The sequence below is a fragment of the Candoia aspera genome, chromosome 1 (assembly GCF_035149785.1).
Source record: "Candoia aspera isolate rCanAsp1 chromosome 1, rCanAsp1.hap2, whole genome shotgun sequence".
Taxonomy (NCBI): domain Eukaryota; kingdom Metazoa; phylum Chordata; class Lepidosauria; order Squamata; family Boidae; genus Candoia; species Candoia aspera.
Window position 1 is genome coordinate 124,816,616 of NC_086153.1, and position 576,716 is coordinate 125,393,331.

The window sequence follows — 576,716 nt, forward strand, 5'->3', positions numbered from 1 at the left end:
TGGGCAAATGGATTGTAATCCATGAAAGCCTATGTGATAATATTCTTGTGAGCCTTTAAGACACCAATCTTTGTACTTTTTGGAAGAAAAAAAAAGGTACCCTTTGGAAAATATAAATTAGCAGCATGCATACAAACTATCCTTAACAGATGATTTTTAAAATGCCAGAGGTGATCAAAAAGGCCTTGCAAAGCACCAAAAGAATATCAGAATTGGGTAGCATTCAGTTGGGGTTCTGCCATACTGTAATTCAGGTTTGCAAAAATGTAACACTATGTGGCCCACATACACACATGCACATGGACATACACACACACACATACATATACATATACTGTATATATATTGTGGTCCCCAGAGGCCCTCAGAGTAGACCAGGACAAAAATGGAGAGTTTTTTGCACTGTGGAAGTTCTGGTGGCTTTAAGGTGCAACACAAATGTTGTAGATGATTAAGGCATCCATCTTACCACTTAAAACTCCTGAAACCCCACCTCCAATAGCCCCCCCCCCTCATTTTGTGATGCAACTTTTGACCTAACATGCATGGCTTGGTTACAGCCCTTGAGGTGATGGATATTGGAATATGGAATATGGAATAGATAGGCATAAGTGAAATTCATTGGGTGTCCTGTTCCTAAGCCACAAAAGGTTTTAAAGATCAAAAGCAGTACTTGCATGCAGGCAGCCTAGAAAGAGAAGTGACACATGGCATAGAAATATAATAGATGGAATAGAATACAGTAGATGGAATGTGTCAGATTCATTCTATCCTTCACTTCCTTGCACATGGAACAAAGGCTCCATGTGTAATGCTGAATACTAAGAAACTTCTCCTTGACATATCAAATGAATGACTAAGTGAGCTATCAGGAATTTTAGATGTCTTACATACACATTCCTAAAATCTCAAACAATTTTGTATATCTTGTGACTTACAATGTAAGTTTCCATTCATCAAAGCCTGGAATGATCAGCATGTCTAAACATACAGCAATTTACCACTTTCACTTATGGTAAATCTTTTCTTAAAAGCCACTTCTACTATGCCTGATGATACCAGTCTCCCTATTCTGAGTACTTTCCTGATGTGCTGCTGCAATTCCCAAAGTTCATGGAATTTCAGGTATTATCATGTGAGAGACTAAAATGAAAATAAAGTTCTGTATCTACTAATGGCATTTCAGAAACATGCCCCTGATGCAGCAGTTCATGAAAGCTTATGCCTTTTAATCAAATGTGTTAGTTGGTCTCTTCCTGATTTTATGGATTCTCTACTGCCTTAAGCATAATTGAGCCACGACTGAGGTACCTTCAATACATTTTGGCTAAAGAGACATACAATTTGCATCTCTAGCACTGTAAGCTTTCACAGCAGTGATTCTCAGAGTATGGTCCATAGAGATATACCAGGTGATCCTACACAGCCTTCCCACATTCATAGGCAGAACATGCTTGCTGCCTCAGCTCTGCCTTTCTATCAGCATTGACAGTCATCTAGCAAAAGCCCATTTGTGTCAGCCACACCTACCTGAGTGCTCCCTGCAGTCAGCTATTTTTCAAGAGTGAATCCTTAAAACTGAACAGGTCTTGAATGTAGCTTGCCACCATAAGATCAGATGTGCTGGGCTAAATGGAATTGGGATCTCTCAGAAATAGGAGTGGGAATAGGAAATATGATGATGAATATTGGAAAAATAAGATTTCATTGTGTTCCATTCACTCCAGTGCTTGGAAATATCTATCAAAGTGTATTCTCAAGTAGCAAGATTATGCTAAGAGAAGTTATTATAGTATCAGATACATGAGATAATCCAAGAGATAAATAAATAATATTGGATTGTGTTACAGATAATTTTAAAGGTCTTTAACAGTAAAACAGATGGAAAGTCATATACAAAGTTGCATCACAACTATAATTATTATCTTGGGTCTTTATTTAGGCAGGCAGGCAGGCAGGCAGGCAGGCAGGCAAACTCCCATTATCATAAAGCTGGAAATGTAGGATGGCTCTTGCATTTTCCAAATGTTTATTAGGTGGTCCATAAATGCAGAAAGTTCCTTTTCTAGATCTTGTCAAGACAGAGAGAACCCACAATGGACCTGATTACTTATACCAGAATTCTGAGAGTCGAAGTCCACACATCTTAGAGTTGTCAAGATTGAAAAACACTGACTTAATCTATCTATCTCTAATCATATGGGTCTCTGAGGGCTGGTTGGCTAAAATCTGGTGCAAGAGCTCCCCTCCCCTTGAAGCTACTGTAAATAGCAAGAGCCTACTTTGGACCTCTTCAGCAAAGGATCGTTACCTTGTCGTGGTGCTGGAGCTTGAGCACCTCAATGATGCCATGAGCTAAACCGTGAAGGGCCACCCAAGACGGGAAGGTCATGACAGAGAGGTCAGACTAAATGCGATCCCTGGGGAAGGTAATGGCAACTCACCCCAGTATTCTTGCCGTGAAAACTAAATGGATCAGTACAACCAGAGATATGTCGGTATACCATCGGAAGATGAGACCCCCAGGTCGGAAGATGGTCAAAATGCTAACGGGGAGGAACAGAGGATGAGCTCAACTAGCCCCAGACGTGATGACTCAGCTAGCTCAAAGCCGAAAGGACGGCTAGCGACTGACGGTGCTGGTGGTGAACGGCGAATCCGATGTTCTAAGGATCAACACACCATTGGAACCTGGAATGTAAGATCTATGAGCCAGGGCAAATTGGATGTGGTTATTGGTGAGATGTCAAGATTAAAGATAGACATTTTGGGCGTCAGTGAACTGAAATGGACTGGAATGGGCCACTTCACATCAAATGACCACCAGATCTACTACTGTGGACAAGAGGACCACAGAAGAAATGGAGTAGCCTTCATAATTAATAGTAAAGTGGCTAAAGCAGTGCTTGGATACAACCCAAAAAACGACAGAATGATCTCAATTCGAATTCAGGGCAAGCCATCTAACATCACAGTGATCCAAATATACGCCCCAACCACAAATGCTGAAGAAGCTGAAGTAGAGCAGTTCTATGAGGATCTGCAGCACCTGCTGGATGACACGCTCTAAAAGAGATGTTATTTTCATCACGGGACACTGGAATGCTAAGGTGGGCAGTCAAATGACACCTGGAATTACAGGTAAGTATGGCCTGGGAGAACAAAATGAAGCAGGATATAGGCTGATAGAATTTTGCCAAGACAATTCACTCTGCATAACAAACACTCTCTTCCAACAACCTAAGAGATGGCTTTATACATGGACTTCCCCAGATGGACAACACCGAAATCAGATTGATTACATCCTTTGCAGCCAAAGGTGGCGGATATCTGTACAGTCGGTAAAAACAAGGCCTGGAGCTGACTGTAGTTCAGATCACGAACTTCTTCTTGCACAATTTAGGATCAGACTAAAGAGATTAGGGAAGACCCACAGATCAGCTAGATATGAGCTCACTAATATTCCTAAGGAATATGCAATGGAGGTGAAGAATAGATTTAAGGGACTTAGTAGATAGGGTCCCGGAAGAACTCTGGACAGAAGTTGGCAGTATTGTTCAGGAGGCGGCAACAAAATACATCCCAAAGAAAGAGAAAACCAAGAAGGCAAAATGGCTGTCTGCTGAGAGACTAGAAGTAGCCCAAGAAAGAAGGAAAGCAAAAGGCAACAGTGATAGGGGGAGATATGCCCAATTAAATGCAAAATTCCAGAGGTTAGCCAGAAGAGATAAGGAATTATTTTTAAACAAGCAATGCACGGAAGTGGAAGAAGACAATAGAATAGGAAGGACAAGAGACCTCTTCCAGAAAATTAGAAACATTGGAGGTAAATTCCAGGCCAAAATGGGTATGATCAAAAACAAAGATGGCAAGGACCTAACAGAAGAAGAAGAGATCAAGAAAAGGTGGCAAGAATATACAGAAGACCTGTATAGGAAGGATAACAATATCGGGGATAGCTTTGACGGTGTGGTCAGTGAGCTAGAGCCAGACATCCTGAAGAGTGAGGTTGAGTGGGCCTTAAGAAGCATTGCTAATAACAAGGCAGCAGGAGACGACGGCATCCCAGCTGAACTGTTCAAAACCTTGCAAGATGATGCTGTCAAGATAATGCATGCTATATGCCAGCAAATTTGGAAAACACAAGAATGGCCATCAGATTGGAAAAAATCGACTTATATCCCCATACCAAAAAAGGGAAACACTAAAGAATGTTCAAACTATCGAACAGTGGCACTAATTTCACATGCCAGTAAGGTAATGCTCAAGATCCTGCAAGGTAGACTTCAGCAGTTCATGGAGCGAGAATTGCCAGATGTACAAGCTGGGTTTAGAAAAGGCAGAGGAACTAGGGACCAAATTGCCAATATCTGCTGGATAATGGAAAAAGCCAGGGAGTTTCAGAAAAACATCTATTTCTGTTTTATTGACTATTCTAAAGCCTTTGACTGTGTGGACCATAACAAATTGTGGCAAGCTCTTAGTGGTATGGGGATACCAAGTCATCTTGTCTGCCTCCTGAAGAATCTGTATAACGACCAAGTAGCAACAGTAAGAACAGACCACGGAACAACGGACTGGTCTATGATTGGGAAAGGAGTACGGCAGGGCTGTATACTCTCACCCTACCTATTCAACTTGTATGCAGAACACATCATGCGACAAGCTGGGCTTGAGGAATCCAAGGCTGGAGTTAAAATTGCTGGAAGAAACATTAACAATCTCAGATATGCAGATGATACCACTTTGATGGCTGAAAGCGAAGAGGAACTGAGGAGCCTTATGATGAAGGTGAAAGAAGAAAGTGCAAAAGCTGGCTTGCAGCTAAACCTCAAAAAAACCAAGATTATGGCAACCAGCTTGATTGATAACTGGCAAATAGAGGGAGAAAATATAGAAGCAGTGAAAGACTTTGTATTCCTAGGTGTGAAGATTACTGCAGATGCTGACTGCAGTCAGGAAATCAGAAGACGCTTAATCCTTGGGAGAAGAGCAATGACAAATCTCGATAAAATAGTTAAGAGCAGAGACATCACACTGACAACAAAGGTCCGCATAGTTAAAGCAATGGTGTTCCCCGTAGTAACATATGGCTGCGAGAGCTGGACCATAAGGAAGGCTGAGCAAAGGAAGATCGATGCTTTTGAACTGTGGTGTTGGAGGAAAATTCTGAGAGTGCCTTGGACTGCAAGAAGATCAAACCAGTCCATCCTCCAGGAAATAAAGCCAGACTGCTCACTTGAGGGAATGGTATTAAAGGCAAAACTGAAATACTTTGGCCACATAATGAGAAGACAGGACACCCTGGAGAAGATGCTGATGCTAGGGAGGATGGAGGGCAAAAGGAAGAGGGGCCGACCAAGGGCGAGGTGGATGGATGATATTCTAGAGGTGACAGACTCATCCCTGGGGGAGCTGGGGGTGTTGACGACTGACAGGAAGCTCTGGCGTGGGCTGGTCTATGAAGTCACGAAGAGTTGGAAGCGACTAAATGAATAAACAACAACTTTGGACCTGCTCGTGTTTTTGAAATTCCCTAGAAGGGTGGCTGGCTGTGGGAAAGGAAAACAAAGGACTCTAAGCTCCCACCTGGAGATATGAATTGAGCAGGAACCCTTGTTAGCATTTTTGAACATAATAGTGCTGAAAGAATACTGAATAATTAAGTAGCAAAACTCCCTATTTAAATAAATGTTTGCAATAAAAAAGTTTTCACATATGTAAATTATGGGCTTAGCTACCTGATCGTTAAGCCTAGCTATCAGTGGATTCTAATGAACATTCATAGGATTTGAACTAAAAGCTAGATTTTTGAAGAAATACATGATGAGAGAGCATTTTCACTTCAATCTAAACTAACTACATCTTGAAGAGAAGGAAGCACAGGAAACAGAGGGAAGGAGAGAGACTGAATTTGTCTCAAATGAAGAGATTCATTTTACTAACCATAGACCAAGTAAGAAACAAATACAGGAGCAGCTTGTGAAGCTCCTTCATGTCAACTTCCTCTCACCATTTGCCCTGGCGATCAAAGCAATTTGTAGGTCAGAGTTGATGCAATCTCCAATAATCCTTCTCATGGACTTGAGCAGCCACTGATAATCCCCATCTTCTCCTAAAACAGCAGGAACTGATCTGGCTTGGTAGCACATCAGCTAACATCTGTCCTGTACTGAACACTGATAAGTCCTTGCTCTTGTGCATCCCATTCATAGTGCCACTTGGCATCAGTAAGTTTTATTCTCCAATTAAACCTTTCTTTTTATGACATAAATAATGCAAACGTTGATGGCTTCAAACATCATAGGCTCAGGTTCAATAGGTCTGAAGTCTTCCTCTAACTTGAGAATCAACCAGGCTTCACTGACTAACTAACTGTTAACTAACTAACACCCAACTAACTGTTCCACTGCCACAGAAGAGCAAGTACCCACTTCTGGACTTGCTGTCAGATCTATCTTGAGTCCTGACTGTGCCCATGGATCAGGATTGCTGCTTGCTGGCAGCTTTAAGTCAGCAGTAACCTTGAGGTCTCTGCCCTTAAATCCCTCTTTAAACAACATTTGGTTCAGTTTTTCATTCCACATCCTGGCAGCGTACTTTTGTTCACAAATACTTTTCTATTGTTCGCACACAAAGTTTCATCATAGTCTTCTCCATATTTCTAGCAGTATCCCTTGACTACTAGTCTGGATATTTGAAATAAAGAATGCAGTATTGCTAGATGTCCCAAACTGCATCATGAAAACCCACCTATTGCTCTGCTTGTGGCAGCTAGTTCTGCAAGTTGTTAAGTTTTATTTCTGTACAGAGACTCTATATCTTCCACAGCTACTTCTTTCCATTTCTCAGCTTTATGAGGTGGCAGCTTTTGGATATCTCCTGTGTCTTTGACTCCTGTATCCCTTTCCTCTTGGCTGTGAGTGACAGCCTACTGGGTAGGTCTTTTTATTAGGTTTCTGTGAATGCTTTAAATGCTGGCAACTTCTTGTTACAGTAGTTACAGTGTGAAATCCTCCAGGAAGCAGCAAGGCATCGAACACACATGGGTCCCAGGTACAGTGAGTGACTAAGCAGATTGTGTAATGGGCAGAGAAATAACCTTGAGGAAGAGGAAGAAAAGCCGCAACCAAGGCAAGGGTCAGATAAGAGAATTTGAGAATTTGAGAAGCACCTGAGACTTGGCCCTTCCTAGTTATCACAAAGATAAAGAGAGGAAGAGGGGAAGCACATTCAGATTTTCAAGATTCTGTTCCTGCAACCTTACAATAAAAATATTAGCATCATACCTTTGCTTTCCTAGCCTGGTCTACCTCGAAGGGCTGACAGAATAGCATTAGAATACATTATCGTTCTGCCTATGTTGAAGCCTTGTGCTATTTGTTTCAGAACTAGTATTTCTCAGAAGACTAATCACACCCTTACTAATCACTACCCACTGTTCCTTTGTTCATACTTCCTCTTTTGAAGCCACTTTTTTTTTTTGAAACAATCCATGTTTTTCATTGTTGTGTGCTCTTAACAAACTTTAAATACTATTTTAAACAGGTATTTTTGGTGCCAATCTCTGATAACATGCCCTGGAAAGGCTAGACTTCTCAGATTAACATTATACACCTCACATGTACCCTTAGATTGCTTAATTAGCAGAAAGAACAAAAGTATTTTCATTCTGTTGGCCATGTTTCTATAATCCTTGTTAAGCAGGACAAGAAGGAGATGGTAGCAAATGCCAGCTGAAGGCAATTACTGTTGCATCACACCAGGTCCTGTCCTGGTTGGATGCACAGTAAAGTATATTAATGCCAGCATATTCCCAGCACAAAGGAATAATATTGTGTGTGTGTTTAAACTCAACATGTGGAAAATTGTTTCATTTTTTTTTCCTTTTAAATTACACTCTATTCTTTTAAGGTAACCCTGAAAGAGGGCTGCAATATGATGCACAATGGTTATAATACACACATAAGTTATGAACAAGACAGTACTAAAGATAATAGTAATAACTTTCAGAAGTGAAGAAATAGAAGCATGCTTGAAATCCAGAAAGCATACAACCAAACCAAGATCAAAAGGGTTTTTTTGTTTTTTTTTTGGATATTTACAATGTAGAGCAGTGTTTGAGAATAAAAGTGGCTTGCTATAGAGTGACTAATGGAACTCAAGAATTTATTGGATTCTAGGTATCTTAGATATCAATAGATATTTTTATTTATGGATATTTTAGCAGATAGATCACTGATCCCATCATAATGGAAAAATCATTAGGGATAAATACGCAAGTTGAATCTCGTGAGCCTATCATTGACATATTTTTTGTATGACAAGCTATAAAAAATCTTGCAATACTGGATAGTCATGAATACTAATTAACTTCTTCTGTGGGCATAACAATATATACAAAATAGAATCAAAGAAAAGTTGAAAAGGGCTGAGAAATGTTGGTCTCCTGATTCCTATCAATCCAGCCAGTATGGAAGGAATGACTGGGTGATCAAACTCCACTCCTATTTAATGTGCATTGGATACCTTGCAAAAAGGAGTGTGGCTTTGATCACTTAGTAACACCTGCCATTCTGACATAATTGACAGCCCCTGCAGATCCCCCTGTCCCCACCGTTTCCCTCCAATGTTATTCATATTAAATTGCATATTTGCACATTTTGTTTTATAGCATTATGCAATTCAAAACGCTTAGAGCTTTTTTGGAGGGAGTATTGCCCTTAATAAAGATCATTAATTTGAGATGTGCTGGGCAAATACATTTTCTTTTTTTTATTATTCTGTGTACTCTTTGGCTTCCCTCCCCACAAATTCTTTTCCTGGTATTGGTGAGGAACTCCACAAAAGTGATTTGAAATGGAAAGGAGCAGTGGATATTTTTACATTCTATTTTCTGTAATTCTTAATTGCCATGATATTTTTTTTTTCATTGTCAGCAAAGGTTGCTTCTTGAGAAACCAGGTTCCTAGATGATATCATCAGTATGAATTACATTGGAGATTAAGTGAAGAAGGGCTGATATTTGTCACCTTCATTCTATTGAAAGAGCTTATTTGCCCAATTACAGCATTTCCATTGTGATATAAGCTGGTCCCAGTATATCTCAAGAGATTTTGCTTTTGATTCATTCACCAAATGTTTTTCCCCTTCTCTTAACCTATAGCAAATAAATCAAATTGGAGAGATGAGTAGAAGGTTAGTCTGTTTTCAAAAGTTTTGTAGAAGTGCATCAAACCATCTCATAGGCTTTTCTTCACCCTCTAGACTTTAAAGTGCAGATGAATAACCTGCAGATGGAGCAAAAAGTACTTGCCACTTTTCCCCAAAGTCTCAATTGTTTCACAGCTTTCTGGTAAGTGTGGTGAGATCAATGCACAGGAATGCTACAAATGACCTCCCTTGAGGATCACTTCTCATTTTTCTCTTTTGTGAAACTAAAACAGAAAAAAAAAATACAGTTTTAAGCTCATCATGACTGATCTCCTTTGACCTTATAGTTTTTTAAGAAAATCCCATTTTCAGCTTTGCTGTGATGATGATAATGCAAAATATCATTCTTTCTATTTATTACACTTTGTCCCTTCTGAACATGGCTGCATATAAATAAGAGCTGTTGCATCTAACAGGCATTCTGCAAAACACAGACATTCCTGTCAAGACTCCCATTGCAACTATCATAGTTAGTGCAGTTGTATACCAATCCATGTTGCACATTCTGATTAAGTTTGCATATTCCCATTGTATTTACTGGGAAGAGGGAGTCAGAAAATTGACTTTAACAACAACTAAAAGATTCTGCTCAATAATTTATCAAATGTGTGCTATAATTTCATAGGGGTCCAGAAAAACAAACAAACACACACACATTTCAGCTTGTTGTTTGGGTCATTTGCATTTCAGATGTCTTTTTGGTATTCTAAGATTAGAATCTGGGGAGGGAAGAGGTGTTTTTGTGAGCAGGCTTATTTGGAGAAGTCCTGGTAAAATTGGAATAAGAAGTGAAGAACAGATTGAGCATTCTTAAGGCAGAAATCCTCCTTTGCCTTAATTTTTTCCCCTAGCTCTGGGTTACATACTTTGCATCAACTGACAAGATTGAAAAACATTCAGGTATTTGGAAATTATTTTGAAAACATTCTTTGTTCTGTACTCATACTTAGAAAAGGGAAACAAGATACTTCTTGCCAGATTAATGAGAACCACAACATGATTAAACTTTTTTTTTTTAATAGGTTGAACATATTGTTTAATGTGTGAAATATCTTAATTCAAGTTAAGGTGAGCTTAACCTATTTGTGAGTTGGACCTTGCAGCTCATTGGGCCTCACCATTTCCAGCACTGAAGGAGACTGTAATGATTTTGATCAGAAACCTGTTTGTCCTCCAGCCTGTCATGAAAGACTCACTCCTGAAATCCCAATACTGCACTGTTTTAGGCTTTGTAACATGGCACTGGAGAATACATGGCATAACGACAGGGCATGCTTATGAAGAATCTTCCTTCCCTTACTTTTTTTCCATGATTCAGCACCACTTCCAAATGTGAACTTTTCCTGGGGTTTAATACTGATGCTGCCTGTAGGGATAAAACTTCCATTCTAGGCAAATGAAACAGATAGGCATCCTATTGAAAAGTTGAATTACAAATATTATCAATGTTTCACCCTGAATGTAAAAGGGAAAGATAGTACATTTTTAAACTGGGAAAACCTGAATTTGCACCTAGTGAGGAGTATACTGATTAGCTCCTCTGAGTAACCCACATGGGGCAGACATAGTATAAAGCCTTGAATTTTTGGCTAGCCAGAGAGGAAAGAAAAACAGCCTCACTTCAGATTCTTCTCTCTGTCTCTAGCTGAGACAGTCATTCAAAGGGAACCTGAATTGGACAGCCAGCTCTGAGGTTCTCCATTGAATGCTTTCAATGCTTTCATTGTGTTGTCTCTCAATAATTGCTATTTTCTCCTTCATTTCTCATTGACATTATTTTGTTGTTGCCATTCATTAATATAATCTAACCTGCTTCTCTAAGGCAAGTCTGGTTGCCTACCTGGTCTGGAATGCATTGTTTTTTATTCATTCATCCATTCATCCATTCATAGTTTGTTGGGCTGCCCATCTCATTACAATTGACTCTGGGCAGTGAACAATCATAAAACAAATTAAATCAAATTATTATCTCATTAAAAAAAAAATACTCAGAGCAGCCAAGGAGGATATTATAATCCATAGTTGTTAACACAGCCGGAAGACAAGAGCCTTCACACACTCAGGGCCCCAGGCCTGGGCACATAACCAGGTCTTTAGAGCTTTACAAAAGGCCAGCAGAGTCAGGGCCATCCTGATCTCCAGAGGGAGGATGTTCCGTAGGGCAGGTGCTAGAGCAAAAAAGGCACACTTCCTGGGCCCTGCCAGCTGGCACTCCCTGGCTGACAGGACCTGGAGAAAGACCATCCTGCCAGACTGGATTGGACAGGTAGAAACATCTGGGAGAAGATGGTCCATCAGGTAACCTGGCTGAAGCCATGAAGGGCTTTAAGGGTAGCAACCAGCACCTTGAATTGCACCTGGAAGCACACTCATGGAGTAATGATGTTACATGCACAGAGTAACTGACACTATTTATTACCCATGCAGCTGTGGTCTGCACCAGATGAAGCTTCCAAATGCTCTTCAAGAGCAGTAATAGAGCAGTAATCCATATGGGAGTTCACAAGGGCATGAGTGACAGTAAGCATGTCCTCTTGGTCCAGGAATGGGTGCAACTGGTGTACAACATGAAGATGTGCAAAGGCCCTCTTAACCCACAGCTGCTGCCAGCTCTTCCAGCTGGAGTTGTGAGTCCAAGAGGACCCCAGATCGTGCATCAGGTCTGTCTGGGGCAGTGCTATCCTATCCAAAGATGGTACATACTTAGCACTGGAAGGTCCAAACCCCCAAAGCTACTCAGTCTTGCTTGGGTTGAGCTGAAACCTGTTTTGGCCCATCCAGGCCCCCACAACCTCCAGGCACTGTGACAGCATGTTCATACATTGCTCAGGCAGCCTGGGTTATAAAGCTGGGTATAATCAGCATACTGGTGATACCTCACCCCAAACTATTGGATCACTCACCCAGGAGGGGAGGGGAGGAAGGGACAAAAGGACTGAGTCCTGCAGCACCCACAAGTAGGGGCTGTGGGTTGGACCTCTCCCCCGCTATCAACACCAACTGGAGCTGGCCTTGGAGAAAGGGGGAGAACCAGCACAACACAGTGCCACTTACCCCCAACTCCCAAAGTCAGTCCAGGAGGATACCATGATCAATAGTATTGAAAGCCACTGAGAGGTCAAGAAGAGCAAGTATGGATGCACTACCCCCATCCCACTCCTGCCAGAAGTCATCCAAGAATGCGAATAATGCCATCTCAGTCCTGGCCTGAATCTTGACTGAAAGGGGTCCAGATAATCCGCTTCATCGAGAGCCCTTAAAGCCGATGTGTGGCCACTTTCTCTCACATCCAGTGTGAGACTGGATGAAAAATGTCCAGATTGGTTGGGTCAAGTGATGATCCTTGAGAAGGGGGCACACCACCAACTCCTTAAGAGCCAGTGGGACTACCCCCTCCCTCAAGGAAGAGTTAACCATCACCCAAACTTAGCAGCCTTGACCAGCCAGGAGGGGCATGGACATAACAAAGAGGTGGCTGACCTAACAGCTGCAAGAACCTTGTCTACTTCCTCAGGTTCAACAGGATCAAACTCCTCCCAGATAACCATGCAAGACTTAGCCCCTGTAGCCTCCACTGGCCCTGCACCAAGGCTGGAGTCCAATGCAGACAGAATCTGTTAGACTTTATCTGCTAGATGTTCAGCATATTCCTCACAGTGACTGTGTGGATGAACCCCAGAATTACCCCCTCCAAGGAGGCTCTGGGTCACCCAAAACAGGGCTGCTGGACAGCTATCTGTGGATGCAATAAGGGTGGATAAATAATTATTTTAAATAATTTTAAACAGTGAAATGATCTTACTTACATATTAGTCCCTGCATAACAGCTGTATAAAGACCCTACCTATCAAGATTTTGAGTTAGCACAGTGAGTACAATCCCCACCCAGCTTTGAGTGGCTGACTTAAATCATACCTAGTAACCATGTTGATGTTCTGAAGACTATGCCTGTTACATACTTCCTATCACTAAATTGTCAGGCCGTTAATTTCCTCCTTAATGATATTCACATAGGATGTAATCTCAGTCATTACTACACAGCATCTGGGAAAATAATATGTGCCTGAAGGCTTTAGCAAAATCATTTAGAATCTGAGGTTAAAATTAGTAGTATCATGTATGGTGGAATCAATCAACAAAGTTTTAGTTCAGTCCAAATTTTGGCATGTAAAGAATTCCTTACAAGTGTGTAGGTTTGATAGGCAGAATAGAAAGCATTGTCAGGTCCAGGTTGAGGGTCTGGGTTTCCAGGAAATTAGACAGAGTTTGGAAATAAATATACAATAGGATGGTCTGACTTAGAAGTTGTTCTAGCATCTTACTACACTAGATAGATGTCTTTATGCTGGACATTCTCAGCATCTACCTGAACACAGTGAGCATTGATTGATTGATTGATTGATTGATTGATTGATTATGTGCTATCAAGTCATTGTCGACTCTTAACAACCACACAGATAGATTTTCTCCTTGACAATCTGTCCCTAACCTGGTCTTTCAGGTCTTCCAATCCATCACCACTGTAACTGATTCCATCCACTTTGCTGCTGATTAGGCTCTTGTTTCTTTCCTTCCACTTTTCCCAGCATTAGAGCCTTCTCCAGAGAGTTAGGTTTTCATATAATGTGTCCAAATTAGGATAATTTGAGCCTGGTCACTTGTGCCTCAAGTGAGAACTCTGGACTGATTTGTTTGATGTTCCTTTGTTTGTTTTCTTGACTGTCCATGGTATTCTCAGGAGTCTTTTCCAAGACCAAAGTTCCAAAGAAATTCTTCCTATCCTGCTTCTAGTTAGTCCTTATTGCAGAATAATTGGGATTGTCTACTTCCAAGTAAGAGATGAATCCAAAGAGGCCTTTCCATGCAAAACGATCTGATATTTCTTTGCTTCTTTGTCTAGTGGTTTTAGTATTACAGCAGCTACATTCTCATAAACTGGTAAAGATACCAGATCAGGAATGAATAAATACAGAGGAAAGAGCAATGGGACATGTCAATCCCTCATTACTTGTCCTGCTCTTCCCCTACTTCCTCTGATGAGGAGTCATATGCAAGGAACATGATCTTCCAGAGAATACCAATAATCCAAACCGTATCATCAAAAGTATGAAAGATTTTAAATAATGGAAAGATGCTTAGGAAACAAAAATGAGACATTATTTAAGGTAAACTGTGCTCTGTTAAAATAATAATAATAATAATAATAATAATAATAATAATAATAATAATAATAATAATGTCTCATTTTTGTTTCCTAAGCATCTTTCCATTATTTAAAATCTTTCATACTTTTGATGATACGGTTTGAATTACTGTGGAGTCAAAAACATTGGCTCTTCCAAGTTCTCTGTACCTTCAAATCTAGAGCTTGCATGCTAAACCAAGACTGCCTTTTGCATGGTTCTAGAACATGAAGAGAGGATTCTGTCATTTAATTTCACACATGTTCAGTTTGTCAGAATGAGGCCAGTTAGGATGGAGAGAAAAGAGGGCATGAGAATATATGACAAGTGTTAATGATTCTCAGAATGTATTATAATGGCTGCCATATGAAGAAAGGAATTTGGTATGACAAGTATTTACTATATATTATATCTCCTTTTCAGCAGAGCAATTAATGAAGGAGTTAACCAGCAAGCAGCACATGATGGCCGATAGTGAATCATGTTCTGTCATTTTAGACCAGGAAAATGATAAATGACTTGCTAAAATGAGGGAGAAATGAAGGTGATAGCCTTCTGACTGTTAGGAAGCATAGTCCAGGGAATGCTGGTTCTATAGGCAAGTCCAAAAGCGTGAGCTAAGCAACCCTCTTGGAAGTACTAAAAGCTATTAATATTTTAGAATTTCCACAAGGCATTTAGGTATCAGTTAAAATACTAATGGGACATATGGCTATTTTGGAAAAAAAACACTTTCCACTTTTTAATTCATTTTGGAAGGTTGTGCTGTGCTAGTCTGAGTAAGAAGAAGTTGATTTTTTTGGACAGAAAAATAGTCTCAATTCCCCCTGCTTGCTTCTCTCTTTAACATAAGCAGAGCAAGAGTCTGATGCCTCTTTCCCTGTGGCTTTTTCCATAGATTTTTTTAAAGCAGCTTTTCAGTATCATCAGCCCTTTTCTGTATCTCTGTTATAATTAAGGAGGACAACACATAATATAAACTGGTTTAGCTACTTAGGTTGCAAATTCAAAGTTAGACAAATTACTGAATAAGATAAATACATCCTGTAACAAATGTCATCCTATATTTATTTTCTCATGCTACATAATCTAGAGAATGTTATTCCAAAGACCTCCATGGACACACTGTAAGGGACTGGGGTGGGATGGTGTCAGCCCAGGGATTGAGGCCTTCCATGTCACAAATTTGACTTGATTATGACTGGCCCATCCAAAGGGCAAGGTTATGTTTTTGTTCTTATAAATGAAATACTTTTTATTCTAAGTTTGTTAACAGAAAAAAAGTTTTTAATAAAATAACTTGGAGATTCCAGCCTTTTCTCTATTGATATATAGAATTTTTCTTTTCTGACTTCAGAATTTTCAATATTCTTTTCTAATTATACACACACACCCACATACATACATACACACGCACACACACAGTATATATTTGTTATCTCTAAGTCTGCTAGCTTAATGCTGTAGAACTACTTTTCTGATTATTGTCATAGGTTCCGGGGGGAGAAAGCTAGAGAGACAAATACTTCTTACATAAATAAGATTTTTATTAGGGAAAGCTTTACAAATTACAATTTCAGTATAAAAGAGTGATTTTAGTTTCTATTCCAGTATTCTTAGAAGCTGAATTTGAAGTCTTATCCTAATTTGTTGTAAACCGCCCAGAGTCCTCCAATGGGAGGAGATGGGTGGGGATAAATTAGATACATAAATTTTAAAAAAATCCTACTTTCTATCTTAGCTTACCTATTATTCTAATTAATCAATCTATCTCTGTCTCTAAAATCTACAATTCCATATGTTATGCTTTACAATTCTATTTCTTATACTCTATAATTCTATATCTTCAATCTTTTCTCTGTTTGCTATCTTCCTCTAAAGGTGACTATGCTACTTTTACTTTAACTCTTTATTTTCTGATCTATTCCAACCCTTCCTAGCCCAGTCACTTATGATCTGCTGGTCCAGGTTCAGACAAGATGGCTAGACATGCCCATACTGAACAAGGTGCTTTTTTTCTTCAACATTGGTTTCCAGGCTTCCCCTTACCTGCACTAGACTGTTGTCTAGTTGTCCTTCCTTTTCTGCCACAGTTTACTGTTTCCTTCCTTCCTGAAGCCTTTCTTTTTCCTGCCTCCTTGCCAAGTCCTGTCAGACCTCTGTGTGCCTCCTCAAACTTCCATGCATTCAAAAATACTTTGGTCAGCTTCTCAGCTGTCTTGCCTTCCTCCAGGTGGTGATCCTGCCCACAAAAATACATCAGTCTCAATAATACCTCCAACCTGTGAAATTACTTTTTGGACTATCTCATCTATACTTCTTTAATTAGTCTGGAGCATTTTTTCTTAGGTGTAGCAACCTGGCCCAGGTTTTTCAGTTGCCTTCACAGGTATCGTATGCACAGTCTCAGAACTACTTGTAGTGCATATACTGGGTCACTAATAAAGGGCCACTTTTTTGTCATGGTCTAACATGTTTTGTGCTGGTACACTATAGTATGTCCACAATCATTCTCTTTTCTCCATTCTTTCAGGGTTCCCCTCTGATACTACCAGAGGCTTCTCAACCTTCTCCCCCCATCTGAGACTCTTTAAATAGGCTCATGTTTGAAGACAGAAATCAGGAAGGAAAATGCTAGCAATTGCTTGCAGTGTTCAAGACATAAGGGGCTCAAACCCATTTTATCATGCATGAGTTTACTTCCTTGTCAAAGACTGACACTATCCTACTGCTACCATCAATTGCCACCTATCACCTTTTGGGTCCTTTCATCCCCTGTCTCTTTTAAGGGGTCTAGTAAAGGTAAAGGTAAAGGTTTCCCTTGACGTAAAGTCCAGTCGTGTCCGACTCTAGGGGGCGGTGCTCATCTCCGTTTCAAAGCCTTGGAGCCGGCGTTGTCCATAGGACACTTCCGGGTCATGTGGCCAGCATGACTCACGGAACGCCGTTACCTTCCCGCCGAAGCGGTACCAATTAATCTACTCACATTTGCATGTTTTCGAACTGCTTGGTGTGCAGAAGCTGGGACGAGCAACGGGAGCTCACCCCGCCGCGCGGTTTCGAACCGCCAACCTTCCGATCGACAGCTCAGCGGTTTAACCCGCAGCGCCACCGCGTCCCTTTTAAGGGGTCTACTCATACTGATTTGTGGATTCATCCCTTCAGAAATGTGGCACAGCAGGATAGGTTTGAGGAGGAAGAGAGAATAGAAAAGAGAGAAGAAATAACAAAGAAAGGAAGAATGTGGCCAAAAGTGGCATGAAAGAACTGAAGCTTGAAGACTTTGGAGGAGAGCAGAGGTAGATGGAAAAGCAAGAAGTTATAAGTGGAGAGGCAGCCACAATCCTGGAATATAAGAGAACACCAAGGATTGGCAAAGCACTGGGCTGGAATGCTGGCAGAACAAGAAAGCCCAGACCCTGGCAAGCCTCTTCAAGCAGCCCAGGTCCTGGGAATTACGGAATGACCCAACATGCTGACATTTTGACAAGGGACCAAGGTAGGGTTGCCAGATGTCTGGATGTGCAAAGGAGGACACAGACAATTGGAATGGAGGACAAATGGGGGTGGGAAAGGAGGACATACTAACTGTTTAATATTTGTACTTACATTCATTGGACAAAATGGGATTACCAGTGAGTAAACAGGTACACAGTGGGGAATACACATTGAGGGGAATGTGCTAGTGCCAGATGTTTGCCTAGCATGCTCCTGGCTGTGAGCTGCAAACCCCTTAGAAAGCAAAAGCCTTCAGCATGTAACTGATTAAGGCCTTGTTAATTTCAGGCAGCAAAGCAAGCTGGTCCAGGTACTAATCAACTAATTAAGGTTACAGAGCCAGCTTGTTAACTTGCAATGAGTACTTATTAGGGAAGTGGAGAAAAGCTGCTCAGGAAGAGGTAGCTTGCTAGATAATCAAAAGTTGGACAGTATTTGATATTAAGGCTATGGCTGCTGGACAGGAGACAAGAGGGAAAAAAGGAGGATATATCCTACTTTTTCAGGATGTCTGGTAACCATAGGCCTGGGGCATTCACTACCGCCATCAGCCACTTGAAGTTCGGCGGCTTGGGAAAACAGGCCAGAAGATTCAAAACTGGGCCTACAGCAACCACAGTGGTAAGCTGGCGTAAGCACTGATGGTATGTTCAGATGGACCGGCTGGGGCAGGAGTAATTATGTTAGCATCAGAAATTGGGAGATAGGTTTAAAGTGGAAAATTATGTCAGGCTGTATGATATGAAATAGAATAGCACTTGGGACAATCAGAAACAGCTGTAGTAATGTGAATTAAATAATATGTAAGATAAGGGTCTAAAGACAAATTAGCTTGAAAGCCCAACTTTATAGATGAAATTTTTACTGAGTATAACTTTTTATAATAGGAATATTCCAATTACAGGAATGTTCTTATCTCCTGCCCGAGTGTCTCACCATGTCTAAGCTTAACATGTAACAATGGATAATATAAACCAGTTTAACTACGAATGACTGGCGAATATAGGCATGTGCTTTAATAAAAGTCATCCTTTATTGATTTTCTCATGTGAGATGATGAAGACAAAGTTGTTTCAAGGAGCTTCTCTTCAAAATACTCTCCCTCTTTCTTTTTCTAGATTTAACCAGCTTAGCTGGACAAGAAGGAAAAACAAAACAAAACTAGAATATATATATATATATTTAAAAAACTTTCATTCTATTGTATTCTAAGGAACTAAATACAATAAAATATCATGGTGGGTTGATTATGTCAGGGTTCCCCAAACTCTTCAGTTCATTGACTCCTTCATGAAGTTTCAGATTGTTCATTGGCCCCCAAACATTTATTATATGAAAATAATTTAATAAATGCTACTTTAACTAATAGTACTATGAATAACAACAACGATGACTCCTTAGATAGTCCCATCAACCCTTGGGGGTTGATATTGACTGCTTTGGGGAATCCTGGATTATGTGGAGTGCAGACAGCAATACCATTGATAGGATGTGGATTTTTCTAACTTATAAATCAGAATAAAATGGATAATAGGAAAGCACAATCAAGTGTACCTCAAAACTGGAGTAGCTAGCAAACCAACAATCAACAAGGATTTGTTATATTTTGAGTGAAATATCATGTTTGACATGCCATAGTTCAGATACAGGTTCAGTAATGTTTAGCGAAACAATTAAAAAGCAAGGGTTGTTTTATTGATATAAGATCTGAAGTAAGGCTGCTTTTGCAGTGTGTATATTCTTCCCATTGGGAAAGAATCATAGCATCATGGCAGTTTGCCTCAGTCTAATTACTATGTTCCATTACACTAACATTTGAGAGAGCTCTGGTCAACTTCCATTGCTGGGCCCTGAACAATGAAAAAAGTACATAACTACCACGGAAACTTCACCTTTGTTTCACAAGGTGCACTTCTGCCTTGTGTATTACTTTATCCATGCATTCAGGGATGCTCAGAGAGCGGAACTCTGTGTGCCAATACTGAAGCTACTAATTTCTGACATATTAGATCTAGCCACCTTCTGCCCTTTATCATTGACTTTTTACTTAACCCTGCTGCCTTTAGAAATCTGAGCAGCTTCTAAGAATGATCCATGCAGAAAAACGCTTGTGATGATATTTTCCCTTTTCCCATTTTGGTCAGCTCATTACTCATTTCAACAAGGAGACCTGCAGATCCTAAGAGAATTGCTGAGCTGTGTCTGTTAAAATAAGTGTGTTGGCAGGTGCAAAAATGATAAAGATTTGGGTGAGCATGCAGCGTATCGCACATGCCAGTACTTCCTTGGAGGCATCTGCAAAATACATTGACTACAGTTAAATAAATATTTGAATAGATATTTCATTTTAATTAAAGAAGCAATGCAAAAATTTTGGCCAGAATAATATAAATGCAATCTGAAGAAATATGGAGATGATCAAAATTAGAATGATAATTAAAGCAAGAAAAAGACCTACTGTACATTCTTTAAGAAATACAGTGTTTCTAAAATGGAGGCTTTCTGAATGAATGAATAACAATTTTAGTGGACAGATCACTAAATTCTTCCCCTTTCAACAGGGCTAAAGGGGGTTAAATACAACTTGGATTGAGCTACAATAATGTCACCAATGCTGGAGCAAAAGCAAGCACTTTTAATCTGCTAAGGAAATTCATCACAACCAGCAGTGAATTCTGTGATCAGGTTCATAGGGCTAATATTCTAAAGTTTTCTTGACTTCCTGGAACACCTGCACATGGCAGTTCTGTGCAAGTGTGAGAGAAAGGGGAGATTTCTTGTCTACCTAACATCACAATAATCTCTCCTCCTGATACGTCTGAGTTAATGTTTTAATTTAGCTTTTCAGATCCTAACCCAACCCCACACACCCTCCTTCCAGATATGTGGATCTCACACACACACCTCAATTCAAATACCAGCATGACCATTATTGGGAATTCTGAGAGTTGGAGTTTATGTACTGGAGGACACACAGTGTTTCCATGATGCTCCCTGTCTCTACTTTCAGTTCCATTTATTATTCAGTCCTTCAAATGCTGGTAGAACATATTTCCATCTGGGCCTTTATCTATCTATGTATCTATGTATCTATCTTTAAGTGTTGCTTGGGCATTGTAGTGGTGCGATTACATCATTGGAGGGGCAGGGATAATTTTTTGGCTTTTTTTATTGGAGGCCAAGTGTTTTTTGTTTTTTGTTTTAAAGATAAAGTAGTAAACCCTATGGACACTTAACATACATACTTTCCATATTTTTTAAATTATTTTTTTTAAAAGCTGTGCTATTATTTCTGCACATTTTGCATTTTGCAAAAGGGACAGCTGCAAGTTGGTGAGGGCTTTGTCAGCTATAAAATGCTACTGTGGGCTCTGCGTGATCCACAGTCTGTGAGATGCCCATGTGAGGATTCCACACACATGTTGTTGAGGTTTTCCTACTAACGATTAAGACTGCTATTGTACCTAATCATTTTGGCCGGGTGAAGAGGTTGTATTTGATTGTCTCCTCTCACGTGCAAATTGCCTGGGGGGAGGAAACCTGCTTGTTTCTTACTTCCTCTTTTTCTCTCTGCCGATATGTAGAAAGCCAGGAGAGCTAAGTCCTTTAAATTTTGTTTTACTTTCTATAAATAATTTTTATAGATATGCCTGGTGTGTGTGACTTTTCTGATCTCTCCTGGGCTAAAGGCTTTCCCAGCATTCTGCCAACACATGTCAGTCTTGAAGCATTATATCAACTACAGTTGTTTATTAAGTTATAGAATAACAATTGTTCACATTTTTCAAGTGAGGATGCATTAATTTCTTCTGTGGTTGGTAAGGACCACAATGTATATTATGGTGGGCAATGCCCACATTCTCTGAAGCTCTTCCCGACACATCACACATTGTGCAGGAGAAAAACCCTTGGCCCTGTAGACAAGGTTTGGGAAGGATGCTTGCAAGGAAGTTTGCAAGTGGTTCTGGGAAGTGGGAGGTGGGGGATGAGGCAGAAAGCTACCATTTTATGAAGAATTCCAGTTAACCACTGCAATACATTCTTGTATTAACTGTATTTCAGGAAACTGTGTTGCAGGAAATTATACTGGACATAATTCTATGAGCACTAGCACATTTTCTTGTAATTCTTCACAAGTATTTCAAAATGTACATTCAGTATATTTTACTTTCTGTGAGTATAAATGTCACATCATCAATCCCACTTAGAGGGAGAGAGCTCACTCTCTATTCTTATCTAATACATATTGAAAGTAAGAATAAAATAAAATCTATATTACTTTTTCCCATTATTTTTTAATACAAGTAATTTTAGCAGAGCAGCTAATATAAAATCTCCTATTAAACCACAGCACACTAGAATCTGCTTAATTGGCACACCCTAGTGGAAAAAGAATGTGCCAATTAAATGATCATCCCAATTATCAGACTCACGGGAATACATTGTGCTGGCAAGCTTTATAATCACTTTCATTTTATAGATTGCCTTAAAACTCGGCAATGGTATCAGGCTTCACATCTTAATGATCTAACCAGAGTGATATTTCTCCACTGATTTAATAGCCATAAAGACAGCTTGCCTTTTCCATGACAAAATACGGACCAATCCCCTAGACCATCTATCAGACCTTATATCTAAGACTACAGCTGGGGTGCCCGATGCTAGACTTTAGATGGAGTTTGATGCAGAGCAAGGAAAGCGCTGAATGGACCATGATCTGGTCCAATAAATCATCTATCTTTGGAGGCCGATTTTTCTTTTCACTCAGGAAAATGCAGGGAGATAAGTTTTTCTTCCCACTCACTATTTGAGTGTCTTATTAAAATTGCAATTTCCACCTTGCACTTAAGAGAAAAATACTTGGAGAAACTTTCATAGTACCTTGACCCTAATGTGTCTATCATTATGAGGAACCCATCATTTATAAGAACTGAGCACTGACCTTGATTTCTCATGCTAGAGGGAACACACAAACCCAGCTGTTTTCCATCCTTTTTAACCATTCCTTTGGCAACAACGTATGTATGTGTCTTTTTGCCAAATGGAGAGGATGAAGGACAGAGAAGAGGGCAAAAATAGTTGGTGCTTCAGAGAACAATGAAGGTAAAAAACTTCTTCGAATTATTTTCCACAAGAAGAAGGTACCTTATCAGGCAGGAAGCAGTGATGCTATCTCTCCCAACTAACAACAACAACAATTAAGGGGGAAAAAAAAGGACAAGGAATCCAGTGCTTCCAGTGTAGCAAGAAACACCAGGCAATAGAGGAACTCAGAAACTTCAAAACATGCAGGATCTTTGTTAACAAAAGCCATTTAGCTGGATATATAGAAGGCCTGAAAGCAGATATGCAAGATGGCAGTGCACATCAGCCCTTCTCAACTTTCACAAGTTCAGCTGGCAGTCTGAAGATGACTTTGTTTGAAAGCAAGAACAACTGTACTGTATGATCCAAGATCCTATTAAATCAAGGTCCCAGTATGCATGCATAAATGTCCTTGCATTCAAGCAAACACAAATAGAGTTCCCCTTTGGATCTCCACCAGGTGAATGTGTTGGGGGGAGGGAAATAGGCATAATCTGCACAGGCTTCCTGTCAGAGACGTCCAGTAGAAGCCACAATGATGTAACACAGATCATGACATTATCATGCAATTATATAATTTGTGTCACAACATGGTGCATCTTTCATGCCTTTTGTGTGATGACCTCATGCCATGTATAATATTCTCTACAGACCTCCGAGATTCCTGTTCTGTACCCAGCTCAAGTACATAGAGCTGAATGCTTGAATAGGATTATTGGAATTCTAAACATTTTGTCTGATATCTCAGTGTTTTACAGTGTGCAAGAAATCTGGCCTTTGTGGCTATTCCAATTTTTCAAAATTCTCCAACTGCTTTCTTCACTTGAGAACTGGTGTAAATGTTACAAAAATTTGAGGGCATCACAGAAGATTGAAAACTTTCTCACCTGCCCTTATTCAACCCTATCATACTGTCTCCCCACTTCAAGTTGTTCTTGATGCTGCAATTTTCAGTAGGCTTATGAGGAGCTGTCCCATCATTATTTTTTCCTCACCTGAAGTCAGATTCTTCCACCAACTTTAGATTATTCCCAGATTCTCCCAGAAGAACAAGAGGCACCATAAAGCTAACAAGGAACCTGAATGACACTGAGCAAATATAACATTATAAATGCATCTAGGTAGATAGCTTAAATACACTTTGTGTTTCTCCCATGACTGTACAACTTGAATATAGGGGCATTGGGGACATAAGGATTACAGCCACCTTATGTAGAGTTGCTGGGAGTCAGGCAGCACAAATTAAGTAAATGAATTAATGAATAACAATGTTATTCCAGGTAAACTTTAGATTTCTATAGTTTGGGTCAAGATTCATTCAGTTTGGAACAGCTTAAAGTGGATATCTGGGGTGGGGAGCAAAATGCAGGAAAAAATACTCAAAAGAAAATGAGTAAAGTTGATGCTATTCCTTTCTTTAATGTATTAAGTGCTCTATTTTTCAGCTTATTTATATAAGCTTATTTATGCAGCCCCTTCTATCATATTTCCTAAATGCTTAGCACATCCTTGTCTTTCAAGGCCAACTTTAGAAAAAAATCAATGTCATCATAATTCAAGAATAAACAATGACTCACTGTTAACAATGAAGAGTTGTGTCTCCCCCATTTTTATGTGTGTGTGTGCATGTATGTATGTATATTGTTGATCAAGTGCCAAGAGTCATTAGACAACCAGCTTGTTCTATCCCTTTAGGAAAAAGTCATGCCTTTCTGAACTGAAAACTATTAGCTCCTACTTCTAACTTCAGTATGAAGATGCCACCTGCTTTGCAGTGGAGCAAAGTATCTATTAAATACAGTCCCTGAAAATTTCATTTCCCTTTCTCACCAGGTATCAAAATCTAGTTAAGTAGTTTATTACAAGAGTTTCATTGTTATGGTAAGTTTCATGCCTTTCATGACTCTGAAGGGGGAAATTTTCAAGGTGGTGAATGAAGAGTTAGATGAGCAATAGCTATTATTGTTAATGGGAATCATGGCATGGTATCCCACATACTCTGCACTGAAAATCTATATTTTGATGTCTAAGTCATGATTCAAGACATGGCTGGGCTCATAATTGACTGGAGAAATAAAAAAAATGAAAAACAAAACAATAGATTGATGATTTCTTAAATTTAAGATACTGTACTCTTGGCTGAGTTTCCAGTACAGTCAAGTTGCCAAAAGGTAAAGACAGTTAGTTTTGGGGAGGGGAATGTCTTAAAAGAATCAAAATGTCTTGGAAATACCTGATTCTTTAGATAATAATCAACTATTGAAATGTGATATGAGAACAGCTGGTTGATTGCTATGCTTGAAAAGTTAACTAAAGCAACACGCTGGATAAACAAAATGGAACAAACATCTTTTTACAAGGTCTTTATTTATTTTACATATACACCAAAGATCTGTCTTTGAGTGATAAAGAACTCTCAGAAATGATAGATTTATAGTGGAAACTTAAGTATGTAAGGTTTGTAATTGTAATCTTGTAGTATTCTCTTCAACTAAAATAAAATAACATAGAAGAATAAGTAGTCCACTCCCTATTATGTTCCTATTACTTAAGCCAGTGTTTCCCAAACAAGATTGTACAAAACAAGTAAGACTGTTATCTTAAGTCAGTGTTTCTCGACCTTGGAAACTTTAAGATGTGTGAACTTCAACTCCCAGAATTCCCCAGCCAGCATGTATTCTGGGAGTTGAAGTCCACATATCTTAAAGTTCCCAAGATTGAGAAACACTGACTTAAGATAACAGCCTTACTTGTTTTGTACAATCTTTTATAGATATAAAAGAGCCAGTATGGTCTAGTGTGAAGACTCAGCTTCTAGTCCTCTCCAAGGTCAAAGCCAGCTGTGTGACTTTCAGCCAGTGATTGTCTCTCAGCCCTAGCTTGAGAAGTTGAAAAAAATCTATCAACCAATCTGCAGTAGACCAGCATGTAGATTAGGGTCCAAATCTTAAATAAAGAGGTTCAATCATTGATTGCAGTGGATTGATCTGGGCCAATCTGATTCAGGCTAATTTGCATGTTCCAGATCAGTTTATACTTTTAATAAGCTGGCTTTGCTGCATCTTTAGTTCCCTTGGCTTTCACTTCCTACTTATTGGTAATCTTTCATTTCTTCATATTTGCATCCAGATCCTGCTTTCTTTGATGTCTATTCAGCCATAACTGTATTCTTGTAAGCAAGATGACTATGAAATACATGACATAGTGGGTCATAAAATCATAGAGTTGGGAGGCACCTTAGAGTGCAGAATTCACTAGAGGACCACACCATCCAGCCTCCATTTGAAAACATCCAGCAAAAGCAACTCATCATTTCCCATCTTGCTTTGTTTTCCAGATCCTCAATAAGACTTAGATGTGGTTTCAGACAGACACAGTACTTGTGTTTGTTCATTTCCGTCAACTCACATATCTTCTTGATTTTTTGCTTCCAAGCCTGCTAAGACTGATAGTCTTAATCTGTGTCTGTCTTTGTATATTGTGCATTGGCATAACTGCTGAAAATTATTAATGTACAAAGATACACTTCAGGTATCATCCATGCGGGTCTCTGAAGAGCAGGAACGTAGTAGTTAAGTTAGGCAGCATTATGGATTTTAATACAAGTATATAAGACATATAAACATAATTGTGATTACTCAAACTAAATGTGCATCCAGTCTTTTCCTCTTTAATAGTATGGTGCTAGGGCAGTGTAGAACATAGTGATAACATGGAAGGTTTTCCAGACCATATTGTGGTACAGATCACATGCTCCAGTTAAAAATAAAATTTAAAAATCCCTTTGCTAAGTATTTTGAGCAAATAATTTAGGATATAAGGAATCTGTGAGTCATTACTTTATATCTTGTTTAGCCATATGGTTTAACTATAACAATGAATTTTTCATGTATTTATTTGCAATTTGCAAGCTGCCTGGAGTCATGTAAATGTGAGATGGGCAGCTATATAAATAGAATAAATAAATAAATTGTTGTCTAGAGTATATTTTTTTTAAAAAAACATTATACTGACAAATTTAATTTTGTTGCCCGCTTTCTAATTTTTGTGTTCAGTTTTATTATATTTATTGGAGGCATTAAATGTCTCTTGATCAGTGCCTTTGCTGGTTTGTAGCTATTCCTTCAATTTATGTCAGCATTGCTTGTTCTTGCCATACTGTAGACTACAATGATTTATTTAGATTTGCAACACATCAAGGAATATATCTAACTCAGAAATGTTCCATGGCTGTCTTTATAATTCATCCACCTACTTAGTCAATAATAGACAATGCTTTAACAAGTTGATTAATAGAAAAAGAAAAAAAAAGAAAGTTCTATTTTAATCAGACAATATTTTTGGACTTTCCTTTACCAAACTTTCATTTTTGCTTATGCTGCATTCTGTAGATACTAACCCTTTTCAGACTCTGTAAAAATAATTCAAGTAAACCATGATGTTTACTATGACCTGATGTGAGTTCTGTCTATGTCCCCATTTCCAATCAGGTGCAGAATTTACGAACACACACAATAGTAAAAATGTGGCTGCCTTCAATCCCTTCAAGTATTTTCTGAAAGAATGGTTGGCATGCTAGTGATCCTTCAGACATCCCCTTTAGATGATTACTTCTTCAGCAGTCAAAGCAATATAAGTGATGGTTTAAGCCCTTGCAAAATGGAGATAATGCAACTATCGGCAGAAGAGACTAAAAACAAAGAGAAAAGCCTGGCAATCTTGAGCAAATATCGATTGCAGGGTAATGGTATGTGGGAATGACCTTGGAAGACAGGAGGAAAAACGACAGACTAGGCAAGAGTCAGATAAGAGGTTGCTTAGACCACAGAAGGAATGGAGGCATGACAAATGTCTCAGAAAGGACCCTCCCTAGTTCTTGGACTGTAAATGCAAGGGGGGAGTGCTGCACTTTCAGACTTGCAAGATTCTGATACTGTAACCTTACAATAAATTTAGAGTTAGTACTCGTGGTTGGTGCTTCTTGTCTGGACTACCTCTAAAGGCTGACAGATTTATAAAGTGATCTTAGGATTCTTAACTTCTACATTTACAAATTTAATTAAGTGGGAAATATCATTTCAGGCAACATCTCTCTATTTATGGATGATTTTGGACCTGAATCTCCTGTTGTGCAACATTCTCTTCAACAATTTCATTCAGACATATTTGGTAAGCAACAGGTGGGAATGTTAGAATGGCTGGTCTTGGGTCCCAGTTATGCCACAAATGTTATTAACAACAATTTTCACATGATTGTACATGCCAAGACACTTCACATTGATAGAATGGCTGGTGCTATAGACCTGGTATGTTCCAGTGTTCTGATGGGAATGGCAGGAGGCTTGACCATTCCAAATGCACCCTTGTTTATAAATTACTTTTCCAACAACAGTAAAATCTGAGCTTACTGAAACTTTTGCCCAGATAATGGACAACTAAATGCAGTGACTTCTGATTCTTCTGAGCAATGTTATTTTCTTGATTATATTGTTTGGGGCAGTGTACTGCATGAATGGAAGGGTGGAGCTTCTTATTCACAAGAATTATTATGCCCTTCCTTTTTTTCTCCTCCAACTCTAGTTAAGTTCAACCAACCTGTCAATTTCACTCTCCTAATGTTCTTTCTGATCTTCTAAGAAAATGTGAAGGTGTACTTAGGGTATTCTTTGTGGTTTACTATACTATCCTCATTTTTGTACAGCACCACCTCCTTTATTCTTGTTATTGCAAAGCATCCAAAGTTATATAAAGAGGGGGAAAAACTTGGCAAAGTCTGGGAATTTATTCTCTTGATGTGGGACATTTAATGGCCCATGACTTTGAGTAAATCAAGGATGGTTAAGTAGTCTCCTTCTCTACCACTACCATGTTTTCCACTGAAGGATATATTTGTCTGAGAGTCTGCCTGTCTTGAGATTAAACTTTTAGATAGCATTTAATGGAGACATCTAGTTTAGGTACTCTTTTCAAATAATGTTCAATTGGATGTAAACATGCATGACAACACCTTAGCATATTGGATGTTGAGATATATTTTCTAAATATCCAGTTGCAGCAGCAGGTTTAATTGGGGATCAGTGTGGTCCAACATACTTATTCAGAAAGCAGCTTCTTCTCTCCATCTGTAATGATTGCCTATTCCAATAAAAGGAGTCTCATCAGTAATTACTAGAGAAAACTAATTTATTGAATGAATAGTATGCAAAGTACGAAGAAAGCTGAGAATGAGCAAAAGCGCGCCAAATGCAAACTTAAAAAGCCTTGCTCCCGTTGCGAACCCTCCCCTCAGGCTAGCATAGCAACCACCCACCCCAGATGCTAGCAACCGTTAGAATCGGCCTGAGAAAGTAACCTTGAACAGCAGAGATAACCCAAACATACATTCCAGAAGATCACAAGTCAGCACAAAGGAAATTTACCAGCGTGGCCAGGCAGGCATGCAACTGCAGATATGACATGTGAAACGTTACGAGGAACCATAAACATCGGAACGGGAACATGACACCATCTCATAATTCATGCCTAAGAATTTTAACAGTATTTAACTTGGGTCATATAGGGGTTGGATTATAGGAAGGGTTTATAAATTAAGCATTCTTTTTTCCTGATCAGCAGGTTCAACATTTTTCTAGCAAATATACTAAAGTCTTGAAGTACTATTTGATGAAGCCAGTCATCCTTTCTCTTTCTGACATGCCTTTTCTCTCTTTTTTTCTCTTAGCCACTAATCTCAAATACAAAGGAAAACCGAAAGTCAGTCTGAGAGCTATAGCTTGCCCACCACTGATGCAAAAATACAAGGCTCCCAGGTACTTGAGAACCATACTTGTTTTCATGTCAGTTCAGTTTTCTCAATGGCCAATATAGGAATGTCTGAGAATTTCGCTTGATTTTTTTGTTTGTTTTCTTTAATTGGATTATTTTTCTTTATTTATTTTACAAATTTATTCACCCCCCATCTCACCCCTACAGGTGAGATTATCAGTTACAAATGTCTTCATTAGAGAATGGAAAGAATTAGAGGCAAAAAAGGCATGTGCCAGAGGAAGCAAAATGGACAGATTCATCTATTTCTAGCTGCCTTGTGAGATTCTCTTCCATGGTCTGAGACTCCTCATATTAACCCTTATGCCAAAGTCCCATATCATTAAGGAGTCAATGCCTAAGTCTCTCCTCTCCTCCCCTGCCCTCCCCCTCCCCCTCTTTTCCTTCCTTCCTTCCTTCCTTCCTTCCTTCCTTCCTTCCTTCCTTCCTTCCTTCCTTCCTTCCTTCCTTCTTTTTTTAAAAAATGTAATAAATTGGTATCACAGGAGTGTATGGAACAGCCTTTCCAAGTAGAACTCCAGATATATTGGATTCCAGCTTGGTTTCTCCCCTTTGGGAATAACATTTTTAGAAAACCAGAACAAAAGAGTGTTCTTCCTAATTCACATCCATAGCATGCATAATGATTATCCTGCTTATTGTGTGTGGGGGTTGGGGGGAGTAGTGGGAGCTAAGCAAAGTGAGAAATGATTAGTTAATCACTTGCAGTCAGGCGCCTACATCATTTTTTCACTAGAATATTTATGTATTAAGTATTCAAAAAAGACCAGCCTGATGTGTAGCATTATCACCATAAATTACTGAAAATGTGAACAACTTTTCCAGTCTTCTTTTTTAGTTGGTTGGTAAACAAGCTTAGACTCTGAATATTACAGTAAGATGAATTTGGGATCAGGCTTATTTGTTTTTCACTTCGGATGCTTTGTCCTTTTGTGCTCTGAGAAATGTCAGCATCTATTTGAATACCATCCTATTCATTTGTGTTCAGGGATTAATCTATACCCTGCCTATTCAAAGCCGATAATACAGGCTAAATCTGCCTCTCATTTATATGGATGTACACATGGGAAGTAATCGCTTGTGGTAGATGAAAAAAAAGTTTATTTCACTTGTTTAACATGCACATGAATGTAATGTTTGTTGGATGTACTTCCATAATTCACATCCACCTTCTTAGGCAGAAATCATTTAAAACAGCCTGCTAGTTAGTTTGACATTCTACTCTTCGTGTGGTCAGATAATATTGTCCTACAGAAGTTACTACATGTTAGTGTTTGTTAATAGTAGCAGATATGTGTTTTGTTTACTGCTCTGTTGCTTACAATGTTTGGATAGATTCCTATTTTTTTAACAGATGCAAATTAAGAATTGTCAAGAATGTAACTGGCCAGTAAATGCACAAAGTACATAGGAATTCTTCTGATTATAGTAAAGAAACTATGATTTGCTTCTAAATATTAGTAAATTTATTACAAATCACTACATAGCTAAAACAAAAGTGGAGGGGGAACGTGGAAGAAATCTTGGAACTTTTGAGGATCTTTTGCTATTTCCACTGTGGTATTTTCATACAGGTGCATTTATAATATGTCATCAGGGCTCCAACCTTAAGGGATAACTTGTATGTGTGCCCCACACAGCTCACATCTCAAGCCTTAGAGTCACAGTTGAAAGAGTTTGACATAATAAAAATACTTTTTAGTAGAGTCAGTTCATGCTTTCAGTCTAAGTATCATTGACCATTGTGATTAAAACAGAAAATTTCTGAAAATGTGAAGAAAAGTAAAAGGGAAATTCAAGGTAATCAGGTCTACCCAGACTGTTTGAAGATTATTGAGAACTACTATGAACAATGTTCAGCTAGAATATACATATTCAACTGAAGAAAAATTCCACAAAGTCCATGAGAGTACCAAACTCGCTGATGAGCAAGTTTAGGACTTCAACTGGAGATAAGATGTCTTCCCTTCACAAATGGAAGTCTTTTCAGAAGAGGAGAGCCAACTGTCAATGAGCCAGGTACAGTTCATTTTAGAATATGAATTACTTTGAGTTGCTATGAGTAGAAGGGCATGGTAAAACTCTAAATAATAAACATAAGTGAAAATGGCTGAATTTACACAACACACAATTAAACCAACCACAATTGTTTTAGTATGATGTGTGATCCTGGCCAGTGAATGTGTACAAGAGTCTTCATAGAAATAATAACATGGATATCAAAGAAAGATCTGATGTCTTTACCTCCCTCATACTTCCAAGCATGGGGATTTTCAGTGGGAGATGTAAAAATCTGCAATATGGCAGGCATGGAATCATGATTCAAGCCAATTGTATGTGTGTACCTGCAGACATTGCTGCTCCAAGTTAACAGTTTTGGGAGGTTCATGTTTGGTCCCAATCTTGCATTTTCTCTATTTCTGTTTTTTTCAGTTGCCAAATTGTTGATGGTTTCATGTGGCATAGATTGCTAGTGTGGAAGTTTAGGCATAGTTTCTTGAATAAAGCACAACTATAGGGGTTTGCATAATATGCTAAGTCATAAACCATGTTTTACAAACTATAGTGTCTGGCATCACATAATGCGGGAAGCCAAAAGCACAACCCATGATACTGTTTCATATAAGCTATGAATCTAGCCAATAAAATATTAGTAGGAGGTGAGCAATCACGATGGACAGCTTTCTGTGAACAATAGCCAGTGATACTCCATTTTGCTGCAGCTCTGTCTTCATTTTCCCTCTGTAAAGTTAGGCAGAAATTACCCCAAATGGAAAAGCCAATGCCTGCCCTCTTTAAATCTGATGATTTAGAGCAAAACTCCTACCTACCTACCTACCTACCTACCTACCTACCTACCTACCTACCTACCTACAGATGACTGAAACTTTTCAGCCCTACTGTTTTTAACTCTTTTTTTGTACTGGTTTGTTTTCTGCTTCAGGTAAGAATGGTAAGAAACAGTGTTCTGAGATACCCAGAAATAAGTGTCTCTGTAGTCATTTGTAGTCTAAACAGTAAAAAGGTATGTTTAAAATCTTGAAGGCAAGCCTTTTTGAGAAGTATATGCTGAAAGAATAGTTTATTTTAACTGTTGCCCCCCCTCACCTTCCCTGCCCAAGGCAGGTTTTAAGATGAATGGGTCTCTGGCTTTCTATCCCTGCTGATCTCTGAAATGTAACTGAAGCCTAACTTTTTCAAAAGGACTTTTAAAGATTTAACATCTTTTCAGACACCACTAAACAAATGATTGACTCCCTCAGAGAACATAGGGACATTTTGTGATCCTTGAAAAAGCTAGGCCAGAATATTTGGTGCAAAAAAAATCCAGGGCAATTTATGACCAACCAGTCCAAATGCAATCTGTTTGCTCTATCATATGGCCTATCGGGGCTTGAAAATACCCTTGCATTTACTATCTTTCCAAGCAGGCAACAAAATAAACAGGAAGTCTATTGCATTATATGGGGGAGTCCATATAATTGGGATGAACGTTGCAACTGCATAATCAAAGCCCTGCCCCTATAAAGGAAAATAGTGATAGAGTTGTTGAATGTATGAAAGAACCCTTAGTGGATAAAAGAAACACTAATTGACATCTTAGTTGTGTGAAAGGAAAAAACATGACTCAAAATAAATTCACTTTGATTCTGTATGCTTTAAGAAGGGGCAGAGGAAAACCAGGTCAGGCTTTCAAGATTCTATTATTATATTCTACAACAATGGCATTCCAACGGTCCTCTTGAGGTGCCTGTTTCCTGATCTGGCCAACCTCAAAAGGCTGACAGCACCGTTTTTTAAGAATGGCCAAACCACCATTTTGACCCCTCCTGTAGATGTCCCTGGCTTGCACTAAACATTGGTGAGGAATTGTTTATATTTCACAATAACCATTGCAAAGTTCTGCATTCATCCTGATATGGTATCAGCTGACAATATGGTTTTGTTTTTCAAAACCCATGGTTTTAAGGGGATGTCAAGAAAAAGATGGCTCCCTATCTTTCCTTCCTTAAATGAATACTCTATGTAAATTACTTTCTATCTCAAACTTGTTATCTTGTCTCGACTGATATAATATGTGGACTTAAAGCCAAAAATATGCAGTAAAGTATTTATTCAAATATTTATCATTTAATTTCATATTCTACATGAAATTAGAATTTCATGTAGAATATGAAATTGACCTGAGTGGTTAACTTCACTAAAGCAATATTTACACTAATGTTATGAAATCTGAAAACGGTGATGTTTCTAGTTTCCAAAAACTTTGGAAACTAGAAACAACAGGACCAGCACCATCAGTCAGAGTGGTAAAGACCTATTCCAATAAATAACAGCCTTTACTTGCCAGCAGAAGTTGTGTGAGAGAGGGCTGGGCAGGTTTTTCGAAGAAAATAGTTCTGGAATTAATCATGGAATTGTCTTTTTCTTTATTAACTAGCAGTCCCCCCCTTTTAAAAAAAAAAAATAATAACTTGCAGCAACAAGGTCCCTAATAATCTAAATCAGAGCTGTGGTTGCCCAAAAGTTTCCAGTGCTCTCCTAAGAAAGCTCCAATTCATATCATCCTCAACCTTTCCCCCTTAGCTCCTAGTTAGCAAAAATCAAACAGTTCACATCAGAACTATACAAAAGCCAATTATGTCATTATTTTGTATCTAATTTTTAGATGGAAGTATTTGTGTTCAAAAGAGCTTGGGAGGAACCTTCCTGGATAAGATGAAAGGCCTATTTTGACCCAGTGTAGGTTCTTACATCTCATAGCAGCCTGTGCATATCTTTGGGGAATTCTCAATTTGCTGTCTTATTTATCTATCTATATATTTGTATTTCCAATTTCAGGAATGACTGTAGATTCTTACTTAGTTAAAATGGCACAATCCACATACAACAAAGAAAAAAAAAAGTATTAGGATTATTGTAATTCCAAAGATTTGCAGTAGTATAAGCACTCTTTGAAAAGCAAAATCATGAGGATTAAGCATTGAACATGGAGTTGTGTGAAAGTTAGTTCTCTGATATCATTTCTGGTCACTATGAAAACAAAGCACATGGAAAGTGGACTTCTCATTCAAAAGAAGTGGCTGAGCAGTCCATTACATAGGACAGACAAGAGCGGTGCAGAGGGTTGGAAGAGGGATTCTGTAGATACAGTAGGTTTTGCAAACTGCTCTTGAAATACCGCACTCAGTAGCATCGGTAGTTGGCAAGATGGCAGACTTTTGAACATATGTGTGATGTCAATATATCTACAAAAGGAGCCATCACAGCACTTCATAGAACACGGTTCTGATTTTAATCTCCCCTTCCCCTGTAAATGCCACTGAACTCACTGGAGTTCTTTCATTATGGTTTTTGAACTTCCTTTCAATAAAAACTACTTATCAGAGGCTTTTGGACTCTTGTGACCTTGCCTAATTAGTTCCATTCCTACTTAGTGGTCAAAGTCTGATAGTAACTGCAGTGTTTCAAGAGCAGTTGAAATTTTACCTACCATCAAATCTTTCTCCAGCTAGTAAAACTGCTGAAATATGTACAATGCTAGAAAAGGCTCCTAAAGATTTAGCTTGGATGAAAGAAAAAGAGATCTTTAAAATTACCATTCCTAATACTAAATGGGTATATAATTGTTAAGCAGTAAGTATTGGAAAGTGTCCTGAATTCCATTTACGTATGCCTGATCTTTTCAATTTGCCCCATCATCATCATCAAAGATGACTCTACTTCAGGGAACTGAAAACTTTAGATAAAAAGCTTTGGGAAAAAAAAAATCAGTATTAGACAATCTCAATCACTTTCCAGATCTGCTGTATCTCTTTCACATTATGCAGTCACATCAGCATTTTATACTCCTAAGCATATTTATTTTAAGGAAAAAATAATTATTGAAGTTAAACACTGATTTCATTAAAACAACAAACTAGGTAGAAGAAGACAAACACAATCTCTATGTGCTTTATATAATGGGCTCAATCGGAAATATGAAGTTAGAGGTCTAGAATGAAATTGGTGTCCTCTTGCAATATCAGTGGCTCAGGAAAAAAAAGGCTTTTTATAATTTGACGAAAAGTTCCATAATTTGACACAAGGCTAGAGAGTTTTAGGCACCTGACCTAAAACTTTCTTTCCAAACCCAAGTGCTTTCCTGCCTGCTTCATTACCTACTAAAAATAATAATAGAAATGTCAGCTTTAAGTAAGCTACATGGAAAGATAAGTCTAGAAAGAAATCAGAGTGATTCCTGGTGGCTTAGTTACCCTAATGAAAGGAACTATATCAAGGCTGCAAAACTCCAGATAAACACTAGAATGAACTATCCAGTGGCCATCCAAATTTGTGCAGCCCAGAAAGTTAGACATTATTAACCCTAATAATTCATAGGGCATCATGCATTGAATCATATTTCCTTTGTATGCATCACATCCATGTAATCCATTAATAGACATTTGCCTGCTTGGTTATGGCTATACAAACTACAGGATTTTGACATCAACTCAAGGATATAAGCACACTATCATGTTTTTTGCTTGTATAAAGGCATTCTTGCAGATATGCTGTCATACTTCATTTGTTTTATGTGCCAGGGCAGAACATGATAGGAATGGTACTTGTGAGCCAACAGAACTATGATAATCTTGTTCTTGTAAGCCAGCTGAACTATGACATTTGTCCCAGGAAAACCATCTCTTAAATATATGCACAGTTGAGCTCAATTCTCATACCAGCTTATCCATGACTCTTTGCTCTTCACAATGGCCTGCTTTATTTTATCTTATTCGTTGAAAATGTTTTATTGATATTTTTACTTTTATTTATAAATCTTGGTGCAGGTAATAATAAAATAAATCAAAATTATGGCAAAAAACATTCCCCCTCACCCATAAAACAGTGAAGTACATGACAAACCAACACACAAAACACAGCTATGTTTCAGTCAAAACAACTTGGGGCATCATTGAAAGCCAGATCTTAACCTGTTGCCAAAATAAAGTTCTGGTGCAGGGCAGGGGATCTATAATTGGAGTCACTCCTTTGCATAATGGTGTGTCCCCCCCCCCCATCTTTGAGCCAGTACTGATTCCTGGCAACTGCCTGCTCAAGTCCCTGCAGTTTTCTTGGCAAGGTTTTTCAGAAGTGGTTTGCCCTTGCCTGCTTCCTAGGGCTGAGAGAGAGTGACTGGCCCAAGGCCACCCAGCTGGCTTTGTGCCCAAATCAGGACTAGAACTCACGGTTTCCCAGTTACTAGCCTGGTGCCTGAACCACTAGACCAAACTGGGTACACATAATGTACCACTTCCAATAGTAGAGCATCAGGGAGATTTCTCACAGCTGATCTTATTACTCAAGAAGGAGAATAGAGGGACAGATGTTTGTTCAAATATTGGGGTATCCAGTCATTCAAGGTTTTAAATGTAATCAGTATCACTAGCACCTTGAACACAAAGGGTATTGGAAGCTCCTCCATCTGCACAATTTAGGTGATGCTTTGTGGATGATAATGCAGGTTACTGGCACTGACATTTAGATGATATACATTTATCATGTGAAGCTAAAGTAGTGTCTTGGGTTTGGCTTGGTGTGCTATATGAACCCAACCATAGCAATTTTAAACTATGGTATATAGCTATTTATATATATATTTTTTTAACTTCAGCAAAGGATCGTTACCTTGTCGTGGTGCTGGAGCTTGAGCACCTCAATGATGCCATGAGCTAAACCGTGAAGGGCCACCCAAGATGGGAAGGTCATGACAGAGAGGTCAGACTAAAGGCGATCCCTGGGGAAGGTAATGGCAACCCACCCCAGTATTCTTGCCATGAAAACTAAATGGATCAGTACAACCAGAGATATGTCGGTATACCATCGGAAGATGGGATCCCCAGGTCAGAAGATGGTCAAAATGCTAACGGGGAGGAACAGAGGATGAGTTCAACTAGCCCCAGACGTGATGACGCAGCTAGCTCAAAGCCGAAAGGACGGGGAGCAGCCGACGGTGCTGGTGGTGAACAGCGAATCTGATGTTCTAAGGATCAACGCACCATTGGAACCTGGAATGTAAGATCTATGAGCCAGGGCAAATTGGATGTGGTTATTGGTGAGCTGTCAAGATTAAAGATAGACATTTTGGGCATCAGTGAACTGAAATGGACTGGAATGGGCCACTTCACATCAAATGACCACCAGATCTACTACTGTGGACAAGAGGACCACAGAAGAAATGGAGTAGCCTTCATAATTAATAGTAAAGTGGCTAAAGCAGTGCTTGGATACAATCCAAAAAACGACAGAATGATCTCAATTCAAATTCAGGGCAAGCCATCTAACATCACAGTGATCCAAATATACGCCCCAACCACAAATGCTGAAGAAGCTGAAGTAGAGCAGTTCTATGAGGATCTGCAGCACCTACTGGACAACACGCCTAAAAGAGATGTTATTTTCATCACAGGAGACTGGAATGCTAAGGTGGGCAGTCAAATGACACCTGGAATTACAGGTAAGTATGGCCTGGGAGAACAAAACGAAGCAGGACATAGGCTGATAGAATTTTGCCAAGACAATTCACTCTGCATAACAAACACTCTTTTCCAACAACCTAAGAGACGTCTTTATACATGGACTTCACCAGATGGACAACACTGAAATCAGATTGACTACATCCTTTGCAGCCAAAGGTGGCGGACATCTGTACAGTCGGTGAAAACAAGACCTGGAGCTGACTGTAGTTCAGATCACAAACTTCTTCTTGCACAATTTAGGATCAGACTAAAGAGATTAGGGAAGACCCACAGATCAGCTAGATATGAGCTCACTAATATTCCTAAGGAATATGCAGTGGAGGTGAAGAATAGATTTAAGGGACTGGACTTAGTAGATAGGGTCCCGGAAGAACTCTGGACAGAAGTTGGCAGCATTGTTCAGGAGGCGGCAACAAAATACATCCCAAAGAAAGAGAAAACCAAGAAGGCAAAATGGCTGTCTGCTGAGACACTAGAAGTAGCCCAAGAAAGAAGGAAAGCAAAAGGCAACAGTGATAGGGGGAGATATGCCCAATTAAATGCAAAATTCCAGAGGTTAGCCAGAAGAGATAAGGAATGATTTTTAAACAAGCACTGTGTGGAAGTGGAAGAAGACAATAGAATAGGAAGGACAAGAGACCTCTTCCAGAAAATTAGAAACATCAGAGGTAAATTCCAGGCCAAAATGGGTATGATCAAAAACAAAGATGGCAAGGACCTAACAGAAGAAGAAGAGATCAAGAAAAGGTGGCAAGAATATACAGAAGACCTGTATAGGAAGGATAACAATATTGGGGATAGCTTTGACGGTGTGGACAGTGAGCTAGAGCCAGACATCCTGAAGAGTAAGGTTGAGTGGGCCTTAAGAAGCATTGCTAATAACAAGGCAGCAGGAGACGACGGCATCCCAGCTGAACTGTTCAAAACCTTGCAAGATGATGCTGTCAAGGTAATGCATGCTATATGCCAGCACATTTGGAAAACACAAGAATGGCCATCAGACTGGAAAAAAAAACAACTTATATCCTCATACCAAAAAAGGGAAACACTAAAGAATGTTCAAACTATCGAACAGTGGCACTCATTTCACATGCCAGTAAGGTAATGCTCAAGATCCTGCAAGGTAGACTTCAGCAGTTCATGGAGCGAGAATTGCCAGATGTACAAGCTGGGTTTAGAAAAGGCAGAGGAACTAGAGACCAAATTGCCAATATCCGATGGATAATGGAAAAAGCCAGGGAGTTTCAGAAAAAACATCTATTTCTGTTTTATTGACTATTCTAAAGCTTTTGACTGTGTGGACCATAACAAATTGTGGCAAGTTCTTAGTGGTATGGGGATACCAAGTCATCTTGTATGCCTCCTGAAGAATCTGTATAATGACCAGGTAGCGACAGTAAGAACAGACTACGGAACAACGGACTGTTTTAAGATTGGGAAAGGAGTACGGCAGGGCTGTATACTCTCACCCTACCTATTCAACTTGTATGCAGAACACATCATGCAACATGCTGGGCTTGAGGAATCCAAGGCTGGAGTTAAAATCTCTGGAAGAAACATTAACAATCTCAGATATGCAGATGATACCACTTTGATGGCTGAAAGCGAAGAGGAACTGAGGAGCCTTATGATGAAGGTGAAAGAAGAAAGTGCAAAAGCTGCCTTGCAGCTAAACCTCAAAAAAACCAAGATTATGGCAACCAGCTTGATTGATAACTGGCAAATAGAGGGAGAATATGTAGAAGCAGTGAAAAACTTTGTATTCCTAGGTGCGAAGATTACTGCAGATGCTGACTGCAAATCAGAAGACGCTTAATCCTTGGGAGAAGAGCAATGACCAATCTCGATAAAATAGTTAAGAGCAGAGACGTCACACTGACAACAAAGGTCCGCATAGTTAAAGCAATGGTGTTCCCCGTAGTAACATATGGCTGCGAAAGCTGGACCATAAGGAAGGCTGAGAGAAGGAAGATCGATGCTTTTGAACTGTGGTGTTGGAGGAAAATTCTGAGAGTGCCTTGGACTGCAAGAAGATCAAACCAGTCCATCCTCCAGGAAATAAAGCCAGACTGCTCACTTGAGGGAACGATATTAAAGGCCAAACTGAAATAGTTTGGCCACATAATGAGAAGACAGGACACCCTGGAGAAGATGTTGATGCTAGGGAGATTGGAAGGCAAAAGCAAGAGGGGCTGACCAAGGGCAAGATGGATGGATGATATTCTAGAGGTGATGGACTTGTCCCTGGGGGAGCTGGGGGTGTTGACGACCGACAGGAAGCTCTGGCGTGGGCTGGTCCATGAAGTCACAAAGAGTCGGAAGCGACTGAACGAATAAACAACAACATATTTTTTAAAAAATCTTGTAATTTTTTGTTGCTACCCAGAGTTGCTTTGGCAGGATGGGTGGCCATATAAATTGAATACTTTTAAAAAGATACCTTGTAGCAGACTTTTAAGATTACTTGATTACCTAATTTTTGTGTTTCTATTGTTCTTTTAATGCTGCTCTAATTTCTTTTTATATGTCTTCAATGTATGTTTTCAATGAATATGAATATATTCATATTCTACTGGAGTGAAGTCAGAGCACAAATGTGACACATCAACAAGATAACTGCACCTATCAATGAAATTATGGCTCATTTTGAACTTAAACAAAGCACAGATGACTCTAACAAGAGGAATCACATTACATATGCTTGCTACATTCATCCAAGTTCAACATTAGCATGCAGAGTATGTGGGCCAGGTTGTCTGGGGCCATTTGTTGAGAAAAGAAAGGGAAAAACCCAGCTTCCTGAGTGGATCCCTGGATTAGAGCCAAATCTGCACAGATTAATTACCAAATAACAGACAACAGTTTACAAAGCAAATGGTATTTGGGTGGGTGAGAAGGGAGGAGATAAGAAAGGGGAAAATATAGCTGATAAATCAAGGGAGCATTAACAGGGGACACAGAAAACTACAGAGTGTTTTCAATGATGGGAAATGCTGGGGAACCTTATTACTTGCTCACTTTATTCAAAAGCAGGATGCTGGTGTTTCTAAAAATCACTGTCACAAGGAAGCTGTAAATACATACTTGGTAGCATATTCTGAGTGGGAAAGACATTTTGCAGAAAGAATTCATGCACATTTTACATTTCTACTAAGTTGTACATTATACGCTGTTGGGCTGAAGAATACAGAAATGATGAAATATATCACTGGATTTTCAGCTAAAGAATTCCCAGGGGGAAGTGAAGAATGCCATAATGACTATGAGACTGCCCCTGTATCTTTCATCTTAGATTAGTTTAGCTAGCACCGGGTAATACTCATTCGAGATAATTTAGTGGGTAAAGAAATTGACAGTTTCATATCTTCATCCTATAAACCATGTATTATTGTATATACCAACATGGATAATGTGAACATTTGAGTAAGGCTGACTCCCCAAAGATGGGGCAAGACAATCAATGGGGTCTTTTTGGCTAGACTACAAGGAGGGGATTGGTCTGAAAATTTCAGAATTTATAGGCTTTTGTTCATGAAACATTATGCTGAATTTAGATTCCCTAACTATTTATTGGCCTCTGCAGGATGGGTTCTAAGTATTACCTTATAAAGATTGTGGTTGAGTTCATACAGCATACTAAGCCAAAGTGAAATAAACTGTATTATAGCTTTCAGTAATGTATGAATCAGCCATTTTGCTATGTAAATCATGGTTTATGATTAGCATGTGGGAATTCAACTAACTATGCTTTATTCAGCAAATCATTGTTAACTAAGCTTGGCTTAGTGTGATTTGTGAATTCAGTCTGTGGCAAGCAATCATGTAAATTGGCTTGAAGTTTTAAAAAGCTTAGGTATAGAGATTTGTGTGTGTTTGTGTGTGCCTTTGAGTCACTGTTGACTCCTGGTGACTGCTTAGACTTGTGCCTGCAGTTTTCTTGGAAAGGTTTTTCAGAAGTGGTTTGCCATTGCCTGCTTCCTAGAGCTACTGTAAGTGTGTGTGACTAGCCCAAGGTCACCCAGTTGGCTTCATGCCCTAGGCTGAACTAGAACTCATAGTCTCCCAGTTTCTAATGACTTAATCACTACACCAAACTGGCTTGAACAGAGGGTTTATAATGCACAATTTCTTTAAGAATTGTGAGAGTAACTGCTTTGTAAGATGGGCAGATTCTACTGTGGTTTCTATTTGCATCAAAATGGCAACCATGTTTCAAAAATAGATGCAGTGTAGTAAATGTATCTGAGGACTAAATGAGGACTCCTGCCTTGGGCAGAGAGTTGGACTAGAAGACCTCCGAGGTCCCTTCCAAAACTTTGATTCTATGATTCTATGAAATGTCTTCAGTGAATAGTAACGGGTAGTATGATGTGATTTGCGCAAAATGTAAACTCTGGTCAATATGACATTTTACTAGGGATTCTTGGGCATCAAGGATTCCAAGGTACATATTAAGACTTTGTACCCAAAAAGAAAAGATAACTTTTTAGATGCAAGAAAATATTTTGGCCAAGCTAGCCTATTTGATGAAAAGAATTGGGAAATCTAGTTTGTATAGGAACAATATATCTACACAAAGAGTGTACAATACTCTGGGTAATATATTATACTGTGCATGTTTGGATAGTGGTGTTATAAACTGAAACTCAAACTTGAATTGATAATATGTGTATCAATTATAATATTCTCTGAACATGGAAGATAGTTTATGGCCTCCATAGTTTTCCTTGAGATGCAGAATTCTACTGAAATTCTACTGCTCCACTTCTATTAGTGGAGCAGTTCCCCATATATTTATATTTATATATATTTCTTGGAGATAAATGATTATTGTTCATCATGAGTAATTAAGCAAAGTTAACTTTTATCTGAGTCAAGCTTAATTCTGATAAGTTCATAGCCACGTCCATGTAGTTTTCTTGGCAACAAGATAGAAATGGATTGTATTCCTCCCAGTCCATCCTATGGCTCTTATCTTCCCTTGTGCTGTTCCATCAAATACTAGCCAGGGATTCCCATCTGTTGAGACTGATCAAACATGTGTGTCATGAGTGCCGTTGAGCTAAAGTCATCAGCGCAATGGCACACATGACAATGACAAGGAAATAGGTGAAGGGGTACAAGTTAAGTAGCCATCAACCTACAACGACTAACGGCCAACAAACAATAGCCAAATGAATCACGGAGCCACCCAAACCATCAGCGGCAATACAACGGGGATCGCCCAGCTGAAAGCAATCAGCAGAGGAATGGAAACCTGATGATGGGCGATCCCGGAAACCCTCACCCACCGGCAGGGCAACGCATGGGACAAAAGGGGGGTGACGTGACCGTGAGCGAGGGGGCGCTGACCGGCGTGGGGTATTTAAACCCCGCACCGGCGCGCTCCTGTCACTCTCAGCTTTTTTCTACCAACGCTGTACCTGCCCTGCAATAAACCAGAGCCTGATTCGCAAACCAGTGTCTGAACGTTATTCAGAGATAGGCAGCGCATGACATAAAGCTGAGAGTCATAAACTCAGCCTCGCCGAGCCCCACCGGACGACAACGAGCCGCGGGAGGAGTAGACGGCGAGAAGACCAGCAAGATGAGGCCGGAACGGCGCGGGCAAGGAGGGCGAGCCGCGCGGCAAGAGACAGAGGAGGACCGACCAAGGCCAGAGGCACCGCGGACTCCCGGAGCCATGGACGCCCACCCCACCCGACCCGAGCCTCAGCTCCAACCCCAAGGGGAGATGGCGACGGAGGCAACCCGACCGCGGGAGGGAGCAGCACGACTTCCGAAACCAGCGGAGGACCCCGCGCCCCACATCGCACCCCAGCAACGGGCGTGGAGCGACAGCCACAAGGTGCTCAACACGGAGGAGGACGACGGAGACACCCATCAGACGGAGGAGGAAGCGGACCCGCGGCAGAGGGACGATGAACCCCACCGGCAACCCACCCCCGAGGACGCGCCAACGGAACCGACCCCAGCGGCGGCGCGGGCTGTGGACGAGGAGGCACGAGCTGAACTCGCGGCCATGCGGGCTCAACTGACGGAACTCCGGACCATGCTCCAGGCGCTTATGCCCCCCGCGCCACCCAACGACGTCCCCGCACAAGCCCACACCCCGAGCGAAGCACCGAACCCACACGGGCCAGCGGAGAGCCAGCAGACGGCACAGGCGGCCGACACCACACCCCGGGAAGCGAGAGGCGGGGCCGCACAAAACGCCCGGGCCCCAAAGGACTTCCCCATCTTCTTCGATGGGACCCCCACAAAACTCTCGTTTTTCGTGACCAACGCTAGGGAGTTCATGGGGAGGCACAGACACTCCTATGACTCCGAGGCCGACAAGATCGCCGCCGTGGCGATCAAACTCCAAGACAGGGTGGCGGACTGGTACGTCCAACTGTACGAGTCCAGCTCCCCCGCCCTCACCACCTTCCCTGCTTTCATCAAAGAGATGAAAAACTACTTCGAAGACCCCCTAGCTAAAGTACGGGCGAAAAGCGCACTCCAAAGACTTAAACAAGGCACACGCACGGTCCCTGACTACGCCCTGGAGTTCAAAGCCCTCGCGGGGAAGGTCAGCGACTGGTCCGAGACCACCCTGCTGGAAATCTTCAAAAGGGGGCTCAACCGCGACGTTCTCCAATGGGCCCTCTACCGCGACGACCCAGAAACGTTACACGGGTGGATCCACCTCGCGGGGAAAGCCGAACACGCGCACCGCACCTTCCTCATGACAACCACGGAAGACACAAACTATGCCGGGAAAAAGGTACCCGCACCACACGGGGGGATGGCCGGCCCCATATACCCAAAAAAAAGTTCAACCGGGAGCCCTGCGGGAGGTGTGGCAAATTAGGGCACAAGACGGCGGATTGCTTCGCCAACCGACCGCCGACCAGCGCGCCCAAGCCCACCCCGAAAATTAGCCCCAAACCACCCAACCCGGGGCCGCCTCCTCACCGCCGAATGACCGTGGCCACAGCGACACCGGAAGAGGGCTGGGACGCTTACTGGGGGGAAGAGGACAATACCGACCCCGACCAGCCGGCGGGAAATGCTCCCCGCTTGCTCTGAGACGCGTGGCGAGGCAGGCGGTGGGACAGCAACGCGGACCACCTCAACGGAACGACAAAAGCTCCGTAATATTGGCAGCAATTCAACTCTCTGCCGGCAACGGAGCCACCACGGCCGCGGCACTAGTGGACTCGGGGTGCTCAAAAAACCTCATCCACCCCGACCTAGTCGCCAAACTCGACCTCCGCTGCTTCCCCCTCCCCACGCCGCTGGCATTCCACCAGCTGGACGGCTCTACAGCGGGAGGGAAACCAGCCACGCTACAAACCGAGCCGGTCACCCTGCAAATGGGCACTCACACCGAGCGCACATCGTTCGTAGTCACGCACATCGGACGGCCCATTGCAGTCCTGGGGATGCCATGGCTCGCGAAAAACAACCCGCGGATCAACTGGGCGACCCGCACCTTCACATTCGGCGACGGCGAGTATCGAGCACCAGTACCAGCTGGCAAAAGCAACCCCACGGTAGGACGAGCGGAGGCGACCACACAAGACAACGCCGCTACCACAGCAGACCTACCAGAACAATACGCCGACTTCTCCGAGGTCTTCGGAGAGGCAGAGGCGGACCAACTACCCCCCCACCGCAAGACGGATTGCCGGATCGACCTACTGCCCGACGTCCCCTTACCTAGACCAAAGATCTATTCGATGACCCCGAAGGAGATGGCAACCCTCCGGGAGTTCATCGATAAAAACCTAGACAGGGGATTCATAGAGCCAGCATGCTCACCGGTCGGAGCCCCCGTCTTATTCCGGGAGAAAAAAGACGGGACCCTACGGCTCTGCACCGACTACCGGGGCCTAAACGCGGCTTCCCTGTCCAACAAATACCCCTTACCCCTGGTGAAGGACATGCTCGCCCACCTGTCCACGGGCAAAGTCTTTTCCAAATTGGACCTTCGCGAGGCGTACTATCGCATCCGAATCAGGGAGGGGGACGAATGGAAGACGGCGTTTAACTGCCCCCTAGGCGCTTTCCAGTACAAGGTACTGCCCTTCGGACTCGCGGGGGCCCCTGGGGTGTTCATGCAGCTCATCAATGAGGTACTGCATGAACATCTGTTTAAAGGGGTCCTGGTCTACATCGACGACGTCCTTATTTACACAAAAACACACGAGGAACACGTAACCTTAGTCAGGCAAGTCCTCGACAAGCTCAGAAGGGCGCAGCTCTATGCGAAGCCTACAAAGTGCGAGTTTCACAAAGAGCGCCTAGACTATTTGGGGTATCGAATCTCCGGGGACGGCATCGAAATGGACCCCGCAAAAGTCGAAGCGGTGCTAAACTGGGAGCGGCCCCGCAACAGACGGCAACTACAGAGCTTCCTGGGATTCGCGAATTTCTACAGGTCATTCGCCCGGGGGTTCGCTGAGATAGCCCTCCCCTTAACGGACCTCCTCAAAACCAAAGGGGTGGGGGACACCCGACGCGCCAAGAACCCAGGCACAGTGCTGAATTGGACTCCCGCGTGCCAGACCGCATTCGACAAGCTGAAAGCGCTGTTCACTACGGAGCCAATCCTCGCGCACGCGGACCCAGAACGGCCGTTCGTGGTCCAAGCCGACGCCTCAGACTTCTCCCTGGGAGCCATCCTGCTACAGAAAGACTCCACGGGGCTCCTGAAACCATGCGCCTACCTGTCAAGGAAGTTCTCCGAGACAGAGAGGCGATGGCACGTCTGGGAGAAAGAAGCCTTCGCGGTGAAATCGGCACTAGAGACATGGCGACACCTACTCGAGGGAGCCACCCAACCATTCGAGGTCTGGACGGACCACCGGAACCTCGAGGCCCTACGAACGCCTAGACGCCTTAGCCCAAAACAGGTCCGATGGGCCCAATTCTTCAGCCGCTTTGATTTCCAGCTGAAGTTCATGCCGGGCAAGAAGAACTTCCTGGCCGACGCCCTCTCCCGACTGCCCCAAGACGAAGAGCCCGCCCCAGACACCATTGGGACGGTCCTATCCGCCTCGCAACTGGGGATGGCCGTGACCACCCGAAGCGGCGCACGGAGGCAGCTCGACGCTACGGCGCAGCCGACGGCGGGACAACCGGCGACGGAAAGAAGCCAACCGCAACTACCAGGGGGAATGCGCACGGACCTCGCCGCCGCCCTCAAAACCGACCCCTGGTTCCTGGCGAACCCCGACAAGGTAACGATGGCGCAAGACCTGGCATGGGGGGAAGGCAGAATCTACGTCCCGGACTCGCAACGCCAGGCGATCTTGCATAGGTCACACGACGCCAAGCAAGCGGGACACTTTGGGTTCCTCAAGACCCTACACCTAACACGGCGCCAATTCTGGTGGCCCGCGCTCAGGCGAGACGTAAAAACCTACGTGGCGTCCTGCCCAACGTGCGCTAGGGCCAAACGGGCACCAGGCAAACCCGCGGGGCTATTGCAACGGGTGGCAGAACCCTCCCGCCCATGGGAGGAAATCTCTATGGATTTTATAGTGGACCTCCCACCCAGCCAGAAGAAAACGGCCATTTGGGTGGTGAAGGACTACTTCTCAAAGCAGGCCCACTTCATCCCCTGCACGTCGGTCCCATCCTCACAACAGCTAGCCAAACTCTTCCTCATCCACGTGTACAGGCTACACGGATGTCCCGCACGTGTGGTGACCGACAGGGGCACACAGTTCACCTCCAAATTCTGGCGGGCCTTCCTGAAGCTGACGGGGACCCAACAGGCCCTATCTACGGCTTGGCATTCTCAGACGGACGGAGCCACTGAGGTTCTTAATGCCACCTTAGAGCAATTTATACGATCATATACGAACTACCACCAAGACGACTGGGCTGAACTGCTCCCGTTCGCCGAAGTCGCATACAACAACGCCGTCCACACGAGCACGGGGAAAACTCCGTTCGAAGTAGTCTCGGGGCGCGACTTCGTCCCCATACCGGAGCTACCTCAACCCCCGGAACCCCAGGTGGACGCCAGCGACTGGGGACGGAAGATCGCGGAAGCATGGCCAGTAATCACGGCGGCGCTGAAGGAGGCACAGGCTGCTTACAAAGAGCAGGCCGACAAGCACCGGCGCCAACAACCGACGTTCCAGGCGGGGGATATGGCCTATCTATCCACCAAGTTCCTAAAGTCAACCCAACCCTCGAAAAAACTGGGGCCTAAGTACATCGGGCCGTTCCGAGTCACGCAAATAGTGAACCCGGTAGCAATACGCCTGGACCTGCCACACAACCTCCGGAGACTCCACCCGGTGTTCCACACCAGCCTCCTAAAACCGGCAACCACCTCCCGATGGCACCCAAGCACGCCACAGCCCGCACCGCTAATGATCGACGGGCAACACCACTTCGAGATAAGGGACATCCTCGACTCCCGCAAGCAACGAGGAACTCTACACTATCTGGTCAGGTGGAAACACTTCCCCCACCCGGAATGGGTGGCGGCGCACAACGTTAACGCGCCTGACCTGACCAGAGCATTTCACCGGGCATACCCCGACAAACCGCAACCAAGGTCAGCAAAACCAAACCCCCCCCCGCAGGCCCCCCCCGCCTCCCGTGCCCCAAGGGAAAGGGCCCCCCCCAAGCCCGCGACTTGGGTGGACCTTCCCCCCCCCGGGACTCACTCCCCCCGCCCCGGGCCCACGGGGTGGTGACAAACGATCGCCAGCACCCTCCCCCCGCCCCCCGGCCGTGGGGGAGTGGCAAGCAAGTCAACAGGGCAACCTGGGGGCAACGCCCAGGAGACACAACAAAGGCGACGCACTCTAAATAAGAAAAGAAGGGCCCTACCTGGAGCTGAGAAGCACCCGACCAGCCACGCCTCTCGCCTCGCCGAACTGAGCCAAACAAACAGGGTGTGGTTGGAGCATGCGCACGCCAGGTCAGAACCCGAGCATGCGCACCATGGACACACCCTGGGAAGGCACGTGGTAGAGGGAGGAGCAAAGGGAGGGGCGACAACTACTCCGGCGGGAACTTTGAAAAAAAAAAAAAAAAAATGTGGCGTTTTGACAGCTCCACGGGGAAAACCCAGAAAACCGGGGGAGAACACTATTCGAAAAGGGGGCAGTATGTCATGAGTGCCGTTGAGCTAAAGTCATCAGCGCAATGGCACACATGACAATGACAAGGAAATAGGTGAAGGGGTACAAGTTAAGTAGCCATCAACCTACAACGACTAACGGCCAACAAACAATAGCCAAATGAATCACGGAGCCACCCAAACCATCAGCGGCAATACAACGGGGATCGCCCAGCTGAAAGCAATCAGCAGAGGAATGGAAACCTGATGATGGGCGATCCCGGAAACCCTCACCCACCGGCAGGGCAACGCATGGGACAAAAGGGGGGTGACGTGACCGTGAGCGAGGGGGCGCTGACCGGCGCGGGGTATTTAAACCCCGCACCGGCGCGCTCCTGTCACTCTCAGCTTTTTTCTACCAACGCTGTACCTGCCCTGCAATAAACCAGAGCCTGATTCGCAAACCAGTGTCTGAACGTTATTCAGAGATAGGCAGCGCATGACAATGTGTGTCTGTGTTGCCTCAAATTTACCAGATATGGTAAATCTGCTATCTTTAGTTGTATTGTTTCATCTAGAGGCAGAGGAGAAGATATCTAAAATTTAAAAAAAAAATGATTTGAGTTGGCAGTATTTCCCTTTACTGATACGGTCAATAGCATGATATAAAGGAGAGATTAATCATAACTTCAGTGAGATTTTAATCAAGAATTCTGAGCATGAAGATCTAAAGCAGACTTAATATCATGGAGCTCATTCCAAAGCAATAAGAATTGAATCCAGAAGTAAAATGCAAAAAAAAAAGGGGGGGGGCAGTTGAAGGAGCCAAAATAAAAGGCAAAGGTACCATAATCAAACTCTTTTCTCACATTTCTAAATGGAATGAGGACCACTTTTGCAGGAAAACATCGGACACATTTTTTTTTACCTTCTTCCTCTTTAGGTTCTGCAGCACAACTTACATCCTCCCTGATCCTTAGCCATGCTGGATTAGGTTGATGTGAATCAGATGGCCACAGATTGTCCTCTTCTGATCTGTATGCTAGCTTTCTAAAAGCATCATTAAAATATAACAAAAATGCTAAAAGTAGCGACCCAGTACTTACAAAGAAGGCAAAGAATATCTGTTTAAAAGAAAAGTTTTCAGAGCCTTCTTGAATAACAAGAGTAAAAAGACTTGGATGAATTTCTGGGGGCAGCCACAATGTCAAGACAGCCACTGAGAAGTCCTGCCTTTTTAGACTATGTACTTTGCACTTCTCCTGGAGGCAAAACCTTATGAAGGTCCTTCCTGCATGTTTTCACAGGAGGGACAGAATCATACTGGATTCTTTCTCCTAGACTGTCAATTCCTCTGATAGAAAATGCCATGTGATTACAAAACACTGAAAACTTCCAATAAGGTGCATTTTGCCCCCAAATGAAATGCAAATCAGTCATGAAACACTGAACAATTTGTGTGTGTCTCTGTGTGTGTGTGTGTGTAATTTTGGGGTCATTTTGCTGTAACATAGGTGCAGAAATCACCATAAGTTGAGTAGCTAAATGAAAAATCAGTTATAAAACTAAACATCATACAAAATTTCTAAATGTCTTTTCAAATTGCGTGTTAACTTCTTGATGTATTTTATATGAACTGGATCCTCATTTCTGCTATCTAATTGGAATGCTTTAGAAAGTCACAAATATTAGTTTGCTGCTTTAAGTCTTTTCCTCCCTCTCAGAAGTCAGTTGAGAACTATTTTGAGTTCTTCTCAAGAAGAGGAGTTAAACTTATTAATTCACAGTTTGCAAATTAAACCTCAGCATTGAGGGAATGAATTTCAGAAGTACTTTTATTGAATAAGGCTATGTGTGCTTCAAAAATGCTTTGTTACTTCAGATGTTATGCAAGCACAACATCTCTCTGCTCTTTGTTAAGGCAGCCCAGCTTTATTCTGTGAGAGTGTGATAAATTCTTGGCTGTTTTAAGAGTTGCATTAACTTTAATGAGTTGATGTCCTAACACAGTTATTGTTCTTCAGGCTTGTGTAGAAGCCTGGAAAAATACTGGCTGCTTTAGAGAAAAACAGAGAGTGTCTACACTTTGGCTTGAGTGAAGTCCAAAGTATGACTTTCTGAATCATTTGCAAAGTCCTACTATCAAGGTAGCTGGGATTTGGACTACAATGGCAGTAGCTGATACCATAAATGTTGAAATATTAATAGTTTAGAGGTTGAGGTACATCCTTGTCCTCTTCTTCCTCAAACTATAGAAGGCTTAAGCTTTACCTTGCCCTTACTTGCTCCATGAACTGCAGATGATTCCATAACAGTAGCTATACCAGAACATTGCCACAAAATAATCAAAACAAAACATAAAAATGGCATGGTCTGAACTAGTTTCCATATCCCAGGCAAGCAGCTTAATCTGACTTTTAAGCATGTGTCATGATATGATTCCTCCAACCCCATCCCTCAGCATTTCGTAAGGATCTACTCTTTCTCCTTTACTGCTCATCTGTGTGTGGCTCTAAACCCCACCCTAAAATTTTCTAAAGAATTTTATTGTCTAGTACCTGCTGACTTTTAGCCAGTTTGTATTATTTTTTCTATAATTGCCCAAAGAACAACCGTTACTGGCCAATGGGTAAAACAGTGAGTGAATTAATCAATTGTTTGAGTCTGGGAAATATGACAGAACAAAAGGTTCATGTGCACAAGAGCCCACGTATCTCTAGTGACAGACTAGATATTGAAACAGAACGTCCTGTCAGATTGAATGGAAGTAGGCTAGATGGAAATGTCTAACCTGATATAAAGCAGCTTTCTGAGGTCCTAAGATGGCATTCTATAAGTCCTGAAGATAGCAACAATGACAATGATGATGCTATAGAGTAGGAGGGGTAAGTGGGTAGGTTGCCATTCTTTTTTCAAAATATATAACTGAGTTGTTTTAATTTGAAGAAAAGAAACCACCCTACTTCAAACACTGATATTCAGTCAAGGTCTGCATCAAATCCAGACAAAGCAGATCATTTGGAATGAGTTTCATCCTAATGCAGAGGAATCTGGATCCTTTTCATTCTGATTTTCAATCTACATAAACCGCTGAAGATGAAACATGTGATGCTTTAACATGCACTGAAAGCATAATGGTTGCTGGATTTTGCAGGGTTTTTGAAAAAGCAGCAGCAGCATCAGAAAATTATGAGGGATGAGGCAGGAAGGGATGAATATTCCTTCCTAGCAATCTCACAGGATTACATTGTATAGAACATGATAACTGTACAGGTTTTTCTCCCCTCTTCTTATCATAGCCCTTAGCAGAACCAGCTCATGTCATGACATCTCAGATTGTTCTCTTTCTCCAGTCAACCACCATGTGTATGACAGTTTCCAGTATGAAGGTGAGGAAGGAAATGTAGAACATCATGGTTCAGCTTTATAAAAGACATTGAAGGGAGGGAGAATTAGAAGGTAGACACTAAAGATAGATGAATCAGGTTGTATACAGTCCACGAATTATAAGTGCATCTGTCATATATGAAGGTCTGCAGCAAAAATGACTTTGTATTCCTAGGTGCGAAGATTACTGCAGATGCTGACTGCAGTCAGGAAATCAGAAGACACTTAATCCTTGGGAGAAGAGCAATGACCAATCTCGATAAAATAGTTAAGAGCAGAGACATCACACTGACCACAAAGGCCCGCATAGTTAAAGCAATGGTGTTCCCCGTAGTAACATATGGCTGTGAGAGCTGGACCATAAGGAAGGCTGAGAGAAGGAAGATCGATGCTTTGGAACTGTGGTGTTGGAGGAAAATTCTGAGAGTGCCTTGGACTACAAGAAGATCAAACCAGTCCATCCTCCAGGAAATAAAGCCAGACTGCTCACTTGAGGGAATGATATTAAAGGCCAAACTGAAATACTTTGGCCACATAATGAGAAGACAGGACACCCTGGAGAAGATTCTGATGCTAGGGAGAGTGGAAGGCAAAAGGAAGAGGGGCCGACCAAGGGCAAAGTGGATGGATGATATTGTAGAGGTGATGGACTTGTCCCTGGGGGAGCTGGGGGTGTTGACGACTGACAGGAAGCTCTGGCGTGGGCTGGTCCATGAAGTCACGAAGAGTCGGAAGCATCTAAACAAATAAACAACAACATTACAGTGATCCTTTCCCACTGGTACAGATAATATTTGTAGCTACCTTTGCTAATAAAGCACTATTTAACCAAGCATTTTTTATACAATTTAACCAGGTGCTTGCTTGTATTCAAATATTTTCCTACCAGGAAATAATTTTGTATGGGGAATGAAGCTGTCAAGGGGAAAAAAATGTCCACTGCTTATCACACCATTCAAAAAATTTGCTTAGCTATATGGTGAACTCTGTCAAACTGTTGTTATCAGGGATAACAAAAAAGCTTTGTCTGTGAAGAAAGCAGAAGAGCTACCAGGCATTTTCTGATGGGTCAGTCTGATTCATTGACATGGAAAGTGAGAACACTTGTTACTGGAAACTGGGAGAAGACTGCACCATGGAATAATTTAATCTCTCTCCATCTTTTGCATACACACACACACATACACAAACATTAGCCTTTGCCATTCCAGTGTTTTAGCAAGGTTATGTCAAGATCAATGTTTAATAAATTAGTACTCTAAGACTAAACAGATGAAATGTGCACAGATTATGGGATCAATTGAATTTTCCAAGCATCTCTCAAACTTGGTTTGGGACCAGATATTCAGAAATACTTTTCTTCCAGTTATATTGTTAAGAGATGTCTGTTTATGCTTCTTTTCATGTCACTGGCAATCCCAGGTTTTAAGTTACTTTGTTTTCTTTGAATGGTGTATTGGCACTAGAAGGGTGACATACAAATGGTAACATAAAGTAAATAAAATCCTCCCATAGGGGAGAGATGGGCGGTGAATAAATCTATAAAATAAATAAATAAATAAATAAATAAATGTCTCGGTGACATAAATATAACTAGGTCTTTCTCTAATCAAAGAAATCAATTTAGGCATCTCAGCAAGTTCCATCATGTTCACCAACCATTCTTCCATTGTGGGTAATGCCAACAATTCTCTCATATATATATATATATATATATATATATATATATATATATATGAATTTCATTAAGTCTGAAACAAAGATAAAAACTACAAAAAGAAAAAAAAACTAGAAAGGAGTGAAACACAAGAGAAAAGAATTTTGAAGATAACATAAAGAAATTACTTCCAACCTTCAACAAGTATATATAGCAATTTCCATATTCAATCCCTTACTCTATATCAAAGCAAGATCATATTATTTCTGTAAATCCTTCCATTAGCACATACACAAATCACTTAACACAATTGCTCCTTCCCTATATATATATATATATATATTATATAATATATATATATAAATCTCTAAATCAACTTCTCTCCCCCAAAAGACATTGATTTAATTATTTCTTTCCTACCACTATTCTATATACTTCTGTCCATTATAATAAAAATCAAATTATAAAAACATATAAATTGTCTACTTTTATCATTAATAATACTACAGTAGTCTTAACCCTATTAAACCTAAAAAACAAAGCTCTTATTATGTCTTATAGATACCTTATAAATCTTACAAATCAAACCTTAAAAAGAATCCAATAAATCTTAATCCAAATCATTAAAGAGAAATGAAATCATAATAGCCTCACTGTCAATTCAATTAAACATTCTTAAAATTTTACCCCACTTCAAAATATAGCAAAACATTTACATTATCTCCCTGTTACATACAAGGCAGTTTTCTTACCAAAATCAAAGAGCTCAACTGCGCCCCTTGAAAACAGACTACTCAGCCAAAAAAAACACAAAAACCTACCACAAAACAGATTCTCTTCTTTCTCATAACGTTCCCTCAGAAAAACAGCACTACAGTATTTGTGATTTGCAGTTCAGGCAGCCTCCCACAGAACCAAACCTCTTCTTTCCCATAACATTCCCAAAGAAAAAAAAACTCCCTTTGTAATTTGTAGCTCAGGCTGTCGCTTTAATCCTTTCAGCACCAAAACGTAATCTTCGCCTGGCATTACTTCAGTCTTGCTGTCAGTAGAAACATCTTCGTCCTTGCCACAATCTTTATCTTCTTCCTTAATGTCTTTAGCCAGATGACACACTTTAGAAATAATTTCTTCCCCAGTGTCCGGAATATTCTGCAGAATAGTCTGACAGAAATCTGAAACGGTCTCTTTGAAGGTCTGTTCAGGCTCACAACAGGTAATGCCAACAATTCCCTCTTATCTGAACCTCCTCCAATCCTCTTTGAATTCTTCCAGAAGTTCCCTTCTCTTCTGGACAGCATTCAGCCTAAACCTCTGCTGTTTAAAAGTAAAAATCACACCTTCCAATTTGGAAGAATTTTTTTTCTGCTTTCACCCCTCAGTCAAAAAAGAATACTCTTCTCTTATGCAAAATTCTCATAGGGATTTCTTCAAGAACAATCACGTCTGTATTATCAATCTTCAATCGTGTACTAAAATGCTGCTGCAAAACTTGATCCCTTCTCGTCTTCCTGACGAAGTGCACCAAAACATATCTTGGAACATTTCGTATTCTTGCAAATTTTGTATTTATTCTATATATTTCATCAGTTTCTGCCTCTGGATTCTCCTCAAACTTGCTAAGATTTTAATAATCTTTTCTCTAATATCTTCACCAGAAACCTCTCTAAAGCTAAAAATTCCCTCCGCCATTCCCACTGGAAGCTTAAATCTCAAACAAAATTCCTTTTCTCTCAATTCCAACAGAGCCAGATTATCCAGTTCTCTTTCCATCCCTCTGTCTATAACTTCTTACTATCCAAAATTTCCACTTTGTCATTAAATTGTTTTACATCTCCAGACACTTGTTTTACAGAGCTTTCCATCTTCTTAACTACTTCTTTCATCTCCTGTTTCAACTTTTCAATTTTTTCATCCATTCTTTTTTCAAAAGCTGTCAATTTAGTATCAAGCTAACTTATTGCCTATTTGCTCAAACATTTTCTGAAGCAAATCTGGTGTAATTCCTCTCTCTGCAGGTTGCTCTAGCAATCCTCTCCTCCTGTCCATTCTTGCTGATTTTCTGGTGGTTGCCATTATGATATTATAATCCAAAAATGAAAGTGTCTCAAACAAGGGAGAAAGAAAAAGCAAACTCCCCCCCCCTTTTTTTTCTCTTTTGTCTTCCTGTGCCCTTAATACTTTAGTCTCAAGTGGCATTCTGTAGTTACAGTAGCATCACAGTCAACATCTCCATAGTTACAGTCAGCATCACAGTCTGGCTCATATTACCTTTATCTTTTGTTTGATAAAATCCGTGAGTTGTCTGCACTCTTTAATAATAAACAAAAAACATCCCCATGAAGATCTGGTTCATTTGTCTAATTTAATTCCAATTTGTTCAAAAGCACTTTCACTTAAAAATAATCTTTCAAAAAAACTGTTCCCTTTATCCGTTTTAGACTTTCTTACATTGGCTCCTTGTTAAGCTTTTTGCCAAAAGTTTTTAACTCTTTAAAACTTTTTGTTTTCTTTTATTCCTTTGTAATCCAGAAAAAAAAAAATAACTCACCAAGTGGAATTTTCTTATCCTGCCACTCAGAAAATGTCTCTTTAGCTGTAAATTAATTTAATCCAAAAGTGCTTAAGAAATGAGGCTTGTGTGAACCTTATGTCCATAAAGGCTGAGAGCTTGTTTGAAATCCCTTGACTCCCAGCCATTCAACTTGCACCGACTTCAAAAATCTCAGTTCCTGCAGACTACTCACAAGAAGCAGCTGTCTGGAGTGCAAGTGGGCGATCTCACAGTCTCTCCTTATCCAGAATTTGCTGTCCGGCTGCCAATCTCCACCGTAATACCATCTCTGCTCCTTCAGAGATGTCTAGTTTGCCATAAATCCTCACCGGAAGCTGTCTTTTCCAGTCTTGTGCCAGACTGATTCTTGCCACTGTTAGCATATATCTTAATAAATTATGGTGCTTTTTTGGTTTTAATTCAAATTTTATTTTCAGAATTTTCTGAATGTTTTGGTATATTTCTTCAGTACTTTTAAGGGTTGTTGTTTTTTTTTTGCATAACCATTACATATGATAAAAAGTTTCTTATTTGTTAGCATTTCTAACATCCATTGCTGTATGATGTATCCTCCTTGACAATTCTTGGCAGAGTTGCATACCATTTGTAGAACATATCACACCAATTTTCTCTCAGATCGTAGCTTAGTGTAATTTTTATTGATTTTTTTCCCATAAATCTTCCCATTGATCCACTGTTATTGCTTCTTTAAAATTTTGCATTCATTTTACAGTTTTTTATTTGTTCTGTCTTGGTACAATACAGAGTAGCAATTTGTAAATATGTCCTAATAAATAATCTGGATCTTGTATAAATATTCCAAATTCTGTTATATTTCTCAGGGTCCCTCCTTCTTTAAGATCACTTTTTTATTTTTCCAGTTATTTGCAAATACATTAACCAAGGTAGATTCCTTCCTTCATTGAGCAATTCTTATTATGTCTAGTCTATTTTTTGAGTCCAGATGTATCATGTTGGCATATATAATCAGATTTTTGTACTGTGATTTTCTTTGAAATAAAATGCCTTTGATGGTGATGCTAGTGATGAAATCATTGGACTTATCCTTGCTTTTAAGGAGCTCCAAAATTTTAGCAGACTTTCTGCTATGATACATCTCTTCAGATTTGTGTCTTCTTTTGTTTCCTTATACAGTAAATATCTGTGAAGTTCATTGGCTAAACCTGCTCTTTCTATGGTTGACATTCTACTATTAGGAAAATTTATCTATTCTGTTATCCATGATAGATAGCTTGCTTTATAATGTATTCTGAAAATGGAAAAAGGTAATTCATCTCTTTCTATTATGTCTTGCAAAATTTTGAATTTTACTCTAGGCTTTTTCCCATTCCATATAAATCTGTTTATTGTTCTTTTCCAATTCTGCAATGTTTTATCTGGGATTCATATTGATGCCATGTGAAATAAGTTCAATTACATGGGCAATACATTCATTTTTATTGTTGCCATAAGTCCTAGCCAGGAAAGTTTTAAGCTTTTCTGCCTTTCAAGATCTTTTTTTTTTTTAATTTCTTTCCTTAGTTTATTGTAATTGTTTTGGAATCTCTCTTTATTGCATCCTATCAAGTAAAGTCCTAAATATTTCATTGGCTCTTTTGTTATCTCACAGCCACTCTCTCTTCAGAAAACTTTCTTCCTCAGAAGTTAAGTGCCTGGCTATTATCTTGTTTTCTTTTAATTGATTTTTGCATCTAGAAAAGCAGCCACACATACACATAGTTACCTGAGTAGAGAAACATTCCAGGGTCATTTACCTGAATTTGATTCCTACTGAAAAAAAGAAATCACTGGAAAGGCACTCCATTTTTGTAATGTTGTGACTTGTGTGTTTGTGTGTGCATGTGTGTGTATATACATACATACATACGTACATACATGAATGACAATCATATACGGAAACTTCAACACTTATAACATGCAACAGTTTCACTCTCCACCATTAGATATCCAGAGAGTATACTCAACAACTCCCAAAGAAGACTTCCAAGGCTCAAAACAAGATCTATCTCTGCTTGTTCAAAACGTCACTTTCTTTTCTGCTATACACAGAAAGAACTTTGTACATTAATCTTAGCTATGGAAAGGGCAAGATGTTATCTACTATTATTCTTGGTTTCTCCCATTCAGACCTCTAAATGAAGATCTTTCTGGTAAGGCCTGTGACAGTCATTCTGGATCTGGCCAGAATTGAGGACTATGCTCAAGGAAAGAAAGACTGGGAATAGAGAAGTCCATTATGAAAACACTATGCAGGTGGCCATGACAGGTAAGCCTGAGAAAAGGGTGGCAACCAGTCCTTTGTGAAGTAACACAGAAAGAAAGATTATATATGTATGATTGAGAATAACCAGACCTTTAGTTTAGTTGCTGTGACTGAAATAAAGGACTTTTACATACATATTTGGGTCAAGATTTTCTGAGAGTTTATTTACTATAAGTCCCACAGAGAATTATTACAGAAATCTGAGGCTGATCTCAACAAAGATGTAGACATTGCTTCTCTTTTATCACTTCTGCTATACACAGTAGGACAAGGCTACCTATAATCAACCTTCTAGATGACCAGTGCAAGAAGTCAGAAGAAAAATGGGAGAAGCTATGTGTAAGTAGGGCATATCAAGCCTACATTACAGTATAGCCCCATGGGAGAAAGGCAGTGTGTGTAATGTTTCAAAAGCAGGGGTACTACAACATGTCAGAATCCTGTTTAAGAAACACATACTTTGGCTTGTTGTTCCCAAGCAACTGTGCTGTAGGCAGAAGGCACACTTTGCTGAAACCATGTGTTTATGGAGCTTTCTAAACATTTCCCAGTTCATGACAGCCACAGTTCTCAGACATTCCATCTCCACACCTCAAGTTTCATGACAATGCATCATAAAAAGTGAGGCGCTTTTGAAAGAGCAAAGAGTTGGGTAAGAGCATATAGGTATGTTAGGCACATACTGTACCATAAGGTACTGCTTAGGGAACTGAGTATTGTTCTGATGTAGCCAATCCAGGCTTTTACCTCATCAGATAGTGGAATGTTAAGAAGCGTGGAACTTGTTTGTCATTGCTGCAAGTAGATGCCAGTTGTATGACACTGATGGTACAGTACCCTACACATAGGCAGCTAAATTGGTCAGCTGCACATAGTGAGCACATAGGTCTGCACACCTGTGAATTAAAGTCCTCTTCCTGTGCATGCAGTGAGAACTAGATGTGACAGTGGAAAACTGGGATGAAAAGTAACATCAATGCAGTAAAGCAATCACAGCTTACAACAGTCTTGAAGCTTAGTCACAGAACAGGAACATCATTGTAAAATCTCACTGATTCATACAGTTTAGCCCATTTGCTTCTTTTTATTGCTTTTAAGTCATTAGCATCAGCAGTTTCATAATGACAGCACAATTCACTTGATTTCCATTCTACACATATGTAGCAACCAGTTCCTCTTCTTAACTGCCTGAGCAACTGTTGCCTGGATGTCCAAATTTCCCTTGCCTGTGCATTTTCTGCCCTTGTTGTCATACATTTGTTTGCTCAGAGCCTGTTCCCAGTAGTCAGCATGACCACGTGTGAAGATTTCATACAAACTGACAACTTTCTTCTCCTTCACTGACCATGGTTCTGAGTTGTTTTGCTTCCTCAGTAGTTGAACATCCTGTGCCAATGCTCCAGCTCCAATCAATGCCAGAGGCTGTGCTATCACAGGCACAACAAAATATATAGACAAATACTGTATATGGCAGGAGGATAGCACAAAGAATAAGGGTTGATAGAAAGGACAACAGGGTCCTTGAGAGGCAACAGCATTAACATAGCAGCATCAGATGTATGCTGTAGTGAAAGGCAGCACATGTGCCTTATTTCACTGGCGTTTTTGGTTTTTTTTAAAGGACAGAAAGCAGATGCTGGAAATAGAGTTACATTCCCCAGGAGGAGAATGTGAAACAAAGGAAGAGTAAGATCACAGCTGAACAGGTGGCCAAGAAATTAGGATGTTGGATGTCTGACAAACCACAAGGGTTCATCTGAAGCTCTGAAACTATGAAGGGTGTTTTTTTTCTTGAACATTTTCAGAAAGTTGTAGAATGAATGAGGAGAAATCTTAAAACCAGAGCTATTGGCCTATACATCTGCGAAGTTGTGGTGCGCTCAGCCCAGCACACCAAGACAGACAGAATTCCAGAGACATTGACAATGCATATTGTGCATATTCTGCTAATTCCTGGAATAACAATTCTAACCATGCTTACCAGAGTTATTGGGTCACTGAAGTGAGATCCAGTAATTGCAGCAGAACTCATTACTAGCAAAAAATAGTTGAGTGAAATAAATTAACTGCAGTCCCTACAGATTAAGTCTCCAATTCTCTACTGAAGCAAGATGACATTAAAATTGCAAAAGCAAACTTGAAGCATGCGTACAGAGTGAATGTAATGCAGTGCATAATCAGGCTTCATTTATTTAACTCTCATACTTGTGAGTTGTACTATGTAACTCTCATACTTTAAGCACATACACTTGTGCTTAAACCTTCAGTTGAAGAATGAAGCTCAAAAGAATTTGGTTGCCTGTGTTATTGTCTGTTTGTTTGTTTTTGTTAAGATATCCTCTCTGGCAAATCATTTCTGTTTTTGAAAACTTACTGAAATGAGAAATTCATGCATCAGTCTGAAGAGAGTTGCTTAAGTTTAATGTGTTGGCAATGCTCACACTTTAGAATTGTGGAAATATGCCCTAGTTCTGCTTCAGGGTCATTCTTCTAGTGTTGCATCCTACATATACTGGTATTATTTAATTAAGTTTGTTATAGCTGCCCACTCCAGTGGACTCTGGGCAGCTTACAAACTCCAAAAATAAAAACAGTAAAAAATATACAGCATGGACAGCTTGGACTAAAACAGTCATAACAATAACAGAAAAGGAGAGAGAGGGTGCTGTTCATGGTACATGACTCACATAACAATAAGAATGAGCTTTGTAGTGATGAATCCATCCTGAACTATTTTACTATAATATAAAAATATACCACGATATGAATAATAAAACTGGGCTTTGGACTTTGTGCAAACACAGGATCTTTCTGCTGCTCATTAAAGTACCCTCCCTTTGTTCAGGCTTTTGAGTAAGGTACAGCTGCTTTAAGGAGTTGATTCATTAAAGTTTGAAGCAGTTGTCCTTTTTTTTTAAGAAGTCATAGTCTCTTGACTATAGCAAATCCTATTTTGAGTACCATGCTATTTAATATACATTTTAAACGTTTGGATATTGGGGCAAAGTGTCGCGTCACGCGACCAGTCCTTCGCCCTTCGGTCTATGGGATTCCCTGGGGGGGAATGAGCCAACGATTCCCTCGCAAGGGTGAGGTCGAAAAAACAACGGTAGGCACAGGATTCTTTTGTGGTGGTGAGTGACGCTACATCTCAGGAGGTTGCTGGTACTGCCTCCTGGGCCACGCCCCCACCTCCTTTTATTCAGCAGTTCTATCAGGGCGGGGGAGTGAGTACAAAGAGAATAGGGAAATACAAGTCATGCCCTGAGGCTACGTGAGAGACATGCAATCTAGCTGTGCAGTAATGGAGTCAGGTACGTCACAATTCCACCTTTTTTATTTAATTTTGTTCCTCCCCCAGAGGGTCTGAGTCGGGGAGCCAGGGACTCTTCAGTCCAAGGAGACCCATCCCAGCGTCCTCTCTCGGGGGGTAGTGTGACCGGGGGTCCTTTTCCATTTCCGATTCACTATCGGAGGACCATTCCAAGAGTGGTGTTTTCTCCATACCTACAGCAGTGACCAGGTGTTGAACAGCAAGCTTTGTCTCGGATACCTCTGAGTCCAATGTATGAAGTCTCTGCTTTAAGAAGCGGAGAACGCGACCCAGCACACAGGGGCCTATGGTGCATACGAGAATCAATAACAGGAGGGGCCCCAACAGAGCGGACAACAGTGTGGTTAGCCATGGAGAAATGCTAAACATATTTTGATACCATGACATGGATTGTTGGCGCTCCAATTCCCTTGTTTTTAAACGGGAATTGAGCTCTTTCATAGAGTCCAATACTACTCCTGAGTTGTCGGCATAAAAACAGCAGTCTTCCTTTAGAGCAACACACAGACCCCCTTGTTTGAGGAACAGAAGGTCGAGACCCCTACGATTTTGCAAAACCACTTCGGATAGAGAGGTAAGGGAATCTTGTAGCGCCACAATAGATTGTTCGATGGCGCGAAGGTCAGTGTCAATGATAACGCTAAGGTGACGCAGGTTCTGATCATTGACAACAAGGGCTGACACACCAGTGGCGGCTCCAGCCGCACCTAAGCCCAGTAGGACTGATAAAGTTACAGCAGTCACTACTTCGCGCTTAGCCTTGAGGGGATAATGAGGGGGCTCTAAAATGGAGAGAAGTTCGTCAGGGGAATAGATAGAAATCTTGGGGAGTAGGAGCACCTGAATACAAAAGGCGTTAGTTTGTAACAAGGTATCACCATATACACATGCGGTGAGGCCAGAAGAACATGCCCAAACAGAGTTGTTCCCAGGGATAAAGTATTGCCCTGTCAATCGGGCAGAGATATTACCAGAGGTAGTGTAGAGTACACCGTAGCCACCATGGCCGGTGTGACCGTTGATGTTCAAGCGATTTTTTGGAAGATAGAGGGCACAGTGATCATGAGAAGAATTAAGGCAATATTGAATATAGTTAGCAGGAACACGGCCAAGGCAGCAGCCCTGCCCTATTATAGAGGTGATAGTCAACGTGGTGTTTTGCCAGCGGCAGGAGGAGGCTGAGGTAGAGTTTCGGATAGGGTCAGGAGAACCGACTGCTTCATAGAATGGTGGAGAGGAAGACAAACAAAGCCAACATCGAGATGTGTTAGAAGCGGTGTGAACAAGGGAAAAGGAGGAGTTAAGAAGAGAGACAAGGGGGTTTTTTTGTTTGGTGAGGGGTTTAAGAAAGGTGGAGTGAATGTCGTCGGCATTGGGCCCAACAGGTGGGGACTGAGGGAGAGTGACCTGTCGTTGAATGTAGAACATGTTGCCATAATGAAACCCGGGCCATCTGGCATACATACGACCTCCCCATTTTACACCTGAGTCCCAGGCATTCCCCTGAGCTTTTCCTGCAGCAGTGAATTGTACAATAACCGGATTACATCTATTCCAACCCCCCTGTCCTGCCGCATTCTTTTTGGTTGCGGTGCACCTAATGTCCTTTCTCAACCGAGTGAGGGTGATGTAATCAGTCTTATATGGAGGGGTCCAGTAGATGTAGCCAGTGGAAACGCAGGACCAAGATTTGCAAAAGTAATCTGCTATGCCTCCGCAGTCGTGCACGTGATCAGGGCTGGTGTCATGTCCTGGGCACACATACAGGGGATACCTTTTAACGGTGGAGTGGCTGGGCTCTGGGAAGCCGTCCAGCCTCCTGTAGGCTGTCACTCCTAAAAGCATTTCTGAAAAGTCAAAATACAGGTTAGGGAAACAAGATATAATTGGGCTATAACAAAAGGAGGTATTCAGGATCTGTCCCAAGGCATCGCGGATTGTCCAGGTGATATTGTAAGGGCGATGCGATCCCTGGGCGTCAAATGCCAGTAGGCGTCGTCCCTGCCAACGGGCGGGCTCAGGAAGGGAGAGTAAAAATAAGGTGAGCGTAAGGCGAGATGAGGTGGCGAACCCCTTAATTAATTTTGTTATTTCACAGTGATATTGTCCTAGATCGGTCAACTGTACGTTGGTGATAGCAAGGGTAGTTTGGCGAAAGTGATAAGTGATGGAGTAGGAATCGCCATCTTGGAGAAGGGTGTTGTTACGGAACCAGCGCCAGAAGGTGCCTTTTCTTTTGATGGGAGAGCGTTGAAGACATTCCATGGCGTTGGATGCTGAGCTGCGGCCAATGGTGGCAGGGTAGCGTAAACGATGGGTTCGAATGAGAGAGGTTGTTTTAGGGTTCGTTGTGAGGGGAGCAGAGATGGAAGAGAGATAACAGAGAAGGAGGGTCAAGAAGGTGCTTGTCAGGAGACTGCCCATGATATGGCCGGATGCAGCGAGCAGGAACCCAGAGCACTCGATCAGGTAGTTGCACAGCAGCGTAGCCTTTTCCCCAGGTGACGAGTTGCGCAGGGCCTTTCCACTCAGGGCTGGGCAGTTGCCTAAAATAAACAAGGGGACGGGAAGAGGGAACTACTGGCTTGGAAAAGTGTCGAGATGCAGCCGTAGCAGGGGGGGTACCGGTAAGATTAAGGAAATTCAAGGTAAACAAGGTGAGATTAAGGATATTTTGTAACATCGGGAGGCTTGGGGGGCCTAAGGCCTTTTTCCCCGTTTGCCGATCAAGGGCATTCTTTAGGGTCTGGTTAGCCCTTTCCACAATAGCCTGACCTTGGCTGTTGAATGGTATACCGAATCTGTGAGTAATGGACCACTTACGGCAAAACTCAGCAAAGGGAGTGCTGACGTAAGCGGGGCCATTGTCAGTTTTCAAAGTTTTGGGACATCCCGATGTGACGAAAGTGCGAATACAATGATTGATTACGTTTTTCGTGGCTTCTCCTCTTTGCAAAGTTGCCAGGATGAATCCCGAATAGGTATCCACAGATACATGGATATACTTCCAAGGTGCAAAAGAGGGATAATGAGTGACATCCATCTGCCATGTGTCACAAGCATGGACACCCCTGGGATTAACTCCCTCAGGGATGCACTTTGCCTGCAAACTGCAGGTTGGACATTGTTGAAGAATGGCGGTAGCTTCTTGATATGTAATGCCAAATTGGCGCACCAAGGCTTTTTTATTTTGATGGAAATAAGCATGGCTGTCCCCTGCTGAAAGCGGCGGAGGAAGAGGGGAAGAGGCCATAATTTTGCAAGCCTCATCTGCCATGTGGTTGCCTTCGGACAGGAAACCGGGTAGCTGTTGGTGGCTTCTAATATGCGCTACAAACAAAGGGGATGTTCTGTCCTTCAGGAGAGTTTGAAGCTGCAAAAAAAGCGTCATGAGAGAGGGGGGGGTAACAGGGGAAATATATGCATCAAACATGGCCACAGCCATTTGAGTGACATACATACTATCTAATATAACATTCAAAGGCTGTTCTGGGAAAAGAGACAAGGCTAGCAAAAAGGCGGCTAACTCAGCCTGTTGGGCAGATGCTTGTGGGCCTGTTAGGCGTTTATGCCATTTGCAATTATTTTGCCATGTACAAGCCCCTATGGTTTTGGAGCCGTCTGTAAAAACAGTGAGGGCTTCCTTGAGTGGCTGCTGAACGAACGGCGAGGTTAGTGTGAAGGGTACTGTTCGCAACAGTTGCAATCGAGGATCAGGGGGAAGATGGCATGACACCTGGCCACACCAGTCCTCCAAGGCATCCTGCAGTGCAGTGGAGTTTTGTAGGAGGGGTTCCCATTGAGTAACCTTAAGGGGAATGTACAGGGTGGAAACATCCAGTCCCATTAGGGCTCTAATCCTCTTCCGGCCTTTCTCAACAAGAGAGGCCATTTGTGCTGCTCTGGTGATGATGGATGTCTTAGGTGTGTGCGGCAAGTGTAGCCATTCTAAAATATGTAGATGTTTGTTATCAGACGTTTGGACGATGATGGCAGTTAATAATTGATGTGTTGAAAGAATGGCAAGAGAGGGTGGTTTGTCAGTGAGCGCACGGTCCACCCATTGGGTCGTAAGGACGGCATTGACCTGTTGTAGGGCGTGCAATTGTTGTTCTGTAAGGTATACCTTGTCAGCTGGGTTTGTCAAACCCACTAACGCTTGGAATAAAGGTGATAACATGGGTGTAGTTAAAGCAAGGTATGCGCGGGCCCAGTTAATGACCCCCAGACATTGTTGTAATTGGACCAAGGTGGTCGGCTGGGGAAGCGTGAGCATAGGTAGAAGTGGGGCAGCAGTGGAGGCTAAAACTTTGTGGCCTAGATATTGCATTGGATAACGAGACTGGACCTTTTCTGGTGCAACGTGCAACCCTGCCGTTGCTAGGGTGGCTAAAAGAATAGGAAAAGTTTTTTGAACTGTCCCTTTCGGGCCCTCAGCAGCGACTAAAATGTCATCCATATAATGATACACAAGAAAATGCGGAAATTGGGATCTATAGGGTTGCAATGCTTTATCGACAAAAAATTGGCACATTGTGGGTGAGTTCAACATGCCTTGTGGGAGGACCTTCCACTGGTACCGAGCAGTAGGCTTTGAATTGTTAAGTTCCGGTACCGTAAATGCGAAAATAATTCTGTCCTTTTGTGCCAAAGGTATGGAAAAAAAACAATCCTTGAGGTCTATTACAATAAGGTCGTGTCCTTCCGGAATCAAGTTGGGGTTGGGAAGTCCACACTGCAAAGGTCCCATGGGCTGAAGGATGGTGTTGATAGCCCTAAGATCCTGTAGGAGGCGCCATTTGCCAGACTTCTTTTTGATGACAAATACCGGAGTATTGTATGGGCTGGTGGAGGTTTCGATATGGCCTTCAATTAACTGCTGTTGGACCAAGATATGTAAGGCGTCCAGTTTCTCTTTGGTGAGTGGCCATTGATCAACCCATATCGGCACAGAGGTTTTGAGAGAGAGAGAGAGAGACCCTGAAGGGTCCTGTAAAGCCATTAGGGAAGTTGAATAAAAGCGTGGAACTGTGAAAGCAAGTCACGGCCCCATAGGTTACAGTGCAAAGGCAAGATATAAGGCTTTAGATAAGCTGTAATATGAGAATGAGCAGTCACAGCAGAAAGCCAATGAGAGCTGACCTTAGCGGCCTGTGCTCCGCCTACTCCTTGCACCGAGGAGGCTTCAGCGATAGGCCAGGAGGAGGGCCATTCAGCGGAACGAATGACAGAGACGTCGGCGCCGGTGTCAATCAAGCCTTCGAAAGAGCGACCATTTAGTGTGACAAGGAGGGTGGGTTTAGAGGTTTGGACTGGTTGCTGCAAGGCAAACAATGATGGCATATCAGGAGAAGGGAGAAGTATGAGCGTGGCGACAATTGTTCCTTTATTTAAGGAAAAGCACCTATCTCCCACTCCTGCCAGAGCAATTTGTGTCAAATCTGATGAATCATACAAATAGGGAGCAGCAACCATTCCCTCAAGCGTAAGCGAGGAGTTGGGAATAAGCAAAGCAGGGGTAAGAGGAGGGAGGGGTTTATGCAGCGTGACAACAAGAGGAAGGGAAAGGACAGCCCCCGGATCGTCATACAAAAGATCCTCTGCCAACTCCACAGGGAAGCTGGTGATGGGTAATTCAGCCTTTGGGGCGGGGTTAGCTGACAACCCCCGATCTAGTTTTCCGAAGGCTGGTGAGGGGAGGAGTTATTGCGACATTGCGAGGCCCAATGAAAGCCTTTGCGGCACCTGGGACAAGGAGTTTTAGGTTTGGAGGGGGGGGGCGGCCCCCTTTGAGTGGAAGGGGGAGCCCCACCTCCCCCGGGTGCACGGCATTGATTCTTAAAGTGGCCCGGCTTCCCACAATTGAAGCAATTTCCATGACGAGTGATTGCGAGGGCTTCCGGGGAATGGAGCTGAGGGGAGGGGTTAGTAGAAGGCAGCGAGGTGGTAATGGCGGCAGCGAGAGCGCTCACTTTGTGAGAGGTGGTACCAACGATTCTGCAGAGTTGCAGGAAGTCTGCAAGCTTTACACCCGGTTGATTGACTGCGGGTTGCAGAATGGTCTGGCAGTCATGATTAGCGTTAGAGAAAGCAAGTTTCATTAGCAGCTCATGTTTAGCCGTGGCATTATCAATTTGTCGGTCTAAAGCAATCTGAAGGCGACTTATGAAGGAAGCATATGGTTCATTTGGTTCTTGCATTATTTTCAAAAACGTTTGGGTGGATTGAGAGTCGGAATCATCCACTCTTTTGAGAGCATTCATGGCGCACATGTGAATAATAGCAAAACAACGACGGGGGGAGTTCTGTTGCTGGACTAAGGTTGCGAATTGTCCCTTTCCTAATAATTGATTTGCGGTCACCCCTGCGGGAAGACCTCTTCTAATTTCTACTTCCACCCCTTTGTCGTATTCAGATTGCCACACAACGTATTGCGCCGGGGTCATAAGCATAGAAAAAAGCATTTTCCAATCATACAATAACATAACAGTGTTAGCAGTAACTAAAGAGTCTAAAACTCCCCTAGTAAAAGGAGAGTGCAAGCCGTAGGTGGTTACAGCATCTTTGATTTGTTTCAAAACCTTAAGTTCAATATTGTTATACAAATTTCCTCCCGCCGCCCCTAGGCCGATGGTCATGGGAAAGGCAGAGGGACTCTCCATTTCCAATGAGAGGGGGGAGGAGAGGAGTTCAGTGATGGCGCCTCCTAGGGGGTGGTGTTGAGGGGATCCGGGGGTTGGAGCTGAAGGGGGAGGAGGAACGGCTGGGTATGGAGGGGGTGGTGGTGAGGCAGCATCGAGATGGGCGGCAAGAGGGGGTGGGGTTTTTGGGCCGGGAGGAGAAGGGCAAGTTTCCGGGGAAGACGGGGGAGGGTAAAGAGTGTTGATGGCCGCCATAACAGCCTTCCAGGCAGTCAGAATAGGCACGGGTGCTCGTGGGGTATCATGAAAATATTTTCCTATCCTTTCCCAAGTGGATGCTTTGAGCGACCCCTCTGAAGGATAGACAGGGCAGTGTCTGTCCATGTACAGTAGGAGTTGAGTCACCGATTTTTTTGAAATGGGAAAGATGGTCGTACCGTTAGCCTTTTGACAAGAGTTAGCCTTCTTCACTAAATCATAAAGTTCGTCCCTATGAACTGACGAAACTTTGGAGAGTGGGGAGCCCATTACTTACGATTGCAGAGCCTTTTCCAGGTGCGTAGTAACGAGAGTGAAGGCAGTGCACCTCTAGACAGAGATCACACCGTGAGACCGAAGGGATCCCGGACGAGCCCCCAGTTGTCGCGTCACGCGACCAGTCCTTCGCCCTTCGGTCTATGGGATTCCCTGGGGGGGAATGAGCCAACGATTCCCTCGCAAGGGTGAGGTCGAAAAAACAACGGTAGGCACAGGATTCTTTTGTGGTGGTGAGTGACGCTACATCTCAGGAGGTTGCTGGTACTGCCTCCTGGGCCACGCCCCCACCTCCTTTTATTCAGCAGTTCTATCAGGGCGGGGGAGTGAGTACAAAGAGAATAGGGAAATACAAGTCATGCCCTGAGGCTACGTGAGAGACATGCAATCTAGCTGTGCAGTAATGGAGTCAGGTACGTCACAGCAAAGTACCATCAGTATATTGATGACACCCAGTGATGCCCGCCTTCTCCATTGGTGCTACTGTTTGAAGCAATCATGGGTTGGATGAGCATTAATAAACTGAAAATAAATTTAAAAAAATGATAAGGTGGAAGAACTGTGGATAGATGCTTATTGAAAGGGAGAAGAGGGTGTTCTTGATGCCACTGCACTTTCTCTGAAGAAGCAGATACATAGTTTGAGATCAGTGGAAGCAAAATGACTGCAGAAGCTTAGGATACTTATTTCAAGTTCAGGCTTCTTTCCTTCTTGTTTTCTAGATTCTGATTCAGGATCTTCACAGATCAGACACTTGCAATAAGGATACCACAGCTAATTACAGAACTTGGAAATAACCATGTAATAAATACTGAAAAGTTAGTTAATAAAATATACTTTCTATTCAACCAAAATGAAAGAGAGAAGGATGCATATACATTTCCTAGAAACATTTGATCATTTTACATCAAAACTGCTATATCATATGGTATAGATCTGCACTGGAGATTTGCACAGAGGTCTTTGCTGTTTTGCATCTTTGATGTCAGTGATTTAGCACACATCTGTACTCTATCAGCCTATGCCATTTACCTAGTAGGGATGCAAGAAATTAATTAGTCCTTACAGTTCTGAAATTGGCAGAAGAGGATATATTTAACCCATTAACATGAATAAGAGAAACACTCATGGAGAATTTCTGCTATACTTTGCTAGGTGAAAGTGGAGATTGTATATGGAAAATACATGTACTAGCTAGGTAGCATTCTTGAAGGCTTGTGATGCCTGCCAAAGTTGAAGCTTCAGCAGGAATCTGCCTAAACCTCCATAGATGAGTTTTAAAAACATAGCTGTTTGGACCCATATTCAAAACAGAAGCAAGACAACATTGCATTTTAATTCTTTATAAGGTCAGGCAAAGCCAAAAATCAACCAACCAATCAATCAATCACACTTATTTACATATTTATCCTAGGTCCATTTGTTCTTTCAAGGATAAATCTCAGAATAACCCTCACCTCGATTATCACATGGTTAAGCAGATCTGCAACAACCCCATTATTTATAAGGCCCAGCAGAGCCCAAAAGTCTTATAGGAGGATTAACAGTTCTGAGCTGCAAAAATCCAGACTTACCACTACATAGTAACAAAGAAATACAGAAAACTTGTTTGCCACTATCTAGTGGCCATCTGATTTTTGCAGCCCAGACCTGCTAGCCCAAATATCATTCTTTTTTAAGGAATCTGAGAATGGATGTTTGGGATTATCCCATTATATCTCTATGACAATATCTTAGATCATTAATAACCTAGTCTTTCAAGCAGGGATGGTTTGCTACTTCTCCTCAGGAATTTCCACATCAGTTTGGTGTTTGCTCCAATGCCATTAAATCATGCTGAACAAACAAAATTGCTGCTCCATTGCAGTTGCTTTCAACATTGAAGCAATTCAAATGCTGTGAATAGCTGCATTAATATGTATTCGTTTCGTTCTAACGTTAAAGAGAGGCATGTGTACAACACCGAACTCAGTGGAATGTACAGAAAAGTAATTGAGCGAACTCAAGGTCACAACTGCATACACCTATGCACCACTTGATACCTCACTTGAAGGGCTGGGTCTTCAAAGATCAAATGCCATGAAGGCAGAGGCAGCACTTTTAGAGTAATGAGTCATCCCATGGTGAACAATCAAGTAGTGACAATCTGAGTGCTGTTAAGTGCAAGTGTGAGCTAGCCAAGAACACATGTTAAATATGCAAACAGGTGAGCCATACTGCACCTGGAGCTCTGTTCATTGTTTACTGCTACAATCTTCAATCAGATAGCAATTTGTCTCTTTGGCAGAGGAAATGTGCTATCACCAAAAGCAACAAATAAAGCTCTGACTGCACTCCTGCTTCTGTCCCATATACACACATTGTCATGTTTGGATTCTGCCTTTCAGTGCTATATTTTTATACTTCAGAGTCCTTGAGCAAACCTGGAAGCAGTTTGGTTCATCTGGAAAGCTGCGTATAATTTTTTGGGTGTAGTTGGATAAAGAAATCCAGATCTTGGAGACCTCAGTGCTCAGAGTTGGAACAAATGATAAGAGATGCTGCTTTTATTAACCTTTGGCAAATATGTTGTGATTATGTTTCATTCATGCCTCCAGCAGAAGAATGGGAACCTTCCTATTCCATTAAAAAAAAATAAAATCTGAAAATGTGAAGAAAAAAAAAAATATTTGGATGTTTTGTTGAATAAGTGATTAGATGAGAACACATTTTACAGTTGAGTGTAGTTAATGGTAAAAATGTTTACTGCAGCTCTGTGGTCAAATGCCTGGTTTGTTCTAGCACAGTGAATATGCACCAGGTCATGTGACAGTATCCTCTTAAGAACACCATTGCTAAACTCTTAATTATAGTCATATAACCCAACAACTGTGGTGTAAAGCTCTAACAATTTTCTCAGCACTTTAATTGGTGGGCGTGCCATCACTGGAGGGTACATGAAAGCTACATTCAGAAGCAGCTATATGGAATGAAAGGTAGCTGTGCATAGAAGTATTTTCAACCAATATTAAGGACACTTTTTTGAGTTCCAAAGAAACAAATCAGTGCATGGTATCTAATTAAACATTTGGGGTAACTTTCATTAAAATTACAGTATAATTTAACTTCTTCATATCATTATAATCATCACTGATATGTGAAAGCTTGCCAATATTTTTTTTGAAAAAATGGTGGAAAGGGAAGGAAAACTCAAAGGGAAAGAAGAGAAATTGAAAAGAAGTGTTTTAATGCACAAAACTGATGCCCTGATAAGCAGTGGACAGCATCTTTGCACAAATTAACTCTTTTCCCAAAGTGGAAAATGATTTGGGTTTTAATGATTTATAATCTCATGGAAATTATGATAACTTGGCTTTATGAAGCTTTACAACCAATTAAACTAAGAGAGAGCCAGTTTGGTGTAGTGGTTAAGACATTGGGCTAGAAACCAGGAGACTGTGAATACTAGTCTTGCCTTAGGCACAAAGCCAACTGGGTGACCTTGGTCCAGTCACTCTCTCTCAGCCCTAGGAAGCAGGCAAGGGCAAATCTGAAATCTTGCCAAGAAAACTGCAGGGACTTGTTCAGGCAGTCACCAGGAGTCAAGACTGACTTGAAGGCACTCCCCCTCCCCCCAAAAAAATCCCTAAGGAAACCTCCCATCCATGGTCAAGTGGGAGCAGAGTGGCATGAAGCAAAGTAATGTCAGCTTGATGTTGCACCTAGGCTGGAGAACACCAACCACAGGACTGATTTTCCTGGGCTGAAGGCTGGACTCCCTTGGTAAGTAAAAGCTATGCATTGTCACTGCATGATTTGAACTATTCAACTATAAGAAAATGTTTTAGAAGAGGGGTATTAATTTATTAAAGAATGAGAATATAAACAATACAAATCAAAGTTCTCATACTTTTAGTGGCAATATTTGCAGCACTTAAAAAAACAACAGTAATAATAATGCAATGTATGGTGACAGATGCTACTGGTATGCCTATTTCCTGACAATGTGGCATTCCCATTCATTCATTCATTCATTCATTCAACTTATATGGCCACCCATCTTAAGAAACACAATTCTGGGTAGCTCCGAAGGGGGCGGGGGGGGGGGGAAGCCCAAAAATGATAAAACCAAAACCTGGTGCCTCAACCATCCTTCTTCAATGCATCCAATGAAACCATCCTCAGGCTCCAACATCACCCTATCCCAATGCTTGGGGAAAGAGCCATCTTTTTATAGCCTATATGGTCAATATACTGTATTTGGTCATTCTGTATTGACTTATACTTGCTACCAGGTGACCTAGAATAGAATTTTAGCTGAACAGCCTGTAATTTCCCTTTAAAAAAACAAACAAACAAACATGTGATTGTGTTACTTTCCAATTGAATCATTTAATATATTTAAGGAATGTCTAATTATTACAATTTATTTCTCAGAATTTTGTTTTCGATTCCACCCTAGTCTACTTGCATTGCTTAGGTATACATGGATGGTTTCTTGCTATCTTCAACTGGGCAAGACTTCCATTTTCCAAGGTGTCATGCTCCCAAATCAAGCATTCCCAGAACATCTGATCAGACTCGCATGCATGAATGAGGTCAACACGTGTTGGGACTTGCGAGTCGGTGGAAAGGGGAGGGGGACATATCAGGAGTGTGAAAGTACCTTGTTCGGACTATCTCTGGTATCCAAGATCAAGCCGCTGAGCTGTTGGAGACATCTGCACAGAACTGAACAAACTGGCACAAAAGAGGGTCTGCATACCGAAGAAGGGGGAGGGAGCTGAGTTCATTGGGCTGTTTAATTGGGGAAAAGTGCAGGAACTTTCATTCACAACTTTTTCCACTGTACTGCATACTACACTCCATTAAAGAGATTTCTAGTTTAGCCACGTATGAATCAAATTTAATGGCAAGCTGAGTACAGCAGTCATCACACAAGGGGATTCTTCTTTTTCCTTTGCCTCCCCTCATTAAACATATGGTGAGTCAGAAAGACAACTCAAGCATCTTCTACAGGCAAAAAGGCCCTAGGATCCTTATTTTTCATGTTGTCTGTCCATAATTGAAGATGACCCCAAACTGCTAAGGAGGTCAATCTTATCACTTTGAACTGAGCTTGAAGCTAAATAAGATAATCAATGCAGCTGATATGGAATTGTATATCCAGTACTTCTTTCTCCATGTCCTTCTCATTGCATGACATATTTAAATCCACATTCAAATTAACTTCAGACTTATTTAGTGTAGCTTGTTCTTCTTCTGTAACTTCATTGACACATGTTCTATCTATCGTATCAAGTAATTTTGAAGATCAATATTCAAAACTATCCATCAAAGTTTTTTGCTCCATTCTTTATTAACAAGACAAATTTATTTTCCTCGAGCTCCCTCTAGTGTGAAACCTTCAAGGTCTCATTATCATGTTTCCTCTTTAAAAACCCCCCAAACAATCATCATTTCCCACTGGAAGAATTCTTCTAATTAATTCAAAACTATAATTCCAAGTCAATCTGGACCCTTAATCCATTGTTAACTTTCCAAAATCTGTACTCTAAGCACCTTTTTGCTGTTTAATCTGTCTGTCTGTCTATCTGTCTATCTGTCTGTCTATCTATCTATCTATCAATTTCCCAGAACTTTTTAATCATATTTAAAAATTCTTTCTCCAAGGAGAAGGCAACTTTCCCATTGAATACAGTAAAAACTTGCTGATCCAAAGAGTCTTAATCTTTCCAGAACAATAGAAAATAATCCAAAAAGTGATTAAGAAATGAGGCTCAGTTGAGCTTTTTGTCCTTAAAAGGCTATGTTACACGTATGAGCTTAGCTGGTATCCCTCAACTCCCAGCCACTCAACTCATAAGCCGACCATAAAACATTGATTCCTGTGGTCTACTTATGGGGAGCAGCAGTCCAGAGTGCACGTGGGTTACCTCAACAATCTCTCCTTCCTCTGGAGAGATTTCACCAGTCTGGATTCAACATCCAGCTGCATTTTTCTTCGTAAATGCTGTTGTCAGCAGGATGGTGTGCTGTACAGTTGTCAGCAGGATGTCAGCTCACCATGGTGCTCACTGGAAGTCTCCACAGGTGATATGAAATTGTGTGTGTGTGCGCATGTGTTTGCATCATTGTTGATGCCTGGTGATTGCCTAGTCAAGTCCCTGCAGTTTTCCTGGCAAGGTTTTTTTGGAAGTGGTTTACCATTGCCTCCGTTCTAGGGCTGAGAGAGAGTGACTGGCCCAATATCACCCAACTGACTTTGTGCCTCAGGTGGGACTAGAACTCACAGTCTCCCAGTTTCTAGCCTGATGCCTAACCACTACACCAAACTGGCTCTCTCCAGTATGGAATTAGTACAAGATAAACTAAATTATTGCCCCCTTTCCACATCTGGGTTTCTACATTCTGTACCAGATGAAGCTTCTAAACTACCTTCAAAGGCAGATAGGAAGCCTCTCATAGATTAGAGAAGCATTGTTCTTCTTTCAGCCAGCCATCAGATTCTCTCACTCAATTTTGCTGGCTACACACAGGATATTACTGATGGAGCACTGTCCCTGACTGGGCAAAAAAACACTCAATCTCTCCAAGAAGCTGACTTTTATCTATCTATCTATCTATCTATCTATCTATCTATCTATCTATCTATCTATCTATCTAATTTATCCCTGCCCATCTCCTCCCATCGGAGGCCTCTGGGTGGTTTACAACAAGTGATTAAAACCATCAAAATAATACAAAAAATAAAATACAGGAACAATACTATAAATAGAAATAAAAAAATAAAGAATAAAAAATCCAAGCAATGAAACATCTAAAACAGTCCAAGTGTGGGAGGAGTGGTCTATAACAACCATCCCCATGTCACTCTATTCCCCTCTCTACCCCAAGCGAGGCGGCAGAACCAGGTCTTCAGACTCCGCCGAAAGGCCAGGAGCGATGGGGCCAATCTCACCTCCGGGGGCAGCATGTTTCACAGAGCAGGAGCTACTGCAGAGAAGGCCTGCTTCCTGGACCCCGCCAGATGAAATTCTTTTACAGACGGGGTCTGTAGCATGCCCTCTCTGCACGATTGGGTGGGACAGGTGGATGTAATGGGGAAGAGGCGGTCCCTCAGGTAACCTGGTCCCATGCCATGTAGGGCTTTAAAGGTGATAACCAACACCTTGAATTGGACCCGGAAGCAAACTGATACCCAATGCAGCTCACGCAGCAGTGGAGTTACATGTGCCCTTCTGGGGGCACCAAAAACAGCTCGCGCAGCTGCATTCTGGACCAGCTGAAGCTTCCGGATACTTTTCAAGGGTAGCCCCATGTAGAGTGCATTGCAGTAGTCTATCTGAGAGATAACAAGGGCATGAGTGACCTGGGGATAAATGATCAGGAGGAAGAAGAGGGAGAGAAAAAGAAAATTACATAACAAGACATTATAGCCGATCTGCCTGTCATGAGCACTGATGGTGAGCAGGAGGGGGGCCCTATCCAGGGGGGAAAATGCATGCATAGTACTGAGGAGTTGAGCAGTCATTCAAAGAGACACAGAACAGACCTGCCTTGACTTTTGGGGGTTTATCTGTCTGGGTTTTCCCACGCTTCTTCAATTTGTTAGGATTTTCTGTCTAATGTAGCAGTAATAAAACACTAGAGACTGATTCCTCATCTCAGCATGGTTCCTGACTGTTAGGACACTGCCCATGAACATCCAAGTAGCAGGCCTGAACTTCCTCTGCAATAGATATGCATTTAAATCCAAGATCTTATCCAAGCAGGTAACAAGTAACTAGTTTAGCTAGGCTGACTGTATATTGATTTTTAATTTTAATTCTCTGTCTTTGATTTTTAGCCTTCCCTTGTTTTCCCTATATTTCCATTTTCCCAATAAACTCCTTTTTATAAAGTCACAATTGCAGGATGGGGAGCTATATAAATTGATTAGGTAAATAAATAAATAAATAAAAATTGGCTTCATTGATTTAGAAAGAAATATCTCATTAAAACCTTCCACATATTTAAGACTGCATAGTAGTATTTTGCATCCAGGACTGATATAAGGGTTGTTGAATTCTGTATTTCTGGGCTTTGGGCAGGAATATCCAAAGCATTTTCCTTTCTGTTTTCCTAGATCTGAGCTGAAAGGGGAAGTCCTGGTATGTTTAAGAATTCCCCAGCTACAGTAGACTGATTAGCAGGTTCAGCTTGGTTGGTGGAACCTATCATAATTATCTTTTTCAGGGGAACCCTTTGAAGGGATCTGCCAGTATGGTTTTACATTACCCCTCCCAGTTTGTAACAGGAGGATTAGAAAGAGAAAGCAATGAATTAGTGAGAATCCTTAATGCTTTCTGGCACTCACCAATGTTCTCAACCAATGTTCCACCCTGTTTTTCCTCTAGATACACTTTCAGTTTCAGATCCTGGCTCTAAAGCAGGCTCAGAGGTGTGTAATTGCAGGATAGAATAAGTTGCTGGAAGAAGAAAGCACTCCCCCCAAAATTGGGGATTATTCTCATCAGTGTTTAAATCCCTTTACTATCATCCTGAAACAAACATGCATTTGGAGCCGCTTGTCTATTCTACGATGTGAACTTCTCTCTTGCATTCTTGTATATCTGCTTCCCAGGCTGCAAACAGAGATGGCTGATGAGCCTTCACCTGGCTACAATGGTATGAGCACTTTGTTCTCCTAAAATGAATAGAGCATCTTCTGGAACATATGCTTATGTAGGACATTTTTACAAAGGGGATTCCCAGGGGGAATTCACATCATACACACAGTAGTTTGCCTTAGCAAAAAGAGCTGAAAGCATAGTGGTTTCATGCAGTGTAACCAGGGACTGTATGAAAATGCCTTTAATTAATTTAACAATTAGTGGATATTGGCAAGTCTTGTCAGGTGTCACCTGGGAATCTTCACTGGCTTGAAGTTAGGACAAACTGAATCATCCAGTCTATAAGAGGTCCAGCAAGCCTTTGTTGCAGGATTATCATAATGCACAAAACACAAAGGGTTTCACACATTTTATGTCTCTATAATCTTTGACTTGGCAGGAACAATGGAACACATAAAACCTAGGAATGAATTGGGGCTGAATTGAAGTCCATGGGAATTTTGCCATTAGGGTTGACAAAGCCAGATTTCATCCATAGCTTCTAAGTCTTTCATGGATGAAAGCTAGCTGGCTACCAAACAGTCAAGATAATTGCAGGTTGTCTGGGAATCATAGACAGTATGGTTGGCAGTTTTTTCATTGGCATCACATTTGACATTGGTTGTTTGTAATTAGTGTGTATCTGAGGATAGTTATCCCCCCCTTGCCAGGTTTTGTTTTGATTTGGTATGGTTTGGTTCTTTGTACTTTGCTGTTCTGGTCCACTGTATTTTTCTTCTAATAAGTTGGCTTTTATTGTAAGCCGCCTCGAGTAATTTGGGAGTTGAGCAGCCTATTAAATAAATAAATGAAATATTACCAACTCATGTTCACAAGTAATGGACAACTGCATTTAAAATCTATAACGTCCTATAAGTAATACATATTTTTTTTTTTAGGGAAAGTCTGTACAGTTCATGACAATCCATTGCAGGTGGACAAAAAACATCAGTCCAGGTTTCCAATAAAACTCCCAAAAGTCACAATAAGTGGATAGAGGCCTCTGCCCATTTCATGAGAAGATAACTACACTATCTTCTTTCCTCCACAGTCATACCTTTCATAGTTATTTCAGTAATACATAGTGTAATGTTTATGGCTTTGGATACTTTGAACATCAAGAGAGTGCTTTGCTCATTATCAGAAATGTTGGGAAGTGTAATTTCACTTTTGGGGAATTACAGTTATTCCAAAAGAAGTTTGATAACCAACTGACAAACTGAATTACTGGAATTCAGAAATAAGTGTAACCATATAGCTCTCCAAATGTTTATGCTAAAGACTTCCCTCTCCATATGTACCATGCAATGTGTGCTGATGCTGTATGAGATGCAGCTGAAGGGCCAATGGGAGACAACTTATTTGCTTCTTCTGTTTTTATTAGTGGTAGCCAGATTATAGAACATTTTGCTGCACTAAAATTTTTCATTTAAATCATTATTTATCAAATATCCTTTCTTTTTAAGGGAGACTTTTCTATATATTTTGATTTGTGGATTTATTGACTTCCTGCTGCTTGCTTGTTATCAATAGCAGGATGGAGTAACATTTCATTTCTCTCCCTCTTACTTTCTTTTTCTTTTTTCTTCTAATATTGTTTTCAGATTTATAATCTTAAGCAAGCAGTAAGCTACCTTTGGTGTTCAGTTCTGGAGCCAGAGGCAGCCTAAATTATTTCTTCATAGATGGATGGGTAGATTGAACTATGTTGTTGTTTATTCGTTTAGTTGCTTCCAACTCTTTGTGACTTCATGGACCAGCCCACACCAGAGCTTCCTGTTGGTCGTCAACACCCCCAGCTCCCACAGGGATGAATCCGTCACCTCTAGAATATCATCCATCCACCTTGCCCTTGGTCGGCCCCTCTTCCTTTTGCCCTCCACTCTCCCTAGCATCAGCATCTTCTCCAGGGTGTCCTGTCTTCTCATTATGTGGCCAAAGTATTTCAATTTTGCCTTTAATATCATTCCCTCAAGTGAGCAGTCTGGCTTTATTTCCTGGAGGCATACAAGATGACTTGGTATCCCCATACCACTAAGAACTTGCCACAATTTGTTATGGTCCACACAGTCAAAGGCTTTAGAATAGTCAATAAAACAGAAATAGATGTTTTTCCAAAACACCCTGGCTTTTTCCATTATCCAGCGGATATTGGCAATTTGGTCCCTAGTTCCTCTGCCTTTTCTAAACTCAGCTTGTATATCTGGCAATTCTCGCTCCATGAATTGCTGAAGTCTCCCTTGCAGGATCTTGAGCATTACCTTACTGGCATGTGAAATGAGTGCCACTGTTCGATAATTTGAACATTCTTTAGTGTTCCCCTTTTTTGGTATGGGGATATAAGTTGATTTTTTCCAGTCTGATGGCCATTCTTGTGTTTTCCAAATTTGCTGGCATATAGCATGCATTACCTTGACAGCATCATCTTGTAAGATTTTGAACAGTTCAGCTGGGATGCCGTTGTCTCCTGCTGCCTTGTTGTTAGCAATGCTTCTTAAGGCCTATTCAACCTCACTCTTCAGGATGTCTGGCTCTAGCTCACTGACGACACCATCAAAGCTATCCCCGATATTGTTATCCTTCCTATACAGGTCTTCTGTATATTCTTGCCACCTTTTCTTGATCTCTTCTTCTTCTTTAGGTCCTTGCCATCTTTGTTTTTGATCATACCCATATTTGCCTGGAATTTACCTCCAGTGTTTCTAATTTTCTGGAAGAGGTCTCTTGTCCTTCCTATTCTATTGTCTTCTTCCACTTCTGTGCATTGCTTGTTTAAAAATAATTCCTTATCTCTTCTGGCTAACCTCTGGAATTTTGCATTTAATTGGGCATATCTCCCCCTATCACTGTTGCCTTTTGCTTTCCTTCTTTCTTGGGCTACTTCTAGTGTCTCAGCAGACAGCCATTTTGCCTTCTTGGTTTTCTCTTTCTTTGGGATGTATTTTGTTGCCGCTTCTTGAACAATGTTGTGGACTTCTGTCCATAGTTCTTCTGGGACCCTATCTACTAAGTCCAGTCCCTTAAATCTATTCTTCACCTCCACTGCATATTCCTTAGGAATATTAGTGAGCTTATATCTAGCTGATCTGTGGGTCTTCCCTAATCTCTTTAGTCTGATCCTAAATTGTGCAATAAGAAGTTCATGATCTGAACTACAGTCAGCTCCAGGTCTTCTTTTTACTGACTGTATAGATGTCTGCCACCTTTGGCTGCAAAGGATGTAGTCAATCTGATTTCGGTGTGGTCCATCTGGTGAAGTCCATGTATAAAGCCATCTCTTAGGTTGTTGGAAGAGAGTGTTTGTTATGCAGAGTGAGTTGTCTTGGCAAAATTCTATCAGCCTATGTCCTGCTTCGTTTTGTTCTCCCAGTCCATGCTTACCTGTAATTCCAGGTGTCATCTGACTGCCCACCTTAGCATTCCAGTCTCCCGTGATGAAAATAACATCTCTTTTAGGCGTGTTGTCCAGTAGGTGCTGCAGATCCTCATAGAACTGCTCTATGTCAGCTTCTTCAGCATCTGTGGTTGGGGCGTATATTTGGATCACTGTGATGTTAGATGGCTTGCCCTGACTTTGAACTGAGACCATTCTGTCATTTTTTGGATTGTATCCAAGCACTGCTTTAGCCACTTTACTATTAATTATGAAGGCTACTCCATTTCTTCTGTGGTCCTCTTCTCCGCAGTAGTAGATCTGGTGGTCATTTGATATGAAGTGGCCCATTCCAGTCATAGATTGATCTATGGTGGGATATAAATGTTAACAATTAGATGAGAGATCAGTTGATTGGTTGATCAATAGATATCTTACAGAATAAGTGATGCTGAAACAAAACTGATTTGGGTGTGAATGAAATATTATAAGATGAAGCCAGTAGAATTTGTAATCCGGGGGACTTGTTTGTATGAGTCCAATTCCCCGAAAATAGAGAATAGCAAAAAGAAGCAGTAGGCTAGAACAGCAGTTTGTCAAACTTGTTCAGGCCTTAGAACCTGTTAGTTTAGGAAATAAAATACAATCCCAGAACGCCTGATTAATTAACAACACTTTTTGTTTGTTTGTTTTCAAGTCACTGTTGACTCCTGGACAAGTCCCTGCATTTTTCTTGGCAAGATTTCCAATGTGGTTTGCCACTGCCTGCTTCTTCCTTTCCTGAGAGTGAGTGGCCCAAGGTCACCCAGCTGGCTTTGTGCCTAAGGAAAGACTTTTGAGGGAGATGGGCAGTGATGAAATTTGAAATATAAATAAATATAAATAAATAAGACTAGAACTCACAGCCTCCCAATTTCTAGTCTGGTGCCTTAACCACTACACCAAACTGTTTGTCTGACAAAGCAATAATGATAAAAAAATGGCAATAAAGTAAAACATATGTTAATTGCTGCTAATTGCCACCTGTCCATAACAAAAGGGCAGATTAGGAATTGCCACCAAGAGGGAATTTCTGCCCTGTCCATCCAAAAGCTTCCATTTGGTGTACAAGAGGGTGGGGAGGAAAAATACAATTGGACTTGTAAGAGTCTGTTAATGTAGCCTGTCTCACGAAAGCTTAGTTCTAGTCTTCTTGTGGAGTCTGTTTCCTGTTCTGCACAATCTCAAAGAGTTGAAATAATCACACTGTAAACTCCCAACATTATTTCTGGCAACATGCAAAGCTCATGTTAAAACACACACACACACACACTTTTGTTCATTTTTTAAAAAAACATTTTATCAAAAGTTTTTAAAATGATAAAATATACAGTAATACAAACCAAATTCAGAAGAGAGAGAGAAAGTGAAAAGAAAAAGAATAGAAAGTGCAAGGAAGAAAGAAAAGAGAAAGAGATTAAGGAAAAGAGAAAAGAGAAATAGTTGAAGAAGTGACTTCTGAACTGCATCACAACAAGTAGAGGTGAACTTAATATTTCTTCCCCCCTTATAAGGTTGCATGAATATATCTCTTCTTCCCATAGCCCATCCTTTATACATTCACAAATCCATAAATCATTAATGTTTCAATCCAGTTGTCAGCAAAAAGTCCATAAGTGGTTCCAGAATGTTATCAAATTATATCTTGTTTTAACCCTGTTCAAACAAATTGGCTTTAAATTCCTTCCTGTTGCTTCTAACAGTCTTAGTCTTTGATTCAAATGCTATCATAAGTTTTGATCTTCCTTCCTTTCTCCTATTTCTGAAGCTGCTTCAAGGTTTAGCAACCCTCTTTTGTAGATCCATCAAGAAATTGTTATCTAGGTCATTATCTTGGCTTGTCATTTGTATGTCCACTAACTGCCATCTCTATCTTGTAATCCACAATTTCTTTATTTTCTAGTAAATCTGCAAAAGCTTGCTTCACCTCTTCATCCTGTAGGTCTTTTGAAGCATTTTCTTTGACAACTTTCATTTCTCCTTTGCAAATAATGCATTCATATAAGTAAACATTATTTCCACCATTGTAGCTACAAGTCTCTGACCACATTCTTCAAAAGCATCTTGAAATGACGCAAATTTCACATCATTATCTGTCATTTTGTAAAATCCAGTGCTAAATCTCCAATTCAAAAATGAGAGGCAGACTTTTTTTTTCTGCCTGGAGTCTTTAGTCCCCTCTAGTGTCTAGCTTCTGAAATCTTAGAGGCTCAAATCTCTGTTGTTAGTTTGATAGACTAAACAAAATGATATTCCCATGCAGGTACTATTTATTAATTTATTTTTTTCCCAAATCCTTCAGCAAAAATCCTAAAGTTCCAAATTTTCCCCGTCTGTTTATAGCTTTCTTAAATTAGATTCTTATTTAGCTTTTTGCTGTTTGTTTCTATTTCTTAGTTCTTAAGCTTATAGTTATTTTTTTCTTTTGTTCAGGAATGAAGATAAGCTTACCAGGTTTACTTGTTTACTTATTGTTTTGAAGATCTCTGATATCCTTAATATAATTAAATAGGTAATTTCCAAAAGTGATTAGAAAGTGGGGTTAGTGAACACAGTGTCCTGTAAAAGGCTGTGCTGTGACTAAGAACATGATGATTCCCTTCGTCTTCCCGTGCTCAAACTCAAGAGAAACTGTTGTCCTTCGGTCTCCTCATGAGGAGCAGCCATCTGGAACACACGTGGGCAATCTCCCACCCTCTCCTTATTCAGAGAGGTTCTGCGGGACTGGTTTACTTGCTGGTCTTTGGCCTTGGAAAATTATAGCTGAGTATAAACTCATTTTTTTTAATTTATTTTTTTAAGAAGACCAGCCTAGATAGTACTTTGCTTCAGTCTAGGTGCTAGAAATGGTAAGAATTATGAAACCACTTTATATCCAAAGAACACATAAAAATCTCAAACAAATTCAATCAGGAACAAAAGTGTGTGTGGCACTTCCAGGTAAGGAATGGCGAACTAGCATGTCTCTGATCGAGCAGAGATGACAACCGCAGCAGCTATAATTCTCCATAACAACATCAAAGAAGTTATTGTTCATTTTAAAGTGAAAACCAAAGTGCTTAAAAATACTAACCATACACGATAATGTGGCTGTTTTTACCAGAACAATAGTTTGGAATTTGTAATCTCACTTCCTACAATCTTAAAATTTATAATCTTTTTAAAGCAACAAGCTGATTGTACAATATGCAAGCAATATTTCAGGATTGTCCTAGAGACCTAGAAGATAAGAATAAAGATTTTTTCATCAGTTGTCATCATTTTATTTTATTTTATTTTATTTTTCTTGCCTGTCAAAAATAATTATAGATTTCTTTTTCATAAAAAGCCGGAGAGGTTCAACAATCTGTCAATCATTTCTCTTCTGCTTGATTTTCAACAGGCTTTTTAAAAAGTTAGAACAATTTCATACACAAACTAAAATTGCAGCCACTATGATTGGCTAGACTCATAATTCTTGACTGTGTTGTCCAGTAACTTGAATGAGGGGGATTTGGGTGTGCCTGGTTTTCATCTTCATGCTACCACGTAACCTCTGCTCAGCTTCAGACCAGTTCAGCTAGTCATGACCAAACCCTACTAAACTTTCTAGAATAATTCAACAGAATAAATTTAACAGATTAACAGATTAATTCCCTACAAATGATCTTGAGTTACAGCATTCAGTTTTAAGAACAGTTCTTTGACACAAAGCACTACAGCCTCTATGGCAGAAGAGAAAAAAAGCTATAACTGGGGGCAGGGGCAAGTTTTCCTCCCCTTTTCTTTTTTCATTTGGGATTGTATGCCAATGGTGGATGGAGTTTGAGCAAACCATGGCCACGGATGGTACCAAAAGTGGGTGGGGTCACCTATTCTTTCTGGGTGCCAGTCTAGTGAGGAAGGCACTGATAGGGAAGGAAAGAAAATGGTAACAGGTTTGCAGGGGAGGAATTCATAGCTCTTTCTCGTAGTCTGAATTAACAGTTGACTGATGACTCTTGCAAACAGGGGAGAGAGCATTATGTATGCCACCTTGAGTCGTACAAAATAAAGGAAGGATATAAATCAATCAAACAAGCAAACAAATAAGGTGAAAAATTGCTTAAAATTAGGCCAAGGACCACAAATTCAGGATGTTGTTTCTGCCTTAAAAGAAAAGGTGTGTGTGTGTGTGTGTGTGTGTATGTGTGTGTGTTTTAAGGACAGGGAAACTAAAAGAAATGTAAGAGGAAAAAAAATAAAAATGTTTAAAATATGTATTTTTTACCCACCCTATATAGACCTTCTTCCAGGAAGAGCTACTGTAATGTCCACCCTCCAGTATTGTTTTGGTTATTGTAAAACATGGAACATGTGACTGCCTTTGAAAATGGAACTAGTATGTTAGTGGGTCCATGTAGGGCAGTGGTTCATAGGTTAAAATATTTTATCTATCTATCTATCTATCTATCTATCTATCTATCTATCTATCTATCTATCTATCTATCTATCTATCTATCTATCTATTTTGGCCAATGCTTTATGATCCATACTGATCCATACTAGTTGTTTTTCAGACCCAGTACAAAGGGCTGATGTAAATTATTAAAGCCTTAAACCTGAAAGGATCATCTCTCACAGGATGATCAGATCCTTGGATCATTTTTAGCAGCTTCTCTGGAGCCCTGATCAAATGACAGAAATGTGAAGTTTCTAATGGTGAAGTTTTCACTGTGATGCATCTTTTCCTTAAAAAAAAAAAAGTTTCAAGCCTTTATTCTACCAGTATTTTTAGTCTTTTTTTTTTTATGTGCTTTTTTGGAAATTTTAATTCCATGACTATAACTCCAATTTTCTTTTGCATTTTTTTAAAAAAAATATAAGGGCATAATATACAGTAGCAAGGCAATGCATGCATACACATAGATACACTCTCACACATATACTATTCTCCTTGACATTTATATTTCCCCCCTTGTAATTATTTTTTGCATTTACCATTTTTTTTATGTTGACAAAACACATAGCAGACACATACCACGGAGCTTAGATTGGTAGTGTTTCTTCAGCACATGCCAATTGGAAGGGTACAGATAACATGTTCTGCATATCCAGTGGGAGATATTAAATAAGTTTGCAGCACAGACTTCACTCATTTAAAATATCAGTCATTCCTGAATGATATCACTTTGGGTTGATATCATTTGGGTTGAGTCACAGAGCAGAGAATTTGTTGGCACAAGATGTGATGATGGTCATTGACCTAGATGACTTTTATGTTTGCTTATCATTTCTTGTCTATAAAATGCTTCTTGTGCTGAGATCCACAAAGGTATTTCCAGGCACAGCCAAGATTTGTATCTATTCCATATTCTCAATATGGCATGTCTGACATAATGATTTTTAAAATCTACATGGCTTTATCACACCACAACTATCCTTGCTATTGCCACCCTCTCAGGTCATGTCCTTCTAGCTCCAAAAGCCTTCTATTTCTCAGCAACACCCACTCTTTCATCCAAACTAAACAACAAGCAGCAAAATATACTTTCAAATCAGGTAAACCCAATCCTCCTCTTTCCTTTGCATCTTGTAACAACTTATATTTAACTCATAGTTTTTTTTCCCCGCCATACAAATTTAGATATATCCTTCTGCCATTGTTTAAATGGTGCATCAGTTGTCAAAACAGATATTGTCTGAAACAAAAATAACATTCTAGTAAAACATTAATCTTAATCCCAGAAATTCTTCCCAATAACGACAGTTGTATTTTCTCCCTTCTCAACATATCTTCTTTAACTTCATTCCTTGTCTTAACATACATACATACATACATACATTTATCCTGCCTTTATTATTTTTATAAATAACTCAAGGTGGGGAACATACCTAACACTCCTTCCTCCTCCTATGTTCCCCACAACAGGAACCCTGTGAGGTGAGTTGGGCTGAGAGGGAGTGACTGGCCCAAGGTCACCCAGCCGGCTTTCATGCCTAAGGTGGGGCTAGAACTCACAGCCTTCTGGTTTCTAGCCCAGCACCTTAACCACTAGACCAAACTGGCTCTCATAATTATTTTGAAATAACATACAATTCATATTGGTCTAAGTAATACCCAAATATCTTACTTTCTTCTCAGTTTTAAACCTTGTTTTATTCACCAATTCTGTCTGATATTGTATTTCATATTTTTTTTGTAAACATCTTTGTCTTCAGACACCAAATTCTTTTTATTTACTCATTAATGTTTCTTTTCCCTTTAAAGGATCTTCCAGAACCAACAACTAGTCATCTTCAAAAGCTCTTAACTTAAAAGTCCCTTTTTACATCTTTACTCCCACAATCCTCTCATCCTGTCTTGTGTCTCTATTCAGTATTTCAAGAACCAGCATAAACTGGGGTGGGGACAATGGGTGGCCTTGTCTTTTTCCTTTTTGTATCTCACGTGTTTTGTTAAATCTCCATTAACAATTATATGTGCTTTCTGTGTAGTATAATCAATTTTACCCATTTTATACAATTCTCTCCAAAATTCATATCTTTCAAAACTTTAAACAGGAAAGTCCAGTTCAAATTGTCAAAAGCTTCTCTGCATCCAAAAAGATCAATATGGCTTGTTTTTTGTTATGTTGTTTCAAATATTCTAATATATCCAATACATTTCTATCACTGTCCTTTAGCTGTCTTTTAGGTAGAAACCAACACTGATCATCATAATTACATTCTTGCAAAATTATTTTCAATCTTTCCGCTAAAATCATTGTGAACAACTTCTAGTCATTACTAAATAATGGTATTGGTCTATAATTTCTTGTTAAGGTCAAATCTTGTCCCTCTTTAGGTATTAATGCTATATTGGCCTCTTTCCAAGTCTCTGGCATCTTACCTCCCTGTAAGAGACAGTTCTTCATATTTTGCAGGGCTTGCAAAAGCTCATCTTCAAAACATTTGGAGTACAAACCTGATAATCCATCCAGGCACCTTTCCTGGTTTTATCCTTTTTTATAGCTTCCGAAACTTCCCTTATTGTTACAGGTCCATTCATCGTTTGCCTTTGTACCTCTGTAATCCTTGGTAAATTTACCAAGGACCAAGATGACTTTAAAGAGGGATCAGACAATTATCAGACAGTATCAAGGACACTCGTTTTGATGGTAATATCGTACACTGAGTATAGGAGGTTGCTTATCTTTGATATTTAATTGCTTGAGAGCAGAAGTGTCCTTCTTCTAGGCTTCTGGACTATTAACCTCTGCTTAGCCACCATAGTAACAGTATACTGGACTAAACAGGTGTTTGGTCTGATCCAGCACATTTCTTCTTAGGAAGAATTTCTTATCTCCAATTCCTGAATCCTATGCTTAAGTATAATACTGACCTTGTTATAAATGTGAGTCTGCATTATAATGGAAGAAGAACTATATTAAATCTATTGTTTTAAAGGCATTATGATTATGATCATCTTAAGGGACCCCTTCACATTAGCATCACATATTTTTCTAACTCTCAGAATAGATATAATTTGGATTAACTCTCTTCCTTCCAAACTATGTTTAGTTTGGTTCAATTTGTCCTTATGACATAAACATGCCACATGGCCCAGTCTTTATGCATATGCTATTAAAAGTAGCATAGGAGAAATAATATAAAAGACATATGGCTACACAAAGTTATAACTGCTCAGGATTGCTGCAGGACATGCTGATTCTCTGCATTAATTTGCACTCCTGGACCTCCTGACAACCCAAGTACATAGAATAAGTTACACAGGTCAGATTTACATGTGCTGTGAAATTCTACTCATCAGCATAACGCTTGAGTAATTAGACTTCAAACAAATGAAAGTCAAGGAGGCTGCAAAGGTGAAGTTCTAACTTAGTGACAAAATACAACTACAGCACTATTCTCTCTCTTTTAGCTGGGCCTGTGAGATTTTAATGAGTTTGAGCTGACAGTTTACTGTGCCTTGAATGCTAGACTTTGTGGAATATTCTCAGCTGGTGGGAAATCATTGCCAAATCTGCTATGTACAGACTGGCATGCAGAACTTGACAGATACTATATAAGAAAGCCATAACATTATTTTAGATGGTACTTTGTTCTTGTTTTGTTCTGAGTATGAATCAACCAGGAGGAGGTAGAATAGTGCTCTTTATTTACAAATTCACAAATATTTACACAAGCAGAATTTAGTTCAAATGGCAACAGTACCAGTTATCTCTCAGTCCCATCTGGCAAGAAGGTAGAACAGATCTGGGCTGTGGAGTTCTGGAACCTCATTGAATAAAGTTCTGGCATAGCATGTGGCGACAGGGCAAGGCTAGGTTCAGTTGTAACACATGGCAAGGTGATGCAGCAAGACTCTGCTGGAGATTGCGGTGAGGTGACAAGGCTAGGCTCATCTGTGGAACGTGGCAAGGTGACGAGGCAAGACAACTGTGGATCGCAGCACGGCAGCAAGGCTAGACTTGGCTGTGGAACGTGGCAAGGCGATAGGGCAAGACTTGGCTGTGGATAGCGGCAAAGCGGCAAGGCTCGGCTTGGCTGAAGAGCACAATGAAGTGACAGGACAAGGCTCGGCTGAAAAATACCACAAAGCAGCAGGGCAAGACTCAGTTGCGGAATGCATCAAGGAGGGAGGGCAAGGCCCGTCTGAAAGGCGCAGTGGAGTGGCAGAGCAGGACTCAGCTGAAGAATGCAGTGGAGCAGCAGGACAAGGTCTGACTGAAGAATGCAGCAGAGCGGCAGGACGAGGCTGGACTGAAGATTGCAGCAAAGCGGCAAGGTGAGGCTGGGCTGAAGAACACAGTGAAGTGGCAGGGCAAGTCTTGGCTGAAGAACACAGCAAAGCAGCACTAAGCACATGGCCTGGGTCCGGAAGGCAGGGCTCAGTTGCAGCCTCTGAATCTTCACGGGTGTGGACCAGCTCAGAGTTCATGGACTCAGCGGTTGAAGATGCAGGATCAGACTGGGGATCGATGGATGCAGGCTTCAACAGAGCTTTTAGCAAACGGTTGTGACCGGCAACCTGTTCCTGGCACTGGTGCCCTTTTATTCTGTTGCCTTCCCACCATTTCTCATCAGTGCCCAATCGGGCTTCTTTCTGCTTGGTGTACTTCTCAGCTCACCTTTCTCATGCACTCATAGGTGGTAGCGAATCTGCCTCCTGGCTCTCACCAATCCAAAGCTCTGGACTTTCTCGCCTTGCTGAATCATGCTCTATTTCAAATTTCCTGCCTTTATCATTATTACCAATGTTCAACTCCAACTTCCCCTCCTCCAAATCAGAGTCAGACTCCACTCTGACAGTTCTGTAGTACATAGTACCATTTAGGGCTAAAATGTATGCTGGGAAGTATGATCCTGTGAGTATTTCTGGATACAACGAAGGACTCAGAGACAAGTTTTGGGAAATGATACAACGTGCTGAATGAATGTGATTCAGGGAGAAAAAATATTCTGTTAGGTGACATGAATGGGAATGAGATGAGAGAGAACAGAAACTGATGGAAAACCCAGTATTGAATGCGAATGATGACCATATGTTGAGCATCTGATTAGAAAAGGTCATACTCTTTCAAATATGTGGTTTAAGCATAACCCCATTGGTAAGTGCCCACGGAAAAAAATGAATTGTCTGTTTATCATAAACAATAAAGAGAATTAGTGCAGAATACAAGAGTGATGAGAAGTTCTCAAGGACTTCTCAAGGAAGGAAGGAATGAAAAAGTATCAAAAGAAAGATTTAATCTCACAACAGAATTAATGGAAAGTGGACATAAAGAAAGAGGATGTGGAAGCTCCTTGGAATAGCACAGAGACTATTATGGTAATGAGGGCCACAGAAGTGTGTGGAGCTGTCCTAGTGGGAAGGATGAAGAAGGATGTTTGGCAAAATGATGACAGGAAGAAGGCTGTGGATGAGGGGAAGAAGCAACTGTTTAAGGAAATGGTTTCTGCAAACAATGAGGATGAGAGAAATACATTATGTCATGTGTATAAAGAGAAAAAAAAAAGTTGGAAAGAATGCAGTCAAGAGATCAAGAAACCATTAAGATAGAAAAAGGCAGATAGAATGCAGAATGATTTTGGTGGAATTTTTTGAAAAAAAAATAGGAGTTGGTGAAAAGAGCTAAATAAGGAGCCTCCACTTGCTTGAATGGAATGATGAATAATTTAAGATGTCTCTGAAGTGAGGATTGATGGAAGGAATGTTTTAGAAATACGAACAGGCATCATAGTGATATGTTAAAGGGTGGAATAAAGGAAAAATGGGATGGAAAGAGAAAATGAGGAAAAGGAAGGCATATATAGTATGCTGTGAAAATGCTGAAACTTAGTAAGGCTGCAGTTATCAATGGTGCAACTGTAGAAGGATAAAATATATTTAAGGTAGTTTGCTCATGGAATGGCTGTGAGAGTTGTTCAATGTGTGGGTGGGTGGAGACTAAGCTGCACCTGACAATTGGAAGAATGCCACTATTCCCCTGCACAGAGGCAAATGTGGACTTGAATGTTGGTTGTTAAATGTCATAAAAGTGATATATGATGGTAATATAAATGGAATGCATAGCATACTGTTCAGCCCTGAAAAACGAGCAAGACGAGGATAAGTGATAGCCCCATGGTTGTTTATTAGTGCATTTGTGGATAAATGTATGACAAATACTAGAGATGATGTTAGAAGAATGTTGTATGATGTGAATGTGTCAGCTTTAGTATACAGATAATGCCATGATTTGGCTGAGAACCTTACAGATTTGCAGTGAATGTTAGGATAGATTATACAATGCAACCAGCAGTGTGCTTTGAAAGCTAACATAGCAAACACCAAGGCAATTGTGTTTGACGGGGAAAATGGAGTGAATGATTGCAAATTGCACATAAATGGGAAAAATCAGAATAAGTAGATTAAAATTGTGTAACTTGTTAAAATGTGGCATGTGGTTCATTGTGAAAAATGAATGTTGGTTGAAAATGTGAAAATGACTACATAGAAGGGCATGCTTCTATTCATTTTGCTATATGAATGTATATAAATGGATGCATAAAATTTAAATGCAGTGGGAATGGGTTATTTAAGAAGTTTGTGTAGTAAATGAAGAGTTGTTGTTTATTCGTTCAGTCGCTTCCAACTCTTCATGACTTCATGGACCAGCCCACGCCAGAGCTTCCTGTCGGTCGTCAACACCCCCAGCTCCCCCAGGGATGAGTCTGTCACCTCTAGAATATCATCCATCCACCTTGCCCTTGGTCGGCCCCTCTTCCTTTTGCCCTCCACTCTCCCTAGGATCAGCATCTTCTCCAGGGTGTCCTGTCTTCTCATTATGTGGCCAAAGTATTTCAGTTTTGCCTTTAATATCATTCCCTCAAGTGAGCAGTCTGGCTTTATTTCCTGGAGGATGGACTAGTGTGATCTTCTTGAAGTCCAAGGCACTCTCAGAATTATCCTCCAACACTACAGTTCCAAAGCATCTATCTTCCAATGTTTCTAATTTTCTGGAAGAGGTCTCTTGTCCTTCCTATTCTATTGTCTTCTTCCACTTCTGCGCATTGCTTGTTTAAAAATAATTCCTTATCTCTTCTGGCTAACCTCTGGAATTTTGCATTTAATTGGGCATATCTCCCCCTATCACTGTTGCCTTTTGCTTTCCTTCTTTCTTGGGCTACTTCTAGTGTCTCAGCAGACAGCCATTTTGCCTTCTTGGTTTTCTCTTTCTTTGGGATGTATTTTGTTGCCGCCTCCTGGACAATGTTGCTAACTTCTGTCCATAGTTCTTCCGGGACCCTAGGGTTAAAAATTAATGAGCTCTGAATTAATGTGGATTAAATACAAAAGTGAATGACTAGTATGAAAGAGGGTTTTGTGTATTACCCAGAAAGATCCATTTTGTTTTGCCACCCATTTGATACTGAGATAAATATTGGAGGCATCATGTTAGATGCACACACTGTACACTTTTCCCTTTATTTTAGTTCATTTTAAATTTACTTCTGCCAAGTTCATGCTTCTGCATTTTCTAAAGCAGCTTAGCAAGATAGCTCTTCCAATTAAATCTCTTGGCCTGATGACTCATTAATTAGTCTTATCATCTTTTCATCAGAGGACAGCTGCTCTTTCCCACCAGCCTGCTGCTGGGCTTAGGGGCTGATGCCCTTGTGTATTGTGCCTGTAGCCAGCATAGCGAAAATCTCTCAGGGTACAAAATTTTAGTACAGAAGTGTGTGATTGTCCAAGAAATATTTATCCAGAACCCTCAGGCAAAACTTGCTGTAAAATATCATACCCACTTGACCTCTTCCAATCAAAAATTATTCTTTTACCAAGCAGATTCTCCTTCCCTTTCCCCACTTCCTTCAGTACAAAGAAATTGTCAGGTACTACCTCAGAATTTAACTGGTAGACTTTATGTCCAATTTATAAGATATTTGTGATATTTTGCATGATGTAGTATTTTATTTTATTTTATTTTAATCCTACCTTTATTATTTTTATAAATAACTCAAGGAAGGGACATACCTAATACTCCTTCCTCCTCTTATTTTCCCCACAACAACAAGCCTGTGAGGTGGGCTGGGCTGAGAGAGAGTGACTGGCCCAAGGTCACCCAGCCAGCTTTCATGCCTAAGGCAGGACTAGAACTCTCAGTCTCCTGGTTTTTAGCCTGGTGCCTTAACCACTAGACTGATTATTTAATCTAGAAAAATGTCATTTTGGTATATTTTTATGTGGGAAAGAGATTCTGAACTTAGTGCTGTACTGTCTTAGCGCAGGTATAGAGAGCCTCCAGCCCAGGCCCTGAACACAGCCAAAGGAGATTTAGTCCTGTCCATTCTTCCTATCAGCATTTGCCTCCAGATCATGGCAATAATTATTCCCTACAAACTTGGGAGTCAAAGACTTGGCACAAATAGATCAGATACTTTATTGTACGTGTAAGCAAACCTTAATTGCAATGAGAATCAGCTTTTACAAAGGTTCCCCACCCCCAGGTTTACATCTTGTCCTTCTTTCTCTCATCCTTTTTATTGTAATGGATAGTTTACAGCCTATTTCTCATGCTGGCTTTGTAGAGAGTAAGGAAGATGATCTTGATGGATATCTACAAGAACCATTACCTAGGCAAAGGGGCTGAAATATTTTTTAAGTCTAGAACAATGAAATGACATTCAGAAGTAGCTCAGGCAGATGCCTTCCTAATTCACTGGAGTATAAGAAGGAAGAGGAGGTATGGCACAATCAGACCTGCAAGATTCTATTATTATAGCCAATCTCAATAAAAGTACGTTTAGCCTTCCTCTGGAGTTGATTTCCTGGTCTGGTCTACCCAGTGAGGCTGATAGGTTGGTTGGTTGTACCTATCTGGCCCCAGATTTCTCATTTCCCAGCTTCATCCCTCACATTATCTCCCTTGTGAGGTAGGAGGCAGAGGTTCCAGCACTTCCCTTCTGTTTCCATCTCTTTGTTGGCTAAAGTCAGAAGTACCTCCCATTTTTGGTCTCTATATCCACCTCCTGCCAAGAGACATCAGGTGGGGGAGAAATGCTTATCCCTTCTTTGACTGCAGTTAGAGGCCTTTTTTTCTTTACTGGAGTTTCCATTTCCCATTCCTCCTAATCCTCCAGAGAAGAAAATAGGGGAACTTCATGTCCAACTTCCTTATCAGCAGCTTCCATTAGTACCTTCCCCATACACCTTTGTTGGGATAGTCCTGATTTTGATTTGGCAGTCATATTACCTCCTCCACCAATACAGGAACTTTTTTTTTCAAAGTACAGCTTTAGATTAATAAATTAAATCCAATCATGCCTGGACTGGAGTGGCATATAAAGACATACATGCAAACTTCAGAAGCTGGCAGAACAAGCACTTCATGTTACCAGATTCTCTCTTCAGCTTCCTATTCCTTGCCAGCTACTCCAAACAGTTCTATGGTGCATCAGTTGTGTGTTGTACAAGCTTTATCTAAAGATCTCTGTTATGGTATTTAGGATTGACCCAAGATACTTTACTGCTAAGATGAAGGACAAGATGACTTTTCCTTGCAAGGTATACCCAGGAGTTGATTGGACTGGAACTGAATTTAAAAAGGCATTCTTCACTGTGCTTGAGGACAGCAAGCATGCTTTGAAGTTATACATTGGGACATGTAAGACACATAGTGCTATCCTCTGATAACTGCTAGCCATCATGGTGGAAGCTAATAGCTTTCTTTTCATTACATAAAAAGGTGGTATCTCAGATCATTGATATTCACCGCTGAAAATCCTAAAGCCTACAGAAGGGATGTGCAATCCTCAAATATTTTTTTGGCTCAAAGATATGATATTTCTCCAGTCTTCACTTAGGAAAGTCTTGTTTGCTTCTTTAGTATATGGCAAAATGCATGCAGCTCTTTCTTTATCTTAAACCATAAACTGGTTTAACCCTATTCCATCCAGGGGCAACTGTTATGTGACCATATGAAGAATGTTGGCACTTGTGGCTTCTCATGGTGTCACCTTAATGTAGGTTGCTTCCCCCGAAGTAAGTTTTATATAGATTTGAATTATACAAGAAACCCAGTGAAATAGTTAGACCCTGCTAACAATCACTGTCTGCTTTAATTGTCACCTATGATAAAGACCTGGCTTCTGGCTTGAGAACTATTGAGCTTGAGCTAATTGTGGATTGCACTGCAAATTACTGTATGATGTTGGTGTTGTCCCTCTCCACTTCTCCCAATTTCTTTAATCAAAACTCATTCATGGGTAGAGGAAACACAAGATCACATGGAATCAAACCTTTATGTTCTTCAGCATGTCCTCCCCCCCCTCCTCCTCCTGGAAGTTCAGGTTATGAATGAAAACACTGAACCTTATTTTAGAAAGTAAACTTCCCCTCCTCCTTGATTTATTTAGAAACAACTATTTCTATCCTAGCAGTAGTATAAATATTTCATAAGCATGCCTTGTGGAACAATCCTTATTTAAATAATTCTTAAGCTCAAAATCCCTAGGTTGCAAGGTTGAAAGATAGTAGAAATAAAAATATCTGGAGTCTAAACCCTTGATTTGCACTGTAACAACTCTGTTGAATTCAGGAAGGTTGCATCTGATTTATGCAGCCTTCAAATGAGATTTCAAATTATAAGTCTAACATCATTATACAGTATATACAACAGAAGACAAATGAGTTTTCTCACAAGAAACATGACATTTTGAAAAAAAATGGGAATATTTCAGAATTGGAAACAAAACAACAACCCACCCAGTTTTTCTTCTTTTCTTTTTTCCAACTGTTCCCTTTATTGTGCCTTTAATTGTTGTTGAATATATGTACAAATAGCTAATTGCAGTATAGATAGGAATGGTGGGAAAAGCTGTGCCATGTATATTTCTGTGCAATAAGATATACTGTATATACCTCATGTATATAATATATATTTATCAGATTTTTTTGTACTTTCATAAGACACATAAATGCTGAAGCTCAATCTTGAGTTTCCCATCATTTAAATTAAGTGGTTTTCTTCCTGATTTTAAAAGGCTCTTTCTCACATTCTTGTCACTGTACATGAGCATATAATTGCTGTTTCACTGACAGCAGTGAAGAGGAAAAGGAATCCTGTCCTTCAATCAGTTGTTCTTTTACTTTTTTATTTAGAATCTTGGTCCCAAATTATTAGATATTAAAAATAGCTTGGACATTCAGATTTTTTAGATGATAAATCAGCTTTAATAATGAATGTATTACATAGTCATATCATGAATCTATTAATCAATATAATTTTTTATAGCTAATTGGGAAAAAAAAATCATTCTAGGATAATTAATGATAAATAGAACCAATAATGGACCTCCATATATATAAGGTTACAGTACCCTGAGAGGCTGATGCAAGTAATAAGATGCGAAGGAAATCCATTGCTTTTGTACAAGGTTACTGAACACCAGGAAGTGACAGCCAAGTGTCAGGGAAGGGAAAGTGTGTCCATCCAGATGTTGACAGACTGTAGCTCTCATCAGCCACCTTCAAAATAGCCAAGGATAACAAATAATTAGAAATGTTGTCCAAGCCTACCAGAAGGGGCCACAGAACAGGCTAGGGACAGATTGTCCTGGATAAAATCTATTTATGTGGTCACTACAAGTTGCACCAATTGATGGCACATAATGAAAAGGGAGATAGCAGAAACACAGTGGTGCCCATTCACTGATGTAATGCCATCTGCCAGCAAAATGGATTGTTCTCCCAACCTTCTCCACTCACCCCCAGCGCAATCCTGAAATCTTCTGTGAAAGTTTGAGAGACCTTCTCCAATGGATTTGGGGACACACAAGAAACTTCAAACCAGAGAGGGCTGAAAGGATGTCCACAAGAAAACAGAAACTAACTTGTGGACCAAGAATGCAGTAGGCCCCTAATACATTACTGTATGTAGTTGGTCAAATATCTCTGACCTGATACGGCATAGGTTGTTGGCTCCTCTATTGCAGGGAAGTTAGAGATCCCATAGAAGAACATCACAAGCCTAGAAGGGAACTAAGGATCAAGTACAGATTTTATTGCTCAGGCATTGCTTTTATGCAAAACCAGGCTGGCAGCCATGACTCCAGGTGCAGCTGCCTCTCGTTAGGAATGAAGTGCAACATCACTGAGGACAAATCTGCTTCTATCTCATGGAACTCCTAAGGGTTTCTTAAGTTGGCTTCAGAATTCCAGTCTGGAATGCAGTGGCAGTAGGGCTGTCCTGGTAGTCAGCCTGGATGATGGCCACCTTAAGACCTGTTTGATCATTCCTCTGCTGCTTTCCATTCATGCAGAAAAGGTAAGACTTGCTAGCTAGCATCTGTGTGGATCTGTCTATTAGTGCCTGCTTTTTCCTTTGACACACTATTTCCCTCTCACTGTTCCCCATGCCTTTCCTTTGTTTTCCCAGATGTTTGCACATATAGATGCCTTCATACCCCTCCCCGTGACACCAATGCAGACATCTTCTTTCTTCTTTATCATTGCTTTGATGCTACAGTAATTGAAGCAATAGGCAGCAGTTTGTTCTTTTACTCCTACTGAGAGTTGTGCTTCATAGAAACAAATTAGCAACATTCCTACATTGCAGCTTAGAGGGTTTTTTTTAAAAAAAAGAAAAAGGGAAAGGAAGCTTTGCATTAATGTGGTCAGAGGATGGAGAAGCAAGGGGAGCATACTTCACCCCGTCTGGGCAAAAATGTAAGGGTTGAATAGAACATGACTTTCTAAGGGTGAAGATAATTCATTGACTTAACAGGCCATTGTTGGATCAACCTCAAGTTTATAAAAAATTGCAATGGCTGGCCATGAAATGGCTGAATAGGATAGTAACCAGCTGCTGAAGGGGAGGGGGCATGGTAGGCATGCAGCCAATCAGAGCTGGGCCTGCTACTAGAATGGAACCGAGCATTGAAAACCATCTGCTCTGAATGGTTTAAGATGGCTTGGGTTGGAAAACAGCACTTTTGAACTGATGCTGGAAAGCTTCAGGGTGCCTTTGCAATGGGCTGGGAGTAAAAGGACTACTTCATACATTCCTGCAGTCAGGAAGCAGTGAGTGGCCCATACTGGCAATGACCAAGCAGAAGTATAGATTTGGTTTCAGTCATAGTTTCATTCTTGGGGGAAGGAGATACAGAAACAAAAGCTATGCTAAGCCTGGAGAAATGGACATAAGCTGAAACTCAGAGTACAGGTAGTCCTCATTTAGTGATCACAATTTAGACTGGCAACTTGGTTGTTAAAAAAAAGTGGTCGCTAAGTGAAACTGCAACTGTCCTTATGATCTTACTTCAGCTTTCCTTTGTTTTACTGACCTGCGAAGGTCATAAATGTAAGAATTGGTTGTAAAGTTACATTTTTATCACTGACATAACTGTGAACAGTTACAAAATGAGGCAGTCACTAAATGAGGACTTCCTGTATATAGCCTTCCAATGGTGCATTATATCACAGTGGTGTATTACATCACCACATCTCTTGTAGCTCTCACTACTGAAAGAAGAGGAAAGAAGAGATGGCGGTCTAAGCAAAAAGTCTAAAGTTTAAGTACTGTAGAAGAGAAAGGAATGTTCATATTCTATCATTCATGTACCTGTTCTCATGTTAAACATGAGGTTGTCACCATATGATCTGAATAGGGTAGGTATGTTAATAAACAGGTATGAATATTAACATTATATCTGCCTCTGATGATGAAGGTATTCATGTCACATGTAACTAGAGGTGGTTGAAGCTCTTTGTTCTATGTCCTTGATGGCAATCCTAAGGTCACCCAAAGCTATTCCATGAGCAACAGGTAGGGAAAAAAAATTAAAAAAAACTTTTTTTTTTAAAAAGTAGAATGATTTTTTTTTTGTAAGATATAAGAAAATGAAGAGAAAATTTAATATGCTTATGGGTTTGGCTTTGTTATTTTTCCTATAGCACTTTGCACCCTTCCAACTCTTTATTCTAGGATTCTGTGATTTTGATGCACAGAATCTTTATTCACAGTGAACAGACAAGTTTCTATATAAGTTCAGGGGCTTGTTTTGAGCTGTGTGTTGATTTTTAGTCAATTTAACAGATTTATTTCTTGACAACATTCACGTAATATTTTTACTGTGAAGTAGGAATTGGTAATTGACACTCTGGAGATTTATTGGCCTAGAAAGATTTATTCTTGTTAGGTATTTATTTCCATGGGCCCCTCAGACTGGAGAGCAATCATAATTCTTCCATCTAAATCAGTATTAATTGACCTCCCTTTATTGTATGGATAAGTAAACATGAACAAGAAATTCATGATTTCTTAGTTTCTGATCTTTTCAGAACTCATGTCAAGGTCATGAGAGCTGTTACTAAATGCGGACCTCAAGGCATAACATTTTCTTCCTGTAAAATTTAGTTCTTTAGGGCTGCCCTTTCTTTTTAGGAAAGCTCTATCACAGAAATGGAATTTAGTGATTGGACTTCATTTCCTAACAGAGCTGAATAAATGAGTGTGAACCTGCAACAGGAAGAAAATGAAATAAAAGACCTTATGGGTGAAAGGTTTCAATCTCTTTTTACTGGCATGGGGGAAAAATGATTTGATTTTCCCTGCCTGGACAGGGCTCTATGTTTTGCTCCATATATCACAAGCTTAAAAAAAAAAAAAAAAGGTAGTATGCAGGCAATGAATTGATTCAATTGTTAGAAGAAATTTGGCAGCAACCCTGTCCAACACTGATGTCCACTGTTACAAAAAGGTATGAAGGCATCACAGAATCTTTTTCAGATCTTCCAAAATTTGTAAGAAATTTGGCAAGCCATGGAGGCTTATGCTACAGGCTCCCCTTCCTTTCTGCCTTTATCTGGAAAGCTGAATTATAACAGTGACATTTTAATCACTACTCCTAGTTACAGAGTTCTGTGTGATCAGGAATCCTGATAAGTCAAGATTCCTTCTTGCTTGAACTTCATAACCAAAGGTCAAGGAAATTCCATTCCTATGTACCACTGACCTAAGTATAAAGTTCAGGGAATTCTTTTATTTAAAGGCATGGGGTCATGGATCAGTCTGATAATTCCTCTGCAGAGATGGAGAAGATAAGGCTGTGTTGCTCTTTGATCAGACAAAAGCTAACAATGAGGACTTTTGCAGATTGGCCTGACCCAAGTGTAGCCTTGAAAAATCTTGCAATATTCTCCTCATATTGCAAGATGTTGCACATTACAAAGCACATTGCAACCTGAGACAAAGGTATAAACAAACTCCTGATAAACACCAAGCTTATCTGGGATTAGATGAAATGGAGAAGGAGCTGCAAAACTTTCTGAGCAAAAAGTGCTCATTGCTGGAAAACAACAAGTTGTAAATCTTATTCTAATTGTTGTTATCTTTGTTTCTCCCATTTTTCAGCCACAATTGCCTTCTTTGATTTATGTCTTTGGCTCCTGACTTCATTTTCTCTGTTCGTGAGATTTCCTGATTCTTACTCCTGCTGATTACAATAGGGATGGACAAGATGTAGAGCTCCAGATTTTCGGTCATAATTTACCAGCATGCTGCCTTGGGATCCGGGGAACTATAATAGCAATATCTGGAGTGTTACAAGTTGCCTGCTTCTGGATTTCAGGTTACCATGTCTTAATTCACTCTCATGATTTTGCAAGTTCAAACAAGACATACTTCTCAGTGCTCAGCAGTTATCAGTTCCTAGAAACCTTAACTGACCACCAAGAGGTTATGACTATGCATAAAATGTATAATGTGGTAGCTCATCCATTAGTCATGAGCTATTCCCAAGGTGCTCTGTGCAGAGTGGGGAAAGGAAAAATTAAACACCTTTGGTCAACATATATTCTTGGAGCAGATTCCTGCTCAGCTCAGAAGTAATACTGAGTCACTACATCAGATGTGCAGCTATACAAATATGGATGGATGGATGGATGGATGGATACTGTGACCACCTCCTTTAAAGAAAGAGGCTGTCCCTAACAAATCTATATATTACTAAAACTCTTGTGTCTGTCTGTTTGAAACCTTCAATTGGGTGACATGATGAATTGTAGGGCAACAATTTTTGAACCAAGGTACCTCAAATGGGCTAACTTACAGAATGTGTCAAAAATCCGGGACAATTCCCATGGAATTGAAATTTGGCAGAGTCATGGCTCTACTTCCCAGAAACCTGTCGGTTGCATAGTGCGAGGGAAGATGAGATGGGTGTCTCCCTACCCTCTTTCCTGCCTCCCTCTGGCCCCTGCACCTAATTGGCTGGCCGCAAGGCCTAAAGATGAGCAGTAATTGGCTGCTTTGGAACTGAGGCCAAAATTTGAAATCTCTTAATGGCAGTGGATGGTGAGGGAAGGACGAGGATATCTTCTGGTGAGGTAGGGCTGGCTGGGGGTATTGGAAGTTGATGGGTGAGCCCTTTTCCTCCCTGTAGGGAGGGGGCCCTTGGAGACATGCTGGGATGGGGAGCAAGGATGCAGTTTTCCTTAAAGTCTGTGGCTCCCTTTGTTCCCCCTCACCCCAGCAAAGCATCAGGCAGTTCCGCAGGTCAGCTGAGGAGGAGGAGGAGTGATTTCCAATGCTCCCTGCCAGCTTCCCAAAGTCAGTGGGGAAGCCAGCAGGAAGTCAGAAGTCACTCCTGCTCCTGCTGCTTTTTTGCCCACCCATGGTCATTCTGTTTTTCTGTTTAGGTAAGGAAATATCTCTGAAAGGATGACCCAATGGGTCACTGGTTGTCTAGTAGCAATTAAATCTCATGTACATCTAGCTCCTTTTACTCCAAGGCTCCTGAACAACATTCTGACACATATGTTACTAGTGTGACTGCACATTCTAGAAAATATGAAATTTGGGTCTATAATTACTAGTTGGTAGACTTAGCATTTAAAACAGGTCACATCAAAGCTAGAATATGTAGTCATTGGTATATTTGGCTTGAAAGCAACACTTTCTGCTTTGTGTCCCTGTCAAAGAGTAGAAAAACTGTTCTTCTGTTTTTTGAAGGGGTTACCATTCCCCTGGCAATGCACCAACAACAACAACAACAACAAGTGTGCATATTATATCAAAAGGAGCGATTTCACCATATAATAGATTTCACATATTTCATCAATAGAAGAGGAAGCCCAATTAAAGGACTGGATTTATGCACAAATGAAGCTTCTGCAAATGCAATAGATTCATTATTAATTATACGGAAACAATTTGAGGATAGAAGCAGCTGGAAGTGAGGATACCTTTTGCTTAGTTATTCATGAAATGAATCATGGAATTTGTTCTGACTTTAAACTGAAACTCTCTTTGTACTGTGAAAAATCTCTAGTATTTAATTTATTGCTACTTAGCTTATAATTTAATATATGATGATTTGATTCTCCCTTAATACTTAACTGTGTGAAAAGAGCATTTTGAGAGTTAATTCATGTTTGTCATTACTAAAATATATCAAACATTATAAAATAGAAGACACTATAATTGGTATATATTCACTTATCTCACAGCATAATGCAGTAATATATATACACACACACACACACATATACATACACATACACATCCATACACATACACACACATACATATACATGTGTGCGTGCGTGCGTGTATACATATATATACACACGCACACACACACACTGTATATATATATATACAATATATATACACACACACAAAGACACACATACATACATACTATGTGTTTTTTATGTTTTTTTATAAGATCAAGACCATTGTGAATCAAGGATTTTTTTCTTTTTCTTATTAACCCACAATTCTGCTTATCTAAAATCACCTGAATAGAAAATGTCCTGTTCTCAAAACTGAAGAAAAACTATACTATCTTTAATAGTCTAATTCAGGGGTCCCCAACCCCTGGGCCATGGAACGGTACTGGTCCGTGGCCTGTTAGGAACCGGGCTGCACAGCAGGAGGTGAGCGGTGGGCGAGCAAGTGAATTTACAGCCTGAGTATTTACAGCTGCTCCCCATCGCTTGCGTTACTGCCTGAGCTCCGCCTCCTGTCAGAGAAAGCAAGCCCATTGGCTGCTATCTCCAAACGGCATGAAGGAAAAGGAATAAAAGGTTGGGGGGGGGGGAAGGAAGAGCTTGAATCATCCCGAAACCATCCCCCGCCAGTCGTGGAAAAATTGTCTTCCATGAAACTGGTCCCTGGTGCCAAAAAGGTTGGGAACCACTGGTCTAATTGATAAATCTGCCTCTCAGTAAAAAATTCTAATTCTGTTTATGCTTGAGTTTTTTATATCTTATGCCAGAGTTAACTAGCAGATACACTGAATACCTTCCATGTTAAACTAAGCACTTTTTATATATGTCAGTGACATCCATAGGTCTCATAATGACTACATCTCCTCTACTGATGTCAATGAGAGTTCAAAATACTTTTCTTTGGATATATCATGGCATCTGTAGGGTGGGGATATATTTTTTATTCTACCAATGGGAGCAGCTCCTAAGTTAAGGTCCACTATGTTCCCTGTGGCAAACAAAGAACAAGTGATCTTTTCCAATGCCCCTCATTCAGTGGCTGCAGGCACCATTTCCCTCACTATTCCAAAAACTCTCCCTAATCTTCAGGTGAGATTTTCAGGGTTGCAGGGAACTGCAGAGGAAGGAAGAATGGACAAGGTTCAGCTCTTGCCTTCCTAGCAGAATTCCCCCATTTGATTGGAAGCCAACCACAGAGAGAAGGAGCATTTCCATCCAAGGGAATCATATGCTGGATCCAGGAGATTCTTTGCAATCTCTACTGAACTGGTATTGAAGAGAACACAAGACCCTCCAGATGATGGTGAACTTCAGTTCTTAGCAGCCCCAGCAAACATGGCCAATAGAGAGGTCCTAGGATCTGTAGATAATCTACATCTGGAAGGCTGCATTCTTATTCTAAGTAGATTTTGACTGAGCATTGGAATAGATGCTGCCCTCCCCACTGAATTCCAGATAGGCACTTCTCCCAGGATAGATCAAAATGTTTCTGATATCGTCCCAGCACCAATTTCATTTTATTTTATTGGAGGGGGGATTCAGTATCACTTCAGATATTCAGAGAGCTGAATGTTCTTAGGCCAACTTCTCTCTTTCAGTGTGTAAGCACTGGCACATTCAAGCATTCATACAATGACAGTCTAGAGACCAAGCTCCTTTTACTGTTTTAATGAAGTGAAATGACCAGCACAAGAGTAAAGCTGTGAATGGAGAATTCCTGCTCAAACCTACATTTAAAACTACATTCACTTAATTACCTTTTCCCCACTTCCAACTAAAGTATGTCACCCCTCTTCCCAATCCAGGTGGCATCTCTGGTGTATCTCTGCTCTCTGGCCTTGATGTGTGAACACCATAAATCCCTAGCCATAATAATCCAATTCACACACCAATCCAGCACCCCCTCCCATCTGGCAACATGGAGTCTGTTCCTAGTGATAAGAAACTAAGGGAAGATGCTCTGATAAGGGGTTCTGTGAACCTTTTGATCAGAGGGATCTGACATATCACCCTCCCTAAAAAAAACAGACAACCTGAATGAAAGGAACAGGGGTGGGGGGAGGAAAACAGTGGGGGGGTTGTAGTTAGGAAGGGGAAGGTTTTAAGGGATATTTGGCATGAAACTTGCTATCAACCCACTCAGGGTCTAGAAAATGTTTCCACTTTATTAAGTATTGCAAAGTTTTGCGATAGATGCAAGAGTCCAGGATTTCTTTCACTTCGAAGTGTTGATGGCCATCGATCATGATGGGTGGTGGGGCTGGCACAGGCTGGTGCCACTTCAAAGCATCCGGAGCTGGTTTGTGTTCTCCAAACTCAATGGGGGATATTTTTTTTAACTTGTTTTTGCTTGGATCCTTCCTGGGATGCAGAGACTCCTCCATAGAAAATGGGCAGTCTTTTTAGGCATCTAGTATCTGATACCATGTTAACACTGCCTCCTTGATATATTTTTGTACTGTTATCTTTAGAACATGACTGTACATCCTTGGAATACTGGAATCTTTTACAACCTAAAGTGTATAGGATCATTAAAACCCAAATTCCTAAGAGTAGGATTTTGAAAGCTATCCTTGCTTCAGCATTTCTGCAGAGTAGCATGATTACATTTGTCTCTCCAGCAGAACTCTATAAAGTATAAGTGGGTACTTGTTCATCTATCTTAATATAGTAGAGATGCAGGCTTAAGTATTAGTATTTATGGTCTAGTTTGTGTTCTCATAATTATTATACCAATAAAAAGAATTGGGGAAATCAGAACAAACAAATTAATGAGATAGATGAGCAGCCCAAGCAAAATATATGATAATGGATAACTGCATATGGGTGGTGGTTTTTTTTTTTTTTTTGCCTATTCTTCTAGTAGTACTACCTAAATACCGCAGTGAATTATGAATAAAAAATGCTAGCAAACTACATTATGATAAACAGTTTTCATTTTTTTTTAAAAAAATAAGCAAGCATTATTTTGATCAGCAGTGATCCTTAATCTTCATTAATTGAACCCTGACTATATAACTCTCTGGAGGCCAGCAAATGTGGCTCTATTAACTCAAGGCATAATTATAATCATTTTGAAATGGTATGCTGTATATGAACTGAAAATGTACAGCAAGGGGAAAAATACACATCCAAAGATGCTTTAAAAAAAAGAAACAAATATCCATTTGAAATAAGACATGACCCAACCCAACAAATATTGATCAAATGACATGCTTCCAATTGTACTGATGTATCTGCAGCAAATTCCAGTGAATATATCAATTTCAACTGCTGTACAAACACCTCAGAATCTCCATGCAGAAGTATATTCTACATGATCAGTATGGAACTCCTCCTAATCATGATAATCCCCAACCAAGTACCCCTTGGGTGTGTTGGATTATTATTTGCAGAATTTTCCATCCATCCAACATGGCCAATGGTTGTGTGAAGTAGGGAATGCTCGGAATTATAATCCAATGCATCTGGAAGGGTCTAGATTGGGGAAGGATGGTGCAAGAATCATCCTTTTTGAAAGAAAACAGGTTTCTATTAGAAACATTCATATTTAAAATTATACTTAAAATTTAACCTTCCCAATTTCTATTGGGAAACTAGTCAAAGATATACTAAATGATATTGAAAAAATATTGCATAAGTAAGAGGTATGAGAAAAGGGACGCGGTGGCGCTGCGGGTTAAACCGCTGAGCTGCCGATCGGAAGGTCGGCGGTTCGAAACAGCGCGGCGGGGTGAGCTCCCGTTGCTAGTCCCAGCTCCTGCCAACCTAGCAGTTCAAAAACATGCAAATGTGAGTAGATCAATAGGTACCGCTTCGGCGGGAAGGTAACGGCGTTCCGTGTCGTCATGCTGGCCACATGACCCGGAAGTGTCTACAGACAAACGCCGGCTCTAAGGCTTAGAAACAGAGATGAGCACCACCCCCTAGAGTCGGACACGACTGGACTTTACGTCAAGGGAAACCTTTACCTAAGAGGTATGAGAACCCCATTCTGGCACTATGGGATAAGAAAATGTGCAGGGGGAAGGGCAATCCTTCCTAACAATTTCAAATTGATAAATAACTTTAACTTTGAGGTTTTAAATGGTGCAGCTAGGGATAGGAATTAAGATAGGTGAGATATAAGGAATGGAGGGCTTACACATTCTAAGAGCTTCTGGAATTCATTTGTTTGTTTTCACTCTGCACACCAAGATGATTGCTTATATTTTCTCCAGCTTTATTGCTGAAAGCAAGGTCAAGACTAGTTATTAAAACTGTGTCCATGATATACTGAATCTTTCTTTTAACTTAGAAGTAATTTGGAACCATTCACATCTATGGGAGAAGGATAGATTTTGGAATATACAGTACCTAAAAGGTAAAGGTAAAGGTTTCCCTTGACGTAAAGTCCAGTCGTGTCCGACTCTAGGGGGCGGTGCTCATCTCCGTTTCTAAGCCTTGGAGCCGGCGTTGTCCATAGGACACTTCTGGGTCATGTGGCCAGCATGACGACACGGAACGCCGTTACCTTCCCGCCGAAGCGGTACCTATTGATCTACTCACATTTGCATGTTTTCGAACTGCTAGGTAAGCAGGAGCTGGGATTAACAACGGGAGCTCACCCCGCCGCGCGGTTTCGAACCGCCGACCTTCCGATCAATCCTAGGGACTCCAAAAATTGAATATTAAGAAGGCCACTGTCCTCCTTATATTTATTTTAAAATTCACCTGTGGGCCATTGAAGCTAAAATGCACCTCTCTGTATATGTGTGAAAACCTGTTTCTGAGCTGATATCTCCAGTATGAATGAGAATGGTTACCTAAAAATGTGAACTGGATGAAATACTCAGGTATTTATCCTCTATTCTTCTGTTTAGACCTGACCTACAGATTCAGTTTCTTTGCCGTAAGGAAGTGTGACAGAAGACATGTTCATATAATAGGCTTATACACATTCAGCAAACACATGCAGAATGTTTAATCATATCTGCTTGCCTCCCATTTCAATCTGCTTGCTAGCTTTGTTCCAACCAACTATTTAATCTTACAAAGCAGCATTCTGTTTATATAGACTAAGTGCAGTTCTTGCTGGCATAGAGGGGAAGACCTATGGGCATATGGAAGCATCAAGGGTGTAGATGACAAGCACAAATCTATACATTGCTAATAGGTTCAGTGAATGTTTGAAGGAGAATGTGTTTGAAAACCTCCAGTATGTGGACAGTATGAAATAGAACAGGTATATGGATTCAGAGAGAAAGAGATACGTGAAAACATCTTGCTTCAGATCCAATGAATGGTAATCTTTACTAATACAAATATATGAGTATGACGCAAGCCAGGTTAAACAAGCTGAATTCTGTTGTACACAACTGGATAGTTTAGTCCAATTCATTCTCTCAGTTGGAATTTTTGCTGAATTTTGCTCTAAGATCCTTTTAAAAATCAAATGAGCAGAAAATTGCATCAGACTATTTTAAAATCAGATGGATGGAATTTAGGTAGAGCAGATTTAAATCTTCAATTTATCTAGATTCAAAGACATTTTGAAAGAAAAAAAGGCATTATAAAATAAAAGCTTCCTTATTACATGCTGTCCTAGTACTTAGATTGCTTGGAAAATCTGGCAAGATTCTATTTGATAAGAAATATAAATTATTATCTGATCAATTTCCAAAAAGAAAAGCAAGCAGTCTCTCATTACTGAATATGTCTGTGTAAAGAGAGCTTTTGGGGGTTTCTAATTTTACTTGCAAAATATCTCTGGGAAAAAATATGCCCAAATATTAGACGTTCTGCAGCCCCTTTGGAATCAGCATAGAAAAAATATTCTTGTTTACTGTTGTGACAACATTTATGACGACAAAGATGAGTAGCCAGGATTTCATTATTTTGAGATTATTAGACTATTTGGTTTTTTACTTCTGATAAAGTACTGCAAAAATTGAATGTGATGCACGATAATTTGTTTCTATATTAGACTTTGTACTTCCTTCATTGTACATTGTAGAATTAAGCAGATTAAAATCATTTCACCACTTGCAGAAAGATCCACTGATTAATGTTCATGTTCAGAATTGTAGAGCCCATCATTAACACATTACTGGTTGAGTACAGGTTTGGAATAACAAATCACTTTTAGTTTTAAATGATAAAAAAGAGGGATGTTAGTATTTAGTTGGTAGCCTTCTGATAAGCTTTCAGTAAGACATTTCCTTACGAGAGCCAGTGTGGTGTAGTGATTAAAGGCATCTGGCTAGAAACCGTGTGACTGTGAGTTCTAGTCCTGCCTTAGGCACAGAGCCATCTGGGTGAGCTTGGGCCAGTCACTCTCTCTCAGCCCTAGGATGGAGGCAAAGGGAAACCATTTCTGAAAAACCTTGCCAAGAAAACTGCACGGACTTGTTCAGGCAGTCTCTGAGAATTGGACACAATTTAACAGATTAAAAAAAAAAAGATATTTAACAAATTCAGTTACTTGAGAAGTACAGTCCTATCTTCATAGGTAAGTCTTGCTGCTGTCCTGGGATTTACTCTTAAGAAAATCTTCATAGGTTTATAGACCACAGTCAAACTTGTGTATAAAACTAGTTACAGGCATTTTTAAATGAGTACATTCTGTGTATTTTATATTTGAAGTACTCCAAATGATAGCCAGAAGAAAAACTCAAGGAAAAGACTTTTGATTTCTCTTGTGCTTTTGAGTTATTATTCTACTTGTAGTTATCTACTTATATAGTTATATAACTTACAGTTACAGTTACCCACTTAGAATTATCACAGATGGTTCAAGCAGGGAGATGTGTTGTTGATTATTCGTTTAGTCGCTTCCAACACTTCGTGACTTCATGGACCAGCCCACGCCAGAGCTTCCTGTCGGTCGTCAACACCCCCAGCTCCCCCAAGGACGAGTCCGTCATCTCTAGAATATCATCCATCCACCATGCCCTTGGTCGGCCCCTCTTCCTTTTGCCCTCCACTCTCCCCAGCATCAACATCTTCTCCAGGGTGTCCTGTCTTCTCATTATGTGGCCAAAGTATTTCAGTTTTGCCTTTAATAACATTCCCTCAAGTGAGCAGTCTGGCTTTAATTCCTGGAGGATGGACTGGTTTGATCTTCTGGCAGTCCAAGGCACTCTCAGAATTTTCCTCCAACACCACAGTTCCAAAGCATCGATCTTCCTTCTCTTAGCCTTCCTTATGGTCCAGCTCTCACAGCCATATGTTACTACGGGGAACACCATTGCTTTAACTATGCGGACCTTTGTTGTCAGTGTGATGTCTCTGCTCTTAACTATTTTATCGAGATTTGTCATTGCTCTTCTCCCAAGGATTAAGCATCTTCTGATTTCCTGACTGCAGTCAGCATCTGCAGTAATCTTCACACCTAGAAATACAAAGTCTTTCACTGCTTCTACATTTTCTCCCTCTATTTGCCAGTTATCAATCAAGCTGGTTGCCATAATCTTGGTTTTTTGGAGGTTTAGCTGCAAGCCAGCTTTTGCACTTTCTTCTTTCACCTTCATCATAAGGCTCCTCAGTTCCTCTTCACTTTCAGCCATCGAAGTGGTATCATCTGCATATCTGAGATTGTTAATGTTTCTTCCAGTGATTTTAACTCCAGCCTTGGATTCCTCAAGCCCAGCATGTCGCATGATGTATTCTGCGTACAAGTTGAATAGGTAGGGTGAGAGGATACAGCCCTGCCGTACTCCTTTCCCAATCTTAAACCAGTCTGTTGTCCATGGTCTGTTCTTACTGTTGCTACTTGGTCGTTATACAGATTCTTCAGGAGGCATACAAGATGATTGGTATTCCCATACCACTAAGAACTTGCGACAATTTGTTATGGTCCACACAGTCAAAAGCTTTAGAATAGTCAATAAAACAGAAATAGATGTTTTTCCAAAACACCCTGGCTTTTTCCATTATCCATCGGATATTGGCAATTTGGTCCTTAGTTCCTCTGCCTTTTCTAAACCCAGCTTGTACATCTGGCAATTCTCGCTCCATGAATTGCTGAAGTCTACCTTGCAGGATCTTGAGCATTACTTTACTGGCATGTGAAATGAGTGCCACTGTTCAATAGTTTGAACATTCTTTAGTGTTTCCCTTTTTTGGTATGGGGATATAAGTTGATTTTTTCCAGTCTGATGGCCATTCTTGTGTTTTCCAAATTTGCTGGCATATAGCATGCAATACCTTGACAGCATCATCTTGCAAGATTTTGAACAGTTCAGCTGGGATGCCGTTGTCTCCTGCTGCCTTGTTAGTAGCAATGCTTCTTAAGGCCCATTCAACCTCACTCTTCAGGATGTCTGGCTCAAGCTCACTGTCCACACCGTCAAAGCTATCCCCGATATTGTTATCCTTCCTATACAGGTCTTCTGTATATTCTTGCCACCTTTTCTTGATCTCTTCTTCTTCTGTTAGGTCCTTGCCATCTTTGTTTTTGATCATACCCATTTTGGCCTGGAATTTACCTCCGATGTTTCTAATTTTCTGGAAGAGGTCTCTTGTCCTTCCTATTCTATTGTCTTCTTCCACTTCTACACAGTGCTTGTTTAAAAATAATTCCTTATCTCTTCTGGCTAACCTCTGGAATTTTGCATTTAATTGGGCATATCTCCCCCTATGACTGTTGCCTTTTGCTTTCCTTCTTTCTTGGGCTACTTCTAGTGTCTCAGCAGACAGCCATTTTGCCTTCTTGGTTTTCTCTTTCTTTGGGATGTATTTTGTTGCCGCCTCCTGAACAATGTTGCCAACTTCTGTCCAGAGTTCTTCTGGGACCCTATCTACTAAGTCCAGTCCCTTAAATCTATTCTTCACCTCCACTGCATATTCCTTAGGAATATTAGTGAGCTCATATCTAGCTGATCTGTGGGTCTTCCCTAATCTCTTTAGTCTGATCCTAAATTGTGTAATAAGAAGTTCATGATCTGAACTACAGTCAGCTCCAGGTCTTGTTTTTACTGACTGTACAGATGTCCACCACCTTTGGCTGCAAAGGATGTAGTCAATCTGATTTCGGTGTTGTCCATCTGGTGAAGTCCATGTATAAAGCCGTCTCTTAAGTTGTTGGAAGAGAGTGTTTGTTATGCAGAGTGAGTTGTCTTGGCAAAATTCTATCAGCCTATGTCCTGCTTCGTTTTGTTCTCCCAGGCCATGCTTACCTGTAATTCCAGGTGTCATTTGACTGCCCACCTTTGCATTCCAGTCTCCCATGATTAAAATAAAATCTCTTTTAAGTGTGTTGTCCAGTAAGTGCTGCAGATCCTCATAGAACTGCTCTTTGTCAGCTTTTTCAGCATCTGTGGGTGGGCCATATATTTGGATCACTGTGATGTTAGATGGCTTGCCCTGAGTTCAAATTGAGATCATCTATCGTTTTTTTGGATTGTATCCAAGCACTGCTTTAGCCACTTTACTATTAATTATGAAGGCTACTCCATTTCTTCTGTGGTCCTCTTGTCCACAGTAGTAGATCTGGTGGTCATTTGATGTGAAGTGGCCCATTCCAGTCCATTTCAGTTCACTGACGCCCAGAATGTCTATCTTTAACCTTGACAGCTCACCAATAACCACATCCAATTTGCCCTGGCTCGTAGATCTTACATTCCAGGTTCCAATGGTGTTTTGATCCTTAGAACATCAGATTCGTCATTCACCAGCAGCACCATCGGCTGCTAGCCGTCCTTTCGGCTTTGAGCTAGCTGTGTCATCACGTCTAGGGCTAGTTGAACTCATCCTCTGTTCCTCCCCAGTAGCATTTTGACCATCTTCCGACCTGGGGGTCTCATCTTCCGATGGTATACCGACATATCTCTGGTTGTACTGATCCATTTAGTTTTCACGGCAAGAATACTGGGGTAGGTTGCCATTACCTTCCCCAGGGATCACATTTAGTCTGACCTCTCTGTCATGACCTTCCCATCTTGGGTGGCCCTTCACGGTTTAGCTCATGGCATCACTGAGGTGCTCAAGCTCCAGCACCACGACAAGGTAATGATCCTTTGCCATAGTATCACTACAGGTGACAAATAAGGACACACTGCTTTTCAGCAAGGAGGATCTATTGAAATGTTCCTTCGATATTTGTTTAGACATAGCAGTCAGCTGCAGCAATGAGAATTGGAATAGATCAATGCTTGAATTCAGTGGCAGTGGAAAGTGTTACAGTGTTTTATTTTGTTTTTAGAGATGTTAGTTAAGTTCACCATGCATATAACGTTTATGGAAATGGAAATACAAAAGGAAAAACAACAACAACCCTGATCTCAAACAGGTATCTCATCTCTACCTATACACCTTGATTCTGATCTCTCAATGTGATTAGCCCTTAAAACAGTTAGGGTGGCCAAGGCGAAGGAGGTGTTCACTGGTCCAGACCTAGCTCTGGATGAGATAGAAACTTTTGAAAGGTCCCAGCTGAATTACAATTTTTAAAACTCACAGAAGAAAGTCACATTCTGTGATAAACTGCTAGCATCAGCAATATTGCCTCACTTATTTTGGATATTCATAACTTGCCTCTCCCAACAGTTCAGGGTTCTTGATTAATTACCTAAGGGACTGCCTCTTCACCGTTTCATCAGCCCGTCCCACCTGATCATACAAAGAGGGCATACTACAGACCCCATCAGTAAGAGAATTCCATCTGGCAGGGTCCAGGAGGCAGGCCTTCTCTGCAGTAGCACCCGCCCTCTGGAACACCTTGTCCCTGGAGGTGAGATTAGCCCCATCGCTCCGAGCCTTCCAGAGGAAGTTGAAGACCTGGCTCTGCCACCAGGCTTGGGGCAGGGAGGAGAATATTCATACTTGGGGCTGGCTACTGCCTTGAAGTGCCCCTCCTATACAATGACTGAATGAGACCATAGCCATCTGGATTATATTTGGTAGCTCTGTGAAATTGTTTTATAGTGTGTTTTATATTGACAGTTTATTATATATGTATTGTTTTATATTGTAAACTGCCCAGAGTCCCTCCGCTCGGAGGAGATGGGCAGTGACAAATTTGATAAATAAATAAATAAATAATAAAATAAATAATTCAGTTGTTTACCATGCTTAGACTGACTGTCAGCTGTGGTTGTATATAGGACCCTTCCTTGACTCCTCCCTGTGGCTGATCACCACAGCCACATTAAGGTCCTTGTAGGCCCTAGGAACAGTTATCTTTGTAGGCCCTTGTTGTAGTAATAATCCAGATATTTAAGGTTATAAGTATTCTCTGCACCAGTAATCTTCAATAAATCACAGGGAATAAGTTGCAGTAACTACATACATAAAATAATAATAATAATAATAATAATAATAATAATAATAATATCTTAAATATATTTCATTTTAGGATATATGAATGTTGATCTTACTGTTACCTTTCAGATTTTCATAAAAAAAAAAGAAAAACTTAAAACATTTTCGTAGGCCTCCAGAGTTTCAGAGCCTTTTGGACACTGTGCCTGTTGTGCCTAACAAATAATATAGGCAATTGGATCAGCTTGAATAGACCTGTCTATCCAGATGAGGAAATGCTGTATGCAGCCTTGCCTTGTATCCACTGTTGCTAGCTCCAGAATTGCCAGATTCTGTGAGTATCTTCCAGCCTCCAACTTCACAATCTCCAGCTTCTTCTTCATCAGTTTCTTAAGGCCCTGGGTTTCTTCTCAGCAACAACTCACCTTCCACTCATCCCAGCTGCAGTCCAAACTAAAGGGGGAAGATATTTATATTTTTTTCTATTACAGACTAACCGGACTTTATGTTATAAGCTAAATAGTGAATCCAGACACCAGAGTCACTCATGACAAAAAAATCTGGACTCGTTTATTTTAGGTAATCATTTCCTTAGCTACTGTTGTTTAGATGCCTAGAACTGAGAAAGGAGGTGAGGCTTAATTGAAGATCCCTTTGATGTTTCATCTGTAGTTTGAAGAAAGGTTCTCTGAGCAGAAATCTGGAGACATGCAGCCAGTGACAAGTCAAAATGACCACCCCACAGCTGAGTTTACAATACCAAGCTTAATTGGGTTACTGAATTAATTCATTTTGAGGATTCATACAATGCAGTGGCTCTGAAACCAAATAAAGGAGCTCGGCTTGTTTATTCCTTAGATATATGTTCCACCATTTATATTCCAAGGACTCAAGGTGGCATATTTTGCATGCTCTCTTCCCATATTTTCCTACAACCATTACCATGTAAAGTACATTGGACTGAGAAAGAAGAATCTAGTCAGCCTCCATGGCTGAGTGTAGACTTGAATCTAGGTCTCCCCAGTTTTAAAATGCATAAGCCACAAAATAACAATCAAGCTTAAAGTCAACCCAGCTTTACTTGTTGCATGAATGCAGCTGTTAGGTTTTACCTGACCTTGTTAAATGGGCAATGTGAGAGAATGATAGGGGATGACAGAAGAAGTCTGGTATCAGTACCTGGCCTGAAGGAATCTATTGAAACGGCTGCAGCTCTTCCTTTGATAGAGGCAGGGGAGGCAAGTTGGTGGCTCATTCAATTATTTGTGCATGTATATGCACATGCACGTGCACTTCAGAGTGTGTGTGCCTGTGAATGGAAGGAAGGAATAAAGGAAGGTATATTTTATTATTTATTTGTTTATTCATTCATTCATTCGATTTCTACAGCTGCCCATCTCAACAAGTGACTCTGGGAGGTTTACAACAATAAAACTATAAAACAATTAAAACAGTTACAATTAAAACAATTAAAATACAAAATAAATAAACATGGCTGCCAAGTAAGCAATGTATGGATGTTAATATAACCAAGAAATGGGACCATTTGCATGCTTGGGGCCCCAGGCCTGGGCACATAGCCAGGTCTTCATGGCCTTACGAAAGGCCAACAGGGTCAGGGACATCCTAATTTCTGGAGGGAGAATGTTCCAGAGGGCAGGTGCTATGGAAGAAAAGGCATGCCTTCTAGTCCCCACCAACCAGCATTCCCTGGCTGACAGGACCCATAGCATACCCAACCCACTAAATCAAATTGGACGGGTAGAAACAACTAGGAGAAGATGGTCCCTTAGGTAACCTGGTCCCAAGCCATGAAGGGCTTTAAAGGTGACAACCACCACCTTGAATTGCACCTGGAAGCACACCAGCAACCAATGCAGCTTACATAGCAGTGGTGTTACATGTGTTGAGTATCCAACACCATTTACTATCTGTGCAGCTGCATTCTGCATCAGCTGAAGCCCCTGAATGCTCTTCAGGGGCAGCCCCATGTAGAACACATTACAGTAGTCCAGATGGGAGGTCACGAGGGCATGAGTGACTGTGAGCAAAGCCTCTCAGTCTAGGAATGGGCACAGCTGGCACACAACCCAAAAGTGTGCAAAGGCCTTCCTACCCATGGCTGCCACCTGCTCTTCCAGCAAGAGCCATGAGTCTACGAGAACCCCAGATTGTGCACCGGATCCATCTGGGGCAGTGCAAACCCATCTAGGACCTGAGATGGAAAAACTTTGCCACCTGAAGGCCCACAAACCCAAAGCCACTCAGTCTTGCTTGGGTTGAGTTGAAGCCCATTGCACCCCCATCCAGGCCCTCACAGCCTCCAGGCACTGGGTCAGACATCCACGGAATCACTCAGGTGGTCTGGGATAGAGATATAAAGCTGAGTATCATCAGCATATTGATGATATCTCACCCCAAACCGTTGGATCACCTCCCCCAATGGCCTCATGTAGATGTTAAATAGGAGAGGGGAGAGAACCAAGTCCTGAGGCACCCCACGAAGTAGGGGTCATGGGCTGGACCTCTCCCCCCTATCAACACCAACTGGAACTGACCCCAGAGGAAGGAGAAGAACCAGCACAACACTGTGCTGCCCACCCCCAACTCCCAAAGCCAGTCCAGAAGGATACCATGATCAATGATATCAAAGGCTGCTGAGAGGTCAAGAAGAGTGAGGATGGTCTCACTGCCTCCATCCCGCTCCTGCCAGAGGTCATCTAAGTGTGCGATCAATGCCATCTCAGTCCTGTAACCTGGCCTGAACCCTGACTGAAAAGGATCCAGATAATCCACTTTATCCAGGGTCCTCTGCAGCTGCCATGCAACCACTCTGTCTACAACCTTCCCTTAAAAAAGAGGAGGTTGGAGACTGGACAGAAACTATCCAGGCTGGTTGGATCGAGTGATGGCCTCTTGAGGAGAGGACACACTACCACCTCCTTAAGAGCTGACAGAACCACCCCCCCTCTCAAGGAGTTAATTACTGCCCAGACCAATCACGTGCCTCCTCACGGGCAGCCTTGACCAAACAGGAAGGGCATGGATCTAACACAGAGGTGGCCAGACTAGCAGCTGCAAGAGCCCTGTCCACTTCCTCAGGTGCAACCGCATCAAACTTCCCCCAGATAACCATGCCAGACTTAGCCCCTGTAGCCTCCACTGGCCCTGCCTTAAAGCCAGAGTCCAACATAGAGTGAGTGTGAGCTACTTTATCTGACAGATGTGCAGCATATTCCTCACAGCAACCCTGTAGGTAGAACTCAGTATTTCTCCCTCCAAGGAGGGACCAGGTCACCTGAAATAGGGTCGCTGGGCAGCAATCTGCAGATGCAATAAGAGTGGAGAAATAACCATGTTTTGCCACCCTTACCGCCATGAGGTAGGCTCTAATCGTGGTTATAGCTCATGTTCGATCGACTTCACTCCCCATCTTCTGCCAGCAGTGCTCTAGGCATCTCTTAGCCCTCTTAAGCCTCCTCAGCTCTTCCATAAGGGAGCCTTAGGAGCCATGGGCATGGAGAGGCCAGTCAGGCATGATCCAATCCAAGGCCATGGCTGCCCTCTTATTCCATGTGGCCACCAAGGCCTCAGTCAGACCATGCAGCAGACTCCCCAGAACAACCCCAAGCTCCCTCTGAAACCAAATTGGGTCCATCGGTTGCCTGGAGCGGGCCAATCTAATAGGCTTTGCCTCCCTGGGGAGGGGGGTGGCACCAGAGAACTGGAGGCTCACCAGGCAGTGATCTGACCATGACAGGGGAGAAACCAGGATCTTCCCCAATTTCAGAGCACTCTGCCACTGCTCTGACAGAAAAACCAGGTCAGGTGAATGACCACTACTGTGCATCAGGGCGAGCTACCTCCAATCCTGCCCCCAAGGAAGGCAGGTTGAAGTCCCCCAAAATCATAAGCCTGGGGAACTCCACCAACCTGGCTATGGAGTCAAGGAGTTTAGGCAGGGAGGTTGCTACACAGCAGGGAGGCTGGTACAGTAGCAACAGTCCCAATTGATCCCTCTTAGAGCCCAACTTAAGAAATAGGGTGTCACACCTGGCAATCTGAGGAGCAGTGCTCCTGGATGCTTCCCAAGTATATCAGATTACCACCGCCACCCCACCGCCCCTACCCTGGGGTCTTGGCTGCTGCCACACCTGGAAACCAGCTGGGCACATTTCAGAAAGGGGGACTTCCCCTTCCTCACCCAGCCAGGTCTCCGTAATACAAACCAGGTCAGCATTCTCATCACTGATCAAATCATGGATGAGGATGGCCTTATTACAAACTAACCTGGCATTAAGTAGCAGCAGCCAACAGCTCAGGGCCTTGAAAGTCTGCCAACTGGGGCCTGGGAATGAGTTCGAGGGGCTGGAATGTGCCACAGGAACAATCTACCTGTGACTCATTCCATGAACAGGTCTTGCCCCTTGTCTCCCGCCATTTCTCCCTCTACCCATCACTACTGGGATATTATAGCTTGCCCTCATCCCTTCAGAACCCTTCCCCCTTCCCTGTCTATCAAAATCCATGCCTAGGCCCACCCCACCCCACCTCACAACAACATACAATTCCCAGCAAAACTCCTTAATACCTGAGGTGCTTCTGCAATATTAGCACTCAGCACTTCAAGTTATTCAAGGGTCACCTCCTTAAGCCCCATCCACCAACCATACCAATCATTCCCTTCCATAAGCCAGTCTCCTCTCACCAGACCTCTTGGGACCCAATTACACAATCCCTATGATTCGAAACCCCTCCCTGGCTCTTACCCATAGGCAGGGGACAGAATCCCAGGGAATAAGCCTAACCATTCTAATCACAGTCCTTCAATCAGTTCTTTAATCAGTCTGTAAGAACTGACACCTTGGGTTCCAATAAGGACCAGACTCATGCACAATTGAAATATGCAGAATTCAGAATTAATGAGAATAGTGTACAGATCAAGAGAAAAGCTGCAATTAAAGATTGTCACCTAACTCCAATGGTCAGCCATACCAAGCACAGATGTTTCTGGCGGTACAACCTTGACTACCCCCTTAACCCAAACAGCATAGTTTCACACGCCTTGGTGTTCCCCCTCCCATCTGGTTCTTGACACGCGTTGACTCATTATGGCAGACAAACACTATCAGGCAATTCATCAATCATTTGATTGTGGAGTCTGACACAGTCCTCTTGAGTCACAATGACTGTCACTTAGAAACAGTTCATGCAGATAGCTATTAACAACTCTCTGCCAAGGAGGAAGTGAAATGGCTGCCTGCCCACAAGGGGAGGGGACTGCAGCTGCAGGGCCCCAGCAGTTGCCACCAGCCTGGTCCAGCTCTGCCTCCACCACAGCAAAATCCCTCACCTTCACATGGCTGCAATAGAAAAAGGCAGCCGTCATCCACACTCCGGCAGCCTTGTCCTCCTGGCCTCCTCGCTCCTTAACATGGTCCCTCCTGCAGGCCAGTAGGGGCTTCCTCCATCTTCCACTGGCTTCCTTCCCACCACCATGCTGCCAATTGATGTAAAAAGCCTGAAGCACTTCCCATGTGAGGCTGCCCGTCCACATTCCTGGCGGTTCTGCAATCCAGCCGTCGCTGGCTCCAAGCCCGCAAGGCCACTTCTCCAAGCCGCAATCCAGCTGTGGATCCAGGTAAAAGAATGGGTCCTGGAGGCCACATGCAATCCTGTTTCAAGCTGCCTAACAGCCCAGCAGGAATTAAAAGCTGCATGGGCCAGATGGAAAACCAGTCCAGTTTGTTCCGATCGAGGGGCAAACCCAAGAGACTCCTCCACCATACAGACCAAATATCTGATTCCCTAACCCTCCACAACATATTAAAATCCTCCAACAAACTGTACCCATTCTGGATACACATACTGACTCGGCACCATCTTAAAATACATACATACATAGATACGTATCTGTATCTGTATCATCTGTATCAATATCACCTTCCTTCCTTCCTCCCTTCCTTTCTGGTGTTTGTTCCCAAGTAAGATATATGGCTGGCTAAAGACCCTTCACAGTCTACAATTTTCCCATATAAGCACTGGGTTAGATGCATCTTCAGTAATGCAATTCCTATGATTTAGTATTTGCTAAGCTATATGCATGCTAGGATGTACAATACTGAAGAATTATACTCTAGGAATGAAGAGCTACCTAGACTAATCCCTTGAAATGAGCCAAAATCCATGTCATTTAAGCCATGCCAAAGATGTTAATCTTTAACCTATTTTTGAAAAGCAAGCCACAAAGTCTGACCATTTTCTTATGAATTTTGCCTTGTTCCTTCTAGCATTGAGGAGGGTTTTCTTGTAATTAACTCCTTAATTCCACCTTCCTGCCACTTCAGTTTTTTGCATGTGTATTTCTTATTTAAATAATGGTTATTTTTCTCTTTTATGGCAGCTTTTTAAAACATTAAAAAATCACTTCTTTTTCCCTTTTAATCTTTCAATCTCTCACCCCCAAACATGGCCACCTTTGTACATGTCTCTGCTGTTTCCTCTGGTTTCAGTTGCCCTCAAGATCTCATTAAGTTGACCATTGTCTCTGCCTACACAGGGATTAATGCTGTAAAACAATTAAGGTTCTCCCTGTTTAACAAGCAGGAGTTTTAAGGGCAGATAAATAACTATGCAGAAAATAATTCAGGGAACCAATTCGAGAGTCCCTCTGCCATATTCCCCAGGTAATAACTATTTCAAACAAGTCTATAATTGGCAACCATTAGGAGGGAGGATAGATTCCCTCCCTGTCCTTTTACATTCAAGGCAAAATTGCATACACTTTTTGGTCGTAACATATAGCCCCAGTCATTCAATTAATTGCCCATTCAGAGTTGTATTCTTCTTAGATTTTAATAGTGCGCCATAACTGCATGTTCAGTAGAAAAAACTGGCTCAAAGTTGTCATTCCCTCATGCCATTCCTTTCAAGAAGTCACCATGTGTCATGAGTGCCGTTGAGCTGAAGTCATCAGCGCAATGGCACACATGACAATAGCAAGGAAACAGGAGAAGGGGCTCAAGATAAGTAGCCATCAACTCACAACGACTAACGGCCAATAAACAATAGCTAAACGGATCACGGAGCACACCCAAGCCATCAGCGCTAATACAACGGAGATCGCCCAGCTGACAGCAATCACCGGATGAATAGAAAACCCGATGATGGGCGATCCCGGAACACCAGCAGGGCCTCGCAACCCCTCACCCACCGGCAGGGCAACGTATTGGACAAAGGGGGGTGATGTGACCGCGAGTGAGGGGGCGCTGACCGGCGCGGGGTATTTAAACCCCGCACCGGCGCGCTCCTGTCACTCTCAGCTTTTTTCCTGACGCTGTACCTGCGCTGTGAATAAACCAGAGCCTGTTCCACCGAACCAGTGTCTGAGCATTATTCAGAGGTAGGCAGCGCATGACATAAAGCTGAGAGTCATAAACTCAGCCTCGCCGAGCCCCACCGGACGACAACGAGCCGCGGGAGGAATAGACGGTGAGAAGACCAGAAAGATGAAGCTGGAGCGACGCGGACAAGGAGGGCGAGCCGCACGGCAAGAAACAGAGGAGGACCGACCGAGGCCAGAGGCACCGCGGACTCCCGGAGCCATGGACGCCCACCCGACCCGACCCGAGCCTCAGCTCCAACCCCAAGGGAAGATGGCGACGGAGGCAACCCGACCGCGGGAGGGAGCAACATACCTTCCGAAACCAGCGGAGGACCCCGCGCCCCACATCACACCCCAGCAACGGGCGTGGAGCGACAGCTCAACGGCGGTCAGCATGGAGGAGGACGATGGAGACACCCAGCAGACGGCGGAGGAAGCGGACCAACGGCAGAGGGAGGATGAACTCCGCCGGCAACCCACCCCCGCCGACACACCGACGGAGCCGGCCCCAGCGGCGGCGCGGACCGTGGACGAGGAGGCACGAGCCGAACTCGCGGCCATGCGGGCCCAACTGACGGAACTCCGGACCATGCTCCAGTCGCTTATGCCCCCCGCGCCACCCAACGACGTCCCCGCACAGGCCCACACCCCGAGCGAAGCACCGAACCCCCACGGGCCAGCTGAAGGCCAGCAGACGGCCCAGGCGGATGACACCACAGGCCGGGAAGCGAGAGGAAGGGCCGCGCAAAACGCCCAGGCCCCAAAGGACTTCCCCATCTTCTTTGATGGGAACCCCACGAAACTGTCGTTCTTTATAACGAACGCCAGGGAGTTCATGGGGAGGCACGGACACTCCTACGACTCCGAAGCCGACAAGATCGCCGCCGTGGCGATCAAATTACAAGACAGGGCGGCGGACTGGTACATCCAACTGTACGAGTCCAGCTCCCCCGCCCTCGCCAACTTCCCCGCCTTCATCAATGAGATGAAAAACTACTTCGAAGACCCCCTAGCCAAAGTGAGGGCGAAAAGCGCACTCCAAAGACTTAAACAGGGCACACGCACTGTCCCAGACTACGCCCTGGAGTTCAAAGCCCTCGCGGGGAAGGTCAGCGACTGGTCCGAGACCACCCTGCTGGAAATGTTCAAAAGGGGGCTCAACCGCGACGTTCTCCAATGGGCCCTCTACCGCGACGATCCAGAAACGCTACACGGGTGGATCCACCTCGCGGGGAAAGCCGAACACGCGCACCGCACCTTCCTCATGACAACCACGGAAGACACAAACTATGCCTGCAAAAAGGTACCCGCACCACACGTGGGGACGGCCGGCCCCATATACCCAAAAAAGAAATTCAATCGGGAGCCCTGCGGGAAGTGTGGCAAACTAGGGCACAAGACGGTGGATTGCTTCGCCAACCGACCGCCGACCAGTGCGCCTAAACCCACCCCGAAAATTAGCCCCAAACCACCCAACCCGGGGCCGCCCCCTCACCGCCGAATGACCGTGGCCACAGCGACACCAGAGGAAGGCTGGGACGCCTACTGGGGGGAAGAGGACAACGTAGACCCCGACCAGCCGGCGGGAAAAGCTCCCCGCCTGCCCTGAAACGCGTTGCGAGGCAGGCGGTGGGACAGCAGCGCGGACCACCTCGACGGAACGACGGAAGCCCCGTAATAATGGTGGCAATTAAACTCTCTGCCGGCCACGGAGCCACCACGGCCGCGGCACTAGTGGACTCGGGGTGCTCAAAAAACCTCATCCACCCCGACCTAGTCGCCAAACTCGACCTCCACTGCTTCCCCCTCCCCACGCCGTTGGCATTCCACCAGCTGGACAGCTCTACAGCGGGAGGGAAACCAGCTACGCTGCAAACCGAGCCGGTCACCCTGCAAATGGGCACTCACATCGAACGCACATCGTTCGTCGTCACTCCCATCGGACGGCCCATTGCAGTCCTGGGGATGCCATGGCTCGCGACAAATAACCCGCGCATCAACTGGGAAACCCGCACCTTCACATTCGGCGATGGCGAGTATCAGGCACCAGGTCCAGAGGGCAGAACCAACCCCACTGTGGGACGAGCGGAGGCGACTACACAGGACAACGCCGCTACCATAGCAGACCTACCGGAACAATACGCCGACTTCTCCGAGGTCTTCGGAGAGGCGGAAGCTGACCAACTACCCCCCCACCGCAAGACGGATTGCCGAATCGACCTACTGCCCGACGTCCCCTTACCTAGACCAAAGATCTACTCGATGACCCCAAAGGAGATGGCAACCCTCCGGGAGTTCATCGATAAAAACCTAGACAGGGGATTCATAGAGCCAGCATACTCACCGGTCGGAGCCCCCGTCTTATTCCGGGAGAAGAAAGACGGCACCCTACGGCTCTGCACCGACTACCGGGGCCTAAACGTGGCTTCCCTGTCCAACAAATACCCCTTACCCCTGGTGAAGGACATGCTCGCCCACCTGTCCACGGGCAAAGTCTTTTCCAAATTGGACCTTCGCGAGGCGTACTATCGCATCCGAATCAGGGAGGGGGACGAATGGAAGACTGCGTTCAACTGCCCCCTAGGCGCCTTCCAGTACAAAGTGCTGCCGTTCGGACTCGCGGGGGCCCCTGGGGTGTTCATGCAGCTCATCAATGAGGTACTGCATGAACACCTGTTCAAAGGGGTCCTGGTCTACATCGACGACGTCCTTATTTACACAAAAACGCACGAGGAACATGTGACCCTAGTCAGGCAAGTCCTCGACAAGCTCAGAAGGGCGCAGCTCTATGCCAAGCCTACAAAGTGCGAGTTTCACAAAGCGCGCCTAGACTACCTGGGGTACCGAATCTCCGGGGACGGCATAGAAATGGACCCCGCAAAAGTCGAGGCGGTGCTAAACTGGGAGCGCCCCCGCAACAGGCGCCAACTCCAGAGCTTCCTCGGCTTCGCGAATTTTTACAGGTCATTCGCCCGGGGGTTCGCAGAGATAGCCCTCCCCCTAACGGACCTCCTCAAAACCAAAGGGGTGGGGGACACCCGACGCGCCAAGAACCTGGGCACAGTGTTGAATTGGACTCCCGCGTGCCAGACCGCATTCAACAAGCTGAAAGCGCTGTTCACCACGGAGCCAATCCTCGCGCACCCGGACCCAGAACGGCCGTTCGTGGTCCAAGCCGACGCCTCAGACTTCTCCCTGGGGGCCATCCTACTCCAAAAGGACCCCACGGGACTCCTGAAACCATGCGCCTACCTGTCAAGGAAGTTTTCCGAGACAGAAAGGCGATGGCACGTCTGGGAGAAAGAAGCCTTCGCAGTAAAATCGGCGCTAGAAACATGGCGACACCTACTCGAGGGAGCCACCCAACCATTCGAGGTCTGGACCGACCACCGGAACCTCGAGGCCCTACGAACGCTCAGACGCCTGAGCCCAAAACAGGTCCGATGGGCCCAATTCTTCAGCCGCTTTAATTTCCAGCTGAAGTTCATGCCAGGCAAAAAGAACTTCCTGGCCGACGCCCTCTCCCGACTGCCCCAAGACGAAGAGCCCGCCCCAGACACCATTGGGACGGTCCTATCCGCCTCGCAACTGGGGATGGCCGTGACCACTCGAAGCGGCGCCCGGAGACAGCGCGACTCTCCGGCGCAACCGACGGCAGGACAACCTGCGACCAGACGAAGCCAACCGCAACTACCAGGGGGAATACGTACGGACATCGCCGCCGCCCTCAAAACCGACCCCTGGTTCCTGGCAAACCCCAACAAGGTAACGATGGCACAGGACCTGGCATGGGGGGAAGGCAGAATCTATGTCCCGGACTCACAACGCCAAGCGATCTTGCATAGGTCACACGACACCAAGCAAGCGGGACACTTTGGGTTCCTCAAGACCCTACACCTAACACGGCGTCAATTCTGGTGGCCCGCGCTCAGGCGAGACGTGAAAGCATACGTAGCGTCCTGCCCAACGTGCGCTAGGGCCAAACGGGCACCAGGCAAACTCGCGGGGCTACTACAACGGGTGGCAGAACCCTCCCGCCCATGGGAGGAAATCTCTATGGATTTTATAGTAGACCTCCCACCCAGCCAGAAGAAAACGGCCATTTGGGTGGTGAAAGATTACTTCTCAAAGCAGGCCCACTTCATCCCCTGCACGTCGGTCCCGTCCGCACAACAACTAGCCAAACTCTTCCTCATCCACGTGTACAGGCTACACGGATGTCCCGCACGTGTGGTGACCGACGGGTACACAGTTCACCTCCAAATTCTGGCGGGCCTTCCTAAAGCTGATGGGGACCCAACAGGCCCTATCCACTGCCTGGCACCCCCAGACGGACGGAGCCACAGAGGTCCTCAATGCCACCCTAGAGCAATTCATACGCTCATATACCAACTATCACCAAGACGACTGGGCTGAACTGCTCCCGTTCGCCGAAGTCGCATACAACAACGCCGTCCACACGAGCATGGGGAAAACTCCGTTCGAGGTAGTCTCGGGGCGCGACTTCGTCCCCATACCGGAGCTACCTCAACCCCCGGAACCCCAGGTGGACGCTAGCGACTGGGGATGGAAGATCGCGGAATCCTGGCCAATAATCACGGCGGCGCTGAAGGATGCGCAGGCAGCCTACAAAGAGCAGGCCGACAAGCACCGGCGCCAACAACCGACGTTCCAGGCAGGGGATATGGTCTACCTATCCACCAAATTCCTAAAGTCACCCCAACCCTCGAAAAAACTGGGGCCTAAGTACATCGGGCCGTTCCGAGTCACGCAAATAGTGAACCCGGTAGCAATATGCTTGGACCTGCCACACAACCTATGGAGACTCCACCCGGTGTTCCACACCAGCCTCCTGAAACCGGCAACCACCTCTCGATGGCACCCAAGCACGCCACAGCCCTCACCGGTGATGATCGACGGGCAACATCACTTTGAGATAAGGGACATACTCGACTCCCGCAAGCAACGAGGAACTCTACACTATTTGGTCAGGTGGAAACACTTCCCCCACCCGGAATGGGTGGCGGCGCACAACGTTAACGCACCTGATCTGACCCGGGCATTTCACCGGGCATACCCTGACAAGCCAAAACCAAGGTTAGCAAGCCGTCCCCTGCAAAACCCCCCCCGCGGGCCCCCCCACCTACCATGCCCCAAGGGAAAGGGCCCCCCCAAGCCCGCGACTTGGGTGGACCTCCCCCCCCCGGGACTCACTCCCCCCGCCCTGGGCCCATGAGGCAGTAACAAGCGTTCGCCAGCACCCTCCCCCCGCCCCCGGCCCACGGGGGAGTGGCAAGCAAGTCAACAGGGCAACCTGGGGGCAACGCCCAGGAGCACAAATAACAAAGGCGACACACTTTAAATAAAAAAGAAGGGCCCTACCTGGAGCTGATAAGCACCCGATCAGCCACGCCTCTCTCCTCGCCGAACTGAGCCAAACAAACAGGGTGTGGCTGGAGCATGCGCACGCCAGGGCGTGACCTGGGCATGCGCACTAAGGACACACCCTGGGAAGGCACGTGGTAGAGGGAGGAGCAAAGGGAGGGGCGACAACTACTCCGGCGGGAATTTCAAAAAAAAAAAAAAAGTGCCGTTTGACAGCTCCACCGAGAAAAAGAAAAAAAAAAAAAAAACCAGAAAACCGGGGGGGAGCACTATTCGGACAGGGGGCAGTATGTCATGAGTGCCGTTGAGCTGAAGTCATCAGCGCAATGGCACACATGACAATAGCAAGGAAACAGGAGAAGGGGCTCAAGATAAGTAGCCATCAACTCACAACGACTAACGGCCAATAAACAATAGCTAAACGGATCACGGAGCACACCCAAGCCATCAGCGCTAATACAACGGAGATCACCCAGCTGACAGCAATCACCGGATGAATAGAAAACCCGATGATGGGCGATCCCGGAACGCCAGCGGGGCCTCGCAGCCCCTCACCCACCGGCAGGGCAACGTATTGGACAAAGGGGGGTGACGTGACCACGAGTGAGGGGGCGCTGACCGGCGCGGGGTATTTAAACCCCCCACCGGCGCGCTCCTGTCACTCTCAGCTTTTTTCCCGACGCTGTACCTGCGCTGTGAATAAACCAGAGCCTGTTCCACCGAACCAGTGTCTGAGCATTATTCAGAGGTAGGCAGCGCATGACACCATGATTGAAGGCCACCTAAACATTACATATCTGACATTGAAGATCAGGGGTGGAAACCCATGATGTATTGGTCACCTCCAGAATGTTATCCCTCTTTTGCCCACCCTAGAGCCATCTAAAATTATGTCATCAAAATTTAATAACAACCATATTTTCAGATTAAGCTCTAAAATAAGTGCATTCAGTTTCCAATAGGTTTAACAATCTCATTCTACTCCTCCAAAAATGGAAAACCCAAGGCAAATATTCTAGTTTTTTTCCCCTTCCAACTACATAATCACTATGCATGTTGTAACCCATAGAGACTACCAAATAAATGAATGGACAGACACAGACAGTGCAACATCCATGTACAAAAAGCTTGTGTGAAAGGTGAAAGGTCCCCTGTTCAAGCACTGAGTCATGTCTGACCCTTTGAGGGGACACTGCTTTTGCAACGTTTTCTTGGCAGACTATAGCAGGATGGCTTGCCATTGTCCTCCCCAGTTGTCACCTTCCCCAGCAAGCTGGGCACTCATTTTACCAACTTCGGAAGGATGGAAGGCTGAGTTGACCTGAGCCGGCCACCCAGGAATCCAGCTTCTGCTGGGATCGAACTCGGGTCAAGGGGAGAGTTTTTGGTTGCAATATTGCTGCCTACCACTCTGCTCCACACAAGGTTACCTGCATGAATGATTCTTCCATTCTCTGCTCATGAGTTGTGGAGTCTTGGATGTACAGTCTTGCTGTTCTTAATGTCACATGGCTAAGGGTAGGAAATCTTTGGGAAATCAGCAGTTAGCAATCCTAAATGGATCTAGTAGAACTTTCAACAATTTTTCCCCCCCAAAACAGATCATAATGCTCCTCATTCTTGGAAAATAACTGGTCATTATAGCTATCTATTTAAGAAACAAAATCAGAGCACAATTAGTGGAAACAAACTAAAAAAGAACTTGTGCTTATGTTCTTCTGAATGATAATTAGGACCTTTTTCGACATCATTAGTACATCCTAAATAGAACCCTTAGTAGCGCTTGGGGAAATGAGAGCTGTAGGAGTAGGCAACACCCCAGCTGTGTACATTTTTAGACTGGCAATTCTAGCATTTACTTCCTCTGTGGAGTCTCAATTAGCTAGCAAATATTGGAGTTCATATTCCTTCCAACTGATGATATTTTAAACTAGAGCTGCTTGCATAGCATTTCTCAACCTGCAGAAGCAAACCATACTTCTAACCTATGAAGCTTCATTCCAGCCAGCTGCCCATTGATGTGGTGGACTGCAATTCCTTTCAGCCAACATTCATGTTTGCCAGGAATAATAGGAAGAGTAGTGTCATGAGTACTGATGGTGAGCAGGAGGGGGCCCCTATCCAGGGGGGAAAATGCATGCATAGTACTGAGGAGTTAAGCAGCCATTCAAAGAGACACAGATCAGACCCGCCTTGACTTTTGGGGTTTATCTGTCTGGGTTTTTCCCACGCTTCTTCAGTTTGTTAGGATTTTCTGTCTTATGTAGCAGTAATAAACACTAGAGACCTATTCCTCATCTCAGCGTGATTCCTGACTGTTAGGACAAGTAGACCCACAATAAAGAGTGAAGGGTGTGGTTTTAATGTCACTTTTAAGTTCACTTTCTTTTAGGCTGGAAAGCATTTCTTGCTTCCACAAGTTAATGTTGTTTCACCAAGGGAAGCAAAACAGGATCTTCTTATTGCTTTAAAGTATTTAACAAGAATAACATGGATATTAAGCTCCCTTTCTATTGCAATACAGAAGGAGCTGTTGTCTCTTTTCTTTAGCTGCTACGGTATTAAAAAAAAAAAAAGGCTTGAGGTCTTGCATGCTAGGGGTCTTCAACTTGTTACAGAAAGAGTGCCTTTTCTTGCATATCATTATTTCCCCAGTCCTGAACATTGGTGTGTATCAGGATTCTATTCTACATTCTATGCCCTTCTGAAATGTTGGCCAAAGGCCTTGTGGTCTATGGAGACTGTGAATAATAGTTCACCATATCTGGAAGATGCCAGGCTGGGGAAGTGTACATATTAAGGTCTGATCATGCAGCCCAGAGTGATAAGGTAGGATTTTCTTGGCTGTAGACATCTCATTCTGAAGGAGTCAACCAATTAACATCAATGTGACCCTTACAGTAGCTATGAGTAGCTATTTTAATAGATAGCAGAGAAGTGCTGCACCCATGCTCATTCAACATCTGTGCACATTCTTCTGAATCACTTTCAAAGCATGCAGAACCCTCTTTTCTGTGCTTCCAGATCTATTGAGCTATTGAACATAACTCATTCCCAAATTAACTTCTTCCAAACACATTTGCACTGCATTCTATTCATGCCATCTAGTTCTTCTCTCAGATTCTGTTGCTGAGTCGGCTTAACTACCTGCCTTGTTGTTCATTTTTTGCCTGAGAATGTTCCTCATAAACAAGGGGCATCCCTTTCCGCAATTAATATGGACCAAAGTCTCATGATACTCCATTTCTTGGCTTTCTTCTGACCATACTTGTCAAGACAGGTCAGATTTCCTTTCTCCGTTAGTCTTCTATGGCAGGCAAATGTGTTTTCAGCAAAGCAAGCCTTTCACACGCAAGTAAGGTTTGGCTGCTGAACTGGATGTTACTTGGTTCTGGCTGATGTTTTATCAATGTCTTTTTAAAGGGGTTTAATTGCATTTTAATTGTCCTTTTCATTCATTTATTTAATTTTAAATGTTTTCTATTGTTAGGCACCTTGAGTGCTGCACCCTGGCAGAAAGGTGTATTACAAAGACAACAAGTAAACAGCTATTTTATGTTTAAAGTTTAACTCAAAAATTCCATTTATCATCATATTGTCTAGTACATATTTTCTCCCCATCTTACGGAATTGCTTCTGATGTTATAAATTGGTAGGTTCCTAATCTCATTTTATTCCCAATCCCCCACCCTTACTTTCAATTTTGTCAAGAGAATGACATACGCATGGGGCAAAAGTTAGCAAAAATTAACCTATTCAGATGTAAATCTCAACAGTGAGCGTTGTTGCCCCAGGCAATGTTCACGCAAGATTCTAAAATCTAATTTGCTTAATCATGATTTACTGAATAAATTACAATTGCTAGGTTTGCACAAAATGCTAAGAAACAAATAAGCAAACCACATTATGCTTAGAATATTGTGTGAATCCATATAATCCACAGAATAATGGGATAAATTCACTCAGTAACCCCATTTGTTAGAATGGGATGCCTAATAATTTAGGACTGCTTTTAAAAATGCAATAGTTTCAGTACATAGCCAGCAGGAAAGGTTTGTCAGGCAGGAATTAAGTGTCAGTCCTATGCAAGTTAATGTGTCTGTGTAAGAACTGCACATTGCTCTTATTTTGGCATTTCATTTGCCTCCCTCATTATTACATCACTAACACTCCAAGATAGGGAGAACATAGATAGGAGACAATGCTTATGGAAAATAATAGTCTTTGGATTAGTCTTTAAAATATTTTTAAAATATACAGTATTTATATGTATTGGCTTTGAAAACTTGCACCCAAGTTAGTCCAGGCATGTGAGGTTGTGTTAGTTCAGGAGAGAATGTTGGAATTATATTAGGGTGATAGCACTGTATTAGGATGCTTTGGTGATTAATATTGTATTAGCAGGTTAGCATTAGTACTATAGAATCTTAACGAGAGGGTCATTAATGTGGAGGAACTAGGACAGAGGAGGAAACTGTGGTGGAAAGAATGAGCTGGAGTGGGATGAAGAATGAAAAGGGGACAGAACCTCTGGAACCTCTGGCTGGGTACTCCACCAACTTGTGTCATGGAGGATTGGAGAGAGGATGAGCTATGCTTACAGTATCATGTGGGAGTGAAAGAGCAGAGTCAGGCACCATGACACTGGAGGAATGAGTTAAGTGGTGGGTGTGCAGTTGCCACTATGGACTTGTGTATCTGTGACAGAGATAAATGGAACAGAAATGGTGGCAGTGTATCAGTTCTCATCATACCAACTCCTAGAAGCCAGAATAGAGGAGAGGAGGTCTCCAGAGAAGTTGCAGTATGGTTGTAAACAATTCAAAGTGGAAAGGGCACAATTTTTTTAATAATAGCATTTTCTGACACTGTATATGTTTATTTAGAAAAATAAACTTATTCAGCACAGATGGGATTTTACGACATTTACTGCACTAATATTGCAAAAGATATCTATATTCATTGGGGGGGGGGTTGTGTGTACTTGGGTGGGTGAGGAGTTTTCCATTCTGATCTTTGCTGATCTTAATCCATAGAACAACTAGTAAGTGCTCATTTGTTACATATACTGTACTTTGTTCACTTCTTAGCTAGAGCTACCCACTTTGAGTTGCAAAAATGTGAACGTCCACTACATGGAAGCAAAGAGATAGAGAAAGCTCTGACTTTCTGCTGTCATCTAGTAATCATCCAGATTTCAGGAGTCCAAAACTGGCACCAATATCTTAGGGGATGGGAAAGAAGAGTTATCCCTTCATATATTTATTGTGATTCATTTTCACTGAACTTCCAAAAAGTTAAGATCATGTCAATCAGGTGTTTTGGCAAAAAGAGAAAGCTAGATACTTCTAATTCTCTGCAGAGGATCACTTTGGTTGGACTGAAAAAACAAAACAGATGAATATTTTACTTGGGAAACAAAGACAGCCTTTCTTTCACTACATAGGCCGTAAATGTAAGGGCTTTCCTTCAGCACTGGATCATTTGGTTTAAACAGACTTCCATCAGAGTTTAGAACCTGTATTAATGATTGAAATCTTTAGAAATTTACTCCAAAATTGAGAAAGGCTATCTATTGACATCATCCTGGTAGCACTTCCTAAAGAAGCCCCAAAGTGATTTCACCATAAAATGAAAAGTTAAGATCACATTTTCTGGGGATGACAGTCTCTCTTAATGGATAACCTGAGACATTAAATTAGCGTAACCATTAAATCATCCAAAATATGGCCTTAAATAAAAAATAAAGCAGAAGCCCTTTGTATGTAGGATGTGCATATCCCCTCTTGATAGCTATCTGTTTACATTTTGTAAAGAATCTAAGAAATGCATAAATCTGGAACCTCAGAAAGCTTCATTGCAATCTTCTCCTGCATTGGACTATGGAAGTTGGGAGTGTCTTCTGATCACCTCAATTGAAAATTACATATTATTATAGCTAATGTTTATGACAACCTTAGCATAGCAATGTTGGTTTAAAGAAACATCTTTTTTAAAAAAATCAAGTTGATCAGTGGATTACAGAATGTAAATTAGTCAAACATTTGTAAAAAAATAATAATCTGCTAATCAGTTAAATATTTAATTTGTTATTACTAAGTGTGATAGTACAATGTCAGAGTATGTGGTTTTTTAAGATTAAGAAAGGAAAAATTCAATTTTAATAATTGTTCTTATTATTTTAATGATTAGGTTCTAACCAAAACCAGTCAATCTTATAGAATTAGAATATGAAATAAAAGTTTTTATTATTCCCCACCCCCCAAAAAAAACCCTCAATGAATACATAGACACTGAAGGGAAAAACAAAACAAAACAGGTGCTTTTAAACTGGAACCAGGATACAATTACATGGAAGCACAGACTGATTTATTGACAGGTACACTACTGGAGGCTGAAAGTGACAGCCTGGGGTGGGGTGGGGTGGGGTGTTTAAAGCCCTCTTCATAGGTTAATGCAAATTACCATCTTCATGTATTTGTTTACCCTACAACTACAGTCAATTAGCAGCAATACAATAGAACATTGCAGTCAATGTGATTGATAAGGACAGTCTTACTGATTGGGTTAATTCATGTGCATATTAAAATATATGATGAAGAGTGGTAAAATGAGTTCACACTTTTCTGTATAATAGAGTTTTCACTTAAAACAAAAGGCCCAAGAATTTGTAGCTGAAGTATTGTTTCAGTTTAACTGAGATCTGAAAAACCTTGGTTCCCCTTGGGCTGCTATTAACAAATCTTTACAGTTATGCTGGACTACCTTTTGATAAAGAAGTGATTTCACCCTGTAGAATTTCAAGAGAGTCTACAGTGGTATTAGAAATAAGTTCCAACTTTGCAGAAATTCCATGTAAAGCCTTTTCAATTTCTGCTACACCCAGCCTGGGGAGTAAAAGTCTTAAAAAATTTATGGAAACCATTTGGATTGCCATAAGAACAAAAGGAAGTACCTCTGGCCAGGAGAGACCTCCAACAGCCACTGCTTCCACTGTTCCTTATATACCAAAGTGTGTAAAGTGTATGGAACTGTATTTTAACTCCTGAGCTACATAGATAGACTGTTACCTTACTGGTGAAGTGTGTCCCCAGATCACAATCTAAAGAGAGAGGGACCCCCCACCTAGGGATAAAATCAGCCAACCATTTCTTTGCCATGGTGGTTTCATCATTCCAATGGTAAGCCTCCATCCAGCCTGAAAAGTTAGATGATAGATAGATAGATAGATAGATAGATAGATAGATAGATAGATAGATAGATAGATAGATAGATAGACAGACAGACTCTGGGCAGTTTACAGCAAGGATAAAAACATTAAAATACCATAATAAATATAAATACAAATATAATATTGAAGATAAATACAGTATAAAATCCAGATGATGATACTAGTTGGAATATCATCCATGTGTGTCTAAGAGGCCATTTTAGGGCACTAACCCTCTCCAGGGGTGATTACTCCCCATCCCGCCCCAAGCGAGGTGGCAAAACTAGGTTTTAAGTTGTTTTTGGAAGGCCACAAGAGATGGAATCTGTCTTATCTCTGTGGAAGGATGTTCCAGAGGGCAGGAGCCACTGCAGAGAAGGTGCACTTCCTGTTCCCTGCCAGATGGAATTCTCTTACAGACAATATGCACAACACCTAACAAATAACAAAGTCTAAATGATGTGGGAAGCTTGGCAAAATTCATTTGCAAAGATTGAAACAGTCCTTTCAAGCATGGTCTGGCTGCAGGCCATGTTGGTTCACCCAGAGCCACGGTGTATAATTTACAAATAGGACAAGAGGAATATGTGACTTGAGCCTCTTGATGTATAAAGGGGGCATACTTTATAGACAGTTTAAGACTGTGACCCTACCCTCCTTTTGTTTGTTTGTGTGAGTTAGTGAGAAAGATGGACTGTTTTATTAGTGAATTTGGGGCCACTGGTTATCTGTCTGGATGTCTCTGTCACTCCTTGCACATATCCAATGGTGATGTTTTCTCTGACAGGCCCTTTCCTGTAGTAATCAACAGGAGAAGGCAATGCATGAGTCAAGTCCTCAGCTTGGTGTGTTGCCGGCAAAATTACTGTAGCAGGTGGGCCTCTAAGCAGAGATGTTCAGACTGCCACATCAGCATGTCAGCTTTTTTGGCATTTTTTTCCTGCTCTTGGCTACCATGGTAACTAAGTACTTCCTTAAGCATTGGCCGGGTGAAGAGGTCAAATTTAATTGTCCTCAGTTTAGGTGTTAATAGGTGCATTGCCTGAGGGGAAGGCAGCTTGCAGGACTTTTGTTTAGTTTTTAGCCTTGCAACTGAGTAAGCAGCTTGCTCTTCACTGAGAGTGTGTGTGAATGCACAAGCCTGTAGATATGTTTTTGTGCTTTCTGTAAATAAATTTATTTTTATAGAAATGCCTGGTGTGTGATTTTTCTGATCTCTCTGGGCCAAATGCTTTCCAGCACTCTGTAAGAGGTTATGGGCCCAGTAAAGCAGCCCAGTAAAATGCCAGAGGGAGATAGCCTTCCTGAGCACCTGCATTATATTCAGCAGCTGTTTCTTGAGTTGCAGGAGAGAGGAATGGAATTTATACCTCTCACAAAATCCTATATCCTCCTGTCCTCACTGAATGAAATGTGGGACATGCTGATTTGTACCCTGGAGGCTATGCCTGAAGCAGGACTCACCCCATTGTATGTTACACAGTGCTTACTCGCTGAATGGGAGAAGAGAATAGAAAGATCCCCCCCCCATCTCTTCTGGAAAGCTGCAGCATCATAAAACAAGGGAAAAGAAGGGAAAAGAAGCTGAGGCCACAGCACTAGCCAGCCAGTGATGCTTCACTGGTGGTTCAGCTGGACATTTGCAGAAAGACTGTGCCTTGAGACCCAAGACTAGAAAGACAGAGAAGAAGAACACAAGGGCAACACAGAAGAAGGCTCTTCAGACAACCCAAATTGCACAGGTTGCTGAGAAGGGTAATTCTGTTGTGTGGGTGTTAGATTCTGGGGCCAATTGTCATTTATGTAATTGTAAAAGCTCTTTCGTGTCACTGTCTAAAACAGACAAAGTGTATCTTTGGCTGATGGGTCTGTGACCAAAATTATGAGACAAGGTGACTTGTATTTATCCTGCTTGGGAGAAACTGTAAAAGGTGTGTTGTATGTGCCAAATTTACAATCAAACCTTTTATCTGTGGCACAATTGGCTGCAACAGGGTATGTCATAACATTTAAGAAAAATGGTTGTGAGATACGAAAAAATGGGAAATTGTGTGCTACTGGTATGTTAAAAGACTCCTTGTACATTGTGCAAAATGCAAGGAAGCCAAGCTGCAAGGCTGCAGTTGGCAACACTCCATATCATGACCAATGTGTACACCTGATGCACAGGAGATTTGGTCATGCTAATTTCAAGTATATAGCACAAATGCCACAGCTGTGTGCTGACCTAAAGATAAAACCCTGTGATAAATACTTACTGTGTAGTTTACAAAGAATGCAAAACACTAAAAGCTCATGTGAGTAAGCACAGTGACAGAGTTACAACTAGACCTTTGGAAATTGTACACTCTGACATTATTGGTCCTTTTGCTCTAAGACTTGGACAAGCAAGGTATGCAATGACCATCATTGATGATTTCTCAAGATACACATTTATCTACATCTTAAAACATAAAGATGAGGCATTTGAGAAATTTAAAGGTTTTGTGACATGGACAAATGGAAAATTCCCTAGGCCTGTTTCTGCACTCTAATGTGATAGAGAAGGAGAGTACCTTTCTCACAAATTCAAAAGGTTCCTAGCTGAAAAAGGGATAGAACAAATTATTTCTAACCCTTACACCCCTCAGCAAAATGGTGTTGCTGAAAGAAAGGGCAGAACCTTGTAAAATGTGATGGAATGCATGCTTAAAGATTCACATTTATCTTTTAAGTATTGGGGAGAGGCAATATCTACTGCCTGTTATGTACAAAACAGATTGTATAACTGTGATTCAGGACACTCCATTCAATTTGTTTTATGGTGTGAAACCAAAGGTAAACCATCTTAGAGTGTTTGGTAGCACTGCTTGGGTTCATATACCAAAACAACAGAGAAGGAAAGGAGGCCCCACAACAAAGAAAGCCATCTTTGTTGGATATGAACAATGCCAGAGGAGCTACAGGTTCATAGTGGGAGAGAAATTGATAATTAGCAAAAGCGCTTCTTTTGCTGAACAAAACTGGGGGAGATTAAACTCTAGCTCTCCAGTTGATCTAACAACAGAAGAGCAAGGACTTGCTGATAGTGATCTTTTGCTTGATGAGGACATTAAACCAGGAAAGCAAACTGAAGATCTGTCTGATGAGACAGATGCTTCTCAGGAAAGTGATAGGAGTCAAAATTTAAGCCCTGTATTACCTCGCAGATCTCAGAGAAGTAATAAAGGCTTTCCTCCATCACGTTTTCAGGCTGAAACAGTAAAGGCTTTTCACATATTCACAGAACCTGAGTCCTTAGAACAAGTGAATGCTTTACCACCTGAGATTGCACAAAATTGGCATTCTTGAAAGAAAATAAAACATGGAAACTGGTAAATCTACCTCCCAATGAACGCTGTCTAGGTTGTAGGTGGGTTTTCAAACTGAAAAGGGATGCTGATGGCAAAATCCAAAAATATAAAGCAAGGTTAGTTGCAAAAGGGTTCACTCAAAGGAAAGCTTTAGAATTTGACAAGACTTTTGCACCAGTTACTAAAGGTGAATCAATTAGATTACTGTTAAAAATTGCTGCACTCAAAGGAATGTCAGTTCACCACTATGACATTCAAACTGCATTTCTCTATGGTGATTTAGACCACAAATTATACATGCAGCAACCCCCTGGCTATGAAAAAGGGGAGAATGTGGTCTGTGAATTGCAGAAATTAATCTATGGGTTAAAACAAGCTGCTAGATCCTGGAACCAAAAATTAGATGAAAAACTGCAGACTTTTGGTTTTGAAAAAGGAAAAGCAGCTCCCTGTGTATATATGAAGAAAGACAAACAAGGCTGTATGTGTCTGTGCATTTATGTTGATGATTTGCTGCTGTTCACATCAACAGAAAAACAAAGGCTTGACTTTGAAGCCTGCATGAAAAGCCATTTCACATTAAAAAAGCCTTGGAACAGTAACAAATTACCTAGGCTTGGATATACACAGGGAGAAGGATGGTAGCTTTCTGTTAAGCCAACGTAGTCAAATTCAAAAGCTCTTAGAGGATTTTAACATGCAAGAGCATAAACCAGTCTCTACTCTGATGATAACAGGTTTTCAGAAGATATAGGAGAAACTCAATTAACTGAGGCAGAGAAATATAGATCTGCAATTGGAAGTTTATTGTACATTGCAAATCACTCTCACCCAGATATCTCAAATTCTGTGGCCATTTTAAGTAGACAGATAGAGAAGCCTACGTCTACTGGAAAAGTAGCATTGAAGAGGTTAATCGGGTATTTGCAAGGAACAAAGAATTATTGCCTGAAGGTAAATGCCTGTGGAACAGAGAAATTGCAGGCTTCTGCCGATTCTGACTGGGGAGCAGATGTCAGTGACAGGAAATCCACTTCTGGGATTTTAATTCAATTTGCTGGGTCAAGCTTAGGCTGGCATTCTAGAAAGCAAATACTTGTTGCTCTTTCCAGTGCAGAAGCAGAGTTTTATTCTCTAGCACAAACCTGTAATGAGGTTATATGGTTTAAACAGTTGTTGAAAGACATAGGCATGGAAGTGAACCACCCTATAACTGTTTATGAGGATAATCAAGCTTGCATTGCTATGGCAAAATCTGAAGCCTGCAAGAATAGGACAAAACATATAGATATTAGATATCACTATATGAAAGACATGATAGCCAAAGGGGAAATAATGTTAAACTATTGTGAATCAAAAGACATGATTGCTGATATTTTAACCAAACCTCTTGCTCTACCAAGACATACAGAGTTGACAAAGAAAATTGGTTTTTGTCTTACTCGTTAGCATAAAAAAAGGGGGAGTTATGGCATTTTTTTTTCTGCTCTTGGCTACCATGCTAATTAAGTACTTCCTTAAGCATCGGCCAGGTGAAGAGGTCAAATTTAATTGTCCTCAGTTTAGGTGTTAATAGTTGCATTGCCTGAGGGGAAGGCAGCTTGCAGGACTTTTGTTTAGTTTTTAGCCTTGCAGCCGAGTAAGCAGCTCGCTCTTCTCTGAGAGTATATGTGAATGCACAAGCCTGTAAATATATTTTTGTGCTTTCTGTAAATAAATTTATTTTTATAGAAATGCCTGATGTGTGATTTTTCTGATCTCTCTGGGCCAAATGCTTTCCAGCACTCTGCAAGAAGCTTCTACTAGTAATATCAGATAAATCACAAAGAGGTGCTTTATACCATAATATAATAATCTTGAAAATAATAACAATCCTTGCAGTGGAGCATGAATAAAAGGATCATGGGAGATAAAAAGTTTCAGCCAAAATTAGGAGCTTTCTCTCCTTCCAAACAACATCAAATAAATAACATACTCCATATGTATATTTTGAGTCAGCAAAAATAATAACAGTTTGTGCAGCTGCCGACTTGCAGGCTCTGGCGAGGCTAAGTTCACCCACCTGAGCACCATGTACTTCTGGTAAAGAAAAGGATTCCAATACCGCTTAAGGATAATAAACAGAGTATCCAGTACATAATTCTTCCATTTTGTCTTGGAGATAGGAACTATCAGTGAAAAAAAAAAAAAAAGACAGTCAGGTCAGGATTATCTAGAGGAGTATCAAAAAGATCTGGATAAGGAGACAAAAGCTCAAAACAGAGAGAAATGCAGTCAAGTGGCAATCTGTATGGGATGCCTTTTGTAGGATTGGCAAGAGGATTCAAAGGCAGGCAGTGGATCACAGGAACATTTTTAGTGCCCCCCCCAAAAAAAAAAAATCATAATGAGGCAGTCTTTCAGGGGAAAAATATTGCAGGTGTGCATTTCCCAACAAAACATGAGACCCATCCATTGCAAGAGGGTGCCTCAGTGCCAAACTTTGTGATATGTCAGTTAACATATCTCTCTTTTGAGGGAGATGGGCAGTGACAAAATTTGAAATATAAACAAACAAACAAACAAAGCAGCAGCTACAACTTGTAAGCAAAAAGACTCTTAGCCACAGGATTAAGTTCCATGAAATAATAGGCTGAATGTTTAGGAAGGGGAACATTTAGTTGGACCATTACCTCATTGGGAAATATCCCCTTCTTCTGACAATATAACACAAATGGTTTCTTAAAATCTGGTCTCCACAGTGATGGTGTAGTAGAAAGTGATTCCTTTAAAGAGTTGAAAGCAAGTTCAGCTTCAGAATTCTATTGTAGAGATTCTGGAGCTATCACAGAGGTTAAAGCAAAAAGAGGCTTAATCGAAACAGAATGTTCAGGGATCCCTTAACAATGGTAATTAATAGTATCTAAAAAGGTGGTTTAGTATAGGATAGCATAGAAATAATATGGTTCAGTTTCAACTTACATTCCCTTGTTGAAATAAGATGTTCAAAATAGAATATATCTTGAAGGCAAAATTGAAATTTTCATTTAGCCTCCTTATAGCCAAATATTAAAGTAATCCTAAACAAGCTTTTTTGCATAGTTCTTCAGAAGGAACCACCACCAAAAGAGTATCTGCACACTCTATTAATTTCACCCCTTGGAAAGGTTCAGATCAGACAACCTTTCTCTCAAAGCCATTCCAAATAAAGTTGGAGAATCACAAAATCTCTGGGGTAAATGTGTTTAGGTATACTATTTTTCAAGATGGGCAAAGGCAAACAAATATTGAGAGTAAAAGTATACTCAAAAGGCAGAACGAATGAAAGTGAAATGTTATGTGGCATCAGTAGGAATGAAAAGTCAACAAAATATTAAGATTTGGAGCAACAGGATGGATAGCAACCACCCAGTTGTTCATGGCTCTCGGATCCTTCATAAATTGATATGGGGTCTTCCCTATCCAACAACCCTTCTGGGCTTGGGAATGGAAGATAAAGGCATATGTGCAGGTGATACTGTAGGAACCAATATTCCCTGGACTGGGTAGGAAGTTATCAAAAGTGCTATCTCCCCCAAGGAAAAATATTGAGGTTTGAGTTTGCTTCTGACTCTGAAAATGAAACTTATCTTGAGTCAGAAGGGGAAAACAAAGCTTATCAGGAAGGATTTAGAGAAATAAAAAACAGAAGTGACTCAGCACAGCGGGAGAAACCAGAGATGCTGATTGGACAAACTTCAGAGGGAGGTTTGAATCCTCCAATCAGCGCTTGAGAAAGAAGAGTTGAGAAGCTCACATATCAAAAGGCACCTGGATTGGCTGTAGGTGAGAAAAGGCACAGAAAGGATTGTTTTAAAAGGCAGATGCACCAGGAGCAAGCTGCTGGAGACAACTGATTCTTCAAGCTCACAGCATCTGTGAAAGACTCCTTACCAAAGTCTGAAGTGTTGCCTGTAGCCAGCATGGAATCACAGCCAGTTTCTTCTGTCACTGCGGACCTACTTCCTGCACATGCCACTCCAGTCAAGCCCATTCTTGCTGTCCCTGCCAAGCACAGCCTTGCATCCAGTTCCAAGCCTCGTCTCATTGCTCCAACACAATTCAGTCTTGCCTCCAGTCTCAAGCCTTGTTGTGATGTTCCTGCCAAGCCTAGCCTTGCTTCCAGTTCCAAGCCTTGTCTTGTTGTTCCAGCCAAGTCCAGCCTTGTCTCCAGATCCAAGCCATGCCTAGATGTTCCAGTCCAGCCTTGCCTAGCCTCTGTACTCCAGCCTAGTCTAAGCTGTGCACCCATTCAAAGACTCGTGCCTCAAGCCTCTTCTTGAGGCTTGCAGAATCATTAAGAGAAGTAGCTGAGTTCTGCCTTGCTGTTTTGCCAAGATCTGAACCTGCAGCCTTGCCTGATCATCCTCTACTGCCTGGGTGGACTTGACTGAACTGCATTGCTTAATCTATTCCAAGGAGTTTTTACTGTTGTAAATAGTTATTGTAAATAAAGAATTTAATAGTAGTTCTGCCTGGTTGCCTCATAGTCTGAACAGAACAAATATTTCATTGTGAAACAGAAGGAATTTTCCCCAAGGATTTTTACTGGAATCACTCCTTGAAAGACATTTATATCTTGCTAACCAAGATCAATCTAGATCAGGTAGAACTTCCAGTTGGCCAACTGAAAAATCTTCCATGTTCCCCTCTATAGCAAAAAACACCAACATTTCCAAGAAAGATTTTTCTGGTACATCCAAATAAGCTCCATAATGAGTACAATAAAGTTTAGCATCCAGCATACACATTAGAACCCTTCCCAACAAATTTACACAAGTATGATTACTGAATAAAAAGGCATGTTAAGTGTTCATGGTCCCAATTGTACTCTAACTGATTCAGAAAGCAAGCAAGAAGCAAGGTTCCCCCTAATCCCACCTAGCCAGATAGATTTGTCTAAGACAGGGAGGTCAGGAAAGGAAACTTTTAAAACAGAAAAGGTTGTACCAGTATCTATTAACAAAGGAGCTTTCTGGCCAGAAGCAGCCACATATACCAAAATTCCTGACTGATCAACAGTCACAAGAGTATACTCTTTGCTAGTGGAATTAGGCCCCCATCTTCCAAGAGAAAAGAGCCCGATTGAAACTCTCTTCTACAGTCTCAGGTGCTAGAGGCTGAGTTGAAGCATTAATGAATTGAGTATGAGTTGAAGTAGGTGTTTGTGGATGAGAATGTACCATTGGTGCCTGTATTGCCAAGGGTCCAGGCAGTGATCAGGTGCCCAGACAATTGGTTCTTTTAGATCCAGAGACAATAAGCACACCAGTGAGTAAATAGATTTTAAGCTTTATTGTTTAACTGTGCCAGGCAAATTAAACAGAAACCCAAGAAAGCATAGCATACCAAGCAAGATAACAAATCTCCCTTCAGTTGTCAGGAGCTCCAATAAAGCAACAGGGGAGAGTCCCCAAGCCAATTCTGCACACAGCACCCAGAGCTAGGTCTGTGGCCAAGCTCCAAGCTCAAGTGGCAATCCTAAGGTTTTCACCGAAGTCTGGCATTAAAACCTCATGACCCAATTTCCATGGTGCTGAGACTGCAGGACCTGACCTTGACTAGATGGTACACCTGCTCATAACAAAATCCAGGAATGACTGGGAACTATACAGATAAGCCAGTGCTCCTTTAAATGATCTTGAGGTCTTCCCACAACTATGTGAAGATTCCTCCCCCCTTTTCAAGCAAGAGTGGAAACCATGGCTCATATGGTCAAATCTTCATATGGAGGGGAAACTAAAAGATGTCACTTAAACTCCTCAAAATACAAGGGTCTTCCATGTTGCCACTACGGTGCCTTGAGGGGATATCTACATTCTTGACATTGCAAAAAGCATGGCCGCTGGGTCTCCAGTGTCCATGCTTTCTGCAATAATACAGTATCAGTAGTCTCACCCTTGGGTTCACCTTGGCCTCTACTTGACACACTGCAGTGGTTTGTTCGGCTGGTGTTGTTGAATCTATAGGGCTAGCAAGTGGTTATGGTCAGTCTGAGTTTGTGCTGCTGCTTCTTTTTCTGCTACCAACTATTCCCATATGCAGGTACATCCAGCTCCCATGATCGCCGGCACAAAACATCATTCATCATTTTAGTATAATGTCAAGTAGTAGTCACTCTCAAAAGGTATCAATATTAGAATAACAGGGTGCAGTACAAGATCTGGCTTGAGAGCCTCCAGAGTGTTCTTGACCTTGTATGTTCTTCTCTGCCTTAGACTAATCCTGATCCACAGGTGCCATAGCTATGACAGATTCTGCAATATGAGTTTGATCATATTTAAGTCTTTCCCTTAATGCAGGGTATCATCATGGGTTATGGAGGACCCATGCATTCTGGAGATTGTCAACTCTTGCCTTACACAAAAGGGCAGCTTTCTGTTTAGGAGTTAACTGTCCTGGAAGTAACAGTTCTACATACCCCCAAGTAGGGTTATAAACTGCAAAAAATTGAACTAGTTTCTGGTGAAATTTTCCTAGACTTTTTCTGAGTTTAGGAAAGGTTAGACTCCAATTGATCAATGTTTCCCACACTGATGATGTTCTGAAAATCTCTATAAACCTGGTTGTTCTCCCAGGGCTTGGAGTAGGGTGGTTGTTGAGCTCCTATAGGTTATTTCTTGTTGATATATATTATTTTCTCTTCTGGATGTCCATGATCTCTTTCTTAACTTTTATTGTTTCCTACTTTTAAATTGTAAGCCACCCAGAGTGTTTGGAATCTGGAAGCTTCTATATTATAACAAATAATTAAATACAATTATGGGGAGCTTGTGATAATGTGTCAGATAATGGATGGAATCCTGGCACTTGGTCTGAAACAATTTGGATTGGAGTTGTGGCATGCTTGACTCTAACTCAGGAACCATTCCTTTCAATTGCAGTGTTAGTATTCTCAGTTGTTCAGTGACAATCCCCCCTTTACCAAGATTGGTGGTATGCTTGGCTAAGAAGCCATTGTGGGGGCTTCTGCTGGTGGGAATGCAGCAAAGGGTCCAGGCAAGGTCTACTCATTCATTTAGTAAATCAACAGGTTGATGTTGAAAAAAAATGCAGATTTACTCACTGGTTCTTCAGCAAAGGATCGTTACCTTGTCGTGGTGCTGGAGCTTGAGCACCTCAATGATGCCATGAGCTAAACCGTGAAGGGCCACCCAAGACGGGAAGGTCATGACAGAGAGGTCAGATTAATGCGACCCCTGGGGAAGGTAATGGCAACCCACCCCAGTATTCTTGCCGTGAAAACTAAATGGATCAGAGATATGTCGGTATACCATCGGAAGATGAGACCCCCAGGTCAGAAGATGGTCAAAATGCTACTGGGGAGGAACAGAGGATGAGTTCAACTAGCCCCAGACATGATGATGCAGCTAGCTCAAAGCCGGAAGGATGGCTAGCGGCCGACGGTGCTGGTGGTGGACGGCAAATCCAATGTTCTAAGGATCAACACACCATTGGAACCTGGAATGTAAGATCTATGAGCCAGGGCAAATTGGATGTGGTTATTGGTGAGCTGTCAAGATTAAAGATAGACATTCTGGGTGTCAGTGAACTGAAATGGACTGGAATGGGCCACTTCACATCAAATGACCACCAGATCTACTACTGTGGACAAGAGGACCACAGAAGAAATGGAGTAGCCTTCATAATTAATAGTAAAGTGGCTAAAGCAGTGCTTGGATACAACCCAAAAAACGACAGAATGATCTCAATTCGAATTCAGGGCAAGCCATCTAACATCACAATGATCCAAATATACACCCCAACCACAAATGCTGAAGAAGCTGAAGTAGAGCAGTTCTATGAGGATCTGCAGCACCTACTGGACAACACGCCTAAAAGAGATGTTATTTTCATCACAGGAGACTGGAATGCTAAGGTGGGCAGTCAAATGACACCTGGAATTACAGGTAAGTATGGCCTGGGAGAACAAAATGAAGCAGGACATAGGCTGATAGAATTTTGCCAAGACAATTCACTCTGCATAACAAACACTCTCTTCCAACAACCTAAGAGACGGCTTTATACATGGACTTCACCAGATGGACAACACCGAAATCAGATTGACTACATCCTTTGCAGCCAAAGGTGGCGGACATCTGTACAGTCGGTAAAGAATATACAGAAGACCTGTATAGGAAGGATAACAATATCGGGGATAGCTTTGACGGTGTGGTCAGTGAGCTAGAGCCAGACATCCTGAAGAGTGAGGTTGAGTGGGCCTTAAGAAGCATTGCTAATAACAAGGCAGCAGGAGACGACGGCATCCCAGCTGAACTGTTCAAAATCTTGCAAGATGATGCTGTTAAGGTAATGCATGCTATATGCCAGCAAATTTGGAAAACACAAGAATAGCCATCAGATTGGAAAAAATCAACTTATATCCCCATACCAAAAAAGCGAAACTGTTCAAACTATCAAACAGTGGCACTCATTTCGCATGCCAGTAAGTTAATGCTAATGATCCTGCAAGGTAGACTTCAGCTGTTCATGGAGCGAGAATTGCCAGATGTACAAGCTGGATTTAGAAAAGGCAGAGGAACTAGAGACCAAATTGCCAATATCCGATGGATAATGGAAAAAGCCAGGGAGTTTCAGAAAAACATCTATTTCTGTTTTATTGACTATTCTAAAGCCTTTGACTGTGTGGACCATAACAAATTGTGGCAAGTTCTTAGTGGTATGGGTATACCAAGTCATCTTGTATGCCTCCTGAGGAATCTGTATAACGACCAAGTAGCAACAGTAAGAACAGACCATGGAACCACGGACTGGTTTAAGATTGGGAAAGGAGTACGGCAGGGCTGTATACTCTCACCCTACCTATTCAACTTGTATGCAGAACACATCATGCGACAAGCTGGCCTTGAGGAATCCAAGGCTGGAGTTAAAATCTCTGGAAGAAACATTAACAATCTCAGATATGCAGATGATACCACTTTGATGGCTGAAAGCGAAGAGGAACTGAGGAGCCTTATGATGAAGGTGAAAGAAGAAAGTGCAAAAGCTGGTTTGCAGCTAAACCTCAAAAAAACCAAGATTATGGCAACCAGCTTGATTGATAACTGGCAAATAGAGGGAGAAAATATAGAAGCAGTGAAAGACTTTGTATTCCTAGGTGCAAAGATTACTGCAGATGCTGACTGCAGTCAGGAAATCAGAAGATGCTTAATCCTTGGGAGAAGAGCAATGACCAATCTCGATAAAATAGTTAAGAGCAGACACATCACACTGACAACAAAGGCCCACGTAGTTAAAGCAATGGTGTTCCCTGTAGTAACATATGGCTGCGAGAGCTGGACCATAAGGAAGGCTGAGAGAAGGAAGATCAATGCTTTTGAAATGTGGTGTTGGAGGAAAATTCTGAGAGTGCCTTGGACTGCAAGAAGATCAAACCAGTCCATCCTCCAGGAAATAAAGCCAGACTGCTCACTTGAGGGAATGATATTAAAGGCAAAACTGAAATACTTTGGCCACATAATGAGAAGACAGGACACCCTGGAGAAGATGCTGATGCTAGGGAGAGTGGAGGGCAAAAGGAAGAGGGGCCGACCAAGGGCAAGATGGATGGATGATATTCTAGAGGTGACAGACTCGTCCCTGGGGGAGCTGGGGGTGTTGACGACCGACAGGAAGCTCTGGCGTGGGCTGGTCCATGAAGTCACGAAGAGTCGGAAGCGACTAAACGAATAAACAACAACAACTCACTGGTTGTGCAACAAAAAGCCTCGTTTGAGCTGTGAACAATTTGGTCGTAGAGTGTCATGGAGATGATCTTGAGGGAAATATTCAGAAGTAGTTCCAGATAGAAAAAAGGGCAGAAGCCTTCCTTAAGCCCTGGAAAAAGGAGAAGGCTGGCTCCTCCATAACTCACTGGAATATAAGAGGAAGGGAAGGGAAAACACAATCTGAGTAGCAAGATTCTGTTAATATAGCCTATCCCAATAAAGCTTAGTTCTAGACCTCTTGTGGAGTCTATTTCCAGATCTGGACAACCTCAAAGGGCTAACATTGGCATAGGGAGGCAGAGTTGCAGTCTCAGCCAGGGAAACTGGTGGATAAAATGAGATTATACTTTTTTTAAATAATAGAGCCTTTGCTTAAAACAAAGAATTGACAAATCTGTAGCTAAATTATTTTAGCTTAACTGTTTTCTGAAAAACCTGGGTTCCCAGCACTAATGTTAACATCTCCCAGATGCTTAGTATAATCCTTCACAGCTAGCTTGCATTCTTGCAGTTAATACTTCCACTTATCTTGTTAGTGCCTTGTTACCTCAGGCACAGCTGAGAATTCCAGGCACCTAATTATTTTTTGCTGAATTTGCAATGTGGCCTATTAAAAGTATATATATAAACTGGGGTCCAAAATTAAACCCTCAAATTTCTCCTATGACATTCACTCAAGTGTATCATCCTGATGGGAAGACATTTTTGCCTTTCTCTGGAACCCCTTCTATTTCATCTCTCATTCTGCAAGTTAGTCGTCCATATCAGAACTTCAAACCTTGTTTTATAAGAATTGTGGGAGATGAATGGAGAAGTACATTTGAAAAATCCCTTTACAAAAGCTTCCTTTCATTCACCCAAGCTGTTAATACCTAGAGTTTCTATCCAACACCATGCAAGTAAATATTTTGACTTCATTAATATATTTTTTATTTGTCTAAGCTTTCCTGTAATAGTTTTCTCTATCTATCAACACTTAATTCAAATTAATTAGTGCCTTGAAGGATTTAAAAAATATACAGTACTATTTGTATATTACAATAAAGTGAAGTCTGAAAACCAATCAAATAAATTAGATGTATAACCAAACCATTTTATATAAAAAAGAAATAATGCTGGGTTTAAATTAATTAATTAAAAGTTTTTAACTAATGCATGATTTAAATTGATATTTTTCTTTAAACTATTATTGGTTTTTGCTGATAAAGTTCTCAAGTTCAATCTCTATATCTAAATAAGAACAGGGTACTTTAATAAAGAAAAATAACAGATTGATCAGTTTCTAAACAAGAACTAAAAACAGTCCTTGACCATAGAAGGAAAGAAGACCCCATGCACACATTCCCTAGAAGAGGTTTCTGAAATTATTTATATATTTATATATGAAATATCACATTTCATAAAGTGCAAAAAATATGCATCCTATATCCCTTCCTCTCCTTTATAAAGAGGTCAGTGATCAGTTTAGACTGCTAGCAAAAAAGTCATTTTCTTTCCTTAGGAGCTTGTTGTGATGAGAAGAGAGAAAGGAAAATTGAGTTCTGGGGGTGGAGGGTGGGGGGGGGAGGATGATAGAAAGAGAGTCCTATCTACTATATTCTTTTGTGCCATTCACCATGCATATGCAGAACAGCCTCCAATGAATTATCCTTGATGGTGTTGCCTATTCTTGGGCTATAGAGAGATCAAAGTTGGCCCCATTTAGGTTGAATACGTTTTTCATTCATTTTGTCCCAATCCAAAGGTTCAGATGTGCAAACATGGACTGCAGTAGAAGAAACTGCATAAGTATATCCGTCAGGTAGATCCATAAGCTGGCTAACTTCATCAATTAACTATGCAATGGAAGCCATTGGCATTTATTCTTTTGTTTTCTGAAATGTTTATGAGACTAACCAAAGTTAAATCCATTAATCATTTTTTTTAATCAGTTTGGGAATCTAATTTTGAATGAATTACTAAATCTGAGATCCAAAGACCCTGTGAGGGGAGCCATGAAGAAGGCTGTACTTGGCCCAGATAGTTATTAGTTATCTTGAGTGCTCACCAGAGCAGAAAGGCAGGATATCAATCCGTCACCAATCAATCAACCAACCTTTTTTCAATAGGGGTAGAAGTTTCCTTCTGTTTACACAGTGAACATACTGGAGGAAAGGAAAAGTCATTTTTTCCAGACTCCCTAACAATTCTTCCCTGTCCCTTTCAGATCCTTGTCACATTGTTTACAGTTACTTCCACTGTTTACTTGGAAGTAACCCTATCAATAGGTTGGTCATCTACATTAGTGGGTACTGGCTTATAAAAGTGCATTTTTATGCATTTTATAATAGCCATTATAATTTCCCTCAAAGTATTTTTAAATTATGTTTTTTTTTTAACACAAGTAATTTCTCTCCCCCCAAAAGTCATTGCCATAAACATCCATTTCCATAGGGAAGAACAACATTTGAAAGTTGACATCTGTTGTCTTTTAATTATTGTCAAAAAGCTCTAACAGATTATTGAAGCAAAAATCATGCTTTAGTTCTGGTAGTAGACTAGCACTCAGACACATTTTCAGTTTCAGGACAGCTTTATTATATATTTAAAAGTGTGGTCCCAGTACCCTCTTAAGAGCTGTCATAAATTTGAGTCTGATATCTGAATTCCAACAACTTTTATCAATCCTAAAAAGACATTATTTTGGGGTGCTACATACCTTTTTAATTTCACTCTTTGAAATACTGGGGATATCCCAAAGATTTCCAGAGAATATTATTGAGTCATTTGAGACATCACAAGCTGTATAAATAAAACAAACAGGTCTGGCCAATACACACACACACACACACTTTTTGAGATGCATGGCTAGTCTTTTTTTAAAGAAGCTGTCATGACCATTGAGTTATTAAATGAAGAAGCTCTCATTCTCTCTGTCCCGGATGTCTTGCCTCAAAGTTATCATCTCACCAAAGGCAGAGCTGTTGAAATATTGTAGTTATGTAGTTTGCCTTGCAGCAATGTAAATTATTCAAGAGTTCGCACTGTATTTGCTCACCGGCAACTCATATCATACATGCAAATTAATTTCCACATTACCATATCTCCATCTGGTAGAGACAATTACCTTTGTTACCAGGTGCAAGTGTTCTGTTTAAATAGTGGGAGGAAGGAGAAAGATAGTGAGGAGTATCCCACCCATCTCAAGAGAAGGTCTGTTGGGAATCCTTCCCACTTAATCCCTAGGGTCAAATAAGGAAGTCAATCTTTGCAGTGATTTGATCTGTCCATCCTAATATGTGAACTGTAACTTAGTATTCCACCAGCTTTTGCAAATCAACCATCTTTCAACCTTGCACTTGGTTCAATATAAAATGAAACGTTTTTTAAAAGAAGACCTATTATGGGAGAACAAACTGTATTAACAAGGCAATCTTATTCTCCATTTAGGACACTCCAATACTGTTAATCAACTGAGCAACCACAGGACAGAAACAAAGGTGTAGAGAAGTTTGCATCTCTATGCTTTCTTCTTGGCTTGTCTGTTTGGTTTGACCTTGCTTTCACAGGAGTAACGGGGAAGGACAGTCAAATGAGTGACATAAGCTTTCTATGGGTCAGGTCTGGAAAAGGAGGCATGATGGTGTTAGTTCTTTTGGATCTTAAATTTCATTTTATCACACTATCAGCCCAGTCCCAGCAAACCCACCTTTAGATCTTTTCTGAAATATCAGCTTTGAAGTTTGGGAGAGGGAAGGAATACTGGACTTCTGGTGGGAACATGGTGGATGGAACAGCTGTGCCTGTGAGCTCTGCAGGCTGAAAAAGCAGTTTTTTTCAGGCTCAGGCTGGTTTCTGCTGAAGCCCAGGAGCGTTTTTCTGGATCAACAAAAGCACTTGGCATTGACCCATTTGTCCCCTGGACAGCAAATTGCAGCCAGGAGATTGTAAACAGCATTCCTGATCGACGGGTAAGACTTTGCCAGGAAGCTGGGATGTCACCATTTCCAAGCTATGCTGCAGCCTTAAAGGAACGTTGTCCAGCCACCCCATTTCTAAAACACCCAATTTATCTTTCTCTATGTATTTTGTATCCTAAGAGAGGCTTTCTACATTAAGGAGAAACTATCTCTGTAGGTGCTTATCATTATTTTTGTGATTAATTTTCTTTTGGAAAAAAATCTTTTTAAGCTTTGGATTTTGCTTTCCATCCAATATTGAGGGTTTAGAGTATATTATCATCTCCCTATTATTTTTGTGCTAATTTTGAAGATTTTAGCATTTTTCCTACATGTTGAGTCTGCCATTCTGAACTTTTACTTTCCTGACATTACTTTCTCTACTGTTATCTTAACTCAGTTTGGAAATTTTCCATTACTTTTTACCGCTGTCCATTAAGTACCTAGGGGGGTGCCATAATTTACTGTGTGAGACATGGATGATCTTAACCAGGCTCTCTCTGACTTCCATTGAGATATTAAAGCAGATATTAAGCAGATTTGTTTCTGATTCCTGGCAAGTTATTATGCAAGACATTCAGAGCATTGTGGAAAATATGTCATCTAAAATGTACCATCTGGTTGAGGATACTGTGGACAAAATTGAAGAATTTAATAGCAATGGAAATGTCTCTTCTAAGAGTGAGATGGGGCTTCTGTTGAAATGTCAGATGAAATTGACAATGCTGAATTGAACAGAGAAATTGAGTTGCAAGTAATGAGTGAATTTGACTTTCTGATGGAATGCTATGGAAAAGAAGAGGTTGTTATGTATGGGAGATTTTTTGAAGAGAAGTCTGTGGTTGTGAGGGGTACAGCTGGGCTGTTTCATTTCTTTAAGAAAATAGCTCTGTGTTTATTATGGGGATACGTAAATGCTTTGGTCTATTTTGAAGTGGGTTAAGGGGCTAAGAATATTTATCTGGATTCCTTCCTATAACTGAAATGTCATCAACCAACCTGGTGGTGGACTGGTTATTTCATCATCACAACCTACAGAATCTGGGTTTTCATAACTTGCTAAACCACCAGAAAAAAATAGCCACGGTCAAAACTAACCAACCTTAGCATATTGTGCAAATACAGCTGCTTCATCTAATTAAGCATGTTGTATGAACTCAGACCAAAATGTTTCTGTTGGAATTCCATTGCTCTTCCTGTCTTTCAGGATGGCATATAGAGGCTGTTTTCTGTACCAACACAGGTAAACATCTGGCTTTCCAGATGTTGCTGAATTACAACTCCAAGAAGCCCTAGTCTATCTAGCCAATGCAGCCTTGCTTTATACTCTTGTTTAACATCCTCCATTCAGAGTCACAGCAGTGTCTGAGGATTTGAAAAGGACATTATTGTTTTTTTTTTTAAAATAAGTACTTTGTCTCATAAATGCAAAGTTAATTTTTGTCATGATTAATTTAATTATCCCTCCAAATACTACATATTTCACAACATTTATTCTGAGTAATTATGCTTAAAATCAGGCTGTAACTAATTCCCCATCTACAAAGCAGTTACATTTTTTTTAAGGATGCTTAGAGCAAACCAACATTTGCTTTTATTTAATTTTCCCTTTTGTGAATGGGAAGGGCAATCAAGATAATGAACACAAGGGAGGTGAGAATTCCTTGCAGTGGAGGAATTGTCTTATTATTGAGGTGGCCAGTGGAGGCCTGTCTTTCATTATTATTTTTTAAAAAAACTTTTGTTCATTCACTTGCTGCAGAGTGGAGACCCTCCTCCAATTTGTAGCTTTTTCCCAGGAATTATTACCTGATTATTTTCATGGAAGACATTCTTTAATGGAAAATAAAACAGATCCCACTGACCACCTGAAAGGTAAGGTGTTCTCTTTTTCTCCTGCAATTTTTTAACAGAAATTTACTTACTTCCCATGACAGAGACAGGGGAAAAAACACCTTTCTCAAGACTAAAGAATTTCACAGAAGATAGAATTCACCCTGGTATTATTCTGAAGACAATAGGGAGCCTAAGACTGGCTGTCCAGGTTGAAATGTGAGATGTGTTGGCCTTCCTTGAACCAATAACTATCTTTGAATATGGCTTTGAAACCATATAACTATACAGAAAGTTTCATGAATGGTGACAGAAATAGACCAAGCATTCACTTTACTCCTTAGAGGACAACTGTAGCTCGCTCCTTCCTTCCTTCCTTCCTTCCTTCCTTCCTTCCTTCCTTCCTTCCTTCCTTCCTTCCTTCCTTCCTTCCTTCCTTCCTTCCTTCCTTCCTTCCTTCTTGTTCAATTGTGTCAGATTCTCAGAGACTGCCTGGACAAGTCTCTGCAGTTTTCTTGGCAAGGTTTTTCAGAAGTGGTTTGCCATTCCCTGCTTCCTAGGGCTGAGAGAAAGTGACTGGCTCAAGACACTCAGCTGGCTTTGTGCCTCAGGTGGGACTAGAACTCATGGTCTCCCAGTTTCTAGCCTGATGCCTTAACCACTACACCAGACTGGCTCTCTAACTTAGTCATAGGTAAAGGTAAAGATTTCCCTTGACATTAAGTCCAGTCGTGTCCGACTCTAGGGGGCGGTGCTCATCTCCGTTTCAAAGCTGAAGAGTCGGCGTTTGTCCGTTGACAGTTCCATGGTCATGTGGCCGGCATGACTACACGGAACTCTGTTACCTACCCGCCGAAGCGGTACCTATTAATCTACACACATCTGCATGTTTTCGAACTGCTAGGTTGGCAGGAGCTGGGACTAGCAACGGGAGCTCACCCCGTCATGCGGATTCGAACCACCAACCTTCCGATTGGCAAGCTCAGCAGCTCAGCAGTTTAACCCCTTCACTTAAAAGGGACTGTCAGCAACTACAGTTGCCGCAGCTGCCAGCATGTTCCACAAACTTGTATTACCTCTTGTTTGACAAATGAGGGAAACTGGTACTCAGAGGATAAATACATGCTCCCTGGAATTGATTATGCTGATTCCTAATCTATGTAGGGAATTAAGCTGGAGAGGCAGGAATCAATGGTTCCCAGGCTAAAGAGAAACATGTCAACATAAATCATGTGCCTTTCAAGGCCATCAAGAGAATGGTCAATCCATTGACCCTGAAAGGCAGGAGGAAAAAGCCTAGATAGCCTTAGAGGATGGATGGATAAATAGATAATGCTGCTAGATTTGTTCAAACTCTTGGCTATATATAGGCATTTTCTGTCTACTTCACTAAGCAAATCTGTTGGTAAGTACATGGATTCATTATTCTTCAAGAAACAGACAAATCTGAGGCAGTCATATCTGCAAGCCTTCTGCTGAATAAACCAAATCTTGACTAAAGAGTTGGGTCTGGAGAGCAATATGTACAGTTATGTTTGGTATAAAGACTGACAATTGAGTTCTTTTATCAGTCCCTTTTAATTTCCTTATATGAAGGAGTTGCCATTGTATTTGAAAGCTGTCTTCAGATATAAGCTTAGGTGAAAAGAACTTACCCCAAGAAATGAAAGGGCAATAGGAAAGGGGGAGGAAAAAAACACACACACAACCCTAAAAACGTGTTTACCTTACCTGAATATTTTTTCCAAAGAGAATCATTTTCAGGTTCAGAAACATTTGGCTAGCCTTTGCTTATACTGTGCTTGCTATTTCTGCCTGCTTATGTGTTTCTTGATCCCAGCCAGGGCAAGGCTACAAGTGCCAAAATAGCATGAAAGTCTGTTGTCATGCTGTTTACCAGCCTGACTGGGAAGTTAAATGGCAGGTACTTGAGACATCATGTTGAAACATATGGTCCTTTCTGACATCCAGGGGGCATAGTTTGCCCTAACTTTTAACAAAGAGCAGACTGCATGCCTTGCACATAAATAGGATGACACCCAAGCTCCTGGCAAGACAACATTGTCTGAGTTTGGCCTCCACTGTAGAACCACAGGAGTTCGGAAGAAGAATTTTGATTGACCATGCTGTTTTCCATATGGCCCCCCCAACAAACAGAATGTTTCTTCTGGTGGACACTGAATGAACAGCCAGATTGTGGAGCTCACAAAGAAGGTGGTAAAGACTTAAGAAAAGGCCCTTAAGGGAAAAGGTTACTATGACATTTTGGCAACCATGACAGTATGGCAAGGAAGCAAGGATTTGGACAATCTAGAGCCATTCTGAACCATATGACATATAGTCCTGCACCAAACTGCCTGAGAAATATTGGCTCTGGGTTTTATTTGTCACCGGGACATAGTTTACTTTGCTGCTGGAGAGGAACTCTGCTTATTAAGGCATCATAGACAATGCCCTGGGATTTTGCTTCAGCGAAGGAGATGGAACTGATGGATTTTATTCATTTGTGACAGTGAGTGAAATCCACTTCTTCTTCCTGATGGCATTGCTTCATCAGCAGAACTCAAAGCGGGCCATAATTCTTCCTCCCCTCTGTAACTACCATGAGACTTCACTATCTGTTCCACATGGCTATGGGGGCGAGAACAGATCGGAGGGATACAGCAGAAAAAAGTTTCACCCAGTTGTGAGACACTTGATTTCATTCAGTAGATAACAGCTAAAATTAGCTGTGATAAAATTTGGTCATGTGACCTGAAGGATTATTGAATTTTGCATGACAAATATCACACCATCTTTAATTACTATGATTGAAAAGAAGCCTCTTTTTTATTTCGTACAGACTCCAATCCAATTAAAGTGCTTTATGGTTAAAGCACCAATCCTATGTCTTAAGTGAAAGTAAACCTTCAGAAAATCTTTTTGAAAGCAGTGAAGCTTTATTTAGACAGCAGTAATGTTGACTTCGTTCCATTCATTTTGTAGTCAAGGCTAAGTGGAGAAACTCCAGGTGTTGAGATGTAACTGACCCATTTCAGACACATTTTTGCAGTCATTTCACAACATGACACAATCAAAGCTTCAAAGTTGGCTCAGGCTGCTACAGACCAATGAATGTGTTTATACAAGGATAATTTTGCCATTTCATATAATTTCATTGCTTGAACTGGTGTAGCTTCACTATTCTTTGCCTGCTCTACTACAAAGCAACTCCCAGTGCTACAGCCCAGAGGAGGGAGGGAGAGGGGAATGAAATGTTGTTACTCCTCTTTAGTACTGCCATTATGCTTTTAAATATGAGGTGTACATGATTGGTAAATATACATACCTCCCCCTTGTGCCTTAATAAGATTGCACATGATTCAAACTGGGCCAAAAGATCTCCAGGATAAATGTTGCCCCTATGAAAGTGTTGCAAATACACAGGTATGAGACATTGTCAGCTTTTAGAAGGTTTTAAGAAGAATGGAAGATTCCTTCCTCTCCCATGAATTGACTTAGTTTCCCTGGCTCCTTGCCTTTCCCTTTGAGAATGGCTAAAGTAGAGCAAAAGCATCATCTAAGACAACTTTCAGCACCTTGAAGGAACAGGTCCCCAGTTAGGGAATGGAGAAAAGTTGACTTTCAGGTGTCAGCTGGGAAAATCTGTCAATAAAAATAAGGGGTTAGGGTGAAAAGTTCTTATCTCCCATTCAGTTTTCAGATGCTTCCAGCATTTCTGTCTCATCCTAGGTCACTAGTTGAATATGCAGAACATATGAGGTTTCAGCCAGGGAGATTCTGGTTCACAGCACCTTTTCTTAGCCACTATGTTATGTCAACCCTTTCCCAATTCAGTGAATATTTAATACATAAGTAAGCTCCTGTGGTAGAAATTATCACACATTTAGCAGGCTAGGGAGCTGCAAGAAGTTGACATTCATAGCCCTTCTCCTAACATCCCTGTCCCCCAACATAATTGCTTTCATCCATCTTTTCTGATTTCAGTGCCTACCTTCCCCAACACTGTTTAGCTCTAAGTGTGGGCACACACACAAAAAGCACATTTCTGGATTCAAGGAAGGCTGAGCACTAAGGACCCATTTTTCTTTAAGTTCTTGCTATGGTGCATCAAAGGACAGGAATGGAACCCAGCCTGTTGGGGCTGCACAAAATATTTTAAGAAACCAAATCAAACCACTGAAACCCTCCCTTAGCAAGCATGCACTGTGTAGTTCATTGAGATGCAAAATGATTAAGTCTCTGTACTGTAAAGTGTTTTATTGTGAATATTAATTCTATATGAGGAGCTTTTAGTATTTACAATAGTTTACTAATCAATAACCCAAATGGAAGTTCAGTGCACTGGACACTAATGGGACTTTTGGTTTGATTGCCAACATGGTCATAACCTTGGCGATTGCTCTATAATGAGGATTGCCATTTTTTTTCTGGACAAAATCTGCTGAATCCCAAGAAAGAAGATTTAGGCACAATGATCTGAGTGGTCACCTGCAATTATATCTTAGAAGCTAGGGACTGAAAATGATTCAGAAAAAGTGCTTTGGAGCTAACAAGGGCATGAATGCAGGTTCTGTCTGCCATTTACTAAAGTTGTCCTTTTTTTTTCCAGGTTTACAAAGTCAGCTCTGTGAATGAAATGTATCAAGCACATATTGCAGTTGCTCCAAAATTCTTAGCGTGGCCATTCCAGAAGCTCCCATCTGGTGGACATCAAGTCAGGAAAAGACAGTATATCATTTGAGAAATAACCTTAGGTAGATTAAAAATCCTTTATTTTCTTCAATGACCCACATAAAACAAAACAAAACAACAGAGAAAAACAAAAGCAGTAAGGGAATAGTTTTTTTTCTTCCTAGCATTTTTCCCAGATTCAGGGTCTGCTTTTTCGAATCAACCAAATGTTAATCTGTTGCTTGCAACAGGAATTAACTGACCGGCTTGTCACCCAAGTCTGATGTCGGGGGCTGAAAGAGACTGCCCTGCCCAAGTTCACCCAGCTGGCTTTCATGCCTAAAGCAGGACTAGAACTCACAGTCTCCTGGTTTCTAGCCTGGAGCCCTCACCACTCAACCAAACTGGCTCTCAAGTAAGGGAATAGGGTGTGCAATAAAAAACAAATACTGTGCAATACCAAATCCATGTGAGCTCTTAAAAAAAACATTTGGATATAGTAAAAGTATAATATAGTATGGTAAACCAGATTATTAAGACACTTAAGACTAAGACTAAAACTCAGGACTAAAATGAGTGGCAGTGATAATGAAATTGAATAAAAGGACATTTTTCAGTGTGTTCGCCCATGCCCATGCCCCAGCTGAATTCTGATTGAAAATTTGAATTGCCACCACACAACATTTTGTTGTTTATTCGTTTAGTCACTTCTGACTCTTTGTGACTTCATGGACCAGTCCACGCCAGAGCTTCCTGTCGGTCGTCAACACCCCCAGCTCCCCCAGGGACGAGTCCGTCACCTCCAGAATATCATCCATCAATCTTGCCCTTGGTCGGCCCCTCTTCCTTTTGCCTTCCACTCTCCCTAGCATCAGCATCTTCTCCAGGGTGTCCTGTCTTCTCATTATGTGGCCAAAGTGTTTCAGTTTTGCCTTTAATATCATTCCCTCAAGTGAGCAGTCTGGCTTTATTTCCTGGAGGATGGACTGGTTTGATCTTCTTGCAGTCCAAGGCACTTTCAGAATTTTCCTCCAACACCACAGTTCAAAAGCATCGATCTTCCTTCTCTCAGCCTTCCTTATGGTCCAGTTCTCGCAGCCATATCTTACTATGGGGAACACCATTGCTTTAACTATGCGGGCCTTTGTTGTCAGTGTGATGTCTCTGCTCTTAACTATTTTATCGAGATTTGTCATTGCTCTTCTCCCAAGGATTAAGTGTCTTCTGATTTCCTGACTGCAGTCAGCATCCGCAGTAATCTTCGCACCTAGAAATACAAAGTCTTTCACTGCTTCTACATGTTCTCCCTCTATTTGCCAGTTATCAATCAAGCTGGTTGCCATAATCTTGGTTTTTTTGAGGTTTAGCTGCAAGCCAGCTTTTGCACTTTCTTCTTTCACCTTCATCATAAGGCTCCTCAGTTCCTCTTCGCTTTCAGCCATCAAAGTGGTATCATCTGCATATCTGAGATTGTTAATGTTTCTTCCAGAGATTTTAACTCCAGCCTTGGATTCCTCAAGCCCAGCACATTGCATGATGTGTTCTGCGTACAAGTTGAATAGGTAGGGTGAGAGGATACAGCCCTGCCGTACTCCTTTCCCAATCTTAAACCAGTCTGTGGTTCCGTGGTCTGTTCTTACCGTTGCTACTTGGTCGTTATACAGATTCTTCAGGAGGCAGACAAGATGACTTGGTATCCCCATACCACTAAGAACTTGCCACAATTTGTTATGGTCCACACAGTCAAAGGCTTTAGAATAGTCAATAAAACAGAAATAGATGTTTTTCTGAAACTCCATGGCTTTTTCCATTATCCATCGGATATTGGCAATTTGGTCCTTAGTTCCTCTGCCTTTTCTAAACCCAGCTTGTACATCTGGCAATTCTTGCTCCATGAATTGCTGAAGTCTACGTTGCAGGCTCTTGAGCATTACCTTACTGGCATGTGAAATGAGTGCCACTGTTCGATAGTTTGAACTTTCTTTAGTGTTTCCCTTTTTTGGTATGGGGATATAAGTTGATTTTTTCCAATCTGATGGCCATTCTTGTGTTTTCCAAATTTGCTGGCATATAGCATGCATTACCTTGACAGCATCATCTTGCAAGATTTTGAACAGTTCAGCTGGGATGCTGTCATCTCCTGCTGCCTTGTTATTAGCAATGCTTCTTAAGGCCCACTCAACCTCAGTCTTCAGGATGTCTGGCTCTAGCTCACTGACCACACCGTCAAAGCTATCCCCGATATTGTTATCCTTCCTATACAGGTCTTCTGTATATTCTTGCCACCTTTTCTTGATCTCTTCTTCTTCTGTTAGGTCCTTGCCATCTTTGTTTTTGATCATACCCATTTTGGCCTGGAATTTACCTCCGATGGTTCTAATGTTCTGGAAGAGGTCTCTTGTCCTTCCTATTCTATTGTCTTCTTCCACTTCTGTGCATTGCTTGTTTAAAAATAATTCCTTATCTCTTCTGGCTAACCTCTGGAATTTTGCATTTAATTGGGCATATCTCCCCCTATGACTGTTGCCTTTTGCTTTCCTTCTTTCTTGGGCTACGTCTAGTGTCTCAGCAGACAGCCATTTTGCCTTCTTGGTTTTCTCTTTCTTTGGGATGTATTTTGTTGCCGCCTCCTGAACAATGCTGCCAACGTCTGTCCAGAGTTCTTCCGGGACCCTATCTACTAAGTCCAGTCCCATAAATCTATTCTTCACCTCCACTGCATATTCCTTAGGAATATTAGTGAGCTCATATCTAGCTGATCTGTGGGTCTTCCCTAATCTCTTTAGTCTGATCCTAAATTGTGTAATAAGAAGTTCGTGATCTGAACTACAGTCAGCTCCAGGTCTTGTTTTTACCGACTGTATAGATCTCCGCCACCTTTGGCTGTAAAGGATGTAGTCTATCTGATTTCAGTGTTGTCCATCTGGTGAAGTCCATGTATAAAGCCGTCTCTTAGGTTGTTGGAAGAGAGTGTTTGTTATGCAGAGTGAGTTGTCTTGGCAAAATTCTATCAGCCTATGTCCTGCTTCGTTTTGTTCTCCCAGGCCATGCTTACCTGTAATTCCAGGTGTCATTTCACTGCCCACCTTAGCATTCCAGTCTCCTGTGATGAAAATAACATCTCTTTTAGGCGTGTTGTCCAGTAGGTGCTGCAGATACTCATAGAACTGCTCTACTTCAGCTTCTTCAGCATCTGTGGTTGGGGGGTATATTTGGATCACTGTGATGTTAGATGGTTTGCCCTGAATTCGAATTGAGATTATTCTGTCGTTTTTTGGATTGTATCCAAGCACTGCTTTAGCCACTTTACTATTAATTATGAACACTACTCCATTTCTTCTGTGGTCCTCTTGTCCACAGTAGTAGATCTGGTGGTCATTTGATGTGAAGTAGCCCATTCCAGTCCATTTCCATTCACTGACGCCCAAAATGTCTATCTTTAATCTTGACATCTCACCAATAACCACATCCAATTTGCCCTGGCTCATAGATCTTACATTCCAGGTTCCAATGGTGTGTTGATCCTTAGAACATCGGATTCGCCGTTCACCACCAGCACCGTCGGCCGCTAGCTGTCCTTTCGGCTTTGAGCTAGCTGCGTCATCACGTCTGGGGCTAGTTGAACTCATCCTCTGTTCCTCCCCAGTAGCATTTTGACCATCTTCCGACCTGGGGGTCTCATCTTCCGATGGTATACCAACATATCTCTGGTTGTACTGATCCATTTAGTTTTCACCGCAAGAATACTGGGGTGGGTTGCCATTACCTTCCCCAGGGATCACATTTAGTCTGACCTCTCTGTCATGACTTTCCCATCTTGGGTGGCCCTTCACAGTTTAGCTCATGGCATCACTGAGGTGCTCAAGCTTCACTACCACAACAAGGTAACAATCCTTTGCTGAAGACACAAAATTTAGCTACATTATATGTGATGAACAGTTTTCTGTCAGAGAACAGAAAATCCCAAGCAGGCTTTCATTTTGACCTCTATGGTGTGATAGCAAGGGGGGAAATGAGAATTTGATTACTGTCTTGATAATAAGGAAAATAGACCAGCACATATGTGGTAGTTTCATTAGCTCCAGTGCAGCCGGGACAGGTTCTATGGCACTTGGGAATTTCAGCAAATCTCCCATTAAGCAGACAAAAGGGGAGCACATTAAGATTCTTTCTTGGTCAGGAGAAATCAGGGTCATTAGATATCTGCCTGATTCCCATCTAGAGTACACTGTGTGATTTCTGACGTGCACGGAAATGCAGTTGAGCTCATTCTGGTATTTGGCCTCTTGAATCCTCTCTCCGATGGCTCTTTTAGATTGGGCATAATCCAAAAGAAGGAGTTGTTCAAATGAAGCCCATAGTGGGTGAGCTTCCCCATTATTGTTTGATGCCAGGAAGATTGAAAATGAGATCTGGGGGATCTCTACCCTTTTAGCCCTCCTGATAGCCATGAAGACCTGGCCCTTCCCCCAAGCATTGGACTAGGATGGGGGTTGAGCTGGAGGCTGTTTGGTCTGGTGCCTGGGGAGAAGGGTATTTTTGTTTTTAGCTGTGTTTTTATTATTATTATTTTTATTATTGATGAGCTGGCTATCATTATATGAGATAGGCAGCCATATAATTCTGTAATTGAATGAATGAATGAATGAATGAATGAATGAATGAATGAATGAATGAATGAATGAATGAATGTTCACAAGAACTAAAGGAGTCAGACCTGATGGAAAATGGTGGCATTTGAGCCAATATGAGAAAATCAATAGCCAAGCCCCACCTTGAGTTTGGTTGCCCTGCTTCTACTCTGAGTATCACATTGGCTACACATCTGGGTGCTTGGAATAGTCTTAGAAGAATATAGTTTGTATAATCTCTGGTGGTCTGTAGTGTTTAAACAGTCCCAGTTAAAAACAATAAAAATATTTGGGTGATGAGTTCTGTAATAAAAAGTTTCAGAGCTGCTTGAATGTAGTCCCTAACCTTTGTCCACTTGAATTTCATAATGGATGATATAATTCTTTGTGCTCGTGAAGCAACAGAATCAATATTGGCCTTCCAGGCATGAGTATTCTGGAACATTACCCCCAAATATTTGAAGCTCTTCACCTGCTCAATTTCCTTTCCTTCAGTGGAAAGGTAGATTGGATTTCTGGCCTAGCTACTTTAACATGTGCAAATTTTTACTTAATATTGCATGAGAAAGCATAGATGATCCTCCCAGAATTGTGCTTGGCAGCAGAATGCAAAACATTTGCAAAACATGCTTAATCTAATCAGCCACTAACTCAGTTTTATTCTCTGATCAATGTTTCCAGCAGAATATAATCACACTAATTGGGTCAAGAACTACCATTCTGGGGAAAGCTGAATTTCCATCTAATCATTCCTGCCTGATATCCCATGAGCCCTTGTGCTGGGAAAGTACTTCTGCTACTGGTCCTTCCCCAATGTGATAGGCAGCAGCAGCAGCCATAGTTTGAGTTGGTTTGGGCTCTGTCTGAGAGCTGTCAGGCCTTGGCAGCAAATTCTATAATGGGGAAGCTTATGTGGCTGCTCTATATCTCCAATTCTTTTTCTTGGAGAATTGACTAGGCAGGATTTAGAAACTTTCCCAGAGTTAATTCAGCTATGGCATTAGACAACTACAAGTGGATAGTTTAACACAACATATCCTTTGGGCTGTTTGCGGTTAAACTAAACCCACTCCTGTCTTGTAGGTGACTAAAACTTGGTGCTAGCACAACACTAAAAATTGCAGAGTGGTGCAATGCTGTAGCAGTTTCATTATATCCATGATTATTTATTCACATGTGTTGGCCATTTGAAGATGCATTCATTCTGTGATACACATTAGGGTTGAGCAAATCCTTTGAAAGAGGTGCTTCACAATGCACAGGCCCACTTATGAAACCTTTCTCTTTCACAGCAGGTGTGTCTTATTCCATACTCGCACAGACTTATACAACTATTTCCAGATGTTGGCATATGCATCCATTTGCTTTGGAAATGCTGTGTGAGCCTGGAAGAAGACACAGCTGCTTTGATGATTCAAAGAGAAGTTTTTTTATACACCCCCAAGCTTCCTCTTTTGAAGGATTTGCCTAGCCCTATTAAATATACATGTGAGAACTAGGGCTGAGTGCAGCTTCAAAGGAGTGCTTCACTTGGATGAAGCTTCAGGCAAAGCCCCATGATCCCCCTGCATCTAAGAGTAAGATGACCATGTTGCAGCAATCCTGTAGAACAAACAAAGCTGCCCAGCCTGAAGCCCCTGTATGGTGAAGTTGGCTAACTTGGAGGCTCCTTGATGTGCCGAAAGTATTTCAGGAGCTGCCTTCTTCAGCACTGGTCTGAAGTAGGCCAAGGCTAGCTAAATTGCTTCATTGAGTTCAGTCAGGCTTCTTTGTTTGCAGACTGAATAATAAATCACCAAGACCCACCTCACCTTTTTTCAAGGAAGTCTTAGTTGCTTCATATGGACCTAATGACAATCAAATTTTACTTCCCTGGAAACAAATTGAAAGATACTCAAATTCATGCTCTCAAATAATTGCTTCAGCTTTCCCAGTATTATCTATGGTAGTTTCTGCTGAAGCCCGCATTTTGAGCTGAAAAACCTGAATCTGCATTAATCCTATGTCTGCTTTCTCCCTCTGCTGATCAACTCTACCATAAAGTAGTTCTAAAGTATGTTCTATTGTCTTTAGATCTCAAGCTCCTTAATCCTTAAAAAAAGTTTAGAAAAAAAATTCTTAAGAATAAATTGGAAACTCTGCTTTATCTTTCAGATATGGATAGAAACCATGATATCTATACCAAGCAGTGTTCATGGAAAATAAATAACAATCTTCTATATGATAAATACATCTGAAAATGGATTTTTAATTTACTCCAAAGTGGTTTACTAATGTATTTTATTTATTTATGCCATTTGTATATGATTGTAAATCTACCAGGGATTCCCAGCAGTTTACAATCATAATCACAGTTAAATATCCACAGAAAGAATAACAAATATAGTGTATATTTGATAGTGACATATGGAGTATATAGAAGATATATGATATATGAAGGTACCACTTCGGTGGAAAAATAACAGGGACATGAAAGGAGCCCCCTCGGGCGTCCCCCAGACAACAGTGACATCACCGGCAAATCCTTTCAATACAGAAGTGCCTTGGTAGGTGCTTCTCACACACACACACACACAAGTGATATATGGAATATAATAGTGATATATGAAGCAATCACTGACCAAGATAAATAATAAAAATGTAATAATAAATGATGGCAACAACATAGTAACTAACAAACAGTCTCAAGAAGAACTGACTTAAGTAACTTCTTGAATTTGTAACAGATGGCGGACTATTTTGTAAGGTTGGGGCTGCAACAAAAAAACAGTCTGACCTCTGTCCACCTCACCTCACTTCACAAAAGTGGGCACAAGAGTGGGCAAGAGCTTTTCCCAGGATGAAAGTCCTGGAGAAGTTGACTCCAGTTGGAGAAGGCAGTTCATGTACCTATGTACACCTTAGGTACAGCCCAGGGTTGCAAAACCTAATGATATCAGGTGCTATTTCAGGTTATTCTGCCCTGCCATATGCTTTCCAATTTCCATTAAAAAACAAAACAAAACACTGGGATGTGAAATTCCAGTCATGGATTCCATTGTGAAGCTCCAGTGGTATTATCTAAAGTAGAAGAACTAATCTTAGCAACAGCTGAAATAGGGGCAGCAAATTGTGGTTGCTCAATGAAATTAGGTCCTAATCTGGGTATTTTTAACCCCTCTTGTCCATTTCTCCCATCCACTGCATTAGCATTTTCCCAACCTGGGAGACTGTGATGTCTCAGGAACTGTAGTCCCAATACTTTGGAGGGCACCAGGTTGCATGGTTGTGGCAGACTGTAATGCATCTATGAAGTTAAGTCACAGAGCGAGAAGCCATAATGAGGAAAAGGATCAACAGAAGGCTTTCCTTAAACCAGACAGTATATTCCAGGGGTCCAGAAATAGAGTAATTGTCCCAGTCCTGAATCCAACAGACTGACCTATTGCAGGAGCTGTTTCACCCAGCTCTCGTGAATACTATTATCTAAGGGAGAACATCTAAAGATAGAGAGGCATAAGAATATTTGGCTAGGCTGAAGGCTAACTGAACCACATAAGGCTACTTAGGAATATCCAGCTGAGAGAAGCAAGGTTGTGGCAGGGCAGCTGTGCTTGGATGAGGTCAGAAGCTTCTTGCTTTTAGGGAGAATCTGGGTATGGCAAAGGGGCTGGACCCAGATAGATCTATAATGGTCTCTCTTGACTCTTGGGTTGTCGAACTCCTTTCTACCTAAACAAACAAATAAATAAATAAACCTGGTATTTGACTTTGGCTTGTCTCTGGACTTCTCCATTCATTGACTCATTCAAATGCTATTTCTCACTGAGCTTGCTTTCAGTGTTCTGACCTTGGACTGAATTTACCACTATGAGATTAACTTGATAGATTTACTGCAGTAATAACCCAGATAACGAGCTGTGTTCATGAAGGCAGGACAGTAGCAATCTCTGTTCTAAACTTTAGAATTACTAAGCTTGGCCACGGCCCTAGACAAGGTCTTAATGGGTTAGATGATTCTTCACTTTATAGCATAAAAAGCCAATTTGTTTATTCTTGGGAATCATCTATGCTGAAGAGAGAGAGTCCGTGCTTGGGAAGTGGGAGAACTGAAGTCTACTCATCTCCTTATGAAAGTTTTAGGAAGGGATGGAAAGGAGCTCTTGAACTTTATGTCTACCAAGAGTCAGCCCCACTAGATAGACCATACCAGGAAATGAACTCCACAGGAAGGCTGAAGGCTCTTTTATTGAGATTGGCTATAATAACCAAATCTTGCAAGTCTGCTTGTGCTGTACCACCTCCTCCTCCTTCTAGTCCAGTGATTTAGGGAAGTGTCTGTCTGAGCTTCTTCTGAGTGTTATCTCGTTCTGGGCTTAAACAAAGGTTTCGCCCCCTTTTACTTAGGTAACAGTATCTCTGTCAAGGTCACCTTCCTTACTCTCTTCCCCAAGAAACTATTTTAGCCATGTCATGGAATCCCCTTTTGAAATACCCACAAATCTTTTGAAAATGTCTAAGCATTATTAAGACATTTTAAAAAGCGATAGGTCACTACAGACAAATTATGTGTTTACATCCTTTTGAAGTACATTTCTCATTGTTTCCTAAAAGAAAGTTATATTCTATTTCTCCAATTTAAATTTGAGTTATCAGATTAGAATCTAGAAAAGGACTCAAATGGCATAAAGGTTTAGTGGTTAAGAGATTGAGTTATGAATCAAGATGTTCCTTGATTACATCCTTTTTGTTTCATATACTGTTAGATAAATAGCAAACAATTATCCCAATCTATCACCTACTATCTACAATATAATATTACTTGCCTTAACAGGAAAAAAATGAACAGTTATTTTTTTTTCTTCCTAGCATTTATATTTGTTTATAAAAATCCAGATATTTATCTGACTCAGGACTAAATCAGTTTTACCTGTGGAATTCAAAAGTGAATATATTGCTTTATAAATCTCTGTTGGGGTAACCTATGCTTCTGCATTTTTATTATTATTATTATTATTTTTTGCAGAATAATGAAGATATTATATGAATTACTTAAAATGCTCTGAAGATGCAAAATAACATAATACTCATCTCTGGACTCTGTAGATTTGCTTGAATCAATTAGTCTTTGTGTTATGCATGATCTTTTTAATGACCAATCCTAGACTTTGGTCTTTCATAGCTTGAGAATGAGGCTGCCCCCCTCCTTGCTGTAAATACACATGTACACAAATACATAAAACTGTGAACTTTCAGATAACATTGCAACCAGCTCTGTACAACTCTTTAAAGAACCTTTCTCTGTGAATCCTAAATAAAAAATATAATAACTATCCATGTCATTTTGTCAATTTGACCAGAAAATGGGTATTTTGTTTGTTAATGTTTGGCTCAAAGACCTTATAAAAGAAAAAGGAAATCATTTATGGCATAGGATCCTTTGTTCTGGACTATTTGTCTTGAAACACTCCATTTCTAAGAGCAATGTTGGAAAACCTAACAGTACCAGAGATATTTATACTCCATTGCTTGTTCACTGAGATCTAGAAACCATTAGGTTAGCTCACCATAATCTATCAGGCAAATTGATTGACACTGATTTTCCCCCATCCTCATTTTTTTTTAAATTCAGAATCCTTTTGAAAATATTAATTTTATCTCAATATATAAGGTTTTACCATGCTAATGTTTAGGTATATGTTTGTCAGTTTTAGGGATGCGGTGGCACTGCAGGTTAAACTGCTGAGCTGCTGAGCTTGCTGATCGGAAGGTCAGTGTTCGAATCCGCATGACGGGGTGAGCTCCTGTTGTTAGTCCCAGCTCCTGCCAACCTAGCAGTTCGAAAACAGGCAAATGTGAGTAGATTAATAGGTACTGCTTCAGCGGGCAGGTAACGGCGTTCCGTTTAGTCATGCCAGCCACATGACCGCGGAAGCGTCTACGGACAAACGGCGGCTGTTCAGCTTTGAAACGGAGATGAGCACCGCCCCCTAGAGTCGGACATGACTGGACTTAATGTCAAGGGAAACCCTTGTCAGTTTTAGAAGATACATTAGGCCAAGATTTTAACATTAAGCATTGGTCTGTGGCTCTCTTGAGGCAAAAGCATAAGAATGTTTCAGAGACAGGTTTTCTGCCACTGGTGCTTGCTATATTTAAGCAAACACAACAGGCCTGTAATCCTGTGCAGGACATTAATGAGATGGGCATGAAGCCAGGCCTATCAATTTGTAACTAGGACTAGAACAAGGCCTTTAACTTGGCAACAGATGGGATTGTGATCAAAGATGGTCCAGACTTTTGGGGTGATGATGATATTAACGTAATTTATTTAACCTGTTATCTCCCCTGTAAATTTTGAACTGCATTCAATTATTCAAAGGTATATTTCTTTACTTCAGACAAAACCCTCATGCTATTGGGGTTCTGTGACTATCTGAAGTTGGTACTGTAACTTATGTTTAAAGCTGTATTTATTAAAACATGAAACTAAATACCCTTTGTTTCCAGTTGTTTGACAAACTGGAGATAGTAATTGCTCTAAGTGAGATTTCAATGGCATGCTTTTCTTTGAAAAAGAAAGTTTTAATGCCAGAATAAATCATTCTTCTGCTGTGATAATTATATCTTCAGATCTGTTTCCTCTAATTAGTACCTTGGATTACCTAAGTAGTACAATCAACATGCAACATCTGATTGAGCTCCAGTGTTGGACAATCTTTATTTGATACAATGTGTTACTGTTCATTTTTTTATTTTTCCTCCTATAAAAACAGAAATGTATTTATTTTTTTATGAAAATCTGTTGATTCAGTTCACAATTAAGTGTGAAATATGCAGCAGATGGTGAGACTTATAATCATTCTATCAGTCTAATAGTATACTGTCTGTATTTCAAAATCTGCTTTTCCCCAAAGATGCTGTTGGGATGAAGCCATATTGACAGCTGGTATATTCCTAAAGTGGTTAGTTTGATATACCTCATCTATTAAATTCTGTACAGTTTCCAAAATAACAGATGACAAATGCAATGGACCACCTGGGAAAAGGGATCTTCAGTCAAAAGCTTAAAGTTTCTCCTTTGTTTCGCAGGAATGAAGATGCATATTGCTTTGGGTGAAATTACAGTCTTTTGGCACACCTACGTGTCACATCCCAAAAGTGATTTTTTTTTATTTTTTTAAATGCAGAAATTTCCCCCCTTTTCCCCCTTTCTTTTACTCCTAAAGATAATGGCATATTTGATAGTTGTGTCACCTATTTTGTATATAGGAAAGCAACCCGAGCATAAATTTCTTTTTTCTTTTTAGTTATAATACTGGCCTCTTCTTCTTAGCATTTTTCCTGCGCTATGGCAGGGTCTACTTGTCAGCATATCCATCTCCACTTGGCTCCATCCAAGGCATCTTTAGCGGTGGCGTTCACGCATTCCATGTCCTCCTTAATGCGGTCGATCCACCATTTCTTGGGTCTACCATGGGGCTGCCAGCCGCCAGGGTCCAGGAGCATGGCTGTTTTCACCACCGAGTCCTCTTTGCCGCGTATGATATGTCCATACCATCTGAGCCTTCCTTCCTGCAGTTTTGCCATGATTGGCGCGACTCCCAGTCATTGTCGGATGTCATCATTCATGGCGTGGTCGAATTGTGTTAGTCCAAGGCACCATCAGAGCATTTGCATTTCCATCACGTGCAGGGCCTGCTCGTGCTTTGCTGTCGCTGGCCAGCACTCTGATCCATAGAGGGTGACTGGGTGCACTACCATTCTGTAGACCTTTGACTTGAGGCATAGGGGCATCTGACAATCACACAGGACTCCAGTCACCTGGTGCCACTTCATCCAGGTGGCGTTGACAAGGCCATGTGCATCCAGAAAGCTATTGCTGTCGCTGCATATGAGGGAGCCGAGGTACTTGAATTGCTCTACTTTCTTCAAGTCTTCTCCACCAATGCTGATGGTTCCATCAGTTTGGGGGGCGCATTCCATATATTCCATTTTCTTGATGTTCAGTTGGAGTCCAAATTCGCCGAGCCATTCATTCCATTGCCGCATTTGTTTTGAGAGGTCTGCACGTTGTTCATTTTCCAAGAAGACGTCATCGGCATAGAGGAGTGACCATGGATGAGGCAATTGGAGGTCATGTGTCACAGTGTCCATGCAGAGGATGAAAAGTAGGGGCGAAAGCACCATTCCTTGATGTACTCTGACATTGATGGTGAAGGGAGGCGATGTTCCCACTGCACATCGGACCATACTGGTGACGCTGCAGTACAGTAGTTGGATCCATCAGACGTAGGCTTTGGGGACATTATGAGATCATAGGGCATGCCAAATGAGTTTGTGTGGGACACGATCGAAGGCCTTTTCCAGGTCGAGGAATGCCATGTGGATGGGCTTGGTCTTCTCATGGTGCTTCTCCAAAAGCAACCAAGCAGCATGAATGGCATCCGTCGTTCCACTCCCTTTGACAAAGCCACATTGGGTTGGAGTGATGGAGACAATCTTGCGGAGCCTGTCATCAATAACCCATTCAAATATTTTCATGGCATAACACAGCAGCCGGATTGGCCAATAATTTGAGCATTTGGTCATGTCACCCTTGCCCTTCCAAATTGGTACCATGGTACTGGTTGTCCAAGCTGCTGGGGCTGCACCCTCATTGATGATTCAGTTGAATAGGGCAGCAAGGATCGTGGCACCTTGGTGGCTGAGGATCTTCCATGCTTCGGCTGGGATGTCATTGGGGCCGGTTGTCTTCCCATTCTTCATTTTCTTTGTCGCTTCTTCGACCTCCTTGATGGTAATTGGGGGCAAAGGTCCAGAGACTGGATCAGCACTTTGGATTGGAGGGTGGTCAAATTCCTCATTGCTAATTTTGGAGAAGTACTTGCTCCATCAGCGGAGGATGGAGGGTGGGTCTTGAAGGAATCGGTGGTCTTCGTCCTTTATGTGCTTGACTTGGCCAATGTCCTAAGTGGCTTGATGACATGCATTTAGTTATAATACTGGACAAATCACAGAAAGACTTATATTATTTAACAGGTAGGTATATTAAGAGTTTACCACATGAATAGGTAAAATTTTCAATCAACTATTGATTGTTGGCCATTAATCTAATTTTGAAGAGGTAATACCCACCTAATGAATGTTGGATGGACCTGGGATCAAGGCTTCACACAGTCAGGGTTTAAGTTATATAGCCAGATATGGATATTCTCACTTACAAGTCAGACGAACATGGATATACTGTACATTCCTGTACATTGCCCTATATTCATATGCAATCCCTGTATCCCACCATGATCACAGAGTTCTAAAACGTATGGGTAGACCACATTAGCATGATGTCTTTCTCACTGCAGAAATCCGTTTGCATGGAAGACTTCCTGACTGGGCCATCAGGATGGGAATGGTCCAAAAAGTGGATCACTCCCCTAACAGGGATGTACAAGCAGTGAATATTATTCACTTCACTGGTATGCATGTTTGTATTTATAATATGTTAATTCACATATTCATTATTCTTAAAAGATAAAGTTGAAGATATTGTAATAAAAGCAACAAACCTTGGATTAAAGGCAGATATTCAGGTTCTAAAAAAAAAAAATCAATTCCTTCACAGCTGGCCAGGGCAAAATAAGTTATTTCACTTTCTAACTTTTGGAATTTATAAAATAAAAATACTAGCTTGGGCATTGGCCTAGAAGTAGCACCTAATTAACTTTTCTCTAATAAAAGCTTTTGTTGGGTAGCAGAGCTAATTTCTCATCTGACAAGCTTAATTATACTTGTAATTATACATCTGTGTTAGCTTTCTTTACATTGCAACAATATACAGTAATTAGTAAGAACCTTAGACCTTATGATTCCTGTGTTGTGTGCATGTGCATGTGTGTGCATGTTTAAATGGGAAGAAATGTTTTATATTACCCTAAGAATTGCAGGATATTTCTTCCTCATTAATCAGATTCAGACAAGAATCAGCTTTATCAAATAACCAGAAATATGAAGACAATGTTATTGCTTGGGAACAATTTTCATTTGAAGGTGTCTGAGCCTGAGCCAAGTTAAAGGACCAGTCCATTACCTCAGTATCATGTTCTTCTGAGTCCATTAACACAAAAAGAGAGTCAGAGATAAGCTCTATTAATTTAGAGGTTCTTCATTAGTGGCCTTTGGATTAGGATCTGCTGAGGGTTTACAGCAAGCCTGGGTAATTTGTGACCCACCAAGGCAAACACAAACCACTGGACCCCATTTGTGTTTGCTGCTTAGGGGCAATGGGGGAAAATGAGAAAGATGTGTTGGTGGATATGCAGTTCTAATCCATACATATCAGTTAGAGTTTTGGCCCTTTCTTCAATTGTACCAGGTTCTCCTGAGGCTCTTGATGGGAAACAGTACAAACAACATTTTATGCCATGTATTTGAATCATGAATTAAATGCATGATAGTTTTACATTTTGCACTAAATCATATTGTGATTTGTTTCATTTTGTCTTAGTGTCTTGTATGATCTCAGAGGTTGCATTTTTTAAAATCGTGGGTTAGGGATTAGCTTCTTGTATAACACCAGCTAACTGGGCTTTACTCAATTGTTTATGGCTTCATAACTATCCTTCTAGCTTATATCTTTCATATCCCACAACTCTCATCCTTTAAGTCTCTCCTCAAGGCAATCCTTCCACAAAAACTTTCTGAAACAATCAGAAAGCTCTCAGATCAATAAAAAAGCAAGACTGACTCTAACTTACATGCTGATAGAAAAGAACTACTTAAGGAAGAAAAAGCAAACTCCAATACCAGTTCTTAAGATTCTACTTCTTATAACCAACTCTTAAATTCTTATAAGCTGTCAGGTATGTCGGAAGAAGATCAGCCTACAGCAGTTGATTTCCTGCCATGGTTGATACAATAGCTCTGTTTTTATTTTCTCCTCCTGCTATAGCTTAATGTAATACCAACAGACTTACCCACCTGTTTATATTGGAGCAAAACCCATTGAACTTAATGGGGCTTATTTTTAAAATGAAATTATTTGGGGGAAGGTTAAAGAGAACAGTGGGTTTGCTGGGCCTTGCAGTGGTTTAAGATATTTGTTTGACCTCTTATACAGTATCTCCTGAAACACTTTCCACAAACAGGTCTTGACCTCACCTACTTTTGGAGTGCAGCCTTTGGCAATCTGCAAGAAGTCTAGTGTGACTGGCAAATCAATAGAAGCTGTACAACCCTGTTCTCTTGCAAAGCATATGTGCAATATTATCTATTCTGACTAACAATAGATATAAAAAAGGCTTTAGATAAAAAATAAAAAGGAAAGGAAGAAGGAAATTTTTGTGTAAACTGAGGAAAAATAAAAGGAAAATTGAAAGAATGTGGTAAATTGCTTAGAAGAAATATAAGATGTCAAATACAGGGAGACAAATCTTGGTTGGTTAAAAAAATACAGTTTTAGACAGCGTGTAAATGAGTATCCAATGATTCTGTTGATGGAGAATATTCCATAGTACGGATACTATTATCAGAAAGACCATATATGCCAAATAGTTATCAATTTCACTCGGGCATATTCATTGGAGAGATGGCTCTCCGTTGGTTATCCTCATCCCAAAACATTTAGGCTTTTATTTGTCAAAATAAACATTTTCAAAATTGTTTGAAAGTAAACAAGTCACTGTTGATTTTTAATTGAAAGCTTTCTTGAGAACTTCCTAGGTGTTGGAGCCATCTAAGCAAACATGGGTATTATCTGAGTTCATATATCATGATAGGCTATGATTCTGTTAAGCATAGATTGTTGAAAAAGTCATAATTGGTTGGGTTTACACAATTTCTCCAGATGGAGTTGAACTCATCCAATATTTTCTCATGGGCAGGACTCCATCTAATGCAAGGCTCCCCCAGAAGCACTTTAGTTTGGATTGAATTGAAACATTAGAAGCCAGGGAGGCTCTCAACCACTTGGGATATAATTGTACACTCAAAGATGATATATTAATGTATTCCCACTGGCCACAATTACTGCAGGAATGCCACACTCCACCCATGAGAACTGCTCTGAAACTCCTTTCACTGAAACAACCTCTAAAGCAAATAATTTTTTTCATCAAATTGAATAGGTGTCTGTTCAGCACTATCCCCATCAGTCTGGGGTAGTGATGGAAGGCTGTAATACATGTCCAGTTCTTGTCCATGCTTATAACTTCCTAATTTCTCAATATGGCTTCAGAAATGTTTGATATTGTCAAAGTTTTTTTTTCCTTCTTCTTCTAATTGTGTTCTGCAGAACCAGAGGCTTCCATAAGAATTTTATGGGGTTCTGTTAAAGTGCAAACAGTAATATGCAACAAAAGCTAAAATTTTCAGGGGATAATATTATTTTGAATTACATACCTAGGACACAGAATGTGACAACTGGACAACATTAATGGATTCTCTATGCCCTTACTATGGCTAAAAGACTGATATTACAGCATTGGAAAGATAAATGTATGGCCCCATTCACTCAATGGATAGAAGACCTGATTACACTTGCCACCTACGAGTGTATTGCCTATAGATGTAGACTTTGTATGGACAAGTATAATGCAAAATACAATAGGTTAAAAAAGGCATGATACTTATATAAATGTTACATATACTGTGTGTGTGTGTGTACGTATGTATGTATATATATACATATATATATATGCATAATGTTTGTATTAGATAATTATATATAGAAGTGTGACTATTCTCACAACATATTACTATCTATCTACCTATCTACCTATCTACCTATCTACCTATCTACCTATCTACCTATCTATCTATCCTGTACATATATAATGTGATTTTTTTTCATTTTTAAATCACTTGTTATGCATTTTATTTGACAATGTATATATTTCTGTGTTTTGTTCTTTGTTTTCTTTTTCTGTTGCTATTTTAAAATCAATAAAAAATAATAAAAAATAAAAATAAAGTTCAAAAATAATATAAAATAATAAAATTTAAAAAATGCTCAAACAGCTGGAGAAGTCCATAGCTGTTTTTCCAAGATACAGTGGAAAGGCTGGGGTTTGTTCTGTGGCAAAACAAACAAACCCACAGCTGCCATTTTGTAGACCAAGGATTCCAGGATCAATATGCATACTATATGTATATGTATATGCATACTATACGTATACGTATACGTATACGTATACGTATATGTATATGTATATGTATATGTATATGTATATGTATATGTATATGTATATGTATATGTATATGTATATGTATGTAAGGGTCAAGTCTGACTCTGAGGCTGAGGAAGTGGAAATTGAAAGCTATGTTAGGCAAAACAGGGAAATTGAAATTCAGACGGACTCAGCAGAATGGGAAAGTCCTGAGCAGCTGATTGGACAAAACCAGGAGCCGGATTCAAAGCCGCCAATCAACGCAAGGGAAAAACGAGCCGAAAAGCATGCCAAGCAAAAAGAAGATCAATTGGCTCTGAAGGAAAAATGGCGTGAAGGGAACAAAATAAAAAGGAGTCAGCATAAGGACCGGGCTGCCAGAGACAAGCATTCCATTGAGCTAACAGCTTCCAACAAAGAGGAAAAGCTGGAATTGTTTTTGCAGCCCTGGTCTGTAGCCACCATGGAACCAGAGCCTTCCCAGTCTTCCAGACCTTGCCTTGCTACCTTGCAGCGAGCCCCAGCTGAGCCTTGCCTTGTCGCCTTGCTGCGAAGTCCAGCTGAGTCTTGCCTTGCTGTTGAGCCATGAAATCCAGCCAAGTCGAGTCTGCTGCCTTGACCCGAAGGTCAGTCAGATTGAGTCTCACTGTATTGCCACAAAGTCCCATCCAGTCAAGTTTTGCCACCTTGCCACAAAGTCTGGACAAGCCAAGTCCTGCTGTTTTGTCATGAAACCCAGTCAAGTCAAGTCTTGCTGCCCTGCCATGAGGTCCAGCCAAGTCCAGTCTAGTCACCTGGCCATGGAGTCCAGTCGAGCCTAACCTTGTCACCTCATTGCAATCCATAGCCAAGTTTTGCCTCACAATCCTACCGCGTTCTCCAGCTGAGACTGATTCAGTCACCTTGCTGCCATCCTCAGTTGAGTCCTGCCCAGTCGTCTTGTCACCACTACCATCTGAGTCCTGTTGTGCTGCCTGGCTGCAAACTCCAGTCGCACCTAGCCCAGTTGCCTTGCTGCCAGTTCCTGCTGAGTCCTGTCTTGCCTCCTTGCCACAGTCTCCAGATGAGTCCTGTCCAGCTGCCTTGCCACAGTTTGCAATCAAGTCTTGCCTTGCCACCTTGCCATGATTCCCAATCAAGCCCAGTTCAGCCACTTTGCACAACTGAACCTGGCCTCGCTGTCTTGTCTAGCACTCTGCCATTGCCCCGTTGGGCTTGAATTGAACTGAACTCATATTCAAGAGACAAGTATCAATTGTATATAGTTAGATTGTAAATAAAGAATTTTATTCTAATTCCTTTGTTTGCCTCATAGTCTAACCAGAACAATGTATATGTATATGTATTATATATGCATTTTTTTAACCCAGTTCCACAGCCTGAAAACTTTTACAAACCCCTGGCCTACATCATATCAGCTCAAACTCTTTTTTTTTTTTTTACTGATTGTTACAACAAATAAATTGTTCCTATAAAATCTGGAACTCTGCCACAAATCTTTAAGTGTCTAAGAGGTGTGGGCAGAGCTCACATCCTGGAGCTCTGGGAGTGGTGAGAAACCTAAATTAAAATCTTATTTTTTGAAATGATGCACTTGTGTGGTAAATTCCATCCCTTTGGCCTCACTTCTGTTTGTGAGCTTTGGGACTATGGGGGAAAGGAGAAACAGATCTTTAAAGCAGAATCATATGAAAGGCACAGAAGGCAAAGCTGTTGCTTTTCTTGTTTGCTTTTTGAAATCTGTTTTGACAGAAGAAGGAATAAGAAGTATGCCAACAAATAATAATGCAACAAAAGATAAGCCTTTATTCTTGCAACTTGAATGGGTTCAGCATGCAAAATTATAAAGCATCAAGATAAATCATGAAAGCAGAAATTAAGAAATGAACACTAAAATGATAGTTCTTTTATAATTAGAGAGCTGATAGGCAACTTGACTAGAAGCTATCAATAAATCAATGCATCAGTGGCAGAAAAATAATAATTCCTTTTCCCAGTACTTCTACCCTGAAGTGCTTAATTGGCTAAAAACCCCATAATAGTGAGACATTTTTTTTTTCCAACCAAGTAAATTCTGAATGACATGTCAGAATTAGTTCTGGCAATGGGAGAACATAATGAAGAATTTGCATGCTTGGTTCACAACCAAGTAAATAGCTTGGTGACTGCATTTCTCTTCTATTATTGTTTTATTGTTTTCCATATGAACAGTGTATAGAAATAGGTTTTTGCATTTCTTAGTAATGCTCTTCTGCTGGGAAAGAGGCTTTTAAAAAAAATCTCATTGTTGGTGAGCTTTAGAATTTCACTTCATTGGGTTTCTGAGGTTAATTGGCTCTTCTGAGATTATTGGTATTGCTGTTTTCTGTTTCACCACTCAATAGCTGCCTTGGCTGCCCCCACCCCCCAGTCTGTCTGAAAATGCCCATTGGCAGCAGTTTCCGACTCAATGTTTTCCCTTGGGATGCAATTGATTTGGAGAAGCCAGGGAGGCTGCAGACTGCTGCAGAGATACTTGTGCAATTAATTAACTTGTGCAAATAAGGATATTTACATAAATCCCTCAGTTAACTAACAATCAAAATAAGTTCAAGCATTTTATAAAGCACCAAGGAGAATTTCACAGAAATGTCATTGCCTGAAAAATAAAACTAAGACTAGTTTCTTTTTCTACAGATTGAAGGAGAATGATGGTGGTGGTGGGGAGCAAATTTTATTTTATTTTATTGACACCGCACTATTGGAATATTAACAGATAATAACCCTAGAATCAAGCCATCGAGCTTTGCTTTTGGTTTACTGTATGGTGCGAAGCCCAAATGATTGCAAGCTTTCCAATAAGATATCTTAGTGTGATGTGTGAATTCAGTTAACCTCTGATGTTAGTTCTTGAACAACTGAAATCTTTCTTTTTCACTGCAAAATTTCCCAACTTTGCAGTAGATGTCTTGGATGTTGATCTTCTGTTCCAAACCTTACTGATTTCAAATAGCTACTACTTGCAGCAGTATTCTGTATTCAGAGATTTGACTGAGCTACTTGTGCAGCATATATTTCTATTTTGTCATATCTGAAAGAATTCTATTCTACCATTGGGAGGGAAATTCTCCCTTATGCTGCTATTTCCACAGCATGGTATTCTGAAAATTTCTCATCAGAAGGTTGGAAAAACAAAATAAAACAGAATATAATAGAAAATGTTTACAGCCTCAAATATATTGGTTGTACCAGGTGCCCAATTTAATGATATCACCATTATAGTACTAGTGGTATTAATAATGAATGAGATTTTATACTTTCTTTGTCAGTTATTGTGAAAGTCAAAGACTTTCCAAGAGACAAAGTAAATGTGACAGGCCTACATCTGGATTGTGCCATAATGTTACAAATGGGTCCCTGTTTCGTCAATTTCCACTAAAAAATAAGTAGAGAATCATTAAAGATATGCTTTTGTGGAAAAATAAAACAAATGTTAAAAGTCTCAGTTTAACATTATGGCTACTGTAGAATGGTCTTAAAATTGTCTTTTTGTGTTATATCTTTTCAATCAGAGTGGATGAACTAGCACTGGAGTACTATTTCAGGGCAATTTTGCTTTAATCAATGCCACAAAAAACTATTTTTTTTAAAAAAATAATGACATGTAGACAAATGTACATACATACTGAGTTGATACTATTCTTCATGGCATTATTTAACTTTTTCTGTCTTCAGCAATCTTGGCTCTTGCCACTGTCTAATCTATGGCTGGGATACTGCATATAATCTTGTTAAAAATATTGCAGATACCTCACATTTTTGATGGCTGATAAACAAAATCACATGGATTATCACAGCCAACAGAATTAAGTGATGTATGGGCAATTAAGATTAAGTACCATGAGAGCAAAGCAGAAGGAAGAAAATTATACTGAGCAAAGAAAATTCAGAACAACAGCATGGAAATAAATGGTGGGGATGATGATGATGATTTGCCTAATGTATAAAATGTGTTAGCTTTATAGCAAATATTTGAAATAACTCTAGCATTGCTAAGATTCAGTTATTGTACTAAAAATTGTGCTATAGTCAGATAAGAGCTTTTGAAAAGGCAAAGTGCAAAAGCACTAAATAAGACTGAATTGGTATGTAATTAAAGGAAATGTTTCCTTAGATCTCAATACATCTGCGTGCATTATTAATATTAGTAGAATTGTCTCTTTGAGAAAGGATCCAATTAGGAATAATGTAGATCAGCTATACCAATAGCAAGGAAAATGCAAATGAAATTGTAAGTATTGGCAATTTCTTTCTGCCAAAATGAAATACACAGGTAATTAAACATTCCTCCCAGTTTGTGAAGAAGCTTATAATCTAGGAATGAAATATACAGGATGATGAAACTTTTTATGAGAACTACTAGCTTAATTCTCATCGTTCTCATGAGAAACTTATACAGATCAGGAAGCCACAGTACAGACAGAACATGGTGGAACAGACTGGCTCCAGGTTGGCAAATGAGGCTGCATACTCTCCCTTTATTCATTCAGCCTATATGTGGAATATATATTAAGGGAAGCTGAATTGGAAGAAGATGAGTGTGGTTTTAAAATTGGAAGAAACATCAATAACCTCTGCTATGCTGATGACACTACTCTAATAGGCAAAAATGCAAAGATCTGCAAGGTCTAGTGATAAAAATCAAGGAACATAGTAAAAAAAAAATGGAACTAAAATTAAATATAAAGGAGACCAACCTAACAGAGAATATAACCAGCCTTAGAACTGACAATGAACATATCGAACTGGTGGTTAGCTTCTGCCTTTTAGGATCAATCATCGACAGTAAAGGAACAAGCAGTCAAGAAATATGCCGTAGACTAGCACCAGGAAGGCCTTGGAAAAGATATCCAGATGCTGTGATATGTCTATACTGGTAGTCTTCATTTACTGACCGCAATTGGTTCCGGTGACTTGGTTGTTAAGCAAAGTGGTCGCTAAGTGAAAACCATGTGACTGCAACAGTGCTTACAATTTTGCTTCAGCTTTCCTTTGCTTCTTGCTACTTCCTTCAGCTGAACTGGGGTTCTTTCTCTTTCTCTTTGAGGACATCTTGGTATGGCATGAATTAGCAAGTAAAAAAAAGAGAAGGTTATATGCATGTCATCACTAATTGGTGTGTCAATGCTTAATTTAGAATTTGCAGGATTAATTCCAAAAAAATGGACATGCTAAGCAAGCAGGCACATTATGGGGAATACACATTGAAAGGAATGCATTAGCAGCTTAGGAGCTGTTTAGGAGATAAACAAAAGCCTTCAGTTGGAAACTGATTAGGGTCTTGTCAGTTTCAGGTAGCAGCTCAAGCCAGCCAGGGTTCTAATAAATTAATTAAGGCCCAGAGCTGAGCTTTTTCATTTATGGTTAGCACCTTTTAGGGAAATACTATGCTGCAGAGAAAAGCAGCTCAGGAAAAGATAGCTTGTTTAGGCAATCTCTCTGCTCTGTGAGGGGACAAGAAGACGGGAAAAAATGGGTCAGGCACGAGAAAACACAGTACCATACTGACTGTAATTGTGAACACATGGCTGAGAGAGAGACACTGCAACAGTTGTAAATGCGTGCTTTGGTCACAAAGTTATTTTTTCATCACCATTGTAATTGTGGACAGTCACTGTCTGAGGCAGTCACTAAATGAGGACTACCTGTACCTACAAAGATCAGAATAGAGCAAGCAGTAGTATTCCCCATGACACTCTGTGGAAGTGAAAGTTGGACTCATAGAAGCAGGATAGGAAGAGTATTGACACTTTTGAACTTTGGTGTTAGAGAAGGTTCCTGAGAATACCATGAATAGCCAAGAAACAAACAAATAGACCATCGAACAAATAACCTCAGACTTCTCACTCAAGGCACAAGTGACCGGGCTCAAATTATACTACTTTGGACACATTATGCAAAGACCTGGACTTCTAGAGAAAACTCTAATGCTGGGAAAGGTGGAAGGAAAGAGAAGAAAATAATGGACTCAATTACAGTGGTGATGAATGCATTGTTAGAAGACCTGAAAGACCAGGTTAGGGACAGACAGTCATGGAGAAAATCCATCTGTGTGGTCACGAAGAATCAACACTGACTCGATGGCACATAACTGATCAATCTTAATTACTCACCCAGCCTGCTTTGAAACCAAATCCTTAACTCTGATGGGAGACCAGTTCCCTATGTATCAATAAGTTGGGAGTAATACGAATCAGGAGAGACAGAGAGAAAAAAAAAGAACCTCACCCTCCCAGTATCAAGCTTAAGGAAACAATAAATAGCAGGCTATGATATGATAGGGTTATTTTCTTTTTAAATCAAATAGGATGAAATTTACCGAAATTTATTATGCCAAATCTCATGCTAGTCAGTGCAGGGAATTTAGCTCTATATGTGTTTATGTCTTTTTTTTTTTTTTTAAGTGGGCCCTTAGCTTTTTGGCACACAGCATAATGAAATGTAAGTGTAAATGGATTCCATAATGAGGAGCTCCCTGCATGCAAGTAGTTTCATGGGGTTTTGTGCAAAGGAAAGGCTTGCAAGCGAGGAATAATAAAGAATAAGGAATAACAAAAGTTGTCCCTTTCTCAGTCTGGTGGAGCTGATTGTTGGTTATTGTGGGTGGGGAAAAGATAATAACTCACTAATCTTTTCCTTAAAAATGCTCAAGTAAGTCCCAAAATTACTCAAGTAGATAAGACAGCCATAAAATTTCTTCTTATATCTATCTGGGAGGGAACCTAATGGTAAAAGAAGGAGATTTACTCCTGTTCTTGCTACTGTATGATATTGAACAACAGATGGTAGTACGATCACAAGGATCATTCTATTTTGAGGGGACACCAGTCAGTTATTGAATCCAATGCTCTCCCCCCTTTCCTTCAAGACATTTTGCAAGAATAAAAATGAAAAAGTGTTTTCTTTTGGGAAAAAATAATCCTTTTTGACATGCATCAGAGTTCTTGAGCTGCTACTTATTAGTGAAAGATTTTGAAGTGTGGACAGGGCACATTAAATCTGTTCCAACTTGAATGAGTTTTTTTTTTTTAAGAATACCTCAATTGTATGCAATGTGGCACCAATCCAATATGTTGCATCAGCTTGTATCATTGGAATGACTACCTCACTCAGGGAAATATCAGATTTGATCTGGGCCACTGCTTCACATTAATAAAAATGTGCATGAATGCAAAGCAGATGATCAAACAACCAAATAAATGAATGGCCTTTGATGTGCTTAAGCAGATTGCTGCTTCAAAATGGTGATTGAGTCAAAACCTTGTCAACACCCACCCCCCAGCAAAGATCTGCAGAAAATCTCATTCTTCTCTGAATTCAGGATTCATGCCAAATCAACGAACAGCCCAGATATTAATATTCTTTGATTTACAGGGTCCAAGTTAATTACCTATCTTTCCATCATGCAGAATATACCAACAATTAATGGTGAACTAGACAGAGCTTTAGGACTTTGGTGTGGCTCTCCTTATGCACTCAATATCCCTATCGCTTCCCCATTTCTTCAAGGCCCAGCAATCACAGAGTCACCTCATACAGAAGTCACAGTGTCCAGGTCTCTTCTATGCAAATATGTGCTTGTTCTTCTAAACTAAGAATCCCATTTGATCTTTGCACAACATGCAGAGAACTGCACTTAAAAAGTTGTAGGAGGGAAGCAGAATAATAATAATAAAAGTGAATTTTGTTTTCTTTTCATTTGTATCTGCATTTTGCTTCACTCAAGACTTTCAGAGGATCCAAGAGTCTTCTGTGTCTCAGATTTGTACCTATGCTCAAGTACAATTAGTGAATCATTTATACACATTTATTTATTAAACTAGTGTATCACCAAATCTGCTCAGACTCCCAGTGGTTTATAACAATATCATACATTAATAAATTAAGGCATCCAAGCTATATAATTATATTTTTGGGGAATAAATATTAAATTTGGACATTTAAATTCTTTGTGTTTATCCTTAAGATTATCAAAGTATTTATAAACATTCTCAAAGTAGGGTTTATTTGTTCACTTGCCAGAATTTGCATTATATGTAGTTTTACTGTTTTCTTCTTCTGCTTTCTATATGTTGTTAATCTTTTGCAAAGTTATGTTTGTTGTAACAAGAAAGTAAATTTAAAAAGGTAGACAGCTAGTAATTGATTACATTTCCAGGAAACTCATACCTGTAAGTTTGGTTCAAACTTTGTCATTGTTTCAGCAAGGACCCCTTTTTTATATTTCAAAAAACTGCTGAAGTATGGTTTCAAACCATTCCTTTACTATCAAACCCAATTGTTGCTTTATGGAATCCTGAGTAGTGCACCATTACCACTTTTATGGGTATAACTTTGATAAGCTGGTAGTCATGGAGTCACTCACTCAGTATCTTCCTATCAGACCTTTGTCTTGCTTCAGTAGTATGATCAGCTTGCTGAAGTCCATAGGTGTAATGATACACCTATGAGTTACTGTGACCTGCAATGCCTGATTGGTGTGCTGTTTGCAACCACTCAATCAACTTTATGAATAAATGTTTTTGAATAAAAGCATAGAAAGAAAAAGTCCTAAAGCAACAAGAAAAGATTATCAGGTTTTGTACTCATATTGTCTATTTTGGAAGTCTTTTCAATTTTGGTGCCACCTAAACTTTAGCCCCCTAGGTGACTGCTTAGAACCAGCCCTGGTGAAAGCATCAGTAGACAGTGGTAATAAAAGTGGATCATGGGAAAAATGGACCTAAAAGAAAAGGAAAAAAGGGAAATGAGAGTGAAAGTTAAATACAAAACAAATCAAAACAGCAAGAAGATGAAGTATGAAAAAGAATTAAAAGACACTTTCTCAAGAGAATGAATGGAAAATTGACATAAGGAAAAAGGAAGTGAAGCTGACTGGAAAAATGTGCCACCAAGTTCCTCAAAATGAGAGAGGTCAGGGTTTTGTTTTTGTTTTCTAAAGGTGTGTGTGTGTGAGGGGGGGGAATTTGTGTAGGACAAGATGGTTTACAAGGGTAGAAAGTTATGGAAAAAAACATTTTTCTTATCTTGTTTCTTTTATTTATTTCTTTTATTTCTTCTTACTCCTTTTCTTCATTGTGCATACAGTAAGACTAGTTATTCTGAAAGAGATTAGGCTGATGGGTATCTTTGTTTCTATCTATGGATGTCTGATCTTATAATTTGTTTGCAGGAGGAGCATTACTATTGGCCCTCTGGTTTGTAGCCATTTTTGGTTCATCAGTAGTTTGAAAAACATAGAAGTCACAGTGTGAAAAAATAGAAGGAATGCAGGCAGCCACAGTTCATGATGTATAAACTGCAGAAATACAAAGCATTAATGTGGCAGCACTGTTGTAAATTGAGCTCTAAGTATGAAAAATAAACACAATTGATCACAACCAGAATATCCTGCAGGCCTTCCATCTGTCAAAGAATTTTACCACTTTACCCAAACATGTTTCTATAATATTCTGTGCAATATCCCTAAAATTTGACCTTGGTGTCAGTAGAACTTATTTGATCAATATTCAGAATCTGCTGATTTCCCTCCAAAGTACTAATCACTACTTTCAAAACTATAGGCAAGGAAATCTTAGATAACCTAAAATGGTGAAATACTGTATAATTGGTCAGATCAATTAATTCAGTACTCTCCTGATCAGCACCATTGAAGCCAATGTGTTAACGATTAGTAATACCATATGGTGTTCATATGCATCCCCTGCGGTTGATGTCAAGCATCCTATAATCACAAGTTTCATTGCTATTTATTATCAGATGTACAGGCCTGTTCTGAATACATGGGAAAATGCTTATTATAACACTTTCACACTTCCCACAATCTATAGAAATATGTATTGTAGATCCATATTTTATCTACAAATGTAGACACAATACACTTTCTACAAAATAATACACACATTCATTAGGAGTATTAAATGCAGAATACTAGACATTTACTGAGTTCTATCAAAGGTTTGATAAATCTCTAGGACTGTAAAAATAATGTGACTGTCAATCATCTAGCAGGCAAATTTAGAATGTTGGCATTATGACAAGGACATTCTCATAAACTGGCTTTATTTTTGGAAATAAAGTGACGACTAAGGCTGACATTCTGTTATGCAGTATGCTTTCTTCTTCTTCCTCTTCTTCTTCCTCTTCCTCCTCCTCCTCCCTCTCCTCCTCCTCTTCCTCTTCTTCTTTTACTGAAAGGAAAAAAAAATAGCAGTGTTGAGAAGCAGGCAGGCTTAAGGCAGGTGTCTGCAGGCATATTGGCAGACAGATATTATCTTATTTTATATTATCTCTGATGTACTGTATTTGGTTTGGTAAATCTAAAATAATGCAGTTGGTTTAGTTGTTTAGGATTTATTGGAAATCTTTCCCCTTCTGCTTTTAATCCTTTTGCTCTAGAAGGCTATGCCCTTGTTTGTACTGGTTTGAAGAGCATGCTTACTCAGCAATGCAGGCTTAATTTGGTAGGATGGAAAACCTGGCTGGAATTAATATAACCAGAAATGAATCATATAGTGGCCTATCAGTCAAAGAGGGCATGGATTGTCTTACCTGTCTATCTTTGGAATTGATATCTTGCCTTTTTGCCAACAAGTGGCCAGCAAAACATATAAACAAGGGATTTCTATCATCCAATTCTTTGACAAGTTCGTTTTATAATTTAATAATTTTATAAGTTAGTTTCATAAATTCATACTGAGTATGGCAAACACCAGCTTTTGGGAGAGGGGACTTTATCAGGGATGAGGGTCAGCCCACGATACATCAAGGCCTCTCATTTTATTTTCAGTGCCATGAACCATGGTATGAGTAGGCATGTGTGTGTCAAAAAAGTCAAGATGGCAAGCACAATCACTTGATTGAAGCCCTCCTCCTCTGTATGTGTGTTGCAGGTGACACACATTAAAAAGGGGGTAAGGCTTTAATTCTGCTGACGTGGACACCTTCTTCTGTCCTCCCCACCCCCCCAAGGATGTCCCTGAGTATGTGGGGCTGAGTTTACCATTTTCAATAAATGAGTCTCATTCTCTTTCTCCCCCTTCTTCCAGAATTAACCTTAACCCATGTGATGGATGGGATAGCATGTGGGATGAAGTTTGGATTTGGAGACTCATGTGACCTCAGTTACCTGGGACACTTTACAGCTTTAGCTGGTAAGACAATTCTAATTATCTCTGGATGGAGATAGCTTAACACCACTGGTACATTCTCTGGTAATCTCCCAGGGAAATTATTGCAAAGCATTGTATGTAGTCCTGCTCTTGCAATTGGGCCAGAGATTGTTGTTGGTTTCAGAGAAATGTTTGGGCACAGAAAACAGGTGCATGTTATCCCTGTTCTGGGATCATTACATTGGCTGCCTATAATATATAGGGCTAGGTTGAAGGTGCTGGTACTAGGCTAGGAAACCCTAAACAACTCTGAGCTGGATATATGAGAAATTGACTTAGTCTGTACCAAGCATGCCTCAACCAAGAGAGTGGTTGAGGCATGCTTGGTACACCCCAAGCATCCCCATTATCACCCCATAACAACCATATTGCAGTCTGAGCTCTGCCACAAAGAACTTGCTGATGGCTCCACCTACGTGAGATGTTGTTAGGACATGTGTTCATTGCAGGCTTTTTCTTTTGTAGCACCTGACCTTTGGAATAAAATTCCAATAGATCTGTAAGAATCAGGGACTAATCAGTACAGGTTCTGGAGGCTGTTATGTAAACAGCCAGTTGTAAGCTTTCTTGTTACCAGTGATCTGCCTGTTTGGCAGATCATAGGACTGCTGTTAGAAAGAAAATCAGAAAAATATTTGCTAATGCAAGATTTATTGAGATTGCTAAACCCTCACTTTGGATTAAAAACAAAACAAAACCAAAAAAAAAAAAAAAAAGAAGGCCTGCTTGGTATTCCTTGAAACTTGAATGGTACTATCAAATTTAGTTCAAACCGTTTTCCCCTATATTTAATAATATTTGTACACTTTAAGGTTATCGTAATATTTGAAATTTTAATCCCATTTTAATTGTGATTGTATTGCTGGACACCATCCTGATTACAGTGTGGTAGGTCAGAACAAATCTAAACCAACAGAACCCTAAATCAACAAAGCTATGATTTAACTCCTTCCCTCACAGCCCATTTCCTCATATAGATGCAGTCTGTTCCAGGCCTTCCATGTTTAAGAGTTCCCAACTCCTTATTGCAGCAAATGTGGAAGCATATTCTTTATACCCTGGTGTTCTGAATGATGGTTAATGACATTCTGATTTACTTTTACATTTGAATAAACTTAATTGTGTTCTTATTTTATTTAAGCCAGTTGCAGTATCAAGGAAGCTCATTAAGGATGGACTTGCTTCCTCCTTAGGCAAGGTTCAGACATATTTCTCTGATTACATTAACCAGCATGACAGAAATACTAAAGATCTATTTCACAGGGAGTCATTGTTATCCTGTAAAATGGGTCACTGAAGTGGGAAGCTATTTTCTGGGTATTTACCCTCTGAGAATGAAGGCACCAAATTTCCATTTTAATTAGCAAATTGTGTTTACGAACAGCCCAGATTGTTATTTTCAGAGCTTTCAATCTTATACCTATCTCACTAGAATCTAGTACATGATTCAATCCTTCAAATCCTGTGTTAGATCCTGAGCTTTAGGCAGCTTCAGGAGGAAAACAGAACTGAACTAGAAGAGGTCAATTATTGAAACTTGAATCAGGGCAATCCTACACAGGACAGGCAAACAGGAAGGAAGTCTACCCAGAGCCTCAAGAGTATGGTCAAAACTGCTGGTGCCCTGGAGGACTTCCGGGGACACCAATGGCAGACCGAAAGCAGAGGCAACGGTTGTGGCAAAAAGAGGAGCCAGAGAATGGATGGGCTCCTCGGGACAAAGAGAGGACAAGGATCATCCACACGTTTACTCCGAATGGAATCTCCCTGCAAAGAGATCATACAATAGGGATCTCCAGCAGGTCTGAAAGTTCTCAGAGCCAGGGAAAACCATCCTGCCTGAGCCACAGTTCAAGCACCTTTCAAAGAGACACTGGGTTTGCCTACTTCCTCTCTTAGTTACTTTAGGAAGTTGCTCTTTACTGCTTTCTTAAAAGTTAAGAACCTCCCAGAAGGCAAGTTTTATTATGCCAGGACAATCTCCTTCTGCTCTGGATGAAAGGAGCTCCATATAAGTGGAAGGATTAAAAAGAAAATATTTACTTTTTGGGAAACAGCAAAAGGGAGACTAGAATATGGATTTTGGAAATTAAGGGGTTAGATAGACTTGAAAGAATATTCCCTGTGGGGTGTCTGAAATTTATAAAAGAATATATGAAGATTTTGAAATTAATTGTAAGAAATCCTCCTGTGGGAAGGTTTTGCTGACTGGAAAATAAACAGATGATAAGAGGGGACTGGAAGGTTGACTAGAGGGAACCAGAGAGAACAAACAATTACAATTAAAAGAAAAGAGATCCATTAATACAATGGAGCAATACTATTTGGCTATAGAAGAAATTAAGTCTGTTTGGGAACAATGTACTCAGAAACGACTTACAAGATTGTCTGACACTATGAAATACAAGAACAGATTTTATTGGATAAAACAGAGACTGAGGCTGATTTGAATGTGGATTTAGAGTTTTAAAAGATGCTGGATTATAAAAATGATATGGAAAAAGATGCCAAAATGGATAGACAAATGAAAACAGCTGATGTCATAGTAATTAAAGGGGACATACAACTAATAAATCAGAAGAGTGCCTTGGAAAGCCTCCGTGTCTTGGATTTATGAAAGGAATGTGTTAAACCAATGAAACTGACTCTGAGAGGAGACAAAGTTAAACTACTGAAGCTGTTCCTGAAAGAAGAGAAAGAGAAAATGATAAGAAATCAACTTGTGGGACATTATTTGGCAGGATTAAAGATCAAGCTTTTTAAAAGTAAACCGAAGGTTTACAAAATGAACTTTGTTGACCAGTTAAAATATACAGTATGTTGTTTCTGGTAGCTATTAATGGGATTTCTTTTTGACCAGGACTGAATGACGAGGTTTTAAGGATCTGTTTATAAGCAGGGAGAGATTTCTTTTGCTTTACTTCTTAGAGAAAATGATGAGCTGGATTACAAAATGGATTTTTTTTTTTAAATTAAGGTTAAAATACTTATGTTACTATTTCTGGTTGCCCTTAATAGACTTCTGCTGATTAGGATTGATGAGTTTTTTTACAATTTGATCATTGATAAGGGATGAGATGTGGGAAGAAGAGCTTTTTTTAAAAAAAAAAACTCAAATACTAGAAAAGGTGTTAAGTTACTGAAATTATTTATACTTGTCTGGAGGGAGGGGGGAGTAATCTTTTATATATCTGCCTTTTCTTTTTTCTTTTCTTTTTTCTATCTCTTTGCACTTCTCCTTTCCTTAACTTCACTTTGCTATATTTTCCTTAGTTTGTATTAGGCTTTTATCTTTGTATTTGTAAACTCCAATAAAATTATTACTAAAAAAACACTGCAGGTGCCCTATTTATTTTTTCCTCTGTCATTACAATTTTGCTGTAGGTTGCAATCAAAGCTTCAGTGTACTGTATGCAAGCTGGGATGGTATGCAGGCCATAATCAATTGTAATTGTTTATCAAAAATAACTTTTGTCCTAGTCTACTCCTGATACCCTAAATTCTGAGTTGTCCAACAGGAAGTTACTGTAGTCATTTGTAAAACTGAGAAAACAATAACCATGATGGACATCATACCATCTGGGTTTTTAAGACAAATTAGGACATGAAGAACGGGACGCGGTGGCGCTGCGGGTTAAACCGCTGAGCTGTCGATCGGAAGGTCGGCGGTTCGAAACCGCACGGCGGGGTGAGCTCCCGTTGCTCGTCCCAGCTCCTGCTCACCTAGCAGTTCGAAAACATGCAAATGTGAGTAGATGAATAGGTACCGCTTCGGCGGGAAGGTAACGGCGTTCCGTGAGTCATGCTGGCCACATGACCCGGAAGTGTCTATGACAACGCTGGCTCCAAGGCTTAGAAACGGAGATGAGCACCGCCCCCTAGAGTCGGACACGACTGGACTTTACGTCAAGGGAAACCTTTACCCTTTTAGGACATGAAGAAAAAGATCAGTCTATCAGAGAGCTCCTGGAACTGTGCATTGATACAGTATAATAACAGCTAATAGTCTACAGAAGGTGACTTCACTTTATGACTACAGTGAAAACGGTTAAACTGGCATTCAGAATGTACTGGACACTATTTGTTTCTCTTTTCATTGTGAACCATAACATCTTTATTTCTTTGAAGATTTGTACACTTTCCTCATCTTTTCTCATTTTATCAAATTTCATCATTTTAACTCCCTGTGGTAGTCTGCTAGATAAAACTTGCCACGGTGACATCGGTTACTAATCCTTTGCTTGAGCACACAGCCCTTTTAACTGAAATTTCTTCTTTTCCAGATTTCAAGAAACATCCCAGGATGGCGGTCAAATTAAGAAATACCAATGGCTCTACTTTTAGGTAATAATGAATTACTTCAGGGATGTTTGCTCACCAATCAAATTACTTTATCCGAGATCAGTATCAGCATTTCATGAGTCTTTTTTATGTGAAAAAGAGGCCTTGATCATAATCTCTTGACTATTCTCTAGAATGGACTTTAAAGAAGCAGGATAGGAAGAGTATTGATGCCTTTGAACTTTGGTGTTGCAGAAGACTCCTGAGAATACCGTGGACAGCCAAGCAGACAAATCAACCCAGAGTTCTTACTTGGGGCACAAATGACCAGACTCAGATTAGCCTAATTCTGACACATTATGTGAAGACTTGACTCTCTGGAAAAGGCTCTAATGCTGGGAAAGGTGGAAAGAAGGAGAAGATGAGGATGACCAGCAGTAAGGTGGATGGACTCAGTTACAGTGATGATGAGTGCACTGTTGGAAGACTGGAAAGTACAGGTTAGGGATAGAACATCATGGGGAAAATTTATTTATGTGGTCACTAGGAGTTGAAAATGACTTGAGGGCCCATAATCAATCAATCAATCAATCAATCAAACAATCAATCAATCAATCAATCAATCCTCTAGAAATTTTTAATGGGATTTTTTTCCCCATTATTTGCCTTTATATCTTTTGGATATCAAAATCAAGCTAACAGATCTCCATCTTCAGTCAATATGACTTCACCTTTAAAATGGTAACTCTCTTTTCCCTTTTCTTCTGAGACAACTTACCATTTCTCATAGATGAGATCTAGAGCTTCAGTTGCATGCCTAGCTAACTTCAGGTCGGAGCCTGAAGTGTACACATACGCACCCATACACATGGCCCAGAAAGATAATTGTTGTCTCATATTGGAAAATTGGTTTAAATGACCCAAGGCATCCAAATGAGAGCTATCCACAGGAATAAAAGGAGAAAATTCAAGACTTCAGAGTAGATGAAACTGGACATAGTTTATGTGTTCTTTCAAGCAAGCAGAAGAAGAGGAGGTCCAACGGTGGCAACAAAAAGAAGCATTCTGGATCTTTTGTACTTTGTATTTTGGAGAAATATGTAAAATATTTTTTTTTTTAAAAAAACACCCTACTTCCCTGTGAGAATTGCAAAGCACATATAGTTACTACATCTATACAGTTATTCCTGCAGCATATGATTTAAGATACAATTACAGTACTGAACATCAGGCTGTGATTAGTCTACAGCTGTATTTCTCAAGCCTGGCAACTTTCAGATGTGTGCTGGTTGGGGAATTTTGGGCGTTGAAGTCCACACATCTTAAAGTTGCCAAGTTTTAGAAAGACTGGTCTATAGCAACCCCACAGGGGTCTCCCATGATACTAGATTTCTGTTGCAAATTGTGAGTTAGGCTGAACTTCAATGAACAATTTAAAGCAGCCTGCTTTTGTGTCAATTGCTGTTACTGCTGTGATTAGGCTGTAGTGTTACGTTCCTCTTGCAGATTATGCTATAAGTCACCTACAGCAGTCTACAATGCAGTCTAGTATGAAACGTTGTATCAAGCATTTGATTTCCTTAAGCCCTTGCTTTTTGTGTTTTTGTGTGAAAAACAACAAAGCTACTTATTATAGGAACCCACAAAAAGGCATTGGAGTTTTGATGACTTCAACCTGCCGATAAGATGTTAAAATCCCTGCTTTAGCACTGAAATAGTTTTTGTACCAGTTTTGTCAAAGCATTAAAAACAGATAAAGGAATCTAAATGCTAATTCAGAAACTATTTCTATTCATTTTTAAAATACAGCAATACACTTCTACCTGATAATCTAAAGATAAACAAAATATTATCTACTTACACTGCAACGTAATTGCAGCATTACTAAAAATGGCTAAATACTCTGTAAAGGTTTGAATGAACCCTCTAAAAGCCTTTAAGTTTTAAATAAATACAGTCAGACCCCATGTTTCTATTCTCTTATATAAACTTGATGATGTGTTATTGTGTTCCTTTTTTCTCCTCCCTGTTATTCCTTTCATGTTGTCAATCACTGCGTTCAAATCAAGAAAAAAGCCTGGTATTTCCTAATGTTTCTGTTGACACATTATGATTTCTCTCTTGAATCCTGAATGCACTATTGAAATAAAACAAGAGATATTTATTTACTTATTTATTTGGGGGCAAAGCTGTGAATGTAGGAAGTGGATTCTCAAACACTTTCTGCCATGGACCCCTATGAGAACCTGAAGAAACCTACCCTTTTCAGACAAAAGGACCTTTGAAATGCATACTCTGTTGATCATTATGAATTACATGCTTTTAAAGGGAAAGTACTTCACACAATCAAATGTATTCCAGATTTGCTTTTTTAGGATATAATAGTTTTAGATAGTGAGATTTATTGAAATGAATAAATATATTTGGACTCTAAAGGCCATGTTGTTTACATTCATTACTGAGTGCAACACTCAATTTCAGTTAGAGGTTAGAGAAAATAAAGTTGTAATCGTTTTTCCTCATCCAAGTTCATGGACCTCCTGAAATCCACCATGGACCTCTCAAACTCCAGGCTAAGACTAATTCTACATCTTGAAAAATAACAATGTTCATTCTATGGATTGGTCTAACAAGCAGATGTTTTAGTTTTGCTGCCTGCAGTTAGCCTTCCACTTCAGAAAGGTTGTATCATCATCATCATCATCAATATTTTTATTACTTTTGGTGCCATTAAGACATAGAATCTTCTGGGGGTATTTTTTAAAAATGTGACTGTATCTATGAACTGAACATTTTTTTGTATTCAATATTCACACATTTCCAAATTTTGCACTACAGCTGCCTACTAAAAATACATATATGTCCAGAAGTTGATATAAAAGTGAAAATAACATGCAGAATGTATTACATTAGAGGAACGTCTTGCAAGAAATATGTGTTATACATAATTGTAAGTGTAAAAATTTAATGCTGACTTTAAAAAGCAAGTCCAAAACCTATCCAGAAATGTAGAAATGAATGTAAGGTTAAATAGACAGGAAAATGAAATTAATCGATTGATTGGTTTAGCCTACTTTAAGTCAGATTTGAAATGTAAAACCCCTTAGTGTCATAAGCCTTCCACTTCTGAATATTCATCCCATTCCTCACTGTAATGTAATATTTTTAGTGAGGAAATAACCCATACAATTGAAGAGGGAGAAGAAGTTGTAAAGAACACAATACAAACAGACATTTGGATTTTTTTTTTTTTAAATTTGCAATTTTATTGTTTTGATATTGCCCTTTACCCAGCTTTCAATCTGATTAAGAAAAGTTGGTTTAGACCAGGCAAAATTGCAAATGCAGCGCCTGTCTGCAACTTGTTAAAGCAGGGATGTATGGCTTTATAACTAAGTTACAAGTTATAAATGAAGAAGACCCATTATGTTTTCTGGTGCATTTCTTTTCCATTTCTTCTGAGCCCATTTCTTCTGGCTTTGTGTTACATTTAACAAGTAGTGTGGTGAAAGTTTAATACCTTCTACTGATAACTTCTGTAAGAGGTCTATAATAAAGGACTTCCATGAAATTTGTCCTTTCACTTCTTCCCAGAGCTGCTCTCCTCAACTCGCTAATTTGCCAGTTAGTAGTGCAGCAGATCTGGTACTTGGAGAAAGCTTGGTGCTGTTGAGTTAACTGATTTTTCCCCTCAGTTGTGCTTTTTGAGTGATCTGTAACACTTCAAAGTAAGCCTGGTTGAATTCCAAAACCTTCATATAAGGGGGTCCTCTTGATGTTAAAAGGCCAGGTCCTCTAGAGCAGGGTTTCTCAACTGCAGCAACTTTAAGATGTGTGGACTTTAACTCCCGTGATGTCACGGTCCCTGTTCCAATGTTCCTGGAAAACATCGTAACCTGTTCCCATGGGATGCTGGTGCTGCCATGGGTTGCTGTATGGGAGGGGGCTGCTCCTGTTCCCTTGTACCAGGCTGCAATGCGAGGAGTGAAGAATGCATGTTTGGGTTATCTTGACTGGTCAAGGACATTTCCTGAAAACCAGCAGAAACCGTTAGGGGCACCTGAAGGGAATGGAATTGTACTGACTCTGGGGGGAGGGACTGGACACTGCTTGGGTTTTTACTGGGAAAAATCCCATGCTTTCACTATTCTCAGCTTTGCTTGTGATCCTGCAAACTATTCATTATTAAATTAGATATCCATGAAAGCCTGATGTGAGTCTGATAGTGATTTTGAATAGGCAATCATTACACAAGATGGCTGGGGAATTCTGGGAACTTATGTCTACACATCTTAAAGTTGCAGAGGTTGAGAAACCCTGCCCTGGAGGATGCTGTCTTTATTAAAGACAATTAAAAAAATATTTATTGTGAAATAAAACAGTATTTCTTCCACCATATATGTCTATATCTATATGTATTGTTGTTTATTCATTCAGTCGCTTCCGACTCTTCGTGACTTCATGGACCAGCCCACGCCAGAGCTTCCTGTCAGTCATCAACACCCCCAGCTCCCCCAGGGATGAGTCCGTCACCTCTAGAATATCATCCATCCACCTTGCCCTTGGTCGGCCCCTCTTCCTTTTGCCCTCCACTCTCCCTAGCATCAGCATCTTCTCCAAGGTGTCCTGTCTTCTCATTGTGTGGCCAAAGTATTTCAGTTTTGCCTTGAATATCATCCCCTCAAGTGAGCAGTCTGGCTTTATTTCCTGGAGGATGGACTGGTTTGATCTTCTTGCAGTCCAAGGCACTCTCAGAATTTTCCTCCAACACCACAGTTCAAAAGCATCGATCTTCCTTCTCTCAGCCTTCTTTATGGTCCAGCTCTCACAGCCATTTGTTACTATGGGGAACACCATTGCTTTAACTATGCGGGCCTTTGTTGTCAGTGTGATGTCTTTGCTCTTAACTATTTTATCAAGATTTGTCATTGCTCTTCTCCCAAGGATTAAGCGTCTTCTGATTTCCTGACTGCAGTCAGCATCTGCAGTAATCTTCGCACCTAGAAATACAAAGTCTTTCACTGCTTCTACATTTTCTCCCTCTATTTGCCAGTTATCGATCAAGCTGGTTGCCATAATCTTGGTTTTTTTGAGGTTTAGTTGCCTTCATCATAAGGCTCCTCAGTTCCTCTTTGTTTTCAGCCATCAAAGTGGTATCATCTGCATATCTGAGATTGTTAATGTTTCTTCCAGCAATTTTAACTCCAGCCTTGGATTCCTCAAGCCCAGCATGTTGCATGATGTGTTCTGCATACAAGTTGAATAGATAGGGTGAGAGTATACAGCCCTGCCGTACTCCTTTCCCAATCTTAAACCAGTCCGTTGTTCCGTGGTCTGTTCTTACTGTTGCTACTTGGTCATTATACAGATTCTTCAGGAGGCAGACAAGATGACTTGGTATCCCCATACCGCTAAGAACTTGCCACAATTTGTTATGGTCCACACAGTCAAAGGCATTAGAATAGTCAATAAAACAGAAATAGATGTTTTTCTGAAACTCCCTGGCTTTTTCCATTATCCAGCGGATATTGGCAATTTGGTCGCTAATTCCTCTGCCTTTTCTAAACCCAGCTTGTACATCTGGCAATTCTCGCTCCATGAATTGCTGAAGTCTACCTTGCAGGACCTTGAGCATTACCTTACTGGCATGTGAAATGAGTGCCACTGTTCAATAGTTTTAACATTCTTTAGTGTTTCCCTTTTTTGGTATGGGGATGTAAGCTGATTTTTTCCAATCTGATGGCCATTCCTGTGTTTTCCAAATTTGCTGGCATATAGCATGCATTACCTTGACAGCATCATCTCGCAAGATTTTGAACAGTTCAGCTGGGATGCCGTCATCTCCTGCTGCCTTGTTATTAGCAATGCTTCTTAAGGCCCACTCAACCTCACTCTTCAGGATGCCTGGCTCTAGCTCACTGACCACACCGTCAAAGCTATCCCCGATATTGTTATCCTTCCTATACAGGTCTTCTGTATATTCTTGCCACCTTTTCTTGATCTCTTCTTCTTCTGTTAGGTTCTTGCCATCTTTGGTTTTGATCATACCCTTTTTTGCCTGGAATTTACCTCCGATGGTTCTAATGTTCTGGAAGAGGTCTCTTGTCCTTCCTATTCTATTGTCTTCTTCCACTTCTGTGCATTGCTTGTTTAAAAATAATTCCTTATCTCTTCTGGCTAACCTCTGGAATTTTGCATTTAATTGGGCATATCTCCCCCTATCACTGTTGCCTTTTGCTTTCCTTCTTTCTTGGGCTACGTCTAGTGTCTCAGCAGACAGCCACTTTGCCTTCTTGGTTTTCTCTTTCTTTGGGATGTATTTTGTTGCCGCCTCCTGAACAAGCGAAGAGGAACTGAGGAGCCTTATGATGAAGGTGAAAGAAGAAAGTGCAAAAGCTGGTTTGCAGCTAAACCTCAAAAAAACCAAGATTATGGCAACCAGCTTGATCGATAACTGGCAAATAGAGGGAGAAAATGTAGAAGCAGTGAAAGACTTTGTATTTCTAGGTGCGAAGATTACTGCAGATGCTGACTGCAGTCAGGAAATCAGAAGACGCTTAATCCTTGGAAGAAGAGCAATGACAAATCTCGATAAAATAGTTAAGAGCAGAGACATCACACTGACAACAAAGGTCCGCATAGTTAAAGCAATGGTGTTCCCCATAGTAACATATGGCTGCGAGAGCTGGACCATAAGGAAGGCTGAGCGAAGGAAGATAGATGCTTTTGAACTGTGGTGTTGGAGGAAAATTCTGAGAGTGCCTTGGACTGCAAGAAGATCAAACCAGTCCATCCTCCAGGAAATAAAGCCAGACTGCTCACTTGAGGGAATGATATTAAAGGCCAAACTGAAATACTTTGGCCACATAATGAGAAGACAGGACACCCTGGAGAAGATGCTGATGCTAGGGAGATTGGAGGGCAAAAGGAAGAGGGGCCGACCAAGGGCAAGGTGGATGGATGATATTCTAGAGGTGACGGAATCGTCCCTGAGGGAGCTGGGAGTCTTGACGACTGACAGGAAGCTCTGGCGTGGGCTGGTCCATGAAGTCACGAAGAGTCGGAAGCGACTAAACGAATAAACAACAACAACAACCTGAACAATGTTGCAAACTTCTGTCCAGAGTTCTTCCGGGACCCTATCTACTAAGTCCAGTCCCTTAAATCGATTCTTTACCTCCACTGCATATTCCTGAGGGATATTAGTGAGCTCATATCTAGCTGATCTGTGGGTCTTCCCTAATCTCTTTAGTCTGATCCTAAATTGTGCAAGAAGAAGTTCGTGATCAGAACTACAGTCAGCTCCAGGTCTTGTTTTTACCGACTGTATAGATGACCACCACCTTTGGCTGCAAAGGATGTAGTCAATCTGATTTCGGTGTTGTCCATCTGGTGAAGTCCATGTATAAAGCCGTCTCTTAGGTTGTTGGAAGAGAGTGTTTGTTATGCAGAGTGAATTGTCTTGGCAAAATTCTATCAGCCTATGTTCTGCTTCATTTTGTTCTCCCAGGCCATGCTTACCTGTAATTCCAGGTGTCATTTGATTGCCCACCTTAGCATTCCAGTCTCCTGTGATGAAAATAACATCTCTTTTAGGTGTGTTGTCCAGTAGGTGCTGCAGATCCTCATAGAACTGCTCTACTTCAGCTTCTTCAGCATCTGTGGTTGGGGCGTATATTTGGATCACTGTGATGTTAGATGGCTTGCCCTGAATTCAAATTGAGATCATTCTATCGTTTTTTGGATTGTATCCAAGCACTGCTTTAGCCACTTTACTATTAATTATGAAGGCTACTCCATTTCTTCTGTGGTCCTCTTGTCCACAGTAGTAGATCTGGTGGTCATTTGATGTGAAGTGGCCCATTCCAGTCCATTTCAGTTCACTGATGCCCAAAATGTCTATCTTTAATCTTGACAGCTCACCAATAACCACATCCAATTTGCCCTGGCTCATAGAACTTACATTCCAGGTTCCAATGGCGTGTTGATCCTTAGAACATCAGATTCGCCGTTCACCACCAGCACTGTCAGCTGCTAGCCGTCCTTTCGGCTTTGAGCTAGCTGCGTCATAACGTCTGGGGCTAGTTGAACTCATCCTCTGTTCCTCCCCAGTAGCATTTTGACCATCTTCCGACCTGAGGGTCTCATCTTCCGATGGTATACCGACATATCTCTGGTTGTACTGATCCATTTAGTTTTCATGGCAAGAATACTGGGGTGGGTTGCCATTACCTTCCCCAGGGATCGCATTTAGTCTGACCTCTCTGTCATGACCTTCTCGTCTTGGGTGGCCCTTCATGGTTTAGCTCATGGCATCATTGAGGTGCTCAAGCTCCAGCACCACGACAAGGTAACGATCCTTTGCTGAAGATGTATATGTATATGTACTGCATATGTATATGTATACGTATTCATATTCTTAAATTCTTCCTGCTCTAATTCACAAAAAAACCTGGCTGGAGCTTTAATTTTAAAAAAAAGTCTAGAAATTTAATAGAAAATTATAGCCCAATAATAAAAATAAAAATAGAACAGCCTTCCCATGGTCTTCTAATCTCTCCTTCCCAGTTCTTACAGTACAAATCAAAGAGATATCTGTTGCTCAGGGTTGAACTGTGGAGACCTTGGTGCCCTCTGAGCCTGTTTTCTTGCAGATGTTTCATTACCCAATTAGGTTACATCATCAGTGCAAGTGAGCATGGGGTTTCTTCATGTTTATATACAATAGCTTGCCCTGCCAGTAATGGTGATAAATGTGATGATATATACAGTAGCTCAGGGCTGAATTGTAGGTCTGGGAGAACTGCATCCATGAACACCACTAGCAGTCAAAAGACACAATGAAAACTCCTTAATGGACAGACTCAACCATAGTTTCAACTGGGAAACTGAGCATCCTAGACCAACATCCTAGATATTCCAAAAATGCTAGGGAAATCTCAGAAGCCTGGCATTCAAATCAGCCATCAATAGACACATAGAAATAAACCACATTTACATTTACATTTACACATCATTCAAAACAGAATAAAAAGAAGGAGAAGGAAACAAAAAGACTAGAACACATTCTATCCAGCAGCCAACATTCAGATAAGCAGGGATTAACATCAGACAACAACACCCTAATCAAGGAACCACCAAGGAGAAAACCATACCTGCACCATCACTGGCAGGCAAGCTACTGTATATAAACAGGAGGAAACCCCACACTGACTTGCACTCATGATGCTACCTAGTTGGGTAATGAAACATCTGCAAGAAAACAACAACATTCAGAGAGCACCAAGGACTCCACACTTCTTACAGTCTTGATTTCTTCACAATAGTAAAAAAAGGCTTGCACTGTACCAATGGGAAGTGGTTTGATATTTCATCAATATGTGCAGTGTTTCACAACATCACCTTAAAAACACTTTTAAGTACATACATGAACATGTTTTTGCACCTTTAACAATCTATACTTCCTTCCTGATGTGATGTCCTAACCTATTGCATCTTCTTGCATTATGTTTTCTTCATGCTCCACCAGCAGTTTGCACAAGGATGTCCCTTAATCAGGGGTGCAATCATAATCGTCTAATAGTTTAGACTTCCACTCACTCAGAAGTAACCCATACTGAACTCTCATTGCCACTTGAAACATGCACAGGTTTACATTTCACATGTATTAATTCAGCTATTTCTTCTCTAAGCAACTTCCCATAATGAAACTAATCTCCTTATAGTAGGGTGTTCTGCATTTGAACTGATTGATCTGTCCTATCTCACAGTAGGAGGCTGGCCTTGTGGTTCTTTCAAACTCTGTATTACTAATCTTGCTAAATTCAACAGCTCACTTAGAATGTGATTATTGCTATTACAGCTGTGGCCGATTTCTCTTGGCTTCCAGTCAGACCTGATTAGAAAATGAGAAGCTGATTATGTCCTATTTCTTACAGTTCCAGTGGGTTTCAAAAAGAACAGACCATGATGATCTTTCTCTTTCTTGCTCATAATCAAACGCTGACATTTGTGCCAGTAACAAAATGCCCATATTCATGAGCATTTTCTTTGGCTCAACTTGCATTTTACTGGGCAAAAATATTTAGCTACTGACTTTAGTATTATGAGCATAATATGATAATTCATTTTATCGGAAAATCTGTTTTTCTAAGACAGACTGGAATACTGCGCTGAAATGGGAAATCATGAAAAGATATTACAGAGTTTTGACATACTGTATACTCAGTAGCACATATGTTTTCTATAGGTATGTTACAGATTATCTTAAAGATGTCTATACCATAATGAATTGATTGAATTATTATGTGCCACCAAGTTGGGGTCAACTCTTAGTGTCCACACAGAAAAATCTTCTTCTGGATGATCTGTCCCCAACCTGGCCCTACTCCCATACAGAGTACAAAGTTGGACTTTGAGGAAATGGGATTGAAAGATCATTCATGCTTTTGAACTTTGGTGTTGGAGAAGATTCTTGAGAATACCATAGATAGCCAAGAACACAAACAAATGGATCATAGAACAAATAAATCTAGAATTCTCAATCAAAGCACAAATGATCAGACTCAAATCATCATATTTTAAATGTATTCTGCAAAGACCTAGCGCTCTCTCTCTACCTGTATAATGTTGGGAAAGTGGAAGGAAAGAGAAGAGGAGGACAACCAGCAGCGATGTGGGTGGACTTCATTACTGTGCACACATCACCATTGTATAAATCTTGAAAGACTTGGGGACTTTTTTTCTGTTTGTGTAATGGTATGTGGGAATGATCTTGGGAGATGGGAGAAAATATATTGTCTAGGAAATGATCAGATAAGAGAGGGTATAGCCCGCAGTTGCATAATGGGAAGAGAAAGAAACCCAGAAAGGAACTTCCTAACTTACCAGGCTGTAAAAGAGACGGCAGGAGAGGTGTACTTTCAGACTTGCAAGGTTCTGTTAAAGTAGCCTTACAGTAAAGTAGAATTAGCAAATCTGGTCATGTTTCCTATCTGGTCTGCCTGAGAAGGCTGACAGTTTGCAATGCACATTGCATTACCTGAAAATTAACTAAGAGTTAGTTTTGTCCAGTAAAATAGTAATAGGCAAATTACTCAATTGTCCAGAAAATGGAAGCTAACAAAATGTCAATGTGTACTATTTGTTCTTTGTGTCACTTTAATCAAGTAACTTAGAGATAAATGTTTAAGTCCCCCTGCCCCAGAAACAAAAGAAACCCAACAAGATGTAAGCATCTTAAATATGTGCAAGATTGCTGAAAAGATGATGAAAATGGATAATTTGTTATGAACAGTCACAAAACATCTGCAGATGAACTGTGCTTTCAGGATTCAGGGACAGCCATCCCCTTTCACCAAAAGCATTTGATCTGGAAAAAGAGAGAAAATATCTGAGTGTAGGTTTTTCAGGGAGATTTCTGCTGAAGTGTCAGTTCTAAATTTCTGTAGACTACTAAAATCTTTTGAAATAGTTGCTTTGGACTTTATGGGATTGCATCCAAATCACTTCTTTCAAATAATTAAAGAAACTATGTCTTTTTCTAGGCTTCTGTGGCTGCTAAGGAAGTTGCTTCCAGCTGTCTCCACATGCTGTCCATTTCCACACATTGGCTCTCATCTATCTACCTATCTACCTATCTACCTATCTACCTATCTACCTATCTACCTATCTACCTATCTACCTATCTACCTATCTACCTACCTACCTACCTACCTACCTATCTATCTATCTATCTATCTATCTATCTATCTATCTATCTATCTATCTATCTATCTCCTATTAACCATACTGAGATCAATCAGGGATTTTAAAAATTAATATATTTATTATCTGTATAACCTGTTCTTCTGGTTATTTGCTATACTCAATGCAAATAACTTTAAATTTCAGAAGATTAACCACAACAAATTAAAAAAAAATCCTAAATAATCATTTAAAAAAAACCCCAAAAGTCATGTGCAGAGTAGATTTTAAAAAAATCAAGTGCTGTATAAATCAAGCTTAAGTCCTGGTCACTCCAGGGACATCTCCATGAGATTTGCCATTGCCTTTTTCTGGGATTCTTTTCCTCCATTTCCTAGTATTTCCTGATGTTCTTCTATCTAGGTGTTAACTAGGTTTAAGCTTTGTCATGGGACACCTGCAACAAGGGTTGGGTTGTTATTGATTTTTCTGCCCATAATAAATAATAGTTTCATTCCAACTATGACTAGTAAAGCAGCATTTTGTTGCATTGTTTTTAGAACTACAAACATTTGGCTAGGCATGAAGGAAAATTTCATTTGTTTAACATTTTCAAAGGAACCGACCTAATTTGCACTTTCAGGATTAATAGGTGAACCAGAATGCAATTAGCCTTTTGAGTTTCGCAATGCAGTTTTCTAATCAAGCCATGTGTATGCTAAAGAAAACAGTATACAAAATGCATACCTTGGGGACAATGCTTAACAAATTGCATAAATTGGAAAAGTCTACAAAAATGTACATTTGTGCAGATTTCTTTTAATGAAGTTATTTTATATGCATGTAGTAGCAGTAATGCATTCATTAAATTTAAAAAAAGTACAAAATGTGTAGCTTGAAGAAAATGCATACCAAAGTTCCAGAATTTTCAAATCTTTGTTTTACCATATATTTTGCAAAGTGATGCAGAAACAATGAATAATTAGCCTGTGCTTTCAAAAGTTTTAAAACTATGGAAGCCCAAACAGCCAAAACTATCTAGCCCTATTCCTGGCAAGAGGGAATACAGGAAATTAAAAGGTTCCATTGTATATTACAGAGAGTTTGCTAGATAGGGCTGAAGCCTTCAATAATCCAACTTCCTATTTCTCTTTCATCAACCAGAAGCATCTGAGCATTTCTTATGAGCATACCTGTGTGGTATGCTCATAAGGGAATGAGTCATGATGAAAGAATAACATGTATTTATCAATTAATCTGCTAAAAGTTCAGATGATTGCCTCTTCGTATTGACTTCCTTAGATAAGAAACAAGGGACAGTCATATTTTTCTCACAGCAGAAGGTTACTGAAAATAAGCACCAATGAATTTAGGCAATAATTGTACAATGAAGATATGAAATATTGAGAAACACAAAGTTCAAATCTTAATTCAGAACTTGCAAAGAGTTCAGCTACAAATTATGTGTAATTTATCAATATCAGCTAGAGAATTGAGATAAATGCTACATTCACAATCTCCTCAAAAGCATTTGAAATCATATTTAGCAAATTCAGCTTATAAGCAACCTCTCTGACCTACTGGAGGCTTGTTTGTTTGATGATTATCCCTTCTTTGTACGGAAGGGAACAAAAATTGTTTGGACCTTCAGCTGGATTATGAATATCTGTTTTTTTTTTTTTTTAACCCAAAGATGCAACATGGATTGTGTCCATACTAAGGAAAGAAATACTGATCATTGAATGCCAGTTTGAAATGGCTTCACATTCTTTGTGACTAATGGATTCAGAGGTCAGCTAAAGGAAAGGAGATAAAATTATAAAAGTGAAAAGGCAAGCAAAGTGAAGGTGCTCACCTAGACAATGGATCATACTTAAATGAGGACATCTGTTTTCTATTTTTATTTGTCCATATTTTACATATTGAAATAATTTCCACAGTTTTGACATCTGATTTGTTGAAAATTGAGAAATATGCACAAATAGTCATCATTTGCTGCATCAATAGTCTTCTCCACTTACTATTCATGTAACTTTTACACATCAGTAGAGGAATGGAAATGACCATTCAGCCTGTGTCCCCCTCCTTTATAGTTCTTTTCCTTCTCTGCACAGAGACAACAATTCTGTCAATGGATGAGCTCAATGTGACTTAAAACCTTGATTTTTCCATCAGAAGGGTCTTCACAGATAGAACACATTTGTGCTTCATGTAGTTGTACTCCATATTAAAAATGAGAATGACTTCAAAGAAGAAGACAGGTCTAAGCTACTCAGTCTTATTGCCACTTTTCACACACAGAACTTACAAGCAATTAATATGACTAAGGAGAGCTAGTAGTCAATTTTTTCTTTGTTTCTTAAGTATCTAGGTTACATTTTACCCAATCATATCCAAGTACCCAAAAAAGTACCCCCAAAAGTAATGTAAGTAATGCTGTATTTGAATAAATGTAATCCATTCATTCATTTATTCAAGCATGGCTTATTTTTTCACCTGAAATCAAAAGCATTGATTTTTAAGGTAAGTCTACATGTTCAGTGCAAGAGGCATGTCCTTGAAAACCAAGGGAAGTATATCTGGAAAGGGATTGATCTGGTCTAACTGAAGAGTGAGAGGTCATAGCTTCAAGAGATAAACTGGGAACTGAATTGGTTCCTGACTGACTGGGTGCTGAATATAGCCAAAGTTCTAAGGTATCATTGCCTTAAACTCTTCATATGATGATTCCAAATACCCATAAGAGATTATGGGGATGAAACAGCAGTCTAATGTCCTTTGAAAAACAGCAATATAATAAAATATTACATTTGAAATGAAGAGTATATTTTATGTTAAATGGAAGTCTTGGCAGTGCTTGGTATTCAAAGGCAAAAAGATGTGCATCTAGAACCTGTCTGAAACTCCTTGAAGTAAATGCATATTTATTGCACTTTATGCTGCACCAGCAAAAGGAATCTGTGAAATTCCATCCAAAGATGCTTAAGTCTTAAGGGTGTTGCAGTCAAGTGCACCCAAAGCATTGAACAGTCCAGTTAACCCCCCAAAAAACTTCAGAGAGAAATCACCCAGCAAACTCCATTTAACTCCACTCCAACTGTTCAACTCAGATCCAGAAACCCATCCGTTTACTTGGACATTTTGGAGGAAACTTATACTCCTTATTTTACAGTGGAAACCATGTTTAGTGTCCCTAACTTGAGGGTTAAATACTATCTTCATTATAATAGTACTTCATGTAATTCAAATTATCTTACCAAATGTTCCTGGAATCCATAGTTTCCTGAATAGAAAAATATATTCTTGAATCTGAGAGGAGAATATAAATATAAATACCAGGAAACATCATTCTGTCTGACATCATTTTCAAACTGCTCATTTATTTGCTTGTACAAAAGCAAAAACTGAAATATTTGTCCCCCATCTCTCTGTCTCTCTCTCTCAAAAAAACAAACAAAAACCTCCTTGAAATCCAAATATAACTACTGAATGCATATAAAGAGCTGAAATGCCTGTCTCATTAAGCACATAAAAGAGGTTATGTGTGGATGTGTTAAGAATTTTATTTATTTTTTTATTTATTATTCGAATTTAATTACCACCCATCTCCCCCAAAAGAGGGAGATACACTTTTGTTCCTGTGTTTTTCCCCTCTCTTAGCCATCACTCTCTCCTCCAGCCCCTGAAAATTAGTAAAACTCTCCATAGGCACCTGAGACAGCCAATTTTTTACTAGAGAGATGAAGAAAAGAAGCAATGTAAGGACATAATGTTCACCAAATATTTGCCCCAACAAATTTGTTCTTAAAACAATCAGGAAAAAAGTTGTTTGCTTGTCTGTTTACAGAACAATATTGTATAGACTGATTTGGAAGTTGATCCGGTCAGAAGTACATTCAAAGGGGTTTACATCTAGTAAATGTGGATAGGCTTGCTGTCTTACAAGTTTTAAATGAAGCAGACTACGATGCACAGCAGTGATTTTGCTATACTTTTTGCTGGCAACATCTGTTTTGTTTGTTTCGAGTTTTGCTCTTTGAAGCTGGTTGAGTTCGTAATAGAATTGCTGGCTTCTCCATTGATTTTATTATTTTCTGAAAGACTTTGTATTTCTAGGTGCGAAGATTACTGCAGATGCTGACTGCAGTCAGGAAATCAGAAGACACTTAATCCTTGGGAGAAGAGCAATGACAAATCTCGATAAAATAGTTAAGAGCAGAGACGTCACACTGACAACAAAGGCCCACATAGTTAAAGCAATGGTGTTCCCTGTAGTAACATATGGCTGCGAGAGCTGGACCATAAGGAAGGCTGAGCGAAGGAAGATCGATGCTTTTGAACTGTGGTGTTGGAGGAAAATTCTGAGAGTGCCTTGGACTGCAAGAAGATCAAACCAGTCCATGCTCCAGGAAATAAAGCCAGACTGCTCACTTGAGGGAATGATATTAAGGCAAAACTGAAATACTTTGGCCACATAATGAGAAGACAGGACACCCTGGAGAAGATGCTGGTGCTAGGGAGAGTGGAAGGCAAAAGGAAGAGGGGCTGACCAAGGGCAAGATGGATGGATGACATTCTAGAGGTGACGGACTGGACGTTGGGGGAGCTGGGAGTGGCAACGACTGACAGGAAGCTCTGGCGTGGGCTGGTCCATGAAGTCACAAAGAGTCGGAAGCGACTGAACAAATAAACAACAATCCTTTTTTTTAAGTACCTTCTTCTGTCATAATTGGGAATGCAGGTAAGAGCTTTTAACAAACAAACAAGCAAACAATCTGTAGCAGGAAGAAAGAAAATAAAAGTCACCCATCATTACATCTGCATGTGGAAAACATAATAATCCAGGCAAATCTTGTGGAGAGGCATCCTTCAAGTGTAGTCCTCATTCTGCATCGGAAAGCAGACGTGCCTTTCCAATATGGCAACTTAGCATACTTTGCCGTTATTAGGTCAGAAAGCAATCAGAAACCTTTCCCATATGACATTTGAATGACAAGGCAAGTATAAAAATGGTGTAAATGCACTTGGCTCCAATGGGGACTGACAAAGAGATAGAAAAAGGACCCATGCTGGGGGGAAAAAATACGGTATTTCAATGGGAAATTTTAAAAAGGCTAGAATAGTTATTTCCTATCCATAAGGAATTAAACTGTATCAGTAGCTTTGGCATCCTTACAAACTTGAAGAATATACATCATTGATCCATGGAAAATTAGAAGCTCAATTAACTCCAAGCAACTCATTAGAAACAAAACAGTCCTCTACAATCAAGCTGCTTTATTACATCATTACGATTATGGTGGAGATCTAACCTTCTCCTTTACCCAACTCCATGACTGAAAGCACTTTTATATTTTTCAAAGCACACTGGAGCAATCCTGTTTCTGCAGTGGGAAGAAGATCAGAAAAATGATAGGCAGAAAAAAAAAAAGGGCCCTGCAAGAGAATTTTATTTTCTTATGCCATTCTCATTTGTTTTTGTTTTTTTTTTAATTTCCAAAGAGAAACTGGCCTTCATAATATATCTTATTTATTTATTTATTTATTTGTTATTCAAACTTAATTTTCGCCCATCTCCCCCCAAAGAGATATGATATTATACCAGATATGAAGGGTTAAGGAAAAGCAACATGTAATTTTAAAAAAATGCAACTTTTAAAATGATGCCTCTGTGATTCTGGAATGGCTTTAAGGGTCTAAAGAAATAAATTGTACACAGTTCTAATAATGTTATGCTCTATTTAAGTTAAAGTTGTTTTACAAGAATTGAAGTAAAATAAATGGCTAGTAGGGAGTCTACCTCCACTATGATGATTTCATGGCTAGAAAGTCGTCTCAGGGAGATTCGCTGCCATTTGCTATAGGGTTATTTTGGCAGCAGATTAAAACATTTGCATTCTCCTGATTTTTTTTTTTTTTTTAATATGGGTGATCGTTCTTACAGTTTTGAATTATGACACATTGATTAGTTTTCTGTATGAACTAGACCATCTAGAAGACCAGTTCCACCAACTCTGATTACAGTTTTTATGCTGAGAATGTAATATTGTATTTTACTGTCTTATGTCTGTGAGTCCTTTCAGATGTCCTAAAATCTTATTGGCTACTCATTATAAAATCTGCAAATAAATACATTCTTTCTATGGATTAGGCAGGTGTAATCATTTTGTCTTCTAGATATTTTTCTTCCCTGTATGACATTCAAGTTTCAGTCAAAGTTTTATTTTGGTCAAGGACCTGTATAGAATGGAACAATTAACAAACTGTTGAAAAGTAAAAGTTGTATGTTTGGCATTTCACAAGAAAATGGCAGATCCGAGCAGTATTCAGGAATGAAAGGAGTACTTTCTTGTATCTTGACCTGATATATACAAGGTTAATAAAGGCAAGGAAAGAATACAGAGCATACAGAATTTTTTGAACACTTTTACCAGCAGTGCCCATAGGAAGGACATATGCACAAAGGATATTTAATATGTAATGAAGTAGTTTGTTGCATCGGTATGTGTCTGTGTGCGCTGGGAAGCACATGGTACACTGCATTCTCTCCACTCTGGATCAGTCACCAGGAAGGAAAAGAGAAGGGGACTTGGAAGTACTTGTAATATTCCAGTCACTGCCCATCACCCTTTCCCGTAGGAATACATTGGGGATTGCTATCTTTCTTTCTTTCTTTCTTTCTTTCTTTCTTTCTTTCTTTCTTTCTTTCTTTCTTTCTTTCTTCCTTCCTTCCTTCCTTCCTTCCTTCCTTCCTTCCTTCCTTCCTTCCTTTCTTCCTTCCTCCCTTCCTCCCTTCCTTCTTTCCTTCTTTCCTTCTGTTTTCTCTGCAGCCTGTGGATGGATTTGGCCCACATTCAAACCCATCTTCCTTTTTTGAAGCTTCTTCTGCCACCCCAAATTTAGTCTCATTATGTTCTGTTTTCAGAGAGCTATCCAGCCGATGGACAGGTAGATGGAGTCCTGAGCCTCTTCTCATTTATTCCAGCATTCTGTTAGTTTCAAAAGAATAACAAGATAGAGAAAACATGTGGAACATGGAACTCTTTTCAATTCTTCGATAATAAAGCCACTCTGGGTCACACGACTAGGAGGGAGGAGGGAGGGAGATTAAGAATGGAGCAGTCAGCAGTATTCTGAGCCATTTCCTACTTGGCTTTTCCCCAGGGATTTATTGGAGATTTTTTTTCTGGATTTTTTTCTTCATAGCCTCTGGCCAGATCTGGCCCATTAGAATTTGAACTTTCTCTAGCCAGCTTCTCTTTCCACACCAAATTTCATCCCATTCTATTCTGTTTTATCCTGCTGAGGGACAGAGTCTCAACCCCCTTTGCATAATTTCTTTTCAACATTCCATTGGGTTGGAAAGAATTAAAGTGGTTTAGACTATTTTTAATGCATACATAATTAATAGCTTATGGAGTTGCTCTGAAGTTCCACTGAGCTCAGTAGGACTGATTCTCAATAATTAGTTCAAAGAAAATAGTTTAAGTGAGCAAAAAGCAAATAAATAAGTTTTATCACAATATATTGCTCAAATCTGTATACCTAGTTTGAGTATTTCTTCTAATTATCTCAGTCATTTAATTAATATTTTGTTAGGGTCAGTCTATTCTTGGTCTGTGGATTAAATACATTGACTCCTCCACGTGGAGACCGCTTGATTTACAAATAAAAATTGCAGCTAATATAGTTTGGAAATCAACTTCTTACACATGTTTAAAAGCCCCCCCCTTTTTTTTTTCAATGTCATAAGCCTTTGATAGAGAGCCAGTTGGGTATAGCGGTTAAGGCACCACCCAGGAAACCATGAGACCTTAGGCACGAACCCAGCTGGGTATCCTTGGGCCACTCTCTCCAAGAAAACTGTGGGGACTTGTCCAGGCAGTCACCAGGCGTCTAAGGCACCCCCCACTAAAAAAAAAAAGCCTTTGATACCAATAGTCTCAATAAAATCCCTTGGATTCAAAGTGGGACCACATCTGTTCACAGAAAGGGCTCTGATTGAGCAGAGGCCTCACTTGGGGATAGGGGGAATGAGATTTGGCTCTGTAGTCCTACTGCAATGGTCCAGGCTTGGGTAAGGGAGGATATAGTGCCCTACTGCAAAGGGAAGGGAGGCTCTACAAACATCACCCTTCCAACCTCTGAAACATTTCTGAAGGGGAATTCAACATCCATTGTTGGTTCTGCAGGTTTTCTGCCCTTCACAACTATTCTATTCTTTACATTTTGTACTGGATATTTTAAAATGAGCTATAAATAAATATGGTAACATGGTTTTCTAACATTTCATGCTGACTAGGTCTTCTCAAAAGCCTTTATCATAAGTACGTTGGCCAAAATGAATTTTTTCACACAAACCATTACCTAATCCATTATTATTATTATTATTATTATTATTATTATTATTATTATTATTATTAAGAGATATATGGCAGGGCTATCTTCTCTTTTTTTCATTGTTTTGAACTTTTAGTATCTGTGATTAGATGGAGGACTGTGAGTCATGGTTTGATTCAAGGAAGTAAGACTGTTCACATATCATATGATGCTATTTCTTAATCAACTTGAATCTTTCATACTAAATTAATAAAATTCATTGAGCACTTTAGAGCCTTCTCTAGATATAATATACACATATTTTAATCCATTCAATTGTGTCCAATTCTTGGACACTGCCTGGACAAGTCCCTGCAGTTTTCTTGGCAAGGTTTTTCAGAGGTGGTTTGCCATTGCCTTCTACTTAGGGTTGAGGGAGAGTAACTGGCCCAAGGTCACCCAGTTTCTAGCCCAATGCCTTAACCACTACACCAGGTTGGCTCTCAGATATAATATACATTGATCTAAAACTGATACTTCGAGGATTTATCAGATCATGAAAGTTAGCTATCTCCTCGAAGTCTCATTTCACTAGTCATTCTTTCTGCAAATCACCTTCAAGAATCTGTGAAAGCATTCTCAAATACATTTAGCTGAGGTCTAGAGCTGAAAGGAAATGCTATCAGCCAATCATTGCTCTGCTTGAGTTATCCAATAACTGAGCTGTGAGAATACTAGTGATCAGCTTACCCTTCCTCAACTTCAGATTTGCCAGTCACTGGGCTTATTTCCCATCCCCATGATCCATGAGAATAAAAAAAAAAAAGCAGCAAAGCTTCAATTTATCATAACTCACGTCCAGTAAGCCTTCCCAAATGTGTTATCCCAACTGATTTGTTGCATTTCAACCCCCCCCCCTCCTTAACAAGCTAGGCTGAGTGAGAGAGAAGTGTGGGGGGATGGGGGGAGGAGGAATACCAGGCAGTCTATCCAACAAATGTATGGGACTTTTAGAAGTTGCAGATGGCATAGTAGTGATTTGCTGTCAGCATTGTACAATAAACGAGGGTACTTAGAGGAGAAAAATAACTTACTTTAGACTGAGAAAACCTAGAGATATATATCAGGTGATTAAAATGAACTTGAGTATATTATTACTAGAAACACTAACAGATTTATTTTTATTTATTTTTATCCCGCCATCATCATCATCATCATCATCATCATCATCATCATCATCATCATCATCAATAACTCAAGGTGGTGAACATACCTAATACTCCTTCCTCCTCCTATTTTCCCCACAACAACAACCCTGTGAGGTGGGCTGGGCTGAGAGAGACTGGCCGGCCCAAGGTCACCCAGCCAGCTTTCATGCCTAAGGCAGGACTAGAACTCTCAGTCTCCTGGTTTCTAGCCCATTGCCTTAACCGCTAGATCAAACTGGCTCTTTAGATAAAGATAGGGTTAAGTCTTCACTTAAACTGAATATCTGCAGTAAAATGAATATTTTAAAAAATGAATATTTTAAAAAATGAATGTTTCACCACGGGCAACTTAGACCAAACAAGGCATTTCTTTATATATTTGAAAATGTATCTTCAGAAACTTAATGCACTACTTCAGAAAACCTCCCTGATTTTCACACCAGCTTTAGTTTTATCCTTATGATTATGCTAAATAAATATTGTGGGAGAATCCAAAATTGAAATCCAATTCTTTGACTGGAGAACCTTGATGGAATATGAAGTGTATACCTTAAATTAATAGAACTAGGCAAATGATCTTTGTTATTTAAGAGTTGTCACATAAGTATCATTGACAAAAAAATGTAGAGTGACAATATCATCACATAAAGCATTGTTTGATATTTAGTTTTGAACAGCTCCTTTAAGTCCTTCAAAAGGCTATCTAACAGGATTGAACATTTATCTTCACTTAGTTTTTTTTTTTCCTTTCATCACTTCCAGAATGCTAGTGCTGCCCTTCTCAGGAAGTATAATGTAGTATAAAAGGTAAGGCACACTTAGAGAAGAAGATGCTAATAGGAGGGTATGTTATCTTGATAATCCAATATTCATGTCAGACTTCAATCTAGGGAAAAATCCAATAGAAGAGAATCTAGGAAGAATGTTGAGATTAATAAAACTTGTAACTGAAATTTTATGAATCCATGAACTAAGAGAACATTAATAGTGTCTCTGATAAATAGTAAAAGTAATGATCAAGGAAGGTTGTGATGATAAAGAACAAAAATACTTTAAGAGTCCAGAGGAATCTCATTGAAACATTACATTCTTTGCTTTCCTAGAATTGCATTTAGGTTAATATGAGGTATATGCAAAACATTCTGATTTTAGTACATTCCATTCTTCCTCCAGACCATGCTGATTTGGCTATTCTGAGGATGGTCAGAGGTATATCTACTGAATCAGAAGAGTTCCAATCAGCCTCCTAAATGAGAATGGAATGATTTGTACGTACCAAGTGGAGGCAGAGAACTTCAGCATGAGAGCTTTCTGTGCAGAATTAGGAAATAAAAGGAAATGGAGTTCTCTTAATGGGGAGAAATGTTTAGCCAATCACTGTAATATTAATTTCTTAAATTTGCACAAAACAAAATGTATTCCTATGGTAAGATAAGGCCAGGAAAACAACCTCTTGATGGAGACATCCTCTATGAATGCAAAAGAGCTTGAGGTCAGAGGGATGACCAGACTGGCCTCAGATGAACACTTTCACACATCATGGATAGTAGTAACACCTCTTACAGCATTTTAGATTAAAATAGTCCAACCTGTCACCTATATATATTTGGGTGGAGAAGGAGAAAGATATAACTAATACCCTGTCACCACTGTCCCAATACATAATTCTATACTTTTCTTCTAGCAGTTATTTACAATCATTGTCTCATATCAGCCAGTGTCAACTTGAACCCAACCACATTGCATTTACCTTGATCCCAACCACATAATGTTTACCTTTGCTGTCAAAAACTAGAAAATATATGTCTTTTGATAACAAAATATGAGCAGCTTCCATTCACCAGTGTGCCATTTGTATTGCTGATGGATGATTAAATTACACATGTAGCAATGTTCAGAAACCTGTTTGATCTCTGATATTAATTTTGGATTTTTAACAACACAGAGATTTCCCATGGCCATTATGTCTTTTAAGCTCCAATATATGAACCAAGGGCTCATATACATGATTAAGTATTTCACCCCAAAAGAGCATTTCATTAAAACAAAACAAAACAAACAAAATCCCACACACCTTCCAAAAATAAGGTATGGCTAAAGGGAACTTGAAAGGGAAAGACATTGGAGTCCCATTTTTGAGGAATTGTCATAACTACAGTAAATAAGCTGGAATGAATACTGCAAATCAGGAAGAATTCCACCAACTTTAAGAGGTCACCAGCATAACTAATGAGCAGGTTCAGGGAGCAAATAAAGAAAATGCATGAGCTTTTGTTATGGATTGAACAATTAAAAATAAATAAATAAATAAGAAGGGAAGATTTTGTCCCTCCTCCTTCCCCCACCCTTATGCCATTTAAGCACATAAAATGCTTCACATAATAATAGCATTTTTCATCTGCTGGAACATAAATGCTTCAAAGTAAATATAAATAGGGGTGGGGGGGAGTAACCATCATGAATACATAATAGGTGTTTTTTTTTTTGTTTTTTTTTACCTAGCTGCTTCTGTATTAGGCAAGTGAAATCATGGACTCCCTGCTGTCCTCTCTTAGATCAGGTGAGCTCAGCTCCCTGTTGTGATACATCTGCATGCAACAAAAGCCTTTCTGATGCTCTCCTGAATGTTCCCAAATAAGCCTTTGGTACTTCTCATCAGAAAAAATGATGTTCTATGAAGTTGCAAAAAGCACCTTAAACAGCATCATGCTTTAAAATATTTTAATTAGCTTTCTGGCAAATACAGATGTAGACTATCAGTGTTCTAAAGACAGGGATTTTTAAGCAAAATTAATCTACATTATAAAATCCTTAATTTATGTTCTAAAAAAATTACAGGGGGTGCTTCCAGATGAAGAATGGTGAGCTAAGATGTCTCCAAATGAGCAGAAACAACAACTGCAGATAAGACTGAAGGACTGGCTAGTAGACCAGTCCCATTGAACCTCTCTGGCTAAGGAGAGGATGGGAGATTGCCCATGTGCTCCTGACAGCTGTTCCTCATGAAGAGACCACAGGACAGAAGTTTCTCAGGGGGTTGAGTGCCAGGAGACAAAGGGAACCATCATGCTCTCAACTGCAGCAGAGCCTTTTAAAGGAGCCTTTTAAAGGACTAACTCATTTTCTAATCACTTTTGGAAATTACTTATTCAACTATCCTAAGGATATTAGAGATCTTCAAAATCACAAGTTTGAAAAGTCACCAGGTGAGTGTACCTTTGTTCTGGAACAAAAGAAAAAAAAAACTATAAGCTTAAGAACTAAACAGAAAAAGCTAAATAAGAATCTGATTTAAGAAAGTTACAAATGAATTAAGACAAAGTTGGAGTAATGGAATATTAGGATTTTTGCTGTAAGATTTTGGAATAATTATATTTTTAAAAAACACATTCATGGGAACCAATTTGTTTATCTTAAGTCAGAAAAGGAACTTGAGACTTTATGATTTCAGAAATTGAATACTAGAAGGGACTAAAGATTCCAGGCAGAAAAGGAAAAAGAAAAAAAAATGTGAAAAGCCTGCCTGTGGTCTTTGTTCAGCACTGGAACTTGCAAAATGACAGAAAATGCTTTGACATTTGAAATACTTCAGGAGATTTTTGAAAAATGGGGTAAAAAAAAAAAATAGCTGTTTCAATGTCAGCAATGGTGCATGGTTCTATGAATAGATTATGTCCTAAAGATATTAAAGAAGAAATTACTGAGGTGAAAGAGAACATCTTGGAAGATTTACAAGATAAAGAGATGAAACTTTTTTTTTTTCCTGATCCAGAAATATCAGAACATAAACAATTTGCAGAGGTACTGGAAATTTTAAAGAAGAGTATATGGATTATAAGACAGGGAAAACAACTAACATGTAATTAGAGACAGTTTGACCTAGTGGTTAAGATGCTGGGCTGGAAACCAGGAGATTGTGAGTTCTAGTCCTGCCTCAGTCATGAAAGCCAGCTGGGTGACCTTGGGCCAGCCACTCTCTCTCAGCCCAACTCACCTCACAGGGTTGCTGTTTTGGGGAAAATAGGAGGAGGAAGGAGTATTAGGTATGTTTGCCGCTTTGAGTTATTTGTAAAAATAATAAAGGCAGGATATATATATATTTTTAAAAAAATACAAATGACAAGCTAAGAAATTTACCTGGATAAGGACCTTTTCCTGGACTTACAAAAAGAAGTTGGTTAAAATCTTGAAGAAATCCTCAAGGTGGAGGGGAAAAAAAAATGGAAGAGAGATCAAATCCTATGACAGCATCTGAATGAACTAAAGATTAAGATTGTTAGAAGCAAACGGAAGGAGTACAAAGTTGGTTTGTTTGATCAAGGTTAAACTAAGACATAAATCTGGGATCCCTTTATGGACTTGACATTAGGATTGAAATGTTAATGATTTATGGATTTGCGTATGGATAAGGGATGGGTTATGGGAAGAAGAGATACTTGCATGTAACATTGTAGGGAGCGATGAATTTCTGAATTTGTTTGTACTTGTGATGAAGATCAGAAACTACTACTTTAATTATTTCTTTTTTCTTTCTCTTTTTCTTCTTTTTCTCTTTTTTCTGTATTCCTTATATTCTCTTTTTTCTTTACTTCCCTTCTTTCTGAGTTTAGTTTTTATTTTCTTTTACTATTGTTATTAAAATTTACAATAAGTTATCATATAAAAGATTGCTGGTAAAGAATTACCTAGGTATAACTTGCCAGTCAATTGTTAAAAGACAACTCCGTGTCTGTGTATGCACATGTATAAGAGAGAGTCAGTGTCTGTTTTAGTGAAAATTTTGTGCCACACTACTTCATTGTGACTTATTTCAAAGGCTCCTCTGACTGTCCCAACATGCCCTACTGAAACTACCGGGTAAGTTTGAGGTAACATGAAAAGACTCACGCTACTCCCTCACTTGCATCATCTCCATGGCTCACCACTCTAGGGAAGCACTTTTAATGAAAGTTTGTTCAGATAGCTAGCAGAGCTCCTTCAAGATCTGTGCAGCTCTAGAAATCATATGGTTTCAATCACTCTAAAGCTATGTTGGAAATCTTGAAAATTTCAGACCGTACTGTGGCAATTTGTAAACCCTAGTATAAAAATGATGTTCCATCTCCTGAACTGCATTTCTACCAGCAAAATGGTTATAAAAGAAGGTAAGTACTAGCTGAATTAGATCTAATTCTGTTTGGAGATTTGATGTGCAAAGATGACATGATTCAGTTTATGCTTGTGATATGAGATCCAATGGCAACCCTATTTAATTTGAGCTGATTAGCAATTTAGCATTTGTTTTTTTTTGTTTTTAAATGTTTATAGGTAAGAAGGGAAAAATTTCAAAATATCTGAAGTTGAATGGGATGAATGTAGCAGGAATGCTAGACCTGTAGAGAGCTTTCACTCTGCCAAATTTCTGATGGATACCTCCAAGAATTTTATCACAATAAATTCATGGGATAGTTCCCTATATCTCTTTCAGGATAAAGGACATCTTAGCAAAGTTCTAAACTGTGTAACAAGAGCCTACAGAGAAATAGGCTAAACCAATGAAACATCCTTCTCCAACTTAAAAATCTAAAGTTTCATAAACTGTTCTTACTTTTTTATTTGCTTTTTGGGGGCTCAGCAAGCATTTCTAGTTCTATTCCTGGGGTTGTCTGGGGTAACAGGAGGGCTGACATAATTGCTTGGCAGATTTGGCCTCTTCTGGGAAGGACCCCATCATCACTGAACTTTGTGGGGTGCTTGGCTGAATAGGGCACCCTGACAAACCTTGGACTCTTCTATGCAGGACTTGGGAGAATGAAAAGTGAAGTTAGAACACTTTATATTTATTGTTATTTCCTGCTGCTCAGAGGCAGCAGCAGGGGAAAAAAAAGGTGAACTTCTAAAATATGTTGAAAAGCTGTGAAGCACTTTGGAGCAACCCAATATGATTCCCCTCCCTGCCCCCCCTTTTTTTGAAGCAGTTCCTACTTCAGCTGCTAAGTCTGCTTTGATGAGATGATTTGATAGAAGCTTTGTTGAATTGAATCAGCACTTCACACAGCCTTAATAGCTACTGCAATGGCCGAACATGGCTCCATATGCTTCCTTGATTATTTGTTTCCATTCCTCCTTCCCTCAAGCACTTCCAGTGACTAAGATGAGGGGGGAAACCCAAAGACTCAATCAGAGAATAATTAATGACCTTTGACTAAAATGTAATTTTTTTTTTATTTGGAAGTAAAAGAAATGTGTGTGACAGAGTTTCTACATGTACACCCCCATGTATATACAGAGTTTCTGTAGTTTTTGCAACTAAATTTGACATGGAAGATCAGGAAATTGTTACCCATATTTATTTGTTCATTTGTCTGTTAAAAATAATAGCATTTGTGAGTGGAGGTTAAAATATCTTCAACTGGATCAAAACTAAAATAGCTTAAAGTTTGGGGAGGAAGATTAATGCCTTTCCTGGTTAATATTAGACTCACCTAATATGTTGCTATTCCCTATGAGGGGAAACCATAGAACAGATTTTCCTACTTAGGGTCCTCTAGATGTTTAGATTCAAGTGAATTATAAACAACTCCTTAATTTAATAATAAGTTTATTAAACATTATAGTTAAAGACTATACAAACTACAGAAAATGAATAAAAAAAAGAAAAAAAAAACAGAAAGTGCAGGAAAAATATAGATAGAAAAAATAAAAAAGAAAGAAAAAGGAAAAAAATATAGCAAAGGAAAAGAAAATAAATATATAAGGAATATTTATATTCCCCTTTTGTCACAACAAGTATAAACAATTTTAACAACTTATCATCTTCTCTTAAAATACAAAAAAAAAATCTTCATCCCATATCTCATATTTTATCTATAAACAGATCCTTACAACCTTGTCATTCAGTCCTGGTCAGCAAAAGTCCTCTAAGGATTACCAGAAATAACAACATATCTATTTTAACCTTGATCAAATAAACTAACTTTATATTCCTTCCTTGTACTTCTAACAATCTTGATCTTTAATCCTTTCAAATAATGTCCTAGAGCTTGTTTTCTTTTCATTTTTTCTTTGTCCCTTCTCACAAAATCCTTCTGAACTTTAATGGATCACTTTTGTAAGTCCAATATAAGAGCGATGGAATGAGTCCCTGAAAGGAGGTGTGTGATGTGGTAGATTTCGGCGCTGCCACTAGTCCTCAGGAAGGAGGGAGCACATTCCAGAACTCTCAGTAGTCCAGGGGTTGTTGGTGGGAAAGCAGAGAGACTCAAGGTGGCCCCGCCCTAGGGTCTCTCAGGTTATTTGTGCTTGAGTTAGTTACAGTAGCTTTAGTCTGGCAAGATTCTGTCTATATGGTAAGAACAATAAAGAACTAGAGTTGGAAGACACTGACTCAGTGTGGTCCTTGGCCTGGTCTGACAATAAGAAATTTATCCAAGCACTCTTTTGGTTTGCCATTTTTATATGCCTTTTAATTATGAAGACATCAGCTGGTTTCATTTGTATATCCAGTGTAACATCTTTTTCTATATCGTTCTTGTAGCTTGTCATTTTTAAATCCACTTCCAGATCAGTCTCAGTCTTGTCCTGTAAACAAGACTTCCATAACATCTTTTAAAAGCTAGCTATCTATAATGACAGACACTTTTAAGATTAACTTCTGGATTCATTGCTCACAAATATTCTCTAATACATCCAGTATTAAAGTATTTTGCACCATTCTGTGTAAGTCAAATTTAAGTGTTCTTCTCCTTTAATTGTAATCTGTAGTTCCTTCTGATTCCCTCTAGTGTCCAATGTTCAAATTCCCATCCCATCATGTTTTCTTTTTGAACTTTTTTTTAAGAATTCAAAACAACAGCATTCTCCCATGGGAAGGATTCTTATGATTGATTTCAAAATCTTATTTCAAATCCATCTGAACCCTTAGTCCATTTATAACTTTCTAAAATCAATGTTCCAATCAGCCTTGTGCTGTTTATTCCAAAAAAAGATTGTTTTAAGGTCCTTAAACTTATCTTTAAAACTTCTTTTGTTAAAGATCAAAAGAATCTCACCCAGTGCATCTTATAAAACTTGTTGATCAAAAGGCTCTTAATGGTTGAAAAGCAATTAATAAGCAATTTCCAAAAGTGATTAAGAAATGAGGCTTGGCAGAACTTTGTGTCCATAAGGCTACATTGTAGCCATGAGCTTGTTGGAATCCCTTGACTCCCAGCCACTCAACTCACAAGCTGGCTGCCGAAACCTCAGTTCCTACAGTTTACTCATGAGGAGCAGCTGTCCAGAGTGCAAGCTGGTGATCTCATAATCTCTCCATTATGGTTGGGCTGGCCAGAAAATGCTGTCTGGCTTCTGATGTTGCCTCAATGCCCTCTCTGCTCCCTTGGAGACATCTAGTTTGCCCTGACTCCTCACTGGAAATTGTGAATTATAAACAATCTCAACCTAAACTAACATAATTACTTATCAAGAAATGGTGGTAAAAGGTACTTCCCCCATACGTACTGTATGTGAGCTGTATTTACTACCCAACCTATGAGATGCTCCCCCCCCCACACACACACATACATGAACTGCTTAAAGTGCCCTTGTACAAAACATTCACAGCAAGCTGAATTGTCCCTGAGTGGTGAAAGGAAGAGGAATCCGTCAGGAGCCTGTGGCCCAGTAAACCAAATTGTTTATATTCACTGACCATATCTCAGAGATATTACAGCTAGCATGCCAACCTAGTAGGAAGGGATAAATAATGAGAAGGTCACCCGGGTGGGTTTATCAAAAACATTCCAATGCCATGCTGTAATTTACACGATGTCTGCTGTTTCCTTTGCCTTGTCTTTGTAATATAGTGGCCAAAGGTATATAAGCTGTGGTTCTGCTTTTGCCCAGCAATGCCAATGCCAATGCTTTGCTGGGAGCCCAGTTATACCATTTTATTGTTTGCATGCTAATAAATTTATGTTGCATCTTCAAAGTGATTTGGTTGCTTTAAGTGAGCCATGTTTTGGCTACAAGAAAGGATAGTAGTAGTCCCCAAAAGCACCAAGTTAGGAAAAGGGTATAAGTGTCCCTTTTGATATAAAGGGACACTTACAGACCATTGAAGCATTACAAGCTAGGCTCACATGTTGTATTAAACTGTGTAATGGATGGTTAACTTCAGGTTTAACGTAGCCCACAAACTCAGCCATTGTGGTTTGTAAGGAAGGTATATGGCAGGGGTTGGTTCCCCTAGTTTTATTTGGGTGTTCCCATGTCAGCTTTCTGAGATAGTCTAGACTAGAAGCATGCCCAGATGATCTAATTCTACTTTATTGTAAGGTTACATTAACAGAATCTTGCAAGTCTGAAAGTACATTTGTCCTTCATTGTCTTTACAGCCCAAGAAACTATGGAGGGTCCCTTCTAAGACATTTGCCACACCCACATTCCTACTGGAGACTAAGCTGCCTCTTATCTGACCATTCTTCTGACTGTGGCTCTTACCCCTGTCTCTCAAGGTCATTCCCACATACCATTACATCACTGGCTGTCACCTATTATAGCTGAATTAAATAATAAGACATGAACATTCAACAGTGTGTGTGCTTTTAGGTCTTAGGAAACACATAGGAGATATAAATGCCTCCTAACTGTCCTAGTATCCTCCAAAACAAACAAACAGAAAAGAAAAGAACTGCAAATTCTGGCTCCATTCCCCTACAGAGACATTGTCACATCACTCCTACATCCCATTCTGTATTTCAGAGGTGCGGGGGAGGAAAAGCATGGCCTCACCCCCACCTCCCAAATATTTCCTTGCTCTGGATTAAGCTTTAGATGTATGAACTGTAAGCTCAGCTACCGTGGTTTGTCTAACCAGCAATGTTTAAAACACAGTCTCTTTGCATACTATACAAAAGCAGATGCAAACTCTATTCTAAAATGCACTTTATCTGGAAGCACTAAGGCAGCTAGTGATGTTCTGAGGATACATGATGAGGACTGTGTTATAAATGAGCTTACAGGAGCCATTCTCTCTGTTGTAGCTCTTAATCAGCAATAGCGAGACAATAATGTTGGCTTCCCTCATAGGGCAATTGTAAGGATTACTGACATAATGCATTTGAAAGTGCTGTGAACTCTTGAAATATGCTTTGTGAGTGCCAAGTGGTAGTGTTATTCCAGCTGATATAGTCGAAGGGCTCCTATTTTATTCATTAGCACATATAAACATTATAAGCATGGGGAGTTTTAGAAACTTATTCCCTCAAATAGGATTTGAGAAGGGTTGCAGGAGAAATAGAGCAATGAAAATATAAAGTGATAAATTCTATACTCTCAAAACACTTTAATAATTTTAAGTCATTATGAATGCTGTTAATTATTTATTGGACACTGATAGCTATATGTGTGGTTGGAGAAAAAATATATAGTCTTTTCATATAAGAATGTTAACATTTGAGGATTTCATCCTTTTTTTTTTAATGATTGGAGTTCCTATATGAAATATTTATAAGAGATTTGGACAAGTCACTTAGTAAGGCAAATTAATTTCCATGCCTTTGACTCTCTTTGAAGTAAAGCATAAGGGTAGTACAAATTAAAATATCTATCATTTGTTTGTAAGCGGGCTCAGATGTCTCCTGTTTGGGATTAAAACATTGGGAGCAAATCATAAGAGTTAAATTGTGGAGGATAAATGCTAATGGTTTCTCTTCCTGTGACAGAAGCTTCTGGCAATCCTATGTAACACTTTAAAGTGTACCAAATCTATGCTTCTCTGAAAAGAGCATATAGTACATTTGCTGACTTAGCAACTGGACACCAACCCTGTAGATCTCTTGCAACAAGTTAGCCCCATTTCCTGCCCTTTCTCACTTTTGGGCTCTTTGAAGCATGCTTATCTAGCAAGGAAGCCTTGATTCATTCTTCCTGCAATCAGTACAATACGGTACCTTAATTACAGTCTTTGACCCAGATAAAGTAAAGTCATAGAGACTGTGGAATTAGCCACAGAAGTCCATTTTTAGCAGTGGCAGCAGCAATACTCACTTTTCAATTGTGGGAATGATAATGAGAGAAGGAAGGGAAGAGTGGGAAGGGGGGTGCAAGGTAAAACTTTAAGAATTAGATTTTTCTGTCTTTGCATAAATACAGGGTTTGCATCAAATGGATAGGTTGCTACTGTGCTCCACCCTCCTTGATTCACTGAATTCTGGGTTTTGTCTTAATACACTATTCTGGACAAAAAAGAATCTGCTGTGGGTTCAGAAACTGTATAATGTGTCACCTGTGCAGATCTTTCCATTTCCACCAAATCTTTGTTTTCTTCCAAGCACCAGTTAATCCAAATACAATTTTTAAGGCTGAATTTTTGATAACCTTCATTTCAAAATCTGGACAAGCTATCCTTCTAACCAATGTAGCACACAATTCCTTGTTCATGGAGTGGTCTTCTAATTTCCCAATCAGGAACCTAATATTCTAAGATTCTTCTGCCAACTGGACTTTATTTTTACTCTTATTTTTATATTTATTTATTAAGAGTAATGTTATATTTATATATCTTATTTTTACTGTATGTTTGTTGTTTTAATCGATTATTATATTGTAAACCACCCAGAGTCCCCTGATGGGAGAAGATGGGTGGGGATAAATCAATTAATTAAATAAATAAATAAAATGATATGATATGATATGATAGCACTCTGTCCTTCTGAACTACCATTAATAACATTATTCTGCAGACTGATTAGATGATACATAACTGCATTGCTTCAGTGCCCTTAGGGTTTTTCAAGAGACAAGAAAGTGGCCATACCTGAATTTATCTACTTGACTGTATTATTTGTGGCTCTCTGTCTTACTTCACCAGGTGGAGAAGAGTCATCTTTCCCAGTATGGTTAGAGATTGAGAGATTTCAATTGAAGCAAATATTTGTAGCTCAGGGTTGAATTGTGGAGTCCTTGGCGCTCTCTGAGTCTTGTTTTCTTGCAGATGTTTCATTGCCAAACTAGGCAACATCTTCAGTGTGAAGAGGGAGTGGGCCTTGCTCTCTGTTTATATGCAGTGGCTCGCCCTGCTTCTGTGGGTGAGGATGTTGTTCTCTCCTTGGGAGTTCTTTGATTGGGCTGTTGTGGATGAAACTTTCATCATAATACAAAAGAAACAACTGGAAGAAACTCATGAAACCATCAACAACATCCTTAATGGAATAAAATTCACAAGGGAGGAAGAAAACAACACACTACCATTCCTGGACATCCTCATCAGTAGAGGAAATGATGGCAAGTTAGAAACACAAGTCCCCTGGAAAGCTACCCACACCAACCAAGTTCTCCATTACCAAAGCAACAATCCAACCTCCCACAAGAGAAGCTCTATAAGAACATTATTCAGACGAGCACTTATACACTGCAGTAACCCAGAACTCCAGAAAAAGGAAACAGATCATCTGTACAGCATCTTTCAGCAAAATGGATACCCCCCCAACTTCATCAAAAAGTGCCACCCAACCCACTACAACCCAGCCAGCAGAAGCTATGAAAAGGATAACACTGCCATACATCAGAAACATCTCAGAAACTACCAACAGACTGTTAGCATGTAAACCAACTAAAACTCTTCAAAACATATTAAGTAACCCAAAAGACCCAACAGCCCAAGAAGAAGAAAAAACAGGAGTGATTTACAATATAGAGGGAAAAGACTGTAACAGCCACTATATAGGACAGGCAGATAGAAGACTAGCAGAGCGCATCCACAGACACCAACTAGCAGTCAGAAGACACGATGGAAACTCCTTAATCTCACAACACATGGACAGACTCAACCATAGTTTCAACTGGGAAACTGTGAGCATCCTAAACCAAGCCAAATCCAAAAATGCCAGAGAATTCCTGGAAGCTTAGCGTTCAGACAAAGCAGCCATCAACAGAGGTAAACAATATATACATACCATTCAAAAGAGACAATAGAAAAGCCAAAAGACTAGAACACTTCCTCACCAGCAATCAACACCCAGATATGCAAAAATCAACACTAGGATTAACATCAGATGAACCATCAAACAGCACAATACCCCCTAATCAAGGAACAACTCAGTCAATCAACCAAGCAGCAAACAACAGCCCAATCAAAGAACTCCCAAGGAGGGAACAACACCCCTACCAAGGCAAACAGGGCAGCCACTGTATATAAACAGAGAGCAAGGCCCTCTCCTGTTCGCACTGAAGATGTTGCCAAGTCTGACAATAAAATGTCTGGAAGAAAACAACAAGGCTCAGAAAGCACCAAGGACTCTACATTGAAAGATTTCCTCATAGTATTTAGGTTGCTTGAAATGATAAGCAGAGAATTCTAGCTTTTCTTCTTGGCATCTCCCCCTCCCTCCCTCCCTCCCTCCCTCCCTCATTCATTTGTTCGTTCATTCATTCATTCATTCATTCATTCATTCATTCATTCTTTTTCTTTCTTATTTCTTCTTTCCTGCTTTGCATACCTATATAGAGGAAGCATTCAAACATGTCCCATCAGCTGTGCAAATTAAAATGGTATTGATCAGCAGTGTTCTATCATACGATGCTGCATGTCAGCTCTACATGATATCATGTATTTCTGAGAGAAGAATAATCATCCTAACTTTTATTGTGGTGGTAATCGTTATGGTTGTTGCTTTGCACTGATAAATATTACATTGAGTATACTCAAAAAGATGTGTCCAATGGTGGCTGCTCACCAGCTGAACTTATAAAACTGCTAAAATTAAATGATCTGTGTTTCCAAAACCAATTCTAAAGTGGGGTGCGGGGAGTCTCTACAGCAAACTGAGTAATAAACAGAGTTGGAGAGGGGTGGAAAAGAGAAAGACAAAATTATGTGGCATGAACAGAAGTGTGTTTGCCTGCTATGTTCTCAGTCCTAAAGTAAAATATTCATTTCAGACCTCTAGTCCCATATTCAGGTCCAATAAGCAAGAACATGCTCACTCCATAAAAATCAGTGAAATAGTTGGTGATATGTCAGTATCTTCTTTTACACTTAAACTGTGTGATTAGGATGAGCCTAATGTTTCTTTAATAACAGAAATTCTACTTATTATGCTTTGGCTTCAATGATCCTAGGGAGTATGCACAAGCAATCTAATTAGTGTATGGCATTGAACCATGACATTGTGGATGAAGAAACAACAGTATTATAGAAAGAAAGGCCGGGGTGGGTGGGGGGGAGGAGATTGACAGAGAGTGGCCTGGGAAATTAGGAGTACACTAGCAATTTAATTTAAAATGAAAGATTTATTTAGCACTTTTTTTTCCTTAAATACACACAATGGAAGTTGGAACACTGTGAGAAATCATGATTTAAATCCATTTGAGTTCCATTTTTTTAAAAAATTCATACTAAAGAAAAAAGAAAAATGCCCATAAATGTTTGTTTTCTGAATGTCCTGTCTATTAAACATTATATTATGAAAAGGTGAAAGTGAAAGGTGAAAGGTCCCCTGTGCAAGCACCGAGTCATGTCTGACCCTCTGGGGGGATGCTGCTTTCGTGACATTTTCTTGGCAGACTATAGCGGGGTGGTTTGCCATTGCATTCCCCAGTCACCTTCCCCAGCAAGCTGGGTACTCCTTTTACTGACCTCGGAAGGATTGAAGGCTGAGTCGACCTGAGCTGGCTACCTGAGAATCCAGCTTCTGCTGGGATCGAACTCGGGTCGTGGGGAGAGTTTTCGGTTGCAATACTGCTGCCTACCGCTCTGTGCCACATGAGGCTCAAATATTATATTATACTTCTATGAATAAACTGATATTTTGTCAGGGCCAGCCGAAGAACAATGAAGAATCAGTCCATTCAAACTCCAGTTCTTTACTTGCTCACACCATATATACAGAATCTTGCCAGACTAAAGCTACTCTACCTAAGCTAAGGGGAAATAACCTGGGAGAGGTCTAGGGTGGAGCTATCCTGAACCTCTTCATTTTCCTACCATTGCTTCCCAGACTGTGCCTTGTCTTATCTCCTCTACTTCCATGGACTGTACTCCCTCCTTCCTGAGAACCCGCTGTACCACCGAAATCCACCACATATCTTTGTTAAAAAATACAATTTTAAACATATATTTGTTTGAATTCTAAAATAATTAACCATGTTTGCACAAGGATAAATAAATCTAACACCCCGGCACCCATCCCCTGTTGTCAACCCCCACATAGCTGGCAAGACCAAGGAAGCATAAACAATACAGATTTTAGTAAGGTCCCTTACTAAACATCAGTCTAGCCTTCAACATTGCCAGGAGTTGGGCTCCATCATGCAACCAGGATCCCAGGATCGAGCACTGTCAGGGATAGCATCTTGAGAATTGGAATTTCCAAGCCTTCTTTATAGTGAGTCATTAAGGTGGAGTCTCTTTGAAACACTTTTCTCCAGATGTTTACCCATCTTGAATGAATTACCATTTATGATATAATCTGCCAACTGAGTTGCCTTCTCCTTTCCCAGCCTCCCCAGGATTTCTAACACCTGCACCTCCGAAAATATTCCTCTTGGGGTTAGGAGGTTCCTCTTGAACAAAATGGAACAGAACAAACTGGCTGCAGGTAGGAAAATGGAACAAGAAAATAGTCATTCCATTAACCCATCTCTCTCTGGTGGTATCTACCCATCCTGTTAGGTCCAGGAGGGAAGGCATGCTCCAGAACCAGGCCCTGTCTGCTAAGGAGCGTTGCCTGGCGGGGCCCAGGAGGAAACCCTTTTCTCTCATGATGCCCACCTCTGGAATATTATTCCTCGAGAGCTCCCTGTTCCTGTTGGCCTTCTCTATGGCTTTGAAGACTTGGCTCAGTGCTCGATCCTGGGATCCTGGTTGCATGATGGAGCCCAACTCCTTGCTATGTTGAAGGCTAGACTGATGTTTTGTAATGTTTTTTCCCTGGCTGCTGTATGTTTCATGTTTTTATATATGTTTTTTAAAATCTTTTAAAAATATTGTTAGCTACCCGGAGTCATGTACATTTTTATTCTAAGAACAAGATGACGATAAAATATTACGTTTCTATATGGTATACATTTCATAATAAGTTTAAGGATTGAATTATTTTTTACATTGATATCTTCTGGATTTTTCTTTTCTTTTCTTTTTTGTACTTTATTGTTACACTTCACTAATAAAATAAAGAATAATAATTATATATAAAAAATCATTGTTCAGGAAAGCCCCAATTTTTAAAGAAGAGTTTGGGGATATGAAGATGAAAATAAGAATAAAGAGGGAATATGTAACTTTATTTTTGTGGCCAGTTAACTGATCTTAGGGTACAAGTCATAGAATTCAAATATATAGAAGCAGTACTGTCAGACCATAGCCTTAAAGTGTCGCACTTTATCTAGAAAAAAACATGACACCCCCTTCTCCATTTGGGCTGATTGAGTGGTTAGAGGTAGTAATCTTTCTGAATTTCACAGTATTACTTTAAAAAGAGAGAGAAAGAGAGAGGGAGAGGGAGGGAGAGAGGGAGAAGGAGAGAGATTGCAGGCAATGCAACCAGTAGTAATTAAATGAGATGAGAACTGGTGATGCCAGTATTTATTATTTTATATTTAGAAAAAAAAATAGCTAATAACATCAACAACTTATTAAATTGCAAGTAGCTTTTTAATTTCCCAGGCTACTGAAAATAAATGGCTCTGCTGTCAATCGTCATATTCCCAATAAACAAGTCTTATCTTTTTTCACTCTGGTTTTCTGCATGTGATACCAAAGTCTTGAGAAAAATGAACCAAATAAATTCACCTTGAAAACTCCATATCTATGGAGTTCCTTCTGTGTGTGTATGCTTGGCTTGAATCAATCCAGTACAGGATGGAGGCCTCTTCATTGAAAGTTATGAACCATACCCTACCACGCTCACCCAGTATGGATTGGTATATATACTGTATATATACACACACACAAACACCCCACACATGTACACACACACGTGCACACGTATATCTCCCTACTTCCTACTCTAGAGCTAAGAGAGAATGACTGGCCCAGAGTCATCTAGTCAACTTCTGTGCCTAAGGAGGACTAGAATCTGGATCTCCCCACTTCAAGTTCAGCACTTCACCAATGTGGCTCTCATTCATACATGCACACATACACACATGTAGGGATACTGATTTCATTTCATAATGTTCCTGCATTTTCCCCAATTTTGTCAGATTTTACAGATTTTTTTTTTGACATGTACCCTCTATAATCACCACAATCTATCAAATATTCTATGTGGTGATATGGCTTATTTTATACGGCAACAGAAATGAAAATCTTGATAAGGAAAGGTCCCACGATGATTCCTTTGCTTCCTCATTTTTAGACAAGAAAGTTATTTATTTTCCTGTGTAGCCATAGAGTGTTGAAATGGTAAGAGTTGTGACAGTAGCATTTGCACCATTTTAAATGTCAATATTATATTTTACACTGGTATTACAGATATTGGTAACTGAGAAATACTTTAAATAGTAGCTACCTGTTTATTCCCCCATTTTAGAAGTCTCCATTTATTTATGTATTTGTCTAATATTTTCATATATTTCCATCAGAAAATACTGGATAACACATACAGCACTGGTCTGTTTTATCCCTTCAAAATCTATTTGGCAAGTTATTGTAAAAGAACTTTTGGCTGAAGAATTGTATTAATCTATTGTAGCCCAAAATCAAAATGCCATCTGATGAAGTGAATTGTAGTTCACAAAAGCTTATGCCTTGTTAATCTGAAAAGATCCTACTAGACTCCTGATTTATGAAAGACATGTTGGTTCTGATCTTCTGATGCTTCAAATCAAGCTCTCAATATCTGCTACAGGGGTAGGCAAAATTTTTGAAGTCAAAGATGAACACACACACACACACACACACATCTATCTATCTATCTATCTTTAAAGGAATTTCTAAAAGAATAAAAATAATAAAGGGAAGGGAAGGTTATAAAGAAGCAGCTTCCAATCTTCTTAACAACAATTACAAGTGCATTTATATTTTACCCTCTCTCTCTAAGGTTACAACATATTTCCTTCTTTCCATAGTCTACCCTTTCTAATCATCAAACCCATAAATCAAAAGTTCTTTTTCCCCCTTTTTTCAGTAAAAAGTCCATAATGGGTTTCCAGTCACTTTTCTTTGCCATTTTTTATTCTCTCTCTCTCTCTCTCTCCCTCTTTCTCTCATACAGACATGCATTTGGATCTATCTACCCTTATTCCATTCATTTTCACTTTCTATCTAATACACATACCATTATTTATTTGATCTCAGACATACATAAGTATATCTATCCATCAATACTCTGTTTATTATTCTGTCTCATCCATCTTCACCAGCATCTGCTTCATTATGACTTTTAACTCTCTACTTGTCTGCGTAGATTGTGGCATCTCATTGACCCTATTTGGTCTTGGAAACTAAGCAGGACTGGAACTGGTTATTGTTGGAGGGGGATGTTCAAGGATTCCAGAGCAGTAGGCTAGACTAGGAAAAGGATCCTAGAAGAAGGCAGTATTCTGTATTCCCGTATTGCAATATGAATGTGTATATGAAGTCACCAGGAGTCAAACTCAACTTGAAAGAGACTTTCTCTCTTTTTCATGTTCCTTTCTTTCCATTCATGAAATTTCCCTTGTATTCCACCCCTCCTCTCCATAAAAACTGTGACTCTAGAATCTAGAATCTTTTGTTAATCACCCCTGCTATTCCAAGATGGAGTCTTCCTTCTGTACAAACATTTATACTCTCCACAACAACATGTCAATGCTACTAGTACTATCACTGTAGAGAAAGAAGAGCCAACATACCCATCTCTATACGACACTTATAATTTTGGCTTTTCATGCTTCTACCACCAAAGGAAGTGTGAAAAGAGGATCAGGAAAGCAGGCAGCATGCACATCACCCAAATAAATGTGTGCAGCCTACCTTTCTGTCCTTTTCTTTCTCTCATGGCACAAAGCTATGGAATAAGATAGAAGCCACACATAGCTTGTATTCCATGGGCTGTCCACCTCTGAAGTATTAAATCACACTCACTTTTAGTTCTCTACGTCTATCATCTTCAGCCCTTCCAAATCATGTTTCATGGCTGTGAAATCTTCTGAAGCACGATCCATGGTTGTCTTTGCTTCTTAGTGACTCAGAAACACTGAACAAAACAAAAATCCCCTTACCCCACTTTATATGAAAGGAAAACCCAGTTGACTGATACTTTGCATGCTGCTGTTTCAGGCTGAAGAGAGAAAGTCCTTGTCAGTTTTGCCCCTGGATTTCCCCTACCCCGGAGGGACTGCAAAACCTTTCATTTGTAAGTTCTGAAGCTCAGGAGCTGGATGAGATGAGAATCTCCTCCAATGGGGAAATGCAGACACAAACTGTCAAGAAAAATGATGCAGTGTTACAGTAGTTCCAAACACACTGAAGCTTAGCTGAAAATGAATCCATTCTCCAATGCAATTGGTAGCATGAGAAAACAGAGATCTGAAGCTCTTTCCAGAGTAGAGCAGAATCTTCCTAAGAAAGTGTTTCAAAACAGGTCTCCTACCTGAACTATTTTAAAAGGATTCTATCCCCCAGTTCCAGTTTAAATGTGAATGATCTGTATATATGCATTATGACCACTGTAACTACAGCTTTCTCTGTTCCATTCCCCAGATCTAGCAACTCTGTTCACTGATCACTCCTTAACTCATCTGGATCACTGGCTTCTGTCTTAGAAAAATTATAGAGTAATGCATACAATTTAAACAGGCACTTCCCAGAGCATTGAAGTAGCTGCCTCCTATTGACTGCTCATGCTGCCCACTTGGTAGCCTTCTGAGATTTTCTGCACATGTATGTGCATGCATCAAAGACATTTCTGCTTTACTATAATCCAGCAACATCTTCAGACTCTTTCTGCTTTCATCAGATTGACCAAAGCAGTGTTGTGGCATTATGGTACAAGCTCCCCTAAGTATGCAACATCACAGTGCATGTAGAAAAGGGGTGGGACTTGCATCACAATGCCATGAGCCTGCTTTCATGGCTCTGATCTCCTCCCACCCCATCCTGGACATTTCTGTTGATGTAATCCCAGTGAAAGTGTGCATGCAAACATATGAGCTGTCAACCTGTAATGATTGCCTATTCTAAAACACCATCAGACTCATGAGCAGGAATTCAAAGATATCTGATTTATTAAAGAATAGTGTGCAGGATCACAAAGAAAGCTGAGAATGATAAAAGCACGCCAAATGCAAACTAAAAATCCTCAGTGCAAACAAGATCCCTCCCCCCATAGAATCTTCCCAGGCTCACAATCCCAGGTGCTCCTAACGGCTTCTGATGTCCTTGAACAGAGCACATAACCCAAACACATTCCATTGTAATGAAGATAGATAGCAGCTCCCTCCCATACAGAAACGTGTGTCAGCACCATGGCATGTGAAACATTACGATGTACAGTGCACATTGAAACAGTGAACATGACATGCTGCCCCCCAAAAGAAAGAAAACACTAAGCAGCAGGCTTTAAAGGGTAAGCCAAGTCGAAATGGCAAATTAAATCAGGAGCATTAACGTGGTGAGCAGACACCCATTCAGGATGAGGAAAGTGTTTCCATCTGAACAGATACTGGAGGGTGCCGTGAAGCTTGCGAGAATCAATGACCTCCTTGACCTCAAAGTGCTGTTGGCCGTCAATCATGATAGGAGGAGGAGGAGGAGGTTGAGGATGCCAGCGTGAGGAGTGGTGGACAGGCTTGAGCAGGCTGCAATGGAAAACAGGGTGCAAGCGTTACAAATTGTGAGGCAGGTCCAATTTAACAGTAACTGGATTGATAAGATCAACAATAGGGAAAGGACCAATGAACTTGGGAGCAAGCTTTTTAGAGGGTTGTGGGGACTTGATAAATTTGGTAGATAGATACACCTGATCCCCAATCTTGAAGTCATGTTGCAAGGAACGATGCTTATCGGCTTGAAACTTGTAAGCAGCCTGGGCATCAGCCAAAGCCTGTTGAATCACCAGCCAGGAATCAGCCAGCTTAACAGCCCAGTCAGAGGCAGAACGTGTTTGGGAAGGGGGCTGTGGCAGTTCAGGGATGGGAACAAAGTCATCACCAGAAACCACACAAAAAGGGGTTTGCCCAGTACTTTGATGGACAGCATTGTTGTAAGCCACTTCAGCAAAAGGCAGTAACTCCACCCAATCGTCCTGATGGTAGTTAATGTATGCTCTAAGAAATTGTTCAAGGGTGGAGTTTAAAATCTCAGTAGATCCGTCAGTCTCAGGATGGGACAAGGTGGACAGCGCCTGTTTGGTGCCAATCAATTTTAAAAATGATTTCCAAAACTGGGAAGTAAACTGTGTCCCGCGGTTGCTGACCAAATGGGAGGGGCTACCGTGGAGATGGTAGATGTGGATGAGAAATAGGCAAGCCAATTGCGGGGCAGACGGGATGGATGCACATGGAATGAAATGAGCCTGTTTGGAAAAAAAAATATTTTACAACCCAAATGACAGTTTTCTTTTGACTGGGAGGAAGATCCACAATAAAATCCAGAGCAATCTCATCCCAGGGAGGGGACAGGCTGGCCACAGGCTGCAGAAGCCCCTGTGGTTTCCCCCCCTTACGTTTTGACATTGCACAAACAGGACAGGAAGCCGCATAGTAGGCAACCACAATTGATGACGAACCAAATGCAATGTTTTAACAAAACCAAAATGCCCAGCAAGTTAATCATCATGGGAACGCTGCAAAACATCAGCTCTTAAAGCTTCAGGCACATAAAGGTGGTGTTCCACCCATGCCAGACCATTGTCAAAAGAAACAGTGTCTTTATTAGCTAGCAGCCAAGAGCCAGATACCAACGCCTGGAGAAAGTCTTTCTGTAACTGGCAAGGAACTTGCACTTTCTGCTTCCCAGACGGGGCTGGGGGTGGGGTTGCCTGCGCATGGGTCTGGCTCTGAGTGACAGCAACTAAGCCCAGTTGTGGTTCAGTGAGAACAGTCCCAACCACATCCACCACATGGTCAAGGTCCTGAGGTAAACATGACAAAGCATCCGCCAGAAAGTTCTTTCCCGGAATAAGTTTTAACTGGAAGTTAAAGCGACTGAAAAATTGAGCCCAGCTAATTTGTTTAGGACTGAGATGCCGGGGGGTGCGGAGGGCTTCCAAATTCCTGTGATCAGTCCAAACCTCAAAAGGGCATTTAGCGCCTTCCAGGAGGTGACACCAGGCCTCCAAAGTGGCTTTTACGTCAAAAGCCTCCTTTTCCCAAACATGCCACCAGCGTTCGGTTTCAGAAAATTTTCTGGACAGATAAGCGCAGAGTTTTAAGTGATTTTCCGAATCTCTCTGTAACAATATAGCCCCAACTGAGGAGTCAGAAGCATCAACTTGGACCACAAAGGGGTGTTCAGGATCAGGGTGCTGTAAAATGGGCTCAGCAGTGAAGAGGGTTTTTAACCTCTCAAATGCTGTCTGGCATTCAGGTGTCCAATTCAGCAGTGCTCCAGGATTTTTCACCTTGCGTGTCTCTTCCAAACCCTTGGTGCATAGCAAGTCAGTAAGGGGCAGAGCAGTCTCAGTGAACCCCTGGATAAATTGGCGATAGTAATTACTGAACCCGAGGAAACTTTGCAATTGCCTCCTGGTGCGGGGATGTTCCCAACTTAAAATCACCTGATTTTTTTCAGGGTCCATTTCAATGCCCTTGTCAGACACCCTATAGCCCAGATAATCAAGTTGGGTTTTGTGAAACTCACATTGGGAAAGTTTGGCATAGAGTTTGGCATCTCTAAGCTTGCTTAACACCAGTTTGAGGAGACGTTCGTGTTCCTCCTCGGTTTCAGTGTAAATGAGAACATCATCTAAATAAACCAGGACCCCTTTAAACAAAAGATCATGTAATACTTCATTAATCAATTGCATGAAGACTCTGGGCACCCCTGCCAACCCAAAAGGGAGGACTTTGTACTGAAATGAACCCAGTGGACAATTAAAAGCGGTTTTCCACTCATCTCCAGCTCGTATGCAGATGGGGAAATAGGCTTCACGAAGATCAAGCTTGGAGCAAATCTTGCCCTTAGACAAGTGAGCTAACATGTCCTTCATGAGCGGCAGAGGGTACTTGTTGGAAATTGAGATGGAATTTAACCCCCAATAGTCCATACAGAGTCGAAGCATGCCATCTTTCTTTTCCCGGAAGAGCACAGGGGCCCCAACTGGGGAATTTGCAGGTTCAATAAACCCCCTTGACAGATTTTTGTCAAATAAAATCCTGTAATGCCTCAAGCTCCTTCTGAGTCATTGGATAAATTTTTGGCTTGGGCAATTGAGCATTGGGAACCAACTCTATTGCACAGTCAGTTTTCCAATGGAGGGGTAGCTGATCTGCTTCCATTTCCCCAAACACATCTGCAATGTCTTGGTATCGATTGGGCAAGCCTTCTAAACGTGCCAAGCTAGGGTGCGGGGTGGCGATTGCAGCCCTTCCAACCCCCGCACGTTAAGCTCTCTCTGCTGTAGGAGCTTGGTAAAACCCATCTTTAAAAGTCACAGTTCTGTGTTCCCAGTTTATATATGGGCTTCGATAGGTCAACCAGGGGATCCCCAGAATTAACAAGGGATTGCCAACAGGTGCCACTACAAATTTTAAAGTCTCACAGTGGCTGCCCATTTGCATTGCAACAGTTCCAGTGAAATGGGTTGCCGCCCCCCCCCCCCCCCCGCCGTTGAACCATCCAACTGTGTGAAGATCAAAGGCTGCTGGAGGGGGAAGCTAGGCAGGTCCAAAGCAGCAACCAGATCAGGGTGAATTAGACACCTGGAACACCCAGAGTCAACTAAAGCCCAGACTTCTGTAGTCTTTGTGCGGGAGCCCAATTTCACTTTTACCGCTAAAGTGGGACAGTTAGCACTCATCCTCGCGCCCACCCTCCTCCACCTGCCTGCAGGTGCTCTACATGGCAGGTGGCTGGCGTTTCCCGCCAGCTCCTTAGAGTCATCTTCAGCCTCTTCCGAGAAGTAGAATACTTCCTCAGCGTTGGCTGCCCCCTTGGCTGCTGTCATCCGCCTCGAGGGGGGGGCGATTTGGCTGGCAGCTTGCCTGCTTGATCTCCAGCCTTGGCTTTTGGGCAATCAGCTGCTCGATGCCCTTTCTTTCCGCATCGGAGACACTGACCCCTTGCATAGTGCTGATCTCTCTCCTCTTCCCAGGCTCTATAGCCTGGCCGGGCAGCAGTTGCAGCACTTTGGGGTCCCCTCATGGTGGCTGGTGGTTTTTCAGGTAGTCTGGTTTGCATGAAGGTATTCTGGGCATGCTCAGCCTTGCCGGCCAGACAGATCCATTCATACAATGACTCTGGGTCATCTCTACACAATGCCCACCGTAGGATGTCCCGGTTGAGTCCCTCTTTAAACTGTTCTATTAAGGTTGACTGAGACCAGTCGGGGATTTTCCCAGCTAAAGCCTTAAACTCCAGGGTGTAATCAGCTACAGACAGCTGGCCCTGGGTAAGATCCTTCAGCGCCTTCTTAGCTCTTGCCCTGGCCAGAGGATCCTCAAAATGCAGCTTTAACACCCACATGAAGTCCTCAAAATACTCAAGTTCAGGGGAGTCAGCCTCACTTAATTTAACATACCTGTCCTAACAGCCAGGAACCACGCTGAGACAAGGAATAGGTCTCTAGTGTTTTATTACTGCTACATAACAGAAAATCCTAACAAACTGAAGAAGTGTGGGAAAAACCCAGACATATAAATCCCAAAGGCTAAGGCTGGCCTGATCTGTGTCTCTTTGAATGGCTACCTAATTCCTCAGTACTACGCATGCACTTTACAGCCTGGATGGGAGCCCCCTGCTCACCATCCTTACTCATGACAATACCAGTCAGCCACTCGGCCCTTCAACTTGGTGGGAATGGCAGTTATCTTAGCCTCTTTGGAAGGGAAGTATGCTCCAAACTGCCTCATGTAACTTTTAGCATTGGTTAGAAAGAAAGATAACTTGGTTGGATCCCCATCAAACTTGACAGAAAAGTATCTCACCCCCACTCCTGTTGGAGCGGAATTGGCGGCTGCTTGAGTGGTTGGGCCCCAGGTTACAGTAGTTCTCCCTCTTCAGGGTGGGGACACTGGTGGTCAAGCTCTGCGGGGTGGAGATTCATCACGGAGCCATCTCCAGCCCCACTCCGCCGGCGGTCTGGGTGAGAGGATGGGGGATGGTTGCGTGAAGCTGGGAGCTCCTCCGTGCCTCCCCTGCTCCCCCCACCAATGATAGAGACAGGTTTCTTAACATGTACTCCATCGATTCTATTTTGGCCTCCACCACTCTTAGCCTTTCAGGGGTTTGAGATTCCTCCCTCCCTCACATGTTAGGCTGTCTCCCTGTTGATACCATGGTAGATTCTACGTCTGGGGTCAGCGGGAACTGATACTTCCAGGATGCCTGGGATGTCCCTGGCTGGGGTTCTCCCATTTCATCCCAGGTGATCAACTCTGCAGGCAATTCGCTGGGTGCCGGTTGTTCTGGTTCTCCCCCATTGTCAGATTCCTCCACCTCAGGGCTGGAACTCGAATCCTGCCAGAAATCTGAAGGTTCTGGGTTGAGGCTCAGTTCTCCGCTCTTGACTGTCGACTCGGGCATCAAGCTAGCCGGCTCCTCAAGTCCCCCGGTCATGAGCTTGGACTCGGCCATTGTTAACTATTTCCCTGACATGAAACTAATCTTGGTAGGAGCTAACGGTACAACTTTGGTGATTCTCAGCTTTATGTAATGATTGCCTATTCTAAAACACTCTCAGACTCATGAGCAGCAATTCAAAGATATCTGATTTATTAAAGAATAGTATGCAGGATCACAAAGAAAGCTGATAATGATAAAAGCGTGCCAAATGCAAACTAAAAACCCTCGGTGCAAACGAGATCCCTCCCCCCTTAGAATCTTCCCAATTCACAATCCCAGGTGCTCCTAACGGCTTCTGATGGTCTGCGGGAAAAGTCCTTGAACGGAGCACATAACCCAAACACATTCCATGGTAATGAACATAGATACAGAGCTTGGTACAAGGTTTCACAGCAGCTCCCTCCCAAACAGAAACACCTGTCAGCGCCATGGCATGTGAAACATTATGATGTACAGTGCACATTGAAACAGTGAACATGACACAACCCTTCAGTGCAGATCAGGAGTCAGACACCACAAGGTCTACAGGAACTCTATTGTTGTAGGGTATAATGCAGGGTTGATGTGCTCTGGGTCCCTTCTGTTAAATAATGTCATCTATCAGGACTCTGGAAATACACCTCCTCTGTAGCAGCATCTGCCCTCTGGAATGAGATTTCCCCTGAGATCCAGATGACTCCCACCCTGCTGGTGTTCAGAAGAGATTTGAAGACCTGGCTTTTTGCCCAGACCTTTGGTGAGGGAGAGTGAAGACCCTTTGCTTTATCCTTGTTTAGTCTGTCATTCCCACTTTCTTCTTCCTCCTCCTCCTCCTGTTATTATTTATGTTCTTTGCTTTAGTTGTTATGAGTCACTCATTTTCACTGGGAGTTGGACAGCATACAAATTTGATCAATCAATCAATCAATCAATCACCAATCTTAATAACAGAAACTTGAAAGCCTGTCAGAGCATCCGACTGCCCCTCTTATACCAAACAAAATCAAGGTGAGGTTTTATTGAGTTTCTTTCACACCCCCTCTTCTATCCTAGGACTAAGTTCATGTTTACTTAATAGTTCTTGCATTCCTTATTCAAAGTTATTTCTGTATCCCTCTACAGGAGCAGACAGGCTTGGATGTATCTGCACTGAGGCTTTGAAAGAATGTGCTACTTCAACACTTTAAGCACCATCTCTCACAATGATATGACAGGTTATATTACATGTCTCTTGGCTGTGTGTGTGTGTGTATGTATTATATTAATAATGAAGACTTTTTAAATTAAAAAATATATATCTAGCCTTTCAAATTAGATAATTCTGAAAACAATATCTATTTTCAAATTCTGTTTTTCACTCAGATGGCTGTCAGCCTATACATCTCAGCTGTTTGCTTCTGAACAATATTAGCACAGTGTGGATTACCCTAGGTGCTGTCATTAAAACAGGTTAGAAGAAAGAAACCTTCTTTTTGTTCAGACAGAAATTACTGTGGTAATGTGATTCTGATCTTGCTTGAAATCTGTCTAAGAATGGCTTCACACTGACTCCAGAGAAGTGGCATGGCATGTAAGTCAACAGAACATTTGGTTTATATATCCAGGCAATGGAAAAATCCAGCTCCCCTCTCTGTGGAAGGTTCACATGTTGAATCTTTTCTCCATTACAATACAATCAAAAGGAATATTGCAACTCTTGAATATTTGAAGTGAAGAACAGAAAACCAGAACTCTGCTTGCTGTGCTCACCCTCTTACATGATTGAAAAGAAGTGTTTCAGGGAAACAGCTTCATTTAATTAAACTAGGACTTCTCAAGCTTTGTCACAGCCAGGATCTCAAAGCTAAGGGAACATTTTTAATGCTTCCTCAGATGCAGTCAAAGATAAAACCAAAACAAATGGTGTGGCAGATGTCGTTTCATCTCCAGTGTGAGAAGAAATACAATAGCTGAAAAGGGAAGAGAGGAAATTTGGCCATCTGAGCCAAAGAAGATCCTTCTCCGTAATGTCCCAGAGGTGTGACCTCTGGCAAACAATTGCAATAAACAGAAGCCTATTTGTCCCCAGGAGCCAACTCAACCAAGAGACCTCATAGGTTTTTTAAATCCTTTGAGTGGAAAAGGGGAGATGTCCATTTTGTCTCTGTAAAATCCTAGAGAGAAAGCAATCAAAGATGAAACTGGGCATAGTCCACTCTGAGGAGCAGTTGATTAAATAGAAAAGGATAGTAGTAATATCTTGAAAATTACTATGCTTTTAGGTAGTTGTCAGGTTTTCTGTTTGTTCACAGAGTTATCATCATCTTTCCCCAGCTGTAAACTGACACAGAGAGATCCTTGCTTGTGCATACAAGAATGCATCCCACTGAATTAAATACAACTTGCTGTAATGGAGTGGATGTATTCCAAAGCCTCAAAGTCCACTGGATTTCAGTAAGAGTAATAGCCCAGTCCTTAACAGAGTTAGGTTTGCCTAAGCTAATTGACATCTACAGGTTTAAATGTGTCTTGTGATCATGCTGCTAAACATATTAAACATTTCCTGACCTGTGACCCATGAACTCTAAACAAAGGCAGAATTCACTTCCAAGTAAATAGCTATCAGGTCATTCTGTAATATTCAGAAATTATTAGGACTTATGCAGACTAATTAATGGCATTATGAAAAGCTGATTACTATAAGCTTTGGATAATACTATGCTTCAGCTTTGGAAAATTCAAAGCATTAATTGAGTTTAATGAAATGTATTATAATTCCCAAAGTGCAAAATCTGAAGTTTCTGAAGAACAGCTCCTTTTAAAAAAAATTAGAAGGTAATCATCTTTCTTCAATTAAAAGTCAAAGACCACTTGTTTGCGGCTGAGTCAGGACCGATTATTATTACTCATAGCTTTGTCTATCTCATAAGGTTCAGCTGTTATAAACTGTATGTTCTTAATTGCATAGCCTTCTGAATCATTCAAAAGACTATGCACTCAGCCTAGCTGTTTCATAAGTTCACGTGCTGCAGATGTTCTTCACTGTTATCTCTTTCTTCTCAAAACTCTTGTTGTCTGCTATGAACTGTGTACCTGAATCACACTTAACATTCTCAATACATGCAATGGGATTGCATGCTTTTATTTATTTATTTATTTACTTATTATTCAAATTTAATTACCACCCATCTCCCCCAAAAGAGGAGCAAAATAGCTCATCAAAGAAATCAATAAATTGTAGAGGGACCACACTGTCATGTTCACCGTTCCGGTGTTTCTGCATCGTAACGGTTCGCTTGCCATGGTGCTGATACGTGTCCTGGCTGGGAGGGTGCTGCTGCGAGCCTTGTACTGAAGATGTGCTGATCTGTGCCAGGAGGAATGTGTTTAGGCTATCTCTGAAATGTCAAGGTCTTTTTGGCCGTTGATCAGCAGAGCTCATTAGGAGCACCTGGGAATGTGGGGTGAACTGTATGTGAGGGAGGGGCTGGGCTGCTGTTTGCAAGATGCTATTTAGTTTGAGTTTAGGCGCGCTTTTCTCATTCTCAGCTTTTTACCTGTTTGCACCCTTTTCTAAATAAACTCAGAACCTGAATTGTCATTTTGAGTCTGAGAGTTTTATTGGAATTAAGGCAACCTTCACATAAAGCTGAGAATCATTTTCCAAACCAACCTCGCTGCTCTTTATCGGAAAAAATTCTTGTGAAAGAGGATTTAGCGATGGCTGAAGGGGGAAAGGATCTTACAGAGTTTGAGGAACAGGCGGAACAAGCTCCAGAGTCGACGTTCACGAGCAGGGACCTGAGCCCTGTCCCTGCCCAAGTAACCTCTCAGTCGGGGGACTCATATTCTACAGCAGGATCAAAGAAACCCCTGCATGACAACGTGGCGGGACAGGAGCAATTTCTATGGGATGCACTGGTGGACCCTCAGCCCGGGCCATCCCGCTCTACATGGAAGCTCCGCTGGCCCGACACTCTGCTGGGGTTGCACCCAGATGTGTCAAGGAGCCCTCCGCAGGAGGGACCGGTGCTGGAGGACTCCACCACGCCAGACAGAATTAGGGTCCTGGAATCCAAGATGGAATCCATGGAACACGTCTTGCGCTCCATGTCGGCTGCATTTGGGGATCTCGTAAGAACTGTCTGAGGTCCCGGGGTGATGCAGCCACCTAGCCTCCCGCCTTCACCCTCACAGGCTCCGGGAGGGAGCACCCCACCACGGGGCTTGTCAGCAGGTCCGCGGGGATCCACTCCCATAGGGGTGGCTCCAAGGCAGACATCCAGTGGGGTTCAACAGATTGGGGGAACCCCCCGGGTTGGTGATGGTGACCCCGCTAACCTGTCCTTTCTCACCAATGCCGCCAGCTTCATGAGACGGCATGGCCACCTCTTCCCTTCAGAGGAAGAGAAGATAGCGGTGGTGGCCACGAAATTGAAAGGCAGAGCTGCTGACTGGTATGTCCAGCTGTCGGAAATTGGGGCTCCAGCCCTGGCCTCATTCGATGCCTTTTTGGCTGTGTTGAAGCACTACTTTGAAGATCCCTTGGCTAAAGAAAGAGCTAAGGATGCACTGAAAGCACTTGTGCAGGGGCAAAAGCCTGTTGCTGACTATGCACTGGAATTCAAAGTTTTGGCAGGCAAAGTTTCCGAATGGTCCGAAGCCACCTTGATTGATCGCTTTAAGGATGGCCTCAATCGCGAAGTCTTGCGTTGGCCTCTTGGGCAAGATGATCCCAACTCGTTGCATGATTGGATCTGTCTCACTGGTAAAGCAGAACATGCCCAGTGCACTTTCATGATGGCCACAAGAGAAGACAAGCCTGTCACCACTGCCCGTGCTCCGGTTCTGCCGTCAACCTCTAGATGGGATATGGAGAAGCAGCGCCGCTTTGTCCGGGGGCAATGCATCACCTCTGGGAAGCCAGGTCACTGTGCTGTTGACTGCCCCAAACCTAAAGCACCAGAACATCCCACGAAAGTGCTTCAGAAGCCAACCAAGAAAGCCGTCAACCCTCCTCATTGGGTGACAGGAGCTCTGGCTACTGCGGACGACGAAGATATCTACACCCCAGGAGAAGAATTAGACGCTTTGGAGCAGTTGGCGGGAAACAATTTCCACCTGTCTTAACTGGCACCGTGGGGCAGGTGGTACAATTTGGGCGCAACTCTGACATGGTGAGTGCTGATTGCCCTATCCTTGCTTTCAAAATTGACTTGGGCTTTCAGGAGAAATTCATTGAAGTCTGGGCTTTACTGGACTCCGGCTGTTCTAGATGCTTGATCCATCCTGATTTAGTCAAGGCATTGGATTTACCCTGCTTCCCCCTCCCAAAGCCGCTGCTTTTTCAGCAGCTTGATGGCTCTACAGTGGGGGGGGGGGCTGCGACCCAATTTACGGGGGAAGTCGCATTGCGCATGGGGTCCCACTTCGAACTTATCCAGTTCATAGTGACCCCTGTGGGGAATCCTTTGGTAGTGTTAGGGATCCCGTGGTTCACTTCCCATAACCCCTACATCAATTGGCGCTCCTGCTCCATTACCTTTGAGGATGGCTTCTATCAAGCTCCTCTTCTGGGACGTGCCCTGCCTCCAACAGCAGGGCAAGCTGAGATTGTGGCTTCCCTCCCTTCCCCATCTCCCTTGGAAGGTCTTCCGGCCACGTACTCAGACTTTGCTGATGTTTTTGGGGAAGAGGAGGCCGACCAGTTACCCCCCCATCGCAAAACAGACTGTTCCATTGAACTTCTTCCTGGCATTCCCTTGCCGAAGCCAAAGATTTACCCTATGACTAAGAAGGAACTTTCCCCATTGCGGGAGTTCATTGACAAGAACTTGGCTCAAGGCTTCATTGAGCCGGCAAATTCGCCGGTCGGGGTGCCCGTTTTGTTTCAGGAAAAGAAGGATGGCAGCCTGAGACTTTGCACAGACTACCGCGGATTAAATTCCGCCTCCCTTTCCAACAAGTACCCTCTGCCTCTCGTCAAAGACATGCTCTCACATCTGTCCACTGGCAGAGTTTTCTCAAAGTTGGATCTCCGCGAAGCCTACTACCGCGTTCGCATTTGGGAGGGGGATGAATGGAAAACTGCTTTTAATTGCCCATTGGGTTCTTTCCAGTATAAGGTTCTCCCTTTTGGTTTGGCAGGGGCGCCGGGTGTGTTTATGCAACTGATCAATGAAGTTTTACATGACCACTTGTTTAAAGGTGTTTTGGTGTATTTGGATGATGTTCTCATTTACACTAAATCCTTAAGGGAGCATGAACGACTTTTGAAACAGGTTCTTACCAAACTTAGAAATGTCAAGCATTATGCTAAGCTTTCTAAATGTGAGTTTCACAAGTCTCACTTGGATTACCTTGGTTACAGGATTTCAGCTAAGGGCATTGAAATGGATCCTGTCAAAATTCAAGCGGTGCTTTCTTGGGAATGCCCCAGAACCCGGCGCCAACTTCAAAGTTTCCTGGGATTTGCCAATTTTTACATATCCTTTGTTAGGGGGTTCGCTGAGATTGCTCTGCCCCTCACTGATTTGTTACAAACTAAGGGGGTGGGGGAGACCCGCAAGGTTAAGAACTCAGGGGCCGTGCTCAATTGGACTCCTGCATGTCAGGTTGCTTTTGATCAGCTTAAGGTTCTTTTTACTGAGGAGCCCATCCTCTCCCACCCGGACCCAGACCTTCCATTCATCGTTCAGGTGGACACTTCTGATTTTTCAATTGGGGCTGTTTTGTTGCAGAAAGATTCTGCTGGGGTTTTGAAACCCTGTGCTTATCTGTCTCGTAAATTTTCAGAGATGGAAAGGCGTTGGCATGTTTGGGAAAAGGAGGCTTTTGCTGTCAAAGCTGCCTTGGAGGCTTGGAGACATCTTTTGGAAGGAGCTTCTTCCCCGTTTGAGGTTTGGACGGATCACCACAACCTCAAGGCACTCCGTACACCCAGGCGCCTCACCCCGAAGCAGATTAGGTGGGCTCAATTTTTCAGCCGTTTTAATTTCCAAAAATTTCTCCCTGGGAAGAAGAATTTTATGGCTGACGCTCTTTCCCGATTGCCTCAGGATGAGAGCCCAGTCTCTGATGTCGTTGGCACTGTCCTATCGGGGCTGCAACTGGGTTTGGTGGCTGTCACTCATAGCCCCGCTTGGGGCCAGCCGCCGCCTCCTGCCTCGCAGGTTCACAAACCACCTCCTTTGTCCAATACATTGCGCTCTGCTTTTGTGTCGGCACTGCAATCTGATCCCTGGTTTCTGGCTAATCCTGACAAGGTGTCCATTGAGCATGACCTCGCTTGGGTCAAGGGGCATTTGTATGTACCTGATTCTCAATGTTCCGCTGTACTGGCCCGTTCTCATGACAGTAAGCTGGCTGGTCATTTTGGTTTTCTGAAGTCCCTCCATCTCACCCATAGGCAATTCTGGTGGCCTACTCTCCGTAAAGAGGTTAAAGCTTATGTGACTTCTTGTCCTGTCTGTGCTATGTCCAAACATGCTGTGGGTAAGCTGCAGGGGCTGTTGCAGCTGGTGGCTGACCCTGCACACCCTTGGGATGTGATTTCCATGGATTTCATTGTGGACCTACCCCCCAGTCAAAAGAAAACTGTCATTTGGGTGGTTAAGGACTACTTTTCTAAGCAAGCTCATTTTGTGCCCTGCGCTTCTATTCCCTCAGCTCAACTGGCAAAACTCTTTTTGGTACATGTGTACCACCCACACGGATGCCCCTCTCGTTTGGTGACCGATAGGGGCACACAATTTACCTCGAGGTTTTGGTGGGCTTTTTTGAAACTGATTGGCACTGAACAGGAGTTGTCTACCGCATGGCATCCCCAGACTGATGGATCCACTGAGGTCCTTAATGCCACTTTGGAGCAATTTCTTCACTCCTACATAAACTATCATCAAGATGATTGGGTTGACTTGCTTCCTTTCGCTGAAGTTGCTTACAATAATGCTGTCCACCAAAGCACAGGTCAAACCCCATTTTGCATTGTTTCTGGTAGGGATTTTGTTCCCATCCCGGAATTTCCCCAGCCTCCTGCTCCGGCTGTTGCCGCCTGTGATTGGGGCTCCCGGCTGGCTGATTCCTGGCCAGTCATTCGCACCGCTCTTCGAGAGGCTCAGGAAACTTATAAGAAGCATGCATGTCCTAACTGCCAGGAAACACGCTGAGACAAGGAACTGGTCTCTAATGTTTTATTGCTTGTACATAACAGGAATCCTAACAAACTGAAGAAGCGTGGGAAAACCCCAGCCATATAAACCCCAAAGGTTAAGGCGGTTCCGATCTGTGTCTCTTTGAATGGCTACCTAATTCCTCAGTGCTACGCATGTGCTTATCAGTCTGGATGGGAGCCCCCTGCTCGCCATCCTTACTCATGACAATGTGAATAAACACCGCCACCTCCAGCCGGCTTTTCAAGTAGGGGATTTGGTCTATCTTTCTACTAGGTTTATAAAGTCCCCTCAGCCCTCTAAGAAGTTGGCTCCTAAGTTTATTGGTCCCGTCCCAATTACTGCAGTGATTAATCCTGTCCCTGTTCGTTTGGATATGCCTTATAATTTGAAGCGTTTGCATCCTGTTTTTCACTGCAGTTTGCTCAAGCCTGCTCAGGATTCATCCCGCTGGCATCCTCGCTCGCCTCCCCCTCCACCGATCATGATTGATGGGCAGCAACACTTCGAGGTTAAGGAAGTGCTGGACTCTCGCAGGCTGTGGGGAGCTCTTCAATACTTGGTCTGCTGGAAACGCTTTCCCCATCCTGAATGGGTTGCTGCCCGAGATGTTATTGCACCTGATTTGATACATGCTTTCCACGTTGCTTACCCTTCTAAGCCCTCTGCTAAGTGATTTTTTTTTGGGGGGCAGTATGTCATGTTCACCGTTCCGGTGTTTCTGCATCGTAATGGTTCGCTTGCCATGGTGCTGATATGTGTCCTGGCTGGGAGGGTGCTGCTGCGAGCCTTGTACTGAAGACGTGCTGATCTGTGCCAGGAGGAATGTGTTTAGACTATCTCTGAAATGTCAAGGTCTTTTTGCCCGTTGAGCAGCAGAGCTCGTTAGGAGCACCTGGGAATGTGGGGTGAACTGTATGTGAGGGAGGGGCTGGGCTGCTGTTTGCAAAGATGCTTTTTAGTTTGAGATTAGGCACACTTTTCTCATTCTCAGCTTTTTACCTGTTCACACCCTTTTCTAAATAAACTCAGAACCTGAATTGTCATTTTGAGTCTGAGAGTTTTATTGGAATTAAGGCAACCTTCACACACACGATCATTTATTGTCCCAAAGGTAGCAGGGTGCAGTGAGTCACTGGTCTCTTACCGGCCTCCAGCTGAAGCAAGAGCAAGAACCACAAGGTTGCATAGATCTTATATAGTTTGAGCATCTTATATGCAGAAGATCCCAAACACAGAAAGAATTCTTTTACAACTGATAAGGAAACATGGGTATCCTTCATGGTGTAAAAACATTACAGACACGTTCTTAAAAATGCAACAGAGTTGCTTTGATATATGACTTGTGCCAAAGGCCCAATTGTTACTCTACAAAGCAGTCCCTATACTTTACTGGAGAAGGAAGAGAGATAAGGAAAGGCCTAGCATCTACTGCCTCATCTCAAGGTGCTAACTTTGAAATCAGTTAGTAGGCACAATAATAGTAAAAAAATCCATTCTTAAGGATGTTACATGAACAAGGGAAAAAAACAACACAACACACACATACTACTACATTCATATATTTATAAGCAGGATTCCAACCCATCACACATTCCTTATGAATTTTTCTTGGTATACTCTTCTCCAATACCTAGGTAGACAACCTTTTCAGTCCTAAGAACTAACCCTTATCCTAACAGTCACTGCACTGGCTGGGTGGTAGGATCTGGGCACATATATTCCCACATCATAGAAACTACATGAGCACTAGATACTGTCTCATCCTTTATTCATTTTTCACCCCTACACACACACTGTTTGCTTCCTTCTCACATAGGGAAGCTCAGTATGCCCCATATCTGCATCAGCTAGAAAAAGGTTTTGGAACCAAATTATATGATTTCCAGCTTATTAAAATGTCTATCTAAATTTTAGTCTTGTTTTATGTTTGGCTGAGTCTTCAACAATGAAAAGTAAATGTTTCCTTACTATTCTTTGTTGTGACCATAATATAAATGAGAACAAATTCTCTTCGCTTTTTTGTTTGTTTATTTGTTTGTTTGGTTTGGCATTTATAAGAGGTAAAGGATAATTTGTCAGTTACCCATACTATATAGATAAAATGTTTTTTCTCAGCACATTATTGTTTAAGAATGGAAGGTTGAAGTTTATTTAAACATTAGAAAATGCATTACTTGCATGAATAATGGTCAAATTATGCAATTTAACCTTTAGGCACAGCAATTTGCAAAAGACTGAACTATTTTCCAGAAAACAAGCCAGCCAAATATAGGTTCTGTAATATACCAGTGTTGTCTTTATATTGCATTTTGGCAGTAAAAATATACGGGAAGAAACAAAACCATTTATCATCATTTTCCTGTTCAATGAAAGAGATCATGCATTAGCACAGATAACAAGGACACAACCTGCTATTTAACTTTAAGGCTACGACAAAAGTCTACATGGGAAAATAAAGCATAATTATAAATTGATTTTGATTTCCTAAGAAATAGCCTTTAATTATATGCAAACCTAAGTTCTCTCTCTCCCACCCTTTGTTTATTTTCCTAATAGTTTAATGATATTAATAAGCCTACTAGCATATGTTTCAAGGTCTTTCAGATGAACTTTCTTTCATTCTCATAATAGGAAGAACAAAAGCCTGTTCTGTGTCTTCATTATTCTGGTGAATTCAGATGGCCCATCCAGCTGGGGGCAATGCAGATGTGATATTAAAGATCTGTCAGGTGATTCAGCCTGCTCTAGTATAAATGATCCAAGACGACACCATCATCTTGGAAAAATGTCTCCTTCACAAGCATCCAGCAGCATGCAAATATTGTGGAAGAGAAAAGGGAGCACCAAATGTTTTTGGCTACCAAAAATCTCTCTGGAACCTTTTGAACACTTTGTGATCAATTAACAGAGAGTTAAACTTAAACGGTTTGTTTCTTTACTCACAAGGAAGTCAGAAAAGAGTTTGCTTTCTTACTTTAAGTCCATAGATGACTGACATACATTTCTTGGACAGATTGATGTAACTGAATCACAATCACAAAAGGAGAAAACAATAGGAGTGTCACAAGTACATTTCCAAAGCAGGAAACAAGAGGTTGGCAGGATTACAATGCTTTCTCCTTCCACAGCAGAGGTGCTTGCAGGTATATTTGTGGCATTGTTGGGGTCAGGAGACAGTCAAGCCAAGTTCTGGTCAAGAAAAAAATTGAGAGGAAATGAGACATTTTAGGAAGAGAGAAAAAGAGAGTACTGTGTTCATTAAAAAAAAAAAAAATCTTGCAGAGCTCATCCCCTGCTCATCAATATAAATCTAAATGCCCCATGGACATCATCCTACATGTCTTGCAATCTACACAGTCTGGTTAATTTATGGGAACCACTGGGAAGTGCAGAGTCTGCTTGCTTTAAAACAGCTGATAAGACAGCTGATATTTAATAATCAAGAAAACAAAGTTGATTATAGTACATGCAATTAAAAAAAAGTGTGTATTATGGGGGGAGGGGAACCTTACAGGAGGTAGTTTCCCCATATACCTACCCAATTAAATAGGATTGGGTAGGATGTCCAAGAGAGCCAGTGTGGTGTAGTGGGTAGGGCACCAGGCTAGAAACCATGAGACTGTGACTTCTGGTCCCACCTTAGGGACAAATCCAGCTGGGTGACCTTGGGCCAGTCCCCCTCTTTCAGCTCTAGGAAGGAGGCAAGCAGGGCCTCAACTAGGAGGGGGCAAGCAGGGCACCAATGAGTGCTGGGGGGGTGCCAAATTGGGCATGGAATCCATGTTTGCCCCAGGTGACACAGACCTAGTTGCAGACCTGGAGGCAAGGGCAGACCACTTCCAAAATCTTGCCAAGAAAACTGCAAGGTCTTGTCCAGGCAGTCTCCAGGAGTCAAGGCTGACTCAAGGAAAGGAAAGGAAAGGAAAGGAAAGGAAAGGAAAGGAAAGGAAAGGAAAGGAAAGGAAAGGAAAGGAAAGGAAAGGAAAGGAAAGGAAAGGAAAGGAAAGGAAAGGAAAGGAAAGGAAAGTCCAAGTGTTCATTTTGTGCATTTTTTTAAAAAAATGCATCCAAGCCAGGGCACAATAAATTTCTCCTTGTGAGGGACAAAGGTACAGCATTCTGTCTCAGCTACTGTGCACTCTCCCACCACCAACAGCTACCAGCACTTGGCCTATGTGTCCAAGGGCTACAAACAAGAAGTGTCCCATTAATGTTGTGCATCTCTTTTTGCAGACATTGGCATATATAAAGGAATATCTGGGGCACCGGAGTTGGGGTATTTAATTCATCAGGGATAGCAGCCAGGAAAAGGTAATGTTTGGCATCATTTATGATTGTTACAGGCAGAGTTCTCAACAAAATATCCCGTGCCATTGCATTGGAGGCAAATTGAAAGGAAGAAATAAAAATGCTCAGCAAGATTTTTCCCAGCTACTGCCCAGATGCCAATTGCCCCTGAATCCTTCATCCAAGGACCCATTATCTCCAGGGCATTAGAAGTGTGAACAATCATGGAGATTCTTCCCCTGGCATGCATGGGCAGGTATGCATACATCAGAAATGTCCAGCAATTAGAGACATCTAGATTGTTCAGCACATTTCATATTGGAAAGCTGGAGGCTTGCAACAATCCCATGCTTGTTGCTTGTGGCTCCAAAGAACAGCAAGATTTTGCCAGAGCCTGGGATTTTTGAGATGGTATAATGAGTGAATATCAGTGCTATGACAGGATATAAATCTTCATGTAAATAAATACATAAATAAATACAGTCACATCGATATAATTTTTGATAATATTTCATCAATGTGGATCAACACATGAATGTTAAGAGGTAAAGAAAATGAATATACTAAAGGAATTGAAAAATGATCAAATGGGGCATTCACACTCCTTGAAAAAAATGCAGAAATAAGAAATGAACAGAGAATTTCCTAGTTCCTATGTAGAAACAATGCCAAGTATTTGAGAATTTGATGGATTTCGTATTATGAAAATTTCAGAAGTCTCCTTTGAGATTAATTAGATGTGTGTAACATAACCTTCATCAAATCTAAGTTGACCCATTTGGATTATTTATTTGATTAGAGCCAAATATTCAGTTCAGACTCATCAATTCTACTCAAATCATTGCATTGATCGAAGTGATTCAGAGTGATTTAGAAAATAGCAATTCAGATGATAAAACTCATGTGCACATGTCATCCAGATTGGCTTAAAATGGATAGAATCAACAATCCATTTTAGACAGTTTATCCATTTGGCGATTTGATCCAATAATTTTTGAATGAAATTTCTGACTTAAATCTTTCATAGCCTTTAATTCAAATTTAATGTATATGCTCATCCAGTTTCAGGACTATTTACTCTGAAAAATCTCTTCATTTTCTTACTGAATGAAAGGAAGGTCAGCAGGACTGTACATGCTAGCTGCACTGCTAACTTCTTTGTGCTTCGCTAGCCACATCCTTGATGCCCACACACTCAGATGACATATGATACGATATTTAACTAACATAGATAGATGGGGGCAAAAGGATCTACTGGCATCAAGGATATTAATGGCTGGTATGGTCTCTTTTTCCTTCACAGGGATATATGAGATTTTAAGGGCTACTTTAACATGTAAAGGTGCTATCCATGAGCTGTCCATACTTCTAAAAGGAAGTAGCTTGGTTCAGACCAACACCTATCCTCTTCTGAATAGTTTGAAAGAATAGAACCACCAAGGAGCTCACAAAGGAATAACTGTGTTAAAATCAGCAGGTCCTTCTATCTTTTTTGCCGCTATTGTTTGTTTGTTTGTTTTTTTCCCTGTGATGCTACAACTATACAATGGCAGAAATTATGTGATCAGCCAACATGCCTTGGTGCTGGACATCATATACCATGCCACTAGAGTTTCTAATATTAAATTGAAATGTGCTTTTCTGTTACTTAACCCATTATTTGTACCCGCTGGGATAATGAAAAGCAGATTGTGTCCTTTTTCTGTGTGACATAATTTCAGCCCTTTGAAGAAACTACCATATTTGGACTCTGTCTTATTTCCTCAAGGCTAAACATGTCCAGCTCCTTCCATCTTTCTTCATATGAGACTACCAGGTATAGCCCAAGGGTTATCTACAGCCTAAAGGTTGTCTCCAACTTGAATGCTTTACTGTTGCAGTGCTAATAGCTGTATTTAAATTAATTTTTATCCAATCTGTCTTTTCCTCATCCATTTGCTTATCCTGGCTCTATCCACTTCTTTGACAACTTGGTATCATGTGGCTCCTGGGCAGCAAGTCAAAGACCAACTTAGGTGCTCCCCCTGAAAATGGTTGTATACCCTGATCTATAGCTCTCCTCCTGACCACTGCTTTTGCCAAATTTCCTTTCCGAAGATGACAAGAATCTTCAACTGGGCATCAAGTTTATTTTTCAGCAGGGCTAAAGCTCTTCCAGATCTGCTGTTCTGCTAAATGTCAGATCTTGATTATCAGAGTGTAGCCCAGTGTGCCATTGACAGCATCATCCACTTATAGGGCAATTTGCTGCATTTGGAAATACACAGTAAATTTGTATTCATTAACAGAGGGAGGGAGAGTTCATAACTCAGCCAAAACAAATTCAATTTGTTGGCCAGCTACAAAATTAAATCACATGCTCATGGCACTCACTCATTATTATGTTTCACTTTTTTCTACCACTTGTATGTGTAAGGTTGCATATTTGATGGAAGACATCACAAGGGTGGACCATTAACAAAACATATCATGTCTCTTCCAGTTATAACCTCTGCCAACTTAATGGAATATAATGTGGCATAATAATGTGTGTCGGGAACATTACATGAAATACAAGTAGGACATGTTCAATTCCAATAGCTGACAGAGCCTTATCCAGAACTTTCGGCAGGTAAGCATGTGTGATTTATTCATGCTGAGGTTTTAAATGTATTGATGGTTTATTATCTGCACTGGATAACTTCTAAACATTTAACCAGAGGCTGTGTAATATATTCTTCTAAAAAAGACATCAAATGGCATCGTGAACATTAAAAATGAGAAACTTTTAACTGAATGGCAAGGCATACATAGTGCTACCTCTATCTCTAGTCCTCTCTATATCTAGATCTCTCATCTCATCTACATCTATAACGATCCCTCTGTCCCTCTTCTCTTAACAGTTCACTGCACAGAGTGTTTTGATGCCATATAGACCTTCCCATTTTAACCTAAGGCTTTCTCTTCAGCTTTCTGGTTTCCTTGTTAAAGGAAAAAAAACCCAAAAGCTAAGGGTCGTCACTGCACTAATTGTTTGTCTTGGATGGACACGTCTTTTTTTTTTTCCTTTCATTTTACTATTTCCTACTTTTGGAGATGTAAGCCACTCAGAATCAATGGTAGTCAGGCAGATTCAAAACCCAACAGACAAACAAACAAAGGCACAGAAGGGAAAACTGGGAGAAATAAACGATTGTTGTTCCCTTCTATGTTTAGATAAGGAATAAGAAAATAGATAGGTTCTGGGACGCATAGAGATACTTGGGTAATTGGAAGGGTTCCAAAGTGAATAATAAAAACACACAGAAACACACCTACCTGTTGACATGGAAGGAATTCATAAGAACATCAGTGTTATAGAGCTGCCAGGATAAGTGAATCTGTACTGCTGTGCATTTAGACTAGGATAACTTAAATCAACAGGCCTCATTAGGGATATTGCAAGGGAAATTACCATATCTCATCAGCCTACAACATCACTGCTCTATCTAATGACATTTTCATCTTACAAAACAATCATGTCTTGAAAAGAAATCTAAACTCTATGTGAACATTTCAGCTTTCTGCTTTCTTTGCTGCTTTGTCTTCTGATCATCTATGATACTCCAAAGTTACTTCAGACAAAACAAAGGATGGAGGAAGGATGGATAACAGGTGTTCACTGAGATCCAGGTATTGCTCTTCTTGAAGACTGCTATATCTAGCAGAAAGATACATAGACTTACACGAAAGAAATGAGAAAAGAGGAGAAGGTAAGTGAGTCATGATTTAGGTGGACCTTATATCTCCTGCTCAAGATGCATCTTGGCTTTAGATGGAGCAGTGATGATTGAATATAAATTGTATTTTAATTTCTCTATGCCTTCCTGAAATAAGAGTCAGAGTCCACTTATATATTGCCATATATTATAGTATCCTGGACTTATTACATTCATTTAAAAATAGTTTTCCACGGCTTTTTAAAAATAAGATATCTGTCCCTTCAGTTTCATTGATTTGGAAGTGGTATTCAAGAGATGTAGTGGGCAATCTAACTTTTTTTTTTATTTTTCATTGTGATTTGTCTATATGAACATAATTTTAGATAGGCTCTTCTGATAACTACATCAGCCCTGCACAACTCCCTCCTGTGTTTTTAGGCTTTGGCTAATTTCCACCTCCTAAAAAAACAGTGGTATTTTATCTGACTGCACCTGGTGCTTTTTAAATGAAAATTTACCTTCTTATAAAGACTTCTATAGCTTTGGGCTACCACCTCTGGGCCGCAAAAATCCAGATAACCACTAAATGGTAGAAAGACTTGGAGATTGCTGTATCTGTTACTATGTAATAGTCACCTGGATTTTTGTAGCCCTACCATGTTTTGCTTCAGAAGAGTGCCAGCTTTGCCCTGTTCACTAAACGTGCTTTCCTTGAACTACCTACTGAACTTTGGAAACTAGCATCAACACTCCCAATGCCCTGTTGAGAAGAGAGGGGTACAGCAGGTAAAAGAGGCCTTGGAAAGCTGTTGATTGCCTGCCCAGACAAAAGGTTTGCAGGTTTTTCTGAAGATCTACGTCTGTTACAAAGCAGAATACTTTAGTAACAAGCAAACTCCACTTCCCCAAACAAAACTTCTAGAGAAAACTTCTAAGTATATCTGCAGGCTGTCAATACTTTCAATGCAAACCATCTATACTAGGAAAAAGTTTTATAGTAATTTGGTTAACTCAAATACACTGAAATAAAAGGGATTTCTAGTAGGAGTTAGTTGAACTGGACTGTTTTTGGGAGATACTGTGGGTCTCCAAGGCAAAGGGAAATTCCTTCCTAAGTGACAAGAGCCATATCCCCAACCTATCTCTATCCTACCTACAATTTCCCCAGAATGTCCCTTCCATCAATTCAACTGGGTCATTTTGTGCTCTGACCTCTCTTGCTTCCTTCCAGCTATGTTGGCCCCCATCATCCTAAGCCTTCTTCAGTTTCTTTGCAGTTCCTCTGCACCCAGAGCCATCCAGTGATTATGGGACATTGAATTTCATCCCTTACTTTATTTTCTTCTCAATTATCTAAGGCCATTGCGTGGGGTGAACTTCTAGGCATTCACCATCTTTAATTCCTAAGGATATTTATGTGGCATTAAGGTGGTATGAGGATCAACACCAACATTTCAGTTTGAATTATTCCTTGGTGACCAGAAAAGCAATGTATTTTTTTTTCCTTACTATTGTGTACAAAAGTAATTTCTTGTTCTACTTTATTGTTCCAATTAAATAGTTCACTGTTCAGCTGGAACAGTAATTGTGAGCACACTCCCAGCTCTGAGACTGCAGGAGTGGGACTCCTGGACCCCTGGCAGTGGCATCTCCATGTGGCAGAATAGGCCAAACAGAAAATCTGGTTAAATACTGAAGTATACTCAAACACCTCTGCAATAAGGTGGACATGGGATGGGAAATTTTCCTTTCAGCACCAGTAGTTCTTCTGTAATCAATGGCCTGGGCATTGGGGGTGGTGGTGGGAGAGTTGTGTGCAAAAGAGGCAAGATGATGATGATGATGATGATGATGATGATGATGATGATGATGGTGGTGGTGGTGGTGGTGGTGATGGTGATGGTGATGGTGATGGTGATTATGATGGTGATGGTGATGATTTATTAAAATTATATGCTGCCCAACTCCCAGCAGTTCTGGGTGGTTTACAAACTGTTTAAAACATTAAAAACAAGAAGAACAACAAGAGAAAAAAATGAAGAGTAAAGATGGCAAAGATGACAAAACTGGATGGGAACAAATGAAAACAACCCACACAATCTAAAGTGGGCTTCAGTCACCCTCACTAAAGGTCTGGGGGAAGAGCCAGGTCTTCAAGACCTTTTGGAACACCAGTAGGGCTGGGGGCCATTCAAAACTGGAGGGAATATCATTCCTGAGGGCAAGTGCTGCTACAGAGAAGACACACTTCTGGGGTCCAGACAGATGGCATTGTTTAATCAAGGGAACCCAGAGCGTGCCAACCCTTCCAGATACCAGTTAGGCAGATACTATGGGAGACAGGCAGTCCCTCAAGTAACCAGGTGCTATGTCATGTAGGGCTTTATCAATGATCAGCACCTTGAATCACTCCTGGAAGCAAACTGGCAACCAGTGCAGCTTGTGAAGCAGAGGTGTTACATAGGCATACTGTGGCATGCCAATAACTGCCTGCACCATTACAATCTGGATGAAGTTTATGGGTGGTCATCAACAGCAGCTCCATATAGAGCATATTGCAGTAATCAAGCCATGAGGTGACTAGGGCCTGAGTGGCTGTCTGAAGGGCCCATGATCTAGGAAAGGGCACAACTGGTACACAAGATGAAACTGTGCAAAGGCCGTCCTGGCCACAGCTGTCACCTGCTCTTTAAGCAGGAGCTCTGAATCCAGGAAGATGCCCAAATTGCATGCCACCCTCCAATGGGGAAGTGCCACCCCATCCAAGATGTGAAATTGAATATCCCCAGATCTGGGCAGACTCAGATGACAGACTCAGCATTATGATCAAAACTCCAACCCTTTCGTATGTGGTGTCAATGTTGGCACAGGTACGAAATCCATGCATTGGTACTTGCCAAGGAGATTTGAGAAGAGATGCACCACTAATGTACTCTATAGTATAATCACATGTCTGTTTGTATTGGTGACATAGAGGCTTGCAAAGGTAAAAGCAGAAACACAGCCAGGGCAAGGCATGTTACTACCTGGAGCAGAGATTAAAATTAGACACCCCCAGTTCCATAAAGAAAAGCCAACCAAAGGATAACTGAATCTGAACTCAGTGCTAGTGATGGAATAGCACTTTCCATCACACTAAGATTTTGGGATCAAGCTTTGGGGTCTAAATCAGCAGGGAACAATGAGATACTATATCATTGTCGAAATTTATCCCTTTCTTGAAAGCTACCAAAATTCTCCATCACTACCATTCCCAGAGCAGACTTACCCATTAGCAACTCAGCTCCCTCTCTGAGATTAGCACATAGGTTGAGCCTGTGGGTTGAAGCTCTGGGCTGTTACTAGGCAAAGAAGATCACAGTTAATAACCAGGATGATTGTCACACTGTGGGTGCTGTTTGCCCTACTTTTGTGGTTCATTAAATATCATAAGTTTAGTCATCTTCCTCTTAGGGCCATGAAGATTACAAAAAAAAAATTGCCCATGAACTGCCCCAAAGCCCTAGCCTTCAAACTCAACATCTGAGCTGCTTTCAGAGAGGTTTTTTGGTACAAAAAGATAGCAATTTTTTAGTTAACCAGGATCATGGAATAATATATAGCAATAATCATCAGACGCCTCAACTTGCCCTTAGTACCCCAAGAAGACTGAGAAGACAAAATCTCTTTTCACTGGGCTCTTTTATGCAGCCATCTTTTGTTGCAGAGTAATATATCCAGGAGAAAACCATTCAAATTGGTTACATTTAATTGACTATAATATTCTGTTTGGATCAAAGGTTAAATGAGTTTTCCCTGTATGAAGTGCATCTCTGTCTATGCTTACTGTCCTAGATAAAAAAGGGTAAATAAAAAAACAAAAAAAAAACACAAAGTGTTCATGTGCAAGAGTATAAATAGCAATGACCTGAGAAAGTTGTAAGTGGATGGATTGCTTAATCCTGGCAAAACCATCAGTGTTTAGGAGCCTGTGATGTAGTTTATGCAGTACATCCATTATTACACCTGCATAAGTTCAGTTCAGAAAACTTTTATAATATTGTTTGATCCTGCCATTCTTATTCATGGAAAACTCCACTGAGGCAGTATTACTAAAGAATCACAGACTTAATAAATACATTTATAAAGGAATTTCAATTCAATGGAATCTACCATTGGATTCCTTTGAAATGCAATCCTCCATAAACCTCCCACAATGCTGCACAGATTCTAATTGAGAACAAAAATGTGTAACTTTTCATCAGTCACAGGGCAGCTCTGCAATATAACTGCCCCCAGAGCTCTGAACACAGTTTTATAGATAACATGGACAATACTTCCCAGCAGCAAAATTAAAAGTACTTCTGGCAACTTTTAGTGAGCATATTCATTCAGTGCATTTGACATTCAAAAGTATAATAAAAAGTTCATGCCATGCACTGCAAATCCTGTATTCATTTAAATAAAGCCCTTGAAAACTATGCTTAATCAAACACTTGCAGTTGTGATAAGAAATGTGATTATTTAATTTCTACCATTAATACCAATGGACATCCCTCATCCCTCATTCTTTCAGGCCTCAATTTAGAAAGGTACTTAAGGATATGCCTAGATACTGAAGAGAGATGTTGAACTCCATGCTCGCCCTTCCTTTACAACATTCCTCAACATACTGATCTCAGACAATGATTCAAGATGATATACTGTCGCTGTTCTACAGTATGTGCAAAGATTTGCATGTGCTCTACCAGTATTTATTTTTGCATTATTTATTTACTTATTTCTGGAATATTCTCTAATTCTATAGTATCCCTCTTTACATCAGATGTGATATTAAGGGAAAAAAAGCCATTTTGTGACTCAGAATCACTGATAATTTATACATTGCGACCTACCGTACACTGTTTCAGAAAACATGTTTAACTTTATCCATTATTGTCTCAAGAAAATTATTGGGTGGGGTCACATAATCCTTCTTTCCTTCCTGTCTGTCAGAATATTATACTGATATAATACAGTACTGTATTGTTTAATATCTTGTTTATGTTAGTCTACCTCATCCACAGATCAATAGCTTGGGTTTTAATCTTGTTTAAAACACAATTCAAATGGAGTCTTAACCTCACTTCATATAAAATGGAAGTGAATGCTTCTCATAAAGTGCTTTCACTGCCATCCGTGTGGCATTCATGAGAGTATTGAATGTATTGTTTCTATAACAATAAATCATTAGGCCTATGCAAGTATTCTTTTCTAGGGACAGGCGGAGATAGGCTTTACTTTTGTTCACTCCATCAGTACATTGTGGCACATCACATCATGTTTGCAGACATCTAAAGACAGAAATGTGCAAATTGTACATTAATAAATGAGAATACAAGTATCCTTAATTATTGTCAGACTGATATGTCCATATGTGATAATACAGTAAGCAGAATTTGAATATGAAATGGAAATAATAGGACATTTATATGCTCCTAATCACTGAATAAATTTTCAGGTTGTTTTTTTCCCCTTAAGCTTTTCTGTTTCCCTAAATTTCTTTTTCGCTTGAGGAATTTAAAATATAATTCTTAAGTAACTTACCTGTTAGGAGATTTTATCTGGCTCAAAATTTTCATAAATGTTCACCACATTACCTTTTCTACTCCCTAATCCCTCACACAATAGTTTGAAACTGATCTCTGACTGCCATGTCAGCCTTGAAATGCAGAGAAATTGCAGGGTATTATCATTATCATACAACCAATCATTGTTTCCTCTGTCTCTGAACAATGCAAATAAAAAACAAAAAAATTCAAAAAAATTCCCCTCTCACCCCTATGGGTGGTATGTGTCTTCCTCAGTCTCAGGTCCTCCACCAGAGGCCTGGGAGTTTGAGGGTTCTGCACAGCCTCTTAGCTGTTCCTAGCACTCCACTCTTCTGGACAGAGAGCTCTGACGTTGTTCCTGGGATCTGTTGGATCCACTCTCCCAGCTTGGGAGTCACAGCCCCGAGTGCCCTGACTACCACTGGGACCACTTTGGCCTTCACTTTCCACATCCTCTCTAGTTCCTCCCTCAGGCCCTGGTACTTCTCCAGCTTCTCATACTCTTTCTTCCTGATGTTGCTGTCACTTGGCACTGCTACATCTATCACCACCGGATAGTGGTGATAGTGACTGGATAGTGTAGTGGTTAGAATGTTGCCTTTGGAGCACCACCATAGTGGCTGGATAGCATAGTGGTTAGAACAACACCTTTGGAGTGGGAGACTGGGGTTCAAATCCCAGTGTACCTACCTTACCAGTAGGGGTCCTTGGGCAAAGACCCTCTAATGTTTCACCTGCCTACCTCAAATATGAGAGCGACATGAACTAAGAGAGTCACACCAGCTTGGACATCGCCCGGATTAACAAGGTCTATGTCAGATGTTGGGGAACAAGGACAATCTGACGATAAGTGGGCTATTGAAACAAACCATTCATGGATGAGACAAGAGATCCCAAATCTCTCTCTCACGCACACACAGTGTCCTGCTCATAAACTATTGAAAACTCCCTGTGAGGTTTGAGTCTGAGTTAGACTCCAAAAATGAAACTTATCCTAAACGGTCTGAAGAAAACAAAACTTATCTGGTAGGAATTGGGGAAACACCCAAAATGACTCAGCAGAGCAGGAGAAAGAGCAAGCGCTGATTGGGCAAATTCTGTCGGAGGTTTTGAAACCTCCAATCAGTGCACGAGACAGGAAAGCAGAGAAGCACGCAAATCAGAAGGCAGCCTGATTGGCTGCAGAAGAGAAAAGGCGCGGAAAGGAACACATTAAAAGGCAAGCACATGCTGAAAAAGCTGCCGGAGACAACCAATCCTTTGAGCTTGCAGTCTCAGCAGAAGAGTCCTTACTGGAGTCAGAAGCCTCATCTGTAGTCATTGCGGAATCAGAGCCAACGTCTCCTACCGACATGGGACCGTTTCCTTTGCACGCTGCTCCGATCAAGTCCAGCCTTGCTGATCCAGCAGAGATCAGTCTCTCATCCAGTTCCAAGCCTCTCCTCATTGTTTCAACCACGTGCAATCCTGCCTCCAGCATCAAGTCTCATTGCACAGCTCCAGTTAATTCCAGTCAGAGTTCCAGCTCCAAGTCTTGTCTTGTTACTTTTGTCCAGTCCGGCCTTGCTTCCAGTTCCAAGCCTAGTTTTGCCACTTCAGCCATGTCTAGTCTTACCTCCATTTCTGAGCCCAGTCTTGTCATTTCAGACAAGCCCAGCTTCACATCAAGTCCTTCATCTTCCCCTGTCATTACAGCCAAATCCTGCCTTGCCTCTGGGTCTGAGTCTTGTCTTGTTGCTCCAGCCAAGCCTAGTTCAGCTCTGAGTTCCATGTCATACCTCATTGCTCCAGTCAAGTCCTGATGAGCCTCCAACTGAGTCCTGCCTCAAGGACTTAGTTGAGTCTTGCCTAGCCTCCATGCCCTGGTCGAGCCACGCATCTCCAGTCTCCTGCTTGCCACGTGTATTTGCCACAATAGGTCTTGCCGCCTCATTGAGGGGTCTAGCTGAGTTCTGCCTAGCCATTTTGCTTCAGGCTCCAGTGGTTCCTGATCCTGCAGCCTTGCCCTGTTCTCCTCCACTGCCTGGGTGGACCTAATCAACTATATTGCTTAGTTTATTCAGGACTTCTTTATTGTAAATAGTTAATTGTAATAAAACAGTTTTAAGTAATCCTGCCTGGCCATCTCATAGTCTGAACAGGACACTCCCCAAGTCTGTTCAACATAAAACAGAAATAAAATAAGTTGATAGCATGTATCACATGTGTTTCTCTATTTGAAGTTTTACAAAAACAACAATAAAAACGACATGGTTCCTATGAGGGGAAGCTTTTCAGCTGCCAAACCACCATTCTGCTTTTGCCTTTAAAAGCTCCTGTGAATTCTAAAGGTGAAACCATGCCACTAGTCTTTCATGCAGGCACTTTCCCAATAACTCTACCCATAGCGGTATGATTATAAGGCAAGTGGACATTTGGAGACAGGATAACTTCTAAGCAATGCAGACACAGGCAAACCTCAGGAAGAAAATGATGAAGTTCTGTGCGAAGAAAACAGAAGAGTAATGTCTGCCTTGAGCTGAGGAGCTGGAAGGTGAAGCAAAAGTTCTAGCCAACTACAAAACAAAATAAATATTATCAGATTTCTAAGTGAAAAATAGTATAAAATAGAAATGTTACAGGAAGGTAAAGGTAAAGGTAAAGGTTTCCCTTGACGTAAAGTCCAGTCGAATCCGACTCTAGGGGGCGGTGCTCATCTCCGTTTCTAAGCCTTGGAGCCGGCGTTGTCATAGACACTTCCGGGTCATGTGGCCAGCATGACGACTCGGAACGCCGTTACCTTCCCGCCGAAGCGGTACCTATTGATCTACTCACATTTGCATGTTTTCGAACTGCTAGGTGAGCAGGAGCTGGGATTAACAACGGGAGCTCACCCCGCCGCGCGGTTTCGAACCGCCGACCTTCCGATCGACAGCTCAGCGGTTTAACCCGCAGCGCCACCGCGTCCCTATACAGGAAAGTGTGCACAAAATAAATATACTGTGCCATGGTAAAGTATGTACAAAGACACATTATCTTCAGGGAAACTGCTGGCAAACTATGTACACTGGCTGAAATATGCATGCCCAAATATGCACTTAAAAAAAAAGCATGCATTGATATGGAAACAGAATAGGATGATTTGGAGTCTGAAAATAGATAAAAATGGTAAGTGGTTATACATAGAAGCTTTCTATTTTTGTTGCTGCTGCTCAGAGTTTCAGTTTACCAGACAGACGACCTTATAAATTCGATAGATAAATAGTGTGTGTATGTGTACAAAGTTAGCATTTTATTTATAAAACTCCTTTCTTTCTACCCTACTGGTTTTTAATGTCTCCTAGAGCTATTTTGACCAAGAATGGCATAATAGCACAATGGTTGTAACCCTTAACTTGTAAGTAAATGGCTGCTTGTTCAAAATCCATCAGAAATGCTTTTGTTTTGTAACAGACTTCTATCCCAAGTAACTGGAAAAACAATGAAATGGTACACTACTGGATTTATATAAATATATAAAAGCCTAGGGGAAAGTAGGTTGCTTGGGAAAAGAAAAATAGTAGTAGTAATAATAATAATAAAAAAGTCTTCCAAGGTTTCAAACCTGCAACTTTCTAGAATTCCTGGTAAAAGTAGTTGTAGAAGATGGTAGAGACCCTGGTAGCCATGCACTGTAGTCAATGAACTGCTGGGGTTAGCCTGTAACAAAGTAAAACAAACTGGAGCTCAAAGCAACAGAAAGGGAGAACGAGTACTTTAAAACTTCAGCAGGACAATATGCCTGGAGGTCATATTTGTGATGGGAGGGGGATTGATTATAGAATGACATTGTTGTTCCTTCAAAAATAGCTGCTGGCCTGTTCTGGCAATAGGACAACCAAGCAGTGCAGATAGGCCCTAGGTCAGTACTGTGCAGCAGCATGGATACAATTCGATCAGCGCCAGCCTGTGTAGTGCTAGAATTTCTTTGCCTGGAAAGAGGAGAGAAAGAGAGAGAAGGAGAAGATGCTCAGATATATTCTGCTGCTCTTTTTTATCTGGTTTATTCCTTTTAATGTGAACCTCTATCTTTCCCCAAATCTATAGCCTTCTACCATGATCCTTCCTTGACACTCAGTCTACTTGCCTCACCTGCAGTGACACCTTTGAAAGTCACTAGCTTAAGCTTGGCATTATTAATATCTTCTAATGCATCTACTATCTTGTGATTTTCATTCCATCCTGACAAATATCAAGTAGCCGCAGGCATTTTGATCCCTCCCTGGTATAACCTATGGTCAAACTTTTGATTGAATTATCTTTCAAAGCAGTTCAAATCAAATCTTGTTGTTTTCATGACCCAATGGAACCTTGTTAGCTTTGAATCTCAGGTCACAATTTCACCCTAGGCTGATTCATACACAGAGTGCTAAATGTGAAAGCACCCACACATTATTAATAAAATTGGTAGAAATATGGGTCAGATTACCATCATCATAAACCTGTGTTTATGCTTTTCTGTATATAGATACACCAAAGCCAGGTCACTGGGATACTTTCTACAAAACAGTGCTCAGATGCAAACATCTAATACATTGAAATGAGTAAGACAGTAAGCTTAAAGGGGAGAGAGGAAGATAAAATAAAATAGTGTAACCTTTTGGGAGAGGGGCTTCATTTGGGTTTTTCTTTCATTGTTTATTGTTCAGACTTTCCCTAGCCTCATCCATGTATACATCTTTCCCATGACCATTTTTACACTGAGGCTTCACCCACCATTTGTAGTGGCATCCATGGGTGAAGGGAGGGGGCAAAAAAAATCAAGATGGTGGGCACGACTGTGATTGGAGCCATGAGCCTATTTTAAGTGTGTTGCATGTGCAAAACATATTTAAAGAAGGGGGAGGGGTTTTGATCACACTTTCACAGCTGCTATCTTGGTTCCCTTGAGCATTGCTGCAGATGACTCTGGACTCTTGGTCAGAAAAACGAATGCAGTCCACACTCAGTAAAAAGCTGCCCATCCTTTGTCAAAAGAATTGCACATGAAATTTGGATATTCTCTCCCAATATCAACTGTTTCTCTTTGCTGACTCATTGTTTCCTACCTCCAAATCCCTTTAGTAAACCCAAAAGACTGGAAAGCATACTTGGAAAAATGAATAGCAACTGCTACTTTTTTTTAATTGTCCACTTTTTTACGATTATTTTTGGAAAGACATCAAGAAGACTAGCCTTTCTTTCTCTTCCTTTTGTAGCTGTGACTCCTTCAAATAATAACCCAAGAGCAGAAAAGTGTAGGATAGTTAGACAAAAATACACTGCCTTGAAAACAAACAACACTCTTTGCTGGCTGTTCTGATGAACAGTCCAAACAGTTGGAGGTAAATAAATTTAAGAAGACTACACTCCAAAAAACGGGTGTCACAATTGCTCAGCCAGCAGGTTAGCTTTATCAGCTTCGATGAAGAGAGTCTCCACTCTATTATTTCGAAATGGAAGGCTGATGCGGTGCTGTGGGTTTCCTGGTGCCTGCAGAGAGTGAGGGATTTTTTTCAGAAAGAAGAGAGACAGATTAGAGAGTTGAAGCTGGGGAAAGAAATGGTAGGTGTAGAAGAAAGCTGAGAAAATGCTGGGAGTATGATTTGTTGGCTCTTTTGTCATTTATTGTTAGTATGTATTCAAGGCTGCATTTGTCAATGATAGGATCTCAACAACAACAACAACAACAAACATTTAACAAGTGATGGGGTTGGGAAAGGCCATGTTTTACTTGACAATCACACTGCCTTTCTCAGTGCTGCATAAATTTGTAGAAATTTATTGTTTTGAAAATAGACATGATACACAAATAAAATAGATGAACGTTCCCTTTTGGTAGCCATGTGGAAGACATCAAAGTAGGACTAGAAAATATTGCAGAACAACTTGTCCATATGGCAAAGAAGTACTGAGTGTTACAGACTGGATCTAGAAAGGGAAAATCTGGGTTCAGATCCACACTGCCATGAAATTCACAGGGTCTCTGTGGGCAATCACTGAGCACTTTTGGATTGTATTGCACTGCTTAGGAACTGGCTCCAATCCCTGTTCTCACAAACATCTGTTCTGATGACTCAAGGCAGTTGTGTTCAATTTCACTGGAAATCACAGGAGTGCTAGTATTGAACTTTTCAACTGCATCATGAAATTTCTAGTTTTCTAAAGAAACTCCTGCTCAGCATTTCTCTTCATTTTATCCCCTACAGCAATAAACCTGTGAGGTAGGTTGGGATGTAAGAGAGTGATTGGTCCAAAGTCAACCTGTGGGTTTTATGGATAGAAGAGAACTTGAACCTGGGTCTCCCTATTCCTAGCCCCACACTTCAACTGCTGTGCCGCATTGGTTCTTAAATGGCCACAGCTATTTTAGACTTATAGAGGGCAGCCTTCTCCACGTGCGTCTCCAAACAATGGGCAGCCCTTAGACTTTTAGAAGTTATACTGTACATCTCAGACATTAAATGCAATTTTCTGTTCTATGCAGGAATTCAAATTAAGTGTCATCAACAGATGGGAAACTTCCAATTTTGAATTGCTTTTACTGTTAGGACATCTGTAGCATTCAACAAGAACTTTGTACCACTGGGATTGCTGCAGACACTGCTAACTTTATATTATTTTATTGCTGCATAGAAAATGCATGATTGGATGAGTAGGCTTGAATTATGGAATGTTGTATATGGATATGGAGTTGAAGGTGGGTTGCTGAATGCAGTAAGAGTGGTAAATGATGGAAGTAAAACATCCTGAGAACAAATGGAATGCTTAGTGAAAAGTTCAACATTGAGCGGGGAGTAAAACAATGATATGCAATGTCCCCATAGTTGTCTAACATATTTATGGGTAAAAGTATGAGGAATGCTTGGGATGATGCTAGAGATATGTAGCTGGGGATATGAATGTGTGTGTACCTTTGTATACAGATGATGCTGTGTTGTTGGCTGACATCCAGAATAATGTGTAGCGAATATTAGATTGTATGGTGCATTGAAGAATATGGATCTAAAAATGAATGGCTCAAAGACCAAGGTGGTCATTGGCAAAAAAAGAGGAGTGAACAATTGCAAGTTAGACATAAATAGTGAAAAACTAGAGCAAGAAATGAACTTTGCATGGTAGAATGAGATGGGAAAGTGTAATTTTAAGATATGCAAATGCTATTAAAAAATTAATGGGTACTATGTGATCTGCTGTGAAAAATAAATGTGTGTCCAAAGAAACAAAAATAGCTATGAATAAAAGCATGATTTTGCCCACCTTGTTATATACAAATCAGTTGGGTATGTCAGGAAAAATATACTGACAGGTTGAATGCAGTGGGAACAAGAAGAGACAGAGTCAAGAATGAATTGGTGCTGAATGACTACAAAAGTGAGCAATCAGTGTGGAAGAAGTATGTTATGTTTTGAATAGCAAAACAAATATATGAAGGAAGTGTCATTGGGTCAAGATGAAGAGGAAGACCAAGAAAATCATGATGGAGTTGATGAGATCCTGAAAACAAACAAACAAACCACAGAAATGTATGACACAGCATGGACCCAGAGGAAGCAGGGATTGAGGACAGAAAGGTAAATAGTGATATAGTGAATGCCGGTGGTATCAATTAGCATTAAATGTTTCCTTTGCTTTTTTTAAAATATTTGCCATGTTATTCCTTTTCTACCCTCTGTGTAATGTTGTTTACCCTGTATGAGAATAGTGTAATCAGTCTGCATGTGTGTAGTGCCACCTTCATCTGCCACTTTGAACAGCTGATTCACACTGTCTGAGATACACAACTCTCTCAGCATTGACTTGTCAAGTGGCTGTGGCATCTTCTTACACATGAAATTATTGTAGCCTTTTCACAGTGTGTTACTCAGAGGACCCATTTAGAGTGCTCTCTATAGGCTGGAAAGTGAAGGGGGGAACTACTGCCTCTAATAAAGGGTTACTGGGGGTGCTATGGGTTGTGCTATCAGAGCCCCCCCCCCCGCCTCGTGTGGCGGGCAGTAGCAGTGAATGCCCTGCTTCGAGGTCTATGTTAGGGTTTTTTTTCTGATGCAGGCATTCTGTTTCTTCTTGACGACCTTCCATGAGCTGGATTGTGAACCTCTCCAGCAGGAGGTGGTTTTTTACTCATTTCTTCAGATGTGTGGAGTGGATATAAATTGGGAGTGGGGGGAGGGCAGGGTGGTTATGCAGATGAAGGTTACATGTGAAGCAGATTACCAGCACCTTATAACAATTATAACATTCAAAAAGCCCATACCTTCTGGGTGTATGCGAGTTCAGTCATCTCTGACACTGTACTGTTAAAGTCTCCCTTCTCCCCGGCTCCACCCCCCGAATGGCTGCCTTGCACTGTGTAATGGAGTGTCCTAGGAGGCTGAAATGCTCTGATACTATCTTGTCCTTGTTTTGAGTCCTGATGTCAAGCTTGTGTCCATTAATTCTTTTGCACAGAGTTTGGCCTGTTTGTCCTACACAGATCCAGGTGGGCAGTGCTGGCAGATGATGGCATATATCATTAGAGGAAGAGTATGTGAAGGACACACTGGGCAACTCAGAAACCTGATATTCCATGGCTCTGAATGACACAGGGAACCCAAATGAACCCATATCTTTCCACAGATGATCACTTCCCAGATGATGGTGGGCAATGATGGGGATGGTAGTGCAAGACTCAGAACCAGCAAGCACATTCTTAATTTCTCTTGTAAGGTTCTAGGGACAGGGGTTAGAAGGCCCACGTGAGACTCAGCAGTAACAAAATGATCAGGTGTTGCTTGGCATGTTTTACTTTTCAAAGGCTGCTTTAAAATTCTAATCTTTTCCCTTTCTTAATGTCAAGAAAAGAGTCACCTGTCACAATTTGCTCTGATCTCTCTCGTATGAAAAAACGTAATTGCTGCATCTCTGTCACATCTTACAAGCATCATTTTCTGGTATGAAAGGCCAATGACTGATCTAACAAAATATGTAAAAAGAATGCTTTTCACTGGGAAAAAAGAAAGGAACGCTCATCAATCGAGAAAACTCAGCCCTCACTATAACCTCATCTATAGATTAAAAACAAAAAAGAAAAGAATATATAATTAGTACCTTGGCACAGGTAGACAATTGCATGTATTTATATCATGGGCACCTGGAAGTTAAAAACTATTTGAGAAAAACCATGCACAAATTTTCTGCATGTACTGGAGTATGCATATTTGCAAAGGAGAACACAGCAAGCCCCCAGATTTGATAGGTCCCTTTCTAGCTTGGGGGCACCTTGCCATGGTCCCTTACTACTGTTGGAGGTTTTGGCAAATCCAGCATACCTCATTAACATGTAAGTTGCCCCACAAGGCAATTCTGAGGAAGCTGTTTGTTTGCCACTCCCACTTCCTCTTTCTCTCTTTCTCTTGTCCACCTAGGGGGAGGCAGCATGGATGCTGCTCTCTTCATCGGGGCCATGCGCTTGGGCCTTGATGTGGGATTCTGCCCCTTTCTTTCACACACCTCTTGGCAGCTGTAGGGCTGAGAGTTTGGGGCAAACTATGTAATTAGTAAGAAAAGAAGAACAAAGGAACTTCATCTTTTTCCACCAAGATGGATGTAGCAGAAGCAATAACGAATAAAGTCAGTAAGCTTCTTTTTACTTCTTAATCTAATGTGTCCAAGCGCGTGATTCTTTATGCTTGGGAGGGCTGAATGTGTAAGAGCAATAACCTGTGTTTCTCTGGCATGCTCATTGAAGCTATCTACATAATTTTCTTTTTCTGTCCCAGCTTCTAAGCTGTGTTAAGCTCTGCTCCATTTCGGTGGTTCTAGCAGGCTGCTGAATTGGCTTCAACTACCAACCATATGGTGGTCGTTTGGGAATACAGGGAGAGGCAGAGTAGATTCAGTGTGGTGGGCCCTTCATAGGGAGAAGAAACTCCATTGACTGCTTGAGGATGTCACGGTACTGATGTTGGACTTGATGAAGTAAATAATTTTTGAAAGATATCCTACTGTTGACTTTCTTTAAAGTCAACTATGCTGTAATTTCCAAACAGAAATAAATCATAGCATTTCTGATCTCCAACATTATAATAATTGGCAGCTGGGGTGATAGATACAGTTTAAATTCTATTTTTAATCAAATTTAATGTTGCTTTACAAAATTAGTTTGACCTGAAGTTTAACAAAATGTAATCTGAATGCAAAATAATAAGTGTCAGAGTTTATGAATTAATAATGGGTGATTTAAAAACCAACTGGCATATTGGATGACATATTGATATGTCTATTTAGTTAACATTTGTTCTATCATGCTATTCATATTTTTTTGCTTAAAATGCATAAAACTGGTTTTCTTTCTCACCATCTCTGATTGCATTCCCGCTTCCTTTCCATCTCCCCCTTACATTTACTTCCACTGATATGGCAGGATCTTCAGAATAACTTTGATTCCAATAGTATATTCTGAGGGTGCATTCATTAATCAATCTCATTTGGCATCACAATAAATTAAGGAGATTAACAGCCTCTCTCCAAAAAAAGACAGATGGACAGACAGAAAAGATAGTCTGATAAAAAAAGTAATTCAAATAAATTATTGGCTCAACAATACAGTTTTTTCTCATTTTATTTTAGAACAGCGACAACAAAAAACTAATTCAAATACTTTTTATTTGATTTTTTTTTCATTTTTTAGATTCACGACTGTAGACCAGTGTTTCTCAATGTTGTTTACTTTAAGATGGGTGGAGTTCAACTCCCAGAATTCCCCAGCCAGGAGATGGGGAAGTCCACCCATCTTAAAGTTTCAAGTGTTAAGAAACAGTGCTTTAGACTGCCTTAGCATAGAATCATAAGATTGGAAGGGACCTCGCAGGTCCTAGTCCAACCTCCTGCCCAGAGTAGGAATCCTCATACCATTCCACACAAATAGCTCTTCAAATGTTGCTTGGAAACCTCCAGTGTTAAAGCACCCATAACTTCTGCTGCTTAATACCTTGTGCAGTCAGAAAATCCCTCATTTTCTTTACAGTGGATCTCCCTCTGTAAAGCTTCCTCCCATTGGTTCTTGTCTATACTCTCTTCCCTGTGACTATTATTCAAATATTACAATCCTGTTATCATGCATCCTCTTAGCTTTCTCTTCTTTAAGATACATGCATACATACATACATACACACACATGCATGCGGTTCCTTTAACTGGTCATCATAGCCTCCAAGCCCCTCATCATCTTTGTTGCTCTTTGCTGCACTCTTTCCAGTTTCTCAGCATCTTTCTTGCAATATTGGACACAGTGTATTTCATGTGTGGTCTGACCAGTGCAATGTATAGCACAACATTTATTTCTTGTGATCTCAATACTGTATCGCAGCCAGGATTGCATTGGCTTGTTCGGCAGCTGTAGCACCCTGCTGGCTCATGATGAATCTGTGGATTACCAGGACATCCAGATCCTTCTCACAAGTGCTACTAATGAACCAGATTCTGCCTATCATCTCTGTGAATCTGTGATTTTTTTTCCTGCCTGGCATCTAGTAATCTCCTTGTTTGTTTGTTTGTTTATTTATTAAATTTATATTACTGCCCGTCTCCCCTGATGGGGGACTCTGGGCGATTTACAATAAAAGCAATAATAAAAACATCTAAGCTTCAATCACACTTTAAAAACATAAATAAGATAATAAATATTAAATCCAAGGGGAGATGGAATTCTGATCAATAGGGGGTGCTATGGCACCAACTACCCCCAGGTGGAGCTGTTACCCCCCCCCCCGCCTCCATCCCACGCAAGGTGGCAGAACCAGGTCTTCAATTTCTTCCGGAAGTCTGGGAGCGAGGAAACCCATCTCAACTCCAGGGGTATGATATTCCAAAGGGCAGGTGCCGCTCCAGAGAAGGCCTGCCTCCTGGACCCCGCCAGATGTAATTCCTTTGTTGATGGGGTCGATAGCATTGTTCCTTTCAAAGTGTTTGCAAATCCATTGCTTAATTATTTTTTCTAAGATTTTCCCAGGCACTGATGTCAAGCTGATTGGCCTATAGTTTCCTAAATCCACTTCCTCCTCCCTCACTCACTTAAAAAAAAAAAAGATTGAAAATCTTTTAAAAAATAAATCAGCAGAGAGTTCTAGATTGATTGTTTGATTGATTGATTGATTGATTTTCCAGGTCAACCTGATATGAATAAAAGCTTACCCTTTCTGAGTATTTGCAAACATTATATAGGTGCATATTTCTCCACTATAATGGAACTGATTTCCATACCAATCCATGACATTGATACACAACCAAATGTTTATAGCAGAAATATAAGCAAAATTAGCATCTTAAGAGTTCTTAAAAATATAAATATTTCCTTGGCTTCAGGGATGGTTTTCAAGATGATTTCTGATAGCAGGCACTTTCAGATTTGGTAACCAGTGGTTAAATATGGAAAGATTTGGAAAATAAATTATGAAAAAGTGCATCGCCTTCAAGTTCTTATCTGCAAGTCCATTTCATTCCAGCACATTAATATATCTTTGCATTTAAGGAACATCTTAGTACATTTCCATTGTAAGAGTTGAACTTTTGTTTGTTTCTATGAAATCAGATATTTTTTTAAAGATGTAATTCTAATTCCACAGTTAATCAGAGATAAAATATCAGTTCAAAAGTTATCTTTTGTAACTGTTCACAATTTCAGAATATAATGACTTTGATGGTATTAAAGCACAGAAATCCATGGAGTAAATCCCATTCTCCAAAAACAAACAAACAAACAAAAACAATTGTTAACATGTACTAGTCATTCACATTCTCAGTACCAGGGACTGAAGCATGGGAAATTCTGGAAATTGGAATAAAAGAAAATAGAAACCCTTTACAAAATGTACAATTTAAATCACAAGAAGAGTTTATTTTATCACTAAAACTCAGAATATCTTTTATATCTTGGCCCAAACAATTCTACTGAATGTTGCACATACCTGACAGAAGTTCCTCCCTTCTATTTATTCTTGTAACAATATGCCTGAGATTTAATTAATCTGGCTTGATATGATTCAGCATCAGCTTAACTGATTTTCATTGTTTGGGCCATGTTGGGAATAGATCCTCCTGGAGAAAGTCTATTCATCAGGTTGCTAAGAGTTGATACCAACTTGATGGCATGTATACCTTAGTATATTAAAACAAAAGGATAATGCAAACAAGAGAGGCACCCATCCTTTGGAACATCATCCATCCCCCCGCCCACCAACTTGCCCCAATCCTGCTGGCCTTTCACAAGGCATTAAAAACTTGATTTTGCTGTCAAGCTAGGGCCCCAATAGTGTGGGTGACCCCATTTCTTGGCTATATTGATCGTGGGGCTCTATGAGTGTTCTTAGCTGCTATTTTATGTTATTTATGTTTATAATTATTGGTGGTGTTTTTATTCTGTTTTTATTGTCAGTTGCCCAGAGTAATGCACATGAGATGGGAAGCCATAGAAATGAAATGAAATGAATACAATTAAAAACAGGTTAGTGAAACAAAGGCATTTTGACCATTTTCCTAAATAGTGGGGGTTAAAAACACCTCCTTAGGGAGCCCATTCCATACCCTGAGAACCACCCAGTTGAAGAATCTCTCCTACCTACAAAATAGCCAAGCTTCTGGTAGCTGGAGCATCTTCATCATTAAACAGAACCACCTACTGTGAGCGCAACTGCTAATTCACTGCTATTTTGGATAGTCAAAATGTCTTTGTTTCTTTCGGACCATCTACACACTTACATGTCTGAAGTGCACAAACAGGATTCACCATAAATTTATACAATTTCCCAAAGTGTATTTCATCCACCTTTATTCCTGATTAGATGGAGATGGACAAAGACAGTATTAAGACACTGTAAAAACTGTATAATTTGATAAACACATGAATTGCACTACATTAGTACTGCAGTGTGCAAGGTGTTGATGAAACCTCAGGAGACCTCTTGGAAAAACAACAACCATGTTAGCAGTCAGAGACTGTTAATGCTTGGGAAATTTGGGATTTTTTTAAAAAAAGAAACATTCTAATACACTCTTTAAAGATCAGGTTGTTGGAAGAAGGAATGTAATTAACAGCAACTAAACTCCTATATGATTTAAATAAGCATTTTGCTAAAGGTTTAACAAGTAATACGAAAAAATCCCCCGAAGTTATTTTGAGCAACTCATTAATGCATGTTTACAGTTCAAAAGGGTGGAAAAATGCAGAGCTTGCAATATTTCTAAGCAGCAGCTTGCCTTACCAACACAATTTTACATCCTCTTGGTACAGCATAGGCTCCTATAAAAAAAAGGAGTCAGTATAACAAGAAGAAAAGTGTGCAAAATACATGATTTGTGATTTTTTTTTTGTAAGCCTCTCTTGCTGACAGAGCAACAGTACTTTGGACCACTGAGCCCCATAAAAGAGAAGATGAATGATTGGGAGATATAATCATAATGCCTACAGATTATGAAGAAAATTAATGGACTATTTTCCCATAAAGCTTTTCCTTTTATAAATAAACCATCTATGGCCCTCTGCTTCTTCACTGTAAACAGGCCATTTGATTCTCTTTCCAGAATTCACTCCTCTGGTCTCCTATTTCAAAACACTGTTGCCATCAGTGGAGATGATGGGTACCTGGTCATGTATTACCAGATTTGTTAAATTGTATTATTGTTTATGGGATTAAGAGGCTTAGCTAGCTTCCCATTAGAAATATTAAGAAGCATCACTTCTTCCTATGTCTTTGCTTCAGTTGTAATGAAGCTTCAATTAGAAGAGGGACAGGCAGAGACTGGATACTTTCTTCCATGTCCTTACCCCACAAGGCTCACATGAGCAGGTGAAAATTTTACCCTGCTTGGTAAAACATCAGAGTCATATGTTGGGAAGGATTGGTTCTTCTAATGACAAATAGAACCAGAATCCATGCAAATTAGCTTAGTGTGCAGTCTATGCCCAAATATCAGTTTTTTCTTTTCCTTCTTCTTCTTGGTAGAAGACCTATATTTGTTTGTTGTATGCTGCCCAGACTCATTTGATTGTGAGATGGGTGGCTATATAAATATGATGAATAAATATTTTTTTAAAAAAATGCTCAGATGCACAAATCTGATTATTGATTTTTAATGCACAGCTATTCTCAGCTGTAATTTTACATATCCAGGCCATGAACTGAGCTAAGGCAGACACTCAAATTAAAGGAGATTCTCTGCAAGCATATTGAGTTCCTTTATTATAAAAGGTCAGTGCAATCTCAGTGACAGTATGTCACTATTATCACTGTTCCAATGACAAATTAATTGGAATGTGAATAAGTTCCTCATCGAAGTTTACTGAACTATTGCTTGAAGTATAAGTGGTTAGTTCCAGGATAGACAACCCTCATTGGCTCAAGGGCTGAATCCTGTATGTTAGTGCAGGCAGAACCCAAAGTGGGTTTGATATTTAGGAAGGTTGTACATTTATAATGTAAAATAAATGTAGTAAGTTCAAGGCAGCAATTTTTCCCCATAAAATCCCCCAACCCATGAAGCATAAAAATTGAGCCTTTCTTTGTACTGACCCATTCTTGGGATAAACCATAACCATTGCTTTTGGAAGGCTACAAAGGTCTGTGATTTTCTCAAATTAGTGAAAATCACAGCTACCATTCCCAACCAGGTATCCAGTAGCACCTTTTCTGACTAATTAATGGTATTAAAAGACAGCTCACAAAAGCATACACCTTCTAATAAAATGCGTTTGTTGGAAAGGGTGATACCAGACTCCTGATTTTTTTCAGTCCCGACCAAGAATGCAAGAACTGTATTGGCCATGTTCAGTATGCTTTTTTTATCACCTACATGGATCAATACAGAAAAAAGCAGGGATGGTTTTATTCACATTTTTCAGTGAGCCAACCTAATCCAGATTAGAAATACAGATAGGCCATTGGTATTGTTCAGATTTATTTACTAATTAGATGTACAGCATGCCTTTCCTGTAGGAGCTCAAGGCACTCTGCATAGAAGTTAGCCCTCCATTTTTCCCATAACAGCAACCTTACCAGTTAAGTTAGACTGTGAGGAAGCGCTTGTTCCAAAGTGGTTCAGTGAACTTCCACAGCTGAGAATGGCTTTGAACCTGCATCTCCCAAGTCCTCAGGCCACACCTGAACCACAATACAACTCTTAGCTCAAAATGTGCATTCACAAATATTCCAGTTGGAGGAAAATGTGTAGAAAACCGTGCATGGCAAGAAAATTGCTAATGGATGGAGAGATTTATGATATAAACTGAAACAGACTACATTTACATTCATTCATATATTACTAGCCTGGCTCAGAATTGTGGAACGTATGCTAATATTGCCTTTGTGGGTTTATAGAGCCCAGGAAAAGAAAGTTTGCCTTTGCAAATCTGAAAATAATGAATTCAAGGGCAGACTTAAAATTCATTTAATAAATGGACAATAGAAGGCTATGAAATTAGAAGGGGAGGCTTAGATTAAGTGAATTGAGCTGGAGGAGGAAAGAAAGAAAAATGCTACAACATTTGTACTTCAGAAAGATGAATGCTGCTGGTGATAAAGTCAAATAGGTTAAGTATTTAGAGCAAATGTTTTGTCCTCGGTAGCTATTTTGAAGGAAAAATATGAACTTCTCAGTTCTTCATGAACTGAAATTACTTCAGGCTAAAGCTGGAATGTTCGGGCAAATCAATGATAATCTCGTTTCACCTTTCGGAACCATTTATGACAAAAGAACATTTCCCTATTTACATATTTGAATCAGCCTTGGATTCAAAGACAATAGGACTGTAACTGCTGACCAGAACCAAAGTTTAGTAGCACATACCAGTTTAGGCTTTTCTACTTTACATACGTTCAGCACTACTGACAATATCAGACTGGGAGCTTAAACTTGTAGAATATGCAGCAATGATGAAACTGACTCTTCGTGTGTGTGTGTGTGTGTGTGTGTGTGTGTATGTGTGTGTATATATGAAATTTAACTACATTTCAGCAAGAATGGCTTCCATATATATTGCATATTATGCAGCAAGGTAAATGCAAACATTTAGATAATGGTTTTTAAAGCTTATGCCCCCAACAGGCACTGCAAATCAGTTGGAGTACAAAGAAGGGGGAAGTCAGAAACTGAACATTTACTTATATTATTTTAGGATTTTTTTTCTTTTTTTAACATTTATAAACAATAATATAGTGAAGATTTTGGCATTAAACTCAAATCTTCATACTTCTTTTTGATATCATGAAGACAACTTAATATACTCTGCTTGGAACTTTTACTAATGTCATACTGAGTAATAATTGCACAATCTAATAATTATCTGTTTATTCATAGATATCTTTTCTTTTGAAAAATATACCTTTGTTTTAAATAAAATAAAAGGATTATAGTAAGACTAAAAATAATAATAATTTACCAAGCAAACAGTACTGATGATGTACTTCTTAAAAGAGGGAAATGAATATCTCTCTATATTTGTATATCTGTACCATTGTTAAATGGATATTTTTTTTTAATGGAAAAAAATTAAAAAGGAAAAAAAAATTATGCTTATAGAATATATATCCATGATGAAGATAATATAAAAACTATCATATGTAGATAATATAAAAGAAAGGAAGAATAGCAGAGAACAATAAGGATATTCCCCAACTTTTAAAAGGATGGGTAGCACTGATCACTTTGAAAATGTTTCAGAAGCAGTACTTTGGACTTCATGTGAACACAGAACACAGATTCATTAAAGCAGTGAGACATCTTTTAAGGTTCTGCAGAAGCCTCAAAAAGGGGTGGCTTTCAGAGTCACATTAACTTAAATTATATTGTATTTGTAGAAGGTCTAAAGTACTTATGAATCATTTTCAAAAGGTGCATTCTCCTACTCAGTACTGTATGTGTTCCTAGTTCTCAGTAATAATACAGTAAACATTTTATCATCCATCTGATTGTCTGTCATCTATCAAATTTAGATATTGCTTTTATCCAAAAGGAGTCCAAGATGGTAGACACATCACTAACAATAAAATTATATAATATAACTAAACAGTTAATAACAGTAAAACACTTCAGTTTGCACTTATACTAAAAAGAGCCGGCCAGCCTAACCCTAGTGAGCTTTGGGGGCTGCCAGTTAAAATTTGGAAAATACGAAGGCCAGTTATACATCCCAAGTGCAAAAAAGTCCATAACTGTGGTTCTACCTCTAGAAGGTCACCAAAGGTCACCACAGATGGGACCTGAAGCAGAATCTTAGCACACAATCTTAGCTGATGGGACCTGAAGCAGAATCTTAGCACACAATCTTAGCTGATGCAAAGGGATTTATTTAGTGACCTTATAATGAAGGCATCTGAACATCAGAAAAATAATTGAGGGGAAGCCAAAATGAACTTTCCTGCAAAACTGATCTGATGGATAGTTAAGGTTATTTCCTCAGAAACTCTGGAGAGAAATAAATAGCTCATCTGCTGCACTTGCAGTGTTCTACAGTTATGTTACAAGAATTGTTTTTTTTTTAATGGTTAGTTAGCTTATTGTTTTCTTCAGTCACTAGTCACCTTGACCTGTCTGGAAGAAAGAAGGGTCATAAAGCTTTTAAATAAATGAATCATAGGTTTTAGGAATCTCCCACTGGAAATATAATTCGTGTTTTCTAAAGTGGAGAGTTTGGAAATGAAATGATCTATTCACATAGTGTTGGACTCGATTGATCAAATAAACCAGCAAGCTGCTTTGTTCATGAGCAATTATTTCCTGTGTTAGCATCTCAGGGGAAAAGGTTAATATGTAATAGTTGATACAGTCAGTGGTTCAGGAATGGCTATAGGATGTCTCCATGTGTAGCCCAATGTTTAGTAACATTTTACTCCCAATTCTCTATATGAATGAAAGGGAAAAACCAATCTGCATGTACGAACAGCCTTAACTCTTCAAGCAGTGCTTAGAAAGATTTGGGAGTAGGCTAAATTCAGCAGCTGAGGTTTATCTCCAGAAAGCTGACTTGAGGGAATATTGCTATTCAGAGCATAGCTGCTAGTTTTGCTTAGGTGTCAGCTTCAGTTTTTCGCTATTATCACATTACAATGGAGGAAAAAAAAGACTTTAAAAAGCTTGCAACTTCTAGATATAAAAAGGTTTTATAAATTTCTAGTCAGCAATATGAACATGTCCCAAATTTTAGATGAGTATACATTAATAAACTAACAAAAGCCTATCCATTTTCTAAATTTGGAGAGATTTACTTGCAGTTTTTGGGATATCTAAAGTGTTTTCTAAGATTTATATCTTCAGGATTTTGTGCATGGAACCCCCCTAACATAAACTGAGACACTACTGACTTTCCTTGGGCAGCTAGTTGGCCATTGTGAGAACAGGATGTTGGATTAAATGGGCCAGGGGTCCAATCCAGCAGGTGACTTGCGTTCTTGTGTTGAGATGGCATAAACTACCACCTTCAGTTTTAGAAACAACCCTCAGCATCTCAGGAGATGATCAGAACAGACAAGAAGGCAGTCACAGGATTGTGATAGAAGCCCCACCCTTTTGTACATGCACATAACACTGATGCATGGGCAAAATAGGCAGGACTTGAATCACAGTGCTATGGCTGCCACCTTGTTTATTTTGATCTCTCTCCTGCAGATACTGCTGGAAACAGTAATAGTATATTACTCTCAGTGGGAAAACTATAACTGAAGAAAAGTTTTATTTTCCTAACCTACTGTCCTAACAGTCAGGAATCACGCTGAGATGAGGAATAGGTCTCTAGTGTTTATTACTGCTACATAAGACAGAAAATCCTAACAAACTGAAGAAGCGTGGGAAAAACCCAGACAGATAAACCCCAAAAGTTAAGTTGGGTCTGATCTGTGTCTCTTTGAATTGCTGCTTAATTCCTCAGTGCCATGACCTCGTTGCAAGGCACAAAGAGCCTCACAACGTGGATCATGATCATTAAGGAAAAGAGGAAGGAGATAATCAAACCAGGGATTAACACAAGCACCCAAAGGCACCCACACCCATGGACCCATAGGCAGCTGAAAAGAAAGACGTCAGAGGAATGAAGATAAGACGCACCTGGTGCCCCGGAGGACACAACCGTCACAGGGAGACAAAACAAGACACCGGGGAAAACGCCCAGGCAGCCATCAAGGGTCCCATCAAGAGGGATTGGGGCAATGAGGGGTGGGGAAGCCCGGGGCAATACAGGAGGGTATAAAAGGGGCACCCTCACACCACCTACCCCGTTCCCGTTTTTTGTTCTGTCAGCTATCATTCTAATAAACCAGAAATCCTTAATACCCATTAAGTGAGTCTGTGTCTTATTGCGAAGCGAGGCTGGCCCTGACACTCAGTACTACGCATGCATTTCCCCCCATGGATAGAGGCCCCCTCCTGCTCACCACCAGTACTCATGACACCTACATGGAAAGTAAGGATACAGCAGGTGACTTGCATTCTCCTCATCCACCTACCTCCCTGTGTAATGGTTGCCTATTCTAAAACACTATCAGACTCATGAGCAGGAATTCAAAGATATCTGATTTATTAAAGAATAGTGTGCAGGATCACAAAGAAAGCTGAGAATGATGAAAGTGTGCCAAATTCAAACTAAAAACCCTTGGTGCAAATTAAATCCCTCCCCCCGTAGAATCTTCCCAAGTTCACAATCCCAGGTGCTCCTAACGGCTTCTGATGGTCTGCGGGAAAAGTCCTTGAACAGAGAACATAACCAAAACACATTCCATTGTAATGAATTCAGATACAGAGCTTGGTATAAGGTTTCACAGCAGCCCCCTCCCAAACAAAAACTAGCATCAGCGCCATGGCATGTGAAACGTTATGATGTATAAACTGCATTGAATCAGTGAACATGACATACTGCCCCCCAAAAGAAAGAACACATTAAGCAGCAGGCTTCAAAGGGTAAGCAAGGTGGAAATGGCAAACTAAATCAGGAGCATTAACATGACGGGCAGACACCCATTCAGGATGAGGAAAGTGTTTCCATCAGACCAGATACTGAAGGGTGCCTCGAAGCTTGCAAGAATCAACAATATCCTTGACTTCAAAGTGTTGTTGGTCATCAATCATGATTGGAGCAGGAGGAGGAGGCTGAGGATGCCAGCGTGAGGAGTGGTGCATAGGCTTAAGCAAGCTGCAATAGAAAACAGGGTGCAAACGTTTCAAATTGTGAGGCAGATCCAATTTAACAGTAACTGGATTGATAAGATCAACAATAGGGAGAGGACCAATGAACTTAGGAGCGAGTTTTTTAGAGGGTTGTGGTGACTTGATAAATTTAGTAGATAGATACACCTGATCCCCAACCTTGAAGTCGTGTTGTAAGGAACGATGCTTATCGGCTTGGAACTTGTAAGCAGCTTGGGCATCAGCCAAAGCTTGTTGAATCACCAGCCAGGAATCAGACAGCTTAACAGCCCAGTCAGAGGCAGAACATGTTTGGGGAGGGGGCTGTGGCAGTTCACGGATGGGAACAAAGTCATCACCAGAAACCACATGAAAAGGGGTTTGCCCAGTACTTTGATGGACAGCATTGTTGTAAGCCACGTCAGCAAAAGGTAATAACTCCACCCAATCGTCCTGATGGTAGTTAATGTATGCTCTAAGAAATTGTTCAAGGGTGGAGTTCAAAATCTCAGTAGAATCATCAGTCTCAGGATGGGAAGAAGTGGACAGAGCTTGTTTGGTGCCAATCAATTTTAAAAATGATTTCCTAAACTGGGAAGTAAACTGTGTCCTGCGGTCACTGACCAAATGGGAGGGGCTACCATGGAGGCAGTAAATATGGAGGAGAAATAGGCATGCCAATTGTGGGGCTGACGGGAGGGAGGCACAGGGAATGAAATGTGCTTGCTTGGAGAAAAAATCTTTTACAACCCAAATAACAGTGTTTTTTCTGACTAGGAGGAAGATCCACAATAAAATCCATAGAAATCTCATCCCACGGATGGGTAGGACTGGCCACTGGCTGTAAAAGCCCCTGTGGTTTCCCCCCTTTCCATTTTGACATGGCACAAACAGGACAGGAAGCCACATAATCTTTTATGTCACATCTCAATGTTGGCCACCAAAATTGGCAGTGAACCAACTGTAGGTTTTTTACAAAATTAAAGTGTCCAGCAAGTTTATCATCATGGGAACGCTGCAAAACATCAGTTCTTAAAGCTTCAGGCACATAAAGGTGGTGGTCCACCCATGCCAGACCGTTTTCAAAAGAAACATTGTCTCTATTAGCTAGCAACCAAGTGTCAGATTTCAGTGCCTGGGTAAAGTCCCTCTGTAACTGAGAAGGCACTTGCACTTTCCGCTTCCCAGACTGGACTGGGGGCGGGGTTGCCTGCGCACGGGTCTGGCTCTGAGTGACAGCAACCAAGCCCAGTTGTGGCTCAGTGAGAACAGTCCCAACCACATCTGCCCCCTGGTCAAAGTCCTGAGGTAAACGTGACAAAGCATCTGCCAGAAAGTTTTTCTTTCCTGGGATAAATTTCAACTGGAAATTGAAACGACTGAAAAACTGAGCCCAGCAAATTTGTTTAGGACTGAGATGCTGGGGTGTGTGGAGGGCCTCCAAATTCCTGTGATCGGTCCAAACCTTGAAAGGGCATTTAGCGCCTTCAAGGAGGTGATTCCAGGTTTCTAAAGTGGCTTTTACAGCAAATGCCTCCTTTTCCCAAACATGCCAACGGTGTTTGGTTTCAGAAAATTTCCTGGACAGATAAGCGCAAGGTTTTAAATGATTTTCAGAACCCCTCTGTAAGAAAATAGCCCCAACTGAGGAGTTAGAGGCATCAACTTGGACCACGAAGGGGTGTTCGGGATCAGGGTGCTGTAGAATAGGCTCAGCAGTGAAAAGGGATTTCAGTTTTTCAAACGCTGCCTGGCATTCAGATGTCCATTTCAGCACTGCTCCAGGGTGTTTTACCTTGTGTGTCTCCCCCAAGCCCTTGGTACGGAGTAAATCAGTGAGGGGCAAGGCAATCTCAGAGAACCCCTGGATAAATTGGCGATCATAATTACTGAACCCTAGGAAGCTTTGCAATTGCCTCCAGGTGCGGGGACGTTCCCAACTTAGAATTGCCTGATTTTTTGCAGGGTCCATTTCAATGCCCTCGTCAGACACCCGATAGCCCAGATAGTCAAGTTGGATCTTGTGAAATTCACACTTGGAAAGTTTGGCATAGAGTTTGGCATCTCTAAGCTTGTGTAACACCTGTTTGAGGAGGCGTTGCTGTTCCTCCTCGGTTTCAGTGTAAATGAAAACATCATCTAAGTAAACCAGGACCCCTTTAAACAAATGAGCATGTAAAACTTCATTAATCAACTGCTGAAGACTCCGGGTGCCCCTGCTAACCCAAAAGGAAGGACTTTGTACTGAAACGACCCTAGTGGGCAATTAAAAGCAGTTTTCCACTCATCCCCAGCTCGTATGTGGATGCAGAAGTAGGCTTCACGAAGATCGAGCTTGGAGAAAATCTTGCCCTTTGACAAATGAGCTAAAATGTCCTTCATGAGCAGAAGAGGGTACTTGTTGAGAATTGAGACAGAATTTAACCCTCGATAGTCCGTACAAAGTCGAAGCGTGCCATCTTTCTTTTCCCGGAATAGCACAGGGGCCCCAACTGGGGAATTAGGAGGTTCAATAAATCCACTTGACAGATTTTTGTCAATAAAGTCCCATAATGCCTCAAGCTCCTTCTGAGTCATTGGATAAATTTTTGGCTTGGGCAATTGAGCATTGGGAACCAACTCTATCGCACAGTCAGTTTTCCAGTGGGGTGGTGGTGCTGATCTGCTTTCATTTCCCCAAATACGTCTGCAAAGTCTTGGTATCGATTGGGCAAGCCTTCTAAATGTGCCAAGTTAGGGCGTGGCGTGGCGATCATAGCCCTTCCAACCCCTGCATGTGCAGCTCTCTCTGCTGTAGGAGCTTGGTAAAACCCATCTTTAAAAGTCAGAGTTCTGTGTTCCCAGATTATATAGGGGCTTCAATAGGTCAACCAGGGGATCCCCAGTATTACCAAGGGATTGCCAACAGGTGCTACGACGAATTTCAAAGTCTCACGGGGGCTACCCATTTGCATTGCGACAGTTCCAGTGAAATGGGTTGCCGCCCCCCCCCCCCACTTGCTGGTGAACCATCCAACTGTGTGAAGATCAAAGGCTGCTGGAGGGGAAAGCTAGGCAGGTCCAAAGCAGCAACCAGATCAGGGTGAATTAAACACCTGGAACACCCAGAGTCAACTAAAGCCCAGACTTCTGTAGTCTTTGTGCGGGAGCCCAATTTCACTTTTACTGCTAGAGTGGGACAGTCAGCACTCACCATAGCATCCTTGCGCCCATCCTCCTCCACCTGCCCGCAGGCACTCTTCACGGCAGGTGGCTGGCGTTTCCGGCCAGCTCCTTAGAGTCGTCTTCAGCCTCTCCCAAGAAGTAGAATACTTCCTCAGCGTCAGCTGCACCCTTGGCTGCTGTCATCCACCGTGGGGGGGGGGGGGATTTGGCCGGCGGCTTCCCCACTCGATCTCCAGCCTTGGCTTTTGGGCAATCAGCTGCTCGATGCCCTTCCTTTCTGCATCGGAGACACTGACCCTCACATAGCACTGATCTCTCTCCTCATCCCTGGCTCTATAGCTTGGCTGGGCAGCAGTCGCAGCACTTCGGGGTCCCCTCATGGTGGCGGGTGGTCTTTCAGATCTTCTAGCGTGCATTGAGGTATGCTGAGCGTGCTCAGCCTTGCCTGCCAGACAGATCCATTCATACAATGACTCTGGGTCATCTCTACACAACACCCACCATAGGACGTCCTGGTTGAGTCCCTCTTTAAACCGTTCTATTAAGGTTGACTGAGACCAGTCGAGGATTTTCCCAGCTAGAGCCTTAAACTCTATGGCATAATCAGCTACGGACATTTGGACCTGGGTAAGATCCTTCAGTGCCTGCTTAGCTCTTGCCTTGGCCAGAGGATCCTCAAAATGCAGCTTTAACGCCCACATGAATTCATTGAAATAATCAAGTGCAGGGGAGTCAGCATCACTTAATTGAACATACCAGTCAGCCACTCGACCCTTCAACTTGGTGGCAATGGCAGTTAACGTAGCCTCTTCAGAAGGGAAGTATGCTCCAAACTGCCTCATGTAACTTTTAGCATTAGTTAAAAAAAAAGATAACTTTGTTGGATCCCCATCAGACTTGACAGAAAAGTCTCTTACCCCCTCTCTGGTTGGAGTGGAATCAGCTGCTACTTGAGTGGTTGGGCCCCAGGTTACACTAGCTTTCCCTCTTCAGGGTGGGGACACTAGTGATCGAGCCCTGTGGGGTGGAGATTTGTCCCGGAGCCGTCTCCGGCCCTGCTCCACCAGCAGCCCGGATGGGAGGATGGGGGATGGTTGCGGGAAGCTGGGAACTCCTCCACATCTCCCCTGCCCCTCCAGTGATAGAGACAGGTTTCTTAACATGTACTCTATCGATTCTATTTTGGCTTCCACCACTCTTAGTCTCTCAGCCCTCTCTCCATCGCGTGTTCGGCTTTCTCTCTGTGGACACCATAGTAGATTCTTTGTCTGGGGTTAGCAGGAACTGATACTTCCAGGATGCCTGGGACATCCCTGGCTGGGGTTCTCCCACTTCATCCCAGGTGATCAACTCTGCGAGCGATTCGCTGGGTGCTGGTTGCTCTGGTTCTCCCCCATCGTCAGATTCCTCCACCTCAGGACTGGAACTCGATTCATCCCAGAAATCTGAAGGTTCTGGGGTGAGGCTCAGTTCTCCACTCTTGACCGTCAACTCTGGCATCTAGTCCCCCGGTCGTGAGCTTGGACTCAGCCATCGTTAACTATTTTCCCTCGCAAGAAACTAATCTTGGTAGGAGCTAACGGTACAACTTTGGTGATTCTCAGCTTTATGTAATGGTTGCCTATTCTAAAACACTATCAGACTCATGAGCAGGAATTCAAAGATATCTGATTTATTAAAGAATAGTGTGCTGGATCACAAAGAAAGCTGAGAATGATGAAAGCGCGTCAAATTCAAACTAAAAACCCTCGGTGCAAATGAAATCCCTCCCCCTGTAGAATCTTCTCAAGTTCACAATCCCAGATGCTCCTAACAGTTTGTGATGGTCTGCAGGAAAAGTCCTTGAACAGAGCACATAACCCAAACACATTCCATTGTAATGAATTCAGATACAGAGGTTTCACAGCAGCTCCCTCCCAAACAAAAATGTGCGTCAGCACCATGGCATGTGAAACGTTGCAATGTATAAACTACATTGAAACAGTGAACATGACACCCTGTGGCCTGGAACAAATCAACAGCTTGTATTATGAAGAGGGAGGAACTAGGGGGGTTCTATGGAGTAGGGCACATATGGCTTTTTGAAATTATTCTCCTCACCAAATTCTTGAATAAGAAACTGGGTAAAGAATTTCTCCAGAAGAATGATAAGGTCTCCAAAATTTTCTCAAGAGTGGGACGATAGCGCTGCTACTGAAAATGTCCATTGGAGGGAATTCCCTCATGATGACCTCTCTCGGTATTTAATGTGGGAAGCCAAGGAAGCTGTAGTGCACTGGAGAGATGACTGAATAATGAAAGACAGGGTAGTTGCAGCCCACTTAGCCACCTTGGAACCAATTAGTGCAAGAACTACCATATTCCACCCATAATAGCTTCACTGAAACACTCTTCTTTGTTGAAAGAATTTGTAAAGCCAATTCTCAGTCATCAAACTGAATGAGACAAAAGAAAATGCACAGAAAAAGTTCTCTGCCCATCCCTTGTTCTTTGCAAGATGTATACATGTCTGCTACTGAATGGAAGGAGTCAAATCTACTGGGTGTGCTTAAAAGCTTGACTAGCGGGGATATTTTTAGAGAGTTAACTCATTATCTGTATAACTGCCTAATGTTCCTATGAATCCCTCCTAATCTCATGTTCTCAATTATTCCTTGTTACAAGGATTGCCTAGGCTAATTATTCATTGTGAAAAAAACAAAAAAACCCTCTGTTTATCAAACTGAAATTTGCTACTTCTTTCTTGAGAAGGTGACTAGAAGTACTGAGCTCCATTCAACCTTCTCAGCAAAAGGCCTCTAGGAATACTTCTGCAATTGCTAAGGAAATGGCTAAGAGCATCAGTATAAGAAATGTGAGTCTGGTAAAAACAAACAGGTTTTGCTAGCCAAGGCAGAATTATTGCATTGGCCTTTATTGTTGCAGTGGGTGATGTATTGCAAGCTCCTAATTAGCAAAGATGGATGCCAAAATTATCAAAATTCCATTGGCATCCCACCAATGCAAGACCTACTGTAGCTGTAAAGGCACAGTGACATGAATTTAGATATTTAAAAGCACACTGACGTGAACCAAAAGTCTTCCTCGTGGTGATGTTAATATGCATTCCCCCTGACCTTGAGTCAGCAGAAAAAAATATGCTGGCATCATTTGGGCTGCCTTGATGCCCAAGCTCTAATCTCTTTCAGTAATGAGGATGGTACTGACTTTAGAGCTTTACTTCAGGACAACTAAGGGCAGTATTAGTAGATTCCATTACTTTTGTTTCCTGTTCCACACTCCCCTCTCAGGGTGGCATGGTGGGCTTCTGTGATCGTGGGCTCCTGGAATGGAGACTTTAGCCACCTTTCAAGTTGCTCAGGTTACAAGCCACTAGCATGGAGATGCTCTATGAAGGTCAACTGTCACTCTGGCTGTTCGTGAATGGGTCTACTAGCTTTTGGGCAGAAGTTTACTGATTTCCCAGAACACTGCTAGACTTATGGAGCAGTTTATCAGTCTTCCTGTCATTTGAGTTGGAAGGGGAAAGTGGCAGAACTTTTGTCAATTTTACCCAGCTCCCAAATATCCCAAATGAATTAATACCTTATGCAAGGGAATGGAGGTGCTGGCAGTGAGTTGTTGCAGTCAGCAGCTGCCATAAGTATGAGGGTAGGTAAAATGGCTCTACCACCTTCACAAAGTAATCGAAATGGTAGAAATCATGGCATGCGAAACTTCTTGTCAGATGAAGCAGCAGAAAACTTTTAATGGACTCATACGGGACAGAATCAGCAAAATATCTTCTTTCCAGTTTAAATTGACTGGCAGCCCTTGATGCTTACAGTCTACAGAAAGGCTTACTATGAAATGCATGTTCTAACAGATCTAATGATTTTTTCTGGAAGATACTGTAAGTATTTTGTTGTTGTTTATTCGTTTAGTCGCTTCCGACTCTTCGTGACTTCATGGACCAGCCCACGCCAGAGCTTCCTGTCGGTCGTCAACACCCCCATCTCCCCCAGGGACGAGTCCATCACCTCTAGAATATCATCCATCCACCTTGCCCTTGGTCGGCCCCTCTTCCTTTTGCCCTCCACTCTCCCTAGCATCAGCATCTTCTCCAGGGTGTCCTGTCTTCTCCTTATGTGGCCAAAGTATTTCAGTTTTGCCTTTCATATCATTCCCTCAAGTGAGCAGTCTGGCTTTATTTCCTGGAGGATGGTCTGGTTTGATCTTCTTGCAGTCCAAGGCACTCTCAGAATTTTCCTCCAACAACTGTAAGTATACCAGTATCTATAAGGAGAGCACATAATGCCTTAATGGCCTTGGAGGGCAGTGCCCAGTGACCTGAGGAGATAGAGTGAGCCCAGAGAAATTGTAACTGGCTAATAGCTGCTGAACAGAGCCCAGCCTCCAAGATGTCATCTCCAAAATCATGACTGAGGTATTGTAGATCAATTGTATGCCATGTTTTATGGTCAAAGAAGACAGAAAACAGTATGTTAAAAGTGGAACAGCTGAGGACAAATTTTGATATTTTCTGGGAACATCTTCTAACACTGACTTGTCAAGAGAAGCATCTCATCTTCCACAATAGGAACACGGGAAGCTGCCTAATCCTAAAATAATGTCCAATTTCAGCCATGGATTGTATAAAGCAAAAATGAAACGATGCTTAATTCAGTTTAAGCAAAGTGTTTCTGGTCAGTCAAAAGGCAGATTAAAAGACTTTTGGTGAGAAAGATAGGATTGCAATCTAATGCTGATACATAAATCTTCCCCTGGCTTCACTCAGCTGAGTAGCTATGGTTTGCATCCTACTGCTGGGCTCTGCTTTTTAAGTAATGCACTCTTCACCACCACTCTTTATAATACACATGCGGTGATGCCTGACCACATTTAAAATAGCCTCAATACTGAGGCCTGTTCCTATAGAGGAGCGACCTTACATGGAAGATACAAGAAAGGAGGAATCTTGTATAACATTGCATTTACATACTGTACATTAGACACCCTTCTAATAAATTGCATTGCTACTACACTCAGCTTCAGTCCAGACATTTTATATTTCCTTTTAGAAAAAAACTCAACACACCAGGATAACAAACATTGCATTATGCAGCAGGGTTATCATATACCCACTACTCTACTACACCTACACCACCAAATGGACATAATCCTTCCTTCCTTCCTTTCTTTTTTGGTAGAGACACAGGTACCAATCACAGCTACACAAAACCTCTGGATTACTCTGTGTAGATTTTTTTTTTTTTAAAGGCGGCACTTGCTTCCCATCAGGAGGGAAAAAATAGTACACATGCCAATCACTAATAGGAGGGTTTGTTCATTGGCTAAAAATAAGGCCTTTCTTAGAAAACAGGCAGACGAGTGACTATGTGTTTTGTGTTTATCTTCACTTCTACAAGGGTTAGAGAGTATCACTTTAAAAAATTAACCCTGGGGATCCTTGAAGGAGGCAAGTGATCCCCTCAATCTCCCTTGTGGATGCCAGTGTATCTTCATCAATCCAACTAGCATGGTAAGCAGTTGGGGATGGGAAAATCATTTTCAGAGAAGTGAAAAGAAAGGTATAAATTCTGTAGATCTATGCAGTCTGACTTAGATTCACCTTGACAGAGTGGTTTCTGCCCTGGAGTGATGTAATTCTCTTTGCTAAAGCAAAGAGTTAATGCAATTTGCTTGGATGAAGCCCTCTGCATTGCCTTGAATCTTCTCCAGTCTCCTGCACAGGCCCTGCTTCTGTGTCATGTCCTTCTCTGCTTTGGTGAGAGTATGCCATGGAAAGTGTGAGTCTCATCATCCTGCAGTGCTTGCCAAAGGTTTTGGCAAGTGGTACCAGAAGAGCCTGAGGAGTGGGATCTTTAAGCAGCACTTGCCAAAACTTGGCATATGCTAACGGAGAACTTCTTTGAGATGGAGCTGCAGAGCAGAGCAGAGCAGAGCAAATCCATATAGCTGCTTGAAGAGGAAAAGGTATATGGTTTTATAAAGCAGCTTTGAGGGAGTGTGTCACTTAAGAATATAAGAACATAAGCAGTGCTCTGCCATACTTTACCTTGGCCCATCTAGTTCAGCAATCTGTTTTCACAGTGGCTAGCCAACTGCATAAGAAAGCCTACTAGTCTCCCAGCAGATGATCTTCAGAAACAGTCACACTACCATCTAGGCTAATAGCCATTGATCCCCATGACTTCCATGAATTAGTCAAGCAAAACATTCCTTTAAAAATTTGCATAGCCCTAATGTTCCAGGCAAGCGGTTGATATACTTTTAAATGGGGAGGTTGACATACATTGATAGATAATAATATGAAAGTGATGTGGAATAATAGAGATCAGTTTTGTGAATATATGTTTCAGAGATGTAATGCTTATTGGCATAAAGGAAGGTGAAAATAACTGACAAGTAAAAGGATGGGTTCTGTGTCCTTTTAAAAGAGGGGCTAGTTGTTCAGTTGGATGAGCTTACATTGCATCTAATTAAAATCTCCTTTGCCATGATTGTCTGAAAGGTATATGACAATGTTAACATGTCAAGGATGTCTTGTTGATAACTGCAGTCATGAAGGATGAATTGTATATCACTTCTCCTTTAATGTAATGATAACTGTTTGCACTTTTAAAGGGAAAGTATGTCATCACACATGCTATCAGGAATCACTTCAATCTTAAATATCTGAGACAAGCCTCTTGCCCCATACCAGATATATAAATTGTTGCTACAGAATGGAGCTTCTGAACAGAAATCGTATAGAAGGTTAGATGGCAGATTTAAAACATTTCTACACCACATCCTGATATGTGTATGATGTTTATGTGTGTATATGTATGTGTACATACATATGTTTATGTGTGTATATGTTGGTATATTGTTTTTTGCTACAGAAATTAAAGTTACCATGGTAATTGAGTACTTTCTTAAGTATCAGCAGGGTGAAGAGGTCGAACTTAATTGTCCTCAATTTGGGTGTTAAAAGCTGCATTGCCTGGGGGAGGAACATTGCCTGGACTTGTTTTAGTTTCAGGTTCCTTCTTTCTACACAGCCTCCTCCCGTCCTCTCTGAGCGTGTGTGAATGCACAGCTTGTAAAATATGTTTTTGTGCTTTCTGTAAATAAATTTATTTTTATAGAAATGCCTGGTGTGTGATTTTTCTGATCTCTTTCTAGCATTCTGCCATAGGTTATGGGCCCAGTCCAGAGAAAGCAGAGAGATCAGCTCCACACCTCATGAACATTTAAAGGCAGGTAGCAAAGACCTGTGAAGATTTTTCTTTGGAGCTGCCTGGAAGTTTTCCAGCTACTGCCAGTCTACAGGACAAAGAAGCCAGCTGAGGTGACTTGCAAAAGAAGGAAGAAGCCATGGCTACCTCCCAGCCCTCAGCAATGCCTCTGGAGCAACTATGAGAGACCAACTACTTGAATTGGGCCCTGAAGATGGAAATGTATCATTGCAGAGAGAATCTTTGGCTGCCAATTGGTGAGCAAACCCCCCAAAATCCCAGTGCTGGATGGCTTAGGCAGGATTAGTGGGCTAGAGCCACCATTATCCTGGGAGTTGAAGACAATCAGCTAGTGCACGTGTGAGGTATGCAGTCTGCAAAGCAACTGTGAGATGCTTTGAGAGACTTGTATGTAAAGGCAACAGCAGGGAGTAAAGTTACCCTGACAAAAAAGCTGTACAAAGCCTACCTAGCAGAAGGAGATAGCCTTCCTGAGCACCTGCATTATATTCAGCAGCTGTTTGTTGAGTTGCAGGAGAGAGGAATGGAATTTACACCTCTCTCAAAATCGTATATACTGCTGTCCTCATTGAATGAAATGTGGGGCATGCTGATTTGTACCCTAGATGCTATGCCTGAAGCAGACCTTACCCCATCTTATGTTACACAGTGCTTACTCGCTGAATGGGAGAAGAGAGAGGAAAGATCCCCCCCATCTCTTCTGGAAAGCTGCAGCACCAGAAAACAAGGGAAAAGAAGCTGAGGCCACAGCACTAGCCAGCCAGCGATGCTTCACCTGTGGTTCAGCTGGACATTTGCAGAAAGACTGTGCCTTGAGACCCAAGAGTAGAAAGACAGAGAAGAAGAACACAAGGGCAACACAGAAGAAGGCTCTTCAGACAAGCCAAATTGCACAGGTTGCTGAGAAGGGTAATTCTGATGTATGAGTCTGTGACCAAAATTATGGGACAAGGTAACTTGTATTTATCCTGCTTGAGAGAAACTGTAAAAGGTGTATTGTATGTGCCAAATTTATAGTCAAACCTTTTATCTGTGGCACAATTGGCTGCAACAGGGTATGTCATAACATTTAAGAAAAATGGTTGTGAGATACGTAAAAATGGAAAATTGGGTGCTACTGGTATATTAAAAGACACCTTGTACATTGTGCAAAATGCAAGGAAGCCAAGCTGCAAGGCTGCAGTTGGCAACACTCCATATCATGACCAATGTGTACACCTGATGCATAGGAGATTTGGTCATGCTAATTTCAAGTATATAGCACAAATGCCACAGCTGTGTGCTGACCTAAAGATAAAACCCTGTGACAAATATTTAGATTGTGTAGTTTGCAAAGAATGCAAAACACTAAAAGCTCCTGTGAGTAAGCACAGTGACAGAGTTACAACTAGACCTTTGCAAATTGTACACTCTGATATTATTGGTCCTTTTGCTCCAAGTCTTGGACAAGCGAGGTATGCACTGGCCATCATTGATGATTTCTCAAGATACACATTTATCTACATCTTAAAACATAAAGATGAGGCATTTGAGAAAGTTTTGTGACATGGGCAAATGGAAAATCCCCAAGGCCTGTATCTGCACTCCAATGTGATAGAGGAGGAGAGTGCCTTTTTAACAAATTCAAAAGGTTCCTAGGGGAAAAGGGGATAGAACAAATTCTTTCTAACCCTTACACCCCTCAGCAAAATGGTGTTGCTGAAAGAAAGGGCAGAACCTTGCAAAATATGATGGAATGCAGGCTTAAAGATTCCAGGTTATGATTCAGGTTTTGGGCAGAAGGAATATCCACTCCCTGTTATGTACAAAACAGACTGTATAACTTTGTGATTCAGGACACTCCATTCCATTTGTTTTATGGTGTGAAACCAAAGGTAAACCATCTTAGAGTGTTTGGTAGCACTGCATGGGTTCATATACCAAAACAACAGAGAAGGAAAGGAGGCCCCACAACAAAGAAAGCCATCTTTGTTGGCTATGAACAAAGCCAAAGGAGCTACAGGTTCATAATGGGAGATAAATTAATAATTAGCAAAAGCGCTTCTTTTGCTGAACAAAACTGGGGGAGATTAAACTCTAGCTCTCCAGTTGATCTGACTACCACAAGAGAACAGCAAGGACTTGCTGATGGTGATCTTTTGCCTGATGAGGACATTAAACCAGAAAAGCAAACTGAAGATCTGTCTGATGAGACAGATGCTTCTCAGGAAAGTGATAGGAGTCAAAATTTAAGCCCTGTATTACCTTGCAGATCTCACAGGAGTAATAAAGGTGTCCATCATGTTTTCAGGCTGAAATGGTAAAGACTTTTCACATATTCACAGAACCTGAGTCCTTGGAACAAATGAATGTTTTACCACCTGAGATTGCACAAAATTGGCATTCTGCCATGCAAGAAGAATTAGTATACTTGAAAGAAAATAAAACATGGAAACTGGTAAATCTACCTCCCAATGAATGCTGTCTAGGTTGTAGGAGGGTTTTCAAACTGAAAAGGGATGCTGATGGCACAATGCAAAAAATATAAAGCAAGGTTGGTTGCAAAAGGGTTCACTCAAAGGAAAGATTTAGACTTTGACAAGACTTTTGCACCAGTTACTAAAGGTGAATCAATTAGATTACTGTCAAAAATTGCTGCACTCAAAGGAATGTCAGTTCATCACTATGACATTCAAACTGCATTTCTCTATGGTGATTTAGACCACAAATTATACATGCAGCAACCCCCTGGCTATGAAAAAGGGGAGAATGTGGTCTGTGAACTGCAGAAATCAATCTATGGGTTAAAACAGGCTGCTAGATCCTGGAACCAAAAATTAGATGAAAAACTGCAGAATTTTGGTTTTGTAAAAGGAAAATGCAGATCTCAGTGACAGGAAATCCACTTCTGGATTTTAATTCAATTTGCTGAGTCAAGCTTAGGCTGGCATTCTAGAAAGCAAAGAGTTAACAAAGCCAAATTGGTCTGCATCTCATTCTGTAGCATAAAAAGGGGAGTGTTGGTATATTGTTTTCTGCTACAGAAATTAATGTTGCCATGGTGATTGAGTACTTCCTTAAGTACCAGCAGGGTGAAGAGGTCGAACTTAATTGTCCTCAATTTGGGTGTTAAAAGTTGCATTACCTGGGGGAGGAACCTTGCCTGGACTTGTTTTAGTTTCAGGTTCCTTCTTTCTACACAGCCTCCTACTGTCCTCTCTGAGCGCATGTGAATGCATAGCTTGTAAGATATGTTTTTGTGCTTTCTGTAAATAAATTTATTTTATAGCAATGCCTGGTGTGTGATTTTTCTGATCTCTTGGGCCAAACACTTTCCAGCATTCTGCCACAATATATGTATGTGTACATATGTGTGTTTCATATATTGTCATGTTCACCGTTCAGATGGGATTACATCGTAACGGTTCGCTTGCCATGGTGCTGACACGTGTACTGGCTGGGAGGGTGCTGCTGGGAACCTTGTACAATAAACAGGCTGGATGGTGCCAGGGAGGAATGTGTTTCGGCTATCTCTTAAATGTCAAGGTCGTTTAGCTCGTTGATCAGCGGTGCTCGTTAGGAGCACCTGGAAATGTGGGGAGGGCTGCTTGTGAGGGAGGGGGTGGAGTGATGTTTGCAAAGACGCTATTTAGTTTGAGTTTGGGCACGCTTTTCTCATTCTCAGCTTTTTACATGTTTGCACTCTTTTCTAAATAAATCAAGAACCTGAATCAAGATTCTGAGTCTGTAAGTTTATTTAGATTAAGGCAATCATCACATATATGCAGAATTCCTGGAAGTGATAGTGGCTCTGGAACCAGCCTTCTCTTTATGGTAAGTGTCAATCTCAACACTGCTTTTCCTTCCAGTTCTCATTCAATTTGATGATAAGGAGAATCTGCTTTAGAAACTCTTTCAAAGGAAAAAACGAATTGTGGGGGATTCTTAGCGAGATGGTAGTCTTTTAGGTGACAAGGTGACCAAAGACAATTTCTTTCCTTGTGTAATCATGTCCTCAATGGTCTGCAGCTTCCCTAGCTCACAACACTTCATTCATTCCCAAGGAAAGGCATCTTGAGGGAATGCTTCCCATAGGACAGTTATGGTGCTACTGTCACCATTAAGGGAGCATCTTGCTCTTGAGAAATAGTCAGATCATTTCTTTTTCACTGGGAGAAAGTTGGAGAAGCCATCCATCCAATTTCTCTACCCAAAATCAATTTTCAGATTTTGGGAGAATTTGAAAAGCCATTTCAAAAGGTCATTTGTGCCCCTTTTACTATTACCACAGCTATTATCATTGCTATGGGAAAGAATAGGGAAGGAACAGCTGTGGCTGCTTGGTGGCATTGATCTCAGAGTGGAGCTGAGCTATTCCACAAAAGGTCCATTTCTGAACTCCCCCAATTTCAAAACTCAGTGCTGTTCCTATTTCGGTACTCAAGGAAGGAATCCAACCCCAAGTGGTACAGTTCAGGATAATTCTACATACTCAGCTTGGCATCTAAGATTCTTTTCTTTATTTGTGTTTTAGGGCCCAAGACATGAAAGATACAAGGGAGCACAGAATTACAGTAGGTAGAAGAAGGCATTTCCAAATACCCTTACCCATAAATTCTTAATTTATCGTAACAGCTTCTATATGCATTCCCTTTGTTTCTCTAATCATTAAAGTTCTGGACTAAAGTGTCCTCAACTGATATTTGAACACAGAGCAATTAGCAACTTCATTGTGAGTTGAGAGTTACTGGGCCATTTAAAGTGGAGTGACAGCGACTGGAAGTGGCAATGAGCAAAGTGAATGATTCATTGGTGAGTTTAGAATAACCCACAATGAGCAAAGTGAATGATTCATTGGTGAGTTTAGAGTAACCCATCTACTTTGTAGCTGTTGAGCTATGCAGTTTGGAGCCGATAGTGACTTAATGTATTATCAATACTGAACACTGAGATAGAGGGATCAGTCATCTGAAACAGAACAGATATGTTGTGATCAATGGGATTGCCACTGATCATTGTAAACAGGGGGATACATTAGACTTAATCCTGGGGCCTTTCTAGAGGAGAGTTACTCTGGCACTCAACCATATCTTATCATTAAAAGACATCAGCTTAATAGAATATATATTAACCAGTCCACAGAAAGCCCATATTCAACTCTCTTGGTAGTGGAAGATGCTGAAGAAAAATATGAGAGTGAACAAAGGCAAGAGAAAGAGGCATGGATTTTATTTGTTAATATATGAGTTGTAGAAGAATATGTATAACCTTGAAATGTCTTCTAGGGAGTGTGTGTGTGTGTGTGTGTGTGTATTACTGTAATATGTGACAGTAATTGATGGGGTTGTTTTTCAGTTAAAGATTTTTTCCCCCACTGGGCAGTGCATTTTTACCAAAACTAAAACATGTGCAGTGTTCGACTCTTTAACTGAGAGTCAGCTGCCATCAAATAGCTGAATGATCATTTGGGCCCCATGATGCATCAAGCCACATAGCCACACATTTTACTTGTCAATATGCTAGCATATTGTATAAATAACATTATGCTATTTACTTAATCAGTCTATTCAAACTGGAAAAGTTGGGGGGAAACAGCTTAAGACAGATGAGGTTTCATCAAAAGATGATTGCCTGCATTGGGAATTTATAGCATTATGCTATCTGGCTGTGTTAAACACCTCAGTTCTTGTTGCCTCCAACAAAAACTCTTTTAGCTCCTGAAATTAATCAGCCCCAAAGCCAAATGAATACTCCTGTTCAGATTCCTCCCCTGCTGAAGACCCTCAATTTGGTTCCAGTCAAGATTTTCATTAAAAGATTTGGACAAATGAAAGAAAGAGGTGCACTAGATAATGGGTATCAATCATTTATTTGACAAATTTAACCCCTGAAATGAATGATTTTGACTCCAAAGCTGTAGGAATTTGATTATGGTCTGTTGCTTTTCCTTCTCCTTCTCCTTCTCCTTCTCCTTCTCCTTCTCCTTCTCCTTCTCCTTCTCCTTCTTCCATTGTGTACCAAAGGCTGAACAATAGGAGCTCACATTTCTTATCTGATATGTGTATGTGTGTGAGAGAGAGAGACAGAGAGAGAGATGGAAAGAGAGAAAGTTGTACTGAAAAGATCCATTTGCTTACTGTTGTGCTTTGTTCTGATATTTTGGACTGCATAAAGTAATGTTCCAGATCATGTATAGTTTCAGAGGTTCTTGCAGTGATGGTCACTGACTTCAACATGGTGGGTGTGACCAAGCAATTGAACTCTACTCAAAAAAAAAAAAAAAAAGTGGTGGTGCTCTGATCATCTGGTTGCACATGTCATTTTGAAGCCAGTGACTGTCACTGCAAGAACCGTTTGATGCTCCCTTATATTACTCAAGCCCCTACAAGCTGGAATTTCCTCTAACAGCTGTTGCTCAAAATCAGCAGCCAGATTTCCTGATATTTTGAGACAGAAACATAGACTTACCCTAGGGTTTTTTTTAACTCTCAATTTATCAAATAGCCATAAAAAATAATGCTGTTCTACCTCTGTATGGCATGATCCTACACACTTTATATTATTAATGTACCCCCTTGTGGCCCTCTTTCCCAAATGTTAAATATGTTCCCTGCCATCCAATGGTTGCCCCCTCTCCCATTATAAAAGTTGCTACTGGGATGATTTTTGTTCATGCATGTTAGCCATAGGGTTCCAAGCTGTATATCAGACAAAACTAAATTTGATTTCCAAAGCAAAATTCCATTTGGTACCTTCTCCTACTCTTTCTGCCTCCTGTTTAAACTTTTGTCATTTTGACAAAAGCAGCAGGAGCCTGTGGATGGCCATTAAAAAATTCTAGATACTTGTATCATTGTTGCAAGGAGTGGGGTTAACATGGCATGGTTGACTGCAGGAGTTAGTTTAATTGAAAGCAACTGTGGTGTTGTTTATGAGTAAAGTTAACCCTTTTTGCAGAGTTGGCTGGGTCTGGAAGTTCACACTAACTTGCTCATGGTCTAATTAACTGTTTTAAACACATACCCTGATTTATTGTTATTCAGCTAAAAGGCATCTGGAAAGACAGATCTTTCTATAGTGGCCCATGATGTCAATACTGTATTATCAGTTTCCATTAATAAATTGGATGTTGTTTAAGGGATAATTATTTAATTTTTCTATGTGTATTTGTTCACTATTTGGCTTTATTCAGCTTTAAGACATCATCAAAGTGTTCAGAGCTGACGAGTTCAAGGCTGGTTGAAAGTAGCATCCTTGGGGCAATGGTAAATGAGCATCCTGAAATGCTGCTATGACAAAGATGGGCTTACTCATACTGAGTGTGGTGGTGAAAGGTACCCCCCCATACACAGGTGAGCTGCATTCACTACCAAACCCATGAGATGCCCTCCTTCCCAATGCACACAAATGCCTTAAAGTGCCCTTGTAAGAAAACGTTCACAACAAGCTGAATTGGCCCTGAGTGGCGATGGGGAAGTGTCAGTCAGGAGCCTGTGCTCAGTAAACCCAAATTGTTTATATATACAATACATGTCTTCTAGTACTTCTAGACATGCTGACCTAGTAGGAAAAGATGAATAAAGAGAAGGTCATCCAGATGGGTTTATCAAAAACATTCCAACATCATGCTGTAATTTTCACTGTGTCTGCCTTTGTCTTTGTCTTGTCTTAACAATGTAATAGGCCAAGGATATATATGTTCTGGTTCTGCCTTTGCTCAGGGCTGCCCAACAAGCTACCAATGCTTTGCTGGGAGGTCAATTTATACTGTTTTGTTGTATGCATGACAATTAAAATTATGTTGCATTTTCAAAGTGATTTGGTTGCTTTAGGTGAACCAGGTTTTGACCACAACACTACCTTTCACAGAACTAACAATGCAACCTGATAGTCTTATCAACTAACTAAATAGTTGATTGTGTTGATAAATTCTCTTGATTATATATTTAAAGAGCATGAGTAGTAAGAAGACTATCCCAAATTTGGTGGAGGTCAAGTGCTTCAGATATGGGTGGTTAACATAACAAACAGAAGGTGTTACCAGTTAGTTCCTGGTGGTAAAAATACTTGCTGACATTTAAAGAAGGTTGGTTTTAATCACTTAAGACATTACCAACCAGCCATATCCATTCTCGTTCATAGCTGACCTATGTATGTTCAGGGTTATTGGAGCAATCATCTACTGGGTTGTCCTAATTCATCTGAAGTTATTGTACATGTATTAAATTGTTTTGTTTGTTTTTAACTTTCTGATGCAATCCATCAAGCTCCTTTTGAATTCTCTTTTTCTCAACTGTAGCATTTTCTGCCAATCCCAAGGTTGTTGGCATTTCCCCATCTCAATTATTCAAGTCATTAATAAATTAGAGACTGTTAAATAAGAATAGATCCAGGGATGACCTTCTAGAGCATCACATATTTTGCCTTTACAAATTGGCAAGGATCTGATAGCCACTGAGTAAAGCTTTACAGCTAATTGTTTCCTCGCTTTGGAACTCAACCTATTTATTTCTAGCCAAAACGGAACAGTATGAATTGATAATTACACTGTAAAGAAAATAATAGAAGAGACACATTAGGTATAAAAATATATCCCCTAGGAAATAATAGTACATTAATTAAAATAACTTTCAGAAAAGTTTTTCTTTACTATTATACAGCTTTCATTATATAAAGAGATGAACACAATATTAAAATACATTTTGATGATACTATATTGATGGCAAAGGAAACAACCTATAATTGTGCCTAAGCACTGGCTTTTTGTTGACAATATCTTTGGGTGAATGCTTTAAGTGATTATGCACAAGGAGATACCATCTGAAAGAACCAGACATTCCTCTATGTACTTACACTAGATTTAGGCAATGTGATCTCAGTAACTTTAATAATCTGGGGGGAAGAAATAAAAATTTTAATACCAACATATACAACCTTCTAAACCAAATGGAAATGGTTTGCTAGGACTTTAAACTTGCAACATTTTTTCCAAACACATATTGTTGTTTTTCTATGCAGCTTCCTTAACTGGTTTTTTGTCCACAACTTTCCTAAATATGTCTCTTTTTACACAGCAGAGAAAAATTATGAGAGAGTCATCAGCTATCTTCCTCCCTCCCTCCCTTCCCTGAGGAAGCAATAAAACATGTCCTCCCTTTCTCAGGTGAATGTCTGTTTATTCACTCAGTCCATATAAATAAATGTGCTTTTAACAGTACTTAAGCTCCACATGTTTCCATGCTTTTTCCTTCCTCTTTCGCAAGTTTTCTAAAATAACTTTGTCCCATTCACAATTTATTTTTCATGTAGGATTAAATGCTCTTAATATGTGCTGTACATTTTTTAAAAAAACTTCTATAACTTAACCAGTTCTCCCTATACTGATATATTAGACTCTTACTATTGGCTACAAAAAATCATCACCAAATTACTCACAGGCCAATTGAAATATCTGAAGTATTATATAATACTAGAGAGTTACTGTATATAAATAAAATGCTTTTGGGTAGACAGACCCTAGTGGATTGCCTTATTTGTGAGTTGGTGGCTATTTTTTCCAGATGTTACTTTTTTGCATTGTGTGGATTGCATTGTTTTAAATTTCATAGTTGTAAACTGCCCAGAATCACAACAGAGTTGCAAGGCCTATAAATTTAATTAAGTTAACAATTAAAAAATAAATAAAAAGGCACACTAGCTTATATAATTATGTAATACTTTAATTATATAAATGATCCTTTAGCAACCCACTTGTGTTCAATTACACCACTTTAGATGTCTAGTTTGAATACTTAAATGGAATTTCATCAGGTGATATATGGTATAAAAGTATTGAACAAATACTAAGGACCTTTTCATTTTTTCAGATATTCAGTTTTAAAACTATATTTTACTGTTTTAAAAACCTCAGGCACTTCTCAGTCCTAGTTTTATACCACTGTTTAACCTTAGTTTGATATTAAACTTACATTTTGTATGTTTGTATTTCAGTTATTTCCCCAACATAACATCTGGTTAATAGATTATATCACTTATTGTAAGGAAATGCATTTGTAGGGGAGGTAAAAAATAAAAAAAAAATCTGTTTTTAAAAAGACCATATAGAAAAAAGGCTATAAGAGATATTTTTGATTTTATTGTTTTAATAATCACTTTGAAGCTGTTTTACAATGATTATTTCAGCCTCTAAATTGCATAAAGGTAAACGAGCCCACCATTTGTTGGTCAGTACCTGTATTTATATATTTATTAATTCTATTAATTTTATTTTCTATCCCACCTTTATTATTTTTATAAATAACTCAAGGTGGCGAACATACCAAATACTCCTTCCTCCTCCTATTTCCCCCACAACAACAACCCTGTGAGGTGGGCTGGGCTGAGAGAGAGGGACTGGTCCAAGGTCACCCAGCCGGCTTTCGTGCCTAAGGCAGGACTGGAACTCACAATCTCCTGCTTTCTAGCCCGTTGCCTTAACCACTAGACCAAACTGGCTCTATATACTGTATATAAATACACACATGCTAACACACAAAAGGAGAGGAAACTTCTGGTCTGTACATACAGAATATATTTCCATATAGGCATATATGTACACAACATTTGCCACATCTTGTAATATCTGATAAGGAAGCCCACTGCACACAGAAAATACATTGGTACCATTTTTTAATCACTGCTTAATCTGTGGAAATTTGGAAAACACAATAGGCACGGAGGACAAGAAAGAAGAGGTGGTTTGCCAGTTTTGGTTAGATCTGGGCCGAATCTACAAAATAAATGTTGCTTGGGGTGATAGAATGGGCCATTTCCTCTACTCTTGACATTCAAGTTCAGCAACATTGAAAGCAACTTCACTGATATATCCATCATCCATCCATGTTCTGGTCCTGTACTTCCCAGCACTATTCTTTAAGTTTGGCTGAGAGGAGGCTTAGTGGTGATGACAGATTTGAACGGATCTTGATCCCAGGGCTGTAGACTGCCTCGGGAGAATGGCATGTCAAACTACTTCCATATGATTGCCAAAAGAACAGCACAGACATGTTCATGTTATTACTAGGACTTGAGCCTGATTTCTCTTCTTTAAAGGCCAGTCAAAATGTGTGGACTCATGAACTGAAGCCATAATGAAGAGCTTTTTAGAATTGAGGGATTATTTAGAAAAAAACTCCTCAACACAGCACCTTTCCTGTGCCTTAGGTTCTGTGCTCAGATAAATGAAAAGGCCAAACAGCTCTTCTGAGAATGCATTGTTTGACATCACAGGGATAAGATGGATAGAGGATAAGAGCTCAGTGAAGTAAAGCTGTGATTTGTCCTCTTGATCAGACAAATATCTTTGAAATACACTGGAAGGCAGAATAAACTCTTGGATTGGTGGGCTGCAAATTACAGATGTAAACAGATACTTTATAGGAAGCACATCAGTGTATGCAAAAAGCTCTAGAAGATACAGCTGCAGAAACTTACCAGAATGACAGCACATTTTAATTTATATCACCCACATAGACCAAAAGCAAGTGGAAGCTGATGCATCATACAGAAGCTCTGCTATCAAAGTAGCTAGTTTAAAAAATAGAGGCAGGTAATCATTGCCAAGACTGTCAGACGATGACTCGACTTTCAAATGATCACTTTCCTGCCTTTCCTCTCTCATCTTTCAAGGGATGTTGCCTTTCATCACTACAGCAAACTACTTACTGCTTTCTGACCTGGACACTTATCCCTGGTTAGAATAGCTTTGGAGATCGCATTTTTAAAATCATGGGGACCAGATGTTGACAAAGGTTTCTTTGGTATTGTTAAAAAATGTTAGAAACGCACCTTGATGTTTATTTTCTGGTGACTTGACCTTGTGCATCCTACTGCTTCTTAAAAAAAAAAAAAAGTAAGAATAGTAGATGAAGCAGAGTTTTCATTTCCAAGGGATAATATTATTGTTTCACATTCATACAACAACCAACAATTAACCAAAACAACCAATATTTTATTTTCCAAAAAAGTAGATTTTGTGGCATCTATAGAATAATATGTACAGAACAGACCATAATGAATCCCTATATGCTTAAGACATTCTGTCTATAAAAGTAGCAAAAATGTTTGTCAGAATTCTGGTACCAATGATAGATGAAGTGAGTGCTTCCAGCTCTTTATTCAGTGTCACTCCCAAACTCAGCTGGCTCCCACCTCCACTGAGATGTATGATGCTAGGCCAGTCCTGAGGTATACTTCAACAAGCTGTTGCTCTCTATTTGCTTACTGGTCCATATGCAGCCTGAATTCTTTCACTACTCTCCCACGTATTATTTTATTTATTTATTTATTTATCTATCTATCTTTCTCAAATTTGTGCTACCGCCCATCTCCCCCCAGAGAAGGACTCTGAGCAGTTTACAACAAGTTAATTAATTAAAACACTGAAAACAATAATCCTAATAAAACATAAAATGTAATACAATACAATACAAAATAAAATAAAATAAAGTAAAATAAAATAAAAAATAAAAACCATACAAAAGATCATAAATATGAGGGGAGCACTCTAAGGTGCCAGCCATCCCCAAGAATGACTTCTCCCCTCATCAAATATGAGGCATTTTTATGGAAAGGGGGGAGTTGAAGGGATCAATGCATGTCATCCAAATTTATCCCATCTGTCTTGTAGTGCCCCTCTTACTGAAAATGTTCTGCAAGTCAACCTTCATTTAGGGATATATTTACTGGCATATTCGTGTGCAGTAACCAGAATTACTATAACAGTGCCTTCATAGCTATGAGGGCCTTGCAGCTAGGAATTGGCTCTAAGAATTGGCTATTTATTTCTCATCTATCCAACTTTCTGTCCGATGGATATGTTTCTTATTTTTCTAATGTTCCATGAAAGAAAAATGTGGGCTTAGTTAGAAACACCGTCTGAATATATTACCTAAATATTTTATTTTACAATAGACAATAAGATGGTGTAAAGATTGCCTGTTCTAAAACACCATCAGACTCATGAGCAGGATCACAAAGATATCTGATTTATTAAAGAATAGTATGCAGGATCACAAAGAAAGCTGAGAATGAAAAATGCGCGCCAAATGCAAACTAAAAACCCTCAGTACAAATGAGATCCCTCCCCCCGTAGAATCTTCCCAAGCTCACAATCCCAGGTGCTCCTAACAGCTTCTGATGGTCTGCGGGAAAAGTCCTTGAACAGAGCACATAACCCAAACACATTCCATTGAAATGAACATAGATACAGAGCTTGGCACAAGGCTTCACAGCAGCTCCCTCCCAAACAGAAACATGTGTCAGCACCATGGCATGTGAAACGTTACGATGTACAGTGCACATTGAAACAGTGAACATGACATACTGCCCCCCAAAAGAAAGAAAACACTAAGCAGCAGGCTTTAAAGGGTAAGCCAAGTGGAAACGGTGAATTAAATCAGGAGCATTAATGTGGTGAGCAGACACCCATTCGGGATGAAGAAAGTGTTTCCATCGGACCAGATATTGGAGGGTGCCATGAACTTTGCGAGAATCAACGACCTCCTTGACCTCAAAGTGCTGTTGGCCGTCAATCATGATAGGAGCAGGAGGAGGAGGTTGAGGATGCCAGCGTGAGGAGTGGTGGACAGGCTTGAGCAGGCTGCAATGGAAAACAGGGTACAAGCGTTACAAATTGTGAGGCAGGTCCAATTTAACAGTAACTGGATTGATAAGATCAACAATAGGGAAAGGACCAATGAACTTGGGAGCAAGTTTTTTAGAGGGTTGTAGGGACTTGATGAATTTGGTAGATAGATACACTTGATCCCCAATTTTGAAATTGTGTTGCAAAGAACGACATTTATCGGCTTGAAACTTGTAAGCAGCCTGGGCATCAGCCAAAGCCTGTTGAATCACCGGCCAGGAATCAGCCAGCTTAACAGCCCAGTCAGAGGCAGAACAGGATTGGGGAGTGGGTTGTGGCAGCTCAGGGATGGGAACAAAGTCGTGAAATCTGAGTCATTGGATAATTTTTTGGCTTGGGCAATTTAGCGTTGGGAACCAACTCTATTGCACAGTCAATTTTCCGATGGGCGGGTAGCTGATCTGCTTCCATTTCCCCAAAGATGTCTGCAAAGTCTTGGTATCGATCGGGCAAGCCTTCTAAACATGCCAAACTAGGGCGCGGCATGGCAATTACAGCCCTTCCAACCCCCGCACGTGAAGCTCTCTCCACGGTAGGGGCTTGGTAAAACCCATCCTTAAAAGTCACAGTTCTGTGTTCCCAATTTATATGTGGGCTTCAATAGGTCAACAATGGAATCCCCAGAATTACCAAGGGGTTGCCAACAGGTGCCACTACAAATTTTAAAGTCTCACGGTGGCTGCCCATTTGCATTACAACAGTTCCAGTGAAATGGGTTGCCGCTCCCCCCCCCCCCCGCCATTGAACCCTCCAACTGTGTGAAGATCAAAGGCTGCTGGAGGGGGAAGCTAGGCAGGTCCAAAGCAGCAACCAGATCAGGGTGAATTAGACACCTGGAACACCCAGTCAACTAAACCCAGACCTCTGTAGTCTTTGTGCGGGAGCCCAATTTCACTTTTACTGCTAGAGTGGGACAGTCAGCACTCATCCTCCTCCACCTGCCTGCAGGCGCTCTTCATGGCAGGTGGCTGGCGTTTCCCGCCGGCTCCTTAGAGTCGTCTTCAGCCTCTCCCGAGAAGTAGAATACTTCCTCAGCATTGGCTGCCCCCTTGGCTGCTGTCATCCGCCGTGAGTGGGGCAGTGATTTGGCCAGCACCTTGCCTGCTTGATCTCCAGCCTTGGCTTTTGGGCAATCAGCTGCTCGATGCCCTTCCTTTCTGCATCGGAGACACTGACCCCTCGCATAGCGCCGATCTCTCTCCTCTTCCCAGGCTCTATAGCCTGGCCGGGCAGCAGTTGCAGCACTTTGCGGTCCCCTCACGGTGGCTGGTTGTTTTTCAGGTCATTTGGTTTGCATGAAGGTATGCTGGGCATCCTCAGCCTTGCCGGCCAGACAGATCTATTTATACAATGTCTCTGGGTCTTCTCTACACAATGCCCACCGCACGACATCCCAGTTGAATCCCTCTTTAAACTGTTCTTTTAAGGTTGACTGAGACCAGTTGGGGATTTTCCCAGCTAAAGCCTTAAACTCCAGGGCATAATCAGCTACAGACAGTTGGCCCTGGGTAAGATCCTTCAGTGCCTTCTTAGTTCTTGCCTTGGCTAGAGGATCCTCAAAATGCTTCTTTAACACCCACATGAAGTCCTCAAAATACTCAAGCTCAGGGGAGTCAGCCTCACTTAATTGAACATACCAGTCAGCCACTTGTCCCTTCAACTTGGTGGCAATGGCAGTTATTTTAGCCTCTTCGGAAGGGAAGTATGGTCCAAACTGCCTCATGTAACTTTTAGCACTAGTGAGAAAGAAAGATAACTCGGTTGGATCCCCATCAAACTTGACAGAAAAGTCTTTCACCCCCACTCCTGTTGGAGCTGAATCAGCAGCTGCTTGAGTGGTTGGGCCCCAGGTTACAGTAGTTCTCCATCCTCGGGGTGGGGACACTGGTGGTCGAACTCTGTGGGGTGGAGATTCATCCCGGCGCCGTCTCCGGCCCCGCTCCACTGGCAGTCCAGCTGAGGGGATGGAGGATGAATGCGTGGAGCTGGAATCTCCTTCGTGCCTCGGCTGCCCCCCCCCCCCATGATAGAGACAAGTTTCTTAACATGTACTCCATTGATTCTATTTTGGCCTCCACCACTCTTAGCTTTTCAGGGGTTTGAGATTCCTCCCTCCCTCACATATTAGGCTGTCTCCCTGTTGATACCATGGTAGATTCTATGTTTGGGGTCAGTGGGAACCAATACTTCCAGGATGCCTGGGATGTCCCTGGCTGGGGTTCTCCCATTTCATCCCAGGTGATCAACTCTGCAGGCGATTCGCTGGGTGCCGGTTGTTCTGGTTCTCCCCCATCGTCAGATTCCTCCACCTCAGGGCTGGAACTCGAATCCTGCCAGAAATCTGAAGGTTCTGGGTTGAGGCTCAGTTCTCCGCTCTTGACCATCGACTCAGGCATCAAGCAAGCCGGCTCCTCAAGTCCCCCGGTCGTGAGCTTGGACTCGGCCATCGTTAACTATTTCCCTCACATGAAACTAATCTTGGTAGGAGCTAACGGTACAACTTTGGTGATTCTCAGCTTTATGTAATGATTGCCTATTCTAAAACACTCTCAGACTCATGAGCAGCAATTCAAAGATATCTGATTTATTAAAGAATAGTATGCAGGATCAAAAAGAAAGCTGAGAATGATAAAAGCACACCAAATGCAAACTAAAAACCCTCAGTGCAAATGAGATCCCTCCCCCCCATAGAATCTTCCCAAGCTCACAATCCCAGGTGCTCCCAACGGCTTCTGATGGTCCGTGAGAAAAGTCCTTGAGCAGAGCACATAACCCAAACACATTCCATTGAAATGAACATAGATACAGAGCTTGGCACAAGGTTTCACAGCCGCTCCCTCCCAAACAGAAACGTGCATCAGCACCACGGCATGTGAAACGTTATGATGTACAGTGCACGTTGAAACAGTGAACATGACAGATGGCAGTACAATAACTTGCTAGCTCAGCTCCACCTATTTCATATGTTCACATCCTTATTGTATTTTGTGATTTTCTTTCTGTCCTCTGCCAAGGCACAAGGCTAATATAAGGAAGGTAATTATATCCTATTGCCATATCAGAGGCAATCTAGAAGGCTTGTCTCTATTGCCACTGAATAGTAGAACATTAAGAGTATGCTGCTATCATCAGTTTATTCTCTGTAAATGAGCCATCCACCAGAGAGTCAGTCTGAGCAGCCAGAGTTGATTTACAAAGCTATTTGCATTAATATATTTATATATTTTAACTGTTATCTGATGGCAACTTCTTTTAAAATACTCATGCTTCATCACTAACGTTAACATCACTTCATGTTACATTTGTAAACTACTGGAAATTCAAAATATGTTAGAGGTGCAGTAACTTTGATAAACATTCACGATTTTCACTTTACATTGAATTGTTGGTCTGTCTGCTTTCTGCTTATGAACTGGTTCTCTACCAAAATAATGGAAAGACTGATCAATATTATTATCAGGGTTATTCCGTGTGGTCAAGTTTTTAATGATATGTTTAAGAATTAGGCTGATCCTATAGAGAGGCTGATTAAATTTCCTATATATAGCATATGTTTTGTTGTTTTGTTGTTTCTCTCTCGGCCTTTGTATTGTTGCTGTTTTCCTTTTTCCTGCCTCTCTATTTATTGAAGCAATTAAAAAAATAAAAATAAAAACCTCAGTGCCAATACTTTTGACATTTTTTTTCTTGCCCAGTTCATCTCTAAAATGTCATTTTGGATAAGTCCTGGCACAATAACAGATTTATAACATGCACATTTTTTGCTGTAATTATGGCCATTTTTGTTGTAGCTGTTTCATTCTACATCTCCATAAATCCTCCAGTAAAATAATTCATTTTTTAAAAATAATTTATTTGGGAAAAATAAAGTACTTTCAAATAAACCCTTTGAAATAACATCTTCTCCACCACATCCCATAATGCCTCCCCCCCCCCCAACAAATGGAAACCTATGGCATAAATTAATGACATATTTTTTGTATCTTGGAGGCTTCTCATAAAGCATCTTCCTCCTTTACCACAGACCCTTTCTGACACACCTCAGAGATAGAAGCAAGCCAACCAAATTAGCCTAATCATAAACCCATAAAGAAACATTAAAACTGTTCTAAATTGCTCAGAAACAATTGCTTTGCTATCTGTTTCCACTTTACTGGCTTGTAATGCTTGCTTGTCTAGTGAATAAACATATGAGCTACAAGATTAAGTTCAAAGTTGTTAACAAATTTATTTAAAAGATTGGTCATTAATCATATATTAAGCTGTAATGTCTCAACCAACTTCAGTAGATCTTCATTTTATTTCCCATTTCACTGGTTTTCTTACTTTTGACAGCTATTTCACTGGCTTCTTCTTGGATGCACTGAGATTGGTCCATTAGTGCTACTTCATTCCTGAGGAATATTCACACAAATCACTTCTGTGCATAAAATTATAGACTGGGAAGGATTTATACACAAGAGTCAGACAAAAAGTAGGTTACACTGTGCCCTAGACCCTGGAGATCCATGTTTGAATATGTATAAATCTTCATCATTAGTTTCAATATTTGTTCATGGGAATGGGTAACCATTCCTAGAAAGCAGTAAGGAAATGGGACACCTTAACACCATTTTTCTAATACCATCTTTCAGCACCCCACAAATCTATGCATACTTATTTGTTAGTTATTTTTAAACTCAGTGGAGCTTATTTTAAAGCAGACATTTTTTGTATTTTCCATTACCTACTATTTAGGAAACTACTTTTATTATTCAGCAATCATTCAGAATTTCTCATCACACTTTTCTCTCCTTTCTGTCTACACAATATAGTATCTCTCTCTTCTCCATCCCTTCTGGGAGCATCTAAATGTTTGTATCTTAGTTCCCCATCCCTCCATAAGACTTTGATCTTTCTTTAGTTTCTCTTTCTTTTCTCCTCCTTTTTGAGTTTGTGGGAGAATATATCATAGGCATTCATTCTCTTAGAAATGTTCCTCAGACTCAGTAGAGATGAGAGAAATCATCACCTGTAGTTTTATTCTATTGTTTTTTTCCCCCTTTTCATTCTTAAGCACATTTTACCTTATTCCACTTCCATTTGTCGCTTTTCCCTTAAAAAGTTTGCACTAAAGTTCAGGTGCATTTTTTGCACATGGCTCCTTTTCAGAGGAGGACTGAAAAAAAAAAAAATAGATGCACTACGCAGATATTCCTCACATACAGATACACAGTTTGTCCTAGATGGCACAATGTTATCTGCTGCATTCTCTTCCATGGAATTCCATAGGCCTTCATGCATTAGAAAGCAATGGCCACATGAGAATCTTCTCTGTGGAGTCCTCGGTGCTCTCTGAGCCTTATTCTTTTCTTGCAGATGTTTGATTGCCAGACTAGGCAACATCTTCAGTGCAAAAAACTTCAGAGAAGGTTCTTCTGTGACTGATTTGCCTGTTTTTGTTGTTTATTCGTTTAGTCGCTTCCGACTCTTCGTGACTTCATGGACCAGCCCACGCCAGCGCTTCCTGTAGGTCGTCAACACCCCCAGCTCCCCCAGGGACGAGTCCATCACCTCTAGAATATCATCCATCCACCTTGCCCGTGGTCGGCCCCTCTTCCTTTTGCCCTCCACTCTCCCTAGCATCAGCACCTTCTCCAGGCTGTCCTGTCTTCTCATTATGTAGCCAAAGTATTTCAGTTTTGCCTTTAATATCATTCCCTCAAGGGAGCAGTCTGGCTTTATTTCCTGGAGGATAGACTGGTTTGATCTTCTTGCAGTCCAAGGCACTCTCAGAATTTTCCTCCAAGACCACAGTTCAAAAGCATCTATCTTCCTTCGCTCAGCCTTCCTTATGGTCCAGCTCTTGCAGCCATATGTTACTACAGGGAACACCATTGCTTTAACTATGCAGACCTTTGTTGTCAGTGTGATGTCTCTGCTCTTAACTATTTTATCGAGATTTGTCATTGCTCTTCTCCCAAGTATTAAGCATCTTCTGGTTTCCTGACTGCAGTCAGCATCTGCAGTAATCTTTGCACCTAGAAATACAAAGTCTTTCACTGCCTCTATGTTTTCTCCCTCTATTTGCCAGTTATCAACCAAGCTGGTTGCCATAATCTTAGTTTTTCTGAGGTTTAGCTGCAAGCCAGCTTTTGCACTTTCTTCTTTCACCTTCATCATAAGGCTCCTCAGTTCCTCTTCACTTTCAGCCATCAAAGTGGAATCATCTGCATATCTGAGACTGTTAATGTTTCTTCCAGTGATTTTAACTCCAGCCTTGGATTCCTCAAGCCCAGCATGTCGCATGATGTGTTCTGGGTACAAGTTGAATAGGTAGGGTGAGAGTATACAACCCTGCTGTACTCCTTTCCCAATCTTAAACCAGTCCGTTGTTCCGTGGTCTGTTCTTACTGTTCCTACTTGATCGTTATACAGATTCTTCAGGAGGCAGACAAGATGACTTGGTATCCCCATACCACTAAGAACTTGCCTAGGATGATAAATAATTCACTGAGCATACAGAACTATGAAAGACTCATAACATAAAGGTTTGTGAAGATGGAAAACACAGGGACCAGGAAAGTTAGGAGTCAATCAGACTCAATCCTTTTCTCCCTCTATGTCTTTCTAATATTAAAGATTAAAATATGCTATTGAATTGATCTTGAATTGATTATCTATGCATTCATGCAGTTTTTAAGGGCAGGATTATGAAACAGGTTGTCATAGCCTTTTTCCCATATTTTTTTTGGGAAAGATTATTTTGTTTATTTAATTTCCACTCTAGCCTACTCTCTATGGCTTCTGAGGTAGCTCCCCATACAAGTACTAAACAGAGCCAATACTGCTTACCTTTTGAGATCAACCAGTGTGAGCTAAGTGCTTCCCATTGCGGTAATTCTGATAGTAAGTGTGATTTGTATTTTGGCTTCTATCTTGGGTTCTGTAATGGAGTTTATTGTTTTGCGGTTTTCTCTTGTTGCTGTTGCTTTTTTGTATTGCGTTGTATTGTATTGTTTTCGTTGTTATTGTTGCTGTTGTTGTTTATTCGTTTAGTCGCTTCCGACTCTTCGTGACTTCATGGACCAGCCCACGCCAGAGCTTCCTGTCGGTCGTCAACACCCCCAGCTCCCTCAGGGACGAGTCTGTCACCTCTAGAATATCATCCATCCACCTTGCCCTTGGTCGGCCCCTCTTCCTTTTGCCCTCCACTCTCCCGAGCATCAGCATCTTCTCCAAGGTGTCCTGTCTTCTCATTATGTGGCCAAAGTATTTCAGTTTGGCCTTTAATATCATTCCCTCAAGTGAGCAGTCTGGCTTTATTTCCTGGAGGATGGACTGGTTTGATCTTCGTGCAGTCCAAGGCACTCTCAGAATTTTCCTCCAACACCACAGTTCAAAAGCATCGATCTTCCTTCGCTCAGCCTTCCTTATGGTCCAGCTCTCGCAGCCATATGTTACTACGGGGAACACCATTGCTTTAACTATGCGGGCCTTTGTTGTCAGTGTGATGTCTCTGCTCTTAACTATTTTATCGAGATTTGTCATTGCTCTTCTTCCAAGGATTAAGCGTCTTCTGATTTCCTGACTGCAGTCAGCATCTGCAGTAATCTTCGCACCTAGGAATACAAAGTCTTTCACTGCTTCTACATTTTCTCCCTCTATTTGCCAGTTATCAATCAAGCTGGTTGCCATAATCTTGGTTTTTTTGAGGTTTAGCTGCAAACCAGCTTTTGCACTTTCTTCTTTCACCTTCATCATAAGGCTCCTCAGTTCCTCTTCGCTTTCAGCCATCAAAGTGGTATCATCTGCATATCTGAGATTGTTAATGTTTCTTCCAGAGATTTTAACTCCAGCCTTGGATTCCTCAAGGCCAGCTTGTCGCATGATGTGTTCTGCATACAAGTTGAATAGGTAGGGTGAGAGGATACAGCCCTGCCGTACTCCTTTCCCAATCGTAAACCAGTCTGTTGTTCCGTGATCTGTTCTTACTGTTGCTACTTGGTCGTTATACAGATTCTTCAGGAGGCAGACAAGATGACTTGGTATCCCCATACCACTAAGAACTTGCCACAATTTGTTATGGTCCACACAGTCAAAGGCTTTAGAATAGTCAATAAAACAGAAATAGATGTTTTTCTGAAACTCCCTGGCTTTTTCCATTATCCAGCGGATATTGGCAATTTGGTCCCTAGTTCCTCTGCCTTTTCTAAACCCAGCTTGTACATCTGGCAATTCTCGCTCCATGAACTGCTGAAGTCTACCTTGCAGGATCTTGAGCATTACTTTACTGGCATGTGAAATGAGTGCCACTGTTCGATAGTTTGAACATTCTTTAGTGTTTCCCTTTTTTGGTATGGGGATATAAGTTGATTTTTTCCAGTCTGATGGCCATTCTTGTGTTTTCCAAATTTGCTGGCATATAGCATGCATTACCTTGACAGCATCAATACAGTATTGTATTGTTTTCGTTGTTATTGTATGCTACCCAAAGTCCTTCAGGGCTGGGGTGATATTTTTATTTGGTAGAACAGAAGCCACAACTGGCCATAGGTAATATGAATCTGTTAAAGAAGAGGTCTCAGAAATTATCATGGATATATAGGATGATATTCAAATTATGAGACTTTTCCCCCCTCCAGTATTTTAGTGTTATGGTGCATTTGCTTATCTGTTAAGAGGAGATGTCATGTTACACAGTCATCTGTGAGAGTCCTTAGAGTAATATTAGAAGTGTTCTCCATGGCAACATCATCTCAGAGATGATGAGACCAATCCTATAGAGAGGCTGCCTCAGGGCACTTCCATTTTAAGATGATAGCATGCTTAGCACTTATTAGCAGATGGGGAACTCATTTCTTGTGTCATCTGACTTCAGCTGAATTTATAAAATGGTGTAGGAGCCTCACTACAAAGATCGAAAGGAAATTTTGAAATCATAAAGCAAAAGCTTTATTTTCTTCTGAGAAACTATAAGTAACGAAGTCAGGAGTCTGTATTTTTCTTCTGTTCTCTCCAAGGCTTTTATACACACACACACACACAGACACACACTGTGTGTGTGTGTGTGTATGATACAATGGATAACAACAAAAAACTAAGAACTTTTCATTTTGATATAACATTTCATTGCTACCAAAATAGCAGTAGCTTGAGTTATAGCACGATAATAAGTCAGTCATATTTCTCCCATTATTAAGCAGGCAATCCTGTGTTTTGAATGTGTGTGTGTATTAGGACTGAATCACAATGTTCTCACAGAACACTGTCATTGTTCAGGTAATAAAGTTATCGTATCTCTTCATTTGGCAGTCTCATTTTCTAGGAAAGAGTAGGTTTTTGCCACCATCCTACTGAGGAACAGGGATGCTTAAATTTGGCAGTTTCAACGTGGGTGCAATCTTGCACCTATACATGGGGCTGTCTAAAGCAAGTACTTATATTGGTATCTGCAGCTTCAAGTCAAGGTGGATGAGAAAGTAGACCCCCCTCTCCTCCTCTTCCTCTTTCCCCAGGTAGCATTTGTCAATCTTCTTTTCATCCTTAATTCAGAAGTGTACACATCTGAGAAACCTGTTGTCATGTGGGGATTTTGTTTTTCTTCCTTTAGCTCATTGGCTTTGTTAGATGTTATTTTTCATCCATTCCATGCCACATTTTCAGATCTGCTTCAAAGCTTGTAGTTAGGGTGAGAGTCTCTTGTATCAATTTATTTTCTTTAGCTAAGAGTAGAATCCATTTGGATTAGTCAAGGTTAACTTAATTTTGGTTTCCACTAAGGTTAGCTGTCTTTCAGTTGCAAAGGCAATGTGGTAACAGCCACAATGATGAAATATGCAAACTGTTGAGTCAGGGGAACCAGATCTGAACATCTGCCTTGGGACTAGCACTCTTGGAAATGTTTCACTACATTAGATCCCTGTAGCATAAATGGTGTAGAAACAGAGAAGGAAGCATGCTTTCCAAGCTAGCTACCACAAATTTAGTCAGCTTTCTTTGAACTGCAATATAACATTCTCTAAATAGCCAGGTAAAACATCATCATCATTAATAAAGTTCATCATGTCAGGTGAGAGGAAGCTGATCAGCAGAATGGACCTAATCAGTTCATGCACGTAATTATAGGTGTTTAAGCTCCATGAGATCCTGGAAGTGGAAAACTTTGTATGTGATAGAATTGTACTACTACTACAATGAGAGAGAGAGAGAGATCACTGAGTAGAATTCTACAAGTTAAAAAAATAATTAAACTGTTTCTGTTTCAAATAAAATACAAGCATAAAATTGTAACTAGATCATCAAGGTGATCAAGGCATCTTAAGTTTTATAGATAGCATAACATTTTTATTTTTTTTTTCATATTCAAGAAAACAGAATTGTGCTGTTGTGGCAGGAATAATTGTACCCAGAATTGTCTGGGTACTTCACCAAACAGGGCTTTAGGAAAAGTGCCCCTGGATCCTTATACAAGGTGCAATATAAAAATGTGGGCTGTAGATTTAAAGGCACAATCTTGGGCAAGGGATTAGAGTAGATGACCTCCAATGTCCCTTCCAACCCAATGATTCAATGATTCTTAAGCTCATAAGAATATTTTAAATATTTTCCCTTGAAAACAGCTGTTGGAGAGCAGTCAAATGTGCTAATATTAGTGCTCTTTGGAGTTTGGGAACAGTTATTTGATTTACCACCTGTAAAAAAGGACTTGACTAATCAAAAGCACATTTCTGGGTAGGGCAGGTTGATTACCCCAGATCTCCAGTATGTTACTTGAATGTGCAGTAAGCACTCCATCATAGCCCATCACAAAATAACCTCCTTTGAAAACCCATAGTGTAGTTTTTGAAAGGATGCTCTTTTCTATGCTGAGTCATAATTATCCACATAATCAAAGAACCTAGACCTTCTGGAAAACAACAGCAACAACAACAACAAACCAGTAAGTTCAACCAATGGGAAATAATACAGATCCATCTGCCTGTATCCACTTTAGTCAGACCGGCTTCCCTTGGTAGGAGTAGACATGGGGCCACTGGAAATACAGTCCTTAAAACGTTAGATTAAACCATTTGCAGCAGGGCAAAGGAAGAAGATAATCCCAACTGATCTCCAAACCAAAGCTGCATACCTATTTTAGCCAAATATAACTTCAGGGCTGCTGGAATTTCCTGTGGCCCTCTGGCAAAGTGAAAGGATTGGTTCGCTGCCACTGATTCTTGCACATTTGGCACAATGGAATTTTGATCTGGCCTGCATTTGGTAGAGCCATGAAAAACTATGCCCATCTATTTAAAGAGTTTAACTTGCTCTATTGTCTGAGCGTTTAACCACCAGGAGAGCACCCTAGGTCATTTTGCAAACATTAGGATCTTAGTTTTAGTAACATTGATGTCAAGTGCTTGTTTACAACACTAAGTGGCTAAGGCACTTGTTTTAATCCAGTTGTTGCTTGAGTAGGAGCACCACATCATCTGCATGCAAGAAGTTTATTAATTCATTCATTTAATCAAAGTTCAAGGCCACACAAGTTCTTAATGGCTCTGGAGGCTTACAAATAAAAATTAAATATTATATATGTCAACCAACAAACCCGCACAGCAGAGCTCCAACTATAAGCCACCCATATCAGAAGGGGGCTCCACAATCACCTTATCTCAAAGGCCAGAAAGAACAGCCAGGTCATTTATTTTCAAAACAACATAAGGGTGGAAGCTAATGCTGCACCTATAAGCCTTATAATGTTCTTATTAGCTAACTTCAGAGGATGGTGCTCTGAATTACTTATTGTGGCCACTAGAGAGTTGATGTGAACAACAGGGAAGTGAGGATGCATCCTATTTGTATTATTTGAATGGGAATTTCTTTAATGCAGTGGCCTTGCATACTACATTGAATCTTAATGCTAGACTTCTCATGGAGTTTATACATTAGCAGAAGTAGCCATCTATTTATTTTTGGATTTTTGGATTTGCTCCACAGTTTTGTTGTGGATATAAAATCAAATGCATGATCTGAAATCAATAAATGCAGTGTATAATGCAGAAGCTGGCTTGGACGAATATTTTTGGCCAGGTGCTGTAATGTCAAGGTCAAAAATTGAGCATTCAGCTTTGAAAACTGCCTGTTCATCTGCCAGTCTACGTTCTGAACCAACCCAATTAGATAGTTGGTTACATAAACTCCTGGCAAAAAGTTTGCTTATTTTGCTTAAGCAGCGAATGGGCCAGTAGTTAGCAGGTGAGTGTCAACTGTGCTTTTTGTAAATAACTGCTATCATAGCTAAACCCCAGATCTTTGGTATTTGTGCAGTACGATCAATATAAGTGAACAAGGAAGTTAATATAGGGCTCTAGGATTCCAGACTATTATGTAGAATTTCAGCAATAATAAAAATCACTGACTGGTTTCAGTTGTTGGCAAAGTCTACTATTTAGAACTTATAACATGGGTATTTGGTATTGGACTCTAGATCTAATTTAAGTGAATATGATGTCCTAAACTCACCCTCCCACCCCATTGCTAGTAGAAAACAGGAGAATGAGAGGGACCCAGTGATTCTGTGAGAAGTTTTAAAGCATCAGAACAAGATTAGTAATAGCTTGTGATCCTGCTATTAGTTGTTGCCAAGAGGTCGTAAAAAAAATATTTTCTTGATTTGTGGCAGGTGTTTTCACTATTTGTTTTCAGCAAGAATCATTCCTGGATGGAATGTAAAGCTGGTTCTTCCAGTTCTTTTCCTATCTTTTGGTACTCCCTCCCCCAAAATGGGAAAAAAAAAAGATGGAATGAGCTGGGAGGGGTAAGACTTGCTCTCAGATACCAGGGCAGACAATGCTGGTTGAAATAGCTGAATAGGCTTGGTATAATTCTGTAAAATACAATTACTGGGCCTACACTCAGCTATTACAGAGAACATCTGCAAAGCTGTCTCAGAAGAGAGTAATTCAATAATTTTCCATTTCTGCTGTTGCGTCTCTTTCTGTTGTAGTGTCTTGTTACTATAATGCCAGGAAAATGATCCCCATCACATCAGCTATCTATATAATATTTTGGATGAAAGGGACCAGATTCATTGAGATTATAATATAGGCAATCAGGGGTGGGCTAATGCCAGCCCAGTGTGAAAATTCAGTGGGATAATTGCTGCAGATAGATCCATTCAGTGGATATGAATTCAGCCTATTAAATGTTTGCAATAAACACAGTTCCTTGTAGTCCCCTATTTCATCCATGGATTGCCAAGTCAGAAAAAGGAAAGTTGTAATTAAATCAGGATGTTGATGGAATTTGGCAAAATCTGTCATATCATTTTAGCTCACGCTTGCAGAGAAGTCACCAGTTATTGTAACGATTGCCTAAACCCAAATACTCAGTCTCACAAGCTCGGGCTTAAAGATAACTGATTTATTAAAGGAATAGTATGCAAATACAGAGAAAGCTGAGAATGAGCAAAAGCGCGCCAAATACAAACTTAAAAGCCTTGCTTGGAAGCAGGTCCCGCCCCATCGCCCGTCAGGACGCTCCCCCTCCCAGGTGCTAGAAGCCGTTAGACGCGCCTGGGAAAGTAACCTTGAACAGGAGCGCAAACCCAAACATGCATTCCAAGCCCTCAAAACAATGGAGGGCGAAGGAATGGAAAAACCTCGGGTGAAGGAACACGGAACAGAAAAAGACATGTGAAACGTTACAATGTTAACCAGACATTGGAATGAGAACATGACATATTGCCCCCCCAAATGAAACTAGGGAGCTGGTTTGTCAGGATAGGCAGAGTGGAACTGGGTTACGAGACGAGGAGAATGCACGTCTGGAGCAGCAACCCATTCAGGATGAGGGAAATGTTTCCAGCGGACGAGGTACTGTAAAGCGGAGCGCTGGCGTCGGGAGTCGAGGATAGATGCCACCTCGAAGTGTTGCTGGTTGTCAATCATGAGGGGAGGTGGAGGAATGGGTTGTGGATGCCAACGGTCCGATGACAGGCAGGGTTTGAGTAAACTACAATGGAAAACAGGATGTAAACGTTTAAGGTTGTGAGGCAAATCAAGTTTAAACGTAACAGGGTTGAGCTGAGCAACAATTGGAAAAGGACCGACAAATTTAGGACCAAGTTTCTTAGAGGGTTGTGGGGACTTGATAAACTTAGTTGATAAGTAGACTTTATCCCCGACCGCAAAGGATGTTTCTGGGGAACGCTTTGCATCGGCATGGCGTTTATAGGTAGTTTGGGCATGGCGGAGAGCCAATAAAATATTAGACCATGAGTCTTTGAGAGAGTCTGCCCAGTCAGCAAGGGTGGCTGGTAGCGGTTGAGGATGAGGAAGTTCAGGAATCGGAACAAATTCACGTCCAAAAACTGTTTTAAAGGGAACTTGACCAGTGGTTTGATGAATGGCATTGTTGTAAGCGACCTCAGCAAAGGGGAGTAAATCGACCCAGTTGTCTTGTTGGTAGTTAACAAAAGCTCTGAGGTATTGTTCCAATGTAGAATTAACCGCCTCTGTAGATCCGTCCGTTTCCGAATGCCAGGCGGTGGAAAGCGACTGTTTAGTACCCAAAAGTTTTAAAAATGCCCGCCAAAATTGTGACGTAAATTGTGTGCCTCTGTCACTCACCAAACGGGCGGGGATACCGTGGAGGCGGTACACATGGATGAGGAAGAGGCGTGCCAGCTGTTGTGCGGTGGGGATAGAAGCGCATGGGATAAAGTGGGCTTGTTTGGAGAAAAAGTCTTTGACGACCCAAATGACAGTTTTGCGTTGACTAGGGGGTAGATCAATGATAAAGTCCATGGAGATATCCTGCCAAGGGACAGATGGAGTGGCAACGGGTTGAAGGAGACCTTGGGGTTTGCCTGGTTTGCGCTTTATCGCCGCACATACAGGGCACGCAGTGACATATTCCTTCAAGTCTTTGAGTAAAGTTGGCCACCAGAATTGGCGGCGAACGAGGTGCAAAGTTTTTACGTAGCCAAAATGTCCAGCTAGCTTGTCATCGTGGCAGCGCTGGAGTATGGTTTTTCGCATTGCATCGGGTACATAGAGACGATCGTTGCGCCAGGCAAGATCATCGGTGAAAGTTAAAATGTGTCTATTGGTTTGCAACCAAGTATCTGTTTTAAGGTGGGAAAGCAACTGTTGTTGCAAATCGGAGGGAATTGACAAGGGCGGCGGACGGCTGGAAGGCAGAGCGGCTGGAGGCGGAGTTGATTGCGCTCGGGTCTGGCTGCGAGTCACTGCTGCCAAACTTAATTGTTTGTCGGTCCAGACGGTGCCTTGGACCGTTGGCCCTGGGCCAGCATCTTGGGGTCTGCGCGAGAGTGCATCAGCTAAAAAGTTTTTCTTGCCTGGTATAAATTTAAGAGTGAAGTCAAAGCGGCTGAAAAACTCAGCCCAGCGCAGCTGTTTGGGACTGAGTTTCCGACTGGTGCTTAGAGCTTCGAGGTTTTTATGGTCAGTCCAGACTTCAAAAGGGTTTGAAGTACCTTCCAATAGGTGTCGCCATGTCTCTAAAGCCGTCTTTACAGCAAAAGCCTCTTTTTCCCAAACATGCCATCTCCTTTCTGTTTCCGTGAATTTGCGAGAGAGGTAGGCACAGGGTTTTAAAATGCCAGATTGGTCAGATTGTAACAGAATTGCTCCTATGGAAAAATCAGAAGCATCGACTTGTACAACGAAGGGTTTAGAGGGGTTTGGATGCTGTAAAATTGGTTCTGTGGTAAAAAGTAGTTTGAGCGCTTCGAACGCTTGCTGACAGGCTGGAGTCCATTTAAGGAGCGCGCCTGGGTTCTTTGAACGTCGCGTATCCCCCTGTCCTTTAGTTTTTAACAATTCAGTAAGGGGGAGGGCGATTTCTGCAAAATTTTGGGCGAATGCCCGATAGAAATTAGAGAATCCAAGGAAACTTTGTAATTGTCTCCTGGTACGGGGAGGCTCCCATGCCACAATAGCTTCTACTTTTGCAGGGTCCATTTCAATGCCCTGAGCTGAAATTCGGTAGCCTAGGTAATCAATTTGCGACTGATGAAACGCACATTTTGACAGTTTTGCGTACAACTCTGCTTTTTTCAATTTAGCCAGTACCTGACGCACCAAGTGGATATGTTCTGACATGGTTTCAGTATAAATCAATACATCATCCAAATATACCAGTACCCCCTTAAATAGGTGGTCATGCAAGACCTCATTGATTAACTGCATAAAAACCCCGGGTGCCCCAGATAAACCGAATGGTAAGACTTTATATTGGAAAGCCCCAAGAGGACAGTTGAACGCTGTTTTCCACTCATCCCCCTCTCTTATGCGAATGCGAAAGTAAGCTTCTCTCAAATCCAGTTTTGAGAAAATTTTGCCTCTGGCCAGATGTGATAACATATCTTTGATCAGGGGCAAAGGATATTTATTTAATATTGAGACCGCATTGAGCCCGCGGAAATCGGTACAAAGCCTTAATGACCCATCCTTTTTTGGCCTGAATAGGACAGGAGCTCCTACCGGGGAATTTGCCGGCTCAATGAAACCCCTAGCCAGATTTTTGTCAATGAACTCCCTTAGCGTGGTAAGCTCTTTGGGAGACATGGGGTATATTTTTGGGTGAGGCAATTTTACATTTGGTAAAAACTCAATGGCACAGTCCGTTTTTCGGTGGGGTGGCAAGCGATCCGCTTCCTTTTCCCCAAATACTTCAGCAAAGTCTTGATACTGATTGGGTAGTCCCTCAAGAGGTTGAAGCGTTTGCAGAGTGGTATACGCTACCCCTCCACCCTCCATGTCCTCCAGTAGGTCCTTTTCGGGTACTTTGTAAAATCCATCTGCAAACGTCACAGTTCTATGCAGCCAGTTGATAAAAGGGTTTTGTTGCACAAACCAAGGCATCCCCAAGATTACCAGAGGACCCCCCACTGGAGCTACCACAAATGGCAGCTTTTCCTGATGGGAGCCCATCTGCAAGGCGACCAGTCCCGTGGAAAGATTGACTGCTTTCCCTCCCGCCATAGTTCCATCCAATTGGGTGAAAATCATGGGTCTTGGCAAAGGGAACGTGGGCAGTTCCAGAGCCGCTACGACATCAGGGTGCATTAGGGAACGGGAGCAACCCGAGTCTAGCATGGCCCACACTTCCACCGTTTTGGTTTTTGAGCTCAGTTTAACTTTAACAGTCAGTGTGGGGAAGTTTCCACTCACCGAATCATGGTTACGCCCGGTTTCTTCCACCTGCCCTAGGGCGCCCTTCAGGGCAGGTGGTAGGCTTTTCCCGCCGGCTGCTCGAATTGCAACTCTTCCTCCTCTTCTCCGAAGGGTAGGTCTGAGGGGTCCAGTTCCGCGAGGGCTGCCTTCAGTTTTCGCGGTGGAGCAGGAGCAGGCGTCTTTACCGTGGGTTTCGTCTGTCGATCCTCTGGACGGCGTCTCGGGCACGACGTGGCTCGATGCCCTTCTTTCCCACATCGGAGGCACTGACCCTTGGAGAACCGTTGCTCCCTCTCTTCTTCCCAGGTTTTCGGTTTGGGGCGGCTGGCAAGTCCAGATGTGCGCGCTCCCCTAGCGAGACGTGTTTGTCTAAGCTCTTTGGTATGGGCATAGGTTCGTAGGGCATTTTCTGCGCTTCCCGCCAACTGAATCCACCCATATAGCGTTTTGGGGTCATCTCTGCCCAGAGCCCATCGGAGGATTTCGGGTTCAAGCCCCTGCTTGAACAATTCGATGATTGTTGGCTCAGACCAGTCTTCCACTTTTCCTGCCAAAGCTTTAAACTCCAACGCATATTTGGCAACTGAGAGGGACCCTTGGTAGAGTTTCCGCAGGTCATTTTTGGCCGTTTCTTGAGCTAGGGGGTCTTCGAAATGCTCTTTAAGTGCCCACAAAAAGTCATCGAAGTCCTCTAACTCAGTTGCCTCAGCTTGGCATAGTTGCACATACCAATCCGCTGCCCTTCCTCTCAGCTTGTTGGCAATGAAATTGACCTTGCCATGTTCAGACCGAAAGTTTCGACCCCAATCTTCTATATAGTGCTTGGCATTAGTAATAAAGAAGGAGAGCGTTGTGGGATCCCCATCGAACTTCACTCCAAATGGTGGGAAGGTTCTTGCCGGCTCAGCTGGCTGTGGCGGTGCCGCGAATGTCAGCGTGCGCCGAGCCCCCATGGGTGGTCGATCCCTAGGAGGTCTTGCCTCTCGCTCCCCCCCTTGACGGGCTGATCGAGTCTTGCTTCTCCCCCGGGTCGACATGGTACTGTGCCTGGGGTACTGTGACGGCTCTTCTTCCCAATCCTCCGGGGTGGGCTCTGCCTCTCTGGGTAGATCCTCTCTGGGTAGATCCTTGAGGATCGTCACTATTAAATCCATTTTATCTTCTAATGCCCTCATACGGGCCGGAGTGACCGGCTCCTCCGAGGGTTGGTTGGTTACCACCACCCTCGGTGACAAGGGGACTTCGTGCTCCCAGGACAATTGTGGAGACCCCCTCCCCTGTGCTCTTTCCATAACAGTTCTATGTTCACTCCTGAGACTCTCCTGCATGGATATCAGCAGCTCGTCCAATTGGATATCTCGCAACTCCCGACGTGCTGCTCTTTGCGCTCTCGAGGTTAGCGCTGGCCGGCTTTTGGCCGCCTCCCGCTCCTCTTCGCTTCCCTCACTTGCGCGAAGTTGAGGTTCTGTCATCGCTAGCGTTCCCTCTTATCCAATGATTGGATGGGGCTAGCGGAAAATGGATAAAATCATTCTCAGCTTTATGTAACGATTGCCTAAACCCAAATACTCAGTCTCACAAGCTCGGGCTTAAAGATAACTGATTTATTAAAGGAATAGTATGCAAATACAGAGAAAGCTGAGAATGAGCAAAAGCGCGCCAAATACAAACTTAAAAGCCTTGCTTGGAAGCAGGTCCCGCCCCATCGCCCGTCAGGACGCTCCCCCTCCCAGGTGCTAGAAGCCGTTAGACGCGCCTGGGAAAGTAACCTTGAACAGGAGCGCAAACCCAAACATGCATTCCAAGCCCTCAAAACAATGGAGGGCGAAGGAATGGAAAAACCTCGGGTGAAGGAACACGGAACAGAAAAAGACATGTGAAACGTTACAATGTTAACCAGACATTGGAATGAGAACATGACAGTTATTACATATCCAAGAGAGCAACAGTGATTAGGTGGGCTAATTTGGGATTGGATTCACAAAGGTGGGATATATACATAGATCAATACTGGTAGGGCATTGTTAAATTTTAGCAGCACTATCACTGAATAGTGCTACAGAATGTCTAGTTGTATGATTTTAGAAAGCTTAGTTGAAACCTGTAAATGCAGACCCCCTACTCAATCTGCCTTACCCTGCTGCCAGTGAAAAGGACATATTTCTATCTAGAAATAAATTGTCCCCTGACTAGGTTTCATGAAATAAAAGTATATCAAACTTGGTAACATAGTTCACAGAGGCAGAGCCTTTAGACCTGGCAGTCCATCCTGTGAAGTTCCATGACGGCACTGCCGGAGTTTTAGGAGTATCCAGAAGCCAATAAGAATATCCAGTGGGGGTCATTAGTGTATACAACACTTCCTGGTTGCATAAGGGTATGCCATCTTCTTATCATTAGCATCTGCTTTGAGAGAGGTGGCAATAGTTTGAGTATTAGGATGATCAATTTTGGGAGCAGCTCCTGCCATGAATCTTTGCTAAGTGATTAGATGTTGCTCCTCTCCTGTACTAGCTTGGCATTTAGGGTCCTCAGTTTTAAGGGGAAAGGGAAGCTGGACTGGAAGAAGATGAGTGTGGTTTTAAAACTGGAGGAAGAAACATCAACAACCTACACTATGCTGATGACACTACCCTGATAGCTGAAAATGCAAAGGATCTGCAACTCCGAGCCACTCAAGGCACAAATGACCAGGCTCAGATTATCCTACTTCAGACACATTATGCAAAGGCCTAGCTCTCTGGAAGAGGCTGTAATGCTTGGAAAGGTGGAAGGAAAGAGAGGAAGAGGATAACCAGCAGCAAAACTAATTTATAGTGGCAGTGAGTGCACTGATAAGAGACCTGAAAGGACAGATTAGGGATAGATTGTCATGAAGAAAAGCTATCTGTGTGGTTGCTAGGAGTTGATGACTTGATGGCACTCAATCAATCAATCAATTAAAAACTTCTGCAAGGAAAAACAATTTTCATCCTTTATACCTCCTCTAGAATGGCTAAATGATTTTCAGCCCTGCCTTCAGGTCATTTCACATGACTCTAGCAGTCACCACCAGGCCAGAAACAAAGTTCAAATGCACCTCCCAGGACAAAACAAGCCCCTTACAGTATATGCCTTTCCTGAGAAGCTATTCTTTATACTCAGTTCTTGCACTTTCCCTGGTCTCCAAATCCCTCTGGGTCAGCAGAGCAGTTTCAGTGAGATTAGAAAAGCCAATGGTATGGTGCAGAGAAAGGAAGTACAAGTACAGTAGCTTATCCTTCCTGCTCCCACACTACTCTGGTTTTAAAATGGTGGGAAAGGAAAGTCCACATCTTTTGATTTTTGGTTTGGGGAATAAAAAGGTTCTTTCCCCTGAACAGCTGAATGAGTCACATGACAACAAATGCCTTTCTCCCTCAGTGTTTTTTTCTGGACAATAACCACATGCAAAGGTAAATCTATGTAAACTCCACGAGGCTGATGTTTAAAGTGCCAGAGATGTGAGCCCAGGGAAGTTGCCTAACAGTGAAGACAAGGGAGCAATCTTGGAGCATATATGAATCAGGCTTTGGAAAAATTCCATATCCAACTGAGCTAGAAATGTAGTAGAGATCCTTTAATACTTTCTCTGTCAGGGGTGCATAGCCTGAGGTCATCATGCTTAGCTGTAACTTTGAGAACCTACTCCCAAAAGTTGCTGCTGGGCTGTAATTTTCAAGGTATAGAATAACTGAATCCATGGAAAGTACTGATATATTCTACAGTATTTAACTAATTCAGTGTTTCTAGTTCAGTTTCAGTTAAAACTAAATTCACTGCACTTTACTTCCTTATCCTAAGCCCTTCCCAGTGTTTAATGTGTGTGGCTACAGCCACCACTTGAGTTAATTATGGCCTTTAGTCTCCAGTCTATGTTTTATGCAAATCTTTGGCCAGCCTAGTACAGGTAATCAGCCGGCATTAGTTCCAATCCAATTGCTTTCTAGGGATTCTCTTTTAATTTTGGAGCTATCACTACAAAGTTCATAAGCTACGTTTTCCATTGTATGAAATACATCGTTATTATTGAATATATTGTAACACTTTCTATTAGCTTTTTTTCATTAGGTTGATTCTAGGTGAGAGAAGATGATATATTTCTTTATCTACTATATGCAAACTAGCCTTGAAAGTGATACCCCAACTCTCCTGGAAAGATGGCCCAACTTCTTGGTAATTTTGATTGTGTTCTTCTGCATATTAGCAATAAATGTATGTGAAGCCACACTAGACATTACATAGTTGTACTAATATTTTGATATAGCATACTCTGACCCCAGTTTCAAATCATTGGTCCATTTTGTTCAGTGATATTTACTAATGGCAGGAGTGCTTCAGTGGCCCAGCTAGAGATATTTCCCCACCATGCTACAATCTGTCCCACCAATGCTGCAACCAAAAATGTTTATGTGAAAAAGAAATGATGGATGTAACAGTGAGAATGGAGGTTAATGCCAAGTATGCCAGAGTCACCTGGAATCAGGTGGCCTCTACATTTAGGAGGTCCTTGAGAGCAATTCAGAAGAGGCTAATGTGAGAATCAAACCCCTATTTCATCCATGAAAAGTTTTAGTTTAAATGAAGAAAAAAGAAACTGATTCATATGTTGTCATCTCTGAATACCAGCTCAATATTTATTACATTAGTATGAAGCTCAGGATACAGATTGTTAAAAGCTGTTCCTGTATACTCATATAAAGATATTGAGAGTGAATAACAAAGTACGTATCAAATAAATTGCAATAGTTATTGTATGCTATTGCATGTTTATATGAGGACCTGCTTTGGCTACTAATATGCAAACTAATTTGGTGATAGGGAAAAGAATGTCAGGGTTGAGTTTAAAATGACAACAGCATAAAACTGATGAATGTATTGTTGAGTTGGGGTTATCAGAAATCCCCAAAGAAGTCCAAGAGTTTTATAGATATCATATAACTGATTCAGGATCACCAGATAAGGCCCACATTGGTTGGCTGTCATCGATAAGATAGGAACTATCTGAACAATGATCCAACAAATGCTTGGCATATGCATAACTGTTCTTTTTAACTTAATGGACACTTCCATTAGCATCAACCTTTTGAACAGTGCATTTCTTTGTGACATTTCTACCGGCATGCCTCTCCATTTGCCATTATTAGTTTAGCGCAGTCTTGTTTCTTTCTACTGTTATGGCACTTGATAAAAGATGGAAACCTGCATAAAAATAAAAGGTTAATATAATCATCTCTAGACAGCTGCCCTTTTACACTCGGGGGAAGAAATGTATTTTTGAAATAGTGCTAGGCATTAACAGCTTTCCCATGTCCTATACTTTACACCCAATAAAGCAAACATTCTGCTTCTTTTAACGGACTTTGGGAAGCTAAAATTCTTAATATATCAAGTTTCAAATAGAGATTCCTTAATGTATAAGTAAGTATTTCTGAAACAAAGTGCTATCTGTCTATCGATTCACTCCATATGTGTACTAGGGAACAAGACTGAGTCTATCTTCTTTCTCTACTGAAACCACTTAACTTAATTCCTTTTGATGTACAATGGGCATACACAAAACTTTGAAGGGATGTTTCACTTCAATGAACTTTAATATGAGAAATCCCTTCAGAGCTGCTTCATAAAGCAGTGCAGTTTTGTGCTTCTAAAAGCAAAACAAAGTGGCCATGTTGCTCTGTTTCACCTTGTTTCTGAGATTTTCTGTGTGATGCATGTTCATAAACCTCTTCAGGCCAACAGGCAGACTGGAGGAGACTATGAGGTAATGTAAGGGCCTTGGTGAAGTAAAATGTTGGCCATGTACTTGAGAAGGCCATAATCAAAGTAAACATGCTGAAAACAATGTATCAGTTATCAGAAGTCAGAATGGATTTGTTAAGAACATATCTTGCTAATCTGATATCATTTTGGATTGGCTATCTTCCTTAATAGATAGTAGGTTTTTTGTAGACGTAATATATCTATATCTCAGGATAAACTAATTAGCAAGCTAGTTAAGTTTGAAGTGGATGGCATTACAATAAAACGGATACTGTCAGCCAGTCAGGTAGACCAGACCAGGAAACCAAAGTCATGAATGTTAATACTCCTGTTATTATAAGGTTATAGTAACAGAAACTTGCAAGTCTGAATATGTTTTCCCCCTTTATCTGTCATGCCCCGTTCTAAGGCATACATGCCTCACAACGTGATCATGCCTTCCTGCTGGAAGGGAGGGGCAGGAAGCATGCAGGAGGCTGTCCCCCTCAAGAACAGATTGCCGGGTGGCATGCCCAAGGCCGGGCGGCCATCAACATAATCACCGGCCACTCCAAAGGGCCCCAGGGCATTCACCTGGGGTGCACTCAGAAGGAGGATAATGGCAGTTGGACGGCCCCACCCGAATCACCCATCAAGAGGGCCGGGAACGGACACATGGACGGGGGGGGGGGCGGAAAGGGGCAAGGCCTACACAAATCTATATAAAGGGAAGGAGCCCAACACGTGCTCATTCCCGTCTTTCTCTAGTGACCATATCCTTCTCAATAAACCAGCTTTCCTTAGCAAGCCTAACTTCGAGTCTATGCCTTATTGGGGAGAAGCTACGCATCACATAAAGATGGGAATCCAATTTTATTTTGTCTTGCTAGCACCTTTCCAGGTATTCCTGTGAGGGAAGAACGCAGCGATGATCCATCTCCCGACGCAACGCGGCGGAGGCCCAAGAACCAGCGTCGGCACCCCAACCTTCACAGAGGGGGCCAGCGGACGCCAGGCAGGGGAGGAACCGAGCCGCAACCTCACCTGGACGCCCACCGATGAGACGCTGCTGGAATGGGTTACCCTCGACGGCACGGGGGATTCCCTGCCCGTGATCCTCGGGACGGCGTGGGAGCCATCGCACGCGACCTCAACCAGCGGCAAGGATCGGTGGTGGAGCGAGCAAGCCGTGGGAGGCCTCCTGGAAGACGCAAACGACAGGGCCATGGAAGCTCGCCTGGCAAGGATCAAGCGGCTACTCCTCGACCTGGTGCGGGAACGCGGAGGCAGCGAACGGGGCGCCAGCAGCGCATCCCTGCCCCCACGCAGTTCCGCAGCATGGCGGCAGCAGCGGCAGGAGGAAACCGAGGATGCTGACGCTTACCTCATGGAGGAGAAGGAGTCCCCCCCCCTTCGCAGGGCGTCAGCTGGGAAGAGGCCGACGACAAGTCAAAGGCAGCGAGCGAGGTGAGTATGGACAGGGCAGTGGAGGCGCATCCCCGCCCCCACCCATCCCCAAAGCATGGCGGCTGCGGCGGCAGGAGGAGGCCGAGGGCACCGGCACACATGGTGCAGGGCTGCCGGGGGCTTCCCCCCCCTTCTTTTGCAGCGCGTCAGCTGGGGAGAGGCTGGAGATGAGTGGAGGCGGAGCCAGTGCCACCCGGAGCCTCGTCGAGGGAATCCCCATGCCGGAACCACAGCGGCCTACCGGAAGTAGGGATGGCGGTGCGCCCGGCGGGAGAATCCCCGCCCGAAATCTTCGGTGCGGCTTGGGAGCCACCCCACGCATGCACAGGCAGCGGCAGAGGCCGGCAACGGAGCGAGCAAGCAATGGGAAGTGGCCCAGAGGACGTGCGCTGTGGAGCCGAGGAAGCGCGCCTGGCGATGATTGAGAGGCTGCTCCAGGACCTAGCGCTGGAGAATGGAGGCAGCAAATGGGGTGAGTATGTCCGGGGTGCCGGAAGCCCGCCCCCACCCCTGCCTGACCCTGAAGCATGGCAGCCACAGCAGCAGGGTGTAGCGCGGCAGTAGGAGGCAGAGGACGCCGGCACACACTGCGCAGGGTTGCCGGGGAGGGTCTTTCCCCCCCCTTTTCTGCAGCACATCAGCTGGGGAGCAGCTGGGGACAAGGGGAGCCAAAGCCGGAGCCACCTGGAACCTGGCTGGGGGGACCCCCGCATTGGAACCGCAGCTTCGCACCAGAGGAGGGAGTGAACACACACCGGGAGGTACCCTGGAGTCCACCAGCGATGGCAGTGAGAGACCTCGCAGCGAAATTCAACGGCGACCCGGCCACGCTGTCCTTCTTTTTGATCAACGCGAAGAACTACATGGCGGAATACGAACCCTGCTTCTGAACCGAAAGGGGAAAGATCAACGCTATCATGAATAGACTCAGAGGGAGGGCAGCTGACTGGTACGTCCACCTATGCCAGGCAGACGCTCCAGAACTCAAACACATGGATGCATTTCTCAACGCCCTGGACTGGCATTTCCGAGACCCCCTCAAGGCCGAGTCGGTGAAGAGAGCTCTACGGGGAATCCGGCAAGGGCAACGCTCCGTGGCTGACTACGCCAGAGAATTTCAAGTGCTTGCGGGCAAAGTGCGGGACTGGTCTCAATCCACCCTCACTGAAAAATTCAAGGAGGGACTCAACCTAACCATTTTAAGGTGGGCACTGAACCGGGATGACCCTGCCACCCTCCGCAAATGGATTGGACTCGCGGGGAGGGCGGGGAATGCCCAGGAGACCTTTCGGCACGTCCAGAGGTCCCTGCAACCCACAGCAATGGCGAGAGGACCCCGACCCAGCGGCGCTCCAGCAAGACAGACACCCCAGCCCTGGGGGGAGGAACGAGAGCGCCGGTTTACCCAGGGTCAGTGCTTCCTGTGCAGCAAAATGGGCCACAAGGCGGCAACCTGCCCTAACGCAAAAACACCAGATCAGCAGAGACGAGCAGCAAACAAACCGGCCGCGACAGGGAAAAAGACCACAGCAGCCAGCAGAGTAGTAGGCGTAAAAGCCCTACATTACTCCACCGAAGGAGACGACAGCGAGGACGGCGAGCCGGCAGGAAACACCAACCACCTGCTTTAGGAAATTCTACGAAGCAGGTGGAGCCGAACAGCGGGTGCAGCAGAAGCTGGGTGAGCGACGACTGCCCCACCTTCTACACAAAAGTCAACCTGCGGAGCGAGGCCAACTTGGTCAATGCATGGGCCCTCATTGACTCTGGCTGCTCGTGGTGCCTCATGCACCCGAGCCTGGCTACTGACTTAAAGCTCCGCCGCCACCCGCTACCGCAAAGCCTCACGTTCACACAGCTGGACGGCTCAGCCGCGGGGGGGGGGCGGTCACCCACTGCACCGAAAAGGTGACTCTGCAGCTCGGCAGCCACCAAGAGAGACTGCAATTCGTGGTGGCACCAGTCGGCCACCCCCTAATAATTCTCAGGATCCCGTGGCTGGTGCGCAGGAACCCGCACATAGACTGGGCGACCAGAACCATTATGTTTCCCGATGGCAGCTACACAGCACCCACGGGTGAGCAGGTCCCCCACGCGGCAGTGGGGCAGGCGACCTCCACAACGGTACACCCAGTCCCAGAGCCTCTAGAAGGCCTACCACCCCAGTACGCAGATTTCGCAGATGTCTTTGGGGACAAGGAGGTGGACAAGCTCCCCCCCCCCACAGGAAAACAGACTGCTCCATACAACTGATCCCGAACGCACCCCTACCTAAACCGAGGATCTACCCGATGTCCCAGAGAGAGCTGTCAACACTGCGGGAGTTCATCGATACAAACCTGGTGCGGGGTTTTATCAAACACGCAAACTCGCCCGTCGGGGCCCCAGTCCTCTTCAGGGAAAAGAAGGATGGCACCCTGAGGCTATGTATGGATTACCGGGGCCTCAACGCAGCGTCCATTTCCAACAAATATCCCATGCCAATCATAAAAGATATCATCTCCCATTTGGCCAAGGGCAGGATTTTCACAAAACTGGACCTGCGCGAAGCATACTATCACATCAGAATAAAGGAGGGGGATGAGTGGAAGATGGCGTTCAACTGCCCATTGGGAGCATTCCAGTTCAAAGTCTTACCCTTCCGGTTGGCAGATGCACCTGAGGTCTTCATGCAGTTGATCAATAAAGTCCTGCACGAACACTTATACAAAGGCGTCCTCGTCTATTTAGACGACGTATTAATCTACACTGAATCAGAGGAGGAGCACGAGCGCCTAGTGAAACAGGTCCTCAGGAAACTCCGCAAGGCCAGACTCTTTGCCAAACTCTCCAAATGTGGGTTTCATCAATCCCAGATCGACTACCTGGGGTACAGAATTTCAGAAAGAGGTGTCGAGATGGACCTGGACAAAGTCCAAGCCATCCTGGCATGGGAACGCCCATGCACAAGAAGACAATTACAAAGTTTCCTGGGTTTCACAAACTTTTATCGGGCGTTCATACCAGGCCTAGCAGAAATCGTCCTGCCCCTCACCAACTTGTTACATACCAAGGGTTTAGGGGACACGCACAAGTCACGCAACCCGGGAGCGCTCCTCAACTGGACTCCGGCTTGCCAAATGGCCTTTGAGCACCTCCAAAAACTTTTCACCATGGAACCGGTCCTCCTTCACCCCGACCCCACGAAGCCCTTCGTGGTCCAGGTCGATGCCTCCGATTTCTCGATCGGGGCAATACTCCTGCAGAAGGATCCCAACGACCAGCTGCAGCCCTGCGCGTACCTCTCCTGCAAGTTTTCCGAAACGGAACGGAGATGGCACGTGTGGGAGAAGGAGGCTTTCGCCATCAAGGCCGCCCTGGAGGCATGGCAACACCTATTGGAGGGAGCCGCCTGCCCCTTCGAGGTCTGGACGGACCACAAAAACTTGGAAGCTCTCAGTACCCCAAAACGGCTTAGCCCCAAACAAGTCCGATGGGCGCAGTTCCTTAGTCGTTTCGATTTCAAACTAAAATTCATACCGGGGAAAAAGAACTTCCTAGCGGACACCCTCTCCCGCCGGCCGCAAGACGCCAGCCAGGCATCCGACATCATCAGAACCGTATGGACTAACTCACAACTGGGCTGCCCAGCGATCACACGCAACCACACGGAAACGTAACGCACCAAAGCGCAACCACCAACGAGGGCGGGGAGAGGCTCACATATCCCCTCCGATATACAACAACAGTTTGCCCAAGCACTAGACACGGATGCCTGGCTGCAAGCAAACCGCTCCAACGTCACCGTCAAAAACAGCCTGGCATGGCGGCATGACAAGCTATACGTCCCGGAACAACTGAGGCCTGAAATCCTGCGGCGATCACATGATGACAAAACGGCTGGCCACTTCAGATTTGTTAAGACACTGCACCTCGTCCGATGACAATTCTGGTGGTCTCTACTGTGGAAAGACGTAAAAGACTATGTCGCAGCTTGCCCCACATACACCAGGGTCAAGCGCAAACCGGGGAAACCTCAGGGTCTCCTACAACCAGTGGCAAAACCCTCACGCCCATGGGAGGAAATATCCATGGACTTCATAGTCGACCTCCCACCCAGCCAGCGAAAAACCGTCATATGGGTGGTAAAGGACTACTTCTCGAAGCAGGCACACTTTGTACCTTGCGCCTCCACCCCCTCCACACAACAGCTAGCACGCCTCTTCCTGACCCACGTATACAGATTACACGGGACCCCCTCTAGAGTGGTCATGGACAGAGGGACACAATTCACTTCCAGGTTCTGGAAGGAATTCCTAAAGTTACTCAGCACCAAGCAAGCACTGTCCACCACTTGGCATCCCCACGCGGACGGGTTGACAGAAATTCTGAACTCCACCCTGGAGCAGTTCTTACACACCTTTGTAAGCTACCAACAGGACGATTGGGTAGACCTACTCCCCTTTGCAGAGGTAGCGTACAACAATGCCGTGCACCAGAGCACGGGCCACACCCCCTTCCAGGTGGTATATGGCAGGGAGTTCGTCCCCATTCCAGAACTCCCACAGGCAGACACCCTGCCCTGCTCCCCTGACGACTGGGCGATGCAGCTGGCCAACATTTGGCCGGTCATCCAACTGGCCCTCTCTGAGGCCCAGGCAACATACAAGTGCTTCGCGGACAACCACCAAGCAACACAACAAGACTTCAAAGTGGGAGATCAGGTCTACCTCTCCACGAAATTCATCAAATCCCCGCAGCCATCGAGGAAACTGGGGCCCAAGTTCATCGGCCCATTCCCAATCCTGGAGCGACTCAACCCAGTGACATATAAGCTAGACTTGCCGCATAACCTGCGACGAATACACCCGGTTTTTCACTGTGCTCTGTTGAAACAGGTCGTCCCGTCCAAATGGCACAGCGACCCCCCCCCGCCTCCTCCCATCATGATCGATGGACACCAACACTTCGAGGTGAGGGAAGTGTTAGACTCCTGCAAGCTCCACGGCACCCTCCAATACCTGGTCCGCTGGAAACACTTTCCCCATCCAGAGTGGGTACAGTCTCGACACATCGCAGCGCAAAGACTCGTAAACCATTTCCATGCAACCCACCTGGACAAGCCAAAGCCATGACTTCCTTGGGGAGGCAGTATGTCATGCCCCGTTCTAAGGCATACATGCCTCACAACGTGATCATGCCTTCCTGCTGGAAGGGAGGGGCAGGAAGCATGCAGGAGGCTGTCCCTCTCAAGAACAGATTGCCGGGTGGCATGCCCAAGGCCGGGCGGCCATCAACATAATCACCGGCCACTCCAAAGGGCCCCAGGGCATTCACCTGGGGTGCACTCAGAAGGAGGATAATGGCAGTTGGATGGCCCCACCCGAATCACCCATCAAGAGGGCTGGGAACGGACACATGGACAGGGGGCGGGCAGAAAGGGGCAAGGCCTACACGCATGTATATAAAGGAAGGAGCCCAATACGTGCTCATTCCCGTCTTTCTCTAGTGACCGTATCCTTCTCAATAAACCAGCTTTCCTTAGCAAGCCTAAGTTCGAGTCTGCGCCTTATTGGGGAGAAGCTACGCATCACATTATCTTTGTAAGAACTAGGGAGGGTCTTGTCTGAGGCACTTACTCAGATTACAGTTCTCATGGACTCATACTTCTTTTATCTGGCCATTGTCTTGGTAGCAGCTCTTCCTCGTGTTTCTCAAGGTTACTTACTTCTGCCCATTACAGATATATAGCTGGCTGAAAACTCATATTCAAAGAGTGCTCATACAAGGGTCCTCATCAAAATGGAGAGAGGTATCATGCCAGATGGCCCAAGGGTCAGTCCTGGGTCCTCTGCTCTTTTATATTTTCGATAATGAATTGGATCAGGAGCTGAGGGGAATGATCAAACTTTCAGATATTTATTACAAAGAAATTTAATAGATTGGAGAAATGGGTTGAAAGTATAGACATGAAATTTAACAGAAACATGTGCAAAGTTCTTTACTTAGGAAACAAAAACCAAATGCATAGGAAAATGATGGGGTGTTGCCTGGGTAACAGTACTTCTGAAAAAGATCTTGGAATCATAGCTGGCTGCAAAGCTGAATATGAGCCAGTAATGGCTGCAAAGAAGATGAATGCAATTTTAGGATGTGTCAGTTCAAGAATAATTCCAAATCATGGGAAATAGTCATTCTACTTTATTTTGCTTTGGTCAGAATATATTTCAAGTACTGTTTCCAGTTTGGGGTGCCACATTTATGGTGGTTTTTTTATTATGTTAAAATGTACAATTCTGTGTATACTCTGAAGAAAGATTTAGAGGTATTGAAACAGGCTCCCGGAAGAGCAACAAACATGATTAGGAAACTAGAAACCAAGCCCTTTGAAAAGAGTTGGAAAGAAAGTTTTAGCCTTGAGAAAAGATGACTGATATGATTTCTTCACATACTGAAAGAATGTCCCATGGAAGAATGTCAAGATTTGTTTTTCTTTTTCCAAAGTGCAGGACCTCAAATAATGGATTTTAGTTACAAGAAAGCAAATTCCAATTAAATACAAATCCTAACAGGAAAAGCAGTTTGATTGTGGAATGGAGAGATGTGGTCAGCTGCTCTTTGTGGGATTTGTTCAAGCAAAGGACAGCCTGCCATCTGTCTGGGACAGAATGGACAGAAGGAATAATCTTGAGGGGCAGAAGGAAGAGCCACTACCAAGACAATGGTCAGGTAAAAGAAATCTGAGTCCAGGGCAGAAATGTAATTTGAAAAAGCATTTCAGACATCACCCTCCCAAGTTCTCATGAAGATAAAGGGAGAGAGGGAGGAAGCTCATTGAGACTTGGAAGATTGATGTCAGCTCTTCAAGGTAGACCAGACTAGGAAACCAGAGTTATGAATGCTAGCACTATTTTTATTATAAGGTTACAGTAACAGAATCTTGCTAGCCTGAATGCACTTCCTCTTTTTATCTTCACAAGAACTAGGGAGGGTCATGTCTGAGATGCTCCTCAAGGTTATTCCTGCTGCCCATTACAGGGACATTTTAATTTGAATTCCTGCACTGAGCAGGTGTTGGTGGTGATGGCCCCTTCTAAATTTTTGATAGCGTAATTCAGTTTTAAATCTTTCCTATAGTAGTTTTAAACAGCCAGAAAAATCCTTTTGAGAATTTCTCTTAGACATAGATGTTCAGTCAGTACTCATTAGGAATAAATTGATTAGTCTGCATCTATATATTTCAAATATGGAGATACTTAATGATACATGTGTTCATCTAATCCCAAGACTTTTATTTAAAAAAAAATCTGCAATAAAATTTTCAAGCAATATTATATGTGACTTTCCCTTTCCATGTTGTGCATACCTTTTGGTAACATACATACATATTTGTGACACAAAATTAAGAGAAGACTGGATTCCAAAGAACTGTTTTTTCCATCCTACATCATAGGGTTCATTTCTATAGACTAATTATGTTATTTCTTCCTGTTTTCAAAAATTTTGAGAACTACTACACCAAATATATGTATTAATGTATCTCAGAAACAACAGAAACAAAGTTAAGATGGGAGGAGGTGGTCCTTCAGTGGGCCAATAGAGCCCAGCAGGTCACCATGCCTCTAAAGATTCCTTCTCCATGTGGCATAGGAGGTTTGCTTTGGAAGTTTTCTCCCATTTTACCTGGTGAAAAAGGAAACACTTTCCCAACTGGTTTCCTGCTGAATCACCTGGATCCACCTTCAGATTGGTGAGTCACAGTGAGAAGGAAGCTCTGCTGTGAAGGGTTTGTGGCTGAGTCAATGAAAGCACCTACCAGCAGCTGGAGAGAGTCATCTGGCTTTCATTTTCTTGAGAACCATTTTGAAATAATGTGTCTTCAAGTGAGTTGAAAAACATTTAGTTTGATGATAGATAGATAGATAGATAGATAGATAGATAGATAGATAGATAGATAGATAGATAGATAGATAGATAGATAGATAGATAGATAGCATTTAGTGTTGTGGCAATACTTAAGGAAAAAAACATATTTTTCTATCTACACTTACTTTCATGTGTGTTTCTGGAAAAAGTTGATATGTTCTGTTCATTCATTGTCTACAATGTATCAACTCAACATTGCTTCTGAAAGGAGGGAGAAAGAAATTTCACTTTTTCCTCTTTTTTCTAGTACCCAGGAGCAAAAGATGAAGAACGAAAAAGGACTGTAAAGGAATTGGATGGCTGGGGAAAAGACTGCTTGGACCTTAGCTATTTGGAAAAGAGATCTGGAGTTTGTAAAATTACAAGTTTCTTCGTTCATTCATTCATTCATTCAATTTATATAGCTGCCCATCTCAAACTAGTGACTCTGGGCAAAGTTACAAAGTTACAAAGTTACAAAGTTACCTTCTGAGACTAGAAATGTAAGTCTGCAAATTTTCTATTTCAGAGATATATATATATATATATATATATATATATATATTTACATATATGCATAAATGCACATGCACACACACACACACACACCCCTACACATACATGGATCTAATGGACAACATTTAGACAAGTCCATTTTTTTCTTAAGTCTCTCCAGGCAACTGATATAATTTACATTGTTTGTGTAATTACTTGGCTGACATGTTTTACATTGTTTACATTGACTTATATTATTTAAGTGTATGCAAATGATGTTAATTGACAGAGATGATGTAAAATATAAATTACATAAAAATACAAATGATTAAATTACATCAATTGGGATTTTATGGATATTCAGATTTAACAGATAGCCTTTCTCCTTTAAATGGTCTGGTAACCTACGGTTTTACTTTGTATTTTGAAATAGGTCAGATAAATATGGGGTAAATATACTAAATATGGGGTAAATGGCTAATGATAAAATGATTCCCCATTCAGGAATGGTTTATGATGGCAATGCTGAGAAACTGGTCTTGTTTCCCACCAAGTTTAATGTATGCACAACTAACACAATCAACTATGATGACTAAAGAAATCTGAGATCTCAGGCAAAAAACAAGTAATAAATTTGCAGAAAAAAAATTAAGGGTAAAACAGTGAAGCATACACTATAAAGAAATATGTGAGACACTGGCATGTTCAATTGAGCTAAATCAGCAATTAAAGTTAATAATGAAGCAGAAATGGATGTATAAAGACATACAGAGATTCTTTATGCCATTGTGTTAATTATTTATTACCTTCTTGTGTTTCTGGCCACATTTATCTCATTTATGTTAAGAACTTTGCAGGGACAACACAATGCTTGTGTAATTCAGAGACCAGTATCAAAGCTGCATGTAACTTGGACTGGTGTATACATAGTCCAAGTTACATGGATGTTTTATGAGAGAAGAAAGAAGAAACAGATATCTATCTCTTTAACCTCTTTGCCCCAGCATGAAGATGCTCTACTAATGATTTCTAGAGGACATAGCCTTATGGCACCACCTGTATCTTGCCAGAAACCTGTAGCTAAAGCAGCCCAAAATGACTGTAGGTGCTCCATTCTGGAAATGATGTTTCTCTTCTATCCGGCCTTAAGGCCTTCCATTTAGACAATCCATCATGCATGGAGGAGGAGATTTGAGGTGATATAGTCAGAAGTGATTATCTGCTTGGCCCCAGGTGTTCCAACAGGTCTACTATGGGACTGCCCCCCTTCCATCTAGTCCCTGGGCTAAGTAGTTGTTCTGCCTGTTTGGCTGTGAGAGAGACTGGATCCCTGGCTTCCACAGCCATTTTTTTAATGGATTGGTCCATCCAGAGGTGAAGCCTTGTAATTGACTAGATGATGCCTGGTGTAAAGCATGAAATTGAAATAATAGTTAAAAGTCCTGCTTCTGTATTCTCTGAGTTGGGGAATTCCCTGGCTCCTCATTTCCTCCCTTCAAGTTATATTCTTAGGGTAGTTTATAGCTCCTGCATTGATCCACCTAAGAGAATCCCATTCTGAAATACCAGTTCTTCAGTACTAATCTAGTAGCTACATCTTGATGGACATCTGGACAACCACTAGTTGGCAGCCATGAAATACAAAAACTCTAACTCTTTGCTGCTATCTAGTATTTGGATTATCATACAGGCAACTGGTGTGTGTGTGTGTGTGTGTGTGTATGTATGTGTGTGTGTGTATGTATGTATGTATGTATGTATGTATGTATATATATATATATATATATATATATATATATATATATATATATATATATAAATAAATTAACAGACCAACAGGAATGAAAAAGAAGAAAACATAGAGGTGACAATGTAACCAGAGAGCTGTGTATGCCAATTGAAGGCTGAATTAGTTGATCCTTGTGGTTCCTTCCAACTTCACAATTCTACGATTCTATGATTTTCACATGGTGGATGACATTGGGTAGGGCTGGAATTTAAGGTAGGGAGCCACAAATCATAGCCAATATAATGTTGTACTTTAAAGCTGTAGGAGTAGTAGTGCAACACATACCCATTCCAGGTGGGCAGTCAGGGTACACTGTCAGCACAGGAGAATTGAGTGTGGCACAATGTCCTGTCAGCTCCATGATGGAAAAGAATATGACAAAGCAGTTGTGTAGGTATGGCCTACCTCTACTTCTCTACCAGTCTCATACACAGAACTTTAGGGCATAGCCATATAAAGTTATATCTCATTTGTAACTCTCCCCTTCCTTCCTTCCTTCCTTCCTTCCTTCCTTCCTTCCTTCCATCCATCCATCCATCCATCCATCCATAAACAATCCATTAAGAGGGGAAGATAGAATAGCTGCATGATGCTTTTTTGACAAGTAGTTCTAGGAACTATCTGGAGGTATGTATCAATTGCTCATTTTAAAAAGACCTGTCTCTGTGACTGAAAACTGGGCTATTCCCAACTGGTGCTTAGTTACATTTTCACAAGCTGTAACAAGGAAATGGCTCTGACTGAAAAGAAAGAACCTTCTGGCACATGTGTGCACACTCACACACACACACACACACACACAAACACACAAAACAAAGTTAAGCAAATTAAAAGGTAAAGAGAATTTATTTCTATTTTTCCCCCTTCTTTCTTGTTTTACATGCTGAAGACTGATCTTTCAGGCCCCAGGGAACTGTGTGGTTCCTGAGTCAGCACACAGCATGAAGCTTAAGGAAGTCTTGAAAGCCAGACAGCTAAAGAAGCTGTTCAGTGAGATTGAGCAAATGCTTATGCACAGCCTTTCTGCAACTTCTCAGTATAATCTATTTTTTCCCAGTCTTTTTATCAACATGAACAGCATGGACAAAAATGGACAGGCTGTTACTGGTTACATCAGTTGGCAGGATCTTGTACCACCTACACAGAATAACGCTGCAGAACCTCAGGCCTCAGGACTCGATGTCCAAACAGCCTTTTATGTGCACTGCACAGACCTACAAAAGTTGCAGGTTTCACTTCTGGCAGAGACGAGGCGGACTGAGCAGCTGTGCCTGTGGTCTTAGGGGGCAGAACTGACAATGTGGCAGTTTCTTCCGGCTCAGGCAGGTTTTCCTGAAGCCCAGGAGTGTTTTCCAGAAAAAGGAAAACACCTGGAATCACCCCATCTGCCCTCTGGATAGCTGTGTGTGGCCAGAGGATCACAAACAGCATTTCGCATTTGACTGGTAAGAGCTTAACTGGGAGGCTGGGACGTCACCATTTCCAAGCTGTGCTGGAGCCTTAAAGGGACACTAAGACCGGCCACCCCATTTCTAAATCACCCAATTTATCTATGTATATGTATATGCATATGTATATGTACCCTAAGAGAGGCTTTCTACAGCAAGGAGAAGCTGGTTTTCTTGGTGCTTATTGTTATTTTGGGGATTAATTTTAAAAAAATCATTCTAAGTTTTGGACTTTGTTTTCCCTCTAAATATCAACAAGGGTTGAGAGTAAGTAATTTTCTCCCTGTTATTATTTTTGTACTAAATTTGAAGATACTGGTATTTCCCTACACGTTGAATTGGCTGATTTGAACCTTCAGCTTTCTGCTCCTACTTTCCCTGGGAAACTGTCTGCATATCACTTTCACTTGTGTAACCACATTCTGGAACTCTTCCATATCTTTGACTTTCACTGGTCAAGTTCCTAGGGGGCCCCATAATCTACTGTGTGAGACATGGAGGATTTCAAAAAGATTCTCTCTGACTTCCACCAAGATTTTAAACAGATCCTTTTTGACTCCTACCAAGTTTTTATGCACGACAATCAAGACATTGTGGAAAATATGAGGTCCAGAATGTGTCATTTGGTTGGGGATGTTGTGGATGGAACTGAGGAATTTAACAGTGATAGATTTTTTTTTTTTTTTTTCTAAGAGTGAGATTGGGATTTCAATTGAAATGCTGGATGAAGATTGGATAGTTGAGTTGGAGAAATTTAAGGGAGAGAGCGAGTTGCAAGACACAAGTGAAATTGATCTTCTGGTGGAGTGCCATGGAAAAAGGTAAAGGTAAAGGTTCCCGTTTAGTCGTGTCCGACTCTAGGGGGCGGTGCTCATCTTTGTTTCATGGTTGAAGAGCCAGCATTGTCCGAAGACACTTCTGCAGTCAGGTGGCCAGCATGACAGTCACGGAACACTGTTACCTTCCTGCTGAAGTGGTACCTATTTATCTATTCACATTTTCATGCTTTCGAATTGCTAGGTTGGCAAAAGCTGGGGCGAGGGCAGGAGCTCACTCCATCACATGGTACTCGGGTCTCGAGCTGCCAAACTTGCAACCTTCTGGTCAACAAGCCTGGGATCTTAACTGCTGAGCCACCACTCCCCTTTCATGGAAAATAAGAAGTTATTATGTATGGAAGGTCTCCTGAAGAGAAACTGGAGTTTTTTTTGGGGGGGCAGCTGAGCTGCTTGTTTGTTTTTAATGAAAAAAGCTCTGTGCATATTGTAGGGATGTGTAAATGCTCTGGTTTATTTTGAATTGGGATAAGAGTTTAAGAATATTTATCTGGATTGCTTTTAGGGTTTGGCTGATTTCATTCATCTTTAACGATTTGGATTAAGATTATTAAGGTATAATAAAAATGTCTATTTGGATGGTTTTAGGTTTAATATATATTTTTTTTTTATTATAGTAGACAGAAATGTATAGAATAGTAGTAGGAAGGAAATAATTAAATAAATGTTGTCTTGAGGAGGGAGTTGTTTAGGAGGTTTTATATATATATATATATATATATATATATATATATATATATATATATATATATATCTTTTAATATAAGGGGGGGTAACTGTATTTAGTGATTTTTACAATGTGCCAATGGAATGATTTATAGAAATAACATGATTTTGGTTTAATATAGAGTAAGGGATTGATTATGGAAAAAAAATGTATATCCTTATTTATTTATTTATTTATTTATCTATCTATCTATCTATCAAATTTATCACCACCCATCTCCCCCAGAAGGGGGGCCCTGGGGGGTTAAAAGTCAGAAGTCACCTCTTTTCGTAACTTCAAAAAAAATTATCTTGTGTTTTTACAGTTTAGTTTTTTCTTTGTATTTTGTTTTTTTCTGTAGCTTTTATCTTTGCTTGAAACTTAATAAAATTAAGCTTAATTTAAAAACTTAATAAAATTCTTATTAAAAATGTTGCAGGTTTTAATATCACAGGTGATGATACTAAATAATAACAACAACAAGAACAACAACAACAACATTATTATTATTATTAAATTTGTTAACTACATTTAGTTTTAATGACACATAAGTAAAATGAAAACAGATTTAGCCCTTGTCCTGGCCTCATCCATTCCTTTTTGGAGTATAGTATCCATCATATACTCCAAAGTCCAAACCATGTTCCATGAGCTGCATGCCTGGATTTCATCAGATTCTTGGGAGAGACATAACTCACAGATTCTGAGTTTATCTCCTCTTCAGAACTGCTCTAGAAGGGCAGTGCTAAAGTTTAGTCAGAGGCCCTCTGTCCTTTTTTGGTCTGGATCAAGGGTTCCAAATTACCAAAGCAGGACCTAAACAAAACCTTATGTAAATGCACAGCCTTATTTTAGACTGATAAGGTAAAAGGTAGAGATTCCCTTTTAGTCGTGTCTAATAACACTCTAGGGGGCGGTGCTCATCTCTGTTTCCAAGGCCAGAGAGCCAGCGTTGTCTAAGGACACTTCCACGGTCATGTGGCCAGCATGATGATCACAGAAACACTGTTACCTTCCCGCCAAAGCAGCACCTTTTTATCTACTCGCATTTGCATGTGTTCAAACTGCTAGGTTGGCAAGAGCTGGGGCGAGTGTGGGAGCTCACTCCGCCATGCGGCACTTGGGTCTCAAACCACCAAACTTGCAACTTTCCAGTCGACAAGTCTGGCATCTTAAGCACTGAGCCATCACGCCCCTGATAAAGAAAAGGTAAAATAAAAGCCCTGCATTATCCCATTATTTTTGGATGGTGCACAGAAGATAACAGGTCATTTCACCAAAACTGCATTTCTACAAGTGCAGGCTTAGGAAGGAAAATTGTCAAGACATGTACTTCCCAAATCAGAGAAGACAAGGGCTCTTGTTCTCTATGATCTGGGAAGTGAATGTCTTTAAAAATGTTCTTCCTAAGCCTGCTCTTGCATCTTCACAAATTCTGGGTCAGTCCAAAATTTGGTTTTGTTCCTGATTGGCACGTTGGAAAACAGCCATGTTCCACTCAGAAGAAAACAAAGGCTTCCTGACTCCTTTTGAAGCATGACTCCAAAGCAAAATTCAGAATTCCAGAGTTTCATGATTCCCATTGCTTTGCAAGTATGACTTTTTAATTATTTAACTATCCTTCAGAAGAGTACCCCTCAGGTTGAGACAACAAATAAAAGTGCAGAAGAAAAGCACAATATAAATCTCACCATCCTTTTCCCAAAGCTGTGAAATTAAAAAATCCTATGATCCAAAGACAAGAGGTCAATAATTAAAGGAAAGGTAGGACATAAAACTAGTAAACAAATGTGCACAGAAACAAACAAAAATAAATTTAGTTGCCCACCCTCCCTTCTGCCACATTTCTCTGGAGGAAGAAACTTTTTGCAGATTCATTGTGTTCCCTTCCCCAATGCCCCAAACTGCCAGAGCACAAACAACAAAGTCTTGTGATGGTTGCAATTACTCACTTTTAGAGACTGTTCTTTGCCTTAGGAAGCCATAGAATTGTTCCAAAAGGACTAAATTTGGCTTTCACCAGCTCGAAAGCACAATGATTTCCATGCAGGATCAAGTCTTTCTAAAAAAAAATGCCTGAGAGGTAATACCATCTCATGACATTCTGTTGCTTCTTCATAATTGTAGAGGGAAAAAAAAAAATGCCCCATGTATCTGACAGGTAGCCATCGTTTTTCTATACAGTATCCTTTCGAAGTTTCCAAGAATGGAAAAAATGCAACTTCCCCCTTAAAATACACAGGGCAGGTTTAGTTTTTCCTGTGTATTCATGTTATTCAGGAAAAGACAGTAAATCATGCTGCAGGCATTTTTAGAACAACATTTAGTCCATGTAAATAGTGCTGTGTTTTGAAACTGCTGCAATGTGTTTTGAATTGTTAAAGAACAATATAGAGTAAGATAGAGAACTTAGCCATTCTGTAGGTAAATATGCATATGTAGGTGTCTTTGCATGACACAACAGGCCCCAACTCTGCTCACCTTTGGGAATGCCATTAGGACCTAGCTCTTCCCCATTTTATATTTTGTATCTGTATATTGTACACATTTAATGTTGTAAGGTCGGAAATTTTTTGGAGTAATTTATTGGTTGGTTGATTGGTTGGTTGGTTTTTATGCTGTATGCCACCCGGAGTCACACTATTTGAGGCAGCCTTATAAATCTTGGAGAGAGAGGGAGGGAGGGAGGGAGGGAGGGAAAATATTACTCTGAGCTGCTTACAGTTTAAAAAAGAAAGAGATGGAACAATAAAACCCTCCTTCCCATGGAGCACGCAACCTAAAGGGGCCCCTCAACCAACCTAGCCAAGGGACTGAGGAAAGTGCCAGGTTTTCAAGGCTTGTTTAAAGTTGGAGCCAGTTTGACTCTCCGGGAGCAGATGCTGCAACAGAGAAAGCATGCTTCCTGGGTCCCACTATATGGGGGAACCAGAACACATCAACTGTGCCTAATCATGGGCAGAAATCATGGGAGATAAGACAGTCCTTCAAATAACTAGGCCTCATGCCATGTAGAGCTTTATAGTAATAGCCAGCATTTTGAATTGCTCCCAGAACCTTACTGGTTACCAGTGCAGCTTGCAGAAGAAGGTGTTACATCAGCATAACAAAACCTGCCCATAACTACTCACACTGTATTCTGGACCAACTGTACCTTCCAAAGAGCCTTCAAGGGCAGCCCCACCTAGAGCATATTGCAATAGTCCACATATACTGTAAGGTGACCAAGGCATCAGTGACTGTAAGAAGGGCCTCCTCGTCCAGGAACAGGCAGAACTGGTACACAAGAAGGATCTATGCAAAGGTCTTCCTGGTCACAGCAGTTATCTTGTCCTCAAGCAGGGGCTGAGAGTCCAGGAAGACCCCCAGATTGTAAACCAGCCCCAAATGTGGAAGTGCATCCTCATCCCAACCAAAGGTAGAAAATCCTCAGAACCAGAAAGACCAAGCACCCATAGCAACTCAGTCTTGCCAGGGTTGAACTTGAGTTGGGCTGCCCAAACCTCCAGCCACTGGGATAAGACTTTGACAGCATTGCTTGACTGGTCCATGGTTGAGTCCAACTTCAAGTAGTCTACTAGATGATCCTGTGGTCTGTCCCACCCCAACAAGGAACAGGGTGCTGGTTGTTAATCTGTAGATGCTGTAAGAGTGGAGATAGATAGATAGATAGATAGATAGATAGATAGATAGATAGATAGATAGATAGATAGATAGATAGATAGATAGATGTCGCGTCGCGCGACCAGTCCTTCGCCCTTCGGTCTATGGGATTCCCTGGGGGGGAATGAGCCAACGATTCCCTCGCAAGGGTGAGGTCGAAAAAACAACGGTAGGTACAGGATTCTTTTGTGGTGAGAGACGCTACATCTCAGGAGGACGCTGGTACTGCCTCCTGCGTGCCACGCCCCCACCTCCTTTTATTCAGCAGTTCTATCAGGGCGGGGGAGTGAGTACAAAGAGAATAGGGAAATACAAGTCATGCCCTTATAAGGGAATATACAGCATTCTGAGGCTACGTGAGAGACGTGCAATCTAGCTGTGCAGTAATGGAGTCAGGTTCGTCACATTTCTACCTTTTTTATTTAATTTAGTCCTCCCCCCAGAGGGTCTGAGTCGGGGAGCCAGGGACTCTTCAGTCCAAGGAGACCCATCCCAGCTTCCTCTTCCGGGGGGTAGTGTGACTGGGGGTCCTTGTCCATTTCCGATTCACTATCAGAGGACCATCCCAAGAGTGGTGTTTTCTCCATACCTACAGCAGTGACCAGGTGTTGAACAGCAATCTTTGTCTCGGATACCTCTGAGTCCAATGTATGAAGTCTCTGCTTTAAGAAGCGGAGAACGCGACCCAGCACACAGGGGCCTATGGTGCATACGAGAATCAGTAAAAGGAGGGGCCCCAACAGAGTGGACAGCAGTGTGGTTAGCCACGGAGAAATGCTAAACATATTTTGATACCATGACATGGATTGTTGGCGCTCCGATTCCCTTGTTTTTAAACGGGAATCTAGCTCTTTCATAGAGTCCAATACTACTCCTGAGTTGTCGGCATAAAAACAGCAGTCTTCCTTTAGAGCAACACACAGTCCCCCTTGTTTGAGGAACAGAAGGTCGAGACCCCTACGATTTTGCAAAACCACTTCGGATAGAGAGGTAAGGGAATCTTGTAGCGCCACAATAGATTGTTCGATAGCGCGAAGGTCAGCGTCAATGGTAGCACTAAGGTGACGCAGGTTCTGATCATTGACAACAAGGGCTGACACACCGGTGGCGGCTCCGGCCGCACCTAAGCCCAGTAGGACTGATAAAGTTACAGCAGTCACTACTTCGCGCTTAGCCTTGAGGGGGTAATGAGGGGGCTCTAGGATGGAAATAAGTTCGTCAGGGGAATAGATGGAGATTTTGGGGAGTAGGAGCACCTGAATACAAAAGGCGTTAGTTCGTAACAAGGTATCGCCATATACACATGCGGTGAGGCCAGAAGAACATGCCCAAACAGAGTTGTTCCCAGGGATGAAGTATTGCCCTGTCAATCGGGCAGAGATATTACCAGAGGCAGTGTAGAGTACACCGTAGCCACCATGGCCGGTGTAACCGTTGATGTTCAAGCGATTTTTTGGGAGATAGAGGGCACAGTGATCATGAGAAGAATTAAGGCAATATTGAGTATAGTTAGCAGGAACACGGCCAAGGCAGCAGCCCTGCCCTATTATAGAGGTGATAGTCAACGTGGTGTTTTGCCAGCGGCAGGAGGAGGCTGAGGTAGAGTTTCGGATAGGGTCAGGAGAACCGACTGCTTCATAGAATGGTGGAGAGGAAGACAAGCAAAGCCAACATCGAGATGTGTTAGAAGCGGTGTGAACGAGGGAAAAGGAGGAGTTAAGAAGAGAGACGAGGGGGTTTATTTGTTTGTTGAGGGGTTTAAGAAAGGTGGAGTGAATGTCGTCGGCATTGGGCCCAACAGGTGGGGACTGAGGGAGAGTGACCTGTCGTTGAATGTAGAATATGTTGCCATGATGAAACCCGGGCCATCTGGCATACATACGACCTCCCCATTTTACACCTGAGTCCCAGGCATTCCCCTGAGCTTTCCCTGCAGCAGTGAATTGTACAATAACCGGATTACATCTATTCCAACCCCCCTGTCCTGCCGCACCCTTTCTGGTTGCGGTGCACCTAATGTCCTCTCTCAACCGAGTGAGAGTGATGTAATCAGTCTTATATGGAGGGGTCCAGTCGATGTGGCCGGTGGAAACGCAGGACCAAGACTTGCAAAAATAATCTGCTAAGCCTCCGCAGTCGTGCACGTGATCAGGGCGGGTGTCATGTCCTGGACACACATACAGGGGATACCTTTTAACGATGGAGTGGCTGGGCGCTGGGGTGCCGTCCAGCCTCCTATAGGCTGTCACTCCTAGAAGCATTTCTGCAAAGTCAAAATACAGGTTAGGGAAACAAGATGCAATTGGGCTATAACAGGAGGAGGTATTCAGGACCTGACCCAAGGCATCGCGGATTGTCCAGGTGATACTGTAAGGGCGATGCGATTCCTGGGCGTCGGATGCCAGCAGGCGTCGTCCCTGCCAACGGGCGGGCTCAGGAAGGGAGAGTTGAAACAAGGTGAGCGTAAGGCGAGATGAGGTGGCGAACCCCTTAATTAACTTTGTTATTTCACAGTGGTATTGTCCTAGATCGGTCAACTGTACGTTGGTGACAGCAAGGGTAGTTTGGCGGAAGTGATAAGTGATGGAGTAGGAATCGCCATCTTGGAGAAGGGTGTTGTTGCGGAACCAGCGCCAGAAGGTGCCTTTTCTTTTGATGGGAGAGCGTTGAAGACATTCCATGGCGTTGGATGCTGAGCTGCGGCCGATGGTGGCAGGGTAGCGTAAACGATGGGTTCGAATGAGAGAGGTTGTTTTAGGGTTCGTTGTGAGGGGAGCAGAGATGGAAGAGAGATAACAGAGAAGGAGGATCAAGGAGGTGCTTGTCAGGAGGCTGCCCATGATATGGCCGGATACAGCGAGCAGGAACCCAGAGCACTCGATCAGGAAGTTGCACAGCAGCGTAGCCTTTTCCCCAGGTGACGAGTTGTGCAGGGCCTTTCCACTCAGGGCTGGGCAGTTGCCTAAAATAAACAAGGGGACGGGAAGAGGGAACTACTGGCTTAGAGAAGTGTCGAGATGCGGCCGTAGCAGAGGGGGTACCGGTAAGATTAAGGAAATTTAAGGTAAACAAGGTGAGATTAAGGAGATTTTGTAACATCGGGAGGTTCGGGGGGCCTAAGGCCTTTTTCCCCGTTTGCCGATCAAGGGCATTCTTTAGAGTCTGGTTAGCCCTTTCCACAATAGCCTGACCTTGGCTGTTGAATGGTATACCGAATCTGTGGGTAATGGACCACTTACGGCAAAACTCAGCAAAGGGAGTGCTGACGTAAGCAGGGCCATTGTCAGTTTTCAAAGTTTTGGGACATCCCGATGTGACGAAAGTGCGAATACAATGATTGATTACGTTTTTCATGGCTTCTCCTCTTTGCAAAGTTGCCAGGATGAATCCCGAATAAGTATCCACAGATACATGGATGTACTTCCAAGGTGCAAAGGAGGGATAATGAGTGACATCCATCTGCCATGTGTCACAAGCTTGGACACCCCTGGGATTAACACCCTCAGGGATGCACTTTGCCTGCAAACTGCAGGTTGGACATTGTTGAAGAATGGCGGTAGCTTCTTGATATGTAATGCCAAATTGGCGCACCAAGGCCTTTCTATTTTGGTGGAAATAAGCATGGCTGTCCCCTGCTAAAAGCTGCGGAGGAAGAGGGGAAGAGGCCATAATTTTGCAAGCCTCATCTGCCATGTGGTTGCCTTCGGACAGGAAACCGGGTAGCTGTTGGTGGCTTCTAATATGCGCTACAAACAAAGGGGATGTTCTGTCCTTCAGGAAAGTTTGAAGCTGCAAAAAAAGCGTCATGAGAGAGGGGGGGGTAACAGGGGAAATATATGCATCAAACATGGCCACAGCCATTTGAGTGACATACATACTATCTAATATAACATTCAAAGGCTGTTCTGGGAAAAGAGACAAGGCTAACAGAAAAGCGGCTAATTCAGCCTGTTGGGCGGATGCTTGTGGGGCTGTTAGGCGTTTTTGCCATTTGCGATTATTTTGCCATATGCAAGCCCCTATGGTTTTGGAGCCGTCTGTAAAAACAGTGAGGGCTTCCTTGAGTGGCTGCTGAACGAACGGCGAGGTTAGTGTGAAGGGTACTGTTCGCAACAGTTGCAATCGAGGATCAGGGGGAAGATGGCATGACACCTGGCCACACCAGTCCTCCAAGGCATCCTGCAATGCAGTGGAGTTTTGTAGGAGGGGTTCCCATTGAGTAACCTTAAGGGGAATGTACAGGGTGGAAACATCCAGTCCCATTAGGGCTCTAATCCTCTTCCGGCCTTTCTCAACAAGAGAGGCCATTTGTGCTGCTCTGATGATGATGGATGTCTTAGGTGTGTGTGGCAAGTGTAGCCATTCTAAAATATGTAGATGTTTTTTATCAGACGTTTGGACAATGATGGCAGTCAGTAATTGATGTGTTGAAAGAATGGCAAGAGAGGGTGGTTTGTCAGTGAGCGCACGGTCCACCCATTGGGTCGTAAGGGCGGCATTAACCTGTTGTAGGGCATGCAATTGTTGTTCTGTAAGGTACACCTTGTCAGCTGGATTTGTCAAACCCACTAACGCTTGGAATAAAGGTGATAACATGGGTGTAGTTAAAGCGAGGTATGCGCGGGCCCAGTTAATGACCCCCAGACATTGTTGTAATTGGACCAAAGTGGTCGGCTGGGGAAGCGTGAGCATAGGTAGAAGTGGGGCAGCCGTGGAGGCTAAAACTTTGTGGCCTAGATATTGCATTGGGTAACGAGACTGGACCTTTTCTGGTGCAACGTGTAACCCTGCCGTTGCTAGGGTGGCTAAAAGAGTAGGAAAAGTTTTTTGAACTGTCCCTTTCGGGCCCTCAGCAGCGACTAAAATGTCATCCATATAATGATACACAAGAAAATGCGGAAATTGGGATCTATAGGGTTGCAATGCTTTATCAACAAAAAATTGGCACATTGTGGGTGAGTTCAACATGCCTTGTGGGAGGACCTTCCACTGGTACCGAGCAGTAGGCTTTGAATTGTTGAGCTCCGGTACCGTAAATGCAAAAATAATTCTGTCCTTTTGTGCCAAAGGTATGGAAAAAAAACAATCCTTGAGGTCTATTACAATGAGGTCGTGCCCTTCCGGAATCAAGTTGGGGTTGGGAAGTCCACACTGCAGAGGTCCCATGGGCTGAAGGATGGTGTTGATAGCCCTAAGATCCTGTAGGAGGCGCCATTTGCCAGACTTCTTTTTGATGACAAATACCAGAGTATTGTATGGGCTGGTGGAGGTTTCGATATGGCCTTCAATTAACTGCTGCTGGACCAGGATATGTAAGGCGTCCAGTTTCTCTTTGGTGAGTGGCCATTGATCAACCCATACCGGCACAGAGGTTTTGAGAGAGAGAGAGAGAGACCCTAAAGGGTCCTGCAAAGCCATTAGGGAAGTTGAATAAAAGCGTGGAACTGTGAAAGCAAGTCACGGCCCCATAGGTTGCAGTGCAAAGGCAGGATATAAGGCTTTAGATAAGCTGTGATATTAGAATGAGCAGTCGCAGCAGAAAGCCAATGAGAGCTGACCTTAGCGGCCTGTGCTCCGCCTACTCCTTGCACCGAGGAGGCTTTGGCGAGAGGCCAGGAGGAGGGCCATTCAGCGGAACGAATGACAGAGACGTCGGCGCCGGTGTCAATCAAGCCGTCGAAAGAGCGACCATTTAGCGTGACAAGGAGGGTGGGTTTAGAGGTTTGGACTGGTTGCTGCAAGGCAAACAATGATGGCGTATCAGGAGAAGGGAGAAGTATGAGCGTGGCGACAACTGTTCCTTTATCTAAGGAAAAGCACCTATCTCCCACTCCTGCCAGAGCAATTCGTGTCAGATCTGACGAGTCATACAAGTAGGGAGCAGCAACCATTCCCTCAAGCGTGAGCGAGGAGTTGGGAATGAGCAAAGCAGGGGTAAGAGGAGGAAGGGGTTTATTCAGCGTGACAACGAGAGGAAGGGAAAGGACAGCCCCCGGATCGTCATACAAAAGATCCTCTGCCAACTCCACAGGGAAGCTGGTGATGGGTAATTCAGCCTTTGGGGTGGGGTTAGCTGACAACCCCCGATCTAGTTTCCCGAAGGCTGGTGAAGGGAGGAGTTGTGGCGACATTGCGAGGCCCAATGGTAGCCTTTGCGGCACCGGGGACAAGGAGTTTTAGGTTTGGAAGGGGGGGGCGGCCCCCTTTGAGTGGAAGGGGGCGCACCACCTCCCCCGGGTGCACGGCATTGATTCTTAAAGTGGCCCGGCTTCCCACAATTGAAGCAATTTCCATGACGAGTGACTGCGAGGGCTTCCGGGGAATGGAGCTGAGGGGAGGGGTTAGTAGAAGGCAGGGAGGTGGTAATGGCGGCAGCGAGAGCGCTCACTTTGTGAGAGGTGGTACCAACGATTCTGCAAAGTTGCAGGAAGTCTGCAAGTTTTACACCCGGTTGATTGACTGCGGGTTGCAGAATGGTCTGGCAGTCATGATTAGCGTTAGAGAAAGCAAGTTTCATTAGCAGCTCTTGTTTAGCCGTGGCATTATCAATTTGTCGGTCTAAAGCAATCTGAAGGCGACTTATGAAGGAAGCGTATGGTTCATTTGGTTCTTGCATAATTTTCAGAAACGTTTGGGTGGATTGAGAGTCGGAATCATCCACTCTTTTAAGAGCATTCATGGCGCACATGTGAATGATAGCAAAACTACGACGGGGGGAGTTCTGTTGCTGGACTAAGGTTGCGAATTGTCCCTTTCCTAATAATTGATCTGCGGTCACCCCTGCGGGAAGACCTCTTCTAATTTCTACTTCCACCCCTTTGTCGTATTCAGATTGCCACACAACGTATTGCGCCGGGGTCATAAGCATAGAAAAAAGCATTTTCCAATCATACAATAACATAACAGTGTTAGCAGTAACTAAAGAGTCTAAAACTCCCCTAGTAAAAGGAGAGTGCAAGCCGTAGGTGGTTACAGCATCTTTGATTTGTTTCAAAACCTTAAGTTCAATATTGTTATACAAATTTCCTCCCGCCGCCCCTAGGCCGATGGTCATGGGAAAGGCAGAGGGACTCTCCATTTCCAATGAGAGGGGGGAGGAGAGGAGTTCAGTGATGGCGCCTCCGAGGGGGTGGTGTTGAGGGGAGTCGGGCGTTGGAGCTGAAGGGGGAGAAGGAACGGCTGGGTATGGAGGGGGTGGTGGTGAGACAGCATCGAGATGGGCGGCAAGAGGGGGTGGGATTTTTGGGTCGGGAGGAGAAGGGCAAGTCTCCGGGGAAGACGGGGGAGGGTAAAGAGTGTTGATGGCCGCCATGACAGCCTTCCAGGCAGTCAGAATAGGCACGGGTGCTCGTGGGGTATCATGAAAATATTTTCCTATCCTTTCCCAAGTGGATGCTTTGAGCGACCCCTCTGAAGGATAGACAGGGCAGTGTCTCTCCATGTACAGTAGGAGTTGAGTCACCGATTTTTTTGAAATGGGAAAGATGGTCGTACCGTTAGCCTTTTGACAAGAGTTAGCCTTCTTCACTAAATCATAAAGTTCGTCCCTATGAACTGACGAAACTTTGGAGAGTGGGGAGCCCATTACTTACAATTGCAGAGCCTTTTCCAGGTGCGTAGTAACGAGAGTGAAGGCAGTGCACCTCTAGACAGAGATCACACCGTGAGACCGAAGGGATCCCGGACGAGCCCCCAGTTGTCGCGTCGCGCGACCAGTCCTTCGCCCTTCGGTCTATGGGATTCCCTGGGGGGGAATGAGCCAACGATTCCCTTGCAAGGGTGAGGTCGAAAAAACAACGGTAGGTACAGGATTCTTTTGTGGTGAGAGACGCTACATCTCAGGAGGACGCTGGTACTGCCTCCTGCGTGCCACGCCCCCACCTCCTTTTATTCAGCAGTTCTATCAGGGCGGGGGAGTGAGTACAAAGAGAATAGGGAAATACAAGTCATGCCCTTATAAGGGAATATACAGCATTCTGAGGCTACGTGAGAGACGTGCAATCTAGCTGTGCAGTAATGGAGTCAGGTTCGTCACAGATAGATAGATAGACAGACAGACAGACAGACAGACAGACAGACAGACAGACAGACAGACAGATTTTCCTGAAAAATTGGGAGGAATGTCCAGACCCCATTTCTTTATTTTTCCTAATATTGTTCCAATAACATGCTGTAGCTCCTGAATCCTGATTTAACTACCAGAATCCATGATAGTGTTTTTTGATCATCATCGTCACCAACATCATTCCCATCCCCCCATGTGTTTTTACTGGATTTTGCTCCTCATTCTCTTTTATTATCCCCATTTTGTTGTTTCTTATCCTAATATGTAAATTACTTAGAGTGACTGCATGTAAGTGGTAGCATATAAGTTTGTGTGTGTGTAATGATGAATATGCACAATTTGATGCACCTTTCTGTGCGCTGTGGGCAATCTTCCCCTTTCCTTTCTGTTAACTGTGCTTCCATGCAGATTGATAATACTTCAAAGAAACAATCAACAGAGGTTTGTGGTTTCCCTGCAGTCTGCTTCCATCAGGCCCTTGGCTTTGCAGAGGTATAATGCTTCATCTTGATGCCAGAAAGTAGGCCTCATAAAGACATTACTTTGCCTTTATAAGAGTTCAGGTAGGACTGATTCACTGATTCCAATTTGCTAACAGCAGCTTCCACCCAGCACATATGCAGAAGTTACTGTTACCAAGTGAAGTCAAGCACAGGGCTGCTTAACTTTAAAAGGTGGTTTGATTGAGGCCTTAATGAAGCAAAGTGTTCCTTTGAAAATCTGCACTGTTTCAGCAGCCAGTATGCATAGTTGAATCAAGTGTGTGTGTGTGTGAGAGAGAGAGAGAGAGAGACAGAGAGTGAGTGTGTATGTGTATGCATGTGTAGACGTCCTCATATGCACTGTGATCATGATCCAGAGAGGTAAGTTGGTAAAACTTTCCAGTCTCACGGTAATTAGTAATTGCTTCAACCTTATACTGGGTGAGCCATGTCTTAAAGATAACAATCATTTATCCTTCATGGCTCATTTAATATGAGCTTTATGACAAAGGTGTAAAAACTGAAATGTGAAGAGCTGTATCACATAATAGCAAATTCACATAATTCCATGCAGGCCAATGAAGCACTTATGGGCCAGGACTAGATGGGCCTGGGGCGGAGGGCGGCGGTGGGGGGGGGGGGGGAGGTCGTTGGTCTTTTTTTTTTAAAAAAATCTTGTTATGGAAAGTCATTGTTGAAATCAGTCAGCTAGTCTATTTAAATTTAGACCTGTTAAGTAATATATTCCAGTTCAATAACTTTTTTTTCCCCTTTTCTCTAGATTTTGAAATAGAAAAATCTACTTCATTATTTTCCCAGGTTTAGGAAGGTTGTATATTTCCATACTGGCCATAGCAAATGATATGTAGCTATGCCTGTTTCCAAGGAAATCATTTTTCTTATTAAGATAGGATTGGGCCAATGTATAGCCATGAAGAGCCACACATAGTGTCAAATCATCAGATGCCATGAACATTCATGCATACACACATATCTAGATACAGTATATCCTCAAATATTGTCCTGACAAGCAAGAAGCACGCCAAGATGAGGAATAGGTCTCTAGTATTTTATTACTGCTACAGTAGACAGAAAATCCTACCAAACTGGAGAAGCGTGAGAAAACCCATACAGATAAACCCCAAAAGTCAAGGCAGGTCTGTTCTGTGTCTCTTTGAATGACTGTTCAATTCCTTGCTACTACGCATGTGTTTTCCTCCCTGGATAGGGCCCCCCTCCTGCTCACCATCAGTGCTCATGACACATATATAGGCAAACATAGACAGCTGAAGATGACTTCTCTAGTGCGTCAGAAGTGAGGAACTAGGCATCATCACCAAGATGAGTTGAAGCAGGGAAACCTCAGTCCCTCCTTCCATCTACTGCTGTTTTCCTCTTTCTTCACTTCTAAAAGCAGAGAAGAATCAGCAAGTACTAAGCTGCAGACCAGGCAATTAGACAGTGCAGAAAGTATATCTCCTTGGCCTAGGCTATGAATGGCTCTACGGACAAGGAAATATACAAGCACTGGATGTGAGTATAGCTTCCCTTCAACGTGAGGAAGTCAGGGAGAGAAAGCTGTATGAGAGGGGGTCAAGCCAAAGCCTGAACATAGCAATTATCTGAGATAGTCTGAAAATTATGTCAGGCTGATTAACCTATGTTGATTCATTCATATAAATTACTGCTTGATGGAGAAAACTACAAGAAATTACTATTAGATGCTTACCATTTATTAGGATCAATTATTGTTGTTAATAAGTGTCATCTTAGCCTTTATCTCTTGACTGTATCTGTGATGCCTCTGATAACATAAGAATAATGATGTTCTTTCAACAACGGAAATGATAAATACCTTTGACTTAGAAGATTGATTTATAATCAGTTCCTGCCACATGATTTCAGAAGCTTTGTGTTGAGTAAGATAGTATTCTGGAATTATTGAAATTAAAGAGTTAATATTTTGAAGGTAAAATGTGAAAGCAGAAAGCCCACATTTGTAGTATGTGTTTCTGAAAAATCAAGGTTAGAGTTTATATGTTGATAGATAACAAACACACTCCAGGGTTCACTCTTTTATGCTTTCTCTAACATTAAAAATGGATAGATTTAACATCTTTTTACATTATGTAGTTTGTGTTTTTTTCCCTCAGTGGAAAACCCAGCTAGACAAACAACTTTCAGCATCAGAACTGAAACTTCACAACATGCAGTCTGACACAAATGGACCATCTTTTCTCAGGACATAAGCTAATAGAGAAAGAGAGAGGAGGAAGATCTAAGGGTAATAAATCATGCAATTTTATAATTTAAATCTTGAAAAAAGAAATAAATTGAACATTGATTTGGACATATGGCCTTTTGACTGCCAAACTAGAATTTATTTTATGGAGGGGAAAAATACTTCTTGGAAATCTTATATTACACTTTAGTATGGTCTTGAGAGAGGTGACTTTGTATTCTTAATGCAAATTACATCACATTCCATTAAGTTGTATTTAATTAATCCTAACCTTGAAAAAAGTTAATAATTTTGAATTCCTTTCCTTTTAAACCACAGTATTATTTTTAATACTTTTTTTTTTTAAGTTATTTTTTTATCAACTTACCACAGAAAAAGTATAAATTCTCTCAAGTTTTACCAAAGGAATACAATGAATAACATTTTCTGTTTACAAAAACATGTATAAAGTCAATTATTTAAAAGCTTCTGACTAGTGGTAAACTGGAGATTGTGACCTTGGAAGCAATTCTGGTTTGGTGTCTTCATTATTGTAAAATCACATAAATAGTTGGGTGTCATTCTCCACATAGATTTTTTTTTTCCCTTTCTAATCCAAAAATATATTTTATGATTGAATGCCACATTTCCTAATATTTGTAACTTGTGAAGGTTTTAGCTATTTATGGTTTGATCCAGGTTTAGTTATACTGATCCACTGAAACCAAAGATGGCTAGCCTGTTTCCTTGCAAAAAGATGCTTTCTCTAGCTTGAATAAATTGGCTGATTTATATTTTGGGTACTGCTATATCTATGTTAGTGTAGCCAGTGTGTGAAATTGATAGTTGTGGCTTCCTGATTCTTCATTCAGAAAGAAACACACAGTAAATTTCCTTTAGCAGGAAGATGGATAGGTTTCTGATAGTGTTGAGCTTAGACAAAAGGGAAATTGCAATAGAAGTTTCTTATGTGATTATTTTTGTTTACTTCTGTTATAATCCACCTTTTGGTTTCAGAGCTCTAAGGCAACTAAGGTAAAAACAATTAAAAGCCATTCATTGAAACAGTGAAATGCATATACAATGTCAACAAAAACCTTCAAAAAGGTTTAACATCACCCCCTGAAAAATAAATACCAGTAAAGAAAAAAAAAAGTAACATTATTCTCCATCCATATGACTCAGCCTCCCCTACTGATCCACATTTGTTAATCTGAGCTCATAAAATATCCATCAGAGCAGCTGAAACTTTAGGTTGCTATAATGGCAGTTTTCCATGATTTGAAAAATTGGCCTTTCCAGTCATACCTGGAGATATATGGTCTTTTACTTATTTATACATTTTACATTATTGGTTCTTGGTTCTTTGAGCTTGCTTTTCTTCTTGTAAATGGTTCATTATCATTCTAGGGAACATCATGAGTACATGGTGGAGTAAAATTTCCTGTTTGTATATGGTAGCTTATCCTACCAACCTTGATTGGGATATTGTTTCTTCCTTGTTTGTTCCTTTTGGACCAAAAGGTATTGGTGCTGGTTCCTTAGCTGGAAGACTAGATGAGACTAAATAAGATAATTTGTAGTTTTGAGTGAAATGCCAATTTGCTGTTCTTTATAACATGCCAAACCAAATAAATGGTACAAAACAGCTAAAATAAAAGGAAAAAGTCTATATAAGAAAAATATATGAACACATTAAGTCTGCAGAATCTTAAATAGCTCCAAAAGCTGCTTGAAGTATGAAGACTCTGAGCCACATAGACGAATAAGGTGGGGAAAAGGAAGAAAAAGAAGAAGAAAAAAGATGTGTATGTTAGCAAGTTTATATAAAGTAGAGTATATTTGGGGAAGTTGCATATAAAATCAGTCTGTTGAATTGAAAAAAAATGGGATAAAAAGTTTTTAGAGAAAAGTAGAAATGTGTACATGGAAATCTTTATATAAATCATAGCAAAAATATGTGTATAATATAGAAAGAAACATTTTGGACATGCACAACAGAGTGAATAAGCACCAGTGATCTTTGCAAATGTGTGATTGAACTTGACTGAAGAACACCTCACAAAAGATGTGAATTACAATTTAGTTAGCCATCAGCTTTAGGCTTCCTCTTTGTCTATATGTAACATTCTGTTCCCAAAATGCATCCATCTACTTTTCTGAGGGGAGAAGAAGAAGGAAGAACTGCTATAAAATGCCACTTGATGAATGAAGCCAAGCCTTGGCACTAAAATCTTGGTGGCAACATTCTCCATTGCCTCTGATTCCTCAACCCTGGACTCAGACTCAATACAGAGTTAACCAAGAAACACTTAAAAAGCCTCCAAGTCTGTTCAAGTATCAATGCCATCTGTGTCAAGAGTGAAAAGGTAGAGAAATAAAGGCAAGCCAGATTGTTTGGAAGAATGCTTTGGGCATAGTGGTCAACTCTGGGAAAGGTCATTAATCCTAGAAAGTCCAATTTCTACCATCAGGTGGACCAGTGCCATATGTTTCAATGGAAAATATGAGCTTTCAATATAAAACCTTGTAAATGAGCTCAATTGGTGTTGGTTGGCCTTCCTTTGCAATTAAAATCAAGAAGGAGTTTGTTTATTTATTTATTTAACAAATTTATTCACCGTCCATCTCTCCCCTATGGGGGGACTCTGGGTGGCTGCTGAGTTCTGAGTTCTCAGTGCTGGAAAAACTTCTTGATACAATGATCTTGATGCCAAGCCTTGTTTAACTTTCTGGAAAGACTGATTTTTGTCAGGACTTGCCAATACTTTGCTGTTCAACTTTCAGTGCTTATACAACTCTGTACTGAGTTGTAACATAGGCTGGTTTTCTTAACATTTTCCCTTCCTTCCCTCCCTCCCTCCAGACTTTGCAGTAACTGTTGCTCTTCTCTTGTATTTCAGAATCTTGGTGGGGACACAACAAGCAGATTTTTTTTTTTTAAAGTAATCCTATGAGAGAAAACATCTTGAGAATGCCTATTCCCCCTAAAATACATGTTTAAATGAACACTGAAGTGATGGTTTGCTAATCTTGGAAGTCCTTAATTTAGATTTAACTCGTTAATTCTATAACCCTTATCCTGTCAACCTAGCAGTTCGAAAACATGCCAATGTGAGTAGATTAATAGGTACCGCTTCGGCGGGAAGGTAACAGTGTTCTGTTCAATCATTCCTCCACATGACCATGGAGGAAGTGTCTACGGACAAATGCCGGCTCTTTGGCTTTGAAACGGAGATGAGCACCGCCCCCAGAGTCGGACACGACTGGACTTCATGTCAAGGGAAACCTTTACCTTTATATTCAAGTTCAGTATGAATTATGTCACAGTTACTCATATTAAAGGCAACTCATGTTCATGTCCATTCAGCTCAAAATGAAGCAAAATTCCTTACTTTTGTTGAATGGTCCAATGAAGCAAATGAGTGAGTAATTCCTGATGGACTGCTATTTACATACTCTCTGAGTCATGATAAACCATCCTTTTTATTAAACATGGCATATTTGCTCAAAGTAAAATGGCATCGTTCTGCAATCCCCAGATGGAGAACTATTGTGAGTTTTCTTCATATAGCAACATATTCAAAGTTAATGTTGCGGAATGGAGTTTGCAAATTATTACACAGTACCAAAGGTTCTGTTTTTTTAAGATAATGTTTTTGTATATGCTTTAAATTGTGTCTTCAAAGGTTTTTCTTCTGTTCCATATTTTATTTCTGCTGACTTCCTGAAATGCTCAAACCAAAGAGAAAAGTAGGATATTATTATTACTATTGTATAGGTAATCTACAATTAGATTCACAGTCAAAGACTGGTGAAAACTTAATAATTTAAGTCCTAACCAAGGACCTAAGAATTATTAAGGTAGTATCTGAGGATATAGGCAGTTCCAAGCAGGTTTTTTTGTTTTGTTTTTGTAAAATTAGGATGTTCAGGTCTGATAAATTCAAAATTTCCAAATATCGAGGGAGTCCTTTAGGTATTGCTCCAAGGGCTCCAGTCATGACTATAGGTATAACAGCAAATTTCTTTTTCCATAACTGTTTGACTTGATCTGCAAGTCCCAGTATTTCATAATTTCTTTCTGTTTGTTTTTCCTCAAGCCTAGCATCACCTGGTATAGCAACATCAATAAACCATATTTTCTTCTTTTCAATGACTGTTATGTCAGGCATGTTATAAACAAGATGTCTGTCTGTTTGGATTTTAAAGTCCCATAAGATCTTAACCTGCTCATTTTCCAAAACCTTCTCAACTTGATGGTACCAGTAGTTCTTGCTACATTCAAATCCAAACCTCTGGCAAAGTTTCCATGAAAAATCTTGGCAACTCAGTCATGATGCTGCTTATAGTCAATTTGTGAAATTTTGCTGCAGCCACTGATCAGTCAAGTGTTTCATCCTTTCCCCTACTAGGGCGACATTTACTGTTGTTTGTTACATGCTGAATTTTCACTTTCACGCAATTAGTCAGCAAAGCTTGTTCTTGAACCACGAAAATAAAGGCTTCAGTTTCTTTCTTTAACTATCATTATCATTACTCCATGTTTGGCTTTTGATGGGATTATGCTTCCCCAGAAAGAGCAGGCTCACAATCTGTGGGTCCTTATGGATTCATGGCTTCTGATAAAAAATTGTAGCCAGAAGGGCATTTGCATAACTTCTGCTGATATGCTAATTTTGAACCTACCTGAAACAGAGTGCACTGAAGATGGTCACTCATGCCTTTGTCACCCCTAGATTAGAGTACTATAAGTCACCCTATGTGGGGCTGCCCTTGAAGACTACCTGAAACTTCAGCTGGTCCAGAAACAGTGGCATGCTGGCCCAGTGGTCAGTCACGATACTGCCATGTTCTGCATCAGCGGCAGGATTTGCACTGGTCACAAATAAGTTTCCAAGTGCAATTCAACATGTTGATCACTACCTACACAGTCCAATACGGCTTGGATATCTTAGGACCACCTTTCCCCAGCAGTTTCTGCTTGTCCTACCTGAAAAAGTAGGGAGCACCAGCTCAGACTCCCCACCTACCAGGAGGTACAGTGGGAGGGGTTCAGCAATGGGCATGCTCTCTAGCAGCTCCCTTTCTTTGGAACAGCTTGCCCCCTGAGGCAAGGACTGCCCCCACCCTTGTGACCTTCCGAGAAGGGGTTAAAAACATGGCTCTTCCAGATGGTGCCATACTCAATACATGTAATATACTACTGTTAGCATTAATTTAAATCCAGAGTTAATTAGATTACTATCTGGATTTATATAATATTATTGTACTGTTGTTATATGTAACTTCGGTAAGCCACCTAGAATCCTTCCACTTTCAGACAGTAGGTAAGCTCAAATAAATAAATAAGGTGGCTTTTCACTGGTGATGTATGTATGTGTGAAAAACACATTTGAGGGAACAAGATTTAATAAATGTGCTATCTCCAAATAGTTGTTCCCTTCCCTACTTCCCACAAACTCCAAATACCTGTTCTAAGAAATATTCTTAAAAGTAAAGGCAACCATCAGAAAAAGAAAATGGGAGGGGAAGAAAGAGAGGGAGGGAGGGAAGGCAGGCTAAAAGCAGCGGCTCTTTGAAGCAACATTTTCGAGGAAAGAGTAAAGCTGCCAGCAGACTGGAGTGAGGAAGATCTTTTTCCCTACCACAAATCTTACAACTGAAAAGAATCAAAATCCTATTTCCTGTGTTGCAGGGTCTAAGCAGTGATGTAAGTTGAAGGGGCTAAAATCATTTATTTACCCACTGCTTACTGAACTGACCCCTCCAGTTTTATGCTTTCAAAAGAGAAACCTTTTTATTGAACATTTCCCTTGTTACAGTATTTTGAAGTCCTTAAATTATGTTCCTATTTTCCTTATTTCATACACATATATACATACATACACATACATACATATATATATACATACACACACACACACACAGAGTGTACACACACACACACAACACAAAGAACTACACAAAGTTCTTAGCTATATAAATCTAAATACTGTTTGCAACAGGCATCTTAAAATTAATTCAGCGTAAACATTTCATACTAGCTTAAAAGTTTATGATTCCTAAACATTTCATTTAAATTGATATGCTATTTTTACAAAATGGCTTGCAATAAATGTAGTAATAAGTCATATTAAGGAAGCAATACTTCTCAAAACAACAAGGTTCCCTTGTATAAAATTTGACCATCGGTTCATGTAACTCAGCATTACCAGCAATGATTGCTAGTGCTGTAGCTTTCTGGTTTCCACGCAGGTATGTCTCCTGGACTTCCTAGAAATGCTGGGAAATGTACTGGGAACCTTTTGTTTCTGACACATGTACTGCATTACTAAGCATCAGTATTACACTAAAATATTACACTATTACTCTGGTGTATTACACTAAAATAATGAAGTTGAATACGAAATCAAGTTCAAAGAAGAGAAAAAAAGACTCTGATTGAGAAAGCTGTTGTTGAGATTAGTTGCTGTACAATCCCATGCTTAGTGAGAACTTAGTTTCACTGTGTGTTAAAGGCATTAATGCAGCTAAGACTGCAGCATTTGTTTCCAAAAATCTACCCTGAGAGTAGTTCTCCACTGCCACTGGTTCTCTTCCTAGTTGGAAGTTCATCCAAGACTGCATTCAAATGAGTTCACTGTGGTGAGAAAAATATAATTACTATGTTGCCCTGAACTGCCATAGGTCCAAGAGTAACAAAAATCTCCTCACTCCCATGCTGTACCCCACAGAAATAAAATAAATTGCTTGAGTGCATACATATTGTGGCACACACACTCACACACCTTTATTTCCTGTTGTGTGCATTCACTGGGTTGTATCCAAGGGGAAAAAAAGTGATTTTTATTATTGGAAGCTGGAAAAGGCATCATATCACCTTGCAAACTGAAAGATCTGAAGCCCAGATGCAGAAAAGGTATGAAGACGTGTAGTTCCTGCAAAGGGGAAGCTCTATAGTGTCACAGCCTGGGGTGTCTGCGGGGAGGTAGGATCAAAGTAAGTTAAAGTATGTTGTGATTGAAGCCCCACCCCTTTTAACATGCAGCACACATAAGTGGGGTTGCCTCAGACATCCAGTCATGGTCATCAACTTAGCTTTGTTTTTGTTTTTTTTACCTCCCCTGCAGATGTCCATGGTCACTGTGTCAATGCTTTTTCTTTTTCTTTCCTTTTAAGAAAACTGATTTTCTTGAAAGAAAAATCATATTAACAATTATGTATTTTGCATACCACAAAGTATTGCTATTGGGCAACAGATTGGTAATAATAATTTACTAACCTTTTATGCCACCCAACTCTCAGTGACTCTGGGTAGGTCACAACATTCAAGCAAAGAAATTACAATATAATTAATAAAAGGTGAAAGAGAAAAGAGAAAAGGTGGCAAGCACAGTGAAGCGAGGGGTCTCACTCTTCTTTGTCAAAGGCCTGGGTGAACAGCCAGGTCTTCACAGCTCTTCTACACAACAGCAGAGTGGGGGCCATCTTGATCTCATTCCAGAGGGCAGGCACTGTTACAGAAGGTAATTTATCCAGTTATTCAATTAATCAGACCAAGCCTTATACATTTTGTCTATGTTTCTAACATTTCAGTGGAAACAGTAAAAAGAAAAGTTTTACTTGACTGGATTCTTTTAAACATCTGGGAATAATTATTTCAGTCACAAACTTCCTTCTTTGTGACTGTAAATAGCAAATTACTGATCTCAGATCAATATGATATAAATAGATGGTTTAAAAACCCACTGAGTTTATGGGAAAAGATAAAGTGCAAAAATGAATGTTGCTTCAAGAAGGATATAGTTATTTGGAAATATTCCTGTGTTAAGGTACTTTAAGCAGATTTAAGACCTTTCAAATGTTTTAGCGGCTATCATGTGATGATGGGGGTAGGAGGAATTAACTCTTCTTATTTTTAGTTTTAGCATAGTATAGAACCTGACTTCAATTTCTTTATGGAGTAAAAGTGACCAAAAAAAGAGAGGAAAAAAACCCCCACACAATTGTGGTCAGTACCCTTCTGATATTGTACCAGGGGCCTGGGTCCATTTTTATCAATAGTTTTATTGGATTTCTTATATTACAGGCTATTAGACGTAGCTGGAAGATGTTGGGACTGAAATAATATGTTCATGATAAATTTACCCTCTGGGACAATCCAGTTTGAAATTGTAAGTTAAACTTTTTGTGTGTGAGAGAGAAGAAGAATGGGCAAACAGATGTATTAATACTGTGGATTGAGTTGATCAAGTATTTGAACCATTTGAATAAGATGGTATATAAGTTCATACAAGATGAACTTGGATTTCCCAAAATTGTGACATGGCAGTATATTCAATTAAAGTATCTTCTGAATTCACAGTTTGTGTCCAGATTCATTAGAAGCATCTAAAGCTCCTCAGTTACTCTCAGTACTGGAATGCAGTTAAGAGTACAGTAGAATCTCGGTTAATCGGCACCCATGGGGATTGGTAGATGCCGGATAAATGTAGTTTCTGGTTGCGTGAGGGTTACTATTAAAAATAGGCGTGCCAAGTTTGGACTTGCCTTTCTGCTAGAGAGGGATTGGCCAATCCCTTTCTGGCACAGGAGTGGGTTTGGGCTTGGTGCACTGTGCTGGTCCGGTCCCTTTCTAGTAGAGAGGTGGGTTTGGACTTACCTTGAAAAAGGTGGGTTTGGACTTGCCTTTCTGCTAGAGAGGGATTGGCCAATCCCTTTCTGGCACAGGGGTGGGTTTGGGCTTGGTGCACTGTGCTGGTCCGGTCCCTTTCTAGTAGAGAGGTGGGTTTGGACTTGCCTTGAAAAAGGTGGGTTTGGACTTGCCTTTCTGCTAGAGAGGGATTGGCCAATCCCTTTCTGGCACAGGGGTGGGTTTGGGCTTGGTGCACTGTGCTGGTCCGGTCCCTTTCTAGTAGAGAGGTGGGTTTGGACTTACCTTGAAAAAGGTGGGTTTGGACTTGCCTTTCTGCTAGAGAGGGATTGGCCAATCCCTTTCTGGCACAGGGGTGGGTTTGGGCTTGGTGCACTGTGCTGGTCCGGTCCCTTTCTAGTAGAGAGGTGGGTTTGGACTTACCTTGAAAAAGGTGGGTTTGGACTTGCCTTTCTGCTAGAGAGGGATTGGCCAATCCCTTTCTGGCACAGGGGTGGGTTTGGGCTTGGTGCACTGTGCTGGTCCGGTCCCTTTCTAGTAGAGAGGTGGGTTTGGACTTACCTTGAAAAAGGTGGGTTTGGACTTGCCTTTCTGCTAGAGAGGGATTGGCCAATCCCTTTCTGGCACAGGGGTGGGTTTGGGCTTGGTGCACTGTGCTGGTCCGGTCCCTTTCTAGTAGAGAGGTGGGTTTGGACTTACCTTGAAAAAGGTGGGTTTGGGCTTGCCTTTCTGCTAGAGAGGGATTGGCCAATCCCTTTCTGGCACAGGGGTGGGTTTGGGCTTGGTGCACTGTGCTGGTCCGGTCGCTTTCTAGTAGAGAGGTGGGTTTGGACTTACCTTGAAAAAGGTGGGTTTGGACTTGCCTTTCTGCTAGAGAGGGATTGGCCAATCCCTTTCTGGCACAGGAGTGGGTTTGGGCTTGGTGCACTGTGCTGGTCCGGTCCCTTTCTAGTAGAGAGGTGGGTTTGGACTTACCTTGAAAAAGGTGGGTTTGGACTTGCCTTTCTGCTAGAGAGGGATTGGCCAATCCCTTTCTGGCACAGGGGTGGGTTTGGGCTTGGTGCACTGTGCTGGTCCGGTCCCTTTCTAGTAGAGAGGTGGGTTTGGACTTACCTTGAAAAAGGTGGGTTTGGACTTGCCTTTCTGCTAGAGAGGGATTGGCCAATCCCTTTCTGGCACAGGGGTGGGTTTGGGCTTGGTGCACTGTGCTGGTCCGGTCCCTTTCTAGTAGAGAGGTGGGTTTGGACTTACCTTGAAAAAGGTGGGTTTGGACTTGCCTTTCTGCTAGAGAGGGATTGGCCAATCCCTTTCTGGCACAGGGGTGGGTTTGGGCTTGGTGCACTGTGCTGGTCCGGTCCCTTTCTAGTAGAGAGGTGGGTTTGGACTTGCCTTGAAAAAGGTGGGTTTGGACTTGCCTTTCTGCTAGAGAGGGATTGGCCAATCCCTTTCTGGCACAGGGGTGGGTTTGGGCTTGGTGCACTGTGCTGGTCCGGTCCCTTTCTAGTAGAGAGGTGGGTTTGGACTTACCTTGAAAAAGGTGGGTTTGAACTTGCCTTTCTGCTAGAGAGGGATTGGCCAATCCCTTTCTGGCACAGGGGTGGGTTTGGGCTTGGTGCACTGTGCTGGTCCGGTCCCTTTCTAGTAGAGAGGTGGGTTTGGACTTACCTTGAAAAAGGTGGGTTTGGACTTGCCTTTCTGCTAGAGAGGGATTGGCCAATCCCTTTCTGGCACAGGGGTGGGTTTGGGCTTGGTGCACTGTGCTGGTCCGGTCCCTTTCTAGTAGAGAGGTGGGTTTGGACTTACCTTGAAAAAGGTGGGTTTGGACTTGCCTTTCTGCTAGAGAGGTATTGGCCAATCCCTTTCTGGCACAGGGGTGGGTTTGGGCTTGGTGCACTGTGCTGGTCCGGTCCCTTTCTAGTAGAGAGGTGGGTTTGGACTTACCTTGAAAAAGGTGGGTTTGGACTTGCCTTTCTGCTAGAGAGGGATTGGCCAATCCCTTTCTGGCACAGGGGTGGGTTTGGGCTTGGTGCACTGTGCTGGTCCGGTCCCTTTCTAGTAGAGAGGTGGGTTTGGACTTACCTTGAAAAAGGTGGGTTTGGACTTGCCTTTCTGCTAGAGAGGGATTGGCCAATCCCTTTCTGGCACAGGGGTGGGTTTGGGCTTGGTGCACTGTGCTGGTCCGGTCCCTTTCTAGTAGAGAGGTGGGTTTGGACTTACCTTGAAAAAGGTGGGTTTGGACTTGCCTTTCTGCTAGAGAGGGATTGGCCAATCCCTTTCTGGCACAGGGGTGGGTTTGGGCTTGGTGCACTGTGCTGGTCCGGTCCCTTTCTAGTAGAGAGGTGGGTTTGGACTTACCTTGAAAAAGGTGGGTTTGGGCTTGCCTTTCTGCTAGAGAGGGATTGGCCAATCCCTTTCTGGCACAGGGGTGGGTTTGGGCTTGGTGCACTGTGCTGGTCCGGTCCCTTTCTAGTAGAGAGGTGGGTTTGGACTTACCTTGAAAAAGGTGGGTTTGGACTTGCCTTTCTGCTAGAGAGGGATTGGCCAATCCCTTTCTGGCACAGGGGTGGGTTTGGGCTTGGTGCACTGTGCTGGTCCGGTCCCTTTCTAGTAGAGAGGTGGGTTTGGACTTACCTTGAAAAAGGTGGGTTTGGACTTGCCTTTCTGCTAGAGAGGGATTGGCCAATCCCTTTCTGGCACAGGGGTGGGTTTGGGCTTGGTGCACTGTGCTGGTCCGGTCCCTTTCTAGTAGAGAGGTGGGTTTGGACTTACCTTGAAAAAGGTGGGTTTGGACTTGCCTTTCTGCTAGAGAGGGATTGGCCAATCCCTTTCTGGCACAGGGGTGGGTTTGGGCTTGGTGCACTGTGCTGGTCCGGTCCCTTTCTAGTAGAGAGGTGGGTTTGGACTTACCTTGAAAAAGGTGGGTTTGGACTTGCCTTTCTGCTAGAGAGGGATTGGCCAATCCCTTTCTGGCACAGGGGTGGGTTTGGGCTTGGTGCACTGTGCTGGTCCGGTCCCTTTCTAGTAGAGAGGTGGGTTTGGACTTGCCTTGAAAAAGGTGGGTTTGGACTTGCCTTTCTGCTAGAGAGGGATTGGCCAATCCCTTTCTGGCACAGGGGTGGGTTTGGGCTTGGTGCACTGTGCTGGTCCGGTCCCTTTCTAGTAGAGAGGTGGGTTTGGACTTACCTTGAAAAAGGTGGGTTTGGACTTGCCTTTCTGCTAGAGAGGGATTGGCCAATCCCTTTCTGGCACAGGGGTGGGTTTGGGCTTGGTGCACTGTGCTGGTCCGGTCCCTTTCTAGTAGAGAGGTGGGTTTGGACTTACCTTGAAAAAGGTGGGTTTGGACTTGCCTTTCTGCTAGAGAGGGATTGGCCAATCCCTTTCTGGCACAGGGGTGGGTTTGGGCTTGGTGCACTGTGCTGGTCCGGTCCCTTTCTAGTAGAGAGGTGGGTTTGGACTTACCTTGAAAAAGGTGGGTTTGGACTTGCCTTTCTGCTAGAGAGGGATTGGCCAATCCCTTTCTGGCACAGGGGTGGGTTTGGGCTTGGTGCACTGTGCTGGTCCGGTCCCTTTCTAGTAGAGAGGTGGGTTTGGACTTACCTTGAAAAAGGTGGGTTTGGGCTTGCCTTTCTGCTAGAGAGGGATTGGCCAATCCCTTTCTGGCACAGGGGTGGGTTTGGGCTTGGTGCACTGTGCTGGTCCGGTCCCTTTCTAGTAGAGAGGTGGGTTTGGACTTACCTTGAAAAAGGTGGGTTTGGGCTTGCCTTTCTGCTAGAGAGGGATTGGCCAATCCCTTTCTGGCACAGGGGTGGGTTTGGGCTTGGTGCACTGTGCTGGTCCGGTCCCTTTCTAGTAGAGAGGTGGGTTTGGACTTACCTTGAAAAAGGTGGGTTTGGGCTTGCCTTTCTGCTAGAGAGGGATTGGCCAATCCCTTTCTGGCACAGGGGTGGGTTTGGGCTTGGTGCACTGTGCTGGTCCGGTCCCTTTCTAGTAGAGAGGTGGGTTTGGACTTACCTTGAAAAAGGTGGGTTTGGACTTGCCTTTCTGCTAGAGAGGGATTGGCCAATCCCTTTCTGGCACAGGGGTGGGTTTGGGCTTGGTGCACTGTGCTGGTCCGGTCCCTTTCTAGTAGAGAGGTGGGTTTGGACTTACCTTGAAAAAGGTGGGTTTGGACTTGCCTTTCTGCTAGAGAGGGATTGGCCAATCCCTTTCTGGCACAGGGGTGGGTTTGGGCTTGGTGCACTGTGCTGGTCCGGTCCCTTTCTAGTAGAGAGGTGGGTTTGGACTTACCTTGAAAAAGGTGGGTTTGGACTTGCCTTTCTGCTAGAGAGGGATTGGCCCATCCCTTTCTGGCACAGGGGTGGGTTTGGGCTTGGTGCACCACACTGCACTGGTCCAGTCGGGCCCCTTTCTAGCAGAGAGGTGGGTTTGGCCATACCTTTAAAAAGGTGGGTTTGGACTTGCCTTTCTGCTGGGGGCGGGGGAATCAGATTTGTGTGGCATGGTGCACCAAGTTTAAACTTATCTTTCCACTAAAAAATGATTTTATTTAATTTTTTATTTAACCTATTATTTCTTCAGTTTTTTGCTGATTGCTTGAGAGTGCCGGTTGCTTGACAGTGCCAGTTAACCAAGATTCTACTGTATTATTAAGGTAGCTATTAGCTTTTTGCAAGAATTCTCTGATAAATATTGGAATATTCCATATTAGTAAATATGTGGTAAAGGGTTTCTAATGATACTAAGATAAGATTAATTTAAGAAAAAAAGTGTCTTTCACATCTACTGGACACTTCAGAGAATGTTTAAAAAGGGTTGTGTATCAACCTCATTAAGTGTAAAATGGATAAAAAACTCTCATACAACATGGTCATTCCCAATCGTCCCATTTTGGTGTAAAAGCCATACACTTGTTCATGTGGTGTTACAAAGATCAGTACTGTTTGAAGACATGAATTTACCTTTGAACTACAGTATATCCCCAAAATTTTGAATTTATCATTGTGTGATGAACTGTGGATTTACTAAACCTTGCATGCAGCAAAAAAAAAAATTACTCTCTGATGTCAGAAAGGCAGGGCAACCACAGAATTTCAGTCTTGGTGTTCACTAACTGACTAAGAACAGGGTGTCAGTAGAATGGAAACACCAATCACATTACTTCCTCGGGTCACGATTTAATGATGTGTGTAAAAACGGGGCTGAGTGACTTCCCTTAATATCCTTTAGAGCTTTCTCCAAAGAAGGAACCTTTCAAAAGCTTTTCATTTCATTTGAATAAACATGTCAGCAAAATTCTAGTGGGCAGTTGAATTCTACTTGATACCAAAACCATGCATATCAATAAGTAAACAAATTAGAGGGACCTGGTGGTGAGAAAAAGAAGATTAAACAGCTCTCATTTGACTTATATCCATTTGGCAATGGATTCTGTTTTAAATAGGTCCTTTTTATCAAAAGGACATCTCTTCCATAGTACAGTCAGGGCCAAAATTAAATATAGCTAGATACCAGTGCAAAACTTAAAATAAGCTTTCATCCAAACTTGTCTGATCACTTCTCATTTATTCTAATGCACCATTTCAGTCTTTGCCCTTTCAAATTTGATTTAAACATCTATTTTCTACATTCTCTTCTTTATCCAAGACATCAGAAAGAACGCCCTTTAATGAGTCCTGAGTCAATTGAACACTGCTGCTAAACAGTCACTCTTAAATGTGCACATTTGGTATACTTGGACAATTTTAATGGATGCAATTTTGAAATGTTTTCAGCTGTTTCAGGCTACAAGTTGGCCAGGTTTTACAACCTTGGCTGTGTCGATATTTATTTATTTATTTATTTATTTACCAAATTTGTCACCGCCCATCTCCTCCAACCGGAGGGACTCTGGGCGGTTTATAATATAGAACAATAAGTATACAATAAAATTATAATAAATATACAATAAAATTCTAATAAAATCCCTCTAAACCCTCTATTTCTCAGTAAGGATTAGATACAGGTCTGTATTTACTGTAACCATAGTCAGAATTGAGATGTAAAGGACTAGAAAGAGGGGAGAGGAAGAAGGGAAAATATCTTCTCCTATACATACTTTCTTCCACTTTTTTCAATAAGGAAAAAAAAAATGAAATGTGGAGAAAACTCCTATGATCCTACACTTGATCTTAGCTGAAAGGCTCGTCGCTTCTTGGCCTTTTGGCTAAGATCAAGTGTAATATCTATGAAATAACTTCTTTTGGAGTGAGTGATGCTTATAACAATGCTTTGCTCACTCAACATTTGTCTTTTGATCAGGGTGATGTATAGATATTGTGCCATAATTTATACTATAATTATTCTTCTCAAATATGCTCTTCAAAATTGGACAATAATTTCTAGGTATACTTAGTACATCAAATGTTATCATTGCTACACCTAAAAATGAAAGACTGCTATCTTCATAAGGACATTCCTTGATGTATGGTTTCTAATAGTGACGGTTGGAGTTTGAGGTATTAAAAGTTCATATCTTTAATTCTTTCTAGCTAAACCTTCTACATCATCTTGCAAAGTAAATGGAGTAATTCTAAATGGATGGGTAGGTAAAGGTAAAGGTTTCCCTTGACGTAAAGTCCAGTCGTGTCCGACTCTAGGGGGCGGTGCTCATCTCCATTTCTAAGCCTTTAGAGCCGGCGTTGTCTGCAGACACTTCCGGGTCATGTGGCCATTCCCTTAAAAGTGACCAGAAAGGAATCTGGTCAAGCAGGACAGTGAGCCTGCTGAAAATTACTACTTTAGTTATTTAATGTATTTACTGCCCCAAACATTGATGACTCTCACTGGCATGATTATGATTATGTGCCATCAAGTTGTTTTCAACTCCTGGTGACCACATAGACAGTTTTTCTTCAAGACAATCTGTCCCTAACCTGATCTTTAAAGTCTTCCGATGGTGTATTCATCGCCACTGTACCTGAGACCATCCATCTTGCTGCTGGTTGTCCTCTTCTTCTCTTTCCTTTCACTTTACCCAGCATCAGAGCCTTTTCCAGAGAGCTAGGTCTTCGCATAATGTGTCTGAATCAGGTTAAATACATAAAAGGATAAAATAAAACTAAAACATATCAATATGTATCAACATGAACAAACACTAGGAACATTATTTAATTTACGTAAGGTCAGAGTCCAATTCCATAGGGACCAATCTAACCCCCAAGCCTGCTGAAATAGCCAGTTCTGAACACTTTTTTGAAAATTACTAGAGTAGGAACCATTTGGATTGGAAGTATGGTGTTCTACAGAAAGGGGACAGCAATGGAGAAGGCTTGCTTCTGTGAGCCCCATAGATGACAGATAAAAGGTTGATTTTGGAAAGTTACAAACACACTAAGGGGCCAGAATCTGAAATAAGATTTTGAAACTAATATCAAGAATCTTTCCTGTGGGAAAATGTAGCTGGTTAATGTGTGTGTGTGTGTGTGTGCGTGCACACACACACACACACATACATTTTGAAATTAAGTATAAAAATTCTTCCCATGGGAAAATGCTGTTGATCAGAAAAATATGTGATAAGATTCAACTTTGAAGGCTGAACAGTAGAGGGAACCAGAAATAATAATAATAATAATAATAATAATAATAATAATAATAATAATAATAATAATAATATAATTAAAGGAGAAGAAAGCCACTAATACAGAATGGAGCAAATTATTCTAAGTTGGGATGAATTTAAGGCCACCACCAGGTTTGTTGTTTTAGCAAAGTTTTAATGACCATCCATAATTATTTTTCAGTCTCTGTATTAAGTTACAAACAGAAAATACAGGAAATATGTACACAAAATTTTTAAAAATGCAACTTTCAGAACAAAATGGCTTCTTCAGGCAAAAGTCACTATTTACCATGGCTCTAATCACATCTTGAACTCTTTTGGGAAGAGTGTCCTAAAGTTTTCTGTTGCAATCTTCTGCTATATTATACCAGGCTTCTTTCAGCACTTCCCAGAGTTCTTCTCTAGATGTAGGTTGTCTGTTATTTCTTTCTCTGTCCAGGTGATCCCATACTGCCTCCATAATATACAGGCCTGGACTTTGTGGAAGCCAGCCCATGACTGTGTTTTATCAGCTGTTTTTCTCACTAAATATGATTTCACTGCATTAGCAGTGTGCTTGGGATCGTTATCATGCTGAAAAATGAAACCATTCCCAATCAGGCGCTTTCCAGAAGGAATGGCATGATGAATTAAAACCTGTCTATACTTTTCAGCATTGGAGTATTAGGTATGTTCGCCGCCTTGAGTTATTTATAAAAATAATAAAGGCGGGACAGAAAATAAATAAGTAATTAATAAATAAATAAATACAGACAATATCGCCAACACCACTGGCAAAAATACAGCCCCAGACCAGGACAGACCCTCCAGCATCTTTCACTGAAGGCCACAAGCACTCATTTGTCCATCTCTCTCCAACTCTTCTTCTCACATATTGTTGACGATTGGACCCAAAAATTTCAAACTTGGATTCATCACTCTATAATACTCTTTTCCACTGATCCTCATTCCAATCTTTGTGAGCTTTAGTATATCTTAGCCTTTTCACCCTGTTCCCCTTCCAAAAAAATGGTTTCTTGGCTGCTACCCTTCCATGAAGACCATTCCTGATCAAGCTTCTTCAGACTGTAGATGGGTCAACATGGCATCCTGATGCAGCTGCCAGATGCTGAGACAGGTCGTTGCTGGACTTCCTCCAGTCTCTCAAACAAGAAACTACGAGGAACTTCTCATCAGACTTTGAAAGTATTCTTGGCCTTCCAGTCCTTTTTTTGTCCTTGACCTCTTCTGATTCTTCAAATTTCTTTATAATAGCGTGAATACTACCTCTTGAGTATCCAGTTTGTTTGTTGATTTCCCTTTGAGAGTGGCCTTGCTGATGCAAAAGTATGATTTTATGTCTGTCCAATTCTGTGATCTTTGGCATTTTGACTGGAATGATGTGATTGAAAGTTGGTCTTCTTAGCAAGCTTCCAATGAATTATACTCATACAACATGTGTATGTACTGTATGTAATGCTCAAGCATGTCTTGCACAAACCTGGTGTACAAGACCTTTTCCACAGCAGTCATTTTGGCATGAAATAGTAGGACATATACAGGCATTAGCAATGACAGTATTTAGGGTTCCATTCCATTTAGGTTTTCAGGAGCCAGGTGCCTGCTATTGCTGTAGTGTAAGGGGAGTTCACACTAAATATTTTAGCCTATGGAAGCTGTTTTTTTCTGATTTTTTTTTTTTCTGTTTTTGAATACTGCGTATGAATTTCCTGTATTTTCTGGTTGTATTCTAATAAAGATAATGGAAAATAATTATATATGGTCATTATACCATTGCTAAAACAACAAATGGTAGCCTAAGACTTTGCACACTACTATATACATATACACATACTGTATATATACTGTACATATACATATACATATACATATACATAGATAGTTGTTTCTGGTAACTCTGATCAAGACCGATTGATGAGGCTGTAAAGATTTGTTTATAGATAAGAGATAAGATAGGGGAAGAAGAGATCCTTTGTTGTATTTTTAAAGAAACTGATAAGTTACTGTGTTAAAAATAAAGAAAAAGAATATAAAGCTAGCTTATTTGATTAAAGTTAAAATATATAGATTGTTATTTCTGGTAACTCTTAATGGAGTTTTGCTTATTAGAATTAAATGATGAGCTTTTAAGAATCTGTTTATAAATAAGAGATGAGACATGGGATGAAGTGTTTTTGTTGAAATATTAGAGAAAATGATAAGCTACTGAAATTATTTGTACTTGTCATGATGAAGGAGGAAGTTATTTCTTTATATATCATTTTTCTTCCTTTAATATATGTTTTTTTTTTCCCTTTTTCCTTTTTTCCCCCTCTTCTCTTATTTTACTCTTAAGCAATGGTTGGGAATATCAAGGCAAGAGAAAGGGATGGAGAAATTGAATGAAAATGATCTATCTTCATTTCCCAGGGGAATTTCAGTTGCAGGGTTTCAGGGAAAGGGATCTTGACATATTTGCTCTGCATTTGAACTATGTTCTCTGATCTTCATAAATTCTGTCTCTTTTGAGCAGGAACATCTGAAAGGCTGTGATGGAATGAGTAACACAGATAAGTCCTTTATGGTTTTCGCATTTTCCTGTTTTTCTCTTTCACTAAAAGCTTAGTTTTCCTTGCAAGGAGTACATAATCCTTTTCTTGGCCTGTTTGGGGAGGACAAGCCAGAGAGTTGAAACAGTGGGAGAGAAGGTGGGGGGCTTTTCAGAGCTTCTTCTGCAAGTTGTCTTCTATAGCTATACTGGGGTAGAGGAAGATGCTGGGTATGATCAACAATAGTTGGTCAGGGTTGGGAAAATGGGAGTTGCAGGAAGAAAGGGAGCCAATACAAATTAAGGTTATGCTTTTTTGTGAATCAGGGCTTAGAGTACAGCCAGTTTTTTATTGCCCAACTTTTAAATTTTATTTATATTTTATATTTTATTTTATTTGCCTTCTTATCCTTTCATGCTCACTGCTTTCCATCTGATAAATAGAGAAAGGGTATGATATTCTGAAAACTTGTCTGTATTCTCCTGATACAAGGTCCACACACTTCCTGAAGAAAATGAGTAGAGTCTGGAATCCTTCAGTGAAGATTTCTGGGCCAATTAACATGAATTAAGGCTGCCAGAGCCATCTTTAAGGAGATTTGGCTGGATTAGTGGCTGAAAGGGTTAAGTAGGTTGTGAGAAGAGATTTAACTGACATTGGCTTGACATATTTAACTGGCTTAAAGAGAGGGGTTCACTATGTTGTGTGAACCCAGTTAGTCCAGAGCTCTTTCAGTCTTAACTAATTCTTGATTAGTTGTTTTATTTAAACTTGGATGAGAGCGTTAATAGAAGATTAAGTCACTTATCTGACTGAAGGAATAGATACAACTCCTGCACAAATGGAGCCACTGTAGAAATGTGGATCATTTTGCTTATTTTATGTTTTCTTTCCACACCTCATGACCATTGAGAAAGAAGGAAAAAAAGGAAACAGGATGGGAAGCTTCCCTGACTCTGTCTACGGTGGCTTTAACTAGTAAGCAGGATTAGAATCAATCAGGCAAGCTCATAAGAATCCAAAAGCTTCTGGTAATTAATCTTCCTCGAAGAAAAGTTATAAATCTGTAACAAAATAATTCCAGAGGCTGTAAGTTTCAAGAGCAAGTCCTACATATAAAATCAATGTTTAAACCCTTTTGTTCATTTCTCGCCCTTTGTAACAGACTGCTTGTCCTCTTTCTGATGGTAGAAAGGCCAGCTTCTATCTGTCCCTTATTTTTGCAGTGGTCAGATCTTCAATTTTTCTCATTTTTTTTCTCTCTCTCTCAGATTGTGTGAGAATGAACCCTCACACCAACCCCATTTGGGCCACCATGATTTAAAGAAACAAAAACAAAAACAAAAAATCTTGAGTTTCCTAGCCTGTTTTGCAGTATCTGGGAGAATGTTTTTTTTTTTTTAAAAAAGACAGACAGAAACACAGACATAAAAACAGGTTTGATCTGAACATCAGTGATGGTACCATGCTTACATATTAGGTAAGGACTAACCTTGGGAAAGCAGCTAATGGGGTCAGCCATGTTTGTTTGTTCTTTTGTTTGTTAGAAGTATATAGCTCCCCTTCTCACTGCTGTGGCTCTGGGCAGCTTACAGAGTTAAAAAGCAAAAAAGCAATACCAAACCACCACCACCCAAATCATTAAACAATAAAGCAATTAAACCATTAAAACATAATCTGTGGGAGACCACCATTCATTTCCTAGACATATAACCATTTAAAAGGCTCTCCACCAACACCACTAGATCCCCAGGCTAAATGACAAAGCCATGTCTTCAGGCTGTTCCGGAAGGCCGAGTGTCAGGTCCAATCTTACCTCAGGGGGAATGATGTTCCAAAGGGTGGTCACTGTGGCAGAAAATGGCCTCCTTCAGGGTCCCACTAGATGACAGTCCTTTGTAGACAGGACCTGCAACATGCCTTTCTGCCAGATCTGATGGGATGGGTAGATGCAATTGGGGTGCAATATTAGACTATTGCGATTCCTCAAATATCCCAGCTCCATGCCATGTTGTGCAAATATAGCCGTTACGTACAATCTTATAAAAAATGGAACTTCTTGTTTATCCAGCCATGGTTAGAGGCTCCAAGGTTACTTTGATTCTGTATGTTGACCACACTTTAGTACCAGCTTGATTCCTCCAGTTCCACATTCTTGCATAAAAACATGTATATCTTGTATGCAATATTAGATTATTCATTGACAGTTGGGCTATTCCTGACAAAGAAGTTATATGCTTAATCTCTCTCAAGATTTCAAGATTCTACAATTACATGGCAAGGTCATGATTAAAATGTTAGCGATGACAAGGAGAAATATCCTTTTTTTTTTTCCTCCTATGGAAGCCACAGTGCCAATAAGGCATAATCTCTCTAAACTAATGATTTATTTAAGGTTATAAATGCACTTCTAGTGGCTTTTTAGTTCAGCAAGGTTAAACTATACTTGTTGATGGATAATTTCTTGAGATTTTTTTTTAAATGAAAGGTTTAGAATTGAAATTATGTATATTTTAAAACAAATATTTGTTACTCTGTTGTTTAGGACCCTCCATCAGGAAAATATCATCCTCTAATGTCAAAAGATTCAGTCAGATAACTGTTTTATAAGTTTTAACTGAGAATACTGAGATTCACTTAATAACTTGCAAGATTCATTAAGCAGGCATCAATATCTGTATTTTTTCAAAAAAAAAAAATCTGTTATTTAGTTGCTCTGGTTTTGCCTAATCCTGTGAAAAAATGTTGCCACACTTTTGCACATGTAACTGATGCTTTTGAGAGTGTTGAAAAATACTTTTCTTCTCCTTTTTCTTTTTTTATTAAATCAAGTCTTTACTATACATTTCAAATGCAAAATTATCAGTTAACTTTTGACTAACCTTTTCCCCAGTCCTTGAAAATCTCCAAATTTACTTCAGAATAGTTGATTAGAATGCCACATTTTTATGAGTGTTTCATTGCTATTTATGTTATATACATGTATGCAATGCAGTCATATCCTGATTAGTTAAAACTTTTCAATTACAGAAAGTAGTTCTTCTATATAGAATATTTGTTCCCTAAAAACATTATTTGAAATTAAAAAAAAAAAGATAATTATTCCTTTTAAGCATATTCAGAGCTGAATGTGTTTTCTCACTTGTACTTTCAGGAATGGGAAAAAGAAAAACGATCTGAGTGAAATACAACAGAATGTTATTTGCTTTGGGATAATAGTATGACTGCAGTTCTGTTTACTAAAAAAGATAGCATTGTAGTGATGCAAAAAAAACGTTTTTTATAGACACTATAAAAACTTACATTACTCTGTTCCAAATTGAATCATTTAGGGAACCTGTTAGTGCTAGATCACACCAGTTTTCAGCAAAAATGTAACCCTGGGAATATCTCTGGGTACTATTAGTGAAGACAATAAAATGTACTATTGTAAGTTCAGTGAAGGTTTCAATGACTTTATTCTCATAAGCTAAAGAAGACAATCAGTATGATAATTACAGCATGTTAATTACTCTCTACTTTCAACGAAAGTGCAAATGATATATAGCAGGAAATTAACAGCAGTTACTGCTCAATATTGCATGACTTTTCCATTAAGCATGATATAAGAAGTTGTTAAAATACAAGAAAATGTAGCAAGAATATTAAAGACCCTTAGTGCTTGGATCTGACGGTTGATGGATTCTTTAGGAAAGAAAATCTTAAGGACAGACCAGATTAGAGATAGTTATAGTGTGAAGCAATGGTGGGTACACATATGTTTTGCATGGGCAGAACAAAACAGAGGAACCTGTTTTACCTGGATGCAGCACCATATCCATGATGGAACAATCCATTTGTGATGAGGAGAAGAAGTTGGCACATTTTTCTTTCAAATGACAGGCTTGATAGCAATGAGCACCTTGATGGTTCCTTTCAATGCTCTGAAGAAAATTTAGGAGGAAATAAAGATGAGGAAGTCAGTTGTTCTCCACCCTCCTAGCTAACTGAGCTTGTGTAAGGTAGAGAACAGAGATGAGAATATTGGCCCAATCCTCTCTGTTGTCTTGTCTCCACGGCCTTTCACTCAATGGAAGAATGACCTTCACGTCATTTACGTGTATTGTAATATGTTCATAGGTTAGGAAGCATTAAGGCAAGCCAATCCCTGCTTGCACTTGAAATTGACAGATGAATCTGTCACATGTCAGGTTTACATGTGTTTTATCCAGTCCCCCATCAATAAGAAAGACATAAATCTGTTAGACTTTGAAGCATTTTCTCTATAAAATATTTCATTTCATTACAAGGATTTTGGTACTGTCCACTGAAAACTCACTCCTGGCAGTTTACAGAGAATCCAGAGTATCAAAGCAAGCAACCAAATTCAAATACAGATGGATACTCACACAATCAATAACTCAACTCAACCTACAAATATCCACTCAAGTAAGACAAGCCTATCCAGCTTGCATAAGGCTAATAAGGACAATGTCTGACACATCCTTAGGGGCAAAACATTTCATAATATGGGGGCCACAATAGAGGAAGTTTGTCTATAGGCCCATGTCTTCTTATTTTCATGTAGAGATAGGATCCTAAGCATCCCTTTTCTTCATGCAAACATGGTCCAGGCAGATTCACCTAGAGAAAAAGATTCTTAAGGTACCCTGAAGCCAATCTATACAGGGCTTTAGAGGTCATAACCAGAACTTTAAATTGGGCTTGGAAGCTACCTAACTACCAATGCAGGAACTGGAGAGCAGGTGTAACATTTATAAAACAACTCTCACCCATTAATAACATGGCTGCTGCATTTTATACTAGCTGTAACTTCCAAATCATTTCAAAGGCAGACCCATGTAGAACATATTATAGTAATCTAACCAAGTAGTGATAAAGGCATGAATGATATGGCTGGGTCCTCCTGAACCAGATAGGGCTATAGCTGGTCCACCAACTCAGGCAAAGGCTTTTCTAACCACAGCTCCCAGTTGCTGTTCCAGCGTCTTGCATGCAGAAGGATCCCCAAGTTCTGGAGCAGCTACTTTACGGGGAAAGCAACCCCATTTTGAGTAAAAATGGAACACCATGGAACAGTCATGTTCTGAACAAACTGTACCTCCAGCTCACTGGGCCTTAGTTTTTTCTACTTATCCATTCCTCAAAGCCTACAGACACTGAGTTAGGACTTTCATAGCGTATCTAACCTGCCCTGGGGTGGTCATGTAAAATTGAATATCATCAGTGTACTTCACCCCCAAACAGTAGATGACCTTTCCCAGTGGCTGGGACCCAACTGAAGATTAGATAAAGGGATGGCCTCTTCAAAAGATTCTGGTGTCATCATACCCTTTCTTAATTTGATCTAAACACAGCAAAGAACTTATGTAATGTTCTCTATTTCAAGATCACATGTCATTTGCTCTGAAATTTAATATATGATAACCAATGTAAATAGGCTGAGATGACCTGAAACAGGCCCATGATTGCCACAGTGGTCATGGATTCCTGAGACACACTGGACCCATCTCCAGAGCACAAAGGTTGAAATCCCCCAGCACTATTTTCCTGGGGGACTCCACCATCAGTCCAACAATGAAATCCAGCAGCCTGAGGAGGACTGCTGCTGGGTATCAAGGTAGATGGTACACCACCAGCAACTTTAGTTGTCCCACAGCCCAGTCTTATGAAACAGTTCATCCCTCCCAGGCATCATTAAAGTGGTACCACTAGTAACAGCCAATGTATCATGTACAATCCATCAATTAAAAAAGAAATCCCCTTCACTCTATTCTTTTATTTCAGCAGGAAGGCTACATAGGTCAGGGCTCCCTGACACTCACCTAAGAAACCAAGTGGAGAGCCATGGCTGTACATGCTTTAATCTAAATTATGCAAATTCAGATTAAATTTATACACATTTGCAAGAACTCTTGCAAATTCAGAATCTGGAAAGAATCTCTGTGGTAGCCTGGGAAGTGTGAATCAAGTGGTTTGTATAAAAATGACAAATACCATGGCATTGGATTGCAAATAATAATAATAATAATAATAATAATAATAATAATAATAATAATATCCAGTTTTGACTTTGGAGTGGTGAGAAGCATTTCTACTTTTGCAAGGTAAAACATTTTTTTTTTAATTGATCCCTCTTACTGCAGCCTTCCACTTCCACAAAAATTCCTATAGAAGGTTGGAAAACAAGCTGGATTACAAAATGGGAGAAAACTCAGTGCCCTGCCTTGCTCCAGAAGCAGCAGCAATGGATCATCAGAGCAACCCTATTCATGTAAATCAGAATCATTTGCCACTTCATCTCCAAGATTACTTGGTCTCATAAATTATAGATGTCATTAGCCAGGTCCAGCTGAAACTTTCAGAGATCGGAATTCCAGCTCAGCCTTATATGCTGCACCAAAAACTACAAAAGGAAAAAAATAACCTTTCCTGGTGTTATATGTTAATATTTTCTCCAGTTGATTAAGCAGAAAAGCCTTGGAACTAGTTCTCTTTCTTTTCACTGAGGTGAGAATTTGATAGGCTAAAGTACTGAAGTAGCTTAGTTAAAATTTCATTCAGAGCTAGCAACTCTGAAGCACTTATTTGCCAGCTGAATAATTTAAAATGGTTGAAGATATTCTCAAGTCATCAGAAGTCAGGACCCGAGTGGTTACTAATAGGCCCTTGTCCTCTGGATTACCCTGATGTTTAGGCCCCAAGCTTTTAGCACAAAAAGTTTCCCTAAGCTTTTAATGAAATGTAACTGGCTTCTCTGTTCTTTGCCTGGTATTATTGTGTGATGCTGCTTCATTCCCTTTTAAGCACCTTTTGTAGTGATATTATCAACTGCATGATTGATTTATATATAACCGATTAAAAAAAAACTAAATAGAAAGATGATCAGTATAAATAAGCATGTTTGTGGTGTTATATTAGAGTGCATAGTACAGTCCCTATAGCCATTTAATATATATTTCTTTAAAAAAAACAGTCATTATTATACCATGTACTTCATAACAGCAAACGTGGATTTTAATTCAGTTACTATGGTCTCTTGATATGACTCAACTGTATACTATTAAATGGTTTATTATATGATTCTTCTAAACTGTGGTTTGCAATAAGTTTAGCAAGACAGCAACAAACTAAGCTATATAAATATGATGAAATGAATGAATGAATGAATGAATGAATGAATGAATGAAGCTTTGAATTAGCCATTTTTCTAATGAATTTAATGTCACTAAGATGCTAGTCTCCTCTTCTTCTTTGTTGCATGGTTTTCCCAACAGAGTATAAAAGAAGAGAAGAGGTAACAAGTTGCCCACATAAATCAAGTACAATAAAATTATTTCACTGGGGAATTCATGACACATATCAAAATATTTTAAAGTCAGCACAGGCTGTTCTGAGTTCAGTGACATAAATTACAGCTGTGTGTGACATAACACAGGCAATACAGTTGGCTGGAAATATGAAAAGAAGAGATGTAACATGAGCCTGGCCTTGACCAGGAGAGCATTGATCACAACTGTAAAATGCCTGGATTTCAGAAAGTTGCATATCTTTGTAAGCATTCACCAGCAAGTGGTTGCCCAACTTTCTTTTGATCAAGTAGATCCACAATGGGTCTAAGGAGGCATTTTGGGGTTCATATTTTTCAACTGGCCTTAACATGGATTTTTTTTTAAAAAATCACTGTTTGTTCTTCTATGAGATCAGAAATTCATTACTCTTGGTTGCAGATGTTAGGATCAAACAAATGAGGAAAGATGTGTTTCCACTGTTTCTATACATCTGATCCCTAAAGTATTGTTCTGTTTGTGAATCTCTTGGCCCTGTATGAAAGAGATATGGCCATAGAAAAATGAATATTTATATTTTTTTCCCATGTAGACTTCTTTTCTATTACAATATCAGAGTAATAAACAAGGGACCTACTCTTTACTGTTCTCTTTATAAATATACAGTAGGCATAAGTAGATATACTATACTTAAGAGCCAGTGGTTAAGGTGCTACACTAGGAATGGGGAAACCCAGTTTCTAGTCTTTCCTTATGCATGAAAGTTGACTGGGTGACACTACCACTCACTCTCTCAATCCCAGACCAGGAAGTAAATCACACTTTCTCTCTCTCTCTCTCTCTCTCTCCCCCAGTCCACAGTGAACTGGTGTGGTAGACTATGATCCATAATCTTCAATGAGAAGGCCTTAATTCTGTGTTGAACTGGCTGATAATAACATATACACAGATTTAATAACTATAATTTTAATTAAAAAATTCCAACATATATGATCATATAAACATCACACTAAAGACTTTGAAAGCAACAAAAATGCACAGATAAATGAGGGAGAATAAAAATTAATAGGACTCATGGGTAGACAAAATTAGCAACTGTTTAAATGGGGAACAGAGATTCTAATATTATGCTCTATAAAAAAATGAAATAAAATTCAGAGGAGATAATTATATTCATCATATCAAAAGACTGCAAGCATATCTTCATTTCGCACTGTATCCTTATTTTCATATTTATTTATTTGACTTAAAAAGCACAGTGTTAGAGACCCAAAGTACTGTATTTATTCATATGAATAAATGTGACTTTTATTCCTTTAGTGTCCCAAATCCCAAATCCTATGGGACACTAAAACAGTATTATGCATTCTGTGAAGCCATTCTAATATTAAGGATAGAATGACGGGGAAGATTTCTCCAATAAGATGCAAAGGTTCCTATCAATAATTTAACTGCTGGTGAGGTTCTTAAAGACAGACTAATCCAGACAGAGATTTTGTTTGTTTGTTTGTTTTCTTTATTTGAATGCCAACCATTCCTGAAGGTACTGGGTGGCTAACAATCAAAACCATTTCACAGATGAAAAAGAGCCCTCTCAAAAATAATACATACAGCACAGCAACATATAATATAAACACACACACACACACACACACATCAGTATATCTAAACTTTCTCCTATGCAGCTAGTAATATATACAGTATGGTGTCCTGGTGTCCTGCAGTGTCCTGCATTCTTCCGTTGGAAAGTACAGGTGTGCATACTAGATGGCAGCAAGGCTTTCCATATGTCATTAGTGCCCTACCTCCAACTCCAGGAAAATCCCTGCACATAAAGGATGTAAAGTCAGAGAATAGTCTAACAAAAGACCATTTGTGGGTTGGATTCTAATGGAAATGTTTTTTTTTTCCTCTGGAAGAAGACAGCAGGAGGGTATGAAGTGGTCTCACTCTGCCTCTGTATTTTCTTTCTCTAGTGGTGGCAGAATGTTTCACCTTGGGTTTTGTTTTGCACAATGGAAGGGATATTTTTCAGGCGCTGAAGCCATAATCTATGAGTTTATTTCTATTCCTTAGAGGTGGCTGATTTGATTTTTAATTTTGCTTTGAGGGGGTGTTTTGTTCAAACTCCAGTCAGAGTAAAAAAGAAAAGAAAAGAAAAGAAAAGGCATTGCTGATCCAACTCTAGACTTCTGAATGTTAGGAATATTTCTTGATTTATTTAATGAATTATTGGGGAAGTGAAAACATTCTCTTTAGGTTGTTCCCCCTGAAGTCTGAAGTGGTAGAGTTCAGAAACACTTTTAGGCAGGGTCTGTTGTTTGCACATTCAAACATTCCATGAAAGTATGCCTGTCAGATGTGTTGAACTTCTGTACCAATAATCCCTAGCTAATATGGCTGAAGGAGACTAGATTAGTGGAGTCCTTGGTGCTTTCTGAGCTAACCAAGCTGAGAGAGCACCAAGGACTCCACAGTTCAGTCCTGAGCTACAGATAGTCTCTTCTATTGGAACTAGAAGAGAATGAAGGCAACCTCTTATAGAATATGTGGACAAAATATGTGGACTTCAGAAACCTTGGTCTCACTGAAATTGTTCAGATGCTTGTGAGATTTTATGATCTGATGAAACAGTCTGCTGCTTCTTTCAATGCTTGTACCCTTGTCCTTGTAATACCAGCAATAGTATTTAGCCACGTTAACTTCTGTTGGCCTAATTTTCTATTTTTTTTTCCCCATCAGGGCCTTCTCTAAACTTTACCTTTTTAGTGCTTCCAATGAATTATCTGGTTTTCCTTCATGTGGGATTGAAGAATTTATTATTTTTGCAGCCCAAAGTACTCTCAACATTTTTCTCCAGCTCCAGTCCAAAGGCATGTGTGTGTGTGTGTGTGTGTGTGTGAGTGTATATCCTTTTTTTTGCAGTATGATCTCTCTATTCCTTAACATTTTGTCTAGACTGGTCATATTTTCTCTTTCAAGAAGCTGACCTATCTTTATTCTGTGGTTATAGTTACTATCCCTGTGGATCTGTGAGCCCAGAAAAATAGTAACTGACTATTTCTACTATCTTTTCACCTATTTGCAATGGGTTGGCATTGACAGTGAAAATAATCTTTATGATTAAACATCAGCTGGCCTTTGCACTCTATTATTTCAAATTTAACTAGAGTTTATATTTAAGCCTTCTTCACTTATAGCCACTAAAACCAGTTGTTAGTATTTCTCCCGGCAATTTTAATTCCAAGTACTGTTCTTTTTAGTCTAACGTTTCTCATTATATGTTCTTCACTGAAGGAAAGTAAATCAGGTGACAACGTTCCCAATTCTCTCCCAAAGTTGAACCACTTAGTTGCTCCATATTCTATTCTAATTCTTGCTTCCTGATCAGCATATAAATTCTTCTATAAGCAGATGAAGTGGCCCATTACCTCTATTGACAAAAAATTGTCCTGTCATAAGCAAAAATAAATATTTTTTTCAGAACTTTCTTGTCCTTTCCTTTATCCATCAGATGTTTGTAATGTGATCTCAGGTGATTCCTCCTCTTCTGAGACCAGGTTCTACCTCTGGTATTTCTTGATTCACATATTGTTGGAGTCTAAAATGCAGCTTTTTGAAACTTATTTTACTGACAAATGAGATAAGTACAATAGTCTGATCATTCTTAAGCATTGCATTTTTTGGTATTGGAGTATAGACCAATCTTTTCCAGTTCTCTGGCAGCCTCTGTTTTCCATATTGCTTAGAAACTGTGAGCAGCACTTTAACACAATCAGCATGCAAGATTTTAAACAATTCTGCTGCTATTACATCAACTGTTGCATCCTTGATGTAAGCAATATTTTCTAAGGCCCATTTAAATTCATTTTTCAGAATGTCTGGCTCTAGCTCCGTGGTTATCCCTTTGTATGTATCAGGGATTTTGTAGTCTTTTTTGTTTAATTCTTCCATGTATTCATACCATCTCTTCTCTCTCTCTCTCTCTCTCCATTAGAGTTTTGCTTCTTTTATGGTACCTATCTTCACATAAAAAGTTTCCCTTTTGAAGATGGTTTTGTTGAGACACTTTAGGTGTCCTGGGGTATAAGTAATTATGGGGTATAAGTAATTATGACTCTTTCTGTTCTATAATTCACTTTAAAAAAAACCTCTTGTTCTTCCTATTTGGTTGCTGACCTCAGTTTCTTTACATTGCTTATTTAAATATGTTTCCTCTTCTTGTCTTGCTCTTCTCTGAAATCTGGCTTTTAGTTGGGTAAATTTCCCACTGCTACTATTTATTTCTGCTTTTTCTCAGCTATTTTCGGTGTACCAGTGGACAGTCATTTCACCTTCTTTTGCTTTTTAGAATGTGAAATGTTGTTGTTGTTTTTTTCTTGCTGCATCTTTAATGATACCACAATTTTTGGTCCAGAGCTCCTCACAAACTCTGTTTATAAAATGTAGCACTTTACCTTCACCACATATCATATGGAACAGTGCTAAGATTGTATCTCATTGGCTTGATGATTTTCTTTGCTTTCTTAAGTTTAAATTGGAATTTTGCAAGAAGTTCAAGATCTGAGCTTGAGGTCTTGGTTTTCTTGATTGCATAGAGCTCCTCCATCTCTGCTTGTAAAATATATAGTCAATTTGATTTTGATGTCGCCAATTTGGCAATGTCCATGAGTGGCTTTTCAGGTTGTTGAGAAAAGATTATTTGCTATAATGCTGAACTCACTGGAGCTTAAATTCAACTCCTGTGTTTCAGGGTGTTTTTCGATCAGGCTTTTTGTGAGCAAGCTGAAAGGAAGATGTTTTTGTTAAGACACTTTAGGTGTCCTGGGGTATAAATAATTATGACTCTTTCTGTTTTCCTTTAAACTGGAGTTCACAATGTGATTCACAACCATGGTCTAATAGGCAATCAGTTCTATATAAATTGTATTTCTTCCCTCCTTCCCACTTCATTCCTTCCTATTGTTTCCATTTAATAGTTCAGAGCCAAAGCCTTATAGCTGCACATTGCATGCATTTTTAGTTTCTTTTTTGGGTTGCAATTGGATGCAGTTTGCTTCCTGTTTATTTCCTAGTCATCACATATTTCAATTAAAATGGCCAGAGAAAAATTAATTAGGGTTACACACATATCAGAGGTTCTGCAAATATATACAGTTTGAATAAAAAGATTCTACTAGACTAACCAGAAGTCAGCAATGCAAATTTATTTAGAAGCAGGTCTCTCTAAGTACAGTGAGTCAGCAGCACTAAATGGAAAAGGGCAAAAGGTGCAGGCATACACACAGATACACACCCTGTAACGCAGCACTTAGGCTGAATAGAAATGTGAGAAATAAAAGCAATTCAACAAAAAAACAACTAATACTGGAATGAGAAAGCACTCCTCTTCTCCCTGCCCTCAGAACCAAAATCAGTCTCATCAACAGCTGAAAATCCTTCTCATCCCTGTTGTTCATTCACTAATATTTATCCATAGCAAGGATAGAACCCATAAATCTGGGAGGAAGAATGACCAAAATAAAGTAAGAATGTTTAATAAATACTCCATGGATTCACTGTTCTATGTAGCTTAACCAGTGTCATTGAGTGGGCTAATTCCAGACTTCAGGTCAAAAGAAGTGGATCAGCTAGCCCTCAGGCCTACTGCACAGAGGAAGACTCTGATCTCCCAATTCTGCCACCACAAAATAGGTCTGGTAAGTGAGTGAGTCTTAATACATTAAAAAGATATCACTACTTGGCCAACATCACATTGCTCATATGTCACATAGTTAGGGGGAACAGCCAATGAAATATATGTATTAATCATTTTTCTATCCTACCACAATCAAAATTACTTTTGGTGGTGTATAAGAAAACAAGTAGAAGAAAAACTTTCCAGTTATTAAAATCTAATTTTATTGCATCCATTTAAAAAAATAAATAAATAATCCCCACCTGGGAATTATGGGGCCTCAATATGGGCAGAGACCTATCTGGATCTCAGGTTGCAAAAGACACTTAATGAGACTTCACATCAGAGTAGTAAAGGTAAAGGTTTCCCTTGACGTAAAGTCCAGTCGTGTCCGACTCTAGGGGGCGGTGTTCATCTCCGTTTCAAAGCCTTGGAGCCGGCGTTGTCCATAGGACACTTCCGGGTCATGTGGCCAGCATGACTCACGGAACGCCGTTACCTTCCCGCCGAAGCGGTACCAATTAATCTACTCACATTTGCATGTTTTCGAACTGCTTGGTGTGCAGGAGCTGGGACGAGCAACGGGAGCTCACCCCGCCGCGCGGTTTCAAACTGCCGACCTTCCGATCGACAGGTCAGCGGTTTAACCCGCAGCGCCACCGCGTCCCTCACATCAGAGTAATGCAGGATATTTCACGAAAAGCACAAACTTAATTGTTTCAGATCAAACAAACAATGTCTCCTTCTCTGTAAAGTAAGAAATGCGCTATCAATAATGCATCTGGCTCTTCTGGCTTCTATGTATAATATAGATCATATCATAGCTCTAAATACAACAGACATGGACATTATGCTCCTCAACACTTCTGACAAGATTATCTCTTATTCCTCTCCCACCCTCCAATGAAGAGAGAATCTTTAGTTTCTCAAAGATTCATTGATCACACATTCCATCAAAGCGAAGTATAACATGGAAGGAGTGATGATGCTTTCTGTGTCAAAGCCCTTTTCTCGCAAATGTCCAATCATGTGTGCCATTATTTCTGATGGCTGTGGTCCTGATTGCATCCATTCCTTTCCATGCCAGCAGGGAATCAGATAACTGTGGAAAGAGTCTTCTTAGCCCCTGAGCAAAACAGTAGCTCTGCCAGAACAGCTGCAAGTCAAACATCTCAACAACTCTGTAAATCACAGTAATGTAAAAGAACAAAACTACACCCTGCGTGACTTCAATGTCAGTTACATCTGTGTATAGTATTCAAGCTATACACAAATATGATCCCTGGCTAAGGGAAGATAATGTAGAAGCCAGGAGTTCTGGGCTGCCAACTACACACACACACACACACACACACACACACACACACAGAGCCATATCTGATAATGAATTCCAGCTATTTATATATTTGTTTCCATGGAAAGCAGGCACAAGAGCTTACTGCAGCAAAAGAGTCCAGAGAACTGAATCTCAGACTCAGAAAGATCCAAGAAGATTTCATTTCCAGTCCAAGGATCCAAGTAACAACATACAGACTGAGCCATAAATAGAAAGTTCAAATACTGTTTATCACAAAAAGCCAGTCACAAAAGCCATCACTTTTACATAGCTCAGGTTATCAGCTTGCTTAATTGGCTGCTTCTTTCTTTCAAGTAGAAGGCTTGATTTCCTTTGCTGTTCTCTTAATTTGCAATTTAATTTGCTTTTTTATTCCTGTCCAGTTTTTGGAATCTTCACTATCTTTTGTTCTTTTATTCTTGTCTATTATTGGTTTTTTGTTTCTTTGTTTTTAATGTTTCTTTTTTACTTGTGAACTGCCCAGAGTTGTTGGGAGTTGGGGGGGGGGGAGAAAAAAGGAAAGAAGGAAGGAAGGAAGGAAGGAAGGAAGGAAGGAAGGAAGGAAGGAAGGAAGGAAGGAAGGAAGGAAGGAAGGAAGGAAGGAAGGAAGGAAGGAAGGATTGCTGGGCTCCAGCTGTGGATCAGCTGACTCGGCCTGCCTATGTCTCCTCATGGTGTGCTCTCTTCTTCTAAAATGCCTCTGGTGTAGACTGAGGCTTGGATTGGTCAAGCTCTTTAGCTTCTGGATCTGAAGATTCCAACTGAACCCTAATGCCAGGTGAGAATACTCTTTCTCTCCATGTTATGTTTTTTTCTGTTTCCTACCATAAAAAAAAAAAAATGGAGTTAATTACTTAAAGGTAAAATAAAAGACCCAATCGCTGAAATCTCACATAAATGCCAAAATAGCTTAACATCTCATCAAAAACACATGAAATCTCACTGGAATATTTAGTTATTTTTGACAATCTCATGTGAGTTCTCACAAAATACAACTATAATAAGATTAATCTTTCTGTATATCTAGTTAGTTAGTTAGTCTGATGCTCAAAGCACAATGTCTGTGCTTAGGAAACACAACCATCATTGGTTAAAAAATAAACTCAATAGCAGCAAACTTTGAAGAAATTTGCAATTCAGGATAGCTTTCTTTTTAAATCCATAATGTTCCTCTCATAATGTTCTAACTCTCTTGAAAATTTCCTCTCATTCTGACAATCAGTCACACTTCAATATAACCATTTTAGCTTGAGTCAGATAACGAGAGGCTGGACCTCTGATGTGCCAAGCCTGCTGCTAATTTGCAGACTCTGACAAATTGGATAGCATCAGTCTGATTTGGACAATTATTGCTATTCCTGAGCCCCATATCAATTAGTTGTGGTTCTTCCTCAAAGGATGATCAAATTCATTTTGTGCAGATGCCTACCCAGTAAAGGCCTCCAGTAAAGGAAACTTAGCATTTCATGAGACAGCCTATTCCACTGATGGACAGCTCTTACCCTCACAAAATTTAGTCTTATGACCATAAAACACAAACATTGACAATCTCTCTTTTGTCCTTTCAGAACATGCCTTCCATAGGTCTAAATTAAATAAGCACTTTCACTTCAAATGATATGGCAGCCCCAGATTGGAGACTTTAAAAACACATTCATCTATTTACCCCCAAACTGCCTGGAATTCTTACAGATTTTTCTCTATGTCATTGGGGATGCATTTTAAGCTACTTTATGTTCTACTCAGTCTGGCAATCATTACATTCTAACTGAAGTGGTTAGGATATTGGACTTGTACTGTGGAGTGCAAGTTAAAAATTCCACTTGTCCATGAAGTTCACTGAATGATTTTGGGTCTTTAGCCCAACTGACCTCAGAGGATTGTTCTTGTGGGGATAAAATGTATTCTGCTTTGAGCTCCCAAAGAAAAGGAAAAATATGAATGCAAAAATCAAATATGAATTATTCTACTGAAGTCTCTAGGAAAAATACATCAGTGGATTGGCTTTGAAATATTGTTTTTTAGATTTCTTATGCTAAAACTTGAAATTCTTGGGCTTTACTTAGAAATCTAGAATGACTGTGTATGAGGGAGAAGAATCTATCTGGCAGCTTTCCTCTTTCTCCCATAGCAGAGCCATAAGTCACTTCAACTTAAAAATATGTCAAGGAATATCATGACTGTGGCAGATTTTTTAGTGACTTATCTTTTTCCAGTGAGTAGAATGCTTGCCACAACTTAATCTAGTTTCAACTGAAGTAACATTCCTGGTTCTTTGCTTTGTTCTCCTTGCTCCAAGCCAAATTGACAAGTGTTGCAGTCACTCTACAATAAAAGACACTGAGTTATTGAGCCTTGATCTTAGATAAATAAATTGTAAGTTCAGCTCTTTTTGGAACCTGGGACAGAAGTTCTTTAGTTGTTACTTTTGTTACCACTATCTCATTTTTTGTGTAAATCCATAATCACAAGATTATGTCAGATGTTCTAAAAGACAAAGAAACAGAAAAGGCAATCTTGTTTGTACTTGCTCAGAAATAAGATTTGTGGAGTTCAACGGTATGCAATTAAGTATGGACAGGATTGCAGCCTCAGGTTTGTTGGAAGCTCTTTGCAGAACTGAAGCTGAAAGAAAGCTAAGAAAAACAAAGTCAGCACAAAGAACACTCAACACACACACACACACCCCTTTTCCATCATGCAGAAAAAAATGACATACATTCTGGTTTGAAATGTAGTTAGCACCAGTAGAAACTGGGGCAGGGGGGAACCCATATCACAAATTGTCTTACATACTGGAGAGGGTAGAAAGGCCTCAAGCATATTTCAAGTTCAAGTTCACTTAAAACATGAAAACATAAAACTTAATGCAATATAGGTCATGCCTGAAGAGTTCAGTGGGTCAAACGGGTTAAGGCAATAGTGCTTTGTCTAGCATTCTAAATATGGGAAAAGAGGACTGGTGATTTTCCTACATATTGCAATGTAGTATTCTTCTATGTGTAATTCAGGGCAGGGGGAATCATGGCTGCTCCCAGCTTTGTGGTGTAAAACTTACTTTATTGTTTTATAGTCAAAGAGCAAAAAGAAGTTTCCAATTGGGTGGACAGTGTTGCTGCTGACTATAGGAAGGAAGGATTTATGTTAATGAGCATTAGAAATATCAGATCTATTACTAAAAATGTTAATCAAATTCCAGTCATGTATGAAATATGCAAAACCTCTACTGAAAAAATAAGGAGATTCTTTTGGTCCACACTAGAATGAAACCTTTGAAAGCCAAAAGCTGGTCAAATTATAGAGCAGTAGATCGCAGAAATATTGAAAACTCGCAAGACCAGCCATTTTAGAATCCTTGCAGGATACTTTAATTAGACCTGCTTAGAGGCAGACTCTTAGCAGCATCTGATCAGCTTTGAGCTCAGAAGATAAGTAGGGTTAGGGCTGGTTAGTATTTGAATAACAGAAGTCCAGGAAACACTAGCACTCGACTGGGAAGTTGAAAAACATTCCAGAAGAAGCTACTCTAAACCACTTCCATTTTGTTGCCATGAAAATTCTATGATTATGTACATATGGTCATCAGAAGTCATTCCCAAACATGAGCTTGACTGCTGATGACCACACAAACATAATTAAAGTACTGTTACTATTTTCTCTTTTTCAGAGGCAGAATCAATTTTGAATTGCATATTCAAAACAAGAGGCTACTTCCTAAACCATGACGTTCTGAAAAAGTCATTCTAGATCTACAGGCTACTAGAAAGACTAAAGCTGTAGGCCAAGTAACAGAGCATATCTAAAGCATTATGTGTGCACTAAACAGAAAAAAAAAAAAAAAAAACAGCCAAGAGCTAGGTTTAAAGTTTTATGTTTTGGGGCAGTCTATCAAAATTTCAACCGATGCATCACCGTCTTGGTTAAAAGCAATAATTCTTCACAAGGATTATAACTGCTGGCAACCATGGCATATGCCTTAAATCAGTGACTGATGCTGAAACAAGGAACATTGTACTTTGTGACATTTTACATGCAATTTACAATCCAAATAATTTTTGGAGTATCTTTTAGTCCAAAAGTTTTAATCTACCTTACAAAATCAGGACAAGGATCAGGGAAAGTAACTTTTCTTGTATATGTATTTGTAGATTCATGTTCCACTTTTCTTCTAGTTGCTCAAACAACATATATAATAATCAGTCCCCCAATCTTTCCCCACAATGCCAGAACTATGAAGTCAGTTGGGCTGAAAGAAAGTGACTGGCCCAAAGTTACCCAGTGAGTTCTTACGGCTAAGGATAGACTTAAACCTAGGCCCCTCAGTTCTAGTCCAATGACTTAACAGTTTAAAGCAGATCATATATCAGAGAAAACATGAGTTATTCTAAGTTTGAGTCTAACAAAAATAAGCATTCTATTAATTCCATAGATCTTTTTGACAACTGGTCTCACACTACGTACATTTCAGTGGTGGCTTTTATAAAGTTACTAAAAAATATCAAGGATCATAATGTTCTGTTTGTTTAGTATGAAACAGCATTTTTTTCTTTGCTGTACCATTCAATTCAGCTAAAACTTCTGAGATTACCAGTTTACATCTTACAACAGTGAGAAGAAAAGGTTTTATTTCTCTGTTGCAAATCACAGAGCATCACTGTGGATTACTTGAAAGAACTTCCTATTGTTTTCTGTCTTCTCCATTCATCACATTTTTCATCCTTTTCCAGACTGATACTGGATTTATAGACAGCATACACACACAGTGTGTAATCATAACCATACATTATGATTAAATGGGAAATGATTATACTGACAAGAAGGAAATGTATAAAAGCATAACCGTCAGACTCTAAAGTCAAACCATGGGCAGCAGCATCTTCAGCAAGCCACAGTGATGCAAAAATGGTAACAAATGTGCAATGATGTCACCTTGTAAATCCCTCCCTTATATTCTTGCATCCCAACACCAGACACACACATGTAAAATAATTTAATATGCTTCAATTAATCAATAAATACTGAATTATTCCAGTCTTTGGATAAACATTTTTACTTACTGACTAAAACTACTCCACAATCCTGTTGGATTAGTCTACCTAATACTGGCAGATAGTTTCAAATCTCCTGGAAAAAAAACAGTCAAAAGGAAATTGAGTTATTATGCTTTTCCCAGTGATGCTATTCTTCCATTAGGGCCAGATCATGCTAAGTTAATCTTAAGGCAAAGGATTTTAGACATAGAAGGTCAAATAGAATCTCCTGCCCTTCCATATGAGGCATTTATAAATAATCTTTTGTTCCTAAACCAGCTTTCCGAATTTCAATCCCTAAATTTAGGAGAGCTTTAACCGCAGTTTGTTTTAATGTCATCCACACAGATGTTTTGGAAGGGAAATACAGGGACATTCTTTCTGAGGCACAATATTGACTCCATGGCATGGGTGTTATAGAAACCACAGCCCACTTTCTTCTGCATTGTTAGTTTTATTGACTTTGGTGATCAGTTGATTACTCCTCACTTATGTAAATGTCCAGGACATTCTGATAATTTTTATTTACATTGTTTGATGGTCAATTGAGATAATCTTGCCTCTTTAAAGCTGGCATCTTCAGAGTATAATGTGTCTCAAACTCCTACCTCTTAGCTTTGGTTAGGGATAAAGTCTTAGTTTTAAACAATATCATGATTTTATTCCCAGTTTTAGCTAATTCTTAGCTCAGTTTCTATGTCCTTTCAGTTTAGTAATAACAAGTAGTACGCAATATCCATACATAGAAAGTAATCAGAACTGACATTTTCAGTATGGTGCTGTTGTTTCTGTTTTGCATTTTGTTTTTGCTCTTGTTTTTATTCTGGCCCTTGATCAAAATAAAGAATCGATTGATTCATTGATTGATTGATGCTTTAAAATCAGCAAAATGTTGTTACATTACATATAAAGTTTGCCGACAAATGGTCAATAACAGTCATTGATATGGTTAGGTGCAGATTTTACTTTATTTTATACGATTTGTTATGCATATTTCCACAATTCACACTTTTAGGCATTGGAACCATTAGAACAATGAAAGCAATGCCATGAATCTGTTTTTTTGGAGGGAGGGGTTTATTTTAAGTTTTAGTCTTTAGATTCCCCACCATCCATTTCTATGGTCTACCTAATTTTTTGCACCATAGTTTTACAGTCACACAATTAATACTTAGTTCTGAAATACCTGTAGATTTTAGTGAGGTTTGTTTTGTTTTGTTTTTTTTTTGGGGGGGGGTCAAGTCGGTGTTGATGCTTTGGACTAGTCCCTGCAGTTTTGCAGTATTTTAGATGTGGTTGGCCATTAACGTCTTCCTAGGGCTGAGAGTGACTTGCTCAAGGTCACCCAGCTGGCTTTGTACCCAGTTTTTAGTCTGATGTCTTAACCACTACACCAAACTGGCTCTATTTATCTCTTTAGTGAGTTAGTGATTTTATAGTCTGTGTTAGTCATCTGTACTTATGATTGTTTAGTAATTTTTAGTATTATATATAGTTTTATATAATAGTATACCAATTACATAGATTTGTATAGCTGCATTCATATATACTGTAGCTGCATTCATTGACTCTGTAATCCTAATTCTATTTATAATCTTAATGGTATTGGTATTGTGTTTTTACATTTGTCTTAGCATCTTCAATTGTATTTATTCTTGCAGTACATAGAATAAACCAGTGGAACAATGGTTTTAATTTTAGTACTGAATGTAAATTTTGCTGGACAATGACCAAAATAAAGAGTGATACCATATCAACATATATCTTTATTTATGCAGCACTTTTGTTAGAAGCTATAGATGATATCACAATTAACAAATAGATTGAAACATACACACAGGGTAAATTCTCAGCATATGCTTATCCTGCTTATTCATTATAGGACCAATTTTTTTGTTTATTATAGGTCACATGTTAGCAAGCAGTCATTTCATGGCACCATTTTAGAGTCATAAAATGACATAAATTACCAGTTTTCATGAGGTAAAATAGTCTTTTGAATCTGTCCTTGTTATCAGACTGCAAGCTAATGTATACTTTCTCCCATTTTGGATTATTGCAAGATGTAACTTATAATTAATATTTTATAGCAAGAAAATGCATTTATAAAACCATTATATCAAATTAAAATTGAGAAGAAAAGTCACAATTTGATGGCTCATCCTTTTTTAAAAACAAAAAAAACTAGCCCCGTGACTTACTTCTAGCCAATAATAATTCACTGAACTATTCTCCTAGCCCAGTAGAACAAGATTCAGATGCAGTTTTTTCCATGACCAAAAAAAATAAAATTCCTTTAGAGCTACTAGTTAATAACTATGAGAGGCCTACAACTTAGCTGGCCATTTCCCACAATGAATACAAACAAGATTGTTAGGAATCAACCAGGTTATTATAATTTTTGTTGCACGTTACTACTGGTAATTATGAAGCTTATCAGCAAAATCAGTATAGGTGCGTGTTAGCAAGCTTTGTAGATGGTTTCATCTAACTTCTAAGGAGGCTTTCATGTCCTGTTTTTAACCTCATTGTTTACATGTTGAAATATAATTATGAGACAAACAGCATTACAGAAATGCCTTGAGAAAAACAAACCCAAGGGAAGCATCAGAACTCTAGAAAGTTATACATCAGAGAGACAGACTTAATAAGCTGCTGGTCTCATGGGAACATCAGCTATAAACTGCTATAATCCCACTGTTCTCAATGGTGCTACGCCAATTTGCTAGAGGCAGGTATCTGGCCCATAATTAGATACCAGATCTGTGATACAAAAGTCAGCAGGATGAAGGTGTTCTCTGTCACAGAGCTCATTTATGATACACCGAGCAAAAGCAGCACAAAGGTGGAAGATAAGGACTACATACTCCATAAGCATGAAGATTATGGAGAAGGATAGCTGTAAGAGCAAAAGAGCCACTGCTCCAGGAAACAGATTGTTTAATGTTCTGATAGGGCAGAAAATCAGTTGGGGAGGCTACAATTTGCATTGCTGATAGGAGATTAAAAATGGATCTGAAAATGGAGCCTTCCCAAGTTTTTCAAAGGCCAGAAACAATTCAGAAAGCAGGCATGTGCTTCAAGCTTATGGCAAAAGTTTAATTTCACCAAAACATGCATCAACAGTATTATTTCGCAACTGAACACTAGCTATGCAGCCTGAAGGAAAAATACCTTTAAGAGGGAAAAAAAGGATACAGCAGCAGCAAGGCAGAATTCTTGGCCTAAACATTTTTCCAAGCCTTTTCCAAACAGAGCTCAACGTCAGGCTGTACCACATCTGATTATGTGTGACCAGAGATTTGGTTAACATATGTTTATCCAATAGATTATTTAAAATGTTCTTAAAGGAACTATTTACAATATTTGCATGTTACGGTGATTTGTCATTTGAAGCATTTTTATTTTACATACAAATACCCCTACACCACAGCAAATGCAAAGAAAAATCCCCAAAAGCAAAAGTTACAGAGATTCCAGAAGTGTAAAGAGGAAAAAATAATTCACAAACCCTAGGCTAGTCCTACTTCTTCCCAGAAATGAAGCCATTTCGATATGTTTTGTTTCTATTCAGGATCTCAGACTCCAGAAAAGAATGATTGACAGTAAAAACTAATTATTCCTTTCTTTCCCCCTTAAATAAAAGAACATAGCCATTTTTTAAGCTGTGTGTTTTTTTGGTAGAGGGAACAATACACCTAATGTTGCATAGGGAAGGTGATATGATTTCCAACATTATACAGAAACAGGGGCCAAGTCATCACCAGAAATTCACCCTAATTCTTTTCATTCAGTTTTGGCAACCAGAAACTCATGGGTCAAAATATATACAGTTCATATACGTATTGTAAGGAAAATATGGAAATTTTGTAGGTGGTGATGTTGTTTTCCCTATGGCAAAGTTAAATATATAATAATAGTAATAACAATAACAATAACAATAACATAACAGCCCCCACCCCCACCCCAGGAGACTGTGGGTTCTAGTCCCGCCTTAGGCATGAAAGCTGGCTGGGTGACCTTGGGCCAGTCACTCTCTCTCAGCCCAACCTACCTCACAGGGTGGTGGTTGTTGTGGGGAAAACAGGAGGCAGAAGTTTTAGGTATGTTCGCCGCCTTCAGTTATAAATATGAAAAAGGTGGATAAAAACATAACAACCACAATAACATATTAAAATTCCTCCACCCCTCCCATTATTCCATATGTACTAATTAACTAGATGACAGCAGAAGTGTACTTTATTCATCAGCAATGGACAGCGGCTTTTAAGAGCAGGTGAGGTTGAAGGGGATCCACAGTCTTCAAATCTCTCACTATTGTTCCTCACATCCCAGTATCTGCTGACTCAGGAAATTGTCTGCTTTTGCCACAGAATAGACGGATTGCACACATCCTCCTTCCCTCTCCCCAGTTCTGCATAGCGGTTGAAGCTGCCCACCCCTGTATTTCTGTGGGGGGAGAATAGGCTGAGGTGATGGATCTGCCATCCCTTTCACTGTCTACAGCAGAGTGAGGTGTGGGGAAATAAAAAGAGCTGGGATCAGATAAAAGGACTTTCAGTCCATATGCCTGACCTCTCTGTTGCAATATATTTATCGGCTGATCTCGGGAAGCCAAAGCTATTAGTGTGAACTTGCAAGCAGTTTTGACTGTGATAGATTCCACTGTAGTTTTTGTTTTTATTTCACTTCTCAGATAGAGAAGCTATTCACCTAGTTACCAGGCACAGCTGCTATCTGACATTTTTCTGTCAAGCAATGCTGGGTACTTCATCCATTTTCTCTCTCCGACATAGAAAACTTTCTCACTTAAGGCAATGTTTACCTGGAGTGGAAGGCTGAGGGAGATTCCTCCTGCTGATGCCATGGTGGCTGAAGCTTGTACAATTGGTTATATTCCTGTTGCCCTATTTCATAGTTCAGATTTTATACATCATTTTCTTCTCAGGAAACAAAGAGCCTAGCTACATATTACATTGCACACCTAGGATGTAGAGAATCCTATGTTTGGGTTGATTTCCCATTAAGCATGTGGAACCTTGATGCAGAGCAGGACTGACCAAGTCAGGAGGGTCTCCTGGATGGTTCAGGATTTTTTTTCCTCTTGAGGGAAATTAAAATGAAAAATGGGAACAAGACTTATTAGCCTGCAAATACATACATACATACATACATACATACATACATACAAACAAACATAAATAAATAAATCCCCCACTAGACCTTTTCAAATTGCTATGCTCTAACCATTTATATGGTCTATGTCATTTTCTTAACAGGTATTGAGAGAGAGAGAGAGGGAGAGAGAGAGAGAAATACTCAGAAATGGAAAGGTAGCTGCTTTGGAAAAATCCAGATAATTCATTTGTATATTTTTTGCTGCTGGGATTCTCCCCACCCCCAAAATCCATCCATTTTTTTCCAAGAAATGAACAACTGATTAGCCATATATTATTGTATGTACATGTAATAGCTGGAGAATGAATCAATGTCATCAATTAATATAGGACTACAAATCTTAAATCCTTCAATCAAGTCAAAGAGAGGAAAAGTGATGATTGCTTAATGATTTCCATTCTAATAATGATTAGTGGGATGTAAAGGGATTTATGTTTCCAAACTGAGATGTGTTTTTGGATCCCAAGGTGAATCCTGGGGCTCTTCAATCAATCTGGTTTTGGGGTTTTGTTTTCTCCTCTCAAGGGCAAATGGACCATCCAATAAAATACCTTTCAGGAATAAAACAGTAGCTGGAGGGGATTTTTTTGATACAGCAAGTTTAAGGAAGACATGAATAAATCCAGCCACAATGTTATGTCTTAAGTAATCATCCTTAATTACTTTTTTTAAAGCTATAGCACTAAATCTACAGGGACAGAAACAGGGTGGACAATTTTTTCTGACAATTGGGTGAGAAATGACAATTTCACATCCAAAGGAAGGGAAAAAAATCCCAAAATATCTTCAAATGGCAGGACTTCCCCAGGTGTTGAAAATAGTACTGGTTCTCGGGCAAGATGGCTTATCCCCTTACCATTTCATTGAAGCTTGGGAAGGCAGATAGGCTGGAAACGTGGCTATACCATGAAATGACATGATATAAACACATATCCCCTAACTAAGCAAATAAATGCCAGAACACCATTCCCCACCATGATGATTATGCCTACTGAAAGTTTCTAAAGACATGGCTTTGTCATCATGCCTGGGCATCCAATTATGGTTCAGAGTCTAGTAGATGGTTACATTGATTGACACATGACTTACACTTACTTTCTTATGATGTTTTGTGGTTTTAATCTGGTCTTATGTTGGTTGTAATGGGGTTATTGTTTTCATTGATATATGTATTTTGTTTATTGGGGTTTTTTGTGTGTGTGGTTGTTTTAATTATGTGAGCTGCTCCAAGTCACAAATGTGAGATTGGTTGCCATATAAATTGAATGAATAAATAAATAATAAATAAAAATAATGTATCCAAAGTTCTCTTCCCTTTTGAAGGAATGTTAAAACAAATACTCCAAAGTGAATGAAAACTGGTTAAAAAATTGCAAGATCATATTGTAATGATTGCCTTATCCCAACGAAGTCAGTCTCACCAGTGTTTAGTGACTAAAACTGATTTATTGAAAGGATAGTATGCAAATACGAAGAAAGCTGAGAATAAGCAAAAGCACACCAAATACAAACTAAAAACCCTCGCCTCCAAGCCGATCCCGCCCCTACCCCAACATCGCAACCACCCCCTCCCAGCCTTGGCAAGCGTCACACATCTGCCTGGGAAAGTAACCTTGAATACATGTCATAACCCAAACACACATTCCTTCAGGGTAACAGAAAGATAACAGCCTGGCAGGGCTGGAATTCCGCACCCCGCAGGTGATAGACACGGATCAGAAACATGACATGTGAAATGTTACGATGTATGCAAACCATTGGAACGATGAACATGACATATCGCCCCCCTTAAAGAAAGGGAATAACCTCATGGAGCAGGCTTAGTGGGATAAGCAGCGTGGAAATGGGCAACTAGAACAGGGGAGTGAACATCGTGGGCAGCAACCCACTCAGGATGAGGGAAATGTTTCCAGCGAACCAGGTATTGCAGCACAGAACGACATCGTCGGGAATCTAGGATTTCTCGGACTTCAAAGTGTTGTTGACCATCAATCATGATAGGTGCAGGGGGTGGAGGTTGTGGATGCCCGTGGGCAGATTCATGGAAAGATTTAAGCAGGCTGCAATGAAAGACAGGGTGTAAGTGTTTAAGATTGGCAGGCAAATCTAATTTAAAAGTAACAGGATTAATTTGAGCAACAATAGAAAAAGGACCGATAAACTTCGGTGCCAACGTTTTTGAAGGTTCCGTAGATTTGATGAATTTGGTGGAAAGATACACCTTATCACCCACTTGAAAAGGTGGCGAGGTGGATCGTTTGGAATCTGCATGTCGTTTGTAAGTGGCTTGAGCATCAGCAAGCACCTGTTGTATTGTTGGCCAGGCAGCCGCTAGACGTGCAGCCCAATCAGCAGGTGAAGACGGGGGGGAGGCTGGGTGAGGTAGTTCTGGGATCGGGACAAAGTCACTGCCAAAAACGGTATGGAATGGCACCTGGCCAGTGCTTTGATGAACAGCATTGTTGTAGGCAACTTCTGCAAATGGTAGGAGGTCGACCCAATCATCTTGCTGATAATTGACAAAAGCACGCAGATATTGCTCAAGGGTAGAATTGACCGCCTCCGTATTTCCGTCAGTCTCCAGATGCGACGCAGTTGACAATGCTTGGTTAGTACCCAGTAATTTCATAAATTCCCGCCAAAACTTGGACGTGAATTGTGTCCCCCTGTCCGTCACCAAGTGGGCAGGGCATCCGTGAATTTTGTACACATGTACAATGAAGAGGCGGGCCAGCTGTTGTGCAGATGGGATGGAGGTACACGGGATGAAATGGGCTTGTTTAGAGAAAAAATCTTTCACCACCCAAATGACGGTTTTCCTTTGGCTAGGAGGTAAATCAACAATGAAGTCCATAGAGATCTCCTCCCAAGGGCGGGAAGGATTAGCCACTGGTTGTAACAAGCCCTGGGGCTTTCCCATTTTTCGTTTGGAAGCAGCACATACTGGGCAGGAATTGCCATATTCCTTGATGTCGCGCCGGAGCGTTGGCCACCAGAATTGGCGTCTAACCAGATGAAGGGTCTTACCCAACCCAAAATGTCCAGCCATTCTGTCATCATGGGATCGTGACAGAATGGTTTTGCGCAACGTCTCAGGTACATAGAGACGATCATGCTTCCATGCAAAATCTTGTTTAAAAGTAACCTCGTTGAGGTTTGCTTGCAACCAAGTGTCAGTTTTCAGCTTGGAAAGAAACTGTTGTTGCAAGTCTGCGGGAACAGGCAAGCGAGGTAAAACTGAAGCGTCTGTGAGCTGCGCTCAGGTTTGGCTGCGAGTCACAGCTGCCAGACTCATTTGGGGCTCTGTCCAGAGAGTTCTCACTAGATCTGGCACTGTACTGGCATCCTGAGGCTGGCGCGAAAGCGCATCAGCCAGGAAGTTGGTTTTTCCAGGTATAAATTTCAGTTTAAAGTCAAAACGACTAAAGAATTGAGCCCACCTAATTTGTTTTGGGCTCAGTTTATGAGAGGCAGTCAGTGCCTCCAGGTGTTTATGATCAGTCCAAACTTCGAACGGGTGGGTAGCCCCCTCCAATAAGTGACGCCAGCTTTCCAAAGCAGCTTTAACAGCAAAAGCCTCTTTCTCCCAAACGTGCCATCTCCTTTCTGTCTCCGAAAATTTACGGGAGAGGTAAGCACATGGCTTTAACTGTCCGAGATTGTCCCTTTGCATTAAGAGAGATCCAATTGAGAAATCGGAAGCGTCCACCTGTATCACAAATGGTTTGTCAGGATCAGGATGCTGCAGAATGGGTTTGGACGTAAACAGCTGTTTAAGGGTCTGAAAAGCCCTCTGGCATGTGGGTGTCCATTTTAGCAGTGCTCCTGGATTTTTCACCCTCTGTGTGTTTCCCAAACCTTTAGTTTTGAGCAACTCAGTGAGGGGTAGTGCAATTTCCGCGAACCCCTGGATGAAGGGCCGATAAAAATTCGCAAATCCAAGGAGACTTTGGAGCTGCTTACGTGTGCGTGGTGGCTCCCATGCCAAAATGGCTTCAATTTTAGCAGGATCCATTTCAATTCCTTTATCGGAAATCCTATAGCCCAGATAATCAATTTGCGACTTATAAAATGCACATTTTGACAGTTTAGCATACAATTCTGCCTTTCTCAGTTTGCTCAGAACCTATCTGACTAGATATATATGTTCCTCCATCGTTTCAGTATATATTAAAACATCATCTAAATACACCAATACCCCTTTAAATAGGTGGTCATGCAAGACCTCATTGATAAGTTGCATAAAAACTCCTGGTGCCCCCGCCAGTCCAAATGGCAACACTTTATACTGAAAAGCACCCAAAGGACAATTAAACACAGTTTTCCATTCATCCCCCTCCCGTATGCGGATACGGAAATATGCCTCCCTCAAGTCCAGCTTAGAGAATATTTTCCCCTTTGCCAGATGTGTTAGCATGTCCTTTATCAGGGGCAAAGGATATGTATTTAATATCGATACTGCATTGAGCCCACGGAAATCTGTACACAGTCTCAAAGTGCCATCCTTCTTTGGTCAAAACAGTACAGGTGCGCCTACTGGAGAGCTAGCCGGTTCAATGAAACCCCTAGCTAGATTTTTGTCAACGAACTCTCGTAGTGTTGCCAGCTCCTTCTGGGTCATAGAATAAATTTTTGGACTAGGCAATTTCACATTAGGAACAAATTCTATGGCACAGTCAGTTTTGCGATGAGGCGGCAGCCGATCCGCCTCTTTTTCACCAAACACATCTGCAAAGTCCTGGTATTGCTCCAGCAGCCCTTCCAGTGGCTCGAGGACTTGCAGAGAAGTGGTTGCTGCCCGTCCCACCTCATTGTCGTCTACTTGGTCTTTCACAGGGGTTTTATAAAATCTATCTGCGAATGTCACCGTTCGATGCACCCAGTTTATGGAGGGATTTTGCCGTACAAACCAGGGCATCCCCAAGATGACCAAAGGTCCCCCCACCGGTGCCACAATAAATGGTAATTTTTCCCAATGGCTACCCATTTGCAAGGCAACCATCCCGGTAGAGTGGGTGACTGGTTTCCTCCCTGCCATGGTCCTGTCCAACTGGGTAAAGATCATCGGCCGCTTTAAAGGGAATGTGGGTAACCCCAATGCAGTAACCACGTCGGGGTGCATCAAGGACCGTGAACACCCCGAATCAACCATGGCCCACAGTTCTATGGTTCGGGTGCTGGACCCCAACTTCACTTTAACGGTCAGGGTAGGGAAATCCCCACTCACCGAAACATGGTCACACCCATCTTCTTCTTCTTCCACCTGCCCCACGGCGCCCTTCAAAGCAGGTGGCTGGCGTTTCCCGCCGGCTCCTCGGTCTCCTGTTCCCCCTCTTCTCCAAAAAAGGGGCTGCCTTCAGGTTCCACCTCGGCCAGGGCGGCTTTCATCTTCCTTGGTAGGGATGGCGATTTCCCAGCCGGTTTAGCTGGATGATCCTCGGCTCATCTTTTTGGGCACGCTGCTGCCCGGTGCCCTTCCTTCCCGCAGCACAGACATTGCCCCTTAGCAAAGTGATGCTCCCTCTCCTCTTCCCACGCACGCTGGCTGGGTCGTCCTGAAGAGATCGGAGCGCAGGCACTTTTGATGGTTTTGCCTTGCTTCACTGCCTTACGATGTGCGAAGGTTTCCAGGGCGTTTTCAGCACTGCCAGCTAGTTGAATCCACCCATACAAAGTCTTTGGGTCATCACGCCCCAGAGCCCACTGAAGGACCTCAGTTTCCAGCCCATCTTTAAACAGCTCTACTAGGGTGGACTGGGACCAATCCTCAACTTTTCCAGCCAGTGTTTTGAATTCTAATGCGTAGTCTGCCACTGAAAGCGACCCTTGGGCCAGATTCTTCAGAGCCCGTTTTGCCCTTTCTTGTGCCAGAGGGTCCTCAAAGTGTTGTTTTAGCGCCCACAGGAACTCCTCAACGTCTTCCAGCTCTGGGGCCTCTGCTTGACACAGCTGGACGTACCAATCTGCCGCCCTCCCCTTCAGCCTATTTGCAATGGCATTGATTTTCCCCCTCTCAGAGCGGAAGCTCTGCTCCCAATCCTCCATGTAGCTATTAGCATTAGTAATGAAGAAAGACAGCTTCGTAGGATCGCCGTCAAATTTCACAGGAAAGGGGGGGGGTCTCGCCGCCTCCAGCCGTTTGGCTTTTCCAGTCACGTCTAGGGTCCTCCTCCCTGTCGCTGTCTGTCGGAACTGAGTCCGACCTCTTCTCCATGGAGATGGGGGTGGTGACTCCGGGTTAGCGCTCTGCTCCCTAGCGCCCTTTCGTCTTCCCTCAGCCGACCCCGACTTCCCATGGCTTTCCTTTAGCATCACCGCCAAAGACTCCAACTTCTCCTCTAAAGCCTTCATTCGCGCGGGGGTGACCGATTCTTCGGCTGCACCAGTTACCACTACCGCTGTAGGTGACAACGGAGGTCCTGATTTCCGGACCTCTTGGGCGTCCCCTACAGCGGAGTCCTCGTCCTCGTCCCCCATTCTATATTCGGCCCCTGACGTGCCCGTCATTTCTGACATTACCAACTGCTCACCAGGTTGTAGCCCCAGCTGTTCCCGGCGGGCCGCCCTCTCCGCGCGGGCGCTCCGGGCCACCCGCACCGTCGTGGTGTCCGGCTCCTCTTCAATCCACTCGGCTTCTCGTAGTACAGACATCGCTAGCACTCCCTGTCACAGGTAACCTGGCTAGGGGCTAGCGGGGTAAATTTCTTTGATGATTCTCAGCTTTATGTAATGATTGCCTTATCCCAACGAAGTCAGTCTCACCAGTGTTTAGTGACTAAAACTGATTTATTGAAAGGATAGTATGCAAATATGAAGAAAGCTGAGAATAAGCAAAAGCGCGCCGAATACAAACTAAAAACCCTCGCCTCCAAGCCGATCCCACCCCCACCCCAACATTGCAACCACCCCGTCCCAGCCTTGGCAAGCGTCACACATCTGCCTGGGAAAGTAACCTTGAATACATGTCATAACCCAAACACACATTCCTTCAGGGTAACAGAAAGATAACAGCCTGGCAGGGCTGGAATTCCGCACCCCGCAGGTGATAGACATGGATCAGAAACATGACATGCGAAACGTTACGATGTATGCAAACCATTGGAACGATGAACATGACACATATACTGTACTTTTAGCTTGGTAGTTTGGCTTTTATATAATGTGCTCCAGAATCTTGCTTCTGCCCCATATCTTCATCTCTTTCTCAAAGCCTATTAACATTACTATCATTTGATACCTTCACCTGCTGCCCCAACCTTAGCATTATTATCCCAGCCACCTTAGCTGCATCCCAAATCAGTTACTAAAACAAATGGGAAATTAACATTAAACTACAGATAGAGGAACAAAAGCATTTGATGGCAGCCTCAAAATGCTACAGGTAGTCCTTGCTTAATGACTGCCCTGTTTAGTGACTATTCAAAATTACAATGGTGCTGAAAAAAGTAACTTTATGACCCAGCCTTACACTTACAACTGTTGCAGCATTCCACAGTCATGTGATCAGCTTCTGACAATCAGAGTCAATGGAGAAGCCAACAGTAAAATCATAAGTTGCGGTCATATTTATTTATTTATTTATTTATTTATCAAATTTATTCACTGCCAATCTCACTCACAGAGCAACTCTGGAAGGTTTACATAAAATAGGAATAAAACATTAGTTAAAATTATATTTATATTTTTATTGTATTTTTAATTGTAATAGTTTTATATTTTAATTTTGTTTTATTGTAAGCCGCCCAGAGTCCCCCTGTTGAGGAGAGATGGGCAGTGAATAAATTTATAAATAAATTAATAAATAATAAATAGAATACAATAAAACAATTAAATAAACACAATCTTCTTAATAAATAATATGTTCCAAAGGTAGATGGTAAAAAGTTTTTAATTTAATTTCCAGACAGCATATGATGTCTTGCTTAATGACTGGGGGTGATCTGCTTAACAATCATAGTGGAAGTAAGGTTGTAAGTCCATTGCGGTCACGTGATGTCTCACTTTAACAACAGTATTGCTTAGTGACAAAGTTGCCAGTCCCAGTTGTGGTTGTTAAGCAACTACCTTTAGTTAGCACATAATTTTAACAATGTGCTTGTCTGGATTGCATTATTGCTAGATATATCCTCAGCAGTGCCTGGCTTTAGTTTCCTGTCTTTGAGAGTGCCCATCCTGTTTTATACTGTAATTCAGGTAGCATACTATAATTGTAAAATTGCCAAGCACTTACCTGGATGTGCTAAGTCATAAGTATGTTATCCATTTGTAGGGCTGTGGAAAACCTAAATATCAACTGGCAAGCTTTCAGAAAATTAGAACTTAGCATCAATGGAGGAATGAATGTACATTAGGAACAAGGATGGAGAAGCAGAAGGTCGACAACAGCTGTCCATAACTTTTGAATGTTCCCTTTAATATAAGTATCTATTACCCTTTTAGCTTTAAAGAGACAGTAATATGTAACAGCAAAATGTTCTTCTTCTTTTGTTTTTTTAATCTGTTCAATCATGTCCGATTCTTGGAGATTGCCTGGACAAGTCCCTGCAGTTTTTTTGGCAAGGTTTTTCAGAAGTGGTTTGCCATTGCCTCCTTCCTAGGGCTGAAAGAGAGTGACTGGCCCAAAGTCACCCAGCTGGCTTTGTGCCCAAGGCAGGACTAGAACTCACAGTAACACGGTTTCTAGCCTGATGCCTTCACTGCTATACCAAACTGGCTCTCAAAATGTTCTTACTTATTATTAATTGTCCTGGAATCTGAGCTTAAAAATCAGTTTCATTCATCATACCTGGATCAACTGGAGTGGAGGCTTTATAAGTAAAATATGTTTCATTTTGCTATCCATTCTCCTCCATTTTAATCAGCTTTGATACAATTTCAATCAGCCTATATTCAGTTCTACAGTTGCATCATTCATAACATTGCTTGATTTATTTGAGTACAAGTTCTGCATCTGTTCACTGGACTGTTTACATTTCTCCTTTGTGCATAACTTATCATGCTTTATTCACAAACCTTGCAACAGTCTTCATCATCAACACACAATGCTCTATTCAACAACAAAATAAAAATGCAGGGGACACAATGGCATTTACCTCTAAATCTCTGCACAACACAAGTGTTAATCCTAATCACTTGCAGAAAAGTAGATCTGAAAGAATTATTGGTCATCAAGGTATTGCAATCCAAAGGAGGCAAAAGGAAATTCCAGCTGTATAAGAAATAAACATGTGATAGCAGAGGCAGAAATGAACAATATACTGGCTGCAGATCTAATATGCTTCTCGACTTCAGCAGCCTATGAAAAGGGTCACCGTTGCTGCCCTACTTATTTTGAATAAAGAAATTTACCTCAACTCAACTGGACCTACAATCTTGGTATAGCAACCTTGATAAATAAATAAATAAATAAATAGTAGTGGCCATTAGTTACCAACTAGAAAATGATGTTATAGGCTAGCATCAGTTCATGTGGTATTCAACTCCTGTATGAAACTGGAATGCATATGAAATCAGAACCAAAGTGATTTCTTAAAAATGGAAGACTTTCCAGTTACTGTTCTTGGGAATGTTTCCCTTTATATTAGGATTTGTGATAGGCAGGTAGGTGTGGGAAATAAAATGAAGGTAATAAGAGACCAACACTGATATGGAAAATATTATTGTTTCCAGTTCTTCAACAACACAAAGGAAGATGCAACATTTATTACTGTATTTGTTGGAACAGGCCAAGCCTGCAAGAAATATGTTTCTTTACATTGGTAATGCTATACTTCTTCCTCCCTGTTCTTTACACTAAGCTATTCCTGCCAAGGAACCATGAAAGGCATAAAAAAACAATTTATAAATTTCCCAAGGATTCTATAGATCTCAAATGGTTTGGCAACAGTTCATATAGGAGATTGCTTTCATGGCACTTTAGAATGTTGACTATTAATGCAAATATTGTTATTTGTGTATTGTTTCAACCTTCATTACCAAGGTGGAGTATTTGCTGCTTAGAATCAGCTACTGCTACAGTGGTCTACAAACCAAATGTATACATGAACACATACATACATATATTACTTATATTCCCGAGTTCGTAATACTGTGAGACTTAAACCATATTGTTTTTGTGATATACTGGAGTAATCTCAAGCCCTCCATATCCATATCCCACAGAAATGAATTACCATAAGTGGCATCATGTTGAATTAGCATAAGTGGTATTATGTGAAATTCTGTTGAATTCAAATACCAAACAATGTAGGAGAAAAATAATACATAGATTAAGAATATTCAAGGCAGAGTTAGATAAATAAGAATCATCCACTGGCAGAGGAAGAAGAACTTAAACATTAAGCATTTTCCAGACCATAAAAAACCACACATGACATCTCTCCAGATTCCATGCACTCGTTGCAAATATTTTCAGCTTTCCTGATCTTGGGAGATGGAAATAACAAAAAGGATCAAGCTCAGGAACAATCCCAAATTACATTATTTCAGCACCCCTTCCCAAAGTTCTCTGATTAAAGAATCTTGGTAAATTATTTGCTGTGATTGGAAATAGAACTGCTAGTCATAAAACAAATCTTTTCTTTCTCCCTTTCCACCCTGGAATATTTCCTTATATCTTTGGGGGGAAGTTGCACCAATTTTTGCAGAGAGAGATATCTCTTTGTCCCTCCAAACTGCTCACAAAATGTCAAGAGAGATTCAATGTGCTTCAGAAGAGCCCCACATTAGCTAGCAAATTTCCTGAATCTTTCCAAATCAGCTGAATACAGTTCCTTTTGCATCCTTTCTACTAACGCAAAGCTTAGCAAAAAGGAAAAAAAAGAAAAAGAAAACCCTGAGAAAAGATTGAAGGATTCATGAAACAACAACAGCAACAGAAACTTGTTTTTTGTTGTTGTTGTTGTTTATTCATCCAGTCGCTTCCGACTCTTCATGACTTTGTGGATCAGCCCATGCCAGAGCTTCCTGTCAGTCGTCAACACCCCCAGCTCCCCCAGGGACAAGTCCATCACCTCTAGAATGTCATCCATCCACCTTGCCCTTGGTCAGCCCCTCTTCCTTTTGCCTTCAGTGTCTTCTCCAGGGTGTCCTGTCTTCTCATTATGTGGCCAAAGTACTTCAGTTTTGCCTTTAATATCATTCCCTCTGGAAATAAATGGAGAACCAAGAGTTACATAATATTCCTTATTATGCAGTTGTGATACATCCATTATTGTTGACAGAATTCCAATTGCTCAGCATATTGTATCTCATTATATTTGCCTATTTTTAGTAAAATGGAAACTGCAATTTCAATTAACAGAAACCCATGGCCAACATAACCATTTGCCTTAAAAGCTAATCGTTTGTGTGACTTTGTATTCAGGTAACTGCAGAAGATCATGACATGTTGGCAGTTTGAAGAGGGTGGCATGAACTGCAGAACAACAGCAACAACAAAAACCTTACTTCTGCTCCCATTTATGTTAAAGGTTTTGACACAGAAATGGATTAATGTTGTGCTATTTTCCTTCCTGATTAAGTTCTTTGTCAGAAAAGGAGGCAGTGGGATGTTAGTATCTTGCCAGTCTTAAACGTTTAATGTGGTATGGAGCTTCTGTGAAACACTGCTGCACTTTAATTATTGCCAGTATTCTGCCTGTTTGACTTTCTGCAGGCCACTTACTGAAGCTCTAAGAATACAGAAAGGCATCTGTCTTTGACCAGAACACTAGGATTGTGTCTTTGTAGAGATGTTTTACTCAGATGACCTGTCAAGCAGAGCTGGGTAAAATTTGAAGCAAAGCATTCCTCCACTTCTTAATAGTGAAAGGAAGTTGCTGCATTACTTTTCTGTGTGGTACTTTGCAGCACTCGGGGGGGGGTTCTCAGTGCTTCAAGGCAGGTAATCACAGACAGAAGCCTCTCCTGGCTACTGGAAGAACTGGAAGTGACAGGGAGCCCTTCAACCAGACAGATGACATCATGCTGCACCTCGACAAGGTGAAAAGTATCATTTCCAAAGGACAAAGTACCTTATTGAGATGAAGTGCAGCCATATCACACAGGCCTGTAGAATGCACAGGGGCTCCATGGGGCCCTCTGATGGCAGTGACAGCAGCTTTCCACCTGGTTTTGCAGGTAGTCCTCATTTAGTGACTGCAGTTGGGACTGGCAATTCAGCCAATACATGAAGTGGTTGCTAAGTGAAAAATAATGTGACCACAACTCTGCTTCTGATTTTACTACAGCTTTCCTTTGCTTTACAGCATCATTAGGATACAACCCCAGACAGCTGACTGAGCCCAAACGGCAGGGAAGGTTTCTGGAACTCAACTCACAAGGAAGCTGGGTAAAAGGACAAACCTTATAGCCCTTTTTCCCCATTCCCCCACCCTTTGGAACACTTACCCCAGCATGGGGATAATTAGAAAGAAAAGAATTAATGTAAATTAATTAAATTAATTTACATTCATTGGAGAGGAAGGGATTACAAGAGAGTAAGCAGTACACAATGGGGAATACACACCAAAAGGAATGCGCAAGCGCCAGCTGTTTGCCTAGCATGCTCTCATTGTGAGCTGCAGGCCACTTAGGAGGCAAACAAAAGCCTGTAGTGTGAATTTAGTCTGATTAGGGTCTTAACAATTTCAGTCAGCAGCTAGGAGCTACCCAGAGGGTTCTAAACAACTAATTAAGGTCACCGAGCTGTTAACTTGTGGTTAGCACTTTTTAGGGAAGTGCTGTGCTGCAGAGAAATGCATCTCAGGAAGAGATAGCTTATTTAAGCAATCTTTCCACCCTGAGAGGGGACAAAAAATGGAAAAAACAAGTCAGGCACAGGACAATGTGATACCATACTGACTGACTATAATGGTGAACACGTGACTGAGAGAGAGATACTGCAAAGGTCATAAATGCAGGCATTGGTTGCGAAATTACTTTTTCATCACCATCATAACTATGAACAGTCACTGTCCAAAGCAGTTGCTAAATGAGGACTACCTGCAACCTGAATTTTTTTTGCAGAAAATGCCATGAAAAACTATACGCCTTATATGTGCAAGGTCTAGGTTATGCCACTGAACTGTCTTAAATATCTGATATCCATGCTCTTTGATCAGACCGTCCAATGGAAGAGTGCAGCCGTTTGGTCAGATGGCCACACTTAGCCTTGGAGTACCATAACATGGAGTCCTGTTCAAAATAGTGGGCAAGGCCAGCATAAAGCCAAATTAAATAGAATTACAATCAATTTATTTATTTAAAATCTTTTTATTCATTTATTATCATGTTTGTTTTTAAATCCACTTTTGGCACAGTAAGAACCACAGTTCAGCAGTAACTTTTGGCTTGTAGTCCTGCTCTAGTATAATGACAAAGGAGAGTGATACAAACTATTTGTATTGCATTTACATTCTTTCTTTCCAATAAGAAGCCCAAGAGAGGATAAACTGATGTGTTTTTATTCCTTTTGATTTTCTTATCTCACCAGGGACTTAAATTGGGCTGAGTGTGCGTGATTGGTTGAAGACTACCTCTTCTTGCAAGCATAGGTAAGTATGTGGCTCTGCCTCATTAGGAATTAAGATCTAAAATTTTCCAGGATTACTTTGCTGCCTATCAGGAAAATCAAGTTATATGGTTAACATAAACCATCATCATCATCATCATCATCATCATCATCATCATCATCATCTGTAATTAGTCTATAGACTGAAAGAAATGGATGACATTTGTCTTTATTCCAATAGGTACTACTCTAACTCTAGATCCTACCCAATAGTTAGACATATGCAAGCAATTTCCATCTTCTGAAGGTACTGTATACTGTCCAAATGACTGATGAGCCTGTATTGTAAACAGAAAGAGATAATATTGGTTGTAGGATTACAAAACTTTGAACACAGATCTATTTTGAAAATGATTGTTATTCATATAGGACATCTAGTACTGTGCATATGTGAAAAGGACAAAGACAAAGAAGTTCCAAGAATAAATAGATAAGCAGCTACTTATCACTTTCCTAGATTTCCAAAGCAACAGTAGTTCTTCAGTTTCTGTTTAAATTATGATGGTCCAAGCACAGTGACACAAAATCTCAAGTGGAAATGCTCTCCCCGGATCTCAAGCAGAAGGTAAGAACATAATGATCATTTGATGTTTTCTAACAAATTAAGACTGAAGCACCTTCCAGTTTTATTGCTATTAATTTCAGGTCTCACTAATGTCAATGCATTCCAAATATTCTGTTCATTTATATATGCCGTTGCTTTTACACTTAGAATAATATCCACAGAAGTTTAGCTCTTTGGGTTTCACACACTTTCTAGATGTGTGTGTGTGTGTGTGTGTTGTATAAAACACTTTGGAGGGATTAAAAATGTTTCCTAATGTAATTTTGATCAGAAATATAAACATGTGTATCCATGTAGAGAAAAAATCTGCTTGTAAAGAACTGCTAGTTGATGTTGCTGCAAGCAGATTAATTCAAATTATGCAGTCCAATGTTAATGTATCAATTTAACATAGGGTGCTTCTGGGTGGTTTCTTACAAATATAAACCAAACATAAAACCTCATTCTCTGCTAGTTACTATTTCATTTTGCCCTTTTATTGGTAGATGTCAAGTTCCAAACTGGAGAAAATTTGAGATTTTATAACCAGAGGTAAAAAGCAAATGTTGCCAAGGCAGTAAAAATAAAATAAATCTTAATAAGTATTTGTCATGTGCTGGGTAATGGATTATTTTTTCAATGTGAGAAAAGGACAAGGGAACCCTTAGACCCAAGAATGACAAATATAATTCACCTTAGCAGATGCAGATTTGCTTTAATGTTGTGTGTGAGGATAATAAAAAGGGCTTGTAAAATATTACAAGAGGCACAGTATATCTTGGGTGGATGATAACATGCCAACAACTGTATTTTGTTAGATCAGCTGAGTCTTCTAACTTGGCTGCAATTTCCTTTTATTCAGAATAATAAAATCTGGAGGTAAAATAACAACAAAATATTTTCACATTTATGGATTGATTTCATCATTATAAAACTGATTAATAGAGACCACTAAATAGCAAAGTTGTTAGCACTTTTATCATACTTAAAGAGTTATAGAAAGACTTTGGAGCAAAATTCAAGATTTACATCTTATTTGCCTTCTAACCGTCATGGGTGAAAATGGTCCCTCTATGTTTTTTTTTTTTTTTTTAATACACTAAGGGAGATTTTTCAAGGTTTATGAGTTAGCAACTAATCTGTGTTGTTGTTGTTGTTTTCCTTATAATGTATTTATTCATATAAGAAAATACTATTTTAAATATTTTGGTGATGTAAATTGCTACAAACTGATTACATGGTCATCTAAATTGCAACAATTTACCTGAGATTAGTATTCAGACTGTTTGCAGTCTGTCATGTATCATTAGCCAGATCCCTACCCTCACCCTCAACTCTTTGGCATAATAGCCATATAGGAACATTATGATTAAGCAAATCCACATATCCCACAGAAATGAATAGTTTAAGACAGTTTTGAAGGATGCTTATCAAATGTTCTGCAATCTTAAAAAAAACTCGTTTATATAATTAAAGCCAGACAAATTTGAATGTTCTTCTGAAATTGTATGGGCTTTCTCTCTATCATCCCCCTCTTAATGCTGTGCAGCTGTACAAACCTGGAAACCACTACAATATAGTGTTTTAATGTGGATTAAAATGGTAAAAAGCTATTTATTTGTTTGTTTGTTTATTTATATTCATTCATTCATTCACACACACATACCTTTATGCTCCCAAACAGCAACTGGCCTGTGGCAGTTAAAGAACAAGGGCACTTCGACTGTCACATCTGAATTACGATAAAGACTTGCAATAATAGGTGAAGGTCTACTTAAACCCATGCATCTGCTGTTAACAATCTCTCATCTATTAGCTGATCTAGGCTCTTCATCATCCGACAGGATGGACCTTGGTGACTCCAGCACATCTCACCTAGAGTAGCATTAAATAGCACCAAGGCTAGGAAAGCAATCAAAAGTTCAGTTCCAGTGTTCCGACTTCTCAGGATCCTAGTAATGAAAGAGAGGATGGGGGTGGTGTCTTGAGCTGGTCTTGAAGTCAATATCTGCTGGAATGCTGAATACTGCAGGGATGGAACAGGTGAAGCTGTGCTGAGGCAATACCTTGATCTCTGTGCAGGAGGAAGTGCCATTGAGGCTAAGCCATACTGAGATCAGCCTATAAAGTAGGGCTGCCACTAATGGTGCAGCCATGGAAAAGCTAACTACTCTTCCCAGCCTTATTCGTAAGTCTTGTACAATCTCTGTCAGGGTTTCTCAACCAGGGTTCTGTGGAACCCCAGGGTTCCGCGAGAGGTCACTAGGGGTTCCCTGGGAGATCATGATTTATTTTAAAAAATTACTTAAAATTCGGGCACATTAAAGAGGTAAGTTTCATTCTTTATTTTTAGTTTAAGAACACTCTTAATGCATATAAACAGGCCTACACATGAAACAAACATAATGATTTTGTAGCTTCTGGCTTATATTTGGGCCTGAATGTGCAGGGGTTCCCTGAGGCCTGAAAAATATTTCAAGGATTCCTCCAGGGTCAGAAACTTGAGAAAGGCTGATCTCTATCTTTGACTTAGCTGCTGTGGCTCAGACTCCTTTCAGAAGCTTCAGTAAATGCAGAAGTAGTCACTTGAGTACCATATAAAGATATCCCACTGGGAACTTTGGGCAAGCAAAGTTGGGCTTCAATTTAGAGAGAAAGGGTAAGTTCATACCCCCTGTAATAAGAGAAGAAGACATCTACCCATCCATCATCTATCTATCTATCTATCTATCTATCTATCTATCTATCTATCTATCTTATTCCATTGCAGAACTTATCCCACCATTAAATACAGTGAAATGGTTATCTTAGGTGGGAAATGAAAGAAGCAGAGATGCAGAAATGCAACACAGAAGCAAAAATGTAAGTAGACAGGGCTGAGCCCCTGGGTGGTTCTTTGCCTTTACCTTTGCCCTTACCCAGCCAGCAATTTTTTTAGACATGACTATGTCTAGGGATGCGGTGGCGCTGTGGGTTAAACCGCTGCGCTGCTGAGCTTGCCAATCGGAAGGTCGGCAGTTCGAATCCACGCGACAGGGTGAGCTCCCGTTGCTAGTCCCAGCTCCTGCTCACCTAGCAGTTCGAAAACATGCAAATGTGAGTAGATCAATAGGTACCGCTTCAGCGGGAAGGTAACGGCGTTCCGTGTCGTCATGCCGGCCACATGACCACGGACAGGTCTACGGACAACGCCGGCTCTAACGGCTTAGAAATGGAGATGAGCACCTCCCCCTAGAGTTGGACATGACTGGACTTTACGTCAAGGGGAACCTTTACCTTTACTATGTCTACTTTGCCTTGAGTTCTGATTTAGTTAGGAGGGCATCTAATATTAATTCTGTAGTTCATCCATGATAATTCACAGCAGCATTTGGACTCTTAAACTAGTATACATCCTTTCCTCCTTGAACTACTAGTGTGTAGATTTACACTGATAAAAGACTACAAAAAAGCAAATCTGACAATGATTCTACATATGACCATTCTTGTGTTAGTGTGTGTTGCTACATTGAGGCATATATTCACTGCTGTGCATTAACAAAACATCAGACAAAAAGATATTGACACAGTCATAAGTAATACAGTTACTCATTTTATGCTTTTATTAACATATACATACCAGCACATCAGTTATTTCAGGTGTGTAAAAGCATTTGTAACCTAAAGGAATGGAAAATTGTAAAACAAATGTGCATGCACGTTCTTCTTATATAAGTTGGAAACTGAAAAATCCTGAAAAAAATGTTTTTAATCCATTGGTTTCAGTTCAGAAAGAAGATTGGGTAATTAAGATCTTTGATTTAGATGAAGACATTTTTGGAGGCATTCCTACAAAATATGCACATTTAAATACACAATTATGGATTGGCTTCTTCAGGAATGAATTATGAGAATCAATCCTCATCAAAGTGGCACACTCTCATACAATCAGTTGGACTTACAGAACCAAACTCAAGCAACGTCTCAGCTGTCACCCACTTTACATGAATTACGTATTTTAAAAGCATAATCGGATTGTGTGTGTACAGTGTGCACACTGTACGGTGAACTCAGGAAGGTGACTTTATAAAGTATGTTAAAACGTTTTCCATTTAGCCACTCAGAAGAGATAATTTATTTAGCATGTATTCTGTATTTCTGATTGGAATCCAGAAAACGGAGGCAGTTAACAGCTGCATCTGTATGAGATGTGGCGGCGACGGGGAGGATACCTATTATGGGTCTACACAGATTACTGTGTGTATGTATGAGTGTGTGTAGGGGGGTAAATGCTGAGGATGTAATGATTCAGCAAATAACAACAACATCAGCAACAACAACCCTGCCTGTGGCATTCCTTTTCCTGCTCAATGTTCAGAATAAAAAGCGACCTGTCCTGCTCCCTTGCTGGAACCTTCCCCTTTTGCTCAAGGGGTCATGTTCTCTCTTCTCTTTTTCTTTCTCTTTTGGCTCACTTGATCTATATAATATTAAATAGCTCCCTAACTGACTCACAAGGCTATCACGTTATATGGTAAATGGCAACACACTCCATAACACAGTAAATTGAAAATCCCAGCCCCACAGAGGAGGCTGCACTGGGGACTTTAACAGCTCTTCAGCAGACATCAGCCAGAAGCCATGGCATCTCACGTTCATCTACTGTAGCAAGGATATGCTGACGGGGGTCATGGTGAGGTTCCACGTGGTCCAAGGAGAACCCCCATTAATTAAGTTGCAAATAAATGTGTTCAATTCCTACCAATGGAATCACATTTTTTTTTTATTCTGTTATCCTCTCATTGTCATGCAGTCATTAATTTTACAACTGTAGTATATCTTGTGGTAGAATACATGTATGTGGGAAGAGGAACTCTACTAGAAAGGGTCTCTCTGTAAGGATTTTTATACTTCGTTATGTGAATGGGAGTGAGGCAATATTTTTCTACAGCATTCCCAATCAGATGCCCCAAATCCATTGGCCATGCTGCCTGGGAATTCTGGGAGGTGTAATGTCAACACATTTGGAGGGAACCAGATTGGAGAGGGCTGAAAATGAGTAATTTTGAATACATAAGACATAAAGTATTTCTTATTATATGGTTGACATATGATAGTAAACAATATTGTAGATTTTTCTTTTTTTTTCGCCAATATCAAACCTTACTCAGATTCTGTGGGTTCACAGTGACTTTGTCATCAGTTAGTTTATTTCTATCTGTAAACATTGGAAATTGCTTCATGCTGAGCCAGATTACTGGTCCATCAGATTTAGAGAGTCTGTCCTCTGTGGCAGGTGTCCATCCTTTCAAAGAGGAGGTCTTCCCAACCCCACCTGGAAATCCTGGGGATTAAATTGAAAACATTTTACATATAAAGAATACCCTCTGTTAATTGAGATACAGTTATATAGTCCTCGACTTACGACTGCTCGTTTAATTACAGTTCAAAGTTATGATGGCCTCATAAAAAGTGCTTTATGACCTATACTTGCACTTACGACCATTGTACCACCCCATGGTCAAGTCACTGGAATTCAGGTGCTTGGCAACTGGCTCACATTTACGAGTGGTTGCAGCATCCTGCAGTCATGTGACTGCAATTTGTGACCTTTTTTGCTGATTTCTGTCAAAAAACATCCATTGGGAAAGCTGGATTTGTTTAATGACCATAACTACCCATTATTCACTTAACAACCACAGTAAAAGTGATCATAACATTGGGTCTGGTCATGTGGTGACTCGACCTACAACTGCAACAACTTACAACAGAAATTCTGGTCCCAATTGTTGTTGTAAGTCAAGGACTACCTACTTTTCATCCAAGCTTAAAGTCCAAAGTATTATAAGACACATGCATAGACTTCATACAATAGAGTAGAATCTGGAATGCATGTTTAGATTCATTCCTCCAAAAAGAAGATAGAGTTGCTGATGGGCCCCTGACCCCTTTTATCAATGTGGTACCCTCCTGCAGTATTGTAGCTGCAGTGCTCTGAATTTCTACCCAGCATAGCAGTGTTAGCTGGGAATTCTAGAAATGTAGGCCCAACAAACCTAGGGGACACCAAGCTAAGAAAGAGAAAATTTACAGTTGGCTGATGACAAAAATATTGATCCATGAGCATTCCTTGTACTGATCTCCAAAGCCTTCTGACCCTAGAATTTGTGATACAGGCCAGCTTCCAGACTCTTCTGTTCAAGTGAGGGTTGTATATGAATTTAAGGGTTGGTAAAGTTTAAAACTGCTAGTTCATCTGGACACTGACATTTGATTGCATGATTGGGGTTCCAGATTCTTCCAAAGTGAAGGTTGATTTAAAGGCTTATATTTTAAAGAGAATAATAGTTTTCTTCTTTATAAAATATAAACCTTTTGTTCCAAGATAATTATGTTTCATATATACCTGATTTGATGACCTGTATGATATTGATTGCATTAATCTCACCTGCTGGTAAAATAATGCTCAAGATCCAGCAATCCAGACTTCAACAATACATGGAACAAGAACTGCCAGACATACAAGCTGGATTCAAAAGAGGCAAGGGCATTCCAGACCACACTACTAACTTTTGATGTATAATGGAAAAGGCAAGGAAGTTCCCAACAGTTAGCCATTTTTGCTTTATCCATTATGCAAAAAGCTTCTGATTGTATAGGCCAAAACAAATTGTGAATAGCCTTTAATAATGTGGGAATACCAAGCTACCTTATCTGTTTATTGAAGAGTCTGTATCACCCCAAAGCAACATTTAGAAATACAGTTAGAAGAGCTATGAACTGATTTTTTTTTGCCAAGAAAGATTGGAAATTTATGCAGGCTACCAATTTAATTCTAGTAGTGTGAATCAGAAATAATGTCTGAACTCCAATGAATTTAGCAGCCACCATTTTTTTTTAAAGCAGTTTGTAAATTCATCCTACAATTATATATTCTTTTGTGAACGGTGTCTATTAAGGGATATATGTTCAAACTCAGTGCCTTTAAATGTTGGAAGAAAGCCAAGCTATGTGTAAATACCTCCTACATTAATCAAAAAAATATAAACATGCAGATTACATGGCTTAACCTGCATAAGAATTAAGGTTATTAAGACCAATACTAATCTGAGGATCATTTATTATCTTCCCTGAGGTGCAACTGAGTTCACCAGCTATTTCACCAGCTATTATAGCCATACAATATGTTTGTAATGTATGGGAAAGGGATGTCAGAAAACTCAAAAATACTTTCCAGAGCTCTCCATTAGTTTCTCTCCATTTCTGTTTTCACATCCAATTTCAAAACTGCAGTTTTATTTTTGTCCCAGGCTCCATATACTGCTTAGCCATTAAATCAAAGGCCTTCCTATGCAATAAGTGAAGATGGGTAACAAAAATGATTCATATTCTCCAAAAGTACGCTCTTAGTTTGTAGAGAATCTCCAGCTCCTTGCTTATTCTCCTTGCTTTCTAGCTATTCTGCAACATTTGCCCATAACTACCACCAGGAAGAAAAAAAAAAAAATGTGGCTGATATGCTTACCCACTGACCATTAAGAAATATTAGCCAAGGAATCGTGTACTGTGATTTAGAATTCTTCAGAGCAGTTTGTCAATTTAAAACAACAATTTCCAGGCATAGGAGCTTCCCAGTTTGCCTTTGCTAGGGGAAAGAGTGTGGCTGGATTCAGACTTAGTCAAACGTGGAGCACCCCAGAAACTTAAATTAGCCACTATCTTGAATTCCATGGGTTTCATTGGAAGTACTTTAGTATGATTGTACCTGGATCATACCCATAGGTATCTTTTTCTTTTCTTTTTTTGGTGTGTGTGTGTGTTTGTCGATTTTTATAATTTTGTGCTTCTATATTCTACTCTCTGTAATGATATATAGAACTAAGAAATTGCAGAGCTGTATATATGGAAAGTGTCATGGGCTGTCATGAGTAAGGATGGCGAGCAGGGGGCTCCCATCCAGACTGTCAAGCGCATGCGTAGCACTGAGGAATTGGTCAGCCATTCAGAGAGACACAGATCGGGACCGCCTTAACCCTTGGGGGTTATATGTCTGGGTTTTCCCATGCTTCTTCAGTTTGTTAGGATTCCTGTTAAGTACTAGCAATAAACATTAGAGACCAGTTCCTTGTCTCAGTGTGTTTCCTGGTTGTTAGGACATGGGCCAGAAATTATCAACATCCAGGCCAGCGTTAGAACAATTGTCCTTATTATTTTATTCTCATAACTGATCAGGTCAGCTTCCACAGCCACACCAGCAGAGGAAAAAAAAATCTGTGGTAGCTGTATAATTCCATAGAAGAATAAATGTAACCACAGCATTCCCATCATATGTAAGATAATAATTTGTCTAGGTCATTGACTGGGAACCAGTTGCTAAACAGCTTATTTCACTATTGGCCATGTTGGCAATGCAATATCATATGCAATATCTGGTCTCCTTGCAGTCTTCTGATGCTGCAGGTCTTTGCCAGGAGGAATGGCATATTCAATTGGTTTGCCCTAAGTGTCTAATGAATCCCGCAGGATTTCCAAAGGATATTTGGGCAATATATCACCAAACTGGCAAGCAGTTCTGTTGAGTGCCTGTTGACCACTGGAATAAGTAGTCAGTGGTGGTGCTTGGTAGGATTGGTCAGAATCTTTCACAGCCAGGCAGCCTCTTTGATCCTGCTCTGCTCATACGAATATCTCTTTGATCAATACAAAGGCAATTCCTTGAGACTTCAGAAACATTTTCATCTTTAAAGTCCAGTGGGAGAATTCTGGTCCCCTTAGCTTCTCCATGACTCCATTTCCAAAAGTTGCTAGTTTTATTTTCTATTTTTTCCTTTAACTGAGATATATCCTTTTTCCTTTAACAAGAGATGTACCCTTTCTCTCTCCCTTATGCAATTTCTTTGCACATTTACTTTAGTCCTGGGCCCATTGCCTGTTGGAGGAAAGATTTGGTGGGTGCGTAGGAGCATTTCTGAGTGTGAGAGTGGGGATTTCTTGAGCAATGATTAGCAAACTAAGTTTTATTTATTACAGGAAGCAGATTTATTTAACAAAATAATATATAATATAGAGACAGGAAGCCTTAACATATCTAACTACAATGTACTAGTAGAGTTGGAAGGAAAGTGTGCCGGGTATATGTGTGTGCATGCATACAGTATGTGTGCCTGGAAACAAAGGCAAAAGAAGGAAGTGACATGAAACTGTCAATCATAGGCAAAGAGCAGACAAAATGATGGACCAAGAGGGGACAAAGGGTAAATTCTTAGCTCTCTATCTATACATCCAATGCCCCTTGTGGCCAGTAGGTCATGGGGAAAACACCTTTGAGAACTAAAAAACTGCATCGAATTTGGAGGCTAAATTTATGCAAAAATAGTTGTATTCATTTGCTCTTTTCTATATATTGTTTAAATTCCTCGTACACTTATTCCTTGTTCCTAATGTATTTATAACGTGTAATGATGTCAATTTCCAACCACGTGATCTTTGACACCTTAATAAAGGACATTTTTTCCCTGACCTGTGATTACCCTAGTTCTATTGTTTGAAAGGTTCTTCATCTGAAGTTAAAATGTTGGGGCTGATTGAATAAATAAATAAATGTGAGAAATCTATATACTTTATTTCCCATATACCTGTGTTTCAAAATACCAAATCTGTTCTATGTTTTTTTTTTTTTTTCTTTCATGGTCAATCCCCTTACCTGCAGATAAATTCAAGCCTTCTGGCAGTGCAGAAGTGAAAAAGTGTATTAGTTAAAATGAAAGCAACGTGTTAGATCTATAACTGTTCAATTTCCATCCCTTCTTTACATAATAAGGAAGGGTACTTCTTTATTACCAGAGAAGAACCTAACATACTATACCTTTCCCTAAGATCGATGGAGGCTTAAGTTATTTCAAGATCAAATTAGGGATGTTAAAAAAAAATCTATAGGAACAGATGTGCTAGGTCTGCTAAACAAACTCTACTGCAGCATGGATACATGCATTCAAGGGAGTCCAATGGAGTTTGTCTTTTCCTGGTCAAAACTACCATACAGGGGGAAAAGGGTCTATGACAGATTTGTGTAAAAAGTAATGCATACTTTTGAACATGTATGCAAAAATTGATACACAGAATTCTTTTCTTTTTAAGTACACTAGGAAAAAATATTAAAAGCAAGCCTTCAGAAAAAAATAGCACAAAGAATGCTATCATGGAAGTTTGCATTGCAAAAAGTTTCTCAGGAAATATAGAATATCTGCTCATATATTAAGAATAATATATTGAATACAAAATGTGAAATGTTATGTAAGATAATGAACAAATAATTAAATTTATTTTAAATGGATCTTTCTTTAATCTGCATTAGAAAATATTAGCATACTAAGTGGACAGATGGGATTTAGAGCATTTTGGTACACCTCTAGTCAAGATATTTTCTGTCCCATAATAAACAAATATTATTTACTTAAGCTGCCTGATCTATTCAGATTACTTATATTTTCTCATCTTTCTGGGCTATTCTAGAAGAAAGTTAATTTAAAAATAGTTTAATTGTAAGATATGTGCAATTACATCTGAAAACTAAGAAAACTCAAGAACCTATATTTGGTTTAGAGATTTTTACACTGCTAAACACTGGCTTTGAAACAGAAATGTTAAATCTAATAGAATACAATAAATCTTCCCATGTTAAAATCATATTGCAGTTTGATAACATCTAATAGGTGGAAGAACACAGTAGAACAACAGTAGTATACCATCAGCTTAAATAACAAAGTACTTAAATGTGTTAATAAGACCAGTCATTAACTCTTCCCTAAAGCAAAAGCAATCTAAAACAAACAAACAAAAGTGAATTTCTTTTAAAAGGTGTGGGAAAGAGACATATTGGTTGGAAACCATCCTCAAGAATACATGGCCTTTGCATTCAGGACTGTTGAACCTGAGACACCAAAGGAACAAAGCATTTCCTATGAGCAAAGCACTATGGCATGTATCATATTTCATATTCCGATGTGACCATGTGAAGCAAAATATCTTCTCAGTTTGAAGGCTACACCAGACCTACTGCCCATCTACCCACATGCATGCATGAACACAACATGTAGCCTTTCTCCTAACATTCTTGAATACACCCATGTTCTCTTGTGAAAAAATAGCTGCATTATATTTGTTGGTGGAGCGCCGTTGGGGAATCGGTACATACAGCTATAAGGAGAGAGAATACTCAAAAGCAAGAAGTGATTGGTTCATCAAGGGATAAATACAAATGGATATTCATCTGAGAAATCTAATGCCAGTAATTGAAAGTGGAATTATCTCATATTGACTCAGGCTTTGTCTGATTCATTCAAATAGTGGACTAAGCATTCCCTTCTAAATAGGTGGACCTGGAAACTAGAAAAATCATGCCTCCTTTTCTCAAACATTATTGTATATAATCCAATTAGCTTAGAAGTAAGCAGTTTCTGATGCAACATTCCCTGGATTTTTCTTTCTTTTGAGAGGAAAGAGCAAGTGGAGACTTACTCTTACACTGATTTGTTTGGGCAATGAAGTATTAATATTCAGTCCACATATAAATGCAGGGGTAGAGCATAAGTGGAGGAAAGAAATAGTCACTCCTACCACATGGATAATCCATTGCCACACATATAATTCCCACAAGTTACTCCCATCTTTCAATTTCTTGTTGTTCATCTGTTCAGTTCCCCCCCCCCCCAGCTCTTTGTTGGATCCAACAGATATCATTTCACCAATATTGTCTGTCAGTAACTATTTCTTTAAGTTCCTAATGTTCATGCTGTGTCTTAGGTGATAGTATCTAACGACCTTACTGTCTTTTGGCCTCTCTTTTCAAGCATCAGGGTGTTTCCCCAATGCTTTTACATTTGGGGTCCAAAAAGTTTAAGATTTTGTGCTTCCAGTGAGAAGTTTAGTTTTACTTCATCTATTATTGAATTATTTGTTCTTGCAGGTCCAGATAGTCTTAACAATTTTTGCCAGGATTACAATTCAAAGACACTGATTTTTCTTTATTCAGGCTTTCTGATGATCCAGCTTTCACAGCCATATGTTACAACCTGCAAAACCCTAACCTTGACACCATTCTTGTAACTTTGTTGTTGTTGTTGTTGTTTTTCTTTTTCACTTCAATATTTTGTCCAGATCTGACATAGTCTTTTTCCAAAGTAGCAGACCGCTCTTTATTTCACAGCTACAGCCTACAGCCTATGAAGTTTTGAGTCTCAGAGGCAGGCCCACAACTAGGGTCTGTGTCACCTGGGGCAAACATGGATTCTGTGTCTATTTTGGCACCCCCCAGCACTCATTTTGATGCCCCCAATGCTCATTTTGGCACCCCCCCAGCATGGTGCCTTAGGCACATGCTCTGCTTGCCCCCCATAGTTGCGGCCATGTTCAGAGGATAAAGTTTGTTACTACTTCAACTTTCCTGCCAATTTGTGTTGGCATTGGCTGCTGATATAATCTTATTTTTTTTAATACTGAGCCAGAGAGAAGCTTTGGCACTTTCTTCCTACAGACACTCCATAAGTCTTAGTCTCCTTCTCCTTCTCCTTCTCCTTCTCCTTCTCCTTCTCCTTCTCCTTCTCCTTCCTGTCAGTAATATTTGAGTTTGCTGATGTTCCTCTCTAGAACCCAGTGTTTACTACAGCAAAGTTCCCTGTCTGTGTTGTTTTTTGCTTCTTCAGTTATTTTCATTATATCAGCACAGGCATTTCACTTTTACTTTTTGCATTTCAGGACATTTTTGTTTGCTTCATCCACAATGATTTCTTAAATTTCAGTCCAGAGTTCTATTTATCAAATCTAATCCATTAAATTTATTCTTTACCTTTACTCCATTGTCTTTTGGAATATTGAGGAGTGGTATATCATTGGTCTGATTATTTTGCTTTCTTTAGTTTAAATTGTAATTTTGCAGGAAGGTGTTTGTGATTTGAACCACAGTCAGCACCAGCTTTTGTTTTAGCTGATTGAATAGTGCTTCCCTAACATTACTTGCAAAATAATGTAGCCCATTTGACTTTGGAGTTGTCCATGTACTGATATCCAAGTGAACAGTTATCTTTTAGGCTGCTGGAAAAAAAAGTATATGCTATAAACATTGCATTTTTCTTAAAAGAACCCTATTAACTTACCTCTTTTTTTCACTTTGTACACCAGGGCCAAATTTTACTATTTATTCTTGATGCTACTTTACTTCCAATCTGAGCATTACCATTTTTTTTAATAATTAGTATGACTTTGTGTCTGTGTGTGTTGTATTCTGTGTGTTGTATTGAGAAGATCCTGCAAGTCCTCATACAATTGTTCAACTTCCACTTCCTCTGTTACCTGTGGATAGAGCATAGCCATGGATCACCATAAGATTGATTGACTTCCCTTAGACTTGGTTTATTCAAATGGGTTGGGGGTCAGCTGTATTTAAGCCCTGATTTTTGACACACTTTTGTTAATAATGATGACTACTCCATTTCTTCTATAATGTTTTGTCCATAGTAGAACACCTGATATTCCTTTGATGGAAAGTGATCCATTCCAATCTATTTCACTTCATTGATTCCCAGAATGTCAGTGTTCATCTTTTTGCTCTGACAACTTCAGGTTAGATGTAACATTCCAAATGCCTTTGTAGGGTCAAACTTAATTTTCTTCTACAGCCACATCAGCAGCTGAATGTTCTTTTGGCTTTAATACATCTACATCATATACAACAGTGCTACTTAAACTTGATCACTGCTCTTCCCCAGTAGCTCACTAAATATCTTCTTTGCTCTTAAAAAATAATAAAAAAAAAAACATTTAAGAAAAAGGCTTTTAGTTAAGTTTAATATCATTACTAATTTGCTAGACTGATAACATTTATATCTCACGTTTTCTTAAAAAACAAGCAAACAATCTCACAGATTTCATCAAGCCCATAAATTTAAAAATGTAACAATATTGTTTGCCTTTTTAAAAAAAAAATATTTTAAATAGGTCATTACGGCTTATGTTTGGGTTTCCATCACTGTTTCCATTACATTTGTTCTCATCTTTGTCTTTCAAGAAAATAGGAGAAAGACAGAGAGAGAGAGAGAGAGAGAGAGAGAGAGGTTTTAAAGCCAGCAGAGTTTTCTCTCTGTTGTGCACAGACTGCAGAATATGGTGTCTGGAACTGGTTGCTGTGCAGGGCATAGGGCTTTCATGAGGATAAACACAGCTGTTTAAAAGAAGCTCCACAAATGAAATGATTGGATGGAAAATTAAGCTAGCAAAGCTCTTCATTCCTCATGGTCATGCTTTCCTAATTAACCTAGTTCCAGAATGTCTCTGTTTCAGAGAAAAAAAAATGCAAGTGATAACATTTTTAAAAAGTGAAAAGTGGTTTTAGTTAACTTAATTTCTTAAAATAATGCCATTGGCCTGCACAGTGGAAACCTGAACTTCTAAGACTTTCTATTAAATTCATCTGGATAGTTTCATGGGTCATCCTAGCAATTATTAGTAAGAGTACTAAGCTTTCATTCAACCACAGTCCTCTTGGATATTTCAATTCAGCACAGACCCTTGTTTGAGGATGTGCTCCTGAACATAAACAAAGTGTTGAAAGGATAAGGAATAACTGAGTTGCAGAAAGAATAATAATAATAATAATGATGATGATGATGATGATGATGTCATGATATCATTGTATCATTGTCTTGGATGTAGTGTATGGGCTTAGCTTAGCTATCAATAGATGCTGAGAGACATTCATTATAACTGAAGTAAAAATAGATTTATTTTAATGGTAGTTTTATTAAAATTACAACTGCAATGATAAAAAACTAATACGAACTAAAAAAAATAAAAATAGGAGGTGCAGAAAAGAAACAGAAAATAGAAAAAAGAAAAGAAAAAGAAAAAATAAGAATATAGTAAAGAAAAAGAAAATATATAAAGAAATGACTTCCCCCTTCATCACAGCAGGTATTAACAATTTTAGTAACTTATTACCTTTTAAAATACAACAAATGATCTCTTCTTCCCATATCCTATCTCTTATCTATAAACAAATCCTTAAAAACCTCATCATTTCAGATGCAAAGAGATAATACAGCTCATTTTTTCGTCCCTGCTTGTCTTTATTAATGGCACCTGAAAAATGATTTGCATGTTTGGCAAAATCAGAACATTATTAGTAAATTTTAAACACTTCAAAGTCACATTTTCAGCTACAGCATAACAAACCGTAATAGAGAAGTAAAGTACACATCATGCAGATATATTAAATAGAAAAAGCAGGCTAATAGTATAAATTAAAATCCATGTATCAGAATTTCTACTGGTAAAAAGAAAATCCAGAAAAAAGCACTGGTATCTGTTCAGCTTAATGGTAGTCTGTTTGCAGTGGACAATCTGTTCCTCCTACAGTTGTCTCACTGTTGTTGAACTACAACTTCCAGCAGTCCCAGTCAGTATAGCCAATGGTGAGGGATGATGGGAGTTGTAGTTTAACAACATCTAGACCCTGCTGGTTCCCTACCTGGACTAGAATCTGTTGTTTGTTTGTTTGTTTACTTTACTTGCTTGATTCTTTTCTACTTTCCCCCCCCCAACAACTATATCTTGTTTTGATTTTGAATGCTGACAAAAACTATGGCTGTACTGTATTCAGTGATTTAAGACATTCTGAGCACTGTTTCAAAGACCATTCCTGTACAATTAAGCTTTTCCAGCCCAACTGAAGTGTACGGCAGCAAACGCTAGCAAAGATATACATGCACGCTTCCTTTCATTTCATTATGATAATCTGATACTGCACTATCTCATAAAATATCTTTTTATATTGTTATAGGAATCTTCCTATGGGATACGATTAACCTCCTCCCCAAATTTTAACAATTCTTCCCTCTCCCTAGAACTCCCCCCACCCCCCGTTTTTAAAAAAGTCTTCTGGGAACCTTTCAGAAATCTAATTGCCCTGGGGGCATTCTCTGCAGAGGAGGCCATGTCTGCAGATATACTGTACGTGAATATGATATGGAAGGGACAGAATGTATGTGAAAATGGGAGGAAGTACATTGATATGTGCATATATGTGTGGGGTGTTTGTGTGGGCAGGTGTGTGTGCCTTTGAAGAGTACCTGGAAGCTTCTTCTGGTACAAAAATGTGGCAGCATGGGCAGTTATATGTGCCCCAAGTATGGCACATGCTACACTTCTGCTTTTCGGGCTTCATTAGTTAGTAGTTTGCTTCTGGGTCCAGTTCAAGGTGCTTGTTTTGACATTTAAAGCACTACATGGCACAGGGCCAGGTTATTTGAAGGACTGCCTCATCCCAATTACATCCACCTGTTCCATCAGGTCCAGCAGGAGAGGCATGTTGCAGGTCCTGTCAGCCAAGAAGCTTCATTTGTCAGGGCCCAGGAGGCGAGTCTTTTCTGCTGTGGCACCCACCCCCACCCCTTTGGAACATCATTCCCCCTGAGGTAAGGTTAGCCTTGTTGGCCTTCTGGAAGGCCTTCAAAACTTGGTTTTGTCATCAGGCCTGAGGATCCCATGGAAGCATGGAGCCCATTAAGTGGCTAGTATAAGCCTGATTGTATTCTTCCCTGTCTTTTGTGAATATAGCTTTTAAAATTATTTTTAACTGTTTTAATGGATAAATTATATTGATAGTTTTGTTTTAATTGTGTACAATACCAAGAGTCACATGAAAGTGAGATGAGCAGCTATCTAAATTCAATAAATAAATAAAGTAATAAAGTAATAAAGTAATAAATAAAACTAATGAGTGACATAATATGTCTTCACAGTAACTCTGGAACACAGTCAGCTCCCATTGTTTTCCAAAATAGCGATAGGGTTAGTATGTCACAATGGGCTCAATTAAATTTTACTATGGTTACTTAAGCTGGCATTTTTATTTGCTAAGGATTTATTCAGCCGAAGTAAAGATTTTTCTTTTCTGTAAGCCTTTTCAGCTTTCTTTAGCAATTTAGTGAGAATGGTCATACAGATGAGCAATAGCACTTTGCTTTCAAAATCCATCTCTCCTGCTTCCATCGTAATCATAAGGACTGCTGACATGTAGATTCTGTCACAGCACTGCTGCTCACAAACATCCCAGCAACACATTTATAATACCCAACATTAGCTTGCAAAATCCAGGACAGATATTCCTTAGAGAAAAAACACTTTGCCTGCTTTATCACATAAATTCCTTCTTTTTCTCATTAATCTTATAAATAACATGTTCGTGTGAAGCCATTTCTGCCATGTCAACATACAAATCTTTAGAAGTAGGATGCAGAGTCAGAGTTTTCTTGCAACTTCTGAGGATCAATCTCCACAACAAAGGGAAATGTAATTCATTCCATAAAAGAATTTGAGCCATATGGATCAAAAGGGGTGGGAAGAAGAGGAAGAGAACAGGACATGTAACAAGGAACATAGTTCTGATCAAATCATTTTATATGTCTGCTGACTCAGAACACAGCCAGACAATATGTTGATTATTGTGCCTTTAGAAATGTATTGTTCCTCAGCTAAATTCCAGCAACTGCAAAGGGGCCCAAGGAGTTATATTCATCCAATACAGAGAGGAACATAGAGATTTGAGGTTATAAATTTGTCTGTGGTGCAATAACTTCAGTCTTTATCAGCCATATAATTAGTTGTCTTCCTCACAACTTCAGAACCTAATATTTTAAAGTAAGATCATAACAGAATCTGAGAGGGATACTTACATAAAATGATGTCAACAAAATAATACAGTATGAACATTAAAAAAAAAGGGATGAGAGAGAAGGAAAAGAAAAAAAAAGCATAGAAGTATATTAAATAGAACATCTCCAAAACCCTGCCAGGTTTGCTTTCTAGCTCATTTCATATTCATAAAAAGGAATGACAATAACTCTAATTAAAATGTTGACAAATCACTTGTGTCAACAATCTATGACTACTAATGTAATGTAGATTTATCCTTCCTGTGTTGTATAATAATTCTTTTGCCTGTCCTCTATGTACAAAAAGTCCCAAGTCTTGATATCTTGATAGATTCCAAATGCCTGGGATATAGCCAAGCAGAACATATGAGCCCTTAATCCACAATGATTGCTCTGAAGTCATGGCTTTATGTGATAATAATAGGGTAAGGCCATGCCATGTGAGCTAATGTTTCAGCTTCTGGATTGTATCTCTTAAAACAAGGTGACTGCAATTAAACATTATTAAACATTCTCAGCGGTGTTCAATATACATTAAATAGAATTTTCTATTGTACTATCTTATTTTAAGATAAGGGGGAGATGGGCAGTGATAGAAATTGGAAAAATAAATAAATAAATAAATAAATAGGAATTTGATATTTGTAAGGGAAACTTCCACTGGTTTATAAAGACAGGATATTCAAGGTCACAGTCAATATTATTTCCATAAACTTCCTTCAATGTCTTATAAATATAGGTCACTGTTTTAGGAATTCAACTCCCTACCGATGTTTAGAGAGTGACCATCTGAAATGGCAAATTACTCAATGGAAAGCTTCCACTGATAAAGAAGTTCTCTGACACAGATGGTCATGTTCAGAGAGAAGCTGAGGTGTCAGAGCTCATGAACTTACTTCTGCTTCCCCTGAACGTGGGTAAGATTGCCACTGCTTCACATAGCAGGACACTTTAGCTAACTTTTATTTTGTTGTCATTAACAAGGCACTTCAATTAACTGTTAATTTCTATAGCCTAACAATATTGCATCCAAATTCCACTCATTAATAGGAATAACAGATAACTCTATTTTGGGGCAATGTAAGGTTTACATGCATTTATCCAGTGGTCCATTATAGCCTTATTCCTGCATCATTCTGCAATGAAAAGAACAAAAAGAAAAGAAACAAACAAACAAACAAATAGGAGCTAGCATGCAGAAATAACAAAAACAGATATTAAGAAGAGTAAACATGCTTGTAATGAAAATTGATGGTCTCTGTAAAAACAGGATTTTATGTTGTAGCATACGACAATCGTGGCAGCTCTTCTTTGGTTGGGAATTCAGAAGGTTTGGGATCAAACCCTTGGCTCTGATCATATGGACAAAAAGCAAACTGAATTGGATGGAGAAAGTCTTACCCATTGAAGCAAATATTTGTAGCTCAGGGTTGAATTGTGGAGTCCTTGGTGCTCTCTGAGCTTTGTTGTTTTCTTGCAGATGTTTCATTGCCAGACTAGGCAACATCTTCAGTGCAAAGAGGGAGTGGGCCTTGCTCTCAGTTTATATACTGTGGCTTGCCCTGCTTGTGTTGGTAGGGGTGTTGTTCTCTCCTTGGGAGTTCTTTGATTGGGCTGTTGTTTGCTGCCCAACCAATGGAAACTATGAAAAAGATAACACTGCCATACAGCAGAAACATCTCAGAAACCACCAACAGACTGTTACAACCACATGGCATCACCATAGCACATTAACCAACTAAAACTCTTCAAAACATATTAAGCACCCCAAAAGACCCAATATGTCCTAACAAGCAGGAACCACACTGAGACGAGGAATAAGTCTCTAGTGTTTTGTTACTGCTACATTAGAAAATCCTAACAAACTGAAGAAGCGTGAGAAAACCCATACAGATAAACCCCAAAAGTCAAGGTGGGTCTGTTCTGTGTCTCTTTGAATGACTGCTCAATTCCTTGCTACTACGCATGCGTTTTCCCCCCTGGATAGGGGCCCCCTCCTGCTCACCATCAGTGCTCATGACACAATAGCCCAAGAAGAAGAAAAAAACAGGAGTTATTTACAAGATACAATGCAAAGACTGTAACAGCCACTATGTAGGACAGACAGGCAGAAGACTAGCAGAGAGCATCCACGAACACCAACTAGCAGTCAGAAGACATGATGAGAACTCCTTAATCTCACAACACATGGACAGACTCAACCATAGTTTCAACTGGGAAACAGTGAGCACCCTAAACCAAGCCAAATCCAAAAACGCCAGAGAATTCCTGGAAGCCTGGCACTCAGACAAAGCAGCCATCAACAGACATGTAGAGGTAAACAACATTACATACCATTCAAAAGAGACAATAGAAAAGCCAAAAGACCAGTACACTTCCTTGCCAGCAATGCAAAAATCAACACTAGGATTAACACCAGATGAACCATCAAACAGCATAATACACCCTAATCAAGGAACTATTAACTCAGGCAATCAACCAAGCAGCAAACAACAGCCCAATCAAAGAACTCCCAAGGAGAGAACAACACCCCTACCAACACAGGCAGGGCAAGCCACAGTATATAAACTGAGAGCAAGGCCCACTCCCTCTTTGCACTGAAGATGTTGCCTAGTTTGGCAATGAAATGTCTGCAAGAAAACAACAAGGCTCAGAGAACACCAAGGACTCCAAAGTCTTACCTCCATATGAATGCTGGCTGAGCCCAACCTCACTCCACCCCAATTCCCATGGTTTATTTCACCATAATTTGGAAAATAAGCCACAATTGGCTATGTCTGCACATCTCATTAAGCCATAAGTCAAGGATGGGCAATACAGTTTTTCAGGCTGAGCGCAATATCTAAAAATGTGGCTGGGATGGGACAAACATTAATATAATTGAAAAAAAGATTAAATTTCATGACTTCCTGGACATGTAATCATTTAAACTTCTGTCACAACTTTGGTGGCAACTTTTAGAGGGTCTCTGGAGGCCACAGGTAGGTTGGGGGACTCAGATTGTGCACTTTTGCCATAAATAATGTTTTACAAACCATTGTAACCTGCAAAGACTGGAACTATATAAATCAGTTTTGAGCCTCTACCATTTTGTGTTATTATCCAATTGTTTGAATATGGAAGAAAATCATGGGTAAACCTGCCTCTATGATTTCAGCAGCCTTTTAATCTTGCATTTTTCCATACAAGCAAATGAATACATACTTGAAATTACTTTGCTTAATAAAGCATGTGATCTAAGATATTTTAGTACAGTAAAAATAGAAGATAATACAACAGACAGCATAGAAGGCAAGATTGGATACCCTTTGACCAATATTATTATGCAAATAATTAAACTGTTTGAACCCTTTAATATAATGTACCAGAGTTTCTCAATGACTAGACAATACATAAGAAATTGGCAGCTAATTATCAACTCATTAGCAATACTGAAAATTGTGTGAAAGAGAAACATTTCCTTCTAGTGACTCAGTCTGGAATTATATTAATGCATTCAAGTTCAATGTTGTCAGGCAGAAGATATATGTGCACACTGATCTAGCAACTAAATCCAAAGGAATTCAGAGACCTGAAATCAATAGGTGCAGTTACAATCCAGAAATAATGCTAAATCTGCAGAATAGAGGGAAAAAAATGCATACTGGCACAGAGTTAAGCTTAATCTTTTTGTGTTTCATCTTTATTGTTGTTATTGTTCCTGTTGTTTTGCTTAAATAGGTACAGTTTATGAGACAAACATCATTATGAGAAGGACATGCTGGCTGAGAATTTTGAAGTTGTTGTCTCAGCTCTTCTAGAGGTGGAAGAAAGCTGCCTTTCCATTACAATGAATTTCAAAGCAATTACTAGTTCCTGTACTGGATGAATTGTTCTCCAGTAGTGTCCAGAGCCACTCATGATAAGGGCAAAATACTATTTGCAGAATGTTCTCATCACACAAATGCCTTCATTATGTATTTGTGTTCCTGCAGCTGACACAAGTTCTAAGTCACAGCATTTGTGTGATCATCATGCATGTGTCATTTGCAAGGTGTCATGTTCACCATTCCAATGTTGTTTGCCCTGCCTGTTGCTGGTACATCATAACGTTTTGCATGTCATTTCGCTGATACGTGTTTCATCTGGGAGGGAGGAGGATTCCATCTCGTGGGGTTATCTGTTGGCTGCTGGGTTGGAATGTGTTTGGGTTATCTCATGTGTTCAAGGTTACTTTCCCAGGACATCAGTAGAAACAGTTACCAGCACCTGGGGGTGGGGGGAGTTTGCAACGGCAGGGCGAGGGGAGGGATTACATTTTGAGCCGAGGGTTTTTAGTTTGTATTTGGCGCGCTTTTACCCATTCTCAGCTTTCTCTGTATTTGCATACTATTCTTCTAATAAATCAGATATCATAAAGTACCTGCTTGTGAGTCTGAGTCTATTGGGATAGGCAATCATTACATAAAGCTGAGAATCCAAAAAAAATTTTCCGTTAGCCCCTTTCCAGATTTATTTTGTGAGGGGAAGTGCTAGTGATGAGCAAACCAAATCCACAAACCATGGAAAGCGAGGAATCGAGCAAGGGGGAACCCGACTCTACAGTAATATGAACGGAGAGAGTCCCTCCTTGAGAGACTTCAGAAGTTCGGGAGGGCTCGAGCTTCAGCCTAGGAGATGAGGAGGTTGGAGGTAAAAGAGCCCCTGAACCGACCGGCGAGTCACCAAGTGAGTTGCTCACCTGGGATGAGACACAGGGAACCCTACCAGGGACGTCAAGAATGTCTTGGAAGCAGCGGTACCTGTTGTCCCCAACCGTGGTGAGGCAGGAGGGAAAGGAGGATTCCCAAACCCCTGATCGTATAAACTGGTGGAGGCTAAATTGGAGTCCTTAGAATTTATGTTTCGGAAAATGTCCATGGACTGGGGTCCACGGGAGACGAGGAGAGAGGAGTCCAGTCATAGGTATTCGACTCCTTCTTCACCCCCACCTTCCCTGGAGGAAAGGAGTAGGACCCGGCACCGAGAGGAAGTAAGAGCGCCAGGGGTGAGAATTTCAAGGTCCCCTCCTCGAGAGCGGAGATCCTTGGAGGCTAGGAGGAAGGCTGACCATCCAGCTGTGGCGAAGGGACCGCCCGGAGTGGGGGTAAAGGACTTTACCGTTAAATTTGATGGAGATCCAACTAAGCTATCGTTCTTCCTTACCAATGCAAGGAGTTATATGGACGAATGGGAACAGTGTTTCCACTCAGAAAGAGCCAAGATTAATGCCATTGCCACTAAGCTCAAGGGGCGGCCGGCCAATTGGTACATGCAGTTATGTCAGTTGGAGGCCCCTGAGCTGGAGGAGTTCGAGGAATTCCTGTGGGCATTAAAATTACACTTTGAAGACCCGTTAGCTAAGGAAAGAGCAAAATGGGCATTGAGGGAGCTGTGCCAGGGGCCACGATCAGTGGCAGACTACGCTCTGGAATTTAAGGCTTTGGCTGGGAAAGTTGAGGATTGGTCCCAATCCACCTTAATAGAACTTTTTAAGGACGGTCTGAATACAGAGGTCCTAAGGTGGTCACTTGGGCGAGACGACCCGGATTCCCTATATGAGTGGATACAGTTGGCAGGGAAGGCTGAGCATGCCCATGAAACTTTTGCTCACCGGAAGGTGATGAGATATGCGAGGCTCAGCAAGGGTTCCCGCACTGCTGCACCCACTGGAAAGTCTGGCCAACGTGCTTGGGAAGAGGAGAGAGAGTGCCGCTATGCAAAGGGACAATGCCTCCGATGTGGGAAGGAAGGTCACCGAGCAGCAGCATGCCCGAAAGGAAAGACCGAGGAACGTCCGGGAAAGTCATCGGGGAAATCTCCCTCTTTACCCAGGAAAATGAAGGCGGCTTTGGCTGAGACTGAAGTGGAGGAAATTCCTTACTTCAGGGACGACGGGGAGCCCGATATACTCCAGCTGGCGGGAAACGCCAGCCACCTGCTTTAAAGGGTGCCTCTGGGCAGGTGGTAGAGGAAGGGCACGACCATATTTCGGTGAGTGGTAACTATCCCACACTGACAGTGAAAGTGAAGCTAGGCTCCCGCACAAGAACTGTTGAAGTGTGGACTTTGATTGATTCAGGGTGTTCACGTTGCTTGATGCACCCTGACGTGGTGGCTGCTTTGGAGTTACCCAGTTTTCTGCTAAAACGTCCCATAATTTTTACCCAGCTGGATGGTTCTACGGCGGGAGGGAAGCCAGTCACCCATTCCACGGACATGGTGGCGTTGCAAATGGGCAGCCACCATGAGGGGCTGCCGTTTGTAGTGGCACCTGTGGGGGGTCCTTTAGTCATTCTGGGGATTCCTTGGTTGGTCCAGCAAAACCCATATATAAATTGGGTGCACAGGACTTTGACTTTTGGGGATGGTTTCTATCAAGCCCCTGGGGAGGACGACGCTCCGCAGGCTGCAGTGGGGAGGGCAGCGGCAGCAACCCTGCATTTTGCTGCCACCCCACTGGAAGGCTTGCCGGAGCAATACCAGAGTTTTGCAGATGTGTTTGGTGAGAAGGAGGCGGACCAACTCCCACCTCATCGAAAAACTGACTGTGCAATAGAGTTGGTCCCAGATGCACAACTACCCAAACCAAAAATCTATGCCATGACACAAAAGGAACTGGCGGCGCTGCAGGAGTTTGTGGACAAAAACTTGGCCAGGGGTTTTATTGAACCAGCAAATCCGCCAGTGGGCGCCCGTTTTGTTCCGAGCGAAGAAGGATGGGACATTGAGACTTTGTACAGATTACCGCGGATTAAATGCGGTTTTGATATTAAACAAATATCCTTTGCCAATAATAAAAGACATGTTAGCACATCTGGCCAAGGGGAAAATCTTCTCTAAGCTGGATTTGAGGGAAGCATATTTCCATAATTGTGTACAGGAGAGGGATGAGTGGAAGACTGCTTTCAATTTTCCTCTGGGCTCTTTCCAGTACAAGGTTTTGCCGTTTGGTTTGGCGGGGGCACCAGGGGTGTTTATGCAATTGATCAATGAAGTGTTACATGAGCATTTGTTCAAAGGGGTACTGGTCTATTTGGATGATGTTTTGATTTATACTGAAACGGTGGAGGAACATGAGTGCTTGGTGAAACAGGTGCTTAGCAAACTGAGAAAGGCTGAGTTTTATGCTAAACTTTCTAAGTGTGAATTTCATAAGACTCAGCTTGACTACTTGGGGTACAGAATTTTGGACAAGGGTATTGAAATGGACCCTGTGAAGATTCAAGCTATTTTGGAGTGGGAGCGCCTGTGTACTCGCAGGCAGCTCCAGAGTTTTCTTGGCTTTTCCAACTATTATCGCCAGTTCATCCAGGGGTTCACAGAAATTGCATTGCCTCTCACTGATTTATTACGTACAAAGGGGCTGGGGGACACACGGAAGGTGAAGAACCCGGGAGCATTGCTCAATTGGACACCTGAATGCCAGTTGGCTTTTGACAAACTCAAAAGCCTGTTCACTGCTGAACCTATTCTGCAACACCCTGATCCCACTAGACCCTTTGTGGTTCAAGTGGATGCTTCCAATTTCTCCATTGGAGCACTCTTGTTGCAGGTGGATTCTGCGGGCTGCCTGAAGCCCTGTGCGTATTTGTCCTGCAAATTTTATGAGATGGAAAGGTGATGGCATGTTTAGGAAAAAGAGGCTTTTGCAGTCAAGGCTGCTTGGGATGCATGGCACCACCTCTTAGAGGGGGCCAAATGTCCTTTTGAGGTTTGGACTGACCATAAGAATTTGGAAGCGCTTAGTATGCCCCATAAGCTCAGTCCTAAGCAAATCCGTTGGGCTCAATTTTTCAGTTGCTTTGATTTTAAATTGAAGTTCATTCCGGGCAAGAAAAACTTCCTGGCTGATGCGCTTTCCCGCCTGCCCTAGGATTCGGTCCAGGCACCTGACATTGTGGGTACAGTGTGGACAGCACCTCAATTGGGGTTGCAAGTTGTCACTCACAGTCAGACTCATGCGCAGCTGCCCTCAGCTTCAGTTTCACCGGCTGGGGGAAGAACGTCGATTCCTTCGCAATTGCAACAACAGTTCCTCTCAGAACTGAAATCTGACACTTGGTTGCAAGCAAATAGAGACAATGTTACATTTGACCAAGGCTTCGCATGGAAGCAGAACCGCCTCTATGTCCCTGATAGTTTGCAAAGGGAGATTTTGAGTAGATCTCATGATGATAAAGTGGCTGGTCATTTTGGCTTTGTGAAAACCTTACACCTGGTCCACCGGCAATTCTGGTGGCCTACATTGAGACGTGATGTCAAAGAATATGTTGCTTCTTGTCCTGTCTGTGCCATGTCAAAACAGAAGGGGGGCAAACCACAAGGTTTGCTGCAGCCGGTGGCCAGTCCCTCCCGTCCTTGGGAAGAAATCTCCATGAATTTTATTGTGGATTTGCCTCCTAGTCAGAGAAAGACTGTGATTTGGGTGGTGAAGGACTACTTTTCAAAACAAGCCCATTTCATTCCATGTGCTTCTATTCTGTCTGCTCAGCAGTTGGCCCGCCTTTTTCTAATCCACATCTACAGGATTCACGGGAGCCCCTCCTGCTTGGTCACAGTCCATGGAACACAGTTTACTTCTCAGTTTTGGAGGGCATTTTTAAAGCTGGTGGGCACTAAGCAAGCATTGTCCACTGCGTCACATCCAGAGACTGACGGATCTACAGAGGCTCTTAATTCGACCCTTGAACAATTTTTGTGAGCGTTTGTCAACTATCAGCAGGACAATTGGGTTGATCTCCTGCCTTTTGCTGAAGTGGCTTACAACAACGCCATACATCAGAGCACAGGGCACACCCCTTTCTGTACTGTTTTTGGCCGGGATTTTGTTCCCATTCCTGATCTGCCTCAACCCACTACACCGCCCTGTTCTGCTTCTGATTGGTCTGCACACCTGGCCGATTCCTGGCCAGTAATTCAACAAGCGTTGGCAGATGCCCAGTCTGCCTATAAACTGCATGCTGATAAGAGACGGGCCCTTCAACCTACTTTTAAAGTTGGTGATAAGGTCTACCTTTCCACCAAGTTCATTAAGTCTCCTCAGCCCTCGAAAAAATTGGCTCCTAAATTTGTTGGTCCTTTTCCCATTGTGGGAGTTGTGAACCCTGTCACGTTTAAATTGGATTTGCCACACAATCTTAGACGTTTACATCCTGTTTTTCATTGCAGCTTGCTCAAGCCTGTCAACCACTCCGATCGGTGGCACCTGCAACCTACACCTCCTGCGCCAATCATGATTGACAGACAACAACATTTTGAGGTGAAGGAGGTCCTTGATTCTCGCAGGCTTCGTGGCACCTTGCAGTACCTCATTCGGTGGAAGCATTTCCCCCACCCTGAGTGGGTGGCTGCCCGCGATGTTCAATCTCCTGTTTTAGTTAGACGCTTTCATCTGGCTTATCCTATGAAACCTGCTCCTTAGTATTTTTGGGGGGGTGGTATGTCATGTTCGCCGTTCCAATGTTGCTGGTACATCATAACATTTCGCATGTCATTTCGCTGATAGGTGTTTCATCTGGAAGGGAGGAGGATTCCATCTCGTGGGGTTATCTGTTGGCTGCTGGGTTGGAATGTGTTTGGGTTATCTCATGTGTTCAAGGTTACTTTCCCAGGACATCAGTAGAAATGGTTACCAGCACCTGGGGGGGGGGGGGAGTTTGCAACGGCAGGGCGAGGGGAGGGATTACGTTTTGAGCTGAGGGTTTTTAGTTTGTATTTGGCGCACTTTTACTCATTCTCAGCTTTCTCTGTATTTGCATACTATTCTTCTAATAAATCAGATATCATCAAGTACCTGCTTGTGAGTCTGAGTCTATTGGGATAGGCAATCATTACACAAGGAACCATTTGGTAGTCAATTCATACCTCTTGTTCAGAACAGGAATCCAAATTAAAGCACTCAAAAAAAAAATATTGTCCATCCTCAGTTCAATCACAATGAGGAAAAAAAAACAAAAAACAAATGCAAAGCTGACAGGGCTACGCCAAGTTGACAGAGGTGGGGAAAAGGAGGCAAAGCTGCAGGGAAATGAATGAACCAGTTCCATAACATGTGTATCCCCCCTTTTTATATAGGCATAGTAATGGAGCCTAGTATGTGGGGTATGTTGAGAAGGTGTTTGTTATGGTGTCTCAATATGGTTATTTTAACTGCTCTCTGCCTTATGTTTTTCCCCTCCCACTGCCTTGAGTTCCACTGGAAGGCAAGTGGCTATATAAATTTGTTAAACAAACAGATAAATATGTTGGGGAAATGGGAGTCTATGGATCCAGTGAACTAGTGTTTTTCATGATTTGCCTTCATACAACATTTTATTTTTTTCTCTTAAGTCATCAATAGCAAAGGTGCAAGGGTGGTAGACTTCCCATGGCTGCATTAGGAAGAACCATGAAGTTAACTTCCACCAGCTTCACCTATCCAGACCCTCAGAAGTATTTTCACACTATCCCAGAAGTGCCATCCCCACCACATTCAATATTAACTCTGAACTGACCAATATTTATAGCCAGTGCACCACATCTATCTTCACTGTTGACTTGCTGAATTTGTTTTAGCAAGACTGGGGCAAAGTCACAAAGAAATGGTGGTGAGGTACCATGGCATCTTGCCTTTGATAGGAGGAGAGAGACCCGAGAAGCCAAAAGATGGGATGAAATGAAAGTTCTCTCTGATGGAGACTACTTGTTCCAGTATCAGTGCTTGATAACTGCTCTCACAGTATTTTCCTCTATAGTGCAGCTAAGCTGGAAGATTAAACAGCTCAGCTGCAAAGGAGTTGCACAAATACATAGCATTAGTGTTATGCTAGATGTAACAAAGGTCAGATTATCGTAGCTGGACTCCAAATTCCAGATGGTTACTTAATGGCAGCAAAGTAAGACAGAAAGCTCTAAATATTTGTTGCCATCTAATGACCAAGTGGATTTTTACAGCCTACTTACAGTAGTCATAACTACAATGGTTCAGCATCACTATAATTCTGGATTAGTATAAATGGACCCCCACATATGAAAGGAGAGAAAGATGTCCTCCATTATAAGGCCTCCAAGATGCTTTCCCAGTTATCATAGGATCAAATTTACATTGATTAATTGAATGATTTTAGATAAACATCACAGCAAGTAATATACATTTCAGAATTGATTGATGAATAATGAATACCTTACTTCTGAACCCAAAAAAGGCATCTTGTTTTATTATCTTTTATTATCTTAGAAAAAAGTGTATGAGACTGAAGGGAAAATGTCTCTCCTAAGATGATGCCTGCCACTCTCACTTAGTGTAAGTCCTTGAGTTAAATACAATTACATTTTTTAAAAATCAACTTCCCCATTTAATACAGAGCCACTTTTTATTTGAAAAGGTTTGAATCAATTCATCTAACTGAGCAGTGATTGACAAAATGTAGCCTTGTATAGAATAACAGAAGTTATGAGCAGCATTCACAGGACTAGCATATGATGGAGCATCTAGAGTTAGCCAAACCACAAATCAAGAAAAGTTAAACTTGACGCCAAACTATCAAATAAAGGCAGGCAATATATCTGCTGGATCCTTAGAGTCCAAAAAACAAGAACAGTGGAGAGGAAGTAGCTGATCAGTTGAAAAGGGATGAGGCTAACTCAAGAATGAGAAACAGGTTTCTGTGGTTGAAGTGATAAAGATTTAGTGTTAAAGTTATAGGAAACTATCATACAAACAATCTGAAAGTATGCAGATAAATAAATAATGTTTATTCCCATTCCCCCCCACATTCTTAAATCTACAGTCTATGAGTCCTACAATTTTCCTTTAAATGACACAGTCTCTCTCTGAATATCAAGAAATAATGTAAGAGTGAGCATGGAAGAACAATCTTTAGTATACTTCAGTTTTTCCAGCTCCAAATTTCTAACCCATGGTATAAAATCTGTAATAATAATAGTGGTGGTGGTGGTAGCGGTGGTGATAATTATTTGTCAGATTTATATTCCACTACTTTTTTTCCTGGAGCTTACATAGGCAGCTTACGTAGGGATCCACTTTTATTTTAAATACACAATTCTGTGAAATAGGTTTGGTCTGATAGATAATGTAATGGTTGCCTAATCCCAAATACTCAGTCTCACAAGCCCGGGCTTAAAGATAACTGATTTATTAAAGGAATAGTATGCAAATACAGAGAAAGCTGAGAATGAGCAAAAGCGCGCCAAATACAAACTTAAAAGCCTTGCTTCCAACCCAGTCCTGCCCCGAGCGCCTGTTAGCAACCACCCCCTCCCAGATGCTAGCAACCGTTACATCTGCCTGGGAAAGTAACCTTGAACAGAGTTGCAAACCCAAACATACATTCCAAAGTAGCAAAATAAGGAGCACAGCAATAATGGAAAATACCAGCAAACGTTCAAGCATGTAAGACACAGAAGAACGGTTTGACATGTGAAACGTTACGATGTTAACAACACATTGAAACGGTGAACATGACATATCGCCCCCCTAAAAAAATTGCTAAGGAGCCGGCTTGTCCGGATAAGCAGAGTGAAAACGAGCAACCAGGTCGGGTGAGCGAACATCGTGAGCAGAAACCCACTCAGGATGAGGGAAATGTTTCCAACAGATGAGATACTGCAAAGTGGAGCGCTGGCGGCATGAGTCAAGGATTTCCTTGACTTCAAAGTGTTGTTGGTTATCGATCATAATGGGAGGTGGCGGGGTCAGTTGGGGATGCCAGCAGTCCGACGGCAGGTATGGCTTGTTTTTGTTGTTTATTCGTTTAGTCGCTTCCGACTCTTCGTGACTTCATGGACCAGCCCACGCCAGTGCTTCCTGTCGGTCGTCAACACCCCCAGCTCCCCCAGGGACGAGTCCGTCACCTCTAGAATATCATCCATCCATCTTGCCCTTGGTCGGCCCCTCTTCCTTTTGCCTTCCACTCTCCCTAGCATCAGCATCTTCTCCAGGGTGTCCTGTCTTCTCATGATGTGGCCAAAGTATTTCAGTTTTGCCTTTAATATCATTCCCTCAAGTGAGCAGTCTGGCTTGATTTCCTGGAGGATGGACTGGTTGGATCTTCTTGCAGTCCAAGGCACTCTCAGAATTTTCCTCCAACATCACAGTTCAAAAGCATCGATCTTCCTTCGCTCAGCCTTCCTTATGGTCCAGCTCTCACAGCCATATGTTACTACAGGGAACACCATTGCTTTAACTATGCGGGCCTTTGTTGTCAGTGTGATGTCTCTGCTCTTAACTATTTTATCGAGATTTGTCATTGCTCTTCTTCCAAGGATTAAGCGTCTTCTGATTTCCTGACTGCAGTCAGCATCTGCAGTAATCTTTGCACCTAGGAATACAAAGTCTTTCACTGCTTCTACATTTTCTCCCTCTATTTGCCAGTTATCAATCAAGCTGGTTGCCATAATCTTGGTTTTTTTGAGGTTTAGCTGCAAACCAGCTTTTGCACTTTCTTCTTTCACCTTCATCATAAGGCTCCTCAGTTCCTCTTCACTTTCAGCCATCAAAGTGGTATCATCTGCATATCTGAGATTGTTAATGTTTCTTCCAGAGATTTTAACTCCAGCCTTGGATTCCTCAAGGCCAGCTTGTCGCATGATGTGTTCTGCATACAAGTTGAATAGGTAGGGTGAGAGTATACAGCCCTGCCGTACTCCTTTCCCAATCTTAAACCAGTCTGTTGTTCCGTGGTCTGTTCTTACTGTTGCTACTTGGTCGTTATACAGATTCTTCAGGAGGCAGACAAGATGACTTGGTATCCCCATACCACTAAGAACTTGCCACAATTTGTTATGGTCCACACAGTCAAAGGCTTTAGAATAGTCAATAAAACAGAAATAGATGTTTTTCTGAAACTCCCTGGCTTTTTCCATTATCCAGCGGATATTGGCAATTTGGTCTCTAGTTCCTCTGCCTTTTCTAAACCCAGCTTGTACATCTGGCAATTCTCGCTCCATGAACTGCTGAAGTCTACCTTGCAGGATCTTGAGCATTACCTTACTGGCATGTGAAATGAGTGCCACTGTTCGATAGTTTGAACATTCTTTCGTGTTTCCCTTTTTTGGTATGGGGATATAAGTTGATTTTTTCCAGTCTGAGGTATGGCTTGAGTAGGCTGCAATGAAAAACAGGATGCAAACGTTTAAGATTGTGGGGCAGATCAAGTTTGAAAGTTACAGGGTTAATTTGCGCAACAATAGGGAAAGGACCAACAAATTTAGGACCAAGTTTTTTTGAGGGTTGTGATGATTTGATGAATTTTGTGGAGAGGTAGACCTTATCCTCCACAGTAAACGCAGGTTGGGGGGAACGTTTAGCATCTGCATGCTTTTTGTAGGTGGTTTGGGCATGGGAAAGGGCTCATTGAATGTTGTGCCATGAGTCTTGTAGGGTTTCAGCCCAGTCAGTGAGAGAGGCTGGCAGTGATTGTGGGTGCGGGAGTTCGGGTATCGGGACAAACTCCCGGCCAAAGACAGTTTTAAAAGGAACTCGTCCAGTGCTTTGATGTACAGCGTTGTTGTAGGCAACTTCAGCAAAAGGAAGCAGGTCCACCCAGTTGTCTTGTTCATAATTGACGAATGCCCGTAAATATTGTTCCAGTGTTGAATTAACAGCTTCAGTAGATCCATCCATCTCTGGATGCCATGCAGTGGAGAGGGCTTGTTTGGTGCCAATCAGTTTTAAAAATGCCCGCCAAAACTGTGACGTAAATTGCGAGCCTCTGTCACTCACCAAACGGGCGGGGATTCCATGGAGCCGGTACACGTGTACGAGGAAGAGGCGTGCCAGCTGTTGCGCGGTGGGGATGGAAGCGCATGGGATAAAATGTGCTTGTTTGGAGAAAAAGTCCTTTACTACCCAAATGACTGTTTTTCATTGACTGGGTGGGAGGTCGACAATAAAATCCATGGATATGTCCTGCCATGGGTAGGCAGGGGTTGCCACAGGTTGCAGAAAGCCTTGAGGCTTGCCAGGTTTGTGCTTGGTTGTTGCGCACACAGGGCAAGCGGCCACATAAGTTTTAAGGTCCCTTAGAAGAGTTGGCCACCAGAATTGATGTCTGATGAGGTGAAAGGTTTTAAGGTACCCAAAATGTCCAGCCAACTTATCGTCATGGCAGCGCTGGAGGATCGTCTTTTGTAAAGCCTCAGGGACATACAGACGATCGTTTCGCCAGGCAAAGTCCTCAGTAAAAGTTACAGTGTTTAAATTTGCTTGTAACCAAGTGTCAGATTTCAGGTGGAAAAGCAACTGTTGTTTCAAGTCTGATGGAATTGGCAGAGGCGCTGGACGGGAGGGAGGCGGAGCGGTCTGGCGTTGAGCCTGTTGCGCTCACGTCTGACTGCGTGTCACAGCTGCCAAACTCAATTGCTTTTCAGTCCATACAGTACCCTGTACCGTTGGCCCAGGGCCAGTATCTTGGAGTCTGTGTGATAAAGCATCTGCTAAAAAGTTTTTCCTGCCTGGTATAAACTTGAGTGTGAAATCAAAGTGAGTGAAAAATTCAGCCCATCGAAGTTGTTTGGGGCTGAGTTTTCGACTGGTGCTTAATGCTTCTAGGTTCTTATGATCAGTCCACACTTCAAAAGGGTGGGAAGCCCCTTCCAATAAGTGACGCCAGGTTTCCAAGGCTGTTTTGACAGCAAACGCCTCTTTTTCCCAAACATGCCACCTTCTCTCTGTTTCTGTGAACTTGCGAGAGAGGTAAGCACAGGGTTTTAAAGTGCCAGATTGGTCTGCTTGAAGCAGAATTGCTTCGATGGAGCAGTCGGAGGCATCAACCTGCACTACGAAAGGCTTAGTTGGGTTAGGATGCTGCAAAATAGGTTCAGTGGTGAAAATCTGTTTGAGCACATCGAACGCTTGTTGGCAGGCTGGGGTCCATTTAAGGAGCATGCCTGGGTTCTTCGAGCGCTGCGTATCCCCCTGAGCTTTAGTTTTTAGTAGTTCAGTAAGGGGAAGGGCGGTTTCAGCAAAATTTTGGGCAAATGCCCTATAGAAATTGGCGAATCCAAGGAAACTTTGTAATTGCTGCCTGGTACGGGGAGGTTCCCATGCCAAAATGGCTTCAACCTTGGCAGGGTCCATCTCAATGCCTTTTGCTGAAATTCTATATCCCAGGTAATCAATTTGTGATTGATGGAAGGCACACTTGGACAGTTTCGCATACAACTCTGCTTTTCTCAGTTTAGCAAGCACTTGACGCACCAAGTGAATATGTTCTGCCATGGTTTCAGTATAAATCAATACATCATCCAAATACACTAATACCCCTTTAAATAGGTGGTCATGCAAGACCTCATTGATGAGTTGCATAAAAACCCCAGGTGCCCCGGATAGACCAAAAGGCAACACTTTGTATTGGAAAGCCCCAAGAGGACAGTTAAATGTGGTTTTCCACTCATCCCCCTCCCTTATGCGAATGCGAAAATAGGCTTCCCTTAAATCTAACTTTGAGAAGATTTTGCCCCTGGCCAGATGTGATAACATATCTTTGATGAGGGGCAAAGGATATTTATTTAATATTGATACTGCATTGAGCCCGTGGAAATCGGTACATAGTCTCAAAGAACCATCCTTTTTTGGTCTAAAGAGGACAGGTGCCCCCACCGGGGAATTTGCCAGCTCAATGAAACCCCTAGCTAGATTTTTATCAATGAATTCCCTCAGCGTGGCCAGCTCTTTAGGAGACATGGGATAGATTTTTGGGTGAGGTAATTTCACATTGGGCAGAAATTCAATGGCATAGTCTGTCTTTCGGTGCGGTGGTAAGCGATCTGCTTCCTTCTCCCCAAACACCTCTGCCAGGTCTTGGTATTGCTTAGGCAGTCCTTCTAGGGGTTGAAGTGTCTGTACAGTAGTGGTAGCCACCCGTCCACCCTCAATGTCCTCCAACAAGTCCTTTTCTGGTGCTTTATAAAACCCATCAGCAAACGTTACAGTTCTATGCAGCCAGTTGATAAAAGGATTTTGTTGTACGAACCAAGGCATTCCCAAAATAACCAAAGGACCCCCCACTGGAGCTATGACAAAAGGCAATTTCTCCCAATGGGTACCCATTTGCAAAGCTACAAGTCCTGTAGAGTGGGTGACCGCTTTTCCCCCAGCCATAGTTCCATCCAATTGCATGAAGATCATTGGTCATTGCAAAGGGAACGTGGGCAATTCTAAGGTGGCTACAACATTGGGATGCATTAGTGAACGTGAGCAACCCGAATCTAGCATAGCCCAGACTTCAACAGTTTTGGTTCTAGATCCCAATTTCACTTTGACAGTCAGTGTAGGAAAATTCCCACTCACCGAATCGTGGTCGCGCCCGGTTTCTTCCACCTGCCCAACAGCGCCCTTCAGAGCAGGTGGTAGCCTTTTCCCGCCGGCTGGTCGAAGTGTAATTCCTCCTCCTCTTCCCCAAATAGGAGATCTGAAGGGTCGACTTCTGCGCAGGCAGCCCTCATCTTACGTGGTAATGATGGCGCTTTTCCCGGCGCTTTCCCTGGCTGTTCCTCCGGTCTGCGTCTTGGGCACGAAGTGGCATGATGCCCTTCCTTCCCGCATCTCAGGCACTGACCTTTCGCAAATCGTCGTTCTCTTTCTTCCTCCCAACTTTTCGTTTTAGGGCGGCTTGAAAATCCAGGGGCACAAGCCCCCCTACTAACTCTGGTTTGCCTCAGTTCCTTGCTATGGGCGAACGTTTGTAGAGCGTTTTCCGTGCTGCCCGCCAACTGAATCCACCCATACAACGTTTTGGGATCGTCCCGACACAAAGCCCACCGGAGGACTTCCGTCTCCAGTCCTTGTTTAAACATTTCCACTAAAGTAGACTGGGACCAATTCTCCACCTTTCCTGCCAGAGCTTTAAATTCCAAAGCGTAGTCTGCGACGGAGAGGGTTCCTTGATAAAGTTTTTTCAGGGCGCTTTTCGCTCTCTCTTGGGCCAAGGGGTCTTCAAAGTGCTGTTTTAGTGCCCACAGAAACTCATCAAAGTCCTCTAACTCCATGGCTTCTGCTTGGCATAACTGCACATACCAATCCGCTGCCCTCCCCTTCAACTTGTTGGCAATAAAATTAATTTTGCCCTGCTCCGAACGAAAGCATCGCCCCCAATCATCCATATAATGTCTAGCATTGGTAATGAAAAAAGAGAGCGTGGTAGGGTCGCCATCAAACTTTACCCCAAACTGTGGAAAGGTTCTTATTGGCTCCGCCGGCTGCGATGGCTCCGCAAACGTCAATCCATGTCGAGCCCCCAGTGGTGGCCGCTCCCTGGTTGTTCTCGACTCCCTTCCCCTCGATTGTCGGGAAGCCCGAGTCCTACTTCTTCCCCTGAGTGACGGGGACCTCTCTCTCGGGTAAGCCAGCTGGGAGGGGTCTTCTTCCCAATCTTCTTGTAGGGACCCCAACCCTCTGGAAATATCCTTCAGGAGGGCCACTATCATGTCCATTTTATCCTCTACTGCTTTCATGTGGGCAGAAGTGACAGGCTCTTCTAAGGGTCTAGTTGTCACCACCACCCTCGGTGATAATGGGATTTCATGTTCCCAGGATGGCTGTGGTGATTCCCTCCCCATTCTTGCTTCCACCTCGGGTTAGAGTTCACCCCTTGTGGCACCCTGCACCGCCAACAATAGGTCATCCAATTGGGCATCCCACTTCTCTCAACGTGCTGCCCTTTGGGCTCGCGAACTCAGAGCTACCAGGGTGTTTGTCGAGTCCGGCTCCTCTTCGCTCCCATCACTCTCGCGTAGTTGAGATTCTGTCATCGCTAGCGCTCCCCTTTACCCAAAATTTGGATGGGGCTAGCGGAAGATGATATCAATGATTCTCAGCTTTATGTAATGGTTGCCTAATCCCAAATACTCAGTCTCACAAGCCCGGGCTTAAAGATAACTGATTTATTAAAGGAATAGTATGCAAATACAGAGAAAGCTGAGAATGAGCAAAAGTGCGCCAAATACAAACTTAAAAGCCTTGCTTCCAACCCAGTCCCGCCCCAAGCACTCGTTAGCAACCACCCCCTCCCAGGTGCTAGCAACCGTTACATCTGCCTGGGAAAGTAACCTTGAACAGAGTTGCAAACCCAAACATACATTCCAAAGTAGCAAAATAAGGAGCACAGCAATAATGGAAAATACCAGCAAACGTTCAAGCATGTAAGACACGGAAGAACGGTTTGACATGTGAAACGTTACAATGTTAACAACACATTGAAATGGTGAACATGACAGATAATGATTGGTTGAAAATCACCCAGCAAGTTTCTTTCACTAAGGGTGGACTTGAACCTGTGTCACTCTGTCTTATTTTAATGTCTTAACCATTATACCACCCGGGTGGCCCACACTGTTAGCTGAGGGTTGTAAAGACACTCATACTGTCTTCTCTAGAGATTCAAGACACATAGAATCAAATCCATTTTTACAACTTCTACAGTTTTATTTTCAGGCAAAAGCTTTATTTAAAATGTTTTACTTCAACCATATAACTCTGTATCTCCTTCCATAGTATTGTGCTAAGTACTTCTGGTAGCCAGTCTACATATGTCCCAACTCTGTGTTGGTCACCAATCTCTTCTTCCAATTTGTTATTCCAATTATTTGGCAAAATTCCACAAATTTTGCCACATCTAGTGCTACTATATCTGGCCTGCAAGAATCTGGATGACCGTGAGAAAGCAAGAAACAGTTAGAAATGCTGATATTGTTTTGCTGCTGTCTCATTGGTCTTCTGGATTTTTCAGCCCAGATTTCAGCCCTTGTTACACATGGGAAGGGATTACATTTCCTTTTTGCCTAAAAAGCAAATATCTTAAGTCAGCCCTATCTTCATAGAATTTCATAGAGCTTTGGAATACAAACACAGATAATAAAGGACTTAAAAGGGTTCTGTATACCACAATATGTATGTCTGAGTGTGTTTGTGTGTTTGTGTGTATTCCAGATTCTGCTATGCAATATATATATCAGTATACAGAAGGTATTATACCCAATCTGCTTCATGTCTCTGTGATATAAAATTATACTGAATCTTTCTTACTCCTTTTTTTATATTTTATGGTATAATCATTTTCAAGCAATTTATATCAATCAGAACAACAAAAATGTATAGTATGTGTTTGCATGGGAGAAATAAAATTGGCAGTCTCTTATCTTTCTTTGCTTTATAATATATAGAAAGATAAAACTGATTTTTTTAAAAAAAACATGGCAATTCATTTTATTATTGTTATGATACTGATGTCAAAAGCAAAGCATTGTGAGTTCAGGCTGGAAATAAGCTGTTAAAGTATTCTTGAAAAGGGAAGCAAATACCTTTTCCATGCAAATATTATTTATTATAACTGTTCTGTGAAGTCCTTGGTGCTCTCTGAACTTGGTTGTTTGCTTGTACCAAGGACTTCACAGTTCAACCCTGAGCTACATATATTCCATTTTATAAATGTTCTTTATAATAAAAGAGCAAGAAAAGGAAAACACTGAAAAATATATAAGGTTTTTCAAAGTCATGTGCTGTGTAAGTTAGCTACAGTACAGTGATTTATAGAGAAAATGTACGGCCCAATATAATTATTGATCAGCTAAGCATGATCTAAGCAGGGACGCGGTGGCGCTGCAGGTTAAACCGCTGAGCTGTCGATCAGAAGGTTGGCGGTTTGAAACCGCGCGGCAGGGTGAGCTCCTGTTGCTCGTCCCAGCTCCTGCTCACCTAGCAGTTCGAAAACATGCAAATGTGAGTAGATCAATAGGTACCGCTTCGGCGGGAAGGTAACGGCGTTCCGAGTCGTCATGCTGGCCACATGACCCGGAAGTGTCTATGACAACGCCGGCTCCAAGGCTTAGAAACGGAGATGAGCACCGCCCCCTAGAGTCGGATTCGACTGGACTTTACGTCAAGGGAAACCTTTACCTTTTTAAGCATGATCTAAGCATGTGCATTACACAAATCAATGAATTAAATATAGTTGTACAAGTAAGGTATTGCTTAAGTTCAAGGAAAAGTCTGACTTTGAACAGCAAGAGAGATCCAGTACAGAAGTTGTCTTGTGTGATTAGGATGTTGTCCAGTGTACAAGACCATTTTTGAAGATGGCTTCAAAATGATCAGTGTTCATCTGATCTGTGTGAATAATTCCCAAGCCAACAAAGAAATTTAGTTATGAAAGCTTATTTAAGAAAGTGTCTCATGCCTGATAAGATTCACTGCCCATGTAGCTAAGTGTGGCATATTCTCAGTGTCAGCAGCTCTCTAGGGCTTTTGGCATAGGTCATGCACTAATATGGCCCTTTTCAGTGGAAATGCCACTATGTCCTATTGATTTGAATTAACTGAATTATTTTTATTGTTCTGTGATAATTTTATGATGCAGTACTTTTATGGATGCAAAGTGCAAGGCATTATTAGGAAGGGAGGAAGGGAGGAAGGGAGGAAGGGAGGAAGGGAGGAAGGGAGGAAGGACAGACATAGGAATTTTGGTGTCAAAATCATATGCATTGCCACTTAGCTATGCTCCCTCTCTTCTGCAGGCAGCTCTTTTATTTTCAGAGTCTTCATAAGTGCTTCTTTTCTTGCTCTATGAGGCCAGTGACTTCTGTGAGCTCTGGATCATCCATATCTTCACACATTTTAGGAATCCTATAAGTGCATGGGAGCTGCCAAGTAGCAACAGGAAGGACACTCAGCAATTATTGCTGAAGAGCCTTTTACCTTGGGAAGATTTAAAGAAACCTACCTGTACCCTCCTGGAGCTATGTCTCCAGAAAATAGAGGTACTGTATATGGTATATGGATGTGACACATATACACACCTATGGAACACTCCATTATTTTGCAGAAAAATGTTGATTTGGGTTGTATGAATTGCATGGTTCTTTGGCCTAAAAGAGGTGCAAAACAAACATGTTAAACCTCTGGTAGTCTTTGGAAGGCTCAACATATCTATTTTATATTTTGCAACAGATCTTCCCAAAGCATAGCTTTCAGCCAAAAACTTGCCCATCCTGATGTAATAGTTGGTAATCTTCTCCTCAAGTCACTGGGAAGACTTGGAGAAATGCAGAGACCACAACAGCAAAGAGCAGGTTTAATTCCAATTGAAGAAATGTGAGTGTCCAAGGGGTATCCATCTAAGAGGAGTTTGGTCCTCTGAATTTTGGGAGCAATACACACCCACTAACAGTGCAATCACAACATTGTATTGGTTTTCTCTGCTGTAATGTATAGCAAGACACATGGCTAAATATATTTTCTATCACTGATATACAGTGATAGAAAGATTGTATTCCATGTGTTTCAGTTGTTAACAGAAGCAGCTGCATAGACTGTTTAATGCTGTTGCAACATGTCATGTGCTTAACTAGCAATAGGAACTTCATTCCCAAGATGAGTGGTTGGTAGAAAAGAAGCTTATGTTATTACTCAGGAAGACTTTCTGTATAATTGCAATGCTATACAATTTGGTTACTTCCTTGAAGAGCTCTGTTATTCCCACAAGTCTTTATTGACTGTCTTTCAATCAATTGACCACAACCTTACAGAAAGATGTGAATAGCTGACATGCTAACGAGAATTCCTGACCCTTTTTGAATGGAATGCTTGACCATGTCAGTATGAACATTCAACACATCTACATTTTCACTGCTAGCAGTAATTGCAATCAATAAAACAAACTATTTCTTAATATGTTTTGCAGGAGAGATTGCCTGGGAGATTAGAATAAAAAGAAATAGATACAATGCCTGTGAGCTAGAGGAAAACTTAGGAACAGTGTATTATGGTGTCCTCTGAAATATTACCAGCAAATTCTGTCATGCATATTTATATTTTATTACATAATAATTTTCAAGCAATTTATATCCATCAGGACAGAAAATAATACAATTACATGAAAAAATAAATTATCTAAAAGAATAACCATAGAAACAAGAGTCAAGCAATAATCCCAAATTAAATTAGCAAATTCAATCCAAAGGTAGCAGCACTACAAGCCTGGACAAATAAAGAACTTAGGAATCCAGTGAGTGGAATGCTGTGGGGGAATAAATTCCAGAGTTTTAAGACCACCACAGAAAAGGTGTTATTCCCCATTGTCATTCGCTTCATTTCAGATGACTGGGGAAAGTAGACTTATCATAATATTTTCCTCCCCTTTAAAAAAAAAAAGCTAGATCACAGTAAGTCTCAGCAGGTGGTAGCATCTGCTTGATCTCATCAGGGCACAGAACCTAAGGAAGGTTAAGATCAACAATAAATACCTATAAAGATGCACACATATATACACACACATCCTAGAAGAAAATAATGGCACACTCCTTTGGTATTGTTGCCAAGAAAACAATATGGACATATCCATGAAGTCCCCAAGAGTTGAACTTTGGTTTGAAGGAGACTTTTAAGACATAGTAGAGATTTAAGCTTCCAAGATAAAATGTACCCATGGCATTATGTTCTGTCTGAGTACAGCCAAGTGTCTCTTCCTAAAATATGTACTAATTTACTCTGTGCACATTGATTAAAAATAGATGTTACCTAGAAGAAATGCACAATTGCTTGCCCAAGCATGCATTTTTTAAGTCTCTTTGTCCTCCCCCTTGTTAAGCTAGAAAAAGACAAAGGAATGTATCTTCAAACCCAGCATTTTATGAAGATTCAGCATATTTCTTGATCAATCATTTAATGAGTATGGGAAGTTTCATAATTTATAGAGCACATTTATTTTTTTCCCCCTTCACATATTCTCTTTATTCTTTCTCCACTAGCTGTTTTAAGAGCTTGCTGAATAAATATCAAATGCTATCTCCTGGCAGATGTTTAATAAAGGGCTAAAATATAGCATCTAAAAGGAAATAACTGAAAAACTAGTATCTGATCACTTTTTGAAATTTGCCTTGTATTCCATACTATTATATTTTTTCTCTTACCCCCAAAAAAGCATCCAAATGTATAAATTGCAAAGACTGGACTTTGAGAATTACAAATAAGCACAATACACCTCAGAAGCATTAAGGCTTAGATGAACATTTCAAGGGTCTCCTAACATCAGTTAAGTTTTTCCATGCACAGAACATGTTTCTACCACAGTTGCAGAAGAAGAGATTCGTGAGTTTTATGTTCAGGTTTAATTTGAAATTGACTGAACATGCAAGCAAGATATGCTGCTTACAGTTGGAGATGGGAATGCCCATACTGGAAATAGTATGGAGAATATAGTTGGACTGTATGACTTAGGAAAAGAAATGTAGTAGAAAAAGGTTTTGTGCAGTAGAAATGCCAACTCCAAGATATCTTAGAACAGGGTTTCCCAACCTTGGCAACATTAAGCCGTGTGGACTTCAGCCCCCAGAATTCCCCAGCTAGCCATGCTTGCTGGGGAATTCTGGGTTTTGAAGTCCACACGGCTTAATGTTGCCAAGGTTGGGAAACCCTGCCTTAGAAGATATTCCTAATTTACAGAACTTTTAGTAACCCTAACTCCAGTCATTACAAGTCAGAAGGCTACAGAAATCAATGGAATGGCTACAGAAATATGAGAAACAACAAAAATGTTCTCATTAAACAATGCCATCAAATTGGGAGAATGACACAGTAGCCAGACTGGGAAAGGTCAGTCTATGTACCAATACCAGACAAAGGATACTTAACAGAATATGCTTAATTCCTGATGCTAGCAAAATCATGCTTAAGACCATTCAGTGCAGTTAGAGCCTTACATGAAAATGGAGATGCCAGTTGTTCAAGATGCCTTTATAAAAGATTGAGGAACAAGAGGCTTTATTGCTGATGCATGCTGGATAATACGTGCTGATTATAGAAAAGCCTTTGATTTTGTTGTCATGTCAAACTATGGGGAATCTCATAGTTAATGGGATTTAATAAAATGGGAATCCCCAAAGACCTCACTGTTATCATGTAGGACTTATACAGAGAATGGGAAGTCACAGCTGAGAAATAATATGGCAAAACAGACTGGCTCCTTGTTGGCAAAGAAGTGAGACAAAGCTGTATACTTTATTTATTCAACCTATATGCTGAAGATATATTGAGGGAAGCTGGATTGAAAGAAAATGAGCATGGTTTTAAAATTTTGCTATGCTGATGACACTACTCTGATAACTGAAAATACAAATGAGTTGCATGTTTAAGTAATGAAAGTCAAGGAGCACAGTAAAAAAAAAACAAGATTATAGTTAAATATAAAGAAGACTGAGGACAACAGAATCAGTAGCCAGCTTTAGAAATGACAATGAAGATATTGAAGTGGTGGATAGTTTCTGCCTTTTAGGATCACCTATCAATAGTAAATTAACCAGCTGTCAAGAAATTTGTCACAGACTTGCACTTGGCAGAGAAGCAATGAAGGCTCTAGAAAAGGCATTCAGATGCTATGATGTGTGTATACCTACAAAGATCAGAATAATTCAAGCCATGGCATTTCCTGTGACACTCCATTGAACAGAAAGTTGGGCTTTGAAGAAGCAGGATAGAAATAGTATTGATGCTTTTCAACTTTGGTATTGGAGAAGCATCCTGAGAATACAACATACAGCCAATAAAACAAATAAGTGGATCATCAAACGAATCAATCCAGAGTTCTTCATTTGAAACACAAATGACCAGGGATTTGGCATGGTGAACTAAACACATCTCCGAAAGAGTGAGACAATGACTGAGGCAAAGACCAAAGAACCGGTGAGTAGACTGGTTCTTCAGAACCGCTCCAGACAAGGATAGGACAGGAGATTATCCGCATGTGCTCTGAGTGGCTGCTCCTCATGAGGAGACCACAGGATAGCGGTTTCCCATGGGTTCAAGTGCTGGGAGATGTAGGGATCAGCTATCATGCTCATAGCCATGGCAGAACCTTTTAAAGTATACTAAGTTTCTTGATCGCTCTTTCTAATCACTTTCAGAAAATACAGTAATGCAATAAAAATACAGTGCAATCGAGATGTTATATATCACTATGGAGAATTATATTTTGTTACATGTATTCTTATGAGTGCAACCTTAGGCTGTATGCAGGCAATTTGCTGTCCCTAGGCTGCACTCAGTCATGTTTTTGAGCAACAGCAGTCCTTTTAGTTGAACCATTATATATATGGCAGTCCTATTTATTGGAAGATAAACTGTTCAAACAAAATGGAGAGAGCAGAAAGAATCTGAAATAAAAAAGCAAGCATATTAAACATAAAGGAAAAAGTAGTCATACTTTTTTTACTGGGATCAGGAAAGCTTATTATTTCTTTATTTTATCTCAGATATATATATATTTTAATTACTGTCTTGCAAACAGCTGCCAGGGTAATGTAAAATTATCATGAATAAAATGTGCCAGACTCAAAAGACAGTACAACTCAGTACCAGAATAAATTGATTATAAACAATTAAAATCACACTTGAAACAGTGGAAGCTATAGTAGTTGAAACCAGAAAATCTAAGAAAGTTAAACAGGTTAAACCTACATGACAATAGAAATGTAAGAGGACTAAAAAAACTGAAAGGGTCAAGAGGAAAAATGTGTGCGATACAGATAGATAGATAGATAGATAGATAGATAGATAGATAGATAGATAGATAGATAGATGTATGTATGTATGTATGTATGTATGTATGTATGTATGTATGTATGTTACCTCAATGCATATTTATTGACTACAACTCGAGGGAGGGTATTCCTTATCGACTAGAATGTTAGAGGAAATGCCCTGTCCTGCATAGCTACAGATCATACTTATTCATGTGAAAGAAACTGGAGCAGGGCCTCTAATGATCTCATAGCTGAGGAATGAATATAGGCAAAGACATGTTGTAGATCCAAATTGTGAACATTTTTAGATATTTCAGACCAGGATTGTGAATTTGGCCCAAAACTGAAATGGGAATCAGGAGCCATTGAAGATGATACATTACTTTCTTACAAAAGTTATAATTCCTAGTTCCACTCAGTAAAATAGGCACCCTATTTTATACAGGCTTTTCCAACTCTCTTTAAGAGGAGCATCCTCAACTTGGATAGAAGCCCAGAAGGGAATCCCCTTCTTGTAAGCTAGATTGGAAAGCCAAAACCATCCCCCCAAAAGAGTGGCAAACCACTTCCGTGCTGTTGCCAAGAAAAATACATGGGTTTGCTCATAAAGTTGCTTGTATATGTGCAACACATATTGCTACTCATTGTAATAAGCTGTGGACGTGGATCCCCAAAGTCAGCCTATATCTATGCAACCTTAGCTTTACAAAACTGACTTTTTTTATCCTTTAAGGAGAGTGTAATCCATGATAAGCCATTTCACTAATCAGGGACACTTGCTTTGCCTTGGCTGAAAATAAATAACAACACTCTCTTTGGGTCAAATAACCGCATGATTGCTCACAAAAACTCTCCCTGGCCATCACTGTTTTTATTTTATTTGTATTGCCTTCTGTATCTGCAAAATGTATCCCAATTTATATACATGATCTTCAGTTTATCTAGTATATTCTGACATTTAACAAACAAACATTTAACCTTCTGGCAAGAACAACCTCTCTCTATCATTCAAGCATGTTTTTCAGAAGCTGTCTTGACAGTTATCTCTTTTATATAAAATATTTTCCATTTTGTGTATTACCTTTTTTATTCTTGAGGAATGATAAAATGTTATCCGCTTTTATGATAGATTAGTAGGATCATAAATAAGAATTTTTATCCTGACCCCATTAGAAGATTGCGAACCCTGACTGCTGGAAAAAAGGAACAGAGAGTGCAGTACAGGCAGTGTGCATGTCACAGCACCCAAAGCAAGTTTGGAAGCGCATGTTCAATTCACAGAGTGCATGATTGTCAAATGAGCCTTTTCTGCTACATACATGGGGCAATAGGTCTGCATATAGAACCCTCTGGCTGTAAATGCATAAGGAGGTGGATTTGAATTCATTTGTAACAATAAATTTGTCTATAGCTGCCTTATTAGAAATTGGAGATCTACATAGCATTTCACAAGGAACTGAAGTTCCATTGGTTTGCACTTCCTCTTGACTGGCTCATGCTACATAAACAGTTACGATCACCAGAGGATAAAGTTAGTTAGTTAATTAATTAATTAAGTGACACCTTAAATGTAAGCAGCGAGCAAGTCTACTTTGAAGAAACATGTGCTGCTGTGAATAATGCAATTTGAAAGGGTTTCCTTGAGTGTGGATTATGTCTCAAATTGTCACTAAGAAAATGATTCTATTTTAATTAAAGAAATAGAAGCATTTTCATTGGGGATGAGTGCAAATTTCATTCCTTTCATTTTGCAAATACCCTCATAAACAAGGAGGAAAGGGCTTGAGATGAAAGGCATCCTAAACTGGAAGAAAGCTAAGCTGATATATATATATATCCATACATAGTGAGGATGCTGAGTGATTTAAACTCAATATACTTGAACTTGATTTTGTTTTTTCCAGGACTTATTTTCCAGAATTAGGCTACCTCTGGTTTGCTTTCTGACTCACTCCACAAACAGTTACATAGTAACTGGGAAGAGCTGTACTGGTATAGAGTCATTGGAATGTCATTCATTTAATACTTTGTTATAACTTAATCCAAAATTGCTAATTTCTTTATTGAAAGGTGGGGATTAGAGAAGGAGTCGCAGAAATATTACATGTAAGTTAAACGATCTCATGTCAGAGCAAGAGAAATTAAAGTGGAACATAGTGTTATGTCCATTTATCAAGCACTGCAACAGAATGTAGTAAATAGAATTTGGAAACAAAACAGTCTTGCCCAAGCAGAAATATCTTCTTCCTTTCTTAAAATAGTTTTGGAAGTTTTTTTTTTTTCTTTTCCCCAGCCAATCCTTAACCTAAAGAAATATCTTTCAAGGCAGAAAAGCCAGATTATGACAATACAGTAAGTAAGGATCAGCCATGTCTTGCTTTATGATAATGCTGTGCAAACAACACAATAAAATGCAGAAATGATTTAAATCCAATCCAAAGAAAACATTTAAATAAATATTATGAGTATCCTAAAAACAATGGAAAAGTCCATGTTGAAAAAGTAGATCTTAATCCTTACAATACATTTATTATACTAACACCACACATTTATTTTACTCTGAAGAAATGCATGATTGCTGCAATCTAATTAGAAACATCAGCTTGACTAATGCTACAGGAATCTATAATGATTTAAGACCCTAATATTATTATCATTTATTAAATGAAGATTTAATAAAGATTTAATGGACATTCCTTTATTAAATAAACCACCATTGCTTCCTTGCTAAGGATGGATGGATAGGTAGGTAGATGATAGACAGACAGACAGACAGACAGACCAGATATAATTCAGAATTATGCCATTGTCCTGTACAGATTATGAGGTGGCCAGACAGAAGTATTATTAAATTCTTTATTTTTTAAAAAAAACTATTTACAACAGTAAAAGTCTGTGAATAGATAGGTAAGCAATCTCAATCAAGACCACCCAGGCAAGGGCGGACAAACAGACAAGGCTGCAGGGTCAGGCTTAGGTGGAACAGCAAGGCAGGATTCAGCTAACTCTCTGATCGAAGCTGTCAGACTTGGTGATGCTAGGTTACATGGCAAGGCAGAAGCCGAAGGTGAGGTCCCGTAGACTGGCACACAGACAGGATCACTCCGGAACGTGGAGGCTAGGCAAGACGGGACTGGATGCTTTAGACAAGGCTTGGATCTGGAGGCTAGGCTGGACTGGACTAGATAGTCAAGGCAACACTGATCTCTGGAAACAAGGTTGGACTGGAGAGTTCAAGCAAGACTGAGAGCTGGAAAAAAGGCTGGACTGGACTGAAGAATCCAAGCAAGGCTGAGGACTGAAAGCAAGGCTGGACTGGATTGAAGAGTTCAAGGAAGGCTGAGGGCTGGAATCAAGGCTAGAAGCACGCCTGGATAGTGCTGAACCACAGCAAGAAGGTCTGGAGCTAAATGTGAGGCTGTGAGCAGCAGGATTGGCAAGGAGAGACTCGACTGGTGCAGCTTGTGCAGAAGGTGGTTCCACAGAGGTAGAAGACACTGGCTCTGGTTCCACGCTGGCTACCAGCAAACCTTCTGATGCAGGTAAGGACTCTTCCGCAAGTGCTGTGAGCTCAAAGGATCGGTTGTCTCCGGCAGCTTGCTCTTTGTGCATCTGCCTTTTATGCCAATCCTTTCCACACCTTTTCTCTCCTGCAGCCAATCGGGCTGCTTTCTGATTCGCGCACTTCTCTGCTGTCCTGTCTCAAACACTGATTGGAGAATTCAAATCCCCCTCCGGAGTTTGACCAATCTGTGTCTGCAAATTCTCCCACTCTGCTGAGTCACTTCCTGGTTCTGCTTGTCTGAGTACCTCCTGATGAGTTCCATTTTCCCCTTCTGTCTCTGGATAAGTTTCATTTTTGGAGTCAGAAGTGGGCTGAAACCTCACAGCCATGATGCCAGAATTATGCCTTGACTTTTTAAAGCTGGCCTTTATGTCACTAACTGGTGAACTCACAATTTGTCTGTGTTTTGGGGGAGGGAGAGTCTGTTCCGCTTGTCTCTTGCCTTCTGAGACCTCATGGGACTCAGAGGCAGGAAGAATGCGTGTAGTTGTGGGACTGATCTTGCTAGCCTCCAAGGAGTCAGTATGTAGTGAGGCAGAGCAATCTGGGCAGGACCAAAATGGTCAACGCAAAACCAGCAGCTAAGCTTGGAGGCGAGCTTCCAATCCTTTCTTCTTTCTCTAGGCAGCTGCCACTACAAATTTAAAAAGTTGACTACCAAGACAGCTGGTGCTGCCATCACCTGCTAGTAAAAAAAGTCTACAGTTCCACTTGTATGTATATATGAGCTGGGAGTGAGAGAAAACAGAGAAAATGTTTTGTGTGTGACAGAGAAAAGTGTATGTGTGTGAAAGAGAGAGTGGGAAAGAGGGAAAAAAGATCAGAGAAAGAGAAATTTGTTTATGTCAGAGAAAATTGTGCTGCTTACTTAGATTGAATGAAAAGGGAGAGGTACATGGTAGCATTTTACCCAGAGATCCAAGGGCATTTTTTGCTAGAAACAGTACTGCTTAGTTAGGATAGCCAAAATACCAAAGCAAAAAACTCCATTTAATTCAGAATATTTGAATGGTTAATGATTAAATTCAGAAATCTCTGAATGACATTTATGACTTCTCTGAAAACAGTTTTCTTTGCCAAGTGTCCAAACCAGCCCTTGGAAAAGGTATGCCATTAGAGTAATGTTGCAATGCACTACAGGCTTGCAATCTAAAGGAAATTGATTTGGATGCACTGTACGAGGAGCGGGTTGTTTGTCATCCTTCACTGGTAAGCACCTGGACAAATGAGGAATGGAGTTTCAAACTATTCAACCAAGTGGCCCAGGCTGCATTAAAGTACATGAAGATACTTGGTTCCTACACATTTTTTTTCCCTATATCACACAGCAGTGACCACAGAATATGTTTTTTTCAGTAGTGATCACAGTTTGAAGTAATAAGAGAAACAAACTGGAAGAAGACACAGTGCAAAGAGAACTCCAGATTTATATCCACTTCTCAGAAGAGTATAAAAACATGTATAAATGTTTGCTAGACAACAAAAAGCTCCTAAAAAGTGCCAAAAAAAGGACATAAGTATCAATTCTAATCTATGTTTGGTAAGTATACATTAAATGTTACTTGTCTCATTCTTATAGGATATTTTTGATGGAAATTACTTAGTTGTTTACCAATTTAAAAAATCACACCTCAGCACTCTTCTCCTTTCATTTATCATGTCTGCCTTTCTTAAGGTCACCTTTCTTGGGACATTTTAACTCTTTCTGTCATTTACACAAAAGGCAGATTCTCCAACCCTTCACTCCTCACTGGAATTAACGAATTTTAAACGTCACTAATTATAGCAGACCAGAAACATGTTGTGGGCTACCATAAACTTTACATGTATGTGTGTATGTATGTATGTAAACTGGGGTACATATATCATACTTCTTAGTTTATTTTTTTAAAAAAAATAAAGTTTGGTTTATTTTATTCTCTCTTGTGAGATTGATTTATATGCCAAAGGTGGAACGGAAGGGCTGGAATCACTAGTCACATGTTTTTACACTACAGGGTCAGGAGGTTGTGTTATAGAAAATATTTTTTTTCCCATGTTTACCTTTTAATATGACAATATAAGCTGTTGCAGCCACATCTCTCTCACAGATCAGAATTAGAGGGAGGGCATCAGAAGAGGCAAGTTGTATTTAGGCCCCTGAGACTTCTGGAAGAGAAACTTTGACACTTTAATTCGGTAAGCTATGCCATACTTCTGCAACATGACTATATCAAGATCCTTTTCATGTGGTATTTTATCAATCCACCCGAGTGTGTATGTCCATGAGTAAAACACTGCAACATGAAATGTTAATAAAAAAACTATCCTTCATCAGGATTGCATTTTTGCAGTATTTGACCAATAACATGCTGGTATTACAAAAACGTGAGCACCAGTGTGGTATAGTGGTTAGGCTAAGAAGTGAAAGACTGTGAATTCATCCTGCCTTAGACACAAAGCAAGTTTGGTGATGTTGGGCCAATCACATTTTTTCAGACATGGGAAGAAGGAAATGGCAAACCACTTCTGAAACTGTTGCCAGGAAAACTGCATAGACTTCTTCAGGCAGTCACCAGGAGTCAAGACCAACTTGAAGGTAAATATGTATAGTACATGTCTATCTAGAAAGAAGCAAGTGAACTGAACTGAACTTGCAGAGGCAATATGTATGTTCCAATCCCAGCATTAATTGTATAAACTGAATTAAAAGAGCACAGTAAAAAATAAATACTTTCTTCTTAATACTTTTCTTCCACATTGAAATAAATTAAAAAAAAATCTTCCTTATGCAAATACAGTAGGTGAGCTTGTAACTTCAGTTGTTTCATCAACTTGAAGACATCTAATGATGGCATCCTGTATGGATCTCTACATCTGGATTTGTGAATAAAGCATTTATCATCATTGCCATCACCATCCTAGCCAAGAAGATGTAGTTAAAGTATTAGACTAAGATCAAGGACATCCATGCCTTCCTTCAGCCATCAATGCTCACTAGATGACTTTGGCCAGTTGCTTTACTCAGCCTAATGAATCTTGCAAGGTTTTTATTGGGGGAAAATTGATGGAAAGAATGCTATGTATACTTCAATGAGCTCCTGGGGAAAGAGGAGATATACTGTAAATCTAATGAGTTATAATGAAAACCTGGAGAAATGTTCCAAGTCACTGTAAATAAGACAGATCTACATGGTTCACCCCAATGCAAGACAGATTCTTATGTTCCCAAATCAAGTACATTTTAAATACCAAATCTCATCTGAACTAGTATCACTTTTTGAATTTATCCATATTTAGGGAGGGGGGTATTCCCACTATAACTATACTTGCAGGAAGGATATATTGACTCCCTTGCCAGGAACTAGCTTTTAAAAAAGCTCCCACTGGTGCTAGTGTGTGTGTGTGTGTGTGTGTGTGTGTAAAGTTATTGGCTAAGATGGAATTGTAGTAAAGGAACACAGGCTTCAATGTTTCCATGTACTCCTCCTCTAATGACAGTTGCTTTGATTTTTGTTTTTAAGAAAAAAGAAACCACTCAGACAGAACTACACTGATTGTATTTCACCTAATGTGCCATTTGGCCTTGAATTCTATTGATTTCTTTGGAAAAGCTGTACAGATGTATTGAACCCTTTTTCATAGATTTAACTAAGGTTGGCTAGATTGTGAAATGTATGTTAAATACAAATGTGGCATCATGCCCTTGGGGACCTTTTATGGTAAATATAATACTGTGTTTCTCTCTGCATTACATTATATAAGTTGAAGTGGTGATTTTGTAGGATTCATTTCCTAATAACTTTCAGCAATTAAATTTGACATGGTGTTAAAACAAAATTGGATCTGGTAAGCTAAAAGAAAGTAATTAAATAATTTATATAGTTGTTACATTTATATTAAAGTATAAAAATATAAAGAGGGCAATGTGTAGGGAGACTCAGCTTTCAATCCCCTCTTGATCAGGTAACTCGCTTGATACCTGGGGTCAGGCACTATCTCAACCCAACAACTTTATAGGGTTTTGGAATGATAAAATGAGCAAATGCCCCTTATATGCTTTACCTTTCACTCCCAGAGCAAAGCAGGCTATAAATGTAACACAGCATTATGTACATACACCATATGTGTGCAATAATGACTTAAAACGCTATTTGAACTTAAGCATATGATGAATCACTAGCTTAGTAAGGAGAAATTTTAATCTGAAGACATGTATTATAGATATATTTCATCTGCCAAGGCACTACATGAAAGAAGATGGTGAAGATTTCCTCTGGGACACTTTTAATATTTAATTTTATTTGTCTGCTGTAACATAAAGCAGCACTTCAGAACAGCAGGTCTACTTTAGTTGTGATGTGTCTGATTTGGAAATAAATAGCAGAGAATTTTAAAACTATGAACAGATTGAATATACTTTGTTCCAATCAATTTTTTAAAAATACAGGTAGTCCTCGCTTAATGCCCATTCATTCAGCAACCATTCAAAGTTATGATGGTGCTGAATGAATGGTAGTTATAACTGGTCCTCGAAGTTAAGGCCATTGTAGCACTGTCACGGTCACGTGATCAAAATTCAGGTGCTTGGCAGCCTACCTACATTTATGACCTCAGCGTGTGCTTCAACTCCCTCCCTCCCTCCATCTCCCCCCACCATATCTGCCCTTTTGGCTGCCCTGCACTCTACCATCACTGCCTACCCCTGCCACCCCCTGCTGCTCCCAGCTGAACTTTACCATCTTCTTCCTCCCACTGCTGATGAGGCAGCTGCTGGCCCTTCATGAATCCAGAGGAAGGAAGAAGCTGGTGAAGGTCAGTTGGGGGCAGTGGAGGGTAGCAGGGGTAGGCAGCAGTGGCAAAGTACAAGGTGTCCAAAAGGGCAGAGATGGGGGGGGGGAGTTCAGTGGGTAGGGGGAGTTGAAGCAGAGGCGGGTTTGTCAGGGCAGGAAAAGCATGAGGTCCTCACCTAATGATGGCATGGTCTTCGCCTAATGACTGCAATCGGGACCATCAGAACTGCTGTCACTAAGTGGTGTAGTCATGTGATATTTTGTCTAATGGCCACTTTGCTTAGTGATGGAAATTCTGATCCCAGTTAGGTCGTTAAGTGAGGCCTACCTGTAATTCCAAGGGAAAATACTGTAGTAGAAACTAATGTCCTGTTCATACTATGAGGTGGCCATACAGGGTTATTATCAAAACCACTCTTTATTAATACCACTATTTACAATAGTAAGTCCTTGTGATCAATGAGGTAGGCTGGTTCTGGTCAAGAGCACCCAGGCAACAATGGGGGAACTGGCAAGGTTGCAGGAGGAGACTGTGGCAAGGCAGCTAGGTGGGATTCGCTGACCGGAGCTGGGAAACTGGAAGAAGCTAGGCCACATGGCAAAACGAACTGGAGGTGAGTATCTGTGATCTGAAATACTACCTGAACTAGGCTGACACCTGGAAGCTAGACAAGAGCGAACTGGAACCACCGGGCAAGGCTTGGCTCTGGAGGCAGGCCAATTAGCGTCTGTAACTTCTCCTGCGGTGCTGAGTCACTTCTGGGTTTTGTTTTCCTGGTTTCTGCCTGGTAAGTTTCTGTTTCCCCTTCTGACTCAGAAAGAGTTTCATTTTCTGAGTCAGAAGCTGGCTGAAACCTCACAACTAATAAAAAATGTGGAAAAATGGCTTAAAAGAAATAACATAACATCCACTCCAAGTTGGACTCCGGTCTTGATGCAGATCCTATGGAGGCTACTGGGACCAGGTCTGGCCCAGTTATCTGGGAAGAGTTTGATCCTGTGGGATCTGAGGGAGTAGACAGGATACTCAGAGCTGTTAGCTCATCCACACGTGTATTAGATCCATGCTTCTCCTGGCTGGCCAAGGCTGCCCATGAAGGGACCTGTGGTTGAGTTCTGGCTATGGCTAATTCCTCTCTGAGAGAGGGATTTGTCCCATCATCTCTTAAGAAGGTAATGATTTGCCTCACCCCAAGAGTCCATTGCTAGACCCCAGTGTCCTGAACAGTTTCCATCCAGTTTTCATCCTTTCATTTTTAGGGAAGGATGTAGAGAATGTGGTCATGCTGCAGCTTCAGAGGGCCCTGGAGGAAGCAGATTTTCTGGACCCCTTCCAGTTAGGGTTCATGCCTGGGTATGGGACTGAGATGGCATTGATTGCACTTTGGATGACCTCTAGTGGGAGCGGGATGGGTGGTGGTGGTGTGTCCATTCTCACTCTTCTTGACCTCTCAGCAGCTTTCAATACCTTCAATCATGGTATTCTTCTGGGGTGGGTGGGTTGGTGGTGGGCAGCCCCTGATTTGTGGGATGCTGCAGGGCTTGGTACTTTCTCCCCTCCTTTTAACATCTACATGAAGCTGCTGGGTGAGTTCATCTGACCATTTGGGATGAGGTATCATCAATATACTGATGATACTGAGCTTGTCATCTCAATCCCATGCTGCCTGAGTGATACCTTGGAGGTTCTGTCTCAGCACCTGGTGGCTGTGGGGGCCTGGATGGGGTGCAACAAGCTTCAGCTCAGCCCAAGCAACTCAGTCTAGTGGCTTGGGAGTTTTGGACCTCCTCATTCCAGGGACCTTCCATCTTTGGTTTTATTATTCAAAATACAAATTACAAAACAACCAATAATAACAAAATATAAAATAGTAACAAAAAACATAAAATAATTCAATCAAACAACCAATAACCAATATTTCAAAGATGCAAATAATAATTTGCATCGTTGGTTTTATATGGGGTGGCACTGCTCCAGACAGACCCAATGCACAATCTGGGGGTTCTCCTGAACTTGCAGTTCCTGCTTGAGGAGTAGGCGGCAGCCATGGCTAGGACAGCTTTTGCACAACTTCGGGTTGTATATCAATTACACCCATTCCTGGACCCTGATCATGCCCTTGTGACCTCTAGATTGGACTATCGCAATGCACTCTACATGAGGCTGCCCTTGAACAGCATTTGTGAGTCTCAGCTGGTGCAGTTAATGGTGCTGGTGTTTTGGTGCATGTGACACCACTGCACCATGAACTGCATTGGTTTTCAGTATGCTTCCGGGTGCAATTCAAGGTGCTGGTACTTACCTTTACAGCCCCTCGTGGCTTGGGATCAGGGTATTTACGGGACTGCCTCTCCCCAATTGTTTCTACCCATCCCACCCAGTCCAGCAGGAGAGGCATGCTGTGGGTGCCATCAGCTGGCAGGGCCCAGGAGGAGGCCCTTTTCTGCCATGGCACTTGCCCTGTGGAACATCATTCCACTTGAGATTAGGTTAGCCCTGATCCTGTTGGCCTTTTGCAAGGTCCTAAAAACTCAGTTTTGTGCCCAGAGGCCCCAGAAGTATGATAGAGCCCATCTCTTGACTTTGTTGATGGTTATTTTATGAAGCTCAGCTGTCATGTGTTCTGATTTTATATTATGTATTTTATTTGTTTTTAATCTATTTTATTGTAAGTCTCCCAGAGTCACATATATAAAATGGGTGGCTATAATAAACAAACAAACAAATAAATAAATAAATTGTGTTTTCAGCCCACAAGAGGGGGTAAACATGCATCACATGCTTTGTGTCATGAGCCCCAATTCAGAGTCAGACTCAGACTCTGCATCATGGCTCATGACACTTTGTGTGCACATAAAAAAGAGAAAAAGCTTCACTCACCCAGTTGTGCCCACCATTTTAATGCCATTGACCCCCTGTGGATTCCTCCTACATTATTTATTAGTGCAAAGGTATATCATCAGTACCCAGTGCCAAAGTAAACATATTCCATATATCACTTTAAGTAAAGAACGCCCATCAAATGTCTGCTTCCATAAATATAACCCTTTTATTCCCCAACTTCAATTAGTTGAAATGTACCCTAAAATGTGAGATGTTCTTTCTGTTTCTTTCCTGGGGTCAAAAAACAGATCCCAATTCCACTACTTATTTTATGTCTGCCAAATGCTATAAACATGTGTCGAGAGGGATTAAGGGGCCATTACCCATCTATCTATTGATCCATTTCACTGATTTGTGTTTTCTTTATGAGACAATCAGCAGTGCCTTACATGTAATTTTATTCATGAAAGAGTAACATGCTTCAGATGAGGTTGAGAATACTTTGTTGAGCTTTCACATCTTAACTGAATTTAGAGCATTCAATTAAGACACTATTTCAGGATGCTTCCCTGCTTCCTGGCCCTAGATATTATGTGTGTTATGACTTCTGGGGTATTTGTGGCTCCTAGCTGATGATAATGGATGCCCACAATTGTCTGCATATGGACACATTTGCCAATGGCTTACATGTATGAAACAGTTCCTACCAAATAAGTGTTTCCATGCAAAATTTGTATAGAATCTGCCAACATATCAACACAAAATTGCTCAAGGAGATATTTCCACATTTAATTGATGATAATCTACCAAATATGACCCTCTTGAATGCTACTGAACTGGTATGAATGAAGTATTATGAAAGGATAATGCACACAGAAACTCTGCCTAAAACTCTCTTTCCTGCCTCCACCATTTTCAATATTTTATGCTAAAGGCAAGAGTCTAAAGAAAGACTTTAAGAACAGTTGGAGTCATTTTGGTGTAGTAGTTAATGTGCTGGTCTAGAAATCAGGAGACTGTGAATTTTAATCTTCCTTTAGGCATGGAAGCTGGCTGGGTGATTTTGGGCCAGTCACTCTCAGCCCAATCCACCTCACAGCATTGTTATTGTGGATAAAATGGCAGTGCACTTTATGTATACCACCTTGCGCTGTACAAAATAAAGGTAGGATATAATCTAATAAATGAATGAACATGATTAGAATTTTCTTATTAAAAGAGAGGTGTGCAAGTTTGGACTGAGGGGTATGCAGGATTTGCACACCAAAATTCTAAAGTTTCAGTGACAGAGGCAAGTGCAAATGTCTTCACTTAGAAGAAAAATGCATAGGTGTAGAATGGGGAATATCTAATTTGGGATTAGAAACTGTAAAAAGGATTTTGGAGTTTTGATGGAATACAAATTGAGTGGAAGTCAGAGTGGAACATGCCCACAAAAACAACAAACATAACTTTAGATGGCATCAAAGGAAATATTTTCTAAATCAAAGGAAGTTATAGTCCCACTTTATTCTCTGGCCAGACCCCATCTTAAGTATTATGCCTGGTTCTACCACTTTTTAAGGAAGATTCAGAAAAACTGGACCAAGTGCAAACAAGGCCGATGAGGATAACCAGACAATTGCAAGCTACGTCCTATGAAGAGAAACAGAAGGAACTGGGATTCTTTAGCTTTAAGAAAAGAAGGCTGAAGATATGATAGCACTCTTCAAATCCATAAAGGGTCATGACACAGAAGATCAAGACCTGTTCCCAGAATGCAAAGAGAGACTGAGGGAACTGTGCATGTTTAGCCTTGAGGAGAAACAACTGAGGGGAGATATTTCCAACTATCTGAAGGGCCACCACACAGGAAGAAGGTCAAGGTCTGTTTGCTACTGTCTTAGACTACATGACAAGGAAACATGTTCTGAACTCACAGGAAAGCAAATTTCAGTTAAGTGCCATGAAAAGGTTTGTAAGAGAAAGAGCAGTTCAGCAATGGAATGAACTATTAGAACTATAAAATCCCCAAGGGGTGCTTTTATTTAATGAAGGTTTAATCAAAGGAGCCTTTCAAAGAGCTTGGACAAAAAGCAGGATCCCCCCCTGTGTCCGAGCAATGGAAGAACTGGCCACATCTCTTGTCTTTGCTCAAGAAGATCAACTATTGTGCATATTGCTTCTGTAAAATGCCCAGAGTCCCTCCTTTGGGGGGGAGATAATAAAATTTGACAAATAAATAAATAAATAAATATGAACAAATGCCACTTTTCTTGAAGCAAGATAGTTGGCCAACAACGTTTTTTCTGCACCTCAGTGCTTCTAATCATGATTTTGCATAGGCTTACTAATTATTTAGTGATGTGGTGGGCTCCTCATCTTGGGATGGGTTCAAGGAAAGGTTGAACAGCCATCTGTCTGGGATATTGTAATTTGGATTCCTGCAAATGGTTGGATTCAGTGGCTGAAATGGCTCCTTCCTTCTCTAGGATTCTATTATTCTGATCTAAGTGAAAGTTAATTATAATGAAATCTCCTTAATTAAATGGCTAACATGATTACTTCATATATTTAATAATTTTCTCATTCTGTCTCATTTAAAATTGTAATTCAGTGGCAACTCTTTTTTATCCAAGTTCTAGGTGGTTTACATCTTCATGTCACATGCATGAAGAGGTAAAATAGGTCAGGGTGGAATGAATATGATTAAATATGGATTATAGAGGGCATATATCCTCCTCATATATTATTTGATTTGGAGCTAGATTAATGCCTGAACAAATGAATGAATATGCAAACCCACTAAAAATCAGAGTATATCCATATTATTTTCCTACAGTATATATTTATACATATCTGTCTACTCAGCTTAATGGAATTGACTCTTGTTTATTTAGAAATACAGAAGAAATCAGTAGCAAATTTCATTTCAAGTGAAATCAGTAACAAATTTCATTTCCAGTAAAGTGGTGTGATCCCCTTAAATCCAGTGCATTATATTACAAACAGGCACATAGCTCATGGAGCCCAGAAGCATTCATCTCAAAATACTTATCTGCTAAATTGTATAGGAAAAAGTGTACCTTTGGAAAGGTTATGTAGAAAATTGTGCACAATTGTTACCGGTATGTATGGGTATGAATATGAATGTGCTTTAATACTTCAGAGAAAATCTGATAGGACAGACTAATACTTGAATAATGCCATAATGAATATGAATAGATTTATAAACCTCATTTTCATTTAACCATACAGTATATAAAATTGCAGCCTTAATCCCAGCTTCAGATGAACTTGCTTTACCAGTTGATTTAGGGCTATTATAAAACTGTTGAGGGACAATGGTTCCAGCTAAACTAAACTACTAAACTAAACTTGTGATAGAGGCCATTCCATCCTTAGTTCCTTTGACTACATTTCTGCAGCAACAGGCTCATAGGAATGGAAATAACTACTGGACTGCTCTGCTTAAGATGGAATTTGTTTGCTTAAGCATTCTTACATACCTTTAGGAGAAGAGGGAAGGAAGGAAGGAAGATTTAATGCCATCTTATCTTAAGAACCCAATTTTCTACAGTACATTCAGTGTTAACAACAAAACATGCTAAGCATGTAATTAGAACATCAACTGCTTGCCCAGAGTGTGCTAAAAAATCATACATATCTATTACAAGAAGCACATAAACATAAAGCATCAATTATCAATTATTCAGTCATAACATTTACAGAACAGAATCAGAATTAGTGGAAATTCCTCCCTTCCTCCCTTTATTAAATATACACCACACCTTTCCATTTATATCAGCATTCAAGGCAACTTACTACTGTAAAACAAAATATAAAACACCACACTAAAATCAACACAAAAGATGGGGCTTTCTATTACCCTGAATAATGGGAAACAAGGCCAAGCATACTTCCCTGGAGAGAACACCCAATGGTCTGGGAGCTAGGGGTGTCTGTTTTTAATCTCACGGGTGGCAAATAATGACATGTTCATCAGGACAACAGCTCCCCACTTTTGCAGGTGCATTGTGATGTCACACACAAGTATGTAAAGGGTGGAGCCTGCATTATAAGCGTCCAAAAATGTAAGAGAGAGAGAGAAAAAAAATCAGCATATGTCTTGTACTATGCAAAAGGATAACCATTAGGATCAGGAGCTTTTCCTGTTTTCATAGATTTAATAGTATCTATAATTTCTTGAAAAGCCAAAGATACAGCTAATAAGCAGTCAGAAGAATCTGTAATGTGTAATCTTCAGAAGAATGAATCTATTAAAAACAAAAACAAAAACGATTCTGCTTCTGGAGAATAGCTTGCCCTCATACATTTGGTCCACTGTCTCCTTCCTGGATTTTCTCATTACCTAAAAACTAGGCTGAAAACTCTACTCCAGATGACTACATGGACATATGCATGTTTTCTTAGAACAACGTAGAAGTGGTTTGTCTGTGCTGCCTTCTAGGATGCTTTTTCATCTTCCGAGTCTAAACAGCAGCTCTTAGAAAATAACTCCATTTATTAGTGATTGGAAATCCCTCATGGACTTTTTGCTGAAAAAAGAAAAAAATAGATTTGTGATTTATGGGTTTGATTATTAGAAATGGTAGACTATGAAAAGAAGGAAATTATGTTGTAACCTTAGAGAGAGAAGGTAAAATATAAATGTACTTGTAACTGCTGTTAAAAAGAATGGAAACTGCTTCTTTATAACTTTTTATTTTCTTTCCTTTTTTTTCTTTCTTTGTACTTCTTTCACTTACTTATTATTCTTTTTTACTTTTCTTATTTTTCTCTTTCAAAGTTTGTATTGTTTTTACTCTTTTAAAAAAAATCTTCTTTAAACAATTCCATTTCTAAACAAACAGAAAACAGTATTAATCCCACAGCACCATTCATCCAAATAAATACAGGCTCAATAAAGCCACATCAGTTAGCATTTGGATAGAAAAGTGGAATGCAAATCTTTTTTTTGAAAAAAAAAAAAAACAGTGACTAAATATAATCTACAGAACAAAACCAGGAATCCTGAAAATTGTGAAATTTAAAAGGGAATAAATACAGACCAGAAAAATGCAAAAAAAAAATAAATAATAAAAAGTAAAATAAACTGATGTTTCTGATTTTATATCTTCTATTATTTGGTTTTGAGTGGGATCTAAACTTACTTCCTTCCTTCCTTCCTTCCTTCCTTCCTTCCTTCCTTCCTTCCTTCCTTCCTTCCTTCCTTCCTTCTCTCCTGTTTTTAATTTAGTTGTGCTATTTTATTCAAAACTATAACACTTTTCCCCATCTCTACTAGCAATATCTCCACTTTTCAGTCATTTAAATTGCCAGCATTACCTCACTCATTCCATTGCCTCCTAATTGAGCAGATCCAATTTACCATTAAAATAAAATAATAATCAAGCAGCTTGTGTAGTATGGTAAATGACTTGTTTCCTTTCTTCTGTTTCATTCTAAACTAGGGAAAATACATGGTGAATTAGAAATACCGGGCAAGATGAAGAAACAATCTATATAAATACATTTAAATTCAAGCCTTCAAGCTTCTGTGTCAGTCTCTCATGTGTTGACAGAGTAATATACAAGGCATTCCTGCCTCCCTTGCCTTAAAAATGATCTTTTATTTATCCATCCCAATTGGGAAGACAATGCCAATCAATAAGACATAGTTATGGAAATATAGCTCTTCTAGATACCATCCATGGCAGCTTCCATTAACTAGCAAAGCCCGTGACTGACTTAAAGTAACATAAGGAGAAAGTAAGTTGTAGTCAGTCAAATTCACTTCATAAGACCCACTGGCTTGAAGCACCTTTTGTAATTGCATATCTTAAATCAATCTGTCTTGTGGCATAACAAAATCTATTTGTATTTAACCACCAAAGACAGATGTAAAACTAAAGGGCTCAACTGAAAAGTGGGAAGCATTTTGTGGCAAGCTGTTTATAATACAGAGAATGCAACAAATGATTTTAATTGTTTACCTTTCTGGGAGTGTGGAGGTGAGTGAGATTGGAAAACCTGAAGCAGTCAGTTCAGCTGGTAGCAAAGGTATGAAATTGTTGTCCTAAAATGAATTTACCATACATTTTTCAGTTACTACAAATTAAAGGAGGGCCATATAACCTTTTTGTTTATAGGGAATTTATAAGGGATTTTTATTTAATTATGTTCAAACTAAGATGATCAACAAATATGTCTTATTTAGATTAGAAGAGCAGCACAGCAAGAAAAAAAAATGTGAGCAAAGATTATTTATTAGAAGTGATTTCCTAAATTTCTGAGCATGCTTAGGGGTCTTTCCCCCCCCCCTCCCTTTTTGGAAGAATTGTGGAATTAGTAGTGTTCTGTAAATCTCATTTCATTTTTGAACTAAAATTACATAGACCTCATGACTCTTCCCTTGGTGTTTTTATCATCCTTTACTTCTCAAACATAATGGCTTATCTTTTCTTCATAAGGCAATATTGAAAACCATCATCTGTAAAGGAGCTTTTGTTTTTCTACTTCATCTTCAGGGTATTTTAGATTTTTTTACACTTTTTTTTGGCAGGATTTCTTTAACATATTCCTTTGTTTCAACACGGTGGAAGCTGCTATTGTTGTTTTCTGTCATACTCCTCTCCATGGGTCTGCAACTCTCTGCCTGGGGGCGGTGGGGGGGGGGGAATCACAGGTCAGGTTGGAGAACACACAGCTGTAATGATTGCCTATTCAAAATCACCATCAGACTCACACAGGGCTTTCATGGATATCTGATTTAATAATGAATAGTATGCAGGATCACAAGCAAAGCTGAGAATAGTAAAAGCGTGGGACGTCTCCCAATAAATCCCCAAGCAACTCCCAATCCCTCCCCCCAAAGTCAGTACAATTCCATGCCCACCGGTGCCCCTAATGGTTCCTGCTGGTCTGCAGGAAACGTCCTTGACAGGGCGAGATAACCCAGACATGCATTCCTCATTCTTCACTCCTCGCATCGCAGCCTGGTACAAGGAACAGGATCAGCCCCCTCCCATACAGCAATTTGTGCCAGCAACATGGCATGGGAACCCGTTATGATGTTTTCCAGGAACATTGGAACAGGAACCATGACAAAAGCTTATTTAAGGCCCATCTTAAATTCTACTACATTCAGTGAAGAGAGTTTTCATCTTTCCTTCCACTGAGTCTGCACAGTATTGGCGAATGAAGTTTTCCATATTGTGGGGCATCTCCTCCATCAAGATGTGCAATCAACCCTCTCACAATGTCATCCCATGGACTAAACAAACATGGGAAGCTAAGGAGATTGCAGACTGCTTATACTGAGAAGCAGGACATGTCTACATATCTTCCAGTTGCTTCATAGCTACGTTAAATAAAGAACCCTGTAAGCCATCCACAAGAATTTCTGCTTTGAAAGAAGGGAGAAAAGAAATGGAGAGAACATTTCTCCCTCCCCCTTCATATTCACACAAGCATTACATTTTACATGAAAGGGTAACATATATATAAAGGCAGTCATTTTTAGGCCAAGGTGATTTTTTTCCCAGTTTATGAAAGTGATTTGGAACTAGATAGTGATGTCACTGTCAAAAAGCATTTTTAGCATAATCGTAATGATGAACAAGGATAGATTTCACTGGTCAGAGGTCACCTTTCCTTTAAGAACTGTGGCAGTTTTAATGTTCAGAATCACAGCAGTCCTGTGGGTATGAGCCCAATTTTTCAAACAGCTTGTAATAGCATCTGTGTCAAAGACTCTCAGAAAGAAAGAAAATTAGTGTTGAGAGAAGGCTTAATTTTAGCTGAGATGCCATGAATGATTGTCAGACTAATGATGAGTCTCAAGAGTCCCAAATAATCTAGCTGCAAGGGAGAACTCACAGTAGCAGTAGTCATTGTTTGTGCCAAAAGATAGGGTCACTTTTCTACAGGCTACCAGTGGTTCAATTTGTGCCACATAGCATCCATTTGTATAATTAAAGAACCATTTGAAACCTTACAGAGTCTCCTGGAAAGCTTATTGTGGTGGTGGCATTATTATTATTATCTTTCTGTGTCCATAACATGCTCTGTTTCCAGAATCCTTTTTTCAAAAAACAAGCGATTTGTTATGCAGTTTTCCTAGTTTTTTCTTCTTGAACCAAATATCTTGAACCAAATATCAGGCCAGCCGAGTATGTGAACCACCACATAAAAGGCTTGATGCTGGATCAAACCAAGAGCCTCTCTTTTAAGAAAAAAACAAACAATTATTGAAATTCAGAAAATTCATCTTGAGATCAAGAAGAGTGAATGTGGCCTGGCTAATTAGTGAAAATCCTCCTTCCACCATTACACATATATGCACATACATTTATTTGATTGTAAAAAGTGCCCTCTCTTGCCTATGAATACAAATATTCTTTTTTGAAAGAATTGTTGCCAGTCACTTTCCATTCTGGCATACCAGCTTTTGTTATTAGCTCTGACTACAATTCTATTTTTGGAGAATAAGTCCTTTAGAATCTGTCATCTATATCACAATGATAGAAAGTTTATTTCTAGACTTCACTATTCCCCAGTTTAATAGGCTTTCATCTGAAGAACAGAAAGAATCAAGTTATTCTCCAGTGTTTAGCAATGAATATGATCTGCTCACATGTATGTCAACTTTGACTTCTTGTCTGTGTTTATATTCCAATTTCCATGTGCAATATAAGCAGTATGAACAAAAGAGCTGAGTCATATCCATATATCAATTGTGCTCAAATGTATAACAGGAAACATTTGTTATTTCCTTTAGCAGTCACTTAACTATCATCATTTTCAGTGCTTTAAGTAATCTACTTCCTTACATCATTCTTCAATGTGGAATGCTCAGCTTAATGCATTTAGTTATTTTTAAGCTACAGATTAACAAGTTGTTTTTATGAGACATTGATCAGAACTCTGTAACTAGGGAAAAGAAATTTCCCAAATCTCAATTGTCCTATATGGTCCTAACATCTACATTTTGTTATCTCCTTTAGGAAGAGAATAACCATCATAGCCTTATGCACCATGAAAAGTAAAATCATGCAATAACATCTTTGTAGAGTATTGCATAAAGTGAAATGGTTTCTATTATGAACCCTATGTGTTCAGTCATTAATATTATTATTATTATTATTCCAAGATTGAAGTATAGTACAAATGAGCAATGTGATCATGGAGAAGATTCTCAAGTGGGAAATTAAAGAAAAACAACCAGCACATTCCTTAAACTGATAAGCAATGGCAGGTAAAACCTCTAACCCTATAAGAATTATAATGATACTTTAACAAGGAGTTGCAAATTTGAAGTCAACCTCAGTAAAATGTCATTGATTTAAAGTAAAGTGTAATAAAGCAAGGAAGGCCATAAAATGCTTAAAACAACACCAAGAACTAACAATCCAGTAATAAAAAATGATAGCACTTTTACAGTTCTAACTCATACAGTGAGGTATCTGTCTCTGTCTGTCTGTCTATCATCTGTCAATCTCTATGAATCACAAACTAGGGATTTGCAAAACAGTAACAATCTTCTTCATCTTCTCTACACTTTAGTAGCAAAGAATTTGAGTCTGTTTTTTTTTTTTTTTCCTGTGCAGATATTTTTAATAACTAGAAAGCTGAATAGCTCTTTATATTTACCACACAGGGAGGTTTTTGTATTATAATTTCTTATGTAACCACTAACATAAACTGCCCACTAAACAATTTCAAATGAAAATCAATCTGCTTTTATTTTTTGACAAATATTTTTTTCTTTGATGCAGTTTTTAAAAACAATCAGGACCTGTCAAAAGCACCAATGGCATAGCCGTCTCATGACAGTATGTGAATCCTGACTGGCAGAGCCCCAGATAATCTGATTCCTCTAGGATGCTCTGAATTTGAGCTGCTACCATTTTCTGGACAATGTTCCCTAAAAAAGGAATGTTGGAGACAGGGCAAAAGAGGTAGATCAGATGAGGAATCAGAGTCTACAGGAAGACTAGGACCATGCTTAAAATTGAGATTGTAAGGTATTCTTGCAAGCCTGACCATGCTTTCCTTTCCTTCTCTTCCCTCATATACCCCTGTGAATCAGCCTGCATGAGTTGCTTCTGTATACTATCTTGCTTCCCACAACTTAAGGAATGTTTCAGCCCTCTTTGCTTATGTAATAGTTCTTACCTATTTCCCTCATCTCCCTGATTCTCTGCACCTATGGGGCAGAAGGAGGGCAGCTTCAAGAAGAGGTGTACAACTGCCTCTTTAAAATAGCCAGTTTTACTACTTCTGTCAAAGAAGTATTGACCATTTCCCTGATCCAACAACCTGTACTCCACCTGGCAGAGCTACAGGTAGCACAACTATATCCACCTTCTTGGGTGCAATGAGTGAAAAGAATCTCAGCAGACTTTGCAAGATTGAGTCTTGTTCACCACATTGGATTCCATCCGGCATACAGCCCAGAGCAAAAATGAGCAGCCTTATCTGTAGGAAACCTGCATAATCCTCTGATAACACTGCAGGGGTCTTATCTCACCCATCCTTCCCTTAAAGGGTCTGTGTCACTCCAAACAGGACTATTGGGAGGGATCAAAAGATACAAGTACAAAGGATTGATGCTTGCAACTCTTAGCACCACTGTGTAGGCTCAAATATCCTTACTCATATTCACTTTTGGTCTTCCATCACTGTCATTCTAAGTCTCTTTTCAATCACTTGATTTCCTTGAGCTCTTCAATAAATGATTTTATTGTGTTGGGACCAAGATGGAGACCATAAAACCACAATCTGCACTAAATCCCTCTCCCAGGGTATGAAATGCATCTAGAAGCTGGACAAGTAGCTTGCCCATGCCATCATGTCAGATTTTCACACTCATCTGCCAGTCCAACTTTTGCTCCTATTTTTGTATGAACTTGCAGTGAAAAAATGTATGAATTTGTCAATTTAAACAGACATTTTTGTTTTGTTAAGCTCAAGCTCACCTTCAAATAATATATCTTTTTTTTAAAAAATGTCACCTTCAAATACCCATTTTTTAATGTAGAACTCATTCATGTTATGTTTTGATATCAAAGGTTTATGTACTGCCTGTCATGCTCAGCTCATGTTTTTGAAAAAAATAAAAAAGTGCAAAATCTGACCAATAATGGCATTATAATCCACTTGTTAGGGAAGTTCAGACTGAGTCACATTATTTCAAAACAAAGATGAAATGAGCAACTCCTGTTGTGAGTTTTCAAAAAAGCATGCAAGTATTCAATATTTAGCAATCTCCAAAAATATCCAGAGATTTCAAGAAGTTGTAGATATTATTCTGTGGTATTTTAAGTATGAATGAGGTGAGGGACAAAGTCTTTCCAATATTAAAAATGTGATTCACTGAAGATAATTTTATAATTAATTCTAGTCCCTTCATCTAAACCATTTCCTGAATGGTTAACAGGAAATAGAAACTTCTAGAAGTTTCTAGAAGTTACCAGGAAATACTTTATTGTATCAGGGATTTTATTTTATAACTCTTTTGTAAGTTTTTAATAATGTCCATAATTCTTTTCTTTGATAAACCATTGAAGTATTCTTTTTTTTCCTTTCCCAATTGTTCTTGTTCATGAATAACCATTTCTTTAAAAAAAAAAAAACTGTAGATAATTAAAGAAAATAGAAAATAGAAAACAAGAACATCAGGCAGAGAAGAAAAGAATCAAAAGGTTCATAGTAGAAAAAAAGGAACAGAAGTTGATTCCATGAGTGGACAAAGAGAGGAATGTGGGATTTCTGGACAGATCTACAAGTGGAACTTCTAAAAGAATGTTGTTGACTATCATTTTTTCCAAACAAGGCATTTCATTCTATACCTAATCTGTGTTCTTTTTCCAACTGTTTCTGTAAAAAACTATAATTGCTGAAAGTGTTTCATATTTATGGCCTTTTTGCATACTTAGGTTTTCTTTTATTACAAACAAAACAAAACAAAAACCAAGACCACCTCACCTTTGTATACTTCTTCAAATCATAATGTTGTTAATGTTCATGTCTTGTTCTTGCACTTGTGGCACCACTTGGGCTGTATATCAGATGGTTGAGTTCACAAGTACAGCCTGTTCCTGAATATTTGATCTGTAAACCAACCATCCATCCATCCATCCATCCCATCCATTTTAAGCATATTGAAATGCTAGTGTATAAGTGATGCATTTTCTATTATTTTCTGCCATTTAATATTCATTTATGGGAATAAGACAGCTGCAACATTTGAGCATATAGCTGACATACTTAAAGAAAAGGAGTAAAGCCTCTTTTCATTCAAAACAATATAATCTTGATTTGCAATGTCCTTGTCTCAAACAACTTCACAACTACCTTGTGATGTTAATTGCATAAAGAGGGAAAATTACCCCAATCCTAACCAATACCAGTGGCCCTTGAGATGGATATCCAAGGGGGGATCAAAAATTGCAAGATGGCAGGCCTGGCATCATAACTGAAGTCCAATTCCTTTTGTCAATTTTGTAATTCATATGCAAAAAGGATGGGGTTTCATTGGCAATGCCAGGCCCGACGTCTTAAAATTTTTGATTCCCCCCATAGATGCCACTGCATCAAGATATCCATGTTTCAGATCTTCAAACCTTAGGTGGACATTGACAAGCTATTTTCTCTCAATCTTCCTATGCACATCTACTGTGGGGAGGATAATAACAATCTCCTAACAGATTGCTGTAGGGACTGCATCTATGTAACACAAGTGAAAATTTGAAATGAAATATTAACTATTATTATGTGGAAACTATCTAGTCATCTTTATTACTGGTCATAAACTTATAATTGAAGACTAGACAGCTGAGTGTGCAACTTCTTTTGGCTTCAGAACCACACCAAGCTTTCTTTGGTTTGTCAAGAGTGACACCTGAGGAATGGGCAGGCCCAGGATCAACATTATTGTGGGATAGTTGTCTTCCCCATAAAGTAGTACTTGTGGCACATAATTCACCTTTTAATTCTCCCAACCTCCATAACAAGCCAAAAAGTCTAGAAAAACATTTTAGGGTAGAGAGAACTAAGATTGCTTTGAACTGAGAGAATCAGAGCTTTGTTTGTTTAACAGGTTTATTTGCATCCATTTTTAGGCTGGGCAATTTTTCAGATTTATTTAAAAGAGATGCTTTGGAACTGCAGGAACATGGAGACAGCATTTGTCTGTGACTCAATAATTTATTTATTTATTACAATTTTTAAACCACCATATAGCTGAAGCTTTCTGGGCAGTTTACAGTAAACAAAACTGAGTAAAAACATATATGATAAAATAAGATACAAATAAAAACACTATATTAACGTGGCAGCAGCCCAGCAGTCATTTGAAAACTAAAACAATATTAATGAACATACAGTTAAAAGCCAAATAAAAATCCTGGGAAAATAGAAAGGTCTTCAGCTGGTACTGATATTATTCTTATGTGGGCACCAGTTTTGCTGCTGTGGGGAGGGTATTCAATAAATGGGTGCCACCACAGAAAAAGTTTTCCCTTTATAGAGGCTTACCTAACCTCCACGACCTGGAAAAGGGCCTCATTAGATGATCTGGGTAGATACATATGGGAGAAGATGCTCCTTCAAGTAAGCTGGTCCTGAGCAATTTAGTGCTTTAAAGGTCAAAACTAGCATTTGAATTGGGCCCGAAAATAGACCGATACCAGTTTAGATTATTAAGAACTGGCATAAGATGTTTGTATCAGCTATTCCTTAACCACTCTGTTTTGCACTAACTGAAGTTTCTGGATAATTTTCAAAGGCTGTCCTACGTACAACACATTGTAATAATTCAACCAAGAAATTACCAGAATGTGACTAGGTAAGGCCAATTGGTAAATCAACTAAAGCTGATAAAAGGGTCTATGTGCCACCAAAGCCACCTGGGCTTCTAGAGACAGTGATAGATCTGTACCCCCAAACCATGAATCTGCTTCTGGTGGTGGGGTGGGAGGACTTCTCCAGGCAAGGCATCACTCAGCTGGACAGATGCACTACCCACAAACCTTATTCTCATCTTGTCTGATTAAGCCTCTTTGGCCCTCATCCAGTGTCACCCTTGTGAGGTAGTCCAGACGAGAACCATATCCAGAGTACTAGCTCTATCTTTATTGTAAGGTTACATTTACAGAATCTTGCAGGTATGAAAGTACATTTCTCTCTCCTCACCTTTACAGTCCAAGAAATTAGGGAGGGTCCCTTCTGAGACATTTGCCATGCCCCCATTCCTTCTGCGGGCTCAGTTGCTTCTTATCTGACCCTTGCCTAGTCTCTGTTTTTTCCTCCTGTCTCCCAAGGTCATTCCCACATACTATTATATCCAAGCTATTACCCTGACAACCTTCTGCTTAGGGTGAGCGTGGCTGGAGAGGCAAGGCACCCACCACCTCACCTGTGTTAAATGAAAAGGAGAGATAGAGTTGAGTGTCATCCACATATCAATGGCACCTCAGTGCACAACCCTGGATGATCTCTCACAACAGTTTTATGTAGATATTAAAGAGCATAGGGAATAAAATCTTGCCCTAAAGGAGGCACAAACATACAGAGAGGTGGTTGCAAACGTTACTGATAAGTTTTTGAAGTAAATAAACAAGCAGCAAAAGAAATGTGAGTGCAACCACACACATGCACAAAGCAGGGAAACAAGTCCTCGAAAGTCTAGTAAGCTTACCTTAAGAGAGTTCCAGTCTAAAACAACAGGCACAAGAGTGGTCAAGCAAAGTCCTAGGGTCCAAATGTTGCAGAAGGTTCATCAGCCAGTCCAGGTCCAGCAACAAAGTCATGAAATTCCATGTTGGGAGTCAAGGCACACAGAGTCCAGTTAAATGAATGGTTGTTGCCAATAGATAGGCTGAAGCGCACTGCCCTTCTTAAAGAGAAGCAACCCCAGGAAGGGTGAGGCTCCTCTTGCAAGGATCCTTGCAGAGCACCTTTGCTCTGTTCTTCTCTCCACATGGTGAGCCCTTGCAATGGGGTGTGTGTGTGCATAGTGGCTCAGATTTCTCATCTTCAGAGATCGGTGGCAGCTGTGCCTGCTGTTTACCAGGCAGCCCCACATCCTCTCTCTGCAGCTCCTTGGGCACAAGGTCGTCCAGCACTGGTTGCTCATTGTTGGTCTCCTCATCTGCGTCTGAGCTCACTGTGAAACTCTATAACCCAGCCACCATGAGGCAGAAGAGTAATCCCCCAGCACGATTTTCTGGAAATGGCCATCCAAATAGGAATGGGATTACTGCCGTGCTGTGCCTCCACATCCCAACTCTGACAGCCAGTCTAGAAGAATACCATGGCTGATGACGTTGAAAGCTGCTGAGAGGTCCAGGAAGATCAACAGGGTTGCACTCTCTGTCTTTTTCCCAGCACGGGGTGGCTGAGGCGGTTTCTGTGCCATAGCCAGGCCTGAAACTGGATTTAAATGGAACTAGAAAATCAGTTTCATCCAAAAGAGCCTAGAGTTGATCATCCACCACCTGCTCAAGCCCCTTGCCTAGGAAAAGAAAAAGATGTTATGATCCTGGGAAAGACATGGCTGTTTTAATGTGCTGCACAAAAGTGTTGCAGATAGGTGTTGCTGACGTGCATTTTAAACTCTCTCTTTTGAACTGAGTCGAAAGCATTGCATAATCCCATTATTTATACTCTGGTTAAGGTAAAGGTAAAGGTAAAGGTTTCCCTTGACGTAAAGTCCAGTCGTGTCCGACTCTAGGGGGCGGTGCTCATCTCCGTTTCAAAGCCTTGGAGCCGGCGTTGTCCATAGACACTTCCGGGTCATGTGGCCAGCATGATGACTCGGAACGCCGTTACCTTCCCGCCGAAGCGGTACCTATTCATCTACTCACATTTGCATGTTTTCGAACTGCTAGGTGAGCAGGAGCTGGGACGAGCAACGGGAGCTCACCCCGCCGCGTGGTTTCGAACCGCCGACCTTCCGATCGACAGCTCAGCGGTTTAACCCGCAGCGCCACCGCGTCCCTATACTCTGGTTATCAATTTGTAAATAAAATACAAAAATGTAAGTATTGCAAATATACTGGATGTCTCCATTTCTCTCATCCAAAGGAAAATAAAACTTCCATTGTTCGTTGTTTATCTGAAAGTCAATTTTTAACTGCAGAACAATCATTAAGGTGATCTGTACAACAAATTACGCCCTGAGGTTTTATTTTACTCATCTTCTGAGGTGAATAATTGCTGATGGCTAGTAAATTAACAACCCTAATGCTCCTACATTAATCTACATGGTAACATAAATACATAGCTACAACTGTTTGAGCAGTTTTTGCCATAGATACAGTCTTGGACCATATATATTTAATGTTGTATTATCAACAAATCTTGTGAAAGAAATTACACAAAATTACAGATGAAAATGGGTGGGATCTTGAGGGTGAAACTGAAAAGGTTAAATCTCTTTCTGTGATCATAGTGACTCCAAAGTTGAAATATTCACAGCTGGCCAATCTCATGGGAGATAGTAAATACACAACCATGAGTGAGTCATAGATCTTGGTTATACACAGAATCAGATTTCCCTCACTGCCTTCCTTTTTTAGATATAGAAAGGGATGGGTTTATGAGGTGGAACTAAGGAGAAGTCCAGAGAGAAATCTGGATGACTGATTAAAATCAAGTTTCCTTCAATAACTGGAGAAAGTCCATGTAAATGAAACAAAAGAAACTTTGCTCCCATACCAACCTTACCCTTCATTAGGGTCTTCATCAGAGTCCCTTCTCTAGATGTCTCCTCTTCAGAACTGGAAATTCCTGGAGAATTGGAAAGCTCACACTAGGGACATTCAAGTGGTACTTCCTTAAATTTCAAGTGTCAGGTGAAAATGATTGATTATATCAATCAATCATCTGAGTAAAATATAAGTGCTGCTTTGGCTGTCCCATTATTTTTAGTCCTTTTTGCTCTTTTTTAAAATAAAAATTCCCTTCTCACTTCTATGGGTGGTATGTGTCTTCTTCAAACTCAGGTCCTCTACCAGAGGCCTGAGAGTTTGAGGGTTCTGCACAGTCTCTTAGCTGTTCCTAGCACTGCAGTCTTCTGGACAGAGAGCTCTGATGTTGTTCCTGGGATCTGTGGGAGTCACTCTCCCAGCTTAGGAGTCACAGCCCTGAGTGCTGTTACCACCACTGGGACCACTTTGGCCTTCATTTTCCACATCCTCTCTAGTACCTCTTTCAGGCCCTGGTACTTCTCCAGCTTTTCATATACCTTCTTCCTGTTATTGCTGTCACTTGGCACCACTTCATCTATCACCACCACTGTCTTCTAGTCCTCGTCTACTACCATGATGTCTGGTTGATCGGCCAGTACCTGCCTATCATTCTGGAAGTCCCACAGGATCTTAGCCCTGTCATTCTCCACAACCTCCTGTGGAACCTCCCATCTGGACTTGGGAGGGTCTAGCCCATGCACTGTGCAGATGTTCCTGTACACAATGCCAGCTACTTGGTTGTGCCATTCAGTGTATGCTGTTCCTTCCTGCATCTTACAACCTGACACTATGTGTTAGACTGTCTTTGAGGCCTCTCTGCACAGTCTGCACCTTGGGTCCTCTCTAGTGTGGTAGACCCCTGCTTCTATGGATCTGGTACTTAGTGCCTGTTCTTGTGCTGCTATGATCAGTGCCTCAGTGCTGTCTTTTATTCCAGCACTTTCCAGCCACTGGTAGGCTGGGCAGGGTCTTGTCTTGCCATGGTACTTCCTCTGCTTGATTTTCCCCCTATGTCTGCTGCTGCCTCAGGCATTCTCTCAGCAGCTCATCTTTGGGTGCCATCTTTCTGATGTACTCCTGGATGCTCTGTGTTTCATCCAGGACAGTGGCTTTGACACTCACCAGATCCTGCCTGCCATCTTTTCAGCTGGTGTATAGTCTCTGTATAAATTCTTTTATACATCTTTTCAGCTACGTCTTGCCATGTTGCCCTCCAAGCATTGTTTTTTGGAAAAACCATTTAAAAATCTAACATTTCACTGGAATGGATAAATGACATTTTAAACCTGAGGCTGTATGGCAGATGGATGGATGGATGATGGAGAGAGAGAGAGAGAGAGAGAGAATTTTACTTGGATTCCAGGCTATGAATTTTGCTAAGAGTTCTATAAGAAATAGATTTGAAAATATAAGGTTCCCAGTCTGACTTTCAGTCTTGAATTACCAAGCTACCTACTGAGTGTTGATTTCTTCACCCCATGATTGCTTCTGAATTTCCCAGGTTGTGTGTAAAATACCATAAGTCCCTGGTGTTCTGTTTGCAAAGGAAGCTGTCCCTGTGTAAACATCAATCCAGTGATTACAATTATGTCCTTAATGATTATAGGCAGTATCTCTGTCCCCCAGGCTAGCAGCAATTTCCCAGAGAGAATCCACATGATAGTACTTTGTGTTTTGCTTTATTAGGATGAACATTAACCACAGAGAAATCAAAGAGATTTCTATCCCCAAGAACAGAAATCTTCTTAAAAATAAATTTGCAAACTTATCCTTAGGTGCAGAGTTTCCTGCAAGAAACCAATGAGCTGATTTTTCATGGAAGAAAACTATATTGGGCCAAAGGGTATAATCTACCCAACATATTCTCCTCATCTCATCTAGGATGGAAGTGTCCATGTGGGCTACCGATTGAACAGCTGCAAGAGATCTTCGCAGCAGGATCGTAACTATAGATTTCAGAATAAAGCCTGAATACAAGTTATGTTTACAACTATTTAATGCAATGCTTCTTGGAATGAGATTGGACTGCATGCTGTCTTCCTTATTTCTCCACTAACAAAAGAACAAGATATTTGGTTTTATAAATTAGAAGCAAACATTTAGTGAGGAGCTTGAAAAAAAACTACATATGTTATCATGTAGTTATCATGTACCAGTACATTATTCCTAGTACTGTATATAATGCTATGTTGTTTTTCTCACATCATTAATGCCATGTTTTGTGCAGTGTAATTGTGTAAAGGTAAGTACAGATAAATATGAAATATGAAGTATCCAGTATGAGGTCCACCCGAAGCACGCCAAAAAGCAGAAGGATTTGTATTGATAGGTTTCATTTTATGTGGCATTGGACAAATACAAGAATAAAGGCTTCTAAGATGACCTCACAAAAGATGCTTCTCAAAACAAGAGATGGTTCCCATGTGAAGTGGCTGAGGTGATGACATTCAGATTGAAAGACACAAGGAGGCATGAGAAGAGTAACTAGTTTGGACTGGTCCGTTTTTACTGGACATTATAAAAGTGGATGAGAATTGTACTTGTCATTTCAAATGAGGTGTATACACACCAGTTCTTCTAGAACTCAAACATAGCCTGGCCAGGAGAGTTTGTCTTGTGTAGGTGAGTACTATTTTTCACTGAGAAAGTGGACAATGCATGTGTATTTGATTCCACGTCTTCAAAGTCTGGATAAAGAAGAAAAATAACTAGCACTAGACATATTTTAAGGTAGTCATTACAACTGTTAATGTGAAATATGGAAATCAGCTCTCCCAACACCCCAGTCTGCAAGTGAGATAATATCATTGATTAATTTGGCTCTCCCAGATATAGTCATAAATGTGGAATTTCCCAACTCATTTATCTAATCATGTACAGGTAGCCCTCACTTAGCGACCACAATTGGGGCCAGCTACTCTGTGCTAAATGCTGTGGTTGCTAAGCAGAAAAATCACATGACAGTGAAAGGCTTAAGATGTCACTTCCCATTCAGTCATTAAGAAAATCATTGTGGTTGTTAATGAGACATCATATGACCATGACTTGCAATTTTACTTCCATGTTCTCCATTAACTCTGCTTGTTGGAAGCCAGTTGCAAAGCTCTTGAATGGTGATTGCATGACTGTGGGATGCTGTGACAGTTGTAAATGTGAGGATTGGCCACAAAGCTGTTTGTTTTTACATTGTCATAACTTTGAACAGTCACTAAACAAGGCAGTTGGTAAGCAAGGACTACCTCTATGCTTTTATGAACACACATGAAGCTGTTTTCCATTTTCCATTTGTTTCACCGGATGGATACAGTTCTCTGCATCAATCCTTTGTAGAAAAGGAGATACCACAATTAAGTTATGTACACTCTGCAAACAGTTAAAAATTAGGAGGAGTCTGATAGCACCTTTTCTGATTAACAATTTTCATGAGTTACAGCTCATTCCAACATTCATTCACATATAACTTTTTTTTAGAATTTTATTAAGTTTCAAGGAAAGATAAAAGCTACAGAAAAAGAACTACAAAGAAAAAAAAATAAAAATGGTAGAACCACAAGATTTTTTTTTTTTTTCAGAATTCCAAAAGAGGTGACTTCTGACTATTACCAGCAAGGATATACAAAAAATTTCCATAATCAATCCCTTACTCTATATTAAACCAAAATCACATTATTTCTATAAATCATTCCATTGGCATATTGTAAAAATCACTAAATACAGTTATTCCCTCCTCTTATATTAAAAGAATATATATATATATATATATATATATATATATATATATATATATATATATATATATATATCCTAATACAGTTATTCCCCCCCAAAATATAATATTTTTAATTATTTCCTTCTTACTACTATTCTATACATTTCTGTCTACTATAATAAAGATCAAACTAAAAAGCACATACATTGCCTACCATTATGTGTAGTAATACAACAATTTTAATATTCTTAATCTTAATAAACCCAAAACCCTCCAAGTAGACATTTTTATACCTTCCTAATCTTAATCCAAATCATTAAAGATAAATGAAATCAGCCAAGCCTTAAAAACAATCCAGATAAATATTCTTAAACCCTTATCCCACTTCAAAATAAACCAGAGCATTTATATATCCCCACAATGAGCACAGAGCATTTTTCTTTAAAAAACTGAACAGCCCAACTGCCCCCCTCAAAAAGTTCAACTTCTCTTCAGGAGGCTTCCCATACACAATAAGCCCTTCTTTTCCAAGGTGTTCCACCAGCAGATCAATTTCACTTGCGGCTTGCAACTAGATCTCTCCCTTTAATTTCTCCAACTCAACTATCCAATCTTCATCCAACATTTCAACAGAAGTCCCAATCTCACTCTTAGAAGAGATATTTCTGTTGCTGTTGAATTCCTAAGTTTCATCCATGACATCCCCAACCAAATGACACATTTTAGACCTCATATTTTCCACAATGTCCTGAATTCCTTGCATAACAACTTGGTAGGAATCAGAAAGAATCTGTTTAAAATCTTGGTGGAAGTCAGAGAAAGTCTATTTAAAATCCTCCATGTATCATGCAGTAGATTATGGTGCCCCCTAAGAGCTTAACCAGAAAAAGTCAAAGATACGAAAGAATTCTGAAGTGAAAGTGAAATATGCAGACAGTTCCCCAGGGAAAGTAGAAGCAGAAAACTAAAGGTTCAAAACAGCTGATTGAACAAGTAGGAAAATGGTAATATCTTCAAATTTAGTACAAAAATAATAACAGGGAGACAATTATTTACTCTCAATCCTCCTTAATATCTAGAAGGAAAGCAAAATCCAAAACTTAAAAAGATTTTTTTTTAATTAATCCAAAAAATAACAATAAACACCAAGAGAGACCACTTTTCCTTTCTGTAGAAAGCCTCTCTTAGGGTACATGTACTTAACAGAAATATAAATTGGGTGATTTAGAAATGGGGTGGCTGGTCTTAGTGTCCATTTAAGGCTACAGCACAGCTTGGAAATGGTGATGTCCCAGCCTCCCAGCTAGCTCTTACCAGTCAAACGCGAATGCTGTTTGCAATCTTCTGGCTGCAAGCAGCTGTCTGGAGAGCAGATGGGGTGATTCCAGGTGTTTTCCTTTTTCCAGAAAAACACTCCTGGGCTTCAGGAAAAAAACCTGCCTGAGCCCGAAAAAACTGCCATGTTGTCAATTCTGCCCGCTGAGCCCACGGACACATGTTCAGTCCACCATGTCTCCACTGGAATTCCCATTCATGTATACCTTTTAATAGAATGTGTTAGGCAGAAAAGGTGCTACCAGATTCCTTCTGATTTTTGGCTACTGTAGATTAACATGGCTTTCCTCCTACAAGGGTCGACATTTTCTTATATTACTTATAATGCATCCAGTTGGTCCCTGCTGTATTAGAAATGTTGTGATATAGCTACTGAACATGGTTAGTCCCTGCATTATGCATTATCTTAAACTCTCATTTTACACAGGAACACTCTGTATTATTTTGAGTACACAAAGTACAAGCACTTTGTTAACCTTTGCATTTGCTGCTGTACTACAGCACTACCCAGAAGACTAAATTAAATTTAGATCAAATTGCCCTCAATTAGAGCAAATGGAGAGGTAAGATGCCACCATGGAATGAAATTTCTATTACACTGGGGTAAGGATTGGAGGTTGTTAATGACCTTTTTTTTTTTACAATTGCCTGATATAATTCCCAAAGTGTCATGAAGAATTAGATTTTTTCTCTCCCTCCTGATGTCTGATATTGCAAATCAGGCTGTGGTGTCATAACAAAATAGCCATAGGTATTTTCTTTTGTAAATAGGTTACTCTTCTTTTCGAAGTAAATTACATTTATCTGTGACTTCCCCCCTTTGGAATAAGTAATGCATATCTGGAAAACAGCAGATTCAGAGTTTAATTTATGCCAGGCCCTGGCTCTACAACCTGGAGGACTGATAAGCAGATTAAAAAAAACAAAAAACTTTCATTTAGCTCAAAGTGAATTTCATCTGCATGCTAGGATTAGATTGTAATTCTAAACACTTATTGGGAGGAAACACAGCACTAATTTATGTTTGTAAAATCAGAATGAAATATAATTGGGGTGCTTTCACAGTTGGGTTCCTTTAGACAAATGCCTGTCCTATATTTATGTATGCATTATTTATATTTATAAGGTATTGAGATATGATGGTCTCAAAATGACAAAAATAGAGTGCAAAAAATACAGAAGCAGATAGAAAGCCATTATAATAAATTTACAGTATAAAGCCAATCTGATATTTTTTTAAAAAAAGAGAAAGCTAAAACAGATAAAAGAAAAGTTAAACCAAGCAAGATAATAGGGTTTAACATAATAAAGATGTAAAAGGACAAAATGCCAAGACCTACAAAAACATTTTGCCTTTGTAATGGAAAGAAAATGGTGTTGGTGTTAGACATATTTTCCTAACAGCATTTCATGATCCCTCGGGCTTGAGAAGGAACTTGCAAAATACGAGCTTATGCCATGGGCGAGGTTCTTCTCTGTAGAATCTAACTCTCTTTAGCATTCATGATTAGTAAGGGCAGAGAATGACAGGTCCACCTGTGACCTCCATATGTTTACCCAGAAGGTCTATCATGGGAATGTAAAAAACAAACAAACAAACAAAAAAACCCTGCCTCACCTCTAGGATTATATTTAGCTGAATGTCCTTATATTTCCACTGTAGGTCTTCTGGGCAAGCATCTGGAGGCTATTACTGGGACAGCTGGTCCTCCTGGTTTATAGAGAACACTGGGAAGGAGGTGAGTTTAATGCTCATAGGCAGGGAGGAGATAAGCAAAACCCAACTATATGCTTCTGTAACCACCAGGAAAGGGACACAATACTAAATAATCTTTGTCTACCTTGAGCATGGGATTCTGAACTCCAAACCCTCCACCCCTGGATAAATTTGATCCTATGTGCTTCATTTGGATAGAGTAAATGCTTTCCAAAGATGTAGCACTTCCATTATTAGTGCTATTTTTTTCCTGTCCTGATCCAACTGAATTTCATGAATTTTGGCCAATAAGAAAATGAGGAAATAGTAGGAAAAGAGGGTGTTTCAACATCTTCTGAGATTTAGTGGGTGTTCACTTCTCTCACATAGGCTTAATTTATGGGAAGTCAACCATGGCATGATTTGGCATCTTTAATTATAAGTGTCTATTGGTTGTCTGTGGTTTTTGTTCAATGAACAGACCATATATATGCACCAATAAGAAATCTGATTGATTACGTGTTACTCCAGCTTTGATGCCATTTTTATCACACAACATTTGACTTAATTGCAGAGGAATAGATGGCTGTTTTTAAGTGATTAATCTAGAAAGTGTGGTATATAAATGCCATTTGCTCTGATATCTTCTTTTCTTAACTGACAACTAGAAATGCTTAGTTCATTTATTCAATTCCTTCTTTTTCTTACATCTGCCTAGGTATCAGTGAACAATACACTATTTGAGGAGTAAGATATGATTTGCAGGAGATGGTTGAGTAATATGTACCTCTCTTCAGAATCAGTTGCTACTGACAACTTTAAAAAAAAAAATGTTTTGTTTTTTTTAAAAAAAACCTCTTCAGAAGTAAGCTCCCTGGCAAGAAAAAAAATAAAGCTGGATTATTGCATTTTTTTCTGGGTTTACTGGGAGTAATTCAGTCCATTATTATAGGCAAGCATATATGTTTATTATTGATAGGAGTTGATGCCTTCATATAACAGATGACACTGCTATGTTCATCTTTTACAATGCCAGGAATAACTTACCCAGTTAAAGCACAAGGTTAAGTAACAATGTGAAAGCATATAACAAGAAATAGGGAAGGGGGAGCAGGGAAGAGAAGTTGAAAATGTGTTTTGCCTTTCCTGTGGAATATACAATGAGCAAGTTAATCACTCTTTGTTTAGCATGAATGTGTTCTTCAGACAATCTTCTTATCTCCCCTTCTCTCCATGGTTTCAAGCATAAGGCAAAAATATTGTTTTTATGTCAATTACACTGATTTTGGTGCCCAAAATTTTGCACAGCACATAATTAAAAATGGAGTTCAAAAAGCAGAATCCACAAGGAAAGAACTCAGGGAAGTCAGGGGAATATAGCCACTTGGATCCGGGAAGGGAGGGAAGAAGATGTTCTGGTTGCTCTGCACAGTTGGGATTCCTGGCTGTCAGGGTCAGCCTCGCTTCGCAATAAGACACAGACTCACTTAATGGGTATTAAGGTTTTCTGGTTTATTGGAATTATAGCTGACAGAACGAAAAACGGGAACGGGGTAGGTGGTGTGGAGGTGCCCCTTTTATACCCTCTTGTATTGCCCTGGGCTTCCCCACCCTGCTTTGTCCCAATCCCTCTTGATGGGACCCTTGATGGCTGCCTGGGCGTTTTCCCGGTGTCTTCCTTTGTCTCCCAGCGTCGGTTGTGTCCTCCGGGGCACCAGGCGCAGCTTATCTCCATTCTTCTGATGTCTTTCTTTTCAGTTGCCTATGGGTCCATGGGTGTGGGTGCTTTTGGGTGCTTGTGTTAATCCCTAGTTTGATTATCTCCTTCCTCTATTTCTTAATGATCATGATCCACGTTGTGAGGCTCTTTGTGCCTTGCAACGAGGTCATGACATGCTGCCCCCCCAAAGATGTTCTTATGGTGCTGGTTTCTCTGGGTATGCCTCATGGAACTGTCTTGCTAGTTGTCTTGCCATGACGTGTCATGCCTGGACCCACTCTGGGTGTGAGAAATGTTTCCATTTCACGAGGTATTGTAGCGTACCTCTTTGCTTTCTTGAGTCCAGTATTTCTTTTACTTCAAAATGTTGTTGGTTGTCTATCATTATGGGTGGGGGCGGAGGTTCTTCCGTATGCCATTTGGATGTGCTTGTTGGCTTCAGTAGTGCACAGTGAAACACTGGGTGGACCCGTCTCAAGTTGTAAGGGAGTTCCAGTTTGAAGGTAACTGGGTTGATTACCTGTGTGATTTTGAAAGGTCCAATGAATTTCGGTGCCAATTTCTTCGAGGGTTGTGAGGTCTTTATGAACTTAGTGGAGAGGTAGACCCTATCTCCCACTTTGTAGTTCGGTGCCTCCGCCCTGTGGTTGTCCGCATATTTTTTGTACGTGGTTTGTGCGTCTGCTAGGGCTGTTTGGATGATTGGCCAGGTTGTTGCCAGCTGTGCCGCCCAGTCGTCTGGTGAGCAGGGCAGGGTTTCAGGTTGCGGCAATTCTGGTATCGGTACAAAGTCCCTTCCGAAGACCACCTTAAATGGGGTGTGGCCAGTGCTCTGGTGTACCGCGTTATTATAGGCCACCTCTGCAAAAGGTAGTAGGTCTACCCAGTTGTCCTGTTGGTAATTTATGAATGCCCTCAGGAACTGTTCAAGTGTTGAGTTTAGGATCTCCGTAGATCCGTCCGTGTGTGGATGCCACGCAGTGGACAGTGCTTGCTTGGTTCCGATTAGTTTTAAAAATTCCCGCCAAAACTTTGACATGAACTGTGTGCCTCTGTCAGTCACCAACCTGTAGGGGGCACCGTGGATCCTGTATATGTGTGTTAGGAACAAACGTGCCAGTTGTTGTGCGGAGGGGATAGTTGCGCACGGGATGAAGTGTGCCTGTTTTGAGAAATAGTCTTTTACCACCCATATCACTGTTTTTCTTTGGCTGGGTGGGAGGTCCACAATGAAATCCATGGAAATTTCTTCCCATGGGTGGGAGGGGCTGGCTACTGGCTGCAGCAGCCCTTGGGGTTTCCCCCCTTTCCGTTTGGTGGTGGCACATGTGGGGCAGTTGGCCACGTAGTCTTTTTACGTCTTTTCTGAGGTTTGGCCACCAAAATTGCCTCCTCGTTAGGTGAAGGGTTTTTACGAACCCAAAATGCCCTGCAGATTTGTCATCGTGCGATCTATGTAAGATCTCCCCCCGCAGTGATTCGGGCACGTACAAGGCTTTTCCTTTCCAGGCAATGCTGTCTTTAAAAGATACATGGTGTCGGTTGTTTTGAAACCATGTATCTTTCTGTAGTGCTTGTGTGAGTCTTTGTTGCCAGTTCAGTGAAATTGGACGCCGGCTCCGATTGCTCCCTGCTGTTCGTGCTGGCGTGCGCTGATTCCTTGTCTGGCTACGCGTGACAGCTGGGCAGCCCAGCTGTTTCTTGGTCCATACTGTCCCCACAATGTCGGAGGCTTGCGTGTCGTCCTGTGGCCATCGGGAAAGGGCGTCTGCCAAGAAGTTCTTCTTGCCTGGTATGAATTTCAGCGTGAAATTGAACCGGCTGAAGAACTGAGCCCATCGCACCTGCTTTGGGCTGAGCCGTTTTGGCGTGCTGAGTGCCTCCAGGTTCTTGTGGTCTGTCCAGACCTCGAAGGGGCAAGTGGCCCCTTCCAGCAGGTGCCTCCATGTTTCCAGAGCTGTCTTTACTGCAAACACCTCCTTTTCCCATATGTGCCATCTCCGCTCTGTTTTGGAGAATTTGCGGGAAAGGTAGGCACAGGGTTTTAGGTGGTTGTCGGAGTCCCTTTGAAGCAGGATGGCTCCGATGGAAAAGTCGGAGGCATCTGCCTGCACCACAAAAGGCTTGGTGGGGACGGGGTGTTGTAGCACTGGCTCAGCTGTAAAGAGGTTTTTTAGTCTCTCGAATGCCGTTTGACAGTCAGCTGTCCAGTTTAGTAGTGCCCCCGGGTTTCTTGATTTGTGCGTGTCCCCCAAGCCCTTAGTCTTAAGCAGGTTAGTTAGGGGCAAAATAGTCTCTGCCAGCCGTGGCGTGAACCCCCTGTAGAAATTAGTGAATCCCAGGAGGCTTTGAAGTTGTCTCCTTGTGCGTGGGCGCTCCCATGCCAGTATGGCTTGGACCTTGCTGGGGTCCATTTCTATCCCTTTAGCTGAAATCCTATACCCTAGATAGTCAATTTGTTTTTTATGAAACTCGCATTTGGTGAGCTTAACAAACAGCTCTGCCTTGCGAAGTTTCTTGAGCACTTCTTTTACCAAGCGTTCGTGCTCACGTTCCATTTCTGTGTAGATTAATACATCGTCAAGGTAAACCAAACCTCCCTTAAAAAGGTGGTCATGCAGGACCTCATTAATTAACTGCATGAATACCCCCGGTGCTCCTGCCAGTCCGAATGGGAGCACCTTATATTGAAACGCCCCCAATGGGCAGTTGAAAGCAGTTTTCCACTCATCCCCCTCCCATATCCGTATACGGTAATAGGCTTCCCTTATGTCCAATTTAGAGAATACCTTACCCTTTACCAGGTGGGACAAGATGTCCTTTATTAAGGGTAAGGGGTATTTATTCGAAATGCTTGCTGCGTTTAATCCACGGTAATCTGTACAGAGCCACAGTGACCCGTCCTTTTTCTCGCGGAAGAGGACTGGCGCTCCCACTGGAGAGTTTGCTGGCTCGATAAAACCTCTCACCAAGTTTTTGTCTACGAAGTCCCTTAATGCTGCCAGCTCTCGCTGGGTCATGGCGTATATTTTTGGTTTGGGTAGGGGTACCCCCGGGACCAGTTCAATGGTGCAGTCCGTCTTTCTGTGGGGGGGGAGTTTGTCCGCCTCTTTCTCGCCGAAAACGTCGGCGAAATCCCCGTATTTGGTTGGCAGTCCCTCTGGCAGTGCCGTCTCTCTGTGCTCCGCCATCATCGTCGCCCCCCCCCATGGCTTCTCAGGGAACCCTGTTCCCTGAAGGTGCTTGGTATCGCCCATCAGCAAACTTAATCTCTCTGGTTCTCCAGTTGATGACTAGGTTTTGCTGCACGAGCCATGGGATCCCCAGTATGAGTTGGGGTTGCCCCACCGGTGCCACGATGAAAGCCAATTTTTCCTCGTGGCTGCCGAGACTTAGCGTGGTTTCTCCGGTGTATTGGGTGACCGGGCCCCCTCCTGCTGCAGATCCATCGAGCTGCGAGAACACCAGTTGGTGCTGAAGTGGATAGCAGCGGAGGTTAAGTGCGGCTACCAGGTCTGGGTGCATTAGGCTTTTGGAGCAGCCCGAGTCAATTAGTGCCCAGACCTTTTCAGTTTTATTTCGATGGGTGAGGGTAACACGGACGTAGAGGGTGGGGCATTCCTTACTCACCCCTTTGTCGTAGAGCCTGTCACTGTCCTCCACCTGTCCTTCGGCGCCCCTTAGGCCAGGTGGTTGTCGTTTCCCGTCGGCTCGTCGGGGTTGCTTCCCTCCTCCTCTGAACTGTAGGGGACGTGTCTGTGTCAGTACTCCCCCTTCGCCGCTGGTCGCTTTCTTGGCGCCAGGGTTGGTGCGGTTTGTGCCCTCCTCGGGCTCTCTCTGGGTGTCATTTTGGGGCATGCGGCTGCTTTGTGATCTTCCTTGCCGCACATGAAGCATTGCCCTTTAGCGAAGCGTCTGTCCCGTTCCTCCTTCCAGGGTTGGGGTCTCACCCTCGCCTGCCTTGCGCTGGTGCGTGGGGGTCTCGCTGCCTCCATCTGCTGCGTTTCCCTCCTTGCGTGGAGCAAAGTGTTGTGAGCGTTCTCCGCTTCCGCTGCCAGCCGGATCCAGCCCGTCAGGGAGCTGGGGTTGTCACGGCTGAGTGCCCACTGGAGGACGTTTAAGTTGAGTCTGTGTTTGAACTTCTCAATCAGTGTCAATTGAGACCAAGTGTCCACTTTTCCGGCTAGGGCTTGGAACTCCATGGCATACTCTGCTACGGAGCGCGGGCTTTGTCTGAGTGTCTCCAGCGCCCTTTTCACCTTTTCTTGCTCCAGGGGGTCCCTGAAGTGCCGCTCCAGCACCTGCAGGAATTCTGTGCTGTCCTGCAGTGCCCGGGCACCTGATTGGCACAATTGGACGTACCAATCGGCGGCCCGCCCTTTTAGTTTTATGGCCAGGGCATTTACTTTGCCCCTTTCAGTTCTGAAGCAGGGACCCCATTCTTCGAGGTAGTACCTCGCGTTTGTCAGGAAAAAGGAGAGTTTAGAGGGGTCCCCGTCAAACTTTATGCCAAAGTCCTTGGCAGCTGTCCTGGTTTGGCTCCTGACGCCCTCTGTGTCATGCCTCGGGCTCTGCGGGAGCTGCTGCGGGTCGGGTTGTCCCCAGTTTTCTTGCGGTATTAGTGCCTCTCTCTGGGTCTCCTCGCAAGTTCGTCGTCCCATCGCTCGGGGGGGGAGGGCAGGGCGTTCTTCCTCGGTCGGGCTCCTGGATCCAGGCTCCGCTGTCGCCGCCACCACACGCCGGGTCGTCCCTCCGCCTCTCATCCTGGTGCATCTCCAGTCGTCGGGTGGGTTCCTGGGACCGAGCACCGCCGCCGCCGAGGTTGTCCCGCCGTCTCACGTCCGGGCGCGCCTCTGATTGGTGGGCGGGCTCCTGGGGTCGGGCTCTGCCGTGGTCGCCACCGTCCGCTGGGTATCTGCCCTGTCTCTCGTCCCGGTGTGCCTCCGGTCATTGGGTGGGCTCCTTGGGCCAGGTTCCGCCGTCGCCGCCGCCCCGCTCACCCCACCGCCGCTCGTCCGGGGGTGCCTCTGCGTTGCCTCCGCTGCGGGGTCCCTGCGCTGCCGTCAGCTGTTGCAGCATCAGCCGCATCGCCTGCATCCCTTCCTCCAGCGCGTCGAGCCTCGCCGCCGTCCACGGCTTCCCACTGGGGTGCTCGCCGCTCCGCTCGCCCTCGCCGTTGGCCATTGTGGAGGACGGATCTTCCCTTGGCCCCTCTGCGGTGCCAGGCGCGCCCTCGCCTCTGTGCGCCCAGGGTGGCGGTTCGTCTTGCGCTTCCTCCGGGGTTGCCTGCGAGCCTGGAGAGGGTCCCCTCGTCTCGCCCCCGGTGCCCCGTGGGCTCCGGGGTGCTGGGGTGGGTCCCTCCCCCACCGCTTCCCCCCAGCTGGGTCCCATACTTACCGGGGTGTTACATAGCCTGGACCTCAGCTGCATCCCGCCCTGCGAGAGTGGGGCTTCGTTGCTGGGCGCCGAAGGGTTGCGCCGCCTCGGTTCCTGGATTTCCATACCTAGCTGGGTCCCTCACAAGCTGGTTGGATGGGTGCTAGGTGAAAATTTTTTTTCGGTTCCCGTTTTTATGTCAGGGTCAGCCTCACTTCGCAATAAGACACAGACTCACTTAATGGGTATTAAGGATTTCTGGTTTATTGGAATGATAGCTGACAGAACGAAAAACGGGAATGGGGTAGGTGGTGTGGAGGTGCCCCTTTTATACCCTCTTGTATTGCCCCGGGCTTCCCCACCCTGCTTTGTACCAATCCCTCTTGATGGGACCCTTGATGGCTGCCTGGGCGTTTTCCCAGTGTCTTCCTTTGTCTCCCAGCGTCGGTTGTGTCCTCCAGGGCACCAGGTGCGGCTTATCTCTGTTCTTCTGGCGTCCTTCTTTTCAGTTGCCTATGGGTCCATGGGTGTGGGTGCCTTTGGGTGCTTGTGTTAATCCCTAGTTTTATTATCTCCTTCCTCTATTTCTTAATGATCATGATCCACGTTGTGAGGCTCTTTGTGCCTTGCAACGAGGTCATGACACTGGCTGGCAAGAACCTTTTCTTTCTTTGATTCAGAGATATACAGACATGTCAGCCCTTTGAGGAAATCCAGACAGGAAACAAAACCATGAGTACTAACACTACCTTCATCGTAAGGTTACAGTAACAGAATCTTGCAAGTCTGAAAGCACTCCTCCCCCTGCTTTACTTTCCAGAGAACTAGGGAGGGTCCCTCAGTTGCTTCCTCCACCCCCATTCCTCCTTTAGATTCAGATTTTGTTTATCAGAGCATTCTCTAGGCTGCAGCTCTTCCTCCTGCCTCCCAAGATTATTCTCACAGCCCACTGCAAAAAGTCCTTTTCAGGAGTAGTCAACACATCGAGGAGACTTCATTTCTGACCCCTGCATATTCTATAGGGAGCTTTGAAAATACAGTGATAAACAGTTGAAACACTAAGTAGACCCTGACAACTTTCTAAAGGCAGATTTCTTTGTCAAGTGAACCAGTTTTCCCCAATCTGGTACCTTAACCAGATTAAGGTTTCTTACCCCAGTAACACTGCTGCGATGCACCAAATCTTTATTCTGATGAATGCCTGAAAAAAAGAGCTACTGTACTGTCTGGTCCATTTGAGTGGCAAGAGTAGTGTGCAGAGGCAAAAACTGGTGATGCTTATGCAACTCCATAGCTGGAAGCTACAGGGCTGGATCTCTGAAGAAGCAATGGGAAGCATTAAATTGGATGTTTGCAGGCACTGTGTGTCTCAGATTTTCCAACTGAGAGTCCTCTGTGTCAGCATTTAGAACATCCTGTTGAACAATTTGCAAATAAATGTTTAAAAGCACAGAAGTACATAAAGCACAACCACATCAAATTATCCTAACAACATGTAAAATTGAACAGAAGTGAAACAGATTACACTGTCCCTAGTAACTGCCAGGAATCATGACAGTAAACTCTTAAAGGTAGTAATGGATATCTCCTAATGCAACCCTCGCCTCCCATCGTATTGCTCATATTGGCTGTGAAATATTTCTTTGGTGGTATTGTGCAAGTATATCTTCTGATGTAATTTGAAATGTTGACTTTTTTTGAGCAGGGGTGGGGGGAGCCATGAATAAGCTTCTGGAGAGAATGCTGCAGCACTTCATAAATTTATTATTCCAGCCATAGATCCTTATGTAAAATAGCAAGCTGTCAGGACTTAACCAATCAGTGGAAGTACTACAAATATTTTATGATTAAATCACTATATTTTTCAATCATGCTATTAATAGATGTCACCCAAAGCATACTTTATTATAGAAATGTCAAAAAATATATACCCTTGTATGCCTTGAGGAGATTAATCATTATCTCATTAACCATTGCCAAAAGGAAACATCCGTGCATTTTGTAATATACCTAATTTGTAGGAAGAGACGTCTATTTTTAGAAACAGGAACCCACAAGAAGAGTTGTTATAGTTAATTCTCATGGTTACACAAGATGTTATACCTGCTTTCAGTATTTTGAAATGGAATGAGATGTTCTGAAATCAGCACATCAATCGACATGGCAAGCATTTGTAGCTGTCAAAACTTTTCAAAAATGACAGGTGCCTCTTGTACCCTTGCGTTTTCTGACAACTCATAATAGATCGGAAAACGGGACTATGCAAATTCTTTTTAGATGCTTGTGTTATTGCTTTTGTGGCTTGTGTTATTCCAGCCTGCCCCACAGAAGGCACAATATTTGGATTCATGTGAGGCACTGGGAAAATATTTCTGTTTCTTCTCTCTACTGCATTGCCTGGTTGAATACTATTTTTAAGACTCTTTCCCATGTGATTATGAGTCATATGGAGTCTTAAGAGATTTAGTAAGATGACTGGTTATAATACATTCCTGGGGCTCCAAAGGGTGTTGTCTTGTTACGCTGTTCCCAATATTTCAGCTTTAGGAATGGGAGCAAATGCCATCCAATTTATTCTGTACTAAGGATGCACATCAAAGCTTGAATTGGCATTGGATTGGTAGATTATGATGGTATCATTAGTATACGCTGACTGTCCCTGCTGTTCTTGTTGTTCTATGTTTATACAATATTATATTATTTTAGCTTGTGACTTAAGTAGCTCCATTTTATGCATGATAATTTTTCCCATCTCAGGAATTACAGTATACAAGATGCATTGATTGATTATGCTAAGTTTCATATCAAGTCTCACTCTCTGATTGATTATGTTATAGCAAACTCCGATTAACCTTCATGTTGTATCAAATAAGAAGACAGAGGTAAAGCAATGTACTGTTGTGGGAGTAGCAAGAGAAACAGTAGTAGTGTTCTCATGTAGGAAACCTCCACCACATGCTTAGGTTACATTTTTTGCACTATCCATAATAAGTGTGGCTGCAAGTTCATGCAATATTCTGCTTTCTTCTTTTGGCTATAGTAAACAGGAATGCACATTCATGGATATGGGGGCAGTGATGATAAGAGATGGACTCAAAGTGCATCATAGTGCTGTTGCAGAAGACTATTGTAATGACAAGGAAGAATAGATGGTATGTCCCATTTTCTTCTGCGCTTTCTTATTTAAATGGCTTCTGTTTTGTTTTCTTGGGCATAGCATGACTAAGGTCTTTTTTTCTGATTTATTAAGGCCATGCAGGCTGTGTGTGACTCAAGGGAGGCCCTCAAAGGCCACATGTGAGTCAGGGAAGGCCCTGGGAGGGCTGGCACAAGCTATGCATCAGTTGGGAGAGGCTGGGGGAAGGCCAACACAGGCCACATGTGGGTGGGGTATGTGTGCTGTGGGCAGGAGAAAAAGCAGGAGCGACTCTCCAGAGTGACTTTCAACATTCCCTGACAGCTTCCCCATTGACTTTGCTTGTGGGAAACCACCAGGAAAGGTCACAAATGGCAATCACATGACTACAGCTCCTGCAACATCACAATCTTGAGTTGTGCCCCTGAGCACCCAGATCACGACCATGTGACTGCAGGAGTGCTGTGACAGCTGGAACTTTGAGGACTGGTTGTGCTCCCTTGTTTTCAGTGCCACCATAACTTCAGACAGTTGCTGAATGAATTGACATAAGCCAAGGACTACCTGAACTTTATCAGAATATAAGGTTTAGTAATATTTAATTTAAAAATAGTAGGCTGAAAGGAAAAATCACTTTTAAATTTGTTTCATTCTGTTATAAATCATTTTTCAAAATTGTTGGGCTTTATACCATTGCTAGCAAACATTTTGTTTGTATACACACACACACATACACATACATAAAACCTGATTATTGTATTTTTAACAGTTGGAATCCCTTTGAGCTTGCTCCTTACTTCACCTCTCTAGCTATTCATTCAACTGTTTTGGCCCCAGCATGTTATCTCTTTCTTTTGGAAGTGCTTTGCCAGCTCCAGGGTTAGCCATTTGTAGAAGGGAGGCTTTGATGTAACATAATACCACCCAGAGTTCCTCTTTTGGGGGAGATGGGTGGTAACAAAATTTGAATAAACAAACAAACAAACAAATAATCCTTTGCTAGCTGACAGGCAAGAGTGTTAAGCAATAAATAAGCTTAATTCAAAATGCATGTGCTTGGAAAGGCCTTCCCAGGGATGAACTTCAGCATAGACTTGCCCTGGAAAGATGCTGCACATTAAATATTATAATCTGGGGAATGTTTGCCATTGTGTTTAAGAAGGATGGGGGTCCCAAGAGCTGAAGGAACCTGAGATTTGGTTCTGTATTCACATTTCTTTACTAAATGATGCTGTTTCTTGTTTTGCTATCTTGTCTGGATATTTTTTGTCTATATTATCCTTTACCCTTTTATTTTTAAGTTTTTTATTCTGTTGCTTTGCTTTATTCAATAAACTGTTTTGGCTTCTAATTCATACTGTAAGTCTGTTTATTGCCTTCAAACCTACATACCAACTCTCCCTATTTATTATAGCAAAACATGCATCAGTTGATGTTGCTTTGTATACCACAGCACATGTTCACAAAGAGTGGATCCCTTTGAACTCCAATGTGCATTGGAAATTTGTATTTGAAATTAGGTGCAATGACTAACAAAGCATTTTTGGAAGGAAATGTCCAAACTGAACAGTCTAAAGTTCCTTTTTAGGTCAATGATGTTGGCCAATCTTTGTCCAAAGTGAATTCATTAATAGAGAAAGTTCAAGGAGGCTTAAAATGCTGTTGTACTTGAAACATGTTCTACAATGGGAAAAAATGTCAACAGATCATAATCAGCATTGGTAGCATATGATATATTGACATATATATTTTTTACATTGGGGAATATCACCCTGTCATTCAAATTTATAGCACCCCCTTCCTTTGAAGGAGGGCACTGAAAAATTCTGTTGTCAGGCAATGTTAATAGTTTTCTTCCCTATTTTTTTCACACTAGAAATTGTGTTCAACAATATATCTAACATCTGAATGTCTGTATTACATTTTTGTTTTTTTGTCTACTGAAATCAAACAATGTGTTTCATTAACAATGACTATGTAACACTGAACATTAAATCAAAGGAACAATATTATGGAATAAAATATTTTTATTTGATTTCTTTACTATTTCAGCTGTTCTATTTCAGAAAACACTACGTGTCTGTGTGCATGCTTCTGCTTGTACGGATAATACTGTGCACTACTGAGGTCCAAATATATACATTTATAAATTATATAGTTAACCCGATGAAGTCGAATATATTTGTATGATTGCTCTGGACATTACTAAAGAAATATAACATAAAATCTCCTTCAAATCAAGCTTGATTCCTCATGATTTTGTAGATACATCCACATTATTTTCTTGGCAGTCATATGGAATTGTTTTACCACTGGCTTCTTCCAGGATGTCTTTTAGATTTCCCAGGCTAGCCTGCAGCCCTGGAATTTCTTGAAATTTTCTCATGAAAGTACTAAGATATAAAAGTAAAGATTTTTTTTTTCCCTTGTTATGTTGGGAATCTTCTTCCAGGATGTCACACACTATCCTCGCTGTCTCGTAAAGTTAACCCAACAAATGAAAATCCATTAGAAGCTCATTAAACCATGTTTTTCATTGGAGGCATGAATGACCAGGCTCAGTTGATTACATTTTGGATACATTTGCAAAGACCCAGCTACTTTGAGAGGTATGCGATGTTGAGAAAAGTTGAGGGAAAAGGAGGAAGAGGAAGATTAACAGCAAGCTGGGTGGACTCAGTTACAAGAGAAGCACATATGCCCTGAGAGATCTTCCTGGAGAGAACCTATCGATGTGGTCATTAAAAGCTGATACTGACTTGAAGGCAATTAATCAAACATCATCAAAAAAGCAGAAGGTATGCCAATGCTATAATGTGAGAATTCCAGCAAGGGCTCTATTTCCTTTTTGTGGTTGAAAGAGGAGCAGTTTACATTCACTGTTATGATAACTGACACTGAAGTAATTCTCACAGAGGATTTTGTTTTCCAGCTTCCAGATCTAATCTACCATAAAGAACCATACTCCAATGGTTCTCTATGGTAAGGAAAGCATTTGCTTTTCATGTGGAAAGACATGAGTTTAACCTCTAGAATCTCCCTTTAATTGTTATAGGAAATGGGAAAACAGCATGCTATGAAAGCTCGAGAACCATTGCTAGTTATGGTAGACAATACTGAGCTAAATGACTAGACATTTCAACTTCCTACGTTTCAACTGAATGAAAGAAGAAGCAGGATTATGGCACTTTCCCCAATTCCTTGTCTTTAATAACAAGAAAAGACAATAATATCCAGCATTCAAAAGTATTTTATATTGCATTTGTGCTTTTTCACTTTGATATCACAGGAAGAAGAAACACTAATTATTCATTCTTTCTCCCTCAAGAGATTTATGGAAAACCAAGATCAACTCACATCATACATCTTTCTCTGGTGCTTCAGCTGTGGAAAATAGACAACGTAAGAATGATTGTAATGAGAGGGTGGGCCTCTGGAATAGAAATCACGTGAGCTTTTACAACAGAATCTAAAGAAAAGCCCTAAATTCTTTTCCCAGCTCTACAAAGACAAAGAGCTAAGGCTAAATTTAATTCCTTTTTGTTAATTCACTCTGTTTTGGAACCTTTTATCACACACTGATTTTGCCATATACTTCTGAAACTGTTCCCTTAAATGGTACTTTCAGGGGAGTTGCAACGGGTTCTGTAAATTGCCTTTCAAGGGAAGTTAATGATGCAAGGCTATCCTGAGATATTTGAATATACTGGCACTTAAGCAAAAAGTTACCCAAGATGGGATTGTTTCAGCCAGTCAGGATGCAGGGTGTTATGCAGTTATTGAAGCATGTCTAAATATTCCCTCCTTTATGCAATTTCTTGTACTTTGATAGGTTGTTTGCATTTGATTAGCATAATCTTCATAGGATTATTCTACTCCCAGCACCCTTACTTCCCTTCTCAGCAGCCAACAATTTTTCATCTTTACCACAACAAATACATGTTCTTCACTGGGAAAAAGACAGACATTGAGAAGAAACACTCAACATTCAGGAATTTAAATGCATCTTTCCAGAGTTTCTTTTAAAATGGAGACAAACAGTGCTTTCACAAGTTGAGCATATTTTCCAAACCAAAGCTGAGAATCCTTCTGAGGTATATTCTTTTAAGACACGGGGTGGGGGGGGGAAGGACTATCAATATTATTACCAATTTCAGAAGCAGAAGGAGAGATATGGGTGTTTTGCTCTTACAGTGAAAAATGCTATTTAGTAATTTAGTCCTTCAATGAGTTCATTATGTGGCAAAGCAATGAAAATTTAATTCAGGGTTAGCAAAAGGCCAGTTAAACCTGTTCACCTGGAGTTATCAAATACATTCCTCTAGGCCCTGATCATTTATTTACTTAGGGAATTGCTTCCATTCAACCTTTTGAAGCAGAATTGAAGTCCTGCTAACAATGACAATTGAATCTGGCCAATACAGGATACAAAATGATGGAATTAGGTTACAGGAAGCCAGATTCTTAATGAAGGTTAGAAAAAACTTCCTAAAAGTAGCAGCAGTTTGACAGTGGAATAATTGCCCAGATTGACGGTAGATTCCTCTTCACTGGATGTGTTCAAGCAGAAGTTTAAACAGCTATCTCTGTCCAGACAGGGATACTTTAAGCTGAGCTGGGGGTTGGACTCCCAAGCTAACATACAATAATAATGTAAAAATATAAGAATCATAAAAAAGATACAGTGATCATGCACTAATAATAGAATTAAAATCTACCAACAACCAATCAATTAATCATAGCATAACCAGTATTTGTCCTAGTGCCCTCAAGTATCCTAGTACAAACAGCCATATGTGCCTCATACTCCAAACGTGCTTTAAAATAACCCAGTTTTCACAAGCTTTCTAAATATCACAAGTGGGGGTGTAAGTAATGTTAATGTTTTCTACTACAGATTAAGGTTACTATGGTAACTAATCATTTTGGCCAGGTGAAGAGGTTGAATTTATTTGTCCCCTTTTCGGTTGTTAATATTTGCACCTGGGGGGAAGAACTTGCCTGGACTTGTTTTAGTTTCAGTTTCCCTTCTGTGTAGGCATGTAAAGAGTTAAGCAGCTCTCACTGAGAGCCTGTAAGAAGGCAGAAGCCTTTAAATATGTTTGCTTTCTGTAAATAAAATTATTTTTTTATAGAAATGCCTGGTGTGTGACTTTTCTGATCTCTCCTGGGCCAAAAGCTTTCCTAGCAATCTGCTAACAAGTAAGGTTGTAGATCTTCTTTATGGTGGAATGGCCTGCCATAGGGGAGATCCTGCAGAAAGTGTTCACCCTCCAATTCCCTCTGCAGGCATTCTTTGGGTAGGGGAATTCTAACTGGTGTAAGTGGTCTCACAGATAATCAGCCTTGATCCATGCAGGATTTTAAAGATGATAACTAGTATCCTGAACTGCACCTAGAAGTAAATTGGCAACCAATGTATCTTCCATAGTGCCACTGCTATATCGGAGCATGATGTTATCTCACTTTGCACTAGTTTGAAGAAGCTTCCAGAAGGTCTTCAACAGCAGTTCCCCCACACAGTGAATTACAGCAGTTAATACATACAGTATGATGCCAAGGGTGTGAATAAACTTTGCCTTCCTTTATCAAATTCAGGAAAATATATTTGAATCCATGTCCTCCACATCAGGCCATTTTGTGGCTGCCTTGATTGCAAAACTGTGGCATTCCCTTCTTAAAACAAACTGAGTTAGTTTTGTATTTAGGGTATATGGGGAAATACTGATTTAGCACATTTAAAACTTTGAGCCCCAATTTTGCAATCTTTACATCTCCCTCTGACATGCCTGTTGAAACAGATAAAACCTGTAGTGTAACATCTAAAACAGTTATAACTGTTTGAAAATAAAATCACCAATAAAATCACCAAACTCACTGAAATTAACAAGTCTTACCAACATCCTTTATGTGATATGCCTTGACCCTTACTTGGGTCCTCAGCTTCCTAAAAAAATGTTAAATGTAACCCTGAACTAGACAAACCTTTTGAGTTAGTAAACTGAGCATTTCTTCAAGCTCTTGTGAACAATAGCATGATAAGCATGTCATCTTAGTGACTTTATAAACAGGGATATTTTGGTAGAATGTTGTATTATACTTTAATCAAATTTAAAGATTCTTCTGGAGCTAAAGATACACAAAACTTGCTCACTGCTGATGAAACAACTTTGTATTCTCCCTCATAGACATTTTTTTTTAATGGTACTTTCGAGAGAGACTTGACTCCTGGTGGACTGCCTGGACAAGTCCCTGCAGTTTTCTTGGCGAGGTTTCATAAGTGCTTTGCCCTGGCCTAGTAACATACAGTACACTTACAATAAACTGTTGCTTTCACTGCTACACATTATCTAAAGCTTTTTATGGTCACCAGTGCATTGCATTAATTTACTCCATGGTCCCACCTTCTGCACTGCTTCCAAAACAAGTGGCTTAGTCAAACTAACCATAACAATTTCCTGTATGAAAGTACAAGGATGTTAATGGATTGTTCCATTTTACCCTGTACCTAACTGTACTTATTATTGAATAGCTGTAATTCAGGCACATTGTCGACAGCATGTGTTAGTTGGATAAACACTTATGGAAGGCTTGGGAAGGCGAAGCTAGTGCGTTCTTGAATTCTTACCAGGGTTTTCTTTTCTTTTCTTTTGTTTTTAAAGTCCTTCCTCAACAGCAGACAAGAGAAACAATCAGGTCTCCAACAGCTCTGCCTTCAGGACAGTATCAGTTTGATGAGTTCAGGCCTGGGGTATTGCTTGAGATTGTCTGCCTGGAAATTACTTTGCATTATTCCCTTTCAGTTACTCTGCTGGAAAGTTGGAATACCAGCAGACTGGTGCTTATTGCACCCAAGTGAAAGCTGTGAAGCTTAGCCCTCTTAGCTGTCTTGGTAAGCCACCTCCATCTGAACAATATAGACTTCTGTCAAATTTTCCCCAACAACATTCTTTTTAAACTTCCAAAGAATGCCCACTCTCAATTTTTGCCAGATAATGGGGCAAGTCTAACTCACTGGAGTCCTTCTATTGGTGGGTGTGCTTTGACTCAGCTAAAAATGCAGAGTAATATGTAAGTAGACAGGAGAGCAGTTAGCAAGCCCAAGTGAAACCTCAAAAGGGTCTTTCTCTTTATACGAGGCCCACTAATGGTGCTCTATGAAGTGAAAATCTGCCTGTTTGCCATGCCTCACCATATCAGTTTCTTCCTTAGTTTTCAACATTTTTAGTACGCAAAACAGTCAGATGAACTGAAGTGCTCTGTCTTGATGATTTGGAGTAGAGGCACTGAACTGGAAACCTCACTTTGGCATCCTGAGTTACTGTATCAAAGTAGATTGCTTTATTACCTGGAGTGGAGGTGGCTTTGCACTGATGGTGGTGTTGACTGGGAGATGGAGAGGATGTGAAGCATCCAAATTGAGCATGTAAAAGAAGGGGGATGTTTGAAATGAAACATATACACACAATGCTCATGCTTAGTCTACAGCAGTGTTTCTCAACCTTGGCAACTTTAAGATGTGTGGACTTCAACACCCAGAATTCATGGCTGGCTGGGGAATTCTGGGAGTTGAAGTCTACACATCTTAAAGTTGTCAAGGTTGAGAAACACTGCTCCAGAGTCTGAACTTGGTATCAGTAACTAAGTGTTTTAGCACCTTGGCTACTCTAAGTGGTTCAAGGACAAAGTTTATGCTTCCTCATGATGCTGAGAAAAACAACTGCATATGGATCTCATTTCAAAAAGAATTACGTACAGTGATGTGTATATGCATTTCTCTCTCTATGAGGTTCAAGGCAAAAGTAATGCATTATTATTCATGATAAAGAGATTCTGAAAATGTTGAGTCTTTGATTACAAGTAAATGAATTTAAGCCTATTCTAGAAGAAGCTACTTATCATACTTCACCTGTTTCTCCAAAAGTTTGCTCATCCAACTCTTGTTTATCCATGCACTAATTAACAAGCCTTTAAATTTTGAGGAACTAAAGGAAAATAGTTACCCCAGAATAATGAATCAGTCCAGTGAAAGAGGCTGTGATCATGGGAATATCCCTACAGAGACCATTTTACAGAAACTGTTGAATTTTTATATGCATTCTTGTGAATAATTTATATGTTTTGGAAATCTGTATTTATTATTCTATAAGTACAGTCATATTTATACATGATGATCTGATAAAGTTAAAATTAAAGATGTGTTTTTTTATGCATAATTATCCAAGGGAAGGCAGGTCAGTGGACATTTTTCAGTGTTCATGTCTCTTCTTAAAATCATTCATCTTGTCAATGGTTTCATAATGATAAATAAGTAATTAGACTGATAAAAGTTTGGGGATTTTTTTAAAGCAACATTATGTTACCTTTGCTCGTATTCTTCATTTTTTTACTATGTAAATTGTAATTTATTATTTTATTATTCTTCCTCTCAGTGTTTGTGTGTATAGGTATATTGCATTTAATAATTAATGCTCTTTATCTTTTACTCCTGTCCCAGTCTGAGCCAGTCTTCCATATACCATAGGCATCAACAGATGGGTCCAGGAGTATTGCCTTGCCTGCCCATCATGACTTTGGCCAGTTGAGGTTTTCATATTGTCATGGGTCTCACACATGTCTCCTCCCCCACCTGTTTGAAAGTTGCAGCTTTTATAAGCAATTCTGCTGTTCTGATGCTGGGGAGAAGGCTCAAATAGGAGGGTAGGGAGGTGGCACAGGTGCCTGCAATTGCTCATCAACAGCCTGCTCTTCCACACACATATTATGTTCACATAAGACAATAAGAGTAGACTCAGTCACCAGCCTTACTCACAGCCATGCTACATACCACTCTGCTAATCATGGCCAATTTTGGTACAATCTGGCTATTTTACAAGATGCCCAAATCCCATCAATAGAAGTGTGTACAACATACTGAGACACATACAGCATGTTGAAACCAGATAGAATAAACAATTAAAAGCTCCTTGAAAAGTATTGTTTTGGGGCCTTTTAGTAAGAAACAAAGAGGCTAGGTATCTTAACCCAGCAGAGTGCATGCTCTGAAGAGCTGGGGCAGTTGCAAAGAAGGCTTAACTCTGAATACAATTGTGCTTGAGGGAATAATAAAACCCTTCCACAGAATGTCAGTGCTGTAACAAAAGATAAGGTTAGTTTATCAGATAAAAATTAGGTCAATCATGTTTCAGGCCTATTGCATCAAAAATACATTGATCAAACTTTTACCTTTTGGCTTTGGTTGATAATATGAAAACACAGTCCTTGATGCTTTCCAGCCTAGATATTGCTGATGTTTGCTGATGGTGTGGAGGAGGAGGAGGAGGAGGAGGAGGAGGAGAAGAAGAAGAAGAAGAAGGAGGAGGAGGAGGAGGAGGAGGAGGAGGAGGAGGAGGAGGAGGAGGAGGGAAAAAAAACAACCCTCTTTTCCTGATTTTACTGACAGAAATGGATCTTTTAGTTATTTCTTCATAATTGCTTACTCAGTGGAATTATTTTGGAGAGAATAATCTGAGGGCTTCATGTTGCTAAACTAAAGAATATTTAGAAAGCCACAATAATATAATTAATTATAATTCCTTTTAGTAAGATGCTTGTGTCCCACTATAATGTTAAGCTTTTCAAATTCCACAATACACATGCTGTTGCTTTTAGAGTTTCACTTTAATCTAGTTGCATTTTTTTCTCAAGTTCCACTGGGTTGTCTTAATGGATAGCTGAGGTGCTCACATAAAATCCCAAACACTTCTGAATCATGTTTGAGAGTGCACAACCCTCATGAATATTTACAAGGATAAATATTAAAGACAGAGACAGTGAAAGATTAAATAGATAAGTATACATGTGTACACATAATGTATCCAAGAGTTATGAACTTTCTGAGAAAATCTAGATTTTTAAAAGTTTCAAAAAGATATGTCCTATTAGTTTATAACCCTAAAAAAGCCTCTTGAGAACACATGTTGTCCTTGTCCTCTTTAGACTATGAGGCGGCCAGGTAGGGTTATAATCAAAAAACACTCTTTATTAATACAACTATTTACAATAATAAGTCCATGTGATTAATGAGGTAGACTGATTCCAATCAAGACCATCTGGGCAACAATAGGAGAACTGGCCAGATTGCAGGAAAAGGCTGCGGCAGAACAGCTAGGCAGGATTCGCTGACCGGAGCTGTGGAACTAGATGAATCTAGGGCACGTGATAAGACTGGAACTGGAGAGGAGTATCCGCAATCTGAAACACTGCTTGAACTGGGCAGACATGTGGAGGCTAGGCAAAACCAAGCTGGAACCATTGGGCAAGGCTTGGCTTTGGAGGCAAGCCTGAACTGAACTGGATATTCCAGGCTAGACTGGGCACTGGAAGCAAGACTGAGCTGGGCTGAAGACTCAAGACAAGGCTGAGAACTCAAAACAAGACTGGACTGGACTGGACTGGATTGGAGATCCTGGGCTAGTCTGGGAGCTTGGTGCATGACTGGGTGGGACTAGAGACTCTGGACTAGACTGAGAGCTAGGAACATGACTGGACTGGGCTGCAGATCCTGGGCAAGGCTGAGAACCCAGAGCACAACAAGACAGGACTGAAGTTCCTCAACAAGGCTGGGTTCTTAAAGCATGACTAGACTGGACTGGAAATCCTGGGCAATGCTGGAAGCTAGAAGCATGATGAAACTGTACTGGAGATCCTGGACTAGGCTGAGAGCTTGAAGCAAGGCTGGGAATGCACTTGGAATGCACAGAATGATGGCAACGAGGTCCAGAACTGGACACGAGGCTGAGGTTGCTAGAATCAGCTGGGAAAGGATCCTCTGTGACAGCATGTGCAGGATACAGGTCCTCCATGATTGGAAATGCAGGTGCTGATTCCCCTCTGGCTACAGACAAGGTTTCCAATGTGGGTTAGGACTCTTCCACAATGGCTGTGAGCTCGAAAGATCAGTTGTCTCCAGCAGCTTGCTCTTTGCGCATCTGCCTTTTATGCCGATCTTTCGCACACCTGTTTCCACCTGCAGCCAATTGGGCTGCCATCTCCGTCACGTACTTTTCTGCACATCTTTCCTGTGTGCTGATTGGTGGATTGAAATCCTTCTCCAAAGACTGGCCAATCAGTGTCTGTAACTTCTCCCATGCTGCTGAGTCACTTCTGAGTTTTGCTTTCCCAGTTTCTGCCTGGTAAGTTTCTGTTTCCCCTTCTGACTCAGAAAGAGTGTTGTTTTCTGAGTCAGAAGCCGGCTGAAACCTCACAGTCCTTTGTACAGCTGAATGTTACTAATAAGGGTCAATCAGAACAACTGCTGACAAAAATACTCAAATTCTGATTTAACTCATTGAGAAGCCTAATCAATTTCTCACTGTAGTGATTCCAGTTCAGTGGATTGGCAGTCTAAATTCAGCCAGAATATGACAGCATCTTTCATTTGATAACTGTCAGCCAGGATATTTGTCTTCTTTTTTTTTTTATTTGATACTGTCCTTTTATTTATTTGTTTGTTTGTTTGTTTATGCCCTGTAAGTGTTTACATTTTCATTATGGGAACAGAATTTTGTTGATCATGACAAAGAAAACCCACCATAATTTATATGTGATTATGTAAATGAGAAATCCCACTGAGTAGAAAGTGACTGATTCTTCTGAATACTTAATAGCAAACCACAGTCTGCTTCCATTTGTAAGGAATAGAAATTCCACATATTACAAAATCTCACAGATTTTGTAACTCGCATAGTCATTATGACCGACAAAGTGGGCCCATGCTGTGTGAATGCAAATAAACACACTACACCATTTGTCCAATATGCTTCTCCAGAGCTCCATGTGAGCTGCAGTCTGCATGGAGCATTTCTACAAATTCCTCATTTTGTATAGAAAAGAGATAAACCATTATGGGAGGCAAAGAAAGCACAGGAGAAAAGATCAGTGGATTTGGACTGAATATTGTGCATGTGTATTTAATTGACAAATGACCATAGATTACCATAGCATTTGATTTCCAATTTATACAGGACCATAGATTGCCATAGTATTTGGGTGTACCTTTAGATACACCGGAAAGCTTATTTATTTTCTCAAGGGGCTTTCAGGAATGGTTCTTCAGCTTTGCCAGCTTGGAATCAGCACTGTTATCTTTTTTTCCCTATTGAAGCTCCCAGTGATGTAGTTAAAAAGCTATAGAACCACTCTGAAATCAGCCAAGTGCTTTCCCTATTCTCCCACCATATAAGTGTCATTGCAAGCAAATTGCTCCTTTATTCACATCACACGCTTTATTTCAGGATTTTTCTTATTTTTCCTTCTTCCAATCTCCATGCTTCTTCCCTCTCTCTATCAAGAGTTCTCTAGGGCCAAATTTCTGAAAAATGAACTGCAAAGAGGCTACTGCTATAAGGAATAATATGATATATATATAAGGGTAGAGGGGGAAAAAACCACAATCAAACCCAGAATATCTTTTATATTAATTATGATTTTTAATTAAAAAAAAAACTAGTAAAATTTTCTATTGTAAATATCTCATACTTTCTTGAAGCTGAGAACAGTATCAGTTTCCTATTTTATCAATATGTAGTGATTTGGTAACTTTGTGTATGAGTGCAACTCTTCTGATCACTTCATCTGAGCCAATGTCCAGTATCATTATTGTTTTTTGCAGTTTCCACTGCAAAAAAATAGCATTACTAGACACTTAAAAGGGGCATCACTAGACATTTGAAATATTTTAGGCTAAAGTATATAAGGCAAATTTGCTATAAATTATCTTATAATTAATGCACATAAATTGAGAATTATACACGCACATTTAGAAATAGTTACTAGTGTTTACTTAAATTTCACTGAAATCAGATAATACTCCATTCCCCATACAAATCAGGCCTCCCAAATGAAGTTAATTTTAAATGAAGTGGAATCCAGTTCTTAGTTTAGATTTGTAGGGTCCACACAGCAACCTCCCAATCTTCAGCCAATTGTGTGCTATTTTAGTAATCTGGCAGAATTCGTATATGTGTTCCTTTCATCATTCTTGTTGTTGTTGTTGTTGTTATTATTATTATTATTTCTGAAGGAGTGGTATGTTAAAGTTGTTGCCTAACTTTTCAAATATGAGTCATGCTTCAAAGACCCATGCACTGATTAGCACTGATTAACACTGATTTTCTATTGTAGAATTGGCAGTTGGCTGCTCAATTTTTCTAGTGTTCTGAGTTTTTATGATTGATCAGACAAAATACAGTATGTAGGGTCTTTCTTGTGAACCACCTCAATTTTCCTTTTTTTCTTAGCATAACAAAGATAGAAAGAAATCAGTTTAAGGAAGTAGAATTCAGGTAACACACATGAACCAAGTTACAGTTCTCCTCTCCCTCCTGCATTTGTTGCCAAAGTAATTTAGAATGTAGTAAATTACATTATGACCTAACTGCTCTACACTTGGAGATTAACTATTATCTACAAGATTACTGCTTTTGCTAAAGTAACAGTGTGCTGATCCTAAAATTCCCCAAAAGAGTTAATCAATGGTTTCAGTTAAACAGAGTTGGCAACCTCTGTTTCTTTCTGGTATCTCTGGTTCCTCTTTTCCCTCTGGATATCTGTGCCATGCTGAGTCATCTTCCATGCACAAGGATTCCTGTGTCAGATCCCATGCTGCATCATCTTCCATGCACAGGGACTTTTATGTCAAATCCTCTTTGATAGTCTTGAATCCCCCTGTAGCCTACATCTCTTCTGCAATCTGAAAATATCTAATTCCATCTTCATCAGGGGACCTTTTTTCCTTCTCCTCTCCTTCCTCCAACTCCTCCCTGCTAGCTTCTTTGCCGATTTCAACTTTCCTTCCTCCCGTGGGAGACTTCTCTGTTCTTCTCTCACCCTCAGATTATCAGCACAAATTCACACTGAATGTGTGAACAGTCCTGTGACTTGAATAATAATAGGAAAAAATTAAGAATCTCAGTTCTTAGTGACTGAAGACCTATGCTTTCCCCTTGCTACCATCTTCCATATGTAAGGCTTAGCAGGACATCTGTCAGGATAAAGTTTTCCTGCACTTTCATTCCAATCATATAAATACAGCCAGCCACAGCAAGGTGTTGCTATCAGAAGGAGGCATAGCAGGTGACTTTCAGAGCAAATAGCTGATAGCTGAGTTAAAATGAATTTTAGAGAAGAATTTCTTGTGAAACAATATTGTATGGATGCAGACTTACAAAATTCCCTGAGGAAAAGTAATTATTTGAAGTTTACTTTTTAAATGTTTTATTTTTTTTTATTACTGAGTGAAAAAATGGCAGTAATAACAGCAAGTACTACTAATGATAGTAACGGCTCACCATAAGTGATATAGATGAAAACATAAAGAAAACTTTAATGCTAACGAATGATGAAATAATCCTAAAATCAAACTAAATGTTTAAGCAGTGACAAGGCAACATGTTAATTGTATTAATAATAGAAATAAGGTTAATTGCTGTGCAATGAATGTTTGGAAGGATTCAAAATGCTTGTGGTCAGTATAAGGCAGGAAGGCTGGAGAAAAGGGCAGAGGAAAAAAAAGAAAGGGTGAAGAACAAAGTTAAAAAACGGACTGAGCAATGTGAAAAAAGAAGAGGGTGCTTGGAAAAAAATGGAACAAAAAAAAAAAATACAGAGGTGTGCCTTTGTGTGTATCTGTATCCTTAAAAAAAACACCTTCAGTTTCTAGAGCTGTTTCTTTACATGACAAGAAAATTGTCCTCAAGAAGCATTTCTTCTCAGGAAAGAATTATTTGCTTCAAGAAATCTGTCAGGGATAGTTGTTTGTTAGGCTTATGGCTTAATTAAAATAAAGCCACCCTGAGAGACTTTTTTGAACCAAGGCCAATCAGCCATATGAGAACTGTGGGCCTAGGCCCACAGCTGCAATCTCAAAATGATTCCACATCAGGTGTTTTTTCATATCGGCATCCCATCAGGGAAACAATACGCTTCATGAAGCCTGCATATTTATTTATTTGTTGTACTAGATATAGGTGCCACCTGACTCCAAATGACTATTGTTTAAGTTGTGCAGAAATACTATGTTTTGTTATTTTGTCTTATTTTACATCCTAGGCTTTTAAATCTTTACAGCTTTTATCCTGTTTAGGCCATTCAAACCATTATTTAACTAGTTTTTTGGTATGCCATTCTTTTATTGTCATTTTATAGCATTCACTATTGTTCCCCACTACCAACATTATAAGCTGCTTGAGTAATGCAAAACGTATTGAAAGAGAGTTCATAGTATATTATGCAACCATACATACATACATACTATACATACTCTTTTGTTGTTTTAGGGGCAAAGCAATCAGCCACAAGAGTAGAAGTTGCTCCAAGAGCAGAAAATAAAGTGTCTGTAGAGGGGGAAAAAAAGCTGAAAAGTTTATATGGTCTTCTTCCATTAAATGAATTAGATATTGAAATCACGAGAAAAAAGACTTCTTTCTCCAGGATGACCTTGAAAATATGAAATCTGGAGATATGATGCTTACTTTCTAAAATAAAATAGGGTAGGAAATAACTGTGGGAAGTTCTGCAACATGCAGGCATCATATTAAAAAACAAACAATCAGAAATGGAACTCTTAATGTGCTCCACTTGCATTATTCAGTGCTAAGTACTCAGGCACTGGAAGTTTCCTGTTATTACATTTTGACACTTAACGCTCTAGATTTTCTCTCTACACTAGCAGACTTTTACAGCGGGCAGCGTATAATACAAAGGAGATTGAAATATACTCACAGTAAACCCTCAATTAAATAGGCCTCAGTTACCTAACTTTAGAGTTAACAGACAGTGTTTGCTGAATGGGGTTTTCCTAACCTGGAAGATTGACAGAAATGGCAACTGAGGGGAGGCAAGGGAGGGATGGGAGACTGTTGGGAAGAAAGGGGACTGGCAGGCCAGTAGAATTTATAGCACAGGAACCTCCATGGTGGCAGGGAGGGGAAGGGAAGAAAGGAGACAGATGCTTGGAGTTCTGTGGCAGTTCTGAGTTTTAGCAGTCAGAAATGCTTTGGAGTTGTGAAGTCACAAACCCTGTGTGGGAATAAAAAATAGTTTTGCTTCTGACAATAGTTTTCATAGGAGAAGGAGGGGCAGATGCACAGATGGCCTCAAGGAGGAATTCTTAAAACTTCCAGGATGACTTAGTAAGATCAGAGGGATTCTGAGGAGTAGAAGCTGAATAATGAAGGAGCAGGCTGGCGGCTAGAGATGCTACCGTGTATAAAATGAACTAGACAGCTCTACTGGCTGTTGAAAATGGACATGTTGGTTTCTATCCAAAGTAAGGTTGGTTAGTAAACCTAAGATGGACTGAACAGTTGACACTAATTAGCATTTAAGGGAACTTGGGTGAGATTGGGAGAAGCACAATCTGGAGAAGAATACTGAAAAGGAAAAGTGTTGTGGTCACATAGGGCCAGATAGAACTTTGACTATGGTCGAATATGACAATAAATAACAAGAATTGATATTTCCCATTCTTGGTGGTCAACAACAATTTACCAACCAGTCACTCATCTCTTTAGTTTGAAAGTGGATGGTACAGTGCAAATTACTTGTGTAAAGCCTTTCATTACATCTAGAATGGTAAATAAGAGTAGAACAAGGAGTCCTGGGGGGCAGTGCACACAGGTCAGGCACCCACATATCTATCCTATTGTGTTAAGTTTTGCTTACTTAGAGTGCTTTTGAGAACAAATGGAGATGTAGAGGAAAAAAAATGCTTGCTTGGTACTTTTACTTTAGATTCTGTCAAGCTATCAGGTGGAAGATGGGAAAATGTCTGCTAAGGAATGCAAACATGTCATGAAGCCAGTGAAAAGTGAAACTACATGTCTGCTGTAATAAAACATGGCTTCTATCCAAATTGCTTATTATTGTTTATTTTTTGAATAAAAGAGAAATCATGTGGTTCTGTCCTATCTCTATCAAATCTCGAACCTGTGCTTATGTGTCCTTGTTGACTCTTTACTTAACTATTTTTTTTAGAATTGTTTTCTTACCTACACTAGCTCTATATCACCATCCCACCAACTTTTGCATCACCTACCCACCTACTCACTAAATAAATAATCATGGCCTGGTTTTAACTTCTTGATATATCAAGTTGATATGGTCAGGCTTATCATGGCATTAGTGTACTGATTGCCTATCCTAAAACACCATCAGACTCATAAACAGGATCATAAAGATATCTGATTTATTAAAGAATAGTATGCAGGATCACAAAGAAAGCTGAGAATGGGAAAAGTGCGCCAAATGCAAACTAAAAACCCTTGGTACAAACGAGATCCCTCCCCCCGTAGAATCTTCCCAGGCTCACAATCCCAGGTGCTCCCAACAGCTTCTGATGATGCGGTGGAAAAGTCCTTGAGCAGAGCACGTAACCCAAACACATTCCATTGAAACAAACATAGATACAGAGCTTGACACAAGGTCTCCCAGCAGCTCCCTCCCAACAGCAACGCGCGTCAGCATCACGGCATGTGAAACATTATGATGTACAGTGCACATTGAAACAGTGAACATGACAACTAGCCCTCTGCATCTCTGAAACATTCTATCACTCCATTCACAATTCCAAAGTAGAAGGGAAGATGTTTGGATTTCAGAATTCTTGCATTAGTACTCTAAGGGTACCCAACAGCTGGATTCTTGAATAAGACAAGTTGCTTTTCAAACATACTGTACTTCATATGACATTTCCTTCAATAGGAATACATTTCAACATGAGCTAACCTTTTGCCAACAAATGTTTCTGCAGAGATTCATCATCTAAACCATAAAATCTGTGCAGTATTTCCTCCAAGTCTGAAAGATGTTTGAACACAAATATCTGTATGTTTGCCAAAAAAAAAAAAAACAACAACAACCAACAACACTCCCCACTGGGCTCTTATTACATTTATAAAAAGAAATGTTCTCTACATATGCTTTGTTTTCTGCAAAGTAAAATCAGTGTGGCTGCATAATTGCCCCAATTACTAGGTCAGATGGGTCAAACTCTTCAGTATTCATGTGGACAGCCATATCTGGCAGGACTACACTAAGCCAGGGAGACTTAAAATGATTTCCACAAGACTGACAGGAATGGTTAACCTGGTTTTATATAGCATCGTCCTCTCTCTCCCCCCACCCCTTCTTCACCAACACTTAAAAAAAGAAAACATACAGGGAAGGTTCCACTAATATTAATGTTAATACTAAGAACAGTTGAAAAGATCCAATATGGTGTAATGGTTAAGGCACCAGGCTACAAATCAGGAGATCATGAATTCTAGTCCTGCCTAAGTCACAAAGCCAGCTGGGTGACCTTGGGCCAGTCACTCTCTCTCAGCCCTAGGAAGGAGGCAAGAGCAAACCACTTCCAAAATCTTACCAAGAAAATTGCAGGGACTTGTCCAGGCAGTGTCCAGTCTCTCTTTTTTTGAGCCTTCAACACTGATTTGAAGGATCAAAAAAAAAAAAAAAAAACATTCAGGAAGGTGAAGAAGCAATAAACTGATCTTTGTGATATGGAATTGAAACCTGTAACCCAGTGGCAGTAACCTGGCTCAGGCAAAACCAGAAGGAGCAAGAAGGTATACAAATAACCCTGCTACCCACCTTGAAACAAGAAGGCTCCTGCCTCAGCCTACTGCATTTCAAAATCTTAATCTTATCTTAATCTAATCTTATCCTTTTTGGTATGTTGTCGGGGCAACATCTGCCTAAACTGTCCTAGTTAAAGCTGTGGTGGAAATCTCACTGTCAACCATGGCCAGCATGAAATGAAACTGCACATATATTTCCTAATTGAGAAAAAAAAGTGTTTGAGGAAAGCACATCTATCATTATTAATCATGTCATTAAAACCAAAACCAGAAGACCACTTAGGAAATATAGGTTATCCCACTGAAATACCTGATGACTAATTTGACTGTAGGTTATCAAACATAAATCACCTTGCTTCTGCCCCTATATTATCCTAAGTAAGGTTGGATGGTTGCTGAAAACTTTCTGTAGAGTTTTGGCTGGCATAATTATACCATATGTTCAGTGGATGGTCTGGCCTTGGCACTATTCAGTGATGATCCAGTTTTGTATATATTTGATAAAGTATTTCATTTAAGCTACATTTTTATTCCAATAAAAATGCATTACCCTTGAAACTTCAAAGGAGGCATATTCATTGCAAAATAAAGAATCTGGCATTTTATATAACACAGAAAGAATTCATACTTTGAAGTTTTTTCAGTGTAATAGTATTCACTATTGCACTTCTGTGATGAAAGGACAGATGTTGTCTCATTGTTTCTTCCTTTACAAAAGCATAAAAGAAAGTGTCCATGGAAAGGAAGGGAAGGAGAGAAGATAGAATGGACAGAATGGGCAGGTAGGTAAGTATGCAAAGAGAATCGGCTGGCGTAGGACAAATCTGGTGGTAATTGTATCCCTAGTCAAATATTTTGATAGAGAATAATCAGAATGAAAAGAAGTGATTCTGCTACCTGACTGAATGACTGATGAAGGGAAAACCTTATGTAGCTAAGAACATTTTCATTAATATTTTTCCAAATGCATTTCATGGAATTGAATGATTGGGTTGCATCTCATGGTTTACTTTCATGAAGGAAAGGCACCTTCACCTTTGCAGAAGACTCCATCTGACAAAAGTCTCCATTAAGGGGACATACATTTATGCAAGTTTCTTCTTCCTCCTGTAACTATCATCTCTCTTTACAAGTTGTAAAAATTCCTCAGCCCTCTAGGGGAAGATACAGAAGGTTGCAAGGGGAAGAGTAATCCAGGAAAAGTCCCATCCATTCCTTTTCCACAGGATCAAAGGCTGGCTCTCCTTCCTCTAATCCATCACAGCAGAATCCAAATATTCTATTAATTTTACTTCAACAATTCAAATTTCAAAGCTTTCATATTTCAGCTAAGATATATCTCTAGAATAATCTTCATTGATATGTAGTATACATGTATGAATGTGTAAAACACCTAAGCGTTATTCTTTCAGTCTTCCAATCAAACAGATCAAACTGAATTACAATGAATCAAAATCAAGATAAAATGAACTATAACTGAGATTTGGGGTAGTGCTTTTTCTGCAGCACATGAGAAGATGTTTTTAAAAAGGCAGACGACTTTAATAACTGTTGTGCCATACTCTGTTTGAACTTCCCTCCTTAACCCAACATACTAAAATATGTGAATACCAAATATATGGTGGCATAAAATTCAAAAGCCTTCAATAGCCTCTTGCTAAAACTTCCATCCTGTGTTAAAAGGATGGGTAAATATGGGAATTATGACAGCCAATAAAGAATTGGGTAAAGGAAAAGCTGGCATGGAGATGTTGTTCACTGAACCTTGATACCAGTGTTGGGAAGTAAGGAGGCTTATTTCCTTGTTATGGATCTTAATAAAGACCCACAGCAAGGATTCCCCAAATCCAAAGAACACAAGGAAATGGATAGGCTGGAGAAATCGGACCCACAGAAATTACTATGCATGATCAGAACACCAGAGCCAGAAGGCAACATTCAATTTTAAAGACCCAGCTTGATGTCTCCCAGCCACCCTTAAGGTAAAATAATCCTGCTTACTCCAAAACAAAAATGCAGACCTTATTTTGAATGCAGCATGAACTATCATAAACATTTCATAACGTTTCAACCATACCTATTATTTGCTCAGCACATTTCCACTGCATTTCTGAAACTCACCTCCTGTGAGGCCAATTTGACTGATATCCATAGGCATCTGGCATGACAATGAGGTCACATATACACAAACTTTTGAAAGTTATGTAAAAGTCACGTAATTTGTGTCAGCTGCATCATGACGTGCATGGCGCATAGTGTGTCATTTGCATCATTTTTGTGAGCTTGCCATGGTGAGTGTGACATCTCTTGACCCCACTCCCTTGTCTTTCTCTCCAGTCCCACACAGTGTCAAGTCAACCGAAGTCACTGACTTCCATCCTAAGGACAGGCAGTCATTTCTATGCGGCTTGTGACATGCAGAGTTGGAGTTAAAGGGAAGTGAAGGGAACTCTTCTTCTAACCACTCTTCTTCTTACTGTAGAGAATGAAAATGGAGGGAGGAGCAGGCAGATGAAACATGAAGAACTTCCAGTACCATTTCATTTGCATGTTCTGTGAAGTGTGTGCAGGAGGGGGGCACTAAGTGGTTTAAGTCCATTAGCTAAGTGAAGCTAAAGGAAAAAGGGGGTGGGGGGAAAGATAACTTAGTCTCTTTTGCTATAACATCTGAACTAACTCCCAGCATGAAACACTGAAGTTATTACATTACTAAAATTTAGCACAGAATACTTCAAATTCAAAGAGATAAAGGTGCTTGAGAGCTCATATCCATATGCTTGTAGGCAGCTCCTTAAACTGAATGTGCCTCTTCTTGAGATTGCACTGCAGCTTCAGTGGACAGCTGTGTGGCTTCAAAGAAAGAGAAGTGGTGCTGTAAGAGCACCCCACCCTGTATGCTCTGAAACACCTCTTTGCCTTCAAATCCACAACACTGCACAGCCTTAGAGAAACCTCCAATATAGAGTACATTATTTTCTACTCTGGAATAGCCCTTTAGGACCCAGACTGGAGCAGGAAGGGCTCTATCTATCTGGAAAACTAACAGAGTAGAATATTATTGTTCTGGGTGCTCTATTCTGGGAAGGAAAATTGCCTGGCTTATTTCCATAGATATTAATTTCAGGTTGGCAGAAAACTGATGTGAGATGACCCAGTGCTGTCACAAGCCGCATAGAAATGACTGCCTGTCCTTAGGATGGAAGTCAGTGACTTTGGTTGACTTGAGGCTATGGCACAGGGCTTTGTGTGACATGTCAGTGATAAAATGTGCTTGGCCATGCTCTTTTGGAAAGGACATTCGGGGGTTTTAAGGAAAGAAATGGGTGCCTTAAGACTCTGTAAAACATTGCCCCTCCTCCCCCCAAAAGCCAAGTTTTTTGTCCCACCTACTCTGGAGAGTCTCTGCAGGCCACCAAAGAGATGGTGCAATCACACATGCAAGCCACACTTTTGGTACCCTTGCCATCAGTGCTCTGAAGGTGTTTATTGCAGGAACAAGCAACATCAGGATAAATCAGGAACTGTCCTCCCTAACAGGTTCTTTTTTTAAGAAAGGAAGTCAACATTGAAACTTATTTTCTCTCTGAAGGGAAAAATATTCTAGTGGTAGGGCTTAGGATGTGGAAGTTTCTCTCAAACCTCTATAGCACTGTTTCTCAATGTTGGCAACTTTAAGATATGTGGACTTCAACTCCCAGAATTCCCCAGGAAGCATAGCTGGCTAGGGAACTCTGGGCATTGAAGTCCACACATCTTAAAGTTGCCAAGGTTGAGAATCACTGCTCTATAGGATTGCTCTGACCAAATGTTAATGCCACTGAGCCAACTTATCCCTCTTATGGGATGTCATCTTTTGCAGCCAGATATAGATAGCCTTACCTATCAAAGAATTCTCTTTCTTATCAGTCTTGTTGGCCTCCATGTAGAAGGCATCCAGACATTCCTCCAGTAGCACTTTCAACCTTCCTGTAATGGAATGTCTAAGAGACCTTGAGAACAAAGAGGAAAGAGCAAGTGTGTTACAGAAAAGTACCTTCGTCCAGGGAAAGAGGAAAATGTGAAAAAATACTCAGAATAACTGCCTTACTTACCCTAGGTATAAGCTGATCTGGAGAATTGCTTTGGCAAGCTTGCAAGACTGAAGTCAAGCCCTTTGAGGGCTGGCAAACTCAGGAAACAAGAACCACTTGGATTTCTGGGATGATCTTTATTGCTTGTAGGGTAATGTAACAGAACCTTGAAAGCCTGCCAAAGCAGTTCTCCAGATCAACTTACATCTAGTGTGATTAAGGTGGAATTACTCTGAACCTCTTCCTCATGCTTCTCCCCTCCCCTGGACTAAGGAATCTTTAACAGCCCTGCTTCCTCTTCCATGTTCCTAGAGTTTGTAAAAGCATTCCATCACACTACCATCTGTTTTACTTGTCAGCATTTAGATGAATATATGAGCCCACATTGTGTATAATATTGCAGTCAGATGACAGTAGGTTCATTTAAAAAAATTCCAGAATTGATTCCCCTTATTTGGTCCAGTCTGGTCAAGAAAAAACTGCTACAAGTCCATCTTCCTTGAGAAGTCCATAGGATCTGGATGAGCTGGAGGTCTTCTCTATGGTGGCCTCTGTAGTGTGGAACATAATTCATCCAGAGGCTTGAGTACTACCCTCCCTTTTTATATCCATGAAAATAATTAAAACTTTACTATTCCACTAGGCTTTTAGCTCCAGTTGATTGATTATGGGGATCTACCAGTATGTTTGTTTGCACATTTTGTTTATTTAATTTAATTTAATTATTTTTTAATCCCACCTTTATTTTTTTATAAATAACTCAAGGTGGCGAGCATACCTAATACTCCTTCCTCCTCCTATTTTCCCCACAACAACAACCCTGTGAAGTGAGTAGGGCTGAGAGAGGGGGACTGGCCCAAGGTCACCCAGCCAGCTTTCATGCCTAAGGCAGGACTAGAACTCACAGAGTCCTGGTTTCTAGCCCAGCACCTTAACCACTAGACCAAACTGGTTCTCTTTAGCGTCATTTTTGTCTGATACTTAATTTCATCGTACACTCCCCAAGGTTGTATGATTGAGGTGGTTAAAAACATGGGAAATACATAAATAATTAAATAAGATAGGTACATTAGCCAGTTTCTCTTTTCACATCAGTCTTCCCAGAGAATAAGCTATTATCTTGGTGTCCTACCATCAGAGATAAGGCTGCAAATGACCAGAGATGTTTTGCAAGTGGAATTTGATCTGTGAAGGAGCATGACTGCTGTTTCCTGTGTGGTGCCAAAATCTGGTTCAGGTTTACAAAAGGGATATCTTTCCTCTAAAAGAGGCTTCTGTTTTGCTTTGCTTTGCTTTGCTTTGCTTCGCTTTCTTCCTGCCTCATATTCTTTAGAATTTCTACTGAATTTCCTTTAGAGCTGAATTTGAGTGAATCATTATGAGATGGCTGAGATTGGTATTCCCCCCACCCTTCCTCTCCATTACAGACAATTCCATTGGTCTGAAGCCTTTCGGACCACCTGCATTTCCTGACAGGAAAACTTCCTGAGGGAAGGGTTAGCATGTGACACCTTACACTGCAGAGATTATGCTCTCCTCATAACTACAAAAGCAGGGGGAAAAACCCTGTGCACCTCAAAAATTTCACTGAAAGTTCTTTGCCTTTAAATTATTTTTGAAAGTAATTTCTTTCCTCTCCAACAGAACTAGAATTGTAAAAAGGAAAGAAAAAGAAAAGAAATAAACATGGGAGAAATATTTTCATGGCACAATATTACTTTAGGTACCAGGCAGAAACATTTTCATTTTCCCAAGGTTCTAAGTTGTCTTATATCTTTTAAGCACTGGTAGTTTTATTGTGTTGCTCACTCTTTTTTTTTAAAGTGTATTTGTGGTTGCATTTTTTTATTGTTCTCATTGTCTTTTATAGTTTTAATTTGCATACATATTATGGAAGTTGTTTGCACATATAAGCACAGACACAAAGAGAGAGAAATAACAAGAACAAACATAACAATATTTTTTATTTCCTGATTTTTAATTTTTAAAATTATTGCTGTATTTTTATTGTACCTTAATATCTTAATGGCTAGTTGTTTTTGTTTTTTACTAAAATGTGGTTTGTAAATCACAGCAGAATGTAAGATAGAACAAGAATATGAGGCCATCAATAATCCTACATTGCAAATGACTTCAGAGTGGGTTTGTGGGGGAACAAAATAACTAACATTGTGACTCAGCAAATTACTGGAATCATTTTTTCCCCTGTATATATGATTTTAAAATACCTTTAATGCTATGTTGTATAAATCAGTGGAAAGGGCATATTAGACCACATTCCTTGCTGCACCTCACTGCAGCATAAATGAATTAACATAGCAACTTTAGCCCATTCTGATTATAGATATTGTTAGGCAGCATAAACTGTTATTTCTTTGACTGATATTATATACTCCTATTATAACTTGCAGGGGTGGGGCTTCAATCCCACAATTATGACTGCCATCTTGACTTTTTTGACCCCCCAGCATGTCCTGGTATTTTGAGAGGTCAGAATTCCTAGCTGCTAATATGAAGCAGATATGAAGCAACATAGGGAATATGCAGTATGAACTCTTTAGCATGGATATATGTTCCTGAGCCATGAATAATGCTTATAATTATTTACTGCCATAATATTAAAATGTGCAATTTTGCCAGTTTCTAGCAATCCTTGACAGAAAGAAAGCCCACCCTTATTCTCAGCTTGTAGTTTTTTATTCAAAGGAGAATGGAACTACATCACTTGGACATATCTTCCTGGTATAAATTTAATGGCAGTATTCCTGTATCTATATTTAGTCAATACCAATGTTAAACATATTCAATTCTTCATTCACTTAATCATTCTCTGAACTATTTTTTATCTGCAAGAAAATCCATGTATATAACTTTTTCTACATGTGCATGCCCCGTTAGTCTTTTGCAAGGCTCGGAGGACCTGGCTGTGTCCCCATATATCTGGGCCAGGAGGTTAGATGAGCTCTGATGTTGTTGCTGTATTTTCTTTTTATGATTGGGGTTTACTGTTTTAACCTCAGGCACAACAAGGTTCATGTTGTGGTTCTTGTTTTAATCTCTGTACACTGAGAGTAACTTTTGTAAGATGGCCAGCCATATAAATTATATAGCATGCACATTTTATATTCAGTTTTCCCTAATAGATATATTTCTTTCTATTCAACTTGCCCAAAAATGCCATGTGCATTTTTGTATGCAACTTTTCTGAAAATACAAATTTTTGTCCATAGTCTTGAGGCGAACAACATTTTGAAATGGATGCCAGCAAACACCATCTGTTTCATCACCACTGACCCCACAGCAGATGAGTTTGCGGATCACATTATATCATATAAAAAAGAAACTGTGATGGGTTTTGCCATCTTCTCTCTTCACATCTATTATGTAGGATCTCAAAGTAGTCAGGAAATTAAAAGTATGGTCACTGGATCCACCATAATCCCATACAGGAATGCATCCAGCGATTAAATCTTCAAGACTGCCACATGCACACCTGACAACTTACTCTGGCTTGCATAGTGACCCATCTGGCCCATAGGATCTTAAACAGGCATCCATTTCTCCAAATACACTACCACACTCAGTTACATAATCTACTTCAGAATATAAGACCATAAGCAGTGCACTGCTGGATCAGACCCTTGGCCCTTCTAGTCCAGCAGCCTGTTTTCACAGTGGCCAGCCAGCTGCACAAGGAAGCCCACTAGTCTCCCAGCAGATGGCCTTCAGAGGCAATCACACTGGCATCAAGGCTAATAGCCATGACTTTCATGAATTTGTCTTTTTTTTTTGAAGTCAGCCAAGCTGGTGGCCAGTACAGGTAGCCCTTGTTTAGTGACCACAATTGGGACCTCCAACTCAGCCATTAAGCAAAGCAGTTGCTAAGTTAAACAGTGGTTGTGCTTACAATCCTGCTTCAGCTTTCCTTTGGTTTACAGATCTGTGAAGGCTATAAATGCAAGGATTGGCTGCAAAGTTACTTCTTCATCACTGTCAGAACCATGAATGATTGCTAAATGAGGCAGTCACTAAATGAGGACTACCTGTATCACATCTTGTGGTAGTAAATTCCAAAGTTTAATTATGCCTTGTGTAAAACAATGTTTCCTTTTGTCTGTCCTGATTCTTCCAGGATTCAATTTCATTGGGTAATCTCTGGTTCTAGTAGGGAAAATACTTGCCAGCCTATGCTTTGTCTAGTAGAATGTAATGTCAACCTTTTGGGTGTTGCACTTGGAGTGCCTGCAAGCATGACTGTGTTGTGACTAGCCCATGTTTTCCCTTCTGTGAGAAAGTATGGAATGGTTAATGTGACAGCTGCCACCTTTGCAGATGTTCTAGCTGGAATGCCTACTAAAATAGCTGGGATTCAGCTGGACTGTGCTTTCCATGCATGTAGAAGATGGAATCATCACTCCCCACTTCACTCTCTGTGTAGAACAACAGTCTGTACAATGCCTTGTCCCACATCCTGAACATACTGACTTTATCCATGCAGAAGAAGAAGGGAGCTTCTTTTTCAACTCTTCCTGAATGGACAAACCAGTGATGCTGCTGGCATTATGTTTGGAGAAGTTTAAGATTTCCTCTCCCAAGGGCTCTTGGCTTCATCCACCCTGCTCAGGCATGTAAAAAACAAACAAACAAACAAAAAACAACAACAACAACAACAACAAAAAAACAGGATCTGGCTTCTAGAGTAGGTGGGTGGGTGGAAATGCAGTTCCTGTCAACTGACTAGACAAGTATGTGTCAAGAAACCCAAATGTAACCTGACATACACAGGTACCATGTTGGTCTAATCCTTTTATAGGCATATGTACAGAACTGGGTTACCATAGTATCTTGTCATAATGCAGCTTTAGGTTTATCTTCTTTATAGCTGCTTCTTTCTAAACATAATTATGTATTTTAAATTGCTAGATACTCTTGCGTAGCTTTTAAAAAAAATCTTATATATGGTGAGACACTCAAGGCGAAACAAACATTATGAAATTAAAAAAAAATCTTTATTAAAGAAAGTGGCACATAAAGGACACAGAGAAAACAATATTCTATCAACTGCACAAGCTTAAATTAAAATGTTTAATACCTTCTGGGTGGCAATTCTATAGAAAGTTACTGGAGAATAGTAGAGATCTTTCAGTTGTGGGCAAATAATTATATCCATATACAGTATTGCATCTTAGGAAACTGTGATTCACCAGACATGCTTAGGAAACAGCATTAGTTACTGAAGGCTACTTTCTTACGGAGAGAAAAACCTAGTGGGTGTACCCTCAATTTCTACATGGCATACCAATAATTGCAAGCATTTGTAAAAAAATCCTTTAAACTGCTTGGAGCTTGCTCAGTACAGAGCAGGGGCAGGAAAGAAGGTAAATGTAGTTCATATGAATAACCATACCACCCAACTGAAATAAAAGGACAGCAGGACAGGGAAGCTATAGAATATGGAAAACTGCTTTTAATCTCAGTTCAGGAACAAAAGTAAGGAGAAGCTTGGTCTGGCAAAGAGAAAGTTTCAAATTTATGACAGTCTACAAAAGGTGTCACATGACTTATTCCACATTCATTGGGGTCTTGAGGACCTGCTATCTGTACTTCCCCCTGTGCATCTAAGATGGCCACCTCTGTTAAAATGCTGCTATTGAATGCATTTAAAGCTGCATTTGGGTTTGTGCAGCTTTGCAGCAGGGAGCTGCAAACCTACATAAAGTTATGAGTACCTCCAATCACATAGCTCTTTCATTTATTTTTGCAGTCCAACCTGTTCTATTTAAAAGGAAATGAAGAACAGAAATCTCCTGAGAGTTGATGGATGTTCAACTCTTAACCAAAGCATCTCATACTTCCTGTAGGCTTCAAGTGTGACCGGTAAATGTTCTGTTTTTTAAAATGCATCCTGTTACTATTGTTCCTGCAGGTAATATGCTGGACCATTAATAATAATGAATGTGTTAATAATTAATTGGTCCTAACAGCCATTGAAAATTTGCAGACTATTATGACCTACTTTGTTGTCTTACAGCCAAGCATTAACATCTCCTTAACTAATTTCCTTTTTCCTTCTGATCACATCAGTTCTGTTTTTATCTGCAGTTCTCAGGCAGTCACTGGAAGAATGTCACATTCCTTTGTCACAATCAATACTTCACCATGGCAAATCAGTGTTTAGCAGTGCCCATGTAGCAGCTCATTCAAGCCGCTCCAGATTTTTATTTCATTTTTCGCAACTAACCACATCAATATATGCCCCTCTTTTGGCAAAAGAACAGGCAAACTATTGGGTCTTAGAAGCCCAGGTGGGATTGACACAACTGATGTCAGATCCTTCATTCTTTCTACTAGTCAGCACTATATATATATAAAAAAAGAGTTGCAACTGCTGTTTTTATTTGTTAATCTCCCATGCCTAATTGGAACAGACTGCTTTTGATAGTGCTATACTTGCTCGGTTTCCATTGACTCCCATAGATCCCTGATGAGCTTGAGGAGCATCAAGAAGAAGAAAAGGAAGAAGAGTGGCTGATGGACATCATGCAACCAGTAAAATTTTATGCTACCTATAACTAAAGTCCCAACCTAGTAAGACCTTCAAATGGAAGGAGTTATGCAGATAGCAGTGAAAACTGTTTCCCATCCTCAGTTTATTTTATATATGTATGTATTTATTTATTTATCAAATTTATGTAGCCACCTATCTCACTGACATGAATCTAGGTGGCCTACAATAAAAAAAAATAACAATTAACATAAAATATAAATAAGATCATGGAAGAATTTGCAATCCAACCCATGACCTGCAGCTCTCCCTGACCAACAAAGAAACCTCTTAGGCTAAGGTCTTCTCAGCACCAGCTGGTGAACATTGCCTGGTGTAATACTAAGGTAAATATTAGGAATCCATATTGCTGTGTATGCAAAGTATTTTACAACATTCAGTTATTTTATGTTGCCTTTTCATTGGCCTGTACCCTGCACATTTGAACCCTGTTACAAAACTGGAAGGTGGTAAGAAAGCAATCTGGATCTACTTGTACACATTTCCTTTTTCCTTTTTTCCCCATTAACGTTCTTGTGTGATATTTTATGGATGTATGCATGAAAGTTCATGAAGGTGATTGATACAATGACTGCAACAATGGATGCAAACATTGGAACAGTCAGGCACGTGGCTCAAGACCAAACAGCATTTTGTTCTGTTATACATAGGATCGCCATGAGTCATAAATGACTTGACAGCAACTAACAAGAACAACAATGCATGTAAGGCTGTATAAAGATTCCCCCCCCCCAAATCATAGTGTGTGCAGCCATAAAATATTGCATAAGATGTTTCTGGATACTATCATAGGTACAATACCAAGGCTACCTTTTTGCAGTGTTGTGTTGTGTTTGTAGACTGCAGATCAAACCAATATGGAAAAAAAGTTAGGTAAGAAAAAAATAGCTACTGTGAAAAAGTTAAATATTCTTTAGGAAGCCTTTCTTTTATAGAAATGAATGGAATGAGTCCATTTTTCATGCTACATACATGCATTATCCTACTCAGGCCAACAATACAGAGTTTGGGACCCTCTCTCTTGCATTTCACCTCCCAGCACTTTAAATCAGTTTGGCCAATAGTGCTGGGATCTGTTTTCACCAAAATTTAGAGTGCAGCAATTCATCTCCTTGACTTTCAAAAATCAGTTTCACATATCAATAAAAATATAAAGCAGCATTGTTCAAGCGGAGGGATATATGTGTTAGAAATAAATTCCTCAAATAAGACAAAATAATCCTACTCCATAGAGGCAATTCAACTATGTTGACCTTTGAGAACATCACCAAGAAAATGGGGAATTGGGAAGACTTATATAAATTGTATCCCTGCCCAGTCCCACATCAATCTCTTGCATTGGAAGCATATGAAAAGCAGCCGTTAAGGCCAAGGTTCTTACATCCAATTTGGACTTTGAAGTCCAGATTATTGGTAGCAAGGGAATTACAGAAGACAAAAAATAACTTGACTAAATTCAGTCTCTTAAACACAACTTGTCTTAGGATATGGTAGCACTTGGTTGACATTGTCTGGCTGTAAAGCAGGGCTAGTTAGTAGTTTAATGGGAAATCACCAATGAATACCAGGAGCTGTAGGCTAGATTGGGGACATAAAAAAATCCCCTTGAAGGCAATGGCAAATCTCTTCCATACTGATACCAAGAAAAATATATGGATATAATCTTGAAATTAGCAGGAATTGAACTTGACTCAAGGATTACCTTAAATTCAGATCTTATATAAAAATAGTTTCATTATTTATTTGGAGGAACTATTCTAGGTCAGAATAGGGCTTCTAGCACATGTCATATATAATTTTATAATTTATACATGTGAATGAATATACTTCTAATTACTACTTATATGTTAACATATTGCAAGTTAGATGATAATTTATGACTTGTATTGCATGGTCCAGTAATCCAATTATGTTTGGTCTAAATAACTTATAGGAAATGAACATTTAAGTACAGTTAATAATGATGGGGAATATTATGTAAATAACGATAGTCTAAGGTGGAGACAAATTCAAAACAAAAGAGATGCTATAGATAAGTAAACATTCATTTTTCTTTTTCTTTTTCTTTTTGTTGTTATTATTGCTATTATTTTATTCAAAAGGTTTCTAGCCCACTTTTTAAATTACTATTGCTGAGGTTCTCACACCAATGGAAATCAACAACATATATATGGAAAATATTATCTACTGTAACAATTTATATTTTTTTTCTGTCAGTGGAACTGTCAGCCTTTCAAAAGTACAAAATTTCAAAGCTTATATGGCATTAAAAGTTAAAACGATGTCAGTGGTGTTGAGGTTTTCCTACTAACAGATTAAGACTGCTATTGTATCAAATCATTTTGGCCAGGTGAAGGGGTTGTATTAGATTGTCTCCTCTCACGTGCTTCATGCAAATAGCCTGGGGGAGGGGAGAATCCTGCCCGGACTTGTCTTCTCACTTCCTTTTTTTTCTCTCTGCTGGCATGTAGCAAGCCAGGTAGCTCTCAATGAGAGCTAAGTCCTTTAAATATGTTTTTGCTTTTGGTTTGCTTTCTGTAAATAAATTATTTTTATAGAAATGCCTGGTGTGTGTGACTTTTCTGATCTCTCCTGGGCTAAAGGCTTTCCCAGCATTCTGCAACAGGTTATGGGCCCAGTAAACAACGCAGTAAAACCCAGAGAGAAAAGAGAGGTCAGCTCCACACCTCGTGCACAATTTAAAGGCAGGTAGCAAAGACCTGTGAAGATTTTCTTTGGAGCCACCTGGAGATTTTCCAGCAACTGCCGGTCTGCAGGACTTAGAAGCTAGCTGAGGTGACTTGCAAAAGAAGGAAGAAGCCATGGCTACCTCCCAGCCCTCAGTGATGCCTCTGGAGCGCCTATCAGAGACCAACTATTTGAATTGGGCCCTGAAGATGGAAATGTATCTTCGCAGAAAGAATCTTTGGCTGCCAATTGGTGAGCAAACCCCCCAAAATCCCAATGCTGAATGGCTGAGACAGGATGAGCGGGCTAGAGCCACCATTATCTTGGGAGTTGAAGACAATCAGCTAGTCCACGTGCGAGGCATGCAGTCTGCAAAGCAACTTTGGGACGCTTTGAGAGACTTATATGTAAAGGCAACAGCAGGGAGTAAAGTTACTCTGACGAAAAAGCTGTACAAAGCCTACCTTGCAGAAGGAGATAGCCTTCCTGAGCACCTGCATTATATTCAGCAGCTGTTTGTTGAGTTGCAGGAGAGAGGAATGGAATTTACACCTCTCACAAAATCCTATATCCTCCTGTCGTCGCTAAATGCAACGTGGGACACGCTGATTTGTACCCTGGAGGCTATGCCTGAAGCAGACCTCACCCCATCGTATGTTACACAGTGCTTACTCGCTGAATGGGAGAAGAGAGAGGAAAGATCCCCCCCCATCTCTTCTGGAAAGCTGCAAGACCAGAAAATGAGGGAAAAGAAGGGAAAGGAACCTGAGGCCACAGCGCTAGCAAGCCAGCGATGCTTCACTTGTGGTTCAGCTGGACATTTGCAAAGAGACTGTGCCATGAGACCCAAGAGTAGAAAGACAGAGCAGAAGAACACAAGGGCAACACAGAAGAAGGCTCTTCAGACAACCCAAATTGCACAGGTTGCTGAGAAGGGTAATTCTGATGTATGGGTGTTAGATTCTGGGGCCAGTTGTCATTTATGTAATTGTAAAAGCTCTTTTGTGTCACTGTCTAAAACTGAAAGACAAAGTGTATCTTTGGCTGATGGGTCTGTCACCAAAATTATGGGACAAGGTGACTTGTATTTATCCTGCTTAGGAGAAACTGTAAAAGGTGTGTTGTATGTGCCAAATTTACAATCAAACCTTTTATCTGTGGCACAATTGGCTGCAACAGGGTATATCATAACATTTAAGAAAAATGGTTGTGAGATACGTAAAAATGGGAAATTGTGTGCTACTGGTATGTTAAAAGACTCCTTGTACATTGTGCAAAATGCAAGGAAGCCAAGCTGCAAGGCTGCAGTTGGCAACACACCATATCATGACCAATGTGTACACCTGATGCACAGGAGACTTGGTCATGCTAATTACAAGTATATAGCACAAATGCCACAGCTGTGTGCTGATCTAAAGATAAAACCCTGTGATAAATACTTAGATTGTGTAGTTTGCAAAGAATGCAAAACACTAAAAGCTCCTGTGAGTAAGCACAGTGACAGAGTTACAACTAGACCTTTGGAAATTGTACACTCTGACATTATTGGTCCTTTTGCTCCAAGTCTTGGACAAGCAAGGTATGCAATGACCATCATTGATGATTTCTCAAGATACACATTTATCTACATCTTAAAACATAAAGATGAGGCATTTGAGAAATTTAAAAGTTTTGTGACATGGGCAAATGGAAAATTCCCTAGGCCTGTATCTGCACTCCAATGTGATAGAGGAGGAGAATACCTTTCTCACAAATTCAGAAGGTTCCTAGTGGAAAAAGGGATAGAACAAATTCTTTCTAACCCGTACACCCCTCAGCAAAATGGTGTTGCTGAAAGAAAGGGCAGAACCTTGCAAAATGCGATGGAATGCATGTTAAAAGATTCACGCTTATGTTTTAAGTTCTGGGGAGAAGCTTTATCGACTGCTTGTTATGTACAGAACAGGTTGTATAACTCTATGATTCAGGACACTCCATTCCATTTGTTTTATGGTGTGAAACCAAAGGTAAGCCATCTTAGAGTGTTTGGTAGCACTGCATGGGTTCACATTCCAAAACAGCAGAGAAGGAAAGGAGACCCCACAACAAAGAAAGCCATCTTTGTTGGCTATGAACAAAGCCAGAGGAGCTACAGGTTCATAATGGGAGAGAAATTAATAATTAGCAAAAGCGCTTCTTTTGCTGAACAAAACTGGGGGAGATTAAATTCTAGCTCTCCAGTTGAACTGACCACCACAAGAGAACAGCAAGGACTTGCTGATGGTGATCTTTTGCCTGATGAGGACATTAAATCAGAAAAGCAAATTGAAGATCTGTCTGATGAGATAGATGCTTCTCAGGAAAGTGATAGGAGTCAAAATTTAAGCCCTGTATTACCTCGCAGATCTCAGAGGAGTAATAAAGGCGTTCCTCCATCACGTTTTCAGGCTGAAACAGTAAAGGCTTTTCACATATTCACAGAACCTGAGTCTTTAGAACAAGTGAATGCTTTACCACCTGAGATTGCACAAAATTGGCATTCTGCCATGCAACAGGAATTAGCATCCTTGAAAGAAAATAAAACATGGAAACTGGTAAATCTACCTCCCAATGAACGCTGTCTGGGTTGTAGGTGGGTTTTCAAACTGAAAAGGGATGCTGATGGCAAAATTCAAAAATATAAAGCAAGGTTGGTTGCAAAAGGGTTCACTCAAAGGAAAGATTTAGACTTTGACAAGACTTTTGCACCAGTTACTAAAGGTGAATCAATTAGATTACTGTTAAAAGTTGCTGCACTCAAGGGAATGTCAGTTAACCACTATGACATTCAAACTGCATTTCTCTATGGTGATTTAGACCACAGATTATACATGCAGCAACCCCCTGGCTATGAAAAAGGGGAGACTCTAGTCTGTGAACTGCAGAAGTCAATCTATGGGTTAAAACAAGCTGCTAGATCCTGGAACCAAAAAGTAGATGAAAAACTGCAGAATTTTGGTTTTGAAAAAGGAAAAGCAGATCCCTGTGTATATATGAAGAAGGACAAACAAGGCTGTATGTATCTGTGCATTTATGTTGATGATTTGCTGCTATTCACATCAACAGAAAAACAAAGGCTTGATTTTGAAGCCTGCATGAAAAGCCATTTCATATTAAAAAGCCTTGGAGTTGTGACCAATTACCTAGGTTTGGAAAAACACAGGAAGAAGAATGGTAGCTTTCTGTTAACCCAAAGGGGAGATAATGGTAATGTGAATGGAAAGACATATAAAGTTAGAGAAGATTGGTTTGCATCTTAATCTGTAGTGTAAAAAGGGGAGTGTTGAGGTTTTCCTACTAACAGATTAAGACTGCTATTGTATCAAATCATTTTGGCCAGGTGAAGGGGTTGTATTAGATTGTCTCCTCTCACGTGCTTCATGCAAATAGCCTGGGGGAGGGGAGAATCCTGCCCGGACTTGTCTTCTCACTTCCTTTTTTTTCTCTCTGCCGGCATGTAGCAAGCCAGGTAGCTCTCAATGAGAGCTAAGTCCTTTAAATATGTTTTTGCTTTTGGTTTGCTTTCTGTAAATAAATTATTTTTATAGAAATGCCTGGTGTGTGTGACTTTTCTGATCTCTCCTGGGCTAAAGGCTTTCCCAGCATTCTGCAACAAGTGGTCCCATTGGGATTGCCTGATAATTAGACAAGTGCAGGATTAGTTTTAAAACATACCCTGAATCTCACATACACACAGGCATTTTTCATGCATACTTGACTGAATATCTATGCCCTAACTAACATATCCTGCCCCCCGCCCCCAAGATCTTGGATTTGGCTATATTGCAGAGCATCACAGTGTGAATTCCCTTTATATTTATAATGGAGTAAAATTAGGAACAGGCTACAGATACTCTGGAAATATACAAAAGAATCCACACAGAAGGTAAAGAACAAAAAACAGGTATGCTACAGGGATTTCCTTTTGGGTAATTTGACTTTCCCTTCTCAGTTTTCCCACTTTGGCCTTGATAGTTTTCAAATCTTTTTTGGGAAGGTTGACCCAAACTCTCTAGAACAGATTTTGGGGAAGTTGCAGGAGAAGAAAACATTGATTCTTCATGCTGTGTACTAAAATGGTAATTATCTTCCTATGAATTACAGTAAATATTTTTTTGGCTAATACACTTTCCAGTCAAACACTGGTTAGATTTTAGAATTGAAGATGGGTGCCTGTCGACCTTTATATTCAGAAAAGTTTCATTCCAGTTCACAGAGAGTTGCTCTTTTATGGAATCTCAAAAGTAGAGATGAATGAAGTTACTATAAAGTTCTTTTCCACAGATTATGATATTTAAGTTTTTTAAAAAACTTGGGAAGCACAAAATTGTGTACTATTTAGGATTCTTAACTATAGCAAAATACATAAAATAAATATTGGGAAGGAGAATGTCGAAGAAAAAGCTAGGAAGAATGGGGACGACTTGATCTTTTCAAAATACAGCAAAGAGTTCTAGATGGTGGCACTGTAAGTGACTGCTTTATACAGCAGAGGTTCTTTTAATTTTGGAACATTCTTAGTCCTGTAAAAGATCCTGCAGGTGCTAGGTAGAGGGGCAATGTTCACTGATGGCCCTCAAAATGTTGCAGCACTCTTTATTTTTTCCAGATGGTTCCATGCTTTCAAATGATTTGGATAATTGCACCAAAATGGAAAAAGCTCCCACCATTCCATTTTGCCAATGGCCTACCTTGTAGGCCGAACTCGGCTGATAAGAACTCCTGTTCCCGAAAGGGAACACAGAATCTAAGCCATTCACTCTTGTTTTGTTTTAGATGTGAATGCTAAAAAAATATTTAATATGCACATTCATTTCTGGAAGCTATACTGGGATTTGATTTATTTAGAAAGCAAATGAATCAGTCATTAAAAAGCTGTTGCGTCTGATTTCTTGGAATGGATGAATCAGTTATATTGAAAAGACTAGTCTTTTATTTGAAAAATAATGAAATGGAAAACCTTTTTGTTCCTGCTGTTAAGGACAAAGGCATACAAAACTGATACAGAACATTTTTCACAATTTAAAACTTGGCTAAACAAAATTTGATAATGTGAGAGAATAGTTCATATTTCTAATCATGTTTATATTTCATCTGCCAACTATTATTTAAAGTTAAGGCCTGCAAATCTTCATACATATTACGCTATATCCCATATCATTTCCATTTAAAACAATTTGGCCATAAATATGATATAGATAAATACTGACATGAAATTGGTGCCATGTGATAAATAACCAACATGTTATGTTTCCTGAAAAATTAAGTATATTTATCTGATAGATTTGTCATAATTATGAATGATCCATGACTAGACAGGATGATGGCTTGTTCACTAATGGAATTATGATGAAAAGACAAATTTTAAAAAAGGCAAATTGACAAGTGTTCAGTTTGATCAGATTATAGAGGGCTTATTTATGCCATGGTTTCAGAGGATGATAATGGGGATTTCCATTCAATCATCAACATTTTTTTTTAAAAATCTTAAAAAGAAAAAATGAAGAATTTCAGGGGCAAACTACTTGTCTATAAGGTTATTGCTAAATAATACTGAAGCCTGTACATATGAAAATAGGCCACTGAGTTTGCTAAATATATTCATGCATTTTCACTCACTGAAGATTATAAAAAGGACTGCCAGATGCAGAAGAATGTTTAGATTCTATAGCACATAACCAATATTTGGGATTCTCATAGAAGCATAGAGCTGAATATGGATGATTAGGCCGTCATCCAACAATCTGCACAGTTTAGAAGTCCAAGTGAAAGACAAGGGCTGTTCAGTCTCTGCTTGGATACAAACTGAAGAAAGGAGGGGAATCACCTGCTACCAAATATTAATTCCAGAACCAAATTTCTCTTACCTCTAAGAAGACTTACTTAATATTTAACCAAAATATGTATTGATTTCAGTCAAGACTATTGTTCTTTCTTTCTGGACAAAAGAGGGGAAAAAAATCCTTCATATACTTGAAGTGTGCTCTTAAATGTTCCCTTGTCAAAGCTAAATAAACCCAGTTTCCCATATGCCTCTTTATAGGACATAATTTATAAAACCCTGATCATTCTCAAGGTCTTTCTGACATTTTTTTCCAATTTATTTGAAGTTTACTTAAGTACAGTACTCAGAATCAGATCAGTAGAAAAGGTGTGTGTGACCTGTGCAGTTTAACTAAAACTACATTTGCTTTTTGTTTTGTTGACATATCACAAAAAATATGTTATGTTGACTCATATTTAGCCTATGATTTATTATAATTCAAGGACTCCTTGTTAGGTACTATTAGTACTATGACATTACAAAATCTCTCCTTTTATACCTGTACATGTGTGTGTATAAAATTTTATTCTATTTTAGCCTGCTTCTCTAAACTATCAAGGTCATTTTGATTTTTTTTTTAAGTCTTAGAGCTATTCTGTTCCACTTTGTGTCATCTGGTAATCTAATGAGAATTATTTCTGTGTTATAATTCAAATTATTTCAGACCATAATTAGCTTCTTAATCATAATATAATGGGGTACTTTGCTGAGATCAAGATATATTATGTCTACATTATACCCAGAATCTCTTAAGGAAGTTACACATTAATAAGAGAGATACAGTGAGTCTGACAAGACATCTTCTTGACAAATGCAAGCACTTATGTTCAAAGTGCTTACAGACTAATGATCTGCACAAGAAATTTTCCTATGTATGAAAGTCAGATTGAGTTATGTTAATTCCCTCTTTCCTAATTTTCACTTTCAAAAAATAGTGACAACTCTTGCCCTCCTTTACTCTTGTGCCACTTTACCCAAACTCAAAGTTTTCTCAAAATTAATGGGTGGACGTTTGGCTAGATGCTAGTGAGCCATCCACTTGTCCATAGACAGCTGGATATATTCAAGATAAATTGATATTCTGCTAGTAATAGCCCTCAGTTTACTTCAAAAAACTCCTTGTTTCTGGTTAGAGAAAATTTAGCCAACATATGAATAAGCAATTCAGTCTTTTCTTTGTCTATCATTAGCATTTTGCCAGCTTGCCAAGCCATTCCATACTGGTATATACAAAAATGGTTTGGTTAGAGTTGAGACATAATTAGAGTTTTATGTAAAATAGTAGAAGTTTGTTAGAACTAAGGGAGTTAAAACCTGGTTGCAAAGAACTGAATTAGTTTTTACCAGATAGTCAGAATCATGGGAATAGAATCTCTGGAGAGAACAAATGGAGGAAAGAGTTTAAGAGGAAATAAATTGTTGCTCTAGACAAAAGGAGTAGAGAGCTTGTACACAAACAGAATTAGGGATCTCTGGACTACTCTTAAGTAAACATATGGTAAAAGGGAGAAAGCATGATATTTTTCTCTCCAAATTAGACTTCTACTCCATGCACTTAATAGGGAAGAGGGAGAGTGTGGCTGCAAAGCAATACAGAGTCTCCAACGGCAACACTTGGCCAAGAGACAGACAGGTTTCACTCCAGCATCAACTTGGGGAGGATTGAGATGGGTACTGGACAAAAGGACAAGAGAAGCAGCAGAAAAGAGAAAAGGAGACTGGATGAAGAGGACAAATAGATCCAATCCAAGGGCAGATGAAGGAGAATGAAAAAAAAAAACAACAACTGCTACACACATCAGCCTGTGGCACTTGCAAAGGAAGGGAGGGGAGAAAAGAGTTGGTTTGTTTCAATATGAATGGCATCTTTAAAATGTACTGCATCTTTAAGAAGACTGCTAAATCATTGTATATGAGAGGGAGAGAAAGGAGAATGATTAGCTGCTAGCTGGCAGAAAGCAGCTGGGCAAGACCAAAGGACATTCATCCCATTAGTTGGACAGCTAATACAACAGTATTGCTTCTCAAGGAATTCTGGTGTGTGATGCTGTTTGTATATCTGTATGGTTGCTGTTTCTTTATTGGAAGTAGTAAAACTATTCCTGGTAGTTCACGCTTAGAGGTGCTTTTTTTGGGGGGGGGGGTTATTGGCAATCCCAAAAAGGAGGAGGAAATCAACTCCTTGGATACTCTGCTTCCTCCCCAATAATCAAATGGTTGGTTGAAGACAGGGCACTAGGCTTATTTAAAATAAATTGCAAAGGAGCTAGAGAGATCCTCCCTAGTCCTTAGGGCTGTCAAGAAAGTCAAGTTCTTGAATGTAGAATACCCTGTACTTTAAAATAGTGCCTATGTGTTTCTAGGGTTATGGATTATATACAATCAAAGCTCATAGCCTCTCCAAACATAGCTATGTTGAAGTTAAATGAAGAATTGCACACACTCTAATTCTGTTATTAACTGAGCAGTAAAGATGCTTTCCATGCACAGGACCAGATAATCACCATAGCAGCAAGAAACTCCTGACATTTTAGAAATTAACGTTATAGCTCAGCAGTAAAGCCATCATATGCACTTGGAGGAGTCTCTGTTATTAGACATTTCCATTTGTTAGGTTCTGAGCGGTAGAGAACAATCAGCGATGGAATCACAGTGAACATCTATGGTGCCATTTTGAGTTCCTAGACAATGATCCACTCTGATACTAAGCATCTTTTAAATACTTATTGAAACACATCTGACAGATCTCAAAGCTACCTTGGACCCCTCAATTATAGCAGCGATATTCCTCATTGCTGTTAAAATTAAACTGATTGATCTGCATTGACATGGGATTTTGGGTGTCTCCTAGAAAAAAAGTTGTTCTTTTTGTTGTTGTCATTACTACTACTACTACTACTACTTGCTTGAATTAGTTTCAATGTTTATATATACTACAGCAAAATCAATAGTTCCTTCTTCTCTAGGAGCCCCCCTCTTGTTTCTCTCTCTTGAGCACTTTGGCTAATGCATAGAACATGGATGGTAGGCCCTGTACAAATCTGACTGCATCTCAGTTTGGTCAGAAGTATGATTTCTGGCTGCCAAACAACATCAAGCAAAATCACCATGAAAGTCTGTCTGACAGATCTGCTTTCAGGGCAGTTCTCAGGAATCCATGTCTTCATTCCATAACCCAACAATACATCTTCTAAAAAGTAGCTTACAAGTACTATAACACATGTTGAGGAATGAACAAAAAAGTCTAGCAGAGGCAGCCATAGCTGTAATTTTATACTGTCATGCATAGCAATCCAAACCTCAGCTATAAGATTCCTAATACTCTTTGGCAGTTGGATTTAATATCTCCTACTATTCCTTCTAAGAAATCCTGCATTCTGCTTCTATCATATACTGTAATTAGCCTTGCAGGGTATTCTGATAGTCAGAAAGAGTGAAAATGATAACTAAAGGAACTGCATGCTGAGCAAGCAGAAGTGGTGGTAAAGGGATTCTAGAAGCTGACTGTAAGTTCGGAAAGCTAGCCTTCTGAATAAATTGGCTCTATCTCCCCATGTTAATTACAGATGCTGGTCCAGAATTTTAGTATCCCAAGTTTCATAAAATCTAAAATCCTAAAATTCACATTCGTATATTACGTAAAAAATAAGTATATACATAATTTGTATATATGTAAATGTGTATATTATGTAAAAAATAAGTTAAACTTTTCTTCAATAAAGAGAGAGAATTGGGGAGAGAGATAGAAAGACAGAGATAGAATTATTACAAAGGAGCACTCACTCTAGTTTAGTATCACATGTGAAAGCAAAAGAATTTACTAAAACAAAATGTTACCATAGAAAAGGTTAATTACAGAATTTTGATAAATTCACATAAGAAATACTTAAAAAGAGCACTATTTTGTTTGTTTCTTCACATATGTACCATATTTTTAAGTGGCAGGCAATTGCAAGTCAATAATTAAATGAATACAAAAGTCAAAATTCATAATTGACTGGTCCGTCTAATGTCACCTTTCTCAAAATGCCCCATATTAAGAAGTGAGTAAATCCAAATGCAGGCCACTGCTGTCACGCACCAGCAACAGGGGTGCAGGAGGGAGAGCAAGGCAAATATCAGTACAAGATGCAAGTGTAGTGAATAAGTAAATAATCCACACCCACAATGCCTATGGAGACATTCACCTGCTTATATGATGGTTAAATAACTAGTGGGCAAAGGCAGACATCCTAGTTTCAACATTCTCATTTCTGTCTGCTCAGTCTCTGATCTTCCCCATGTTGACAAGAAAGACTTGAGAAGGCCTTAGCTCATATTTAGTTCATGAAGACTAGCAATCCCTGTACAAATAGGAATCCTGATAAGCTTGGGATTTAAGCAAATACCATCAGGAAACACCCCACCTCAACCCCAACTGAGCAAGAGGAGACAATGACATTAGGGACAGGGTTTCCATGCATTCTCCCTCCATTCTTAGAACATAATAAATAATTGCCTAGTGTTGCTATTATATTACCAAATCAGATAATATTATCAAATAACTATGGCAATTAAAAGGTTGGAATAAAGTATAGGTGAAACCATTAAGAAGAAGAAAAAATCCAGTCATTCCATAAACCTAATACTTCCCTAGATACAAGAGACTTTGCTTAGCAGTGGAAACTTATCAACAAACTTGCATGAAATGATCATTAGATATTGATGAGAAAAACCTCACCAGTGGGTATCAACAATTTGGCATCCTTATACCTAAGTCAGAGATTGTCATCTTTTCCCATAGGGAATTGTTGTCTATCTCTCCTGTCCTACTAACTTCTTGGAAGAGATCTATGACCATTTAAGAATTAGGAACAGAATACAAGGAAACAGTAGAATTAGACAATAACTCTTTTTGTCCAAGCAACAGGCACTGACAGTCACTGTATCACAATTAGGAGCAGAACATCAAATTAGTTCAAATGTGGAATACCTGTACCAGGCAGCTATAAAATACAACATTCACAAAAGAGTTTTGTCCATGGTGGTGACAATACTAAAAACTCCTTCTAGAGTTTTCACATATCAAATATCATCGAGAGGACAATAATTCAACAAAGGAACCTGAATATAACATTTTAGCTAGAGAAACCATTTAAATAAATATGCAGAGGAGAAATAAATTCAAAGTAGTGAGATAATAAACACACAAAAATCATTCAGAGTAAGGCACACTACTTACATTATAGGTACATTGGGTAGTAAGAATAGAACTGAGCTATCTTTAGAAGCCAGCCAGGTTAAAAATGGTTTGTTCTGTATTTCCATGGGATGCAAATGGAAATATAAAATCAGATCAAACTTACTTTGAAGTTGGGAGATACATTAAAAAAAAAAAAAAACCCACCAAACTTGCAAGACTACAAAGACTATGCAAATAATATTTTTTTTACAGTAAAGATAATAATCTCACATAAATGGAGATCCTTTCATCTTCAAAACAATTTATATATTTATTTCTACATGAACTCATTTTGTCCTAGCATGAAAGACAATAGGCAGAGGAAGGATATGTAGGCATAGTGCATTTGCATCACACTTTTAGATGGTTTCAGTCACTTTAGTTAAATCAGTTGATGTATATCTGGTATATAAGTATCATATTTCAATATGTCCTTCTATTACTTCAACAATCAGGCTTTCTTTCTCAGGCACTTCGGCTGTGACTTTGAGACTCACATTGAATTAGATGCCATTTATTTATATTATGGAGTCAATCAATGGACTTCTACAGTCCATATAACTGTGTATTGATCAACCTCTGATGAGCTACTATACATATTGGATTGTGTTTTATCCTGTTAAGTCACAGCCATAATATTCATAAGGAGAGGTATACCATTTTATTAACAATTTTCCTTTACCAGTGAAAAACCATCTATTGGATTGCTACAGGATTCTGAAACGATGTACTGAATATGCAAAATGCTGAAAATTGATACAATCCTATACATAAATAAGTGCATATTACCAGAATCTGAAAAAAAATGGTGAATTTCTACTTTCTTTTCTCTCTCTTGAAACCAATGCACTACCAAAAAAGCCATCTCTCCTAGCCAAACATGTAGATATAATAATAAATGCAACAAAGAACTTTGTGGTGTATTAAAGACTGATTATTATATTATTATTATTATTATTATTATTATTATTATTATTATTTTCTGCCAAAAATATTGTGGGCTAAGTTTCATAAAATCTTAAGGAAAAATAAAAATTTATTGGTCTTTAAATTGTCCCAAGATTCCCTTCATTCCCACAAAAACTATTCATATATGACATTGTTCTATCCAAATATAACACTGTATAATGTTTAAAACCTATGGATTTTATTGTATTAGTTTATATGAAAAGTTAATAAATGACATTACTTCCCAAACATTTCCCTATTGATCCAGACTGTCACTCCACTTACTTCCATTTCCCTATGGTGAAACTGTAAAATAAAACATTCAGTGTATGAGATATGAAAATTTTAATCCAGGCACTGCAAATTTTCAGATTCACTCGAGACTGAAGTAAAATTATATTTCTATGAAAGGAACTTTTTTAATTTGGTTATGTGTCATTTAAACTTCAAAGTTGTCAGCTCTTCTAATCAAAATGTCAGCTATGTTGGAAGTTCATCAGGTCACCCAACACTACTCTACTAGCTAAAATAATTCCAACATGAGGCACACAGCTCATAAGAACAGTTAGAATAGTTAACAAGATAAGGTCATTTGCCAGTGGGCTTCAGATATACAGTACCTGAATATTGTTTCCCTACTTAAAAATAAGGAACAGATTATTCGTTGTGGTCTTCACTTTTTCAGGATTATCTTCAGCAATTTGGCTAGTTTAATTCTTATGAAACATAACAAGCATGATTAGGTTATTTTTAGGACACTTCTGGATTTACTCTCATCCTGAGCTGTGAACTGAGAATTTCAAACTGGTTCCAGGTTTGCTGGCTTATTCATTTATTTTTTTCATTTTGTTACACTTGCATACTGCTGAATTTTGTGATTCACAACAATTTCCAATAAGCCTTTTAAAACGAAATACATTTAAAACCAAAACCAATATCATAATAGTAGAACAATTAAATAACAATAGTTTCAGATACATTGATGCCAATCCTACACTCACATTGTTGTGAACTTCTTAGAATCATCGAGAGTTAGACAGCATACAAGTTTAATAAATAATAATTATATTATTATTATATAATATAATAATTATATAATCCAACACACATATGTACACACATATATAATTATATAATTATTATAATGCATAAAAATTATTATCATTACTGTTGTTGTTGCTGTTGTGATGCCATTCAATACCCTGTGGTAAAGCTCTGTCTTGACAGCTTTGCAGAAAGACACAAAAGTCAGATAGCTTCTGTACCAAGAGTACTTCCTTCTTGTTATGACTTGACTTCAGCTTGTTTGTTTCTATCTAGACCAAAGCATCAGGTCAACACTTCCATATACACCCTAAATAAATCCCAGCGGAAGTTTCCTTCTACATATAACAATGTTCTCTGAGGGTACTTTTCTTTTTACTGATATTTCATTAAGAGGCTAGGTAACAGAAACAGCTCATGGGGGAGTGAGGTTTTTGTAATCCATTTCTGTATGATAGCTTGTTCTATCAGCCTCGATTGGGGCACTGTTTCTACCTTGATTGCTATATACATACATACATACATACATACATACATACGGGATCTTCTATATCCCATTGTTTCTGCCCAGCTGGTGCAATCAGGCAGAGTGGGTGGGCTTCAGGCCTTTTGATAAAATAGTGTCATTGACCAGGACCCAGGAAGTGTGCCTTTTCTGCCACAGTGCTGCCCTATGGAACAGCCCCCCACAAGGGTCTGTATGGTTCCCATCCTGATGATATTCAGAAAGTCATTGAAAACTTCTTCCAAGCTTTGGGACACAGTTGTCAGATGTTTTATTGTTATTCAAAGTTTCCCTTCTGAATGCTTATGGTCAGTTTTTTTTTTCTTTGTATTGTTCTTGTTTGTTTGTTTGTTTGTTTGTTTGTTTGAGGTAAGCCACTCAGAGTCCTCTGGAGTTAGGCAGGCTCTAAATTGTAATAAGCAAACAAACAAAGAAATAAAAACATCCAGCAAACTTCTTTATCCATGCACTGATATTACCTAGCCTGATAATAAAACATCAGCAAGAAGAAAAACGAGTTCAGAGAATACCAAGAACCTAAAAATTCAACCTTGAGCTACATATTTTTTCCATTAAATAACAACTGTATAGTAGAGAAGTTTACCTGCAAAGGCCCCATGTGGCCCCCAAAGCCTTGGATGAAACCTCCAGAGTCTCTTAAAAAGGTATTGCTGATTTCTAAATAAATAAATAAATAGGGTTATGATTTAATATTATTAAATATGCAATAATTGATCTTATTAATTCAAGATTAATTAACTCAAAGTAATTGCATTTACTTTTTGTTTTTTGTATTCTATTTGGAATGTGATTCTATCAGGCTATACCAAATCCAAGTCCTGCCCCTGGTTCAAAATATATTACATGTAAAATGTGAAATATGTGCAATCATCATGTTCTCAACCTGATTGGGCCGTTCATGATTTATAAAATAAAATAAAATAAAATGGAACATTAAATCTGATAACTCATTTGGCATAAATACATTCAAGCTGTTGAATAAGTGTACTTACCTCCCATGCTAGTAGGGTGATGTTCAACATTTTGCAATTCAGAGTTCAGTAATACATGGAATGAGAACTGCCAGATGTACTAGCTGGGTCCAAAAAAAGCAGGGGCACCTGTGACCCAATTGCTAACATCTGATGGATAATGGAAAAGACAAGGGAGTTCCAGAAAGACTTCTATTTTTTACTTTATTATTTATACAAAGGCTTTTGACTATGTAGACCACAACAAATTGTGCACAACCCTTAAAAACTTGGGTGCACCAAGGCAGCTGATCTGCTTAATAAGAAGTTGTGCAGTGATCAAGAAGCAACAGTTAGAATATAGAACAACTAAATAGTTCAAAATTGGGAAAAGAGTGTACCAAAGTTGCAAACTGACTCTATTTCTTTTAAAAATATAGATGTAGAATATATTCTGTGAAATGCTGTCCTAGAAGAAATAGAAACTGGAATTAAAATTGTTGGGAGAAGTATTAACGACCTCAGATATGCTGACAAAATTACTTCAATAGCTGAAAAGCCTCTGATTTTTCTCATAACAACCTATGGGGTAGACTGGGCTGCAAAATAGCAATTGGTCCCAAATCATCCCATGAGCTTTCATGGCGAAGGGTGAACCTGAATGTCTAGGGCTGTAGTGGTTGTCTGTTTGTTTGCTTTAGAATATCAGTGCTGAATTAAACTCCTTTCATAGCCATGATCTGCTCTTGACCATGAATAAGTTTGAACAGAGCCCTTACACATAGAGCTCACCAATGGTGGAAGAAGAAGTCACAATCATTTGCATGGGAAACTTACAGGCAAACAATCATACGTATCTGGACTGCACAACTAAATCTTCAGTAAGCAATTAGTTATTAACAAGCTGCATGGAGTTCATGGGTCATCAGCTGTATTCATTGAAGATACCAACACAGAAGAAACAGACCCATATATTTGGTTATAGTGTTCAACTGGAAAAGGGGAAAAAGTGATATAAGAAGCAAATAAGGAAAGTATTGTCAACATTTGCTGCTACTGCTACCAGCTGAGCTGTGTGACTGCCTGCCTGCCTTCCTCCCTTTCTTCCCAATGCCATTGGAACCAATGGCATTGGGAAGAAGCAGCTCAAGAAGTTGCTCTTTCTGCTTAGTGCTGCTGTTAACTAGGAGGCCTCTCTTTTTTGCCTGAGACCATCAGAATCAGCAGTGGTATGGGGAAGAAGGAACCATCTGCTCGAATGATGCAGTCTGGGCTTCTCTTCTACTTTTCCTTTTCTATCTCCAGAATTTGGTACAGATTTGACACCAGATGCTTCTTGAGGCTTAGTCTTTGGCTAATGCTAGTTTGAGAGACCAACAGTTGTAAAATAATCTGTGCCACCCTCATCCAACTTTAAGGCACTGGACAGAGAGGAGAGAAAGTCATATAATTCCAGTACTAGATTTGAAGCAGCAGGTTCACTAACAGAGGAGGAACCCTGTGGATACATGTCTTGCTCCAATTGAAAAAGCAAATGTTTTATGAGACCTGCAAAAGAAGAGAGAGAAGAGTAAACACAAATACAGATGCTGTGGGCCTCGCAGGGTAAACGAGATAGGAATCACAACCAGATGAGATCATTCTGCTTGATTGTAAAGCTACATTGACAGAATCTTGCAAGTCTGAAAGTACAATTCTCCTCCCATCTCCTTTAGAGCCAAGAAACTAGGGAGAGTCTCTTCTGAGCCTCTTGCCCTGCCTACTAGACAGTTGCCGGCTATTCTGTCTCTTATCTGACCGTTCCCTAGGCAGCATCTGTTTGCCCAGTCTCCCTAGGTCTTTCCCACATACCATTACAGATGCACATACTCACTTCTGTTGAGCTCAGGAGCAGCTCAAATCAGTGTCTAACTCTGACAGAGAGTCAATAATCTCAAAGGCAGTTAACTTCAATAAAATTGAATACAGCATCCTCATATTCTACTGTGTTTCTACTATCAAATATTAATGATGAAAGCCTTGTTTGGAAAACCATTTTATCCTCTTGTAAAAGCAGGACTGTATCCTGTGTCAAACATTTTAGAATAATTAATATTTAAGATTAGAATATTATTTATTCCAGTTTTGATTATTGCTCCATTCCTTTCAGGAAATTAATTCCAATGCAAATATAGAGCACTTAAACAGCTTCCCTTGGCCTGACACATGTAAGGGTTGGAAAGGAAAGTGTTAGTCACCTAGTGCAGTGTTTCTGTTAGCCCTTTGAGGTAGTCCAGAAAAGAAGCACAACCAGGAACATCAGCAGCATTTGTAACCTTTATTGTAGGGTTACATTAAACACAATCATGCAAGACTGAAAGTATTTCTCCCCTCCCCTCCCCTCTTTTTAGTCTCTGGAAAACTAGGAAGGGTCCCTTCTGAAAAACTTCCCATGCCTTTCCCCCATTTGCGGACTGAATTGCCTCTTAACAGACCATTGCCTAGGCTTCAGGTCTTCCTCCTGTCTCCCAAGGTCATTCCCATATACCATCACAACTTTTTAAAACTTTTTTCTCCAAGGACCCCTTCCCACTTTTAAAAAATATGGAGGACCCCAAGAGAGCTTTTGTTTGTATGGGTTATATTTATGAATATTTACTGCATTAAAAATTAAAATTGATGCATTTGCTGCCACTACTGCCTCTCACAATAGTTTGATGGGATTTTAATATTGTATTATTTTTCAGCATAGGCTGGCAAATAATTTTGATTTTGAGGACCCCTGAGAGGATCTTGGGGGACCCCCCAGGGATCCTAGGACCACATCTGAAGAATCATTGATCTAACGTAACCCTCTATAGCCAGTGAAAAATGGCTGCATTACTACCATATCCCTGATAGACGGTATATAGCCCTTTTCTGAACACCTCCAGTAAAACATACCCTCAGTTTAGTTATAGGTTGGCTTTACAAGCCTCTGTTTCAATCTATAGTAACCTTTATTTACCTTTAGGCCTATATTTCATGCTATCTAGTGAAGATAAGAAGGAAAGGGAAAATAAAGAAGTTGCCCCTTTAATGGTAGGGTTTATTGATTAATTTATTAGATAGAGGTTGGGGGTTAAAATCTGAAAGATGGGAAGTGCAGCATTATGATTCAAGCCTGCCCCTTTTGCACATTTGTGCAACATTGATGCATATTCAAAAGGGACGGAGATTGTATTGCAATGACATACCTCCTATCTTTCAGATTTTTAACCCCTGGTAGATACTACTAAGGAAGCACTATGGCTAGAAAATCGATAGCGTATCACACAAAGGTATATAGTTTAAAAATTGCAATAAAAGAAATAATTTATAGCTATCATGTAAAAGCAATTAATAAGGTAAATATCAACTTCTAATAAATTTTCTGTTGCAAATTCCAAGTAGTTTCTTCTTGCTTTTCCCTTCCCAGTGTTCTTTAAAAAAAAATCATCAACAATGTTTGGAATACCAAAATCAGAAACCATAGAATAGACATTGGATTGTGTAACTGGTGAGCTTCATCATAATGGAGCTGTCCATTTCACTATAGTCACTCTCTAGAATTGTGACAGTTGTATGCAGAATGGACAATCTACAGAGAAGTTATATTGCTTTCTGTCATTATAGTCTGCCTTTCTCAAGAACCAACCCAAGACAGGCATAAAGAGATAAAGCCACAAGATAGAAATCTTCAGTTATAATGTATTTCCTTTATATGACTGCCTGATAAGGCATTATTCATACAAGGAGGCTCTTAATGTCAGTTTTCTACAGTTGACACAGGATGTTTCTTAGTGAGCCAGAAGAATGATCATCTCAATAGATTCTCCCTGAAGTATCTACTCCTCTTTTACAATATCCCTCTGAAGCCCTGTCCAGGTTCCTGGACTGAATATCATCTTAGAGAGGATTACCTGAAACAGGGTTTTCTCAAAGATTCCAGGAGTTGTTTACATTCCCCGCTGTGTAGTTCACACAGTTCTGGTACTGTTGTCAATTTGCCTAGAGTTAAAGACAATACTCTTTCAAACAGCTTGTAGATCTCTCCTAATGTGTGAAGAAATGCAACTTCAATTACATTTTTAAATGTGTATCTTTATAAGTGATGCTGATCTCTGTCCTTCTGTGACTTCTAATTGAGTCTTTCTTCACTCTTCCCTTGATATGAGCGTTACTGCTTTCAGACAGTGTTTATTGCTTTTTATATAACATTTATTAATTTACATTTATTTTAACCTGCCAAGGTAGATTTTTAGATAAAATTTGGGGAGTGTCGCGTCGCGCGACCAGTCCTTCGCCCTTCGGTCTATGGGATTCCCTGGGGGGAATGAGCCAACGATTCCCTCGCAAGGGTGAGGTCGAAAAAACAACGGTAGGTACAGGATTCTTTTGTGGTGAGAGACGCTACATCTCAGGAGGATGCTGGTGCTGCCTCCTGCGTGTCACGCCCCCACCTCCTTTTATTCAGCAGTTCTATCAGGGCGGGGGAGTGAGTACAAAGAGAATAGGGAAATACAAGTCATGCCCTTATAAGGGAATATACAGCATTCTGAGGCTACGTGAGAGACGTGCAATCTAGCTGTGCAGTAATGGAGTCAGGTTCGTCACATTTCTACCTTTTTTATTTAATTTAGTCCTCCCCCCAGAGGGTCTGAGTCGGGGAGCCAGGGACTCTTCAGTCCAAGGAGACCCATCCCAGCTTCCTCTTCCGGGGGGTAGTGTGACTGGGGGTCCTTGTCCATTTCCGATTCACTATCAGAGGACCATCCCAAGAGTGGTGTTTTCTCCATACCTACAGCAGTGACCAGGTGTTGAACAGCAATCTTTGTCTCGGATACCTCTGAGTCCAATGTATGAAGTCTCTGCTTTAAGAAGCGGAGAACGCGACCCAGCACACAGGGGCCTATGGTGCATACGAGAATCAGTAAAAGGAGGGGCCCCAACAGAGTGGACAGCAGTGTGGTTAGCCACGGAGAAATGCTAAACATATTTTGATACCATGACATGGATTGTTGGCGCTCCGATTCCCTTGTTTTTAAACGGGAATCTAGCTCTTTCATAGAGTCCAATACTACTCCTGAGTTGTCGGCATAAAAACAGCAGTCTTCCTTTAGAGCAACACACAGTCCCCCTTGTTTGAGGAACAGAAGGTCGAGACCCCTACGATTTTGCAAAACCACTTCGGATAGAGAGGTAAGGGAATCTTGTAGCGCCACAATAGATTGTTCGATAGCGCGAAGGTCAGCGTCAATGGTAGCACTAAGGTGACGCAGGTTCTGATCATTGACAACAAGGGCGGACACACCGGTGGCGGCTCCGGCCGCACCTAAGCCCAGTAGGACTGATAAAGTTACAGCAGTCACTACTTCGCGCTTAGCCTTGAGGGGGTAATGAGGGGGCTCTAGGATGGAGATAAGTTCGTCAGGGGAATAGATGGAGATTTTGGGGAGTAGGAGCACTTGAATACAAAAGGCGTTAGTTCGTAACAAGGTATCGCCATATACACATGCGGTGAGGCCAGAAGAACATGCCCAAACAGAGTTGTTCCCAGGGATGAAGTATTGCCCTGTCAATCGGGCAGAGATATTACCAGAGGCAGTGTAGAGTACACCGTAGCCACCATGGCCGGTGTAACCGTTGATGTTCAAGCGATTTTTTGGAAGATAGAGGGCACAGTGATCATGAGAAGAATTAAGGCAATATTGAGTATAGTTAGCAGGAACACGGCCAAGGCAGCAGCCCTGCCCTATTATAGAGGTGATAGTCAACGTGGTGTTTTGCCAGCGGCAGGAGGAGGCTGAGGTAGAGTTTCGGATAGGGTCAGGAGAACCGACTGCTTCATAGAATGGTGGAGAGGAAGACAAGCAAAGCCAACATCGAGATGTGTTAGAAGCGGTGTGAACGAGGGAAAAGGAGGAGTTAAGAAGAGAGACAAGGGGGTTTATTTGTTTGTTGAGGGGTTTAAGAAAGGTGGAGTGAATGTCGTCGGCATTGGGCCCAACAGGTGGGGACTGAGGGAGAGTGACCTGTCGTTGAATGTAGAATATGTTGCCGTAATGAAACCCGGGCCATGTGCCATACATACGACCTCCCCATTTTACACCTGAGTCCCAGGCATTCCCCTGAGCTTTCCCTGCAGCAGTGAATTGTACAATAACCGGATTACATCTATTCCAACCCCCCTGTCCTGCCGCACCCTTTCTGGTTGCGGTGCACCTAATGTCCTCTCTCAACCGAGTGAGAGTGATGTAATCAGTCTTATATGGAGGGGTCCAGTCGATGTGGCCGGTGGAAACGCAGGACCAAGACTTGCAAAAATAATCTGCTAAGCCTCCGCAGTCGTGCACGTGATCAGGGCGGGTGTCATGTCCTGGGCACACGTACAGGGGATACCTTTTAACGATGGAGTGGCTGGGCTCTGGGGTGCCGTCCAGCCTCCTGTAGGCTGTCACTCCTAGAAGCATTTCTGCAAAGTCAAAATACAGGTTAGGGAAACAAGATGCAATTGGGCTATAACAGGAGGAGGTATTCAGGACCTGACCCAAGGCATCGCGGATTGTCCAGGTGATACTGTAAGGGCGATGCGATTCCTGGGCGTCGGATGCCAGCAGGCGTCGTCCCTGCCAACGGGCGGGCTCAGGAAGGGAAAGTTGAAACAAGGTGAGCGTAAGGCGAGATGAGGTGGCGAACCCCTTAATTAACTTTGTTATTTCACAGTGGTATTGTCCTAGATCGGTCAACTGTACGTTGGTGACAGCAAGGGTAGTTTGGCGGAAGTGATAAGTGATGGAGTAGGAATCGCCATCTTGGAGAAGGGTGTTGTTGCGGAACCAGCGCCAGAAGGTGCCTTTTCTTTTGATGGGAGAGCGTTGAAGACATTCCATGGCGTTGGATGCTGAGCTGCGGCCGATGGTGGCAGGGTAGCGTAAACGATGGGTTCGGATGAGAGAGGTTGTTTTAGGGTTCGTTGTGAGGGGAGCAGAGATGGAAGAGAGATAACAGAGAAGGAGGATCAAGGAGGTGCTTGTCAGGAGGCTGCCCATGATATGGCCGGATACAGCGAGCAGGAACCCAGAGCACTCGATCAGGAAGTTGCACAGCAGCGTAGCCTTTTCCCCAGGTGACGAGTTGCGCAGGGCCTTTCCACTCAGGGCTGGGCAGTTGCCTAAAATAAACAAGGGGACGGGAAGAGGGAACTACTGGCTTAGAGAAGTGTCGAGATGCGGCCGTAGCAGAGGGGGTACCGGTAAGATTAAGGAAATTTAAGGTAAACAAGGTGAGATTAAGGAGATTTTGTAACATCGGGAGGTTCGGGGGGCCTAAGGCCTTTTTCCCCGTTTGCCGATCAAGGGCATTCTTTAGAGTCTGGTTAGCCCTTTCCACAATAGCCTGACCTTGGCTGTTGAATGGTATACCGAATCTGTGGGTAATGGACCACTTACGGCAAAACTCAGCAAAGGGAGTGCTGACGTAAGCAGGGCCATTGTCAGTTTTCAAAGTTTTGGGACATCCCGATGTGACGAAAGTGCGAATACAATGATTGATTACGTTTTTCGTGGCTTCTCCTCTTTGCAAAGTTGCCAGGATGAATCCCGAATAAGTATCCACAGATACATGGATGTACTTCCAAGGTGCAAAGGAGGGATAATGAGTGACATCCATCTGCCATGTGTCACAAGCTTGGACACCCCTGGGATTAACACCCTCAGGGATGCACTTTGCCTGCAAACTGCAGGTTGGACATTGTTGAAGAATGGCGGTAGCTTCTTGATATGTAATGCCAAATTGGCGCACCAAGGCCTTTCTATTTTGGTGGAAATAAGCATGGCTGTCCCCTGCTAAAAGCTGCGGAGGAAGAGGGGAAGAGGCCATAATTTTGCAAGCCTCATCTGCCATGTGGTTGCCTTCGGACAGGAAACCGGGTAGCTGTTGGTGGCTTCTAATATGCGCTACAAACAAAGGGGATGTTCTGTCCTTCAGGAAAGTTTGAAGCTGCAAAAAAAGCGTCATGAGAGAGGGGGGGGTAACAGGGGAAATATATGCATCAAACATGGCCACAGCCATTTGAGTGACATACATACTATCTAATATAACATTCAAAGGCTGTTCTGGGAAAAGAGACAAGGCTAACAGAAAAGCGGCTAACTCAGCCTGTTGGGCGGATGCTTGTGGGGCTGTTAGGCGTTTTTGCCATTTGCGATTATTTTGCCATATGCAAGCCCCTATGGTTTTGGAGCCGTCTGTAAAAACAGTGAGGGCTTCCTTGAGTGGCTGCTGAACGAACGGCGAGGTTAGTGTGAAGGGTACTGTTCGCAACAGTTGCAATCGAGGATCAGGGGGAAGATGGCATGACACCTGGCCACACCAGTCCTCCAAGGCATCCTGCAATGCAGTGGAGTTTTGTAGGAGGGGTTCCCATTGAGTAACCTTAAGGGGAATGTACAGGGTGGAAACATCCAGTCCCATTAGGGCTCTAATCCTCTTCCGGCCTTTCTCAACAAGAGAGGCCATTTGTGCTGCTCTGGTGATGATGGATGTCTTAGGTGTGTGTGGCAAGTGTAGCCATTCTAAAATATGTAGATGTTTTTTATCAGACGTTTGGACAATGATGGCAGTCAGTAATTGATGTGTTGAAAGAATGGCAAGAGAGGGTGGTTTGTCAGTGAGCGCACGGTCCACCCATTGGGTCGTAAGGGCGGCATTAACCTGTTGTAGGGCATGCAATTGTTGTTCTGTAAGGTACACCTTGTCAGCTGGATTTGTCAAACCCACTAACGCTTGGAATAAAGGTGATAACATGGGTGTAGTTAAAGCGAGGTATGCGCGGGCCCAGTTAATGACCCCCAGACATTGTTGTAATTGGACCAAAGTGGTCGGCTGGGGAAGCGTGAGCATAGGTAGAAGTGGGGCAGCCGTGGAGGCTAAAACTTTGTGGCCTAGATATTGCATTGGGTAACGAGACTGGACCTTTTCTGGTGCAACGTGTAACCCTGCCGTTGCTAGGGTGGCTAAAAGAGTAGGAAAAGTTTTTTGAACTGTCCCTTTCGGGCCCTCAGCAGCGAGTAAAATGTCATCCATATAATGATACACAAGAAAATGCGGAAATTGGGATCTATAGGGTTGCAATGCTTTATCAACAAAAAATTGGCACATTGTGGGTGAGTTCAACATGCCTTGTGGGAGGACCTTCCACTGGTACCGAGCAGTAGGCTTTGAATTGTTGAGCGTAAATGCAAAAATAATTCTGTCCTTTTGTGCCAAAGGTATGGAAAAAAAACAATCCTTGAGGTCTATTACAATGAGGTCGTGCCCTTCCGGAATCAAGTTGGGGTTGGGAAGTCCACACTGCAGAGGTCCCATGGGCTGAAGGATGGTGTTGATAGCCCTAAGATCCTGTAGGAGGCGCCATTTGCCAGACTTCTTTTTGATGACAAATACCGGAGTATTGTATGGGCTGGTGGAGGTTTCGATATGGCCTTCAATTAACTGCTGCTGGACCAGGATATGTAAGGCGTCCAGTTTCTCTTTGGTGAGTGGCCATTGATCAACCCATACCGGCACAGAGGTTTTGAGAGAGAGAGAGAGAGACCCTAAAGGGTCCTGCAAAGCCATTAGGGAAGTTGAATAAAAGCGTGGAACTGTGAAAGCAAGTCACGGCCCCATAGGTTGCAGTGCAAAGGCAGGATATAAGGCTTTAGATAAGCTGTGATATTAGAATGAGCAGTCGCAGCAGAAAGCCAATGAGAGCTGACCTTAGCGGCCTGTGCTCCGCCTACTCCTTGCACCGAGGAGGCTTCGGCGAGAGGCCAGGAGGAGGGCCATTCAGCGGAACGAATGACAGAGACGTCGGCGCCGGTGTCAATCAAGCCTTCGAAAGAGCGACCATTTAGTGTGACAAGGAGGGTGGGTTTAGAGGTTTGGACTGGTTGCTGCAAGGCAAACAATGATGGCGTATCAGGAGAAGGGAGAAGTATGAGCGTGGCGACAACTGTTCCTTTATCTAAGGAAAAGCACCTATCTCCCACTCCTGCCAGAGCAATTCGTGTCAGATCTGACGAGTCATACAAGTAGGGAGCAGCAACCATTCCCTCAAGCGTGAGCGAGGAGTTGGGAATGAGCAAAGCAGGGGTAAGAGGAGGAAGGGGTTTATTCAGCGTGACAACGAGAGGAAGGGAAAGGACAGCCCCCGGATCGTCATACAAAAGATCCTCTGCCAACTCCACAGGGAAGCTGGTGATGGGTAATTCAGCCTTTGGGGCGGGGTTAGCTGACAACCCCCGATCTAGTTTCCCGAAGGCTGGTGAAGGGAGGAGTTGTTGCGACATTGCGAGGCCCAATGGTAGCCTTTGCGGCACCGGGGACAAGGAGTTTTAGGTTTGGAAGGGGGGGGGCGGCCCCCTTTGAGTGGAAGGGGGCGCACCACCTCCCCCGGGTGCACGGCATTGATTCTTAAAGTGGCCCGGCTTCCCACAATTGAAGCAATTTCCATGACGAGTGACTGCGAGGGCTTCCGGGGAATGGAGCTGAGGGGAGGGGTTAGTAGAAGGCAGCGAGGTGGTAATGGCGGCAGCGAGAGCGCTCACTTTGTGAGAGGTGGTACCAACGATTCTGCAAAGTTGCAGGAAGTCTGCAAGTTTTACACCCGGTTGATTGACTGCGGGTTGCAGAATGGTCTGGCAGTCATGATTAGCGTTAGAGAAAGCAAGTTTCATTAGCAGCTCTTGTTTAGCCGTGGCATTATCAATTTGTCGGTCTAAAGCAATCTGGAGGCGACTTATGAAGGAAGCGTATGGTTCATTTGGTTCTTGCATAATTTTCAGAAACGTTTGGGTGGATTGAGAGTCGGAATCATCCACTCTTTTAAGAGATTCATGGCGCACATGTGAATGATAGCAAAACTACGACGGGGGGAGTTCTGTTGCTGGACTAAGGTTGCGAATTGTCCCTTTCCTAATAATTGATCTGCGGTCACCCCTGCGGGAAGACCTCTTCTAATTTCTACTTCCACCCCTTTGTCGTATTCAGATTGCCACACAACGTATTGCGCCGGGGTCATAAGCATAGAAAAAAGCATTTTCCAATCATACAATAACATAACAGTGTTAGCAGTAACTAAAGAGTCTAAAACTCCCCTAGTAAAAGGAGAGTGCAAGCCGTAGGTGGTTACAGCATCTTTGATTTGTTTCAAAACCTTAAGTTCAATATTGTTATACAAATTTCCTCCCGCCGCCCCTAGGCCGATGGTCATGGGAAAGGCAGAGGGACTCTCCATTTCCAATGAGAGGGGGGAGGAGAGGAGTTCAGTGATGGCGCCTCCGAGGGGGTGGTGTTGAGGGGAGTCGGGCGTTGGAGCTGAAGGGGGAGAAGGAACGGCTGGGTATGGAGGGGGTGGTGGTGAGACAGCATCGAGATGGGCGGCAAGAGGGGGTGGGATTTTTGGGTCGGGAGGAGAAGGGCAAGTCTCCGGGGAAGACGGGGGAGGGTAAAGAGTGTTGATGGCCACCATGACAGCCTTCCAGGCAGTCAGAATAGGCACGGGTGCTCGTGGGGTATCATGAAAATATTTTCCTATCCTTTCCCAAGTGGATGCTTTGAGCGACCCCTCTGAAGGATAGACAGGGCAGTGTCTCTCCATGTACAGTAGGAGTTGAGTCACCGATTTTTTTGAAATGGGAAAGATGGTCGTACCGTTAGCCTTTTGACAAGAGTTAGCCTTCTTCACTAAATCATAAAGTTCGTCCCTATGAACTGACGAAACTTTGGAGAGTGGGGAGCCCATTACTTACGATTGCAGAGCCTTTTCCAGGTGCGTAGTAACGAGAGTGAAGGCAGTGCACCTCTAGACAGAGATCACACCGTGAGACCGAAGGGATCCCGGACGAGCCCCCAGTTGTCGCGTTGCGCGACCAGTCCTTCGCCCTTCGGTCTATGGGATTCCCTGGGGGGGAATGAGCCAACGATTCCCTCGCAAGGGTGAGGTCGAAAAAACAACGGTAGGTACAGGATTCTTTTGTGGTGAGAGACGCTACATCTCAGGAGGATGCTGGTGCTGCCTCCTGCGTGTCACGCCCCCACCTCCTTTTATTCAGCAGTTCTATCAGGGCGGGGGAGTGAGTACAAAGAGAATAGGGAAATACAAGTCATGCCCTTATAAGGGAATATACAGCATTCTGAGGCTACGTGAGAGACGTGCAATCTAGCTGTGCAGTAATGGAGTCAGGTTCGTCACAGGGGAGGGGCAAAAATAATTTAATAAAGAATCTCCAAGCTATCTTGGTTCATCCTATAGTATGTTATTGCTAGCTTTAGCATTTGCAAGTTGGATACTGTAAAAGGAATTCACAGCAGAAGGACAATTACAATTAATAGAAGATTACTAATAAAGTCTAGATACTTACTGTGCTGGAGAAACTCCTTCCTAATCTACTGCAGTGAGTCCAAGTAGTAGCAAAGAAGGAATGTCATGGCATCTGCTTGCAAAAGGCTTACCTCTGTAGCCCAGATCTTATTGCTCCCACTCACCCCCCACAGTCCTTCCCCTGCACCTTGGAATGCCCACCTGAGTCTGGGTAAGATTAATCAAAAGGAAATTAAACAATTTATTTCTTTAGATTCTGCAAGCAAAGAAGATGAAAAGAGCACATAGACAGACAATGGGGAATCCACTAAGAATGTTACACAGTAGCGTAGGCTGTTCACCTTGTTAAGCCTATAGCAGCATCGCGCAAGTCATGCTGGTGGTGAAAGCGGTCAGTGATTGACTTACTAAAGTCAGAGCGGGGACTTGTTAGTTCATGGCTCGCACTTCGGAAGCAAGTGGTATCACACTCCGGAAAGCAAGTAGGAAGAGCTAGCTTGCTTAAGCAGCCTCTCTTCCCAGTGTTAATTGAAAACGTAGGTCAATCACAGGACATACATTCTTTATATTTGCGGATCTGCCAATGTGCCATTCTTGGTTTGCATCAAACAGAGCAGCCATTTAATCAGGTCTTCCTTAAAAAATGTTACAGCAAATTCCAAGATTAAACCATCAACAGAAACACTGAGGTATGTAAATCCTTATAGGGGCTGATAACCTTGATGCACAGCATATTCTGTTGTCCCGTATCCATGCAAAATACCACCTCTCTTTTCTTAGATGAACTGAAGATGATTTTAATGGAAATCTTTCTTGCTTCAGTTGAGAGCTGTATAACAAGGAGGTTGTGTCCTGTGATGCCCACTCACTAATGGAATGATACCCATTTGCCGAAGAGATTCCTCCTCCCCTTCCCCATGCACCCTCCAAAACTGAATTGAGGATTGGGGATATTCCTGAGAAGATTTGGCAGCCCTAGTGGGAGCTACTGGGAGAAATTATGAGGGGATGTCCTGCTGCACTAGTGGAAATTCACTTGCCTGGTGCCCAGTATGTGCATAAGGACTTCTTGCACTGCACATTTCTTTATTTATTTACAAATTTATAAGGCTATACAACTCAAAATGACTCTGGGAGACATTATAATTTTTCCTCACAAAGGGACCAGGGGAATGAGGTTCCTATTACAATTGCCTCATCTACCGATGTCTGCAATATTTTCAATAAATCACAAGTTTCATTATTTTTAGGACAATTTGTGATGCCTTTTTACATTCATCATTGTACCATCCAGCATTGGTATGATTATGCAAGTTCTATGATGTTTCTTAATTTGGAACATTATGAATTTCAGTGATGCTTAATTTATATATCAACTTGCTTCTCTGTCACTTGTTTTAATTGCATAACAACCAAATGTAACATTTTCAACAATTAAGTCCTCAAAAAATAATCATTGCTTCTTCCTTGATGTAATGAGAGACCAGATGGCTGAAAACAAGGGTCTCAAGCTTGGCTGTTTTCACTGATGCAGAAGAGGGAGAAGAAAATGGTAAATATTAGCAGCTGGGTCCCCTTAGGCAAAAGACAACTATGAAAAGAATAAGTCATCATATTTGAGGGACAAGAACAGAATGCCCACTGTTTCCTGATCCCATTGCTTACAGGGAAGGTTGGATACAGATGGGAGGGGACTTAAAAACAAGAAACAAAACATAGCCCTCCTTGAGGCTAGGAATGGGGAAGTGAAATGTCTTTGTGTACCAGTAACTGTACGATAAAGTTAGCAATTATTTTCAGATTCTGTCTTACTGAGAATGAACGGAATAAAGTTTTGAGGAGGTATATTTTGATGGTAATTTCATTTTCTATTTAGTGGTTTGGTCTGTCACTTCGTTTTCCATTTACAAAAGAACTGGCAAGATCACTTGTATGAAGGACTAGTTCTAGTATTGTACAGGAGTCATAATTTTCTTTTATATAAAAGCACTATGTGGTGATTTCTTTTGCCTAGACCTCGAATGGGAAACTTGTGACTCTGTAGAGCAATTAAAACTTTGGGCAATGTAAGGTCCTCCAGATGTTCTTGAACTTCAATTTTTTTCTCCCTCATTATTGGTTATTCTAGGTAGAGTTGAGGGGAAATTAAGTTCAATATATGGAGGACAGACATTGTCCAAGTTTGTTCTAGATGTTGGTCTTTACAATATGCCAGATTATTATTAATGCTGGGATTTGTTACAGGTTCACTTGCTAAAGGAATAGCAAATTATACCAGTAGCTTTAAAAAATAAGCAGTTGTGGTATTTCCTAGATTATTTAAAGACGTATTTCTATCAAATGGTGTAAATCATTCCCCCCTCTTCACTACAGCCGTAAATCCAACTTGTTTCCCAATCTGATTCTAAACAGTGTATTAAATACAGAATAGAGGCCTATAATTTATAAGGATATTCTGAATTTGTTCCTTCTTGCTAAGCATTTGCAATTGTTAATACTCCTTTAAAAAAATGAGGATCCACAAATTTGCTCACCATTTATTTATTTGTTTGTTTATTTATTTATTTGATTTCTATAGCTGTCCATCTCAACAAGTGACTCTGCACGGTTTACAACAATAAAACATAAAACAATTAAAATAATTATAATTAAAACAGTTAAAATATAAAATAAATACAAAATAAATATATGTGGCTGCCAAGTGAGCAATGCATAGATATTAATACAGCCAAGAGATGGGGCCATCCACACGCTCGAGGCCCCAGGCCCAGGCACAAAGCCAGGTTTTTACGGCCTTACAAAAGGCCAACAGGGTCGGGGACATCCTAATTTCTGGAGGGAGGATGTTCCAGAGGGCAGGCGCTATGGAGAAGGCACGCCTTCTAGTTCCCGCCAGCCGACACTCCCTGGCTGATGGGACCCACAGCATACCCAACCTACTAGATCGAATTGGACGGGCAGAAACAACTGGGAGAAGGTGGTCCCTTAGGTAACCCAGCCCCAAGCTATGAAGGGCTTTAAAGGTGACAACCAGCACCTTGAATTGCACCTGGAAGCACACTGGCAACCAATGCAGCTCACGTAGCAGTAGTGTTACATGTGCCGAGGAGCCAACACTATTTATTATCCATGCAGCTGCATTCTGCACCAGTTGAAGCTTCTGAATGCTCTTCAAGGGCAGCCCCATGTAGAGCGCATTACAGTAGTCCAGACGGGAGGTCACAAGGGCATGAGTGACTGTGAGCAAAGCCTCTCGGTCTAGGAATGGGCGCAGCTGGCGCACAACTCGAAGGTGTGCAAAGGCCCTCCTAGCCACGGCTGCCACCTGCTCTTTGAGCAGGAGCTGTGAGTCTATGAGGACCCCCAGATTGCTCACTGGGTCTATCTGGGGCAGTGCAACCCCATCCAAGACCAGAGGTGGAAAAACCTTAGCACCGGGAGGCCCACAAACCCAAAGCCACTCAGTCTTGTTTGGGTTGAGTTGAAGCCCATTGCACCCCATCCAGGCCCTCACAGCCTCCAGGCACTGGGTCAGGACATCCATGGAATCACTCAGGCGGTCTGGGGTAGAGATATAAAGCTGAGTATCATAAGCATATTGATGGTATCTTACCCCAAACCATCGGATCACCTCCCCCAATGGTCTAGCTTGGTAGCTTTCCTTTTCCCTGTGATAAGCATGAAGCAGGACCAGGACAGGGTATAAATCTCATAGGAACTATGACAAGAGACAAGTAAAAGTGCACTATTCAGCTTGCTTTGTAACAGATAGGGTGGTTTGTTTGTTTGTTTTTTATCATATGGCGTAGCACTTAGGTGTTCATGCTGCTTTTTCTTGCTGGGAAATCCTTGTGAGGTCCAGCAGCCAGATGTGTAGACTATTCAGCTGTGACAAGTCACACTGTCCGGGGTGCACCGCGAGGAGGCTAGTCTACATTGCACCGAGTTGGGCTGAAAGAGAGTGACTGGCCCAAGGTCACCCAGCCGGCTTTCATGCCTAAGGCGGGACTAGAACTCACACACTCCTGGTGTCTAGCCCAGCACCTTAACCACTAGATCAAACTGGCTCTCTAGATAGGGTGGTAAAAGTCTCCTATTTATCTATCTCCAAGACACAAGCTTTTTCAAGTTATGAAAGATATTGTAACCTAAAAGACTCACTGTGGTAGGGTTGCTAGGCATTTAAGTAATGATGTTATCTTTGTGGAATACCTTCCTCAGAGAAGCTTACCAAGTACTTACCAGTTAGGATCTTTCTGTGGCCAGATGAAAACTTTTCTTTTAAATTACCATGTATTTTAAACATGTTATGTTAGACTTGTTGGATATTGTTTTGATGCTAGTTGCATTACTATCTTTGGTGCTTTCTTTATCTATGGTTTTTGTTTTCTCTCTTTTATGCTCTTCAAATATTTTATTTTCATAAAATTATGGAAGAGGCTATTGAGTCTACCCCCTGTTCAGTTCATGAAAGCAAATTAAAGCATCTCCAACAGGAAGCTGGTTAGACCCTTTTTAAATGGAGCCCCTGTTTCCATATTGCATATCATAGAGTTGAACTGATTTGTACATATCTGTTGTTCTAGAAATGCAATAAATAAAGAAATAAATTCTTCAGATTTGATCTGACGCAGTCACCAGTTCCAGGGGATGTATTCAGAACATCAGTTGTTCTGATTTTATCAGAATTGTTTTAGATAGTGTAGCCTGAAAATTTAGATAGGATGCTTGGAATGATCAGGCCAACTATCTATATCTTTAACATTCATTTACCTTAACATCTTACATCAGGCCAAAAGGAGTTGATTCGGTATGCCTCACTGAAAGAAGGAGTGATTCTGAAATCACTTAAGAGACCAGCCATCATCAACCTGCACCAATCAGAAACCAGCTTAGCTAAAGGCCAATCAGAAGTCAGGATACCTGACTATAAAGACAAGAGCCCAGTCAGTCCCTGATCAGTTGCTTGTGATTTGTGTAGCAGGCCACCTTGCTTCTGAAGATGCCAGCCACCCTTGCTGATGAAACTTCAGGAAATCTGTTGTCTAGACCGCAGTCATTAAACCCTGAAGCCCAACATTGCCCTCTAAGATAACTTTACAAGAAAGACTAACTGGAGATAGAAGAGTGAAGTAAATCTGGCAGAAATGGCTTGGTGCCTGAGAAGATGGTGATGATTCATCTCCAGGTGCTCCTAAATGAAATGGTTTATTTATACCTATTTCATTCCAAGTTTGGAACAAAGGTTGGCATGGTAACTAAGCTTGTCCTAATGGATTACCTTTGTTGAGAGAGAAAGTGTGAGGCATCCATATTTCCCATCCATACTTGCTAGACCAATCCTCTAAATAAAGGATATGCTGATATACCCAAACTAAAAACATGTTATGATCACATTAATCACAGATTTAGCTAAAATGGAAGCTAACTTGTAAACTAGGAGGAATCTGATATTGTCCCATTAAGTCCACCAATATTTGTGTTGCTTACTTTAGTGGTCTGTTTAAATTCTCTAAATGCTGATGGTGCTAAAGCAGTAAGGAAGTTAGTATTTGCATTTAAAAAAAACAACTGAGTACTGCTGTTCCAATCCTGATTTTCAACATCTGTTGTCTTTCTCTTAATCAATAAATCCCTTGAGACAGGCAAAATGCTGCAAGTTGGAATGTTTGTGCTACATTGCATGTTTTGCTTTGATAAGTTAATTGCCAAGAACAGAAAATGGATCAATAGTGCTTTGGTACCAATAATTCTTAGTTAATAATTTAATATTGTACCATTTTAACACAATTTCCAAATTACTATAGACACCGTAAAAATTCTAATCTTTGCAGGTGCTTCATTCATATACTTGTGTATTATCCTTACAAGGAAGATAAATTATATGTTACTATCCTTCCATCTAAATGCATTAAATAAGACACGCAGTATGGAGAGAACCCCCCGCCCCCATTTGTAGCATAATCTGGAAATCAACATGGTGAGAGGGAAAATCTTGATCGACAATGTATATGTAAGCCAAGCAAAATTGAATGGATTTAGCCACTCTGATGTAGCGGTTAAGGCATCAGATAAGAAACTGGAGACCATGAGTTCTAGTCCCACCTTAGTCATGAAGCCAGCTGGGTGACCTTATGCCAGTCACTCTCAGCCCTAGGAGGAGGCAATGGCAAACCACTTCTGAAACCTTGCCAAGAAAACTGCAGAGACTAGTCCAGGCACTCATCAGGGGTCAACACCAACTTAAAGGCACCAAAAAAAAAAAAAAAATCAGTAGATGGCAAATGGACATTTGTTCAAAGCAGATATAGATATCAAATTTTGAAACATGAGAACATGATGGGATACCAATGTACAGTCAGATAACTAATATACACTTCCATAGCCCAAGACTTTATTCCATGAAGTAAAGACAGTGAAGATAGATCTGAAAGATATTAGATATTCATACCTTTGGAAATGATCCCATTCTGAAGGACTGGGTCATTTGGTTAAATTAATATGTTAATCTAAAGACTATTTTGGATTTCAGCTAGGTCAAGCAAAATTTTGGCAGGCAGCCCCCCCTGTTTAAAAAAAAAAATGTGGGATGTCTGAGGAAAGCCATGTGCTGGACAGTGACATAGTAAAATTCAACAGGTGGGTAAGACTGAGATTTCTATATCAATATACTGTTGTGACTTTGTTACTTTTTTTCTTTTTCAGGGTATGTTAAGCCTTTCATACCGCTTACAAACCATTAATTTTGTTTACTATCCAGATTGCTGAGAAATGATTTAGGAGAGCTAAACATCATTGGGCCTGGTTAGATCTTAGCCTGGATAGTGCCTAAAAATCCCAGGGCTGTAGACACGACTGGGTAGTTAAAAAGAGGAAATCCCTAAACAGAGCAAAAGCAAGTCACTTCTATGTTGTCTCCTATATGGGAGAGTTCATGAAATAACTCTTAAAGAAAACTATATATATACACAGTATGTGTGTGCGTGTGTGTACACATACATACATACACACACACACACACATACACACATACACACAGTATATACAATATATACAGTGTATGCATATAAATACACACACACATACATATTGTAGTGATTTGCCATTGAATTTCAGTGATACGATTTCTTGGAACTTCAAGAGACGCTAAAAAGATCAGGCTCCATATTCCCATCTCTCTGGCCCCACCCCACCCCAGCACTTGTCCCAAATTACAGCTTGAAATGGATAATCCACTTCCTTAAATCAGTCAAATTCATGCATAATTCATGTGCAAAGGAATAGAAACCATCTTGGTGGCACATTTATCATTTTAAGAACATTCTTCTTCTCCATGCCTATGTCTTTAGGTGTTCCTATTGATTTGATATGTTCACATTTAGGGCTTCCCACATTCTGACTTTAACGGAAATGGACTGAGTGCACAGAACCCTAAGATACATGTTCATGTCACTGCTGAACCTCTTTTGTGTGGAGATAAACTTCCAAAATTGGTTCAGGCAATATTTCAGCAGGAATTCTATCATCAAGTTTTCTATTGAAGGGGAAAGAGCAACAGAGAGTGATCCTGGCAACCATGACACCATCAGCACAAATAACCAAAATAAGGCCTCATGTAGTTTCTAAAGATGTCTGTTGTAACCTTTCAGAGAAGCCTCATTTTTTCTCTCTGTCTCTATCACAGTGGTGATAGAATGCCATCATTCTAAAGCTTCCATTATCTTTTGGGTAATATGAGTTCAGCTACAGCCTCCCATTCTGCTTAGTTATAGGTGAATTACTTTTGGCTTGGAATTTTTTTTTTTTTCTGCTTCAGATACTTTAAAATAAATATTTTCTCTTTTTAAAGCATTATCACTAGGCTTAGAATGCAAGCAGACACTACTAATAATATAACCTGCTTTATCATATTGCCTTCTGGGTGCCGCACTTTGGTTTTTCCTGTCTTAAACTTGGCTCACAGCATCATTTAAGGGAGTGGGATCTGTGTAGTGGATAGTAGCCATACAAAATGTCACCAAGACATTGTGAAAACAATTGTTTGACTCAAACATGCACCAGAGGGAAGATCGGTTGAGGGGACTGATCACAGGAGAGAAATAAAGGAGAATTCAGCTGAAAATCAAAATCTACCATTATTTAACTTTTGCACTTGTGCCTATAAAGCAAGAGCCTGAACATGTATGCTCAGTATCTCATATTTTGGCATGGGAAAGAATTCAGTCTCAGAGATTTTGAATTGAAGAAGATAGTTCGGTTAAGGCACATGAAGATCAGGTTGGCCCCACCCTTGTTAACTTTCTGTAAATCCCTCAAGTCTTGTTGTGTCATCAGGCTTGGGTGTCTCAAGGGAATGGTGAGTTAATGAAATGGCTCCATTGTCTGTAAGATCTGATGCTCTCTCCTTGCTTTTTTAATCATACATTATTGTCTTAATTCTTGATCGTCTTTTTATATTGCTATTTTATAGATTTTTTATTGTAAGCCACCCAGAGTCATGTACTGTGAGATGGGCAGCTATATAAATATGATTGATAAATACATAAATAAATAAATCTTTGTTAGCAATATTGTCAAATGCCAAATCTGGAGCAGCTTTAAGAAAAGTTCCTCCTCCCTTTTCTCTTTCTTTTAACAGGACATGGCTCCTGTCTCACACTTCCTTAGCACAACTGAAAATAATAATAATAATAATAATAATAATAATAATAATAATAATTCCATTGAGGTGGGCTAACTGCTGAGTCCAAGCTGCAACAGCCTTGTCAACATGATAACAAATGATATGAACAATGAACTTCTAAGGCCTTAAAACCTCCAGCCATTTGATATTGTTTCTGTGGAAGAAGTTTAGATGTGCTTGGATGGTGCAGGATCTGAATGAAGAACTGATCTCTTTGTTCAGTTGTGCCCAAGTTAAAATCAGATATACCTTGATATTGCAGATTTGTCATCAGGAATGGGAAAAGGATAGGGAAATGGATAGTTGCTGGAAGATATCAAATACGTCTTTTGGATTTTTGGGATCCAAAGTTCCCCTGCTCCTTGACAATGCTGCCAACAAGGGAGTGAATACATACACTGATCTGTAAGTGTTATAAATAATTTTCCCTCCCTTAGCTGGCAATAAGAATTAAATCAGTATTGCCACTCAAAAAGGATAGGGGGAAGTAGAATAACATTTTATTTTTATTTCTACCCTGCTTTGGACATAATGGAAGTTTCAGCATTACTGTTTTTCAAGTAGGCAGATAAAATTGCCCAGCCAGAAATCTTCTTATGTGAGTAGCTCTACATACATGGAAAGAGTAGGCTGCAGAGCATACATCAAATAAGAATGGGGAGAAAGAAATGATCTTTTTAGGAACTCTAGAGATATTTTTAAGAACCTTTAGAGATTTATTGTAAAACCACCCAGAGTCCCTCCCTGGGGGAGATGTGTGGTGATAAATTTGATCAATAAATAAAATAATAATAAATAAATATTCACTGAAATATATGAAATATGGCTGTGGCCAGTCTTTTACCAGTCTTATAGAAGGTCTTGCCCATTATCTGCCCATCATGCTTCATTTTCACTGCACAATATTATTTGGAAGTAAAGGTCAAACCACAGTTACATATCTCAGAGTCAAGTACTTATACTTTTCCCACTCTGTACTAGTGCAGGTAGATGTTATACTTTGATATTCCCCATGAAATCTTGCTCATAAAAAAAGAGCTGCTTCTTGAACTTGATGAATAAATAAAACACACATAACCCATATAGATTTAAGGGTCATTTACTTTCAAGTAACTACCTGCTAGCATTGCAATTTGAGTCATATATCAGATTCATTAATGTCAAGAGCTGTGCTGTCCAATATATTTGGGTATCTTAAATTAATTTTCTCATCTTTTTTATTATTCTTTTGACACAGAAATGTGTTAGACACAAAATTGAAAAGAAGGAAGGAAAAGGCAAGCTTATCAAGTAATATAAATATTCCAATAAGATGATTGCATCTAAACAGCTCTAAGTGACATTTGCAGTGAGAAAAAATGGTAAGTAATTTATATGGGTCAGATTATTCCCTCAGCTCAGTTAAGAAACTAACTCAGTTAAGAGACTCTGAGCTCTAGTGGCACTTTTCATACCATTTTAGTGGACTTGGATAGGTTGTCCCTAAATGGTTGTGTTTTCAAACCAATCTGATAGTTAAAGCTCTGAGCACGGAGATGAAATTAGAACCATAGGATGTAAAGATTGGAAGAAACTTTGGAGGTCATGTAGCTCCACGCCTTTCCAAGAGCAGGAATCCACTATGACCAGTTTCCTGACAAATGGCCATCCTGCTTTTGTTTACACACCTCCAGAGAAGGAAAATTTGCTACCTTTCAAGGCAGGCTGTTCCACTATTCAAGTTTTCTTAGGTTTTTGTTATTTTTTTCTTGATGTCCAACCAGAACCTTTTTCCTTTTCATTTAAACCCACTGTTCCCTGTCCTTTGTTCTTCACTATGTTCCATCAGACAACTTTCCAGATGCTCAAAAACAGCTATCATGTCCAGACCCACAACTAGGGTCTGTGTCACCCAAGGTAAACATGGATTCTGCGCCCCCCCCCCCCAGTTGGTATACAAATACTATTTTGTCATTTTGGCACCCCCCCCCCAGTGAGGTGCCTGGGGCACATGCCCCGCTTGCCCCACACACACCCCCACACCCCCAGTTGTGGCCCTGATCATGTCTCCCCTAGCCTTCAGGTCTCCCAGGTTGTCAGGGCCAGCCTCGCTTCGCAATAAGACACAGACTCACTTAATGGATATTAAGGATTTCTGGTTTATTGGAATGATAGCTGACAGAACGAAAAACGGGAACGGGGTAGGTAGTGGGGGGGTGCCCCTTTTATACCCTCCTGTATTGCCCCGGGCTTCCCCACCCCTCGATGCCCCGATCCCTCTTGATGGGACCCTTGATGGCTGCTTGGGCGTTTTCCCCGGTGTCCTCTTTGTCTCCCTGCAACGGTTGTGTCCTCCGGGGCACCATGTGCTCCTTATCTTCACTCCTCTGACGTCTCTCCTTTCAGTTGTTTATGGGATCATGGGTGTGGGTGTCTTTGGGTGCTTGTGTTAATCCCTGGTTTGATTATCTTCTTCCCCCTTTTCCTTAATGATCATGATCCACGTTGTGAGGCTCTTTGTGCCTTGCAACGAGGTCATGACATGCTGCCCCCCCAAAGATGTTCTATGGTGCTGGTTTCTCCGGGTATGCCTCATGGAACTGTCTTGTTAGTTGTCTAGCCATGACGTGTCGTGCCTGGACCCACTCTGGGTGTGAGAAATGTTTCCATCTCACGAGGTATTGTAGTGTTCCTCTTTGCTTTCTTGAGTCCAGTATTTCTTTTACTTCAAAATGTTGTTGGTTGTCTATCATTATGGGTGGGGGTGGAGGTTCTTCCGTATGCCATTTGGATGTGCTCGTTGGCTTCAGTAGTGCACAATGAAACACTGGGTGGACCTGTCTCAAATTGTAAGGCAGTTCCAGTTTGAAAGTAACTGGGTTGATTACCTGTATGATTTTAAAAGGTCCAATGAATTTCGGTGCCAATTTCTTCGAGGGTTGCGAGGTCTTTATGAACTTAGTGGAGAGGTAGACCCTATCTCCCACTTTGTAGTTCGGTGCCTCCGCCCTGTGGTTGTCCGCATATTTTTTGTACGTTGTTTGTGCGTCTGCTAGGGCCGTTTGGATGATTGGCCAGGTTGTTGCCAGCTGTGCCGCCCAATCGTCTGGTGAGCAGGGCAGGGTTTCAGGTTGCGGCAATTCTGGTATCGGTACAAAGTCCCTTCCATAGACCACCTTAAAAGGGGTGTGGCCAGTGCTCTGGTGTACCGCGTTATTATAGGCCACCTCTGCAAAAGGTAGTAGGTCTACCCAGTTGTCCTGTTGATAATTTATGAATGCCCTCAGGAACTGTTCAAGTGTTGAGTTTAGGATCTCTGTGGATCCGTCCGTGTTTGGATGCCACGCAGTGGACAGTGCTTGCTTGGTTCCGATTAGTTTTAAAAATTCCCGCCAAAACTTTGACGTGAATTGTGTGCCTCTGTCGGTCACCAACCTGTAGGGGGCGCCGTGGATCCTGTATATGTGTGTTAGGAATAAACGTGCCAGCTGTTGTGCGGAGGGGATAGTCGCGCACGGGATGAAGTGTGCTTGTTTCGAGAAATAGTCTTTTACCACCCATATCACAGTTTTTCTTTGGCTGGGTGGGAGGTCCACAATGAAATCCATGGAAATTTCTTCCCATGGCTGGGAGGGGCTGGCTACCGCCTGTAGCAGCCCGTGGGGTTTCCCTCCTTTACGTTTGGTGGTGGCACATATGGGGCAGTTGCCTACGTAGTCTTTTACGTCCTTTCTGAGGTTTGGCCACCAAAATTGCCTCCTCGTTAGGTGGAGGGTTTTTACAAACCCAAAATGCCCTGCAGATTTGTCATCGTGCGCTCTGTGTAAGATTTCCCCCCGCAGTGATTCGGGCACGTACAAGGCTTTCTCTTTCCAGGCGATGTTGTCTTTGAAAGATACATGTTGTTGGTTATTCTGCAACCATGTATCTTGCTGTAGTGCTTGTGTGAGTCTTTGTTGCCAGTTCGGTGAAATTGAGCGTCGGCTCCGATCGCTCCCCGCCGTTCGTGCTGGCGTGCGCTGATTCCTTGTCTGGCTACGCGTGACAGCTGGGCAGCCGAGCTGTTTCTCGGTCCATACTGTTCCTACGATGTCGGAGGCTTGCGTGTCGTCCTGTGGCCGTCGGGAAAGGGCGTCTGCCAAGAAGTTTTTCTTGCCCGGTATGAATTTCAGCGTGAAATTGAACCGGCTGAAAAACTGAACCCATCGCACCTGCTTCGGGCTGAGTCGTTTTGGTGTGCTGAGTGCCTCCAGGTTCTTGTGGTCCGTCCAAACCTCGAAGGGGCAGGAGGCCCCCTCCAGCAGGTGTCGCCACGTTTCCAAGGCTGTCTTCACTGCAAACGCCTCCTTTTCCCATACGTGCCATCTCCGCTCCGTTTCGGAGAATTTGCGGGAAAGGTAGGCGCAGGGCTTTAGGTGGTTGTCGGAGTCCTTTTGGAGCAGGATGGCTCCGATGGAAAAGTCGGAGGCATCTGCCTGCACCACAAAAGGCTTGGTGGGGTCGGGGTGTTGTAACACTGCCTCAGCTGTGAAGAGGGTTTTCAGTCTCTCGAAAGCCGTTTGACAGTCAGCTGTCCAATTCAGTAGCGCCCCCGGGTTCCTCGATTTGCGCGTGTCCCCCAAGCCCTTAGTCTTTAGCAGGTTAGTTAGGGGCAAAATAGTCTCTGCCAGCCTGGGCGTGAACCCCCTGTAGAAATTAGTGAATCCCAGGAGGCTTTGCAGCTGTCTACTCATGCGTGGGCGTTCCCACGCCAGGATGGCTTGGACCTTGCTGGGGTCCATTTCTATCCCTTTAGCAGAAATCCTATACCCTAGGTAGTCAATTTGTTTTTTGTGAAACTCGCACTTGGAGAGCTTTACAAACAGCTCCGCCTTGCGAAGTTTCTTGAGCACGTCCTTTACCAAGCGTTCGTGCTCACGTTCTGTTTCTGTGTAGATCAATACATCATCCAGGTAAACCAAACCCCCCTTAAAAAGGTGGTCACGCAGGACCTCATTAATTAACTGCATGAATACCCCCGGTGCTCCTGCCAATCCGAATGGGAGTACTTTATATTGAAACGCCCCCAATGGGCAATTGAAAGCAGTCTTCCACTCATCCCCCTCCCGTATCCGTATGCGGTAGTAGGCTTCCCTTATGTCCAGTTTGGAGAATACCTTACCCTTTACCAGGTGGGACAAAATGTCCTTTATT

General features: G+C 40.9%; 1 pseudogene; it reads left to right on the forward strand.

Moving 5' to 3' along the window:
- The first annotated feature begins 372,386 nt into the window (after positions 1-372,386).
- LOC134488744 (U2 spliceosomal RNA) lies at positions 372,387-372,518 on the forward strand (annotated as a pseudogene).
- The last annotated feature ends 204,198 nt before the right edge of the window (positions 372,519-576,716 follow it).